This window comes from Aulonocara stuartgranti, assembly GCF_965226115.1.
Source record: "Aulonocara stuartgranti genome assembly, chromosome: 17".
Classification (NCBI taxonomy): domain Eukaryota; kingdom Metazoa; phylum Chordata; class Actinopteri; order Cichliformes; family Cichlidae; genus Aulonocara; species Aulonocara stuartgranti.
The window spans coordinates 21189902-21685101 of record NC_138953.1 but is presented as its reverse complement, the minus strand read 5'-3'; the positions used below and the strand labels follow the sequence as shown (position 1 = coordinate 21685101).

Genomic DNA, 495200 nt, shown 5'->3' with positions numbered 1-495200 from the left:
GCCCGGCAGATGCCTTTATTAGCTGGTCAACTTCCCACCTCCTCGCCAACGGATGATGAAAACTCTGATCGTGAGGGTGACGAACATTATCGTCTTTCTCTTGTTTAAATGCTTCTAGAATGGTTGTTTCTCTGTGGTGTGTTGTATTAGGCTTGTTATTAATTGTTTCCCTCACCCACTTCCTCTTGAAGGATATATCTGGTTGAACTGTGTCTGGTCGGGTTGTGAGGGTTCAGCGATGTTCTCAGGGTCTCCGGACTTAAGCCTGAGCGAATGTGTACTCCCACCACTGGATATAAATTGTTTTATTCCACACCCCTTCCTCACTTTTTAACATATTCACTTTTGAATGTCCTTAGCAGTTACCGTTCTGTGTTTATTTTACGATTGATTTATTCTTTCACATTTTCACGTTTATATCTCTCATTATTATAGTATACTCTGCACTCTCCACATTTTTATCATTACTTATGCTTTTTGGTTGCTAGGTTACAGGAACTGTTAATTTTGTGTCACTACCCTGGTTGCACTGACTCGTTGTATTCTTGGTTGCAGGACAGCTGTTACTGCTTTCGTCGGGAACCGAGACTGCTTGCAGCCGACCCCTGGGCAGGGTGGTGCCTGGACTCTTTTCTCCTCATCTGCAATGACAGATAAAGACAAATGATAAGACCCGAGGAGTTTTTCGAGCCAGGCTTCGACACGTCTCTGTGTTCCTTTGAATGTTACTTATTTTTGTGTGTTGACCCATTTAAAATGGGTCAAAAGGGGGATTTGAAGAAAATATAATCTGATCAAACATTATTCAGCTTTAAATATTGTTCAGCTTTAAAGTTACTGTGCAACTGTGTAATAAAAATGTGCTCACGACTTTGGCCTTGAGAGCGATAAGAAGCGATCGCCTCATCCTGCAGGTGCAAGATATCTGCAAGCGAAGAGACTAGAACACCCAAGGCCGATTTCCTTTTATGGAGTTGTTTTTTCTGCTAATGCAGCACTTTCCTCACAACCCCCTCCTGTAAGTTTTAGAGAATATATACCCATCCTCACAGCAAATATGAGGAATCTCTTGATGTGAGCTGTGTTGAGAGGTTGTCTCTGTCTCAATAAAAGTTCACTGATTCCCCATCTGCAGCAGGTGTCCGGTTGTCTTCATTCTCCGCCAGCCTGGTTAAGTCAATTCCTCCTTAACATCTAAAAGAACCTATTTAATGAAGGAAGACGGGTTCACTTTGTGTTTAATATTATTCTATTGCTGTTGTTTTTTTTTATATCCTTCAGTGCCCAAATTGATGCACCTGCTTGATTTTGTTTAAACAACTATTGCACACTTTCTGTAAATCCAGTAAACTTCTTTTCACTTCTCAAATATCACTGTGTGTGTCTCCTGTATGATATTTAACTGGCATTTTTTATTGTAACAACCAACGATTTATACAGGAAAATAATGTCTATTAACAAGGTTGCCCAAACTTCTGCATCCCACTGTATCAGTATATTTTGTCATTAGTATAATATGAAATAAATTCTACATGTGTCAAGTTGTGTGCCAACATTTGCTGTGTAGTAGAACTGAGACATTAGTCATTATAAACATTTATTTGAAATAATATTAAAAGTCTCAAACAGAAAAACATTAAACATAAATATATAAAATATAAGAATTTACAGAGAGACAGGAATAAAAAGGACCAGCTGCTCTCCAGAGCAGGAACAAGGCTGAGGAGGAAATGCTCCATTGGAGACTGGTGTGGACTCTTCAGGGACTCCAGGATGGCCAGCTCCACCGCCGATGGACCGTCCTGGGACCCGTCCCTCATCTGCCTCGGAGCCGTCCTCCTCTGTGGGCCTGTAAAACAGCACAAAACACAAAGAAATGAGAAGGCTGCTACTAGATTTTAATTTCAACATTGAAAAAAAAAAAAAAAACAATAACAGGATATAATCAGATTGGTTGTAGATATTTAGTAAAGGTGATCACAAGGGAATCCCACCGACTAAAAAGGTATCAGTGCTTGCTGTACATATCTGTGGGTGCAGCAGCAGGAGCTCAGGGACTGGGGATGCTCTGCTGCAGAATCAGTTGGTTCTATCAATACAGTATTAAATGTTAACAGGTTGGATATAATAATCGTAGAGTAGACAGTGGTCCCTCATTTATTGCAGGGGTTCTCAGAATAACTAGCCCCTGGTCACGCACTTTATACACTGTTTTCCCCACACTCATGAACATTGGTCACAGTTCTCACAATTGATTCTCAAAGTGCAAACCTTTGTAGATTGCAAAACGTAAAAGTATTATTATGCCGCGGTTTGTCTTCATCTGCCCGCCACTTTCGTGCGCCTTTTTCCCTCACGGTGCAGGTGTCTATTTCCGAATGAGGCTCATAGTTATGGGTGTTTTTGTGCTGTTTTTTCTATTGGACGCGATGGTTATCAAAACCAAACGTGATAAATTTGGCAAGCGCAGGAGACACGACACGGAGGAGATTTGTCAATCAGGCTGCAGAATGCAATGCTGTACTGTGCAATAAAAAATCAGCGAAAAAGCAAAGCAGTGACGGATGAACAGCGGGACCACTGTGTGCTGTTTATTAATAAACAATAAAATATATTCCTAAATGACAACATGCATAAAAGCAGAACGGTATTTGTACGTCAGTGGGAAAATAGCGGTGGCTTGCTAGCTTTTGTGCGGCTTCCCGGGTCAGTGAAAACTTTCAAAAGAGAAATGAATGAACTTACCAGGTTGCCCGATCTCTTCACATATCTTCCTCCAAGCTCGGTCCTTTTTATTCCTGTCTCGGTACTGAAAGCAGCTGGTGTTGTACAGCTCCGAGTTGTTTGCTACAGCATTGATTAGCCTTCCCCTCCATTGAAGTATGAAAGGCTTTGGCTGGATCTGCCCCTTTGACCTAGGTAACAGCCACGTCACCAGGCTCCTGATTGGTTGTCGCGGCGCGATTTGACGCTGGAGTTCAGATTTTTCCAACTCGAGCGGTAGACGCGAAACGCGCGTATGCACAAAATGCAACACAAAAACTCACGCGCGTGGTTTTATTCGCGAGTCAAACGCGCCAGACGCGCTGCACTGACGCGCGTTTCACGCGTTTTGGCGTTTTCGCGACGCAAATCTGCTTCCGAATTTTCGCGGGACCCGCAATCGCGCGTCATCGCGCCTTTCCATTGACTTTACATGTAAACCTGACGCTCTATTCGCGTCCATCGCATTCGGTGTGAACACACTGTTACGGTGAAAGAATGATATTGATACTCCAAATAGATTTAGAGTTAGAAAGCGTTGTTTGAGGGCAAGTCAAGGCAGTTTTTGCTTCGCCTCTACTCAGTTATGGTGCATTACAAGTCAAATATCTTTAATAATTCATATTTTAATGATAAATTGTCAACACTGGAAAATTCCCCCATTTCTTCTGAACAAAACGGTCTAAGAATGACCGTTCTAGCCCCTACGGTTAGGAAATTATGGCCATTTGTTTGAGGGGAGTCCTCACTATGAGAAATAGATTGCAAAAATCCTGTGTCTCTCTGTGCTGCGTGCACCTGTTTTGGCGGGAAAAAGTACACAGCCTCTCTGATTGGTGGATTCAAATTCAGCAGCTCCCAGTCTGCTTGACTGAGGTAGAAACTTACTTCTCTCTCCCTGTGTGTGTGTGTGTGTGTGTGTGTGTGACAGAGAGAGAGAAAGCCTTTTAATGGTATGATGTCATTGTAAGATTTAAATTCAATATATTTAGACTGGTTGACTGAATTGGATCTTGTTTGTGATCTTATTTGTGATTGTGTGGCTGTTATATATTTTTTTTGGCTGATTTTTTTCATTTAACAAGTATATTTGAGGTACCCTCAGCATGTTCAGCATTTTTTCAGCTGTCCATTTTGCTTTTCCAATTTTTCTGTTTAAGTTATTACTATTGTGCTAAATCATACGATGTGTGCTAAATATAGTATTTCTGCCAAATATAGTATTTCTGATTAATTATAGTTTTTCTACCAAATCATAGTACAGTATTTTTGCTTTTTATAGGATTTGTGCTTAATATAGTATTTCTGCTTTTTATAGCATTTGTGCTTAATATTGTATTTCTGCTTTTTATAGGATTTGTGCTTAATATTGTATTTCTTCTAAATTATAATATTTCTGCTTTTTATAGGATTTGTGCTTAATATAGTATTTCTGCTATAATATAATATTTCTGCTTTTTATAGGATTTGTGCTTTTAATATAGTATTTCTGCTTTTTATAGTATTTGTGCTTAATATTGTATTTCTGCTTTTTATAGGATTTGTGCTTAATATAGTATTTCTGCTATAATATAATATTTCTGCTCTTTATAGGATTTGTGCTTTTAATATTGTATTTCTGCTTTTTATAGTATTTGTGCTTAATATTGTATTTCTGCTTTTTATAGTATTTGTGCTTAATATTGTATTTCTGCTTTTTATAGGATTTTTGCTTAATATAGTATTTCTGCTTTTTATAGGACTTGTGCTTAATATTGTATTTCTGCCTTTTATAGTATTTGTGCTTAAATTTCTACTTTTTATAGTATTTGTGCTTAATATAGTATTTCTGCTTTTTATAGTATTTGTGCTTAATATTGTATTTCTGCTTTTTATAGGATTTGTGCTTAATATATTATTTCTGCTTTTTATAGGACTTGTGCTTAATATATTATTTCTTCTTTTTATAGGATTTGTGCTTAGTATAGTATTTCTGCTTTTTATAGTATTTGTGCTTTTAATATAGTATTTCTGCTTTTTATAGTATTTCTGCTTAATATTGTATTTCTGCTTTTTATAGTATTTGTGCTTAATATAGTATTTCTGCTTTTTATAGTATTTACGCTTAATATAGTATTTCTGCTTTTTATAGTATTTGTGCTTAAATTTCTGCTTTTTATAGTATTTGTGCTTAATATAGTATTTCTGCTTTTTATAGTATTTGTGCTTAATATAGTATTTCTGCTTTTTATAGTATTTGTGCTTAATATTGTATTTCTGCTTTTTATAGTATTTGTGCTTAATATAGTATTTCTGCTTTTTATAGTATTTATGCTTAATATAGTATTTCTGCTTTTTATAGGATTTGTGCTTAAATTTCTGCTTTTTATAGTATTTGTGCTTAATATTGTATTTCTGCTTTTTATAGGATTTGTGCTTAATATTGTATTTCTTCTAAATTAAAATATTTCTGCTTTTTATAGGATTTGTGCTTAATATAGTATTTCTGCTAAATTATAATATTTCTGCTTTTTATAGTATTTGTGCTAAAACATAGTATTTCTACCAAATCATAGTACAGTATTTCTGCTTTTTATAATATTTGTACTAAAACATAGTATTTCTACTAAATCATACTATTTCTATATATCTATATATTTCTATTTCTAAATTGCCATACCACTTTTTAATATACAGGTACAATACACAACCTGCACTTTTCAAAATATTCTAAATATGTAAACATCTTTCAGTATCTTGCTCTGTTTGCACACTACAACCTGGGTTTGTATGTAAAATATGTAAACATTGTCTTTCTGTTCTGTGTGTATTTTTGTTTCTTTTTGCCGCTTATACATCAAATTTCCCCTTGTGGGACATTTAAAGCATTATTCTATTCTATTTGTACGTATTGGATGTTCAAAGGACAGAAAAATATTCAAGTTTTTTGTCAGATTCAGTCGCTTATGTCACACACATGGAAGAGAGCTGGCCACCTCATTTTGAAGTTTCAGACTAACTCCTACCTCCTGAGAGCAAAGCTGGGTTCTGAAAGAGATCAGATCCTACAAATTTAAATCAATCTTGTATGTGTGGTAGGAGGGAGGGGTGGTTAAGTCAGCCTCTTCCTACTTCCTAGTAGCTCAGAACTCCATAGTGTCTATACAAACATGCTGTAGTAAGCAACTACCTCGCACCCCGAATTCAGCTCGAATACATTAAAAATGAAAAAACCAAAAATGCTAATGACCAGAATGCACACACTCAACTTGTTACATATTTGACAACATAGAAAAACAAGACAACAGTCTGAATGTTTTTATTTGATATTATTGTTTTATTTGATATATACGATATTTTGTATATGATATATATCTTAAATAAAGCGCCAAATCACAAGTTTCTTCCCTGTTTGTACTGTAAGGTAAAAACAATACAGTACTACAGAGAAGCCCAACAATCAAATGATCCCCCTTTGAGCAAGCACAAGGCGACAGTGGGGAAGAAAAACTCCCTTCTGACAGGAAGAAACTTCCAACGGAACCAGGCTCAGAAAGGGGCAGCCATCCGCTGCGACTGGTTGGGGGCGATGGAAATGGATTTGGTGCTAAAATTCTGCTTCAAGATTTTAAAAGAAGCAAGGCAGCAGGAAAAAGGCAAAAATGTCATGTAATCATTGCTGCCCTTTAAAGCAGCACGTAAAGGGTTTTAAAAAAGCTTTTAACACTGCTGAAAAAAACCTGGAAATTTTGGACTTTTCTGGAGGACTGGGGAGCCCGAATTTCAAATGACTTATCACAGCCTTGTCAAAAGATGAATCATTTGACATCGCAGCATTTAAGACATTGTCTGAGGAGCCAAACTCCTTGATGAGGGATTTGGCCATTTTCTTAATGAACTGATTCTTGTCATTTATCAGATTTATGGCGGACTCTGTGCTGCTGAGTTCAGGCTGTATCAACTCTGTCAGATGGTTGATGAGAGTGTGTATTTCTCTTGAAGTACTTGTGGCCTTAGCCACAGATTGCATGGTCTTAGACTTACATTTTACAAGAAGTGTCTTTAAGAGCAAAAAGGAGAGGTCAGTGGACATTTCCTTAAAATCAGAAGATGACCTTGACACAACACCCATCTCTAATACTTCAAAGGACTCTTTAAGAGAGCCTGAAATGCTCGCAGAGCATTTTTCTGGAGAAACGCTCTTAGGTTTTGCCATTGGAGGTGAGTCGATGGATGCCAGAGAGTATTTTTCTTTGTTCTCCACCCACAGTAAAGGTTTTTGCAAAAACTTTTCTGCCGCGTCTTCTATGAGGACATAGAGGACTTCAGGAGAAAAGGGACGCTTTGAGCCATCTACTGTTTGTGGAGTCCTGGAGATGACGGTGTCTGAGAGGGATCTCCCGCTTAGAGCTACGGGAATTTGATGCACTCGACTCGTCATAGACAGATTGAACATTTTAGCTGTTACCTCCTTAGAAAAAGTTCTGATTTCCCCACTACTTTTAATGTTTTCCAATGTTTTTTCGAATATAGGGACTTCTTCTTTCTTTGTGAGTGTATCATATAATTGATTAACGTCTGATCTAATGGTGTCAAAGTCCACTGAAGAAGAACTTGGGTAACAAAGAAGCGTATTTCGGGAAGGGGCTCGATCAGAGTTTGCACTCTGGGAACGAGGAGTTTCAGGTACTGACCCTGGCAGGATGAAAACTATGCTTTCATCAGAGGCCACTGTTTCATACTGTGGCGAGCTCAGACAAGGAGGAGACAGAATTCTGTTCAGTCTTGCTCCGCTACAATACTTTGGGTATTTGCAAAGGTTATTTAGACAAACAAAATATTTCCTGTTTGTCTTTTTTGTGTGTTTTAGCTCTTTTTTCATTGTTTCAAACTGTCTTTTTGCAAACATGGAAAAGTGGTGTTTGCGTGCTTTTAGCCCAGTGCTTGAGGTGGATGGCACACATCTGGAGAAGAGGTCTCCTGAATTAAATAATTCTGAGTTAGAGGCAGGTTTGTTTGAGCGATATTTCTCACAGGGCTCTACGCTACTCGAATCCATTTCACCAAATATCTCATGGATGACGTCAACTGCAGCCTGTTCTACAGGGTTTAGAGCTCGGATACTTTCTGTTTCAGCAGTTATTTCACCTTCTTTTGCTACAGCTGATCCTTCTGGAAGCTCAATTTCTTCCCCCTCCTGATCTGAATTTTCATCCTCTATCATCTCTTCATTGAAGCTCCATGAGCGAGAGGGATTAAGAGAAATCTCAGTGATTGGTGTTTGCACTGAGATGTCTGCATCCGTACTTTCGGGATCAGAATCAAATGGATCAGACCCACTTGTCGGGTGCTGGCAGCGCAGCTTACCTACAAGCTTTTTAAGGCATGAGGCAGCGTGACGAACCATGCAGTGTAGTTTTTTAATATTACTAAATGTACCGCTAACATAAATGGTGGGGTCTTCCGGGAAATCAGGGCTTTGTGCGAGCAGTGCAACTATTGAACTGATCTTTTCGGAGATCTCTTCCTCAACCATGCGTGTCAGCTTTACAGCCCTCTTACATCGCTTTTTCGGGACATTATGAGCGCTGGCGAAGACCGCTGAGATCGAGTCTCCGAGGGACGGCCTTATTTTCCCCTCATCTAAAAGCACCGGACATTCTTTCACCTTACGATCCTGAACATCAGGAAGGGCTATTTTTAGGATGCTGGCAGAGGCAGTCTGAATGATTTCAGAAAGCATGTCAGCAAGAATGCCTTGTATGTTGGCGTTGCATGTGCCACTTTGTATAAAGTACCACTCAATTTCCGAGAGCTTTTTGAAGTACTTATTGATTGGTGGCAAAATCTGGTCTGGCGTGACCACGATCGAATATTCATTTTCCTTTAGCATTGCCATTGCAGTCACAAATGTTATTTTCTTGGTTTGTGTTATCGGGCTTTGGAGTCGACGTCATGCTGCAATGCATTGTGGGGTCTACGAATCAAAACAAACACACTGTGTTGGAAGACGATTACAAGATGCTTAAAAGCAGCTCAAAAGAGAATGGACTGTATAGAGACCGATTTCGTGCAGAGGTACTTGCAGAAAATAGCGTGCATTGGAAATGTGGAGCCGTGTGAAATACGGCTGTGGAGTAGAAACCCTGAAGACCAACTGCTATTGACGTATCCTGACATATTTTCGTACCTTATCTGTGGAATCAGCGCGTACAAGTCGTCATTCAAACAAAGGTAAGTCAGCTCGAGTACTGCGAGTGAAATGCGTTTGATTTCCCTGCAAACATTCACATTAGTGCAGCATAAATTCATTCATGAGGGGAAATTACAGTGAGAACATGTGGAGGCTGTTAGGTGGATAACATAGTTCAGTGCATTGATGTGACATTGTCCTGAAGGATTTAGTTATTCTTTATGGTTAAAGAAATTGCAATGATTTATTCATATTTATTATAAATAATTCTAATTATACATCTTGCTTACATATTTGTATCTTGTGTCATTAAAAATACATTTTATTTTAATTTTATACATTGATTAATGACCTGCAGAATCTCCTTATCATATTAAGGGATTCATAATTGTCACTTTATGCTTTCTCCATCTCTAAAGTGATTACATTACACATTACATACTTTAAGTTCATTTTCTGCAGGCAGGTTTCTGACAGAGAACAGGCAGATTTAGAATATAACATGCAGCGATGGACACATAAAGAAATGAAAAATTACATGTATGTGCTAACTTTCTAAACACTTTGTTACATTTATGATGAAGTAGATAAAACACATTTATGTTGGCCTTGGCTCATAGTTCTTGTCTTTAAATGAACTTTGTCTGTGTGTGTTTCAGGTAGGGCTGCTCAATTAATCGAATTTTAATCACGATTACGATCTGGGCTTTCAACGATCATTAAAAATGAGTGAGCCGATTATTAGCCCCCCCCCCCTCGTTTATCCGCGACACCTTAAAGGCCGGTCCGTAAAAATATTGTCGGGCATAAACCGGTCCGTGGCGTAAAAAAGGGTGGAGACCGCTGATTAAGAGGACCCGAGGGAAGCTCGGAAAGCTAAGCAGAAGTTATTTGGAGAGGAGAGTGACTGCCATTGGTTGAAAAGAGAGGTAAAAAAAAAAACTTCAGTGGTGTTGCACACTATTTTATATTATTTTTTAAAGTCATTGTTAACCCTTTAAAGCCGGTCAGAGCAGCACGCTCCTTTTGGTGTAACTATTTTTAAATCCCTGTAGAACCTGGACCGTGTAAGCTAGCGCAATAATTTGTTTTGCATATGAAACCGGAGGAGTTGTACTTACATCTTATGCCATCAGCTTGTCCTCGGTCACGGTTTCCTTCCACATAAAGCTTTGCAAAAATTGCATAAAAAGCGCTTGCAGGAACAAAAACATAATATTCCAGAAACAGGCTTCACCGATCCGATCAGCTGTTCGTAACACTTCCCACAGTGAAACAGACGTCAGCCCGAACTATCACATGTCCGCCATTTCCTGGCCGAAACCGGAAGTGACATCATTTTCGCGGAAATGTAGTTTTTTTACTTGTAGGCCTTAAAAGCCTATACTGGTCATGTTTGACTTTTCTGAATAGTTTCTGGGATGCTTAGAACTCAATTGCACTGCTGGAAATAGTTAATTTTGATGCACATGCTGTTTTCTTTGCAAATTTGCATCATAGGATTGTTTTTTCGTTTTTCCTGCAGTATATAAAAATTGGTGTATCTCCAAAATAAAACTATGAAGACACTCAAAATAAATTTCCTGTTGTAAACTATTTTTTGCAACTTTTTTGTATTTAAACTTTTGAGGGATAAACCTCTTAAATTTCTCCAAGTAATATATGTAAAAAAAACAAACAAAAACGATTTTCAATTTTTTTTGTAGTTTATTGCACTTTTTTGCAATTAATGTAGTTACTATGGACTTAATGCATACATATTATTAAAATATGGGCTATAACAGTTGTATAGCAACTTGAAATGCTCCCATAAATGGCACTACAACATGTAAAAAAATAATATAAGCTCTGGCGGACTTGGTTCTATGGTAGGTCTTAAAGGGTTAAATAAATATCATCAAATAATCGAGATCTCAATTTCAGTGAAAATAATCGTGATTATCATTTTTGCCATAATCGAGCAGCCCTAGTTTCAGGTCCTGCACTCAAAGACTGAATGAACCAGCATTGCAGCCACGGGTCACTGTGAGCATCACAGGGAATGTTGAAGCCGCCCACTGCACCTGTAAGGCCGGAGTCGCGGAGACCTGCACCCATGCCACTGCTCTTCTGTTTAATGTAGAAGCAACAGTGTTGATCTGTGGCACAAGGACTGTTACAGATGAACCTGCATACTGGGTTTTGCTGGGTAATGTGACCAAGATACAGTCAGTGGTTGGCCATAACATAGACTTCTCCTCTTCAGCTGCCCAAAAAAGGCTCTTGATCAAAACATAAACAGACCATCCGTATTGAAAGGTAAAAGGAGCTGTCCTCAAAAAAGAAAAATCCCAGCTGCTTTTATAGTTTACAAATGACAAAATGTTTCCATAAAATCATGAGTGTTTACATGATATCACCCACTACTAACATTACTTTATTTACTGTATCTTTTGAAAAAATACCGCTATTTATACAGCAAAAGACTTAAGAATATTTAACAGGAGCAGGTTTCATTTTTCCCTGGTTTTACTACCACACTGTTCACCAAACCTTCACCATCTTATCCAGAAGGGTCACCTCTTCACCCTCACATGGAAGAAGTAATCTGATTGGCATGGTGGTGTGTTTGAAGCAGGTCCCTTGTGTAGCGCTGCAACCCAGTCACGATGTTTCATCCATTTCATTGGCTGGTTTGCTGCAATAATGCCAAATAATTAGCAACTCTATAGATAGAAGGTAGTTCTGCAAAATCACTCAGTAGGATGTTTGTTCTAATTTGCTATGAGCTCAGAGCGCATCGAAAATAAAACTAATAGGCTATAAAGAGTGATATGAACATATTTAGAACTTACCGGAATGAAAATGTCTGGAGCACCAACAGATATTTGGAGATGGAAGAGAACTGGATATCAGCTCGTCTCACAGCTGCTATCCAGGCTAGACGCCTTCGTTTGGTAACATCGATACACGAGCTGCCTCATGTTGCTTCCAGGTTGGGAAAGAATGAAAAGACAAACCCTTTTCAAGCTTATTCTCTTGCCGGTCGTGCGATCGAACATTGCAGCCGACCACACAGCAAGAAGGAACCATGGCTGTTGTGTGTGCCTTCGCTCCTTTTTCGCTTGTGCTTTGTTTAGACCCCCAAAATCCTTTCCACGCCCACCCCCGTGACATCACGCTCCAAAGCCCTATAAAAGCCCATAACAGGCACTCACAGGCTGTATCCAAATTCAGGGTGTAATTCTTAAACACTTAAAGCTGAAATTCTGCATTGCACATCTTAATTAATCAAACCAAATTACTTATGGACCTGTGTACATGTGCACACATAGTCTGATGGGTGAGTGAAGTTGAACTCATACCAAAGTGACACTATACCTCGTGCTGAGCATGATCCAGGATAAGTGATTTATTTGTCTCCATAAATTTGTGTTTGTTGTGGAAAAACTGAATCTAGACGTTTAGAATTCATGGCGCTGCAGTGCAGTTCTCAGTTATGAACACAGAGGGGCAGTGATGTCATTTCTTTCATCAGTGGCTGATCTGTTCAGAGCAAGAACACATCAGCTGGGAGCTCTGTGGGAAGCGCAAGTTTGTGCTTTCCTTTTTTTTTCTTCTTCAAGAATCCCACCAGGTTATCATGTGTTGAGTGTAGGAAAGCATGGTTTTCTTAAATTCCTGATTGCTCTAAATCTAAAAACAGATTATTCACTAATAATTTCTACATCTGTGCAGGTTGTATGAACGTGGCAGAGCCCAGTGTCTATCAGGAGTTTGATGGCAGATGTGCTTCCAGTTAGGGCTGGGCCATATTATACCGTTCACGGTAATACCGGTATAATGTTAGGCAACGATAGGAAAATGAAATATCGCGATAGAATGGGAGTAAAACGCGCATGCGCAGTGCCTTTGTTTTCATACGCACATGGCCGATTGTTGAGTGAAACAGATGAACCAGAATTGGTTTGTAAAAATGGTGCAACTTCAGTGATGTGGAACTGGTTTGGTGTTTGTCCGTCAGATACACGACAAAGCACATTTTTTTGCAGAACATGCAAGCGGCCGTTGTTATTGTCATATTTGTCGGACTAAGATGCTCTTAAATCTGGGAGTAATCTGGGTCCTAAACTCCGTATGCTTCAGGTCAAACAACACTGCAGCATCACTTAGAGTTAAAAACTGTCTAAATTCTTTCATCTTTAATAAAACGATCAGCATTGCTGCTTTACCAGGTGTAACTATAAAATTTAACTTCCAGGCATCCATGAAAACAAAAGTTATTACATTTAACAGAGTTAGAAGTTAGCAGGAAGCTAGCGGAAGTTAGCTCGCTAGTTTCGCTAGTTACCTAAGCATGATATAGCATGTTCTGACTGAGAGATTTCTGAAAAAAATCAAACGTACAGCTCTGCTATCACTTCCAACATAAATGAAGACAGGAAACTAAACAGCAGTGACGTTTGTAGGGTTACTGAAGTTGGGCTAGCTGGTATATAATGATGTGCTACGTGATCGCTAGCGACACAGCTATGTTAGCATAACATAAACAGTGAAGCTGGAGGACGAACACTAACACTTTTCCACTTATAAAAGTTAACGTGAAGGTTCTTCATGGTTAGAGACAAATGCAATCGCATGGCAGGATACTGTAAACGGACCAAACTTCAGTCAGGAGAACAACTGAGATAATCCATCCACAATACGAGGTTAGTCATTAATATACTGCAACAACATGGGAATAGAGCAGCTGCCAGAGAATTCAACATTAATGAATCAATGGTACAGAAGTGGAGGAAGCAAGAAGAATGAGTTTAATAAAGTTTGATTTATCTGACTGCTTTGTTTCGCTTAATGTGCCTTATAATCCCGTGCACCTTATGGTCGGAAAAATACGTACTGCACACTGCAGTTTAATGTTGCAAAGCACCTCTTTTTAACTTCAGTGGATATTATACATGGTTATGCTCAGGATATGTCAGCCCATTTCTACTGGAAATGCCTTTTGGTTAAACTTTCAGCAAGGAATTTGCATTTGCACTGTTACATTTTTATAAAGCTTTAATGTACATAAAAACCAGCTTCTTGTTTAAGTGAAAATAAATGGAAGGTTGTCTTTTTGCGCTAGTAATGTTGTGGAGTTGTATTTTGTCTCGCATCAATTATATCGTCAGTTATATCGTTATCGCAAATTTTCAAATATATATCGTGATAAATATTTTTGGCCATATCGCCCTGCTCTACTTCCAATTCCTGTGAATTGCAAACAGGAGGCTCCTCTGAGTAAAGCTCGCCGTGTCCTCGCTTCAGGCTGTTGGAGGTGTGTGTTTGTCAATTAAACACAGATTTCTGCTGAGAAACACGCAGACAGGCCTTCCTGTGATGCCTGAATAAATGAGGACGAAAGCTGATTAATCCTCTGAAGCTCTTTTGTCTCTCAATATGAATGAACATCATTGCAGCTGTCTCTCACAAATGCTGGTTTATATTCAGAAAACAGAAAAAATATATATATATAGTTGTTCACAAAGCTGCAGATTTCAAAACTTAAGTAGGACTCGTGTGTTTGCAGAGAATGGAAAGAAAATATCCAGCGAGCTTTAGATCTGAGAGTTTGACCTTGTTGAGGTCAGAGCGGCACGACTGCTTCAAGCTAGTCACATCTCTGAATGCACAACGCGTTGAACCTCGAAGCTGACAGACTACAGCAGCACAAGAGCACACCAGGTGTCACTGTTAGCTAACAGGAAACTGAGGCTACAACTCACACAGACTCATATTTGTGATTAAGTAGGACTCAGGATGCTAGAGGGAGTTTTAAGAGCCTTTTTGAGTTTTCAGGTGGAGTTGTGGGCTCTGCAGTTCTGCCTGTGGGTGGAGCCCTCCTGCTTAGGTTGCCCTCATGAATTCTTTCACCACAATGGTTTTGTGTCCCATCCCTCACTAACCTCCTCTGTGCAGTTTCGGCTGACGTAATGTGTTCAAAACCAGCCAATGACTTTTGGACTTGTGTACCTGTAGGGAGAAGGACTTTACCTGTCTGCTCACTCACTTTTCCTGAAACTCGCCACCTAAGCCTTAGTCGCTTACACCTCCAAGTAAGCTTGTTAGATCTGATGATCTGTTGATCTGAAGCTTTTACTGCAAAACTCATGTCCACCTTGGTCTCAAAGTCTGAATGTTAAGAATTGAATGCTTTTCAATACATTTTTAACCCTGTAAAGCCTGAATTATGAAAGACTTCATAGGAAAGTCAACTTTCAAAAATTGTTTATTTAACCTTCTGACAACATCCAAAAAAGAAATGAAATATCAATTTGTATACCAGTTTTAATTTTTTAAATCACTTTTTCTACATGTGGCATTTTTGGTGCAATTGATTGCTGACAGTAGGATCTAGGAATGGCGGACGCCCACGTTATAAACGTCGGTGATGAAGAACACACCACAGTGCACAAAATTCAGCTCACAGCAGCTGCAGGTACATGTGCTTAATACAACAAATCAGACTACAAAACAACAAACTAAAATAAAGGCATCTCTGAGTCAAGTGTAAAAAATGAATGTTAATCGATGGATCGCTGTGGCCGGTCTGTTTTTTGTCTGTCCTACCACACTTGAGAGTGGAAAAGGAAGGCTGAAGTCTCGCAGGTATCTGTCCCACCATGAAATGGGAACGAAGCTCTGGCTTCAAAGATGCCTGGACGATCGTAATAACGACGATCTTTGGTTGGCTCGCCATCCAGTTAACTGGAACTGTGGAATCTCTGTTCTTCAATGGAGGCCTGCTTCGTTTCGTCTGTCGAACTGTTTACCAGATGGAAAAAAACCCTGACCTACAGACAGGTCACATGATCCATATGGTCACAGTTTCTCCATACACTGAGCATGTCATACACAGTCAGTGTAACCTTTATCTCAGTTCAACCAGCTCAGTGAACTTTAACACCATCAACTTGAAGTGCTCACTTACAGTTCAAGATTTCAATCAATGTTTTATTTCTATAGGACATTTAAAAAGGACCGTGTCCATCAAAGTGCTTCACACAAGGTAGCAAAGCAGATTACAACAAAGGCAACAGTTATAGTTACAGTTACATAGCACAACTGCAGACCAGGTGGAAGTCCAAACTAATTTGCTTCAAAAGCTAGATGGAACAGGTGAGTTTTTAAGCGTGATTTAAACGATTGAATGGAATCTGACATGCGGACATGGATAGGAAGATTATTCCAGAGTTTGAGTGCGGCAATTGCAAAAGCTCAGTCCCCTCTAGTCTTTCGTCAGGGCCTTTGTTGCACTAAGAGCAGTTGGTTAGAGGATCTGAGTGCTCTCTTGGGGCTATACACGTCGAGAAGTTCTGTTAGGTAACTGGGCGCCAGGTCATTTAAAATTTTAAAAGTATACAAAAGGATTTTAAAAACGATACAGTATTTAACAGGAAAGTAACAAACAGGTTGGTCTAGTTGCCATAATTAGTGTAACACAGTGGAATGAGTGTTGAACAAAATGTGTATTAGTGATGTCCTCAGCTTGGAAGATCTGAAAGGCACTCCAAGAGGCATTTAACCAATTTTTCATGAAGGATCTGAGGGTGTTAACAGAAGGTCCAAACAACATCTTCTAGGTATGTGAAACACTAAAACACTTTTAAAGTCAAAGATTGTATGCTGATTGTTCGTGTGATGGCACACTATGACAAAATGAAACACAACAACAACTTTCCTTATGTATAAATCTTTTATTGGATATTTGGACTTCCTAGATCTGGATTTTTCTGCCCACTTCTCCACTTCCTAAGAAGAGTCACCGATTTGGGCTTCAGTCCAGTCCAGACCAGTTGTGGTTACTGGTAGTGCTGTTACTGTCCATTTTAATGCTTTTAAACTTGGTCCAGTTCTTCCAAACCAACTGTTTCCAACAACAATGGTACAAGGACAAACAATGGCAGCGCTGATGTACAAAGAAAAGGCTGTTGGTAAAAGCATCAGTACCAGTGGGCGGTTTTTTTTAACAACTAGAAACTCTCAAAACTGTTCACGTGTTCTTCGTAAAACGTAAATTTTTCAAATACACTTTAGTTGTACATCATTTAAAACACAAAACACTAAACCTCAAATAACAGACGAATAAACTGACTTCACATCCCTGTGCATTCCAACATTTTCTGCACCTTTACCCTGAAAGCCACTTCATTAAACCACAAACATCACACATTCACATCAAACTTCTGCACAGACCAGAAGAACTGCAGTTTACTGTGGGTGACAATTAACTCAGGTTGAATGAATATATGTTAACATATGTAGTCTTCATACATGAAACGAAATGTTGGGTGAACCAACCTTTGCCCCTGCACATTTGTGGCAGAGGAAAGTTTAAAAATGTGTTGATAAAGAAAAATTCAACAGTATATTTTTTTCTTCTGCTTTTCCTTTTAAAAATTGCCAGACCTTTGGGAGATGAAGAGCAATATGGTTGCCATAGTTTGATGATTTGTGGCTCAGTCACACTGGAGGACAGAAAATTGAACAGCAACCTTGCAACTAGGAAAAAAAGTGGTGGTTGGCCGATGATTGAATATATTTTTTATTTATTATTTTGCTGTCAGAGACACTCCTCCAAGCAGCCATTTCAAATGCAACGAGATTGCAAGTTCATTGCACACAGTTTAAATAATTTTGGTGGCACTGCGGTCTCTGACCACTCTAGAGTGACCGTAGCATTAAATTTGTGTTGTGTGCAAACTTTAAAAACTCTTATTTATTAGAGCTTTTGTTCCCCCCACTGTGATCTTGCGGTTATTAAACCCGCTATAAACATGAACATCCTTCTAGACACCTTTTCTTTTTGGCTTTTACTTTCTCTTCCAGTCTTTAAGGCACTCGCTGGTGGCAAAAAGAAGGCAGAAACAAGCAAGAGTTGGTGAAAGATAGGAGACAGTGAATCCCGATTATAATGAGGTCTTATCATATAAATGTAAATTGAGCACAGGGTTAGTTCAGAAAAGCCACAAAGCCAAGCCAGCTCTGCTGCGCATCCAGTTGGCTTGTCTTTCATATGGTAGTTTTTTAAGCTGCTGTAAGGTCCCAGAATGGGCAGGAGGCAGAAATTACCTTCTTTCACTGTAGTGACTGAAATGTATTTGTAAAATCAGACTGAGCTCTGACCTCAGTAACACAATGGGAAACAGAGCTCAAACATTTCTAGCTAAAGTGGCTTTTAAAAGCCGGTCAAATTTTGCTTCGTGCGTTCCATTTCTTAACATCTGAACTGAAAAAAACCTTTAAAAGATTAGAAGTTCCCCATTTTACACAAAACTGCAATAACAGTCCGAGAAAATTCCACACACAGCACTTTGAGTGTTTTTGGTACCAAAGTGGTTCAAAGAAATCAAAGTGAAAACAAGCTAAGATGCATTTATATCTGGTGGTCATCTGGTGCCAGATTCTTATCAGAGCTTTGCAGTGTTTCCATCAAGTACCAGAGACACTGCACTGGTTGTATTGCTCCACAGATTAAAGTTGCAGTTTGCGAGGCTTGAAACACAAGAAATAAACATCTCCTGAAAAACGACCACACAACTTACAAACTGCACATTAAATCTTTGATAATAAGTCGAGCTCTCATCTCAAGATCATCGTCTGGGTTCAGGAAGAAAAGAATATTGCTGATGTATCATGATTTTGTGTTGGCAATGAATAATGTGCAGCAAAAGAAAAAATAAGAGTTCATTTAAACTTCTGTGGTGTAACAGCACTTTTTTGATTTACGCAAACATATGAACAAACAGTGAATGGGAATATGCCGTTTTTGTTCCTCTTATTTCACAGCTGACACGTTTCCTCACTGCCCTGCAAACTATTTTTGAAAATACTGAATCTTTTAGGGAGTTGTTAGCATGTATATTCCTGCAATACTGGGATTGTACAACTTTGCAGACTCAAAGTAGAACATGAATGTCAGAGAATATGGAAGATTTAAAATGCTTAAACAAAAAACACTCCTAAGTGTTTAGTTTTTGACTGAAGGTGCTTCGGGCTGCTCCATCATTGCCCAAGCGGTCACCATAGTGGATGGATCCAAGTTTGAGCTGGCACAGATTTTAATATCTGATCACATGTTTATTTTAGCATTAAATTAAATGTTTTTGTTATTGCTAATTATTTTTGAAGACTTTAGATGCAAAAGCCTCTAAGCACCAGAATGCTAGGAAGCTACTATTGTGTAGTTGTCCTTTCAAACCCACACTGAACACATTGTGTTGGTAAAAATCGACACCCCACTTTGGCAGGAAAAGCCCACATGTCCACAGCACCACCAATGAGAAGATGCAAATCAGGTCATGTGATTTTCCAACAGGACATTTCTTAGTTTGTTCAGGCCAACTTCACGCACTTTTACATGCATGTCTCAAATTACTTGACATGCAGGATGTAAGAGTTTGCCCAACAGGTCTATGTGTTTGTAGACTTTGAAAAAGTTTTCGACAGCACTCGTGGGAGTGTCCTGTAGGGTCATGAAGGTTATCAGGTCCATGTAAAACTGAAAAAGTTGTTAATTTTGATTAATTTTTTATACATCATTATTTGACAGGAATTTCATATTTATCTTTATTCTGAACAAAGTGTAGTGTATCTGTGTAGGTTCTCAGTCCTCTTTTATATATTAGTCCAACTCCCATGGTAGTATTCTTTCAGAATACCATGACCTCGACTTCAAGAAGTCCAGTCGCCTTTTTTCCAAACTCTTAAGTGCAAGGTGTAGTTATTGTTTGCTGTGACGGTTTTGACATTTTTATAGACTGTTGACATTTTTTGTTTTACCAGCCTTAGTTGTTCTTTTAGTTGTTTTTACTGTCTTACTGTGTGTGGTGGGGCGTGGTCTGCAGCGCAGCCGCGGGGGGAGGCAGATGCACATGAGCGGCATCCACAATCACGCCTCACCGGTTTAAAACAGATGAACGGCCTGTCGTTGTTGGTGTGTGTTCGACTGGCGGCTGAAAAGATACAGCAACCAGTAATAAAGTATGCTGAAAGGTGTTGAGATGTGTGTCAACACCTTTCATGTGTCGTGCATCGTTTGCATTGTGTTATTCTCTTTTATATGTTATTCCATCATTGTTGTGCGTTTTACTTATTTTAGTTGCATTTTAGTTTGTAAAGCACTTCATGGAGCATGAACTGTTGGAATTGTGCTATATAAATAAACTTGACCTTGATTTAGATTGTTGCATATCACTTTTCTGATCTTAAATTACATATTATGGATTTTTTCCAGCTTCATCTTTAATGATTATTTTAAACGTTTCCTATTTTTTGTCCCAAAACGTGGAAAAAAACGGTACAGTTGATCCAACTTTCATATTTACGAATAAGCCATTGCACTGCACTGATAAAACATTTAAAGCAAAACATATCAGGCAGAGGTTTGTGAACCTGAAGTTTTCAAGTTTAGTTTATATGTTTAAGAGATAACTGATAGTGCTTACATTTATTAAACGTTTTTTTTTTAAAGTGTTTCTTGGGTTTGTATGCTTTTTAAATCTTCCATACGATAAGGATGAAGGTGAAAGACTGTTCAGAGGCACAATCCATGTGCTGCCAGGTCTCATTTAACTGACTCCATGCATTATCCTTTACTTATCCTTTAACTCTGATAACAATATTAATGCATAATCCAAAAAATAGAGGCCATAACAAGCAGATTTATTTCATTTTAACACTTTACCACCTTAAATTTGAAGCTTTTTTCAAAGATCCTGTGATACCCTGTCTTCAGAAAACATGAAAGTAAGCAGACCTTCTCTTGCATGTGGACTTGAACAGAAAAATGGAAAACAAAAGCAGTTATTTTTGCAAGGGGTACGGCAAAAGAAGCGAAACTGTACAGATTATAAAAGCAAAAATCACGCACAAACATAACAATTTTGGCTGTTCACATGATTAGGCTGTTGTGATTCTTTTTGATTTTTTTTTTGTTGTTGCAGTAAATAAAAAAGCCGCTTAGCTAAAAACAAATAAACAAAAACAAATAAAAAAAACCCACTTTTACACACACCCTCACAGACAGTTTGCAAAAGAATAAAACTAAATGGTACCATGTCAGTCCATTAAAAAGAAACATTTCATGTTGGATATGCAAAGCCTCTGCCTAAAGCCTGCACACAAACAAACAAACCTAAACAAACTAAATGAAATTATTCAGCTGTGAGTCACAAGCACAGTATCATCAGCATAGAAACACATACTGCTGCTAACTGTAGAGAAAAAACTACATTTGGCCACGATACAAGGGAAAAAAACCTGCTGCTTTCTGGGTTTATATAACTCCTCGTACCCCGAATTCACTGTCCTTTGTTCCTCCATTGAGACCCCTGATTGGTCAGTGGTGTGTACCGTAGAGTAGAGTTGGACGATATAAGATTTTTTCATATCACGATATGTTTTTTTCATTTCAGGCTATAACGATATCTATCACGATATAAGCCAAATAACTATATTTGTAAGATTTAAATGTGCCGTTGCTCACAAGAAAAATGTGAAATAATCAGCAGCTTGTTTTTATTTAAATATTGGCACTTGTGCTGTACGTAACAAGTCACGTGACGTGACGCTGCGGCTGTGATTGGTTCGGCTCTGCGCTACTTAATTTGGATTGGCTGGGTTTATTTTGGGTTTTTTTTGGTTTTTTTTGTTTTTTTTTTAGAGGACAAGAGCAGCGAGGTCTATCGCGATAGTTTAATTTTTCTATCGAGAAAAAGTTATATCGCGATACATATCGTTATCGTTCTATCGCCCAGCTCTACCGTAGAGGTTTTCCCATTTTATTCAAACTTAATCTTGTATACTTTAGGATGAAATTCACCCCACATCCACAGTTTCCAGACTTCAGAAAGTGGTCAGAAAAGGTGCCCAAAGCAGCTGCACTTCCAAAAAAGAGCAGAGTACCAAAAAGGACATATTTGGGAATGCCTCATTTTCATGCTCATTCTTCAAAAAAATCCCAAAATCTGAAGCCTTCATTTCTTGTGCGGCACGTTTTTCCTTCAGTCCTTACATGATGAAATTAAAATTTGTGGCACACTGAAGCCAAATACAGAAACAACAAGGTCCGAGGAGTACACCAACGTACATCCCAGGTACAATTAAAAAAATAACTCTGATTTCACACAACTTTCATCTGTAATCACATCGCGCCATTTCACATCTCTCCTCGCAATCTTTTTTGAGATGCCAAGCAGAAGTACGCCATGTAGGTGTAGTAGATATCAACACTTTAGTTTCCACCACTCCGGGTGTACGTTAACACTTTCCTCACCCCTCCAGACGTCCCATAACTCCTCCCCCTTTAGTCCTTCCTTTGGATCCACCGACCAATCCCCTCACCCCTGCCAAATACTTCAGTCATTACATGATTAAACATTCAGTGGAGTCCGTGAGCTCGCCATCCTTTGAGTCCTTGTGTTGAAAACAAAATCCTGTATTTTAGCATCCATAAGCTCCTCCCCCCGAACCCTCCTCGAGGTCTGGCGTCAAAGGTCGGTGACCTTATTCTCTAGGGCGGCAGCGACCTGTTGAAGGCGAAGGGTGAGCTGTTTGTTCTGGGCTGCTGGGTCCTCGTCCAGCGACTGGATTATCTGAAAGAAAAAAAAATTAAAACTGAAGCATATTTACGTCAATATGTGTAAAAGGTTTTATAGTTAATACAAAAAAATCCTCTGAGTAACTATAACCAGACGGAAAATCTTTCTTGTGCCGCCATCTAGTGGCTGTTTTATCCCAGCATTAAAAAAAAAAAATGCAACGCTATATTAGAGGCAGATATATTAGATTTACTGGTTTATGCCTAAACTTAAAATTGAAAGCACTCTGTGGTACTCTCTTCGAACAGAAATCGAACAGAAAAAACAATATTTGGCAAATATGAGAGAAAAATCTGTTGCTTTTTAGGCTTATTAAACTTAATGCATCTTGATCACTCACTGAAGTTTTTACCAACACTGGAAAAGTTTGTTATGAAAATAGTCGATATCAGTCCAGTGAAATAATAATCTGGATTTCTGTACAACTTATTTTAAGCTTAAATAACAATGATAACAGCTCTCGTCCCCCTTGTAGCTCATGGATTCAGCACACACAACAGCACAAAGGTAGATAAATTGAAGACAGCAGCTCTCACCACATCGTAGTACTTGCTGGCAAACTGGTACAGTTGATTTAAGGCCACCTGGGTGTTCAGCTTGTCTGTGTGTTGCTACAAAGGAGAGAGTATGAGCACAGTTCAGACAGGTGCTGCATCTACTTTCAAGTCTTAAGAAACATTTTTGAAGCTTTGCACACTTTTGATACTCAGAGGTTAATTAAAATAAAAATAAATGGATCCAAGTCTTAACTGGATGGAGCTGCTCAGGATTCAACCAATGTTGAATGTGTAGTTTAGCAAATAGTTAAAATTGACTTGCTGCATTTTATATTCCATACTGATGCTCTACACCGAAAGCCACTTCATTAGGTACACCTGTTCAACTGCTCATTAAGGCAAGTCTCTAAATCAGCCAATCACATGGGAGTATCTCAGAGCCTGTAGGCATGTGGATGTGGTCAAGATGAACTGCTGAAGTTCAAGCTGATTATCAGAATGAGGAAGGTGATTGAAGTGACTTTGAACATAGCCAGAAGAGTCTGAATATTTCAGAAATTAATGATCTGATAAGACTTTGTCACACAATCATCTCTAGAGTTCACAGAAAAATAGTCAGAAAAAGAGAAAATGTCCAGGAAGCGGCAGTTCTCTGCCCGTTGAGGTCAGAGGAGAATCACCAGAAGCCTTCCAGCTGATAGGAAGACAACAGTGACTCAAACAACCACTCGTTACAACCACAGTGTGCAGAAAAGCATCTCTTAACATGTTAATCCTTAAAGCAGATGGGCTACAGCAGCAGAAGACTACACCGGGTGGTGCCGCTCCTCTTGGTAAAGAACAGGAAGCTGAAGCAGCCGACAAATCTGCAGCGGCTGTGCGATGCCATTGTGTCAATGTAGACGAGTATCTCTGAGGACAGTTTGCAGCACCTTGTCGAATCTGTGCCACAACGAATTAATGCAGATTGAAGGCAAATAGAAGATTCAACCCAGGACTGTCAAGGTATACTGTATAATCTTGTATAATCTTCACCTGTTAGTTACTATAAGTAGTAACTACTTGCACATGCACTGCAGAGGGATGAAACATGCAACAAAGCACAAACAGAGGTGGGTTCATACCCTGGACACCTCAGCGAGGTGCGTGTTCATGTCCTGGTCACTGACTGGAACCATCTGCCTGATGCCCCTGTAGTAACTGTGGAAAGAGAAACAGTCAAAACAAACTATCAGGTGGTTTCTGTGAGTTCAATCACGCAGTGGATCATCAGACGGCTGTCCTGATTAACCATTGAGGGTAATTGAACCCCGTAAAACATCACCTTCAGGATGTTTTACGGGGTTTTTCAAACAGCCTCCAAGCTCAGCAGCCGTGATTTCACCAAATATTAGAAAATCCAAAAGGACTGAAGCAAACATCTGTCAAACCACACCGACAAGAGCCATCAGTACAAAAGAAATGGTTAGTGATGCATGAAAAGACATTTGAGAGCTCACATTTTTACATTCAAACACACTGCCATTTTTTTAAATTTCACTCTGCTGTTCAGCCAAAACACCATTTCATATACACACACGTTTCCTCTCTGAGGATATTTAGAAGTTTAAACTCACTCGTCGACCATCTTCTTGTACGTGGAAATCTCTTTTGCATAGAGTAGCTTGTTGCTGGGAGACTCCTGCAGCCAGAGAGAGAAAATAGATGAGCATGTTTGTATGAACACGACAAAAAAAAAAAAAAGGTGGTAAATCTGCCTCCTCGTCATCAAAAAGTGTGAAAATGTAGCTTTCAGTTCAAGAAAAATACTCAAATAACAGAAGATTTCCCTCTACCTCTCAAAACGTTCCTGTCACAATGTCAGTGTGCACAGAAAGCAGGTTTTTGTAAATACCAACCAAAAACTACACTGCACTTAAAATGCCACCTCTGGCTGTAAACACAGAAGTCCCGCCCACCCGCAGTTCAAATCTTATGTTAACGAGGGGCAGCCAATCAGAAGAAAGCTAGTTAAAAAGGAAAGTGGCTTTAAAAGTCTAAACAGTCTTTACTGTGATTACAAGACAGAGAGCTGACTTTCACTTCAGCGTCCTCTCTGTTGTTGATTTGACAACCATAAATTGCCTGAAAGAATCTCTGGTTGCTTCAGCAATCACAGAAATCCACCGAGCATAACCAAATATCTACTTTAATACATTTTAAATGACGGCAAAAAGTGGACATCATCTGACTCTCTGGGGCTCTGAGGTTCTTCTCTTGTGTCCAAAACAGAAATTTACTGAGCTGATAAATAAATGGATCGCATATTTGGTTTAAAATAGCAGGAAATTGCTGAAATCAGAGAAATTGCAGCGGGTAGTTGTGGTTGTAATTGAAAAATGGCCCAGATCGCTTCTCTCTCAGAGACATTCACAGGGTTACAAACATGGCGCTCTTTGAACGGACTGATTCTCACTCTGCTCAGCTTGTGCTCCGTCTTGGTGCAGGCGTCCATGAAGGTCTGTGCGATGACGTGCAGCGAAGCATCCACCACCTCCGTCACGTGGACGTCGAAGATGAAGTGAGGGTTCCTCAGGATGTTCACCCAGAACCGCATAGGCAGGCTGAGGACACACAAAGACATCTGCTGCTTAAAGTCACGACTCTGGAATATTTTTCTTATTTGTTGTTGACCTGTTCGTGGCAATCATATTTCATTTCGGTTGTTTTGGATGTCAGTACTGTAATTTTGTTCGTCTTTAGTTTTGGATGTCTATTGCCATTTTGTGTCTCTTTTTAAGAATTTTGTGGTCAGTTTATTTGTCTTTAAGTTGGTTTTGACCTGTTCGTAGATGATACAAGTCTTATTTGGGTATTTTTGTGTCTCTTTGTGGTCCTTTGGTCCTCTGTTTTCTTGAGTCCTTCTGGATGTGTTTGTGGTTAGTATGTGTTTTACTTTGGTTATTTTGGATTTCATGAAGGTAATTTTACTTTACATTGTTTTGGATCTCTGGAACCAATTCATGTTTCATTTAATACGTTAGTTTCTCTCTGTGTTTATCTTCAAACTTTTGTGTTTAATTTTAGTCATTTTGCATCTTTTTGTGGCCGTTCTTTATCTTTAAAGTGAGCATTTGGTTCCATTTTTGTGGTTTTTGCCACATTAGTATTTTTCTTCTTTTCGAGACCAACTTGCATCTCATTTTTGTTGGGTCATGGTTCTTTGCAGCTCTTTCCGGATCACTTTGTAAGTCCATTCAGCAATAGTTGGCCAAAAAACAAGAATTCTGTTTTTGTGATAAACCAAAAAATAAAATTTGCCAGAGTACGAGCTGAAAATGTGAAGCGATGGATCCGAAAGCTCGGCAGGTGGAGCAATGCTTACTAGGGATGGGTATCGTTTAGGTTTTATCTGATACCAGTACCAAACCGGTACTTTTGAAATGGTGCCGGTGCTTAAACGGTGCTCGAACCGGTGCTCGAACCAGTGCTTAAAGAATGGAGAACACACACTTTGTCCAAAAACTTCTCATGTTTAGCTGTTTTCCACTTTTTCTTTGGTCATTTCAGCCTTTTTGGCCAGGGTGAAGGGAGTATCTGCCATCAAACAAGAAGACAGCCGCATGTAGCTATGGTGATGTTTGCTAGTTCACCTTACATGCATTAATGTAATAACGTGGTCAGCTTACTCAATGTAAACTACACATGAACAGCAATAAGCTACTCACGCAGAGAAGAACGGCTGCTGCTGCCATCATCATCTGTCATCATTTCTGCTACACTGGCAGGGCTAGGGGCCAAGACTGTACTCTTTGGGTTCTTGGGGGATGTTGCTAACTCCGGGTCCGATAACAGGCACCACACCCGCAGTAGATGTGCCCGGTGTGAGGTCTCGCAGCAAGCTATCAAATACGGCACATTTCTCGGCTTTTAAAAAAACGCTATGCGTCGCCAGGTGTTGCACAGTATCAGCTTAAAGCACTTGTTGCAGGCTGCTGAGTTTGCATCTTTTGCTGTGAAGTACAGCCAGACTTTGACTTCACTTTGGGAAATTTTAATCTGTAGCTCTGCTCTAAAAGAACGTACGTGCCTGGGCCCGCCTACTACGCTTGCAAAGGTAAAATGATTGGCTAGAATTCAAAGTGTATGACATCTCAGGGGGAAAAAAAGCACCGAAATGTGCGCTGCTTTTCTCCTTTCATCCCCCCACCCTCACTGCCTCCCCAGACCATAACCCCCATCAATAATTCACCAGAACTGATAAATATTTCATTTACCAACTTGTTCAGATGTGTGTGTATGTGTGCCTCTGATGATTGACAGGCTTAGCTCAAGGCCAGTTTGAAAAAAAGGGAAAAAAAGGGAAAAAAAAAAAAAAGCAATCTCCCCATCTCTCTCAGTTTCTCTATCCTTCTCCGTTGTCTCTGCTCCGTCATCGTTTATCTGCCCTGATAATAGCCTGTCAATTAAATCAGGCTTTTATGTGGTCCACGGCCCGGTTTAGAAGTGACGAGGACATAATTACTCCCTCCTTTGACTGATGAAGTATCTCACACACAGACACACACACACACAGAGCAGTGAAGCAACATAATTATTTCTCTTAGCTGGTTTTCTTTGCAGGTTGTATCTCACGCCGGGATTCTCAGCAGCTTTGAAGATGAGCTGAATCAGCTCATCTTCTGAGGCCTTTACTGACAGCATGATCCACATGAAGCCGTTAGAACAGTTTCAGGCCCACAGATCACTCATTCAGACGTTTCTTGTCGCCAGCATTTAAATCTCACAGTACATGATATCATCCTAGACCCAAAACAGCGGTGTCAGACTCAAAATCTGATCAAGTGGGCCAAGTTGACAAACAAACAAACACCTCTCTAAATGTTAACCTTTCTTATGTTACCGTCAAATGAGGGAAAACAGAGGTCGGAGACTGCAGCAAGACCTAATGATGGTCCCTCTGTGCATTGAAGTCGGGAACCAGGTCTGCGACCTCTAAGTTATCGTCTTCAAAGCATCAAAATGGCAATAAACGCAAATACCGATGCAATAACACTGCTCGGCAACCTTATATAGAAATAACACCAGAATACAATCAGCTGGCAACCAGTTGAGTCGAGTTCCCTTTTGCACAGAGCTGTTTCACAGATGAATTTTAGGTTACCTGGATAGCATACTTGGTGTTTTTGGTGAGTCTTTGTACCTGTTGGTCTTCCAGATGTGCAGCGTCTCCTCGTCTACATTGTCGTGTCTCTGCGCCTGCTCGTCCAAGAAATCGAAGAAGTATTTGACGGCCGGAGGGACGACGGAACTCGAGCACAGCACGCTGCGGAAGAAATTATCCACAAACTGCTGCAAAGTGCCCTGTAACACAAAGACACACAATGTTTTAAATGTATCTATTTAATATAGAAAAAAGGACCCTTCAGATTAAAAACATCTAAAAATTTAAATAAGAGTGTCCTGACAGTGCAATCAACAGAATTGCATCTGCTAATAACAAATACAAGCAGAAAAAACCCACAAATTAAGAAATATGAGAACTTCGTCATGTCTGCGAGTTTCAGCAGCAGAAACTCGCAGACATGACGGAAACATCTGCAGTGAAACTGCACAGCTGTACCTTAACAGACAGAAGCCTCGTCAGGTAGATCTCTGTGATTGCTTTGGTCATCGCTTTGTCCTTCATGCTGCCTCGCTTCGACTTCACCTCGTCAATTTCATCTGGCTGTCTCACCAGGTGGAAAGTGTTATCGTCCTCCAGCAGGGCATTTTCTGCAGGTGAGACAGGACTGCATGAAGTTGATGTGTTTTTTTCACTCATGTGCATTTAAAAGTTGCAGAAAAAGTGTGTGTGTGTGTGTGTGTGTGTGTGTGTGTGTGTGTGTGTGTGTGTGTGTGTGTGTGTGCGTGTGCGTGTGTGTGTGGACGTACTCTCTTCATGGCTGTCTTGGTGCTGGTGGAAAGACTGTGTGTGCAAAACTCTGGACAGCACCAACGTGGCGTTGTCTCGAACCTGTAAGACAGGAAATCGGTTAGAAATTGAGGGAAGTGATGATTTTCTGTCTCACTGCAGCGTTCTCAATAAACAAATTTTCCTTAAATGTCAGAAGGGAGAGTGGACTGGACTGGCGTTTTAATTCCTGCTGGTCTTCGTGCAGCACGAGTCTCGAGAGGCTCGCCATTTCTCTACGCTTCCACTTGTTGGTGATTTTGGTGCAGAAGTAAAGAGCTCAGCTCAACACAGAGAAACAGACATGATTAAAAACACCCAGAGAGCGCAGAGGGAACACCGACTTGCTCAGGACCCCAACATTCCTATGGAAGAGGTGAGGGTGTACTTAGTTTTTCACATGACTTTAGTTTACATGTGAAAAAGAAAATCAATAACTGCACTGGTGCTGAACGGCACTAATCTACATTAAAATTGCTGTGCAAAAACATTTTGACCAAAATAAAAACAGACAAGTCCAAGAAGGAAACAACAAAGGTAAATAAAATAGATACATTTAGGATAGATGAGGAAAAGTTAATTGATTGCATGTTCTCTCCTTCCACAGTCCACATGTGCATTAAAGTAACTGGTGATTCTACACTGTGCTGAACGTGAGTGTGAATGGTTGTGTTTCTCTGAGTTAGCCCTGGCGACCTATCCACGATGTAACCTGACTCTCACCCAGTGAAAGCTGAGTTGGGCTCCAGCCCCACCGGATAAGCGCTTAAGAAACAGATGGATAAAACACGATAAAAGGTTAACGTCTGAACTGATTTAGGAGAAGATCCTTTTTCTGTGAGTCTCGTCTGCAGGCGTCCTGCATTGGATGGGCAGTAACACACTAATAATATTATTCATCTAATAATATAAAAAAATGTTTTTTTAAATGATGCCACATTAACACTTTTACCCAGGATTACCAAAGCATTCATGACCTCTGAGGAATGTTAATTGATTGGCTGAGGATCTAAATCTCTTTTATGCCCGTTTTGATAGGGAGAACACCGACCCTGTCCTGTCCCCTCTCCCCTCAACCGATCCTGCTCCAGTCCTGAGCACTCATGAGCTGAGGCGTGTGTTCCGGAGCATTAACACCAGGAAAGCGGCCGGGCCAGATGGAGTGCTGGGCCGGGTGCTAAAAGACTGTGCTGCGGACCTGGCGGACGTCTTCACCTCTATATATAACACCTCGTTGTCCTGTTCACTGGTACCATCCTGTTTCAAAGCAGCAACCATCGTTCCCATCCCAAAACAGTCAAATGTCACATGTCTGAACGATTTCAGACCTGTGGCACTCACCCCCATTCCCGCCAAATGCCTGGAGAGACTGGTCATTAAACACATCAGAGCTGCTTTTCCACCATCCCTGGACTCGCACCAGTTTGCATACAGGGAGAACCGGTCAACCGAGGATGCGATCGCCACAGTGCTGCACACATTACTGAAGCACTTGGAACACAGGAACACCTATGCACGGCTCCTCTTTGTAGACTACAGCTCGGCTTTTAATACCATCCGGCCATACAAACTCCGTCCCAAACTCCACCAACTGGGACTTAACTCCTCTCTGTGCAACTGGATTGTGGACTTCCTCACTAACCGTAGACAGAGTGTCAGAGTGGGTAAGAACACCTCTTCCACCCTTGTGGTCAACACCGGTGCCCCTCAGGGGTGTGTTCTGAGCCCTCTGCTATACACTCTCTTCACCCATGACTGTATTTCCTCCTGCGCGTCCAATCTCATTGTTAAGTTTGCAGATGACACTACAGTGCTCGGACTTATATCCAACAATGATGAGACAAACTATAGGACAGAGGTGCAACAACTAGAGTCATGGTGCCACGACAATAACTTGGTCTTAAACACCAAAAAGACCAAGGAGATCATTGTAGATTTCCGGAAGAGGGGTCATAACAACCATCTGCCTCTCTTCATTGGCAGTGAGGCGGTGGAGAGGGTGAGTAGTTTTAAATTCTTGGGGGTAACTGTGACCGAGGACCTGTCCTGGGGCAACCATATCACCTCAGTTGCACGGAAGGCCCAACAGCGCCTCTACTACCTGAGGAGACTGCGGAGCGCACACATTCCCAGATCTCTGATGTTGAACTTCTACAACTGTGCCATCAGCAGCGTTCTGACGTATGGATTTCTAGTGTGGTTCCCCAGCTGCACCAAGGCCGATCAGCAAGCACTCCAGCGGGTGGTGAAAGAAGCTGGCAGAATTATTGGAACAAGTCTGCCAGAGATCAGTAATATCTTCCCCACTCGCTGTCTGAGGAGGGTGCACAGTATCCTGCGGGACCAACATCACCCTGCGCGCCACCTTTTCCATCTGCTGCCCTCAGGGAGAAGGTACAGGTCTATACAGGCCAGAACATCCAGACTGGCCAACAGCCTGTATCCACAGGCTGTGAGGCTCCTGAACTCTCTGCCCCCCTCTCACGGACAATAACCATATCCAACTTCTTAATAGCAATGAACTGGTCTGCATTGGTGCATCATATCTTTATTCTCTTCCCCCTCCTGCCCCCCCCCCTCTTTCTTAAATAGATAACTATCATATCTGATATCATATCTCACAGTACAATAATATTGAATGGGTTGCATTGTTGTATTTTGTCATGTTTCTCAGGTCTTTGTCTGAATTTCTACGAACATTATTGCTAAGGATTGTCTTATTGCATTGGAGTCACACTGGGTTAAATATGTACACTTGGGTTTTAAGGGGTATTTATTATTTTCTTCTTTTTTGGGGTTGTATGGAAGCCCCAAACGCAATTTCATTGTTCTTGACAATGACAATAAATAAATACTATACTATACTATACTATACTCAGTGCATGTGATGAGTGTAAATCTTCATCTTGATGAGTAAAGACTTCAGTTCAGGGATTTCTGGGACAGTTTTCTCTTATTTGACGGCCTCATGAGACAAACAGGTAATTCTTGAGTGATGTTGGACTTTTTAAACCGCTCCACTGCATGTAGGACAGTTTCAGTCCACGGAGATGCATTTAACCTTGTTTGTACAGGATCACAGCAGCAGCGGTGGGAGGTGTGGCATCGCTGTGCTTGCTTGCAATTGACCTCATCTTTAACAAACAGCAGTTTAACCATCAGGAAATGACAGGAAGTGTTTGGTAATAAGACACTCAGCAGGATGAAGGAAAAGGGGAAACGACACAGGGCAGAAATAGGCATGTGCAGCAGGTGGAACTCACGTTGTAATGAGCCAGTGTGTTGAGTCTCTTCCAGCGTCCTTCCTTCTGGGATGTGAGGTCGAGGTCAGAAAGGATCTGACCCGTGGAGCCGGGACGCCACTCTGCAGGGACAAGCAGAAGGAAATTAACATGTAATTTAGCACAAAAGTGATGGTGTGCCAACCTGATCCATGTGTGTGAATCATTGTAGGTACAGTGGGATATGTTCCTACCATCACTCCTCTCAACACTTATTGTGTTCAATAGGTTGCCCAGTATTGGATATTTCTGATACGGGATGGGATAGGTCCAAAGTACCTGGGCTTAAATCTACACCTTGCGGATGATTCAGATGGTTTCTTACACACAGCTAAGAAAAAGGAAGTTATGCCCATAAAAATCTTGATTGGATGATCCATCAGTCAGACTGATCGACAAACCAAAGTGACCACAGGGCAGCCTGGCCGTGATAGATTCCCATGTTAGCAACATAAGACTAAATACTCCACAGAGAAAGAGGCAGACTGATGCCAGTTTATCTTGTTACCTTGGAAATGGTCACTTTGAAAATGGCTTTGGTCTCACAATCAGTTGTCGTCTTCAAAGCAACGTTGGCGCACCAAGATGGCGATAAAGTGGTATCAAGACTGAGGCAGCCTGCTAACAGTCTGCTATGGGTTTGTGAATGAATGCACTCAAATCGGCAATTACATGCAGTTCATTTGTGATAATAGAGTTATTTATTGTGATAAACAATCGTGGCTCAAGAGTTGGGAGTTCGCCTTGTAATCGGAAGGTTGCCGGTTCGAGCCCCGGCTTGGACAGTCTCGGTCGTTGTGTCCTTGGGCAAGACACTTCACCCGTTGCCTACTGGTGGTGGTCAGAGGGCCCGGTGGCGCCAGTGTCCGGCAGCCTCGCCTCTGTCAGTGCGCCCCAGGGTGGCTGTGGCTACAATGTAGCTGCCATCACCAGTGTGTGAATGTGTGCGTGAATGGGTGGATGACTGGATATGTAAAGCGCTTTGGGGTCCTTAAGGACTAGTAAAGCGCTATATAAATACAGGCCATTTATTTTTACCATAAACTGGCACTTTTAACTAAAACGTTCAGAGTCAAATTATTCTACAAATAGTCACGGTGACGAAGAATGGCCATCCAACTACAAAATGACACAGGCAACCAGTCCAGTTCCCTTTTGCAAAGAGACGTGTCCCAGACGAGTTGTGCTCATAGACCGATTCAGATAGTTTGCAACATGTCGGCAACCTGGATGGGTGAGGGTGAGGCACACTTAACCGCCAATCACCAGAATTACTTGTAATCGCTCGCTAACAGCAAAAAATTAAAAAAACAGCAACAAAAACACCCAAAACTTTAATCAACAGAAAGTAGAAGGCCCAAACACTAATGTACTAAGAACTAATGAAATCAAAGACCCGCTGAGTCGGTACAATCTTAATTCAGACATTTTTGTAAACATATTCAGGTTGCCTGTCAGCAGCAAACAAGCAATAAACAACAGAGTCCACAACCGACCCAGTTGGCTCCCAAATGACCTTTTGAAAAGCCCACAGCGTCATCAATTACCTGACAGCAAAACAATCAATAAAAGCAGAATGCAGCGCCCATCAGGCCGACCCAATCTAGCACCAGCTTAGGAACAAGTCAGCGATAGTTAACATGTGGTTAGGCGACTTTTGCCATCTTTGAAAAGTTTGTGGATGAAAAACTCTGGCAGGTACTCACATTCAGAAAAGCACTTAGCAGGAGATCAAATGATTATCATCAGTCTGTCATCACACCTCTATAGCAGCAGCAACCTACTAAAGTCCGGGGAGAAGAAAATGGATTCTGTTTTGAATCTTGTGAGATTCCAGCTGTTTGCCGGATAAAAACTCTGCTGCAGTGGATGGAAATGCAGCCGTAGAAAGGACACATGCTGCTGAATATTACATCTTAAAACTTCCTGTTTGAAGTGGTGAATTATTCCTGTACTTTCATACCCAGCAATAACTGTTTGAAAGTTTACACGGCACACACTAGAATGGCTGTTATATGTGATTCAGCTGCAGTGGGAATTCTCTGTGGGATTAATTAAATTCTCTGTCTCAGGATGCTACGGGGTATTTAAGGTCAACCCTGAAATCCAGCTAACCCTTATTCACAGCACGTCTCACTTCCCTTATAGAAGCCTTGTAGTCTTTTAGTGGCCTGACAGACCTGTTTAAACATCACTGCAGCTTCATGCTTAATCTTTACAATCAAGTTAAAACATCTGGGTGTGTGGTATCTGGAGGGAGGGACTATTAAAGGGAAAGAAACACTTTTTTCCAAAACCTACATCTGTGTGAGGCTAATCTGATGTAGAGGATGACCTGTTTTCTCCTTGCAGTACTTAAACTGTCAGTGAAATGCAAACGTGAATCATTAACTGGCGATGAGTCGTTCACATTCTTTACAGAATTCTTTTATTTCTGCCACATTAGAGGGTTTTCCAGCATGAACGGCCTGCTGGACTAACATAGATTAGACCCTTTAAATTTTATTTATTTTTTAACCATTCAGAGATGCTCTTGCTGGTATGTTTCAGATCATAGCTCAGCAGGCCACAAACTGATGGCCAGAGATTCTCCTTCAGGATTTTCTGGTAGAGAGCAGGATTCATGTTTCCATCAACTACGGCAAGTCGTCCTGAAGCAGTGAAGAAGCCCCAGACCATCACACTACCACCACCATGTTTAGCTGCTGGTATGATGTTCTTTTTATGAAATGCTGTATTAGGTTTAATCCAACTCAAATTTCATAAAGAAAGTTCAGCTTTTGTCTCGCCAATCCACAAAGTTTTTCCCCCCAAACTTTTGGGGATCATCCAGATGTTTTTTGGTAAATATGAGACGAGCCTTTCTGTTCTTTTTGGTCAGCAGTGCTTTTCTCCTTGAACTCTCCCATTGTTGCCATTTTGCACAGTTTCTTTCTTATTGTTGAATCCTGAACTCTGACCTTAACTGAGAGGCCTGCAGTTCTTTAGATGTTGTTCTGGGTTCATTTGTGACTTCTTGGATGAGTCATGGATGAGCTCTTGGAGTAATTTTGGTCAGCCAGTCACTCCCGGGACTTTTCTTCATTTGTGGATAATGGTGCCGTGGATAGACTTTCCCATCAGTTTCTTAACATTGTGGCATGATCATGTCACTTTTTGTTATGTTTTAGTCTACTTCACCTTGTAAAACAGGTTCTAAGTTTAGTGATTACTGGATTCACTCATAGTAATCTGATCTGTAGACTGACAGCTGTTCGAGGTGTGCAGCTCAGGAAAGGACACACGTGAGGAAAACAGGACTTATTTAGGTGACATTATAGTTTTAAGGTCTATCTAAAGGTCAAAAAAGCTAAATATTCTTTATATACTCCACCACCACAAATATTGTTGTAACCCGGGAGTTTAAGATGCTGAACGCTGGGTGTAATAATCAATAATTTGTATTTTTCCTAGCTGCTTAATGATTGTTTTTGTTTCTTACCCAGTGCAACGCTCTCCACCTTTGGTCTCTGAGAATACGGCAGATTTCTGTACACCTGATCGATGATCTTCTCTTTCACCTGCAGAGCACAAAATTACAAATTCACCTGCCATAATGTCAACTCAAAACACAGACAATGATATCTCATTCACATTTATTAGCTGCAGAATATCGACAGACAGAAGTTTTGCAACTACCTCAAACTATTCTAGACATTCGATCAGTTTTAAGGACAAAGTGCAGGGTGGCAGGGAAAGATACGGCAAAGCTTCTCTTCGTTTTTAAACTCAGCCAGAGATCAAACAGTCCTGACGACAACGACCAAAAAAAAATTTAACTCTGAAAATAGAAGAAGATTCTCACCTGGGAGATTGTGTCACAGTTCAACACCTTCACCGGAGTCACATCTGGTCCCTCCCCATGCACCAACACCTGCAAAGTCTGACAGCACAAACACACCGGGAAGATGCAAGAAGGTAAAAGTGGAGCCACAGTGAAGGCTTGTTTTCATTATGCAACCAACGACCCAAAGCATGACTCATTCTGGAGCTGGGGGTCCGCTCTGATGGACAACTGACACACCTCCCTCTCCCTGGCTGCTGCTGCTATCAAACCGGTGAGATACATAATCTCTCCAACTTAACGTGTGTGTGAAGGAAGACTGCACACTGCGGTGCTTTTGTTCATACTGACCAGCACAGAGTACTCGACGTCATCTCCCAGCAGTCCCGTGTCGTTCAGCGTGTATTTGGCCTTCTTCATCTTGGCATCCACGGGACCCTTCTCAATCTGGTGCTTCAAGGCCTTGAACAGTTTGTACAGAGGCTCTCCTGCCGTGTCCTGAAACAGAGACATCAACGTCTTAAAAAAAAGAGTTAAGGTCTCATAAAAATCTAGTATCGTTCTTTTATAAATAAGCCATAACTCTCATCTGCGCTATTTACTATGGATTACCAAAGATTTCTAGTAGTAAAAACCCAGCAGTCCACTGACCCTAACATGACCATTGAATTTGTGTTTAAAATGTTTTTTGATTGATGTATACTAAGAACAATGGAAAAGTCCAATGAATCCAGTGAACATGAGAGAAAGACAATTGGCAGATTTACACAAAGTTTCTTGGAGCCAAGTCTTAATAACTGCAGATTCCAAGATGATCAGTTAAAAACAACTTTCCGGAAGTACAAGTTACACAGATGTGTCACTACTTTGCCAAGGTCTCAAAGAAGATCCAAACTGCCACTCTCAGATGATACGAAACTGGTTAGGATGCTGAGAAATAGCCCTGCTGGACAACAGCGTCACTGCCCACAGGAAAAGAGTTTTACATTACCGTGTGCTGAGAGAAAAATCTGAGCTGCCCTGAAATCGACACCTTCAAGGTCGACTGAAATTTTGTAGCTGCACACACGGATGATCTAAATGTCTTTGAGAAAAGTTTTATGTTTCGCCACAATGATGAGATGTGTGTTTGAACACTGTTCCAACTGTCAAGGATGGTGGTGTAGCACCACGCTCTGGGTTGGTACACTGCACAAAGTCCAAAATCACCACTCATGCCCATGAGGAGTAGCTGTAAACTTCTGATCACAACTGTACGGGCCTTTAATTACTGATTCAATATTGACTGTTTGTGTTTGTGTGCTAGCCCTATGACAGACTGGGGAATTGACCACCCACTGACAGCTGGTAAAAGCTCCAGCATTCCCAACAACCCTGAGTTGGATAACTGGTTAAGAAAATATATCTATGTATATTTATTAATAACAAGTGTAACTGTTTACTAAAGTTAAATATCAATTTATACTATATTTTTATTAACTGTGTTCATCATAATAGTAGAATTTAAGGTTTATTAAATATAAAAAGGAGACAAAGAAGGTTGTTTTCTCACTATTGAAATTATTAAAGTACTTATATTTTATAATTTGTCAGTTTTCTCTGACAAATTATGCCAAACTGCCCCCCCTCCAAAAAAAAGAAAAAGAAAAAGAAAACAAAAAAACCCATTACATACAGAATGAAAGACAAACAAAAGAGTTTTGAAAAAGGACTGCAGACCCTTTTGTATTATGTGGAAGCTTTGGATCTGTCAGGGTGTCAGTCACAACAGTCGTTTCTTTATTTTAGTTGTTAGTTGCAGGTTTTTCTCTGCTTTTTGAACTGCTGAACAGATCTTTTTTCTTTATGTGAATTTTCACATTTTGTTTTCTTTGTGAAAAGTGAGAGGCAGTTTGTTATTCTTTTTTTGTCTTGTGGGTTTCCTGTTGTTCAGATTTAGTATCCTGCTGTTTGAATTTGAACTCTCTGGATATGTTCAACTTTTTAGTTTGGGTCATAAATACATTCACAGCACAACTGCTGGTCTCTATGAAAACATAAAGCATGTCCGTGGTGTAAACTTTCTCTGGAGCTGAAGCATGAACTGTGTTTATTATGAGTGGGTTAAATTATAGAAACTAATGCACAGCGTATCTGCAGCTGCTGTCAGAGTAAACAGCAAAAAATCCCAAATTGGTCAAAACAAAACACACACCAAGCACAAAATACAGGTTTAAGATCTGCTTTCAGTAGGAAGGAAAGTTTATTAGAGTCAATTATAACTGAGGAACAAAGAGGAGAGGCAGAAAAAAGCAGGAAAGAGAAACAGATCGAAGAGACAAGGACATAAAAACAAATCGAAGGAAAGGAATGTGTGACACGGAGTAAGTGAAAAAGAAAATCAGTGTTACCCTGAGGAACTGATAGAGGCAGATGGACATCCAATTACAAAGCATCCTTTCCACCACTGTCTCTGACCTAGATACACAAACAGAGGGAGACATTAGATCACTTTTCCATCACTACGACATTCACAGAATAAACCACCGAGTCTCTGTCCTGTCTTCACCTCCTGAGCATGAGTTTGGGGTTTTTGTTCTGCACATGCTCGTCCATCAGCTCCAGCAGCAGCGTCCTCATGATGTCCGTGTAATACTCCAGTTTGCCGTGCAGCGCCACCGTCAACAGAGAGGCGAAATAACCCCGAGACCGGGCGTTAAAGTCTGGACGTCTCTCCAGCGTGTGGATAAACTACACATATGACAGTAAATTTAATGATAATAACTACATGAATAGAAATAGATACAAAGACAGAAAAATAAGCAGGAAAATTAAAAAAAAAACTGAGCTGGAAGAATAATAATAATGGATTGGATTTATATAGTGCTTTTCAAGGCACCCAAAGCGCTTTACAATACCACTATTCATTCACTCTCACATTCACACACTGGTGGAGGCAAGCTACAATTGTAGCCACAGCTGCCCTGGGGCAGACTGACAGAAGCGAGGCTGCTATATCGCGCCATCGGCCCCTCTGGCCAACACCAGTAGGCGGTAGGGTAAAGTGTCTTGCCCAAGGACACAACGACCAGGACAGAGAGCCCGGGGATCGAACCGGCGACCTTCCGGTTACAGATACGCTTCCCAACCCCCTGAGCCACGGTCGCCCATAAGAGAAAGAGGAAAATCCACTTCAAATCTTCAAACTCACATTTATGAGAAACGTTTTGCTGTTCAGCAGGTTGGAGAACTGGTTGAGCGCCTGAGCCACAGTGGCCCTGCGGGCTTCTGGGATTTGTAGTTTTCCCGTGATCATGGGGTCATTGGCGCCGTCCTTGGAGGGCAGGAAGAAATTTCGGTTGGTATAGGTTTTGTAGTCCAGGAAGGGGATGCGACCTTCGCTCAGGTCACTGGTGTGGTCTTCCATTTCAATCATGAGATCTGATAGAGACAAAAAGGAAAACCCATCAGAAAATGTGTGAAAACATGTTAAAACAAGTAGTAGTGCAGGAAATTAAAGCAGAAGGAATATTCTTTTCTTAATTTCTTCTTCTGCTGTATGTATATATTCATATATACTGCGACAATAATGTTTAGATCACACATTTCCAATAATCTGTTTATGTACTGCTCTAGTTACAGAGTTCCAGGCAGCTTTTCCACTCTTGGCTCTGTATGATGTCAATAAGAGTTGATATTGCTGACATCGCAGGTCAGAAGAAAACTGGCTTAAATAGAAAGGAGCCACCACAAACTGAAGGCTTCACTGAGGGTCAGGACAAGATAAAGAAGCATTATTTTGAACTGAGGATCATGCTAAGCTACTCTAGTGAAGTCCACACACTTGACTGTTTAAGAAGGGACCAGTGCATCTTGAATTTTTTCTCTTTATTTAAAATTTATTTGATTTACATTTTCAAAAGCTTTTCATGAGGCGTTCAGAGAACTTTGGTAATGTAGGCCCATGTCTCCATGCTTTCATATCTTGTAAATATGCAGAGCATTCACTTCATTAGAATGAAATCCTAATTTCATTTTATTTGAACCTCAAGATGCAATGGCACTCATGTAGAGAGACTTTGATTTCCAGCGTTGGTGCATCAAATGCAAATGGTTTGGTCTTATTGGACACTCAAAGCATGTGACACAAATTCCAATGCATTTTTCCAGCAGTCCCAATTATAACTTCAAGGAAGCGACATCCTCAGACTACACAAATCGAGGTGGCTGCTATTTAAAATGTGTATAAAGTGGTCTTCAATTTGCTGTGGAGGACATGGCCGTGAAAATCTTTGGCTCAGAGACACGACAGGGCTTTTAAAACTATCAAAAGAACAGGGGCTTACATTTATGGGGAAACTACTGTTAAGTTTTATGACTGCTTGTTATTTGGAATTTAGAATGAGCGGATTTAATTGGATGGAGCAGAAACATACTTGGGTCCATGACTTAATTGGCTCTGCTTACCGCTGGATTCTTAGATCATTAGAAAATCCCTGCCTGATAAATAAGGCCAGAGCTTAAGGACAAAAACAATCCTGATTATTCTCAGCTGCAGACAACTTTAGTCAGACTGTACTCACTTTTCCAGCTAAAGGAAAGGCTTTGAAAGACTGGAAGAGATCAATAAGTTAGAGGTTATAGTCATAGGAGAGAACTTGTAAGTGGTATTGTGTGTAGGAAAATTCAGGAAAATTATAGGAACATTTCATGGTAGGTAACAGTCACCCTGAGTGCTTTATGTTTGTTTTTTCGCTTTGTTATTGCACCTTTTGTCACCATGAAAATCATTAGTGCGTCTCTCCCATCTCTGATGGTAAACCAATGTGAAGACTCCCATTAATCAGCATGAGCTAATTAAGCAGCTCTCACATATAAACAAGAAAAAACAAGCTGTAACTGTAATTAAGAAGCGTAACATAAACAAATGGAACAGCCAAACTTCTTTATAGTTTCCACGATGTTCAAAATGCAGATATTTAGAAGTTAACAAACTCAAATGGCAGCAGATACGGTATGCACCAACACCACAGTGGTGTACCAAGAATGGGAAAAGATTATAGGCGTATTCACACTGGAGAAACGCCTCGCCTCTGTACGTACTGGAAGAAGACTGAGCCTCCCATGGGCTTCAAAGCTTCATCAGAGCACTCATATTTTTATGATTTTCTTGAACCAGTCCATTAATTAAAGTGTGTTTATTTGTCTCCATCTTTATAAATATGGACACCTGACTGACACCTGCTTTCAGGGCCTGCTGACCTAAACAGAGTTCCTTGTCAGGCGTCAGATGAAGCCAAAAAAGCTCCACCGAAGGCCTGAAGGGAAATATTCTGATGTTTGAGCCAAAGCGCTGCACGATCTGCTGACCTACGCTGGCAGAGGTTCACAGAGTGCCAAAGTGGTGATGTGCTCCAATCTGTGAACCCAACGGGTGACGAGATGCAGACAAAATTCAGCTTTGTACATGGAAGTACACAGAGTTTACAGCCGGGTTCAGTCTTTAAGAGAGTCAGTGTCAATACTGTAAGTTAATTGATGAATGTCTTCTTTTAATGTTAATGCTTTTAGAATGTCCATTGCTTCTTTTAAACCTTTTAAAGCTCCACCGCCATCACTTCTTCCAGAGATAAGAACAGACTTGTACAGTTCTGAAAATGCTGAGACACTTCCATCAAAACCAAACAATAATTCATAACAGACATGTACACGGCTTCAGTGATCACTCTCGCCACAAACACCAGACCTGTGACTTCACAGCTTTCAGGTGAGGCTCAGTACCTGTGAACTCTTTCTTGCAGCGATCTCGGACACTCTCCTCCAGATTCTCCAGCTGGTGCTTCACCTTCTCGTATTCCCGTTCTGCCTGCTGACTCTTCCTCCTGTTTGTTTACAGACCCAAAAAGCAAAAGGGAGCGTGTTTATTGGCACACGCAACAATTAATTTGTCTATTTGACCTCATATTCTTCTAACCTGTAGCAGTAGACTGACACGGCGATGAACAGCAGCATCGGTATGATCACCGCCGGGATGATTATAGCCAGAGGAATGTCGTCTTTTCTTGAGTAGTAGACCGAACCCACAACCCACTCGCCGTGGCCAAATTTCACCTGGAGACAGACAACATGCTGCTGAACCTGAAAGCTCTCCTCTCTCTGTTTTATATCTTCATTGTTGTAAACATTTTCTTCCATATGAGACTCAGTGGATCTGCTTCTTAAACTCTGATGTAGTCTTGTCCTACTGAAGGCTTAACACAAACCATATTCTTTCACTGCTGAGCGTTAACATGGAAAGTAAGTGAAAAGCTTGAGATAAAAAACTCTTTTGCAAGCACGTCCTGTGCCAAGATCAGCAGGGTTAACCCAGCATGTTATTTGATATGAAGAGAACCCGCGTGGTAACATCAGACCAAAGAGCCCGGTGTGGGTTTGCTGTGAAGCAACAGTGCTGTTCTTTTACAGGATCTGAAAGACTAGCGTAAGAAGCTCTGTACTTTCCCTATGTCCTTCAGTAGCATCATTCCTGGCTGCCAAAGTGCTTAAAACGTCACATGCTCACCACCAGCTCCAGCAGGTCGTTGACTGTGTCTCTGCGCTGACGTTTAGATCTGGCTCTGGGCTGGGATGAAGGCGCCTCCAGTATCAGCTTATCATCCTGTACCGGGCCCACAGGAATGAAGAGTCACACAGGTGAACTAAACACATGCTTAGTGGAGCATCACTAAATATAATACACAGATTCTGATAAATGTTCACAGTTTTTTGGAGTCAGAATAACAAAACAGTTTGTTTGGAACATATTTGATCAGCTGGTCTCTGAATGCTATTGACACCCTTTTCTCAACGAGAAGTCTGGGCTCGGGAGAGCCCGAGTGCCCTGGAGGGACTTTCCCTGCCGGATACACGATGGACGGGTGGCAGACATGGAGGATCGTGTGCCTGGCGGGACTGTCGATCGAGGACGCTGAAGATATCTACCTATTCGGAACCATGATAACAGGGTTCTTGCTGATCGGAGCTGGCTTGGCCCTGGCTTATCAGAGAATTAAGAAAGCAGAACTGGCTGTTCAAACACCCCCAAGGCTGCCCGCTGGGATTGAAACGATGGGATGAGGTGCGACTTCTCAGAATGGGCTCACTGAATGCAGCATGGTTAAGAGCTTGGAGGCGCTAACGGCTGCAGTGAAGGCTCAGAATAACACCTCTGAGCGTATATTGGATTACACCAGGGAAGAATCCACTCGGAACAATACCTCTGGGCGGAAGCTGGATTACATCGCGGATCAGTTGGCTGCAGTTGTGCGGTCTCAGAATCTGCTCTGTGAGCAAAAGAGTGAAAAGACCACGGAATTGAAGGTAAATAACATCACGGAGAAACTTGCAGGTATCCAACGGGAGATTGAGAGACCAGTGTCGGTGTCGGAGTGTTAAAAACAGCATGAAATTCTCATGAGTTGTTTGTAAAAGAAAAATCACCATTATAATGCGGATACCCCTTCGGCGCCAGCTGTGGGCTCAAGGCCGGAGCTGAACAAAACACCCTGATAACGACTGTGTTGAGTCTGTTCCTTCCCATTCCCTACAAGGCCACCTGGGTTGGCTGGAAGACTGTTTACTTAGCCTGGCAGGGCGAAGGACACCGTCTCAGCTGAACTCTGGACACGCACACACATACATATACTGATACTGATAAGCACTCACTGACGCATCACCCTCCCTACCCCGGATCCAGCGCCACCTCCAACGCTTACCTCCCCTCTGATGTGGACATCGGGTCAGTTGGAGGCACAGTGGAAAGATTGCAGATCAGATGTACACACTGGAACTCTTTCCCATGTTGCTGTCTGTGTTTATTGTGCTATGGTGTGTTGATATCTGTGCATTCCTGTATTATCCTTCTGTGTTACACATTTCGATGTTTTTTTTCCTCGCTACATGGCCTGACCTGTCTCCCCAATGTGATGTTTGTGTATTGTATGTACGATTGGCAAGGTCTGTCATCTCGGTTGTGGGCAAAAGACCTGCAACTGACAAATAAAGGCTATCTCATCTCTCATCTCATTTCCCCTCTTTTTTCCTTACCTGATAATTTTGCAGCCCCTCAGATTGATCTTGGTATTCAAAAAACAAAATCTATAAACCAGCACGTTTCATTCACTTTATCAATTTAAAGTGCAAGAGAAGGGAACAGAAAGGGAGGTAGCAACAGCTGCGATTAGCACAATAATTTCTGTTGGTTTAATCGTTTTACACCCACTGCAGTCAATTAACTGCCTGTATGCTGCTTCTGTTCTCAAGTACAAGAAGAAACACTTTCATAAAAATTAAAGGGGACCTATTAGTTTCACTTATCTTCTGTACTAATGCAAAAGTCTTGAGTCATCCTTCATTTCTTAGCAAACAAATACAAATACAAGGCCAAAATTCAACTGTAGTGAGCCTGAAATTCTTTATTCTTCAACACGGCTTGAGTTTTCTAAAACCGACTGAAGTAAATGAAGTAGTCTTTAGGAATAGTTCTCCAGGCTTCTTGAAGGACATTCAAAGCTCTTCTTTGATGGTTCTGCCGTTTGTTCTGTTCCCTCTCAAGATGATTCCACACTGCTTCAACAACGCTGTGGTCTGTGGTCTGGTATGCTTTTACTGCATTAAGAGTGTGTTTGAGATCATTCTCATACTGAAGAATGGTACGTTTCCTTAAGAACGGCTTCTTGACAGCTGCCCTTCCACTGAGAACATTTCTGATGAGGCTTCAGTAAACAGCAGATGGATCATCTGAAGGTCAAGATGTTTCTCTCAGGTCCTACATCACGTGTTTGCTCTTTTTTTTTTTCCTGTTTCTTAAGGACACAACTTTCAGATGTGGATCACATGCTGTAGATGGGGTTTTTTTTAAGGCTCACTATCTCTTCTTTTGTCAAATATATCAAGATACACTTGACACCATCTTGAAATATGGCAGGTTTCAAGCCAATAGTTCTTTGGGAATCACTTAGTTAGTGGAAGAATATTTTATGTCTGTCGAATGGTGTCAAATTGAGAATTTTTTTAGTGATTTAACTGAAGAAATGGGAACAAATTACGTATTTTGCAACAGCCTGCTAGTAACGATTTGATTCTTTGCTAACAACATTGGTTCATCCCACGAGTTAGGTGCCTTTTTATGCTTGAGTGATTCACAGGTCAGAGTTAAGGTGCTGTGACCAACAAGCATTCGTCTGAAAATGGGCAGGTACAAGACCTGGATTGAAAGTGAGTAAAAAAAGCAGCCGATGCTCCGCCCAAAAAACAAAAAAGGTGAAAGATCTTCATAAAGTCTGGAGAACAAGAAAACCAGGACCATTTTAAAATAACAAGAAGTTCTGGCTCCTTGGAAGCAACATAAAGAGGTTTTTGCTCAGTATCCAAATAGATATTTATAACAGAGTGGCCAAAATGTCAACCAATCAGATCAAAACATTCTTAGAAATATTGATTTCTGTTTTTGGAAGCCAGCAGAGGGGCAAGAGGGAGCCCACGCAGGTCTTAAAGAAAAACAGGCTAAAACGGCTTGTTTTAGATGAGTGAGGATTTTTTCTCTTTAATCTGTATGATGCAAAAACTAAAATCCAAGTAGAGTCCAAAAATATAAGGAGCTGGAATGTGACACAACACGCTGCATTAACTAAAAGGAAATTGTGGTGTTTGTTTTGCTCATACAACAAAAGCAGATAAACCGGGAGGAAATATGTTTTAGCTGTATTTTCACATGGTGCATCAGAACTAAAGATTTGGAAGATGTTTTGTTTTTGTCATCGTAACATCTTTGCAGTCTACTCATCAAGAGACGGCGCCTTCACTGAATTGTTTCCAAAGGAGAGATCAAGCGTTGAGTGTGTCCTAATGCTGCATTTTTAGAAGCCTGTATGTCTGTGGGAAGACAGACGTGGCAGACTCATACTCATACTCTCAGTTTAACCAACAGCCACGCAGTGTTAGACATGGATAACACGACCGTCTCATATCTCCACATTTCATAAAATGTGAACATCAGCTCCATGTTTACAGTGTAAACTTATTATAAAGCCATTATAAACTTTCCTCAAACAGACAGTGTTTACCTGCAGTATGTTTACGTGACACGAGGCATCTCCAACAAACGCCTGGGCCTCTTTGGCTGTCATCGCCTTGGAGAAACCCCAACCCTGGCAAAAGTGAGAAAATGAGAGTGAGCTCCATTTACAGAAAAATAGTCAAAGAGGGGATTTTAAGAGCATCTCTAGCAATCAGTGCTCACAGTCACGATGATAATGCCGGTCTCTGTGATGACGTTCCTGGCGAGCTCGTTGAAGGTGGGGTTGGGGTGATAGTTGAAGCTCTTCAGCTCCTCGATCACATTGTCCAGCTGGAGGTAAATCCTGAGAGACTGAGAGAGGGTTTCGTAGCTGGAGTTCACTATCGGGGAGTAAAACTGGAGGACTGTGTCGTTCTTGCTCAGAGCCTCCTGCACAAACTAGACAAATAAAAGAAAAAGAGTGAAATTATTCAGAGTGAGAACAGCTGAAGCATGAGCCAGGCGTGTGTAAAGCTCAAAGAATCGGCTTTCTGTAAAAATCTTCTACACCAGACCTAAAACTTTCCCCGGCTTTGGTTGCTTCAAAAACAAAAACACATCTGTCAGCTGATTTAAAAAAAAAAGACTTTATAATGATGTTTTTACTGTGGAGCATTTAGCTTCTATAAAGCCAAAAGTTCCCTGAGAAGGCGGTGGAGACCAAAATAGGAGCTACAAGGATACAAGGAGATACCTAGTAGATAACAGGGCTGTCAGATAATTCCTGGCTGTACAATCAAACAATCAGAGTCAGGTATATAGGTTGTTTCAACCTCCAAGTGTCCCAGCGAGTAATGGCAGGTGTTCAATATATAACGTATTTAATTATTTTGTTTGTTTTCAGTAGCTGGTGAACACTGAGTGTGTGGAGACCAAAAACAGAGCTTAAAAAAGTGAAAAGGAGGCTGGCCTCTCTGAGCTCTGTGCTTTTGTTGGATTGTTGGATTTCTATTCATTACAAGTCTTTAGCTTAGAGTTTAAAGTGTCAAGAGATGACTAAACAAGGAACCCAAAAAGAGTTTTTATTCTTCATTAAATATGAAGTCTAGCTTGCCAAAATTCATTATTGAAATGGTGTCAGATTGACAGCAGAATGTCCAATAAAATCTACATATTCAAATACAGAAAACAGCCTCTTTTCTGCTGCCCTCGAGTGGACAAAAAATCGATTATTGTCAGATTAAATTCAGCTTTTTCTATTTTAACCTGCAGACAGTTTGATGGCAGTGAATCACAGCGCAGGTTTAACTTTTTCTTCATATTTCCTCCTCCTCTGTCTCTTTCCCATACTCCTTTTTCTCCCCCATCTCTGCCTCCCCACTGAGTCTCCCTCTCTTTCTTCCCGGTTCAGACAGCAGCTTTTGATGAAGTGACAATAAAACGACTTCACCTCCTCTCCCCTGCAGTGAATCTTTCCTAAGAGTCTCTGTCACTCAAAGCTATTCAGCAGTGAAATAGCAGCGTTGCTCTGTTCCCTCAGTCTCAGGCTTTTGGCTCGGCGAGAACAAGCGGCAGATGAGGCTGCAGACTGACGTACATCAAGCTGACACTCTGCATTTATTAAAAACATCCTCACAGTCACACTGACTGCACATTTCGCCCCAAGTAATTCTAAAGAAACGTGGTCTTACCATCTCTCGCGATGGATGTTTTCTCACAAAGATCAAAATATAAGACGAAAACGGTGAATACTTGGCTATTTTTAGCAATTATTTGTTCATTTAAATTGTACAACACTGCGCTGTCAGTAAAACTGGCCACATATTGTAATGCCTTACTAGTTATAATAAAGACACACTCTACGTATGCCCCTTTTGAGTCACAATTTACCCAGACACTACGGATCTAAATGAGCAGTTTTGCTGATGTCCACTAACATACAATGTTCCAGATTCACACAAATACAATGACACATGTATTTTAACCCATTCAATATGACATTTTTAAATGAAAGCAAATACAATTTTCTAAAGAACACACAACAGCAGCGTTAATTTTTACGGAAATTTAAAGAAAAGATTAATTAAGGGTAATTGGTCATTTATCTTTTCTTGTGGAAAATGAAGTTGAATCGGTTTTGCAAATTCTTATTCTTCGATTTGACACTCCTTTATTTCACTATTAAGTGCTTAAGCTACTGTATTGTTATGCCTGTGTTGGTACACTGATACACTTCATCATGTTGACAAAAAAACAAAACAAACACAAGAAGCAGAATAATCAGATACCATTTAGCACTTTGCTAGGTGCTTATTAGGTATATTACTACTTATGAGAGCTTAATAATACATCACACATAATTCCACTGTAGTAGATATAAATCAGTTACACATTCAGGCAACTCGTCTCCAAACATCTGCAGGAATCACAGACATTTTTGCAAAGGTTTCTTAATAACTGCAATGTCATTTATAAACCAACTGCAAACATGTTGCAATTAAATGAGTCTGTTTGTGCCAATGAGCACAGCTCGTCTGCAACAAGTCTCTTTGCAGAAAAGGGCTCTTAACTCAACTATAATACTGATTGTATGAAGCTATATTCCTGTATGAAAGCAGGGTTTGCTGAGTGCTTTCGTCATTTGTCATCAATGTAACTATTTGTGGAAGATTTCTGAATTTCCGTTTCAAATTTTTTGAGGTATTGGCTGTCTGGATGTAAGTAGTTAATGAGAAATTATCTGCATGCTGCTGATCTGTCAGTTAATGTCCATATTACCACAAATACACTGCCAAATTTTACCCCATTTAATTGCAAACTGACTGCTTTCTAGCGATTTTATTGCCACTTTGATGCCTCAGTGACAGTAACTGACAGTGAGTGGCCACAGACCTGATCCCCGTCTTCAAAGCAACCATTTCAAAGGCAACAAGGCTGCAAGTTCATTTAGGTTGCAAGGCTGTCTCCAACCACTGCTTTTTCGTAGTGTGATGACACCAGCTCTTACCTCTTCAGGCGGTGAATTGTGTGAAAACTCGTCAGGGGAGGGCTGGACTTTCATCATGGCTCTCTGGATGAGATCAAACCCGCTTCCAGACACCACAATCTTTCGACCACCGCTACACAAAAATAATAAAGAATAAGCTTATAAACAATTTTAAGGACTTGGATTTACATCTGGGCGAGGTTTTAGCTTCACTCCATCTCTTTATTTTCTCAATAATAACAGCAAATTTAAATGTAAGTGAGACAACTTTATTACATCCTTTAACCTCAACACAAAAATGCCTCACATGGAGTACTTTATGTTTCTGGCTTTGTTGTTTTCTTTTTACCATTACAGAGTTTTTATTCGAATAAGGCTGTAGACTGATGGTGTACCAGTCAAAGGCTTAGAGAGCAGTTGGCAACCAGCTGGAAAACTCCCTGCAGTTAATGTTGCTAGGTGAAAATGGTCACAGAGGTATTGTTAAACCAAAAACCTCTGTGGCAGAATCCTGCAGCCACCCACAGTTTGCAAGATGCCGACTTGTATCCAAACACTCACTAGCTATTCACTAAAGGTTTGAGGCTAACTGGAAATAAAGACGATTCACCTTCAAAGTAAAAATGGTGCCTTTCAAATGTGTTGATTACAGTGGTAAGGCATAACTTTCTACTTTGAAGGTGAACAGTTTCCATCCTCCTCCTGTTTGTATTGCTCTTTTTCAAGTTGCACTACCGATTGGTTATTAGTTAGCAAGTATTTGCAACATGGCGTGCTCCATGAAAACTATAGGTGACTGCGCCAATCTGCTGCTCTGGGTCACTTCCAGTGCTGCTTGTAGTTTTAGATCCATCTCTGGAATCCCAGATATAACCACTTACATGTGTCTGTAATTTGAATAAACGCCTCATCCAACTTCCATTCCAAACTCAAAAACCCAAATTTTATTTTGAGAGACTGATTTCAAAGCAGCAGTGGTCAAGCAACGCACAAGGTGATGACCTTTAAAGATACACAGATCAAATTTACAATTTACAAGTTTACAATTTTCTTGAATTCATCATCTACATCTGTGTCAGGCGTCCTTTTGAGGGCTGTTACTCACTCAAACAAGCAAAACTGTGCGTGTGATGTGTTCACACTCACCATATGAAGCTGGCTTTGGGGTTATATTCCGTGATCTTGGGGTTTTCCGAGTACTGATAGGCTCCGTGGATGTCTTTGGTGGTGTTCGTCCCGTATTTCACAGTCACTGTTAAGCGGTCCGATGGGACCTTCTGCCCACGATACCTGCCAGTCTTACAGGTAATCTCTGTGCCGAATGAAAGGCTGAAGAGGAGGAAGGAAGAGTAAGAACATAGGCTGACTCGAGAAACAAGAAAAGCAATATGATCCCTAAATGGATGGAAAAAGTTCATGAACTGACTGACTCATTTTCTATGTTGTATTTACTGATCTTGAAGAACCAAAAGAAAATATTTATGAATATAAATGGGTTTCAGGTCCATCTATTCTCTTTATTTTTTTGTTTCTGGTTCCATTTGCATTTTCCTTTACCAGGTGCCACTTACACTTCACAGGGAACTCCTCCCACTGTCACAGCAACGTCCTCTTTAGTCGCCGTGTCCAGGTCTTTGCCTCCGATCGTGATCACCGTCCCTCCAGCTGCTGGACCCCTCTCTGGCATGACTGTTCTCGGTTCGGGGTCCTGCACAGAGAACAGGGAGAAAATGACCAAACTCAGTAACTTTAATGGGAATATGCTGCAATTTTCATACAATATGTGGACACTTTCTATTACAGAGGCTACTATGCATGTACATACATTTCATATATTCATTTAATCATATTTGTGTCTTTTTACGTTTCTACATTTTGTACATTTACTTTAGCAGTTTGAAAAAAAAAAGTTCAGATCACGTTTGACTGAATAGGTAAGGAAATTATTTGCCTTCTTTTCTACTTGATATAATGACGAAAATACTGACTTTAGGACGGATCACATAAGAGCAGCGGTCCCCAACCCCCGGGCCGAGTCGTTTGGTACCGGGCCGCGAGAGTTGAGGCTTGGGTGTGAAATGTATGGTTTTCAGGATTTTTATCGGTTTTTAGCGTTATTTTATGATTTTTATCGTTAACTCTGTTTTCCTGGGTCTTTTCATGTGTGTTATGAATAAATCTTATTTTTTCGGTACTGATACTATTTTTTTTGTTGTATTTATCCGCGACACCTTAAAGGCCAGTCTGTGAAAATATTGTTGGGCATAAACCGGCCCGTGGCGCAAAATAGGTTGGAGACCGCTGCATAAGAGTGTATATGTAATAAATGTTAATAAACTCTACAGCTGGAACACAAGCACGGACGTCCGCTGTGTTTGTGTTTTATTTCATCATTTTTTCCTTTGATTAAAAACGTTAAGCACATTAGAGTAATCATGTTTTAATTTAACTGTAATAAAAGCAAACAAGTGAATCTATTCTACTAATGAACAACAAAATCAGCCCATTTGTTTACCAACTGAAGGTTTTACTGAAGGATCAAACAGTTAGAGGACAATTTACATCTGTTGATAAGAACGCTGCGTTTATAAAAACCTCTCAACAGGCTAAGTCTATAGGAGGCTACTCCAGATGGCTGCTACTTAAATGCCGGCACCATAAACATATGCTGCACCACCTGGCTGTAAGAGCAAAGCAGCAGGTTCAGGTACACCATGTACAAAACCACACTTTAGCTTGTTAACATTATGAAACCAACAGAGTGATCGGCTGCAGTCAGAACTGCTTCATTATAGCGAAACCATGTACCTGTGTTACTGTAATTACTGAATTTATGTGATAAAAACCTTAAAAACTGGACAATTTGCCAAATCTTTATACGTATTCTTCAAGTTAAGAATGATTCAAGTAATTTGTATTTTGTGGGGGATTTTTAAATCAATTTGAAATTTTAATTTTACACTTTTTGTGGAAATATGTTGCAAAAAAATACATTTTATTTTTCAAAATACATTTTACAAAATGACTCTTCAAACTTATGTTTGATTTAGAACTCGCTGCCTGGGGGCCACTTGTAGCCCACATCACCCCTACTTGCAGTCCGTATATGGACATGAAGAAATGTAATACAATTTGGCCCTTGAAGTAACTTTTTTGTTAGGGAGGATTTATTTGTTGTTGAATGCAATGTTAAAATAAGCTCTTTAAAAAGCAAAAAGTTATTTAATATGAAGACAATATAAGCAGGGAGTACAAACATGTTGAGGGTTTGGTAGTTCAGTGAGAGAGTTATTTGTAAAGAAAACAATTTTCACTAGCAGTCAAAAACTAACGCATACACTTATGTTTGCATTTTTATTTTGTTAAATACGAACAAAACAGAAGTGTTGCCACGTGTCTGACCAGACAGAGAGTACCAATTTGTTTATTTGGTAGTTCAATGAAAAGCTTTAGTTAGTTAAGAGTGAGAAAAAAATTGCCCACACGTTTTCAGTTTGGTCTTGTTATGCAATATTTGAAAGTTTAAAAAAACAAACAAAACACTAAAATGGTAAATGGCCTGTATTTATATAGCGCTTTACTAGTCCCTAAGGACCCCAAAACGCTTTACACATCCAGTCATCCACCCATTCACACACACATTCACACACTGGTGATGGCAAGCTACATTGTAGCCACAGCCACCCTGGGGCGCACTGACAGAGGCGAGGCTGCCGGACACTGGCGCCACCGGGCCCTCTGACCACCACCAGTAGGCAACGGGTGAAGTGTCTTGCCCAAGGACACAACGACCGAGACTGTCCAAGCCGGGGCTCGAACCGGCAACCTTCCGATCACTAAAGCGGCACTCCATTAAGATGATGATGCCAGCAGTGGCCCACAGCTCATTTCAGTTTGAGACCTCTGGATTAGAGCATCATATTCGTCTAATTTCAATTTTAGTCTAATGATGGCGCTACATGACAGCAGAACTGCTGTAGAAGTTAAAATCAGCAGGTGTAACAAACTTCCTGGAAATGGACACATAACACACATATTCATAAGGAAGCAAGTAAGTCAAGAAATGTGAGCAGGAATAAGGCGAGGCTGGCCTTCTACAAAATCATCTTATATGATAACTGGAGTAGAAACTTTTACTATTTTAGGTTCATATGCAGCCCTGTGCCTGAATAAAGATGCATCATGTGACACGGGATCAATTTGTATCAAATAAGTGAAACAGTGAAAAAATATCCTTCATTAAAAGTTATGAACCTACTTAAGTTACAGTGCAAAAGCTTGAGCAACAATACAGGGAGTGCAGAATTATTAGGCAAGTTGTATTGAGGAATAATTTTATTATTGAACAACAACCATGTTCTCAATGAACCCAAAAAACTCATTAATATCAAAGCTGAATGTTTCTGGAAGTAGTTTTTAGTTTGTTTGTAGTTTGAGCTATTTTAGGGGGATATCTGTGTGTGCAGGTGACTATTACTGTGCATAATTATTAGGCAACTTAACAAAAAACAAATATATACCCATTTCAATTATTTATTTTTACCAGTGAAACCAATATAACATCTCCACATTCACAAATATACATTTCTGACATTCAAAAACAAAACAACAACAAATCAGCGACCAATATAGCCACCTTTCTTTGCAAGGACACTCAAAAGCCTGCCATCCATGGATTCTGTCGGTGTTTTGATCTGTTCACCATCAACATTGCGTGCAGCAGCAACCACAGCCTCCCAGACACTGTTCAGAGAGGTGTACTGTTTTCCCTCCTTGTAAATCTCACATTTGATGATGGACCACAGGTTCTCAATGGGGTTCAGATCAGGTGAACAAGGTGGCCATGTCATTAGTTTTACTTCTTTTATACCCTTTCTTGCCAGCCACGCTGTGGAGTACTTGGACGCGTGTGATGGAGCATTGTCCTGCATGGAAATCATGTTTTTCTTGAAGGATGCAGACTTCTTCCTGTACCACTGCTTGAAGAAGGTGTCTTCCAGAAACTGGCAGTAGGACTGGGAGTTGAGCTTGACTCCATCCTCAACCCGAAAAGGCCCCACAAGCTCATCTTTGATGATACCAGCCCAAACCAGTACTCCACCTCCACCTTGCTGGCGTCTGAGTCGGACTGGAGCTCTCTGCCCTTTACCAATCCAGCCACGGGCCCATCCATCTGGCCCATCAAGACTCACTCTCATTTCATCAGTCCATAAAACCTTAGAAAAACCAGTCTTGAGATATTTCTTGACCCAGTCTTGACGTTTCAGCTTGTGTGTCTTGTTCAGTGGTGGTCGTCTTTCAGCCTTTCTTACCTTGGCCATGTCTCTGAGTATTGCACACCTTGTGCTTTTGGGCACTCCAGTGATGTTGCAGCTCTGAAATATGGCCAAACTGGTGGCAAGTGGCATCTTGGCAGCTGCACGCTTGACTTTTCTCAGTTCATGGGCAGTTATTTTGCGCCTTGGTTTTTCCACACGCTTCTTGCGACCCTGTTGACTATTTTGAATGAAACGCTTGATTGTTCGATGATCACGCTTCAGAAGCTTTGCAATTTTGAGACTGCTGCATCCCTCTGCAAGATATCTCACTATTTTTGGCTTTTCTGAGCCTGTCAAGTCCTTCTTTTGACCCATTTTGCAAAAAAGGAAAGGAAGTTGTCTAATAATTATGCACACCTGATATAGGGTGTTGATGTCATTAGACCACACCCCTTCTCATTACAGAGATGCACATCACCTAATATGCTTAATTGGTAGTAGGCTTTCGAGCCTATACAGCTTGGAGTAAGACAACATGCATGAAGAGGATGATGTGGACAAAATACTCATTTGCCTAATAATTCTGCACTCCCTGTATACTTAAAGTACTTAAAACTAATGATTCATTAAGTATTATCACTTTAATGCTGCAACTATACCGTCACTTCCGTCTCACCAAAACAATATTTTCCAGTGACAGAAATCATAAAATCCAAACTAAAGAGTTATGAGGCTGTGGCTATTTTATATAAATAATCTATAATGGTACTAACATAAAGGAAGAGAGAGTCTCCTTTACAGGTTGACTCCTTTGAGTATGTCTCCATGCCTCTGGGAGAATTTCAGAAGGACCGATGTTTGTATTTAACTCTTAAATCAAGTTTTCAAACTGCAAACACTTTTTTAAAGCTTCTGGAGAGTAAAATAACAATAATAATATTTATGATGATAAAAACAAAAGCTCCCAGATCTGTCAAACCGAGCAGCAGAGAGAGAGAAGAATAAAAATGAGAAGTGAAGAGAAAACTTTAACCGTGTAGACTTCATTATGTTCCAGCTGCTGTCCTGCAGGTACAAACGCTTTGATCTCGAACTCACACAGATCGTAAATTTTATGCAGCTCAATAACTCAATAACTCGACCCTGTGGTATTTAGGCAGCAGAACAACTAAGAACAACAACTATCCATCCATCCATCCATCTTCATCCGCTTATCCGAGGTCGGGTCGCGGGGGTAGCAGCCTAAGCAAAGAGGTCCAGACCTCCCTCTCCCCAGCCACCTCCTCCAGCTTGTCCGGGGGAATACCAAGGCGTTCCCAGGCCAGCCGAGAGATATAATCTCTCCAGCGTGTCCTGGGTCTGCCCCGGGGCCTCCTCCCGGTGGGACATGCCTGGAACACCTCGCCCAGGAGGCGCCCAGGGGGCATCCTTGCCAGATGCCCGAACCACCTCAGCTGGCTCCTTTCGATGTGGAGCAGCAGCTGCTCTACTCTAAGCCCCTCCCGGATGGCCGAACTTCTCACCCTATCTCTAAGGGAGAGGCCAGCCACCCTTCGGAGGAAGCTCATTTCCGCCGCTTGTATCCGCGATCTCGTTCTTTCGGTCACTACCCACAGCTCGTGGCCATAGGTGAGGGTAGGGACGTAGATCGACCGGTAAATTGAGAGCTTCGCTTTTACACTCAGCTCCCTCTTCACCACGACTGACCGGTGCAGCGTCCGCATTACTGCAGCCGCAGCCCCAATCCGTCTGTCGATCTCCAGCTCCCTTCTCCCATCACTCGCGAACAAGACCCCGAGATACTTGAACTCCTCCACTTGGGGCAGGAACTCATCCCCGACCCGGAGTGGGCACTCCACCCTTTTCCGGCTGAGAACCATGGCCTCAGATTTGGAGGTGCTGATCCTCATTCCCGCTGCGTTACACTCGGCTGCGAACCGCTCCAGTGCGAGCTGGAGGCCCTCACCCGATGAAGCCAACAGAACCACATCATCCGCAAAAATCAGAGATGAGATTCTGAGGCCACCAAAGCGAAAGCCCTCCGCCACTTGGCTGCGCCTAGAAATCCTGTCCATAAAAATTATGAACAGAACCGGAGACAAAGGGCAGCCCTGGCGGAGCCCATCACCCACCGGGAACGAGTCCGACTTATTGCCGGCAATGCGAACCAAGCTCTTGCAACGGTTGTATAGGGATTGAATGGCCCGTAGCAATGGGCCAGACACCCCATACTCGCGCAACACCTCCCACAGGACGCCCCGAGGGACACGGTCGAATGCCTTCTCCAGGTCCACAAAACACATGTAGACTGGTTGGGCAAACTCCCATGCACCCTCAAGTATCCTCGAGAGGACAAAGAGCTGGTCCAGTGTTCCGCGACCAGGACGAAAACCGCATTGTTCCTCCTGTATCCGAGGTTCGACTAGCGGACGAACCCTCCTCTCCAGCACCCTGGCATAGACTTTCCCGGGGAGGCTGAGGAGTGTGATCCCCCTGTAGTTGGAACACACCCTCCGGTCCCCCTTCTTGAAGATGGGGACCACCACCCCGGTCTGCCAGTCCACAGGTACTGCCCCTGATCTCCACGCAACATTGCAGAGACGTGTCAACCAAGACAGCCCTACAACGTCCAGAGCCTTCAGGAACTCGGGGCGGACCTTATCGACACCAGGGGCTCTGCCACCAAGGAGTTGTTTAACTGCCTCAGTGACCTCGCCCCCGGAAATTGGTGGGTCACACCCCTCATCCCCAGACTCTGCTTCCTCCCCGGAAGACGTGTCAGTGGGATTAAGGAGGTCCTCGAAGTATTCCTTCCACCGCCCGACAATTTTCTCAGTCGACGTCAACAGCGCTCCGCCAGCACTATACACAGTGCAGGTAGAGCACCGCTTTCCCCTCCTGAGACGCCTGACGGTTTGCCAGAATCTCTTCGAGGCAGTCCGAAAGTCTTTTTCCATGGCCTCTCCGAACTCCTCCCACACCCGAGTTTTTGCTTCAGCCACTGCCCGAGCCGCATTCCGCTTGGCCTGTCGATACCTGTCGGCTGCCTCCGGAGTCCCACAGGCTAACCAAGCCCGATAGGCCTCCTTCTTCAGCCTGGTGGCTCCCTTCACCTCTGGTGTCCACCATTTGGTTCGGGGATTACCACCACGGCAGGCACCAACCACCTTGCGGCCGCAGCTCAATGCAGCAGCTTCGGCAATGGAGACGCTGAACATGGTCCATTCGGACTCAATGTCCCCAGTCTCCCTCGGAATGCTGTTGAAGCTCTGCCGGAGGTGTGCGTTGAAGATCTCGCGGACTGGGGCCTCTGCTAGACGTTCCCAGCACACCCTCACTACGCGTTTAGGTGCACCAGGTCTGTCCAGCGTCCTCCCCCGCCACCTGATCCAACTCACCACCAGGTGGTGATCAGTTGACAGCTCAGCCCCTCTCTTTACCCGAGTGTCCAGAACATATGGTCGCAGGTCTGGTGATACGATTACAAAATCGATCATCGACCTACGGCCTAGAGCATCCTGGTGCCACGTGCACTTATGGACACTCTTATGTTCGAACAGGGTGTTCGTTATGGCCAAACTGTGATTAGCACAGAAGTCCAATAACAAAGCACCGCTCGGGTTCAGATCAGGGAGGCCGTTCCTCCCAATCACGCCCCTCCAGGTCTCGCTGTCGTTACCCACGTGAGCATTGAAGTCTCCCAGCAGGACAACAGAGTCTCCAGGTGGAGCACCTTCCAGCACCCCCCCCAGGGACTCTAAGAAGGCTGGGTACTCCGAACTGCCACTCGGCGCATAAGCGCAGATGACAGTCAGGACCCGTTCCCCGACCCTAAGGCGCAGGGAACAAACCCTCTCGTCCACCGGGAAAAACCCCAACGTACCGGCAGCAAGCCGAGGGGATATAAGAATACCCACCCCAGCCCGCCGCCTCTCACCAGGGGCAACTCCAGACTGAGACAGAGTCCAGCCCCTCTCCAGGAGACTGGTTCCAGAGCCCAGACAATGCGTAGAGGTGAGCCCAACTATATCTAGCCGGTACCTCTCAACCTCACGCACCAACTCAGGCTCCTTCCCCACCAGAGAGGTAACATTCCATGTCCCTATTGCCAGTCTTGGCAGCCGGGGGTCGGTCCGCCAGGGCCTCCGCTCCTGGCCGCCACCCGGCTCACAATGCACCCGACCCCTATGGCGCCTCCTGCGGGTGGTGGGCCTGCGGGAGGATGGGCCCATGTCTCCTCTTCGGGCTGTGCCCGGCCGGGCCCCATGGACTAAGGCCCGGCCACCAGACGCTCGCCCTCGGGCACCCTCCCCGGGCCTGGCTCCAGGGCGGGGCCCCGGTAACCCTATCCCGGGCAGGGTAAACTGTTCCCTCGATATTCTTTTCATGGGGGTCTTCTGAATCGCTCTTTGTCTGGTCCCTCACCCAGGACCAGTTTGCCATGGGAGACCCTACCAGGGGGCAAAAGCCCCCAGACAACATAGCCCCTGGGATCCCTGGGACACACAAACCCCTCCACCACGATAAGGTAGCGATTCAAGGACAACAACTAAAAGAAAGAAAATAAAAATCCGTGTCATGGCCGAGCTTCACTGTCAGGCACGTTTTCTACTTCTGTGCTGTGCGGGTCAGCTGGAGGGGTTTCTGTTATACTGGAAGGTTCTGTACAGTCCTGACAGGACAACCAAACCAAGAGCAAATATTATGCCTGGTTTACACCCCAGCACAAAGAGCCTTCAAAATGATCAAGTTAAGTCGTCTTTCTTTAGATGCAAGAAGAATCTTATATAAATAAAAAAGTATAAAAATGAATCCAAAGCAAAGAAGAACTATGATATCATTTAAATGAGCGTAGCACATGTGCAGCTGCTGAGACGCACTTAAGCATTCGGCTCGTTGCTGTTGCAGATTTGTTCTCGTTGTTCTGGCAGACAGCGCTGCAAGCACAAAAATAAATATCCCCAACGGCAGGCAAACTCATAACAACTCTGCCTGGTTGGAAGTTGAACACACAGAGAAAACAGCAGTGCAGGAGGCAGCAGCAACTGAAGTGTATTCGGTGGGAGAGACAAAGGGAATGCAGACAGTTCTTCACGTTAAAAGGAAACAAACTCCAACCCAGAGACACTCACTAGGGGAGTTGCAGCAGATGGAAATCTGAACAAATCGATGTGGAATTAAAATGAGGCAGCATCAGGCTCATTCACATCAAAGGTCAGCATTTGTCAGCTGCAGTAATTAGTCATTTGTACATCAATTATAACCCAGACGAGCTTATTAGTCTGTCCTCGTGACACACAGAAACTTTAAAGCTTAGGCTGAACAGCTCCAACCATTCAGGAACATTTAACTGTCTTTATAGTCATCTGAAGGCGTTTACTCTAATGTAACTGAGGAGTAAAGGAAGAAAGCCTGTTTGTAATTTTTTTTAAAAAGCACAGGTTTCTGAATCCTCCGTGATGGTTCTGTCACTTTACACCACAATGAAAGCTGAACATGAAAACTCCAAATGGACACTGGAAAGCACCTGGTGCCAAAAAAACAAAAAACAAAATAAAAACAAAACTCAGACTCGGACACAAAGACTGAATTGTCTTGCTTAAAAAGCACCGGGGACAGAAGTATTTGCCCCCCAATGAAAATGACTGCTTTTTTTTTTTTTTTAAAGCGCTTCACGAGTGCCTCCAGATTTAAAGGCCTTCCAGTATGAACCTTGGTCTTCTGTTTACCACACAGATCTTTAACGGGATTCAAGTCGCGGCTTTATGCAGGCCGGCGAGTAATGTTACTCCTTCACCAGGAGTGATGCATGTTTTGGGTCCCAGTTTAGCTGCTGACAGCTTGAGGTTTTCTTTAACCTCCTAGGACCTGGCGTCCACATATGTGGACGTCACATTTTGGGTTATTTAGACCAAAATACTGAATTTTGCTCTACAAGGGCCTGATATCCACTTACATTATACTGCTACTGTTCTATCAAAACTTTAAACGAATATCCTCATATGTGGCTCTCATTTTTCACAGCACAATACTCCCACCACCGTGTTTCACTGTAGAAACGCTGATCTTTAGGTTGTAGCCTTCTTTGTTGTAGCACCATCGCTGTGATCAAAGAGCTCCAGTTTAGTCTAGTTTAGCTTCCAGTGTGAATAATTGTCACTTTCAGTCTGGATTAAGAACATCTTCTTCTGCAGTATTATTCTTGGTCTGCGACCTCACAGTCCATTTCTGTAGAGAGTTTGAGTTTTTACTTTTTTATACTACAATTCCTGACTTGGCTAAGTCGTTAATGGGTGTCAGTCAGGTGGCAGTTGTGTTGGGGTCTTTGGACACATCTCTTACTAGAGTCTTTGTAATCTTTAATTTCCTTCCTCTGCCAGGCTGGTTTTGTACTGTGTGGCTTTTTGACATTCTTGATCATACTTTTCACTCCAATTCCTGACACTTGTGAACTTCAACAATTCATTTCCTTTTGTTTTTGGTATGGTATATTCTCAAGTGACAGTTCAAACCTTTAGTTAAGTTTTTATAGTATTATTTATTTATTTATTTTTTATTTTCTAAAGAACATTTTATTGTCATCTCTATATTTTTAAAAGGTGAGTAGATAGTGGCTCAGGGGGTTGGGAATCGCATCTGTAACCGGAAGGTCGCCGGTTCGATCCCTGGGCTCTCTGTCCTGGTCGTTGTGTCGTTGTGTCCCTGGGCAAGACACTTTACCCTACTTGCCTACTGGTGTTGGCCAGAGGGGCCGATGGCGCGATATGTGTGTATGAATGTGAGAGTGAATGAATAGTGGCATTGTAAAGCGCTTTGGGTGCCTTGAAAAGCGCTATATAAATCCAATCCATTATTATTATTAAGTACTGTATAAAGTATGTTTTCTTTCTCTTCATCTTGGTGAATCATTGGCCAGTGGATATCTTGTGGGCATTATGAAAGCTCTGCCTGTAGTTTGGACTTTCTGTTCATGAGCAGCAAAGAAAGTTAAAACAGCTTGACCCATGCAGGATTGACTGAGAGGCAGCACCAGTGCCGACTAAACTATAAATCCGGATTATTCTGAACTGTGAATCATGCAAAGCTACCCTAGAGTGCAGGTATATAAATACAGCGACAGTTTAAAGCTGTGGAAGTATTCTTTGTTTTCATGATTCAGCAACACGTATTGCTGCAGTTTTTGTGTTTTTTTCTGAGGGCAACTGCACATGTGTGTTTTTTGTGATTTGTGACTTTTCATTAATCGACCTACCTGTTCCAAAAATGTCTGTAAAATACTCAAAATGCTCCTTGTAATCATAATGTTATCCAATTTCACCTCTAACACGCCGAAATTCATCACATTTGAGAAGCTAAAAGGAGTGAAAACATTTGGATTTTGAATATTTTTGAAACACGATGTGTTCTTGTTCATGAAAAGCCCAACATCGTGGTCAGCATGTTTATTAGTTTCATATTTCTGCGTAGACACTAAGACAAATCAGCAATGTAGTAATCTGAAGTTTCAACCCTGAGCTGAGTCGCAGCATTTAAAGGCAGTGACGCACTGCTGATGAACTAAATTAGTCATTTTGGTCTCAGCAGTTTGCTTTAATTAGCTTTTTGTCAGTTCAATAGAAACAAACAAGAAATATGAATGTGAACAGCGATATTCAAATTAAGCAACTGAGCCGAGTTCAAGAAACAAAACAGAACAGCAGGTGAAGCACATTTATTTTGATCATGTTTGTTTCTCCTCTTGTGCTATGCGAGGGTGGGGGGGATGAATGGAAACTGAATGGACTTTGGTGCGGCGGTGGTGAATTTGTATGCGAGGAGTATTTTCACGCACTGTCGCTTCTTTAGGGAGACCGTTTCCTTGCATCGCACCAGAGAAGAGCCGCATGCTTTTACTTTGTTAGAAACCTTTTAATGTTTCTGGGATTTGATCTCCGGGGTTTGAAGCACTTGTGTCAAACAATGTTCGGTGTTGCCTCAGAGACTTTGAGAAGGTTTGCATGCAGTGTCTGCAGGTTTAACTACACCAGACTGAACAGTTTTTTAAAGCTTCCTGAAGTTGAACTAAGATGCTTTAAGACAGAAGATCAGGAGACATTTCTACAGCATTTCTAATAGCAAACTAGTGTACAGATAAGACACATGTTAGCTGTTAACATATGTGGGGTCTGATGCTCATTATGCTATGAAGCCTGAGCTGTATGTAAAGGAGCCTCTGGTGTTTTCAGGGGGATTTATCAGTTTATTACTGATCTTCGTTAATCGTCACTGTCTTAAATTATAAGTTGAATCAAAAAGCCTGAAACAAGCTACAGAAACATCTTTCGCTTTAGTCTGCTGGCGTGTGAATAACACAAGCAAGGTCAGGCGTCTATCTACTGACTTATTTCTTTTTATCCATACCCACGATTACCCATAATTACCTTACTAGTAGACAAACCCCACACTCTTATTTTGAAAGTGCTGATGAGCACCTGCTACTTTCATGCGTTTCCTGACCGTGTGTTAGAGGAAGGTCTTGACGTACCCTGTAGGTAAAATAGACCTGAGATGTCCCCGATCGTTCTCCTTCAACTGTTATCTCCACTGGTCCGCTGTTGGTCCTTTCAAACGGGAGGTCCTGCGGTGGGTTTCGCTTCGCCGGGCCAATCTCACACACCACGCTGCCGACAGAAAACAACAGAGGCCGCGGTTCAGAAAACAGATGGAGGCCCAGAATTCAAATAACTCAGTGCCCCCTCTTGAATCAACCCCTTAATTGTACATTACATATGGAGATTACTTGCAAGTATGTAAGCAATCAAGTTTTGGGTCAGGCTAATAGATCAAAGCCTTCACCTGCGGGGCAGTGCCTGGTACAATCAACCAAAAAAAACAAAATGACGTGCAGAAACACTAAGCTTTTATAGATTTTTATCTTTAGCTAATAATTCATGTCAGCACACTGCTACAGGTGCATGTGAAAGAGCTTCAGCTTAATGTGTAAAAGCAACAGGTGCGCTTCTATCTGCATGTTAACGAGGCCGTCGCTCCTGTTAGAGTACCTGGTTGAGACAGAGTATCTGTCCTCCTGGTGAATGCAGTCCACTCCAGCCACTGTGATCTTTTTGATGTCATCCTTCTTTATTCCCATGTTGGAGCCTTTGATGGTCACTGAGATCCGGCCATTCAGAGGGCCGTACCGAGGGCTGATCTGGAGAAGGAAAGAAAAGACTGTTTGATATCACAGATCATAGCAGGAGAGCTGAAATTCCAAAACCTGCAATAATACCAAAGTTACTTTTTCTGTCAATCAGTCACACAAGCTGTGGGTAGAAACAGGTTTGAAAGGTCCTTACAGAATACTGCACAACAATCAAATATTAACAATTTTGGCTTCCTACAATTAAGCAAACGCTACCGAGTGATAATGAAGATGTAAAGCATTCCCCAAATCACAGAATGATGGGACGCCTGCATGCGCCACTCACAGCTCACCAGTTTCTGCTTGGCCAAAGTGTCCAACAAATGAAGGCTTCAGGGATGCTTCAGGTGAAGCTGAATGCTAATTAGAGTGTAGCACAGTGTAAAGGTGAAAACAGCGCCGTGCTGCTTTTATTTTAATGATAAGTGACCTACCGACCAATGAATACGTCCATTTTCTAAAACAAATATTCCATTAATTGCACTTTGTAATATTTAAAAACAATATTTTTTTCAAATATTTCAGATTTTATAAAGAAAATATTTTTATAATTCTGTGCTTTTTGGGGGTTTTCTCTCTGTACTACGACTTTATGAATTAAAGGGAAAAATCTGAAAATGGGAAAAAATCTAAAGAAAGATAAAAAAACAAATTGTAAATATTTCTGCTTCCAATGTTATGACATTAATGTATAAATATTCATAAAGATGTTGAAGTACAGCCTGTGAAAACACATCTTCTGAAGCAAAGGCTCGGCATATCTGCTTCAATTTGGGCCATCTCATCTTCAATTTGACGTGACTGCACGACGTATAAGATCAAATTCATCTTGTATATATTCACCTCCCTGTCATCCTCAGCAAAGTCTGCTGTGGAAATAACTAACTTCTTCTGGCATAATCAGCCGCAGCCCAGAGGAAATCAAGACGGGGCCTGAAACAAATGACTGATGTTCCAGAGAAAATAGGAAACATACTGAAGCAGTTCAGCCAAGGAGGAGAGAAACAGCGAATACAATATGGGAAGGAAAAAAAATTAGCTCAGTGACAAAAAGAGAAGAGATGAATTTGTGGAAAGATGTGGATTTCTAAGACCGTCCACACAGATGTAGGTGAGGGTTCGTGGATTCTTTGGTTTGTTTAATTTGATGTACAACTAAAAGAAAAAAATCCTGAAGAACAAAATTGATACTGAACAAAATGAACAAAAAAACCATACAAAATTCAGTTTAATAAATTAGGACGGGGGTGTCCAACTCCAGGCCTAAAGGGTCCTTGATCCAACACTGCTCATTTAAATGACTAAATTACCTCTTCAACGTGTCTTGAAGTTCTCCAGAGGCCTGGCAATGAACTAATCATTTGATTCAGGGGTGTTGACCCAGGTTGATATCTAAAACCTGCAGGACACCGGCCCTTGAGGCTTCAGGTTAGACACCTGTGGTTTAGGAAGATGATCGACTGCCATCTCAGACAGATTGGTGAAAGGTTGCAAAGAATTGCTGTCTAATTTCTAAACCACGCAGATTGGTTGCAATGTGCTGGCAATCAACCCTTTGCAAAAAGGGAGTCGACTCAGCTGGATGCCAACTAGGTATTGGTTATTCCTCCTAAGTAAAAGCAATCCTACCAAACGCCTATTTTCCAGTTAAACTGGTACTTAATGTAAGTAGTAGCAGAATTTCTATGTATGTAGCTGCAAACAGATTTGAAGTTTTGGCCAATTTATCACAGTTAATGGATGTATTAACCCAAAGAGACTGCATGTGATTGCCAGATTGGCCCCATTCAACGGCAAACTGAGAGCAGACCGACTGTCTGATTGCTGTTTTATCGCCATCTTGATGTGGCAAAGCTGCTTTGAGCTGAATCTGAGTGGCCGCAGATTCGATCCCCATCTTTGAAGTAACTATTTCAAAGGCAACGAGGTGGCAACTTCATAATTCTGGTTGTGCTGCTTTAGTGTGACTGTAATGCATCTCACCCATTTAAACTGCAGTAAAGATAAAAATGTGTATTATTAATAGTGTGGCTAACTTGAATGACCTCAATTAATTCAAGTGATTGGAGTCGACATAATGATCGTGGAGTGAAGTTAAATGCTGCCAATTAATTAATCTTTACTTCCAGCTTTAGTGTCTTATTTAATACTAATTAGCAGGTGTTTGCTTCTTTGTGTTGCACAAATATAGTCTGTGGATCCAGCTTGCTAACTAGGCAAGCCAGGGTTAGCTGATAACGTAACACTCCGTTTCTTTAAAGATGATGGCCATCAGGTTAAAAGTGAGAAACTTTTAGGCTTTGCACCAAAAACTTGGATGCTAACCAAGTAAGAGCACTTACAAAAATATGTTGGTGAGCAAATCAGGTTGTGCAAAGTGACAAAAATCAAACAGATCCATGTAAAATCATTCTTGTCCTCTGTCATCCATAAGATTGCTTTCTATGTATGTTTTTTTTTCTGCAGCCGCAGCACATTTCAGAGCTGGTTGCAGTTTTCCCACTGCACTCTTTTCTACAAAGGACAACTTCACATGAACAACAGTGTGATTTATGTCAGTAGGTTTTCTCGTCTTCTGTTACGATGAGAAGGGAAAATGCAATACTGGCTCTATTAAAGGTGCTACTCACAGATCTTCTCCTGGATTTCTGCTTCTGTTAAATGACACAGCCACATCACAGCTCTGCGGTTTAATCTCTGAAATGCTGTGAGGTCACTCTCTGGTTCAGTGCAGATTATAAATGGAACATGCTGCAGTTTTTGTTCAAGTCTTTGTGGTTGTTATATTTGTGTGAAACTGAAGAATAAGACATTCTTGGTGCAGATCTTTTACTTAGTCCCAGGAATTCTCACCCAAAACTGGGATATCTGAACATGATAAAGCTCTCTTATTAGAACTTTTTACCTGTGATTTTGCTGAATGATGATGAGTTGGGTTTTCCTTTTTTTACATATGAACAGGACGTCAATGTGAGGAAGATCTGTTTGAGAATCGTGTTTCAGATTTTTGTGTGGACGACACGATTGCTGAGTTGGGGGAGAGCTGGTGCCCAAAGCAAAGGAGTTTAGCGAGAAGTGGACCAGAAGAGGGAAATTGCAGATACCAATGGCAGAAACTAGCTTCATCTGTTGGGTGTCTGGACTTTTAGAGCGCTCAGATATCTGGAGGAGCCTCAGAGTATGGTTGCAGGCTTTTCACATAAAAAGAAGCTGGGTGAGGTGAAAACATCTGAAGTAAATGATCCTGTTTATCCTGCTGCAACCTGCTTCCAAATAGGATAAACAAAAGTAAATGGATGGAAGGATAGATGAATCTCACTGCCATAGTCTTACAGAGGGTAAAAGTTACCGCACCCGTCAGGCTCCCAAACATAGAACCAATCCTGTCCATAAAGAAGTTCCAACAGTGTTTCCTACCGACATGTCAGAGGTCATGGCTTTGTGTTTTTATGACTCACATCAGTGATTTCTGGGTTGGGGCACTGCGCTGGCTGCGGTGAACGGCAGAGTTCCCGGTAAACGCAGCTGTGTGAGGCGGCGCACCAAACACACTGGTACTTGGAGTCGGCATGTTTACACAGGCTGCAGTCCTCTCTTCCCACTGAGCAGCTATACAGTACGACTGTTGGGGAGACAGCGGCAAGAAGAGGAGAGGAAGATGAAGAAGAAGATTGAGAAGAGAGGGTGAGGCTAATTATCATAATGCAGCTGGAAGTGAATTTGAAATGAGCGAAGGTGACACTAAAAACAGCGTGATAACTGCACTTTCACACTTTATCCTGATTTATGTGCGATTGTGAAGTGTCTGTGTTGGTGAAATACCAACCTGTCAGGGTGCTGTCAATCTTCCTCTCAGTGTCTCTGTCCTTGATGTGGAAGGATACGTTCACCTCCTGCTGCTCGTCGTATTCAAACTGCACACACAGACACACGGCCATGTTTCCATCACTTCAGAGGACATTTCATTAACTAAAAAATATGTTTCTGGAGACCAAAACCACTGCCCATCTTATCCAAACCGTAATCATAGTTTTAACTAAAAAAAAATTAATGACTTATATTAAGAGAATCTAAAGTCCCAGTGGTGTTGTGGTGGTTGTGTCTTGGAAGGACATACACTGCAGCTTTAACCTAATACAACTACCTCATGGACTGAGTATATAAAGGATGGACTTGGATACCACGGCGACGTTCTACATTTGGTTTGTGGAGAGTTTCGAAGCCAATTTGGTTGTTACCCTCTTTGATTTTGAACCTGGCTCATACATTCGCAGCTTGTCAATTACAAGCTAGCCAAACCCTAAAATATACAGTACAGTGCTGTGCAGAAGTCCTGAGCCTCCCTTCATTTCTTTACATGTTGCTAGAAAAATGGGACACGGGTGGAGCGATTTATTGAAACATGCAAATAAAACAGAGTTTACACAATTCTAACAAGTTTAATAGTCAATATTTGGTGTGACCACTTTTATTCTGCAGCACAGTCTGAACTCTGTCAGGCGGCTTTCTGCAATTTGTTTTTAAATAGTCTTCAGGAATAGTTCAACAGGCTTCCTGAAGGACATTCAAAGCTCTTCTTTGGTTGTTTCTGCACGCACACACACACACACACACACACACACACACACACACACACACACACACACACACACACACACCTTCAATAATATTGAGGCCAAGCCATGACTCAGTGTTCCACTGTGTGTTAGCTGCCCAGGTAAGCTTTCTCTGCATCAGCAGTGTGTTTGGGATCATCGGTATGTTGCAAAACGAAGCTGTTACCACTCAGATGTTTTCCAGATGGTGGATTAAAATCTGATGGTGCTTTTCTGTGTTCATAACACCATCAATTTTGACAAGATCCCCAACACCACTGGCTAAAATAAAGCCCCAAACCACAACAGAACCTCCACTGTGTTTTACTGAAGAAGCTCACTGTTGTACCTCTCTCCTGACCCTCTAACAAAAAATATAAAATTTCTGTTGATTATTTTTTGTGTGATCTGGCATACCTCAGCCTTTTCTCCTTGTTTCACATCTACAACCGCTCTTCCACTGAGACCATTCTGATGAGGCTTCAATGAACAACATATGGATCATCTGAAGGTCCAGATGTTTCTCTCAGGCCCTGTCAGGACTGCGTGATTTTTTCTCACCAGTTTCTAAAGAACATGTCTTTCAGATACGATTCATCTGATGTAGAAAGCTTCTGCTTCACCAGTTCTTTGGGAAGTTGGTGCAGAAATATAAATATGTATCTAATAAACTGTTATCTTTGGCATTTTTCATAAATTCAACCAAAGAAATAGGAAGAAATGATTGTTACTAGCAGCAGGTACAATTACTGGACTAAAAATGAGTGAAAAAGCAGCCAGCACCCTTCAAAAGGCCTGGAAAACTAATGCTCGAGACAACTTCAAGAATCAAGAAAAACTGGCTCCTTGAAATAACAATATAAAGAAATGACGGGTGCCTAAGACTTCTGCACAGCACTGTGCCCTGTTTCCTGTTTTATTCAAAATATATGGATAATAATTTATGAAATAAACACAATGACACATGATGTTTATTGGGGTCCAAGATATTCAGTTCTTTTCTCTCACACTGCCGTACAACCAAAGAGCAGAGCAGTCGCCTCCTGCTGGCTGTTAGAAAGAATGCAGGCTCAAGATACTGGTCCTGTTGTTTCATTTTTCAGGCCTGGCAGCTACATCCATCTCTGATATAGTCTGATTCCACATCTGCTTTAATAACATAGGAAACACAGCACAGCACTAACAGACAAGCGTCTGATTTAAGAGACATTTTAAAGACATTTTGCTGACATTTAAAATGAAAAACTCACGTACAAAGGAACACTTTTGTATTGCACAGTAAGTGCTTTCTTCACCACTTATCAAAATTCCCCACTGACATTATGCAAAAAGCAGTGTGACACTGTTATCCAATGTTATGTCCATTACATCATCTCCTGGAGCTTCCACTTCCTCTACCATGCAGAACACTTTAGTACTGCTTTACAGAAGGCGGCGAAGTTTTATATTTACGTGACGCCTACAAGTCCTTAAATGACAAACTATCAGGCAATTGTTCCCAGAGTTTGTCCTCAATGCGGTTTGATCAGGTTACTTATAACACCAGGAAGACGGTGCTGCCTACATGTTAAACTCAGGGAACAGAGATTACATGAAAGACTACAGCATGAGTGACTGGAGCCCGACACACACACACACACACACACACACACACACACACACACTTCCCCTCAGGTCTGCATTAACACAGAACAACAAAACCTTCCTCCCTATTTTGGAACTCCACACTAAATTACCTCGTCTCTATCCAACTGTGAAGGTCAGCACACACAATGAAAAAAGCAAAAGCAAACGCAAACACACACACACACACACACACACACACACACACACACACACCACTGTAGCCATAAATCAAGACAAGTTTTCTTCAGGATATATGAAAAAAAAAAAGTATCATGTAGAGACAAATACCAGAGATAATGAGAGGAAAACCTGCAGTGACACACACAAACATGAAAGCACACCCCCACACAGACACACACACTCATATTGGCAGACTTGGACTCAGCGTGAGGCAAGGATCAATGGAGGCAGAAAAGAGGAAAAACTGGGGGGTGTACGAGAGGGATGCGAGCAAAACGTCACTGAAACAAACACACACGCACACACCTGCGGTTCAGTGAATCAGGGAAAATAATTATCCATCTCTATAGTCCATAAGGGGGCGCCATTGCACACATCCGTTTGACAGCACAATCAGTGTGTGCTCAACAAAACTGAAAACAGCTGACGAAACACATAAAACTAAACACAAGCACAAGATTTCAGAAGCAATGAACTAAACTTAGAGCTGCGCTCGAAACACTTTCTGACTCCCAATCATGTTCATTTACTCACAAATTAACTGCTAACGATGCACTAATTGTCTAATTATCATTAATGATGCACTCCCTGATTTTTCTATAGCTTTCGGCAGCAACGGCGAGCTTGAAAACATAAACAGAAAGCCGAGAAGCGGAGAGAGATTTCATTCTTTCTGGAGGCTGCTAATGGACGCAGCACAAGAATCAGAGTGGGGTTTTTTTTAAAGTGGGTTTTAATTTGTGTACGTTAGTAAAGACACAGAAAAAGCAGCATTACTGTTCACATTCAGAGACTGCGTTCTGTTTTTATCTTGTCAGCTGATTCTTTCCTGTTCAACACTCCTTTTTAGCTTTTATTCCTGTGCCCTTTTTAAAGGCTTTCAGTGGTTTCATAGTAGAGACTTTACTAAGTATTTGGATTATTTACACCACTGTGCAAAAGTCTTAACCTACGCCCTTCGATTTGTAAGAAGTCAGACCTTTCTTGGAATGTTCTGAAGTGGTCCAATAGTTCCCCATGCTTTCTAAGGGTCATTTAGACATTGGCTGCTTTTTTACTCATTATTAATCCGGTCCTTGTACTTGACCATTTTCAGAGGAATATTTTGGTTTGTTAAGCCTCTTTGCAGTGACCTGTCAATCACTCAAGCATTAAAAATTTACCCAACTCATGCAGCCTGTCTAAACTATTAGGCGAAAATTTCTGAGGAGAGTGGACAAGTGGAGGACAGTGGCAGGCCTAAAAAACTAGCAGATCTGAAGAATCCAGCACAGCCTGACAGAGGTCCTGTCAAATGTCTGCACCCAGGATTATTTCCAGTTCTACATTTTTATTCAGGGACTCTACCTGTGTGAATTTATGTGATTCATATTTCTAAAAAATGCACCTTGTTGCCGACCTTCTGTCTTTTTCTAGTCACATTTCTTCAGGAAATGATGCTGAGTGTTGCTGCCGTAATGTTTTGTGCTGTAAATGTTATAAATACAGACAAGCGGGTGGAAAATATCACTATGTCAACTAAGGTTAAAAACAGAACAGAGCTTTGCAGTCACGAGGGTGAAATGACATGGCTGCATTAAGAAATGCTGTTCACCCTGCTCTCCGCTCAACATGTTCTCTTGATCCACTTTAACTCTTCCTTTATTAAAGCTTTCCGCATCTCTGAAGTCAAATTTAATTAAAGATAATCCTGAAAGATGGAAATACAGCACGCCAAAACGAGGACAGCGTCAGTGCAACCCGAGTTACACTGCAACATTCACTCCACTCCAAAAGTAGCACTGCTGTATGATTAACTAATCTTAGCATATCTGCATGTTAGCAGTGATGATCTCTGTTCAGTCATGCTGACCTCCTGATGGAGCGTTCCTTTGAATCGTGGGATGCCATCTTCTCCTTTTCTTTCAGGGAGGATCCTTCAGTGTATCCTGTGCTAAAGGAGGTAAATAAAGGAAGCCCTGAGGCACCTGTCCTTAGTGTTCAGAGAATCAAACCAGCTCGTATTACGGCTTAAGCACAGATCAGTGTCTGTGCATGTTCATCCAAGTCTTCTTTCAGATGTTTCACTTTCCACCCAAGAGCAGTCTTCATGAGTAAAAGAGGCCATCTACGTCGACGTGGACCGACCATCAGAGAACCGTAATGGCCTATTACACCAACTATCAGCCACCTTGACACCCCTAAGAGGTGACATGTCACAAACCTTCAATTTGCCTCCAACTGGTAGTTTCAGTGATTAAGAAACCCTGATGAAAACTCTGACAAACTATAACGTCACATTTACTCTAATTAGATGACTTTGTGTGCTTACATTCACAGCTGTGTGTCTGAGATGACCACATTGGATGGAGCGGTCTGAAGTCTGTGATTGGATCACAGAGATTACTTGCACATACACTGACCTCATTATGACCCCCAACCTGTCACGATGACTGCCATTCCCTGAGCCTGGTTCTACTGGAGGCATCCTCCTGTTAAAAGGGAGTTTCTCCTTCCCACTATCACCAAGTGCTTGCGCTCAGGGGGTCGTCCGGTTGTTGGGGATTTCTCATTATTATTATTATATGTGCTAAGATATGCTAAGGGTCTTCATCTTACAATACAAAGCACTCAGAGGAGATGAGTGCTGTAATATGGCACTATTTAAATAAAACTGAATTGAACTGAACTGAAAACCTTGGTCTTGTTTAACATGAACATGAGTTAACAGGTCTGCTTTAAGTATGAAAATCTGCACTGAAACCAGAATATTTGTCTTTTTTGAGCTCAAAGTATTTAATCTTTATCACAAATTTTAACAAGGTTGTCCCCTCTTCCTCCTCGTTATACTGACCTTATATCCTCTGAATCTGAACTTTGATGTCTCCTCCTCCTTTGCCACCTCCTGCTCGCTGTGCTTCATCAGTTCAGTCCCGATCAAAAATGTCCGGTCCTGGAGAGACACACACACACACACACACAACTGAGAGAAATGATCACACAGATGATGTTGACGACAATATTTGGATGTTTATGAAGCAGTAAGTCAGCAGCTCTGACTGATCTCACCATGTAGCTGTCCAGGTTTCTTCCCTGGAAGCTGATGGGGATCTGGTAGCCCACAGGGATCAACGCCGGCTCCGGAGACTCAAACTGAGGACAATTGTCGGACTACATCACAGAAAGAGAAGCAGGAGCAGAAATATTAAGCTCAACAGCTAACAGCACAGTTCACACCTTCAAATACAATGTAAGTACTCATGGGGAAACAAAACACTTCAGGCAATGCTGTGAATTATCCATCCTCGAATCAAATCATCATAGCTCACTGTGAAACACTTCAGACACTTAACAACTCATCAATATAAACAGAGAAAACATTCAATTTCCTTGTTAATATTTGATGTTAATGATGAGCTTCGGCCACTCCATACTCTTTCGTCCCCATTACTAGGTAGACTTCATATGCAAGTTAGAGCAAATATCCTATCAGCTAATTATAGTGGTAAAACTGAGTACACCTGCTGGGATTTTCCCACACAACCACCTCTGGAGTTTACAGAGAATGATCCAAAAAAGAGAAATTATCCAGTGAGCGGCTTTTCCTCTTTAAGAGGAAAAGTCCATGTTGAGGAGAATGGCCAGACTGCCTCGTGCTGATAGGAAAGGCAAAAGTGCTCAACTGACCACTTGTTACAACCAAGGTATGCAGAAGAGCATCTCTGAATGCACAACACATTGAACCATGAAGATGATGGCCTGCAGCTGCAGAAGACCACACTGCTTTCCAATCTGTTAGCTAAGAACAAGAAACTGAGGCTACAGTTTGCACATGCTCACCAAAATTGTACAACAGAAGTCTGGGAAAACGTTGCCTGGTCTTATCGATCTCAATTCAGACAGCAGGGTAACACGAGCTGCTCCATCCTGGCTTCTATTAACTGTTCAGGCTGCAGGTGGTGTGATAGTATTTGCTTGGTACACTTTGGGCCCCTTTATTACCAACTAAGCATCATCTAAACACCACAACCTACCCTGTCTGTCCCTTCAGATGGACGGACATGTGCACGCCATCTACTAAAGGCTGCTTCTATGTACCATGTCACAAAACTCAGATCACCTCAAACTCTCTCTGAGGAGTGTTTCTAGCTCCTTGATGAATCTGTGCTTGAAGAATTAAAGCAGTTCTAAAAGGCAAAAGCTGCAGATTATTATTTTATTACCTGTTGGGGTTTGATTATGTAATCTCCATTCACATTATGGTCGTCGTCACTGCAGCTGTGAGTCTGAGCGTCCCACTGACAGCCCCACTTACTGGTCACACACGCTATACACCTGAAAACAACGAGAAGTGCGTGCCATCACACGTCTGCTTTAAGTATGTAAAGCGGACGTGTGATACACACATATATACATGCGTGTACACTTTTTCGGTATACACGCACGTATATATGGGGGAGGGGAGGTTACATTATCCATCTTACGGTGTATTTTGGTTCTTCCTGACGGTGGCAGCACAGTTGTAGAAGTCATACTTTCCTGACGTCACCTCGATTGAATTCACCACAATCCTCATGGGAACTGACACAAAGTCTACACACACACACACACACACACACACACACACACACACACATTAAAATCAAGGTTTTGTTGGTGTTGTTTTTCCTATTAACTGTTAAAGGAGCAATTTACCGAAAGTCAAACAAAGTAAGTTTCCATGATGCAACCACTAACAGCCGGCTAACTTAGCTTAGCATCAAGACTGCAAAGCTAAAGGTGGGAGGAGGCAGGATATGACTAACTTTGGTCAACAGTAATAAAATTCCAGCGCCTATCAACTCTGAAACAAGGTGTTTATCAGTTTATATATCAGACGTTATTTTATTATACACATGTGAGAGTAGCATATGCTAATATTTATATCTTTATATTCTTCACATTTCAAGAGTGTGCAATAAAAAAATTACACTAGCACTGTATTCACCAATTTGTTGTATTTTGATACAAAATGTAAAAACATTGGCTTTACTGTTAATATACTTTTTTCCTGTTAATTATTTCTCCATTTATTTCTGTTATACTACATTAATAAATGGCCTAATAACCTTAACCAGGTTACCACTAATACGTGGCACAAAATAAGGGTCAATGTGAGGAGGCAATGTCTTTTAAAAGGGCAAACTGCAACACCTACATTTAATATTTAAAGGTTTTTTTAAAACACAGCTCACTTTCTTGCTCCTGGAGCACACAGCTGATAACAGTTACACAGTTACCCTCTTTTTAATATAAAAACAGACAGAACTTATTGTACACCTGAGTAAAAACACAATAGGATTTTAAAATAGTTAGGTTGAGGTAGCTCCAGTCTCGCTGAGAGGAAGCCAAATACATTTACACTGCACCTTTCATCAACAAGGCAGTTCAAAGTCATTAAAATGCATGAGTATGAGATGTAAACAAACAGTAGGTAATAGAAAAGGAGATACACAGTGTGCTATTAGGATTTAAGACGAGCCAAATAAAAAAAAGAAGAAAAACAATAAGAAAAATACATCAAACCGGAGAATAAAGATAACAGTCCAGCTCAAAATATGAATGAATATTCCCAAATCTAATTAAATAACAGGAGGAGTTGGAGAGCATGTTCCATGTTTGTGGACCTGGATCATGATCCAGCTTTGGATAGATTGAGTAAATGATGCAATGACTCAAACTTAGCACTAATTAGCAGATATCAGTGTGTCTGTTCACTTTACACATGCCGCTTTCTAACCAAGGTAATACCATAGCTTTTCCACATTCTCAACGGGTTCTTTTAGGATATTAACATGATTGTGGATTCTAGTTTATGCTTATATGTGTTTTTATGATGTGTAATTGAGTGACAGTCCACTCCAATCCAATCCAATCCAAAGTCCATATACTGAAAACAAACTATCTGTGCATCCTTCATCTGTTCACATACCCTGCTGGTCAGGAGTGGCTGGGATTTCCACAGGGTCGGGCAGCGAACAAGTAACCTGCCCGCCATGTTTCACGGCTCCAGTAAAGAAAGAGCCAAAAACGCACTGCAAGTCATCAGACGGCCTCAGTGCGGGGAGAGCAGGTATGCTGATGTCCACCTGGAGACAGAGTGCACAAATTAAAGGAGTTATGAGGCACAATAAGGGAGAAAGAGAGAGGAGAGTTAGAGATGAACCCGAGAAGGAAAATGAAAGCAGAGAAGTAATTATATTTCACCTCACACCTCAACTGGCTACGGGGAGATAAAGAAACACGAGAGGTGTGAGCCACTGGTAGACAGAGAAAAGGGAGTGTGCTTTCTGTGTACGAGTATGAATTACAGAATAAGACGGGGTGTGACAGAGTAATTAAGATAGGAGCCACAGTATGCATGCACTGTGCAAAGGTTTGAGGCAGTTTCAGGCATCATCACGCAGAGGACTGACCTGATGAATTCACTGTATTATTAACAGCAGCGCTTGCAGAAGTAACACTAAGTCTTATATCTTTTTAAGTTTCTCCTCTAGGAAATGGTGGCAATGCATTTTTATAAAGTTATACATGACATTGTAATATTGTTGTCATATTTTTATTACACCTGGACATTCACCTGTTTTATTAAAAAAAAACAACAACAACAAACAAACAAACCCAGTCATAATATTTATTTTTGTTAGTTTGGCTAATCGACATTGAACACATTGAGCAGACAGATTAATATGATGGTATAGATAATCCGGTTCAGAGATGCACTACTGCTCAACAACTAAGAAAAACATGCACAACACAGCAACAGTTTGGTAACCCGGAGACCACCCGGGGCTGCCCCTCTGATCGGCAAAGCACCAGAGCCCTACAGCTCCTGCTGCGCGTGGTGAGCCCACAGGAGGGCAGCGTCTGCAGTCGCTGATTACTTCTGGATCTGCGTTCCTAATCCCACCTAAGGCTATGAGCTACGGGTAGCTACTGAAAGAGTAAGATGGTGGATGCAAGAGGCTGAAATGAGCTTCATCCAAAGGAAAGGAAGTCCAACCAGGGCAGAGCCAGGAAGGAGACTCTGGAGGGATGAAGTCTCTTTGCTTGCTTTAAAATTTCAGTATAGCCTCCACAAATGAAGTGGTGGAGGAGACCGCTGCTGCCCTTGCGACCAGGACCTGGTCAGGGCCATTAATTACACTTGGCTGGATACTCAACTCCATGGAAGAGTTCAACTCAGGATTCTTTAAGTGCCACACCTCTCTCTTATAGTGTCTCAAAGACTTAAAGACCTTGAACTGTAATTTCATACTTTGAAATCCAGGTTTTTCTATATTTGGTCATGAAATCCTCAGAAACTTATAACAGGGACTCATTCTGGATGACCTCCAGCATTAATATGGTCTGAGAGAGACTGACATTGATGAAGTCTCTTGGATTAGTGACTAAATGTTTTTCCCACTGAAATCGCTACGTCCAGATGAACAGAATCAACTTTTTGGGGATTTCCTTACCTGGATGATTGAGAATGCATCAAGACACATTCTAAGCTTGTGATTCCTTATTATCAGGTTGTTCTTAAAGCCTTCAGTGTATCCAAAACACTGCAGCAGGACTGCAAACAGGAAAAGAGAGAGCCTATTTCTCCCATATTAGCTTCTCTTCATTGTCTTCCTGTTAAGCCCAGAGTTGTATTTCAAATCGTTTTCCCTGCCAAACTGTAAAGAGCTGATCTTATCATATTATCCCAGCTAGACGGAGCACGTCACTCTCACTCTCATGTCAGTCTTCATAAACATCCATCTACTGCCAGTTTGTGTTCAGGTGACAAACTCGTGGCTTCAAACAGTGCTTTTCCACCTCTTTGGGATGCTGCTATAGCCTCAGGGCATCATGGACTTCACCCTTTCATTTATCCATGCTTTTATATACCACTAAAGGCACTTTCAGCTCTTCCTTCATTTACCAAAGTGTTGCCACACAGGATTTGATTTGGCACAGATTTTACACCAGATGCAGCCCTCCCATTTATCCAGGTTTGGTACCTGTTCTGAGAGAACACCAGCTTGTGACCCTTAAAAGTCCGGGTTTCAAAGAGGGAAACTTTCACCTGTAAGTCATGTGTGTGTTAACCATGTTACCATTTATATTCCATAATTACCCATTTACTACTCTCTGCTGTAGATTGGGCTCTGTATGCTTTTGTAGGCACCCTTGGCAGGTCTCTGGAGCTGCTTACTGGTCCCATACAGCTGTGAGGTGTTTGTTACATCCCAGTAACACCAGCAGAAACTTTGCCATTCAGCTGAATTTGTGTTTGTGCCCATCTGATTAGCCTAAGTCCATCTCAACAGACACCTAACCTCGAGATTCTGGTTGTGCTGGAAGTTTCTTCCTGTTAAAAGGGGGTTCTTCCTCCCCACTGTTGTCAAGTGCTTGCTCAAACGGATCGTTGGGTTTCTCTAATACTGTGCAGTCTTGTCCTTACTATGCACTCCCATCCTCTTAATTAAATATTTTTTCTAATTAATATTTCAATAATAATTTCATTCAGTACAGCGCAATTAGCTCAGCGGGTATGTGACTGCAACAATGTTTGTGTATATTTTTTGTCTTATTCTCTTCCACACTGAGAAAGAGAATAAGAGACCGTGACGTGTCTGACTCTCTGTGCATACACATGTGAGTTTTTGTGTGGGAGAGTTGCGGTGATAATTGCTATTCATTGGCACTGTTCAAACATCAGCTCCTCATTACTCTGTGCTGACCTCAACCGATTTAAATTTTGCTGCTGAAGTTTTAATTTCAAAGTTTTTGATCTTAGCGAAACTATCGGACCAGAGAAGCCCCTGGACGAAGTCACCTGGGGCGCTTTCTTCTTTTTAAGTATGTAAAACCTCGAGAAGAAAGTTTTTCCTTCTTTTAAAGCTAAAATCCAATTGTCTTATCAGGTTCAAATCACAAACTAGGGGCTGCAACGGAGGTGATGGCACCAAATTTCCCAATTAAGATGCAACAGATTTATCTGTCTGGTCTCAGAAGATTGTATGTTAAACCCCAGCAAACAGAGTCTTCTGATCAGAGGAATATGAGCTCAGCTCCTTTCCACCAGAAACTCACGTCACCTCAAAAGGATTCTGACATTCAAATTAAAATACTGAAGCAAAGAGCAACGTTTGACACCTTTTCAATTTGCAGATCAGAGTTTCTGATTGTATGTGCGACTTTACGAGATTACAGCAGCGCTATCTGAAGCACATAATTAATTAAAATCAGATACAGGCAGGGCTGCAGACGTGACCTGAACTTGACTGCAGACCTAACTCTCCAAAGACTTAATACTTAATGAAAAAAATTACAGACCTGAAAAACAGAAAAAGATAACAGCTTAGAGTAAAAACACATGTTTAGGAAGTTCAAACTGTTATTGCGCCATCATCTTCTTGCTCCATAATCACCTTTGCTGGTTTGATAATCCCAAAATTGACTATTTCTAAAAAGGCCTTAACTGTAATACTTAAAACCCCAACCTTCTTATAGCATCTAAGTCAGAAGGGGCATTTAAGTAAGCCTTAAGACACTTAGTCTAACCTCCTTCCTGTGATTTGTTTGCAGTATAAAGATGTCGCACATCCTTGATTGGAGCAAATGTTGCCAATGAACACAATCAGGGCAGCAATTACTTCCCCCCCAAAACATATTCAACAAAGGAAATCAGATGAATATAAACATAGTTTGAAGTGTGGCGCTCGTATTAATTAGGCGCTGACAAGACTGGGTTTAACTTTTGTTTAACTCTTTTTGGGAGGGGTTACTTTTTAGCTACACAACTTCCTCAGTTAAATTGCTTGTGTCCTGTCTTTCTTGAGTTAGTTACTACAGGTTGAAGATTTGTTCTGTTTGTACCCCTGTTATAAAGAAAGTTTCAAGGACTTGTGAGAAAAGTACACCCTTACTGCTTTCACAGAAATTATGAGGATGAGCACCATCGGGTGCTGCGAATCTTTTGTAGGTTTTGTCGTTTCCTGAGCTCCCTCTCAGACTCTACAGGCTTCAGATGTTAAACATTACAGATCATTAGTTAAAATTATAAAAAGACTCAACAAGTATGGCTTGTTTGGAAGGCAAAAGTTTGGCCATAATGGACAGCACAATGCTGGGAGAAAACTAAACACAACATATTAGCACAAATGCCTCATACCAGCTGTCAGCACGATGATGCTGATGTTAAGAAAGCTGCGAATAACAAATGCCCACAAATCTTAATGAACTAAAGCAATGCTGAAAGGGGGAGCGGGCCAAAATTCCTCCGCTATGATGTGATAAACTCATAAAGTCACACAGAAAACCACTGCTTCAAGTTATTGCTGTTAAAGGTAGCTCTATTACGCTACCGCTACTCATGGATGGTCCTTAGCTTTTCACAGGACTGCAGAGCTCCATGATAAATAATACAAAAAAGATCAAACAGCTTAAAAAGAAAAAAACTTGGTACATTTAATGTTTGACTTTAAGACTTTTAACTCTCCCGCTGCCCTGAAGGACAACATCTGCTTTTATACTTTGGACTTATCTTGATTAACTTGTAACTTTGCCTCAAACAAACAAATAGACAAATCTAAAAAAGTTTCTGTATTTACGACTGCCACCTACTCGTATTTGCATAGCGTTTATCATAGCCTCACCTGATTGCATTATCACGCAGCCATAATGTTGTTTTGTCGTCTCATCACATCTGATGAGAACAGTGAGGACTATGGTGCCAAAATAAACAATCACCAATGTTATAATCTACATACAAAACATTTTTACCCTCACAGCAACTTCAGTCGTTTCATGTCATTCAAACTTGCGACTGCTGAAACTCTTGGAGCTGAATTTTAGTCCCTAAGAATGCATAATGAACTAGATTTTATGCAAGCCGTCTGCGTCTGCTGGATAACACCTGAGGTTTGGAGTAGAAATATCACGATGTGGGGACGACGTCGGTGGACAGCGTGGTGCTGCACGCGTTGAAGGACGACGCGTCTTTCTGGCAGATCAGCTCTTTGATCAATCCCTCATTAATTCAGAGAGTGAAGCCGTCATGTTAAGATGTATTGACGCAGCGCAGCATTCTCTGCTGGTGTTTGGTGTACTCCATAAAATTGCTGCTACAGCATTTCGATTTTGAATTTTATAGCGTTACATAAATTAGCTGCTCAGTGTTACTTTAATGCTGTTGGCCAGGATCATTTTTGCCTCCTTGAAAGTACAAGATAAAGTTTTAAGGCGTCTGGTACATAATGACAACACCTACTCAAAGACAGAAACTTTTAAGTTTTAGGCGTTTTAAAAATGCCACGTAGGAGCTACGAGTTCGTACCATGTTATTAAAGGGTTTAGATGTTGGCATCTCCTGTTTGAAACTAATTTTTATCTTTAAAATCTAAAACACGAGCAAAAGTATCAGTCTGAGAGTAAAAACCCTCCTATTTGTTTTTATACTGCTACTACTTCCATTTGAAGTTTGCTTTGAGGACACTTTCTGTGCCTGCAGTAAATCCATGTCTACCACTATGCTGTAGCGGGTACACACAGTAAAGTGTTTGTAAATGCACGTATATAGACATCCTTGCATACACCCTCTAATACATGCTTGCAGTGGCTAAAGACCAGACTGGAACTGTGTGTTTGTCTCTTCTAATGAAAGCTGCTAATAGCAGCTGATCCCCTGCAATTACAGCTGAGCATTACTTACAAAAGCCATTATTACCTAACTTTATGCATTAACAGGTTAAACAGCCACAACATTTTTACCACTGTGTGGAAGCCTGGTCAGTTCAGACTAACATTAACCGCTCAATGAGTTAAGAATTTATTCAACATAACACCATTAATGTTATAAGTTTTCTGTATTAGAGTATTCAGATAAATGTGACTTTCAAAGTCAATATTTTTTGTTGACCTGCTGTTTACTGATAAAAAAAACAAAAAACAAAACAAAATGTGATACTGGTGCTATATTCCTATTATGTGGGAGGAAAACTAAAGATGGTATACTTTATGATTGCTGTTGAACACTTTAACCATACTGACAAAAGACTGTGAAATTGGGATCTGATGATAGAATCCATAAGACGACGATATGTATCCTCACTGATGGTAAGGACAATGCCAGCTAAGGCCTCAGTCCCCTTGGCTGCTAGGGGAAAATGTATATTCCCAATGGGTTGCCAAGTGGTTTTTGGAAGTCGCTGGCTGTTGCTAGGTGAAGTTGGTTGCAAAGAGGGTGCTGCACCAAAAACCCCCTTGTGCTTGACTGCTAGTAGACTACCACAGTCACCTGTAGTTTGCATGGATGACACAGACTTGTCTGCAAACACTTGCTAATTGAGCACAGTCTTTCAGAGTGTCTGTCAGTATCAAATTATCAAATAAGAGTACAGAATGAAATCTGAAAAAGTGCAACGAAAACCAGAAATGGAGACCTTAGGAACTAGCTGGCAAGTGTTTGCAGACAAGTAGGCATCTACCATGGAAACTACGGGCAACTGTGACAGTCTGCTAGTGGCTAAAGCAATCACCTAGCCTCAGCAAGCAAAACCCAGCAATCTCTCGCCAACTGGTCGGGGGAGTATACGTTGTTCTGGAACCATCGATGTATTTACTTTATTAGTAAAACTAGTTCCAGACGTTTAATGTCAAATAAACTGCGACTGACTCACTATATCACATTTGTTTTTATGTGCTCAAAATCGGAATTTTAAAATTGAGGGTACAAATCAGCCATTCCTGCTATGTGAACCTTTTTGTAACCATAAACTTGAATATTTGCCATGAGCGAACATGAGGCTGGAAGATTAGCGGACAGAATTAATTGACAGCAAGTTACAACAAGAAAAAAACAATCCACAGCTTATTACGGTAACATGGAAATGTTTTTAGGATGGTTAACCGCAACAAACCGTGTTGGCTGATCTTATCATAGATCAATCTGTGTCGCTGTTGGTGCTGCACCAACATGATTTTCCGAAACTAGACACCATCAGCAGTTTCTGGGTGTGATGCAACATTTCCAAGAAGCACATTTTTCACTTTCTGAGTTTCATCAGCCTGAAAACTACAGAGCTGTTTTCAAAGGAGCTGTCAGCACAAACAACGATGCAATATACATCTGGCTCGCATAGAGGAATTGTAAATTATAATGTTGCTGTGGATCAAAAAATGTCTTTATCTCTCTGTAGCTCCCCTGAGGGGCCCTGAAGATCCATGTACCAGAGGTTAGAAAGAAGTTTGAAATGCTGCTGACAGAACAGACAAAGAGCCCTCCACCTCTGCCAGAGTTTCAGCTTTGAGTGGTTTAAATTAAGCAGAGCTCAGCAAGAACTGATCTTAGCTCAGGGGGGTTCCAGCACACAGAGGAAAAGATTCACAGCAATATGCATGCTCTTGTATAGCTCCCTCATACCTGGTCTGTCTTCTTGCAGCTGAGGTTCGGCGGGTTGAAACCCTGGATCTGCACACACTTTCCATCTGGTGACCACAGCCAGGTGTTCAGCTCTGATGACCTACCGCAGTCCTGCTTCCTGGTGCACCTGTGAACCGAGCAGATGTTAAAGAAAGAACAAGTGAAAAAATGAATATGAGCTTGGCTTTATAAGGTGGTAATATTAAGCTGGTGTTTCCTGAGTCATACAGAGTTAGCTTTACATAAATGTGCACAAACAAACCGATGGAGGTGGCTAGCACTGACACAGCCTTTGTTCTTCAAACCTTAAGGCACCATAACTAGTATGCTTGTTTGTTTGTTTTCTACACTCGTTTTGGGGGGGGGGGGGTAGCTGGTCTACAAGCTGCTCATGTGCGACTCACTTTCCCTCCAGGACACACCAGCCACAGTACGGGTCCTTCAAACCGATGCAGGAGTGGCAGCTCGTCTCCTGCTGGCAGGCTTGGACTGGAACCTTGGTGATCTGCACACATGTGACAGGCTTTTATTGTGAAAGTTCCGTTCTATTAAACAACATACAGGAGATGAGGGAAGAGGAGAAATCTGATAAAAACTAAACAAAACAAAAACACAACTATCAACCAGGGAAAAATATTTTCAAATGATGGTAAAAATAAATCTGATATTAGCTCAGCTTGGAGTGTACACACTATGATTATCACTTAGCAGTTAATGAGCATCATTTCATAAACCCCATTTCAGTTACTTCTACAGCACTGATTGCCTCGTGTTTTTGTGAGCTAACTTGTGCTCTTATTTAAAACCTGTGAGATGGGGCATCTTTATAAAAGTTTAAAACATACGCGCCAATTTAACACTGGCAACGGGGGGGAGCAAGAGCCCGAGAAATGCTCCGTGCTCTTCTGGTGAGAAATACGTTTGGGTCCCCTTTTAGCAGTTATGTGTTTACATTTTGGGAAACTTAGATCTATTAATGAGGTCAGCATATATGCAAGCACTCCATGTGAGCCAAATTTTCAAGCTTCAGACTGTAAACAGTCTGATTCAGATACTTTCTGTCTATTCTCGGCTCTTGTTGTTATTATTGAGAGTGGATATTCCTAATATGGTCTTATAATGCACTTAAATCTGACTTTGAGCACTCACCTATAGCTCATAACTTCTGCTCACAAGAGGCAGCCAATCAGAAAGACTATGGCTTTGAGGTCGAGGAGCTAAAATGGCCCATTTGAGAAAAAAGCATGAACTATGGGGGCACAGCTAGGTTCAGCATAAGATTATTTATTCCAGATAAAGCTTTGTTAAAGTGAATAAAGAATTTGAAATGAGAACAATCACTCCACTTTATGATATCTGATACTGAATAAATCTTCAAATTAAGACCAGTCCAGTTAATGGATCTGGTGAGATTGAGGCAAATGAAAAAGGATGATGAGGAGGAAGAGCAATAGTAATAAAAGAGTCCACAAAGAAAGACCAGCACGAGGATTTGAACCCAGAAACGTCTTGCCATGAGGTGACGGTGCTAACCAGTCCACAAATGTTCCACCCATTTTTAGAGGCAGGACTCGGGATTTAATAACATATCATAAAACATTACAAAACTGAATTATGAAATTAATACATTTACATATTATTAGAACAGATTAATACTGTAACAATGTAACAGCTTAAAGTTAAATTCAATACCACCAGCAGCAAAATTAAAGTACCGTGAAGTATCCTTTTACAGTGATTTACAAGCAGGTTTATGGCATTTATTTGTGACATTTGAGAAAATGATATCCTCCCGAAGTCTATATCACTCCAGATACCTTCAATATTTGTTTAACGTCTGTAATTTCATGTCTGGCTCACTCATGACTCTCAGCAGGAGTGTAAAGTTCTTCTCTGGCTTTGTCCCACTGGATGTCCATGAGTATTACACACGTCCTTTCATTTTCTGATGGCTAAATGTCATCAGGCTCGATCAATTAAATTACTGAAGAGCACAGTCAATATTTAATTCCCCACCGATCGCTGTAATGCTAATGGAGTCACAATGGGACGTGAGCTTGAAAAGCAGGCACAGGTCCTACACCAGAGTCCAGAGGACACCTGATGATCAGCCTTTATGATTGTTTCTGTTTAGTAAATTAGGATGTAGGTCTTCTGACTGATTGAATTTTTACTCTTACAGCTTCACTTTCAGGGATTGGTTTAATGGCTTACACTCAAGTGATTCATGTGACTGATGTTTTACGGTTCTAACAGATCTGGATCATTTGACATGGAGCATAAATAATCTTTTACGCAGACAGCCTATTAGTATTTTCGATTTTCCTTTACTGAGCAGTATTTTCTTGTAATTGAAAAGCTTGCATTGACGGTATTTCAGTGGAGAACTTTTTCCAACCAGCAGTGGAAATAATTTTCCTCTCTGACATGAAGAGGGCGGCCTAATAAATTTAAATGAGCAGATGGAACAAGCTCGGGTATCGTCACTTGACTTGATCAAAGTAAATTGCCCTCCTGAAGTGCTTTCTAATTAATTCATTTCTAAATCAATAACATCTTTTTCACTTCGCGGAGAGTGATGGCGACCGAAAGATGAAAGGACAACGGAAAGAAAGACAGATGAAGAGAAAAAGCCGAGTGGAAAACAAAGGGAGCCGTGGAGAAAGGGAATGAGTGAATAAATCAATGGCTGACTTCTGTGTGGTAATGTAGACGGATGTATTGGTGTTATTCGAACGGATGAATAAATGATCAAATGAGACAGACAGAATAAATGAAAGACTCATTAAGTCTCCGGCCTGATGGATGAAATGGAAAAAAGCAGGAGTAAGCACACGACAGAGTCCCTGACCTTCGGTTTGAGGTGACACAGAGGCGTTGGATGAATGGAAGGAGAGAGAAATGGATTTAGTAAAAATGAATAATCAATCAGCCCCACGTCGGAGTGAGCGAGTCTGACCTTTTTCTCGGTGGTGATGTACAGGTGTTCGAGGCTCGAATCGAACAGCAGGTTCTTGTTGACCTTGTCTCCAGAGACTTTGCCAGCAGCTCGCCCGTACACCTCAGGATGGGCTGACAAATGCACCTTCAGCACCTGCAGAAACACAGAAAGTGCATTAACACATCCAAAACCCACACCCAATCCACTTTTTCAAAATAATATCACAGAGTGTCGTCTCAAGCCTCAAGCGAGGGAAGATGGATTGCCCTGTGAGTCTACAGTGATGAAGAGGGACCTGAGCATGAAGGTAAAACTGTTGACTGAAAGGTCGAGCTATGGCTGCCAACTCTGGGCTGCGACTGGATGAACAGGATCGAGGATACAAGCAGTCGAAGCAGCTTCCTCTGGAGGGCATCTGGGCTCACCCTTACAGATATAATGAGGGACTCATTATGTCTGTGAGAGGTTCAGGTGGTGTTTAGAGCAGAGCTGCTCAACCTCTGCATTGAAAGGAGTCAGTTAAGATGGTTCTGGCATCTGATAAGGATGCCTCCTTCATCCCTTCCAGATGAAGTGTTTCAGGAATATCCAATTGGGAGGAAACCTTGGGGCAGATCCAGGACCCTCCAGAGAAATTAGATCTCTCGGCCAGCTTGGGAACACCTCTGTGTCATCCCTGAAGAACTGGCCTCTCTGCTTAGACCGCTGCCCCCTGACCCGGATCAGGATAAGCAGCAGAGAAAAAGATGTTGGATCCATTTAACTTGCTACTCTCTATCCAGCTATCCACCAGCATGAAGGTAAAACTGTTGATTTAATGGCCTACCTATATTCCTACCCTTACCTATTGCCATGAGCTATGGGTGGTGATCAAAAGCGTAACCAAGCAGTCAAAATGAGCTTAGCCCAAATGGTGTCTGGCCTAAGTCTTAGAGGCAGGGGGAAGCACTCTTGGGATTTGGTATGAGACTCAAAGCACAGAAAGTACATCTGCTGCTCCCCAACACTGTAAGGTGCCAGATGAGAATGCCTTAAGGGTGGGGTGCTTTGTGCACGTCTAACTGAGAGCCTGGGGAGGACCAAGGGCATTCTGGGGAGAAGCAGTCTCTTAACTGTGCAAAAGTTCTGGGCATCGCTGCTAGGACTGTTTTCCTAATAACCCAGAAAAGTGGCAAAAATGGATGAGTTGATGGCAACTTTAACATAATAATGTCAGAGTTACAGTCAGACATAATTTTCCAGCATTCAGGGAATAAAAACAGAAAATGGCGTTCCTGTCTTTAAAAACCTCACTGAAAATATAGCACTCACTGGTTTTATGTACCTGAACCAAAGAAAGAAAAGACAACCTAAAAAAGAATAAATAAAGGCGAGGAGGGAACGAATAATCTAGAAGTGACAGGATAGTGAAAAACATTTGTTACCTCTCCAGTGGCGGTGCCCACAAACGCCACAGCGTGTCCCATTTCCTCTGCCACAGCGACGGCGGTCAAGTGAGCCTTATGGGTCAACGAGGGCTCGGCTGTTAGGGCGAACTCAGCCTTACTAGCCAGTGGGGAGGGCAGGAACTCTGCTCCACACTTGTACCTGTGAGCCATGTCATTCTAATGGAGTGGAAATATATTACTTTATAACCTTTCATCTACTGCTGTAGCCATGCTTTATTTTTGACACAGACCGATGTTCTCACCTGATTGTTGCTGAGGCACAGCTCGTCAGATTTGGAGGAATAAGGTGAATAAACAGCAGGTTTATGGTCAATGATGCCGCTGTTGCTGTAACAGGCTCCTATTATCTGTACCAGCTTATCATTAATTGCCTTCAGAGGGTACATGCCTACAAACAGGAGCAAACACATCATGTCGACAATAACCTCATTATTAATATTCACAAGTTGTGATAGACGAGGACACTTACGGTTTCTTTTCTCAGACCAAAATAATTGATTTTTAATCCCACTTCAAAAAGCAGTCATTTATCCCAGTGCCCAGTATCAAACTGGATTCTGGGATAGGCTAATGCTAGCAAAGGAGATTCTTCCATTTATCTGAACTGCTGCTTTAACAGTCATTAAATACACTTTGGCAAAATGCTGCTGTATTTAACATTTTTACGCACACCGGAAGATTAATATCAGATGTGATTAATGGCTACACAAGTCTTGGTCATGGAATTCTTTTGCTAGCTAAACTTTAATCTTAACCTGTTGGCTGCACAAATACTGGAAACCACATCACACGTCTGTGATGTCAAAGAAAACCCACAGTTTTCATGCTTGACAAAGAAAAGAAATTCACAATAACAATAGCATTTGCTGGTTTTTCCCTTAAACAGGCATCGATTTTTTACAGTGTTTAACCAAAAACAGTATGTAGCTGTACAAAACTTCCTGTTTTTAACACAGGAGTTTGTTAAACTATACTTGCATAGTATAGGTTGTTTTAGTGGTAACACATTTGTCCTTTGCTGTCCTACATTACTGTCCAAAAGTCCTGAGCCACCCCCCATTTCTTTCTAAAATAAAAAAAATGGAAACAGGTGCAGTGATTTATTGAAACATGCAAACCTACAAGTAAAGCATATATGGCAAAACATTTATACAATACTAAGGAGTTGAAAGTCACTGTTTGTTTAATTTTTATATATTTATTCATCAGCACAGCCTGAACTTTTAGGAAAACTTTCTTGAAATTTAAAAATGAAGCTCATGCCAGTGAGATGCCTTCAAGATGGAAGACATGCAGCTCCAATCCATACCAGGGCCTCTTTGTCTCCATGTGAACCAGCTTGTTGGTGGGAAACTACTACTTTATGTCTGTCAAACTGTTACATCTTTAGGATTTTTTCCAACTTAAAACCTTTTCTTTGCAGAGTTGTCTGTTGTGCGTAGACACAACACTAGTTTATCCTTTGAATTTGGTATCTCTTTTATGCATGAATGACTCATAGGTCGGCGTTTAGTGGCTTAAACACGAAACATTCCTCTGGTTCAATCGAGTAAAAGCCATCGGTTATATTCCAGAATCAAATTTGCCCAGCTGTTATTGTCAGAGTACTTTAAAAGCTTACAGTTGAGGTTTCATGCCAAGAATGTAGTTTGATCTTTAAACATTTTAGCTGATAAAGATCATCTGATATAGTAAATAAAAATCCAGAGCTATGCTTGTATTGTTCAGGTGCTGTCTCACTTTGCAAAGATCTGCTGGAAAGAATCTTTATAAAGTTTAGTTCCAAGCTGACACTCACACATGGCTGAAGTGGACGGGTCTTCATCAGAAGTAAAGGTGACAAAGAGCACCTTGTCAGAGGCTGAAACTGTTCCGTACTGGCTAGAGCTGGTCATACTCTGAGCCAAAGCTTTCCCCGGAGTTGCTACATAAGCAGCCTGGAAGAAGAGGAAAAGATAAAAATGCTGAATGTTTGGTGCTTTGTCTAAAAATATGTGTTTATCTGCGATACAGAGAAAGTGAACGCTGCATAAATGGAATCTACTTCCAGTGCAAGAGCATGTTAAATGTTTTTTTTTTAATTTTTAGAGGTCAGGACCGAGACACTCCTGAGAAGGATTCAATTCAAAGCAAACTCATCCAAACATAAAATGCGTTTTTCTGAGTCACTGCTGAGAGTTATACTTAATTGCTGGCAGCTTATTTCTGTGTCTGCAAAGTGCACAATCATTACCTGAACTTTGTTGTACTTGTTGGTAGCGCTACAGTTCAGCTGTAGCTCAGTGTAGGAGTAATAAAAGTGATCGTTCTCGCACATCCTGGAGATGAAGGTGAAGTTCTTGGTGTCCTGCACCCCGAGCGTACGGGAGAACAGGAAGTACACAAAGCCGCGGTCTTTGAAGGCAAAGCGGAAGTCGTGCAGGTACAACAGGACGAAGGGATTCGCCTGGACCGCAGAGGCCTCAATGATGCTGTCAAAAACCACCCAATCGCGATGGTCCTGGAGGATTCGCGTGGAGATCAGCTTGGTGCTGTCGTGGCTGCCGTACCCTTTGGCAACCTGAGATAAAAGAGGTGACAGATTCATTTAGGGTTTCGTTGCATAGGTCTTGAGACCAGTTGGCAACTGCCTGGCAACCACTGGTAGCTAAGTAAAAATGAGTTATCCCAACCAGTTGCTTGAGGTGACACTGATACAGTATCTAAAGCCCCATTCATGCAGGCTTAGAGACCAGTCTCCACCAAAAACCAACAGTCTTGACCTTTCAGTCGAGAGGTTGCTGAAGGTTGCTAGCAAGAAAATTGGTCATAAACAGGGTCCTGTTCGAAAACTGTTGTTATTACTTTGGTTCCATACACCTGGAAGTTGGCATGGAAGACTGGACTGCAAACCTCACCAGCTACTCGCCAAGCAGTAGTAAAACAGTGAAACATTCAATGCACACCAGAATCCCCTGTGAAGTAAAAGTTAACCGTTATGAACTGTGTTAGTGTTGCTGTAAGACAACTTTTACCTTGACACGCTGTCCCTTTCTGGTTTGCATTTTAAGCTTCACTACAGCTCAGAGAGTAAATGGCGAGTGTTTGCATACATGGTGGCATCTTCCATGCAAATCACACGCAACCACAGCAATCTGCTAACCACCAAAGCAATCCTAAGTATAACTCTTTATGACCAATTTTACCCAGTGGCAGGCAGCAACCTTTGGAAAACACATTTTTCCCTAGCAGCTGGAGGTTGTCAACCGGTCTCTAGGCCAGTATGAAAACATCTCACTTCACTACTTTGCTGAATTTAAGAAATTCCAACATGGCAGCCCCCACCACTCATTTTTAAAATTAGTTTTTCTTAATGTATCCAGATTTATGCCTGGAACATATAATGAACCATCCATTTACAGAACAGATGGTGAAGAGCCTGAAATATCTTAAGAAAAATAAGCCCAGTTTCAAAAAACATGTATTTTCTTCACATTCCACAAAAAAATGCTACATTCATAAATCAAAGAAAGGCATCGGCGTGGCTCCTCGCTTTAACCATCTTCATGCTGGTGTGACATGGCCCATAAATTCATGCAGTGAAGGAAATAAAAGGCGCAGGAAACATTAAGCGGTTGATTTATTTGCATTTTTACTTACAGTTTGCTCTTTGTGACTCTGAGAACCCGCACTTAACAGTAGATTTACCTTAACAATGGATCAAGCAGCTGGCTCGTGAGGAGGATGGAGCAACAAGAAGCCAAAGAAAGTGAATACCAGACCTATATTCATCAAGTGGAGAGTATTTGAATGCACTTCTTTGTTTGTGTCCACTGGATGTGCACATCAACCACACATTCATCTTTATAGGATGAAAATATATTGCTAAATGCATTTAAAGTGCATCCTTCTGCTGAGAAATACAACCCATTCTCCTCTCACTCCAGCAAACAGAGCCATCGAGAGGGGAAAAATATATTTGATTTGATTAGAAGAACCATTAAAAGCGTCTATATGCATGTTTGGAATAGAGGGGAAAACTCAGTGGAAGACATAACATCATAAACCATCTTTTAAAGGCCAATTCTCCGACGCTGTATAAATAAAATGAAAAACACTTAAAGATAACTGACAAGAGAGCTCATTTCCCATATGGCTGCCAATTAAATTTCTCTACAAATTGCAGTTTTATTGTGTTTGCTCACACAGTATCACAGATGGTGAAGATCATCTGAATTATTATTTTTTATTTACTGCAGGAAATAATTTGAACTTTCCATTTGTGTGCGCGAATGTGTGTTTTTCCGTCCTCACCAGAAACACTGTCAAGTTGTCTTTCTCCTCTGTGAAATACGACATCACTCCCACCACAGAGACGCCCTCCTCGGCGCTCGCCACGTATGACTTCTCCCCTTTGTTGTCGCTGAAGTACAGCTGGTGGTCCACCTTGCTCAGGTTGCGCAGCGAGCAGATGCCTCTGAAAAGGCTGCCGCACACCACCAGCACGTCTTTGGTCCCGTGCACCAGCAGCAGCTTGTTGTGGTTGTTGGTTTCCACGGCCTCCTCGCAGGCGTCGTTGACAGGCGGCGTGCACTGCCGGTTGTCCTTCTTCGGGCCCGTTTTGGCTTGGAACTCGAGGTTAAGGTCAGAGTTCAGCTGGTATATTGCGTTAACGGCGCCGACGTACAGACGGCCCGTGTGGGGATCAGCCACCACGTTGTTTATCAAAGTTTCGGATGAGAATACTGCGTTCTCACCGTGGGAGGGCCTGTAGCAAAGAGCTGCCACGAAGACTAGGGCAAAACACCACCCCCACCACCGCTCCATCGTGTCTGGGACAAAAACAGGAGACAAAACATTTATTTCAAATGGTCATTTTTCCTGATTTTTTTTAGCTTAAATTCATAAAGGAAATATTGGCAGCCAAGTTTTAAAGGGTCCAACAACAATTTATATATTTTTATACTTAAATCACAACACTCTGATCAACAAACACCTCATAGATGATTCTTTTGACCTGGCTTTTAACGCTCTCACTAAAATGTCACAGGTAAGCCAAAAGCGCTGGACAAAGAGGCAGGGTTAAAAGTCCAAAATAAAATCTTTAATCAATGCTGGGGTCAAACACAGAAAGGTGAAGGCAAGAAGCAGGCAAATGGTAAAATCCAAAAAACACTCGAAAATGTGTGGAGGACACAATGAAATGCCTGGAAGGACTGATGAGTGATAACAAGACAGCCTGGCAGCAAACAAAGAGAAACCTTTTCACACTTCTGCCCTCAGGTAAGCACTACACAAGTCTGAAATCAAGCACAAAAAACCCTCACAAATAGCTTCTACCCACAAGCCGTCAGACTCCTGAATAGGGCAATTAGCACTGCCCCCCACTCACTCCATCACTCCTCCTGACTGCTGCTTCTCCATCTCCATTATTATCAACTGCATGCAATATTTACACCAGGCAAAAGCAGCTTTTTTTTTAACCCAGATTTTACCTGCACACTGATTTTTCATTATAGTTTCATGTTTTTACATGGAGAGCCAAGTTATAATCACGGCTTAAACTAGCGTGCATGTCTTTGGACTGTGGTGATGGTCGCGGTGCCCAGGGAGCTCATGCGTGCACAGGGGTGGGGGAAACATGCAGGCTCTACATGGCCGATGGATTCAAACACAGGACCTTGACCTCAGTGTTAGGACTGGAACTGAATTGAGCCGATAGTCAGCCGACTGATAACCAGTGAATTGGCAATTTTCCATTTATTTATGGAATATCTTTGGACATGGATGTTTATCTGAACAAAAATATATCAAGATTTTTCATTATTGTGATATCGTGGCTCAAGAGTTGGGAGTTTGCCTTGTAATCGGAAGGTTGCTGGTTCGAGCCCCGGCTTGGACAGTCTCGGTCGTTGTGTCCTTGGGCGAGACACTTCACCCGTTGCCTACTGGTGGTGGTCAGAGGGCACGGTGGCGCCAGTGTCCAGCAGCCTCGCCTCTGTCAGTGCGCCCCAGGGTGGCTGTGGCTACAATGTAGCTTGCCATCACCAGTGTGTGAATGGGTGGATGACTGGATGTGTAAAGTGCTTTGGGGTCCTTAGGGACTAGTAAAGCGCTATATAAATACAGGCCATTTACCATTTATATTAAATATTATTTAAGACCGCTTCATAAAAGCCCTGTTCAACTGTCTTTCTCCAACAAACATTGCTGACAACGAACCCAGTGAACTTGAAACCGTGGAAACACTGGGAATAGTGCTTGTCCTCTAAACAAAGCAGAGTCTTTAACGGCACTCTGACATTGCAGAGCAGCACCAACAGCAGCACAAACTCAAGGAGAAAAGAATGAACGCTGAGAGCAAAGAGAGACGCAAAGAAATAATGAGGAGCTTCTCATTAAACCCAGAACATCCTTTACTGGAGGAAGAGGAGAGGGGTGGGGGAGCTGGGGGAGGAGGAGGAGGAGATGGTGGAGGTAACGAACTCAAAGTGAGAGTTGCTGAGCCAGATTAGATTAGCAAAGACAAAAGAAGTGTGTGTGTGTGTGTGTGTGTGTGTGTGTGTGTGTGTGTGTGAGAAAGAGAGACTGAGTGTAGCAATTAGTTGTCTGACACACTGAGATTCTCCTTCCATTAGTCTAGATGGGTGTGTTTAATTATAGCTGTGGCCTGTGGCTGTAAAACAAGGCTCTAGTTTTCAGCAACACCACACTCACTGTAATGTCTTTCTGCTCTAACCCTGTGCAGATGTCCAGAGGTGCAACTTCAGGTTCTCCACAACTGCTTCACATCAGCTGAAATCATTTTCATCACTTTCTTCCTTCTGAATGTTAGCGGGCACCTCACGAAAATCTTTCTAATTAACGAGGCCTCGTCTCTGCCTCCCCGCTCACATAAATCAAAACGCTTAGTGTCGCATCATGGTTATTTATTTTTTGCTTTCATTATCTGGTATTTTACTGGCCAACTGCTGCTTTTACAGCAGGAATCAGATAGTTCTGATTGGTGTTCAATTGACTGGTGCATCCCCTGTGTTTCTGCTCCCTGCTAATTGAATTCACTTCAGGTCGGTTCACTGCAAAGGGATTTATTAGCGTGAAAAGACTTATCTCGCTACCCACCTGCTCTCCCAAATTACCCGTCCTCAGATATCAAGAGTCAGGTAGTCTAATGGCTGCAGTGCAGAGTTTAGAGAAGTGCTAGAGAGGAGAAAACGCTGGGAACACACACACACACACACACACACACACACACACAGAGCTACTCAAGAACAGTGCTTACCAAAGGTTTGAAACCCTGTTTTTTGGAAAATGTGAATATTTCAACAAGTCCTCAAACTAAATCATCATATCTGGGTTTGGAGAGGGAGGCGAGGGTGGCACAGGCATTTACTCTCACTTGCTCTGGTTCAGGTGCTAAAAATAAAGGGATAGTGTTAAGAAAAGTAAAGATTTGGCTTAAAATACTCAGTTTTTCTGTGTTTCCAGGGTAACGCAAGTTCCTCCACCACAAGATGTTGACACCCTCAGACCACATGCACTTCTTCAGATGGCCACTAAGGGCCATTAAACGTTAAAATGACATATAGTAACTATAGTAGCCATAGTAGTCGGAAGGTCCTCCCGTTTCCTTTTGCATCCGGGCTTTTCACAGTCCTGGTAATCAACCAGAGCTAACCCACAGTAAGAAGTTGGCAAGCGTCTGCAGACAAGTCGCTATCGTCTATGCAGATTCTGAATACGCACAGTAACCTTAGTAATTTACTGCCTCTTAATAATCAAATAACTGATACTGAAAATACCTGTCATTGGCCAAAGTCAGGGAAATGTAAGAAAACAGGCACATGGAAGTATTCAAAACCAGAGTCCTGTACCCTGGATGCATGAAGTCTCCCGTTGTTCTTTTACCAAAACAAACATAAGGAGTAGAAGAAAAAAGGCTCAGAAAAAGAAGCCCAAAGTTTGGTTGAGCTTTATAAAGGTTGTTTGTTAAAATGAAAAGATTGCACTGCCGCCTGACTGGCAGATTTAATTTGGCTGGACATCATTACTCTCAGTTTTCACACATTTAAAGAGATGCAAACTTAAGGGCTGATTATTATGCAGCACTTTCAGCTCTACAATAGTCAAAAGGTTAAATTCTACAGTGAACTATAAACAAGCTTCTTATCCCTCCTACTTCTGCTTTGAGCCTTTAAAATGTGCTTGTTAGCGAATGTGGTTAAACTGCCAAATGAGGGTGCGGGTCAACACCTACTCCTCTGTGTTTTTACCACCTTTTGCTCCCACGTTAACGCTGCCTCTGTGTCGCTGTCATGTGGCCGCCTCTCTCATTAAATTTCACATCTCCAAGGTGCCCAGCTCTGTAAGAAGGGATAAAGACGACAGGTATATTCACCTTCTCCTCTCGCTCAGAAGGCCTGTTATGGATGTGTGCATCCGCCACATCAAAGGAGAAAAAAAAAATCATCTCTGGCTCCACTCAGGAGCTGACTCTGTGCTCTGCCAGCCATCTTGCCCCTTTCTTTTCTCTCTGCAGTATTTCCTCTCTTTCATCCTCCTGCTCTGGTTCTTTAACCCTGACTGGTGTCAGCTCAGGAATAAACTGGGTGTGTGTGTTTCTGTGCGTCTGCTCTTGTTCTTGTGAGAACCAGCTTGACTTTTAGATGTGTAGTTGTCTTGGGTGAAAAGCTTCTCTTTGCATTTAAAGCGGACCACAATAAAAACACATATTCATAAAGATCAGCGTTGACAGCTTATTTTTAAAGATGTTTTAAAGCATGGTTACTGTTGAACGGAGGGAACTGACAAAGCTGAAAACTGAAAAGGATGCTCACTGCTTCCTCATTCCTACTGAATGATTCAGTAAAAATTGTGTAAACGAGACAAAAGCTGGTAGGCAAATGAGCAGTTTTTACTTTTGCTACCACTCGGCGACGTTCATACAAACTATGAGTGACCACAGCAGTCTGCTAGCAGCCACAGCAATTGGCAAGAAGGAGGTTAATGGGGTCGCACCCTTGTTAAAACTGATTTCACTCAGCGACAGCCAGCAACCACTCGCCAACCAGTCTGAGGGTGAGGAAGTATCTCTGTACCTAGTGACCACAGGAGATTTGAGACAAAGAGGGCTTAGAGTGCGGAAACAGACAACTCACTTAACTCACAGTGAAAATATTACCTGAAGAAATAACTCAATGGCATCATATAAATTAGCTTACATGTTGCAAATTATCTGATATCATGCACAGCATGTGTCACAGATGAAACGCACCCCTGACAGACTCGACTTTATCTCATTCCTGGCCCTGTGGGACGGACAGAGGCGGATGGGTTCAAGGCCTCAGGCCACATTTTGCCCAACACAGCTCAACGCACTCATTCAATTAAATTCAGTTGTATTTTATATACATACACCTGTGTCTGTGGTTAGTCATCTTTAGGAACTAATGACTTATTTGTTTAAGGTTATGAATTTTTAACATTGAAAAATTGAGCTTAAAAGAACCCAGTGAGTTTAAATATGACACAAATGGGTTTACATCATATTTAAACACATAGGAGATAAAATAGGAGCGAGACGTGGCGTTTGACACATCACGTGTGTACTTCACTGAATAAACAGCAATACCTGGGAATGATAATAGTCAGATTACTCTCATGTGGCTGACAGTTTCATCCAGTATACCATGAAGAAGTCATCATATCTGCCCTGAATACACTGAATTTTGGACTCTGTGATCATCTTTGTTGTCTTTGACATTCAGCTTATTACTTTAAATGTTTCTGCATATGACATCCAGTGAACCTGGTCTCCAAGGCAACAGACATGCTAAAAAAGACAAATATTACAACATGGGCCGTCTTAAAACTCAATTTTTGGTCTTGACCAACTGCTGAGGAAAATATCTGGCTCTTTAGATGCCAAATATTCCACTGTATGCACATGGTAGCCAAAAATGATCCTGATTAGAGCGATGACACATTTAGGTTGCAGGCAAAGAAACTGCAAAATGAGCTAAAAGACACTATAATTACACATTTGGCAATAAACTTGTGTGGGCTAATCACAATCAGGGGACATACAGTGATTAGGTCCATTGTTTAGATAAGTAATACTGACCCCAGCAGTAATTTTTCATATCAAATCTGGTTTCACCAACTTCCCCCTTCTGTCTAATCACCACTGTAAAAGAACCTGAACACAGCACCTTGGGTCTCGGTAACTTCAAGCATTTAAAGCCATTCTTTTAATGTGTTATAGACAATGATTAACTGAGATAATAATCACCCAGTTAATTGAGGATGAAAACCATTGTTAGATGCAGCCCTTGTGAGAAGGATGCTAACTGGCTGATTGTTTTATACCTGTGCAAAAGCATCAGCCCTCCTCACGTTCCTCCACTCATTTATTTCCATCTGTAGCACGCCTGTATCCATCTGTTGGGAGTCAGATTATAGGTTTGACATATCTGGGTTAACAGAATTCAGGAATTAATGTATTCAGTAAAAGGTCTGCTTAAATTTAGTATTACAACTGCCTCCGTTGTAGTACCAGCACTGCATTAGAGTGAAAACTGGAATTACCAACAATGGGATTAAATGCAAATGCAGTGATAAAAATCGAAGACCAGGACACACACATACACACTAATAGGCAAGTGAACAGCAGTATGTGACTCATTAAAATCCTGGGTGCATACTTTGTAAAAGTCTTGAGCACTGACCCCTCTGCTAAAAAGTTTGGAGTGAAACTAAATCCAGGAATGTCTGCCGAAGCTCCAGCCAGGGGAATAAAGCCTGACTGATTTTCTCCTTCTGTCTAACCTCTCTAAGCTTTTCTCTTTCTAGCTGCTCTTTATAATTCACATTGTTTCGCTCTCCCGCTCTCTGTCTTTACATCTTTACCCGCGGGAACAAGTTCAAACAAAACCGGTGTTCTGACACACGAGATCCCGAGGGATTAACCTGGTCTGAAACGCCATCTATGGCTCTGTCTGTCAGTTTGTCTTTCTCACTGAGTGTTTGTACTTTAACCTGCCTGTCTGTCCACATGTGGTTTGTGCCTGGCTAACATTTCACCTCAAAAAACATTTAATATGTGACAGTCTGGTTTCCATTAAGTTTGTGATCCAAGAACATTGTATAACATTCTTGGAGAGACACCCGATCGTCCAGTCTTAGGTTTTATTTTAGGTTTTTCTCTGAAATGTTGCAATGCTGCAAAAGTTCTATTAAACAGTGTAAAGGCAATTTAAGCAGAGCTAATTGTACTCAGTGCAAGATGACAAAGCAGCTGAAAGAAGGCTCATTTTTTTGTAAATCTGGCAAAATAATCTGAAGCACCCAAGTCACCAGCACTGCTAAAATAAAAGTGAAGAAAAAGGGCTGCAAACCTGTGGCTGATGAGCCAAAACATGGCCCCTTTTTCCTGTCTCTGGTGGCGCTCTGTGGCTTTGACAAGAATCCTAGATGACTCGAGTTATTTTCAGTAAAAGACCAGTCGTGCTTAGGTATGTAATAACTTCCTGAAAGACCGTTTATGAGTTAGGACACTTAATTGTCCCCTTTTTATTTATTTTATTATTTATTTTTTTACAAATCATCCACAAGAATTTAGAAATTAAATTGTCAAAGTCACCAAAAAATCATAAATAGCTTATTGCCGGTTGCGCCACCTTCTTTATAAGGCTTAAATGTGTTTTGTGGCTCCTTAAAAACTTTAGTTCAGAAATTGTTAAAGAATTTGATCTTCATCACAGGGTTGCTTTTAAACTATACCATCTGTGTATATTACAGGGTTCTGCATTATTTTGGAGACATCCCAAGTCTTAAGTTATGTTCAGACAAGCCAGTTCTAGAGTTGCCCTGACTGCCCACAAACCAAGCTGGTATAATTGAGAGGGCTGCCAAGCTGAAAATGTTTAAATCTGCTGCTTGGCCTAATGAATCTGACTTGCCCGGGAGCTAAGGTGAAGATAAGAAACAAGTGTTAAGTTTAGCTACAGGTTGAGAAAAACCCACAGAGAAACAGTCCATGAAGTCATCGCTAGCTAGCTTGGAGCTAAAGACTGTAAAGTAAGTACAATGATTGCTTGGGGCAATAAACCATAGACATTTTGACAAGGTCAAAAATCGGCTTCACTGTCTGAAAATGATCAAACTCTCTCCAGAAGAATTATATAACTGTTTTCATAAGCTAAGAGGTTCAACTGATCCTGATGGGTTGTGTTGATGGAATATCACTGAAAATGCCAGGAATTTCCAGAGAATGTAAAAATAACTCATTTTAGATGAAGTTATCCACCTTTAAGTCCCGTATAAATGTGCAGAAATCCAAACCAACATTGGCTGAGCTCTTGTAATATTTTACAGATGTTGGATCTCTGAGTCAGAGCCCAGTTTGGATGGAAACCTTTTCAAATATGCTGCACCTTTCTCCAGGAATAGAAGAATCTCAGATTCCCAGAACTGTTTATCAAGTCAGCTGTAAAAGAGCTGAAAAATAGCACTGTTATTCAGTGTATGTATTTTGCACATATCATGATACCCAGTCACTATTTCCTCTTGTTAATATACATTAGGTAATTCCAGAAAAGCAGCAATTTATCACCTTTTCTACCTGCATTAGTGGATCCCTGCTACTGTACCGAGATCCATCCTTCAGTCTATTTGCTCCTCAGGTGTGGGGCTGACATTTAGACATTGCTCTTAACTTGGCTGGATATCTGCAGTATCAAATGACACCTTATCTTTTTCCATCTTACTTTCACATTAGTGTGCTGGAAAGTTATGGTACCAGCAGAATCGTTTTCTTGTTTATGAGAGGAATCTTCTCCGATTTCAAAACACCCCAATGTGGTCTCATTTACATTCATGCCCACTGCTGGGCGACATTAGCCATTCATGACATCGGGCCGCAGGAACATTGGAGCTGATTGGCCGGGCCTAGAGGGGATATGAGTGCTATGATTGGCGGAGCCCGGGGGAAATGGAGTTCTTATTGGTGGTAATGAAGAAGCCTGAAGGAGAGCATGGCTGAGACAAAGTAAGCATAAAACTAAAAGACCGAAGAGGATAGAACACACACAGTCGCTATACCTCATCTATCACACACACACACAATCTCCTTTACCATTCCCAGAGTCCACAGCTACATCATACAATTTATACTGCAGAGATACAAACAGAGACCGAGAGGATGCAGAGGTATCAGAGTTGCTTTTGAAGAGGCTCTTGAGGAGGCGCCAGGTGTACTGAAAGCAATGGAGACTATTGCTGTATTAGCACCACATATGCTGCCTAGACGTCCGAGTCATCCCAGAAAGATGGGTTTGAAAAAGAAAATATGCCACTATACCAGAGGGAAACTTATAGACACGACATAAAATGTGCAGTAAATATAAACAAACACTGAAGGGAGAGCTCACTTCCAGCTAACCTTCAAAACACTGGTAGGCTTTAACTAAATGACTGTTTCGCTTCATAGTCACTATATTTTACCCCAACTTATACCTGTATATAAAAGATCAATGTAGCCACCCACTGGTTTTGGACACCACATTTTGCAGCCGTTTGCTTGACGCCATGTGAGTTTTTTGGATTCCTATTTGGAGGAGAGGATTGAGTGCTGAGTCATCACCTAATGCTAGCAAGCTCCATTCATAAACTGTACAGGAGATACAAAGATACAAATATCTGCTAACTAGTGCCCAGTAAGAAACTTGGGTAGAAAAGCTTCAACCATGATAGAAAGGTCGAAATAAGCTCCAGATCCCCGTGTCTGCACACCATCAAATATTCAGCCATTGTACAGTTCTTATAAAGTGGAAACTATCCCTACAGACCAAAAGCGTTTTTTTGTAGCAGGCTGCACAGAGTCTATGAGGATGGATTGTCTTTTGGAGCCACCCTCAAGTGGCCATAAGAGGAAGTGCAATTTGTAGCACTTTCATTTTCGCATCATTTTTCAGCCTTGAAGGTTTCCACTTGATGCAGACCAAAATCAAAAGTTAAAAGAGAGTGAAGTACATTTTTTTAAACCAAAACTTTGAAAATCTAAAAGGCATTACTTTGTTCCAGACTCTTGTGTCTGCAGACATTCTTTGCCCTTTTTTATTGCAAGAAAACCCCCAAAACAGAACACTTTTGAGGGAAGGAGGTTAAAAACTTTTTGCATGTGTCTTATAAACGTTCAAATTGCAGCTTTGCTGTTAAACATGAGATACAAGTGGAATTGCTAGGTTCTTGTCCATAAACACTCAATAAAACCCCTTGACAACAGCAACCTCCATATGTCCACAAAATTGCAAGGAAAGGTTACTAAAGCTTATCTAAAAATAATAACAGTCTCTGGAAAAATCTAGTTTTAGCATTTTCATGTCTAACATTTTAATCTATGACAGTTTGATGAAATGTATCAGCAAAACTAAATAAGCATACAATGTTGCACACGTTTCCTGCAAACTGAACAATATGTTAACTCTGGTGCTAAGGTAAGTGCTGCTTATCTATGGGATGCACAAAGACACGTTCGAAATGTTTTTAAAAGCATTTGAAGAGGCAAAACTGTTAAATATTCATTCCAAAAGAGAAACCTCCAACACATTGTCAGTGATGAACTGACCAAAGGATACAATTGGTGGGGAATAAAAAAAAAAAAAAAGGACACTGGGAAAATAATCTGCTCAGCAACAAAATGAGTTAATTAAAGCTTCGAGGATGCATATTAAACTACTGCCCGTGTTCTATATTAATCTTAATGTGGACATTATAGCATGACAGGATAACACCCTCTAATGACGTGACCTTTGAGAGGAGGATTAGTCTTATGATGGAAGGTCGGAGGGGTCAGCAGTTATTAAGCAGGCTGAGTGTGTTACAGCTACACACACTCTTGTCTGTGTAGTACCACTTGGTAACATCTCAGCAGGGCAGTGACACAGACAGCAGAAACAAACAGTGTCGGGGCAGAGACAAAAGACAGACTGTCAGAGGAGTGATAAAAGACACAGACGACCGACTGTGAGGCCACAAAAATGATAGGCAGTCAGATACAGGAAAGCGAGCCTCACGAATGAGCACGCCTCTATTAACTGGTTCACTGCAAAGAAAAACACTCAGTACTGACACATACTGAAATATCTTATTGCTTAAATGACAAAGATGACAACAGGAAGAAGTGTAGTCAATGCACTGTAACGATTATTCGTCTATCATATTATTGTTTAGAATCTCTTGTAGTTCAGCTCTGTTTCTAGTTTGTAGTCTAAGCTTTTCTCTTCTCTCTCCCTCATCTTCCAGCTCGTTACAGAAAATGGCCGACCCTTCCCAAGTTTGGTTCTGTTAAAAGGGAGCTTTTCCTTCCAGCCAATACCTTGTTCATATTGGACAATTGTTGGGTCTGTGTTTCCACATGTCCCACTTAGAGACTTATTATCAGAATGACAGCCTACACTCACTACAGATAAATGGCAGCCAGAGCTGTTTGTCTTACAGCGGCCAGCCTAGCAAGGTTTATTCATTTAAATTGTGAAGGATAAGAAAACAGGACTCAACTAAATGCAGTCTGCAATCCACTGACATTTAACACCGACATACACAGTGTAACTTTAAATAATAATTGAACAGATTTAGGGAACCATTCAAAGCTGACATATTCTTACTTAAGCTAAACTAAGCTAGCTATGCTAGCTGGCCACTTCAAAAACTCCAACTTTTGGTTCAGAGTGTCCAATTTATTTTGCATTGCATCAACAGATATACAAGTTAGATCTTTTCAAACATATCTGACGTTACTGTCTTTACTAATATGGTAAAGAAGTTGCAGTACAACCACCGCACAAACTTGTGAACGTCTAAACCCCCCCAAAAAGCATGCTGTTGATCATGCTCCCAATCTGAAGGACCATCTTCAACCTTGGGACCTTTGGACTCCTGGAGCTGCTGTCGGGTTTCTGGGTTGAAGCTGGTGACACGTTAATCAACAGTAATGATGATCAAAAGCTGGGTCAGTTAGACGTGGTTAAATTGCACCAGTTTGAGGAGGCAGAGCCAGCTTTTCACAGATTTCCTTAAAAGGAAAATAAGGGGGAGCAGGAAGTTGCTTGTTATCCAAATCTACTTTTGCCGTTTTAATTTCAGCCTTTCTTGGTAACTCTTGAACAAATCACGTGCATTTGAATGCACCTCAGTGACATCTCTAATTCACCAGGAAAACACAAGTTTAATGAAAAATAAAAGCAAAGAAACATCCTCCCAGATGCGTTACCAATGTAAAGAAAGTTTCAAGTCAAATCTATTTTCACAGCACTCTCAAAAAATGAAGAGAACTCCTTGGACTGCATGGAAGGAAGGAAATCAATCTCCTTAAATAAATATGACTTCACATCAATGCATTGAAAGCTGTTTGCTATAGACAGAAGTGAGAGAAAAAAGCATGTGATCCCATTTCATGGCAGTAAACGCACGTACAGATTTAATTCTGTGTTATGCAAATGTAATTTAGTGGCTGTGTCTTCTGCATTGGAGTGAGCGATTAACAACCACTTTCTATCCCAGTACACTCCCATTAACCTGACAATGACACACACTGATGAGACCACGTGTGTCCTTGTGTGCGTTTTCTCTGCATACCAACGGGCACATCTCCTGCTTTAATTATCCCTAAGCGGCGCTTCCAGCGACTTTAAAAATCAACACACTGCTTTGTCCTGTCAGAGTTTCTGTCAAAGCAATTAAAGGATGTTCGTGTCGTACAGCGCAGAGGACTTATTCAGTGCACCTCATCCTGTTTGGTGTAAAGTTGCATTGGGCTCACATGGGAATAACTGTCAGAGCACCCAGACAGCTCTCAGCAACTCATTTCTAAGTCCTTAAGATGTAATGATTGAAGTTCTCTGTAGACTCCAGAGCGTGATGATGTTGCTTTAAAGGCACAGTTAACATGAAGAAAAGAAATCGGCCTTGGATCAAAAACCTGCCAGGTGCTCTGTCACTGTGGTTTTAGCTGAAATGACATGAATCCCCACTGACATAACTCCTAGCTTTTGTTTAAATACAAATAATGTCATCCGCTGAAGGATGAGCCAGCACCATTCTTTATTAAGGTTCTCTCTTTGTCAACAAATCCTCTACAAAGACCAAACAACTATGCGTTTTATTTTCTGATTTCCCTGCTGAAGATCTTAAATATCTGATATATGCAGGTGTTTTTTTCTTTTTCCAAAAGAAGACCAGTGACTAAATCAAACAACTTGCAATAGAAGATTACTCCACATTTGGTGACAGACGTGCTAGAAAACCTATAATTGAAAACAAAACTAAAATCCATTTGTGTCTCTAAAAGTAGTTTAGCCTGACAAAGCAACTACAAAGGATATGATTTTGTTTAAATAGCTCATCATCTGGATTTTGTTCAGGTTAAAATGAGGGCCACGGCGCTTTGACTGAGAGGCCGGTTGTCGATACTGTCTCACTGACTCAGAGAATTATGAAATAAATTTCTACTGCCGATTGATTACATTAGAGTGGACTAGAGTAAAACCCTATGATACACAGTTTGAAAAACAAAATCCTTTACTTTATTCTGTGCCTCAGTCAAATTTTATTTATATAGCACCAAATCACAACAGTTCCCTCGAGGCACCTGATATTGTTAGGTAAAGACCCTCCAATAATGGAGAAAAGCACAACAGTCAGACAATCCCCTATATGAGCAAGCAGATGTCAACAGTAGGAAAGAAAAACTCCCTTTTAAAAGGAAGAAGAAGAAGGTAAAGGTCAAAAACCTTCTGACTGGCTGCCATGTTTAAAACGGGGCATCCAAAATTGGAACAGTATATAAAAAAGCCATCCATCCACCCCAACCTCCTCCTCAGTGGAGATCTGCACCAATCTTGATAGCCCACATTATATAATAAAAAGGTGACTTTTATGTGGTCATATTTCTTGAAAGGTAATCAGACATTAAGTGTTTTTACTGCACTAAATGAAGGGAGAATAATTCCAAAATTGGTACTACCAGTAATGAAGATTTGGCTAATTGTCATTCATTGTTCTCTTCGCCTGCACTCATGCTGCAAATGCAGCTACCTGAATTCACAAACACGACTTAATGACGGGTGTAGGTTTAAAGAGTTCTGGATGGGTAAAGGAGAAAAAGAAATAAATGCAGCATTGCTCAGGTCTGTGCTCATTACTCAGAGTGACCACATTATGAGCTAATTCAAACAACAAGCTGATAATTGCCATGTGATGAAAAGATTTATTTAATAGTCCAACTTCCTGAATGGAAATTAAAACCCATTGATATAATCTCTTCAAGAAAACCAGGAGGTATTTGGAGAATTGGATTATAAATCACCTTGTAATCAGACTAATCAGCAGCATGGCTCAACAGCAGCTTATTTATGGAGGATGGAGACATTAATAAAACAGGTAGAAAAAAAAGGTGCAAGGGGCAAGTTTCATTTGGAAGAGCTTTTTTATCAGATATAATATTAATAAACCCACAGGTTTAACTTGAGAGGAAAAATGGAAAAGGATAGGTTGTTGATTTTAATGTATGGTCACACAGTATATGTGTACAGCTGAACACAGAGGTGGGCAGCCTCCGTGACTGCAGCTCCTGCTGTCGAGTCATTATGTCTGGACCAAATCCCACAGATTTACTGCTTCTCCCCACATGCTGAAAATTAAACGTCTTTCTCGTCCGTGGAGAGCGAAAGAGGGAGAAATCGAGCGAAAACTGGGCGCAAAAGCACTTTATTAAAAATGTCTTGTCTCTCCAAAGTCGTATAAAAAAATAATAATTAGTACGGACTGCACACACGGAGCTATGCCAAAGCCTCAGATGAGGTTCGAATGCGTTTCTGCTCATGCGTGTGAACCCTGTCCAAGCACCATCTCGACTTCTTAAAATAACTTTTAGAGGCTTTCTTAAATACTCTTTTGTACTCCTGCTCCTCAGCTCCTGCTAACCTTTGCTCACCTACATGTACATAAACAAAAAGAAAGGGTGAGAGTGAGGAGAGGCAGCTCTGCCGGCTCTCCATTAACAAGGCAGGCTCTGTTTCAGCAGTGGTTTGGTGAAAATGTGTGCGAGTGAAAGGCAGACAGAGAGAGAGAAGGAGAGATTGTTCTGAGCAGCCAGAAGACAGAGATATAGCCCTCATTCCTACTCAGATTAAAGGATTTAGAGCAAGGAGCCTTATTACAGACCCAGAGAAAGAGGAAGAGCTTTCCCTCCTTCTCCCTCTGTTCTGTGCTGATTAAAACACAGATAACTCTCCCTCCCAGGTTGAGAGCTGCTGGAAGCCAGCCACACACACACACACACACTCATTAAAATCCAGACGTAACAATGGTTGCTCTGAATTTCTAAGGATTTCAACCTGTTGGACAACCAGCCGCCTTATGCACGGCGCCCAAGCTCGCTCCTGGAGTCAGTGTGTCTCTGTGTGTGTTTCTGGACATGTCTCGTAAATGTCACGCCATCTGCAGATGTGAGTAACACAAGACTTCTTAAGACCATTTAATGCTACATGGAACTCAGTTCCAGACCTCCTTAAATATTGAGAATGGAGAAACGGAGCAGTCAAAAATGTCCTCATTTTTTCTTTTGGACTTGAATATGTGGGTGAGTGTGGAATAAAAAGATAAAAAAAAAGGCAAAAATTATAAGAATAAAGGACATGTTCATTCCCATCAGTCAAGGCTTTCACCAAGTCCTCTTCTACCTTCATTACTCTTTTTAACAGACTCCACAATGAGCACAATTTAAACAGTAGGAGGAAATGTCTACTGTTTCTCCCACGCAGTTCTTTTAACACAGCTTTAACCTGTATTGTAGTTAATTTGCATGAAGTTTCAACAGGTTTTTTTGTTTTTTTTTTTAAACAAAAAAGTTGTTTTTAATAGAGAATGGGATGAGAGAAAAAACAGTGCATTTTCATTATACTTCTGTGTAACATTAAGTTTACCAAACATCTGTCATTTTGTAGTTAAGTTGCTGTCCTGCTGCAACCACGCTCAATGCAGGTAGTTCATGTGAATTCCTGCGTATGTAGACAATAACTGATTAACCAGTGAAAAATGTAAATCTGTTGATCACTGGATTATTACAACACATTGTATGTAATTACTAGGGGTGCAACTTCGGTTCGGTACGCATATGTATCGAACAATACAATTTTTTAAAATTTATTTTATCAACTTTTCTTCTGATGATGCTGTCTGTGTTGAGCGCTCAGTGGATCTGTGTTCGACTACTCCGCCTAGGCTGCACTGTCGAGCGCAGATCCACTGAGCGCAGCACAAGCTAGCGAGACGTGGCAAATTGAACCTCCCCCATCCTCATTCAGATCTGGCGTTTGGAACTATTTTGGTTTTCATGTGAAGTATGACCCTGATGGTAAGCGCGTCACGGACAAAAGCAAAACAATGTCATTTTAACGAGATTAACACTGACAGCACTACTGGGAACACAACGAATATGACTGCACATTTACGCCGACATCATCCTAGTGCAAAGACAAGTGGAAGCAGACAAAAACAACAAGCACACATGCTACAAACTACCTGACTCATTTAGACAGCCGTTAGCACAGGATTCTCCTTATGGGGACCTGATATGTTTAATATGCTGCTGAGAATATAGCCCAGAAGAAGCATATAGTATAGCTTTTATTTTGGAAAGAGACATTTCTCTGTAATAAACTCTCTTTTCCAAAGATGAGTGATTTCTCGATCAGATTGATTTTTTATTATTATTATTTTGTTGTTTCTGTAATATTACATTTAAAAACTGTACTTTTGAGTTAAAATATATATTTATAATTTTAATAAATGACAAATTAAAAAAGCATGAACATTTTTTGTATCGAAAAAATATCGAACCGTGACACCAAAGTATCGAACCGAACTGAAAATTTTGTGTATCGTTGCACGCCTAGTAATTACTTAACTTACCCCCAATCACAGACTTCAAAGCAGTCATCAACAAGATGCCGAGTTCATCGCACACAGTTGCAATAATAATTCTGGCCGTGCTGTGACCTCCAACCACCAATGTCACTGTAGCATGTAAGCGGACACAGGATTGTCTCTACCCAATCAACTCAAGGCCAACATTCGCTCTCTTGTATCTCTGCTTTATGTCCACCAGCTCCTGAGAAGAATATGATCATGTTTAACTGCCAAACTGCAACTTTCACCAAGTTTCCTATTCCAGGTTTTGGGTCTGATAATTGATGTGGGATGGGCCTGGTGTCATGATATGGTTCATCATGATACCATGCCATTTTGCCTTCACAATTTTATTTATTATCACAATGCCTTTTTTGCATTTTGCTTTTTGCATGCCACTTTAAAAAAGCACATCCAAGCCTTGAAATGAAACACTATTTAAACTGCTATTATTAGTGTGCAAAACGTGACCAGGTGGAGGACATGTATTACAGAAGAAACTGTAATACATGTTCAAATGTGTAACAGAGGTTGAATTCCAGATTGTTTATCATAAAAAAGTGGATTTGCAGCCTAATATAATTAAGGCATCTAATTTTAAATGACCATATGAAACTTTATGAAGAAATGGAGCACGATGAAAAGAGGAAAACATTAACATTCATGCAACGGAACAAAATGTTGGAAAAATATACACATTTTTTAATGGGTTTGGCTGATACAGCACATAACTTCTAGTGTCCTTCCAGTGTTCTTTAATTTCCCCACAGGAAGCCCCTTTTAAGCACACCAGTCTTAAAGTGCTGGTATGCTGTCAGATCTTTCAACTACATTTGATGATTTAATAAGTATTTGTTTGGTGGGCTGTAGGCTGTATGTGGTCACGGTGTTGGAGCAGAATTGGCTGTTCTTTTCATAAGAGGGCATAGTTTTATTATACTAGAAAAAAATACATTTGTAATAAATACTTTCATTTCTCACTAAATGAAATAGCACAGCTGGGTCATGCCTGTATTTTTATAATTCTTTGTTTCAGTAACAAAGCTGCATCAGCTCCACTCAATGGGACCTATTCTATGTGGACTGTAGCTTGTAACTGTGAGTCTTTCAAAGGCTCTTTCCGAGCACACTGCAGCCTTTATGCTCAATTGCAAACTGCTGATCACATGTTTTTTTTCCTGGGTGACTGTTCATATCTATTTTAGGCTGTAAACCATATCCAACACCTACACGAACTGACTGAGACGTCAGGCAGAGAAACAAGAAAAGACATCACATGCAGATTTGTTTTCAGCTCAGTCTGGCTTACAGGGTGCTCTCAGTGAGTTGTGGCTGTACAGCAGAGTCTGTCTGTTTTTTTGGGATAGGGGGAAGGATGAAAATGACAGCGGGGGTGAAGGAATATACTGCACGATACATACAATCCCCCTACCACCCCCCTTCAGAAAAAAAAACAAACCCTCAGGGATATGTTAAAGAAATGTTCTTATCATGAAAGCCTGATTCAATTTAAACCTGACCACAGCTGCTATTTGCTGTTGCTTAACAAGCCCTAAACCATAAATAGACGTCTTTAAAGGTTATACTAAATCCAAAAGATGGGTGGAGTATCACTTCAGCTTCTCCCATTCAATGCACTTTTTAATTATGAAGAGCAAATGGCGAAGGAAGCGCTATATAGACAGCATACACAACAAAAACAGCCAAGACATGAATTATGGAGCAGGAAATTTAACTCAGTGTGACGCAGATGTGCCTGATGTTCAGTCCACTCAGTGCACAGCTGGTCGTGTCTGAGCGTGTCCGACTGAAAGGCTGCGGAGCTTCGCGGCAGCGAGGACGGGAATGAGTGAGCCAGAAGAGCGTTCTACGTTTATACTGCGCGGCTTTCCATCCATACAAACTGCCTTATCGACACATAAAACACAGGGCACGGTGTGAAACGGCACTGCGACTGGCCTGCCACACTATATTCTGTCAAAACAAAGGGTATAGAATATGAAGCAGCACAGGAGATTTCTAGTTTAAAGTAAGAGAGACCAAAAGCTGACATTAGTGTCTTTTCAAACCCGAGGCAAAAAATTAGCAACTACCAGATTATAATAATGCTGCTGCTGCTTGTGGCTACCAGACATGGACTCATAATTATTTTAGTGACCTCGCTGTCCTTTCCTCCACCAGAAATTTAAATTCAGTTTTCAATTTGATTTATACAGCAACTAATAACAACAGCGGTCTCCTGAAAACACTTTATAATCTAAGATAAAGACCCTACCATTATACAGAGGAAATTCCAAAACTCCAAACCAACCCCTTATGACCAAGCACCCTGTGACAGTACAAAGGAAAAACTCTCTTTTAATCGGAAGAAACCTCAGGCAGCAGAATCAGGCTCAGGGAGGAGCAGACATCTGCTAACTGGTTGGGTGTGAATTTGAATTGTAAGACTGGAGTAACACCAACCTCTGCTATGTAAAAATGTGTATTCTGCAACTGGTTGGGTGGGTGGTTGCTGTCGTTAGCCAAAAATGGGTATAAAAGATTTATGCAAAAACCATGCAACTGCTTTGGCTGCTAGCAAGTTGCCGTGGTTGCTTGTAGTATGGATAGAAGATATCAACTTGTCTGCAAACACTAGCCAAGTACTCTTGAAGAAGCACTGAAACTGTGAAAAGTGCCATGTAACCTGGGAATGGAGGCTGACCTCTTGTGGCCAATGTCACGCTAGCGACAGCCAGCAAGCACATTTTTCTATAGCGACTGGTGGTTGCTATTTTTTTGCTAACCAGACTTGTATGACTGAAGCCTAACTGGGAGTGTGGTTAACTTTACTAACAGAAATCTGCGCTTCAGGTTTGAGTCTAAAGATTATGGATTCACCTCACTAACCAAATAACCAAACTTACCAGCTCTACCTGACAACTTCACTGCACTGGCTAATCTAAACATGTATTTTAGTCTAATACTGGTAAATTAGAATGGTGAAAAGATAAAGGTGAAGTGGGATCAATCACAAACTAGTAGATGACATCATGCTGGCTACGCCCACCTTTTATATACAAACCATCATCTCTTCGCATTGACTCTTTCACTCCTAAGTTCTTTGCAGTATTCAACAGTTAGTTGCTGATTCTGTTTGTTACTTGGTCATAAATGGGAGATACTAATGGACAACCAAAGCACTATATTGTTATAAAACCACAACATCAATTGGAAATGCTCAAACACACCATTGAGCTGAGCATAGAGAGGTCTCTGTGGGTTTGTCACAAACCAGAGGCGGAGCCAGACATTTGAAACACCTGGGGCTTAGCCCAAAGAGTAGTATGCATGTGGGATTTTTTTTTTTTTTTTTTTTTGGGGGGGGGGGGGGGGTGTAGAAATGACTAAAAGATTAATAGGCTCTGTTCAAAAAAGAATGACTTCATATAGGGAAAAATATATATCACATGTGCAGGACACCTTAAACTAGTTTTTTAATTAAGCAGTAAGGCAGAACAAGGTCAGGGCTGCATCAAGACACAGGGACTAAACCCCAATTCAACCAGACCCAGAACTGATCCAGAATTAAAACAGGACTACAACAGTTCAAAATCAGGACTACTGAGGACTTAACCAAGACAGAACCAGAATCAGAACTAGATGATAGTAGCACTAAAAATCATCATAGACCTGCACTACACTTATTTTTTAATTCTACCAAAGTCCACTATTTAGATTGAGAAAAGTTTATATAATTATTCAGCCTTGTTGTGCAAACAAGCCTGCAGAACTTAATAAATGTAGAATTTGAAAAATAACAAACCTAAAAAGAAACACTAGGTACGAGATACATGAGGACCTGTGATACGGTGATACTTTTGGTAAACAACCATTTGACTAACATGTGTGTCTCACCTGCTCTTGTTCATCTCTGTTCTGTCCTCGTTCTCCTCTCTCTCCCTCTTTGTGCTGACAATCATCAAATATACAGTGGAAACCAGATATTTACAAACTCTTCAGATAAAAACACTTTTTTAATTGTAACATCAAATCAGACTAAATGTTTATTTTTTTAGATTGATAAATATAAAAACATATTTGTTAACTTTAAGAGTAAAGAGAGAAACTATCTGTATTTCTTAATTGCAAATGGCACCAAATTGTATTCAAATTTGAGCCACACTTATGGAGCTCCACAGTTCTTTTCCTGGTGTTTTGGTTGACATCTCTTGATTTTCCCATGTCACAGAAACAGGCTCTGTGTTTTGCCTTATATGCATCCACAGCTGTGCCACCAGTTTACTCACATGGACTCTACTAACCTATCAGAAGCTTCTTCAGCTCAGAATGGAATCGTCTGGAGTTTTCTTATTAATTAACAATAAATTTAGTGTACATGTACTCCTAAATTTGATGAAAGTGATAAAAATAGCTCTGTCTCTCTTTATTCTGAAATTTAACTAATTCAAAATATATTTCAATATTTATCTAAAACAAAAGTTTACTCTAAATTGATGTTGTACAGTAAAAATGTTTTATGTTTTCTCCCTAAAGTGTATGTAAATATCTGGTTACAAATGTGAATATCCTGCTGTGTACTGAAATCCCTCTTGTTTTGCATAGAAATATACTGAACAACATACAAAGCATAATATATAAAATAACATTTACCTGAGTTTTTTCTTTGAAAGAAGCCTCTAATGTCCATTCTTATATTTCAGTACATAACTGAAACTGATTTAGTCGGGGAGGGTAAGAACTGAAAATATGAAATAAACACACGTAAGCTAAGACTCTCTAAAAAAAAGATAGCATTTGTTCGGCTTTTCATTTCGCCATTTGTTGATTCACTGGAAGAGCGAGTAACGTAATATTGGTCAAGTGATCAGTTTCATATCAATCTTTCGTGATGCACCGTCATATTTACATTATTTGTACGGTACGAATGATTTGCTTTGGTACCTGGTCAAACTTAAGCTCTCCTTAGTATGGCTGGCTCCGTCTCTCCAACAGCGCACTCACGGGCAGCAGCTGCCCCGCCCCCTCGCTCAGTCGCTTAGTGCCTGAGCTTGGATCATACCAATATCAGGGGGGGATTCACGCACAGTCGTAAATTCCCACAGTGTGCACTATGTGCTTCGAATATTGTGTGTACTTTTTGTTTTATACAGTTGTCAGCCAGGCATCTAACTATGAAAAAATTACACTCCAAAATACCCCGGGCTTCTGACAAAACAACCCGGGCTTAAGCCCCGTAAGCCACCCCCACGCTCCGCCCCTGTCACAAACATCTGCTCGTCTTTGAATATCTGAAGGATATTTTACATGGAAACAAAAAAAATGCAACTTATTTAGAATCCACGGCTCCTTCTACAGAGTGGCCTCCTTTACACCATTAACAGGATAAATGTTAGGACATTTTAAATCACATTACAGGTATGGCCAAGTAGGCGATGCAGTCTTTTAAGTGTTATTATCAGCTTAGCCTCTAGATGGGCTTACTAGGCTTTACACTTTCTCTTCCCCCCCGTAAATAAAATATGGTCATTTACCTCATGCTGAGTTATTCAAGTGAGCCAACAAATGATTAATTTAACTGGAGACAACAGCATCCATGTGCCTGATCTCAAGCTGCGATGAAGAGAATCAGGGCTAGAGATGATAAACAGATAATCTATGGAAGCTCATGAACCCTCCAGTGTTTCATCTTACAAACTGTACATAATAAACTGAAGCGTCTACCTCGAGGCCAACACACACACACACACACACACACACACACACACACACACACACACACACACACACACACAGAGTAAGCCGTGTGTGTGTGTTTGTGCAAGAAGACAGAGTGGATATTCGGGGACGATAACAAAGAGGTGAAGCGCAGCTTGCTTGCTCAAGGTGCGCTTATGAGCTGCTGGGAGATTAAAGGGGAAGAAATGAAGAGTCAGTGAAAGAGGAAGATCACGCTGCCGCTAAGTTGCCGTGTTAAAGTAGTGAAGGGTGCATTCTGGGACATGTCAGAAAATAAGCCCTAATGATACCTAGCCTAGAAAGTTGGCCTTTATACCTCCTAACAAGAGCTTGAGAGAGTTTGACTGAAGGAGACCCAGCTCTCATTAGACACCTCTGAGTCCTCTCTCCCTGAAGACCCACTGAGGAACTTTTTTGATTTTAATGTGGAATCAAATGACTCTTGATATCACTGCAGATTCCACTGGGAGTCTCGAATTGTAGCTATGAGCAACATTCAGGTTTATTTGTTTTAATATCAGCAGCTCTAAGCTCACAATACAACACAGTGACTTCCGTTCGCACACCTTAATATAATCTTAAACTTCAGATTAGTTATTTTCATTTGAGTACTGCAGTTTGAGTTTTTGTAGGTTTTTAATCAGTTTGAACTGCCTGAACCCACGTAAAGAAACCATGGAAACGCTGATTAATCAATAGAAAGCAGTAGGAGGACAATACTGGCAAAAAAGCCCAGACATCTCAAATGGAAATCAGGTAAATCAGTGGAAGAAACTGAGATATTTTAAATGTAGTTTGTCTTGTGGATGTTAAGACTACGTGCAGTATTAAATATGGGGGGGGGGGGGGGGGGGGGGGGGGGAGCATCAACAAAGAAAAATTATCAGCTTCAAAATGCTTTGCGACAAGTCAGATCAAAATCAAAGCAAACTGGTGTGTGTGCGAATGTACAGCATATGCCATTGTGGAGGTCTGAAATCCCTAAAGCTGTGAGGATGTGTGTTTCTGGTTGCTAGTGTTTGTGTGTAATTATATTCAGACTGGAAAACAAATGTTTAAAATCAAGCTGCAGCAAGCTCAGGGCTTTCAACAGTATTCCAGAATCTCTTTAACAAAGATGGAAAGTACCCGCAGAGATACAATAGCTACATTAATGAGATATATACTAGGTCTGTGGACACTGCACGCTCATACAGTATAATGACTTGCCAGTCACAATGTAGTCTACATTGCTTTATTATCTAGTTTAATCTAAATGGGGCCATAAATTACTGAAAGTACACTATGCTGTTCCAATGCTTGAAGCTAGTGAATGAAGCAGGAGGACCATTTTCTTACACTTCTGTACAAGCAGCCGCCCTCTTTGAGATTTAAAGGATGGAGGTAGCCACAGTGAACTTAAGTTATCAGCTAAGGCTCGCATGCTTCGATAGGAATGCTGCAAATCATCCATTCGCTTCCGCTTATCCTTTTCAGGGTGGCGGGGGGGCGCTGGAGCCTATCCCAGCTGTCATAGGGGGAGAGGCGGGGTACACCCTGGACAGGTCGTCAGTCTGTCGCAGGGCTAAATACCGCATCCATAAACTGTAAAAGGTGCAACACAGATATTTCATTTCATCAAACTAACTCGAACAATTTCAGGAACCAAAACTTGAGCACAGACGTCCGGGACAAACCGTTAGGAGAATTAACGGCAGAGTGAGCAGTCATAAAAAAATACACCAAAAGGCACCAAAAGCACAAACAAACGTCTGTTTGAGTAACTGGAATAGGCATCTAGCTTTAAGAGATAAGATAGAACTTTATTAATCCCTCGGGTGGGTTCCTCTGGGAAATTCGACTTCCAAAAAGCACAGCAACGACCGAAGTTACAGTTACAGAATTGTTATATATATATATATATATATATATATATATATATATACACACACACACATACACACACACACACACACACACACATATATAAATACAGAGACAAATATAAATAAAATATACAAAGGGGATAAATAGAATAAATAGGAATAAAAAATAAAAATACAAGTGAATTGCACATTTCAAGTATTGAGTCTATTGCACTGTTGACTATTTACAAAAAGTATTGCACAAGGTATTGTACAGTGAGGTGAAGAGGCACTACAGCTTAGTTGTTCCCCCCTCCTTTGTCCTCCTGTTTTAACGACACTTTCAGCTTTTGTTAAAGAAATTGGAAATTTGGTTATTTTAACATTGGAGTCTATGGGGATTGACTTAACTTTGGAGCCAGCCTCTGGTGGCCATCAGAGGAACAGCAGTATTTAGCACTCCCACAAGCAGATCTTCCCCCTGCTGGCCACTAGAAGGATTACAGGTTTAAGAGATTTCGTTATGTCTCACTGGCTTTACTTCTCAGAGGTGCGTCAACATTCATCTTTTATACATAGTCTAGAGCAGGGGTGTCAAACTCAAATACACAGTGGGCCAAAATTCAAAACTAGAACAAGGTCGCGGGCTAACGTTAATATTTATTGAAAAATATCTTCCTCCAGATTTAAGAATGAATCTCTTCTTATGGACTCAAACAAGTTTTGCTGAAAAACTGAATGTGGAACAAGCAAAGCTTAATACTAAACAATACATATATTAGCTGTATAATACCAGTAGGCCAGCTCTAATAGTAATTTGGTATGGCTTCGCGGGCCAAATGTAATTAGGCTGCGGGCCAAATTTGGCCCGCGGGCCAGAGTTTGACACCTATGGTCTAGAGCATGACTTAGCTCCTTAGTACAGACAACAAAAACTCAACCTTTTTTTTCTCGTCTTATCAATTTCCACAGCAGAGCTTCACTCGGCTCACTGGTGCAGTCACAGTGGAAATGATAGCAGTTTCAACAGTTACAGCAGCAAAAATAATCCGAGGTACGATAACACAAACCCACAAAAGCAGAAATGCACAAGCATGCCTTTGTACTGAGGAAAACCGGTTAGGCTTTGATTTCAACATAATAGGACGAGTCAAAACTATTGGGGTCAATGGGGAGATAGCTGAGCAATAGGAGGCGCAGGTGCAGGCAAACACACACACACACACACACACACAGGCACTAGAGAAAACGTGTGACCCAGGTTTAGAGCTGGGAAAATTGAGAGGATTAGAGGGTATTAAAAGTTACACACTCTCTCTTTCTCTCTCTCTCACACACGCACGCACGCACACCTGTACAGTGAGTTCAAGCAAGCATGAGCCCATGGACAGGTGTATCCACACACACACACGCGAGAAGTGTGTGTGACCCATAAGAGGGTGTTAGCAGGGAAATCCACAATAATAGTATGCAGTTTGAATTTAGAGGCTATTAGCAGTTAAATGCTCCTCAGCCAGACTATGAGCACATAGATGTGAGAGCGTAAAGGGATTTTTCTTCTTCTTCTTAAACAAATGTGCCCCATGTTTGTAGATGGAACAGCAGAGAAAGAGTGTGTGTGTTTTAAATGAAAAAGAACAAGCTACCATAAGCTTCTGTTAATGCAGCCTGCGTTGTGTAACAGAGCGTACGTATTACTGTGTGTTTTTGTGCGTAAAGCAGCAGCAGCACTTGTTACAGTATCAGTGACAGGCAGCTGCTCGACAGTGACAGAGAGACCTTCAGTTTATCTCTCTCTCTCTCATCTCTCTCTCTCTCTCAGCCCTGAGGATGTGTGCGTTAATACTCAGTGTGTGCCCTATATAAACAGCTACGAGGAAACAATTACAGCACTGCAGAACACCCAGAACATTCCTCGTCTGCAAATACCATACCATACCATACCAACTTTATTTCTAAAGCACTTTAACATAAAACCAGAGTTTCACAAAGTGCTGTACATGTTAATAGCATACGTAAAGAAAATTAAAATGAGATACAATAAAATAAATAGATACAATAAATTGAAACATGTTAAAACAAATTGAGTCAACCCCTCTAATCAATGCCAAAGGCTTCAGCGAATAAATATGTTTTAAGAAGACTTTTAAATTCAGAGAGAGAAGAGGCCTGCCTAACATGCAAGGGCAGATCATTCCACAACTTTGGAGCAGCTACAGCAAAAGCACGATCACCTTTAAGTTTATACTTAGTTTTCGGTACCTTAAGGAGTTGCTGATTGGCGGACCTAAGGGAACGGGCAGGTGTATATGGTTGTAGTAGCTCCGAGAGGTAGGGGGGGGCCAGGCCATTAAGAGATTTAAAAGCAAATAAGAGAATTTTAAAAACAATCCTAAAATGTACAGGTAGCCAGTGGAGTGAAATTAAAATAGGGGTAATGTGCTCAAACTTTTTTGTTCCAGTTAAAAGACGTGCTGCAGCATTTTGCACAACCTGCAGGCGCCTAATGGACGCATCACTAATCCCAAAATAAAGTGCGTTACAATAATCCAGCCTAGAAGTAACAAAGGCATGGATTACTGTCTGAAAATGCTGTTTCGATAAGATAGGCTTTATTTTGGCTAATTCCCTCAAATGAAAAAAGCTAGATCTTACAACAGCTCTGACCTGGCTTTCAAGTTTAAGATTTGCCTCTATTTTAACTCCCAGATTAGTGATGACTGGTTTAACATACTGTGCCAGTGAACCAAGATCTATAATAGTGGCCTCAGAAGCGCCACCAAAAACCATCACTTCTGTTTTCTGTTCATTAAAATGTAAAAAGTTCAAAGCCATCCAAGTCCTTATTTCATCAAGGCATCTGAGCAGCGGGTCTACTGAGAAGCCATTTATCTTTTTAAGTGGGAAATAAATCTGGGAGTCATCGGCGTAGCAGTGGAAAGAAATCCCATGTTTCCTGAAAATAGACCCAAGGGGTAGGAGATATAGAGAGAAAAGAAGCGGGCCTAAAACTGAACCCTGTGGAACCCCACATTGAAGAGAAGCAGTAGAGGATACAAACTCCCCGAGTTTCACAGAGAAAGTTCGCTCTGCCAAATAGGATCTGAGCCACTGCAGTGCGGTACTCCGCATACCCACCAACTGCTCTAAACGGGAAATTAAAATATTATGATCCACTGTATCAAAAGCAGCAGTTAAATCTAACAGCACAATAATAACACAGTCACCTGAGTCATTTGCCAAAAACACATCATTAAAAACTCTTAAAAGGGCAGATTCAGTACTATGTAAAGCTTTAAAACCAGATTGGAAAACTTCTAAAATACCGTGTTCTTCTAGGAAGGACATTAATTGCTTGTAAACTACCTTTTCAAGAATCTTTGAGATAAAAGGCAGTTTGGAAATAGGTCTGTAATTCGCAATAATATCAGGATCAAGAGCAGGTTTTTTGAGTAGAGGCTGAATCACTGCATGTTTGAGATTGACAGGTACAACACCAGAGGACAGACTACTATTTACAATGGATTGTACAGCTGATGCTATAGTGAGAAAAACCTCTTTGAAAAATCGAGGAGGGAGAGCATCATAAGGGGAACCTGAGGGCTTCATGTGAGCAACCAACTCCTGCAGGCAGAGCATGGAAACTGGCTCGAACCTGTCAAAGACAGCAGAACTAGGGGCAGGGGTAGAAGGGTCGGGAACGGACTGGGAAGTCTGTGCTTTGACAGATAGCACTTTATCAATAAAAAAGTGTAGGAAGTTTTCACAAATTTCCTGAGAAGACTCGACAGAAGACTGTGGAGCATGAAGGACCATGTCAATAGTCTTAAATAAGACATGAGGCTTACGACAATTTGCCTGAATAATAGTAGCGAAATGTTTCCTCTTAGCATCTTTTACAGTTTTCTGGTAAGAATTCCAGTAATCTTGTAACATTTGGTATGACACCTGAAGTTGATCCTTCTTCCATTTACGTTCAGCTCTCCTGCACTTTCTTCTGGCAGCCCGGGTGTCTTCATTCAGCCAGGGTTCAGATTTGGCTTTAACTTGCTTAAGCTTAAAGGGGGCCACTGAATCTAAAGCAGTTTGGCAGACAGAATAAAACCACGTACTCAGTTCTTCTGTATCATTGCATATGAAATCAGGAAGGCCGCCGTTCTGATTAAAAACAATAGAGAACTGTCCAGCAGAGGAAGGGTTAAAAATACGACAGCTCCTAGCAGCAACAGGAGGAAGATTAACTTTAGTACAAGGAAGGAAAACCTCAAACAGGACAGGCCTATGGTCTGACCATACAACATCACAAACCTCTAAGTTAGAGACAGGTAAATTGTGAGTTAAAACAAGATCCAACGTATGCCCATATTTTTGTGTAGGCACAGACACAGGTTGCACAAGATCAAAAGAGTCAATAAGATGCACGCAAACACTGACAAACGCAAAAGCATCCAGGGAAAACTGCGCGCCCTCTTAACTTTGCGTTTTGGGGAAAAATTAGTGACTTACTTCTAATGTTTACGGGAAGAAGTCGAATGACTTGTGCTGCATGAAGCTGTTTTTAAACTTCATGTGACTGAGTGGGATCGTCTAGAAGTCCACTCTGTCTTTATACGTGCTGCTGTGATATTTCTAATCACATAAATGCCTTGTAGTTTAGGTCCTTAAAAGTATTCATGTTAAGTACAAAAAAGCACGTTGGTTTATTAGGTTTTTTAATATTTACTTTATTGATCTTGAGGCAGAGATCAGGTTTCGGGTGAAAACCTCGTCACAGCTGCTCTTCGACAAATCGAAGCAGCAGGTCCTGCTCACTAATGCCATCACCAGGTGCACAGAAGCAGGAGGACACCTTGTATGTAAATGAGCCACGCCAGTGGCTTCAACAAAAACGGCACTAATTGACACCCGAGGGATGAGAGCGGGCTGGGAAATCAGCTTCATTTAATCCTCAACCCTCAGCAGATAACCAACTGCACCTCAGCTGCTACATTTAAACAATATAAAATCATGAAGCTATTTTTTTTTCTTTTTAAGTAGAAGAAGGAACCGTCGAATAAGACCAACTCTGAAAGATAAGCAGTAAGAGCTGAAGAACAGAATGATTTCATCATGCACTGAGCCTGGCTGAGGGGGGACCGAGGTCAGCGCAGGGAGGTTAGCGCAGGGTATCATTACGAGCTGCTGAGGACTCTGATAATATGAGAGAAGACAACAATTATGGAGAGGCTCATCACAGGGGCTGCAGGTAGCACTTTTCTGTATTATAGTGTGTGTGTGTGTGTGTGTGTGTGTGTGTGTGTGTGTGTGTGTGTGTGTTTCACCCAGGCTGTGCTATCTGACGGGGCAGATTGTGATTTTTAGCTGAGCAGCTCTAATCTCTTGTTACAATATGAGGTGCTGATTACACCTCTGCACAGTGTGGGAACGAGAGAGGCTGTGTGAGTGTGTGTGTGTGAGAGAGAGAGAGAGAGAGAGAGAGAAAAAAAAAGAGAAAGAGAGTGAGCATATAAAAGGGCAGATAAGACGACAAGGTGAGGATGGGAGTCAGAATTATAGTTCAGAAAAGGAAGAGAGGTGTCTAAGTGTGCTAGAGGTGAGATGAGGTTATGGTGCATTATCTGCACACACACACAGCTGACAGAACAGCATGTACAGTAGGGATGTTATGACTAGGACCTGGCTCTGCACTGTCCTGTTATGCTTGGCCAGAGCTATTATACCCACTCTCTGGCTGTGTGTGTGTGTGTGTGTGTGTGTGTGTGTGTGTGTAATGTAGCGATAACACTAAAAATCTAAGCTGGAGGAAGCACAGGGGCCTAGACAGGAAAACTCTCCATGAATGGTTGACACACAAAATAAACAGTGCTAACTCACACTGCTGTTGATGAATTAACGTCCAGCTTAAAATCTCATTTGTGACCAAAGAAGCAGTTCCTGCAACACACTGAGAATCAGGGGATGAAAAATACATAAATAAAATAAAACCTCAAAGGATTTGTCACTGAGTAAATGACTGAAAGGTTAGTGTTTCCGAGGGGTCTTTGGTCCTGTTGCTAGGTAAAAAAAAATTCAGAGACTTTCCAGACAGGAAGAACTCCTACTCAGGAGACTGCAAAAATCTTTGCATTTCTTCTGCACCAGTTAATTTAAACTGTACTTTACACTGAGCAGCAACACCCGGAGCTACAAAATTAAGCCGAAAACTGCAGTTTCATTCATGGCCACTTGAGGGTGGCTCCAAAACTGAATCAGTGCCCACCCATAGACGATTGTTACACTGTTCAACTTTACAGCTTGGTACAAAGAAGGTTTTGGTCTCTATGGAGACTGGGATTATCTTGCAATTAATATTGTTTGCCGTGTGGTTCAGCCCACCCAAAATGCAAAGACAAACTGACATTGGATGATTTCAGCTTTGCTCTCCACTGACCCAACTCAGATTCTCCCACAGATTTTTTCCTGTTTGTTTTTTTGACACCACTGAATGGAAGAAGCTTCCTGTTCGGTTCCTGAACAGCAAGTTGAACAGCAAGCCTGAACATCCGAGTGAGTCTGACTTTTAAATGACGATCTTCAACCTCGAGAAGAACAAGGAGTCCTGAAACAGATGGACGACCCCCACAGAGCCCCGATCAACATTATGGAGTCAGTCTGGAATTACACGAGGCAACAGACGGCAGAGAGCGCCTCAACCCTCACAAGCACTCACACTGATGAAGACAAACTGTCTTTTTACATACAACAGAAGTTGTTTTACTGGTAAACAGATGAGGAATTCTTGGTTATGTGCTGCAAAATATCTCAATTCGTGACTGAATAAAAACTTAAATTATTCAGACACAAACAAATCCTTTAATCCGCTAATCCATCTAATTTTATTCTCACCAAACAAAATTCCCTTCTGTTCATATCAAAGTAGCAGTTGTGGGTTTTGGCGATGGTCACGGCTCCATCTTTCCACCACATGTTTATCACCGTGACGTCTGTTTTCTTATTCAAATGTCACTGTGGATGTTAGTGTCCATTTTTATTGCTTTATCCCAGCAGAGAAGGGAAGCCTCTTTGACCACCAAGGAGTTCATTTCTGCTATTCTGCTATTCAGTTTTCATTTTCACACACCTGAGCTTTTCATTTTGAGTTCAGAATCTATTATGTTTCAAACTGTGATGTTTTTGACTGATAACAACTCAGATCCATTGATCCATTCTTCTCTTTTTGAAGAAGACCTGGAAGAAAAACTCCTGAATAGCTATTAAATGTCCTGCATGCGCATGATGCTAGCGGTGCCATGATGACAAACACACACACACACACACACACACACACACACCCCACCATGTGTGCACGTTTATCTCTGGCAGGGATCACAAAAGAACTCGTAATTCATAAGTATATTTTCTGGAAGCAAAAAAAAAAAAACTGTCATTGTCTGTTGTTGCCTCACTTAGAAAAGTCTTCCTCAGGCCTCAGTTACACAGGTCTACGGACTGCACAGCAACCTCCAACAACTACACCCACCAACATCAGCTGCTATGTGAGTGGTTGCTGGAGGCTGACAGGTGAAACGGGGTCACAAAAGAAGGGCCCTGCTCTAAAAACCTCCCAGAAGTGACTGTTCTTTCTGTGGAAGACACCAACTTATCAGCAAACATTCAGATTACTCAACAAGCAGTAATGAAAACTTTCAATTTTCATTACCGAATGGAGATGTCCCATGTTGCCTTCAGAGGTCTCTGTTTCCACCTAGAGACTGCCTTACCTAAAGTAATCAGTCCAAGAATGTACATTTTTCCCTAGCAACCAGTGATGGTCAGGGAGTCGCCAACCAGTCTTTACAGGTCAGTGTGACTGGGATCTAATAAATACCCATGCTTCTTTCAAATTAGTTCCTAGCATTTGAAGAAGCTTCAGTACTCCCTTAAATCTACACCTATGGTGACATGTTTCAGAACAAGCTGAGCCATGAAGGATCCTCTGAATCATGTCCCATTACTGACATCCTGACTCTGGGACATTGTGACTGTAGAAGATAAGATAAGATAAGATAAGATAGAACTTTATTAATCCCTCGGGTGGGTTCCTCTGGGAAATAAGGCTGCTAGTTAGACTCCCAGGTCCTCCTGTGCGGTTGTTAAACTATTTTTGGGCAGATACTAAACCCCAAATCCCCACCGATGCATCCACTGGAGTACGAGTGTGTGGGTGGGATGGCTGGAAAGAGCTTAGAGGCATGGAATAAAAAAAATAAATGTTAAAATTTTACTTACAACTCCAAAGAAAAAGCAGCTTTTGTGTTGCTGCAACAAATCAGGCTTCAAGAGTGTAATGTTAAAAGCTCTGCAGCAAACAACCACACGCATGTGTTTTTCTGCTTTTCCAGGAAGCCATTCATTTAGATCCATTCACACCGAGTCTTGGTTTTCAAGCTAAACAAGAACTTTTTCATAAGCTCACTAAGAGAAACATTACTGAAAGGCTAGAACTACCAGATGGATTACCAGGAAATTTAGTGCAGGCTTTCATGTTTGCCTCAGAATTACAATTAGCCGAGTCATTTTTATTCACACTTGTGGATGCCACCTTCTTAGATACAAATATTTTCTGTCTCTCTCTGTTTTACACAATTTTACATTAAATATATTCCAGTTTTGGACTCCAAATAAAATAAATTAAGCATTCCGAGCATGTCGCTGTTCCCACAAAACAAAGAAAAATCCTCTATTTGAGTCAATTAATATGATATACAAGTGGTTGTTAATTGCATCCCGGTGGAGCCTTCTTTATCCTTGTGCTTGCTTAGTTAAAGCCCCCCAGTACAACACTGTCTCTGGATGTTTTTCTGTTTGTGAAATGCAATCAGTTATTTTTCTCTCAAACTATTTTACTTAAAAAAAAAAAAAAAAAAAGAGTCTCTCAATTGATTCATCTATTCCTTTGTGTACATACACAACCACAGACACACACACACGATGTCCCAGGGAGATGTCAGATAGTTTTCACATTTCTCAGAAGCCTAGAGAAGGGAGAGAAGGAAGAGAGCGAGGTCAATGAAGACCTTTCATTTATTGGTGAAAGAAGAGGGGAGAGGAAGACCAGCTGGGAGCAAACGGAGAGCATAGGAGGAGAGGGTCAGTGCAGAGTTTTCTTTGAAGACCTCTGCTCCAGAGACGGAGGGTGGGGGGGTCCCCATCATGAAAAGTGCAAGAAAAGATAGGGGAGATGACAAGTAAGTGGGAAGAGTGTGAAAACAGCACAGTGACCGCTGTGTAGGAGGCAGACAGAAAAACACTATCGATGAAGAATGAATAAAATATGAAACCATGTGGGACTTTCTTTGGTACTGCAGAGCCTCAGAGGTTACACAAGAAGAGCTGCAAAAAATATATATATATTTTTTTTTAAAAAGTCAGTGTGGCCATCCTGTGGGTGGAAAAAAACAAGCAAAGATGGTCTCGATGCTTTCTAAATTTAAATCGGGCTTGTGTCCCTCTTGTCCTCCTCTGCGTATTTATTACCTTTCATTTTATGTGCAACTTAGCAGAAACAAGAAATGGATAAAAACGAATCGTCCCGATTGTGTTCCTATCATCTGATCCATGTAAGTGTTTCACAGAAAAAAGCAAAACAAAAAAAACAAGGTTTGCTACTTTGTAGGAGGAAAGCGCTGAAGTGTTAAGACCGAACAGTTTGGCGGGATATAGCTGATTTATCAGAGCAGCTGGGATAGATCAAATTTAATTGTCCTTCAGCACTGATGTTGTTGTTGCACACTATGTCATTTGGACACTTTAAAATTGCCCCCAGCACATGTTGCTCTCCGACTGGACAGACTTCCAGAGTTGGGTAGTGCTTTCACTGCGCTGTAGTGTTGATGCGATTATTCATTGCTCATTGTTTAATCAGCAAGTTAATGCTGCAATTACTTCACCTGATTTGTCATCTATAATTTATCTACAGTAGGTCATTCTATTCGAACCACAATAAATGGCTCCAACCTAATACCAGAATATCAATTAAATGCAGTCAAAATAATTGAATTTGCATAATTTAGCAATATATGTTATGCTTAATCAATTATTTACTGTGTTTCTCCATTTCTAGTTCTAATCTACGAGGCTCTGGCTGGACTAAATGTCCAAAGCAAATTTCTGGATTTGGAGACAGCAACAGATTTGCGATTTTCACCAATTTATCACAGTTAATTGTTTTATTATTGCAAACAGATTGAATGGGGTCAAGCTGGCAATTACCTGCAATCTTAAACTGGTAGCAGACTGACTCCGTCTCACTGACACTTTATCACTGTGTTGGCAGTCCAAAGTCACTTCAAAGACCTGGTTCCAGTCTTCAAAGCTGCCATTTCGAGGGCAACACCATCGCAGACCCATTGCACATGGTCACCCCTGTGACTGTGGAATGTTCACCAACATTATCCTTCTGCCATTTGGTGTTTGGGAGTTATAATCTAAATTATTGTTGGAGCTTTTTCACTGTAATCTTCTGCTCTGTGTTACTGGAATCACGAAGCAAACTTTAAAAAGTGAGAGGTGGAAGAGCCGCAGGTGGGTGATTATCATTGGTTTTGTTTGAACATCAGCTGCAGTGATGCGTGTGTGAGATTAACACACAGCAATGACTAAACTGCTTGATTACTTCGATTTGTTTAAGTTTTGAGTTTATTTTATAATTTTGAAGTTTTACATTTTGTGAGTTCCCACGACAAAAAAAGAAAGAAGGAAACATCTCTTTAATAAGCAGAAGTCAAAGTTGCCTTATTGAGACAATTTCAGTTGGAATATGAAGTGGGAGAGACACAAAGCGCCACAGGGTCTTTTAATATAAAGTTTCTCCTTCATTTCTCCTCCACAACTTGGCAGGCGATAACAGCTGGATATTAGTTTCCTGCTGAGGATTTCATATACTATATCATTACTGCACTTTGTTATCCAAGTATTATCTTCAATATGGACTATTACATTATATCTAATGCAGGAACACACTCTAGTAAGAACGGCTTTCTCATTTCTCTCTTTATCCTGATCTCTGCAGCAGTTCAGCACAGTCTGAAAACCAAGCTCGTTGAAAGTCAAAGTCTTCTTTTGCACCTGAGATGGTTTTGGACTGAAATCCCAGATGTTTAAATCTTTTTTTTTTTTCTTAAGAAAAAGAACATCAGAGTTATTTCACAGAGTTCTCTGCAGCCTAGTTGTTATGGAAAACTGACTCCACAGTGAAATGTAGGCACTGGAAATTACAATCTTCGGAGGCAGAGGAAACCAGATGCTACTTTCAACTGAATAGATTTTCATTCAGAGTGTAAATACTACATATATCCTCAGTTCCTACCAGATGGTCTCTCACAATTTCAATGTGGGTTTGTTAGTTGAGTAATCCACCACTTTGCTTTGCATGATCTGTAGTAATGTTGGTGATACAAAGACTATTTAGCACCACAAACAAATGGACACTTGAACTTATTTGTGTGCACCAAGCTATCTGGACTGCAACAACATTGGAAACATTAAGGTTTCGGCACAAAAACATGCTCATGTTGTACCAGTGAGACAGGAATATATCCCAATATACACATTAATGGGTTTTCTGTCACCTGATGACCAATGGCTGTACTAATATTGGCGCAGACCTCTTTCCAAAATGACTGAATAATAGCACATTCTCACAAGCAGTGGAATCTAGTGCCCACTCTGACCTTACACTTGAGACAGTTTGGAGATATTCCCATATTATACTTACTATAAATATACGGAGAAATATACACATTGTGCAAAATCTTGTACTGCAGTTCTTTAAATCGGTTACAAACAGAGATTTTGGATGGAAGGAGCAAAATTTTGTCCCATGCCTGTATATCTATTTCACATTTAAGCAGCGTCCCCCAAGATTTTCTCAACCATGCCAGTTTATCCACAATTAGGGCATAAATCTCGGAATAAAACTTTGATACAAAATGTTTATGCTCCCTATTATCCAGAAAAAATTTCTCCAACCGAAAAGAGGCAGTTGAGATTTGTAATGATTTAGCATTTTTTAACACATAATTTCTCAATTGCAAATACTTATAAAACTCAGTCTTTGACATAGAATACTGGGACTTCAAGGATTCAAATGATTTAAACTGACCATGTTTAAAGAGGTCATAAAACCTCTTTACACCTACTTTATGCCATCCCACAAAGCTTGACCCTATGTTTTGCGGCAGAAGGTCTGGATTATTTATAAACGTTGACAAGATATTAAACGGAAGACTACTGTTAAAAAATTTTTCTCAGTTTTCCCCACGTCCACATAACATTATATATCAGTGGGTTATGCTTTATTACGTGAGGTAAGTCATTTAGACGTTTCCCTAAGAAGTTAACAGGTGAGGATGGTTTACATAATACTTCCTCAATATTTAGCCATGGCAGATCAGAATGTTCATGTATCCAGGAAGAAAGAATCCTCGCTTGTATTGAGAGGACATAATTTTCTATGTTTGGCACTCCCCACCCGCCCAGATCTTTCGGTAACTGTAGTGTCTCCAATTTAATTTTGGGTTTTCTTCCTGCCCAAATGAAATCCACCATAGCTTTGTTAATTACTTTAATATCTTCTGATTTCAAAATTGCAAACAACATGCCTGTGGGATATAATATTTTCGGTAGGATTACCATTTTAATGAGATTTATTCTTCCCAAAAATGATATCGGAAGTGACCTCCATCTTGTCAGCATCTCCCGAAGATCTTGAACCATTCCATTAATATTTTCTCTATATAAGTGACCAACATTTGGTGTAACTTTAACTCCCAAATATACAAAACCTGATGGTGCCCAATGAAAAGGTTTAACATATAAAGGTTCATTATCCCCTCCACTAAACAAAGTCATTATAACAGATTTATCAAAATTTACTTTGTATCCAGATATAAGACCAAAGTCCTTGATACACCTAATAAGAACGGGTAAAGAGTTAACCGGGTCAGTCAGTGTCAGAAGAATATCGTCTGCATAAAGCAGAATTTTATGTTGTCTATCCCCAATTTTAACTCCAAGAACACTTGGATTTTGTCTAATGGCCATGGCCAAAGGCTCGATGGCCAAAGCAAATAATAGTGGTGACAATGGGCTACCTTGTGCTGTACCTCTGCTCAGTGAAAATGGGGAAGATAACAAGCCGTTAGTTAACACAGATGCTATTGGTGATTTGTATATAATTTTGATCCACCCCAGAAAGTTTTTTCCAAACCCAAATCTTCTCATTATTTCAAACATATATTCCCATTCAATTCTATCGAATGCCTTTTCGGCATCCATAGAAACAACAACCCCAGGGATCTGATGAAAATTTAAAAAATGAATAATATTAAATAGGCATCGAGTATTATTATAAGAATTCCTCCCCTTAATAAAGCCTGCCTGATCAGCATGCACAATAGAGCACATTACTTTTTCTAGCCTAAGAGCCAGTATCTTTGAAAGTATCTTATTATCAGCACCAAGAAGGCTAATAGGCCTGTAAGATGAGCATGACCATGGATTTTTATCTTTTTTAGCTATCAATGTTATATTAGCCTGGTACATAGATTCTGGGAGTTTCGATTCTTCAAATGCTTTATTAAAAACCCTTAATAATAAACTATTTAACTTCATTTTCATTACCTTAAAAAATTCTACTGGGAAACCATCTGCCCCAGGACATTTCCCTGACTGGAGTGCAGATATAGCTTTATCCACCTCTATCATTGTTATGGGTGACTCCAGCAGGCTTACCTGATCTTCAGAAAGCTGAGGGAATACTAAGTCGTTTAGGAAGAAGCCTGAGTTAAGCCTTGTTATGTCCATCTCAGATTGATATAAGTTTGTATAGAATTCTCTGAAGGACTCATTAATCTGATGGTTTCCTACTTGTCTTTCACCATTCACATCCACAATAGCTGTGATAAAGGAACTTGATGGAGTATTCCTTGCAAGACGAGCCAGAAAGCGGTTAGGCTTACTAGCTGATTCAAAAAGTCTTTTTGTCTGGCAAGAAGGACATCTCTTTCAGCCTTTCGCATTATCAAATTACACAAAGATGTCCTGGTAATATTAAGCTCACTTAATGTTTCAGCTGATTTTGTTACATAGTATTGTTTCTCCAGCTTTTTTATATTATTCTCGATCTCTAACTGCCTTATTAATCGTTGCTTCCTGTTATGACTTGTGTATGAAATAATCATCCCTCTCATGTAAGCCTTATAGCTATCCCATAAAGTTCTCGTGTCTATCTCCTCTTTATCATTTATTTCTAAAAATACTGTTGTTTGCTCTGTTATGAAATGTATAAATTTCTCATCCAAAAGAGACAGTGTGCTCATCTTCCAAGACCTAGAGCACTCAATATGTTTCATGGGTTGAATGGTTAAGACAACAGGAGCATGGTCAGAGAGACCTATATGACCAATATTTACCTGCTGAACTAACTGACTGATACACTTGGACATAAAAATATAATCTATACGAGATGCTGACAAGTGAGGGTTAGAATGGAAAGTGTACTCCTTAGATAGTGGATTATAGTGTCGCCAGACATCTATAAGGTCAAGCTCATTTATAATTTGCCAAAGGGCTTTGGAATTTTTGGTCAAAATAGATTGTGGGGGAAGTTTATCCATTTTAGGGCATAAAACACAGTTAAAGTCACCCGCTAATATTATATTAGCACAGTCCATGTCCACTAATTGACTAAATAATACCGTATAAAATTCGCCATCCTGTGCATTCGGCGCATATATATTACCTAGGAGAACAGTTTCCCCATGCAACATCCCTTTAACCAATATATATCTTCCTTCATTGTCCTTGTGAGTGGCTGTAACATTGAAGGGAAGATTTTTGTGTATAAGGGTAATAACCCCCCTTTTATTTGTGTAGGATGAGAAAAAAATTTGACCAACCCATTCTCTACAGTATTTTCTGTGTTCATCATCTGTCAAATGGGTTTCTTGCAAAAAAGCAATGTGAGTGAAATCTTCCCATACGGAAAAGAAATAGTAAAAACTTATATGTGATTACTCGTGAAAGTGGCCACTTTCATGAGTAAATCATACAAGGCTTACATGATTTACTCATGAAAGTGGCCACTTTCGCATTACTTTCATACATTGTTTTAGTAAGTATCCAAAACATACAAGTTTCATTATATAATTTTTCAAGAGATCTTATATCTGTTTTATCTCTTATATGCTTTTCATACAAGTTTCACACAAGACAGATACAAACTTTATAAGATTTATATATATCTTTTCCATATGGGTTTCTTCAGAGAATTTAAAATGGACTTTTTTTCCCACCACATTGTTGGACCCTTTAACATTCCAAGTACTTATCTTAACTGACATATAGGAAAAGTAATATATATATATATATATATATATTGTGCTGTTTACATATTTAACCAAATCTACATTTGACCAGTCTGAGCCTATTAACCAAAATAATTGAGCATAAAACAAGAACACTGGTTCCCAGCAAAACCTGAACATAAAGCCTGGAAACCTCAACCCTCCCCAACACAAATAACACAAAATAACAAAAAATAAATTACACATCTAGATGTACCCTACTCTAAAGTACAGCTGTGGGGGGCCACAAACGCGTAACATCCCTGCACTGGAGCGTATGTCAAAAATCAAAGTATACTCTATAGCTTAGCGCGTTATCAATACTATAATGCTGTAAGCCTCGAGTTTGTAACTTACGTTACAATGACACTGTCGTGCACCAACAGTTTATTTAGGTCTTGGCAATTTGCTCACATAGTCCTTGACGTCCTGGGTGGTCGCGAGGGAGATGCTGGTGCCATCGGGGTTAAATATTTTAATGATGGCTGGATAAAGGAAGGAATATTTGATCCCCGCCTCTCGGAGAGCTTTACGCGCATTCGCCGACTCCTTTCTCTTTCGAGCCACCTCGGCGGAGAAATCCTGATAGAAGGATACTTTTCCTGCCTCTGTGTTTACGGTACCTTTAGCCCTGGCAGCCTGGAGAATCCTCTGTGTATCGGTGTAGTAATGAAGCCGGACCAGTACTGCACGCGGTCCCTCCGTGCCGGTAAGCCTCATAGGTGGTCCAGTGCGATGGGCTCTGTTGACTGTAATGGCACCCTGTTGAAGGCCCAGGACTTCTGGTATCCATTTTTTTAAAAAGTCCACTGGTGCTCTGCCCTCCGCGCCTTCCTTTAACCCGACAATCCTCACGTTCTGCCGCCGGCTCTGATTCTCAAAGCTTTCCAGACGCTCCATGGCCTTCTTAAGCTGGGTCTCGAGAGCGGCAATACGTGGCTCATTTGTAGCCGTGACATCTTCCAAGTCCGAGACCCGCTGCTCCACTGTTTCCATTCTTTCTATCAGATTGTCGAATTTCTCGGTGAGCTCGTTTATTGGCTTTATGACTTCGGATATCTTGATATCCATATACTTGGATATGTTAGAAGTCACCTTGTCCACAATCACGTCATCCCGCAGTGTACTTAGTGCATCCTCAGCGTCGCACATGGTCTCCTTTTCGGGGGAATTGCTAGCTACCAGGTCACTGCTAGCTTTCGCTTTGACTCCTCGTTTGCCCATTTCTCTCTTTTGCTTGATCCAGGGTGTGCGAAAAACTCGTCTAGAGACATTATATAGATATTCCAGGCAACTTGTTGGCAAAAATGAGCTAAAATACCAATATTTTACAGCTGTCCAGTGCAGAGCTCATAAACTCCCGTCTGCTCAGCTCGACGCATCACGTGACCCCTCAGTCATTTTTAATGATCGTTGAAAGCCCAGATCGTAATCATGATTAAAATTCGATTAATTGAGCAGCCCTAGGCACCGGTATCAGATAAAACCTAAACGATACCCATCCCTAGTCATCAGTGGTCTCTGGTTTCAACCCTCTGAACCTGTGTTGCAAAGACTAGCAGATTGCCTCAGTCACCCATAGTTTGTGTGAAAAATGCCCTCTCCAAGCACTCACCTACTAGTCACTAAGTGATTGTTAAAGTGTGATGAGTATAACGAAAGGTAAGTGAATATACATATTTTCTTAGTAACCGCTGCTTGCAGGATGATTGGTTACCAGTCACTGAGCCAGTACGACCAAAGCTTTAAATCATCTGTCCATTAGCATTTAGCTAAAAGCACTTCTATGCCTCACAGAGCAGCTGCTGTGGCTCAGTCAGACTTGTGACTCAGTTTCCTTCTCATTTTTTCCCCCCAGCTGTTCAAAAGCTCTAAGAATGTTGAGTTATTGAGCCAAAAGCCTAGAACACTTACATCTACCACGCCTTTGTCAATTTTCTGTCAGTGATCTTTTTAACTCATTAAATAAACCATGTGAACAAAAACTTCCAACCTAGTCAAAGTAAGGATTCACTAAATAAGATGACTCAAATGTATTCATTAGATTAGAAAAAAAGCTTTTTAGAGTTGCAAAGGTGAACATCTTTCTGGCCTCCTTGTGCAACAATGACTAATTACTGGAATTTTCTGGTTTATTTCAGCTTCAGTGAAGCACATACAGTAATTAAAACACCAGCTCAATGAATTGAGTAGATGAAGAAGACTCGACAAAGATAACAGGATACACATTTAACCTCACAAACTCTTTTGTTGCTAATGCTGTTTTTGCAGCAGTGAGCAGATTACAACAGCTTTCCAAAAACGAAACAGCTAAAGATTAAAAAGGCCCCTGAGTGCACGTCTTCACCGAGACTGCAATATTACTAAGAAGTTTGTGTTTTTATCATCTAAAACGTGTGTGTGTGTTACTAACGCTGAAGTAAGAGGAGTGGTTCATAAAAGAATAGTCAAACGTGCTCAAAATGTCCTACTTTCAAAACAATCTGGGACCTGCACCAGAAATGAATCACTACTTTCTTTGGCCCAGAGCCACCAGACTTCATTAAAGTTTTGAGATACTCTGCTAATTAGCATCAGACAATGAAAGACACAATATGGAGAGGGGTGGAAGTGATTTTGTGCACAAATTAGTTTCCTGGAGTCTTAATAAAGGCTAATATCAGCAAACAAATGTATTCTTATCCCTACTTGTTTACCTTTCTGTCCACTGTCCCCTCGCCTTTTTCTTCTTCTCTACCATCTGCCATTTTCACTCCTATCGCACCATTTCCATTCTGAACTTTCCTGATAACAAACCAGGATTTTTTTCCCCCTTTTCCACTTCAGTGGACCAGGGCTGCAGTCCTTCCAAATTCAGCGTTATCTGTTGGTTAACTTATATTTTTTTTTCTTGTCTCTGCTCGCTTCAGTCAGTGCCTTTATCTCTGATAGAGTAAGCCCAGGTTTCCCTCCAACAGTCTCACAGATTCAGACAATCCTTAGACATTTCTCTAAAACTAAATGTCAGATTGGCTCTTTGATGTTGCAGAGACTGATCTAGAGTGCTACCTGTTCTTACTTGTGAAGACAAAACTGAAACACTGATAGTGTAATAAGTGCTGAGCTTTTTAAAAATTTGAGAAAGGCAATTCTTGCCACTGATTTATTTGAAATCAAGTGATCACAGGGTCATCTGTGCATACATTATCTGAAGGCAGACATAAAAAGAAGCCCTACTCATAACTTTCTTATTGGAAATAAGAGGAAGAGATTTGTGAGTAAGACAAAAGTAGAAACAGGAAGCAAATATCTTCAAGATGTTCTAGCATCTTGTTCAGTATAATCTGGAAATCTCTGAGTTTCTGCACTGATATCAATTTCTGTGATATCACAGCAACTGACTTATGTCTTCATCGTTATTTTATACAAAATCGGTGGGAATTTGTGTCAGTGGATGTAATGTCAGTTTTGTTTTTTGACAACAATGTTGGGTGTAACACAAGCTTTGACACCGTGACAGAGCAGAACAGGGTTATGGTCACCCCCAGGACAACAGACTCAATGGAAAGGCAGAAGAATGACATCGAGGACAGCCACAGCAGCGATCTGATTGCCTTCACATAGGAAAGCCAAAAGGTAACAGCTTTAGAGGGACTGAGCTTTAGACTTCAACAAGACTATATTAAGCTGCTTTATCCATCTAACCTCATTTAAACATTTGAGCTTTAGAGGACTGAAGTACAACAGTGGGGCCTACATCTTCTTATCTTCAAGCCCATGAAACAATGAAGTCCAAAGAACGAAGCAAAGGAAAACATCCAAACATGAGAGGATAAAGTCCAAGTGGGGGGAGGTCGGAGTAAATGGATGGATTACTCAAACACTGCATTTGTTTCATGGTCAGTTTCTCCCACATGTCCCACAGTTTTTAAATAATAAACGTTATCATTTCACATTCTTAACTGAGTGTTTATTCTATGGACTATTCAAATGCAGGTGATCTGATCTTATTAAAGCAGACATTTAAAACAAAACCAAAATCCTTCTCTAAACATATTTTCTCTTCATCTGTAAACCTTCAAGGAAAACGTTCATATATTTATCTTGTTTCTAAACTCTGCTTCAAACTAAAAGTCTTGCATTGGTTTATTTAAAAATAGTCAAGTGTGAACCACTTAACTGAATATACATCATTCTGTGAAGTAAAGCTCAACAAATCCCAAAAAGCAACACAGGAAAACAATTAAGAGGAGCGGGCCATCAGTCATTTTTGTCATCATCATTCGTGCTTCAAGCCTCTCAGATATGCCTTCTTTCTCATTTATCTTTGTAAACCAAATACATTTATGAAGCAGCCTGGCAATCAGACAACAAGCACATTTAAAGATGGAACTTTTAAGAGAAATTTTCACCATTTTCTGACAAACTTGAATGATTAACTGAAGCCGTAGTCAAGAGTACAAAAGAAAAAAGTGGGTACTGTGGTTATTTTTTAAACTTCTCCATTAGTATAAATCTCTCATTTGATCCCATCTTTCAGTGAAAGACATTAGGCACTTTTAATGACTTAGAAACTTTAAAGAAAGTGTATCCACGAAACAGCACCGAACACTGAAAATGCAAAGCACAAAAAAAAACCACTCCCAGAAAACAAAATCAAATGGCAGAGAGTTTATTGAACAAAGCTGATTCATTTTCCTTCACAGACCAAACAGAATAGTAAATTTATAAAATCCATATCACGTAGCCGCTTTGTAATTATAAAAACACTAAGGCTATAAATAACACAGTGCCTATCGACTATATATGTGAGAGAGAGATTGCTATGAACTTTTCAACTGTGTAACAGTGTGAGTGTTGACTAGCCCATTGGGAGAACGAGAGAAGAATTGGTCATTTTCTCCGGCCTCTATCTGATCCATCGTCTTGAGAGGTGAAACTGGAGTTGCCTCACACACACACGCATGCACATGGAGCACAAAGTCAAAATCCAATTATTGAAGTAGCTGGAGGAAAAGGTTACTCCACTCTTTCTCCGTCTTTCTCTCATTTGCCACAATTCTGACTTTCCTTTAACTCCTTTCACACGTGTAGCTGTCTCATAACTCCTGTTAAAGACTTGCTAAGTCAGATCTATTTACCTTTTCTCAGTACCTTTAACATTACAAAGTAGTTATGTAGGATGTTGAAGGTGAGGGTCCCAGGCAATCACAACATCCCAGGAAGTGACGGGTGTCCAATTCAGAGTCAGCAAACGTAACAGTTCATCATTATTAAAACCTTTTTAGAACTTGCTGTCTTCATAAATATTACCAGATACATCAGATAGAATAACCAGGATGTAACATAAGACGGCATCTTAGGAGCCCTTACTCACCTGTACACACCCATGTTTGACCAGCTATGTTTGACACACCTTTAAATTGTTGTGACTAAAATGAACAGTCTCAGCTTCATGGCTTTGACAAAATCTGTCTACACTCAGACGTAAACACATGCAGGTTCATGAGCACCCAAAGCGACCTTTGAGGTTCATCCAGGAAAATAATTTGTCATCCATCCATCTTCTTCCGCTTTATCCGGGGCCGGGTCGCAGGGGCAGATGCCTAAGCAGAGAAGCCCAGACCTCCCTCTCCCCAGCCACCTCCTCTAGCTTATCCGGGGGAACACCAAGGCGTTCCTAGGCCAGCCGAGAGATATAATCTCTCCAGCATGTCCTAGGTCTGCCCCGGGGCCTCCCCCCGGTGGGACATGCCCGGAACACCTCACCCAGGAGGCGCCCAGGAGGCATCCTTGTCAGATGCCCGAACCACCTCAGCTGGCTCCTTTCGATGTGGAGGAGCAGCGGCTCTACTCTGAGCCCCTCCCGGATGGCCGAACTTCTCACCCTATCTCTAAGGGAGAGGCCATGTGAGCCATATACAGACATAAAGACCAAATGACTAGGTGAAAACAAAACTGTAACAGTAATAGCCGTTGTGGCTAATTCTGAAGTAATATGAAATAAACTTAGATCCACCGATGCATTGATCCCACATCAGATCCATCTAGCCTTAGATTAGGGCTGTTCGATATAACGATATATATATCGGATGACGATTTAAAAACGTCTATCGTTTCATTTTACGCTATCGTTTGTTTCGTGGTGTTGAAAAAATAAACTGTTTACGGCAATATTTTTTCATCGTTTTGATGGTCACTATAGTGGCTATATTAATTTCTTTAAGTTCTCACTTTCTCTTATATTTTATATAACCACACTACGGACAGACAAGCGTTTGTTTTTATGCGTTGTCGTTAGCAACAACGACAGTAAAACCACCGCGTGTCCGCTTGTTCCACATAAACCTTTCACAATAAAGCTCAAGATCCTGTTGAGACTTTTCAAAATAAACTGAATCACGTGAAAGAGTATGCAGAGTGTTTACGGATGAGAAGCAAAAAAGAGCCGTCAGGTGCTAAAAAAATAAACCTTAGACTTAAACGTTAGAACAGGCTTTTCCCCGCAGCACGCCGTGTAATAAATACTTACAAAGAAAACGGCTGCTGCCCAGCTGGAAACACTTCACGCAAGTCGAGCTGCCCGAGATTCACAGAATTTACAGAAAATGTTACATTTTTGTGATTTATATCGTTATCGGACGATAGATGTCTTAATATTGGGATATGCGATTTTGGTCATATCGCACAGCCCTACCTTAGATCCATCCATTGAGCCACCTGTCTCTCCACCCATCCGAAGAGCTGTCCATCCATCTTTTTAACCATCCTCAGCTTATATCTAGAATAACCCCGCATCCATATAATACAATTTGTTTGGTGCTACAAAAATAAAAGACGCACCTAAACAGAGCTCTAGAGCCTATAAAGCATTGGGATTTATGACCGTCTTTACAAAGCCAGTGAAGACCTTTCACTTTTTTTAAACCATATCTGACACATTTTATGCACCAATTAGATTTCTCTACATTCATCTTACAGCCCAGATCCCCTCTGTTTTCTAACATCCCATTTCAGAAGCTATTTAGATCAAATCTGACCACCTACTATCTAATAATGCTTTTTATTACAAACATGCACCTTGCCTATGATTACTGGCGTCACCTGAACTGTCAAATTACATAGTGGTCTGAAAACTGGATCGGGACCCTAGTTCAGAGACTTTAGAGTGCATTTTCCAAACGTAGGCCACCCACCCCAAACAAAGTCAAAACATTTTATCAAACCAGAGGCTGCAATCTTATCTTTAACAAGGCTCACCAATAGAAAAAGAAGGACTGCCTCCAGAACCAAATTCCAGCCATTACTCCTCTGGAGGTCTGTGAAAAGACTTTAAATGGCACCAACATGCCTACAGCTTTCTGCTTTGCACATCATCTTCATCACCTGCAGGTCAATACAGAAGGTGGCGTGCTTATGATAGAGATCCCCAGGAAACTTGACTTGACTTTCAGATGTGATCTACAAGAGCAAAAGCTTGAATTTTCAAATTGTAGATAATTTGGCAGCTCCTCAGTGCAGCACAGAAGAAACCAACCATCAGCCTAATCCAAAGAGCTGATGTTGGTCCACGTGAAATTCATGAGGCCTACTTTTATTTTAAGAGCTATATTTTTCTCACTACAAAAATGGCCAGAAATCCATTTGCGACTGACCGAGAGAAAAGAAATAATGGGATTCGGCCATTTGTAGTGAAGTGCCATCTCATATGAAAGCGCCGAGGTGGACCTGGACCATACTGACGAAATCAAATAAGCGCAGACAAGCAGTGCACCACAGAACAATTCTACAATAACTTTCCAATCAATCAAACTGGATCATTCGTCGTATCAGAGGTGGGCAGCACGTGAGATTTTTAATAAAAGTATAAAACCAGCTCTGTGCATCGGTTTCATCTCACATCCCAAAGGTGTTCTGATTTAATTTACTTTCCATCACCTTTCTCTTCTTCACCCTCTACTTACCCTTTCTCGGCCTGCAACCTTATCTTTCCGTCTAATATACTCCCATTCTCTTCGCCGTTTTCTCTCCTTTCCACCCGGTCGAACTATCATACGTATTCACTCTGGGTTTAATTTCGGCTCGTCTCGTACCTGTCCTTGCCCTTTCTTTCCATCTCACCCCTTTTCACTATCGCTCACCATCTTTCCCACTCGCTTTCTGAATCTCATTCCAACCACTCCTTCCCCTCCCTCATCCTTTCCCTGCTCAGTATGAAACATAAGATAAGATAAGATAACCTTTATTAGTCCCACACGTGGGAAATTTGAGGCATGGTGATAGGGATGGGTGATAAGAAGGTGATAGACAAGTCAGATGGAAAGATAAGGAGGAGGAGAAGAAGAAGGTGGAGGAGATTGTTTTTCTGTGTTAGTATCAGGAAAGGATCAGGACAAGAGACAACCACTCCTTATGTTACGCCACATAAACTGTTCTGGACTCATATACACTATTTTTCAACTCTTCAGCCATTATATACCGTGTCCAGAGGCTTTAATATGCAAATTATACATTCATATTTGTCTGCTTTGGTAATGCTCATTGTTTTTAAAGCAGGCCTGCAAATATTATCAGCAGTGTACAACTTCAAGAAGAGCATTTTTCTGTTTTTATAAACTTCCATGAAAGCATTTCCAGTAAGAACCGGGACACCACCAAATTACTCCATTCTAATCTCAGTCTACGACACTTTCTTCTAACATCCAAACCAACATTGAGCATGCTCAGTGATGTTTTCCCCCTCCTCCCACAAATGCTGGAGCACAGTTCACAAATCCTCTTACAGTAAGAGGAAAACAAATTACCACACTGGCCGTGTTAACGTGTCTGAAAAGCCATTTCACATCATCAAGGACCACTTTAAAAAGCTAATTCTTTATTGATCAGTGCGAGACTGAGGTTTGGCAAAGATTTGTACCTTTCGCTACAAATTAGTTAGATTATCTCTTGTGCTTCAGAGTTGCCCCTCATTTGCTGGAGGCTGTTTTTGTATATAATATTTCATCTACACCCACCAGCCACTTTGTTAGGTATGCCTGTTCAACTGCTGATTAACACAAATATGGCAGCAGGAACTTATTCAGGGATGTAGACACTGTCAAGATGACCTGCCAAAGTTCACACCAAGAACCAGAATGGAGAAGAATGGCGATTTAAGTGTCCTTGAACACAGCATGGTTGTTGGCGTAGTGACAGCTGGTCTGAATATTTCAAAAATTGCTGATCTGCTGGGATTTTCCCACAAACCATCTCTATGGTTTACAGAGAATGCTCAGAAAAAGAGAAAATATACATTGTGTCGTAATTTTAATAATGACCAGCAATTCAATTAACCACTGATTATGGCTAAGGTATGTAGAAGAGCATCTCGCCAGGTCCCCCCCCTGTCAGCTTACAGCAGGAAACTGCTACAGTTCCCACAAGCTCACCAAAATATGACAGCAGAAGACTGGAAAGACGTTGCCTCGTCTGATGAGTCTCAATTTCTTTTGCGACATTCTGACGTTACGATCAAAAATGTCGTGAAAGCATGGAAGCGTCCTGCCTTGTATCAACAGTGGTGGTGTAATTATGAAGAGGATTGTTTTCTTGCCAAAATTTGGATGCTTTAGCATCAACTCGCTATTGTTTAAATGCCACAGCCTACCTGAGAACTGTTGCTGATCATGTCCATACCTTTATGAGGACAGTGTATCTTCTGAAGGCAGGTTCCAGCAGGATAACGCTACACATCACAAAACTTAAATCATTTCAAACTGGTTTCTTGAACGTGACAATGAGTTCACTGTGCCCAGACAGTGCCATCTGCCAAAAACTTCCTACTTTGTTCTGGGGTTTTGACCTCCTCGAAGATTTCCTAACCTCAGGAAGACAGAATGTGACTCACACTGCCCATAACAACACTACTTTTATAGGCCTGGCGCGACAATAAAGTGTTTTTAATGTGCATACCACAGCCTCAATACATGAATCCCACTTCTCCTGAAGTGGTTGAGTCCTGCAGACCTAACCAGAAGATCTGCTATTATGACATCTAAAAGACTTAATTACATCTGTAAACGCAATCCAAAACACCAGATCCTATTTTTCCACACCATTCATAAATACATGTTCCTGCGTGCTGCAGAAGGAGTGAATTAACATATTTTTGTACCATCTGCAGCTGCAATTGTATGAAATCAACAGCTAATCAGATTAAAGGCTGTGCAAGAATAAATAAATGCCTTTCTGAAAGACATTCAACAGATGAATATTTATCATGTAAAGCTCTTGTTTGAATTATTTTACTTTTTTTTTTTTTACTCTTTTTGGATGAGCACACATGTTGTGTAATAGCAGTATTCCCATGGGGTTTCCAGGAGATTACAGATCATTACAGGAGATACAGGTGACACATATTGTTCTGTGTAACAAACAGTCATTTTTTCTGATTAACAGTAAACCGGTTACAGAGCCAGAGGCAGGAATAGCTAATGTGGAAACCCTGTTTTTATCACTTTAATTCAAAAACCGGCTTATGTAACTGCTGCCTCTGTCGATTTTATGGGTATGTTTTGATGCCAACATTTCAATAAAGGAATCGTGTTGACCTTGATGAGATTGGATGGTAAATAAAAATCGAGCAAATTAAATTCAAGTTAATGTCACCTTGTTCTTCCTCAGAAGCCCCTTTTAACACATATTTTGTCCTGTTGCGTTGGTTCCATTTGACCTTTTATTATTACATGAAGAGAAGCACTTCGAACCTCTTTGATCCAAACACTTGTTTGGAGGATTTTATTTTTCTGCGTCTCTCTGGCACATCACAAGCCTAAAATCAGATACAAGCGGAGATGTAAAACGCAATGAATAATCACAAAGAGCATTTTGATCTCACCTAAAGTTTATCCTCACATTGTTAAGCTACTCTAGAGACAAATTTAACAAAAATTACTTCAGAATATAGGACATTCAAAGCAGAGCTGCAGTTCCTCAAATGGCCACTTGAGGCTGGCTCCCTTTTTAAAATTGACCAACTTTATAGCAGAATAAATAAATATTATTGCAACCTGTTACAAAAAAAACCCCAAGACGCTATGGCCAACACGCTCCTTAATAACAACGAGTTGTGATTTAAGCTGTTCAAAACTCCCCAGCTCACATTGCTTTAATGCTTTGATCAGCACGTGTAAACACAGGCTGGTGCAGTGACCTTTTTATGATTGCTTTGCTTGCTAACAGATTGCTACTGGTTGCATGGGGGACAGAGACTTGTCTGCAAACACTGGGGCGCTACTCAGCGATCCAGTCAGTTAAAATTTTGCCTCATTGATGCAAGAAAGCGTTTTAAAAAGGCACAATTTTCATTTTGTAGGTGAACGGTCTGCAGTTGGCGTTGCACTTTTCACAGTTTCACTTCTGCTCAGCAAAATAGCAAGTGTTTGCGGACACTTTACTTGTTGCCCATACTTCCATGCAAACTATGGGCAACCGCTGCAATCTGCTAGCGATCAGTTTCACCTAATCACTGTAAGAAACCACTTGCCAACCAGTTGGGGAAGATGCATTTTAGGCCTAGCTGACGACTAAGCACTTCTCAAAACAAGATTTAGAGAAGCAGCGGTTGATTGATGCCGCCCTCAGCACCAAACATTGGACACAAATGTTCACCAAACAGGCAGCGCCCCCGCCCCCATGGTGACAGTGACCAACTATGGCTAAGAGTGGAATTAAATGCATCAGGTGGCCAGAAAAACAGCTCGAAAGCTCTTCATGTCTGACGGATGTGCAGAGAGTTAACTGCCATTCGATGCAAACACAAAAGCCAGAGAAAAGGTCCGTGCTGTTCGCGGTAGCTTTTATTCGTTGGGTTAATGACTGAAGGATGTTTCTTTTCAGTTCAGATGGAAGTTAGAAGTGCAACGAGGAGACTGGGTCAGGGGGAAAAAATTCGAGCTCAATATGTCAATGTGAAAAAAATAAAGCCGCAACAGATGGTGTCAACAAGCAGAGCGCTGCCACATTGACTCAACTAAAAGATGATTTGTGGAAATTCAAAGCACGATGTGCTTCAAATGAGATAATCAGAAAAAACAAAAACAAATATGCACTCAGAGCCAAGCTATTTATTATTTTTCCTTGATGACAAGAATATCTGGTTTCATTGATAATAGCGTAGAAATATTCTTGTTATGCTGCAATGCAGATTAGATCTTTCCTTTCTCTGACTTCCATTAAACTTGCTCTGTGGGGATTCATCTCACTCAATTGATTTGAGTTGATGGGTGAGCTTTTTGAATGTAAAAACAAAAGAAAAGAAAGATAATCTCCCCCCACCTCCCCCCTTCGCATCAAAATATGCAACTTGGGTCTCTGCACCGCTGAACTGCAACGTAACTAAAAAAAGAAGTTGGTATTAATTTTGCTTTTGGATGGCAGAGAGATTGAGGTTATGAACTCAATTGAGGTTATGGGCAGAGGGGAGCCGGCTGTTCCTGTGATGTAGTTAAGTTTGTTTAGTTGAGTTTGTTTCCACTCATGAAAAGCTCTCAATGTGAGAGTTCAGAGGTTACAGCTCGCTTTACAGAGCCTGTCTAGGACCCAGCGGGGACCTTGGCTCTTCACTAAACTGCTGTTTGAAATATCTGACATCAAGAATGTCTCTGTTGTGACTGTTTTGTCTCTCCGTCTTCATTTCTTCCTCGCTGTCCGTCAGTTCAGAGTGTGCACGCATGTGACGGAGCGCTACGGGGATGAAAATGACGATGACACAATGACAGCCGGAGCCGACAGCCCTGCCAACCGCACACTCGAATGTGCAGACTTGAAGCCACGCGTGCACACACAGGCACGGTCTTTTCTTCTGATACGGCTGCCATTTCTTATCATTTAAGTCATCTGACAGCCGAAGAGAAGGAGACAGATTGAAGGAAAAATGGGAAGGAATAAATACTGACATGTAGGAAGAGACCATGATGGACAGGAAAAAAATAAAAGACTGATTGGTGAACAAATGTCAAGAGAAGGTAGACAGTAAACCCTCCAAAGATTGGTTTGTCACAGTGCTTTATCTGTCAGATATTAGAGAACTAAAGATGGGAGTTCAAACAGGCCATTACAAGGCATGGAAGGGAAAAAAAAAAATCATCCATAAGGGGGCGCGGGACAGACTGAAAGCTGCTGAGCAAGGTGATTCACTTGGGATAAATATAATAAGACAGAGTGATTTACAGCCCCTTTAAGCCTCCCTGAGTTGGCTTTGAGAGAGAAAAATTCACCTGAGAATAATCACGAGTTTTCATCTCCTCCCTGTAGAGACATAAACCTGCTCTGAATCTCACTGAGCTGATGCTGCATGGAGCCAAACACCTTTCAGGCTTCCACAGACAAGAATAAACTTCTAATGTCCCAATTATATTTGCAATTAATGCCCCATTAGATGCCAGAAAAGATTTAGAAAAGCCCATCAAAATATCCTTAAGCACAATTTGGTGTGATCAGAGAGCTTGTTTGGTCTGACAAAGCCAGACAAATGGCGCTCATAAGAAAGCTTCAGTTTTATATCCGGGCATCATGCTGGCAAGGTGACTGCAGACAGAGCGGGAGTGCAGCGTGATCACAGACAGATGCATTCATCAACACAAGGTTTTAGCACTGGAATCAGCAGGGGGCTAATTACTTCACAGCTCCTCCTTATTGAAGTAATGTGTCCAAAAAAACCCAAAAAAAAAAAAACAACCAAGGAAGCTTTTCTTAAAGTCCTCTTAGAACAACTATTGGCTCTCTGTTGTTGGGCTGATCTGAAGAGGAGCTTTTATTCTTTCTCCCAATCAGGGTCACTGTGCTGGCAAGTTTGGGTTCAGGTTCCTGCCCCAGCGCTTCAAAGTGTCAGCGGTAACCACCCACAGCGAGCATGACCTCAGCTAAAAGCTCGCCAGTCCCATTTCCCCTAAAGAAACTCCATATTTACCTACAGAGCTGTAAACAGCTGCTCAGTAAGTGCAGTAAACTTTATCTGACAATGTCAAAGACTGAGTTTATATAAAAGATACTTTCAAGTGTCAGCATGGGGCAACTCTGCTGGTTTTTTTTCTCCATTTATATTTGCGCTGTAATTTCTTTTTTTCTCTTTTCCTACTTCTTATTTTTTGTGTGCAAAAGATTTAAATGTTTAAATTCAGTTGTGTTTGTCCATAAATGTTTTTTCTTCTCCTTGGATTCTTTTCCAGTTTCGTGGAGGTTATTGTGATAAAAGTTCAGATAGTTTTAAGCATTTTCATGTCTGTTTCTGATCAGCTTTCTTGTCTTTGTGCATACTTCTGTTTTTTTCGTGTCTGTGTTTGATTTTTACTTTATTTTGGTTGTTTTGTAAATTATTTCAGTTTTTTCCCTGCCCTCTGTGTGTTTGCTTACCTTCTCATTTTGGCTACTCTGAATTTTTGTGTGTAGAGTTTATTTTGTGTTTGAGATTGTTTTCTCTCCCTGCCACCGTTTTGCACGTTGTTAGGGTTCATTTTGAGCACCGTGTGACATTTTTACTGCTTTCTTTCTCTTTTTGGTCAGTTTTCATCTCTTTGCAGATGTTTCTGGTTTCTTTTTGGTAACTTTGTCTCTCTTTGTGTTTGCTTTGAATCTTGTTTTGGTTGTTTTGGATTTCTGTGTCTACGAGTTTGTTTGTTTTCTGTCTTTGTCATCTTTTGGGGGTTTACGTGGAATTTTGTTTATGTTCAGTGACATTTTTACGTTTTGGTTCTCTTTTTTGTCATTTTGTTTCTGGTTGTTTTTGTTATTTTTCAGATATTTCTGTTTGTTAAATCTGTTTATATTGTTGCTTTAATATTGCTTGGCTGATATTTTAGGTTTTTCATTTGGTAATTTTATGTCTGCATGTGTTTGTTTTTGGGTGCTTCAGATTTTGACCGTGCGTGTCATATTTCCACAATTTTTTACTCTTAGTTTTGGTCAGTTTGCAGTCGTTTGTCAATGCTGGTTAATTTGCTCTTTGTATTTCTTTTTTTTTTTTTTGCAACTTGAAATTTTCCTTTCATAGCATTTTAGTCTTTGTATGCATTTAAGGTTGTTTAAGGGGTAATTTCGAAAGAGAATTTCACTGTTTTTGTTCATATTTTGAAAGCCTTCTGTACTTTTGCTTTTTGGATAAGTCTTCAATGCTGTTTCAAGAAATCTCTACAATAACAATTATTTTATATTAATTTATCTTATTAAAAGTGCAAAAACACAGCACAATTTAAAGTCATTGAATATATATTTTAATATCTACTATAAGAGACCAGCCCTGTGTGCAATGACTGAAACAACTGAGGAAGCATAGGTCCACACACACTCACACTCTTCTGTTAAAAATAGCCAAATGTAACGTCTGTTCTTCAGCAATGTCAAGTATCATCCTGGCACCACAGACGCTCCAGCGTTCCCTCTCCACCTCGGAGCGCTCACTTCCAAATATGGAGAAGGGCCATTTATTACTGGCAACGTGTGGTGTGAATATGCTCTACGTTTCATCAAACAGCCGAGACAGCGTGGTGAAAATGGCACCCGGCGATTCTCTCCTTTGCACAAAAGCCCGATTTTTTACACCAAAATACTGTTTCTACTGATATCGATTCAAGTGAGGAGACAGCACGTGGAATTCCCCCCCCCCCCTCTTACATTTGCCAGATTTTCAGGCCTCCACAGGAATACTTCTACTCTGTCACTTTTCTGATAAAGTTCAAGGGAAAGTTTTCCTTTTTCCGATGCCCTTATTTCCCTCCAGTTTCCCCACTTAACAGCCGATGAGCGCGTGTGTGTGCGCGCGCACATGTGTGTGTGTGTTTGGGCAGTTTCCTGGCCCCCATAAGGGCTCCTAATGACCAATTTACATAATTAACACACTGAGGCATGGCAGGCTGCCTCTGCCTCAGTGACACACAAACACAGTCGGGTTCAGTGTTAGTGAAGTTGAATGAAAGCCAAAAACTCTTTCCTCCATTCTTGGCTTTCATTCCTCCATTCACTCAGAGCTTTCTCTCTCTCTCTCTCTCTCTCTCGCTGCAAATATTTAATAGCACGCTGCGCTCGTGTTGGTCCCGAGGTGCACGTTTAGTGTTTAAAAGCAGGAAAATAAAGTCTTTTTAACTCTGTCACCGACTGTGAAAGAAACATGGCAAAAAACAAGCCGTTTTAAGCCAGTGAAAGGAAATAAAGCAGACGTTATAATTAGCAGGATGAGGTCTGAATAAAAAATTTTAAAAAAGGAAAACATTTTAATTAACAAAACACTATGTTTTAAAAATTGACTCTTACACATTAATATACAGTATATTTATCTTTTATTGAAACACCAAAAATCTCAGTGGCTTAGATTCCTCAGAAAACCAAACTGACTCTGGCACACTTATTGAAATAAAAAGAGGCGACAGCATTTAGCGAAAGCAGAAAAAACAGCTTTAGCTGAAGAACTTTGACTTCACTGTATTAAAACACACTTTAAATTTATTTGTGGTTATTAGTTAAGCTGTGGGTTTCCAGTAAACCCTCTGTGGCCTTGTCACCACATGATGATTCATAGAAATGGGGGCGTGTCTCCTTTTAATCTAGCACTCATATCATCGTATCTTCAAACATTTCATACCAACAGCCAATCAGAAAGTTTGCACCTGACCTTCTTACAGTGATGTCACAACACTAATCAGTGCAGTGTTTTGATCAAGTTTTCATGTCAGCCTTTTAACAAATAAAATTAAGTTTTTGTCCGGTGCATGCAATCACGTTCAAAGACCCATCCATCCACCTCAATCTCCTCCCTCCTTTGTAGCGCCGCAGTGATGTTACCTTCAATCCTGCTTCGAGCATCATTACTGCATCTGAAAATGGGTGGACATTTTTATGGAGGACCGTTTCGTGCACAGGTGAAACTGTCACATATCACAAAAACAAAAAACCTCTTACAAGGATCAAAAATGCTGCTGCAAGACAAAAACTATAGTTTAGCTAAAATCCATTGAGGTTTCAATGTTTGTTTATTGCTTTTTAAAATATGTCTTTGTTCTTGGACATGAATTTTCTCAGAAATTAAACACCCAGCAGCCACTTTGTTAGGTACACTTGGTTAACTGGGGGTAAAGAGTGGAAATATATTGAGCTAAAGAATCCTGCGCACATCCACCCTCTCCTCATCAGCTCTGTGCATATTTAAATGCCACCATGCCAGGCAGACTAAATCAAACAGGATTAGATGGACAAGACTTATTAATCCACCCCAGACAGTGAAAGGCTAAATCCATAATAAAGATTAGTTATAAAAACCTCATCTACACAACCCGATCAGTCCGAGAAGCAAATAAATGCGGTTTCCAGACTAAAAGTGAATATTTAGAAAACTGTTCCCGCTGTCTGTGATTAAGCACTGTTAGTTTTGGAGGCAAGTTTTCCACTGCTTGCAGGAATGAAGTGTTTCATATTTATTTGGCAACATCATTGAGTCATTATGGTTCCTTGCCGTCGAGCTTTGTGTCAAATCTAAGGATAGAATCACAAGATCCAGGCAGCATCACCACCACAGCTGGTAGACTGAAATCTGACAATGAAGTTTTCTGGCACAAAGTCTTTCTGGTCCTGAGGGCAAACTGTTTCCACTCGAGTATAAATAGCAGAGTAGTGGCTAACTGTGAACCCAGACAGTGCCTCTTAGACATAGCTCCTAGCTGTGTTGACGTTAGCAGGCCTGATAAGTGGGAGAAAAACAAAAAAAAATTGTGCATATCCAAGATTTATTTCTCTGCAGTGGCAGTAAATACTAAGCAGGCCCGCTGATAACTATGCTCCATTCAGAGCTTAACAAGATATTTAGGGCTGAAGAACAGCAGCATTTGCCATGATGAACAGCAGGGCAGCTTTTGACTCTTGCACGGACACACAGACCCTCGCACAGAGGAGCTGGGGCTCAAGTACCCACACAGGGCCGCTCTCAAAGGGCCAAAAATGCTCTTTCATGATGGAAAAAGCTTCACAACATGCTCGACCTTTCCAGGACAGACACACAGAGTGAAAGAAAAGTCTCGTGATTTTTAGCTCCGACTCCAGTTTCATTCAGAATCAACCTCTTATAAGCTCATTAAGCACTCATCAAACAATGACACTCAGAAAACTGACATTTTAGGCACGCACTGATCATTACTGCATCATCACAGAGCCGTTCAGTCATGCAAAGGTGATTTTTGCAACAGTACAACGTATGCCATTGCATTTCAGGGGATAAATCCAAATGCATGCATTAGGTACGGAAGACAGTTTATGTCAGCGTTTAAACGTTACATGGATCATCCAAACATGTGTCAGGTCTTTGCTGGATTTTGTTTTTCTATTTCTTAAGGGCATGACTTCCAAATACCACTTTAAACATACCACTTCTTTTTTTGTCCTCCACTTGTCCAGTTTCCTCAAACTCTTTAAGGACACACTGCACGCTGATCCTGAAGATTTTCGCTAATAGCTCTTTGGGAATTAAGCTTTCAGCTTTGCCAATTTTCACAGATTCAACGAAAGATACTATTTAAACATTTTCTTTGCAATGTTGTTTGTTGTGTGCAGACAACCCTAGTTCATCCCTTGACGTTCTCATGCATGGATTGATTCATAGGCTAGTATTTATAGCATAAACAAAAAAAGAGAACTGGACTGAAAATAAGTGAAAAAGCAGCCAATGTCCAGGGAAGAGGTTTGAAAGACCTTTACAAAGCCTGGAGAACTACTGCTCAAGACCAAACATTTAAATAAAATCTGGCTGTTTGAATGCAAAATATAAAAGGTATCTGGGGGTGGCTGCAGACTTTTGCACAGTACTGTAAATCTGGAATGGTAATATTCCAGACATGTGCAACATGACTAAGTCACAGAGCACACTGCACATTCATCAACAACATATCAATCACAGAGACGCCCTACAGTAAAACCTGCTTCACTGTCCTTTTTTGACCCTCATTGGGGCCGTAATTCAAAAAATGATCATGTTGGATTCAACAACATGCAACTGAGACCATGTCTACTGAGGCAGCAGGTTGAGCAGGTTGAGCTCTACTGAGCTCAGAGATCCTTTTCCATAGACTTCTAGAATAGTTGCCCCCTACTGGTCATTAAAAAGAATTCATCTAAAAGGCCTTCACTTAAACGTTCATACTTAGAAGTTAAATCCATGTTTTGCAAAAGTTTGGTCAAAAGAAAAAGAGAGAACTCACAATATGTTTGCCCTCTAGTAGCCAAAATACATCCATGAGAGGTCACAAAGCAGCACCAGTGCCTAAAAATATTCGGTGAGGCTGCGTTTAGACAATAACATCTTTCAAAATAGCGACACATGCACACGCTGACAGCTGTTGTTATACGGGCACAATGCTGAATGTCTACCCGCAACAGTTATTTTAATTATTATCCCCCCAATACCTCAATTACAGACCTGCATTTCATCTCCCTCGTCATTTTTCAAAACCTAATCACGACTTTCATCTACTGCTTCAACTCCATTTTGTTTTTGTTCTTCCTTTGCATTCAGATCAGGCCTCCATAATTTCCTCAGACTGATAGTTTATGAAAAGAGAAACTGCACCGAGGCTCCGCCAATGCAAATACAATTTAATGTGAAGAAAAGAGGGAATGCTAATTCACCTGGGAGGATTGAGAGGTTGTGTCTTTCTGTGTGCCTGTGCGTGCTTGTGTGTGTGTTTGTCTGTCTGTGAGAGACTCTCACAGTGAGGGGTGTGTCTGGTGTTGTATTTCCTATCTGTATTCTGAATAGCAAGTCCAAGAACACACTTGACTCCAGTAATGAGGTACTTTCAGTACTGTGTGTGTGTGTGTGTGTGTGTGTGTGTGTGTGTGTGTGTGTGTGTGTGTGTGTGTGTGTGTGTGTGTGTAAACAGACTGAACCCAGAGTGGAGTGAAAGAATGAATAAAGAAAAAAAAGATAAAAGTAAGAAAAAAAACTCCAGAGTGTTGAAAGAGGAACAAGAATCCCTGGAGTTCCTCCCTCCCTTTTCTCCCTTTTATTCCTCCTCTCTCGCCTGTACAAACATGCTCCCGCCCTCCTTCCTCTCCTCGTCTTCCCCTCCACCCCCTTTTTCAACTGCCCTCTTTATCTCCTTTCTTCCTCCTCATCTTTCTCTCCGCTGAAACACAAAACCCTTGTAATCCCCATGATCCAGGTCTGTCCGGAGGGCAAGGGAAGAGGCACGAGCGCGAGAGTTTGAAGGGAGAAGGGAGAGGATGAGGGGGAAATGAATGAGAGTGAAGTGAAAAAGGATGAGGAAAGAAAGCGTGAGTAATCTGTAAAATATCATCGCTAGTTTAGCTTCCATTTATTTAGAAGGAAAACCTGAAATTATTTTAATAAACAGGAAATAGTTCTGTAGAGGTAAGTGCTGTCTATTTACCATTTCCTACTGAAGCTGTTTGGTCCTGACTGGTTGACATTTTTGATTTCAGCAGATACAACTCTTGGTAATTTGGCCACAGACTGTATATAAAAGATGGGTGTAGGTACTATTACTTTACCTGTTGGTTCATGGACTACTGTTTTGGAGCCTTGAGTTTGTAGTCTTCACTTTATTATAAGCAATCTCCTCTTCCCCACTTGAGAAGCCAGAAAAAAAAAAAACCCCTCCTTGCCTACTGCCCCAGTTTCCATGTTCAGTTTTACCAAAATAACCATAAGCACGACAGCATCAACAAACTCATTTTTGTCCATTTTCTTTTCATAAATCCTATTTACTCCATCTGAAATAGACATATAGTTTATAAACCACTGGATGACGGTGTGTTATCAGCTACGATAGCTATCTGCAATTCACTATCGCAAAAACCACGGTGTTAATTTTAGCTGCTAAAAATTCTCCAAGGAAATTACAAAATTCTTATTGTGCCTTTTAATACACCCAAATGTGAAGAAAGATATTCTTAGATGACACAACAAAACACAACTTCAGTACCAGTGGAGTTACTTAATAATAACAATAATAGGATGAGTCGCCCCCTGTTGGCCATTAGGAATAATGCAGGCTAAAGATATTTCAGCTTTGACTTGAGTTTTTGGTTCATGACTGTAGCTGTATTTTCATGAGCATTCTAAGAGTTTCATCACTTCCTGTATGTTCCCTGAATGACATTAGCAACTGTATACAGCTTTTAGGGTAGACGGATCAAAAGAATAGAAAATTGATTAAAACAGTTGCATTTCCATTGTGAATGCAAAAGCATTTTAAAACTACTCAAACCTTCCTGACATGGAGCTTCAAGTTACAAATCCACAAATCTAAACTTGAGGAAGAAGAAGGGCATGTGTTTGAAATTATGATAATGTTGAAAACAAAAACAAGTGTATGGTCATAACAGCAGGAAGTGTAACAGATCAATTGCTTGGTGACATTTAGTTTGAGGAAAAGTGTGTTTAAACTATGGAAGGTTCTGTCTTTTATCCATACCGAATTCCCATCCTTCTTTTGACCTGGTGACATCAGTGTTGGCCAAACTATGAGCGCTCCAGCAGAGGGCTCATAGGATAAAAGATTTATAAATGCTCTATTGAACCATTTTGAAATTTTTGGACAAACGAGTGCTAGTTTTAAACGTAAGGGAATGCGGTGTAGAAGATCGAAAACGTAACTTTCAGGACCTGATGTGAAGTAGAACTCTTTTATTCACATTTAGACTCCTAAATAACATATTTCATGTGCACGGAGTGAAATTTAGGGAAGTTTGCTGAAAGTAGAGGGATTTTCACTATATTACAGCAGCAGAGCAGTCAGATGCATCATTTATCAGAGGATCAGTGGTTTTTTGATAGTGAACTACTGACAGGTACCAAAACATTTCAGGGTTCAGGGCCACCTGTGGCCCCGGGAGAAATAATAAAAGACTCAAGTTTCCGTGTTGAGCTGCAAACTTGTCAACTGTCAAAGCAAACTCAGTTTTGAAACAGGTTCAGGCCTCTTATGCAACCAGTGACACACTGTTCATCTTTAATGGAGGTCCTGCTGATGAGCTGTGATACAGAGAAGCGCTGCATGAGAACAAAGGCTTCTCTTCTCTACGAGGTTTGGTTTACATCAGAGGAGCCCGAGAGACTTTGAACAGCAAGACGTCGAGGAGACGGCGAATGAAGTCCACCTCCTTTACTCTGCAATTTATTTCAAGGGGAAAGTGTACGGGTATTTGGCGACAGACAAAAACCCATCAGAGCTTAGCTATCAGGTGGCTTCAGGACACACACACACACACACACACACACGGCCATCTACTCGGGTTGCTGATAATAAGAGTCTGTTAGCGCTCCCTTTCCAAAATCCAATCACGGCAAGATTTAAAGGCAGCAAAGCGTCTCTGGCGACTAAAACTATTTACATCACATTTTCCCCCGATTTCGCCGCCTGCTGCCTGCGTTCAGAGCGCTGCTGGTGTGTTTTCTACACGGCCGAGCAGTCACCTCCAGGCATCACAGCTCTGGTAGCAAACTGATTTTAAGACCAACATCTCACACTGAGCAAAATATTTTCTCCTGCTGAAGGAGAACAAATCCCACTTCTGGCAGCTTACTTGTTTTTAAGAGAGAGAGAGAGAGAGAGAGAGAGAGAGAGAGAGAGAGAGAGAGAGAGAGAGAGAGAGAGAGAGAGAGAGAGAGAGAATAAATGTTTTTTTTTTCCTTTTTTCTTTTTAAAAAAGGGCAGCAAATGGAAAAAAAAATGCTCGAATGTAGTAAAACAACGTTGTGCTCAGAGAGACAGGGCTGTAGAAAAATAAAATATGAAGCAAACATTACAATGAATTATTAGCAACTTCAAATTTCATCTTATATACGTGTACAGTAGCTTTTACACCCTGAACTTTTTCCATTCTTGACTATTTCACAGCAGCAGTGGGAAATAAATAATATTCCTTCGTGAATATGGGGCCTGGTCGGCACAGCCCGAAAAAACGAGTCCCCAGGAGAGACTTAAGCGTCAACGTGAGTGTGGCTGGTTATTGTAGTCCTGGGTGTACCCAGCCTCTCACCTCTTGGCAGCTTCAGTTCAATAAGCCGATGGAGATTGGTTGATGGATAGCACCAAATAAGAACAGTTTATATTGTAAGGTACAGACTGTATACAGAGAAAACACTAACAACCAGACAACCCACTATAATTAAGCGCTTGGCGACAGTGGGAAGGAAAACCTCCCTTTTCAACAGGAAGAAACCTCTATCAAACCATTCTCTGAGTGACCAAAGGCTGACAAATTGGATTTGGTGACTACTTTTGGCATTTTTACCTTTTCAATGAATTGATTGATTAAACAGAAGACAATCCCCTGGCTTTTATTTTGAAAGCTCAGTTGCGTCGTCCCAGTCTTTGCCCACCTCATGTCGTCTTTTCAGGAGGCTGCTGTTGTGGCAGTCTTTGATATCATTCAGCTGCCTTTCCAGAGAGTCTCTTGTAGTTCAGTCTCCCCCTCTGCAGTTTTAAACAGAAGTATTTGTTCTGCTGCACTTGGCTTACTGAGGCTGCACAGCAGAATGAAGATCATCCCTGCCGACAGCTCACCAGCACAATAAAGTTGAAATAAGACAGGATGAGAGACTCATCGGCAGATGATTATTGCTCTGTTGATTATTTGTCACAAGGTAGACCTACTTATATTTGCAGAGTGTTGTTATATAGTGTAACTGACTGTATTCAAAGGCCACACTGTATCTCAATGTGAATTGCTGAAGGAGACATTCCAACATCTGAAACTGGACTACAAATTTTATTAACTGCTTGTTAATGTGGTCTAAACTAGAAAAAGAAATCAGGGACTACTTCACAAAAGCACAAAAATAAGCCAGATCCACTGTTATACGCACTTTATTATTGGAAAACAGACTTTAGGACCAAAAACACTCTACTTTAACCTTGTTAAAGCTCTTTAACAGTCTCGAGCCAGTTGTTAAAGCCATTTTAAGACTTTTCCAGGGTCTACAAACAGCCCGATGAACTAAACACAAAGGAAAGCACTTTCAGTGGGAAAATAATTGTTTTCAGTTGCACAATGCTGGCAAATGGAGTGGAGGGGAAAGAAAAAACCCTGAAGAGGAACGCAGACACAGCAGATGAGCAGCAAAATGGTTTAATTCGAAATGATGACAGTGAGTGATTCAGGAGATCAAAATGATCCAGGAGATTAAAAATGCAGCCTGTAGCAATACGGGGGTGAAGAGAAGGAGATAGTAGGATAGGAGCGAGGGGGAATATCTAGGAAAGTAGCTCCATTATCTTACTCAATCCCTGCTGAAGCTTTTGGAAATGTCTGAATATTTGAATGGGAGAAGAACACTCTTGTTCACATGTGCACATGCACACACACACGGATGTATAGCTCTAAGCGAAGATAATCTTGAGAGAATAATTTTATTCTTTCATTAAATCCTCGCAGATGCTTCCGAAGAATATCTGAATGAGAAGAAAACACACACACGTATAATCATGAACACACACATGTGCAAAAACCCTGCAGGAGTTGGGTAGGAATCTGGGAGAAGTGCTTACAGACAGACGTGTGTGTTTGTAATCATCTTTTTCATGTCATTTTGCTTGATTTGTCTATGCGCTTTCATTACACGGGTCTGTGTGCACGTGCAAGAGTGTGCGAGCTGTACGTGTGCACCCCTGCTCTCTGTGTTTGCTGTGACATCGTAATTCATTAATTTTGACGGTGTGTGTGTGCGCGCAAAGTATCACTGTACTAAACAGTTAACATAAAAGGCACACTTTACCAAGAGTCACCGTGCAGTGTTTTCACATGAACATGTCTGCTGTTTAATGTCTGCATGTCATGTCATGTGATCACGTCTGCTGAAGCTGACTTCAGTATGTTTTGTCATGCAGCGTTTATGCCAGCAAAAACAAAGCCAAACCCAGCCAGATGGCGGGCGTCTCCTGTAAGTCTCCTTACGCCGTCCAATATACAAAGGTCATCCAATCTCTGAAGTCTAATGAGCTAATTAATGACCCGTCAGTCAAACATCAAAGGCGCCACGAAGGAGAGATGAGCGGTCCATATTTGGAAACCTTCCAAACTACATGACCATGGATAAACAGGCTGCGGATGATGTGCAAAAAATAGACTCGATGGACTCTGAATGGACCAAATATTGGATATTGTTGTATAAAACACAGCTCTGTCCTTTCATTCATCATTTACCAGCTCAGATTTTAACCTTGGAAACAGGCCACATTGAAAAAAAACCCTCTATTCTCCGAGGACAGATATATTTGCTTACGATGGACAAGAATGCAAGTAATGTTTAACAGCGTGTGCCCAGAACATTCTTAAACTCACTGCCCTTATCAGACATGTAGCTACTGAAATTGCTTTCATTATAATGCTCAGTTATAAGCTCACCTTGTAGCCTACAAAGAATATTTAATAAAAATCTAATTTTTAGATCCAGTAAGGTTATAAATATGAACAAACACTGAAATCTCACAAACAATCAGAAAAAATGTCACCCCAACGTTATCAGGACAGAAAAATGAGGATTATAAGTCATTATCATCGCCATAAATGTGGCCAACTTTAAGCATCTTTTTTCAAAGTGTTGGAGCTTTGCGAGACTGGAACCGTATCAAGTAGATATCAGTAGCACGTACAAACAAAGTGAAATGACAGTCTTGTGATTTATGCCACTGCCACTCATTTATTTAAGTGGATTTTGCTGCTCCTTCAAAGAGGACCATTGCCTCTTACCAATATTGCCTCTTGCACTCTGTGTGCTAAGGTGCAAATACAGAAAGACACCTTGTCCTTGAGCAAATTTGCACCTTGACAAAATGTATTTGATGCCCTGAGATGAGAAGTGAAAGAGGTCCTTCTGGAGCTTTCTAGTGATCAGTGCTGGGGTTAATAAAACGTCTTCTGGCTTACTTTCAGATAAAGAGCCCGTCTATTAGCCTTGATGATAGTATAAGAGTGATTAAAACTCACAATGGACATTCGGTAGGTAACTAAATTGAGTTTGCAAGGTTTTTCTGCCTTCCACGCTGACAGCGAAATCAGTGAAACTTAAGTGAAACAATGTGTCCGTGTGTTTATTGTGAGAGAAAAAAAACGCTACTGTATATTTGGAGATAAAAGTGACATACCGCCTGATTAGTGTTTTGTATGCAGAGAGCCACGAGTATTACCGGGATTTAACATTTAGATTACTTTTCAGGAGGTGGAGATGATGGATGGAACAATGCTGTGCCTCATTTCGGTTGAATCAAATCTGGCAGAGTTGTGGATTGGAAATGTTTGAAAAGGTTCAACAGCATCATTGTTATAAATTTAGATTTATGTTTAGGGGATGGCAAAAACACTTTTTCATAGAATTTTTCTAATTTAACTTATGGCAAGTGATGGTGTTATGCAGACTTACTGCATTTTAAAAAAATGAACATGTCCCTTATCCACAGAGCCCAAGGCTGTTTATTCTGCCCTTAAGGTTGTGCAGCTTCTACAGATTGAATCTGGGTATGTTTTTTCAGGCGGAAATTCAAAATAATAGCCGAGGGCTCAAGGGGTTAAGGTTGTTTAAAAGTTCCTGCTGCACTATGGATGGCAGTGCAATAGTGCAATATACATCATGATTCAATCCCATGAAGACTAAAGGCACAAATATTAGTTTGTTATTTTTTTATTCAAAAAATAAATAAAAGAGTATTTCGCTGTGAGCAGGAGAGGATTTTTCTTGTTTACAGTGATGACTCAGTGAAGCTCCGCAGAACTCCCTATGTGAAAGACATTAAACCTGAACCTGTTGCGACGGAGCCAGATTTCACTTTGGCAGTTGAAAATGAAGAGAATAATAGAGAAAGAGGCTGTGGAGAAGAGTGAGGTAAGCTGTTAAAGCCATCAGAGGCAGGGAGGGTCCCTGCTGTTGTCCATAAAAGCTTAAATGTAGCCGGCAGCTTAGAAAGTCTGCTTCAGTACTTCCTTGCACTCTCCTCCTCTTCGTCTCTTTACTTCTCACTTCTTCCTTCTCTGTCCCCAGCATTTCAAAGACCACGTATAATAAAAATGAGCTGCAGGTATCCCTGATTCAGCTACCTTTTGTATTCAAACGGGAATCAAAAGAACGGCAAGTCGATACTTGGTGGGTAACAACAAAGCTCTGCTGTGGACGGCGCACAAGTCGGCAATAAATATATTCATTGACATCCAAAAACTGACACCTCTGGGTGCACAGGCATGGGCGAGGGGCAGCGCTCAACATAAAAGAAAAGAAAATAAGCAACTGCTAAAATACATTTATATGCTAACAGCAGTGCACAAGCTCCACTTCTGCACAACACTGGCCTATACTAGTACCTATATTAGTGTCAAACGACACATGAGGAATGATAATAACTAATAATGGGTTCTTAACCATCCTCTTTAGTTTCTCATTATAAAAAGTGTGACACTAATTGATCTCTATGGGTCAAATATGAGCCAGATAACAGTGGCTGGCTCAACCCGCCACAAACAGCAAACAACAGATAGTTCAGATGTTTCGTTTTATGGGAAGAAATAGAAACATCCTATGGCAAACTGGAAGGGGTAACATTTGTATTTCAACGTTCTCTGAAATCATTTGTGATAAATATGCACAGAGATGAGGAAGCATCTCTGTTCTTTCTGCTTCATTAACTTGATGGAAAAGTACTCAAAGATGCTTAAACGCTCAAAGAAAACTGCATTCGGGGACAGTAGAGAGAATATTTAATACACATTTACAGGCTCTCTATTTTGGCATATCTTTCCATGAATAACATTTGAAAAAATTAAAGTTACTATCCCTTTAACAACGACTCTGTTAACAGTGTGCCTGTTCCTGAAGCTGGCCATTTAGGCTCCTTAGAGCTGCTCTTGTAATTAGCTCACTCTGTTCTGTTGACTGACCTCAGGAGTGTTTTGGTTTACAGTAATGTTCCCTGTACTGTAATTTATTACAAACTCTGTATAAAAAGCATTGCTTTATGGTAATTCAACACAAAAAAAATCTACTATATAAATGTACATCCATGCACATTTATATCATATATACGTTAGTGTACAATAAAGTTTGTAATATTGTACGTGTGTAGAACCATCATCAATCAAAACCTCAGAATAAAACCAAATTCTCAGGTCAGTAGTTCCAGTAAATACATTAAATGCATTGAACTGAACTTTACTGTAATTTAACATGGAAATTTGTTACATTGTAAATATGTAGTTTTACTGCAAGGTAACTAGGATATTTGTCAAACTGTAACACGTTAAACTAATACTTTTCTGTAATTTAACATGGATTTCCTTTACACTGTAAATGCATAGGACAGCACTTTGTTGTAATTTAATAGAAAATCTGTTACATGATAAATATGTCGGCCAGCAATTTGCTACAACTTAAGAATATTTGTTACACCGTAAAAATACAGCACAGTACAGCACTATAAAACATGAAACTGGTTTTTCTCCCCATCTGTCAGGGAAATGTAACAGATCTCTTTGCTGGACACAATGTCACAGACCAGAAACTTTCCATAATGTATAACATGACATTAACACCATGAACACAAATCAAGTGTAGGACACTTTACAGCAGAGCAAAGTATCTCATGGATGACACAAAGCTACAACCAGATGTTCAACTAACAAAGGAGGAGCAGGAAAGGAACTTGAGGGGGTAAAGTCAAACGTGGAAAAGAATCAGTACAACAAACACTATTTTTCAGTTAATGTGTTGACGAAACAAATGGCTGAGCAACTTTTCTTCTTCTCTGGACTAATCCCAGAGAAACTTGGAGTGACTAAAAGAAAGAGTATAAAGCTTTCCACCATGCTGAGGAGACTAAAGCCACACTCTGCTGGCTTACACAGAAAAGAAAACACAAAAACCACACATGGGGATCCATTCATCCACACCCTCCAAACACACACACACACACACACACACACTGAACACGCTAAAACACTGGCAGCAAACCTGAAACTATTCAATCACACCACACACACATAAACACACCACAGCACCAGTTGGCAGCTGATAAAAGTCTGCTCCAAGTCATCAACTTTGCCTTCTGAGTCTCTTTAGCGTTCACTCTCCCCGAGTCAACTTTTTTCTCCTGTTTTTCCATTCCTGTTCTTTTCTGCCCTTTCTTTTGCAGCTTTCATCTATCTTGGCGTTCTTCCATCAGTCTCAAGTTTTCCTTTCTCTCTCTGTCCGTTCTTGTAGTGTTCCTCCACATCAGTCTTTTCTCCCTCCCTTGTTTCCTTAGTTCCTTCCTCACATCCTCCCCAGTCTCTCTATATCATTAAGGCTTTGAATTAATGAGCTGATTAAGGGGAAATAATGAAAAAGACGGACACACACTGAGCGCTGGCAGAGGTGGAGTGATTCGTGTGTGTGTGTGTGTGTGTGTGTGTGTGTGTGTGTGTGTGTGTGTGTGTGTGTGTGTGTGTGTGTGTGTGTGTGTGTGTGTGTAAAAACAAAAAAAACAAAAAAAAAACCCCGAGCCCGGTCCAACTCGCACACCTCAAATTTCACGCAGAGCAACAATTCTGGGACTAAACCCAAATACAACAGTCGGTCAGACACACAAACACACAAACTGCCTGAATCACATCTAAAACTCCAGCAGAAGACGTGATGAAGTAAGTGATGAAGCGATGAAGATGATTAATAGCAGCGAGAAAAAGAGAAGAGTCGCTGAAAGCTTTTTCTGATTTCCACAAGTCACAGTTTTGTTGCACACACACACAAAATTGTGTTTCCAGCGACGCTCGGGGGACATTAATCATTGAGGTGTTTGATGTGGCATCAGGTAGGTCAGTATTGGAAGATTTTTTTGCCTTAATCTACTAACTCATCGTGTGTCTATTAAAGATGCCACTGATATGAACAGTGTTGCTCAATGGGTGAATAATTGGTCAGTTTTACTCAATAAAAACATAAAGAGATGCTTTTTTTCTCGCATGGATCCAGTAATGAGAAGTAGAATGTTTTTATATAATGATTTCCTTGATTGTGTATGGTCATTAGCGGCATCACTGGACTCATTCAGACACGAAGCAGACAAGTCTACGTGCTGTCAGTTCAATAGACAGGAGTGCCCGTCTAAAAGGGGCTTGAGTCACTGCTGTAATGCTAGCCAAATAATTCCTGCTGCTGCTTCACACTGAAAGCATTCGACTGGCAAAACAAAGGCTGGCCTTTATATTCGGCTAATCGCAGGAAAGGCATTCATCTAAAATAAGCAAAACAAGACAATTAACCCCTTGAGGTCGAAACCACATTTTCAATTATCAGTTTGCCTGTGCTCGTTTGTTTGCATAAATCAACAAGAAGTTGATTTAACACAAGAAAATGTGTAAATACAATTGCAGATACTGAAGACCTTTAGTATGGGTTATATGATGATGGATTTATTGTCTTTGACTCATGGCTGGACAACAGAGCTTCTGAAGCTATTATAATTGTGTCTGAATGGTGCATTACATTTATCTAAGCCTTTATTATATTTTGCTGTTGATGTCATGGTAAATTCAATTCAATATCTTTTATAAAGCGCTAAATCACAAAAACAGCTGCCTCAGGACGCTTTATATGGTAAGGCAACAATAGAACACAATAATAAAGAGCAAAGACCATCAATGAGCAAGAACTTGGTGACAACAGGAAGGAAAAACTCCTGTTTGCCAGGAAGAAACCTCCAGCAGACCTGAGCTCAGGGAGGGGCTGTGACCGGGTATGTCAGCTTTGATTTCAGAGCAGGTTAACTTTAAATGTCATAATGTGGCAAAAAAGCAAACAAAATGATGCACAACTCTTTCCACTGTGGAAAACCATCCACACCATGTGCACCCTCAAATCAGATCCCAGGTCAGTTATTAAAACCGAGCTCTGAATTCTGTTATCTAAACTGAAGCCAGTCTGGATGATAACTTTAGGATTAAAGTGCCACTCAGTACTTACAACACCGCCCCGTCTCCCTTCCCTCACCCCCAACTGGACACGGCAGACAGCGTCCCCTCCCTGAGCCTGGTTCTGCAGGAGGTTTCTTCTGTTTAAAAGGGAGTTTTTCCTCCCCACTGCCGCCCACGTGCTTGCTCATAGGGGCTCATCTGCTTGTTGGGGCTTTCTCTGTTTTCTTTATATTAGTGTAGCATCTTTACCTTACAGTATTAAGCACCTTGAGTCAACTGTTGTTGTGAAAAAAATAAACTGAACTGATCATATGAGAAAGAAATACTTCTTATTGACCACATTTAAGATGCAAAAGTAAAACCAACAAGTGTATATTTTGGTTCTCTTCTTCCTTGACAATATTGATATTTTCTAATGTCTCGAGGTTTGGCACCAGTATCCTAGACAGCAGACACATCCGAGTCTAATCTGGACTACTTTTGGCACTGAGGTCTCACTTGCAGCGCTGCCAAATTTTTCATGGGCCAAATGTCACAACACAGCTGACATCTGGCCCATACAAGGTGTGACTGAGACCCAGTGTGGCACATGAGGTCCAAATGTTCAGCGCTATCAGGGATGCTCTGAGATTTAAAAAAAAAAAAAACCATTCACTGAAGCTCATGAAAATCCTTGTCAGAAACAATCAACTGTATTATTAGCAACTGTGTTCTTGTCAAAGAAAAAACAAAACAAAACCACACAAATATTTGAAGATCATTAGTTATTTAAGACTCAAGTCTCATGTTGCAGAGCTAGCTGACAGCTGACTGGCAAAATCATGTAATTATAACTTGATTCAAAGCTGAAATGAAAATGGCAACAACAAGATAAATATTTGATCCATTTAGGTTTTGTTTAAAGTTTTTGAAATGTTGACACATTTAGTTGGTTAAAATTCCTTCTTACTTACACACTTTTGTTAAATTGCCACTGCAGACTCATTTCAATTTAACTGCCTTACTTTTCCATTCATATGCACTTAGTATAAGAACCCGTCTTACGTGTGTGTAATCTCTGTTTCCAACAAACTTCCAGCCGAGGTGGATTTCATTTCATGATGCTTTATGGTTGCGACACGGGGCCTCTGTGACGCACCCCAAGGCCCTAGTGACCTCAGCTAAAACGGGGTCCTCGCCTCGACTTGCACCCCACTGTTCGAACCATCTGCTGGGTCTTTTCTGTGGCAGCCGGCCTCAGGAAACACACTGCAGCAGGGGGTTGATGGGAAAAGATGCTGTGAGTTTTACTGTTGCTCAAGAGTGTGTCTGTTTGGGTGCATTTGAAAAAAAAAAAAAGTTTTAAAAGTTGAGACAGAGTCACTGAGCCAACACCTCGCAAAGTTTTAATGGCCTAAAATAAATGAAAGTTTAACCTTAACTCTCTGTAAACTCTTACTAACAAGACTTCCAAGTCTATGCTTATTGGTCAAACTTTTGTTTTTCCCTCAGGAAACTGAAGTTAGAACAGATTCAGCCAAATAGAAGAATTAGAAATTCAGTAGAAATGTTGAGAATCTTGTTGGGTGTAATAATCTGACATCATATGGCTATTTTATGAAAAAAAGGACATTAAGTTTTATTTTATTTTTTTTAAACCACACGCACCCATTCTTCTGATAGACAAAACTGAACTAAATATGCTTTAAACAGGTCTGAGCAGCTCCACTCGGCTAACCACATCAAGCAAAATGAGTAAATGCTCTGCAGCATTCAGGTAAACTATGAACGATAGCTGTAACTCGATCCTGCTGATATGTCACTGTCACATAACCCTCCTGGTTTGCCTCTGTTTACATTCATTCCCTGACTGGATGGTTTACAGTGCCCTGAATGCCTGCTGCACTCGGCAATGTCACTGTTTGCATTTCTACTTGTGCACTCATGTGTCTGCTGTGCTGTGCCATCATTTGCGATATTGAGCCGTTCACGCTGAGCCTAACAAATCCTGATAGCAGTTTCAGTGAAACGCAGGAAGGAGTTTCAGTCTGTACTCTTACTGCCCGAGCTATGAAATACAAGTGTTACTGCAACACTAGAAGACAGAACAACAATTTGAAACCATGAACGTTTGCAGTGTCTGATCTCAGGTAAAGCACAGTTACATACCTGATCAGGAGAGATTATTTTAAGTGAAAAAAGCCTTTTTCATGTAGCATCAGCATTTGTACCCCTTTACTAGATGAGTGTCTGCACTGTTATAACAGCTGGCCGCAGGACTGGGAATGATTTTCTAAACTCTATGAACATGTTCATTTTTAACACTTTTAGAATGAGGACAGACTCACAAGAGCGACAACAAACTGCAAAGGCTAAAACTGCCGGCTTATTTTTATTGTTTTCATCGCTCCAGTGCTTACTAGATTACAAGAAGTGTAAGGGAACAGGTTACCAATCCAAAAACCTGAATAAACACGTCTTTAAACGCTATAAAAGTTTTTGTTTTTTTCCCCTGGTGGATTGTGACTCGTACGGAAACGTATTAATAGTGCACCAAGTTTTGTACTCATATCTGAGGTTGCAAATAACTGCAGTTTGAACAAAAGCAAAGGGTAAAATAAATAAACCTAAACAGTGCACGGCTGATCGGCTCACTGGGGTCACATCAGATAATAACTTGACCATGAGAAGCTGATATTTTTAAAAGTCAGCCAAACATGGTTCCTTGTATTTGCTTTTCTTCAAGATCTCAGAGAGTGACAAGGAACAAGCCGCTGTGGACGGCTGGGAAAATGGAGCTGTTTATGGGAACAAGAACTACTTTAAAAAACACAGTGGATAACACCGAGGGAATGAGAGACTGAGAACATGGAGGCAAGAGGAAAACGGTGATGGATGGAAGACAGAAGGGGAAGCGGAGGAGAGGCAGACACACACACACACACTCAGGCACGCTATAATATGAGTTGGCAGACTGCGAGCGAACAGAAGCAGATCATAGAAAGCAGTCATTCAGATCAGACGACCATTTAAATCAACCGGTCACACCGAGAGGTTTCATTTCAGTCCAGCATGGGTTTCTGAAGCCCAGCCCAGCAACGTATCTGGACCGAGAGAGCTGATAAATGATTTCACTAATTGATATATTTAAACTCTTACATCAAACTATTTTAAAAACATTCAGTATTTTATCAGCATACGGTCCACTCATTCTCCGCAGGGTGCAAAAAGCCTCTGAAACAATCAGTTGAATCAGGTCCAGATGAGCCGCCATCAAGAGGACATAATTATATAAACAGAGAAAGGCTGTTAGTGTGCTGATGTAAAAATATGCTAAACACCTCACTCTTAAAACAGAGCGGCCTGTAGCTGCTGCACATGCAGCCGAACCCCATCGACACGACCAACACGGCTGACTCTCGGACAAAAAGCAGCGCTGTTAAACGCGACCGCCTTGCTACCGAATCTGACGGCAGAAATTTTAAATCTCCACAAAGCCATCCTTTAAAGTTTCCAAAGATGTCAAACATAATAAGCTTTCAGAATATTTAAAGCCCCGTGTTAAATGATCTCCCCCTCAGTGGAGACATCTCAAAGTAAACAGCTTCTCTGGGAAGCCATCGAAGCTGTGCTGGCTTATCCTCTGGGGACAATAGTCAGCTTTTTGGCGCGCTAGCAAGATGCTATGCAAAGGAGTTGCATGTTAGTAATTGTTTCTCTCAAATATGATTACTCGTGTAAACGGAAACTGAAAAGTCCCATCTCTTACCTACAGATTCTGCACTTTTATTTGCAGATATCTCGCTTAGCACTTTAGGCATAGTCTGATAAATTTTAGGTGATGCCAGGTTCTCTTATACCGTGTGAGATATTGGCTGTACTCACAGCTTCAAAAGGCTTTTACCTTTCAGGGCCAATGAAGCCACATTTTCCTCTTTTCAAAAATCTAGTCAGGACTTTCCATTTAATAGGAAACAAAAACAGCAAAAATGCACGAATACACTACAAAAGATCCGACAAAAGCAATCTCTGTTCCAGAATGAGCCGTTTATTCACATTTAACTCTGGGCAGCTCTACAAGTAAATCTAAAAACAAAAAACAAAAAAACAAAACGGGTAAGACAGCCATCATCGAGCCAAAATGCAAAACCCTAAGTACACAAACTTGTTGTCGCCATCATCTTGTTAGCACCTTCTGTTTGGAACTGGCCACAGTGTAAATAACACTGAACTGAACTGGGGGAAAACTAATGTTCTTGGGGCCTCTGGGGTCCAATTTGAAACTGGAGAGGAGCGGTCGAGAACTATGCTGGATGCCACCCAGAATGAAAAGTAGAGCTGAGATTGGTTCATGTCGGGACATGTGGCTGAGGTCCGCTCCGATCAACCCAAAAAACCTCTAACAAGCTTGTCCGGTTGACATCTAAACAAATCCTCATCCTTCATGCCCGAGACCCAGAGAGGAGGAATCAGAGTTTTAGAGCTGGAAATGAGGAGACTTTCAGAAAGTGGAAAACTTTTGTTGAGTCAGATTGTTCAAAAGGTTAAAGATTAAAGATTGAGCTCATGAGGGCGCTCATAAGGAAAGTCTTTCACCTAAAACTCACCAAGTTCTTGAGGCCCTAACCTCTCAGAATTTAGTGGAGAATTAGAATACTAATGTTCTGATGTTTTTCACTTTTCAGATCCTGGACGGCTGGGAAACTCAGAAAATAGATGGAGAAAGCAGATTATAGAAAGCAGTCCCATAACCAGAGCCAGAGAAAGGTGTGTGTAGAGTGTCAGTAATTGGCTGATATATGAGAAGAGTGCTTGTTTGAGGGTCAGCGGGGTCTCAGCAGGAATTCATTTCTTAAAAACATCCCGAAGCCTTCAATTAACCCCGTTAGCCCCCTCCCACCAACGCCACAAACACATGAGCAGCTGAATCTGCCAAAATAAACAGCCAATGGCATTCCTGAAAACCCCCAGCAGAGGAAGAGGGGTGAAGGGGAGCTTGAGAAATGAGCAGAAATAGGAATGGATGGGAATGAATAAAAGAGCAGGAGTAGTTTCTAAAAACTGGCAACACAATAAATGGAAAGGGCTTTCAAAATAAAAGGCAGCAGCAGTTGTAGCTCTTACTTATTCAGTGTTCAGGCCTGTTGATCCCTGGTGACATCAATCACCTCAGTCTCCTGAAAGAAGCACAAAAAACATGACTCGAGTTATATATAAAAAACCTGTTTGGGTAAAGAGCAGAGGCCATTAGTCATCTGATATCTCACAGCACAGCTTGGATTTGCTGAAAACTGAAGGAATGAATGGCTGGCCTGAGGGTTGCACTAGGATTACAGGTCAAATCCAGGTGACATATTTGTTCCTGATTAAACCTGAGGACTGCAGGGACTGCATCGTGTTTCTTTTGTCGATTCTATCTGAGGAGCTTAAGGGCAACGATCCAGACTTTTCCTTACAAATCCTCCCCATTATTTTTTTTCTTTTAGTACTTTGTCTATATTTACCCTGATCATCTCCCTCGTGTGGAGTTATTAATGACTCTATGCTGGCATCATAGTTTGTAGCTATCTGACTAACCATGCAACATGGGCTGGTGTGAATATTTCAGAAACTCCTGATCTGCTCAGATTCTCCCACACGGCCATCTCTTGTTTTTGCAGAGAATGGCCCAAAAAAGAGAAAATATCCAGTGAGCGGCAGTTCACGGGGTTAAAATGTCTTCTCGATGTCAGAGTTTAGAGGAGAACGCCCTTTGGCTGCTTTAAGCAGATACAAAGGCGACAATGACTCAAATAGCCACTCATTACAACCAAAAGAGAACGCAGAAGAGCATCTCTGATTGCACAACACATCGTACCTTGAAGCAGAAGACCACACCGGGTGTCACTCAAGTCATCCAAGGACAGGAAAACCAACCCATCGTTCACACCGGCTCACCAAAATAAGACAGAAGACTGGAAAACATTGCCTGGTCTGATAAGTTTCAATAGCCGAGGCACAATTTGGTATGAATACCATGAAAACATTGCTCCATCCTGCCTTGTATCAACGGTTCAGGCTAAGCTCAAATCTCAAATCATCTCAAACTGGTTTCTTGAGCATGATAACTAGTCCATGTGTTCTGGACTCTGTCCCTAGTCTTAACGTTATCAATTAAAAGTGTTATAAACACTTAAATCTCTGATTATGAGTTATTATGTACTAAAGGCATGTGCCATCAGAACACAGCAACACCACAAATCATCAAATACTTCATGATTTTTGTAGACCGAGCCTCATGTCCAGCTATGAATTAGCTGGACTTCATTTGTTGGTTATTGTCACATTTTCCATACAAAGTCTGGGTACCTCAGCCTGCTCCGTGCACAAAAACAGAAATGAAGTGTGTCCTGAGAGCTGCAGAGCCTGCTACACAACGAGCGTGGAGATCACAGCGAAGCCAGTGATGGCATTTTTAATTAAACCTAGTTCATTCACAGCAAGAGCCAGAAATATTATACTATCTATTAGAGAAAAGACATATTACTGCCTGGACTAATAACAAAAAGCTGGAGCTGTGCCCGAGCTTAAACAGAGCCTTTCACTGGGGCATACATTAAACTAAAGGCATTTTAATTTGTGATAATACAGAGAGAGGGTCTCAGTTTCCCCTCTCATACTGATAGCATTAAGGCTTATAGGCACACCAGGTAAAACAAAAGGACTTTTTAAACTAAAAAGATAAAAAGAAAAGAAAAATCAATTTGGGGACTAATCTTCATAATGAGACAATCAAGCAGACAAAAAGCTACAGACGCTGAGAACATTTAATGAACAAAGCCCAGCTGAGGTGTAAATGTTGCTGAATAAGCCTGCAGTAATACGGTTCACAGGTATCTTCAATTTCATTTCACACTGCGATGAGGACGCTGCTCGCCTCTGCTCCAGAAACAAGAATTAAGGTCGTCCGTGCCTCCGTTCGCATCACACTGAAACCAGCAGAAAAAGAAGCTAGTGAGGCGAGACTGTGTGTGTGTGTTTGTGTGGTGAAGTTTGTTTGGCAGCACTTCTAACAATGTCGAGGCCCTCGGTGCTATCCAACAGAATAGCCCAGTCTGTCTCGACTATCTCAAAGAACCATATGCTTCTGGATCCCAGCGCCCAGTCGCGTGTGTGTCTGTGTGCATCTGTGTGTGTGTCCATATGTTCTAGCATCTAAACATCCAGCATCTAAAAGATCCAGATGGCGAAGCATCAGTCGACACAATGTCTCCTTCCATCAGCAGGAAGTAACTTGAAAACCGTAAAGACAACAAACATTCATCATCCGGGCTTTAGGAGCCGACCACACCGCTCACTTGACAATTATAGAGTAGTTATCATATTACGATAAGTATAACACACACACACACACACACAAAAAAAGTGCTTTTTATTTCTAAAGCGCACAGAGCCGCGAGATGACGTGGAGAATAAGGAAACCTGGCGTCTGAATAACCCAAAGCGACGGATTAAATCTTGAAGGAACGACAGCAACTGAGGTTTAGCTACAAATCAGACAAATTCTGTTTTTTAAAATGTTTTTATTTGGAGGCTTTTGTTCGACACGTGTGTGTGGATGATGATAAATCCTGCAGCAGTCCAACAGAAGATACAGCCTCTTCCCCAAGAAACAGACACACAACAGAGTGACTCACATTTCCAAGTTCATGTTATTCCCAAACGGCAATCTACACTTCCTATGACCAAAAACCATTCAAGGGGCTGAAACTGAGATGCTCTATGAATCCTCATATTTTTAAAACTCACGTGGACAGGCTTATACGATAAACAGTGATTAAATAGTTACTGTGATGCATTCAAGGTAAAAACAAACCCCAAAACGTTTGTTTTTACCTTTTACTTTTTGTTTACTCCTGTGAATTTTGGCTCTTTAATAAAATTTTGGCTCATTTATAAATGCAGGTAAATGTAGATTTGTTTCAGGAATGAACATTAAAGTGTGACTTTGATTATTTAGTGTATTCTAAACATTGTGTTAGTTCAGGGAGACCATGAAGTCAACCTCAGTCACAATCCCGGTACATTTAGGTCCACACTAATGTGTTTTCGTTTGAAAACGCAACGTTTTCTCTTCGTTTTGGCCTTCCGTCCACACTGAGACGGCGTTTTCGGTCGCGTTGTAGTGTGGACAGCGAAACCGGAGCCTTTTCAAAAACAATGACATATTTTAGTTATGTGATGCAGTCATGTGACCAATTAAACCAAGATAGCGGAGGGCATTACACAGCAGTTGTTTTGTATCAGTCTGCTTGCTCAGATAGCTTTTCTTCAAATTTTTTAATTCTCTTTTGCAACTTTGTATTTTTGTGTTACTCGCAGCAACAGCTCCACCTCATTGTTAGTCCATTTAAAAAACTCGGTGCTTTTCCTCAACATTTTGCCGCGACGTTTCAAAGAGCCGAAAATTTAAAAAGTGGCAGACAGATATGAGGCAGGTCGAATTTTTTCAGCCGTTTCAATGTGGATGAAGAACTCTGTGAAAACGTCTGAAAACGATAGTGTGGATGCGAAGCGTTTTCAGACGTACACGTTTTCAAATTTATCCGGGCTAGTGTGGACGTAGCATTAATCCCAATGCCAGCTCAGCAATATTTAGGTTGCTTTACACCTATTGTGCATCTGCAAACCACTTTGCTATAGCTCAGGTGGCAGAGCAGGTCAGCCACTAATCAGAAGGTCGGTGGTTCGATCCTGACTGCATGCCAAATATCCTTGGGCAAGATACTAACCCCATGTTTGCCTACTGGTGGTGGTCAGAGGGCCCGGTGGCGCCTGTGTCCGGCAGCCTCGCCTCTGTCAGTGCGCCCCAGGGCAGCTGTGGCTACAATGTAGCTTGCTATCGCCAGTGTGTGAATGTGTGTGTGAATGTGTGTGTGAATGGGTGAATGACTGAATGTAGTGTAAAGCGCTTTGGGGTCCTATGGACTAGAAAAGCGCTATACAAATGCAGGCCATTTGCTACCCATCTCCACCATTGCACCACATCATATCTGCATGAACACCTCATACCAGCTGCCAGCATGGTGGAAGGGTGATGATTTGGGCATTTTGGAGTCACCAAGTCAACCAAAAGCTCCTTCCTCTGTATACAAAAGTAACCTCGAGGCTTGGCCCTAACCTGGGTGATGTGACAGGACAATGATCCCAGTCACAGCAGTACATCTACGACAGAATAAATGAACAAGAGAAGAATCGAGCTGCTGCAGTGGCCCAGTAAAAGTGGGACTTTAAGAGAGCTGTGCAGGGAGGAATAAGTGCAAAACTCAGTGAACTGAAGCAACATCGCAAAGAAGAGTGAGCAAACATTCCTCCACTTATTTACTGATGGAGTCTCACTGCCAAATATATATATGACTACAGACAGAAATCTCTTTTTTTGGACTACAGCAATCCTAAAATGGAATCCACTTTGTCAGTCGGGCTACTGCAGAACACTTAAATGACTTAAAACACACTATAAATAATATGAAAGTTTAAAGTTCAACCGCTGTTAGAGACTGTGGTAGTCAATCCAAAAAGCATGCATTATAATTAAAATACTTTTAAATATTGTAATACAATTTTCTTATGACTAGCAAAAGGTCAGTTAATCACAAGCCCATTGTCTCATAATGACAAGATAGTAAATCAAAATTAGTAGCTCTGAAAATGATAATTGGAAGAAAACGGCATGTATTCTTCTCTGCTGAGATCATTTTAAGTAAAATAAAGGAATACCTCGACCTGCGGTGCGTGCACTATGTGCAGAGATAAAATGGTAAACTTTCTTTTTCCTTAATTGGAGCCCTGACAGGTACAGAAACACAAGAATCTGAAAATATCTGAAACATTTCCGTGAGTTTTATTAAATTTTCAGAAGGCTATTGTGCATTCTTCTCTTCAGCTCACCCTGCACTGACCTCCTCTCCGCCTCTTTCATTTGCACTATGCTTCTTCTATTGAACGGGATTCAAAAACGGGCTCTGCTGTCAGTCAGCAAATGGTAGGAAAAAGCTAAACGGACCTGGGCTGCATTTTATTTTGATTTAAAACTTTCTTCAGCACTTTTTTTTTTTTTTTACATATATAGTGTGATGGTGATGTGAACTGAATGCATTACCACATTGCAATGATTTATATTAGGGGGCAGAAATATAAATCCTGATTTGCTTTCCATTTTTGGCTCTGCTGGAATACAAATGAGGCAGACGGAGGATGGAGTGTCACCCAGCAGGTCCAGATTGGAGGCAGGGATGCCACTCTGCTCATGCTCTGACCTCTGTGCCAGAAAAACACACACATACACAGCGCGAGCCAAGAGAGACAGTCAAAACAGAGGCTGCCCCAAACACACTTTGCACTTTCCCCTAAATAAAAACTGCAGCAGCTGCTTCCAACGACCGAGCTCGTGCAAAATTCGAGTGCGCTACCTGCCCGTCACCAGGCAGCAGCAGATGGACAAAGTCTAAGACAAACCGAGGACGAAAGGGGAGTGTGCAGCAGCTACATGGCTTCGTATTCTGCTCATGAATTGGTGTGAATAATCTTCAGGTGGACACAAACATGCCCGCTAATCAATGCTAATGTCTGCAGGTGCTAATACATTAGCCGCAGCGTCTTAAGGAGGATGCACAGAAATCAGGGAGGCAAAACAGAAAGGGGGGGAATGTGTGTGCAAGCACTGTGAAAAAAATAAATTAGCTATTTTGTCAAAAAGGATAATGAATGTTAAAACTATGCAAATGCTAAGAGCATCTGTATAAGTCCTTTTTAAACATGGGATTTCCAAATGTGTATGTGTGCGTGTGCGTGCAGGCTTATTTGTGTGGGACTTTAAGCAATTAGGACAGGAAGCAGAGGCGCGCTGTTGCTTTGGCTTCCCGGTGGAATTAAGTTATGCACCATCAACAAACACACACACACACACACACACACACACACACACACACACACACACACACACAAAAGACCAAATTCCCATACTGACCAACAACCCGGTCTCAGCTGTAAAGCATCACATGTACACACACTTTAAGAAAAAAAAAACACACCCTCAACTTCCTCTTGACCCACTTCCCAAACAACACGCCACCTCTCTCGTTCCATCCATCTCTCCATCCCTTCATCCCGCAGGAAAGCAAAGCAGGACACTTCTGCTCTGTGTCACCAGATCACTCACACTCACACACACACACACACACACACACACACACACACACACACATTGTTTATGAGGCCAAAGGCATGCAGGGAGAAATCTTCATCCAAACTGTGCTGTACTGAGTCTTTATGCAACTGTGCTGCTCTTTTTCATAGTTCAAAAATGTAATGAGGCCTCTGAACAGGACTGATACACAGACCTCTGCATTATTACTATAATGAACACTGGAGCCAAAACAAGCAAATCCTCTCTGCATCAATAACACAGCGGGACCACGGTGGTCTTTATCGATGTAATGGCCAGAGCCAGAGCAGGATCGCAAAGTTCTTCATCTTGGGTCATGATCAACGTTAATGTTACAGTCTGGTGTTACGTCGTCTTCTCATGGACGTGGCGCTCACGGTTTGTGCACATGTTTCTTAGCACGTTAGCTTGTAGAACCTGAGGAGGAGCAGAGATGTGACATGAATATTGGATAGAAACGACCCTTAATTTAGAATAGTTCCCATGTCTTTCCAAGGGGAGCAGCATAGACGGAGATCCTCCTCACTAACATCTGATGCAAACCCAGTCATTTGGTTCTATAAGCAGACATGAAGCAGTGCCAGTGGAGTCAGTAGGTTTACACATTTGCCGATGCTGCAGATTAAACAAAAGACTTGGGTATGGAGAAAAGAATCTTATATGCAAAATTTTTTATTGTTTGGTTACCCACTTGGGGTGTTGGTGGCGTGTCAGCAGCAATCCACACACTGTTTCGGCCTGCTGTGGTGAAGAGAGGTGAGCGTGAAAGCGAAGCTGCTGACTTACCAGTCGATCTACATTCCTACTCTCACCTTTGGGTAGTGACCAAAACATTAAGATTGCTAACAGAAGCAGCTCAGAGTAGAGCCGTTACTCCTCCACATCGAAAGGAGTCAGCTGAGGCAGTTCAGGCATCCGACTAGGATGACTCCTGGACACCGACTAGGTGAGGTGTTTCGGCACTGTCTTCCCAGCACAAACCCAGGACCCGTTGGAAAGATTAAATCTGTAGGCTGGCTTGGGAATGTCTTGATGCCTCCCACAGAAGAGCTGAATGAGGTCTCCCAGGAGAGGTACTCCTGCTCCCGTAACCCAGATAAGCATCAAAACACGTCTGGATGGTTTGGTTCTAATTTAGTCATCAAAACTTGTGTTGGTGACAGCATGTCTGAATAGGCCAAACATGTTTACACGTCGCAACACAAAAGCTCACCTACGTTACTACGACTGTTTCAACCCCCTTTAAACACCAACCATTATCCTTTGTGGTGAGACTGGGCTGTAGGATGAAGGCCAATTTGACACATTCCAATACGTAATCACAAAGTGGTTTACATTAAGCAACAGCTTTGTGTAAAGCAGGAAATTTGTCACAAAAATAGGAGAAACTACACCCCCCACAAATGTTTAAGCTCAAGGAGAAGAAAAAGAGGAGGCAGAAAGTCTGAACCGAGGGAGGGAAGAGATAAAGGTTGGCAAGCTGAACAGAGCCGCAGCAGTTTGTTTAACAGTCCGACAGGAGCTGTTGAATCTGGCTCTATCAGTACGCTGTGATCAGGGCCGCTGAGACAGCCCGGCTCCGAAATGAAGTGGAAAGCTAAACGGATCCATGTTGGTGGAGGAATTTCTTTGTATACAGAGATATGTTTGGAGAGTGGTAAAGAGCAGGAAATGAGAAAAAGACAGAGGTCAGACAAATCTTAGATGCACCAACCAAAAACCAATATGTGCAAACAGTAAAGAAAAAAAAAAAAAAAAGGATCTTTCTGCCTCTCTTCAACTCTTTTTTTCCATCTGAATATCTCACCTCCTCCCACCTCAATTTATCTCTCAATGAAAACTTATTTCCAAAGATTTATAAGGGAACATTATCCTGCAACAAACGTTGGCAATATTCCTTTATTTCCCCCGAGAAGGCCGACTGCACACCCTCCTCCTCCACATTCATTTACTTCCATACATTTATAAACCTGAGCTTCTTAACATAACCACAGTGACTCGGTCACTTAAAGTCTAACTTCGAAACATTTAAAAGATACAAGTTAAGAGTCTGTAAAATGACATGCACATGTCTCCATAGAACAAGATGACATCTTTTTTTCTCAGAGTGAAAAACCTGTGAGCAGACCTGTTAGAATCCTGTTGTGTTTGAAGCACAACAAAGTGCCTGCTAGGCTATAATCACACACTGCAGGAAACTTTGAACAGTCACCACTGTCTCTGGACTATTCCTGGAATATAAGAGAAAGTTATGAAATGAGCCGCCATGTTGGGTTGGATGCTAAAATCCGTGCGCAGACAGCCCCCAGAGGGCGCCGGTCCAGGCAGCTGAAGGTCAGTCTATGCAGGATTGTAGGAGGCTGTAGTTGACGGCGCGTCCTTATGAATTACTGTGTAACGGATCTTGTCTCATGGATCAATGATGGGAGGCAAAAATATAAGGATGCCTCAAAAATGACCTTGTTTAAAGTATCAGAAGATCATCGATCAGCTTGATTTGAATGCCTCAAAATTAAAATAACTTTTTACACTAAACGTATTTAAAATTAACCTTTTTTGTAACTGCATGATCACATGACTGATCAATGTCCCATCATCACCTATATAAGAGGCATCTGCCTATGAAAGTAGAAAGTGCACCTGATATCTTCACTTAGTGCAGTTCGAGCAAATGAAAAGAAACTACTGGGTTTATTTTCGTTACCACTTTGTGCATTTCTCTCTCATATCATCTCATTCTCTCTGAAACAGCAATAAGCCATACCAAGTGTTGATATATTTCAATTTGACTACTTAAGACGTCATCTTACTTCCTGTGACTGGTCCATAAATATAGAAAGCCAGAATCTAAACAATGTTTTCACACCTCAAAGGTTTCACATCTGTAATTTTAGTTTAAAATAGTGGCAGAGGATGCTTAAATAACCAGTATGAGCAAGAGTGGCGTTTACAACATTAAACCCATCATTTCAAGGTTGCATTCAAATTTAAAATTGCTACATTTTGAGGCCAAATCAATTTATTTTAACTGACTGGCAACAATTTAGAGAAATCTCTTTTCAAAACTGATGTAATTATTGTGATCATTAGCAACCGCTGTACAAACAGCACACTGGCATTGTGCCCTGGAGTGTGAAAAGCAGGAAAGTTACTCACTTATAAGTGTAAGACATGTCTTTAAAATAAACTGCACCAGCTGTTGGTGTTATGAATAATGGATAAGCAAATTAGTTAGCACATGTATGAAGTTGTTCATCAGATATCCCACACTTGACCATCTCACATTTACCTTCTCAAAAACATTAATTTCATGTAAAAACTAGGTGAGCGAGCTCCTTATAGGTTAAATATCTGATTCTACAGGTCTATGAAATGTAGTTCAAGCTAACACAGAATGATGGATGCTTCAAGCCCATAAAGTATTTGAGCACCTGTAGAAACTGCTGTTATGTGATTAGGTGGACTGATATTTAATTTACACCTTCGCATGTACAAGGCACACAATGTACTTAAAAGCAGGTGAATGGTTTCACACATTAAAGCGTGAATGTGATAAAAACGCAACACATTCTCAGCTTCAGTGTGACATTCCTTAGGTATGACACCACATAACATATCCAAATGAACATTTAATAAAGAGCAGTTTTCTATTATTAATATTATTTATAATTTATGATGGTGTTCTTGCATACTTCCCAATCAATAAATGGATAAATCCAATGCTTTTTTGATATTTGGTCTAAATTTTACCCAGTGCCTGTCATTTTACTGCATGAGATAACAGTAGTTGACTTTTTCAGCTTTCTGCTATGACTAATGACAGCATTAAAAATAAATAAATAAATAAACACCTTTGTTTAAAAAAAACAAACAAAAAAACAAAAAAAAAAAAACCCCACACAATCTAAACTTCCTCCTACTTTTTAAAAAAAGTCTCAAGTTTAAAACTACACTAGGACATCAGTGTGATTGGGAAACTGATGGGCTCCTGAACATTCGTATCGTTCTTTTAGTGGTGAAATAAAGTAGCTGAAAGAAATTACAAAAAAAAAAAAGTGAGAAATTCACAGAATTCTCACATTAATCTTTAAAAATCTTCAAAGTGGATAAAAACGGAAGAGATGGATGGCTGGAAAGGTGGGGGTGAACACATCTGGTTCTACTCAACGTGACTGACATTCCTCAGGGATAAAGGGAGACACAGAGAGCAGGCTTGATGGCAGCGGAATGGACTTTTACACAATATCAGTCTCTCCCGACGGGTATCTGCACAGATCAGAAGCATGTGGTGTTTGCCGAGTAAACAAAAATCCCACGACTTCTAATCTGAAGCAACCAGAAGGGTGTGGAAACCGAGCAGATGCTGTGGACTTTAAATTTATGACTTTTCCCACTGCTGTCCATTACTTTCAGCTTTAGTGACTTCAGTGGATAAAAATGTTCTTTCCTAGTTTATTATGGTCATGTTTCAATGTGCTGAACACATTTGAAATTTCCAAGTATGACTTCAAACTATTAAACTATTTTAACTATAAACTATTTTCCAAATTTCCTTGTGTCTATATTTCAACGTCATCTTTTTATGACATTCCAAGAATACCATGACAAATTCTGGGGGCGAGAGGAAGACGGACCATTTTGAAAACCTTAATTTCAGTGCTAGAAAAAAATAAAACAAAAACAAATAAACAATTTGTCCTTTAGGATGAAAGAATTTGACTCCTATTATATGATGTCATAAGTTTAATTTGCTTCATGAATGAGACGGATTTCTCTATTTCAGGCCTAAGGCTGTGTTTGAGCTCAGCATTAGCACTGCATGCCTCTCCTTTTATTTCAGGGAGACTGACAGCAATAATTCAGCAAAAGAAAAAAGTGAGTTGAAACACCCTTTATATAAAAGCCTTTATATAAAAGATGGATGTAGCTTCGATTTGAGGTCCAAGTTAATGCAGAAATGCCTTAAATCTGCAGTCTTTCTAATGGCCAGCAGGGGGAGACTCCTCTAGTCAAAAAAAAAAAAAAAAAAAAGGTTACAAGTAAGTCTACTGGAAAACAGCTCTAGGCTTCCTTGTCCTTTGACCTCAAGGAACACAATCAATAGCAGGTTCCAAGGCTTCGGGTCTTTATAAATCATAGTCACCATTTGTGTCCAGAAATGTCGAGGTGACAGACGGGGTAAAACCCTACTGACATCCACGTCCATCGACACCATCCTCACAGATTTGTTCTTCACTGACATCGACATTCAAACCACGTCCATGCGACAGCTTAAGATTTTTGGACACACTAGAGCAGCGGTCCTCAACCTTTTTTTGCGCCACGGACCGGTTTATGCCCGACTGGCCTTTAAGGTGTCGCGGATAAATACAACAAAATCAAACTAGTACCTGTACCGGAAAAAAATGAGATTTATTCATAACACACGTGAAAAGACCCAGGAAAACAGAGTTAACGATAAAAACGATAAAAAAAAAAAAACAACAAAACACTGAAAACCGATAAAAACCCTGAAAACCATACATTTCACACCTGAGCCTCAACTCTCGCGGCCCGGTACCAAACGACTCACGGACCGGTACCGGTCCGAGGCCCGGGGGTTGGGGACAGAGCGCCCCTGTGAAAATAAAACTTTACACCGCTCGTTTACAGAAACAGCAGCTCCGGAAAGAAAGTGAAAAGAAACTCTTTTTTCTAAGATAGTCAGTTGGGGACCGGGCAGTCTGTGTTACTGAAGCCTTAAACATAATTTTTAATGTTTTGTTGGCTCTGTTAAGGCTTTTTTGTTTTCTCCCTGTGCAGCATGATCAGTCTTAACTTCCATCTTTGGTTTGTGGGGTTAAAAAAATAAATAAACGGAATTCCTCGTCCTACATAAAGCACATCATATCACCTTGCAGCTGATCTCCTGTCATTACGAACATCACTGATTCGATTTACCACCCTCTCATATCAGTCTCTGCTCTCACTGGTAGTCGCTTCAATTGCTTCGCTGAAAGTTGGGAAAACTCAGGACCCAGCACAGATTATTTTACTCCATACTTTGTTGCTGAATGTCACCAAGTTTCTGTGGTGTGGTTGATACTTCCTGCCAATTGTTTCCTGTGCTGATGCCCGTAAATACAGAAAATAAATCACCGACAAATTCTAAAATGCAGGAGCGAGACTTGGCCGGCAGGTCCACGGCACTTCACTGCGTATGGATAAGACAAATGTTAGACAATCAACTACAGTAGCTTGCTGGTGGAAATACAAACGGTATCAGGCTACAGTCAACTATTTACTTTTCTGATTTTTAATTAAGCTTTCCAGCTGTTGGTGCACTGATAACCACCTATCTGGGAAATATATCTGAACATCATGACTGATCACAGCAGCATAAATTACATGAAATCTACCAAGCTCCATGAGCTACAGGCTGGCATTTAGTCTCAAACATCTGCCGCTTCAGTTTGATTTCCATTAATCGTAGACGTCTATTTTTAGGCGTAAATACAACCTCTCGTGCCCCACATCCCTGTCTGCGCGGCGTTTAATCGAGCAGAAATGCAATATAAAAACTAATATTCCAAACACACGATCGAACCCCGGCCCAGAGACGCGGCACACACCCAAAGCAGCGGTGGTGAAAATCTGAACTTGTCTCTCTGTCTGCAATAGAAAATGAAATGCCAAGCCTGGCTAAGGACATAATGAAAAAGCTATTATCAGCATAAGCTTTCATCAGCACTGCATTCAGCCATGTTCAATACAAACTGATTCTCTCATCTCACGCTGTACCCATCTGAATGCTGGGATATAATAAAGGACGCAAGATAAGAGAGTGAGAGAGATCACTTCTTTCTTTTTTTTAAAAGTAGTTTTTAAATCGTGCATCAGCACATTTACAGCGAGACGAAGTTTTCATCAGCACACACACGGATAAGTTGGCCCTTGCGGACGCCGCGATAATCAGCCCGTGATTGTCAGAGTCCGATCAAGTCGGTTCATTAGTGACGAACGTACACGTCTTTGTCCACTCCTGCTTATATCTGCATCCATTCATGAGCCTTTTCATTTTCCCGCTTTGTTGTGACTAATTATTGGGGAACTTATTCTTTCCGTGATACTCCGTCTGTCACCTCCAGCATCACCATCCCTGAATTCAAATACAGCCTCCTCATACAAAATTCAGCACAACTTTAAATTATACATATTACGATACAATATTAAAGCTATATCCAGCATATATTAAGCAATAATGAGGAGGGGCTCGAGTCAGGCCTGTCAAGTACAGAGTCAAATTGCAAAGAAAAATGTGACTGTGAATCAGCCTTCTTTTCCCCCTCTCTTGTATAAAAGCTGTGCAGAAATGTCAGGTCATTTACCGAAATCCAAGCAACCTTTACACAGAGAGCCAAATTGAGTCCATCAGGGCAGAGGTAGGTGGCACCAGCAGGTATATGAGGTAATTTATGCCATCAACTATTGGCGTTTTCTGAGCTAAAATACAATATTACCCGTCTCTAGCAGTGGGTGTGAAAATACTGTCCCTTGGATTTCACTCTGGTTGGATCTTTCGTAACAAAATACCATCTGCAGGCCAAATTGCCCCTCGGGGACATTAAAGCTCTGTTCCAATCTAGTCTACTCTACAATGTTATTACCAATAACAGTAATGGCAAATGCAGAGGGGGGGCATGAGGGAGTGGAAAGGGTAGCACAGTGAGAGAGAAAGAGAGAGTCAGATGAAGAAGATAAAGTGTAAAAGAACAACTGAAAGTTGGTTTAGCTGGTGATTTGCGGATTTTTATTTTGCTCTGTCCAGTATAGCTTATTTTCTCCATGAACAGTTGTATGTTCTTTATCTATTATCAATAAATGCAGAGAAATCTTCTTAGAGAGATAAAGAAACCAATGCTGATGTGCCAAAAATTGCAGTTCCTCAGACGTCCACATGAGGCTGACTCCAAAAGCGAGTCAGCCTCCACAAACTCCCACGTTAAGATTCCCAACTTTACAGCAGGAATAAAGATGCCACAAAAAACCTTCCAGAACCAGTTTTTAGTTAATCTTACAGGACATCTAATAACTATTTTTATGTTATTCTCCTGAATAAAAGATAGTGATGGTAAATGCACAAATTAATGCATTACTGTACCGTTTAACTTTTATATAGTCATGTGAAAAACCATGTACAGCCTCACCCCTTTCATAAGAGTTAATAAAGACAGCAGCAGCCAGGTGGTGCTAATCAAATGCTCAACAATCAGTTGAGCATTTGATTAGCCACCTCAATAAAAGCAGACGTTTTGACAGTTTGCTGGTCTGTAGTGTTCAGCAATGTGTTAACACAATATCACAGTCTTCCCTGGACTGGAACTCACAGCAAATTCACTGCAAAGTGATACAGGGCAACTCAGAGGAACCGCAAAAACCCACAAGTTACATCTCTGACTCTACAGGCCTCAGTTAGCATGTTAATTAAAAAAAAACAATTAAAAAAAAATTAAAACATGGCAGTATGGCTTAGCTTTCCAAAGTTGCTTCTGAACCAACCAAGCAAGACTTCAACCAAGACTTCTGGAACAACGTCCTTTTTATTTGGGCTTGTTTTACAGCCACAGGGCTGGGAACCATGAACTCTTCTGTACACCAAACTATTCTAGAGTCAAATGACGTGGTCCACCTTGTAGCTAAAGCTGGACTAAAAGTCGTTTATGGGGTAGGACAATGATCCCAAGAATGGCAGCAGATCTCTGACAGAATGACTGAAAAACAAACGACACAGAATTCCAGTCAATGTTCAGACCCGACTAAAATGCTGCGGAGGCGAATGTGCATAAATAAATGCCCACAAACCTCAATGAACCTGTATCCACATTGCTATTGAAATTGGTTCTGCAAGCTACCAAATCATGGAGTTTACTTCAGCATCAAATCAACCAGGTGTTGACTGTCTGTGATAGGAACACTTAAAGGACCTGCTAATATATTTGGCACATTTAACTGTGTCCATTTATAAAAATGTGAACTAACAAACAAGAAAGTCTCTGGAGCTGTAGCCCGCCACTAAGTGCAGCTGTCTACCATAGCAAACCTTATTTTTTTCTCTCCATTAAATGTTAAAGTCAAACACTGCACTTTGAATTCCAAGCCACACCTAATGTTGTGTGTCTAACCAGGAAATAAATCTCTTTCATCCATCCACTGCTTGTTGCGTCCTTTTCACCGCGCTCACACGTAGGCGTTCAGTCCCTGTATGCACAATTGCTTCCTCCTGACAGTCATTCTCACTGCCAGAGAACCTTTTCTGCAGGGCAAATTTGAAGAAGGAACTCGGAAATCTTTTTGTTAATAGAGGCCTGTGCAATCACGGAAGCTCTGTGATATAATAAAGGAGAAGCGGTGCAATACAAAAAGGTATACGTGAGCATGTTGGTACTGTATCCGAGTGGCTGCTTTTTGTGTCGGACATAAATCCTGTTTGATCAAATTCATTGCAGAGTGAATGCATCTGGAAAGAAACTGCAGCTGATGCTCTTCTATGCATGCACTATATGTGCAATAATTCAGCGCAGATATTGCTGGAGCTAGTAAGGGAGCTGCTGGACTTGTTAACAGTAACGATGACAGTCTCTGTCCTCTCCAGCGCGAGTGGAGTTTACAGTATGGAGCCAGGCCTCGCAGCTGTGGCTCCCCTCCGAGACGCACAAACACCCACACTGAAATGAAGACGCAGACACACTGAACTTCCTCCTGCAAAACAAACCAGCGCTTTCCTGTGCAGCTCCCAGAGGAGCGTGGGTGTGCGTGTGCAGGAAAAAGCATTTGAACTAATATAAATACATAAACACAGATATTTACACACATAAATAAAAAAAAAAGAAAAATAAGCTGTTTACAATTACATTTATAAGCTTTATGACCTGACATATGTTTTGGAGTTTTACAGAAAATTATGATGCAATTTTTATCTTTTAATGGCTTCTTTTTAAACAGCCTTACTGCACTGCTGACTTTTCCAGACATTACTCAATAATGCACAGTCAGAACTTTAACTTGTATCATATCTGTATGACGGGCCAGCTGAGCGCTCTACATCCAGGCAGCACCCTTGCCTAAAGCAAAGGAGTAAACTAAGATTATTCCCGATAGTAGGAACATGTTTGTGCAAGATGGAAGCATGAATGACCTGAGAACAATCCAATTCTCCTGAAATCTTCTTGAGTTCTTGGTGAAAACACGACTACTCAGCCATAGCCCTTCAGAGAGAAGGATTTGGGATCAGTAGGTTTAAAGCCTCTGGGGTAAATGAAGAGTTAAAGTTAAGGTTTTGTTTTGGAGAGTTTGTTGGGTCATCTTTGTTTAGAAGGCTTCGCTGCTGAACATTTGGTACTTGTCGCAGTCACTAGCATTACAGCCAGCCCATTGCAACCCTTGAACAATTCCTTGAACTAGCTGTGTATACAACCCAAAAACCGCAATTTACAAAAACCAGCAAGAAAATTACAACACTTCACTCAACAGGATCTAAAGTGTATTTAAAAACACCACAAACTGCACGTGTGCATTTCAACAAACAGTGTTCGTCTCAACCGTTGTCTATGAACAGAAGTTCTTGGAGTTCCCGTCTCAGTGGTCTGAAATTTGAGCCTCCACATTTGGTCAAGAGGCTCCTGGGAATATACGGCCGGGATGATGAGAGGGTGGGTGAATACTGGATGTGGAGAAGCGTGTCTTCCTAACACAGGCTGGATCAGAGAAAGAGAATATGGATAATGCACTACCTGGGGTCAACAGAGGTCTTCCCTGTGTGTATAAATTTTAAGTATGAACAGCACTGCTTTTGAATTTTAACTATAGGGCTGGACATCTGTCGATCGCTACCATCGCTACAGTCTGATGATAGCTGAATGCACACTTTGAAATGTGTAAGTATTGGTGACAGTTTTATGTATTTACACTCAGAAGTGATCACTTGATGTCACGAGTCTGATGTTTAGTTCTAATTAATGGAAAAATCTGGAAATCTATGTTAGATGCAGCTAATTGATGCATTTTTATTTGGTCATCTGTGAAAGCCAGTTTCAAATTGCTCACATTACCCCAATGCACACTTTTATGTTACCCATCTGCCCATGTTCATTTCATTTCCAGTCCACTGCAAAACCACACGTTACCTGATGTGTTTAGTTCTCCGTTGACCTCTTTTATAAGGCCAATCATTCACTTTTGGTTTTCTATATTTTCTGCATTTTGTGGTGGACCTAAGCTCCTGTTCCCCCTTTTCATCACTATTTGGTCTCAATTATTGTCCGTCACTCACTCACGACCCTGTGTTTATTACCTTATTTGTTAGTCTGATCAACAAATATAAAAACATGTAAGCACTGTTTGACAAACTTAACTTAAAGTCCATTTAATGGGTGTTTTCCAGAGCTTTCAACCACAGAAATCGACCCATGTGCACACCGGTTACAGTTTAAAGTCCCACACCAGCCTACAAACCTTCAATCTGAGACTGACTGCTGTCAGTCCCGAGTGGGATCACAATTGTTCAGAGATGGATCGCCTCCAAACAGCACTAACCATGGCTCGGTTACAATTGTGAGCCTCACATTAAGGTCCTGCATTTGAATCCAGGCTGGGGCCTCTTAATACAAATCTTCTAGCAAACAGCAATTCCCTCCCCCCCCAGTTGCAAAGAATTTGGATCCTGTGAGTGAGCCCTAATAATCTCACACTATTCCACTGATGTTCAGGTGGCAGAATTGCAAAAATAGCAAAAGACAGGAAAGAAGATTATAACATGGATGCACCAAGCTTTGATTTTCAGTTCAAACTGGGCATCAGCGGGAGCTCTTCTGATTTAAGGTGAAACAGCCGAGTGGAAATGTTCCACTTCAAAGGATTTACCACCTGATATGATCTCGACTCTGTTCAATACACACTGTTAAATACTAACAGACAGTCTTTTGTTGTACTTAAGACTGTTTATGATAATCATCAGCACAGCTCCACAACTGTTTCATTACTGCAGAACTACTTCCTGTGTTGGACGCGTTATCAGACGCCCCTTCCTGTGCTCTCTCCATCACCCTGACAGCCTCCCGTGTGTGTTGCAGAAATACTGCATGTGTCTGTGTCCATTGTGAGGCTAAATAATAAGAAGGCACTTAAGCAAAAGGTATGTGTTGACACAGCAACTTCACTTTAATGAAGCGACTTTGAGAATTTTATATGATATAGCCCACAGAAAGAAAAGCAGTAGGTCTTTGTCTGAGTGGAGGAATTTATCAATAAAATACCACAGCGCTCTTACACTGTACCCCGTGAGGGTGTAATACTCATTATACAACAGAAAGCTACGAGTAAAAACTTGTTGGACTGATGAAAAGCAGAACCAGCATTTTTACATTCTTACCACTAACTGCAGAAAATCTCTGTGGCCATTTTTGAAACAGTGTTTTCCAATCCCATGCAAAGCAGACCTACTCCAGGCCACAGGTGGGACCCCAATTGGCCACCCCTACCAACATCATTGTACTAGAGTACGGTCTTGCAGTGGCCAACAACACTGGATGAGAGCACGGACAGGACCAGCAGCAACATAACTTCATGCATTTACTGACGTGTAATGCAACTTTCTGCTTCTACTCCACTAAATATTATATTTTATACTCTACACCGTTACTTTAAATTACTTTAAAGCTTTAAAAAGTCAGCTTTTACAGTCATTCATTTACAGATATGTTGCATTATTACATAAAAAGCAAAGTAGAAACATAATTTTCTATAATTGCTATTTGATTTTCAAAGTGCATGTATTCTCATTATACATCTTCTGGATTTATAAGCTACTGAAGTAAGTAAACATTCAAATGTACCTAAGTAAAAAATCTGAATAATCTTTATTTACCACTTTGCAAACTGGTGAATGTATCACAGCATTGTGTTTAAACAGTTTTTCAAGCAATGAACAAACAACAGGATGCACAACAAGATCTGTTCACCTTTAAGTTTTCATGGTTTGTGTCTTCATCAGTGTCAGTGAAGCCCACTACAGCCGAATCAATGACTGTGCTCTGACCTGTCAGTCATGTTTTTATCATCGGTGTAAAAAGCTAACAGCCAAAATCAATGTTCAGCTGACAGGAAACTTAATTCAGAGTTAACTTCAGTGTTTGACCTGCTGTTTGCACGACATAAAAGGTCAGGTGGAGATAAGAGTCCCAGGGATTCATCTTCTGTCTCACAATTCCTCAATCACTGATCCGTTTACCAGTTCTGAGTCATAGTTTGCTCCGATATATTAAAAAGCTACAAAAGCCAAAATTTGATTTCTTTAAATAAAAGTTTTAAACTTAGGTTTAAAATGAATTTGTATATTAAAATGGTGACCCCTTTCTGCAGCTGATTTTACCACTGCTTTCCAAAACAGGCCATAAGAAGTACTGATAAGTAGGGCTGGGCCATATTATAAAGTTCACGGTAATACCGGTATAATGTTAGGCAACGATAGGAAAATGAAATATCGCAATAGAATGTGAGTAAAACGCGCGTGCGCAGTGCCTTTGTTTTCATACGCACATGGCCGATTCTTGAGTGAAACAGATGAACCAGAATTGGTTTGTAAAAACGGTGCAACTTCAGTGATGTGTAACTGGTTTGGTGTTTGTCCGTCAGATACACGACAAAGCACATTTTTTTGCAGAACATGCAAGCGGCCGTCGCTATTGTCGTATTTGTCGGACTAAGATGCTCTTAAATCTGGGAGTAATCTGGGTCCTAAACTCCGTATACTTCAGGTCAAACAACACTGCAGCATCACTGAGAGTTAAAAACTGTCTAAATTCTTTCATCTTCAATAAAACGATCAGCATTGCTGCTTTACCAGGTGTAACTATGAAGTTTAACTTCCAGGCATCCATGAAAACAAAATTTATTACATTTAACGGAGTTAGAAGTTAGCAGGAAGCTAGCGGAAGTTAGCTCGCTAGTTACCTAAGCATGATATAGCATGTTCTGACGGAGAGATTTCTGAAAAAAATCAAACGTACAGCTCTGCTATCACTTCCAACATAAATGAAGACAGGAAACTAAACAGCAGTGACGTTTGTAGGGTTACTGAAGTTGGGCTAGCTGGTATATAATGATGTGCTACGTGATCGCTAGCGACACAGCTATGTTAGCATAACATAAACAGTGAAGCTGGACGACGAACACTAACACTTTTCCACTTATAAAAGTTAACGTGAAGGTTCCTCATGGTTAGAGACAAATGCAATCGCATGGCAGGATGCTGTAAACGGACCGAACTTCAGTGAGGAGAACAACTGAGATAATCCATCCACAATACAAGGTTAGTCATTAATATACTGCAACAACATGGGAATAGAGCCGCTGCCAGAGAATTCAACATTAATGAATCAATGGTACAAAAGTGGAGGAAGCAAGAAGAATGAGTTTAATAAAGTTTGATTTATCTGACTGCTTTGTTTCGCTTAATGTGCCTTATAATCCCGTGCACCTTATGGTCTGAAAAATGCGTACTGCACAATGCAGTTTAATGTTGCAAAGCACCTCTTTTTAACTTCAGTGGATATTATACATGGTTATGCTCAGGATATGTCAGCCCATTTCTACTGGAAATGCCTTTTGGTTAAACTTTCAGCAAGGAATTTGCATTTGCACTGTTACATTTTTATAAAGCTTTAATGTACATAAAAACCAGCTTCTTGTTTAAGTGAAAATAAATGGAAGGTTGTCTTTTTGCGCTAGTAATGTTGTGGAGTTGTATTTTGTCTCGCATCAATTATATCGTCAGTTATATCGTTATAGCAAATTTTCAAATATATATCGTGATAAATATTTTTGGCCATATCGCCCTGCTCTACTGATAAGTATAACAGAAGTGAAGGGAGGTTCTTGGAAGGGAAGTTTACAGTTTAATGCTGCTTTAGGCTTAGATTGCTGTCGGACTTCCCACAATGCACTGAGGACTTCTCCTTGTGCCATTTACATGACACTGTGCATGTTTTCTCTTTCATGTAGTTTGTTTTTTGTCCTTTTTCTGTTCTCCAAGATGTTTGCCCCTCCTTGAGCCTATTTCTGTAGGAGCTCCCTTCCTGCTTGAAGGGAGTTTTTCCTCTCCACTGTCATTAAGTGCATGTCCAAAGGGGAACGCCTAATTGTTGGGGTTCCCCATCTAATATTGCAGGGTCTTTATCTAAGCACCTTAGAACAACTGTTGCTGTGAACTCGAGTTGTTTAAATAAGATTTGAATTAAACTGACGCTCGCATCCAAACACTTCTGAATAGAGTAAAATATGTTAAAATTAGAGATGGACCGATCCGATATTACGTATCGGTATCGGTCCGATACTGACCTAAATGACTGGATCGGATATCGGAGAAAAATAAAAAATGTAATCCGATCCATTAAATATCACGAAAGCACCTCACAAAACTTGCAACACGCCGTAACTCACCTCAGAACGTTAGCACGTCGGAGCAGTATGCATCATGTGATAGAGCGGCTGTGGCATGCGGGACCTGTGGTGGTCTGGATAGCATTTGGAGCTTCGCTAGCAACCTGGCATTTCATCTCCGACAAAGTTATCCCCGAGAGAAGTAAAGCAAGTGTGTAAGTCCATCTCTGAATGTTTGTAAAGCATTCCTGCGTTAAGCTTAACGAGCGACTGCCTCTCGCTCTCCGGCTGCTACTTCAATCGTGAAACTGCTTAAATGATCAGCTGATCGGCTTTTCTGTCGCGAGTCCGTCTTTGTTTTTGGCCCACTTTGCACCAGAAAGAGGAAACCAGCGGCTGAACAACAGCAGCACGTTTAAGCTTGATCAGCTGTTGTTAGAATGTATTTAATATTACTTTCTACTCCAGGATCTTTTTCTACGTAGCTGACGCTGGTAACTGTGCAGGGGCGGATCTAGCAAAGTTTAGCCAGGGGGGCCGATAGGGCATTAACAGGGAAAAGGGGGCACAAAGACATACTTTTCTTTCTTATTCTCATTTAAAATGTCTAGCTTTTAATAAATAATTATCTGACACCCAAAGTTTTAATTTGATGTAAAATGAATAGAAGTCAATTACTGTATATAGTGACTATTAAGTCTAATATATATACCCTAGTAAACTATAGTACTTTTTCCTTTGGGAAGGTACCATCTGTGCAGTCTGCAATTTTGTTGAAGAAAGATGTTGAATCTATTTAATATTTCTTGAAAAATAATTGATTTCTGTGCATTTTTTTTCACACTGCATCAAATTAAGGTTGATTACGTCGATTAAGCATCATGAGGTGGAGCGTGAGGGGTGGTTCCTTATTTTTTATTTATTTATTTTTGTTGTTGCTGGGAGTTGGAACCCTATTAGTTAGGTTGCTTAATATTTACGCTAAGTACTCTTTAAAATACCAGAATAGGGAGGATGGTGTAGGTCTAAGTTTATTAGATTGATCAGTATTGCTGAACTATGAAATATTTTTTTTGTATACAGGTATAACAGAATAGCTTTAGTGTAGTTGTTGTTTTAAACTTGAGTATGAACTTGCAGACTTGCAAAATGCAGCAAGATATTTTAAAAAACAGTTTTGTTGATTAAAAAACACTATATCGGATTCATATCGGTATCGGCAGATATCCAAATTTATGATATCGGTATCGGACATAAAAAAGTGGTATCGTGCCATCTCTAGTTAAAATGTATCTCCCAGTGCTCCCAGAGGTATACAGATGTTTTAAATCTTAGAAAATATGAGGACCTACATGAAGCAATCAGATGAAAGACTGCTAGCACCCTCAGGATGAACAAAAAGGTGGGGTTCAGTTGAGTTCTCAAGCAGGCAGTCCACCAAATCATCAAAAAAAAAAAAAAAAATCAATATTTTCCTTCAATCACAAGTCTACCACTGAGGTCGTCATTGAAATAACATCGTCAGGTGGCTGAAAGCAGGTCCTGAGTGAAGCTCTGATTAGAGATCTTAGAAGGCAAAGAGGGAAGATTAGGGTGGAGGTGATCAAATCTTACCTGTTCAGTGATGAAGCCTGTTGAACCCTGATGACATGAAGAACCTCTCTCTCCTCACCTACAAAAGACACAAGAGTTGAGTTTGTTATTTCCTTTAGTTATACTTGGTAAACTTATTGATCAAAGCTTCGAACATAAATGCATATTTTTGGGTTCGATGGTTTAAACATTCAAAAACATTGCTGCTGTGTGAACGCGGCCCGGCGAATCACTCGTAGCTTTAAATCTGAACTCGCTAATTAACTCTCCCACGGAGTTCGACTTGAAACACACAAATTAACAAAATTGAAGCGATGAGGTTTACGCCACCATTTGATAGAAGGTTAATTATGCTCAGAAACAGCTGAAAAACAGGAGAAAGAAGCAGCCAGGAAGTAAACTTCAGAGGAGACGACACCCCCACACACCAACGCTGCTCATATACACACACATGCTAATTACGCCTAATGCAGGAATCACTCAGCCTCCAACTTTTTTGTGACTCAGCTCAATCAGACTTTAGTAGTCCATGTGATCTGGACCAAACTAATCAACCACCTACACTACCAATCAGCCACGAGTCAGAACACTTAACTCCACAGCCTGGCAGGGTGACCAAGCTCAGATTAACGCAGTCTTCAGTACTTCACAGTTACCCCTGATTAAAGTGATTTCATGCCATTCATGACACGGCGCCCCGATCCCGGCTCTTAACATGCAGGAATTTCCATCGCACTTCACACAAAGGGAACTTTTAAAAAACGCTTAACATGAATCTCATAGAAAATGCATTAAATGCACCATTAGCTCAATTTAAAAGCTCAAAGGCAACAGAGTTGTTCATATAAGCCAAATGTCTGAAAAATATGGACGAACCAACTGAAACTCTACACACTAAAGTCCACGGAAAGACTCCATCTGATAATCTGTCCTTCAGAAAGAAAAGATTTGACTGATCAGAGTTATGAGTTATAAAGATGAACCTGTTTTTCCTTCTATGGACAAACAGTTCAGTTTTCTCAAGTTCTCTTCTGCACAAGCTTTTTTGGTGTCAGTGCCAGTAAACAGAGTTTCTGACAATGTGTGCAGCATAAACGTTATAAAAACGGCACATTTTAACCGAAACCGCAATCTTTCACTGAATCTAACCAAAGGGTTTTATGCAGGACATGAAGCTCCCAAAGCAGCTCCCGATGAATCGGTGATTCCTCAAACGCTACCCCTCCTCCAGCCTCCCAGTGTGGACACCTGTGGCTTATCTGTGAGGCATCAGAGAGGATTTTTAAACCTCTACTTAGCCATGAAATGAAAATCTTTAGATTTGGAATATGCTCTGTGAGGTGTGCCGTGGGCAGAAATAAGCAGCGCCCCTGGAGCAAACAGCACACAGAAGAGGTTCACCTGGGTTCAGAAAGGAAACCTGTTGCCAGACCTGAGCTGTGGAGCGCTCCGCCTGCTCCTCTGAGGTCTGCTGAGTCTGTGGACTTACTCCACTTTTAGTTCTGTAGTATTTTACCTCCAATGAGTGTAAATGTCATTTTTGTATTTTGTACATTTTGTTCTTTTATATTCTTTCATCCGCTGTCCCCTTTTTGAAAAGATTTTGCACCATCTTAGATCAGTTTTGTAAAGTGCTTTGTCTTGGAAAAGCACCGCATAAATAAATAAATATGGTTTGCTCCCTCTCGCTGTGAGGCAGCAGCGCCAACAACCGCGCCACGCTGCAGCCCGTTTGATTCCTGAAGATGAGAATGATTTGTAAATGCTGTAAAACGTTTTGTGTGCACATGCTGACATCAATAATCGGCTCTTCCCTTGAAGTGGATTACGTGACGCTTCTCTGTGTCGCTGAAGTTTAGGTGCCTGTCAGGTGTCCATCTGCGAGCAGCGTGCTTATGATCAGCATTTTTAACAATCTGCCAAATCAAACATGCGGAGCTACCCAGTGTGGCGACTCCTTGTGATTAAGGCAGCGTCTGAAAGATTTTGGATGCGTGTGAAGACTTCAATGAATCAAAGCAACAAGTCAAAGACATGGTAACATCTATTAATATCTACAGGTCTTAAAAAGTAGTGGTTAACGGCTACGATTTCAGTTAAGTCTGTTTTCAGTTCTTTTAAAAATAAAAAAAGATAATTCGTATTAGCTTTGATATTCCTCAGAGTGTACCCCTGGGAAGTTGTTGCTGGTGATTAGTGCCGATCCTATAAATACACACGATACAAACTCTGCTGGGTAAACATGCATCCAGCTGCCGAGTGTCAAACGATTAGCCTCTGTTTGACCTGCAGCCCAGCGATAAGTTATTTCCTCTAACATTCACACGCCCGACTTGGCTGTTTGTTCTGGAGGAAAAAACCCAGAGGGCCTGCTCAAATTTGCTGCATTGTTTAGCTGAAAGATGGCAGTTTAACGACTGAATTCCTCGTTAAATACGTTGCTTATTAATCCTTCATCTTGTGAGGCGTCATTGAAAATTTTGAGGCCTTCTGAAATCGGCTTGCCTGCGTCTCAGTTCAGGCGTTGCAGCTGGAAATTCTCCATCTAAACTTATAACTTTATAATAACTTTGGTTATCTTTCTACAAACATTTCCTTCTCTTCTCTCTGTGGAGCACTGAGTGCTGAAATATAAATGAATGATTCTGTTAACTCTAACTGGAGGTCAAACCAGTGATTATTTTCATTATGGATTCATCTTCTAATTACTACCTTATAAAATCCACCAGGCCTTTAGTCTCAGGCTAAAGATATTTAAATTTAAGGTTTCATAAAAGACAAATAAGCAAAATCCTGACACCGTATGAGCTGGAAAAGAGAAAATAGTTACGGATTAATTTTCTTTCCTTTTGCTTTTTCGTTTTGCTCCTCTGCATTAGAGCACGGTGACTAAAAAGGCCAGATTCTTTAGGAGTATATCTGCTGGTGATCCCATTTGTTTAACGGAAAGAACTGAAGCTAAATTAAACTTTATTTGAAAGGAAATGCAAGATTTAGTTGAAATGACAAAGAAAAAAGCGACTTAAAAAGATAAGAAAGCTGTCAGTTAATATTTTCTATTGCTTGATCCTCAGTCCATTCATAATGCATGACAGGAGATAATTTTAACGCTCTCAGGACTCTGATGTTGGAGGTGATCTGGACCTTTTCCCCATTTCATGCATGAAATAAAAAGCTGCTTTGATCAAATTTGAAAAAAAACACGCGCTTTAATGAAAGCTGAATCAAAGCGTTCCTGAATCCAATTCTGTCTTATCGTCAGTTTACCTGTATCGCTTTTATTTGAACTGCAGTGTGAGCAAGAAGTCAGAGTAGTTCCAGGTGGATACTGGAATCCATTGGGGGCTCCTTTTGTTACAGATTCATAACTTATTATGGAACGAATTTCAAGTCAAAGCCGACGTGCGTCTGACTCTGTAGTCTCAAGGTTGCATTTAGCATTTTGCAGGTGATGTGGTGCCTCTGGTTTCATGACTCTTTGCAGACTAGAGAAAAGCATATTGGGGTTTTGTTCATGAGAGGGGAAAGGAGAAGTCAAAAGTCACAGCTCCTATTTCCCTGCCCTGATCTATGGCCACGAACTGAGAAAAAGAAGAAAGAACAAGATAGCAGATTCCCTCAAAAGCCAAAAGCGACACCACAGCCGACGCGAGTCTCAATGAGAGCTGAAGCTACTGTTGACCAACTTATGAGTAGATAGTAAACACATCAGATCTTACTAGGAATACAATAATGCTGGATATCTGCACTGATATGGACTTGGTTACATGTTAGGAATGAAAGAATGCCACATCGTTTGACCGAAATGAAAATCATCAACCTACAGAGGGCTGAATTCAAAACCATCCTGAAAACCAAAGAGCAGAGCATTTTGCCAAAACGTCACTGCAGCAACTCAAAACAGTAATAGTAGTTTGTACGCTCCCACATGCTTGCATACAAGCTCCTAATGAAATAACGAATGGTGTCCTGGGGGATCTCCTCTTGGATCAGGACCATCACTGAACTCCTGGACAGTGTGAGGTGCAACCTAGCAGCGTTGGATGGATCAAAACATAATGTCGATGAGGTGTTCTATTGGATTTTGTTCAGGTGAGCATTAGGGCCAGTCAGTGGTATGGACTGCCTTCATCCTCCAGGAACTACTTGCATAATCTCACCACATGAGTCAGGGCATTGTCGTCTACTAGGAGGAACCCAGGGCCCACTGCACCAGTCTGACAGTGGGTCCAAGGATTTCACCCAGATACCTGATGGCTGTCAGAGCATTGTTGTAAACTGTGTAGAAGTCTGTGCCCTCAAATGTTATGCTTCTCCAGACCATCACTGACCCACCATGGAACCTGTCATGCTCAACAATGTTAGAGGCAGCATAACTGGTGTAAAACCAACGGTCAGTTATGTTTCTCTATAAATGTGGAGAGAGCTTTCAGGTAAGGCGAGGAGCTCGGTTATTTGACAGCAGAAAAAGAATCTTAACACTTTCACTTTTTAATCAACTGGATATTTTGCATTCCTTCAACATTCTGTCAATCGATCATGCATGTACCACGGGGTAAATACAACCTTCTGTACTGCAGCACAGCATCCTTGAGACTTAAGCAGTCTATTATTCAAAGGGAGTGGGTGTTCATGTTTCTGTGTCTCGCTTGTTCTCCATAGTGGGACGGTCTTATATACACCGCTATGTATTTTCTGAAAAGACACAGACACATATGTGGAAGTTGAGTTTTTCCACTTAGAATTGAATCAAAGAAAAAATCTGTCACAATGAGACAGTAACACTGACAGTTTCTTTTATTAAACACTCTGTAACAGAGGACAGGTTGACAGCATGATTACCTCTTTACTGTTTTTATTGTATTTAAGGCAACACTTGTGTCATCCACTTTCTTAGTGCACCTTATAAAAATCATACCCAGGCTTTCCAACCCCACAGAACAGCTTGAGGTGTCTGCACACTATTTTCAGCACAGATTTCAAGGTGTTGTGTTGCTTTATATGCCTTTAACCCTTGGAGGGTCCTTAAAAAGACATCCACCTTTAGGCCTAAGGACAATAAATGTCCTTAAGACCCTCCAAGGGTTAATATCAAGTTAGATAGACAACGGAGAACATCAAGAAAACTGGATAGAGTTCCCTCCTCAAACCCCATCTGAACTCAATTATGCAAGGCGTGATGAAAAAAGTTCCCGAAATCAGCCCATTAAAATAAATAAAAACATATTTTACCACATATCCTCTCAAAACTCCTCTTCACATGCACCTTTTTCAGTACAGCCGTTACTTTTCAACATCCTCTCATTAAGTTCTGCTCACTGCAATCCTCAGCATCAAGTCTGTGTCATACTGACCTGGCTTTTATCGACTATCGACAGGCTCGTGTGATGACAGCTAGGTCGTTTTGTGGTCGTTAGCAACTTTCAGTGGGAGAATTTTTTATTTTTTAAGACCAAAGCTCTAAGGTCCAGTCATGAATAGAATCAGGAGCATGCAAATGCTTTTTCCAATGCTCACAGAGACCACAGACACATAAGTTTACTACGACAACTAAAGGAGTTTTTTTGGCCATTCCTTTCCTAATAGCAAGATTTAGCTCCCCGGGAAATCTGTCCACTTTCTTTCTGCCATCCATCCATCACTCATTATTCACACAGCACTCTAAGAAGAGAATCACAGACTTTCCTCTTCCAGGCCACCTCCTGTGGCTCTACTGAGGGGCACTGAGGCGTTCCCAAGCCAGCAGGGAGGTAATCTCCTTAGCATGGCCTTGATCTTCTCCGGGACCTCCTCCTGGAAGGACTCCCCCAAAACTCATCCTTTAGGAGACATCCAGGAGGCACCCACGAGGCATCCAAGTTGCCCAAACCTCTAAAACTTTCTCCTTTTAATGGCGAGAGGTAGCCGTTCTACTCCAAGTGCCTGACTCAGAAAAACCCAACTCCTCCTCATATCTAGAAGGCTTAATCAAGACATCATTTAATTTTCCACTCTTGTATCTGCAGTCTTATTCTTCCAGTTACTACCCAAAGCTTGTGACCATAAATGAAGGTTGGAGGGTAGATTGACCAGTAAATCCACACCTTTCCTTTTAAGCTGAGCTCTCTTCATCACAACAGACTGGCACAGCATCCATATCACTGTAGATGTTGCACCAATCCCACTCCATTCTCCCCTGACTCATAAATAACACCAAAAGATACTTAAACTCCTCCACATGGGCAAAAGTTCACCAGCGACCTGGAGTGGGCACTCCAGCCGATTCCAACTGAGAACAAAGGCCTCAGACTTGGAGCTCATTCACAGCATAACCACTTCACATTTGGCTGCAGACAGTCACAGTGCAAGCAAGGCTCAATGAAGCCAATAGAACCACATGATCTGCAAAAAGCAGATGATGAAAAACTGAACACCACACCCTCCACCCTTTGATTGCACCAACTACTGTCCAACTACACAGGACTAAGAACAGGACTGTCACCAAGTGATCTCCAACTAACAGTTCTGTTCGAATCTGTTCAAACATGCACAAGAAAGGGACCCTGAAGAGGAGACTGGCCACATTTAATTATAGTAGCTATGGTTTTTAATTTTTGTCAGCCGACACCTAGAACTATTTCTAACTGATAGTTTCAGGAGGAACTTTGCTCCCGAAGGTAGACACAGAGGCTGGTTTTAGCACTTAATGATGAAGCCATTTCCCTCTAAAGCTTGTGGAGACAAAAACAAAGATAAAACAGAACAAATTTTGTGTTTGAAAATGTGTTTCAACAAAAGAAAAAAGTCAAGTTGAATGTCCTGTAGTGGTTGAAAGCACAGTTAACCTCTGCCATGTACACTCAGATCACTGCTGGTTCTGAGTTTAAAGTCAGTGCCAATGTAAAGAACACTTTCCAGCTTGGTGTTAAGTTACTCATAGCATAGATATTAAGGAAGGCCCTGGTGGCTGGAAATCCAATAAAGGGAGTTAACGCTTGCTTTCTTGGAATTTCCCTCCCCTATAACACTGAAACCATATCAAATGACTGGTGCTGACAGCAAAAGCGAGAAGATAAGTATGAGTGTGTCAAGACACAGGAGTGAGGTAAACATATACACACAACGAGACGCAGAAAGTGCAGAGAAAACATAAAAAAAACAAGCTGAACAAAAAAGCCACAAGAGGACGAGGAAGACAGAGATTTAGGTTCAACATGTGCAAAATGAAACCTGCATGAGTGTACTGTAAACACACACTGCTGCTGCAGCTGCATGACAGATGGAGAACAAGTGCTGAATGCTGTGATGTGATTTACAGGTTGATGTGCTTTTCCTCGCAGAGATTGTCACGATAGTTTATTATACTTTAAGTCTTCTAAATCAACACACACGCACACACACACACACACACCGAGTGGAGAGGAGTCTTGTAAATCAGTTTTGCTAGCTGGTTTTTATCCGAGAAATGCGAGCTATGAGAGCAGGGCGGTACAGCGAGCTCAAAGCTGTGCAGCCGAGCCGTCTTCCCCCTTCAATGACTCACACGCAGGCGCTGCCTCGCTGAACAGCAGGAAGGAGGCGAGCGGCTGCCAGGTTGAGGTAAGAACAGCATCATGCTGCGCAATTAATGATGAAACATGATGAAAATACACTGTATGCCTTACTAATGTCTGAACACCATCATATCCACACATAACCGACTCAGCTGCTGCTAAACTAGTTAGATGGGGTAATTTCAGACCAGTCCAGACAGCTTTTGCAATCACCCAAAAATCTAGATGGTGCTGAAATGATCTTTTTTTTTTTCCTTTTTTTTTTTAAGCTCTCAAGTGCATCCCGTCTCAAGTTGCCTTTATACAAGCGACACAGGTGTTCTTTAGGCCACAGTCAGTGACAACCACCCTCCGGAACCCCAGTTTACAAAGGGAAACATAAAATCACACTGAAAATGCTCAAAAGAGCAAATAACAACCTAAACATGGTTAAAAGGTTGAATTCAGTGGTGTTGTGGAAATCTATCCTACCTCACAAACCATCCAACCTGTTGTTTCTGCGCATATGCACAACACAAAACCCTAATTTACTTCATTGTTTTGAACCCATTGTAAATATTTGTTATGGTTATGGTGAGGATTAGGGTTAGGTTTAGTCAGAAGTCACCATCAAATTATAATACGGGTAGGACGATTTGCCAAAGTAGGACAGTTTCTCAGAACAGTGGCTCAAGTCAGTAGCCAGCAGCCACATCCCCAATTAAAGACAGCTTAAGGCCTCACTTAAACGAGTGATTTATAACAATACCAACTGCTTGTAGAGTCATCGTGAAAGGTGAAATGAACCATATTTCATATCAGGATGTAAATTGGACGTAAAGTTGGACATTTTAACATAACCTATTGGGACTGACAAGCATTTAGAGCCTCAAGTGGACATGAGAGAAACTGCAGTTGCGCTTGACTGCCTGCAAGCAATGCATTAACCAGCCACTACTTATATCTAAAGTACTTTTCAGTGCTTTAATTACTGATCGTAGGGCGACCGTGGTTCAGGGGGTTGGAAATCGCATCTGTAACCGGAAGGTCGCCGGTTCGATCCCTGGGCTCTCTGTCCTGGTCGTTGTGTCCTTGGGCAAGACACTTTACCCTACTTGCCTACTGGTGTTGGCCAGAGGGGCCGATGGCGCGATATGGCAGCCTCGCTTCTGTCAGTCTGCCCCAGGGCAGCTGTGGCTACAACTGTAGCTGCCTCCACCAGTGTGTGAATGTGAGAGTGAATGAATAGTGGTATTGTAAAGCGCTTTGGGTGCCTTGAAAAGCGCTATATAAATCCAATCCATTATTATGATCGCCCATAGAGAGCGTGTCTCAGCTCATTTAGTTTTAAACTCCACCTACAGTCCAATTTGATTTTGAGTGGGCTGAACCAATAAAACCATCGTGTGTCAAGAAGTACAACCTTTTTCTTCTTCTCAACCTCTTTAATGTACAGCTGAGAGAGGTTATAAAAAAAAAAAAAAAAAAAACACCTGTAATTTTAAGAGCAGATCCAAGTTCTTCCACATTTTCTCATTCTGACATTACACCCACAATATAATGCAACAGTGGCTCTTTAAAGGCACAAGCCTTCACATGCTGGACACTCAAACTAAACACGGAAAGTCTTTTACTTTTTTATAAAATAGTAGTGCACTTTATTGAAAAACTTTAATTATTAATGACTTTACTGCAATTTTCTCACTTTGTAAAGCCGTCCGGCGGCCCAGACTGGAGCCTCTGATGGGCTGTAAGTTTGACACCTCGGCCCTTCAAAGGTGAGCTTGCACTTTAAGTCTTTGTGAAATGTGACAGCCACAGCCAGCAATATAGAGCCGAAACCATTTTCGATTAATGGCTTAGTCCACTACAGAAACTTAATTGCCACTATTCTTATAATCATTTTAAATCCCTTTTCAAGCATAAAACATCCCCAAGAGTTTCGGCTTTTGTCTCTTGATGTTTCAGACCACTGTGCATGGAAATGGTAAATGGCCTGTATTTACTAGCCTAAGTACCCCAAAGCACTTTACACATCCAGTCATTCACCCATTCACACACTGGTAATGGCAAGCAACATTGTAGCCACAGCCACCCTGGGGCGCACTGACAGAGGCGAGGCTGCTGGACACTGGCGCCACCTGGCCCTCTGACCACCACCAGTAGGCAACGGGTGAAGTGTCTTGCCCAAGGTCACAACGACCAAGCCGGGGCTCAAACCGACAACCTTCCGATTACAAGGCGAACTCCCAACTCTTGAGCCACGATCGTCCACACGATCAAGTTATGCAAAGATGTTAACTGTGCTCTATTTTTATATATTCTGACAGTGACAGACTGTTGTTTTTACAATCTGTCAAAGCAGAGCATTGATAGAATTCCCTGCAGCACGATCCGCCTCTTCACTGTTAGTCTGAATGTCAGGTTTGGTCCACAATGGGCGAGACCCTCTTCATACCAGCATAGCTTATTGGCCAATTTTATATTTAGTCCTTCATTGCGGGTGTTTTGTAACTTGTGCCTTTAAGATTTACTGTGGCATGTTCCTCTAACAACAAATTACCAACTGCTCTCAGAGAGGGAACAAAAAGTGGTTATTATTAGTCCTAAAAAGCCTCTGTTTGTGTTTCTGAAAGGAACACCTCATCTTTAACACGTATTGCAGCTCACAACTTGTGTGTGTGTTCTCTTCTTGTGTTTTTAAATAAGAGATTAGTGTAAAAAGTGGCGGTGTTTTTGAAAAAACACCATTTATCCATCAGCCTTAACCTCCCTTTCACTTCCTTTTTGCCTCTCATTGGCTCACACTCTGTTTTCTCTCCGAATCCTTCACAGCCTCACTTTTACTGCTCAAACTGTGTGGTTAATCCACTGTGGCATGGTAAAGGCTTCACACTCACACACACACACAGTTCTGTGCCTGTAGTGGAAGCCTTGCAGACATGGGATTTCCTTTCACATCCAATTGAGACCAAAGAAACTTGGTGAGAAGAGCATGGAAAAGATAAGCTGCTGGTGCACACTCACACACAAACATCTGTGCAAATATTACACCAGCATCGCACACAAACATCAGCAGCCTCAAACACAATGTTAATGTGATATAACATGCAGCTTATAAGGCCCCCTCCCCACTCGTCAAAGACTGTACACATCAACTGTACACCAAAAAAAAAAACAACCCCAAACAAACCAACACACATCTTTCCTTTGTAGGAGTGTGCAGACAGGAATTTGTTGAGACATAATTACAATGTGAAGTCTGAACAGCATCCGATTACGATCCGGAGGTTTTATGGCAGGCCTTTGAAGAGCTCCGAGTGCAGCAGCTCAGCTCGGTTCACAAAACCAGCCTGCCACAGACTAAAGCCAAGTATGGGGCTGAAAATCAAACAGATTTCCAGCGCACATAAATGTGATTTCATCAGGAAAATCTGAGCTGACACACAGCATATGAAGACAAATAAAGTCAGTAGAGGCTCCTTTAAAGTCTCCAGAATAACACGGAGGGCCAGTCACACACTGCAGCAACACTTTCTGTGCTGTGAGGGTTCGAATAGCTCAGAGCAGAGGAGGACACGGAGAAAAATGGAGGGAGCATACAGATGATATTCGACGTAGATACCAGATCGTATCAGGAGAAAGGATATTGTGACGGCGTGGACTCAGCCAGAGGCCGTCGGTTTTACATCCCAGTGTTACAATCAGCAGAATCTCTGCTGCAATGCTCCGAGGGACACGAAACTCCTAAATTAAACTAACCAATTAGTTTCCCATAAACAACAGCTCAAATGGCAGCGAGGGATGCGGTGATTGTGAAAGTCTGGGCTGACTCTGAAATGTTTCAAACTGTAATCATTTACTAAACCAGATCTCATGCACCTAAAGAGATATGAAAACATGATGTAATTCAACTGCATTTACACTTACAATCCTTGAGCACTGCAGACGTTATTTGATTATGTTATGGTATATATAAAAAAAAAAACCTTGGATTCACTCGACTTTTATGTTAAAACTGTGCAATCCAAGTAAATCTGAAACTGCTTAAGGAATTAAAAACACGCAATATTTAATCATACTTTTTTTTGCCTGCAATAGGTTTATTAGAGGTGGGGAAGTATGTTAAAAGTGTCCTTTTTTCCTTATCATTGTAGGGTCTTCACCTTACAATACAAGTTAAAAGTTCATGGCTGGGCCACAAATGTTTCCAAAAGACGCTGCAGAACAAGCCAAAACCGAAAGTTTCCCAACAAGCTCAGTAAGTTTCCCAGTGGGAGAAGTAAGGGGGATCAGTTTTACCTTAGTTGGATTTAAATATGTTGAACTCATCTGACTTCCTACATAAAGGAGAAAGTTTTTAACTTTTCAAAGCCTGAAGAACATCAGGTTCTCATAGAGAACTGTTAGCGTCCTCGAGCACCCCGCTGCTCAGCAGGTTGGCCATAATTGCAGGCCTGTTTGCGCCATCCCCGGCCCCTCCGTGAACTCTGTGCGACATAGCACAAATACAAAGCATCAGGAGGGAAGCTGGCCCCATCAGATTGTAATTCACAGACTCACACACACACAGTTTGTCCAGTCACACGATCGTGGCTCAAGAGTTGGAAGTTCTTCTTGTAATTGGAAGGTTGCCGGTGCGAGCCCCGGCTCAGACAGTCTCGGCCGTTGTGTCCTTGGGCAAGACACTTCACCCTACTGGTGGTGGTCAGAGGGCCCGGTGGCGCCAGTGTCCGGCAGCCTCGCCTCTGCCAGTGCGCCCCAGGGCAGCTGTGGCTACAATGTAGCTTGCCATCACCCGTGTGTGAATGTGTGTGTGAATGGGTGAATGACTGAATGTAGTGTAAAGCGCTTTGGGGTCCATAGGGACTAAGTAAAGCGCTATACAAATACAGGCCATATACCATTTTCTTGCACTACCCTAATGTCAATCACCACCAACACTTGAGCTTACCTCGGCTGTACAAGGGGAGTTTTAGCCTCCCTCAGCTCAGTGTTTTGGTTTTACTTGTTCACTCTTAGCTTGTGTCTGATAACGACACTGAAACAGTCGTCACGCATCACACTTGATTTGAACCACAGTTTAGAGGAAACATGGCACACAGGGTGAATTCATAAGATTGCAGCCCTGGTTTGTCTCAGCTGACTGTAGCTTTATGGCTAAATGCATTTCCTGTTCCACTGTTTTATGGCTCTTAGCATTTTTTGGCAGGTGGTAAAAGGCTCCTGATACCTATGACTGCAACTGTGTCTAATGCTGGTTTCTGTCAGCCTCAGCAGGGTGTAGCAGTGTTCAGGCTTTACACAATCATCACTCAACCCAAAGTCCTTTCTCACCATCACTACAATGTCTCCAGTCATAAAATTATAAACGAGTACTTGTGCCTTCTTCCTGCATTCTCACCACCTGCATCCAAACAACACGAGGCCCTCAGTAAAGCTTGTGCTACGGCCACGTCGGGTAACAGCATGCAACAACGCTGAGCTTTATTGGTTTATCACACATAACGTCTCATGTTCACATGAAGATGGAGGGGAGTGCACGGGCAGTAAACAAATGTAATTATCCGAGTCGAGAACTTTCCAGCAGGCGCTATTGATTTTGTGTGGCGCTCAAAAGTTTATGCTCAGAGAGGCAGGAGGAAAAGATGAATGTAGGAATAAATCCAGCATCACTTCCAAACACTCTGTAGTCATTCAGGGCTGTTATGACTCCGTTTGATGGATTACATTCATTTGGGTTTGAGATTATTAATGCTAACCTAGTTTCTCCACGGGAACTGATTCACAGAGTCACTTTAACAAGATGTAATGGATGCGTTTTCTAAGTTGTTTTAATAACCAGAACAGAAACACATGAAATATCTCTGATTTGTTTTCCATTAGCGGCATCTTTGACTGCAGCTGTTAGTTTAACACTCAAAGGCTCAAATCGAAAGTAGTTTCTGGCAAAGCGAAGCAATTTTATTTAAACTCTGCTTCACACACAGACGGAGATTCAAGGTGTTGCAGAGGGAAAAAAAAAAGAAAGGAATGAAAACGAGACAGAATACATGCCTGCGAATGAGAGGGAGGTGGGTGTAACAGCCAAGCTGCAGGAGGCTGAAGCAGTGAAGGTGGATGAGTTTAAATACCCGGGGTCAACCATCAAAAGCAACAGACAAGAGAGGTGAAGAGGAGAGCGCAAGCAGGCTGGAGAGGGTGGAGTCCAGAAGGTTTACGAGATGGTAGTGAGAAGTGTTTTCATGTAAGACACTGACACTCACGCCGCTGTGGTGAAGAAGCCAAAAGAGGAAATCCGTTAAAACCGGGTTAAGAGTTCAAACAGCACAGACCAGATTAGGAAACACGAATCAAATGGTTCAGATTTCAGAGCTGCTCTAACACTAGATCAGAACAACTGCTTTTAAAGTTAATGGGTGAGGAAGACGCTGGGAGAGCGTTCCTCTCTGAATCAAATGCTCGTGGTCCATCGACCCTTTTAAGATAGATCTCAACCCTGTACAGCCTGAACTATGAAATCATGGCCACATTATATTATTTTTGGAAAATGAAGTGAACCTTCTGACATTGTTAAAGGAAATTAATTATAAATTTGCTTAATGTGTTCATTTCTATCGTTTTTCCTCCACCCAACATTTTTGTGCAATTTCATTTTTTTTTAGGAAAAAAGAAAATCAAAAACACCCTGATGATGTAGACTTCCCAAAAACGAATGGAATAAATATGATACACACAGCATCACAGGCTTAAGATGTATCAGTGTTCTGTGGGTTTTGATTTCTTCTTACTGTCATACTATTTTTGAGTCAAGATTCATTTTATTTTTCACTTTAATAATCAATCAAATAAACCTGATATACTGTTTCTGTTTCATTTTGTTTTGTTGCACAATTCTGATACTGACACACTTGGTTCATTGTGCTATAAGGACACATTTGATTTCATAAAACCAAATAAAGCAGAAAAAGATCAATCAGCCTTTGACCTGCCCGTCACCCTCAGTATATTCAGATTCTGCAGCCTCACACTGATGCAGAAACAAAACATCTAAACCACAACAACCCTGATTGTTCTGTTTGTTAGCAGCTTTCCAGCACACACAGTTAAAATAGTAGTTTATATAATAATGCAGCAGTGTATCCACTCTATCCATTCCCTGTTATCTTGGAGTGTTTTTATTTGGAAAGTCTTCTTACCTATATACAAGGTCAACATTGTGTGATGAAGAGAAATTGAAATTTGTGTTACACACAAGTCAAATGAGTTTAATAAGTAAGTGGTTAAATAAGCTCAGCAGCAAAGCAAATTACAATCATCAAGCCAGACTTGGGATATTTCAGGAGCATCATGCAGATGACTAATAACTAAAAGAAGCGTCCCATTGTTGTGTTTCTGTCCAGGGCACCTCCCAGTGATGAAGAGGTTTTGCAGGGTCATGCTTGCTTGGCCATATTGGTAATGTGTTTATCAGCAGCCAGTGGCAACAGGTCCAGAGACTGGCTCTGGTTTACTCAGGATTCCCACAGATCAACTGTGGATCATATTTGAACTCTTTTGTATAAAGTATTAATTCTTGATATTAAAAAAAATAATCTTGTTTTGTCCTCTGAATTTGCCATTACAGTGATAAAATGTTTGCTTTTGTTGGTATTTTTTCAGCTAATTCGGAAATCATTTGGAAACTGATGATTTCTGGAGCTGTGATCGTGTTATTGGATGTAAGGGATCTGTGTATTCTGTTCTATTTTAGTGTAAAGCTTTGTTTTAAATCTGCTACAGAAATACAATTTAATAACTTAACTACAAGCTTTTACATCACGTTAGCATATTGTGAAAAACACACAGATACTTTGTCATTACAGGATTGCATGTCAGCGTCTTTCACTGCAAATTACAGTGACCCACACACACACACACACACACACACACACACACACACACACACACACACACACGACTTAGTAAAATAGTGATGAAGAATATCTGACATATTGTAATGTAGCAGCCACAGTTTGGAAAACCACTGCTCTAAATTCCACAGCATGGATCAACAGTCTTCTGAATTACCATTCAGAAGACATTCACTCAGGGGTCAAGCTACAAAACAAGGATAGAAAAATAATCGTTCAACCTTGAAATCAAACTCTGAAAGGGGAAAAAAAAAATCAAAAAACATCCAGCATCATGAATGCACATTGTGCTCTTCTGAGGACTCCAATTGGACGGATGGAATCAGGTCATCAATAAAACTTGGCAACTCAGATAATGGAATTTTACTTCCTGAGTATTAGATTTGCTCCTTGACACCCACTCAGAGTTTACAGACTCCTATCAACACATTAATACGCGCTTTGTTCCGACCTTGAAGTTTTACGGTGGATTTACAAGTTTTCCTAAGTCAGTCTGATAGAATTACAAGACAATTCAGGGACTCGCAGGAGCCTTTTCCAGCCCCGTAAACACTGGCTACATCGTCTTCCACTGTAATGGCCCGAATACAAGAATCTAACTCTAAAAATGCATCACTGCAGGTATACCATGATACAGGAGCAATTCTGATGTTTGGTAGATCATTAAAGTACTGCATTGAATGTTACGATGGCAAACTTTGATCTCACCAGAAAGACGATAACAGTGGTTGATTTTTAAAAATAACACTTACATTAGTGAAGTAAATAGTTCAGTTTGGAGAACTTTGCTTTCTAACATGAGGTTACCCTTGCTGCCATTTTAATCTAAATCATCGTGATTTCCTAAAACTAACCAGGTAGGTTTGGCGTGTGACAACCATCCTGCTTTGGCCAGCCGTGGTGTATGGTTAGCCCTCTGTCTTGCCTCGCAGGTTCCTAATGATTGCAACTGAGATCACCCTGGCCACTCTCCCCAATCCACTCAGCGTCATGCTTTCTGTTTGGTTTGGACCTTATTTTAGCCTTATTACTTTTACCTGTTCACTTACTCCACCCAGTATACAAATAGGTGACATCATTCTCTGCAGTGTGTGAATGATGCAGAACCATAATTTGGTGCATTGTTGCTGTTATAGGCTGTGAAATGGAAAGTAAACACCCATCCTCACCCAATGTGTGAGCACATAGGCCAACACAACTGTGCTGTTCTCTCTGGGGCTTATATTTAACATCTATTAAAAGTGACAGCACTTAATCCCTTCAGTGCAACATTAAATTCCACCCTCTGGTTAAAGGTGCTGGAGTTAGAAACTTTACTGGCAAAACAAATAAAAACAAGGGCTGTCCATAAAAGTAATAATCCGAAAGAAAACCCAGAATAACACCTGAAATAAGTCTAAAAACAGTGCTTAATACTCCCACACGGAGTAGCTAACCCAGGGCTTCTGGTTGAAGCTCGTACCACCACCGTGCCCTCTACTTCGACCTTTGAACTTCATCAGCCTTTTTCTACCTCAACGAGAGCACTACAGGCACTAGAGGCAAATGGAGAAACATTCAGATGTTGTTTTAGGAGTTAGACAATCGACAGGGGATAGATAGAGCTCTTTGCTTTCTGAACAGGTCAAGGGTGAATTCTTCACAGGCGTAGTCTTTAAAGAAAGAACTCAAAAGGCTTCAATATCAATACAGAAGCTCTGTGTGGTTGCTTTCCATAGAGGAGATCACCAACAATCCACATCAGATCAATGGTAAACTCATGGAAGGACTGCTCGTCTTTGATGCTAAAGAACGCATGAAAACATGCCCCTGAACTGTCCTCCTCTGTGGTAGCCACTGGTAAACAGCTGCATGCCAATTGGAAAACAAAGGCTTTTTTGTCTTTCATGCAACACAAAAAAAAAAGGGCACCATTAAAATTGACTCAGTCACATCGCCTGGGGAAAAAAAAGAAAAGGATTTCTAAAAGCAAACACGATTCTCTTTCATACATGACATGAAAGCAGAAATGTTGATCCCGGAACGAGCAGGAGAGTGATGTCCGAGTACGCCGATGCATTTCAGCGTATGGTGCAAATTTAAAGCTTCTGACCGAGTTATGTAACATCAAGTCCACTGAGAAATGAGCAAATCCCATAATCCTCGGACAGAAAAGGCAGTGAACAAAGACACAGAGCGAGCAGAGGGCAGAAATGAGTCAGCAGAGGTTAGGCGCTGTAACGTGGCAAAGACAGAAATGCAAACACCAGCTCTGTGTTGGTTTCTTTACATCCTTATGGCATTTTAAATACTCTCAATGGAAAATAAAAAAATCATACCGGAGGTAGATCTGGACCAGACTCTGTAATGATCTTTTTAAACTTTGGGCATACTTTCGCATCCAAAAACCAAGAAGCTTAACAAATTATCTTCCAATATAGCTTAGAAATTCATTAAGAACACAGTGGCATACAAACCTGAGGGTAATTTACATGGTTTCAAGCTATAACTAAAATATGCAAAGCCAGAAACGCATGGGGAGCTAGTATTAACGACAGCCTGAAAACATTTGCGGTATCGTTACTGTTTTTATTGGCTGGCTTTCGAGTATTACACCCATAAAGTTAATTCACAGAGGGCTGTTTCCAGAATTTGCAGAGGGCCTGTCAAACACTGAGACCTAATGAGGAGTGAAGCTCTGGCTCATGCAGATATTTGACAGGACTGGGGAAACAATGCAGAAAAAATGCAACAAAAAAAAAATCTAACCATCAGGGGGCAGCATTTTACCAGTGCATGCTGCTAGAAAAATTGCGTATTCTGCGATAATTGGCGAGAGCTTGCTGAAGCTTGCTCTGAAATCTCACAGGCCTATATGCACATGCTTCAACCAGTTGCCAATTGGTTGCTGGTTGTTGCTGGGTGAGACTTTTTGCACAGGGTTATAAAATGCTCCTGAAAAACTCCTTGTTAGCTTTAGTCACTAGCAGATCACAGCAGTCGCTCATAGTTTGCATGCGAGACAAAAACTCAACAAGGTGCTTTGAAACTATGAGGACATTGCTGCAAAATTGATCTATGCCAGACCCTAGCATAGATATTTTTGGACACAAAGTAAAAGAAGCCATTTCCTTACATTTTGTTGAAAGCTTTAGCTAAATCAGCTGGTATTAAATGATTTTAAACACTTAGATTTTCAACTACACTATTCTGTCTTTTATTCCCCTTAAAAATTAGTTTCACACTTAGTATCAACCTGTAGCAGATCAACAATATCTAGACTGATATTCAAAACCTTTGGCTGCACCATCGGTTCATATAAATATTAAATAATTATGGCTCATTATGATTGATTGCTCTAGGGTCTCGTCGTCATCTTATTGGCCGTTATAACGTTGGACTCATCAACGCAATGGGTGCAATTGGAGAACAATAAAGTCTAATTTTTATATAATACACACTTGAATTCGTGATTAGAGGGACATAATATGTTGGCAGCAATTTTATCCTTGGCCTTATTTTCAATTTCCACTAAACATTTCATTAAACCAAGTATTTGTTTACAAATTGCTGGACAATGTGAAGAGAAGAAGGCCTAGAAAAATACGGTCAAGACAGAATCACACACTGAATTTCCATTAGTACTGATAAGATAAAGTACCGTACAGCCATGAGCAGCTTCCTGTTTAAAAAAAATTGAAGGCTTGCATGGGAAAGTGCACAGAATCACTGAATCACTTGCAGAGGTCATTTGTCCTCGTGCTGCAGTACGTCTGTTCTTAATTACCTCCTGCTATGTCACACCACAGCACGCCAGTATTCCTCAGAGAGCTCCAAAGGGGCTTTCCCCTTTTCCCATGTACAGGGGCAGGACTCTGCTTTGGGAGTGGACATGCAGAGAACACCAAAACCCAACATGAAGAAATTAGGTTGGGAAAGAACCGAGCAAACCTCAGCTTCCAAACAACTCCACCACAACAATAGACTAAAGATAGAAACTTTAAATAAGCCTGAAATAGATGACATCCTTAACTGCTGGACCTCCTAGCAGACGAGTAGATTTTGGGACAGTTTTGATCCAGCAGTTTAACCTCACAAAACAGCGTCTTATTTCAGGTTGTTTAAATACACAGAGTCCAGTCAACAGTGTAAACATTGTTCTTGTGTTCAGTCTTTCTAGGATTCAACTAACAATTCAAAAATACTGATTCTGATGTAAGATACCGATGTGGCGTATGCCTCAAAAACACCAAACTGACTATTTTTGTCTCTTTGATAGGCAGGTCTGCTTGTTCCTATTGAAAGCACAAATCCCTAAACCTTGGTGCACAAGTTTGCTGCCACACGAACCTCTGTTCACTTTACTCAAAATAACTTCCACTAAGAAAAGAAAAACAAACAAAAAACAAAACTGGTATTCACACAGCACCACAAAGTTACTGGGAAGGGTGGATATGGAAGGAGTTGCCCCAAGAAATTCACCAATGATTGGAAGATGCAGCCCACAGATCAGACAACAACCCAACCTCTGCTGGTCAGACTAAGGATTGCTCCTCAAACCCATTTAAATGTGGTTGCGTCTAAAACAGCAGCGAGGAGGAGCCAACTGTGCACCAACACCGGCACCTTTTATATATGGAACACTCCGAACCCCTTACTTTACTCATTTAACAACTAAACAAGCATTAGCAACGGCTTTATAACAACCAGACACACTCAGACAACGTCAGTATGATAACAGCTCTTTTTCAAAGCAATAAAAAAAAAGAGCAACAAAGCATTAATTAACTCTATGCTTTGTTCTGGTGGACAGAGAGCACCATGGAGAGATCTGTCAGCACGTCCAACTTCAGAATTCATGACTTGGCACAGCGACTCGTCTATACAAGGGTATACGTCTGAGCGTTATCTAGAAGACAAAGCTGTGGCAGGGAAAAGCTTTCAGGGATCTGTCAGGGTCGCACGAGGGTCATGACCTCAAGATCAAACAATGAAGTGTCCAACTACTGAGGCAGAGGTCAAAGGTTGCATGAGTGCCTGCGATAAAGCAGGAGCCTCTGCCTGAAGACTCGTTGTTATCATTCTGTCAGTGCTTTACAAGTAAGAAATATTATTACCAACAAACTTTCACTTTACCCATATAGCTATTTCACAAGGTCAAGTTAAATGTTAAAATGATGAGGAAGAATGCCAAATATCTGAATTGATGTTTCTCTCTTTATTTTATTTTATTTAGAAAAAGTGTTTGATTTTAATATTAGTTCAACTAAACGACACATTCAAAGAGTCGGCTTTAGCTCTGGGAACCTGCAAACGCACATTTGCTGTCACGACTTTTCCCCCCACATAAAAAAACCCCAACTGATTAAAGAATAATATAATGGAGATTAATGCATAATTATATTATTTTCACTGATTAAAAATCACAATATCAAAAATATTCAAACTTGATTATTTGGCTTCCTCACAAGTTTCTGTGCATGAATATTCATAAACTTCTATTTGTTCCCATTTGTTGTCTGTCTGGGCTTAGATGAGACAAAGTATTACCATGCTATGGAGGTATAAAACAAAAACTAGTGGTTCACATTAGCACTATAATACGTTTAAAGTTACTGTGTCAACAGGTACATAATTCCCTAGTTCAAAAAGCCTCAGTATGCTCACATTCACTAACTAACACGAAATGCAAATTCAGAGCATATCAAATGCATTTAATATTGGCTGCAGAGGTGAATGTCTGCTTGCTTTATGGGGTTTGAATTCAGTCTTTCTATGTGGAGTGCATTTTCTGCCAGGTACTCGTGTGTCTTTCCACTGGCTAAAAACATGCATGGGGTTAGGTTAACTGGTGATCCCACATTGACCATAGGTGTGATGGTGAATGTCTGTATGACAGACTGGCGACCTGTCCAGGATGTACCCAGCTGGGATGGGCTCCAGACTTCATGACACAGACAAACCCCTCAATTGGGTAAGTGGAAGAAAATGGAGAGATGGTTAAATATTTGAACAGTAAACAATAGTTCTGCACTCTTTGATTCATTGCTTGTTACTAAGATGGATGCACCTCCTTGTGTTAGCCGGCTTGTAACCAGTCTTGAGTCTTCAGGCCACCTCCGCAGTTACGACTGTTGCTTTTACAGAGGTGGCCAGGCTCTGACTTGCACTGGGATGGTCACAGAAACTAATATCATGCTAATTATTCTTCTTTTTGGCAAATCTCCCCAGGCTAGAGTACATCTTTTCAGCCATTATTTGCTCATCCACGCATGACTATCATGTAGAAGTGACAGCGAAAGCTCTCGTTTAAATAACCCACAACTGAAGATTAGAACGGCTGTGGAAGCTAATCTTTTTAAAACATTAACAAGATAATTTACAAATGAAATGCTGTTAAATGATACACCCCTGACAAATAGTTCTGCAAGAACCTCCTGCAAATAAAATAATAGTTACTGGTTTATCTCCAGTTCGAGAAGTATGTGCGTGCAACACCAACACTGGTGGTGAAGGGTTCCCAGCAACTTTATGGTGGTTAGGTCCACACCTTAGCTCAGCTACTGATCATAACATTGCATGAACTCTCTTTATGGTTAAAGGTTACAGGAGTGACTTAAACAAGACAAATTTTCTTAAGAGCAATCCCAGTTTAACTCTGAACCATAATAAGCTGCGAGACAAGAGACCTACAGCTTCAGCCAAAAAAAAACGAAACGACTTCCACAAATAACTGGGAAAAAAAATGTAAACAAGGATGTCCTCTGCACCTTCTCTCTGTGGAAGACTTATTTGTTTTCATCAAGCTATAAAATCCTGACATTCAACATATGTTACAGAAGCTCTACTCCACAGTACCCGGCCCTGCACTGTTCACGACTTAATCTCTTTCCAGCCTCAGTCATCAGCTGGAGACACACACAGGGACAAACACAAATGCAGCCAAGCAATCAGAAATGTAGCATATTTCCATAATGAGGTTCAGAAGGTGAAACAAAGTTCTGCCCGCCTGCTCTTCATCTCTTCCCATTTCTCTGTGGGTGGTCTTATTAAATCCTCTCCATCGCCACGACCTCCTCTTTCCTCTGGCCGTTCAGAAACTCATTAGACTGCTGGAAGATGCTCATATCCAGGCTATTTAATCCATCTCTCAGGGCTGTCAATCTGTCTCTTGAGGTTATTTTTTACCTTAATCTCAAATAATCAAACTTGATCTATTGGGAGTACTGAGGAAGCTGTTGAGGTCTGGAGCATATTATGAAATCTGGCTCAAGCGAGGGAAATGCAGGATAAATATTAATATGTGTAAATCTCTTTGAGTGCTACCTGTCCACTTATGTAACTGTGAGCTCTTAAATCAAGCTTCTTTACTATCATCTTGAGGACCGTTTCATCTTTTCATCTGGTAAATCCTAATTTGTCTAGACAAAATTTAAGTAGTTGAAATGGGTGGCATAATGACAAAGGGTTTATTATCACTCTTGCGGTTTTGTAGGCCTGTGTTTGGACCGAATCAGGAATACTGAAGGGTCTGGCTCAAAAAAGTTGCTCAATTTCTCTTACTCAAGCTGTGCTTTGTTCAAAATGTTAATTTTACGACTGAGCAGTTTACAGACATGGAGACAGGGACCCATCATATTTCATTAATGCCTGTCATCTATACTTTAGGAGGTCAATAACAAAGATTTCTACTGGGGCCCAAAGCAGAAAAATGACCACAATATATCTGCTGAAGTTGATAGGGTTGTTGATCAATACCAGTGACTCGACCATTACTCTGTCTCTGTGATAAGATTTTTGGCTTTCAACGCTTCCATTTCAAGCCCTTCTGTTGCTGAGCTAAGAACGGGGAAAAAAAGATCCACTGGACTTTAGAGAAACTCCCGAAAGTCATAAATTATTTGGCACCTTTAGTCGCAGAAGAGCTGCACTTTGCACATTCATTTTGGTTTTAGGGCAGGAAATGGATAAGAGTTCAGTGTACAGCAGGAGCCAGTGGACAAATATATCCGGGATATTAGTCAGACCACTGCAGCAGTGCTTGCTTCTCAGAATTCAAAAGCATTCTTAGTATTCTATTAGTTCAGCTGATTGGATCTAAATCCAGACAAGTGAAAAGCCTAAAGTGGAAGCAGCCTACAAATGTACATAAAAAGCATCTTAACATCACAAAGCAACAGATCTGAAAAGAAAAGCTCCTTTTATTTTACTTCTAGAGCAGCAACAGCTGTTAACACAAACTCTGCATATTAAAAGGTTTTTAGCATTAATTTGGAGTCATGTCTCGGACCGGCAAATGCGTTAAAAGCATTTTTCCTCACATGTAATACAGTTTTTGATTTTGACAGGACAGTGAGGATAAGAAAGGAAAGAAAACGCATGGGTAGATTCAAACCGTGGCTTCTGCCATAGCTTGAAGAAACATGGATTGCTTGTGATACCCAGTGAGATATACCAGCACCTAAGGTTCATTCATCTTTTAGCTCCATCTTTGGTCTCAACCACTTCCTGCAACAAAATCATCCAACTCTGTAGCCTCTAAATGGTTGCCTTTCTTCAGAACTACCTGCTGCTGTTGGAGACGAGATGGGCTTACAGTTGTCGTCCTTGAGCTGCACACAGACAGCTGGAGACACACCGGCTGATAAGCTATCCCTGTTATAATTCATTGAAGTCCACTTGAAGTCCAATCCAGCAGCAGTGATGGTTTCCATTGAGTGTTGAGTTGACATCTTCCATGCAAATACACGCAAATGCAATAACCAAGCAATGACCAACGTGCTACACCAAAATTGCAACTCCAGTGAAACGAATGAGAGAAGTTGGCATAAATATAAAACTAATAAACATGAGTTTAGCTGCAAAGTAGCTTTATTAACCTATAAAGAGTGAGAGTTTATTGCTAATCCTGGAATAGCTTTAATATTGGCTACTTGCACACAACACGAACACTAAACAAACTGGCATGATAAACTTGCTTACAGTGACTTCACTTTATGGGGGCAGTCTGAGAAAGCTACAAGGGTTTTTTTCCCACCCCGACCACAAGTGAAATTGCAAAATTCAAATAAAAGTACTCATAATGTAATTTGAATTAAGAATTAGTCCTGGATGTTAACTTTTAAGTGAGATCTGAACTCCTGCAAAGGTTCATTAGATGTACGAGCCACCCAAGACGTAATATTATCCTCAATCACATCATTAGAACTAGAACCAGCAGACATCTGGGCCTTTTAGGAATGCGATCAAAGACCACTCCAACCATCCAGGGATGGTTTAATTGCTACATTCAAATCTTATTATTTCTCTTCTTTTATGTCCAGGGAGTTGTATTTTAGACCTGTGGTCCACCTCATGAACTGCAGATGCCATCTGAGCTGATTTTCAAAACTGTACAGGGACAAACCCGCCTCTTAGTGTCCTTATAGTTCAACAAAAGGCCCGTATTTGTGACTCACCCCCTCCCATCAACTTATGACTTCTGTTGAGGAAAAGACTGCGATGCAGAGCCCGTACTGCCAATAAAGCCTCAGTAAAAAGGACAGAAATTGAAGTTCCTCTGTTGGTAATTTAGCTGCTCGGTGTATATTTCGATCATATTGCTGCTCTTTTGAGACCTCTAACTCGGCAGTTTCAAAACAATTAGACCAGAAAAAGAGCACAGAGACAGATGCAGCGTAGCAAAACAACCATAATAGCAATTATGCTAACTGTTCTTCCATCTCTGCAGTTTACTGCCGAATGCTCCCGAGGTTTGTGGAACTAATTCGATGAATCACGTGTGACTGGAGGTGTCCAGTTTTTAGTTTTAATCTCACGCCTGCAGCTCATTTCTTAAACATCAAAGGATCTGGATCCAACACAAACAGCAGATTATTTCACAAAGCTGTTTAGTGTTGTCGTGAAAGAGTTTTAAGGTTGTTGACAGAACTTCTTTGCCGACTCCCCACTAGCAGTCAGACCACGTCTCCTTTCCCTCTGCAAACAGCTGACATCTTGCTTTGGATGTGCCGGATGTGTCACTGATAAGGACCAGCAGTGTGGTCTGTATTCAGAGCTTCCTGCTGGTATCAATCACTGTCAGGATGCTTCAAACCCACTAAGCTCCTGTTCTCATGGGTTCTAGAGATCACAAGCTGCAAGTCATCTAAGAACAGGATGTGACTGTTAAAGGGCTTTACTGCCTGCTTCCATTCACACACACATTCCTGGGTTGTGCGTTGCGAGTTATGATGTGGCTTTTATGAAAGCTGACACATTTACATAGTGATAATATCCTGTGACGGTTATTTAAAGTTTCCTGCAGGTCTTAATTCATGGCAGGACATTAACTTGTTCAGTGGCTTTGCTCCTCTAAGGAGCAAGGATGGGCCCGAGCAACCATCCAGATGTTTAAAATTTCCCTGGCCTCACTCGTCAATCACGGAAATACCAATCAGCTAAACTAACTAGTCATATCTGATTTGTGCACATAGTTGGTTCAAATGTGTCCATCCCAAAATAGTTAACACTGCACCTTTGTGGTGAGAATGTTTAAACAAGCAAGAGGAAAACACGTGCACCACGAAGTTCTGCAGTTCTTTGTTTTTCCACTTCAAACATCTGTATGTCAGCTGTGTGACTACTGAGTACCAAATCAATCAGTGGCAAATTTCAGTCCCAGAGCCTCAGAGAAAGACCATGTGACATCACTTCTGCAATGTGTTGAAGAACAAGCAACACACAAACAGGGTGTGGTTACAGGTGTGGTTACACTTTTCAAAACTCAATGGAGACAATGTCCAAAATACAAAGGTGTCCATGGCAACAACTAATCTGAGGAACCACCTGGTCAAACACAAAATACAACAAAAAGATGAAGAGAGTCCCACATTTGATATTCTAGTTCAAAGTCACCAAAGGACCTGCAGCTGACTTCAGCACGTCTGTTAACAACGTGTAAGAAGCAAATGATGATGAGCTTCTGAGACATTAACAGCTTCATCGGGATCGTCTTCAGGAATTCAGATAGCTGGTTAAGCTATTCTTAGAAAAAAGGGACTTTTCACAATGACATTAATCCACTCGACCCCACTGCTCAGGTGTGCAGGCTTTACCTGCAAGGAAAGAAGGCTGCTGCTAACATTAATCAGTCTAATATAACTATGGGTGCGTTCAATGTCACTCACAGCACAAACATATTTCACTGATCTTTAAAATCAATGCATACACTAGTCCATTTGTTCATGTTTTTGTGGAAAGGAATTCAATTCTGCTTTTTCTGTGCAGGTTTAAGGAAATCTAAGCCATGAGTGAAGACCGACCAATCACAGACCTTTCCAGACCAGATCACTTGAATTATATTAAGTGGAATAAAGAGGGGGGAAAGTAACTGCAATTGGCTAAGAAGAGGACTTTGGAGAGTGGGGTTTGAAACCAGCAATTAGTTATTTTTCTTAATTTGTGAAGCAACTTCACCGTGGTTCATTTTAGGCCTTTTCTGGAATATTAACTACTGCAGATTTAACCAAACTCATTGGAGCTACAGCTACCAGATTTTTAATGTGTGGAAGCATCATTGTATTACTGTTTAAGAAATCATTTTATGGTTGCACTTTTAGTTTGAGTCTTTACTGTAACCTCACAAATTAAGAAACCAACACTCTACTCCCCTCCATCCACTTTAGATAAAAAATAAATAAAAATGTATCAACCTTCTGCAAACATTTTCAAGTCCACTCCACTGAAAAACAGAAGCACAGCAGTTTAATACCCCTGCACCAAAGCCATCGCTTTCTCAATCACATCACTTTAAAAAAAAGCCATCAGTATTTGAAAACAGTACCAGTCAAAAGAGTGTCCAAACATGTGAAAATTAACTATGTATGAGTACACAAGTATAATCAGACTTGCTTCGGGCTGATTAGAGGCATGAGGAAGCATGCTAGTCTGAGTCCAAATGTGTGCACCCTGCTGCTGGGAGCCGCTGTTTTTATCTTCCGTGCCATCGTGCTGTGTCCTCTCCTGAATGCCGAATGGATTCGGGGCAATCACTGTGGAAATCGCACTAACCGAGATGACACAGAACATTAAGAAACTGCCAGGCTGCAGGCTGCATCTCAACCCATCACTCCTCCTTCACTCATATTTACTCAGTTTCACAACCGTAGGCTGACTACGGGGAACCCATGGGTTCAGACCGTCTTACACTTCTTGACATTTTCTCCTCACATTTTCATCTCCTCTTCTATTTGCCTTCCTTCTCCCAATAATCATTTTTCTCCCTTAATACACTTCTGGTTTGGCATCGCTCCGACTGCTGAACATCATATTTGCTCCTCCTTAATGCCAGCCGTCTATTTTCCATCTTCCCTCTACAAATCCTTCTCTCGGATGTGGTTCTTGCATATTCCTCGATCAGTGTATCCAAAGTGTGTGGCCTCTATTTGAAACTTCAAATAATGAGTATAGCACTTCTGATATCCTTGAAAATGTATTGTTCATTTAGATTTAATCAAAGCCTTGCAAAAAACTAAGTGTGGTAGATTTATCTGAGTACTTAACTCTTTTTTTCACATAAAAAAGACAGTTTATAAAGTTCACCCTGTGATTCAGGAGCTTGTAGAACTTTTCTAAAAGACTGTATCAGTCTAACCCACACTTATTTACAGCTTTGCTTCAGTTCAATATTTCAATGCATATTCTTGCAATCATGATACATAACAAAGGAAAATATAACACTGACTACTCTGTTGGGAACGAGCATTCACTTTGTACCTTATGTGATATGCGGTCCACATTATAGAAGAATTCATGGACATGCTTAGATTAGTCCTCCAAAACGCGAGAGGATGGATACACACCACTGAGCAGGAGACACGGGAGGGAAAGCACACACACCGAGTGCAACCTAATCTCCTCTTACTGGCTGAAGCTTCTGCTTTATTCAATAAGCTATGAGCTGCTGTATGATGGCACTCAGCTGGACTGAGGCCAACATGAAGAAAGTACATGTGATGCAAGAGAAAGAGTGAGAGGAGTAGTTACTGAGATATTGCTAAATGTATCCAGTCGAATGCCACTTATTACTTATTGGGGCAAAAGTGAAACAACGAGTGACCGATCACTGCACTTCCATCTATCATCGACACTCTCCTATCATACAGGCTCTCGGCGGGATTAGAAACTATTAGGGCTGTCAATTACATGCTAAAATCAGATTTACAGCCCATATGGTGTCCTAGAAACTATACTAGCTCACATGGAGCAAAAGAGAGGGGTGTGTGCACCGATCTGCTCTGCAGTCTATCACAGGGTGAACACAGACAATTATTCAAATTCAAATTCAAATTTTACTCATAATATACTGAAATATGAATATGGCGGATGTTAATTACTAATTTGGAAACGCTGAGGCAGACGTGCCACGAACTGCAGTTCCTCTAATGGCCACTCGAGGCAACCTCCCCACAGACTCCCACGTTAAAATTTCTAGCTTTACAACAGAAACATACATATTTACAACATGCTGCAAAAACTTGTTCTTCTGTTAAAACTTTTATGACAACTTGCCTGATGATGCTTTGATGAACGTGCTTATTGAGACTGACATATGTCCGCCATGCAATAATAGTTAAAAATTAGAAGCTAAGACATGGCGGTCGTTTCCATCTTTTATCTACAGCAGGGGTCTCGAGGGCCGGTGTCCTGCAGTTTTTAGATGTGTCCGTGATCCAACACAAATGATTCAAATGGCTAAATGACCTCCTCAACATGTCTTGAAGTTCTCCAGAGGCCTGGTGATGAACTAATCACTTGATTCAGGTGTGCTGACCCAGGGTGAGATCTAAAAGCTCAGACTCACCTCTTCCGTTTTCCTTGCCCTTTCAGCTCAGATTGCACTACATATAAACAGAGCAATTTATACCAAAACAACCATGTTTGTTTTGGTATAAAACATGGAAAAATTAGCATTCCTCTGGGATTCACGGAGTCCTCTACCACCAGGACGTGCGTTCTTTACTGACCAGTTTTTTTACTGGGTTTATAAAGACTAGAAGCGTAAATGAAAACTTCTGACTGTGGGCAGAAGCTGGAACTGATTTGAGCCCAGGCCGTCTTTTCTGGATTACACCATTTTTATTTCATCTGTTCAGCCCTTAAAGAACGCAAACCTGCCTGTTACATGTGTTGTTCTCCGCTGATCACTCTGTGGGGGAGCGAGAGAGCGAGAAAAAAAAGACACATGTCCAAATGAGCCAGAAATGAGTTTCCAACGCTCCCACGAACACTTCTTTGTTGTCTGATAAACGACTAATACTGGAGGTTAATAGGAATTCACCAAACAACTCGTTCTGGAGGTTAATGGGAATTTGCCAAAATGACTAAGCCTCAAGGTTAATGGGGATTCCAGTTCAGGGCTGCAAACAGCTGAGAGGATAAATTGGCAAATTTGCTACGGAGGAAATTACAGTTCCAAAGGCGCTGAACCGAAGCGTTTTTTAATATCACCTGGGAATGAATTTTAAGAGCAACATAACAACGTAAATAATGAAAACAAAGCTGCTCCATCAGCCGGCTGTTTATAAGTAACGACAGATTTTAAACTGCAGCTACAACCGTTAGGATATTGGCTGTTTATAAAAGCAGAGGGGATGCACATTTGTTCTGCCATCTTTGCTTTTTATTAGAGCATTTAAAGCACTTTAAACTTAATTTCATTTAAATCATTTTCTGAAAGCTACTTAGTGAAGATGGGAAATTGCACCAATAAACACACAAAGCAGCTTTACTGGATGGCTGACGCACACTCATCTGCACTTGGAAGTGCCAAATGCTTCCTCCTGCTCTCAGTTTAACTCATCAGATGTGAAGAATTCCAGACGAGAAACACAGATAAAATGCCACGGCACACACAAACATATTTGCACACATGCACGCATGAAGCACAGACCACCTCAGGAGGGCTTCTCATCACCGCTCAATCTGTCAGCCTGACAGAGAGACGCATAGTTTGTCTCTGTAATGCCAGTACAGAGACAAACTGGTGTCTAGAGGGAGTCCTACAACAGGTAGACAGATGAGTGATGCATAAAGCACAAACAATCTTACCCGGTGGCGCCAGTGTCCGGCAGCCTCGCCTCTGTCAGTGCGCCCCAGGGCGGCTGTGGCTACAATGTAGCTTGCCATCACCAGTGTGGGAATGTGTGTGTGAATGGGTGGATGACTGGATATGTAAAGCGCTTTGGGGTCCTTAGGGACTAGTAAAGCGCTATATAAATACAGGCCATTTACCATTTACCATTTATCTAAAACTTTAAACTGATCATTGTTCAAGCTGGAAAATATGAGAGATGGGATAATTCAATCATCTAATGCAAGTTTCAGTCCAACAAAAGGCACTTCTCAATACTCTATTTTGCTAACAAACAGCTGTTTTGCTGTGTTTTTCCTTCGTGTTGTTTGTGTCATAAGCAGTGAGTCAGTGATTTGCAGCTTAAGATTTCAGGTTTAGTGGAACCGAAGGCTAAACAGCACTTCAGTGGACCTGCAGTCTGGACTATATTTAGGACGTCTAGACATCTTTTTACCTGCAAATCACCAAATGAATGCTTTCAACTGAATTATTTCATGTGTTCACACCAAGTGGGAAAAACAGCTCCACATCCTCAATTTAACTTAAAATACAAACTTCGGGTTAAAAACACCTGGACTCGAGTTTCATCAAGCTGCGAGAACAGGGACAAAAATGAGATGCCTCCAAACTGCTTTTTCACTTTTCAGAGGATTGAATGAAACTGATAAGAGTTCAGTTCAGGCCTTGAAAAAGAAAAAAAGAAAAAAGAACACAACCTTTACCTGGTTTACTTCATTCATTTTAGATCTTCTCTTTTTACCTTTTCATCCATTAACAACCTCCTCGCTCTTATTGTGAAAGTTCAGTTGCTGCTAACAGCCATCCCCGACGAACACCATGTCATGGCCAGGTCACTGCTGTGCTTTGACCTGGTCATGGAAAGCATTTAGCTGCTTTCCAAAAATACCGTCCCATTCTGTTGTGGACTACAGCTGGAAACAGTAGCTCTTGTTCTCTTCTGTAAAGGAGCAGGCTCACACCACAGGCTGTTGTGTGGAGAGAAAGGAAATTACTGTTCTCTCAATGAAAATGCTTTGCTGATGCCAGGGGTCAGAGAAGAAGTGTCAGGCTTCTTGAAGCTGATCAGAAAGCAACAGTAACTCGAACAACCAGTCATCCCAAGTATGCAGAAGAGCATCTCTGAATGCACAACAGGTTGAACTTTGAAGCAGATGGGTGACAGCAGCAGAAGACCACACCAAGTGCCACTTGTGTCAGCTAAAAACAGGAAACTGAGGCTACAATTCACACAACACAACTACCCAAACAACACAACTACCCAAAATTGGAAAATGGAAAAGTGGATGATAACACACCAAGCTCACATCATCTCAAACAGTTGCCTTTAACATGCAGATGACTTTGCTATACTCCAATGGCCTCCACAGACAAAAATCTCAGTCCAACAGAGCACCTTTGGATTTTGGTGGAACGGGAGATTCACATCACAGAGGCGCAGTCGAAAAATCTGCAGCAGCTGTGTGATGCCGTCATGTCAACATGGATCAAATCTCTGAGGACTGTTTCCAGCACCTTGGTGAAGACTTAGGGCAGCTCTGAACACAGTATTGTGAACGGCCAAATAGATAATGATCATTACCATCTATGATGCACCAACTGGCACATCTTTACCAAATAATCAGTATCAACTCCTTGCTCTGGCTTTTTTGCTTCAGACTGATCACTTGCATACATCACAGAACCTAATCTAGTTTCTGAGAATCATCAGCACTTTTACTGATGCTGGAAATCCAGTAACAAATCTTTCCACGGTCTTCTTTTCTGTGCCCGACTCTCGACGTCTTTCCAACAGGCTACGCGTCAAGTAATTAACATCAATGACTTATCTGTCAGAGGCACACGTGGGCATGAGACACTGACTGTCAGGAAGACAACAGAGAGAGACAGAAAGACAGAGAGAAATAAAGAGAAAACAAGGCTCCATCAGCTCCATCCTTAAACTACTGATAGTGGTTCTGTAGATAAGACTATAGTTAAAACCAGCAAGCTGCGACAAACTATGTCTTTAAAACTCTGTGTGTGTGTGTGTGTGTGTGTGTGTGTGTGTGTGTGTGTGTGTGTGTGTGTGTGTGTGTGTGTGTGGGGGTAGGTCTCTGAAAGGAATTTCATTTCCAATACACAGTCTGTTGAGGGTCCAATTTCCTGAGCAGTGTAGCGGAGCGCTGTATCTGGAGTGTGTGTGTCTGTGTGTGTCTGTGTGTGTCGCAGCAAGCCAGAGTCCGAACCTCAGCAGCAGCAACCAAGCAAGTGATGAGCATTGCTGGGAAGAGGAGACAGAGAAGCAGAAAAAGTGAGATGCCGAGGGAGGCAGGAGAAGGAAGAGGCAAGAGACAGCGGAGAGTACAGAGATGGGGAGCAGGCTGAGGTGACTAAAGAGCAAAAAATGAGGACAGTGTGTTTAATGGGAGTGACAGACCAGAGCCTCTACACCTACCAATCACTGCGCGCACACACACAGCAGGTGAATCGTGTTTTAGTGAGCTGAATAGCAGCCAGACAGCTTTTCTCCAGCATCAGAAGCTTCTCTTATCTGCACGACAGACGCTCTTTTCTGCCGTCCTCTTAACTACAGCTGCACTCGTGCACACAGCTCGTACTGTCCTTCTGTTGCACAAGAACTAATTATCAAATCAGGCAGCGGCTGCGTCATTTACTGCTGATATGATTAATATAAAAGCTGCGCATGTGGATTAGTCAATACTACGCTTCTCTGCATTAGTTTTATTAAACTCGGGGCTATTTGTTAGTGCTGTGTTGCTTATTATGTGCTTTTAAATGCTGCTCTAATGCATTTCTCTGCATTATTAAAAGCACTTTGATTCGCCCATGTGTTTGAAAGCTTGTACACACTTAAACTTGCCCTGAATTACACCAGCAGTTCAAGTGAAGACCCAGAACAAGCTTTCGTCTCCGCTTTTTCCTCGTTTGGTAAATTTGCTCCTTTTTTTAGGTGACAGATGAGAACAAATTAATGCTGACTCATGAAAAGCATCTCTAAAGACTAATCTAAAGATAATGGGCGAGCAGCCACAGGCTTGTTTTTGTAATCCAAAAATCATCATTGAAAAAGAAGAAAAATGAACTCGCTGTGCATTTTCAACACATTCTTCCCAGTGCTCTACTCTGAAATAAAGTTATTCTGACCTGAAGTTAAAGTTAAGCAACCCTGCTGTCTCAGAGGCACGCACCAGAATGATACACAACATAACAAGCTATAGTACAGTCTAAGGTGCACCTCTGAAAATATTTTAACTGGAAAGTACTCAGAGGTAAATAATAGAGCAGTCTCTTCTCAGCAGAGCACTACATGCTGCATAATTTCATTAGAGTGGTCCTCCAGATCTCTAACACCAAGACCTGCAGTCCAAAACGGTAAAGTTTGAGTTTATACCACCAAAGAATGAGTCTCACTGGAGAGGACAGAAGGGGTGGGACTAAACGTAGGATAAAAAGTCTGAAAGTTTGTGTTTCTTTGAATTCTTTGTGGTAACAATGTTTCTTGGCTATAAATCTCATACTGTTGGAAAGTTTATCTCCTCTTAAATGGCACCAAAAATGCCTTTTTGTAGTTGAGCATGTAGGTTGCACTAATATAAAACTTGCCAAATCTTCTCTGCCAATGCCAAACAGCTTCTTCTGTTATTTATTGGACTGGATGATTGAAGTCTGTAGAAACTATTTATTCATTGAACAGACAGGGACTTCGGTAGGATGTGGAAGAACCTGCAGCCTGGCACCTCCTCATGCTGGTCAACACCTTGGTCATACACTGCTGAGGGATGGTCTCATTCTTCGACCAGCATTTGTCACAAGCCAGTCAGTCTGGTTATGTTGTTTACAGAATAAGCCGTTTGCCATAAGCAGCGAAGATTTGGCAAGTTGTTCATGGACGCAACCCACAACTGCATTTCCCCACAACAAAGAAATAATCGACCAAACACAGATTTCTTTACTTTCTGTGCTAAGTTTAGATGTTTAGCAGTGACTGAACATTTTTAGCAGACAATCAACTGCAGATTGCGTAAAACCTGCTAAAATAAGTTGCCAACCACTTGAATTATGGCACTTTAGATGTTAGTTTGTGGCTGGGAATACGCCCCCTTGTAGAAATGCACATGAACAAGCAGATAGGCATTTGCTCCTGTTATACTGTTTAACCTTCACTTGGAGTCTGCCTAGTTGGTGCACTGTAGTTTAGTGCCCTGTCTGCTCCTAACAAAAATAATAAAACAAAGAAACAGGCAAACTGGCAGGCGCTCAGATGTCGGCATAGAGTCTTGTGTTCACATTCTGATGAAAAAAATGTACATCACTCAGATCAAAGCAGACTTTCTCATACTGGCAGAAGTTTAATCTCCAACACTGATGTAACTCTGACCAAAATGGGAGAAAAAGAAATTAAACAGTGAAATTGAAAATCCAGTCTGCTGGTAGACGGGGCACGCTGACAAATGCCATGTACATGGGTTACAGAACTGAAGTAAAACACACCAATCATATCACCATTTGGCTCTGAGACTTGTTGGTATTCGCACAGTGCTTTAGCTCTAATAGTCGTGCTGATACTTGTTTACATCGCTTACATCCAACTGCCGCCTTCTGCACCGCCAACCACTGGACGGACTGAACTCCATGAGGTCTCAGATGATGACCCCCAACCCTGTTTGTCAGAGAAAAGCAAAAACGCACAGTTTTTGATGTGTGGCAGTCAAAATATATTTACCTTTTTCCCCTCTTACTGCCAAGACTTTGGGGAATACATTTGGAAAAAAAAGCAAAAATTTGCATGTTCTGAGAGCAGATGGTTGGGGGCGGAGGTATCACCACCAACCGCTGTGACTCGGGGTTCAAACATGCATACAGCTGCAAGCAGGAGCAATTTTGCCCAAACAGCAACAAGACAAAGGTGAAAAATAGGAAGAAACTAAAACCTATTAGTATTTCTAAATGGGAAAATGACCAATCCACTGTGTCGACCAAATACACAGATACTGATGGATTTACCTTGTAAATGGCTGCAAATATTCCACAGGTGCTACAAACACTCCAAGAAACATCAAAAATCACTCTTAAAAACAGTCCGGTTCCACCCCTCACTCAGCACATCCTGTTTCAAAACAGCAAGATGGCGACAGTGAAAACACTCAGCTCCAGGCTTCAAAAAAGGGACCACCAACATGTGACGTCATTGTGGCCATTTCCATCTTTTACACCATCTATGTAAAAGGCTGAGAAAAAGATGAATGGAGATTATTTGAAACTGTGGATCATACAAAGCTATTAGTTGAAAATAATAGGTCCCTTCCGAGGATTAAAAGCGGGGCAAAGCCTTCATACGTCCCACTGTGGTCCAAATCCTGATGAAGAATCATTTGCGGTCTGCAGACACATGGTAGAAATGTAAAGACATGAAAATGACGGGAGAACTGCCAGCGTCGGCCTCAAAAGCCTTTTATCAATCAAGAATCCCACTTTTAAACTCCTCGCTCTAACCTCCTCTGATTCCGCACTCCTGTCTGTTTCACTTTCGTCATGCCTTCGCCCTAGCCTGAACATTTCTTTCTCCTGACACAACTCTTTCCTCCATGACTGCTCTGATCTGTTTGCTGCAAAGTTTGGCATTAACAACAGCTGAGTGCATATCAAATATTCGATGGAAATCCATGAAACGCCTGGAGATCTATCAGTGTCTGTGTCTGGAAAGATAAATCAGAGTAGAATCGAGCACATATGGGCTTCTGGAGGCAGATAACAATAGTTTTATCTCTGCAGTTGAAGCACACAGAAAATACATTGTTAGAGAAGTTTAACCACTTTAATCCATTACCAAAAAACATTTTCCAACAAAAAAGTACAAAACACAGAATTTAAAACTGAAACATGCTCAGAAGTAGAGCACAGAAGATTAACACAATTGTGTCATTTCCAGAAAACTCTTAGTATCATCATAAGAATTGTTTTTATTAACACCATTCAAATGCTAACAACTATGCAGCTATGTGCACTTTTAATTGTAATGCTAAAATCAGAATGCTAACTAGCTTGTAATACGAAAAGCTTCTGATATTCCAGATTCAAACTCATCCATCAGAGGAAATGATGCCATTTTGCGATGTCAATGATATAGCGACGTCTTGTGTTGACATTCTCTGGGTTGTGCAACAACACAAGACCAGAAAGAGAGCAGCGTGTCTGCCTCTGATGACGATTTAGTACTTTAAAAAGCTACTTTGAGGAAGTTCACCAAAGAACAAAACTTCTGTCTTGCAAAATATGCAAAGAAAAGTTTTCCCAGCTCAGCTGACCACTTAAAGCAAAAATATAACTCCATCAACTGCACTCGAGTATAGAAACCAGCTCAACTTTGACAAATCAACCACAAATCTAACCAGCCCTGTCAGCACCATTTAGTGCAACATCCCAGATTTTACTGTATGATGGGAATTTGTGCAGCTCCTGAAGAGTTACAGGGTTAAGTTAAGTTTAATAATAATGATTAAAGTAAGCAGTTAATCTCTACTTCTATTGAAAAGTTCCATGAAAATGCCACCTAGACTACTTTTTTTCCTTGGCTAAATGCAAATTTCTTTAAATGTCATGATGCAATGTTGAGGCTATCCCACTCACCCCAGCAAACAACCCTCCCTGGAGGGCGTAGAAAGAAAGCCAAGCACACATCACGATAACGCAATAAAGTTGAAGGGGGAGATCAAACTTTCACACATTTATTCATTTAAGTCTTGGCAAGAAGGCTACTTAAACATATCAAAATGACAATTTCAAACATGAATACCATCGCAAATATGTTTTCAGCTGCATCTAAAGCAGTTCTGCTCAAACCCTCACTCATCCTGCTACGTTGCTCCTAATTCTTCAACCGTGATCTAATTTAAACCCAGAGGCGTTTGTTTGGGAGATTTCTGTAGCTGAAATGGATAGAAAACAGACATTTGCCTAAGAGGTGGAGCTTGTTTTGGTAATATGCAGGAAACCTCACACTGATATGAGACAGACTCACCCACGAGCACACCCAGACAGCGGTGTGTACGTCTGTGTCCTTGAGAAATAACCCTGAAGCAAATCTGTGTGTTTATCAGTTGCTGGCATTGATGTCCTCCTGTTTGGCAGCTCCCTATCCCTCACACTCACTCACACACACACACTAATGAAATGCAGCTTTAGTATGCCATGTCTGCCTCCCGTGGAGTCACACACATGCTATTTACCCATCTACATCACTCACACATTTCCATTTCAAACCCCGTAACATTGACACGACCTTGAACTCGAGCCATTCACACCACCCTGAATTGCTTCCCTCTGATTATTTTTATGCCAATCAGCTTTCAAATTCAGCTAAATATTGTTGCCGCATTAATGCGAGATTCCAGCTGCTCCACACTTTGGTTTAACAGGAGGAGCAGATGATGGAGGGGAAAGGACCATATGCATCAATATGCTGTTAGAGTAACTTATCACTCAACCCATTTTTTATGCTATATGTCCTCGGATACAAATTCATTTTCTGAATATGTAATGGAGATATTTTTAAGCTAAAACTCGCCGCTTCCCAGGTTCCACCTCCTCTGAAGTCAGTTTGAGAACACGTATCAGGACAGGACAGCTTTTCCTCAGTGTTAGTAATGTAATAGACCAGATCAGCTATAAAATTGCTTGGAAACACCGAGTCCTGGCATTCATGTAGACCTTACTCCACACACTGCCCACTAAACTTGGTAGCAGCACTCCCCAATGGCAGCGGCCTCCCAAGTCGGACCACAAACCTGTCAAACTCTCTCAGCAGCATCTCGAGGAGCAACAGAGAGCTCAAGGTGTTGACCGTGCCTTCAAAACTCCTACTTCTCTCTTCAAACAGCGATTCTCAGGATGGACCCGCTCCAAACATCCTGATGCCAGAAACCACAGGACGCCATTAAGAGGTCCTTTTGTCCTTGAGCCCACAGGTCACAGCTGTTTTGATGGCATGATCTACAAAATTTTAAGCAATTGGTTTTATTGTTGTGGCTAATCAGATCTGCTAAATACAACTATTAGACAGGCATCGTGTGTGTTTTTAGGGGTGTAACTGTTCTCCAGATACACAGATTTGATGGTTCTCTTGGCGAAGGGAACGAGTATGTAATCGTCTGTTTGTTAGCAAACAGACGATTACAGTTTTCAAGATGGCACTGTAAAATGTTGTGTGATGGTAGATGTCAATAACAGTTCGAGTGGATTTAATTTTAGTGAAAAATAAAAAAAATCAGTTCAAGGTTGAGGTCACACCAAACATGAAAAATCTGTAAAAACCTTCTAGACAATTCATAAAAAATTTGTAGCTAATAAACAGCAGAATAATAGACTAGGCCTTGGGGGACCTTGACCTTCATAGTTAACACTCAAGGTCACAGTTCACCTTGAAAATAAAAATTTCAAGAAACCACATTGAGTATTATGTCATATGAAAGGGGGTGGAGAGAGCGGTACAACGCGCTTTATTTTTTTCCTGAGGGTGCTTGTTTGGATTTTGTTACCTTTTCCAAACTTTCACACAGAACCAGCAGCTCAGGGTTTGAGCAATTCACAAGAATTGTGAATTGCTCAAACCCTGCTCACTGAAGTATCTTTTTCCACATTTTTAATCAGTCTTCAGAACATCTTCCAGCACAAGACTGCAACATGAAACCAGTGAAAGTCATTTAAGCGTAAGGTTTAACAAGAAACTGAGAAAATTATGATTTCTCGTGGGAGTAACAGTTAAAACAAACAAACAAAATAAAAAAAAGCCCCAAAAAAACTGGAGAATGAAAAATGAACAGCCGCAGGGACTCAAGGTGGGATTGGACAATTAATCAAAAGGACTTCAGTTTTGAAAACCAGACATTACAAAATAAATAAATAAAAATAAAATACACTAATACACAATGGAGCCTTTTGCAACTTCGCCGTCGTTCAGAACCAGAAACGACGCCAAATTAGAAACCTTGGCATCAAGAAAACCTCCAAGAAATGCACAAGGCAGGAAGGGCATGACCAGCCGGTTATCAGCAACTGAACTTTCAGAATAAAAGTACGCGATTGCCCAGCAGTTCATCCACGACAGCTGGTGTTTATCTCTCAGATAGATTTAAGAAATAATTATTGAATGTACTCGTGTGGCCATAAAAACTTTGTGTGGGAAATGCTAAATTTCACATCTCATCTCTATTCTGACAGCAAACAACACGCGTGTGTTCAGCTCATAAGCGCCCAGCGGTTTTTCCACAGTAGTTCAGTCGCTCATTTACATCCCGCACAGTCTAAAAATATTCATCTTCCTTTCCAGTTCCACTTATGCAGCTAAAATGTTCATTTAAATACAAAAGAGCTGCATACATTGTTCATCATTTATCATATTTACTTGAAGGAAGCGGCTTAGTTTTCATCGTATTGGATGTAATTCTGTTGAGCTTGTCTTGTGTTTTTAAAGAGGCTCTCTAAGCTCTTGTACACTTTGGATTTACATATGTGATTTATGCTAATAAAGAATATTGAGAACATCTGTGAAAAAAACTAAACAAAACAAACCATTTACCTGCCACCCATGGAGGCAGGTGAAGATTTTTGTTTTAGCTGGTTTACTCTGAGCAGGCTGGGATGGCGCCGGTGTTTTAGTAAGTCTGGCTGTTTCTGCTGTGAATGACCCGTAAACCCGTCATCCAGTGCTGACATGACCGAGACGTCCTCGCATTCCTCCACAATCAGACCTGCAGCCACGAAATGTCAACACTCAGCCGCCCGCTGCCTCTCTCCCTCTGTGTTTATCGCTCTTCCCAACCAAACGCCTCTCTAATTGACACAACATTAGGCTTGCTCAAGAGCAAGATGCATGTAGAATATTTATCAGAGCGGACACAGTCAGCCAACCTGGAACAAAAGTCAACAACCACTCGGATTTTTTTCTGGTAAACTATCACTCAAAATGTCACTCATGGGAGTCTTAATTAAATGCAGTATATATGGTGCCAGATTTTGGGGTTTTGAAATCTTTTGGTGAAATGCTCCTTTCCTTTCTGGTTCTAAGCATGCTTTCTTTATTAGCTGGGTGGAGTAGACCTAGTTCGTCATCCACTATGAAGAGAGGAGGGTGGGCTGCATTAGAGAGGCTGGAGAGATGAGGAAATAGAAGATGACGGGGGGGGGGGGGGGGGAGGAAAAAGTGCTGAGGAGAACGGGTGGGAGGTTAAACGAGGAATGAGAAGAATTTAAAGGGATGATGAAAGGGAATAAAATGAGAGCAAATGGATGAAATAAAAAGAACGACGGAGAATAAACGCAGAGAAAAGTGAGGAGGAGAACCAAGGTGGGGAGCTGACAGAGGGGCGTTTCTGGCAGTGAGCACTTTCCATTACAGGCAAAATAAAGTGATACCATATGACTAATCACCTCATAACTGGAGCAGGATTTTACTACAGTACACACACACACACACACACACACACACACACACACACACACACACACACACACACACACACACACACACAGAGAAACAGAGGGGGGTGAAGTACAAGAGGAGGAGGAGAAAAAGAACAGAAAGTTGAGATTGAGCAAGAGTGAAAGAGGGGAAAGGGTGGAGGAGTGGGCTCATTCGCGGCAGACAAACAGACCTGCAGGAAATACCAACTGATGTGAGGAATCACAATAACACACAACGGGAAATAACAACCGAAACAGAGCAATAAAAACAGCTTTTCTGGAGACTGCACGGATAACAAACCAGAGGAGCACGCAGAAATCTGTAATTAGCTTTGGCAAAAATATACTCTGTGCTAATTGTGTTTACTACAGCTGTAAAAGGTCAGCACGTGTGTGTGTGCGCACATTTCTGGTTCATCTGCAATCAGCTGAAGACCTGAAACAGTCCACTAATTATAACTAATACGCCAATCAGCAGAGGATTAATCATGAGCTGTTTTCACAACTGAATAATTGAAATAAGGAACTAGTTGCTCCCTCCAGTCCATCACATGTGGTGGAGCCGCTACAAAATTTCTGAACCAAAGCAGCTCTCGAATCAGAAACTGCAAAGTGCCTCAAAGTTATCCAAACCCATCAGCTGGCTGAGAAATCTTTAAAATTATATTGAATTTTAAAAAACAAAAACAAACGAACAAACCAGACAACAAGAGTTTTCTGATACTTAATGGTTATCTATAAGAAAACAAGAGTAATTAAGTGATTTTTCTGTTACCTCAGAGTCCGTGTCAGTAAGAATGTTGATAACTGAATCATTGAGACCTCATACAGGCCTACAGATACAGACGTGTTGAAACCCAACTGGAGACTAATGATCGAAAGGTTATTTAAAAAAATAAAAATAAATAAAACAACAACAACAACTCTGTGGGTTGTGAGTGGCTGCTACAGGTCAGTGACCCCCCTGTAACACTACTTGTTGAATGCTGTCATTAGCTACAATTGGTTGCGAGGGCATATCGGTGGTGCACTGAAAATCCTCCTCACGATCGCGTCCATCTCCTGCAGACTGCTGCGGACGTCCATGGTTATCATGTATGATCCCAGCTTGTCAGCAAACACTCACCAGCTACTCGCTAAGCCGTTGTGAAACTTGAAAAGGTGCCTTCACAGCACAAGTGGGAGCGTTTGAAGCACTTTTACTTTAAAGGTGAACATTTGTATTACACCTTATCAGGTTTTACTGAACATTCTGGTTATTTTAAGAACCACATTTTATCTCAATGCCACAGTAATGAACGGAGATGCTCTTAGAAAAATGGGAGGGAGCAGAGTAATATCCAGCCATATATGTGGTTGAAGTTTCCCGTCACGTGTTGCCTCAGATCTTTGGATTCCTGCCACTTCCATGTTCCTTGTGTGTTTGTTGGAATTTCAGATACAGATCTGGAGCAGATGTTTGTCCAGGCAGACATGCTCCGTTTCAGATCTTACCTGGTGATACACTACCAAATGAAATGCACGACCAACTATTCAACCCACACATGACATGCGGCTATTTACTGCTTACGACATTCAAATGGAGGTTAATACAAAGGGGCAGCAACACTGTAACAAACAAGAAGCAATTACAGGAAAACAGACACACAAACGCACACAGAGATGGATGAGAGACAAATGTCCTGACCTTCCCACAACCTTCCTGCCTCCTTCCCCACCAACACTAATTACCACTGAGATGCTAAAATGACCTAATGTCCAAAAACACTCCAAAAAAACAGAAATAAAACAAACTGTCCAACTCAATCTGCAGAGCTCTACACATGAAAGCAGATTTATTGGAGAGCTTCACATGCAGACCGAGCCAGTCGTGTTCAGTGTGGTGCATGTGTTCAGTGAAGTAAAATCTAACATGTGGTTTCATTTAGTCGTAACAATGTGACTGACTGCAAATGGGTAGAGCTCCTTTATTTCCACTGCTGTGTGCGAGACAGAGATGTAAACGGACAAAAGAGACAAAATGAAAAATGGAGAAACAACAACAAAAAAGACACACGCACAACAAATGGGGCTTTGTCCTGAGAGCCAGTTCTATTTTAGTCGCACTTTTCAGCTGCTAAAATACTCGGATTTGACCCGTTCTGCTTCTCCTTATTTCCTCTTGTATTTATTCTGTTACGACAATGTATGCTCATATTAAAAAGCTTTAAATAATGAGCTCAGAGTATATGCAAGTAGTCCCTGTGAGTCAAAAGCTAATCCCCCACATATGAAGATTTCCTCTCTACAGCTTTGATCGTCACCAAATTGCCCAGAGTTTGTTGCACGGAGGACCCCAACTTGTCTGCAAACACTTGCTAAACTTAAAACTCAAAGTCAAACTTAAAAAGTGGGACTTGACAAATCGAAATCAGAGACCGTCTGCCCTCAAAGCAAAGGTTATGCGCCTAACTGCTACAACCCACCAGCTCTTCAAGCTTACAGTTTGTCAGGGCCAACCAATCACAAAAATTCCTCTTACAAGGGAACAAACTAAAAGCTCTTTTTTCACACAACGATGAGGGACTTTAAGTTTCTTGTTAATAGAATAACAAACACCTAAACAACAAATAAATGACCTTTAGTTGTTATTAATCGTGCACAGCTTTAGTTGCTTTGCTGCTCGTAATAAATGACAGTTGACGTGAAGTTAGATAGTAACATCCAAATTCAGCAGGACATCTATCTACGTAACTACAACTACGTACTAACGCCACATATCTACGGTTGGACGTCTGAGTCTCCCCCTGCTGGCCATTAGAAAGAACGCATGCTTCACTTCTTAAGCTACATCCATGTTGTTCACGGTTTAACAAACATATTGACAAATTGAACATATATTTTAGAATTTTGTTTTGCATTTTTTAAGTATTTTAATATACTTATTTCTGACTTAAACACTTTTAAGAGGCTCTTTTTAAAAAAACCAAAAAAAAACCCCAAAAACACTTTGTGAGATTTAATGCAAATGTTTCCAGGAAGAAGCAAATAAATCCAAGGAGAGAAGGAAAGGAAAGTAAGACTGATGCCAAGAACCGAAAAGAAAAAGAGCAAGGCACGGAGCCAACTCATGCAGGGTCAAAAGCACAGGAAATGAAACACACGCACACGCGCACACGCACACACGCACACGCACTTTATGTGACCCTGATGCCTTCAGCATGACTCAGAAACCGAGAACAAGGTTTCTGCAAGTAATCAGGCTCTGAGCTCACCCCCTCCAGAAGCTTGGAAGAAGCTCCAGAAGAACTTCATAATGAGAGTATTAGATGACAGACAAGCCCACATAACAATGTAGGGAAACAGTTGAAGTTAAAGATGATGCTTTACCTTAACACCGATTCCTAACTGAAAACATATTCACATTTCTCTGATCAGATGAAGGCAAAACACAAATTTGTGTAATAAAGTGGTATTAACAGATCTCCTGGCCAACAGGGGGCAGATGTCAGACATTCACTGTAACTTAGCTCTGCTTTGGTCTTCACTGAAATATTTTTAGGACTCAAAAACATAACAACAGTTTTCTTTTGCCTTTTTCATAGCAATGCAACCTCAAACTCCCCCAGCAGGCACCAACATAACGCAGACTATATATATAAAAGATGGATGTAGCTACAGTGAAGTCACCAAATTGTTTTGTAGCCAGAAGTTACCACATTTGGAAATACAACAGGTCCCATTATCTGTCAGTAACCCCATTAAAATGCTTCAAAAGGCACCAAGAGACAGAGGGCCAAAGCATTTTTATAACAGGCTGTAAACACATTTATCCCACCTGTAGTTAGACTTTTAAACAATGGAGCCTACGGGACTGACTCACTTTTGGAGCCAGCCTGAAGCGGATTCAGGCTGAGTCTTGAAGTGGCTTCATTTCTCGGCCCTGGTGGTCGTCAGAGGATGATGGGGATGAAGGTGAGAGGGTAGTCTTACTAAGCCATGAGTTGTTGTTTTTTATCCAATAATGTTGGAGAGCTGAATGAACCACCAACGAACTACTAATGGAGTTAACTTGGCATCCAGTGATAGGATGTGAGAAAAATATGACATCAAAGGAAATTGTAGGATTACCTAGTTAGCAGTAATTGTGTTTTCATAAGAAAATACAGGAGAAACTGGATAATTCATAATCATCCTGAACTTGATTCATTCTTATAAAAAAAAAAAAAAAAAGCCCACATAATGTCACAGAGCTCTGTCCACACTGGGAAGAGCTCTCCTTAAATAACCAACACACACAGGCACCGGGATATTGGAAATGGGAGCCTCGGCAGCAGAGAGCATGTCTTAAAATTATACAGCAGTCCCGGTTTTCAGGCCTTTTGACCTCCGTTTCGGAAATGAATCCGGTGCCTTTGATCAGAAGCTGGTAGTGGGGAGCATGGCTAATCAGATTTTCAGGTATCCACCACTGCGACAGATGTAAACAGGCTCCTTTCGCTTAAACCAGAGAGAAGTCTCGCAGCTGCATAATCGTTTTGTATTCACAACACAGGTCATGAACTCGGCAGCAGACTACCTGGCAGAGAAAAGGACAGACAAACAAAATGTGGAAGGTGGGTGTTGGAAGTGTTTGGTCTGAACAAAGTGGGTGATCCACAGTGAAAAGGAGAAAGGTTAAGAAGAGGCCAGAAAGCTAGGAAAACTCAAGAGAGCTGAACAGATGCTCACCCAGCAGGTTAAACGTAGGACCACACAGACACACACAATCACAAAGCCACATCTTACAGCTGCAGCAACTCCGCTAAACTGCGTTAAACCTTTATTCAAGGGTAACGCTGCGTCAGAGCCACTGGAAAGTACTGACAGCCTCTGATTAGTGTGTATGTTTTCTCCCCACTTCCTGCCCTCCTGCAGCTAAATGGGAATCATTCGACAAACATTACTGTAGTCTTCTAGGGGGAAGGAGCTGTTGACCTTTATTTGGCTCAGAAAGTGCCTGTCCTGTTACCCTGTTAACATCGATTTAACCTGGTTAGACTTGAAGAATCAGGCTGTACTTCAGGGCTAGATTTAAAGAAAAAAAAATCAAGTTATAAAGAAATGCAGGAGAAACGCAGCTCAAGGAAAAAGCAGCCAAAAGCCACGCTAGTGAATCTGCGAATGTCAGTATTGCTATGCTAACATGCCGGTTATAATTCACAATCTTAATACGTTCCCCATGTAACACTTCAGAAAAAGACAGAGGGGGCACCTAAGTCAGCAGGGACTCGTCTTCTGCTAACCATAAATGTTGTGTGCAATGTTGTTTATTTCTGCTGAAAACTAAAGCCCTTTAACATGGGAGTGTATGGGGACTGACTTGCTTTTAGAGTCAGCCTCAAGTGGGCACTAGAGGAACTGCGGTTTTTGGTCACCAATCTTACAGTCAGTTTACTAACTTGGTTTTCACTCCATGTAGTTTATGTGACCCCATGGACCTGAGAAGGATGGAAACACGAGAAAACAACCCACAAGTTAACAGCAATAAAAACAAAAAAGCCTATAATTTTTATTTTCCACACTACCGGGCATAATTTTACCTGACAAAGTCCTAACAAAGTCAAGGAAAGGTCTGCCAAATCCAAAGGACAGAAGAAAAATGAACAGTGAAAGTAAAATGAAAAAAAAAAACAAAAAAAAAACAACAACAATAAAGAACTTGCTGATTCAATTTAAAATGTGCATGCTTCATCTGTAATCAGCAGTGTGTGTGTTCATCATGATTACCATCACTGCATGAACAGTGGCATGGTGATTGCATGATAAGGACAACAAATAGTGCTTCCACTTACTAAGCAGGAGACTCGCAGCTTTTCATACTAATTCATGCAAAAAACACACACAGAAGGCTGGAAGCTAAACACGAAGATAAGATTTACACAGAGAAATGAAGTCAAAGCAAAGCAATCCAGGCGTGTGGGACAGTGCTGGAGTTAGACACTCAGATGTTGAAAAAGACAAAATAGTGGAGGAAAGGACAGCGGTTTGAGGTTTCCTTTGGTGGAGACTAGAGGTCAAACTGCAGCCATGAGAACACACATCCACACATCCTTCAGCTCCAGCCACACTGCATTCAGGAGACAACTGTGTGTGCAACCTCCACCACCTGGCTTTTCACATGTGTTAGAAGAGGTGAAAAAACATAACACTTCAGACCGCATGAGAGCGGGCCGCCTCCCACCTAACCCACAGTCTCATGGCACCATGCAGGCCTGAAGCAGGAGTAAGTGCTTGTGTCTTTCACACCGTGTTTTATGTCTGATTGTCACACACACGCACACACACACCTCAGCTAACAGCCAGCAGTATCAATGAGATGCCAAAGGAGCCTGCAGACAGGGGGTTTGGGGTGCGATCGCACTGATAGATCAACATGGACGCTGCCACACATTCAGCTGAAAATGCAGCTCCGTCCTCACTTTGACTGTTTCCAAGAGTTTGTGGAATAAAAGCTACAATTGTTAAGTTGTTAATACAACTTATTAGTCTACTCTTCGTGTGCAGCCATTATTACACATAATAAAGTGCTAACAAACTATGAGGACGTTGTGAAGGCGATTAAAGACAGCTGACATCTGTCCATCTATGGGCACTAGGTAAAGGTAAAGTGAGGGTGAATCATTCATCCACACAGGAGATAACAGAGCTGACTACATGCAGTAATAGTACATAAATGCAAATTGAGGTCTGTAGAAGAGCGCCAAGTAGTAAGTAGAATACAGTTTAGGGAAATGTGTCCACTGTGTTTAGCAAAATAGGCAAATGTCCATTATTTTGTAAACAGTAAACGCTCCGTCTTTTATACAACCCCTTTTCTGCTCTTATCGACCACTTGGAGCGCTTTTCTTCAACCACAATCCCACAGCACTTTATTCTACAGTGACTTAAAGTGGATCCATTTGACTTGATTTCAGAGTGTAACAGTGCAGTTAGTTTCCCCACTTTGAAATAATCCTTTTTTATCTCTCACCGGGAATTTTTGCAGCTTCTCACTTCACACTGTGTGAAACACTGTTTTGGCTCCTCGACCCATCCCCTTCAAGCCGGTGGTTGTCAGACTTTCCCTGCCACACGACAGTCATTACCAACAAAAAAACATTCAAAACCAGTTTGCAGTATTTGCATAGACTTGTCTCCATGCAAACTACAGCCGAATGCAGGAATCTGCCGGAGCAACCGGCAATCACAGGGACGTTTTTAGTGCAGCACGTTCTTTGTGTGACCTAACAGCCAGCAACCTCCAGCAAACCCCTCACCAACCAATGAGGTACGGCTGGGTATCAATTTTGGGATTTTTAGAGTACCAACCAAACTACATCTGCACTTAAAAGCAGCGATTCACACTAAAATCAGTCAGCGCCACATTTCAGTATCTGAGCTTTGCCAGTGTTGCTCTTGCTAACAGCTGCAGGCACATACTGACCATTCAAGCTAAACACACTGAAAACTTCAGACTAGGTAGAGCTCTTTTACACTTTGGTATGAAAGTTAATGTAACTCATCCTCAAAGATACCTTTAGGTAACGTCAACTTATCAAATTTTACAACCGCTTACCTATCACACGCACACACTCACTCACTTACTTTCAGGGCCATCTTCCATACTGCTTGACACTCAACTCGACACTCCCTGTGTGGGAGCAACTTTCAGAAGAGGACGCGTGGTTTTAATTACAGCCCACACAGGAAGACCCTCTCACCTCTAAAATACTCAGAGCACCAGAAGTCTGTTGACCTGAATTGCTTCACTTGCATTTATAAGAACAGTTCTCAGACATGTTTGCACATTTGACACAAAATAGGACTGCGCTGTATTCTCAGGCATCAGATGTTTGTGGGTTTCTCGTTACGAGTCACAGATTTAAACACCGATACAAGGTTTCAGTTAGATAGTGAGATAGACTAAAGTAAAACATGGTAAAGTCCCACAGCCAGAGAGCACATATCTTACACCATCACCCTCAACTAAAAAACAAATCCCCCGTCTCATACAGAGACCAGAGTTCAGAGTGTTGAGACAAGAAAAGGAATTTAAACATTTTGTTTTGCATCACAGAAAATGTTTAAAAGTAGTAACTTATTCTATCAGCAAGCAAAAATCTAAATTTAAAAAATCCTCATAGAAAAGAAACTTCATGTATAGATAAATTACAGCATTTTTACTTTTAGAGAACTCACAAAAACATCAGTGGCGTGGACTGAACTAAAAAACTGGATCCTACATTTTCCAGAGTGCAATGCAACAGCCACGTAATGCTCACTTTATGGTAACCTCATACATCTAGTTTGTACTGCAGGAGTACAGTTACAGCCAGAGACACAGCTTCTCTGAAACAAGTTGAGGGATGCCCACATAAATCGCTGGTAAAGAATAACTCAGACCTAACTTGGTAATAACTCAGCGTACCTGTAACGAACCTGATGTAAACCGGTATAAAGAGAGAGTAAAGAGGACTGTAAAAAGTTTCACAGCTCTGCTTTTATCATCTTAACCCATCTGAACAAACAGAAAGCAGTCAAGGACAACACACACATACCTGCTACTCTTTGTACAACAAACACAACCTTCAGCCTTCAAGCTTCAACCTGGAAGCATGTTACACAAAGGCACTGTAACCCAAAGGCAACACAAATACACGCGCACGTAATCAGCCTCTAAATGCTGTCCCATGTGACCTGACCTGACAGCAGTAACAACCATAAACTACTGACATAAACTACTGCCAGACATTCTTGCAACTAACTCTCATTTATTATTTTTCTAAAAAATAAAAGAAAATATTTAAACATCTTCATTATTTTTCATCTAAATCTAAAATCTAGAAAATGGGGCTTTGGCTCACAGACATTATTCTTACTTTGCTGTTTGGAACATTGGTCAACTTTAATGTCTTTTTTCTTCTGCTGCTCCCTTCAGGGGTCGGCACAGCGGATCATCTGCCTTCATCTCACCCTCCCCTGGCGTCCTCCTCTGTCACACCAACCCTCGCTTCATCTCTCGTACACGGTCCGTTGCTTTGGATGTTGGTCAAGTTTAATTTAAGTGCCCATTATTATAACAACATATGACAGAAAATAAGAAAAAGCAGAGCAGAATCCAATTAATTCATCAAAGACTTGTTTTGGCACCAAATTATCTTTGCTTACCATTTCATCAGGTTCTGGTTATCTGAATCTCAACTGAGGATGAACATGTGGCTCAGTCATCGATAAATTAACTCCTATCATATTTCCTGTATGCCGGATGCTCCTTTTATCTACATTTCTTTTGGAGACAAAACAAAGCAGACGCACTGCAGTGATGCAACATCAACGTAAGCAGCGGTAATTCCCAGCTCATAATGATTTTATACAAAGTATTCCCGTCCTCTGGCTGATGCCCGCGGCATGTAGGTTTTTGTTAAATTTGGTAGCTGATTGCATTAGATGCAGGGACTTTGCTGTGGCTTAGAGATCTGATTCTCTTTTAAATGGGAAGCATGGTCTAAAGATTTTTTCTAAATAGACACCGGTCTTGTTTTGATACGGATAACCTTGGAGATTAGTTTTTAGCACGTTTCAGGCCTTATAAGACCTTCTCAGTGGATTTGTACAATAAACCCAGTAACTCCACGTAGTTCAGACATCAATACGCTATCAAAATCAGTTGCTCAACATGGGTGCTGCATTAAAACGGAACATGCCCATGCTGGTTTCCATTAAAGCGCCTTAATTTGAGTTTTAATGGTGTTAATGTCTCCAAATGATTTGTGAATGAGGAGGAAATGGGGCAGAGGTGAGCAGCGAGTGAGAGACAAGGAAAGGGCAAGAAGAGGAGGAGACAGCGCTGCTGCTTCATAATCGGATCAAGCAGAGGCCGTGAATGGAAACAGCGTTGGATGACCGTCACAGTCTCAATGCAGAAGCAAAAGCAGGAGCAACACACCAGCAACATTACGGCTCCGTCGGTGTTTACACAGGATGCGTTCAGCCTGGTGCTGAGCTGCGAGGAGGCGGCGCTCACAGAGGAGAAACAGGATGAAGCGACAACTTTTTAGCCTACTGTAAAGAAGACCTTCTCAATAGGTGTAAATAAAGTGGTCGGCAATCATCACAACATCTGAAGGCAGCAAAGGCAGTCTTGGCAGCAGCTGAACCTCCTCCAGGCGATTCATAATGTCAGGTAAAGGCCCAGAAACCCAATATAAACTAAATGACAAAGCAACCCTATAGGAACAGACTAAACTGAATAATAGTTATAGATTTATAACAGATGTGTAAATGCAGACACACAACGGTCAGAAGGAAGCTTTTAGCTCCATGGAGGAAAAATTCAAGAACTACAGCAAACGAAGCAATCGGACGTCAGATGCTGTGCAAGCTCTAAAGATTTACTGGTACATTTGACTCCAAAGTCCAGTTTGCCTAATCTAAGTGATCACTGTGCAGCGTGCACAGTTCAACAGCTGTCTCTCTGTAAGTCACTATGCAAAGCCAAAAAAAAAAACCCAGAAAAGGAAAAAAGTCACCATTTTCAGTATCACCCAAGTACCTTACAGGCTGCCTGGCAATCAGGGCCCAGCCAACTACTGGATGACCCCGTCTCCCTCCAAAATAATAAAAATAATTGTGTTAAATAAACAAGATTCAAATTTTTTACCAAGACCAAAATAAATGTGATTTCTGCCTCAGTCAAGCGGCCCAAGAATAAGCTTTATGAAAGCAGATTTTATGGTGGAGCTGCTGTAATGGACTGCATTAGACTGCGCAGGTGCTCCCAATAAAGTGGTTGCCGAGCACATGTGTCCTCCATGAATATTAGCCTGAGGATAGAGGCTTGTTTTACAAGCAAAACTATAATTACTAAGAGTTACAAACACAGGTGTGTTTTGGTGGGAGAACTGAATTTTAATGTTCCACTGTTTAAAAATTTAAACCTTTTGCCAAACAGAAGAGCCACAAGACTGCCACAAGACACAAGACTGAACGCAGAAGATCAAAAATCTCGCTCAACTTCTCATGAAAGAAGGAAAAAAAGCAAAACTACTCAACACCAAAAAGAAAGATTTTGAAGTGCATCAATCTTTCTAGTATAATGAACCTCCTGCTCCTCCTGTAATAGGCCCGTACAATAGACGTTAGCAACTAGAATAGCAAGTAATTAAAGGCATTGTATGAAATTAAATGGAGATAAAGAAATGCTGGCTGGAATCATTAGACTGAGGGGCATTGTAGCTCTCCTCCCTCAGTCCTTTTTTTTGTCTTTTCATGTTTTCTATTCTTTACCAAGCAGGCAGCAACCCTTTATTCATTTAATCATTACTCTGCTCTGAGTGTGACGCCTCACATCTCCGAGCACGCTGACTGACGTGACCCTGAATTAACAGAGAGAGACATAGACAGCCGGCAATACCCAGGTCGTTAAATGGCCCTCTACGCTTCCCACTCTTCATTCCGCAGGCAAATATCTATCATCATAAACTGCCGTGTGTGAGACAGAGATACAGAGTATGTGTGTACGTGTAAGCAGTCATGATGATGAAGTTAAAGGGCAGCTGGGGTGAAATAAATGGCGCCCGATGGTGCAGCGGTCTTCGTGCACGGCACTCCTGGGAGTTCTGCAAAAGCGTGATGCTGACAAAACAGACTTACAAATTGTTCAATCAACGAGACAATGCGATCTGACTTGATGGGATCCATTTTCCCCCTCCATCTCCCTCCCTCGCTCTCTCTCTCGGGGCTCCCCCTTCCTGGGTTTTTGTGATGTGGAGGACAGAATGGAGAAACAACGGGAACAATTTGCCAAATGTGTGTGTCGCACACAAAGCTCCCCTTGTGCCATTTGGGTTTCTTCTCCACGAGAAATTGCCTGGAATGTGTACGTGCTTTGCAGTATTGAAATTTCCTTGAGAAACACTCAGACAAATCAAGTCTCATCATCACTAAGTGTCCACAAACACAGACTTTTGAAATACTTTTACCGGCAACTGTCAGTCCAACTAAAGCATAGCTATAGAGCAGTAACATGGTCAGACAGTGGATAGTTCAGATAACACTGGGCAAAAGAAAGCTTTGATAAGACTTCCTGTGAATAGGTGAGCAGAAACTCAGCTAATAAAAGCAATCGATAATCTTTCGGCTTCTAAGTGAACAAAACGAGGAGAATGTATGCTATCATAACCAGAACATAGAAATAAAACACACGTTTCTAGCTTTCTACAAAGATATACTCACTACTCATAAGAGTTCCTTCATTATTATAAGGTCACCCTCTCTACTTTTAAGTTTAGACTTAAAACTTTACTTTTTCATAAAGCCTTTAGTTATGGCTGGATCAGGTGACGCTGAATCCTCCTTCGGTTACACAGCAATACGTCTAGGCTGCTGGGGCATTCCCTTGGTGCACTGAGTGTTTCTTCTACCCTGTGTTTGTACACCACTCTGCATCTAATCATAAATTATTATTATTATTATTATTATTATTCTTTGCCTGTCTTCCACAATGTGTCTTTGTCCCGTCTTCCTTCCCTCACCTCCCTTTCTTCCTGTTAAAAGGGAGTTTTTCTGTCTCGCCGTTGCCAAGTGCTTATTCACAGGGGATCAACAAATTGTTGGAGTTTGTCTCTGTTATTGTAGGATCTCTTTTTTACTTTATAAAACACCTTGAAGCGACTGTTGTTGGGATTTGGTGCTCAAGTCAACTCAATGCAACAGAGACTGTCATTGTTTCTGTATACAGCTCTTCACCCACTCAACACAGATTATTACAGGGCCATTTGTAGAGTTCAAATTTTAATGACCATAAAATTGTCAGACATCTAAACCAGCAAAAACAAAAAGATAAAGATGACTCCAAACCTCATATGCAACACTAATTTAAACTTGTCAAGCCAAGCATCAATAAAATCTATTTTCCTCACCTGGCAGGACGAGCATAGAAACAGACTTTTGTCTTCCGCTGAGGATCAACAATGCTTCAGATGAAACTTAGTTTGACACGTTTCCTCTTGAGCTCACAAATGAATTTATCACTGGAGGAACTGTCAAAATGATTGAGCGACACAGTAATTGTTTGCTGCAGTTCCACTTTGCAGTTCACACCCGTTCGTAGCACGAGCTGGCACGGGGGGCAGCAAGGGTTCATGTACAGTTCAAGACATTCAATTAACACACGCTCAGTTCTCTTGTATTCTTTTGAGAGGCTGTCATGTTTCGCTTCTAAAAGGCAGACGCCATTCAATGTGAACTGAACCTTGAGAAACTCGATGTCAGCACTTACTGTGGTTCTGAAGTCAGCACCCGCTAACCCATTAGTACCAGCACAATATGATAGTGTACATAAGATAGTTAATGCAAATGACCTAAAGGCAATCATACCCGTCCAGTCTGATTAGCTGCAGAAATGTAGACCAGTATTATTTTTTGACGCCAAAGACGTGGAAGAATAATTTCAAATCAAACAGCTGACCAGCTCATCAGTGGTCTCCAGCTTCTAACCCATAATGCCATCAATAAAATGTTGAATTTTCAACGATGGAAAACCAAAACTTTAAAAGAAGATATGGAAGAGCAAGTTAAGGAAAACCAAATGCCAATAAGCAAACTGGCTCGCAAAAAGCATCAAGATTAAGCAGGTTAAATACTAGTGCTGTGCAATACTGCGATCGATCCAGTACAAAGTAAATACAGGGACAGTACTGCAGATACTAATACTGATCGTTTTGACAGTGCATGTTTGAGCACAGTTCAGCGAGCTGCAAACTGAACTCAGACTGCACTAGCATCGAACCAATAACAATGACCCTTGCTGAACAGCCATTGCACGCACTGGAATCAAAGGACGGTAGCTAGTGGCGGTTATCGCTGCTTTATTTATTTGAGTCTTATACTGATAATGGCTTTAAACTGCAGCACAAGCTGACCTGTACAAGTCGTGCACGTGTAAACGCTTTAAACATTTACACATGCACGGCCACAGAGAACAAGAGGACTAGAGCACAGGTTGGTAATCAGTCAGGCTGGCTTCTTAAATCACCGCTCTCCACTCGGAGGCTCCCTGACAACAGCAGCATAATGAGAACGGCACATTAACAGCTGGACAAACAAAACACAGAAAAGCTCGTCCGCGTACACGCCAGCCTCAATCAGTGGCTCCAGACACACAATCCAAGAGGCAGGCTTGTTTTAGCCTCCATGAGAGCATTTCAGGGCTTAAAATGCACTCAGAACAACCGCTCCGCAGTTAGAAAGTTGATCACTTAGCATCGTTTTCTGCGACCGAATCAATTTAGGCCTGCTTTCCCCCACACCTGCCTGGTAGAGGCGTTTACAGAAATCAAAAATGATTCTGCTTAAAAGTGCTTCTAAAACCATAAGAGGACATGAAAGGAACTGAAGACCGGGAAGTTATCATTTATGGACTCATTATTTTATCAGAGATGCACATGCTCCAAGCACAGTATAAATTCACATTCACATAAATAAATAAAATAAATGTCTGTTTCACAACTGCTGAATTATGATGAGAGGCTCTACCTTTTTTCTATTGTGAACACCTAGCGACAGACGGCTGAATCCCTCATAGAAAACCCTCCTCAGAGCAAAAAAAAAGTCAACTTTTTGATGTTTCTGGAAGCAGGATTTCTTAAATACACTGACAAGACTAAAAAATATTCAGAGATGAAAAGAGGGAAAGACAAACAGAGAGCACGCAGCTCTTTATCTTTAAGCCTGCTACAGTTTGCTGTTGTTTATTACCAACAGGCTGCATGACTGAGCGCGCTCATTATAATGTAAAGGAAGTGTGAGACAAACGGAGCAGCAATGAGCATATATCAAAGGTGTCGGCATAGTGCTGGTGGTGCGGGTGGTGCAGGCGGTTGGAAATAAGATGAGGAATCTCATGGATGATCGCTTTAAGAGGCTCCACATGAAAACAGCTATACGTTATAAATAAAGTGTAGTCTCTGAGTGGAGGCTCAGAAACACGGGAAAAACTGAGTCTAGACAGACTTTACACCAGTAAGCACAGACTGAAAACAAAAGATGGTCACTGTGACATCACCCGCCAGTTTGAGACCTCCTGTTCCCAAGCATCAAATTTAGCAACATGAACATCATTATCTTGGTTTTGTGCAAACAGGCCATATTTGGATGGAGTTCTATTCATCAGCTGACACAAGCAAGCCTCATTAACAAGATGCATTTATCTGATACGCCGCATGTATCAAAAATGCTTCAAAAGGCACCGAACCCCACAAACACAGGACAGGCCCAGCTCAACTCCCAGCATACAGGCAATAATGTATAGTCAACATTCACAACTCCAAACGTTAGAGTTTAAATGTGTGAGCTGTAAAAGATTTATTGCATCTCTCGCTCACTTCTTAAATTAGCTAAAGAGATTGAAACTTTTTTGTAGCAGGTTGCAAACGTGTTTATTTCTGCTGGACATTTAAAGATGGCAGGCTATGGGGACAGACTCACTTTTGGAGCCCACCCCAAGTAGCCATTAGAGGCAATACAATGTGTGGCATTTGGCTCATTGATTATCTAATCATTTGATTCATAATAACTATTAAATGACAGAAGAAATACATGGAGAAAAAAAAGCATTTTCCAGAAGACAAAGTGACTAACTGAATATTATTAGTATATTTTTATGCCTACTGAAAATTATTCAGCTCAAGTAAATTAATTCCACCTTTTTCCAAGTCTAAACCCTTTGTCATGTTAATATTATTGGAATAAACATCCTTGCTAGAACTGCAACTAATTAAACGCTGAGCAACCCACTGGCTGACGGCCTGGACACTCATTCCTCCTCCTTTTTTTATGTTATTATTTTTAAATCCCTAACACTTCCTGTTCATCTCTGCTCTAATAAAGCATGCGGTTTGAATGCATTACCTTCCACTGTCTGAAACCTCACAAGCGTTTCTAAGTGTTTAGTAACATTGCAGAAACCTTGGAGACATAAGGCTACATTACTGCACAGAAACAGGACTGGTTACAGATCTGCAGCTACATTTCATTTCACTGTTTTAAAATAAGGAACTTTTTAAAATATTTCATGGAATGGCAAGAGTCAAGTTCAACCCATGACATACCAGGAAGGACGATGTTGTGAGGTGATCAAAGGCCAAAAGCAACTAGACAAGTGAACAAAGAAAAGTCTAGCTGAAACTATTACCTATTACCGTGAGTCATCCAACAGGTTTACTTCCTGTGAAGTTATGCACACACACATACACTTGCTTAGCCTCGACTAGCCAATCAGAGGAGGGCTGAATGTCAACTTGACCTGCTGTTAGCGCAAGTGGGAGGGGGAGGTGTGTTAGTTTGTCCATGTTTTGGGTTATATTTTTTATCAGATTTTTCATCTTTTTTGTCTTTATTCCCATTTGTAATGCTGTTATTGTAAAACCTTTACATTCCCCACAAATCTTTATGGCAAATATTCAAACTCAGCAACAATCTGCTAGGCTCTGGGGCACATGAGCACCTGGGTTGGCTACAAATTTGACCTTGACCTCCATTGTTAGCACCCAAGGTCAAAGTTAAAAAAGGTTAAAAATGATTTTTTAAAGAAACGATATCAAGTAACATATCATGCGAAAGGGCGTGAGGAGAGCTTTGCAAAAAAACATTTATTGTTGTAATATGACACCCTATGACATCACAATGACATCGTAACAGGCAGATGTCAACATGATGGAATAAAAACAGCGTGAAATATTGGTACAGCCTTTGCGCCCATACTGCCCTGTCTTATTTCTCCAAATATATTTTGAAAGCATCTCCGTGCCCAGCACTCATCTCGCCGTCTGAAAGCGGTTATATAAACTATGTTTCTTTATCTAGGAGCCATTAACTGCTAAACAACAACAACTGATCAAGAAGTGCAAAACAATATCTTCTGCCAAGGGTTTACACACACACACACACACACACACACACCTACACACACACACACACACACACACCCACACACACACACACACACACACACACACACACACACACACACACCTAAAAAGTTGCTGTCTGACCTCTGACCTTTGCCACTCTCTCCCTGTGATAAATGACTGCAGCACAGAGAAAGCATGTCTCAGTCTTCCGTTGCTCTCTCTGCCAAGTTGTGAAACATAATTTTGGTCCATGCTTCGAATTTAAGAGAGCGGAGACATTTTTTTTGCGTTTCAACAGCAGCTACTGCTGCTCAGCACTGAAAACCACGGACAGGCTGACAGGCTAGAAAATGCATTAAAAAATAAAAAAATAAATAAAAATGAAGATGAAGATGTCTAGAAAGCTTTCAGAAGGTTTTACGCAAATATGAAAAAGATGTTGAAAAAGAAGCCAACAAATACTACAAGGAGCTCTCCTATGAAGCTGCTCAGATTTTTAAAAAGTGAAGTTTCTAGTTGCAGAATCACTCAACACATGCTGCAGAACGTCTGCGCAGCACCCAGCAGACAATCAGCACAGGAAGCATTGCATCCATCTGTTAGAGACAGTTTGATCTCCAACATTTTGTTCAATTTCACAGCTTATAAATACAGATTAAAACCAGCCTCTGCCATTTTCTGCAACTACAGAAACAGTCTGTTCCACATACGGCTGTAAGAACCCAAAGCAAACCTGAAACAGGATTTAAAAAGTAATTTCAACCAACAGTCGCTCTTTGCAAAGCTAAACTTTAACATACTTAAACACCAAAAACAGAGAGTGAAACTTTTCACTGCATATTAGTTACATTTAAATTATCACATCAGCATGTACTTGGACAGTATAGTTATAATAATCAGGAGATTTATTGATTCATTTATTAATAAATAAATAAAAATCTATACAAACATCCCGGGTTCAATATAAGGATTGATTAACCAGCTTGTCTCCATCAATCAATTCAGCTCTGAAGCAAACTGTGTGAAATTATTAATTAGTCATTGTTTCTTCAGTCAGTGTTTTCACAATAAAATACCAATAAATCACCTTTTTTGAAGATTTAAAAAAATGAAAAAAACTTTCTTTTAAGCTGCCGCATCCACCAACCTCATTAAGAAGAATGAAAGCTGCTTGCATGCAGATTAAACTGCTGGTTGTTCACATTTGGCAGATTTCTTGTAAACCTTGCTGCAGGCCCACAACAACCTCTCTCTTTCAAGCAGTGATACCTGCAGTGGTGAGTCTACAGAGGTGCACAGGATTTACTATTAATTTTAAAGCTTTACTTACCAATTATCTTTTCTGATACATATTTACAACAAGAATATGTTCTTGAAGATTAATTACATCATGTACTGCTAGCTTAAATTGACCTTTCTGGTGGCCACTAAAAGTAGACAAGAGGCCAAGCTACACACTGTTGAACACTAATGGGTGATACATAAATCAATGCACAGTTTCAATAATTACTTAGAATTGCTCATATACAGTACTTGCGTTCAATTTGGAGGCATTTCATAGAGCTTAATTAACAAACTGGCAGACCAATATTCATCACAAACAATGATTATTCCCTATACTCCCAGGACTGTGTGCAGCACATGCAGCAGAGTAGCATCACAGCTTAGCAGACAGTGGCACGGTCACAGCCTATGGAGTACGATGCACTACTGCTAATTAAATTATACAGGCTTGTGCAAAATGCTACACAGCCTGGGATTCATGCAAAGTCCCTGAGCTAATAACATGATGAGGCTGCAACACCACCAACAAAACCATCTTTTTTTTTCCTTTTTAATACCACACACATAAACCGTAAGAAATTGGGGACTTAACAATTTAGTGCTTCAAAAAGCATTATTTTACATAATAATTACTTTTACAGAGTAGTTGTGTATTTCATTGTAGCACTGTATTGTTGTAAATTCTTCCTCTGGGTTAAATAATTATTTTTTATGTTTTTAGAACAAATTCTTCTAATTTTTTTTTTAAACCACAGCTTGCTAATAACCATCAGTTTTGGTTTGAAAGCAGAAGTAGAAATTAAACACACCAACACTATCTGCTTGTGCTTCTATCTAGCACAGAAATCCAATTACAGCCTACTATCATTGTGTACTGTATATAAGCAGTAGCATAACTTCCTGTTTAAGCAGAGTATTGAATGTGGTGCTGTTACTCAACCACCAAATTGCATTCCACTTAAACAGGTTTCTTACAGTCAAGCGGTGGAAGTGCAAAGGTGACACTAATGTATAGTTAAGCCCTCAGACTGACTGGGCTTCTGATGGATGAGAGCTTTACCAACATAAAAACACAATACTTGTTCAGTTGGTTACACAGTGCAGGGTGGGGCCAGAGCTGCTCTTTTTAATACACAAACACATGAGAGACAAAAAAAATCAAGCTCTTAGCAGAGGTGAGAGCAACAGCAGGTTCAGGATATAAAAAAAAAAAGTAAAGAAGAAGCCGAGCTGGAAGGACGCTGCATGCAGGCTCGGTAACATCTCAAAGTGGATAGCCAATCTGCTTGTTAAGTGGAGACCTACCGATCCTGTTTCTGGGCCCAAACATCTGCTGCTGCTTTGGATGAGCCTCTTGTCTTTTTAAAAAAACACGCTGCAATACTCTGTCTCTCTTTTTACTGAAAAGAAGCCCCTTAAAACTACTCAGTCACCATTCGCAGCATCGCCAGCTTTTTATCAGCACCATTCATACGCGGCATGTCCTTAGGTTTTTAAAAACTCAGAGCATGTACTACAGTTCATGGTTTCCGTGACTGCTGTGGATGGGTTCATCACAGATATTGCTTTGGTGGAGCTTTGGTTTTCAGAGTCTCTTTGAACATCACGGACCACAACATGGGCTTTTCAGGAGAACAGTTTAACTCCCATCCTTTATCTTTATTAGCCGAACCATAGCCATAGCCTGTACTTAGTAACCAGGTAACACATCCTCTTGTCAACTTCTTCAAAGTTTTCCAACCTAGTTTAAATCCAAACTTAAAGCAGTGCTCATATTTTTTCTTAAATTACTTTGAGATGTCTAGCAGCAAGCTATATTTACTGCCAACTCCTCTAAACCTTAGAAATCCCCTTTTTCTTGAGTATTGACTTAAATATCTTGTAGGACATTCATATTAATCATTTCTGTCACTGAAAGAATTTGGAGTCTTTAATTTTCTGCACTGACGTGGTGCAGAAAATTAAAGACTCCAAATTCTTTCAGCCTTTAAGTGAAAACGTGTTTGGGCCTGGAAATGGCTAACGACATCAAACTTACATAATAGATATCGCCACGCTGGAAAAATACCAGCCGTTATTAATGATAATTCCTCTTTTTCCTTTGTTCCATGTCGTAGCTTGTTTAGGCAGCGCTGGCATTTTCCATTAGATGTTAAATCAGCCAATAATTGAATGAGGAGTTGGGAAACTGCCCGAGCAAGCTAGCTTGCTACCGTACTTTATTGCGTAGAAACCTTACTCTTTTGTTTGAATCCATACAACAAGGTTAAATGAATCTGGATGGTATAAAGCAGTTAATTAGCTATACTTGATTCCTCACCTTTAGACTAGCTGTCTCTGAGAGACTTTGACAATATCCCCTTTTTTTTGTTACAGATCATTCACTATGTAATGTAATTATTTATTACATTTACAATGTAATAAATACTTTGAAATGAACAGTTTATGAATTAGTGAGCGTTCAAGGTACATTTTGTTTCATTTTAGACACAGTCTAGAGACAGTCCTGTGAAAAACTAAACACACCACATGATTAATTTGACAATAACACGATAGCTTTATTTTGCGGGGAATTGTAGCTCATCCCATCTTACAAAATTGCTTTAATTCATTGAGATTTGCAGGCATTCAGTTACACACAGCTCTGAAGTATTATCCACAGCATTTCAATCAGATGGACCGTTTTAGATTTGTTGCTGTGCTTGGGGATCATTTTCCTGTTGCATGACCCAGTTTGGGCCAAGCTTTAGCTCTGGACAGATGACCTCTCATTTGACTCCAGAATACTTAGTACACACTATACTTTTGTATACTGAGGGATACATGGTTGACTCTGTGACTACAGGGAACCCAAATCATTACCCCTCCACCTCCATGCTTGACAGTTGGCATGTGGTGTTGTGCATTGTCCAAATATTGCCACTGTGGTCTCATCTGTCCAAAGAACCTTGTTTCAGAAATTTTGTAGTTGGTTCAGATGTAATTTTGCAAACCTAAGGTGTGCTGCCATGTTCCTTATCCTTTCCAAACAAGCCATACTTGTTCAGTCTTTTTCTAACTGTCATGAACTTCAACCTTTAAAATGCTAACTGAGGGCTGTGCAGTCTGAGTCGGACCTCTTGGGTATTTTGCAATTTATCTCAGCATTACAATCTGACCTTGACACACCTGAATGCTCCAGACCAGGAAGTTACCAAAGCTTCCACTTTTATAGAGTTGGCCAAACTAATTGATGTTAAGTTAATCATGATTAGCAGCAACTGGTTGCCATTTACCTCATTAATTTCTATACAAGGGCTGAGGGTGTACTTTGTTTTTTACCAAGAGTGTAGCCATCTCCCACACATTTCCACTCTGAGCTAACCGCGCAGTAATATCACAGTTACAAACTAAGCATGTGGCTAAAAGGTGCATAAGTGCACTTCCCAAACACATTAAACTACTCCTTTAAATTGTGTTGTTCTTTAAAACCAGCAAAAGGCAAAGGGTGCCAAATTTAACAACTTAAATTATCAGCTCAGCCCACATCATTTCCTGTTTCATCTGGGTTTTGTCTTGTTTTTTTAAACTGTACAAGTAGCGAATATTACTTACTGTCAGTTCTGATTTGGCCGAGCCTTCAGACCAGGGTAAAGCCTATTTAAGCAAATAGAAAAGAGAAAGGTAACCTCAAGGATCCAAAAGCTCTGTTGCCAAATGCAAAATGTCTCTAGAAGTTACCCAAAAAACACACAGTTAACCTGCTGACCTTCCAAAATGTTAAATGTCATAGTAATAAGTGAAAAAGGAGGCATTGCCCTTTTATGTTCCTTTCTCTTAGTTCTCCATTTCTACGTAACCGAGCTGAAAGTCAGCCGTCCTGCTGAATCAACCCAGTGAGCAGCCAGTGAAATTCCCTTTACCTGCACTGTCTGCATCTAAGGCTTTTTCAATGTAAAGCTCAGCTGACGAGTCACTTCACTAAACAGAAGACAGGGTTTGTGTTGTGCTGTCCGTAGCATTGTGTGCAGATGAGTTAAAACTGCCTATTAAATAGCATGGCTTCTAGGAAAACATTTAAAAAAGGGGATTTACTGAAGAGCTTATTCAGACTAACACGGTGCTTTTGAACCATCGATTGCTTTAAGAACACATTAGAGATGCGATTTCATTGAGAACATTGCTTGAACAAGCACCAGCAATGACTTTTAGGAGACATTTCCATCACTCATACTGACACAGTAAGCACAACCCGGTAATTGGCTGCAAATTTCATGTTAAAAAAAAGAAGGAAAAAAAGGTAGGAGTTATAAAGTTTCTGGACACATCTGATCGACTCCCGCTCATCCAAACTTCCCCCCCAGTGGCTGCAGTAGCTCAAACATGACAATGAACTGCTCAAGAAGCCTTGAAACTGCACGCTCGGCTGATTGGAGTGTCCTGTTAGCCCTAATAACATCAAACAACCTGAATCTAAACAGAGCTACGTCGCTGCAGCTATAATAGTTTTATGGCTCCAGAGCCCAAGGTGCAGTGTGGAGGCTATTCTAATCCATTAACTCACACCATGGGCAATTACCTCCCCATCATGTACAGCAGTTCTCTGAAGCAGATGGCCAGCAGCACACTTTCCAAGATTCATAGTTCCTCGCATGAGATGGGGACCAATGTGTTTTAATGACCTTTGGAGCCAAAGATTTGACTAAGTACAACCATTATCTGGCTGCTGTTGTAATGGTTTAGGCACTTATGATCAATAATGCCTTCAAAAAACATCTGCTTCAACCACATTACATTAACTACAATGTTAGGGATATCTAACTGATGTTGAGTTACAGCTCAGAGTCTTTTAAAAAAGCCCCTCTCATTGAGATCGGTATGGAATTAATGGGCAGAATCAATAAAAGATAATGGGTTCCTACAGCTGTTGTAAATTCCAATATGTGGAGTTGACACTGGAGGAAGTCGGTCTGGAATATATTATTGTCACCGACTCAACAGGATCAGCCCACTGGCTGAGGCTCCAGATGTTCTGAGTATTGATGGGTCCCAGCACATTCCGCTGTCTCCCATATGCCAGACTTCGTTTAGGAACCTTTAAATTAAATGTATTCTAACCCATTAGCAATATGCAAGACTCTAACATTCTGCAGCCAATCATTACAGCCGAGACTCCATATCAGCTGGACACTTTTAAAACTTTGGCAACTTAAAGTTTTAGTGTTCCTCAGTGGCAGCTGATTACACGGATGAAATCATGTCCACAAGTTGTTGTTTTTTCTAAAGAAAACGCAGTGATTGGAATATGGCTTTAATGCCGAATATCAACTACCTTCCATGCTAAGTATAAAACACCACTTAATCACAATGGTGACCGTTCAAATCGCTAATAACCGATGTTTGTTTTTAAACCTGAACTTTTGTAAGCGGAGTTTGGTGTAGCGTTCTCCAAACAAGGCATCGAGGGGAATTCACGCGTTGATAAGGAATCACGAGTGCTCTGGAGATCTTTAAAATCCTCCTTAAAGGCTTTTCTGCTGTGAAGGGCTTTGGGAGACTGCGCTTGAGGACGAACAATAGTTTTGTTTCTGCGTTAAGTATTCATAAAAGGTGCGGTTAAAAAGTAACAAGCAGGCAGCCAAAACGCCGCTCAACGTACCTCTGGATCCGCCGCTGGCGTCCCTCTGCGACAGACTGCCGACAGTATTCCCCAATTAAATCAAATGTTAGCTGATAAAACTCGTCCTGCGTGTCCTCGGTCCTTCAAAAAGTTGCCCAAATTACATCCTGATGTTGGGAAGAGGGAGGAAAAGAGTGCCGACCGGACCGGAGCGCAGCGCACGTCTGCCCGAGCCGCTGCGGGGAAGTTTAGTTTAACAACATTCCCACGGCAAACAAGTGGACACGCTGCCTTCTATGTGCTTTACACGCCCAGGAATTGCACACCCGGCTCAGGTGTGATTCATATGGCAAGCCAACACGCACTCAGACACGCGCGCCCGCTCACACGCGTATACTTCCAGCTTTTAAAGGAAGGAGCGCGTGCTTTCCGTATCCAGAGCCGACGCGAGCTGCACACATCCAGCAGGATCTACTGCCACGAGCTCCACTGGAAACGGCGCGAGATGCAACAAAACTGAGGAATATCAGGGTGAAGGCTTTTCCTCCTCCTCCTAACACTAACCCCCAATGCCTGTTGGCATATATGCTCCGTCAGGTTTGCAGCGTCAAACACAAAAAGCATGCACAAGCTTCCTTTCAAAATAAAAGCTTATAGAAGGTTTAACCTTAAAAATCTTATGTGCAAGAATTTCCTTGTTCAGGATAGATAGGAGATGAGTCAAATGCACAAAAATAAGAGTGAAAAGCAAGCTTCAAAGCTAAGGAAACTTACATCAAAGTAAGTCATTGTAAAACAAGGGCAGTAACGATGAGGGGAAATATCTGGTCACTTAAAATGACCATAAAATCTTGAGAGACACCAGCTCTCTGAAATGTATTTGATTTTGCAGCTGATTCAGACAAATTCGAACCTCCTTTATTCTACATTCAGTACAGACTTTAGGGACCAATAGAAAGAATAAGTCCTATAAGTAAACCAAAGAAAATGGGATAAGACCAAAAATACATAGTAAATAAAGGCTGCTGGGTTTACGAAACAACATAGCAGACCATCCAACCTGAGCAGGCAATGACATGCGATGGTTGGTAAGAGGATTAGGACCTACGGTTACTTTCAGTGCTGCATTACAGCGTCTAGAGTGTCTAAGCACTGCAAAGTCATGTGCATATAAATAACATTACCATTAGAGTGACATGTAAGTGGAGACAACAAATTTCTTCTTTTGCCTCAAAGGAAAGGCAGGGTTTTATTCTAAAACACTGAAAACAAGAAAACCAAGGGAGACATTAGAAAAGTTTTAAGATCAATAAGGTAACATTTCTGGAAAGCTTGAGGAAATATCTGGGCACATTTGACAGCAGGAAGCTGAAGCTCCATGTAAGACGCTGTAAATTTTAGTTATGAAGCAGCTTTACATTGCAACCCCATCATATAAGGCTTATATGATTTACTCATGAAAGTGGCCACTTTCTCATTACTTTCATATATTGTTTTAGGAAGTATCCAAAACATACACGTTTCATTTAAATAATTTTTCAAGGGATCTTATATCTGTTTTCACTCTTGTATGCTTTTCATACAAGTTTCACACCAGACAGATACAAACTTCATAAGATTTATATATATCTTTTCCATATGGGAACAGTCAGGTGCTTTGGCACTTGGCAACAGTAAGAAAGAAGAACTCCCTAAAGAAACAAGAATGAGTCTTATGAGTCTTTTCTATATCTCTGCATGCATTTGAGGCTTTTCAAATTCTAATTCTGAGCTCTAAACACTTAAAACATCAACTGTTTCCTTTCCATGTCTAACTGAACTTTCTTCAGACAAAGCAGCAGAGAAGGAGCAGAGAGCCTTTGTATGTGATTAAAACAGCATGCATCATTTCCTGCAGCAGCTGCTCCGTGCATGTGTTAATGTGCAGAAGGTATACAAAGTGTACAAATTAGCACATTAATGGCACCTTGGTGCATTGTAATTATTGTCCTCGCAATTACTTAATGTTTAGCAACGATTTGTGTTTCAACAGAGATCATTTTCTGTTAATTAAAAGTAAATACAAGCTTAAAATAAACGATAAGAACCTACTTATTCTTTTAACCCATAAAACAAGTTCCCTAAAGGGGATTTTATTTTGAAAATCTCATCCGGAAAAGGTGTGCTTCATTGTCACCAAATTGCCGCCTTCGCAGTAAACTCAGTCCCAAATAAATAAATAGATTGATAAATAGAAAACAAATAGAAGGCAATTAAAGATAGCAAAAACCCCTCCTTTAAATTTGGCGCGATTTAAGAGAAATGATGAACAGCACAGAAAACTCATTGAAATCAAGAAACAAGCCAACAGGCAGCAAGCAGAAGCTCCCAAAGGTGATGTTAGCCATGCTTTAGATTAAAGTTTAGTTATAAACATATTATGAACATGTTAATTTTTATTTATCATCATCTATTTAAACTCCTCAGAGACACTGATTTCATTTCTTTTTCCTGTTTTCTACAGATGCTTCAAAGCGAGAGTGGTGGTGCTGCCTGTCAAGCCCTGTTAAGTGTGCGGTTGCTCCCGCTGTTAATTTGAGAGCTTGGTGGGCCACAATGGAGGCTTTGTTGTTGGAGAATTTGTCTAAGAAGTAATCCTTGACATTGGGCCATTCAGAGGCCTAACCTTTTGTTTCATAAGTCTCCTGAATGTTACAGTAGGCATCAGTGCTTTAGGATAACTTGGAGTGGTGGGAATTATTTTGTGTTGAGTTGAATAAGCTGCCAGTGAGAATGTATGTATGTGGGAAAGGTCAAGGGTCATGGGTGTAGAGTTCTCGTATATTTTAGGGCTATAACTTATAGTTTAAAGTTTGTGTCTGTTTGCTAGATACCATATCTTGTTTTTCTAAGAGTGAACACATATCAGGTACTATCGTGGTTTAAAAAAAATGAAAATGACAAAAATGCCACTTATTAGTTTGTGAAGTTCCAAAGCTTTGTGTTGAACTTTTTACTGTCACCATCTTGGCTTTGTGCAGATGTCACGTGTGGGCTGATGATGTGACCCTGACTTGTTGATCACTAGGTAGCCAACCTCTATGGCATAACATGCTTTGTTGTTTTTTAATGTAAATTGGACCATAAGTTCTTTTTTTTTTTCTTTTTTTTTTTTTAGTTTTGATAAGATTTACTTCATTTTGTTAGATTATTATCAGAATACAAATGGAAATCTGGCTCCTTTATTGTTGTTGTTGTATAATTGAGTTCTTGACTGCCTTGTACTCTGTGGTTGAGGTCTTTTTTTCACCACAATACAGGCAGACTGGGCTACATTTCAAAATACTGACCACAAACTTTTTTTTTTTTTTTTTGCCTGTCCCGTTTGGCTCTTTTGCCATCAGAATTGTTGTCTAAAGGCAAAGAAAGATGCCCAACGGATTTACTTTACCAAATTGACCATCCCAGCCTTGCCGTAATGGTCCATTTGATTCACCTTTTATTGTTTATTTTATTTTCACTTACTGAATACGGGACAGACTTGACTGGGGGAAAGAAGGGGAGAAAGAAAGAGGGAAAGAGAAACAGCTGAGAAGAGGGACGGGGGAGAAGGGCAAAAGACAAAAACCAACAGAATGAGCAGAAAAAGAAAAAAAAAAAGAAATAAAAAATGCATATATCAATCACCTGGATCACCTGCTGAGAAAGAAAAAAGAAAACAAGCAGAAGAGAACAAGAGTAATAGAATAAACAACATCACAATGATATATGGGAATATGACAGTAAATACTAAATGTTAAACATTATTGTGCAGCACATAAGATCAACAGAACACAGTGTGCTTTGAGGTAGGAGCCAAAAAGGGTGTAGTTTGTGGGTGTGATCACCCGTGTGTACACCTGTGAGCATGGACGCGCTTGTTTTTTTAAAAGGTTCCTTCATGTAATGATCTGCTAGAGGGTGTGGGGGGGCCACAGCCCCGTCCTCCAGGGTATGAAGCAGGTATGGAGGAGATCAAAACTCCAGACATCCAGAGGCCCCCAGAACACAAGAGACCAAGGAAGACCAACAGAGGGGCAGCCGCGCCACTGTCCCAGAAAGAGCTGAGGAGAGTCCCAGATGAGGGCTCACTCAGCAGCCGCGGAGCAGAAGCCAGGGGGAGTTGCAGTGACGCGCCCGTGAGCTCCGCCGGCAGCCAGCCGTGCCTGAGTGACCGAGCCCCAGGCCGAGAGGTCGGGGGCACCCCACCTCCGAAGTGGCCCGAGCGAGCCCCAGGCTCCAGGCCCCGACAAGCGGCCGCCAAGGAGTGAGCCGGTGTGTACCTGGACGCCCACCCCCGGACACAAAGAACCACCAACGCACCGACACCTGAGGGAGTCCGCCACTGGCAGGGGAAGTGGTGGTAGGGGGAGATAGGCCTCCAAACCTTGGAGGACCATAAGTTCTTAAATGAACAGCGTGATGTAAATGGAAAGACATCAAGCTAAATATTTATAAACAGTGTAACAGTGTAGCAGCAGTGTAACAAAACTGCATACTGCATCTGAAAACATACATGGAAATTCAGGACATAAGGCAGAAACAGAGTTTAAGCATTTCTAACAAGCTTGAAATATTTGGAATGAGCACTTTAACCAAAGTTTAACATATCCTGAATTGTCTGAGCCAGCTGTCTGTAATTTCTTTAAGTATCTTCAGGAATAGTTCTTCAGCATTCTCAAAGATAGAGTCAGAGCTCTTCTGTTAGTTTTTCTGTCACCCACCACCATCACCACCAACACCACCACCCCACACCCCCCACTGCTTCAAGGACAGGGCTCTGAGGAGGCCAGTCCATGACTGACAGTGTTTGATGGTGTTTCATGATGTGTTTGTCTATCCAGGGATGATTTAATTGCACTGGCAGTGTGTTTGGGGTCACTGATGTACTGAAAAATGGAGCATTATCAAACAAATCTTTTCCAGATGGTATTGCATGGGGAATAAAAAAATCTAGTATTTTTCACCATGTTTTACATATGGCTGCAGATACTCACTACAGGAGAGAGTTGTAGCTCCAAGCACTTGACACTGAAGGGCCAGATCCATCTCTGACGTCCTATATGAGGTATTTGTTGTATTTTCTCCTATGTATTCGGGCATATGTCACAGACTTTGAGTTGGCCGATAAAGGTTTGTTTTTTTGTTGCTTAAACATGTCTACTAGTCCTGCGTTTGGGTCCTCACTTCTGAACAGTCACTTCTGGCTCCAAAAATGAACAAGGCGGTAGCCAAAATTGAGGCTTCAAAACCAACGTGCAACTTCACAGTGGGTATGTCCATCCTAACAGACTGTCTGCCCCCTTGGGGATAAATAAAGTTATCAGAATCAGAATGCATCTATGGAAGCTATCATTCTTTCTTATAATCTGTGGTATTACTCAAGAATTATAACTTTAGTGAGCTCTTGCAGCGCTCCTATAGAATCATTGGAGATGTAATTATGATTGATGCCTCAGCAGGAATCACTGACATTGACATAAATAACAGCCTAAATCACTAGCTGTCTGACAAACTTTTGAGATGACTGGTCAATTATCAGTTTGGCATTTGAAGTGTCTGATCATACGCATCGCTAACAGTGTTTTTGGGCTGCAAGGCTGACTGGTTGACTAACTGAGCTGTTAAATGTAGTGTTGGAATGACAACCAAGCTCTGTGTGTGTGTTTACACTGTCTCCTCAAACAAAGCCCATGTAAATACGGACACACAGTCTTGCGTACACATGCTTTCATGTGTTTCACAGACACCCTAAAGCTTGTCAATACACTTTACTTAGACTTGGGTCAGCACATAGAGACAAACACAATCATACGCACCGCCTGCCACATTATTCCTTGTGGCTTGTTTGCTGTCTCTGGTCATGCTCTGACTCATCCACTCAGTCACCAGACAAGAGCATTTCATATTAGAAAACTCTGCAAAACCCCGTATTTCAGCCAGTGATAGCACTAAGTATATCTCTGCACTGCAAATAAATCATGAGTAAAATAATGGTAGGAAATATAGTCTGGCCTTTGGCCTTTAATGTAGACAGCATTAAAGATTGCACAGGACATATTTATTCAATTTGACAATATACAGGGTGGGCCATTTATATGGATACACCGTAATAACATGGGAATGGTTGGTGATATTAAAGTCCTGTTTGTGGCACATTAGTATATGTGAGGGGGCAAACTCCTCAAGATGGGTGGTGACCATGGTGGCCATTTAGAAGTCGGCCATCTTGGATAGAACTTTTGTTTTTTCAATAGGAAGAGGGCCATGTGACACATCACACTTATTGGTAATGTCACAAGAAAAACAATGGTGTGCTTGGTTTCAACGTAACTTTATTCTTTCATGAGTTATTTACAAGTTTCTCTTTGTTCACAGCCATTGGCATGTCGAAGAGGTTAACACGTGAGGAGCAGATCGAAATCGTGTTGATATCTGGTGAACGCAGTAACCGGGTCATTGCAGCAGATTTCAATGCAAGACACCCTACGAGACCACCCATCTCCCATGCTACAGTTAGCAAACTGCTTGCTAAGTTTCGTGAAACTGGTTCAGTGTTGGATTTGCAAGAAAACTGTCACTAATGAAGAAACATCAGTGGCTGTCCTAGCTTCATTCAGCAAGAGCCCACAGCGTAGCACTCTCCGCATGTCACTGGAGAGTGGCATTAGTCGAACATCCCTTCGGTGGATATTAGCTACTCACAAATGGCACCCTTACAAACTCCAGCTACTGCAGCATCTCAACGAGGATGACCCAGATCGGCGCACAGAATTTGTAGGATGGGCAAAACAAAAATTGGAACAGGACCCTCAGAAGATTTTGTTCAGTGATGAGGCAAACTTTTATGTGAATGGTGAAGTTGACAAACAAAACCACTGCTATTGGTCTGACACTAACCCACATTGGATGGATCCCTCCAAGACTGTTGGAACAACAAAAGTGATGGTTTGGTGTGATACAGTATATGGGGTACAACGATCGTGGGTCCATTCTTCATCAATGGAAACCTCAAGGCCACTGGATATTTGAAATTACTACATAATGATGTGTTTCCCACTTTATGCACTGAAGCTGGCACGTTCCCTGAGTTTTTCCAGCAAGATAGTGCACCACCACATCATGGGTGCCAGGTCTGAGCATTCCTAGATGTACAGTTTCCTGGAAAGTGGATTGGTCGTTGTGGGCCAGTTGAATGGCCCCCAAGGTCTCCCGATCTGACCCCTTAGACTTTTATCTTTGGGGTCATCTGAAGGCAATTGTCTATGGTGTGAAGATGCGAGATGTGCAGCACCTGAAACTACGGATACTGGATGCCTGTGCTGGCATTTCTCCTGCGGTGTTGCTATCAGTGTGTGAAGAGTGGGAGAAGAGGGTTGCATTGACAATCCAACACAATGGCCAGCACATTGAACACATTTTATAAGTGGTCAGAAACTTGTAAATAACTCATGAAAGAATAAAGTTACGTTGAAACCAAGCACACCATTGTTTTCTTTGTGACATTACCAATAAGTGTGATGTGTCACATGGCCCTCTTCCTATTGAAAAAACAAAAGTTCTATCCAAGATGGCCGACTTCTAAATGGCCACCATGGTCACCACCCATCTTGAGGAGTTTGCCCCCTCAAATATACTAATGTGCCACAAACAGGACTTTAATATCACCAACCATTCCCATGTTATTACGGTGTATCCATATAAATGGCCCACCCTGTGTATTAAATTCAAAGAGGACAGAGAATGAATCAGAAAAAAGGAGACAGATCTATATAGAATTTAATGGACATTTTATAGAAACTATGGATTTTCCTTGTTTAATAATTTTTCTCTTATAGCAGTGCCAATCATGCAACCTTGAAAGGCTTCAATATTTCAACAGCTATTAAAAATGTTGTACAGACACTCATGGTCCCGAGCTGATGTATGCTCCTGTATTTGGAGAATTTCAGAGTATTTTCCATAGCACCACCAGCAGCCTGGCCAAGTTTTTATGCCTCTGTGCCAAAGACAAAGAATGGGATAGATGTCTAATCTTGTGAAGGTGACATCTCCTTCAAGGCCACATTTCAACACTAAAGTCGGGAACAACTTGGAGATTGTAAATGTATTTTACATCTGATCACTTGACTATTTGCTTGTTAATTTCTGGTTCCAAACGCTTCTGCAAAATCAAGCAAACTCTAAGGCACAAATTCTACCAGGGTTATGCGATTCAGCATGCACGTTAAGCAAACTTGTAGGACCACATTTAGTCATTCTCTTGCACACTTTACAACCTTTCACCTCACATTCAATATTTTAAATAATCAGGCCTTTGTTATATCTTAAAGACCTCATAGTGCCTTATCATCTCTCAGACTCAATCAGCACAGTATGCGCTTAGATCGGAAACAGAGTTGATATGTTATCACTTAACTAAGGTAGATCAGGAGCCCAGCTGTTTAATTCATGTAGTTTTCACTATATATTTTCCACAAGTATGGACTGACGGTAATGTAAAGTGCAACTAAACATACTGCCTGTTCGAGGTAATGCTAGTGCCTGATACAATGTTTCTTTAAAGCAGGTAATTAGTTCTGTTAAAAGTTAATTCTCAGGCTTTCCAGGATTAAAATCACTTCCTTTAAAAAGCTGCTTTTTCGAGAGTGGGATTTGAACACACACCTCCATATGGAGACCATAAGACCCTTATGCTTGGGAAACAATCAATGCTTGAGTTTGGTGCCTTAAACCACTCGGCCATCCTGACAGTTGAGAGCAGTGCTCACTTTTGAACACCTTGTGGGTAATTTTATTCAGATTTGCCACAAATGTTTTCTTTGACCTAATAAAGTCCTTTCAAGTTCTGTATATACACCAGAATTTGAGCTTTAGGTTGAAGGATACTGACACAGAGTGGTAAGTCTAGTTCTTCATCTAGCCCTTAGTCCAGTATTTCAGGCTATGTTGCATTAAAGGAACTTTTTGTAATTATCCTCTGTAGACTTTAACAGAAACTCTCAAAAACAGAAGGCAGCATTTTACAGGTGAGGATGTTAAAACGTCTTTTCAAAACATAGGCCTCAAATGTAGGTCAGCTGACAACGCTCAGATGATTTGAACATAGAGTCATAGCAGCAGTTACTTCATATTCTGTGAAGTAGGGAGGTTTTAAACATAAAGCAGGTATTTCAAACGTGTGGTTTCATATGATTTCAGACTATAGGCCCACTTCCTTTGGCTGATCATATTAGTTCTTGACATTTCACAGATGTTTAACAGCCTCACACTGTCACATTTTTTTAAACCCTGCCTGAAATTGCCACCAAATGTTCACAAATGCAGTATCTCGTGAATGCCTTAGGGAGTTGATGTTTTATATCCAGAACCCTTAGAATTGAATAATTTAATTCCTTCACAGTTTTCCCATCATGTTCTTCATAGTTAATGAAGAACTGCTGGTTAAAGAAGGTGTCTGGAAATCTGTTAATTTTTAACCTGACGGCTGTTGGAAGAAGGCAAGTTTAAGTGTGAGTCTCTTAACTGATTCTGAGAGACCATAAACTGACCTTCAGTTAAAAAAAAAAAAGCTTCAGTGATGTTTGACAGAGAAACTTTTAATTTAGCCACTATTTCATTTACAGAAATGATTTCTAGTCATGTTAAATGAAAGTCAAAACTTGTCAGGACTGGACTTTGAACCCAGGCCTCTATAACTGCAGAGGCTTAATAAATCACTTCCAACTCTGTAATCAGATGTCATCTAAAGAGACCAACTGTCCAGTTGAAAGTAGATTTCAGATCTATTCACTGCCAAGAAGAGAGCAATGTGTGGGAAAAGGTGTGTCAGGAGTGGGATTTGAACCCACGCCTCCATTTATAGACCAGATGTCCCCTTGCTGAGGAAGTGCCTAACACTTGAGTCTACAACAAAATAAAACTAGTACCTGTACCGAAAAAAAGAAGATTTGTTCATAACACACGTGAAAAGACCCAGGAAAACCGAGTTAACGATAACAAAATAACGCTGAAAACCCTGAATTTCACACCTGAGCCTCAACTCTCGCGGTCCCCAACCCCAAACGACTCACGGACCGGTACCGGTCCGAGGCCCGGGGGTTGGGGACCGCTGCATTAGACCACTCGGACATCCTGACATCCGCACAGCACAACTCACTGACTCAAACAAGAGCCCTAATAAATTCCCTCCAAGCATTCACTGCATATATGAGTGTTCATTGTGCAAACTGTACCTTGACTGGTTGGCAGGGGCATGCACCCACAAGTTGGTAATTCAATTTCTAATGAAGTGTGTCATGAATAGTGGCAACTACTCATTTGGTTAAGACAGCAAAGACTTTACTCTCCCCTACAAACCCAGCGTTAGACACCTGACAGTGAACTATGACCTCTGATACCCACACGTCTGGTCAGCTGTCCTTGGATAGTGTATTCCTACACTGTAAAAACTGTGATTGGGGTTAATTAGAATCTAATAGGAGAGTAATAGTAATTATTACTCAGTAAAAACGTGTATGAGTAGTTTTAATCAAATCTAAGCAAAATTCAACAATTTTGAGATGTTCAGTTATTTAAATTTACACAGTTTTGTTTGGGGTAAATTCAGCAATGGTTTGTTGAGTAGATTTAAAAAAAATGTTTGAGTAGTAAAAAAATTTAAGAAATCTAATAGATTTAACTGATGAAAGCATTTTCATTTTAATCATTGTACACTTCCGCCCATAATCCTTTGTGCCACGTGCAGGACACACGCGCTTCATGAGTGGACGTCTCCATTTTGTCAGAGGTAAGACTTCTTAATTTGTTCAAATATAAGACACGGTTTAAACAATAACGTATATCGGTTTTGAGTAAAGGTTTTAAACAGTATGATACGTCGAAATTTTATTAATAATCATCACTGTAATGATAGTATCGTATTTTTACACAAATGGCAGTTAGTGGACTGCTAGCACAAGGTCACTTTCCAAGCCTTCACGACTGTGTTACTGAACAGCTTTAACTAACCACATGTTTTATCGTATTAAAAAATATCAACGGTATATTCCGATGAGTTTTAACGTCTTTCATCCACGTTTAAAAGTTCATGAAAAGGTTTTGCGGTCAGTTGTGAGTGATTTTGTCAGCCACAGTCAGTTTTTCGAACTCCAGTTTCCAATAATGGCGGCCGCTACTAAGTTTTAAAATTACTCTTAGTAATCTTTCTGGGTCACAAAATAAACTTTTAACATATTTTCAGGCGCGAAAGTAGCTGTGTAAACATCAAATATCTGCTCGGTTTATCAAGATATCGCATGTTTGCAAAAGTGCTTCGACGTTTTCGGAGCATCTGCTACCCACCAGCTCGATAGCAAGCCGGGAGCTCGAGGGTCACTGAAGCCGCTGAGAACGGCACAACTCCCGGCACATCATTTTCAGATCACCGCGGGGTTTCGCTACTCAGTTTAAACGTAATGTATAAGTCACTTAGACAACCTAAAAATGTTATTGTTTGGTTTTTTTCAGTGTTTTATTTGTTCGTGAGTAAATCGGTTTGGCTGAGATTAAAGTTATTAGATTAGATAAAATAAAACTTTATTAATCCCCCGGGTGGGTTCCTCCTTGGTTTTTACACAGCTGACTAAACGTCAAAAATGATAATGTTGCTTTCCTTTCAGGTAATGGAAGATCCCTCAACTTAAATTCACCTGATCAGCATGGGATTGAAGTTGCAGGCTATCATAGCCAAGGTATTTTCCACAGACATTTCAGCTTGGAATTTTATTTAAAGAATTTTTTTGTCAAATTTCATTTGCATGGTGCACAGCTCCACTAATTTGTTTGCATGTTTTTGTCAGTGCAAGAGGACGCCAGGACGTCACTGATATAATTAACAACACAATTATGGGTTTCATGTTTTAATTGTATTTTAAATACATGTCTATTCTTAGTAAAAAAAACAAACAAAAAACAAACAAAAAAACACAAGTACAGGTATTGCTGGGTTTTTGTTTTGTCCCAAGAAGGAAAAACCCTTTCTGACGAACATAAACTAAATTAGATAAAAAAACTAAATGACTAAATTAATGTAATTTACTAAAACGACACATTTAAAGATTGAACCTGTCAAGCATGTTGACAATACCTTTGTGTTGACTGTCAGCACCCAGGCATGTGCATTAACATCAGCTAATTATCGCACATAATGCTCCATGTGATGATAATTTGATATTTAACAGTTTTTTTTAATACTGCCAATTCTCACAGTTTTGTCTTAATAAATGGTCACTTATCTGATGGTAATTTTTGGAATTCTTGCTCATTTTCAGTCACCAAGCAATCCTAGCAATAACATAACCAGAAATCTGGTTATTCAGTGCTTGATGGTGTACCTTGGGGAGTCCATTGATCAACTGATCAAAGAGTACAGTGTAAGTGTTGAAGTAGAAACATTATTCTGTTTTTGTTATTCATATGTGTTTGTCAAGTTTCAAATAATTTGAGGCATTATCATGTTTTATTTGTCATTCAGCTACAGGATGTGTCCAGGAAATATTTCATGTGTGCAACTACAGTCAGAAAACCCATGTGTTTGTTGTTTCAGGATGCTGATGAGGATGGTGTGTCACAAGATCTTTCTGAACAGAGGATGAAAATCTACAAAATCAAGGCTGTTGGATCTGAGGAGGATGACATTGGCATTGTGCTGGAGGGTGTGAGAGTTATGCCTGCTCTGGGCAATTTTTCAAGAGCATGCGCAATGCTGGTTGGATTGACATATGCAGTCGATCTTGCCTATCCCAAAGAGCTAAAATACACCTTGGAAGTATTCCAGAAACTTTTCCTTGAACTGGATTGTGCTAAGCTCTCACCAAAAGTGAACAGCCTCAAGAACAAGTTATTGGCTTAAACGAGGACTCTGAAAGAATGAAAGGGAAATAAGCTCACTGAAAACCTTTGGTTTGTCTTTGTTAGATGCAGCTATCTTTTCAGTTTTTAAGTTAATTTCATCTTATTCATATCTTACCCAAATGACCTGCAATGTGTCAGGCTGTATTTGTGCTCTTCATTTTAATTTTGTTTTTTATTACCTACAAGTTTCTTAGGAATATTCTGTTTGAAAGGCAGCAAATTGGAGGAATCACTAGTGAAGCTTTTCTTTGTTTATAGTGTATGTTACTATAAAACATTGGTTTAAAACAACTTTAAAATTTAACAGAAGTGCAGTCCTGTAGCTGTAGAAATGTTACTTCCTCTTACATGTGTCTTAGATTTTCTCAGGTTAAACATCCAAATTGGGATAAAAGGTTGATTTACATTATTGATATTCCATGTACATGAGTGAAAAACCTTTGTTCTACAGTTATATTGAGTGATTCAATTTAACAAAAGATTGACAAACTAAAGTTTTTGTTTGTCAATCATAAATAAGTAACAGAGATAAAGGAAACGGTAAAAGATATTCAAATTTCAGGTTCATGTTGATATTACAGTCTAAAGATTAATTTCTTTTTTACAAAACTGGTTTACATTCATGCAGTTTATGTTGCTGTTGCTCTGTACACAAAGCTGTGTGATAAACTGTTTATGACACTAAAACAAATTTACAGCAGAGGAATGTATTTAGGAGATCAGGAGATTGTTGATGAGAATTCAGTGTATACGAGCAGAAAAATGTTATATTATAAATTACTGTGTTTTATTTTCCACAATAAAACAAATTACTGTTTTGATGTTTTCTTTGTGAAATTGATTCATTTTACTCAGAAAATAAGTAAAATCCATTTCATTTTCTCTTATTATTCAGTCATTATTTTTAAGGTTTATTTGGAAAATTATTGAATCCAATTTGAGTTTTACTGAAAAAACAAGAAGATTTCATTTCTTTGTAATGGATATTTTAGGAAGTTTTTACTAAACCTTTGCCAGATAGTTAGTAAATTCAAAGTAATTTTTCTCAGAGACTTATTTCATATCAATTATTTTTTTTGGTAAAGTTGGGCAATTTCAACCTTCAGTTTGAGATTTTGACCCTAAATCCAACACATATTTACAGTTTAATTCTATTAATATCTACTTTTGTTTTCTATTTGAATTTAATTAACATTTTCTCTACATTTTACATAAATCTTTTGAAATTAAAATCTACTTAATTATTTCAAGTGTCACTTTGTTGCCATAACTTTTTTAAGTAACCTCTAGTCACAGTTTTTACAGTGTACCAGCTGCCTGTTTGTCTGCTTGTCACTGTCATGTTTGAATGGAAGCGGGCTGAAACAACACAAACAAACAACACAACAGAGAACAAATTTCAAGTGCTGAAATCAGAACTGCGAAGGCAGCTGGAGACTGCTGAGTGGAAACACTTCATGCACTTTATTTTGATTTCAAATCAGTCCTGAAGCATCTAATCACACTCCAGTGATTGGTCACAAAAAATGTTAACCCCTCAAGACTTTTAAAAATCCTCTCGAGAAAAGAAGATCACAAGATCTGTGCAATCTAAACAACAAGTTTTATATTTATTTTAGATGAGAGCACTCAGTTGAAGTGAGGCACAGTCCATATCCCCAAAAACATCATTATATGTTTAATTGCCGCAGTTGAGAGTTGCAGAAGAATACGGTTAAATTAGAGTATTTCGGCTACATGAACCTCTCAGCTGCTGCTTCGTGACAAATTTATTTTAGGCAGCTGGCTATTATTCAAATTTATGGACATTTATTTTAAAACGAAGCAACAAAACTCCCAAAGTATCCAACAACACATTCAAGTTGAATTTTGCTGTAATACAGTGCAATCCAGAGTTACTGTGAGCTGACTTGAGTGCTAAGTTCAGGAAGCTGTGGCGTACAGAGTAAGATATCCTTCCCTTTATGACCAAAGCAGGATAACGGTCCATGTTACAAAGTTCCAATCAAACCGGCTTGGTGAGAATGACAATGAGTTTACTGTACACAAATTTCCTCCACAGTCTCCAGATATCAATCCAGTAGAGCAAGTTTGGGATCATGCTGTCATGTCAACACTGACCATAATCTCTGAGGAATACTTCCAGCGAGCCAAGAGGAACGACAGCAGCTTTGAAGGCAAACCTGGTTTGGAGAAACATTAGGATACTCGTTAAAATGACTCCCTCATTAAAGTTAGCGCAAGTTTGCTGTCACAGTCAAACTGCCAGAAACTTTAATAAAGTTCAGCTAACAAGCGAGGTGAGAGTTATGGAAAACTGATGCCGGCTACTGGGAGTAAACAGGAAACAAACAGGGCTGTGTGACGTCACAGTGCGACATTTTATTGACCCATTAATTCAGCCCATCCATGGACATGTGGGCTATTTTTGTTTGAGCTGAAAGAGGTATTCAAACACCTCATTATTACAACGCCCACAGGTGTATGTGTGTGTGCGAGAGAGATGTTGGATGGGAATGATTTATGAGTATGCAAATTAGATTGTTGAACTGCTGAAGGACAGTGAAGAGAGAGACAGCGCACACACACACACACACACACACACACACACACACACACACACACACACACACACACACACACACACACAATATTGTGCTCTGTCAAAGCTGCCAATCTAAACCTCTGTTTATTCTCTGTTTTAAATTTGCAATAAACATTAGCTCTGTTTTGCAGCCAATAAAAGTTCTCATAATCTAAATGAAATGTTTACATTACAGAGGCAAACCAGACCAAAGCTGCATGTAAATGGAGTCATTTCTGGAAAACAATGACTTTGCAGCAGCACCATCAGTATTATGGCTACATTCAACACACATTACTGCAAAAACAGAGATGAAAACTACAACGGGAATTTCAAAGACTGATGTAAAGATATTCAGCGTGTGTGAAAACGATCACTCATGTCCAAACTAATGCAGATTTTCTTAACATGCTGGGAAGTAGTTTTTTTGCAGGGGAAATGAAAGGCTCAATGCTCCTGCTTTTAAATGCAAAAGTTATTCATCAAATGCTTTGGATCCAGGCTGGAGTAGAAGTTGTTTTACTTGCTATGCCAGAAGAATATCCCCAATTACACCAAGGGGTCGTCTGTAAGTCTTATGTCTCTCAGGTCCTGCGTGTTAGCACATTGGTAGACTGTGTGCTACTCAGCGCCTTGCATACTATCAGTTTAAAAATACATCAAAAAAATCAACAATGTGGGATAATCCTGTTCATATTTGTCCTGTTCTTGGTTCCTGTTGTGGAGCGGACAGAAGTCATAATAGACAAAGGACTGCTTTGTGGCGAGTGAAACAAAAACAGTTTAATCTCTCCACTGAAGCCTCAGTGTGTAAGAGTGCATCTCTTATACACTTTTTTTTTCTTTTTTTAAATCTTTGATTTTTTTTAAAGCTTCTTCCTCTTTGTGGTGAACTCAGCTGTGGCTTATTTTCCTTCCGAAGCCAGCTTTTCAGCCAATCACCATTCGACCTATGCATAAGCACAGAGGGATGCGACCAAGCCTCTCTCTTGGTTTTATTCCTACAGTTTTCTTATTCTTATGTGTGTTTTGTAGATGCTTAACTGAATTAAAATCAGGGGAGTTTGGAAACCAGGACATTTCTTTTTATGTAGCTGAGCAGTTTTTACCTTAAACCTTTAACATATATTTTCTATAAGCTCTACAAGTACTACAGGCTCGATGAGCTATGAGAACTCATAAAAATCATGTTTAATGCAGAACATTGCAGTGAAAAGGGAAGGGTGACCAAATTGTTTCTTTTGACTCATAGAGCGGATATAAAAAAAAAGATGTCACCTCACTGTGAGGTACAAACTGAGATTTTACAGTTGGCCTCTCTCTTCTTTTTTGAGTTTTGAAACCAGACTTGGTGAGAGCAGGGTGGGTCAGACTGAAAACAAGAAAAGAACTTGCCATTAACAAGTCGTCATCAGTGAGAGGCGTTGTCATTACTATGCTGTGAAACCAGCAAACTTATAAAGCCACTGGCAAAGTGTTCATGAGATTACAGAGCAAGAGTTGTTTCACCATAGACTTCTATGGTTTAGTAACCAGAGAGCGCCCCCTGTTGGCCATGTGCCAGGTGCTGATTTGGAAGGACAGCCTTCATGGTTGATGATGGAACACCTGTCTTGTAGACAAACTTGTCTTCCAGCCCTGCTTAATAGCCTGATAAAAGTGAAGAATACACTATATGGCAGAAATCCTGTAATTCAAAATTCAATTAAGGTCTGGAACCAACTATTGGGCACAGTAAAGGCTCCTAAAATGTATCTGGATGCTCCAATATGTAACAATCATGCCTTCAGACCTGGGCTGGAGGACATCACGTTTGTGACATGGCAAGGAAGAGGGATTTGTTCTCTCAAAGATATTTACATTGATGGACATTTTCCATCTTTTCAGCAATTGAGGGTGAAATCTGTGAATCTTCCTAATTCACATTTTTTCAGATTTTTACAGTTGAGACATTTCATCAATGCATCTATTTCACAATATGATTTGATTCCTCAAAACTCAGTGCTTGACAACTTCGTGTCAGTTGAGCCCTACACTAGAGGTGCTGTGTCTCGCTTTTACAGGGCCTTACTAGATATATACAGTCCTTCATCTGATACTTGTAGGGAGCAGTGGCAGGAAGAACTGGGGGTGGATGTTACTGATGATGTTTGGCAAGAGTGCATTAAGAATATATATTGTAGTTCTATAAATGCTTGATATAGTCTGATCCAATTTAAGGTTGTGTATAGGTTGCATGTTTCTCCCACTAAAGTGGAAAAAATACAGAAGAACGTTTCAGCCTTCTGTGTTAAGTGTTCAAGTGATCGAGGAACTTTATCTCACCTTTTCTTTCTATGCCAAAAACTACAGCTTTTTTGGAATCATCTGTTTGATTTTCTGACCAAAGCCATTGGCAGGGAGGTCCCATGTACCCCCTTTGCAGCATTGTTCGGGGTGTCTGAACCGGGATGGGCAAGGGACAAGACAGAGACGCAGGTTGTGTCAATGACTACACTTGTGGCTAGAAAGCTGATACTTCTGTTGGAAGTCTGATAAACCTCCTACCTTCAAAATGTGGTTGAGAGAATTTGGAAATGTACTCCACCTGGAGAAAATCAGGTTTACCTTGTCTAACCGAGAGAGAGTGTTTTATAAGATTTGGCAACCAGTCATTAGCCTGATGGATAAACTTAAGTGAAATGTACTCTGTTTTAACATTTATGTAAATGGCCTGCATTTGTATAGCGCTTTTCTAGTCCATAGGACCCCAAAGCGCTTTACACTACATTCAGTCATTCACACACTGGCGATAGCAAGCTACATTGTAGCCACAGCTGCCCTGGGGCGCACTGACAGAGGCGAGGCTGCCGGACACTGGCGCCACCGGGCCCTCTGACCACCACCAGTAGGCAAACATGGGGTTAGTATCTTGCCCAAGGATATTTGGCATGCAGCGAGGATGCAGCCTGGGATCGAACCACCGACCTTCTGATTAGTGGCTGACCTGCTCTGCCACCTGAGCTACAACCACCTCATGTATGTTGTATTACCACCTTGTTGACTTGCCGTCCACCTTCTATTGTGTTCTTTTGAAGGTGATTGTTGTATGCTGCTCAATCATAAAATCAATAAAAATATATTGAAAAAAAAAGGCTAAACATGGTTAAATTAACCAGTTTAATGACACCTCTTAGCAGAGGTGAGGCTCTTGTCCTTCGAGATGAGTTAACCCCCCCCCACACACACACACAAAAACCCCAAAAACCCCCAAAACATTAAGGTGAAAACTAACCATCTGTTGCACCAGGTTCTAAATATGCTTTTTGAGTCTTTAAAGTATTTTAATGGAAGAATCTGTTGGCAAATGGCAGTTTTTGGCACTTCTACATTGACTTGCCCCTTATTGGAGACTCGGGTACTCCACAAATACATCGTGAACATATGTGAATGTGTATGTGTAGCAGAAGCAGTCCACTCAAAACACATTTTCCACAGTCATGCTAGCAGACTTTTGAGTCTGTGCTGGTTGAAGAGAAAAGCTAATATCATTTTGCGCATGCTGCTTTCAGATCACAGGCATTCTTATCAGCATGTTTCCCAGTGAAAGAAATACACAAGCATAAAATAATGGTTTGATTGAGGTCCGTAAATGCCTTGTTTCCAGCATGGACTGACTGCGACCCCTTGATTAAATCAGATTTTCATACTTGTTTCTCAAAAGAAACACACTGTGCTCCTTAAAACACTTCCAACACTGGGAGCAAAAGATAATCATCCTTTTGTAATTTGAAGACATTGTTTTTTATGAAAATAAAACAAAAGAACAAAAAATACAAGAAAAAAACACCCGGCCATTATAACACAGGCTGACTAAATTTTAAGGCCAAATATTGTCCCCATAGATCAGCCCATCGATCTAACTGTAGCATGTGTCACACAGAGACATGAAATAAAAAAGGACAGGCATAACATCAGGCAGTGGGATGTAAATTGAATAGCATGAGAGAGCGGGACAGCACAATGAACCAAGGTGCATTTAGGATGTTATTTAAAAACCTCATTCACTCCCTCCCCGTGTAATGAAACCATTTTTTTTCAGCAGCACACCCACTCCCCACACTTCATTTCTCTCCGTGTAAAAACCTTTTCTCTCGTAGTCTCTGTAATGAAGCCTTTGAAGAGACAGAATAACAGTGTTTTGTATTTCATAGAAAGAATGAGGGAGGCAATGATCCAGCACACCAGCTACTGAAGGAAGAAAGCCTTCATCTACTCCCAAAATATGGAAAATCAGTCTTATTTTTCAACCGTAACTGCTCTAATAGATTTAAAAATAACTGTATTCAAAGTAGATTTGCCTTGAAATTGAAATTAGAATAAATAAGCAGAGTGAGATGTATGGAACAAAGGGTTAGTTAAAGCCTCTGCAAACTAAATCCGCTGACGCACCAATTATGTTCCTCTCTGACAGGATACAGGAGTAGAAAGTGAATATTGATCGGAGGGAATCATACAGAACTGGTTTCATCTTCTCTTCAATTATGGAAGAAACAAATTGAGCAATTCCTCAAGTCCATTAAGGTACAAATGGCATATCTCACTAACATCAATACAGGACTTGTTAACAACCTGGACAATGCGCTGGGTAAGATTAATTGCCCCCTACTTTAAATGCCTCGTACCACATAATTTATTCCTCCAAAGCTGCCAACTGTTTCAGAGGAGCAGTCCCACTAATCATACATTTCAGCTGAGAATTTAACATCATACAACAAACTTAAGTGGCTATACAGGTGTATAGTGGTAGTAGTAGAAGAATTAACATCCTAGGACCTGGCGTCCACATATGTGGACATCACATTTTGGCTTGTCTAGACCACAGTATTAAATTTTGCTCTACAAGGGCCTGATATCCTCTACAACAGGTGAAAAGATATTTCTTTGTTTTTACATTCATCAGGTCCCAATCAGCCCAAATAGCAAAGAGAAATTAAAAATGCATGCCATGAAAGAGTTCGGGTCTTAGGAGGTTAATTGCAGTGATTGCAGTAACCTGGCTTGAGTGGATGGTTTAAGGATTCGGTGAAATTCTGGGGGCGATTAACACCTGTAAAGCTTTTCTGAAGCGCAGACGTCTTGTTCAGTGTCGGTACAATTAATCACATTCAAGACTTTCTTATTAAATTATCCAAAATGCGTCAACAGCACAAACACTGATAAAAGGTCCAGCTGTGTGATTGGCTTAGTCGGAACTCATTGGCACACTCCCGTTAATGCCCAACCTCAAAGCCAATTACATTTTAAAAGCTTCAGCTATATTAAGAATTCAACCCTACTGCAGTTTTTATGAAGGGGGGAAGTTAACTATAGAAACCAAAACAGGTTTTTGGATCAGGCTGCAAACATGTTTATTTATGCTGTAATTTTGAGATTTTAACATAGGAGTCTATAGAGATTCACTCACTTTTGGAGTAAGCCTCAAGTGGACATTAATGGTACTGCAGGTTTTTACACTCAAAAGTAGACTTTTCATGTTTCAAACAGTGTAAAATTTATTGAACATGAGCTCTTTGGTGACTTTTTGGGGGTCAACCTTGATGTTTCCTGGATCTTGGTCTGGAGCTAGATCTATCTTCCAACAAGCCGATGACCCAAAGCTGACAGCCAAGAAACAAAGGAGCCTGCGCTTGAACCTGACTCACAAACACACGACAGTAGCAGTACAGAACAAAACTCTTACAGTTTTAATTCTGTTTATATTCAGTGACACCATCTTGGTAACTCGGGGTTGTCGGGCCTTCCAAGTGGGAAATCTGAGTTTAAGGTTACATAACAGATTCAAATTCCACCCTGGACCTCATAAATTCTGACTTCTGACTTATCCAGGAGCGCACCATTATGTACACATTATATTTGTGTTTTTTCATAAATTTACTAGAATTCCAAGCAAGAATTTCAAAGGTGAAAAATGAATTAAATCCAGTTCGGAATAATTTTGTAACATGACAAAATGTGGAACAAGTGATGTTTTCCACATGCACTGTATGTTCTTTATCATCATCATCTGATAGCCTCCCTGGATGGAGTCTGCGGCACTCATGAGGATCATTTTGTGCCCGTTTTACTTGAGTGCACACAGAGCCTGAAGCAGAGAGCCTGGCTTACCAGAGAAATTTGATAACCATCGTTGTGATACCAGTTATCTCATACTGGGGTGTTAGCTATTGTCAAGTCCAGCTAATGCAAAGAAAGCATTAGCTGGATGATCCAGTGGGACCCCATGAAACACTCCAAAACATCATGCATCATATTTTTGCAAAGCTAACTGAACCTTGTGCTATATTAATAAGACAATAAAATTATATTAGCATTAGAAAACAAGTCTTATTTGAATGTAAATTTGAGTTCTGATGAATGCACTCAGCTTGACTCTATTAGAGAACAAAACCCCCCAAACTATTTTCTGTTGCATACACTTCCAGACCTCTTGAGGTGTAGAGGGTGACTTTGCCTCCACATCTAAACAGGAAAATGAGTTAAGTCTGGGGTTAAAGTGGGATTCAGTAGATGTAGTAGCACTAAGATCTGTTGGAGTGACTCACCATGGAGAAAAGAATCTCACAATGTTTTCTAAAGTGAACCGAAGGAAATTTTCTTTGAGTTCAGGCTGTGATCAGTTGACCTGCTGCTCTTTGTGGATTTTAAAAAACGCAGTTAAACAAAACCACAGCCACTGAGCACCTGTCCAACACAGAGCTTTACAGTGCAAATCACCACAGTACTGCAACAGTACGCAACATTTGAATAACACAAAGTTAGTACAGCTTAGTTTGTTGTGCAGGACATTTCACAATAGGAAAATTCATAATTTATCAAAACACATCCTATAAAGGTCCAATATGTGATAAAAAATGGTGACATAACATGTCATTAAATCTGAAGTTTATCAAATGCCACTGAGCAGGCCTTATCGTTAAATATAACCTCTCCTCCTCCTCCCTTGTTTTCTTACATCTTTCTCCATCTGAGTGAAGTTAGCATGCTTTCTTTTCTCTCCCTCTGAAATACAGCTGCTGGAACTTCAGCTAGCAACACACTGTGTGACAAACTGCACACAAACAGGTGGTGTTTGTGTTTTTGCTGATGTTTGTTGAGCTGGCAGAAATGTTGCATTTGAAATTACCTGCCTGTCTTTGACCCCACTGCAAATTATATAAATGAACATAAATTAACCAGCTTGCTTTGAAAATGTAAGGAATAGAAAGCAAAGATATTCATGTAAAAATTAGGGAGTAATAGTAAAAAGTTAGAAAAATAAGTATTTAATTAAAGTACAGAAAATTCTACTTAAGTACAGAAACGAAGTATCTGTAATTTGTTGCTTCCCAAGTAAAAACAAACAGTTTTACATTTTTAGTCACAGTAAGCGACAAGTTCACAACATCATCTTAAAATTTCTTTGTATTATTGTACAGTCTTTACCTTAGAAAATGAACGCGCTTTGAGGCGACTGTTGTTGGCGCCATATAAATAAAACTGAATTGAATTCAGTTGAAAAATTACAACATAATACTAAATTTCTAGGTGGTCAGCCATACGGGTCCTTTGAACAGCAGAGACCTTCACTCAGTCTGTCCTTTTCTACATTAAGTGCTGTGTAGAAAGTATGATGATAACCAAAACCATCTGGGTTTTTCCTAACCGAAAACCTTGGCTGACTAGTGAAATCCAGGCTCTGTCTTTGCTTGGTTTGATACCACCCCTCCCCTGCACCCCCTACAGAGTAAATTGGTCCATCACCATCACCCATCACAGAGCGCTCAGCCAGCTGGAGAACAGGAGCTATGTGAGGATACTCTTTGTGGACTTCAGCTCAGCTTTCAGCACCGTAATCCCAGACATCCTCAACACCAAACTGGACAACCTTCAGTTCAGCACTGTCACCTGCTCCTGGAACAAAGATTTCTTCACAAACCGGCCTCAATCAGTACGACCCGACCTCCACCTTTCCCACCCCGCTGTCCTTCACCATCGGATCTCTGCAGGGCTGCATTCTCAGTCCCTTACTTTACACCCTGTACACCTATGACTGCACACGAACCCACCCAACCAGCATCATCGTCAAGTATGCTGATGACACCACGGTGTTCGGCTCATCTCTGATGGAGATGAAACAGCATACAGGGTGGAGGTAGAGAACTTGTCCTGCTGGTGCTCAGAAAACAACCAGAAGCTGAACGTCCTTAAAACAAAATAACTCATAATGGACTTTAGGAGGAGCAGACAGGTCCACTCCCCTGTGACTATGAATGGAGAACAGGTGGATTCTATCTCCACCTTCAGGTTTCTGGGCACACACGTCTTTGCCTATGTCACCTGGACCCACAACACCATTGCCCTGGTAAAGAAGGCCCAGCAGCTGCTGCACTTCTTCTATGTCCTAAGGAAGAATGACCTGGACCAGAAGATGCTGTGGCCTTCTACCGCCCCCTAGTGGAGAGCGAGCTCTCCTACTGCCTGGAGGGGCCACGCCTGAGAACAGGAAGGCTGCACAGAGGTTAATTAACACCACCCAAAAAATCATTGGCTGCCATCTGCCACCCCGTGAGGCCTCCTGTCTCAGGAAAACCAGGGCCATCACAGATGACCCCTTGCACCTCACCCACCACCTGCTTGATCACTGCCCTCTGGGCCATTTGGACTGTTAACAAACACTATGCCCCCACACCCCACCCCTGCCCACCTACTTCACCAATCTGATCCACGGCCTGAGTAACCCTCACCACTCAGGCCACTCACTCACACACACACACAGACTCTATATAGACCAAGTCTTTTCTTTGCTCTCCAAGCACTTTGAACTTGTTCTTAAATGTGTGTCTTTCTCTTATTTTTGCATACATTTCCCATATTTCTTATTTATTCCTGCTGTCTACAATTTGTATTTGATTCTGGCACAGCTGCTGTATAGCACCCACAATTTTATTGTACATGTACAAAGACAATAAAGTTCTATTCTTTTCCATTATATTCTATTCTACTAAAAACTCTTGGCAAAACACCTCAACCGTATGGAAACATTTCTAGTAAGCACCTTTAAGCAGAAATTCCTGTGGTGTGACTATTGAATCTTGCATTGTAGACTCACTTCCTGTGAGTTCCCCTGCAGCCCCACTCTGTCTGTTTACAGGTTAATCAGACAAATTGTATTTTTATGCTAACATAAGCTAAGAAGAACATCATGAGGCTAATCCTTTAAAGATATTAAATATGAGCTCATAAAATCCGACTAATGTAACGCCCATCTGTCTTCCTCAATAAACACGATGGGCGCTTAATTACTTTCTCTCTCAAGTCGGCTTAATGAGGGAATTAAACTCCTAACCCTGGTCGTGTTAGTGCCTTGCTCTACACAGTGATCTGGACAAGGAGCTGCAGAAGGCAACCATACAAAGGGAGACTGTGTGTATAAATGTGTGTGTGTGTCGTGAAATATGGCAGTGGTGGCTGCAGACAAAGAGCAGGTAGATTGATGATTGATTAGCTGTGGCTGTCTGGCTGACTGAGACTCATTGGCAGCCGTCACTTTGATGAATTACACCGCTGTGAAAAACACACTGCACTCTGATTACTGCCAGCGAGACTGGTGTGTGCGTGTGTGTGTGTGTAGTGGGGTTGATGGCCTGTATGTGCAGTGCATGTGTGTTTGTGCATGTTGCTACTGATACGCTTCCCTTCATGACTCTGAATTGCTCTGCAGGGATTGTTTTTAGTGGATGTTGCCAGTGTTGTTTCCATGCTAATCCACTGTGCCCATGTTCACACACCCAAAATCCTTGCTTAGTATTCTGCCGAGGGAAGCGTTACATCCCCACAAGTCTGACTCAAGGTCCTATACGCTGTTCATAAACAGAGGGCGATTTGTTCATATTTAACAAGACGGATGACAGGTATGTACCTTTTTTTTGTTGTGCCACAGCTCCACCTGTCACAGGATGCACTGAATAATTTATGCCGATGAAATCCACGCTCTGCCTTTTGATCTGGCAAAGGCCGGAAGCATTGAAATTATGGGCGATTTATTTAATGAAAGATTTCAGGAGCTGACACGGGGTTGGACCCACACCGGTGTTTGATGGTTGACACTGATGTGGGTGGACTTAAGCTGCTGACTGCTGGTATTTTGAGATGAAAGTGCTTTCAAAGAAATGCACATTTTTAATTCAGGAAATCGGCACTCTGTTAGAAGGTGTGTGTCTATAACCCCAGCATTTCCCCTCATTGTCTCCAAACATCGTCATTTCTTTTATTCTTACTTTATCATGAAATAAATGTATCAGCCTTTATTTTTTGTACGTCTACAGCTCTGCAGTGCAAATGTCCGAATGTTGCACCACAAATGGATCCACAGGTAAATTAGCTGAGAATATGAGCACAGCAACAAACCATTAAAAGCTCAGCAGACCACGATTTACCAAACAGGCAGTTAAAGCAGACGGTAAAGCAATCACAGGCAGGCAGTAAGCAGTTTTTGAGATTTTTCTTGAGGATAGAAACAGGTTTAAGGATTGCAAAAGCAGAGAGGACTGTTCATTTCTCCAGCACAACAACAAGTGGAGAGGGGGGCTTTGATTCGACTTGATCCTCCAGTGATGTGTAGTGAAAGTATACGGATCGGTGGCCTGTGGGGAACACCAGGACATGTCCTGGTGGCCAGAGGGCTGTTTTGGCCTGTGATGAACTGTCAGCTTGAGCACTGATATTATAGGTAAACAGGAGTGAGTCTGCAATTATCTGCATGCTTGTCTACACCGTGGACAAGTCACCTGCTGAAAAAGGAAGGTGGAGGAGAGGGAGGCTGTTGCTGCATCTGAAAATAAGTGCCAGGTAAGGACCAGGCCAGGCAAATATATGCACAGTTATAGCCCAGGCACAATTTAGTGAATACATATCCATGTGTTCATAAAATATTTTATCATCTGTCCTTCATATTAACGAAATAATCTGAAATTTTAAGTAGAAGAAGAATGTGAAGAAAATAACTTGAGTATGTTGCAGACACACTAGCTGGACACTTCACTGAGTTGACACTTCATTGAACTGCTGTAATTCTTCATAGAATAGATTAAGCATGAAGACATTTGGTTCATGCTCATATGATGGGGAATCTCGAAGTTCATACAGTACTGTTATCAATGCACAGGCACTTTGTCGGCCACTAACAGTCACACTCCGGTGAAACCGTCAGGGCGACTTGGGGTTCAAAGTCCTGGTTAAAGATACTTCAGCATGTGGACTGCAAGAGCCAGGGAACAATCCACCCACCTTCACCCAAGGAGTTAGCCTCACTTCCTGTTCTTAGATGATAGGAGTGGTGTGGTCTTCTGCTGCTGCAGTCCATCTGCTTCAAGGTTTGAATAAAATAATAATAAAAAGCAAATCAGCAGTTTCTGAAATGCTCAGACCATCCTGTCTGGAACCAACAATAATGATGCATTCAAAGTCTCTTAAATCACCTCCTTCATTCTGATGCCGTTTGATCAGGAGGTCATGCACTGAGGTGCTGTCATGTGATTGGCTGATCTGAAATCTATTTCAACAAGTGGCTGAACATGTGTACCTAATAAAGTGGCCGGTGAGTGTATATTTAATGCAACCAATTGATTTTGTTCAAGTCAGCTCCTCAATCACGTACATTTCATGTACTGCTTCCATTCAGAATTCACCTGTACGCACCTCTGTCCTCAGGTTTTTTTTTTATTGGCTTTTTAGTTTTTTGCTTGAAATCAGCATTATTATCCCAGACATGAGTCTAGTGTTTATTTCCCCTAAATATCTCCAATGTATTGTGAACATTTCCTTAATGCTTGAATAAAAAGAGATTCAGTTGAATATCACCTCAATACCTTGTGTGCAAGCGTAATTAATAAGCAAAAGTGTCAAGTTGAAGTTGACTTTTAAATAGTTTTTACTAGCTGTCCCAATAATCATTGTCTTGCCACGACCATGAAGTCAGAAGGAGCTTTAAAAATGGATAAGAGGGATGGGACAATGAAAATCTGACACAGCAGCAGTTGCTGCAGGTGGCTTGGCTGTACAGAGTGGCTTCAGACAGCAGTCACATCTGTCTCTGCTGAGAATGTCCATCACGTGTACTGTAAAAGGTTGTGTTTAATCAATAGTGGCAGGTGAACCTCTCCATAGCAAGCTAGCTAGTTAACGCCAGCTATTAATGAAAACCAGAAACAATTAAGTTAAGATCATAAAATAGTCAAACACTACTTCATATAACAATTACAAATTTACCAAGCACGCCGTGTCCTATTAATTACTGTATGTAATCTGATGTCAGTCACAGGTAGGTGTCCAATAATCATTTGATCCAGTAATTTGGGAAGTGATGTTTGAATAATTGAAAACGAAAAAGATATTTGTATTGAAAAGAATTTTTATTGTCCTTTACACTCTTTGAGACTACATTTTTTTGTTTACAAAAAAAAAAGAAAGAAGAAAAACAAAAACTGGCAGGGTCGATTTTTCAGATTTCAACTGATTCAGATGAACCACAAGAGCCAGCCGGCCTCTCATTTCATCACTCCTTCCCATCTTATATTATTTATTAAAAACAAGCCTGTAGTCCTCTAATATACATGAGAGACTAACACATAATCCCGCATACATATATCACGATTAGAGATGAAATACTTCAGAAGTGCTGGTGAATTCTCAGATTTTAAGGATTTCATCATAAAAAGATGCCCCCACAAACTGCATCTAAAAGATGGATGTATCCACCATGACATCATGTCACGAAGCCTCAAGCTGGTTTTCACCATCTTGGTGTTGAAACAAGTGGGGGAGCTTCTGCCCAGGATTTCAGACAGTACATATACTCTATTAATCCTCATCTGCCTTTATTACAGAGCATAATTTACAACATTTTATGAAATATGACCTAAAACCAGCGTTTGAGTCCAGACTCGCCTCCTGCTGGTCATTAAAAAGACTGCAGACTTCTATTTTCTTACCTTGAAGCCATTTTTTTTTGTTGTCCTCTGCTGTGCAGTGCAACTCGAGCACTTGGAGCATTACCGCTGACGCACCACATTAACACAACATTAGACTTGAATCTAAAGGCAGGCTCATCATGTACAGTATAACACACAGTAAAGTTACACAACCCTCTTTAAACCAAAACCTAATCAACTCATTTTCGCTCATATTTTCTCCTCACAGGTGTTTCAGGACTTTTTTTTCACCTGCGTGCCTTCTCATGTGGGTGGTTAGGCTCCCCGCCTGACTGAAACTTTCCCCACATTTCTCACAAACGTACGGCTTCTCGCCTGTGTGGACTCTCATGTGGACCTTCAAGGAAGTGGTGTAAGCGAAGTCCTTCTGGCATATTTGGCATGAGTACGGCTTCTCGCCCGTGTGAATCCTCGTGTGACTCGTCAACCTGGAAAGGCGAATGAACCTCTTCCCGCAGGTGTTGCAGACGTGAGGCTTCTCGTCCGTGTGTGTCCTCGTGTGCCTTTTAAGCTTTGAGGCGTTGACAAATCTATTCCCGCAGGTGGTGCAGAGGTAAGGCCTCTCACCTGTGTGGGTTCTCATGTGGCAGAGAAAGCTGTTGCTGTGGGCAAAACGTTTGCCGCAGGTTTTGCAAGAATGCCGCTTCTCGCCGGTGTGTATGGCCGTGTGCCTCCTGAACGCCGACGGGTCGTTAAACCTTTTTCCGCAGGTGATGCAGAGGTACGGCTTTTCCCCCGTGTGCGTTCTCATGTGCAGCCGCAGCTTATCGTTTCTTCTGAACGTTTTGCCGCACTTCTCACAGAAGCACGGCCTCTCATCCGTGTGGACTTTCATGTGGAGCTTGAAGGAAGCGCTGTAGTTGAAAACCTTCCCACATGTCATGCAGGAATACGGCTCATCGTCTGCGTGGATTCGTAGGTGATTTTTAAGCGTTGATTCATGTTCAAATGTCTCCGCGCAGGAGCTGCAGGAGTAAAGCGTCCCATCTATATTATTATTCGTAGTACCACAAAGTTCTTTTATTTGTAAACTATTCCTGCAGACTTGTGTGTTTTCATCTGTGTTGTTACAGACTTTCTTTGGTTTCGGCTCCGTTTTTAAGGGCATTCCTGAGTTTTCACATTTGACTCCTTCCTGTTCTCGACTCTCAGGTACAAAACAGGACAGAAGCTCGGCACTGCCCTCACAAACAGGAGTCACCATGAAGGCATCACTTTCCTGCTTTAGCACAAGCTGCTCTCCTTCCTCACTAATGCACAGCTCCTCCTGCTCCTCTTTAATCAGTGAAGGTTTCTGATCCTCTGGATCCAGACTGGCGTTCTTCTCCTGGATAGAGATTTCCTCTTCCTTCTTTGTACAGATGCAGCGTTGGTCTACAGGGACAAAGGGACACGAGGCAAAACGTGAGCAGATCGTTAGTTGGGATGTGACGGTGTGGAGAGACATTTGCCCTCCCCTCCCCGAACAAACACAAAAAAAATGCAGGTATAGAGAAGAACCCAGGTGTCCCAGTTTTCCACTGGGACTTGAACTCAGCTTGCACCAGTGGATCCTTGCGCATCCACTGGTGCACCTGTACTTAAGGTTTTGCAAGTGAGCGAGGGGGATGTTACATGTAGTTTTACACTCTCTGTAGGAAGGTTTGGAAAGACAAAATGATCCGATTTGTCACGATGAACTTAAAAGGTTAGTGCATCAGTTACTGTTATTTATATAATATTGTTATTCATTGTAAAATAGTTTTAGGCGTTGTCAAAATGCTTCATGTGTGTGGATTAGAGTGTGCATTTGCAAATCTTACTGTGTGCTTGTGGATCACACTATACCCATCTACAAACCCTTGTGAGGCAGTGGAAGAGATCCTAGTTCCTTCCAACAAACATGCCAACACGGGAGGTAGTGAGGAGAGGATAAAAGAAAAGAAACAACGGGCAATATAATAAGATATAAAATAATTTTATATTTAGGGCCACCATAAATAAATGGTGCAGTGTGAGGGGTATAGACACAGTGAGGGTGTTCAAAGAGTCCTCCTCCTCCTGTGCATCCTTGCTTGCTGCTCCTCCAGCAGTCTCTTTTCTCCTCTGTCCTCCTGATACATTTCAGGATTTGAGGCATCCTTCAACATTACTTCTTGCCATTAACTTCCGGGTCACAGCCAGCGGGACGGAGGAGATGAGGAAGCACATATTAGAGAAAAGCCTCAGGTGAAGTAAAGATAATGCGTTACTCAAGGCTAACAACAAGGGAGCTGTCAAATAGTTCGTTTTGCTTAGCTTGCTTGGCTAATAATGAGAGCTGTTTGCATTCTCTAAATATTAAGGAAAGGCGCTTCACTGCTTCTTTTATTGCCTCCTTTAGCAGAGGAGACACTGGACACCACTGAAAGAATAACACCCGCTTCTTCTCGAGGTTTCGCCTTCACATAAATTTATATAACCTCTAAATCCACATAATGAGCTGTATTAAAATAATCAAAGTGTATGGAAGCTATAGTTTTATAGGTTTGCATTAGCAATATCTGCTGCTGCACTGCAGCATTTAGAGTTATGCTGGCAATACAATATAGAAGCTGTATTGCCAGCATATATGGAACGCCAGGACTGCCATAATGAATTAATTAAATACACCATTAAATAATTAATTAAATGTGGCAATAATTAATTAAAATTGGAATTAATTAATTAAATAAATAGTTATGACACATGTAATTAATTAATTATTGACACATGTAATTAATTAATTATTGACACATGTAATTAATTAATTATTGACACATTTAATTAATTATTTATGTATTTCACATTTTAATTAATTATTGACACATTTAATAAATTATTTAATGATATATTTATTTATTTCATTTTGGCAGTCCTGACGCCTGGCTCTCATCATGAAATAATTTTATCTGTCAGCCTCACCCATCAAACTCAGGAGGCGGGGTTAACGCTGCCCATGCAGCTTCTCTAACATTTGATTGGTTGCCGTGCAAAGTAAGTCAAAACAGGTCGATCCTAGATAATCGATTGCTTGTGTAGACTTGGGGCAGCCAGTTATCCCAGAATGCAGATCAAATCACAGGCAGCAATGGTGGTGGTGTAGTTTTAAAATACCCCGTTTTTCTGTCACCAGCTACACTTTTAACAGTGTTTTAGCCGCGAATGTCGCGACGTATGTCTGGTCAGGTTGTCAACATAGAACATGTTTGCAAAAGTGCTCAGATGTTTTCAGAGATTTCACTAGCTCTGCTAACAGTTAGCATGCAGAGTGCACCGAGGGGGTACGTTAACCGGTTTGTTTACATATTCCACTCTCCGTGTTCCACATGTTGCATTCGCAGATTCTCATTTTCACCGAACGATCGTCTCTTTCCGCCTGGTCTTGTGTCTCTGTGCTTCTGTAACATAAAGAACGAGCTGACATTTTTCTCACGAAACCAGCGATTAGCTCAACAGACCCTCAGTTTACCTGCATGCATCCTCCTCCTCATCTGTCAGCTGTTTAACACCTGCTGCTAATTCAAGAAACACGCCTACGTTACCTGGTGATAGTCACAGTTTAACTGGGCAGCCGGTGCTCGATATAACGCAATGTCAGCGCATTTTTCTGCACAAGATAAGTAAATATAGTGTTTTTCCCGAGCGCAGAGCTGCTGGAGCTTGTTTCCTTACAGAGCACTTTATAGGCGAACAGCTTTATCAGCGGCTGATGTCCAATCACCGGCACACAGCTTTCAAACCTCAGCTGAGTTTTAGCTCTCAGTGGTTAAACGCTGGACTTCATTCACTCAGGTTCTGTCTGTCGGGTCACGTTTACTTCGCTGTTTTATTTACAACTGAGCAAATCGGTTTGGCTGAGGTTAAAGTTACGTTTCATAACTGCATAGTTTCACAGACGTTTAATGGTTCACTGGCACATGTGTTAGACTGAACTATCATCTAAATATCATCTGTTTTTTAATAGTTATTCAACTGTATTCTAAGCACCAGCTGTCTGTTAGAATGTGATTTTTTTCTCTCTCTGTTGGCAGAGGTATAAAAATGCGCAGGAAAATCTGACGTGCATGGCGAACTTCACCGACGATATTTAGGGAGGAATAAACACACATCAAACATAAATGAACCATTTGTCTGTCTCCATAATTGAGAGAATTTTCTCTTCTTATGTCAACACTCTCTCTCTTTTTTTTTTCTTTTTTTTGCTTTTTCGGTCATGTTATGTTTACCTGTCAAAGGCTTGTTACAAACTATGAAACACATTGTGCAGACTTCTGGATGTTAGAAGAAAACTAATACTGCTCATGAATGAGACTAAAGGCAGGAAGGTGTCCTTTAAGACTAAACATGTTAATAGGACCTCCCTATTTATATCATAGTTTATGATATAGCACGTGTATTTCAGTAATAGCTGAGGCCACTATACGTGCTGGCCTCATATCAAATGTGAAGGCAGACTGAGTCTATGTTTGACGTTTGTTTATATCTAATCTTCCTTTTCAAACATTTAAACAGCAGCGAGTCTGCAGCTGAGGGAATACAAATTCAAATTGTCGGAACAGGTTTGCTCGTTTCTTGGATTCATTTGGTGATTTATTAAATGTATAACTTTTATTCTAATCTGCTGCTGAGTCTCTTACACTTTTCTTTATGCTGTATATTTTCACGTCTCTGGAATAGTTGGCAGTTAGATAGTCAGCTGGGAAACTTTGTGTTAACTCATGGAGCTGAGGATATCGTGGATATGCTGACCTCGCTGCGTGGTGTACAGAGCGAGGTCAGCATGATTAATATTCACAATAAAAATATTAGCCGAACATCATGAAGTCTGTATGTGTTTCATAGTGTCGAACAACCTTTGTACAGTTAAAGCCAGCAGTTACTACATGACGGAAACACCAACGTTATCTCTTTTATGTGTTTATACACAGGTCACGCTGATTACTGAACAAAAACCCAAAGATCAGATGTTAAACAGATTTATTTGCTCTCTCTCCTCCTTAAACATGTTTTTAATGTTAGTTATAATTCAGAATTGGCGACTGAAACACGTAGGACACATAAGAACATCAGGAAATAAAACACAGATAAATATAACCTCAGTAAAAGAAGTCAGCGGGGGTTACTACAGCTGTGTACCGGGGCCTGCGCTTTGTCGGTGGGATTGCTTGCGAGGCGAGCGGGTCTATCCCACGCTTTGCCGTGAGACTGGGCAGACATCTCCGAAATCATCGAAACACTTTTGCAAAGAGGCTGTATCTTGACAAACCGACCAGACACATGAAGATTAAACCACTACATTCTCGGCTAAAAAAATATTAAAACGGTATTTGGTGACACACAAACAGGGTTTTTCAAAGCTCAGTTCTGTTAGCTTCCACATGCCGGTTGTTGTGTGCTAGAAACAATGGCCACCAGGCCAAAGCAATGGTTTTGACTCGATCAGCGTTAACCCCGCCCCCTGAGTTTGATGGGTGAGGCTGACAGATAAAATTATTTCATGATGAGAGCCAGGCGCCAGGACTGCCAAAATGAAATAAATAAATATATCATGAAATAATTAATTAAATGTGTCAATAATTAATTAAATGTGTCAATAATTAATTAAAATGTGAAATACATAAATAATTAATTAAATGTGTCAATAATTAATTAATTAAATGTGTAAATAATTAATTAAAATGTGAAATATATAAATAATTAATTAAATGTGTCAATAATTAATTAATTACATGTGTCATAACTATTTATTTAATTAATTAATTCCAATTTTAATTAATTATTGCCACATTTAATTAATTATTTAATGGTGTATTTAATTAATTCATTATGGCAGTCCTGGCGTTCCATAAGCATATGCCACCACAGACACCCTGAATTGGCTAAGTGATGGATGAAGGGAATATTTCAGTCACAGAACAACTTTGAAAATGTGGAAAGGAAAGAAAAATATATTTACTGCCTTTTATGAGCCACATGTGCCATGTTCTTTAACATTCACGTGTTTATATGTTTTTGTCATATTGTGTTTCTGTTTGAAAATGTGCTCATTTTGTCCATGTTGCGGACATTGTAGTTTCAACACTGAAGAACACTGTTGACGAGTCTAGTGTAAGTGCGATCTGATCCTCTGAGCGCTGCACTTCTCCTTTCTTAAGACTTTTTCTATTCTTCCTAACACATTTCCATTAAGCAAGTGACTGTCCAGGAATTAGCCAAAAAAATTGTAGACTTCTCAACCACACATGGTGTTCTTCCTGGTTAAAAAAACAGGGTTAGGGTCCACGCCCCTTCATGCGTAAGTAGATAACATAACATGCATCAGTTACAGTTAGTGACAGCTGTCACTGTGCAAGCACGTATGCTATTACAAGCAAAACACTTCTTAGTAATACACTAAGCATAACTATGATATGACCGTTGTAGAGAATGCAATGCGAGTAAGCCTATATTATTCATAACGGGCTTGACAAGATTAGTTCTCACAGTTTCTGTTTGACGGAAGGCCAAAGCCTCACGCTAGGCAACGTAATCATCGAATAAAGCTAAAAACAGTTAGACAAGTTCCCTTTTTCATCAACATTTTACCATATACAGTGGGGCAAAAAAGTATTTAGTCAAGTTCCCCCACTTAAAATGATGACAGAGCTCAGTAATTTGCACCAGAGGTACACTTCAACTGTGAGAGACAGAATGTGAAAAAAAAAAAAATATCCATGAATCCACATGGTAGGATTTGTAAAGAATTTATTCGTAAATCAGGGTGGAAAATAAGTATTTGGTCAATAACAAAAATACAACTCAATACTTTGTAACATAACCTTTGTTGGCAATAACAGAGGTCAAACGTTTACTATAGGTCTTTACCAGGTTTGCACACACAGTAGCTGGTATTTTGGCCCATTCCTCCATGCAGATCTTCTCGAGAGCAGTGATGTTTTGGGGCTGTCGCCGAGCAACACGGACTTTCAACTCCCGCCACAGATTTTCTATGGGGTTGAGGTCTGGAGACTGGCTAGGCCACTCCAGGACTTTCAAATGCTTCTTACGGAGCCACTCCTTTGTTGCCCGGGCGGTGTGTTTTGGATCATTGTCATGTTGGAAGACCCAGCCTCGTTTCATCTTCAAAGTTCTCACTGATGGAAGGAGGTTTTGGCTCAAAATCTCACGATACATGGCCCCATTCATTCTGTCCTTAACACGGATCAGTCGTCCTGTCCCCTTGGCAGAAAAACAGCCCCATAGCATGATGTTTCCACCCCCATGCTTCACAGTAGGTATGGTGTTCTTGGGATGCAACTCAGTATTCTTCTTCCTCCAAACACGACGAGTTGAGTTTATACCAAAAAGTTCTACTTTGGTTTCATCTGACCACATGACATTCTCCCAATCCTCTGCTGTATCATCCATGTGCTCTCTGGCAAACTTCAGACGGGCCTGGACATGCACTGGCTTCAGCAGCGGAACACGTCTGGCACTGCGGGATTTGATTCCCTGCCGTTGTAGTGTGTTACTGATGGTGACCTTTGTTACTTTGGTCCCAGCTCTCTGCAGGTCATTCACCAGGTCCCGCCGTGTGGTTCTGGGATCTTTGCTCACCGTTCTCATGATCATTTTGACCCCACGGGATGAGATCTTGCGTGGAGCCCCAGATCGAGGGAGATTATCAGTGGTCTTGTATGTCTGCCATTTTCTGATGATTGCTCCCACAGTTGATTTTTTCACACCAAGCTGCTTGCCTATTGTAGATTCACTCTTCCCAGTCTGGTGCAGGTCTACAATACTTTTCCTGGTGTCCTTCGAAAGCTCTTTGGTCTTGGCCATGGCGGAGTTTGGAGTCTGACTGTTTGAGGCTGTGGACAGGTGTCTTTTATACAGATGATGAGTTCAAACAGGTGCCATTCATACAGGTAACGAGTGGGGGACAGAAAAGCTTCTTACAGAAGACGTTACAGGTCTGTGAGAGCCAGAGATTTTCCTTGTTTGGGGTGACCAAATACTTATTTTCCACCCTGATTTATGAATAAATTCTTTACAAATCCTACCATGTGGATTCATGGATTTTTTTTTCACATTCTGTCTGTCACAGTTGAAGTGTACCTCTGGTGCAAATTACTGACCTCTGTCATCATTTTAAGTGGGGGAACTTGCACAATCGGTGGCTGACTAAATACTTTTTTGCCCCACTGTATGGTAGTTTGTTTCCACCCTCACATCTTCCAGGTGTTTCCTGTTGACTTACAATTTTCTTAACTCCTCTTTCGTCACTTGTTGCAGGGCAGGGCACAAATGCAATTTCAAGCTAAACGGAAGTCTGGAAGCATAAGGGCCATTCAATTTTGCCCATCTCCAATTTTTAAAATCTGATGGTCCACAATTTCCCCCTCACACACTGAAATCTGAGAAAATGTTTGAACATGTATATGTATAATAATAATATGTAAATAATTTCCCCCAGGGATCAATAAAGTATTTTGATTCTGATGTCAACAACTTTTCAAAATAAAAGCCTGAAGTTCTCTCTCACCATAAAACTGTCCCAATTTTAAACCATAAAAATTTCAGGTAAATGAGAGGGGGTTGAACAGAACATTATACTATAATATATTAATATTATGCTTTAAAGTTGCACTAATTCTAATGGGTCAGATGTTGAACTGTCTGACAATAGGATAACATAAAGTGCCATTAAGGACAGACTCTATAGCAATGTGTCTAATATTTAATTTATTATTTTCTAACAGAGCCTAAGAGTGGGTTAATGTTTTGGCTGTGTGTCTCCAAAAGTTGATTCTGTTCATCTGGACGTAGCTACGTCCAGATGAACAGAATCAACTTTTGGAGATTTACTTACCTGGATGATTGAGAATGCACCAAGACGTTTTGGCTGTGTGGTTTTATTTCATAAAAGTTATATTTCTCTTTAAAAAATATTTTATTGACTCCTAGTAGAATAATGAGCCCCTGTAAAAGCTCACTTTTTCCTAACTCCAGCACTCACACCAAACTCCATTCAAAAACCACGTGTTTTTAATGTTCTGCAGTCAGCCCTCTCTGTGTCCACATGCCGACATAAACGAAACGTTTCTTGTCTTAAACCAGGTGACATGTTGCTGAAACACACCTGCTGCCGTGCTGTATGTTACACACCTATTCTGTGCAGCTTTATTTCGGGGTTCCGGATGGTTTCCAGCAGTCTGCGCTGATGCTCCACTTCTGTCTCGCACTGCTCCATTTTACTTTCAAACTCTGTGAAGATTCCCTCAAATGCTCCATCCAGCCTCACACCAATGACGCTCCTCCACCCACCAACTGAAGACATTGCTGCTGCAACAATTTGCCACACTCATCGGCTACACAGCCATCCGCAACAAGGTTAATAACAGGCTAACGCTACTGTCACTACCCGATCCGTACCGGAAACCCTATCAGTACCCCGCATGCGCAAATTTTACGTCACTTCCTCTCTTTGCCAACATTGCGACATATTTGAATGATACGGTTAGCGCCCAGTTAGCTCCTAGCATTTCTCAGCAGCTCTGCCTCCTTTTCGACTACCGGGACATTTAAACAATGGATAATCCGTATACAAAGAAATTCATGCTTTTCTCCTCAACAGAGAGCGTTCCCCGATTGAACAACAGCGCCGTAAAATAAGAAGAATGGCGCCTAATTACAGAGTTAATAATACAGACTTTGTAATATCTCACGTGTAGATTAATCAGCCAGATGAAGTGTTTACTGACAATTGACAGTGATAGTGGAAATCATCATCACTATTCCAATCAATCCTCTCCACACAGAAGCATAAACACACTCGACTATCACTAAAGCAATTTAACACACGTTTGTAATGGGGCTGATTCAGTTTACAGTAGGGTTCATTCGCTCGGTCAGGGTTAGGGTTAGGGATTTTCTATCAGATCTAGTTGAATAATCATATGATTCAGATCCAGAGCTTGTTTTTTATCCATAAATGTAACAGATGAGAGGAAGAGGCAGAGTTCTTTGTGAAAAGTAAAAAAGGACGGCTTTGTTTTCAGAAAACGACATTTGTGAATGAAGAATTTGCCCATAATAATTATTACATTTAGAACATTTTCAAGCTTATTTTCTTTTCTTAGAGAACCAAAGTTAATATCATTTTTAGAAAATTCAAGTAAGTTTGGAATCTTTGGAAAGAGCCAGTAGTGCACATCGTTCAACAGGGCTTTACAGAATATACAATTATAAAATAAATGTTCTGTTGATTCAATATCCCCATCACAAAAAGAGCAAGAATTATTATCAATAACAAAGCTATTATCAATCCCTTAGCTTTGGGAGGAATGGGAAGTTTAAGGTAATTTTTTCTGATCTCTTTCTTTTGATCACAAGAGAACAGATGTGAAATGGGATTTGGATTGGATCTATAAGGGAAAAAACATTAATAAATAATTCCCTAATTTGGGAGTTTTTTAGACTGTTAGCTGTAATGTTATGCCCATTTACCAAGAGTTCAGGGAGGTCAGGGGATCTATAGTCAGGGTCTTGAAAAAGATTATATGCTGTACATAGAATGTTTTGAGGGATAGCCTTAGTAATTTTTTGAAATTCTTTGTTATTTATTTGCAGATTATAATTCGTGGTGAAATCTTCTAATAAAAATTTACCTCTATCATTTAACAAATGCATCACTGACCAGATGCCCTTATCGTACCATTTCTTTGATAAAGATTGATTTGTTTCCAACGTTTATGTAACGACAGTTCCATAGGGGAGTGTTGTGTGGGCTATACTTATGTTTGTATATTAATTTCCAGTATAATAAAACTTGCTGGTGAAAGGAAGAAAGCTTTATGGGGAGTTTTGTTTTATGTCAAAATCACATCTAAGTAAAAGATTAATTCCGCCTAGATCTGAGAATATTTTGCTTGGAATGTGAAACCAAAGGCTATTTTGACTTCTTAGCCAATTTATTTTTAGGGTGCCATTTAAGCTGTCAAATTCAATAGCTTGCAAACGTCCATCTTCAAAATGTTTGACTAAATTACCTTGCCTAATATAGTGGGTTTTGCGTTTCCATATAAAATCAAAGTTTAGCTGGTTATTAGATTTGATTGCTGGTTTAGGCACTCCTACCGCATATGCAGGATATACTAGCCTTTCCATTTTGGTGAGAAAAATTCTACCCAAAATCAATAAGTCTCTGAGCCCAGTTATTTAAATAAGTTCTACAAATTTGGATTTTCTCCCAAATATTAAGGTAATCTAAATCAGTCTTATTCTTGGTTATATACACACCCAAATATTTGACAGTGGATTTAACAGGAATATTAAAAGTGTTAGAAATAGTACAATCATTTAAGGGTAAGATCTCACATTCGTTTAAATTTAGATTTAACCCTGAAGCTTTTGAGAAAGTTTCAATAATCTGCAGAATTTTGGGGATTTCATTCAGGTTTTTTAGGAAAATAGTTGTATCATCGGCTAACTGGCTGAAGGGACACAGCTAGTGACACGCCCAGCGGTTTCAATTTATTTCCGCCGGATGTCGGTGGATGTCCGGAAGTATGTAGGTGGAGTTTAATTTTTTCTGTTATTATTTCCATTTATTTAGCATAAAAAATACAGGCAATTGAATGCAATTAATAACATAACAGTTAAAAAAATAGAATTTCAAACACATTAAATTAATTTAATAAGAAGGTTTAAGGCTTTGTAAATAAAGTTCAATTTGATTTTTGGTATAAGCGCTGGTGTATGAGTGAGATACTATAGGTACAAAAACGTTAATGTGTATAGTATAAAGTGCATTATAAGAGTTTCAAACTTTCTCCAGGTAGTAAATAATATTCATTTTCTGTATTTCAATCTTCTTCTTCTTTTGTCACTTATCCAGGTCAAGATTATGGAGGCAGCTGTCTAACTAGAGCAGACTTCCTGGTCAGCTCCTCTGATGGGGATACCAAGGATTTACCAAGCCAGCTGAGAGGCATAAACAGTCCAGTGTGTGACTGGGTCAGTTGGGCCTACCCAAAACACCTTACTTAGCAGACATCCATAAGGTCCTAGTCAGTACCCAAGCCACCTCAGCTGGCTCTTTTCAGTGAGTCACCTTTCTCCTCTGAGCCTCTCCTGAATGACATGATCTCGAATGATCCCAGGGGCTGTTTTCCCTGGTCTCCAGAGGCAAATTAGTCCCAGGTGTGTGGTCAGGCTAGAAGTGATTCAAAGCAAGGAATGAAGTCACCTCACTTGGTGCAGGATTATCTGGTCCTTAGCCATGGAGCTTGGTTTGGCCTGGCCCCTCCTATGATACCACATAAGCTGGCTATAGAGACACTGAAGGTTACACATGTGACGCTTTCTATAGAAATCCAAAACAGCCAAAAAATATCTTAGAAGCAAGTCTTGAAAATCTTATGGGAAATTATTTAGAAGCTTTATCTAATTTGAATTTGATTTTTAATAAAATCATCAGCCAAGTTTGATGGAAATGACTGCTGTCAGTTTGAATTTTGTATTTTTATCGTGTCCTCTTCTCTGTTTTCATTACACATAACTTTGTTTCACCATCACTAAAACTTTTATAAGGCAGGTATGATAGTAGTGTGTGAATCAGTGCTGCTACCATTAAATTTCTCCTGCTGATATACAAACATAAAATTGTCAGGAAACCTCTGTACCTCCTGCAGGATCTGTTCGCCATCACAGCCGGACATAAAACCCAGTGTAAAGCCTCCATCCAGCCCTGCCATGTTTTCTCTCTTTGAATTGCTCCCCATTGGAGGCGTTTTATGCCTCCGGCGAAGAAAGAATATTTACAACAAGCTGGAATTTTAAACATGAAGCTGGGTTTGTTTTCTCTGTTTTTTCTCACTTTCCAGAGAAGGTCGTAGTGGCTGCTTTATGGCCAACATATTAGAGCTGGGTGACAGCCGGCCTGCAGTATCACCACTCAAGGACTAGATGTGATTCTTGGCCATTGCAGTTCTCTGACTCTGAGAGAGAACGAGGCTTTGTTATGAGTACCCAGCTCCCTAATCTCTTCTCCCAGCGCCCTTCTGTCCTTGGTGAAGCCTGACCTGAACACTGCGTGCCGGTGTGAATGCAGAACGTTTTGTCTGGCTTTTGCCCAAGGCTGCCGCAGGTTTTGGTGAGTAACGAGTCACGCTCTCTACAGCGTTTCCTGTGGAAATAAATAGCCGCACGTATGATATTAGAGTATATGTGGATAGTGCTTTCATCTGTGACCTGTCCTTTGAGCTACGCAGGATAAACACAGCGAAGCCATAAATCAAAAGGAAGGTGTTCCAAGGCACTCGTCGAGCAGAAAATAAAGAGCAAAACAGAGGGGTGTTGCTTTTGCTGCTTCTTTATTTATTTATTTTCAAATAGAAAATATGAAAATGAACTCTCTGGCCCCTGGGCCTAAATCAGCATGACACAACAACAGTGTAGAAAGAAGAAAAAATGGAAATTAAAATGAAAACGCACAGCAAGCTTTCTCGTAAGTTTATACTATTGGTTCTTACAACACAAGAACAAGCTGTAGAGGAATCCAGTGGCTTTCATGTCGGCCACATACAAACACAAAGTCGGGATGCTGTGTGACATGTAAATAAAACACACAATGCAGTGATGTGCAAATCTCATATGTTTAATTCACAATAGAAAACAGAAAACACATCAAAAGTTTCAACTGAGTAAAAGAAATATTATTTTAAGAATATTTTAAGAAAAATATCAGCTCGATCTGAATTCCATTTAAGGTCTCAGAAAATTTGGAACCCGGGCAACAGAAGGCTGGAAAAGTAGTTTAACGTGGCAAATGGTCAGTAATGTGACTGGGAGGATTTTAGAGAGACAGAGTTTCTCAGATGATGGACAGAGGTTGAATATCTCATCATCTGCCCCACAAAATATGATCAAAAGACTGAAAATCTGGAGAAATCTCTGTGCGCAAGGGACAAAGCCATCAGTCAGTTCTGGATGCCTGTGATCTTTGGGCCCTCAGGCAGCACCACATTAAAAACAGACCTGGCTCTGTGATGGAAAGCACTGCATGGGCTCAGGAACACCTCCAGAAATCCCTGTTTGTGAGCACAAAAGCTCTATCATACAAAGAGGAAGCCATATATGAACATGATCCAGTCATGCTGCTGTCTTCTTTGGGCTAAAGCTCATTTAAAATGGACTGAAAGTGGAAAGCTCTTCTGAGGTCAGAGAATTTTCAGTTTGAAACATTTGTGCTCTATTCCCAAAGAGAAGGACCACCCGGCTTGTTTTTTAAGTCCTGCCTCTCTGATGGTATTGGGGCTGCAGTGCCCATGGAATTGGTAGCTTGCACATCTGGAAAGACTCCACTAAAGCTTTACAAAGATTTTAAAACTTATGAATATCAATTTTTATCAACACAATTTTTTTAACATGAGAGAATATGAAAAAAATTAAAAAAAATTTCCCTAAAAATATGTTTTATAGTTCTTGTATTGTTGAATTGTCTTTGTTTATTACAGCTGAAATAAAAACTCTTAATATGATATTTACAATTTTTTTCATTGTGCCATAATGTCCTAAAATTTCAAACTAACACAGTTGCACTAGAGGAGGTACAAGCCTATTTACTCTTAAACTGGTTTAAACTGGTTGATGACAATGATTTGCGTGCAGTTATGAAAAAATTCTGACAAGTTCAGCTATTTATGGTGAAAAATATTGTCAGTATTAATTTTACGTGAAATAAATAATGCGATATGTAACCAGATATGACACGTCACTTAAGTAACAATGAAAAAGGTTTCTTAAGCCGTTTGTATGTTATTTATATTTTTCTTAATTCTTGAAAATGACAGGACACATTTACAGTGGACAACATTCATTAGTGAGAGCTTATGCTTTTTCAAATGTCAGTTGTCATGCTACTTAAATGAATGTATTTTCTCTTCTAATAAACAATAACAATCACCTTGCTCATAAAACTTAAAAATAAATCCTCCTCCCTCGTGTCCCTGCTACGATGACCCATAGTGATGAACCACATAGAAAAAGAAGTAAAAGTTGAAGCTGTACTGTGTACAAGTGGTAGAGCTTGTAAGAAACACTTATAAAGTTCCACCTGTCCTCACTAAGGTGTTTACTGTCTGTTTATAGCCACAGACAAGAAAGTAATACCTCAGGACCTGCAGTTATACCTCCTATAGACTCACTGATGTAGTAAATCACTCTGCAAAGCACCACGTGTATGGCAGGAGACCATATTCAACCCTGTAATTAATGTTCCAAATGGATAGTTTTTATTAAAGCATGAGAATCACTCAAATTTTTAGCCTCTGTAAACCAGCTGTGAGATCAATAATAATAATGAATCCTGCGTCTCATCCTACTTGCATATTTCCTGCTCTAAATGCCCAGCATCTGTTGCCATTTCCAGGAGGAAATAGCTTTTTTATATCTGAACTAAATGAACAGCCTTATAATGGGCAATGGAGAGCACGGACATGATGAAACATACAGCTGGGGTCTTTCTGCTGATGTTCAGTTTATTAAACTAAGGCAAGGACGCCTCCTGTTGGTCATGTAGGATCTGTAAAACAGGCAACAGGAGAGAAAAAACATGAGTCACCTGCCATTAACAATAAAGTGACAGTAAAGGTTTACAGAGAACATTTAACAGAACATAAAATTTCATTTTACCCTCATTTTTTTCATGCATAACCCAAATTGCATCTCATACAACTGCAAGACTGACCTGTGTAATGATTTGCTGCCAGAACTTCACAGTCTGTTGAATAGTGATGTGACCACAGTGTCTACAGACAGGTGCTTGTGGTTGCCTATGGATACCACCCGTGGGATTTGCACCTCATGGCTCAGTAGTTGTTAATCATTTGTAAGTAAACACTTTATACTCAAAGCCTGCTTCATATTATTCTTTTGTAAAGTAACTGCATTTCTCACACATTCTGCTGAAACTATTTGTTAATCAGTCAAACTTAAAATGCTCTAAAATAAATAAAATTGTCTAAACTATTTTGAATTCTTTGTTACTTATGTTTCTCGCCTCATTTACTGCTGTAATGATTGAAGAATCATTCATTTTACTTTCTTTGAACTTATTGGGAAAAAATGCTTAATGCACTGAAAGTAAAACTCTCAATTTACTCATCTACTTACTTTATGCTTCAGTCAATGCACCGGATTTGTTTAACCTTGCCTTTCCTGCTTGTTAATGCCTGCATCTGATTCCTAGACTTACTCTATTTTACCTTTTATACATATCTTTTATGGCTTTGTGCTTTTAACATGTTTTTCTTGATATGCAGTTTATGCTATTCCTGTGTATTAGTGACACTGACCTGTTAGCATACTTGGGGCTTTGTTATGGTCCTATCCTCCTGACTACCAGCAATGCAAATTTGTCCTCTGTAGAACACCTTTCTAAACCTGAATATCTCCCATGCACTGCATACTACAGAATTGCCTCCTTTGGGTATCTACAGAGGACATTTAGGACTTTCCAATGATACCAAATGTGAAGGGGTGGAGCTTTGGGAACTTTAGTTTTTTCATTAAGGAACATGGCGGCCATCGCTGCAAGCACATTTTATGGGAAGAAGAAAAGTAAGTGCATAAAACTTCTTATTGAGCAATTTTTAGCTATAAATGTTGTTAACATATTTTAAAGTCTCTTAATAACACATTAAAACATAGTATGCTTAATTCTAACTTCATTTTAGTATAGTATTGAAGTGTTTAAAAATGTCCTCCGTAGTGGACATTTGTAGTCATTTCCTCCATTTTGTTCTCTTTTTTTAAATGACCAGAAAAGGAGTCCTTTTTAGAAGAAAAAAGAAATTTATTGCAGTTTGATGAGGGAAACTCAGATCTTGAGTTGTCTGATGAAGAAGATATAGGGAATAAGCCCTTGAAGAAGAAAGAAGGAGGAGCATCAGAGATGGTACTCAGACCTGAACTTGCTGTCATTAAGTGGTTGGACAACAAGCCAGTTGTCATGGCATCCTCTGCCAATGGCAATCAACCTCAGGACAGACGCACAAGATGGTCTAAGAAAAACAAAAGGTTTGTCCATGTGCCAAGTCCACTGAGTACACTACCAATATAGGTGACGTGGACCTTGCTGCCGAATGTTGAGTTTCTACAGGATGGTCTCTCCCACTCAGAAATTGACAGTATGTGCAGTTCTCTACTTTTTGATCTGGCAATCACCAACTCATGGCTTCAGTATAGCAATGACTTGCAGTTTTGGGGGAAGAAACCACTACAGTTCCTTGAGTTCAAACTTCTCCTTGGTGAAGAGTTGAAGCAAATATTTGCCATCAAAGTTTATTTTTACATGTTTGGCCTTCCAATGTCCTCTGCAGTGGACATGTGATATCTAAAAAATGTAAACTTTTTTTTTCCCAAAAAATTATTTCAGTCTTCTAATTACCTTACAAACATTGGGGGATTAAATTTTTTTTTGATTGGACAACATTTTTTTTCCTGGTAGTCAGGAGGCTATAGTATTTCATATTTATGTTTTAGTTTCTGTCTTTTATGTGAAGCACTTTGGTATACCGTTGGTTTTTAAATGTGCTCTATAAATAAAGTGTATTGTATTGAATTGTATTGTATTGAATTGTATTAAAAAATAAATGTAATTTAATTCAAATAAATAATGATGAAAAAATAACTTCCTGATGTTCTTTCTCAGTTCTGAGTGAAAAGCTTCAAAGGTTGAAGGCATTTTTAATGTCAGTAAATATTAAACAAAGTAAATATTAAACTGGTTACATAAATGAAGCGGCCCTGACAGGGCTGACACAGTAGGTAAGGGAAGGTAAGGTGAAGGTCTCCAGTCATATAGACACACCTGTACCCGCATTAGAAAAGGAGAAACGTAAAGATTTTGATGCAAATCAGTTGTGACAACCCAAATTAGTTTTGACTGAAGCATAAAGTAAGTAGATGAGTAAATTGAGAGTTTTACTTTCAGTGCATTTCTGATGTTTCTGGCAGTTTGGATCATCAGGATTTTTCAGCAGCAAAGAAGCTGTCAAACACTTCTCTCTCTTTTTGTCCTGTCTCATCAAGCCTCTGTCTCTGTCTCATCTGTTTGTCGTAATGATTAAAAAATAAAAGAACTAATTTCCTTTAATCTGCAGGAATAACGTTGTGCTCAGATTGGCGTCCTTTCATTAGAGACTTTTAACGGCTGGCTGCTGTCGAATAACAGGCTTCACCAAGCAGAACGATCCAATGCAAAAGTTTTGAATGTGCAATCAGCGTTTCCTGGTGACTGCTATCTCTGCTGTCTTTCAGATAACCTTCAAGTGTCAGAGAAAATAATGCGCTGTCATCTTCTGGCTGGTGGCTTCAGTTTGAAGTTTGATTAATTGCTTTGTTGCTGCAGCAGCCATCAGCAACAGTCAGCAAGTTCCCAAAAGGTGGCAGCACAGACTAATACCCCATCTCTGTGTATATATGTGTGTATTAATGGCATGCTGAGGACTTGACTACTCGATCACGGGAACAAAAAAGAAGATTTAGGTGTAGGTTACGAAGAATAATACTTGTGTAATAATAAAGTGATCACATATTTGGAAAAGAGAAAATTTTTCAAGAACAAAGATATGTATTTGGACGCTTAGACTGTTTTGCAGAGTAAGATTACATTTGTTTTTAAGAAACTGGACGTTTTCAGTGGATTTCGTCTGCTAAATGTGTTGTTTTTATAAAAGTGTCCTCACACTGCACCGAGTGTATATTAAAATTAATAATTTGTCAGTTAAGTCTTTCTGTAAAGGCTCAAACTGAGTATTAGGTCCTTTAAAACAGGATGTGACATGAGAGGACTGGATGTGATTGAAAAACACTTTGGACTGGACTATACTTGGTAGGTTTGTAGCTTGAACCTATCCGCTGGAACGTTGAGGACAATATAATTACACTGCAAAGCAAGACACAAGTAGGCAAAGTTCTTCATGTTTCTCGTGCACGGGAGAGAACCGGACAGGCGCCGTTCCTTCGCTTGACCCCAGTTGCTCTCGTCCGTTCTCCCGTACCACTGTTCTTTTATTGAGGTTACATGAATATGCATAGGTTCATTAACATATGACGTCTACATTCACACAAAGAGTACCTTGCCTGTGTGTGTGTGTGTGTGTGTGTGTGTGTGTGTGTGTGTGTGTGTGTGTGTGTGTGTGTGGTCCAGATGTGACCCTGTGAAGACTCCCCAAAGCTGGTGCCAGGAGTCTAACGGTCCATCTGAACAAAAGGCTCTTATACTTAAACAGATATACGTGTGCTTGCTATACCATAAATCAATAAGAAAAGATACGACCTCTCCTAGGAGGTGTGATCTACGCCGGAACACTCTGTAGAGGGAGTGAACGCACTCCCCCTTCATGCTACACAGAGCTGTTACAGACCTCCTAGGATGAGACATTCTTTCAATCTACAAATGATTATACACCTCTAAGCATATATGGTTAAATATTTCTAAGCATAAATGACAATTAACAATACAAATCTAACAATACTCAAAGATCAGCGTGGATGTGTAAGCTAGGTTTCATTTAGTCTGACTAGTGAGGATAGGGCAAGTGAAGTCAGATAAGGAAAAGATAATCTGGATAATGTTGAGCTCGCTTCATATTACAGATACAAAGACCCATATCTTACATGTTGGGGTGGCTGTGGCTCTGGAGGTAAAGTAGATCATCTACCAATCAGAAGATCAGCAGATTGATCCCTGCCTATTCCAGTCTGCATGTGAAGCAGTTTGTGATCTTTATGTGTAAAAAGTGCTATATAAATACATTTTACTTACTGATTTAATTGAGTTCAATTGAACTGAATTGAACAATGTGCAAAAGAACTGAAATCAAATTATAACCTGTAAGATGAATTGACAAACAGAATGAGGATCCAAATACACACCTGTGGGAAGCAGGTGGAATTTCAGAGAAGATTTAAGAGAACTGAGTCAAACATGTGAGGAGACAATCAGAAGCCGGTGAAAATTATTAGGAGAGAGCAGGTGATCGTGCAGGAGTGAGGAAAAAATAATGCATAGAAGATGTGAGAAGCATGCAGAACATCAGCAGCTGGAATCTCACATAACCATAAAAAGCTCAAAACTGAACAGCTAAACAGCTGTCAGCTAACAAAGACTGATGTTCCTGATGTTAGAGTCAGGGTCACAAGGCTTAATGTCAGGGGTTAAATACTTAATTATGACAAAAAGCGTCCTTATAAAGGATGCTGGTATAAATCTGTGTGTGTGTCCCGCAGAGGGGATCAGTCCCCGTTTCCTGCTCTGGAGCATCTTGTTGGTCAAACACTTCCCTCAAGAAAGAGTTTTCTCACGCTGTAAACCACACACACACACACACACACACACACACACACACACACACACACACACACACACACACACACACACACACACACACACACACAGTTAAAATAAATACACACATTTGAATCTCAGTTGTGCTTTAATCCCCATCCTCTCTCCATCATCTGCCTTTCTGGGGTGTCACTGTGGGTCACAAGTGCTACTTCCTCTTTTGGTGACACAAGGGTCAGAGGTCAAAGTTGAACATCTGTTTGGGTTTTTTTCTTCTAATGGTTTGTGAGTATGTGAGAACAGAGGAAGAGGGGGTGAGTGGGAGTGAAACCATGGGGGAGTTTAAAAAATAAGTCATGGAGTTATGGCATTTTGTGTGTGTGTGTTTGTGTGTTAACCGTTGTGTGCGTACATGCACACACAAAGCAGAGCCCTTACATCTGTTCTGGGGACTCAAACTCAAATGAAAAAGGAAAATCATAAAAATTTCACTGTGATGACTTTGATTTAGGATTACGAATATTAAAGTACTTGATATGGGAATGCTTGGTACTGAAGTGATGTAAATGTGAGTGTGTGTGTGTTTACAGGGCACAGGTCAAATCAATCCCCTGGTCACTTTCTTGGGAAACACTGGTGGATGAGAATCTCCTCACACGTCGCCTAGCCATGCAGTAAGGACACTCTCAGACCCACTGATAGCTCACGGTGTCCCTGTTGACAAATCCTCCCACACACACGTCTGGTTTGGCTGCTGCCCCCAGGCTGTGGCCTCTCAGCTGGGACAGAAAAGCAAATGGAGTCCCAGGCTCCGTGTTGAGGATCTGTAACCTTTGTAAGAACATATCCCAGCACTACAGGGGTCTCCAGACCACTCTCCCCAGCCCTGGAGGTTGGGTCCTCTCATGGGTGGAAAAGTCTGAGTAATTACTTTGCTTGTGCTTCAATATGTTATTCTTCCTAAGGGAATAGAAAGAGAAGATCCCTTCTTCCTATCTTCTTTGATAAAAACACTAAATGCATTTTTCTGTTTTTATCTCGAGGCGTAGACTGAATGAAGGCAATAGATACAAAACATTATATGTTTTTGATTTATAGACTGACTGTGTTTTGAGCGGGAAGTCTATAAGTAACGCTCCCCAGTGCTTCTTTCTACTTCTTCCTGTGGTTATCCTGAGGCTTTCCCAGGCCAGATGAAACATTATTAAATGTCCTCAGTATGTTTCAAATCTAATTAATGCTCTAGAAATCCTCTAATAATGGAACGTCTCCATAATGTATCAATTTTAGCTGCTGCTTTGCAGAGCTTCTTATGCATATTAAAGTTCCTCATGTTTTATTCTTTTGTAATCTTATTCCTTTAGTCACTATCCAAAGCTGTGACTCTATTATAGATCCTTGTTATGCTAAACTGGAACATATGTTCCAGAATCAACATCATACTGAATTAAATAAGACTTGACAGTATTGATTGAAGCACGGTGGCACGGTGGTTAGCACTGTTGCCGCACAGCAAGAAGATCCTGAGTTCAATTCCACCATCAGGCCGGGGTCTTTCTGTGTGGAGTTTGCATGTTCTCCCCGTGTTTGCGTGGGTTCCCTCCGGGTACTTCGGCTTCCTCCCACCGTCCAAAAACATGCAGTTAGTGGGGATAGGTTAATTGGAAAATCCAAATTGCCATTAGGTGTGAATATGTGAGTGCGAATGGTTGTCTGTCCCTGTGTGTTGGCCCTGCGACAGACTGGCGACCTGTCCAGGGTGTACCCCGCCTCTCGCCCTATGACAGCTGGGATAGGCTCCAGCGCCCCCCGCGACCCTGAAAAGGATAAGCGGAAGCGAATGGATGGATGGATGGAGTATTGATTGATTAAAACAAAAAATCATCAGAAAGGGAGAAGCAGGGGTTTTTCCCCCACTACTTCTATTCAACTGTGCTTATTTGTACAGCCAGAGCATGTGGAATGCGGTTTTGAACTTGCGGATGGGCACATCATGCAGAGGACAGATACATGAGAAGACCTTCTTCGTTTCCTTGTTGACTGCTTTCTTGAGGTCATTGACTGACCATTGACTGATCATCTTGTAGATTTAGTGGACCTGCACTAGGCGCAGGTTGTTTTTCTGAGCTCGTTGGTGTGCTTCTGTGAGAAACCCACCCAGAAAAGGCACAGAAGGTAGCCATTGGTTGGCTTCATATTCAGCAGTAATGACCTGCTACTTCTTGACCATGGAACAGCATCCTTGCACGGGTCAGGCCCATGCTGTGGAGGTTGGTAAGGCTGTTCATGTCTTGAACATCCCCAGCAACAAGCTGGAACACCTGATCGATCAGTGAGCCTCAACTTGAACACCTCCCCCTTCACACCATCTGAGACGATTCTGGATCTCTGAGTCCTGCTGACTGGGGTCTTGCAGAGATTCTGGATGCTGAAAATGAGTGGTGCCTTGACACCAGTCCGTCTTGGAGAAGGCGTCCACAGTCTTGGATGGATACTGTCCACTAACTAAACTTGCTGACTTGAACCATAAAACCGAGGACTCAAAATACAGAGTCCAGTCAATTATCATCAGTTGTTATTAATCTCTGACTCTCTTAGGCTGTATCCTTCTGAGGACCCGGCCTTCGTGGTCTACGTGGCCCTGGTCTTCAGAAGGCTGGGTAGGCCGGAAATGAGCGGGGGTGAAATTGGACGTCTAGCCTTCAGTTTTACATCACCAGCTGTCTTAGTGGAGTTTAATAAACTCGGCCTTTCTATCTAAAATATAACAGGACACTGGCGTAAATTCTCAATCATCTCACACTTCTGTTTAATTAGTTTGACATTTATTGAGCTATGTGAAACTATATACTATACTATTACTTTAATCTCAGCCAAACCGATTTACTCACAAATAAAACACTGAAAAAAGCCAAACAATAACATTTTTAAGTTATCTAAGTGACTTATATATCATGTTTAACCTGAGTAGAGAAAGACTACGGGGGTTGAAAACGATGTGCTGGGAGTTCGCTGTTATCGCCCCGGCTAGCTATCGAGTTGTTGGGTAACAGACATCTCCAAAAATGTCGGAGCACTTTTGCAAATGTGTGATATCTTGAAAAACTGAGCAGATATTTGAAGTTTACACACCTGAAAATATCACAAAAGTTTATTTTGTGACCCAGAAAGAGTAATAAGAGTAATATTAAAACTAAGTAGTGGCCGCCATTGTTGGAAACTGGAATTGGCTGGGCCTTACTGTGAATTCTGGGATATGGTGGGCCACCAAGGATACACCCGACGCATCCTTCAAATTTGGGGAAAAGGAGGACACATTTGTTGGCTGCATTCGGAGGAGTCTACATCACACATCGATTACATCATGTAATCTGCCTACACATGCGGCCTCGGGAGGATGCAGCCTATGAATTTCGACACCCCCGTTTTGTCCTCCCTCTGGTTATGCAGGAGATTTCTTCCTGTTATAGGGGAGTTTTTCCTTCCCACTGTCACCAAATGCTTGCTCTTGGGCCGGGAGTTATCTGATTGTTGGGGGTTTCTTTGTTTTATTGTAGGGTCATTACTTTATAATATAAAACACCTTAAGGTGACTGTTGATGTGGTTTGGCACTTTAAAAATTAATGTGAATTGAATTAAGTTAAGTCAGCGATCCTTGATCTGTACAGCTGAATTATCAGTTTTTACATAGTTAAATTGATACTTTTGGAGCAGTAATCTAGACTGTCAGGACTTGTCAAGAAAAAAGAAATTTGGAAGGCCTCCAAATTTGGAGGTGTTCCTTTTCTACAAATTACCTTCATAACTGTTTTTTTTTTCAACTTTATAAAAATATAAAGCACTGAGCACGAGTCTTCCGTTAGGTGAGAGGTACAATCAGATTGGAAAGCTCCCTCTCGCTGCACTGTGCCGAAAATAGCGCTTACACTTTTCAAAATAAAATTAATGGGGAAAAAAATAATATTTGAAAACTCTACCAACATTGAGACACTGTTATGGCTCTTATATTACCAACCACACATAAGTTAAAATAGTCTTCTCTCATATTAACCTGGGGGAAAAATTCCTTTATTTCATTTGAAACATACTCCTAATTTGCCAGTTTACAAACAGCATCTCTGAAAAAGGCCGATATATTCCTGATTTGGCTTTAGTTTGACCTAAATTTATCCTTCTATCATGTACATGAACTATTCAGAAAAAAAAAGAAAAAAAAGACAACCATCATATCTGAGAGTGCGTGCGTATCATTTGTGCCGCACGAGCGCCATAACGGCTTCTGAGCGGACACGATAGTGGTCGTAATATATAGGCATTTCCTGTCACCGTGCCTTCAGTATAAACCGCAACCATAAGACACCTCGAACAGGGATAAAGACTGCGGAAGAGACGCCGTGACCCGTAAACCTGCGTCAAAGGTCGGGTAAGTGCTGGGGTGAGCTCTCCTTCTTTATCCTTCTGTCATTCGCAACCAGGCGACAGCATCCTCAGTGTGCCGTAACACGACGTCTTAACTGAGGACGTTAAGAGATGGTGCTCTGTTGATGTGAGAGAGCCAGACTTCATTGAGCATTCCTCCAGTTTGAGTCGATTTGGCTCTTACTGCTGGCGCGTAGCTTCAAAATAAACAGTGTAAAATATCGGAGTCTTTGAGATGTGAGTCTTCATTTCGGCACCGTGTAATGCACCGTGCACACACAATTCAGAAGAAAAAAAGCGTTTTGCTGCTGGTCGTGGAAGGAGGCTGTGTCGATCACAAGCGGTACAGTTTAAAAAGTTTAAGGATTTATAAATTTACATCTTCTTATTATTTCAGTTATTCTTGCCGAATATTAGATTGGATCACATTGGTTTAGAAAAATCACACATCTTTATAATATGTCTGTTTTTACTGGTCCGCGTGTTGAAAGTCTTCCAACTGTTTGATTTCTGAATGGAGGTTTGTTGATATTAATGCGTGGCAGGACTGAATCACAATGAAGGACGCTGAATAACACGTGAAAATAAACCCGATTGGTCTTCCCTCCATCCATCCATCATATTTTTTTTATGCATGCAAGAATCGAACCTCGTCCTTCTGAGTGCAGCAGCTTGCATGAATGAAAGACAATACAGTCGATAATGTGCTCTCTTCAGTGCGCCCGCTGACCGCATCAAAGGTCCCGGTTTCTGTTTTAATGCTAGCAGTTTCACGTGTGTACCCTGCAGGCTCTAGGATTCACTCAGGTTTTAGGGATGATCTCCCATATCAAGCTGCTGTGTGTGCAACCACACGAAATCAGATTAAAGAGTTTAAAGTGTCCATCATTATAAATGTGCACATGCCAAAACATCAGAGCAGGTTGAGGTCCCTTAAGGATAGTGTCATATTTCACCTTGTTAATTAAAATAGCATTATATTTACTCTATTTATATATATAATATCAAATAATTCTAGTTATTTTAAATAAAATATTAATATAATGACTTTACGCATATGTGTGATTTACCTAAAAATGTTTGATTTTCCAACAGAGGTTAATATATTCATACAATCATACAGACAGATTGTTTGTGCTGTAGAGGTTTAAATAAAAGTACTACACATGATAAAAGTAGATATGCCAGATTAAGCGATATTTCTTTAGCTGCATGTTTGTAAATCCACTTTGCTCTTGACATGTCAGCAGGCTGTTGAGGAAGCCTATAATAAACCTCCTTCTCACCCTTAAACTGGTACAAGTTTGGAAATCTGATAGGAGGTGACTTTGTATCAAGCTGTCTGAATATACAGAGTTTTACTGATTTTTATGAGATTTGAACCTTCAAAATAAAACTCCTTTTTTTCTTTTAAACTATAGGGATTTTCAGTTTATAGAAACTGCTGAGCATACGACACAGGCTGAAGGGCAAAAAAGGAGACAAATGTAATGTGGGATCAAGAATATGTGTAGTGAAAATGAACACAAACAATTTAAAATAATGAGTGAAAATGACACAAGGACATTTTGGTGTAACAGATTAGGTGAATGCATTTAGCATGCGTACACATGATGACATTATACATGTGCAGAGAACGAACGAGATGTCTGTATTCAAAGCATATATAGTATTTAAATATTTAACTGCCTCAATATGCTGGTTTTAGTATTACTTCATGTTATTCCTGCATTGTACAAGGTGTTTTAAAAAATGGGGTGTAAAGTGTTGAATCTACATTGTTGACTTTAAGATTTTGTGTCACATGTGCTGTGCTTAAAAAACAAACAAACTAAACAGTAAATATCGTAAATTCTGCAGTTGTTCTTTTTGTGTACTAGTACAGTTCTAGTCAACATGAACTCGTATTTTAAATTGAACTAAGTTGCCAAAAAGATGAACTATAAACTAAGGTATAGATAAATGTAATTATAGATATTATAAATGTTGATCTTCGTATTATATTTTTCAAAACCACTAAATTATTATATGGACTGGTTCTTACATAGTTCTTGTTTATTCTATCTAAAGAAACTGCTTTCTTACTCCAATTAGTAGAAACCTGTTCTGCATCAGGAGCCACATTATGGAAATTTGCAATGAGAGACAATTAGCATTTTTCTATATTTAACTGTGGATTGTGAGTAATTCAGTGTAAGCACATCAACAGTACTCACTTTATTTGCAAATACAAAGGTTTTATTTTGAAAGACTTGGATGGAAGCGCTTCTTCATACATGATGTAAGCTGACACCATCCACACAGACAGGCAGCAGTGAGTGGAGCAGCTGAATCTCTTGCGGAGCTAAAAATAATCAACTTTTTCCCTCTCCAACTCTCACCGTATTTTGTTTCTGTTCCTCTCCCTCCTTTCTTCCTTTCTTTTTTCTTTCCTTTGTCTGTTTTCCTTGTTTTTGTTTTTATTTGCTTTTTTTTTTTAATTCAAGCATTCTGAATGAGACGGTGTTGATAAGGCTTATTACTTTACTCTGAGGTAAGACACTTGGTTTTATTACTACCATTGTAGTTTTCTTATTAAGCTGCTTCAATTTAAACAACTCTAAATTAGGTTCCTGAATTATCCACATGTAGTTTAAGTACTGGGCTGTATAGTGTAATGCAGGTGTTCAAGGTTAACTTACTTGTACTTCCAGGTGAAATGATGCACGTACATTAATTACATCCTTCTGTGATGGTAGTAAAAGGGAAAGTAATACGGTAATAAATAAATAAGTAAAGAAGTTAACAGTAGGCAGAAATTTGAGGTGAAACTGCTTGAAACGATACACTTCTTCTCCTGTAAGTCACACAGTGATAATTTCTCAGCAATAAGGCAACAGAATGCTGTGTAGTGGCTGCATATAAAAGTTGAACGTAACCGCCATGTAGTGATTCAGTAACTAGCCTTTGCATATTTAGTAGGGGTGCAACGATACACAAAATTCACGGTTCGGTTTGGTTCGATATTTTTTCGATACAAAAAGTTTTTTCGTGCCTTTTTAATTTATCATTTATTAAAATTATAAATATATATTTTAACTCAAAAGTACAGTTTTTAAATTTAATGTTGCTGAAACAACAAAATAAAAAAAATAAATCTATCTAATCAAGAAATCACTCATCTTTGGAAAAGAGAGTTTATTACAGAGAAATGGCTCTTTCCAAAATAAAAGCTATACTATACGCTTCTTCTGGGCTATATTCTCAGCAGCATATTAAACATATCAGGTCCCCATAAGAAGAATCATGTGCTAACGGCTGTCTAAATGACTCGGGTAAAGTTTGTAGCATGCATGCTTGTTGTTTTTGTCTGCTTCCACTTGTCTTTGCACTAGGATGATGTCGGCGTAAATATGCAGTCATATTCGTTGCGTTCCCACTAGTGCTGTCAGCGTTAATCTCGTTAAAATGACATTAACGCCATAACGCGGCAAATCTCCGTTAACAAGTTACCGTGGATTGCCCCGTGCTTGGGGCTGGACGGCGTCAACACGTTAACAAGCTAACTGCGCTAAAGTACTAGTTCCCACAAATTGAGCATTGCGTGGCATATCCGACATACTGTTTTACTTTTGTCCATGACACACTTACCATCAGGGTCATACTTCACATGAAAACCAAGATAGTTCCAAACGCCAGATCTGAATAAGGGTGGGGGAGGTTCAATTTTGGGTAGCGTTGAGGCAGTTGCCATGTTGCAACGAGCTTCAAGAGCAGGGCTTAGCTTCTGTCTTGCTAGCTTGTACTGCGCTCAGTGGATCTGCACTCGACAGTGCAGCCTAGGCAGAGCAGTCGAACGCAGATCCACTGAGCGCTCAACACAGACAGCATCGTCAGAAGAAAAGTTGATAAAATAAATAAAAAATGTTGTATTGTTCGATACATATGCGAACCGAACCGAAAGCACTGTATCGAACGGCTCAATATCGATAGGTGCATCCAACTCTACAGGTGCAAAACCCAGAGCACGTAACTGCTAATTCATGCTAAGTAAAAGATTTGAATAAAATATTTGTTTTTCACTCACAAAAACTTAAGCACAGAATTCTTGGATGAGTTGTACCTGACAGCAAGCCATAATTACTGTTCAGTTAGTCCCATTAAAAACTGCTTCAGCAGCACAATCACAATATCCAAGTTACTGAGTAGAATTAGCGGACAAGGTCTAGCAGAGAGCTAGAAAGGGGTCACACCCCTAACCGTAATATTTAGCAGTACAATGCCAGAGTAGGTCATAAAAATGTCACTCCAGTACAGCTGTTATAAGGGGGTAACTATCCAAAGAGGCAAAATCTGTTTTTTGTTTTTTATTTTATTTTTGGTACCAGACTGTAAAGACTGTTTTCTGTTGTAGTTTGATCATTCAACATGGGAGCATTTGGGCGTTGACTCACTTTTAGAGGCAGCCTCAAGTGGTCACTAGAGGAACTGCAGTTTTTGGCACTGGCTTCATTATCAGCCCTGGGCACTGCTGCCATTTCTACATAAGATAGAGATATGCTCTTTAATAAAAAAAACAAAAAACTGTTTACTTTAATATCTGGTGAGTATTTGGATTTATTACCAAGTATAAATATTAGCTATTAGCTTAGCATACTGCATACTGTCATCTGTTGGGAGGTGTTTAATAATCTACTGATATTTTTCACATTTTTTCCCCCTTGTGTTTGAGGCATATCATATCTGATTTTGTTACAGAACTAATTTTAAAAAAGGGAAAAAAGACATGTTTAGTTAGAGTCAACGCTAAAACAACACACTTCACATAAAGCCAAACCTTTGTAAATAAAGTTGAAATTTGGGGAGTTGTTGTTTCAAGTTAAACAGCTGCCCCTGCTGTTACACCCTCTACAAGAAGCCTTGTGTAGATGAATTAGTGAAATTGTGCTTCAAAATCAGTTTTAGTAATAAAGAATTATTTATGTTGTTGTGATAAGTATAAGGACGTTAAAGAGATGGGGCAGAAATCGGCATCTGGTCTGAAGGAAAAACCCTAAAACCTGGAAGACTTGGCTGGATTCCCACAAAATGAAATAGCTGGCAAAGGACAGATGCAATGATACCATAAAATATAATAAAACAGCTGGTTAAATAGTTTCAGTAAAATGAACAGTAATACATTTTTTCCTAATGTGGCCCTAATACTCTGTCGTAGGCTGCAGACTTTTCTTTTTCTCTTTTGTTCTATTCTTGGATCTTTATGATGTCACGAGTAAAGTCGAGTGCATTTAAAAACATTCTGACGATGTTGAAGATGTGCTAGTGAGGTCACAATTTTAACCCTAACCCAATGTAAAGAAGGAGGGCATTCATGTCACAGATTTGAATCGCAGAGCCTGGGGTTATTGGCTCTGCGTATTAATCAATTACAGAAGTAACAACGGCATCATGAGATCTAGGGTGAGGCTTTTCCAACTCTTAATATTCACTTAACATTAAGCCACCATAAGCCGGCCGGCACATAACTGGACGGTGTCCCTGAAATAGCTCTCATGCCTCTCAGAAGCCTGAGTGTAGCACCGAGAGTGTGTGTGCACTTTGTGTGTCAGGCCACAGAAATGTCTGAACTTCAAAGCTGCTGCTGCTGCAAGATTACATAAAATGATTATTTTTTATAAAGATTATCTCAATTGTCTTTAGTTTAGTGTGGTTTGCGATGTGTTGGCTGATTTGGGGCCTTATTTTTCCAGACTGACTCAGGACTCATATGGAGCAGTTGGATGGCGGCAGGGCCTTGTCATTTTGTGGCAACAACAGCACTGCCTACAGTGTGAAAAATGGCGTGCTGAACAATCCGTGCTTCGTGGATGCTCTCAACCTGGTTCCTCATGTCTTCCTGCTCTTCATTACCTTCCCCATCCTCTTCATTGGTATGTAACACACTGCTGTATTTGTGACTCTTAGAAAAAAAAGTTTTTCTTCTTGGAAACTACTTTTAATTTTTCATGTAATTAATTTATGATAAATGTCAAGTGGGAGCTTTTTTCAGATTTGTTATGGAATGATTCAGGTGTATTTTGAAGGACTAAATAAAGAAAAGAAACATTTTCACAGGTAAATACTTATCTGCATTATGAACACAAAAGAGTTTTGGTATATCTGCAGCATAAAGTCACAGCTGTGGACCCTGTGTTATGTTTTAGTGTTCCCTGCTTATATCTCTTAAAGCGTCGCCTTCATTACTGGAGTTCACTACAGTTGTCAAGACTGAACTAATCCAGTGAGGATTACTGGATCTGAGTCAAATAGACTGTTTTGATCTTTCTTCTTATTGTGTCACATGTACTTCATTGTGTTTAATGGATATTGGTCTATACATATTCTAGGTGTCAGCTATTGTTTTTGGATATGCATTTTGAAGCCTCTGTATTAGTGTTTTGGCTCCTGCTGGATTTTGGACCCAGAGTTTTGGGTGAGAGTGCTATCATCTGAGGCTAGTAAGCTGTATTAGCAAGCTGCATTTATGTAAACTATGGGTGTGATGTGGAGCTATGTTGTCAGGAGCACTTTGCTCCTGGTAGAGTCTCCTAAGACAAATTGAATCAGGGTGAGATGTCAGACAAAAAGCTGACAAGCCCTTTGATGAAAAACAAAATTAAGACTCCAGTTTACCCTGCATAGGACAGGGTCAATGGGGCACCACGCTGGTGCCAGAACAGAGGTAGGCTTTTTGCCTCTTGTATAACAGTTTTTTTTCCCAGTCATTGAGAGCGTTGCTTCCATGCACCTTTAGTCCAGACTTACCCAGCTTTCATGTTTTTTGTCACCCCTACAGGGGTGTTACTGGGAGGAACGGCCTACCCGATCTGACTGTTATTGAACCTCTGTACTAATGACATTTGGTTAGTTGATTTTTGTTAGCAAGTGATTAATTGCGTAATAGTCATCCTCATAATGGTGAATCAGGGACACTGATGTTATGTTTCAAACATTTTGAACTGCAAATGTACCAAATTTGATCCAACAGAAATGAAGGCCCTGTGGGGTAAAATAAAAGACTAATATTTACTATGTCATAGTATTAGATATTTTAAGAAACCATTACCTTTGGGATTTAACTAAAATTAATCAATTGTTACTTGTGAGATTGGAGCTGATTGGAGTTTAGTTCCACACTCAATAACATCTCTATCGCTCAGTGAACTCATCATTTCCCTGCAGTTATGGCGTTTAGCTGAGAAAGGTCGCGGGGTTTATCGGAGCTGACATTTTTTAAAGGCCAAAAGAGCATCTTTATTTAAAGTATGAAGCAATATGACAGCGTCTCAACTTGTTTCTCAACAGCATAGGAGAAAAAGATTTGCTTCAGGGCTGGATTTAAAGTTAGTGTTTTGGTAACATTTGTATTGACGCTTTCTTAGTTCAGAAATTCTGGCTATACTTTAGCTTTTTTTTAGGTCTTATAACATTTTGAAGAAGGGCCAAATATAACCAATGAACTGATAGACTGGGACCAAAAAAACCCCATATTGGCCTAGCCATTTCGAGTCAAGATTTCAGCTATGAAGCAAACTGACCGAACCCAGCAGTCGTTAACAAGCATTTTTTTTTCTTGTAGTCATTATTTTCCCATCAAAGAAAGCATATGAGGCTACTGAAAGAAGGAGGAGAACTTAATTGCATGGGAAACATGGCAGGAAGGCAATGATCATAAGGCCAGTTTGATTCATTCGTGTTTACGACTAAAAATAGATGCTTGTGAAGTGTAAAATATGTTTAGGAGCATGTGAATGAATAAAGAAAATATAGGTTTCAGCCAAGCAGCCCCTATAGTTTTTAATACAACACCAGTAAAGACGTTCTGCACATTTAGATTACTTTTAAAATGAACAGTATAAATGTACCAATAAATTATATCCATCCATACATCCATCCAGCTACTTTCTGCCACTTATCACTTTAAAGAAATGAAACCTTTTTTTCATGGGATAGTAAAATATATAAGGTGACATTAAAATAGTGATTTGCTGACTTCAATTGCCTGACAGGGATGTGGTCAGAAAGTGTCTGGAAAGAAAGGAACAAAAACCCTTTTCTAGGGCTTTGAAGTGAATGATGAAATCCCTTGTCTGACTTGTCTGAGCTGTGTTACTGTAATCTTCTATTCTAGCATGACTCTGTGTAATCTGACTGACTGAGCAGATGTGTGGGTGATTTTAACTTTCCCTGTTGTGCTCGCTCGCTTGGGAATACACACACGTGCACTGTTTTTGCTATCTTTGTGCGGTCGCTCATTGACATGATGCGTTTTCTTGCCCTTCTTTAACCCCAGCCATTAAGCAAAATCTTAACATGAAAAATGCAAATGTTTTGAAGATCTGTCACATGTACTCCTATCAGATATGTCCTTGTGATAATAGTTTTGAGACAAACATTGGTCCTCAGAAAGATAGCAAAACACAGACACGCGCGCACACACACACACACACACACACACACACACACACACACACACACACACACACACACTATAATTTCAGAGGACAAGCATTACATTAAAAATATGTTTTTATTTGTAAATGCGATGATTTCTGATATGATTCATGTTTAAGAAAACACATCTCCATCTGTAAAAAGAAAAAAGCGTTAGGTCCCCACAACATGACAAAAACTTGGAGCACACACACATATCCTTAAAGGCAGTATCTTGACACGAATGTCATCATTAAGCTGTTTTGAGGAGTGGTTAAGATGGGATTAGATTGATGGTTCAGTGATCCACTGGGATCTTGGCTGTTGTTGCTGGAACAAGTAAAACACACAGGAACAAAAGAGCAGTCAAAATCAGTACTGGCAAATTATTAATTGAGAATATTGTGTGGGTTAGGTTTGAAAATATTAATATTCAAGTTCCTACACACCCATTTACTCTTCGTTTGATTTTTCCCTTGTTAGACAATGAAAAGAAAACTAAATATGAGTAATGAAAAAAAGAAAAATGCCAGAAAAATTAAAGAAAACAGAAAAGAAGTAAGAAGAAAGAGGTTGAAGAATGACGAGGTATCGATCAAACTAACAAACAAGAATGAAATATGTATTTATTAAAGGTTTCGAGTCATTGCAGGGAATAACTTACTGAATGCTTGGCTGGTTATCTGTGTTGTTTGCGTTTGTGTGTCTCGGTGTAGTCAGTATTTTATGGGAATGGTTCTGACCATAAGCCCTCAGCTCTCTCCCCGAGGACTCACTAATTGATGCTTCCTGGTTGTAGTTTTTCATGGTCTCTGTGCCCTAAGGCTCCAAAATGGCTTCAGTCCATTGAGTTAAGAGCAGAATCAAATCTAATAATAGAGACTGGTGGAATAAATTAAACTCTATTACTAAAGCAGCAAGACTTTAATTACATGTAGAAGTAAATGCTGTAGAAAAAAGGCAGACTTGGAAAAAGTCCATATGCAAGTAATTTGATAATTACATACTTACTCAAATTTATTTTCAAGCACAGATAATAAATATTTGATGGGTACAAGATTGCCTAACATGAATTTATTAAGAATATAATTAGCAGTTTGGACTTTAACATAATTAGTAGTTGCTGCCTTATTGAACGACTGTATCATTGATTGAATATGTCTTAATACATAAGGTACCTGAATATACATTCATCTGACACTCTATTAGGTACATCTTACTTGTACTGGACTGAATTATTTTTTGCCTTCAGAACTGCTTTAATTCTTCATGTTCAACAAGGTGCTGGAAACTTTACTCAGAAATACTGGCCCACGTTGATATGAAGGTATAACCATTGCTGAAGATATTTTTGGGCTGCACATTCATCATGTAAATCTCCCAATTCACCACATCCCAAAGGTACTGGATAGTATTGAAATTATGGAGACCATTTAAGTAAAGTCATCTCACCATAATGTTTATGGAACCAATTGGAAATGATCAGAGTTTTGTGACATGGCATGTTGTCCAGGTGGAACCACATTCAGAAGATGTTTGTGCCAAATTCTGACCCTCTAATCTTAATGTTGGAGCAGAACTTTGGACTCATCAAGGTGAAAAGACGGATTCTTATATAATGCATTTCTACTTTACAAAAGCACTTTCTACCTAGTGTTTGGCCACATTCATACTCACATGAACACATCGGGAAGGAGCTTGGGGTGTAGTACCTTCCCTTAGGCACACATGCGATTTTGAGTAGCCAGGGGTCAAATTAGTAGATGGCCTGCTCTAACTCCTAAGCTACAGTCATCTCAGTTTCTCGAACCTCATCAGACCAGACAATGTTGTTCCTACTACTGTCAAGTTTTTGGGAGCCTGTGTGAATTGGCACCTACATTTTCTGTTCTTAGCTGACAGGACCTGGTGTGGTCTTCTGCTGCTTGAAGGTTTGATGTGGTCTTCTACCTTGGTAGCTACGAGTGGTTATTTGACTTACTGTTGCCTTCCTATCAGTTTGCAGAAGACTTATCATTTTCCTCTCACTTTTGGCATCAACAAGGCATTTTCGATAAGTTATCTTCTATGGGCCATTCTCTGTAAACCCTAGAGATGGTTATGTGGGAAAATACAAGCAAACCAGGAGTTTCTGAAACACACAGGCCAGCTCATCTGACAACAACCATGCCACATGGAAAGTCAGTTAAATGACCTTTCTTCCCCATTCTGATACTCAGTTTGAACTTCAGCAGATTGTCCTGACCATGTTTACGTGCCTTAATTTGTTTTAATTTGCGGTCAAGTATTGTTCCAATTTGCTTAAAAAAGCAGCCGAACAGGTGTACCCAGTAAAGTATATTATAGCTTTTTCTGATGGCTTAAGCACATTTTTTGTAACTATTGGCTATTTTTGCAAAACTCTACACACAAATAAGAAAACTCTTCACCCATTGTAGTTTTCTTGTAAAAGCGAACAACTCTTGCTTAGCTCTCCACACCTTTGTAAAAATGGTATTTTGGTATCCAACAGTTAACACAAGCCATCATATTAATAAGCACACAATGCACCAACTAAACACTGATGGTATGAATAAAAAACACATCTGGCTTTTCCTTTCTCTGTGCACAAGGTAGGCTATGTCAGTTTGAGCTCATACTTTTGTCATAGGTCTGTAAACATAGAGGGATCCAAACTTCAGGTACTGGTGTTTACTTACACGCATCAAAACAAACACAAGTGTTTATTCCCAAGTCCAAACAAAACAGTAATTTCACTGAGGAAAAAAAAAGTCTACATCGTGTCGTCTCTCTGGGTCCGGCCACAAAATTTCATCAACATCACATGCAATGTCCTCGAGTCCAAGGCAACGGGGAAAATATCTCCTGGAATGGCGTATCCAGGCCTGACATGATGCCTGGTCAATATCCCCACATGCCTCCTCCATTGCCTGTAAAAGGGTTATGCGTTGATGCGGATGACGGTCATAGACCAAAAAGCTCTCCAGAGAGTGATCCGTACAGCAGAACGCTGCTGCAGGATTGCTCTCCCCCCGCTTCAGGACACCTACACCAGGAGATGCCGGACTAGAGCAGCGCAGATACTGAAGGACCCGTCCCATCCTGGCAACAAACTGTTCCAACTTCTGCAATCTGGTAGAAGGTTCCGCATCTTCCGGGCAAGGACAGAGAGACTCAAGAGGAGCTTCTATCCCCAAGCCATCCGTGCCCTAAACACACACACCCGCCCTCTCACATCATCTATAATTGACTGAGTCAGGACTCTTCCAGACACTAAACCAAGGCACAATGTACATTTCAATTCTTTTAATTTTAAATATGTTTATATTGTGTATCCTGTAAAATAGTCAGTCTATTCATATTACAGTTTTTTCTGATTGCTTAAGCACATTTTTTGTAACTATTGGCTAATTTTGCAAAACTCTTCACACAAATAAGAAAACCTGTCACCCAATCATCAAAACATTGTAGTTCTCTTGCAAAAGCAAACACAGCTAGATTAACTCTTCACACCTTCGTAAAAATGGTGTTTCCGTATCAAACAGTACACACAAGCCATCATCTACTAAGCACACAATGCGCCAACTGCACACTGATGGTATGAATATAAAACACATCTGGCTTTTGCTTTCTCTGTGCACAAGGTAGGCTATGTCAGTTTGAGCTCATACTTCTGTCATAGATCCATAAGCATAGAGGGATCCAAACTTCAAGTACTGGTGTTTATTCAAACACATCAAAACAAACACAAGTGTTTATTTCCAAGTATAGGATTATTTGCAATCGCCATAATGACTATATGGGTTACTTGGCCTGCAGTGAACATGCTTCCTCTGCCCCCAGCATCTGGTTGTCTAGCAATTCTGTAAAGTAACAATTTCAGTATTTTTACATCAATGGTATTGGTGTGTTTGTCATCAGCATATGGCAGTGCTACAAATCTTAGTGCAAAGTGACTGTACTAACCGATTCTCATTTCGAAATGTCCTTATGATGCCTGCTACAGTGTAGCGGCTCAAGTTAGGCTGAACCCGTTGGCCAGCTTCCCTCAGGGTCATTCCATGGTTGAATACATGGTCCACTATTGTAGCTCTGATGTCATCAGTAATTCTATTTCTTACTCTTCTTACCCTTCCTCCTCCCCCTCCTCTTGCTCCTCCTTGTCCTCTTCCTCTAACTTCACCTCCTTGTCCTTGTTGTCCTCTTTGTCCTACTGCTTCACCTCCACGTCCTCTTCCTCGGCCTCCTCTAATTCTCACTCGTCTCACTCTTCCTGCTCCCTCCATTGTACTCCACACGGACAGCTTACCTGTAGCTTATTTATAGTGCTTAGGCTGATTGGAAAGTGAACTAATTATCTAAAACAGTTTTCACATGTGGCAGTGTGCCAGACAGTTGGCAAAATACTGTAAATAATAGCCATAAATGTGTATAGTTTTGTTAGGAGTGTGTTGATCATTTGGAAATTGAGTGTAAAGCAGTGAGTTGTGTTTACAGTTCTGCAGAAAGAGTGCTGTGCAGTGGATTGTAGCTACAGGTTTGCAAAGTGTGTGTTACAAAATGGCAAACTGAGTGCAAAGCAGTGTTTGTGCTTTTACTTTTGCAAACTCGGTGAGTGATTTTGGTATAAGTATTAATAGTTTTTGAAATTGTGCTATAAGAATCACAGTTAGGGTTTAAGCATTCAGAAAAAACTGTAACTGTACTAGTGATAGTTTCTCTTTGTCTTTTCTAACTGCCAGAATATATTAATATGTTAAGATTTGAAGGTTAAATCTGGTCCTAATTTATCAAAGTATTCACTATTTTGTATGGTTGGAACTAATATTATGCATTACTTCTGTGACTTTTCACAGTTGGGCTCTTTCTAGATTGCACATGCTTTCAGGACCTCTCTTTTACAGTTTTTTTGTAACATAACATGAAATAAATATGACGTGAATTTTGTTGTCCTCTTAAGTTAACATATCTTCCCAAAAGATTCCTGATGCATTTAAAAGCATGGTTTGGAGTTGTTTTGATCATACACACAAATGCAGAGATTTTCAAAGGTCAAAGTTGTAAGTGTTGTCATGTGTGATTCATGTTTATGTTTAAAGTTATTTTCTTCATCCGTGAACAATGATTTTCACTCGGTTATGACATGAATATAAACCAGCAGAATTACTTGGAGAGTGAAAGTAAATTGATGCAAATCGGTTGTGCTTTGAAGTCACATTTATAAACACATTTTTTGGATCCACCATCTATTTTTTTTTTTGCTTCTGTTACGCTTTTCTGCACACACTCTCACCTCTGACAACATCACAAGCTCGGATGCACTGTCTTGTGTTTTTGTCCAACAGGTTGGGGCAGTCAGAGCTCTAAAGTCCAGATCCATCATAACACATGGCTTCATTTCCCTGGGCACAACATGAGGTGGATCCTCACCTTCTTGCTGCTATTAGTCCATGTCTGTGAGTTTTCAGAAGGCATCGTCTGCAACATGTGAGACCTCAGAATGTTTTTTTTAATCAAACATAAGCAAATAAACAGAAGCTTTTTTTGTTTTTTAGTTGATTTAAGTTAAATAAATGGTTTGCATGTTAATTATTATATATTTTGTGTTTGCCTCTTACTGTAGGGTGATGGGTACCAACCACCTCCATCTCTTCATGCCAGCATTCATGGGTTTTGTAGCAGCCACAACATCAGTCGTTTACTACCACAACATAGAAACATCCAACTTTCCCAAACTGCTGCTTGGTAAGACAGTGAGGGGCGCTTAATATGACCCATTTTGTTTATTTGACCAAATAAACAGCCAAGCAATTCTGTTTAGTCAATATAAAAGAGGATAATTAAGATTAGCACCCCTTCCTTAATTAAAACAGAAAAAACAAAAATATAAACCAATTAACTTGGTTTCAAATTATCAACCTTCCCTTTGGAATTTTAACAAATAATTATAATCATAAAACAAAATGCAGGAGGTTGAGTGAGGAGTATCTATCAAAAAACGGACGCTCATTAGATGCAAGGATGTTTCAACAACAATGGCAGGTTAGCATGTGGATGTTTTGCAGACATTTCATGTGAAATTTGCTAATCCTAAGAATATAGACGTGCCTCGCTAGAGTTCATCCACTTTCTCAGCATTTCCTGAGATTATTTCCTCTGTTTGCTAGGTGGTATATACTGAATCTATAAGCAGGTACTTCTCTTGAAGGCTTGTGAAAGCAATATCAACACTAGCTCCATCCATTATCTCCATCCAGATGAGTGTTTTAGCTTAGGTTCATGTATAATCTACAAACATCTGCCACACTGGCATTAAAGTGGACTATTAAGCAGTACCTATTGCTGACAAGTTAAAGATCAAAAGGTTTATTGGGTAATGACAAGCCAATAGGGAAGGAGATATCAGTCACAGTGATTCTTGGGGACAGTTCAGGTTACGCCAAAGAGAGGTGGTCCACAGAACTGTTTAAGAGGGTTTTGCTCAGAGTGTGTGTGGTAGGTTTGGGCAAGATACTTGGAAAGGGGCCATTTGTCTGTTTTGCACCATCGAATAGAGTTGTTGCATGGTGTGACGGCCAAAGGGTGGGAATCCGAGACTTCACCTGGACTCAGAGAGAGTTGAAAAACAAAGCAGTAAACAGACCAGTGCGAGTGTGACATACAAATTATATTGCACGTTTGAAAAGGCATGTGAATTGACCATAAAAACTGTGAATGTGCATCCTGGTGTAAACAGAAAGCAAAGGCATGCCCAACTAGGAATGAATGGTTGATGTTTTCATGGTTTCCAAGAATCTTATTTTCTGCATAGTCAACACTCAAAATAGACTTTTAATATGTGCTCCCTGGGAGGAGTTCCAGAAGGTCCGTTTCAATGACCTAAAGTTGTTTTTGTGTGGACAAGAGGCCAAAATACAAAGAAAAATTCAGCTTTTTAGGGTACTGTATGATCTTCCAAAGCACAAATATGATAGCAGTGATGCGGCATCTGTGACTGTCATGCTGCTTTTTGTCTCTTTTCTCAAAGTCCTTTTCATCTACTGGGTGCTGGCATTCATCACAAAGTCCATAAAGTTGTGGAAATTTGCTGAGGACAAAGGTGCAGCACAGTATCTCAGGTTGTACATCACTGCACTGTTAGTGATCCTGTATGGACTTCTGATGGCCGTGGAGATCAACGTCATCAGAGTGAGGGTGAGGAAATACATTTCACGCTACGTCGGTTTAGTTCAAGGAGCTTTGTTTCTTGTAGATTGCAATCATCCTGGCATCCCAAAATAGTTTTGTTTTTCTTGTTTTTTCCTGTGTAGTTAATTTTGTTAATTTTGTCTTTGTGTCTTCTAGAAATATGTATTCTTTGCGAACCCTCAGAAAGTTAAACCACCAGAAGATTTACAGGATTTGGGGGTTCGTTTTCTGCAGCCTTTTGTCAACCTGCTGTCAAAGGTAGATTTTCAGAACCATTATTAACACAAAAAGGTTAAAATGCAAATTCTAAAGTATATAATTAAAATAATCTGTCAGTGCGCCACACGGCAGCTGTGGCTACAATGTAGCTTGCCATCACTAGTGTGTGAATGGGTGGATGACTGAACGTGTAAAGCGCTTTGGAGTCTTTATGGACTATGTAAAGCGCTATACAAATACAGGCCATTTACCATTTACCATTTTAATATTTAGACCACAAGTACTAAAAACCAAGAGAAGGAACTTATTTTGTGTTTTAATGCCTCGTAACCCGTGTGGTGTCCTCGGGTCAAAAATGGTCCCTAGGTGAATGGCAAACAAGTATATGGGAATCCCGAGGACACCACACGGTCAATATTGAGTGTGGCAAATTTTTACTGGAACGCAACTTGGCAGCACAGCACAGAAAATTCTTGGCTCGTTTTTTAGGCGACATATTGGTGGATGAATCCTCTCATCATCGGAGCCCATAAGAGGCCTATAGAGCTGAAAAAGATCGGCAAGCTGCCCATCGCCATGAGAGCCCTCACCAACTACCTGCGGCTTAAAGACGCCTATGAGGATCAGAGGGTGAGCAGATGGAAGTCGTAAAATAATTTAATTTCACTGCAGTGATTTCCAGTGGTTGTTCTAAATTAAAATATACAGATCTAATTAATTTCTCTGCTTTTTCCTTCTATCCTCCGCCCTCACAGACACCTGAGGACCCAGATAGGTCTCCATCGATCTGGCGCTCCATGTATCGAGCATTTGGCCGTCCCATCCTGCTCAGCAGCACCTTCCGCTACTTGGCAGATCTGCTGGGCTTTGCTGGGCCCCTCTGCATCTCTAGGATCGTTCAGCAGCTAAATTCTGAAAAAGATGTTCCAGAAGGCAACACAACGGTGAGTGTTTAAGATGTATGACCTTTAAGAAAAGACGCCTTAGTACTGTTTACACAAGGCCAGCAGATTTTTTCTACACAAACACATTTGTTTATGGACTTCTGTATAACGGAGGGTTCAACCTTTCTTTCTTTCAAGCTTTTTTCCATCATCACTGGTTGCATAATTACAGTTCATTATGGAATATTACGGCGTGTTACGAAGTCTGTTTTTTTATTGTATAGTGTGTTTTATATGACTGGTTCGGACTCTAGAGTCATTTAAATTTTGGGTTTCTTCGTGTTTTATTTTTTAATTTCAGTTAGATTTCCTGCCTTTGCTCTTTTTCCCACCGTGTCATTTCCACATAGTGTTCAGTTAGCAAATCAGCCTCCTGTGTGGACTTACAGTTTTTTCTGATTGCTTAAGCACATTTTTTGTAACTATTGGCTAATTTTGCAAAACTCTTCACACAAATAAGAAAACCTGTCACCCAATCATCAAAACATTGTAGTTCTCTTGCAAAAGCAAACACAGCTAGATTAACTCTTCACACCTTCGTAAAAATGGTGTTTCCGTATCAAACAGTACACACAAGCCATCATCTACTAAGCACACAATGCGCCAACTGCACACCGATGGTATGAATACAAAACACATCTGGCGTTTGCCTTCCCTGTGCACAAGGTAGGCTATGTCAGTTTGAGCTCATACTTCTGTCATAGATCCATAAGCATGGAGGGATCCAAACTTCAAGTACTGGTGTTTAGTCAAACACATCAAAACAAACACAAGTGTTTATTTCCAAGTATAGGATTATTTGCAATCGCCATAATGACTATATGGGTTACGTGGTCTGCAGTGAACATGCTTCCTCTGCCCCCTCCTCGTCTTCCTCTTGCTCCTCCTTGTCCTTGTCGTCCTCTTCATCCTACTTCTTCACCTCCACGTCCTCTTCCTCGGCCTCCTCTACTTCTCACTCTTTCTGCTCCCACCATTGTACTCCGCACACACAGCTTACCTGTATTATAGTGCTTAGGCTGATTGCAAAGTGAACGAATTATCTAAGAAAGTTTTCACATGTGAAAGTGTGCCAGACAGTTGGCAAATTAGTGTTAATGATAGCCATACATGTGTATACTTTTGCTAGGAGTGTGTTGGAAATTTGGAAATTGAGTGTTGTGCAGTGAATTGTGCCTACAGTCTTGCAAAGTGTGTGTTACAAAATTGCAAACTGAGTGCAAAGCAGTTTTTGTGCTTTTAGTTTTGCACACTCAGTGAGTGGTTTTGCTATAAGTCTGACTAGTTTTAGAAATTGTGCTACAGGATTCACAGTTAGTGTTTAGGCATTCGGTAAAAACTGTAATACTTGTAACTAGAGATGGCACGATACCACTTTTTTATGTCCGATACCGATACCGATATCATAAATTTGGATATCTGCCGATACCGATATGAATCCGATATAGTGTTTTTTAATCAACAAAACTGTTTTTTTTTTAAATATCTTGCTGCATTTTGTATAAGTTCATACTCAAGTTTAAAACAACAACTACACTAAAGCTATTCTGTTATACCTGTATGCAAAAAAAATATATTTCATAGTTCAGCAATATTGATCAATCTAATAAACTCAAACCTACACCATCCTCCCTATTCTGGTATTTTAAAGAGTACTTAGCATAAATATTAAGCAACCTAACTAATAGGGTTCCAACTCCCAGCAACAACAAAAATAAATAAATAAAAAATAGGGAACCACCCCTCACGCTCCACCTCATGATGCTTAATCGACGTAATCAACCTTAATTTGATGCAGTGTGGAAAAAAATGCACAGAAATCAATTATTTTTCAAGAAATATTAAATAGATTCAACATCTTTCTTCAACAGAATTGCAGACTGCACAGATGGTACCTTCCCAAAGGAAAAAGTACTATAGCTTACTAGGGTATATATATTAGACTTAATAGTCACTATATACAGTAATGGACTTCTATTCATTTTACATCAAATTAAAACTTTGGGTGTCAGATAATTATTTATTAAAAGCTAGACATTTTAAATGAGAATAAGAAAGAAAAGTATGTCTTTGTGCCCCCTTTTCCCAGTTAATGCCCTATCGGCCCCCCTGGCTAAACTTTGCTAGATCCGCCCCTGCACAGTTACCAGCGTCAGCTACGTAGAAAACGATCCTGGTGTAGAAAGTAATAATAAATAAATTCTAACAACAGCTGATCAAGCTTAAACGTGCTGCTGTTGTTCAGCCGCTGGTTTCCTCTTTCTGGTGCAAAGTGGGCCAAAAGCAAACTAGAGACACGACTGGCGACAGAAAAGCCGATCAGCTGATCGTTAAGCAGTTTCATGATTGAAGTAGCAGCCGGAGAGCGAGAGGCAGTCGCTCCATATATCGCTTGTTAAGCTTAACGCAGGAATGCTTTACAAACATTTAGAGATGGACTTACACACTTGCTTTACTTCTCTCGGGAAAACTTTGTCGGAGATGAAATGCGGGGTTGCTAGCGAAGCTCCAAATGCTATCCAGACCACCACAGGTCCCGCATGCCACAGCCGCTCTATCACGTGATGCATACTGCTCCGACCTAACGTTCTGAGGTGAGTTACGGCGTGTTGCAAGTTTTGTGAGGTGCTTTCGTGATATTTAATGGATCGGATTACATTTTTTATTTTTCTCCGATATCCGATCCAGTAATTTAGGTCAGTATCGGACCGATACGTAATATCGGATCGGTCCATCTCTACTTGTAACCAAGCTTTCTTGTGTTCTTGGTGTTTTTTTTGTTTTCCTTTATGGTCCTAGTTGATTTCCTCATACATAATGCTTTGGATGTTTGGTTGTTCACTTTTTTGTGAATTTTTTCTTAGCTGTGAATTTTTTGCCGACTGCTTCTTGCATTTGGGTCCTCTTTCCTTTCAGAGGTGTATTTGTTTAAAAACGACCCATTCTGCTCATTTCCAGCTCTGCATTCTTGTTCTTGGACGTTTCATGATTCACAGCTCAGCATAAACATCATTTTTCTTATACTAGGTTTTGGTGCTAACATGTCAGAGAGCTGAGTGATTAAGATTACCTCATTAGGAATATACACTCTCTCTGACATCATACATTTCTAAGAGTAGAAAAAACAGACTATTAAGCTTAGAGAGTCACGCCTGAGCTTTAGGCTCTCAGGGATTGTTTATAACATAGTTCATGTAACATAATACTAACCCTAATATTTGTTATTTAAAAAAATATAAGAATTAAGAATTTAACAATATAAAAACACCATAAAGTAAGAAAAAGCAGACCTCCAGTATATATAGTATGTTTTAAGAGATGAAGACGTAAAGAGTTTAATGCCATTCGTTTTCCCTTCTGAGAAATCATCCTGGAAACCTGAACCTTTACTCAGGCATAGCTGATGTCTCCAACACCATCAACAAGACCAAAGCCTTGTTAAGTATTTATATAAGATCATTATATTAGTGGTTAAGGGCAGATCAGTGAAACATCATGGGTCATTAACACACTATAACTGTTGGGTGGTCCAGTCAGCCAAAGAGTGACTCACTCTAAGCACGACGTCAACAAGGCGTTGGTCACAGTCGCCACATCGTCAACAGTTCGTGTGCAACGCCGTGTCTGACGTGATGATGATTAAGACAAAGTTAAAATGACATCACACACACTTTACGTGGAACAGACCTTGTGGATGTAACTTTAACCAGAGCAGCTTCATGCCTGACTCCTAGCATGAAACCAAACCTGCGTTTCACCTTAACTTTTAATATTTTTCCAAATGTTTTCTCATTTTTTATCTTGAAATCCAAAGTATTTTTCCTCACAAATAAATGAGCACAAAAAACGCTTCCAGGACGTTGTCAGCAATAAAGGGTCTTCTGATGTCTGGAAGTTATATTCCACTGAATTCCATATTTGCGTTTTTAGATATTAATTTAAATTCAAGCAGATGATGCTGATTAGATTCAGTCACCAAGTTGCACCTTTTTATAGTAACTTCATACAGTTTCGGGGTTTGGAAATCAGCCATGAAGGACACATGACATCAGGTCATTTGCATAAATCCACAGAGAGCAGAAAATCTCCTCACGTACCAATTCTTATTTTAACCTCTAGAGGCAGGGCCCAGAGGGGCTTACAATGAAGTGACATGAATGCTTAAGTTATGTGAAGTTTTTGTGTTACAAAAGTGGATTTTTTAATGTGGCTAAATCAGCATAGTAACTGATGCTGAACACATAACCAGGTCAGGAGCAGGTTATGTTCAGAATTTGGTTTAAAATTAACAGGAAGCACCACATTTTCATGAATTCTTTTATTTACGATACATTTTATCTGCATTTATTTGCAACTTGCAACAAGCTGTACTTCAGTAAACCCACCAAATGAAGCCTTTCTGTTAACACAGTGCACACTGTGTGTTAACACAGTTAAAAACGGGTGTATTGATGTAGAATCGAGTGTTCCACTTAAGGCTTTTATTTTGAAATGATACTTTATGCGGCATGGCCTTCACACAGTTAAAGTGACAGTGAGTGGGAGGCTGTGGAAAGGCCAGACTAGAATTGGGCTTTAGTTCAGTTGTCTCCCCTCAGTCTTTGTTAACTTGTTGTTTTATTCTTGAGTCTGAATTGCTCATTAACTTTTTCGATTTTTGTTATTTTCCTACAACCTCATCGCAGCAAATTCTATTACTAATTTTCAGAATTGCTTCTCATTATAAGATAAGATAAGATAAGATAAGATAGAACTTTATTAATCCCTCGGGTGGGTTCCTCTGGGAAATTCGACTTCCAAAAAAAGCACAGCAACGACCGAAGTTACAGTTACAGAACTGTTATATATATATATATGTATATATGTATATATATATATATATATATATATATATATATATATATATATACACACACACACACACACATATATATATAAATACAGAGACAAATATAAATAAAATATACAAAGGGGATAAATAGAATAAATAGGAATAAAAAATAAAAATACAAGTGAATTGCACATTTCAAGTATTGAGTCTATTGCACTGTTGACTATTTACAAAAAGTATTGCACAAGGTATTGTACAGTGAGGTGAAGAGGCACTACAGCTTAGTTGTTCCCCCTCCTTTGTCCTCCTGTTTCCTGTTTCCCCTCCCTCTCCCCTCCAGAGAGGAGTTAAACAGTCTGATGGCGTGTGGAACAAAGGAGTTTTTAAGTCTGTTAGTTCTTGTCTTGGGGAGAAGCAACCTGTCACTGAACAGACTCTTCTGATTGTTTATGGCCGTGTGCAGAGGATGCCCAGCATTGTCCATAATGTCCATCAGTTTCTTTAGTGTCCTTTTCTTTTCCTTTTCTTTTCTTATGGACTTTGTTATACTTGTATTAAGGTACTGAATGAAAATGTTCCTAGAATGCAGTTTTGATAATTCAAGTAAACCAAAAATTGTTCTTAAAATGGCTTTAAAAAAATTAAGCTAATCCATTTGGATGCATAGTAACAGTATATCTGGCTTCCTGTCTGATATCTTAGCATAGACCAGCATGACTCATAATTAGCTCGACCAAACCTGCAGCTCATACACAACATTACAAAACAATATAAATATCTCCCTACAATAAAAAGGGCAGAGCAGACAGAGATCAAGCAGACTGGTCACAGACAGCATTTCTGGCAACCAAATATACACCAGCAGAAGTGATCATAGGCATCAACTCCTCTTAAATCCATGCCAACCTCTCCAAAGGTCATAAAGCAGTCAGGGCTTGTAGGAGAGGCAGAACGGATGCTTTTGTAATGGCAGCGTATTTTCACACAGTCCACTTGGCTGGATGCTGGTATAGTAGATGTTAAGCTGTTGTCAGGTCTGTGCCTGCTGGTTAAAGTGGGTATAATGGGCAATCGAGATAGAGAGCAGAGCATGGCTGCATTTCTGAGTGACATGGAAAATTCCCCACTCACCTCACACTCTCTGCCTCAGTTTAACGTACACAGAGGGACTGCTGAGCGTCACTCTGGGATTTTTGAAGCAACAATTCATGTGTAATTTTTTCAATCCAGATTGATTTATCAGTGTATAAACATATTTTTTTTTTACTGCGCTAGAAATGGGATACATGGATAAAATTCTAATGTGTCTTTGTTTAAACTAATTCAGAAATGTAGAAACTAAATAATAAAATATTAGAATAAAATATTCTGTCTCTTTTTTGCCACAAATATAAATATTGTATAAAATTGCTGTATTTGAAAATGCCAACCATGCTTTCTGGTTTAAAACCCTGGCTACATGGGGCTCATGGACAAAGCACTGAGAATCACCATGAATGGCACAGCCATCATTTGCTTGGATACCAGCTGAGGGATAACAATCAGTCTGGATCATAATTTACTTTCATCTTATTATCCCCTTAGAGTTGGAGGTCACTGCAAATCAATAGAAAGTAATTCTGAGTGATCGCCTTTATCCTATGATTACATAAATGGGAGTAGTTCCTCTCCAGGTGACAGAGGCTCTATCCATGAGTGGTTTCATGAAAATGAATCATGGTTTAGTCTCGACACTCACCAGAGCTCAACTTAAATGAACACTGATGGACTTTGCATCGATGTTTCAGACTTTGCTAAAATAGCAAGCGTTCCTTACTTTCTAAGAGCTCCAGAGACTTGGACAATCATCTCTTTTTCCACAAAGCCCATAGACTATATGTAAATGGATTTAGCCACTATGGTGTAATTTGGGGGGGGATTTCCCCACTTCTGGTCTGCATGCCCCTCCCTCAGCTAGAGCTAAGAGCCAATCCATAGCACAAGAGACAATAAATCTGTTTCTGGCTTTCACTTTTGGGACTTGCGATCCCAGGACAGTAAAGATGACACTGCTTATGAGAGAAAGACCCCAATCCTGTTCCAATTCAACGTCTTATTTTTACCACTGCTGCTGCAGAGTGAAAACCGATTAAATGAAAGAAAAATGAAGTAGAATCTTAACATCAGATTTTACAGAAGATTCTCAATAAGTCCTAGAAATACTATTTCTTTAGCTGATCATCTAGATAATTTCCTAATAATTATATCAATAATAATAATTTTATTATTATTAAACTGAAAATGTTCTGCAGTTGCATTTTTTATTTACACTGAATGATAAAGAACCTATTTTTGAAACACACTTATTTACATTGTTACTGATGAACGTCCAGAATATCCGTCCAAGGTTGAATTGAAAAACATCTGTATCTGAGAGAATGTTTTCACATATTTTCTAGCAAATTTTGGTTTGTGATTGAAATAGGATATGCTCTTGTTAATGCACCAGCTACTATGGTTTGTGGAACAGACAACAGACTGTCATCGAATGAGAAATCAGTTTGACCTCTGATCAGGTTACAAAGAAGAATCTTATTTTTGTACCTGTTGTCTGCTTGTGTTTGTAGGTCACCCATTTCGAGAACTACCATATGTTTTCCCATGAGCTGCTGCAGAACAGCTCCATCCTGGCTGTTCTTCTCTTCTTGGCTTTAATCCTGCAGAGAACCTTCCTTCAGGCCTCGTACTATGTCACCATTGAAACAGGCATTAACATGCGGGGAGCTCTGCTGGTGAGTGAAGCATCGTGGAAAATGAAAATTCGGACAGGTGTTTCAACACTCGGGTGTCACTTTGGAAAGCTCATTGTGAATGATTTCTATGATGCTTCAGAGTTTTATCAGCTCACACAGCCATTATCTGTCACCTCATGTGACACCAGGCTCTTTTAATTGCTGATGTAAGCCCCAGCTTAATAGCCACATAGAGGTTTCATTGGACACCTGTTCTGAAGTGTAACAACAGTCCGGTAGATTTCAGCTGGCAGTCAGTGTTGAACAGAAACATGGAGGAGGGTTAAAAATTTCCAGGGCTGATGTAAATCGATGATGTGAAGGCATTTAGTTAACATTTCTATTTAATTCAGTTATGTAAGTGATGGGTTTATTTATAGGAGTCCCTCAGTGGGAAAAGTCTTTGGCATTCTGCATAGTGCTGACACTGTCCATTAACCTATTAAAACTTAAAGCTAAAACATTGCTTTTTTTACAAATGTATTTAAAATGCTAACTTCTAAAAGAACGTGCTATGTTATAGGTATCTCTTTTCACATGTATTTTTGGCATTTAGTCTTTATCAAGACAGGCTTGTGCACAGCGGAAGAAGCAGCAAAGTTGCTTTAAATAAGCTAAAATTACTGATAAGTGGTAGTGGTAAAAACTCCCATGGTTAATGTAATTAGATGTTATCCAAATATTTAGTAGGCATTTCTGCATAATTCAGTTATGGCAGTTATAAATATATAGATTCCATTAATGGGATATAGAGTGTCTGGCTCTCCATTAAAACCCAGAATAATACTGCTAGTAATGAATATATTCATGAAAACCACTGTGCCATGAGCTGGAGTCAGCTCAGCAGCAGACGGCAGACAATATTTTATTTCACTTAAACTCTAAGATAGGTACTAAACATCTAACCATTGTTTATTGAAGAACCAGATGGAATGTCCCAGTTCAAAGTGCTGGCCCTGACTCAACTATTTCAGTCAAAAAAAGGTTGGTATTACCATCTGGATTAATTTCTTTTGTGATTTGGTTCTGGGACCAGTGTGGGACCCCACACTCAATAAACACAGGCATCAGGTGGGTCAGGTGGGTTCCACAGCAGCTTGCAAATGTTCAGCGACCTTTTAAAACAAGGTGACTGCCTTTAAAAGGTTGGCATTATAGATGAACTAATATGTCTATCTATCCATCATCTTAAACTTTCCTTCATCTGTCTTATTATCTGTCTTGTCTAGGCAATGATCTACAACAAAATCCTGCGCCTATCCACCTCCAACATGTCAATGGGGGAGATGACGTTGGGGCAGATCAACAACCTGGTTGCTATAGAAACCAACCAGCTCATGTGGTTCCTCTTCCTCTGCCCCAACCTGTGGGCCATGCCCGTGCAGGTAAGATAAGCCATATTCTTAAACATATTTGGATATGTTTTACTCCTATCAATAGTTTTTCAAGTCAGGTCTTTTTGTTTCTTTGCAGATTGTGATGGGAATAATTCTGCTCCGTCATTTTATGGGCTCGAGTGCCTTGGTAGGAGCGGCTGTCATAGTTCTGCTGGCTCCGGTCCAGTACCTTATAGCTACAAAGCTGGCAGACACGCAGAAAATCACACTGGTAAAGAAGATATTTATAAATATAAAATAAATGTTTTCTCAGTGTAGAAAACAAAATTTCCTGCGTAATTCTGAACAAAAATCTTCTTTGAATGTCTTATTTGCTATTTCAGGAACACAGTACAGATCGTGTTAAAAAGACCACTGAGATCCTAAAGGGCATAAAGTTGCTGAAGCTGTACGCCTGGGAGAACATCTTCTGTGACAGTGTGGAGGAGACCAGAGGCAAAGAGCTCACCAGCCTCAGGACCTTCGCCTTCTACACATCCATGTCCAGTAAGATGAAAATCAGTAGCAGGAGTTTTAAGTATGTGAGCAGAATGTCTGCAGACCAGCAGAAATGGAATTTGTTTGGCATGTACAGAATGAATCTTGTTTGAAACGCCACACATATATTCAGCGATGGTTAGCATAAATCATTTTTCTAGGAAATTATTTCCACAGTACAACTTAACAAACAGTTAAATTACAGCATTAATTACTGCACTTGGTTTTCAGGTGATTATATTTAATTTATACATTCTTCCCTTAGGCAGTATCCTTCAAAGCAATAGCATAAATTTTCACTGCTATGCAGATGGTATCCAGCTTTATCTATCCATGAAGCCAGATAACACGCACCAATTAGTTAAACTGCAGTAGTGGCTTAAAGATATTAAAACCTGGATGACCTCTTTTTATGAATTCAGATAAAACTGAGGTTATTGTACTCGGCCCTAAACATCTCACAAACATGGTGTCTAACCAGATGCTTACTCTGGATGGCATTACCTTGGCCTCCAGTAACACTGAGGAATCTTGGAGTCATCTTTGACCAGGATATGTCCTACAGTGTGCATATTAAACATATGTAACACTTAATATGAAACACTGATTTCTTAAATTTACACAATATCCTAAAATTGGAAATATCCTGTCTCAGAGTGATGCTGAAAAACTAGTTCATCCATTTATTAATTCTGCACTGAGTGTTTCTTCTTCATTCCCCTTTTTTCTCACAGTGTGTTTACACAAAACTTTGCATTTAATTATTAGCTATTATTAAACTCTAGATCTCTTCCACAGTGTCCTGTCTCCCACCCTCACCCCCAAAGATTTTCTCTGTATTATTGTAGGGTCTTTACACAATATAAAGGGCCTCAGGAACCTCTTTTTGTGATATAAATGAAACTGAATAATTGTTACTGTTATACAGTATTTGATTATAGAGAAGGCTCTTGTCTAGCCCACATTCATAAGTGCTGTTTTTGAATAATGGTTAAAACAATGCAACATTTGTTTTTCAAAGAATAATTTTTTTAAAAGGGACTTAAAGTATGTTATAAAGCTTGTATTGTTACCTAAATCAGCTAAGTTACTATCCTACCAATAAAACCTGTTCCTTTTTTTTGTGCAGTTTTCATGAATGCTGCTATTCCCATTGCTGCGGTTCTAGCCGTAAGTCAGTTTTATTACAATCTGTAAAAGAATTTGACTCTGCTTTAAATGTTCTACTTGCTTATTTCTTAAGCTATAATTCAACAGCATAAGGAAGAGATGTTAAACTTGTCTTTTGTTGTTTTTTTGCAGACATTTGTGACGTATCACATCCTCAATAAAGAAGGCCCCAGTCCTTCTCAGGCCTTTGCAGCTCTGTCACTGTTTCACATCCTGGTCACCCCGCTCTTCCTGCTTTCCACTGTTGTCAGATTTGCTGTGAAGGCTCTGGTTAGGTGAGTGTTTAGATTTATTTGTATTGTAAAAGGTTGTGGACAGCTGGTTGGCATGCTTTGACTGAAGGAGAGGGGATGTGGACATGACTAAACATGGAGTACAAACTGGACATGGCTTCAGCGGCAAATCTAATTAAAGGAACGTCAAGGAAACCCAACAACAGTGACGAGAAACTCTAAACTCCTGAGAGATTACCGGTATTGGAATCATCACAGTGTCACTGTTAATAGGCTGTGTGTGTGTGTGTGTGTGTGTGCGTGTGTGTGTGTGTGTTCTTACAGTGTTCAGAAGCTTGGTGAGTTTCTACAGAGTGATGAAATTGGAGACGACAGCTGGAGAAATGGTGACATATCTGTTTCCTTCGAAGCTGGAAAGAAACCCATGGGGATGGTGAGTTACGATACCAGATCAATAAAAAAGACCAAGGAAAAGTGCAAAAGTAACAGTTTGTATTTTTGACTGCTACACCTCTGAGCCTGTTTGGGGTATTTGAACATTTCACCACTCAGTGAAATACAGGCCTAATCGTGTGGCTGTCTGAGTCTTTAGTCGCTTAGTGTCTGCTCTGCAGTGGGATTATCACTGTTTGTGTTCAAATGGACAGTCAGACCACAAAGCTGAGTGACTCACATGATTCATTAGAGCTGTAATGGTTTTCAGATAAGATTGTAAAAGGAAATTTAAAAAACAGCATACCCATTTATGACATATTTTTTCGACTCATTTTATTCTCACTCAAAATCAGCTAAAATTAGACAACATAGAAAAATAAAACCCCGTAACAGTAATACCGGATTTTGTTTTCATCTCCATTATCATTTTATCGCCTCTACTTAATGTTAAAAACACATTTTTTAGACATTCTTTAGCAACTAAACTTCTTATGTGTGGAAACTAAGCAGCAGTCATGGGGTGTTTACTAAATGTAAGACCAAAGTGGAGATATTTGGCCATAAACGTAGCATGTCAGCACAAACGCCTCATACCAACTGTCTGCACGATGGTGGAGAGATTATGATTTGGTATTGTTTTCTAACCACAGCACCTGGGCACCTTGCAGTCACTGAGTACATCATGATCTCCTCTGCACACCAAAATATTCTAGAGTGTGATGTGAGGGCATTTGCCTGACAACTAAAGCTTGACCCACAGAAATTGACTGTTACCTGCTTCCTAGTATCTCCAATGACATCAATCACATGCCCTTTTCTAGCTGGTCCATAATCCTGGGTTATGTAGCCAATATGGAGATCTTTGAGAGTGAAAACTGTGACTTTTATGGATACAGCATCCTGGTACTTGGAGTACACTCACATACTGTAGCCTGACTACATCTTCTTGATGAACGTGTGAATACTTTTACTTTTGTGTGGAGATTTTAGTTGTGGAACTTCACGTGCAATTTAGAAACATTGATGAACTTTGTTTTTGTATCTGGATCATATAATAATAATGAGGACTGAGTCCATTGGGGCAACGTTTTCTGCTTCCAGAGGAAGTACAGCAGATGCAGAAAAGTCTTATGTTTATTATCAAATGCTCACTCCTTTCTCTCCCTTTTTCTTTCGGTTGTCCCTCTCAAGACCAAAGCCATCAACAGGAAGCAGCCAATGCGCTACCAAATGGACAACTATGAGCAGCCAACCAGGCGACAGATGAGACCCTCAGAGACAGAGGATGTGGCTGTAAAGGTCAGGCTCAAAGTTTATGTGTTAGGGGAAAGTTTACAGGGGTGTAAGTTAGATACAGGCTATGATCACATGTAAAGTGCAACACATGGACCCACGTCTACCCATTTATCAATGAACTTTTTGGTTTTTTGGCAGCTTTAGAGGAACTGGCTGTGGTTTAATTTGTAGTAATGGACACCTCTGACTTTCCAGAGCTGTAGATGTGGGATAAAGAAAGTAGATGATGGGACTGGAAAGACATCATTAGTATCGGAGCAGAAACCTTTGTCTTGATATCTAACCCACTGGTGTCTTGAAGGGTTTTCAGCATGTGACACTAAGAGTGGGGGTTATGAGCAACACATTTAGATGCAATGAACTCAGTTGTCCAGACTGACAGTTCCCTCTTAAAGGTAAATAGTCTTTTGAGGATGGTTATGCTTAGATGCAGAGGAAAGGTTCCTGTTTTGATGGGAATAAAGAGAGCGGAAACTCGTTCAGCCATGTTATCGGCTGCCTGTTCAAGGCAGGTGCAGGATTTCCCTGACAAACACACCTGGAGAGTGGACAGCAGACACGATAAAAGCACCTTTTCGAGAAGAAGCATCAGATGGATAAGCACAGAAGGGCTGCGTGCTGTTGCTGCCACTTATCTCACTTTTATGAGCAGCTGTTTCATATCTTTATTGTTTATGCGTCCATGGGTTTTTGCCTGCAATCATACATGCGACATGCGTGTGTGCACATACTCTCACTCCTCTCAGGAAGTGCAGGATTCACATGAGAATTTGTTGTCCCTTAAAGGGCCTTGTGGATGTGTCCAAGGTTTTCTCAGCCCCTCTGTGAAGACTCCTCTTCCTGTCCCATCCCTGTGGAATGATGCTATTCCCCAGATGGCAGACCCCCAATTAGAGTGGTAGCTTTTCCATGCTTGACACAGACCTTGTTGACTTATCAGTGAAAACTTGTTTGTTATGCATTACACACACCCACATATACAAGGTTATGGCCATTTAAAGGAGGCCTTTGCTTTTCCTTTTTCTATCAGATATGTATTTTGGTGGATGCTCATGTTAAACATGGCCAACCAACAGGCCATCCAAACTCCACACAGAAGGGTTTCTGTGTGGAGATCCAGATCCAGGAAAATCTGGACACAATGCAGATATAGCATTAATGTTAATGTAGTTCCCCTAAAATTCTGAGAATAGAGGAAATTGAAGCTTTTGTCTTCATCATACAGGCTTTAAATCAGGTTCATAAAATGTTTAACTCGGCTTCACAGGCTTGAGAAAGCTGCAGAGAAATACACCAGGGTTCATCTTGTTTTTTATATTTCTTATCTGTCAGTCTTTTGTTTTGTTCATTGTCATATTTACATATCACCAGGCCCATTTCCTGCAGCTGCACATTTTCTATTAAATATTTTGACTACATTTATCTGCTCTCAGCAAAATCTCATCTTTTTATTTTCACTCCCCTTTTTGCACATCTTCTCTCCCTGTCCTTTCTCCTTCCTCCCTTGTCAAATTGTTGATAGTATCTTAACTTGCTTTCCATTTTTATATACCTCATCCTGCTTTTTGTAATCTTGGTTGTTTACTTTTGCTCAGGAGCATGGAAATACATCTGAGATTTCCCATGTGTGTTTTGGTGGTCATGCATGAACAGCCTGCTCAATTGAGGTGTATTTGTTTCTTAGTCACTCAGTGTAAAACAATGTCTAAATATTATAATCTTTATTTTTGGTGCTATAATCTTTTAAAAGAGATCTTTCATCATCTTATGATGCTCTTATATTCTTGATTCCTTTGGGATCGGGTCATTGGGAAAAGGAAGCTTTGAAGAAAGTTTGCGTTTCAGGGGGTGTCCCTGCATAAAATAATAAAAATAAATAAATGCAACAGATGGGAGGAATGTAAACAAACTCCATGCATGAAGGGATATAGACGAGGGATTAGATACACAAGTCTGCTACGTGCTGATCGGCGGGTTTCTGGACACAAATAATGAAGCTTTCAAAAAGAAATTTCATTGATAGTGGAGCTTAAATTTAAGACTTCTTCCATTTGATCTTGCTTTAATGCCACGTCGTGAAGAAGCAATGAGCGGAGGGTCATGATCCTTTATTCCATCCCTCTTCAGTCTAAATTTCCAGTGAACATGTGTGTTTCAATCAGCTGACTGATTTTCATTGTTTCCATTTCATCAAAGGTGATTTCTAACCAAGCCGAGGAAGCTGAATCCTTCTGTTCTTTCTTGTGTTGACCTTTTTTGAGTCAGTAATGGAAAATAAAGTAAATTCCTTTTCATAAGACTCATCCAGCTATGCTTACTGGGGGTAACTGATTATACAAATGGAAATGGAAGTAATTATCATTCATTCATTTTTGGTTAATGTCTAAAAGCTTGTCTTTAAAGGGAAGTCTTTAATAGATTTTCCACTAGGCCATAACATTACCATTAAAGTCATTAGTTGCACTTCGATTGTATTTGTGTCGGACGGTGTCAAAATCCCATGGTTAGAAATTTACATTTGGTCCAATAAAAATGTAAATTGACCACATTTTGTTATATTTAGCTTCAGTCTTTCAGATTTAATACACAGGCTGTAAAACACATGTCGTAGAACCAAAGAACAACTTGTTTGGATGGTGAACTTATCGGAAACCATGAATACATACTGTATATTATATAGCCTGTCAGGCCTTTTAATGCAAACCTGTGATTTTTTGGCTGCATCGATGACACTGACCGTAATCTCCTACTGAAGTGTGAGTGGATCAGGCCTTCACACATCTTGCACTGACAAAACAGAGCTGTAGCACCTGTCCCTCTTGTGTAACAGATTTTTATTTGTCAGCATTCACCAAAGTGAACTTGATGTGAAATGCGTCACAGGATGACATTTGGTTTGGTGTCCCTCATGCCACGAGCCCAGTGTGTGTGTTATCTCAGCAGTGTTCGCTGCAATGCACTTACTGTTAGCATTTCTTAAACTCTGGGTCGGGGCGTAAAGTGGGTCATGTCCTTTGCTCCAGTGGGTTCACACGTAACAAGAAAACAGCACGTATTCATGTTGCATAATGGGAATTTACTGAGAGTCATGTGCTGGGAAAAAAAGCACTTTAGCGCACTTTAGTAGTATAACCCTTTTGTTACCTTCTGATCTTTTTATTTTTTATTTCTCTGTGTAGGTCACGGGTGGATCCTTCACCTGGGGAAATAACCTGTTGACACTGTCGGACATCAACATCCGGATCCCAACAGGTAAGACTAGACGACAGGTAGAATACTTTAAAGTTCAGGTTTGTATAAGGAGAAACTCTAGTATGTGGCAATGGAAATTTTGTTTATGTTGCATATATTTCATTATATGTAAACGCAATGTGCTCAAAACATAAGAGGTTTACAATGCCTTAAGAGTGTATACCTATACAGCTATTAAGTGAAACTTTGTTGAAATAAAAAGGGTTTGACATATGTTATATATGATGCATCAAACCTAATCATTTCTGTCCTGAACCTAACCTTGCTGATTCTTCTCCTCATACTCTTCCTTTCTTTTAATTCTCTTAGATGTCGTGACATTTGAGGTTTGTTCTTCAACAGTTAGATTTGGTGTACCTCAAAGTTCTGTTTTTGGGACCTGTTTTATTTTATATATATCACTTTATAGGCTACAAGCATAATTTAGCCTTAATTAGAGTCCCAGAGAGCAGCCATTTGGCTTTTCTACCTTTAAAACCCACCTTCCAGCCAAATGGCTGGTAGGTGTTTAATATTTTAGCATTTGATTTTTACCTTCTTTTATTTTACTAATATTTTGGTTACATATTCATATTTGATGTGTATCATATTTTCTCTTTAATGTTTTGTAATGTGGATATTTGTCAGACCCAGTTCTTTTAGAATTTGCTATATAAAAACACTTGTTTTTATATGATATACGGTGCTTAACAAATGTATTAGACCACCTGTCATGTAAACAGGAAAACACAAATATTTCAGAAATCTATAGGTAAACATTATGTTGTTATGTGTTAGACAAATAATACTGAATTTATGTTTTTATACCCACATTTAAGCTGGCATACCATTTCACCGATGAAATTAATTTTTCTGTTCAGGTTAATTTAAGAAGGAAAAAAAATATTATTGTTACATTTATTCATTTTTTTAAAAATGTGACAAACTTTTTTGCTTTAAAAAAATTAAAACTGTAAATATGAAAAAAATGATCAACATGACCTATTTTTACCATTAAAAATATCATTTTGATTAAAGAGTTTGTGCACACTGGTGGATTAACCATTAGAGAAACTGTAAATTTAGGTTGGTTTTGTCACAAACCTTATATTCGGTGGCGGTCTAAAATTTGTTAAGAACTTTATAACATTAAATGCTGCTTTGTGTATTAAAGCAGTATCAGTGTTTAAATAAATACATGCAATCACAGCCAGATACTGACTCTGCCAAGTGTTTTAAATTTAGAAGCATACATCCACAGGGAAGGATCTCACTCATATCATTGCGTATTTTAATACATCTGCTGCCTTTCACTTTCTTATGGTGGCTCTGTTCGCTGTAACGTTTCTCTTCTTGTTTTAAAATCTAGTTTTTGAGATTTAAGATCACAGGAAGTTTTGAGCTTATCTTTTTTCTTTACTGTTTCAGTGTGACAAACACTGTTTTAGTATACATGACGCTGCTGTTACACCGAGAGCTGCGGTAATTCTGCACTCCTGTAACTGAAACACTGAGTGTCAGGAGACCATGTTGATGAAGCTGTTAACAAATGGACTGTATAGTATGTCTTACACGCACACAGACGGACACACACGCAGTTTCCCTCGGGAAGTGACTTGCTTGCCATCCCAGTCATGCTACTACTAAGACAACCAGGATTTGTTGTCCTGCCAAGTGCTGGTGTAATGTTGTTCGGAGTAACTGGAGTGTTATGTTTGTGCGTTTTTCAGTTTGTTTTAGAGTCATTACAGACTTTCAGCTCACAGTGGCTGCTTGCATTTAGGGGATAAGGAATAATAAACAAATAGTAGATCTGAGCTCCTTTTAAGCTTAGTTTGACTGGTTTTGTCTGAAAGTTTCTTGTAATCATATTTATAGATTACCTTGATTGTTATCTGAGAGATTATGAGCGGGGTGTATTGTTGATGTCAGTAAGTAGCGGGGTTTCTAAATGGTTAACCTGCCCTCCACATTTAATGCCTCAGATTCTCATTAACATACAATTTTCAAGTTATTGAAACATCTTATGACATATAGTCTTCTTACAGAATCATGAATATTTAAATATTAAAAGGTTACAGTGTGCCTTACTCTGTAATAAAGTAGCATCCACCAGATAAATTTAGCTAGAGTTAAAGGCAAGGTTAGGTTTGGGTTCAGGTCACGCCCACCCCCCTTTTATACAACTACCCCCAAATTAAAAATCTTTCATCTGAAAAATGTAATCGTCAAACGTATGAATCTTAATCTGAGAATCAGTTCCAGACCTGTTGCTGCCATCGATCGTACATTTTCTCAGTCTAAACTCAATTTGTTTTCTATGCGCAGTTGTGAATAACATCTGTGAGATTTGAAAATCATTGTTGTCATTTAGATTTTCCACAGCCTCCCAACTTGTTTTTAAAACAGGTGTTACACTTCATCGTCTGCAATCGTGGAAAAATGAAGCTTTCACATAACTCTATGCAGTCATCTGAAAAACGAAGTACTAAGTACACTGCATGATTCAAAAGCTTGTAGGGTGGGATTTCAGTCAGGGTGACTTTCATTGGTGCAAACTTTAGCTGTCGGACACATGGCCTCACATTTGACTCTACAATACTTTTGCATACAGAAGATTTCATGGTTGACTCAGTAAGTGCAAGGTGCTGGTATGAAGTGTATGCGCTGACATGCTGTGGTGCTGTGCATTATGTCCAAACATCTCCACATTGTTTGTTCAGATGTAACATTGCAACCATTCCAGACCACCATGCCTCTTCAGTATTTGGCTGATTGTTTTGTCATGAATTTTAACTAAGGCCTGCAGAGTTTGAGATGTAGGTCTTTGATTTTTTGGAATTTCTCTGAGTATTGCATAGTTTGAATTTTCTGAGATGTCCCCTCCTGGGAAGATTTTGGCATTGTGTTAACACGCACCAGCAAACTATCACAACATCTACTTTTCATTAGCTAAACCTGGCTCATACTTACCCTCTTAACTGCCATGGAAGCAGTAAAGGTTTTTTTTAGTTCGTTACGTGACTGCAAAGAGTCTGTTTAGCATGTGGCTAAAAGAACACCTAATCCTTTCTCCATGTGGGCCACCAGTGAAATGGTGGCTTTAGGAGATTAACTGAGTTTCTAGCTAGTTTACCATCACCACCTTTTTCATTTCATTCTATCTCAGGTCAGCTGACAATGATCGTGGGCCAGGTGGGTTGTGGGAAATCCTCCCTGCTGCTGGCCATGCTTGGAGAAATGCAAGCCATCGAGGGGGGAGTCTACTGGAGCAAGTAAGAAAATATTTTATAGGTACTTAGTATCTAATATGCAAGAATCTGTTAAATGTAACAGAGGATCCAAAGCTGGTGGATTAATAATAAATAAATACAGTAGCTGTTTTGGTGTGCTGCAAATAATTAAATAGAGGAAGTGGAACCCATGTTCTAAAAGCTTTGTATTTTGTATATGATGATATTTGAAATTTCTTCTGTTCTTTCTATGTGTTTCTATGTGTATAAACCTTTTAATTTTTTTTTTTATGTATCAGAATGATAATCTCATATTTCTCATTTTATTTTGTTTAGTCAAACAGTTAAGTACTTTCAGTTGTTTTTGTTTCACGCCATTTTTATTTTACACATCTGGCCGCATATAGTACGTCTTCATGACCATGATTGGGAACAAATGTAAACTAATAATCTCTTGTCTGTGCACAGAGTAATGCTGACAGTAACGAGAAGAATCAATTACTGGCTCGTTAGTGTCAAACGTCCAGCAGCGACATTCACTGTCATTTAATTTGCCGCTCTCGTGGTCATCTGGGATCTGTCAGCTTCTCCTCTGGAAAGCTTTCCATTTATAAAATCAATTATGGACGACTCAGTTACAGTCAAACTATGATGTTTAAAAGCATTATGTTGTCCCCGAGTTTAATGTAATTGCCATTCATTCGCTAAAATATGGGGGATATTGAGTTACACCAAAGATGCTTTCATTCATTTTATTATTTAATTAAACTGCAAAAGACAAACTGGTTCTTCAGCCTCACAAACACCAAATGACACTGGCTGAATCAATTACGAGGAGGATATTTGGTAATAAGCAGATCTCATAGCCTCAAAGCCTGAAGGTGATTCTGCTTTCACTTTCAGGAATGAGCCATTTCTACGACACATAGAGGTCAGCTGTGTTTGTCGTCTCTGGACATTTTATTATTAGAGGAAAGGACTTCCTGGTTTCTACTGTGTCTTATGCTAATTGAAGAGAAGTTCTGAGATAACACTGGTCATTTGTAACATCTCAGTTGCTTCCATAATTGTGATCAGTTTTTCTCAATGTCCTGACAGTTTCACACTTTTAGTGGTTCACTCAGGAGTTTCACCCACAGTGTTAAAATTGGGAGGTTACTTGAATAAACATAAGTGTTTATGTAGAGCTGTGGTCAGAAGTTTAGGCCTGTTAACTTCTCATTGACCATGATTGACCACAACTAAAGTCATTAAAGAAATTAAAGAAGTCATTTAAAAATCCCCAAATACCATGACATTCATACACAGATTTTAAAGTGCAATGTGAAGCTGGAAATGGAAACAAAAGGTTGCTGTAGGTGTCTGCAGTGTGCGCCGTCATATTAGACAACTGTCCTGTGACTACGACTCATTTTCTTTCTGTAATTCAAGTTTCAGTTGCTTTTTTTTTTTAGAGGATTTTTGAATTTCTATCGCCTATATATCTGTCTTTATGTTCTTATATTGTCTTTGCACACTAACCAGTGTGTGTGTGTGGTTGTGTGTGTGTGTGGTTGTGTGTGGTTGTGTGTGTGTGTGTGTGTGTGGTTTCTTTCCCTTTACCTTCTGCTTTCTTGCCATATCAGGCAGCCTGATTGTGAGGTGATCCACGAGGGGAACATAAGGTACCTTCTCTCTGGTCTACAGTCATTTAAACACAGACTGTAAATACTCAGGCTTGAAAATAGGTACTATTTTCTCACTTGCATACCCTCATGTTATTTTAAAGGGGTATATTGGCAAAAGCATGAGTATCTTCTTGGTGTTAAATTAGTTTATTAGTCATAATTTTTTATTACACCCAAAAAGGTAACTGCCATCTTTCACTGCTCACTGAGCACAGCATTTCCCCATCAGTTTAATATAAAGAGGTTACAAATCATTCCATATCATTTTTTATGCCTTTCAACGTTTACATTTAGCAGTTTGGATGATTTTTTTTTATTGCTCACCGTGTGTTATGAAGGTTAAGTAAGTAAATCGCATTAGGAAGTAATCTGAAGGTGTGATCGGCTGTGGTTCACGAGCCCTACAGAAACCAGTGCTGATATCAGGTAAAGCAGTTTCTGAGTTTACCAAGGACACTTTCTATCTGGTGTTTGCTGAGTTAGTGCAAAATTGCACTGAAATTCGGAAAAGAACAACGTGGACATGCACAGCTGTCATTGAGAGTTTTTACTCTAAAATCTGCTGCACGTTTGTACTGAGTGGCAGCACTGAGGTTTAGCCTGAAGTTGGAGAGTGAGGTTAATATTGGAGATCTGTGGAAGCCACATAATTATCAGTACATTCATATTTCTCTCAAATGTTGAAGGAACACAATTTTTATCCTTACATTAGGATGTCTGATGCTCTTGGCTGATGATGGCCTCAGAGGAATGGGACATTCACTGTTTGGTTCTGCTTTGATGCAGAGACATTAATCAGTCTGAATGTTGTAGCAGGATAGCTACAACATTCAGACTGTATCGTCGTAACACATGCCTGATGGATCGATTACTTTATGTTATTCAGTGGTTAAACTGATTTCCATGAGCCAAGAGAACCAGTACAGAAGTTTAACACACTGAAAGCTCTTAGAGTGACCAAACCATCTGAGAAGGGTCTGAAACTTGCGTAACTCTTGCCGCTGTTGTAATGTTTTTGTAATGTCATAAGACTAATCTAAAAATATTAAATTGTTACATTACAGTGTTACATATTGAGAAACTAATTGCAAGAGAAGATAATTTATGTGTTATTTAGTTTCTTACAGCTGTTTAAAATAAAACAAACATAATAAATAACACACACCACGTACGAAACTCAGAAGTATAAATGCTGTCCTCTCTGCAGCCTCTCTACACATGATGCTTTTAAACTTTTCTCTTTTTTTCAAAGCTAATTTGGTTTTACTCATTTTTCATGTCTTGTTAAACTGTAGATGTAACAGTAAAATCGAATATTCATTGACATGCAAGAAACAGAAAAGACTATTTGCTCATCTATGCATATTTATTACATCAATCATTGATTTTGATTAAACTGAACACGTCATTATTCTATAGGTTTATACAGTGTTGCACTGTTTTTCTTTGTTCTAGCACTCCTCTTGCCAGATTCTCACTCACTATTTTTAAATATATTAGCTGACTTTTGTGTATGACTTTTGACAACCATGTAATTTTTGAAATGTAAACCTTTCAACTCTACTCTACTAACTCTATTACTAGTCCTCCAATAGTACTGGAGAACAAGAAACAGTACATCCTTAAAGTAACACTGAAAATGTCTCTGAGCTTAAATTAGCATGAGCGGAGAGTGAGGGCTGGATACTTTTTAAAGTGCAGTCAGGGCGTATTTGATGCTGCACGTCCTTCTGTAAATAGGCTTGATTTAGCAGTTGGATTGAAGATTCTCTGTTTGTTGAAGGCTCTTCTGTTTATGCCTGTGCTCGTTTAAGCTGGGATATGATTCTTACACAAGCACACTCTCAGTCGCAGAAAATACACGACCTCATTGTCGAGGAAGCCACAAAACCTAATTATCACAGACAGACAATGACTGCATCACTTACACAGCCCTTCTTTTCTGGGTGGGAAGGTTAATTCAGTTAACAGCTGGCAGGCTGGGGTTTGACATGACTCTTCCATTTGTTTTCATGTTTTTTTCTTCTTCGTGCTTTTGGTTTTCCTCCTTAAAAAGCGAAGCAGCAGCTCATCTTTTGTGTTTTGTTATCGCTTTGCTTTTGTTGCGGTGGTCTTGTCCTTGTGTTCACACGTAAGCGCAAATATACATGCAGTGGACGGCAGCAGGCTAATTCTAACACACTGACTTTGACAGTTGGTCAGAGGCAGAGGAGTCTGACGAAGACATCAGGAGGTACTCGCTCTTCTTCTGGTCTCGACCTCAGAATGATGTGACCCTTTGACCCCTCAGTCTCACCTCCTCTTCTTTCTCCTCTGCTTCTCCTCCTCTTTCAGTTTTAACCCCATTTGTCAGTGTTACTGTGCCTCAGAAGAAGTTGCCATTTTGCAAATAGCCAGGTTGTTGTTCTTGAACACATATATATAAGCTGTCTTTTCTATACGTTAGTCATAGACAAAAACCATAATTCTTTAGTGAATACACAGCTTATAATACTGAAATTAAAAAGCAATGCAAGGTTGCCAGTTTATTAATGCAACATTATTTTACTTTTATTGATTTTTTCTTTTGTTTTGTAAAGAGGTAAAACGTCCAGTAAGCGTTTCATTATTTTAACTTTTTAAATACAGAGATTTGCTTTATCTAATGCTTATGAGGACTTGAAATGTGATTGAAGTTAAACCTGAACCAAGTTCAGTAAGACAGCAGCTTAATGAGGAACCACAGATGGATCACTTATTGGTTTATTCTTTCTTTCTTAAATGATTTTGCTACATCAGGTCATATTGTGTGTGTTCAGGACCGTCAGCCTTCAGAGAGTGTTCTGCTCATTGTGTTGCTTTTTGTTCACGTGCCGTCTGTTGTTTTTGTTTTTATTGCTGGGAGTCATTGGACCCCCCCATTCAAAAAAACAAACAAAAACCAAACAAACAAATAAACAGACTATAAACAGACTTTCTGATGCAATTGCGATATTTCTGCTAGAAGATAGCACCAAATAAGAAAACGGGAGCTGGCCACTTTATTACTTTTTTTCTCCAAAAAAGTTTATTTATAATAGCGGTTTGTTGACAGTGGCAGTTGGATGACAGACCTCTCAATCTAATGGCTTCAGATCGAAAAATATACATGTGGTGACTTTGAGGAAGACTTTGTTGGTAAGAAGATTAATTTTCTTATGATTTGAGGGTAATATGATGGTTATAGAATAAAAATTGTAGGCATGCCAACAGGTTCAAAAGAAAATTTTAATTAGAACTTTTCCCCCTTTTTTTGTCTGTTAATTAGTCCACTGGAGCCTTCTCATTCCCTCAAATGGGCGAAGCATTTTGTGAATTTTGTAAAATCTAGATCATAAAAATAAATAAAAGTATTAGACTTATAACCTTGCTAGTTGATTTAAAGTTTTAACAACAAACCTGTGTCAGAGGAACAAGGCCAGAGAAAGAAAAACCACAGCTGAAGGATACCCCAACCATAAATATGAAAAAATTAGATGAGAAATGGGATTTTTTTGACAAATTGTTAGATAATTAAAAAATGGTATGCAAAAACTAGAAATGTTTGCACACTGGTGACTTTCATTTTCAGGCTTTGAATGGTGTTTCCAGTTTTGGACGTACAACAGCATATACTGGGATTATTTGCTTTACATAATCCCATCAATTACTAAGTTTAAGATGAAATCAGCAACTGGGAGCAAAGATGTATTGTTCCCTCTTAGACAACCTCAGGCACCCCTTAACCAACAACACCTCATCACATGTAGACAATCAGTAATTAAGCCTAAGCAGCACCCAAAGACTCCTTACACTGCCACCTCAAGGAGCCAGCTGTATAATAGACTTTCTAACAGGGTCTATACAGGGAGTGCAGAATTATTAGGCAAGTTGTATTTTTGAGGAATAATTTTTATTATTGAACAACAACCATGTTCTCAATGAACCCAAAAAAGTCATTAATATCAAAGCTGAATGTTTTTGGAAGTAGTTCTTAGTTTGTTTTTAGTTTTAGCTATTTTAGGGGGATATCTGTGTGTCCAGGTGACTATTACTGTGCATAATTATTAGGCAACGTAACAAAAAACAAATATATACCCATTTCAATTATTTATTTTTACCAGTGAAACCAATATAACATCTCCACATTCACAAATATACATTTCTGACATTCAAAAACAAAACAACAACAAATCAGTGACCAATATAGCCACCTTTCTTTGCAAGGACACTCAAAAGCCTGCCATCCATGGATTCTGTCAGTGTTTTGATCTGTTCACCATCAACATTGCGTGCAGCAGCAACCACAGCCTCCCAGACACTGTTCAGAGAGGTGTACTGTTTTCCCTCCTTGTAAATCTCACATTTGATGATGGACCACAGGTTCTCAATGGGGTTCAGATCAGGTGAACAAGGTGGCCATGTCATTAGTTTTTCTTCTTTTATACCCTTTCTTGCCAGCCACGCTGTGGAGTACTTGGACGCGTGTGATGGAGCATTGTCCTGCATGAAAATCATGTTTTTCTTGAAGGATGCAGACTTCTTCCTGTACCACTGCTTGAAGAAGGTGTCTTCCAGAAACTGGCAGTAGGACTGGGAGTTGAGCTTGACTCCATCCTCAACCCGAAAAGGCCCCACAAGCTCATCTTTGATGATACCAGCCCAAACCAGTACTCCACCTCCACCTTGCTGGCGTCTGAGTCGGACTGGAGCTCTCTGCCCTTTACCAATCCAGCCACGGGCCCATCCATCTGGCCCATCAAGACTCACTCTCATTTCATCAGTCCATAAAACCTTAGAAAAACCAGTCTTGAGATATTTCTTGGCCCAGTCTTGACGTTTCAGCTTGTGTGTCTTGTTCAGTGGTGGTCGTCTTTCAGCCTTTCTTACCTTGGCCATGTCTCTGAGTATTGCACACCTTGTGCTTTTGGGCACTCCAGTGATGTTGCAGCTCTGAAATATGGCCAAACTGGTGGCAAGTGGCATCTTGGCAGCTGCACGCTTGACTTTTCTCAGTTCATGGGCAGTTATTTTGCGCCTTGGTTTTTCCACACGCTTCTTGCGACCCTGTTGACTATTTTGAATGAAACGCTTGATTGTTCGATGATCACGCTTCAGAAGCTTTGCAATTTTGAGACTGCTGCATCCCTCTGCAAGATATCTCACTATTTTTGACTTTTCTGAGCCTGTCAAGTCCTTCTTTTGACCCATTTTGCCAAAGGAAAGGAAGTTGCCTAATAATTATGCACACCTGATATAGGGTGTTGATGTCATTAGACCACACCCCTTCTCATTACAGCGATGCACATCACCTAATATGCTTAATTGGTAGTAGGCTTTCGAGCCTATACAGCTTGGAGTAAGACAACATGCATGAAGAGGATGATGTGGACAAAATACTCATCCATCCATTCGCTTCCGCTTATCCTTTTCAGGGTCGCGGGGGGCGCTGGAGCCTATCCCAGCTGTCATAGGGCGAGAGGCGGGGTACACCCTGGGGAGAACATGCAAACTCCACACAGAAAGACCCCGGCCTGATGGTGGAATTGAACTCAGGACCTTCTTGCTGTGCGATAACAGTGCTAACCACTGTGCCACCGTGCTGCTTACAATAAGCGGAAATAATTATTTTAATAGTGGTTTAGGTTTAGCAAATACTCATTTGCCTAATAATTCTGCACTCCCTGTATTTCATCTATACCTCTGAATATGCACAATTTAAGACAGTACAGTTCTGAGAAATGGCTGAATTCGGGTATCCTAAACGTTTATATATATTACTTACTATACAGCCAGATATGGACGAGAAAAAAACAACTTTTAGAGACAAAATATTAGAAAACTGTCATCATCACAGCTCTCTGACCTCATTAACGACTTCACACCAGAGCGGGTCTCAGCTCAGACTCCCAGCAGTGGTTTTTGACGTGTTGATGTTTGTATTCATGATTGTGTTGCTGTAGATGATGTCATGTTGTTTTTTATCATTATTAACTGTTGATAATTTGCAGCTCATCATTAACCTCATCCATGACCTTCATATTTATCCCTCATATCTCACAAGTTGTTTTTACATTGCAGTGGAGTTTGACAGATTTACAAACATAATCCTCCCTCTCTTCCTCCTCGTTTTGTTTTTGTTTTTATGTTTGGGTCCCACTTTCATAAAGCTGATCAGAACAGGAGTACTGATCTTATGTTAGCTTTAGCCTTTAGATACAGCAAAAAGCTACATACTGATAACTGTAAATAAAGCTGCAATGTTGTATTATGGTGCTGAATTCAATGGAGAGGTTTTAGAGAACAAAAAGAAATTCCCAGATTAAACTTAAAAATTTATATTTAAAACGTAATGTTGGAATTAAACACTAGTATTTTTATTTGTTCAAGAAACAATATTGCTTTACTTTTTTTAGGTTAGCTTTTCCTTAGTGAATGACTTATTATATTAATAACTAAATACTTTAACAATCATAAGGATGCTGAACTGTAAGCAACATTGCCGTGAAGGTGGATCAGTATTTCTGCTCTTTAAAGCTTTATGGATGCATGACCTGCATTTTTTTACCTAGTATCTGTTTGCCTCTATTTCCTGTGGTGCACACAGCAAGAACAGAAACTCTGTTGCCTACGCTGCCCAGAAGTCCTGGCTGCTCAACGCTACTGTGGAGGAAAACATCACCTTCGGTAGTCCATTCAACAAACAGCGGTGAGAACCCCACAGCTCACAGTTACAGCTCACCTCAGCGGTGCTTTGTGTTCACATTGAGAGCTTTCCTGACATGTTCATGGGTGTTTTTCAGGTACAAAGCAGTGATTGACGCCTGCTCTCTGCAGCCAGACATTGACCTGCTGCCATTCGGAGACCAGACTGAGATTGGAGAGAGAGTATGCAAGTTTTTAATTTGCCTTAAAAAAAAACAACATAATCACATGAAGGGATTTAATTTATCTGTTTCTGTGTCAGGGCATCAACCTGAGTGGAGGGCAGAGGCAGAGAATCTGTGTGGCCAGAGCTTTGTACCAAAACACCAACATCGTCTTCTTGGTAAGCTTAAAATTCCCTTAAACTTTCTTTTTAATGTTCAAAACATTGGAAACTCTTCTGAGTTCTGTCTTTTTTTCTTTTTTACAATGTGCAATTAGAATTTTTTTTAATGTAAAATAAAGACTTTTACTCCTAATTTGTAGCCAAATTAGATAATGCCATTTCTTTACAAGATTAAGTTCTGTAGTATTCTAATCTTCCCTTTTTTATATAATTAAATGTATCATGCAGTGATGTATTATGTGACACACAGTACATTGTGGCCGTTGGGATAATGACAGTGAATGCTGTCATTTGTTTATCTGGCTGAGTAGTTGTGTAATTTCCTGCTGCCACCTCGATTTTTAGTCCATTAGCAAGCATACATTCCTCATTAAAATCCATCAGTGGAATTCTTTTATACACTCATGACCCTTTGTAATGTCTACGATGGTTAAGAAAAAAATGAAATGTATAATGAGGAGGGAATGTTTTTCTTTTGTGCTGTTCATATCTGATATCAGGGCTGGAATATATGCGTCATACACTCCCACATCCCACAGCCATAACACAGGCTTCATTAACACAGTATAAAACACATTATAGCATCCGCCGTCCTGTTAGCACAAAGATTAATGGACATCTGGCTGTTATCCCGAGGAGTTTAAGTTGTGATGAAGAGCTGGATATAATCAAAATTATCTCAGAAATCAGGTAGAACAGGTAGTACAGAGACACAGGGAGAATTTACTAACTTTTACATGGTGCAACTAATCATTTCTGCTTGGAAATTTCACATTACAGTTTTTTCCATTGTTTCATAAAGTATAAATATCTATTTACGGATTTACCTTCATATAACCAGGAAGTCTAAGGGAGATTAAACGTATTTTCCACAAGAGGAGCCATGCAAACCGAATTTATATAAAAAATACAACAAAAGTACAACATCTACATCATGATGTACAATATACTAATACCTACCTGCCTCCACATGCCTCCTTTACAGCATTCCTTATGATGGAAACTGAAAGCTTGCTTAGGTTTAATCTTTGGGCAGGGATAGCTCAGTAGGTAGAGTGGTGGCCCCATGATCGGAAGGTCGGGGGTTCGACTCCACTGAACGGCTACCCTGATGTACCCCTGAGCAAGGTACCGTCCCTACACACTGCTCCCCGGGCGCTGCACTGGTGGCTGCCCACTGCTTCACTGGGTGAATGGGTTAAATGCAGAGGAACTATTTCCCTATGGGGACTAACATGCACACTTTACACTTCTGCAGATTATTCCATGTCCAGTGTTGCAAGGAAATGCTGTACATAAATAGACTGAAAATAGACTGTACATAAAAAATGTACAGACGTGAGATCTCCCACTGGTCCAGGACCTTCTGTTTTGAAGCCTCGAATTGAACAAACTGACAGTCAACATTTTGGTTTCCAAAAGCTTGAAGTGATGACCTTTTGACATCACAGATTCATCCAGCCAACATAGATACATGCTAATAAAAGCTAACAAGTGGACAAGGCGGCAGCCAAAGCTACTTGGCAGTCAAAGTAGTCTCTCCCCTCGTAATGGAAATTTAAAGACTGAATTTCAATTGGAGAGTTTTTGTCCAGCTATCATAAAGAGAGAAACTCTCCACAGAAACCAAAATCGTCTTTTGTGACTCCACAGCTACTTTTAGGTGCTCCCTTGTCACAAGGGGTTACCAAAGCAGGTAGCCCCCAAAAATGCCTTTGCAGATATAACCCCAAAGGGGATTTGTGCCTTCAGCCAGAAGCAAACCAGTGACTTTTTACAGTACTTGCCAAAAAATATGACACCTCTCAACTAGCTTTAAAGTTAGCATAGTGTATGGAGCAAGCCATTTGAGGAACTGCATATTCTTGCACTTCCTGTTGGATTCATTTTCAGGTTAGAATCTTTCTGTTTGATTTTTAAAAAACTTTTCTCATGGCAATTTTTTTTAAAAAAAGAAAAAACAATCAATGGTAATTTGTACAGATAGTACAAAATAGACTTTTCTAAGTAAGGGTTTGAGCATTAAGATATAGACTATTGTTTATACTCAAGAGACTTTTATCCACCACATCTCTAATTAAGGCTTTGTCTGTCATAAATCTGATATACATCAGATTTGCTTTTCATTTGAAAATAAACTCAATTTGAAAGTCTTTTATGATCATAAATACTTCTCACAAAATGTGATCCTCCAGGTATTCACTTATGAGAGTGAAACATGACAGAGCAGAAGACATATGTGTCAGTGTTACAAATGTTAGTTTAAACCAGTTGATTACATACGTATTCAGGACTAAACATTTTTAAAAGTGAATACGTATAAAAGCATTTCAGATTGAGAAAGTCATTCGTTTGTCAGATTAACTGATATCCATGCTTCTCTCTTAAATCTTGCAGGATGATCCATTCTCAGCACTCGACATCCACCTCAGTGATCATTTGATGCAAGAAGGAATCCTTAAATTTCTGCAGGATGATAAACGAACCGTGGTCCTCGTGACCCACAAACTGCAATATCTTATACATGCAGACTGGGTAGGGCCTTCTGTTTGCAGGAAAATACATGTCATAAATTCAGTTTTCATTGAGCCTTAACATTATATTGTGTGTTTTGTCCAGATTATAGCAATGAAGGATGGTACAGTCCTGCGAGAGGGAACTCTGAAGGACATTCAGACTCATGACATTGAACTTTATGACCACTGGAAAACCCTGATGAACAGGCAGGATCAAGGGCTGGAGAAGGTACAGTATAAATCTGCAGCTGTCTAAGTGTTTAGTAAAGCTTTCTGTCTACTCTAATGTTTCTCCTATTATATCCACTCTTCCGGTGTGTAGGACATTCAGCAGGACAGTCAAACAACACTTGAGCGGAAGACGCTGAGGAGAGCTTTCTACTCCAGAGAGGCCAAGAACCAAATAGATGATGAAGATGAAGGTGACAGATTCCTTTTCAGTGTAACTGGTTGAGTCATGTTGTCAGAGTTTCCTCCTGAAAAGACATGATGACACATAGACATAGTGCCATCTTAGGGTTCATTGTCAAAGTTTGGTGGAGTGCTTGTTTCTCCAAAATATTCTAGATTTACTGTAGGAAACATGTTAGTACTCAAAAGTCCTTCTAGTATTTTAATTGAATGTAACTTATCACTAATTAGCACCATGGCATCTTCAATACCATCTGTGATGATTAAAATGGTTAATTTATAATCACCTTAAAATAAAAATGATATCTTCTAAATGGGATTTTATTCTAACAGAAGAAGAAGCCGAGGAGGAAGACGATGACAACTTTTCCACGACCACCAACAGAAGGTCAAAGATCCCGTGGAAGGTAATCCACTCATCTGCACAATGACATTTTCTCGTGATTTAAAGTGTTGTTAGCAACAACATTAACTGCCACAAAAGAAAAATAACCTCAGCTAGTTTACTGGGCAGTTGTTTGGTGTAGTGTTAGTTACCTGCTACTATTTTTTTAGAGGAATAACAAGTTTGACCGACCAAATAACCAGTGACTACTGCTTTTCTTACTATGATCCATGCTGCTCTCTCAGGTGTGCTGGTGCTACCTGTCTTCTGGGGGGTTCTTCATGGTCTTCCTCATGATTTTCTCTAAACTCCTCAAACACTCCGTCATTGTGGCAATCGATTACTGGTTGGCTAACTGGACGTCGAAAATCAATAACAGTGCAGAAACAGGAACAGACATGTATATTAATGGAACCAGACCCACCAACACCGCAGTGCAGGTACAATATGTCTGTCATGGGTTTTAATGGGTTTTACTGGGATTGTAATTGGTTTTATTAGGATTTTAATGGGTTTTATTGGGATAATGTATTAAAATCACTTATGAACTGAATCTCCTGTTGACTCTCTGAATGTTGCAGAGAGCATAATAAGGGAAAATATATACAAATTAAATGTACATTTTAACTGAATGATTAAAAAAATCACAAATGCAGAGATCAGAAACCAGTTGGTGACATCACAGTGGCTCTATTTGTATTTTAGAAACATTTAATGATAATATTAGTTTCTGACATGTTGCTCTTGTTTCTCCATGGTGTGATTTCTGTCTTGTTGTGTGTCACCGGGGGCAGGACTCCTACTATCTGCTAGTGTTCATCATCTTGTGCGCGGCTGGAATCACTTTATGCCTCATCACCTCCCTCACTGTGGAATTTCTTGGTCTTTCTGCAGCCACCAACCTGCACCACAACCTCCTCAACAAGATCATTCACGCTCCCATCAGGTACATAAAACAGAACTGCAACAAGACCAGAGTAGACATCTGTAAAAAAGCTCGAAGCTCACATTTAATCTTTTAAGCAAACCTACGTCTGCTTTTATAACCTGTTGGAAGTTGTTTTTGTCTTTTACATGCTGAATTCTTAGTCTTTTAATCTATATGTGTTTACTTGGTAGTAAATGTGTGTGTAAAAGTTGTATTTTTTATTTTACTTATAACCTGTGCTGGTTTTTTGCGCTGAAGCGAGAATGGACCCTGGAGGTGAAGCTGTGCATTTGCTGGTTAATTAGCGTTCTGAGTTTGAAGACTAACAAATATCCTAAAGAGTGAAGCCTTTACATGGGAGCTTCTTGAAATGTGGATTAACCTTTTTAATAAATCTGCTGGCGGTTTTGATCCAGCACCTATGTCATTGTGCCATATGGCTCAACTATGGCTGTAGGAAGTGCCCCAAATAATAATAATAATAAGACTGGCACTAGAAGACGCAGAACTGAGCTTTTCCTGAATGGTGTCTTGGGTCACCCCTAACGATGGGGTGAAGGGTGCAGTCATTTAGACTACTGTGCATCAAAAGGTAGTTTGAACTTCTGTGCAGGCGTTTTGGGTATGTTAGACTTGGAGGAGCAAGGACATGGATGAATTATCTCTGGGCTGGGTTGGAAAATGCCGCAGTGTGCTGTTGGAAGAGTAATATGTGGTGATGAATGGAAGAGAGTCAGGGGAGCGTTGATTGTATTTCCTCACATCACTTTTGTAAGTGGTAGAAAATCATCAGAATCAGAATACTTTATTGATCCCTAGGGGAAATTATGTAAAATGGATGGATGGATCCGCTGAACAGTGTGTTTTTGAGTGTGACTGGGGACTTTGGCGAACCATCCTCACACTTGAGCCGCATCTCTAAGGAAACAGTTGAGTTTTGTGTGTGTGGCTGCACTTGTCCCGCTGTTCTTCGCTCATCATCGGTCTTCGTAATTGATGGAAAGTTTTCTGTTGCTCTTTCTGCAGACTCCCTCTCTTTTCTTCAGGATTACATAACCCTTATTTAAACACCTCTCTCCACAGGTTCTTTGACATCACTCCTTTGGGGCAGATCCTCAACAGATTCTCAGCTGATACCAACATCATCGACCAGGTAAACTGATGAATTTGCATAAGAGATAATGGACTCGAGGCCCATGAGGAAGCGTGTACACAACTGCTGCACTGAACAGATGTTTTAATTATTATTCCTGGTTAGCCGTCAAAGTGAAGTTGTGATTTGTTTGTGTTTTGCTAAACTAAAAGAAGGAAGCAAACATGACTGAACTCCCACTTCCTCATTTCCTTTCATTGTAGCATATTCCTTCAACGCTGGAATCTTTGACGAGATCCACGCTGCTCTGTTTGTCAGGCATCGGGGTCATAGCCTCAATCACTCCTATTTTCCTGGTTGCCTTGGTTCCTCTGGCTGTGGCCTTCTACTTCATTCAGAAGTATTTCAGAGTCGCCTCCAAGTATGTCCACAGTGTATTTGTTGTAGCTGCAGCGCATAATTTTTCTATCTAAACAAATCAGGGAGTTTATTTAGATGCAGTGAGCTGAATCTCCTCACTGCAGGAAACAGGAAACATCAACTTGATGATTTATGGGAACATGAATTCTGAATGAGTACACCAGAGGACATCATGCAAATAGGATTCAGTGTGTAATATGCATGTGTACACTTGTGCATGGGAGATTTCATATGAAGTGATATGCATACTGTAAAAACACCTCCTCTCAGGGACCTCCAAGACCTCGATGACTCAACACAGCTTCCTCTGCTCTGCCACTTCTCTGAGACTGCAGAAGGTCTCACCACCATACGAGCTTTCAGGTACACGTTTGTCTTTTATGCACTGAAATTTGCAACCCTTGTTTTTTTTCTAAAAATTGGTCAAAAAATGTGAACGACGATTTTACGGCTGCTTGTTGTGCTCTGCAGAAGATCATTCGTAAACAGAAGAAATCAAAACAGTGGTGAATTTTTTATATTCTTCAGTTCAAACTACTAAAGTTCAAACTGGAAATCGAGACAAATACAGAAGATAGAGTGTATTGGCATAGCTTTTGTAAAAGATGTACTTCAGTCATGTTTTACAGGCATGAACATTTTTTCATGTTTATTTTAATGTTTTGTGTCTTTTTTTCTTCTGCCTGTGGTAACTTGAGTTGAAAACAAGTGAACTTCTTTTAAGTTCCTGAAGATGTTTCAAATCTCACATTTTTCCACTTCTGATGCCACATTTAGATAAGAGGTAGAACATCGTCAAGAGCCTAAAAGAAGTCCACTTACTTTCATGTCAAGCCCATTAAATGACCTTGACCTGGATGACTGAGAAGCTAGACTGGCACTGTAAGTCAGCGGTTCTCAAAGTGAGGTCTGGGACCCGCAGAGGCCCAAAAAAGCTCACTGCATAATTTGCTATGAATCGTAAGTTTGTGCTGTATTATTACAAATATAAAGATGGAGACATTTTATACCAATGTTTGGGCCCAATAGACACTGATATGAAAATAGCAAAGTACAAGTACTTTGTATATACCTATAGTTTTCAGGCATCTGTACTTTACATGACTCCTTATTTTTCGGACATCTTTTTGATTCCTATCGCTAAATTTTAACACAAATATCTCTACTTTCCATTCCTTACATTCTCAATACAGACGCATTACTCTAGATTTATCACATTTAAGGGTAGGTACTGATTCTTTCTCATCACTGCACACCTTCCAGACTTCCAGCCAATTTTAACCTAAATAAAGGGAACAATAACACATAAAAGACAACTTTACTGGTGTATCCATCATTGCACATGAAGATCTAAAACATATAAAAATGAAAGAGGCAAAGCAAAGACATAAAATCTTTCTGCAATGAGAGAGGAAATGTGCTGTTAGTGACATTATGAGAGCAAATGAAGACACTGGGCAGCTAGCTTTGCTCAAAAACAACTCGTAGAAAGAACGATTTTTTTACTTTTGAAGAAAAGTTAAATCAGTACTATTGCTTCAGAGGAAACTATAGTATTGAATAGACCAATCACAACACCTGTGGGTTGCGTCAGTGTGACGTGCAGTTCCATTTCTAGGCAAGAATACATCATGTTATGGTGTAGGCTACAGCTCCTTATCCAGCTAGCTATCTGGCACGCGTAGCCAGGGCTTTATCTGCTGCAGACCGGCTTTGACTGGCTTTTGCATTCAGTCCTTCACAGGCATCACCTTTGCATGCCTAATTCCAAACTTTGAAGTTGAGTCCACACAGTGTGACTACAGAAGAGATCTCCATAGAAAACACATGACAGTAAATGTGTACATAAACATTTGGTTCTTTTGCATAACTTTTGAAGCTCTTTTCTGAACTGAGTGGTTTCGTATTTCGGGCTGACTGATAGAGCGAAATGACTGAGTTTGTGAAGTTATTGAAGATGATCTTTGCCTGTGCAGCAAGGCTTGGAAAAATCTGGAGACCGTTCTAATGGTCATCAAACACGTCTTTATTGAGGTGTCAAAACACTTCATTAAGGGTACAGGGAAGGTTGTCTTCATTATGGAATGAGTTAAAGTGTCCGTTAGCACTTTTTATCCTGTCACCTTCCACAGTAGAGCTGTTCAGAGCCCTTTAGATTGATAGGATTGCCGTCTTTGCAGCTCTCTGGTAAGCTGTCACAGTTTAGGTTTTACTTTCAAACATTTTGTGTTGTGCTTTGCTGCCGTTCCTGTGGCGGTAGCGAGAGAAGTATCTTCTTGTATTTCTGTATTCAGCCTCGTTCCCATCGTCCGGATAATCCAACATTAAGCAGCTCTCACACTTTTTTCTCCTCGTTTCCCCTGAGGACTTCCTCTTCCTAACACACACAAATATACAAACACTGAAGGACTCACACACACACAAAAACAGTGAATCTGGTGTTGAGACAGATTCTTGGCAATCGTGGGATAGTTCCCATTATCGTAACCACTGGTCTCCTTCCAAACCACGTCTGGTTTAGATGGCAGTGATTTACTACTGAATACAAACAAAGATAAAACTTTGCTGCCGTTCCTGTGGCGGTAGCGAGAGAAGTATCTTCTTGTATTTCTGTATTCAGCCTCGTTCCCATCGTCCGGATAATCCAACATTAAGCAGCTCTTACACTTTTTTCTCCTCGTTTCCCCTGAGGACTTCCTCTTCCTAACACACACAAATATACAAACACTGAAGGACTCACACACACACAAAAACAGTGAATCTGGTGTTGAGACAGATTCTTGGCAATCGTGGGATAGTTCTCATTATCGTAACCACTGGTCTCCTTCCAAACCACGTCTGGTTTAGATGGCAGTGATTTACTACTGAATACAAACAAAGATAAAACTTTGAGATTCACCAGGCTGAAGTACAGTCGAGCTGCTCCCCTTCTTTCATTGAAAAACAGTGTACTTCTCTTACTTCCTGTTTGCGTTTTGTTTGTTATTTGTACTCCCTGTGTGAGTTTATTGTTTGTGTTCATTATTGAGGATTTAGGGGAAGATGATGTCAGCAAGTGATCAAAAGCCAAAGGCAGGAGGGCACCAGCAGTTCAGTGCATTGGTGAAGCCGTTAAACAACTGATGTGTCTTCTGTTCAATTACATGTTTGCTGCAGACACGAGGCTCGGTTCAAACAGCGCATGCTGGAGCTGACCGACACCAACAACACAGCGTACCTGTTTCTGTCTGCTGCCAACCGCTGGCTCGAGGTCAGAACGGTGAGAAACTCTTTTCATCGGACTCAGAAGAGGAGAAAGTGTTTGGTTATATAAATATGAGAGAGAGAAGATCTGAAGCTTTTGCTGCGGGTTGGGATTTGTTATGAATATGTTGTATTAGTGATATTTTGTTTCCTGATGTCTCTGCAGGACTACCTTGGAGCAGTGATTGTACTGGCAGCGGCGGCAGCTTCAATATGGAGTTTCCATTACGGGCTTCATCCCGGAGGTCTGGTGGGCCTGGGCCTTACCTACGCCCTCACTGTGCGTTTTCTCTTTTATGTACAGTTATTATCTTTTTTTTACTCTTTATTCAGTCAGTGAGTTGCCCTCCATTCGTAGTTAGACACTAATTTAAATTACTGTGTTTTAAAAGCAAGTTTTTCAAACCTAAATTGACGCGGGGTTACGCGGCAGAACAAACAAGCTGAGTTTAAATTATATTAATTACTATTTAATGGATCATTTGTGCTGTGTAATAAGTCTGTGTAAAGATTCATTCAAAGTGATGCTGACGTATAAATTTGATCTCCATGCTACAAAAATGCCTCTGTGCAGGTCACCAACTACCTGAACTGGGTTGTGAGAAACCTGGCAGACCTCGAGGTTCAGATGGCAGCTGTGAAGAAGGTCAACAGCTTCCTCAGCACAGAGTCTGAGAACTACGAGGGCTCTATGGGTAACTCAGTGTTAGGCTGATGGAGCAGATATAGCAACATTTTGTAAATGTTTATTGTGATTTACATCCCTGTATTCATCATAAGCTCTTCTTAATCAGAGTCTTTCTAAGAACTTACTCCTCTTTTCATCCTTTCTGGAGGTATAGACCTAAAATATATAAACTTACTTTGTGGGGGAATTATACAATCAAAAATGCCTTGCAGTGCCCTCCACATCCGTCTCCAGCAGCCTTTAATAACCAGACAATCCCAGTAAACATGCGAGTGGTTTGCACTGTGGTTTCCACAGTTCCTCCAGCAAACCTTTGGGCCTTTGGTGTCTATTTACTGCTCAGCTTTGACGTCTTTGATGGAAAAATGTGGCCTAAACATGGCGGAGTATGTCTTTAGATCTCCACCAGCAGCATCAGTATATAAAAGTGTGATAAAATTGCATCTGCAGTGCAATGGCACAAACTGTGGACTTTGTAAACACATTTAGACATCTGATGTTACACATGATACACACACACACACACACACACACACACACACACACACACACACACACACACACACACACACACAAACACAGATCTATGTATGGTTATTTGCCAAAGGAATGGAGTGGACTGTGACTGTACAGTATGCATGTGATGTGAGTAGGTTCACTGTGTTCAGTGAGTGTATGTGTGTAAAACCTTTTTCATAGTTTTATCTTTTTTGCTTATGACTCCAGAAATTGTGTGTTTGGGTTTATGGACTGTTTCTATGGCGAAATGCAAAAGCTGCTGGCATCTTTTTTTCCCCAGTTGAAGAGATGGCAAAACATGAACACTTCATTATTTAATCAATCAATAGCATAGTACACTGAGAGTACTAATGCCTAGCCAGGCCAAAATTAAACCTAACCAAACCCAACCAAACTATTTTACATGTTGTACAAAACGGGAAAATGTTTCGCTGGTCAGCCAAAGAACATTTCTCCGAGGCAGAGCAGCTACAGTATTTTGGGAAACATAACAAAAACAATTCCTGAGCTTGATGAATGGATAGAAAGTGAAGGGATAAAAAAGGAGGCACGATGGAACGAGAAAATACTTTATCTCAAATTTAAACAAAAAAAAAACTGAAACAAAGGAAAGTCCAGTTAAGAACTGGCTCTCTGTCTGTATCTCATATGAGCATCATCCATCTGATTGAGTTTTCCACTGAAGTCTTTTTCTTACAGTAAATGACCCACAAAACCAAAGTCCTCACTGACATCATGGAAGCTTCCAGCAAACTGATAAAGGAGGATAAAGGAGGAGTAAGCTAAAAGCAGGACTATGAAATCCTTACCTTTCAGTGCAGTAATATGATCAATGCAGGACGCAGACTCAGCTTTTTGTAGCATGTCATAGGACTGCTAACACGCAAATATTTTCTTTATTCTCTTTAGTTGACTGTTGGAGGCCAAAATCATAACTGATATTAAAATATGAATAATTGCCCAGCAGCGGTTTTATTGTTTACTGTAACTCAGGATGGAGAGCGTTTTTTTTCTTCATCTTTTTGTTTCAGTTAAAACAGTCCCCTTGGTTTATGACCAAAACAAACAGCACGCTAACACAGCAAAGTAAACTTGATCAGAACTACATCTTCTAAACTGTAACATGCTACCATATTAATTGTGAGCATGTTGGAATACAGAGGTTAGCTGTTAGCCCCCCAGAGCCTCTTGACCTTTTCCTCAGTGCATTAGTAGCACTACTGGAACACACAGCCATGGCCCAAAAAGTCAGCTTGCCCCTGTTTTAGTGCATATGTAGCACCAACAACAAAATGAGATGTGAAAGAGACAGAGGCTAAATAACGGAGCATAAAAACACCAGGGAGGAAAGAATTGTAACAAACATGTGCAAAAGTGATCAAAATGAATTAATAATCAGTTGTAAATAAGCAAATGAAATTTGGCTACAATATTATAGCAAAGACGTGTAAAAGAACAAAAAACAAAACCTGAGGCGCAGTCACTCTGGCTGTGATTGCCCTCTGCGGGTGATTATACACATCTCTGCCCAGGGATCGTGTTCCTGTCATGAACCACTGTGTGTTCAGGGTTGTGGACTCAAATGCAGGACTTAGGTGACAAAAACTGAACATAAGATGAGCATCTGAGGCTGATTAAATAACAAAGTTCTATAATGTAAGAATTAGCAGAGAGCAAAGCATCCAGGAAACAGTAGGAATACTTCTTTAGAAAACACAGAGAAACCCAAGCTGAAGGTACGGTAAATGGACTGGTCCTTCTGTAACACTTTCTTCTATACCTAAGGGCAATTTCATACCTGCGGTTCATTCAGTCTTGTCTGAATCAGTCGATGAGTTTATAAATTTATAGCTTATTTTGTTTGTTTTTCATGCAGAGAAAAAATTCAAGTGAACTTTGAGAATGTTCAGTCCGCTTATTGGCCAGATGTGCAGATGTGGGCAACAAAAGTAAATATGGGAATAAGGTGCTATGATCAGGATTATTGGAGAACATCGAGAATTCACATTCATTTCACCTAGTTGCTAGTCCATACTGACTTTTGCACATTTATAGTACCTTTCCACATTCCAGAATTCAAAGCATACGAGGCAAAGGGAAGTTTGTTTGTTTTTTTAGCTTAGACCTGCAGTGTGCACCTCTTAGTTGGTTCAGATCGAGGTCGGATCACGTTTACATCATAGATGATTGGTTTTTCACCAACCCCACTAAGATCCTTCCTACAAAGGATCTTAGTGGGGTTGTTTTACACCTGAGTGCGATTACTGTGTTCACATCTGCACAAATGAACTGCACCATCGAGGAAAAATAAGTAGAATTCAATTTAAATGGACTAAACACAGCAGGTGTAAAAGCATCATAAGTGCTTTCTGAAAGAGGAAACAGGCGGGAACCAAAACACAGTTGAAGACAATCAATGAATCTGTGAGTGTAGAGAAAGGACGAAACACTCTTCACAAGGGAAAACTGAACTTTCAAAGTAAAGACAGGAAGTAACTAAAGAAACTAAAGAAACTAGACAGATATAAGGAAGAAAAATAGATGAGACAGAAAAAGGAACAGAATGGAAACACAAAGGGGAACTACACACAATCCTAAAGTCAACAGTAACTGAAGCTAAGAACTGAAATCTGGAAAATAAACCATAGACAATGGATAAAATAGGAAATTGTCAACAACTGTGTGAAAAGAAAACTACATACTAACAATAACAGAAACCTTATCCAAAGAAACAAACACAAATCGAGTTTTAAAGGAATTGTTATAGTTTACCAATGCTTACAGAGACTGATGCCAACTGAGTTCTGAAGCCTCAAAAAGCTACAACTTGAGGCAAAAATTAGTGTCATTATCAGATAGAGTACTGGATAGAGTCTGAATCGTTCAAAAACTGCAGGATACTTAGCAGTAAAATCCTGTGGCATATAATCAGAATTTCAGTAAAAGGTCCACTGGCTTTCACCCATACCATCCTGAGCACACCCAGTCCCATCTATGGGCAAAGTCTCCTATCTGTGGTGTTATGACATGGTCTATAGCTCCTGTTTACACCATCCAGGACTGTAACATAGACAGTAGCAGCTGTAAGAGGTCTACTTTTTGTTGTGGTGTTCTTAAACTTCAAGAGCTGTTTTCTGGTCTGAAGGGTCTGAGAGTGAGTAAGAATTAAAGTTTTAAAAAAAGAGAGGAATAAACCACCTTCTGTGTCTCTCCCTACAGATGCCTCTCAGGTCCCTGAGAACTGGCCCCAGGACGGTGAGATAAAGATCCAGGGCCTGTGTGTGCGCTACGACCCAATGCTCAAACCGGTGCTCAAACACGTAAACGCATACATCAAACCAGGCCAGAAGGTAAATACTGATTCTGTGAGAAGAATGGAATCATTCAATCATTCAGGAGTTTTCATCTGGTAGGATGGTGGAACTAGATTTCCTAAAGTTAATAAAGTCAGTTAATGCTGGATGTGCGGAGGCAAAGCTCCCATTAAGTCTACCATCAATACAATTTTATTTTCATCAATTTTTAAGTGCCTATCCCTTAATATAAGACAGCCCACAGGGACTTTACAGAGTTCTTCTTCACTCAGAGGTCTGACACTGGCGTACATGTCCATGTTATGCAGCATACCTTTTCTTAAGTTATGTCTGCAGGAGCAGTGAGTCACAGAGGTTTGCAAGGAACCGTGGGCCTCACTTAACACTGCAATGAAAAAGCAGTGTCATACAGACAGGAGAAAATTTTCCCAAGAGGCCCAATGGGAAGTTCAGGGGGTAGAGAATATTTACTCACAGTAATGACTGGAAGGACCGGAGCAGTTTAAAACCCCTGAATGATTCTTGGTTGGAAAGCAACTCCTTTTCATTTTCCTCAAAGTCTGTTGTTAGACTCTGAGCACCTCCTCCAAAACTCCAAAAGTGGAGAGAGTCCGTGTTACACCTATTTGAGTTGTGATTTTTTTTAGAGTCAGAAAAAGACAAAATGGGGCAATCGTGGCTCAGGGGGTTGCAAAGCTCATCTGTAACCGGAGGTTTGCCGGTTCGATCCCCCTGCTCTCTCTGTCCTGGTCGTTGTGTCCTTGGGCAAGACACTTCACCCTGCCGCCTACTGGTGTTGGCCAGAGGGGCCAGTGGTGCAATATGGCAGCCTCGCTTCTGTCAGTCTGCCCCAGGGCAGCTGTAGCTTGCCTCCACCAGTGTGTGAATGTGAGAGTGAATGAATAGTGGAATTGTAAAGCGCTTTGGGTGCCTAGAAAAGCGCTATATAAATGCAATCTATTATTATTATTATTATTATTATTATTAAAACATTAGTAAGCTTGGTTAGTGAACTGCATCTAGTTCATGTTGCAAACTAAGTAAATTACCACATACTTTCCTGTGCAAAGTAAAATTCTCCTGTTACTGTTTCTCAGGAATAACAGGCAAACATGCGTTGCTGTACATTGTACCCTGAGAGTTTATGTATGGAACTGGCTAACTAGCTTAGCACTCTTCCCTCTGAACTACGGCTACACGTGCCTATGAAATAAAAATCGAACTAGCCCCAAACACAGAGGTTTTAAAAACCAGAGTGCAAAAATCCGTGGGTAATATTTTGCAGTTGCTACATCCATCTTCTATACACAGTCTATGCTTGGCATGTATTTTATTCAGAGTAGACGTGCTTACGTATCCAAATGGTTGTGTTACATAAAAACGCACCTCCAGTACAGTAGGATACCTATAAGGACATAATTAAATGTGCTTTGGAGTGCTTAGTAATTCAGACCTGTGTAGCCTCGCTGATCCTTTCCTAAGGTGAACTTTGTTTTAAAGTGTGGAGTGTGATGTTGCTGGAGCTTTCTTTGAACTCACAGCCACATGCCTCTAATAAACTGTAAAATGACACTTGGTCACCAAGCTCCATCCACGCACAGCATGTAGCTGCTACCCTGTTATCACACAGGTGTCTGATGTCTCACAGCAGCATCAAGCGTAGTGAAGCTTATTGGTTTTTCTCTCCTCAGGTGGGGATCTGTGGCCGCACAGGCAGCGGGAAGTCTTCTCTGTCGTTGGCTTTTTTCAACATGGTGGATATTTTTGAGGGTGAGTCTCCTGTCATGCTGTTAGCTCTCCTCACAAGGAGAGAGCACGTTGTTTTTTTCCACTTCTTTCATCTTCAAGCTTTTCTTCCTGTCCCTGGAGCCTCCCTGTTTTTCTCTGGTTCGGTATGTTTATGTCTCATTAAGATAATCGTGTTCTGTTTGGAAACTTTGCGGAAAGATTTCCCTCGGGGTTGTTTCTGTGAGGAGCTCTTGACCCAAGGTTCTACTTGACCCAAAAGGCAAAAACAATCACGCTGTTATGGTCCCCGTTTTTGGTTTCCAGTTTCCTCTGAGTCACTTACAAAATAAAAAAACTTGCCCTTCAAAAGATGTTCCTGACAGGAGGATTTACAGATTTTCAAGAGTAAAATTAAACTATTATGTGAGATTTAATTACTTTTTCGTGAGGTTTTGAGTGGATTCATGATTTCCACATCCCCTTCTGCCCTTCTTTCTTTATTTCTTTTTCTTCTTTGGTTGATGGAAAGCTGTTGTGAGACTGTTTATAAAAGATGGATTTAGTCTCAGAAAAGAAGCTGTTGCCTCTGAATCTTGCAGTCTTCCTAATGGCCAGCAGGGGCAGCTTCGGTGATTGCATAAAAGAGATTTTGCTCTCAGCTGCTCAGTTTTTTATGTTTATTTTGTACACTGTGGTCCCACTTAGAATAAATAATGCAACACTTTCTTTAGGATGCAGAAGTGTGGAGTATCTTTTATTTCTCGCTAGAATTGATCTAGATCTTGTTGTCTTTGAAGATGAAGATCAGGTCTGTAACCACTCGTCAGACTGAGTCAGACTGATTTCAAATTGGCACTTTCATGGAGTTTCTTTGTCAGAATAAATCGACTTTTAGAAATGAGGGAAAATCTGTTGCTGTCTATGTAAACAGAAAGTCACATTCACTACTTAGATTGGGGGCAGGGATAGCTCAGTAGGTAAAGTGGTCACCCCATGATCGGAAGGTCGGCGGTTCGAATCCACTTAACGGTTACCCTGAGGTACCCCTGAGCAAGGTACCGTCCCTATACACTGCTCCCCGGGCACCTGCTTAGTGGGCTGCCCACTGCTTCACTGGGTGAATGGGTCAAATGCAGAGAAAAACAAGTAATTTCGCCATGGGGATCAATAAAGTATCCATTATTATTATTATTAGATTCAGGCTCCAGTCAGAACCTCATAGATCTGAAACAGAACTTCTTCCACAGATAGTGATGTCACTGCTGCCTCTCCAGCTTTGCTTCTTATATGGGAAAATATCCAGAATACAGCCAGCTGGTAAGCAGATGAGTGGAGAACCCTGCTGCAAAGAGATGTATTGCTCCGTGTCTGAGATTGATTCTAACATGTTGGTAATCAGTCTTTGAAGCTACACTTTACACAATTTGTGCAAAAACTGGACAACACAAGATTGGAACAAAGTTGTCTGCTGTGACATTCAGATGATAGGATCAAAATTGGTGTAAATGGCATGAAAGTGTGGCTCTGTCTTGTCCTGTATTGATGGTTTAGGCTGCTGGTGGTGTAATGGTGTGGGGGTTTTTTTAGTACCAAGTGAATGGCATTTAAACACCACAGCCCACCTGAGTATTGTTGCTGCTTCAGTAGGATAATGCCCCAGGTCACAAAGCTGAAATCAGTTGTACTCTAATGGCCTTCACAGTGACCAGATCTCAGTCCAGTAGCCACCTCTGGGATGTGGAGAAACAGGAGATTCACATTATGGATGAGCAGCTGATAAATCTGTAGCAGCTCTGAGGAATGCAGCACCTGGTTGAATTTGTGCCACGAGAAATTAAGGCAGTTCTGAGAACACAATGGGCTCCAAGCTGATACTAACAATGTCCTGAATATCACAGGTAGGATCGGGGACCAAGGGAAACCCTGGTGAATACCAGCACCAATACCAGATACCAAAAAGCATTCTTGACTTTGTGTGGGAGAGAGGAAGGAGACATGATTTTGGTTATATGACCTGATGGCTCGTAACAACACTGTGGTACACAGTACTGCAGGAGTATACCAGACACATGTAGACTAGACTGTCAAACTTCATGACTGCTCCAGAAGTTTCCTGACAGTAAAGAGCTGTTCCACTGTTCCACAACTAGAACCGAAGCTGGATTGCTCCTCCTGAATCTGAGATGCTTGTTATGTGGATTCAAGCTGTCCATGATATTTATAGACCCAAATACGACTTGAACAAGCTTACAGTTTTTCTCGATTGCTAAAACACATTTCTTGAAACTACGCCTCATATCCTCACAACAGTAAACACAAATCCATAACATCTCACTCAATTTCCCAAACATCCTATTTCCAGGTCAAAATGAAGCTCTACACCCAAAACTATTCACTCCTGCTGAAAAACCAAACTTTGCCCTCAGACATCAAACACAAGCCCTCAAAAACACACACACTACAACAGAGTTTTGCACACTGGTACAATTAATTCAAAACAATAGTTCCAAAACAAATAGGTTGCTTATGGTTCTCCCCTTCAAAACCCTTGTCACATGATAAACACAAAAGACGCAACCAATGTATGTACAGTGGCACATTGTCATTCATGTACTATACAGTACAACACACACCAGAAACATTATCCCACCTCAGCATCTTGTCTTTGGTCTGGGTCAGGCCAGAGAATCTCATCCACATCACAGGCTATATTGGCCCCAGCCAGGCAGTGGGGGTAAAATCCTCTTGCATGCCTGATCCACCCCTGGCATGCATCTACTGATATGTCTAGGCAGGCCTCTTCCATGGCCTGAAGGAGGTGAACACGGACATAAGGTTCTCGGTCATACACTTTCCACCGCCATGCCGAAAATAACTCCTCTATCGAGTTTAGAAAGGGAGAGTATGCAGGCAGAAAGATATTAGAAAACCTTGGGTTATTGGTAAACCAGTCACGAACCAGAGCAGCGCGATGGAAGCTGACGTTATCCCACACAACAACGTAGTGAGGCTGCTCTGGCTGTGCTGGTTCCCTGTAGTCCAGCTGGAACATATGTTGTCTTAAACCTTCAAGAAAAGCAAGGAGAAGCATAGTGTTATAGGGTCCTAGTACGGCATGGCGGTGGAGTACCCCTTGTTGGCTGATGGCTGCGCACATAGTGACATTCCCCCCACGCTGACCAGGGACATTTACAATAGCCCGATGGCCAATTATGTTCCACCCCCTTTTCCTTCTTTTGGTCAGGTTAAAACCTGCCTCATCCACAAAGATTATTTCATGGGGAACAGGCCGTCCTTCAATCTCAAAGATTCTCTGCAGAACACATAACACAGTAGAGTCAATCGGTACCCTGAACCACAGTTCAAGAGTGCTGAAATGGCAGCATAAACTGCCATGCTGTGATGGTACACAATACTTTATACAGTATCAAAACTCATACCTGAACATATTCCACACGTTGGTTTTTCACTCTGTCAGAGTTTCGTTCGAAAGGGACTCGGTATGCCTGTTTCATCCGGAATTGATTCTTTCGGAGGATGCGGCCAATTGTGGAGAGGCTGATGGCATTTATACCTCGAAAAAGATGATCATCCTCAATCACTCTCCTTTGAATCTCTTGCAGGCGGATTACATTATTTGCAATTACCATGTTTACAAGTTCCCTCTCTTGCTCCTCCGACAAAAGCCTTAACCTGCCTCCACCAGGTGGTCGTCTCTGTGTCCTACAAAAATAGAAGCACTCATTACTGTAACTGTCACACATTCATTTTACAGGCAAATAATGGAAACATACTGAAACTCAAGACACATAAGTTCAGTAACTTAAACGTTACTGTACAAAGCAGTCTTACTGCAAGTACACCTACCTGTTTTCCTCCCTGAAGGTTCTGATGATGGAGGCAACAGTGAAGCGACTCAAATTTGGTTGTACTCGTTGCCCAGCCTCCCTCATAGTCATCCCATGGACAAGGACATGGTCAACTAAAGTGGCTCGAATTTCATCCGAGACTGACTGTCTTCTTGCCCTTGCTCTTCCCCTTCCTTGTCGCCGTCGTTCTCCACCTCCACCTCCTTCACCGCGTCCTCCTCCTCTTCCACCACGTCCTCCTCCTTCACCACGTCCTCCTCCTTCACCACGTCCTCTTCCTTTGCATCTCTTTGGATCCATTGTTTCAAACCTGAATGAGCTGACTTTGGCCCTTTTATCTATCCATCGCAGGTTCTGATTGGTGTGTGCTAAATTTTGACTCCTAGTGTTTCCACCTGGTTAATTGTGTGCTAATTGAGCTCAATCTATGCTGACTTAAGTTAACATTATTGCATGCTAGTGCTTTCTAAATGACTACATGGTGTAAGCACTGTAAAATGTAGGGATTTGTGTGTAGAGTTTTGCAGTAACAGTTCACCAAATTTGAGTCATATGTCAAAGCAGGGAATAGTGTTTATAGTTCAGGGAAATGGGTGAGCTTTTTGAACAGTAGCGTTACGGTTTTGAAATTTTAATTTAGAGGCCTGGTTATAGTGTTTAAGCAATCGAGAAAAACTGTAATAGAGTTACTTTTATAAATTCAATATGCTATAAATGATCTGTCAGAGTGAGCAGTAATAAAAGTATTTAAGGTGACTGAGTCCCAGAGACAAAATGACGATAGATATTGCAGTGTGTTTTGTTAGAACTAAAGCACTTCTTATTGTAAATTATTCCTTTAAAAGGTGTTCAGTCATCAGCCACTACTGCAGTACTATGTATATGTTGGAGGAAATATTTATTCAGCTCTTTTTAAACACTCGTGCGAGTCCTGCTAAGTGCAAATCTGAAGGCCTTTTTGTTCTTCGCATGCCTTGTTTTAAGAGAACCTGAAGTAGACTCTTGTATCAAAGAACTAGCATAAGGACATAACAAAAAGGCTCGACCCATTCTCCTGCACTCGTTTCCAGGCTCTAGACATGTTCCTTCAAGAGGGCAGAAATAAAGTCCTAAAGCTGTCTGTTTTAGTTATTGCATTTTGAAAGCAAGTCGTAATCGTACCACTCTGTTTTCACTCTGGCTGATGACGGCTGCTCCTAGACAGATTATTCAGACAGGGGTGAGATTACACAGTCACTTTTTCCATGCACTCACACACACAGCTGGGAAGACAGTTCATTTAACTGTAAATTTAAGACCATTGTGTCAGCAACATTTCCTTATAAAGCAGTGAAATAAAAGCAGAGCACCTTCCTGGTGATTGCTCTTCTGAGTGAGCTGTACAGAACATTCTTGATTTCATCACCCTGAAAATAAAACATTGTGTTCAGCTGAACAAAAACATTTGTTCAGGGTCGTTCATCGTGTCCACATGAAAGAGCTTTAGGAGAAAAGGTGGTTTAATTAAAGCAAACCTATACAAGTTTGTGCTGATGAGTGCAAATCCTCCGTGACACGTTTCTCTGCAATCGGGGACTCAGCTGGTTTCCATTCTGGTTATGTTCCTTTATAAAAACAAGGTTTCTGAGCATCTGTGTCATTTTGCAATTAAAATCTCCAGCTTACCACAACTACGTCACCATATGCAAAGAAATTTCCAATCTATGAGGTTCTGACCCAACTCTGGTTGTTTGTAGTTCAGTTGAATTTCTGTTTACGTCGACAGCAACAGGTTTGCAATTTTTGATGATTTATCACAGATTGCTAACTTGACTTGATTTGCTTGCACGCTGATGGGGAACTGATGGCATACTGACTGATTTATTACTGCTTTATCACCACCTTGATGCAGCAAAGTCAGTTTAAAGATGGTAACTGACTGATGGCTGCAGACCTCAACAGCCATTTCAAAGCAACAACGTTGCACATTCACTGTAAACATCCCAATCATTTTTCCGTGCTGCGGTTGTGCAGCAACGTTTTTCCATAGTGCATCTTTAACATAAAATATTGAGTAAGAGACATCACCTGGTCTACTGATTTTTAATTATGTCATTTTTGTAAGACAGAAACTACAATGTTTGAGCCGATGGGTAAACATGAGTTATTAACTATTAGTTGATTAGCAAAATGCATCTATGTTTCACTGTGGCATAAAACGAGGTGCCAACTCTGGCTGCCAAAAATATAAATAAAGATTAAAATAAATTGTACTTGATTAAGTGAACTGATGCTTAACAGTTAGTTTATACTGGCTGATGTCATCCTCCTGGTGAGAGGCCCATGGGAAAAGTGACATCACACCTGCTGGTGTGATGTCACCAAGCTTTGGTGATTTGTCTTATAATGCAGCCGTGAGATTTCCAGATTAAACAGAAGGAAAAGCAGCTTGAACTCTATTCCTGCAGCTGATGCAGAATGGGTGTTTTTTGGTAGTATTCAGGAGAAGGTCGCAGTGAGAACAGGACGCCTCAAGTGCCACTATAAATGAACTTCATGAGCTGTAGATATAGAAAGTTCAGAAGAAAGCTGTACTGGATAATTTAACTGTTATTTTTCTGTTACGAGAGGAGTGTTGGTGGCTGTAAAACTACCTGGAATGTGAACACAGTGTTTTGCTTATTTGCAGGAAAGATCATCATAGATGGGATTGACATCTGTAAGCTTCCTCTACAGACTCTCAGGTCTCGACTTTCGATCATCCTCCAGGACCCTGTCTTATTTAGTGGATCAATAAGGTAAACACTCGTGATTAACATGCCTACAGAGAACTTGACTATATTCTTTTTTAAAAAGTCTTTTTGAAGACTTATTATGTAAAGCCTTAGGATCTGGTTCCTCGCCATGTTTTCCTTCCCAGAGATTGCTGTTTATAATTTTATTCTTGTGTTACCAATCAGAACTATAATTTGTGCTCTCTGTGGTCCGTACTTCCAAATCGGTTACCTAAAAGGTAAAGAGAGGTAACAGCAAAGGTTAACATCAACAAAATCTGAATAAGATTTGTTTACAGAGCTTTAATTCAAATCTCCAAGATTTGAACCAGTAGTTATCTGCTAAAGGAGAACAGAAACTTTGACTGTTGTTTGGTTCTCTAAAAAGTTTCTTATATACACAAAAAATGTTGCGATGCACATCAGAAATGGTTTATCACAAGGACTAATCACCCAAACAGAAACTCGACAAACCAAATGCAGAAACCAAACCAACACTCCACAAATGCACGGCACAATTTAGGAGAGCCAACCCCACTGGGACGAGACTAAGCTGTGCACCTGCATGTAAAAGATAAATTGTCACTCTTTTGAGGCTGCCAGCACTCACATATTGGACAGACTAGACAGATGGTGTCAGAGACAAGTAAAGGAGGCCATCTATGTCCACTGCGAACATCTGTTGTTGAACAGCAGCAGCAACACTAGTCTTGAGATCTCTTCCCAGGTAATCCAACCCCACCTGCTCCTTGACATCAATAGCACACATGTGATGAACCACATGATTAATAGTGAGTGTATGACCTTCAGGACCACCTCCAATGTGGCATCTGGGGATAAATATCTGGGAATCTGTCAGCCGATTTAGAGCTGTGCAAACCTCTTGGCAGCCACAAAAGTCGCCCCCTTGTGGCCATAAAAAATAATCCAGATTTAAGAAGAAGAAGAAGAAAGTGTGTACATTATTGTACTTTATTGAGCCCCGTGGGGAAATTGCTCTCTGCATTTAACCCATTCACTCAGTGAAGCAGTGGGCAGCCATTGGGCGCCCGGGGAGCAGTGTGTAGGGACGGTACCTTGCTCAGGGGTACCTCAGGGTAGCTGTTAAGGGGAATCGAACCCCCGACCTTCCGATCATGGGGCAACCACTCTACCTACTGAGCTATCCCTGCCCCATTTTTTTTTTTTTTTAGACATTTTCATGTTGGCTTCGCTTTTTAGTCTTGGATGTTAAGGTTCACACTCAGGACTCAAGCACATGACACAGTCAAAGGGTTAAAAACTAAACAGTCTTCAGCTAAATCCAGCTGTGATTAATTCCATCTGGAATATAAGGAACTTCAGGTAAGTAATCCTGTTTTTTTAGGGCAGGGATTCGAACTGTTTGTCTCTCGAAACACCTCTCCTCTTCAGTTTTCAAAGAACAAAACATGAATACACTTAATTGGGTGGGCTTGGTGGGGGTCTGACTTGCCTTTCAGGTGTCTGGCTTCTAGCTCAGAGAGAAGATCAAACAGTGAGTATGAGCAAAGTAGTCACGATCAGCTTGGTATTTCAAACAGCCTCAGCAATTCTAACTGTACTGGGGGAGAACAGTCAGGCATCACCCAAGGCTCGAGACCCAGCTTAAATATGACGTTGATTGGTGATGAGTAGCAGGTGTGCCAGGCCAGGACTTCTAGAAGCCACACCCACCACTTCATTTCATACACTAGCAGAGAGGCAGGTCCACACCTAGACTACACGGGGACCATGATGGTCCATTGTTTGTACTCGCTGTAGTCTTTTGTGTTTTTTTTGTGGGTTTGTGGTTAATACTTGCTTGTTCCTATAAACCTGTTAATGTGGGGGCATTTAGATGAATAATTTTGGGAAACGTTAGATATGATCTAAAAGTTTCCTCAATCAGCCCATAAAAGAAAAATACCAGATTCAAATCTTTAAATTTCTTGTCTACGTCCAAATGGCTTCCTGCAAATTTGTTCCTAGGAGTCCAGTTATGACCAGGTGAGCCGTGTGCTCTGCTGTTTACCGCAGATCGGACCGTGTGACTGCTGGCTATCGCCCTGCAGTTTAAAAAACCAGAACGCTTGACATCACAGTAAAGTCAACTGGAACATCCAGAGTTTGAGGGAGAACTTTTACTGGAAACAACCGAACCGTGGTGCACTCCATTGTGCTGTCATGAATTTGTGTTTTTTCCACACAACCTTGGCTCAGCACCTGCTCCACTCACCAGATATACCTCTGTGCACATGCCTCCACTTGCCCAGGATGAAATTAAGTGAGGCTGTTTTGACACACTAGATTTGATCCAGCATGCACGGCAGATGCACAAGAGCAAGTGCATATCGCGTCTGTTATGTTTGTCCAACTCTTAGAAACTGTGATGATGAAAATTGATACCAGAAACAGTGGAAGGAGTTTGTCTGGCTTGAAATTACAGTTGAAAAACTAAAAAAAAATCTACACAGACGGTTTAGGAGGTGTCCTGTTCTCGTCTGATGCAGAAACACTGATGTTTGCCACAAACGTTAGTGGACCAGAATCTAAACATGCCATCAGAGCACTGGCTCTTTTAAGCCTCCATAGCTGAGTGTCACGCTGCTTGATTAACCACGCTCAGATTTGGAAAACCCGGACTCGCCTCATTGTGAGCTCTTAACCAGAAAGAGAGAAAAAAAACCCTCTTTGCCAAATCGTAGTCTGAGTTCTGTCCCGAAAGATGTTTGTCACATGACGACACAAAGTCCCAGCTGTGGGGTTAGCGGTTGAGAACGCAGTGGGAACTCTGGCCGGGACCTAATCTGACTTTTGTCACAGACGTCACGTACCGAGGAGGTCGCTGGAGAGATGAAGGACTCAGCGCCGTTTTGTGCGTACACACTCGCAGCCTCTGTGTGTTTGTGTTACCAGATGATAAAGTTACTCTGTTTGTTATAAAAGACAAAGTGCATGTGCTGTTTGTTTGGACAGATATGCTGCTCCAGATAATTGTATGTGAAAGTGGAAGACGGTGAGTGTGTGTCTGTGTTTTGGCATTTTCAGCAGCTCTTGTTTATGTGAACGTAAGCCTGAGGTGAATGGTCGGCAGTGACTGCTTCACACTGTTATCATAGATGCTCTCACACAGTTCGGCTCTCACACACACACACACACACACACACACACACACACACACACACACACAGAAGTAGTAATGAATGCATTATTTATAATTATTTGAAATGCCACAGTTTTAAAACAAACATGGAATTAATTGTTATATTAACCCTTTAACCTTCTTAAATGCAAACAGGACCTATTCTGTTTATCTACACGCCCCTTATTTTTGATCTTGGACTCTACTAGATTCACATTTTCAAATAATAATCTTCTATTGGCTGTTCACAGCCTCTCAGTTCATTTTCGGTCTGAAATGAGTGATTTTAGTTCCTATGTTCCTCAGTTTACCCCAGTAACTTTTTTTATTGGCTGCCCCTCTTAAGCAGAAGGTTTAACCAGGAGGTGGGCGTGGCTTCCATGTCCAAGATGACCATGTTAGGGATGTCAGCTCTCTAAAACAGCATACAGAGACAAGAGTAAAAACAGATGCCTGAAATTGAGCTTTTGGCCCACAGGGATTGCTTGTACATGTGCCGATGTCATTATTTATAAACATCTCACAAAACAAGGATAAACAGAACAGCTTTCTTTTTAATTATTTCTTTTTTACCATTTTCTCCTTCTCTCCTCGTCTCTCCTTATTTAACATTAGAACTCAGTGCCTTTTACTTCTATTTATCTTAACAATGATCATTTAAAACCGCTTTGTTTGCTTTCTTTTTCCTGTTTGGCCCGAACTTCCAAACTTGCAGCCCACTCTGCAAAAACCTGTTGAAGACATGCGCCTGACAATTCAACTTGTGTTAACAGTGTCAACTTGACTTATGATTTATGTGGCTGTCAATCGAATGTATAAAAATATGAAGATGTTTTTGAATTTTTTTAAACAAGCAGTATGAAGAGTAGACGAGTACTAACCTTCACTTTAGAGCCAAATTTAACTCAGTTTTCAGCTTGATTGCTGTACCAGTTTATCATTTTTTGGTGTTATAATCAACAGAAAACTGCTCATTATGCTATTGCTGAATGGCTGACATTAGATTTACTCCAAGTAATGAGCAGCCTGAAAAAAAATCCTTTTTTACTTTTCACTTTTCAGCCAGATTTAGACATAAAAGGATGACTTCTTTTGTGGTCTTTTGACAACACTGATGTCATCCAAGGACGTCTTTTGCTTGTTTGGCATATTTAACTAAGTGGGTCTTAAGTTAAATTTCCATTTTCCATCTATCTAGAAAAGGTCAGTAATATTTTTGCTTCGTCCTGTTTAGATAATTGGAATATTTTGTGCTCAGAGTGCAGCCAAGAAATGATCCATCAGCTGTAGCGTCCACCAAATGCACATTTTGTTCATCACATTTTAAAATGCACACACATGTGATCTGTCTACTGCAAGACTAAAAGATCATTTGAGAGTTATATGGAACATTATGGCAGCTTGTGCATCCGTATATTCATGCAAGATGTTAAAATGCGGAAGGTGAAGCTGAATGTACATAACAAATTGTGTTTCTGAAGGTCTTCCAAAGCTTTTCTTTAGCCATTGGCTGCTTTTTTACTCATTTTGAATCCAGTCCTTGTACCTGATCATTTTCAGAGAAACATTTTGGGGTTTTTTGGACTGAACAATTAGTCATTGAAACATAAAAGACACCTAACTGAAGGGATGAACCAGTGTTGTGTCTACACATACCAGACAACTTAGCAAAGAACCAATTTACATTTATGTTTAGGCACTTTGTTACTAACAGCCTGTCACTAAAACACATTGCGTGCGCCATTTCTTTAGTTGAATCTATAAAATATTTTTATAGATATTTTTCTCATCTTGGCATGGTGTGCTATGTGTCTTTCAAACATTTGGGGACAGAAGAAGAACTAGAAGGTCAAGCAGCAGATGAGCAGTTTCTGAAAGGATTATCTGTAAGAAACACGACTACAGGTCAGTGGTGTTGGGAGCATCTGATTGGCAAAAGCTTTATTTTTTCAGTGTGACAGCGATCCCAAACACACTCTTAATGCAGTAAAATAATACCTGGATAGAAAAACACAGTGGAACACTATCAGTCATGGATCGGCCTTCCCAGATCCCCAAGCAGTGTGGGATCATCCTGACAGAGAACAGAACAGAAGGCAGAAACATCCAAAGAAGAGGATGATGTTGGATGTAATTTGGGCAAAAGACTGACTGGACCGAGGCTGAATTCTTTGGATCAGTTTCTGCCAGTTGTCCTCACTATGAAATAAGATTAAATATAATTCATTTAAACAAAACAGGGATTAGGCAAAGCTTAGCCCAGCAAGCAAGCCATTCATGCTCCCGAATGTTTCTTCTTCTTTTTCTTCTTTTCATGACATTAGACTCTCTATAGAAATGGCAGCAAAAGTGCATAACGTGCAAGTGTTGTGCTGATCAGTCATTCGATGTGTTTTTGGCATTTTTATTCATTTAAAGGACTCACTTTCCTTCCTGGCTGCCCAAGACTAAAAAGACAGTAAAAGTTGCTGAAACAGTTCACATTCGTGATTTGTGATGTCTTTGTTGGTCTTGGGTCCATCACTGTCTTTATCAGCCTCTGCAGGTGGTGTATTAAATCTATGGTCAGTCCATGAGAGGTAGAAATATGCTTTTTTTGTGTTAATGATGTTTACTTGTTGCAGGTTTAATCTTGATCCGGAGAAGATGTGCACTGACGATCGACTGTGGGAGGCCCTAGAGATCGCTCAGCTTAAGAACATGGTGAAAGCTTTGCCTGGAGGACTAGGTGCGCAAACTTAACTCGAGAAAGAATGCAGCTTATTGCACCAAAAGTCAGTTTTGAAGTAGAGTACTTGATCGATGTGTTTGTGTTTAGACGCTGTCGTGACAGAAGGAGGAGAGAACTTCAGCGTTGGGCAGCGGCAGCTCTTCTGTTTGGCTAGAGCTTTCGTCAGAAAGAGCAGCATCTTCATCATGGATGAAGCCACAGCATCTATAGACATGGCTACGGTGTGTGCTTATTCATGGCATCTCGTGCAATCATGTACAGAAGCTTTTTCCTTAATAGAGATATATTTGTGGGATAGTAATTAAATGTTATCATCAGCCAGTTTCATTTTACTTATGTAACCCCAGTTGTCCCAAAAATACTAGAGAAGGAAGCAAAAAATGAACAAAGCAAGCAAAGAAAATGAATGAATGAATGAATTTTAGTTAAAACAGGTTATTTCTAAGGCATCAGTAAAGAGAGACATGACATCATAAACAGCTTGAAATACATATAACTGGACTGGAGGTGGGTTGTGAAGGAAACTGTTTCCAGGGCCTACTCCGTGGATCGGCTTCCTCCGAGGCGTGGACGTCTATCAGCAGAGAATGTACCTTCACCTATCAGCAGAGAATGTCCCTTAGTCTGTAACACAGTCAAATATATTCTCAAGTAATATTCAAGCATGCCATTCAGCGTGTTAGTACGAGCTCGGGAGCAGCTTGGGAGAACAAGAAAACAGAGACTGCTTCAGGTTGTCTTCCCAAAGTGACTCAACTTTATTCACAAGTACAACAGTTTATATAGAGGGTAAAATTCATGAGACAGCAGATTATCAGTTTAAACCAGTACAGACCAAGATAAGGCAGCGTCTTCCTGCCCTTGGGTGAAGAAGCATCCTTTGTGTAGTTTATTAGTTCAGCTACAATTGTGATTATCTCAGCGACATATTTTCAAGGCACAAAACGAAGAGTTCTTACATTAGTGAAATCTGAAACAAACCATTTGGCCTTCAACAGGCGTCTCCTAAAAGATTAAGAAACTAATGTAACTGAGGGAGTGATCTCTGTGGTATTTCAACCTTGTACCAGCCTGTGATTCTCACACATCAATTCTTGGGTCAAAGAGAAAAATAACTAAAACAAAGGGGCCTTATTGAATGACAGAGTTTTCCTGCATAATGTCACTATAAAACAATATCCAGTAAATGCTACCATGGTACTAAAATACCTAACAGGTTGCAAAGCAGTTTGCATCGCGACAGCCCCATTTTAGCCTCGCTCTACTTTGGATCACGTTTACAGCAGCTCACCACTTCCTCACCTGACGATATGGTTTCTATTCTCTGTTTCGTCTTTCTGTCTTGCAGGAGAACATCTTACAGAAAGTCGTGATGACGGCGTTTGCAGACAGAACAGTCGTAACAATCGCAGTAAGTCCTTCAGTCTTTTATCCTGTTGTTGTTACTAATGAGGCAAAAAAAAAAAAAACTGCTGAGGTCAGCTGAGGTTTGTACAGATAGATGCAGATATGTGGCTCTCTTTGCACTGAGCTCTATGTTCATCTATCATTAAATTATTTACCCCACAGATGTTTCTTTTATCTGTGCCTTTTATTAATGGCCTTTCCCACACATAAACAGTTTGTAACACATAGTTCCTTATGGATTTAGTGACTTAAATTCAGTCCTCTTGCCCGGTTCTTTTATCTATATGCTTCCCTTTTTTCTGACTTTTGTCTCTTTGTGTTGCTGTCTTATCCTGCTCTGTTTTTCTTTCCTTTCTTTTTCCATCTGCTGTCTCCTTCTACTTTTTCCCAAATCCCCCCCCCCCCCCCCCCCCCCCCCACCTCCTTCCTTTTCTTTTTTGTTTTCTCACTTTTTCTTTTTTACTACATCTACTACATTTTCTGTTGTCCTCCTTCATCTCCCTTTGTCCTGCCACCAGCATCGTGTGTCCTCTATCTTGGATGCCGAGCAGGTGTTGGTCTTCTCCTCAGGGATCTTGGTGGAAAGTGACTCTGGTCCCAACCTGCTAGCACAGGAGGAGAGCCTCTTCAGTGTGCTAGTGAGGACTCACAAGTAGACCCGGATCAACACAGACCACTTTGGCTCAGCTGACTCTCGGTCTCTCCTGTTTTCTTCCATTTTCCTGCCTGTTTCTGTTTCTTTTCCTGGCTGAGCCACAGCTGACGTCTGACTCTGGGTCTGCTGAAGCTTTACTGCCACTGACAGCCTGGTTGGTACAAGAAAATACTGCATGCTCTTTTAAAGATATTCCTTGTGGATGCAGTGCAAATTTGACGACAGTCTTCAGTGTTGTGACATTGTTTGTCCTCCAAAATAAAAATTGAGAAGGGATTCAGTTAGAATTAAACCTGAATTTGTATTTTTAGTAGCTGACTGGTTCAGATGCTTTACATTCATCTCATTCAGCAGGTTCCTGGAAAATTGGACTGTATCAATAAAATGGGTCTTTGGACATTTCTTCCAAAAAGAATAACATCATCTCCAAAACTGTGAAGAGTCCGCATATTTTAATTTTTAAAGCAGCTGATCAGTCTATAAAATTCTTACCAAATCCTTCATTTGATCCAACAAAACTAGCTTAAAACATATTATAATTTTTTTAAAACAAAACATTTCACTTAGACTTATTATGTTTGTGTTTTGTGTCGTCCCTGTGTGTCTCCAGCACCGTGTCCACACCATCCTAACAGCTGATCTGGTCATTGTGATGAAGCGAGGCAACATCATGGAGTACGACAAACCTGAGACGCTTTTGGAGCAGGAGGACGGGATGTTTGCTTCGTTTGTCAAAGCTGACATGTAGGAACACGCGGGACCCAACGGCTGACAACCTGCTCAGTTTCTTGGGTTTTTTTGTTTTTGTATTTTTTTTTTACCTGAATTACTTTCTTGTTGAGGTGAACAGCCCTCTGAGAGAATACCCCACTGCAGGGAAGCCAGTAACATACTGTTTCTACGAGGAGAAGCTTCCCTGTGCACTCACCAAATGGAGACAGGGTCAGCTGTCAGTCAGTGGGTTTAAGAAGTCGTACTAAAGAAGTCAGGAAGTAAAAGAAGGTGCTTTGGGTAGGCTTGCTAATCAATGAGTCCATCGGTTGGTTCATCCCGTTTTTATTTTGTTTGAATTTAAGAAAACCCAATTACACAAACCACAACATTACTAGTATTTGGACTGGAAAGTGAAATAATAAAGATATATCTTATATGTGATGAATGGCTAATGCAAACTACAAATGAATATATTTTCTCACTTGTCTCATAGAAAATCTAAAGTTATTTTTCCGACTTTCAAATTTTTCTCAAGATCTAAACAAGAAAATAAGCAATAAATATAATGCTTGTGAAGCTCACAGTATCAAAATGGGCAGCCAGGCATATCTTTCCTGTGCTCTAAGACTAAGAATAGTGAGAACACTTAATAGTTAATAAAGAACTGATAAAAAGCAAAGTTATTTCATTTCTTATTGCCAGTAAATCCCACGAATGACCAAACCTACTATAAAATATGTAATATGTATACTAAATAATGCAACCACAAATACAAAAAAGTAAGTCTTAAAAACTGCAGTTGTGGCCACTTGATGCTGGCTTTGAAAAATCTCCACAGATCCTGTGTCAAAATGTCTAAATTCACAAAAGAAATGAACATGTTGATGAAAAACGTGTATCTCAGATCGGTTGCCTGCAGTTGCTAGGTAAAATCGGCCAGAAAGAGGTGTACGGAGCTGCACTGAAAACCTCTGTGGTTGCTTTGGTCTGTATCAGATTGCTGCGGTTGCAGGTTGTGCAGCAGTGAAACTGTGAGGAATGTGATGAAGACGGTAAATGACGACTGTTCACCTTCAAAGTAAAAGTTGTTCCTTTTGAATCGTGTTGGTTTTGGCAGTAAGACACAACTTGCCAAGACAAGTCAACATTTCCAATGCAAATCTTCAATTCTATTGACAAAACAAATGAATCAGGGGCAACTTGGAGTTCAGCATCTCGCTCACTTTTGACATGCAGACTAAATGAGCCAAGAATCAAACTATCAAAGTTGGCCATATGATAGGTGTCTAGGACTATACGACCCATTTAAATTGCATATATGTTTAAAGTTAGGCAATACTAGAACTAGAACTAGAACTAGACATCTCACCCATGTTTATGGCTTTGGCACCTTTTGGATCTGATGAGCAGATTTTTCTATGTTTGATTAAACTTGTGGATGCACTTTTCTAACCAAGCTAATAAGCACTAGCTGATAGCTTTTGGCTCCATAAAATGTCAAGATAATGCTAAAGCCATGACATCATTATTGTTATAACTACCATATTTATATAAAATCTCTCTGAGAGCACCGAATATGGATTACCTGCCTTAACAAATGCACTGTTACCTCTTTTTAACACATTTTTTTACACCGTTTTAAATGGATTTGAAAGGTTTTTAGGTTAGAGTATTAAGACAGAGGCTTGTGTTTGTTGGTCTTTTCATGGGATTTGTAGACAGTAGGAAATACATACAGTTTATTAAATATAAATTATGGCTTTGAGATTTTATTTCAGGTGTTGAGGCTGTGAAAAGTGTAAAATGTAAAGATTTAATAGTTGGAGAGTGAACAGAAGTGTTGTTTCATATTAATAGAATTTTTACAGTCTTTAATTATCTTGTGTAAAATATTTGTTACTTTTTAGATCATGCACCACCTCTGTTTATACTGACTGGCACCTGTATTATGCAATAATAATGATGGAAGAATTTTTAAATGTATTTAAAATCCTTTTTAAAAATGACTGTTGGCTCTTTGGCCATTATTTTTCTGAATAACGCAGTGGAAGGATTTTAAATCAACCCTTTTGTATTCTACTCTACTTTTTGACCTTAAGTTCTGCCATAGAGGTAACACTGATAGAAATGACAAAGCTGATGGAATCATATGGTTTTATTAACCAGTTTAAGAATGCATTTATAATGATAAATAACACAGCTGATTGTTGTGGCCGTTCTTTGACTGAACATGTGTTGACATTTTTCACGAGATGCCAAAAATGAGACGTCACAAAATACCAACAGCAGTTTCCCAAGTGAAGGCTGGATACTCTATTTCTGGCCTACTTCTCCTTCCTCCCTGTTCTATCAGTTGTACGTCTATGCCTCCATTAGTACAAACACTGTAAGGTGTCACGGCTCGGCCTGCAGCCAGTGAACCTGCTGTCTGTCTGCGGTCATGCTTTGCTGAACTTTTTATCCTCGGGGACAATAGATACCCAGCATGCCTCCCGTTAACTCCAGAGATGCTTCATGGATGTTTGAGAGGGCAGTGATGTCTTTTCTTTTTTTTACTGAGGAAGAGCAGTAACTTGCAGTAACTTAATAATCAGTTCTAGGGGCTGAAATTTAGAGCTACATCAATCTCTATTTTGCACATTAATAATGCAACATTGGTAATAAATCGGATGAAACCAAATTAGAGCCCATAGGAGAGAGTGAATTTTAGAGAGTGAAATTTAGCATTCACAAGGTGAACATAAAGAGGAGTCCATATAGTAAAAAAAAAAGAGCTTTTGCATATGGGAACTGCTCCATCTCTTTGATGGGCTGATATCAACATGTTTTTATATATTTTTATTTTTAAATAATGAAACTTTAACACACTCACTGTTTTTATCAGACGGATTGGATTCTCCTTGGAAGTCCTAGCTAACACTTTTTGTTTTCTGTCCAATGCATTGTGTAGTAGATTTAGATTTAATGTTTTCATGGAGCTTTGTTTAAAGTGTCCATTAAACTAGGAGAGTTCATTTTCTGCTGGAAATCCTGTTAGAGGTAGACACTTTGTCTCTGCATGGAGAGTTATGAAGGCATTTTACATGCATCTTCATAACCATAAGCCACCTTTAAAAATGAAAAATGAACATTTGATATATCATTTCTTTCATCTATACAAAAAAGTTGTAATGTTGGCTAACTGAAATCCTAAAAAAGCTTATTGATGGTTTCTCGCTCGGCATGTATAATTCAACTTGTGTGGATCAGGTCTCCTGAAATTTAAACTGTAGGATGATGTTGTGAGCTGTTGTACATGTGTAAATGTTATTTTAGTCCATTGCTAGGTGGTTGCTAGGCAATGTAATGGCATCACAATATCTGACATAGATAAGAACCTTTGGGGGCCGGAGATGTACCTGTGAGCCAAGTTTGTCTGCCCGACTTCTGATGCTCTTGGAGGGTTTTGTGGACAAAGAATCAAACACACAGCAGAGATGCCACGAGTCCTTTCTTTTGCATTGAAAGAAAAATATTTGGGAGACAGTATCTCATAATTATGACTGTTATCTCCCAGATAAAAGAAAACTTCTCATCATCACAAGATAATGTACAATAATAGAAAAATGCCACAGAAACGTGCCTGACAGTGTTCACTGTGCAGTGGGACAGGAAATGGAACCGCTTCATAATGTGCTTGGGAACTGTTGTGTTTTTAATCATTTTGAGATTTAATAAGCAATTTAGTGATGGTTCTTGCTTCTGTTGGTTTCAAATAATAGAGATAGTCAAGATTCCTTATCACTGTCACTACAATGCAAGTTTTCATATATAAACAGCAGAAGTCGTCCCTTTCTGTAGTTAAAAACACACGCAACATGCATATCAATGAATGGCTATTTAATTAATAGGCAGGCTTTTTGAATAAAAATAAAAATAAAATGTCTTAAATATAAATGTTACCCAAAGGAAACCAGCTCATTGCCATCACAGTGAATCCATTTGCGCTGCCACTCCTGTGCTCTCAAACATAAAAATGACTGACCAACACTTACGGGTCTCAAATTAAGTGATAATAAATCATACTCGTGAGCCAAGGTCTCAGCTTTTGGGTGATATTTTCAGTGCACAACAATATGTAGTTACAGCTCAGCATTCAGTGCATTTCTTTGGAATATCTTTTCTAACCTTTCTGGGAGCGGTGCTATTGTCCCTTTATATTATTGTATATTCATTAGACTTAATTTGCTTTTGGACTAAAATTTGAAACTTTGTACTGTACAGTGTTGAATGCCAAACATGATTTTTCCGCCTTTTCTTGTTTAAATATCTTACATGTTTCATCTCAAGAAGTTGTCACTTAAGCTTTTGAACTTTGTGATTTCTCTCATTTTACAAGTTGTTTTAATATAACACAACGAGATGACACGTGAGGTTTACCGTCACACTTGGTGATCACAAGCTTCGCCTGCACTTTTCTTTCCCCTGACAGCTTTAACTGTAACACTGAATGTCTTTGTTGTTGTCCCTGCAGTTCTTCCAAGTCCTCGTCCGTCTCCTCTGTTAGCGATCGAGTGCTCTTCCTGTTCTTTGATCCTCGTTCAGTAGCACTTTTTATGCTCTTGGCCACCGTCACACTCATAAATCCTTTGTTTTCCTAGCTGTGCTTCCATGCTGCTCCTGTTCTGAACCTGCACACGGCTGCCTTGTAAACTCATCCTCTCACACCCCAAACCACTTTTTGTCTTCGAAGCTGACATTTTACACCAAGAGCAAAAAAGCAGTGGTGCCATTTTTCCACGTTACACTTTGCACAGGTTTTTTCACTCAAAGAATGTCTCTTTTCGAACAGGTTTCACGTGTGTTTTAGTTTCTGGGAACAAACAAGTACATAAAAACAGCGAACGGGTGGAAATGTAAGGGAACTGCATGTAACTCATTGTCGGAGCTATGCAGAGAGCTTTCCTTACTTTCATGAAGTTGACTGTTAACAGAGAGCATCGTAAATGCTGACATCGTTCTCACAGATCAGTTTGGAGATGGTCATTTTTTTCTGTATGTACATTCTGTATGTAGTAGCCTGTATAGCCAAGGGTTTAAACATATATATATATATATATATATATATATATATATATATATATATTAAACTGCTATTATTATGTGTGCCTGATTTCTTTCTTTTTTTACACTTGTAATAACAATAAAATGCTCTTGAGTGACGTGAGGCTGTTTGTTTTTGTTGGGCTGCTTTCACGGCTGTAAACTCTTGACCTTTCCTACCTCAGGACACAGGCCAGGAGTCACGGTACCCTCAATACTAGATGTGATAAATTGCTAAATGGCGCCCCCTGATGACTGTTTCTAAAATAAATCCAAATACATGCACTAGGAAATTGCACACATTTCAGAAAATATATGAAAATGAGAGCCGTCAGGTGGTTTTTTTTTCATTTTTGTTGTTCTTAATAAACTTTTCCTTGTTGAGCTTTTGTGTTCATTTTAAAAGACGTGTTTACAGATTGAAACACAAAACCAGTCAAACTGGACACTGGTTTTTATCAACAGCTGATGTTTGTTTTTGTTTTACCTGAACTCAAAGAGTCATTCCTGCATGAATTATAGCGGCACAATCGAAATCTTGCCCTTACTTTACCCGACACCCACCTCTCAACCATCCTATAGCTGTATGGGGTTGTCCCATAGGAACATTTAGCTTGCCTGGAGAACACCTGTGGCTTGACAAATTTAAACTGGATAGAAAAGACGGGTAAATATAAAGGTTTTTATAGACAACTGAGTCTAGAGTGATTGGTTTCATGGATGTAGATTAGCAGGGAAAGTGCTGACTTTGTGCCCAGCTCTAACTAAAGTTCCCTGCAGGTCCGATTGTTCGGCTTCCATTAAATGAAGGTAGGGTTAGGATTACCGCCTCCAACCTGAGTAAGAGCTACAATTACAGACAAGAGTAGCTCCTCCCCTCTGTAAAATGCCAAATAATGGTCCAAATTTCACGACTTTCCTTTTCACTGTTTTCCATGTTTCTTTGATATTTATATGCATTAAATTAGCCCTTTATGCACATTCTTGATGAAGTGGGTTAAACAATGACCGAACTTAAGAGACATCTGTTTTAGTGCTTAAAAAACTGCCAAAAAAGTAAAAAAAACAAAAACAAACCCTATAAGATAAAAAGATTCTAGGGCCTTCCAAAGCAGGCTGTTTCGGTGGTTTTGCCCTTTCCCATTGCCTTTGAGGGGGGCCTGAAGGCAGCAGCGCTCTGATCCGAGCGGGTCTTGACTCTGGAAGTGCGTCAACAGCAGAGTGGAGACCGTCCCAGCCCTCAGAGGCTCAGAGCAGAGGCGGCGCGCTGCCTTCAGTCCGAAACATCTCCGAAAGGCGACGGAGTTATAACTGCTCGTTCGTCTTTGAGCGTTTCCCTGAGGGTGGGCATGCTGCGTCCGTGCGTAAAGACGCACTGAGGACTGTTTTCTTTGCCATCGGGAGCGGAAAGCGGACGAGAAGATGCTGGCGAGGAAAAGCATCATCCCGGAGGAGTTCGGTCTCCCGGGGCTCGTCTCCCGGATGCCCCGCAAGCCGGTGTTCAGGGACCGCGTGAACAAAGCGCGCTTTATCGCCAAAAACGGCTCGTGCAACTTGGCGCACAAGAACATCCGCGAACAGGGGAGATTCCTGCAGGACGTCTTCACCACGCTGGTGGACCTTAAATGGCGCTTCACGCTGGTCATCTTCACCACGACATTCGTCAGCAGCTGGCTGCTGTTCGCCATGAGCTGGTGGCTGGTGGCATTTGCGCACGGAGACCTGGACCCTACGCGTGAAAACATGACCGACTGCGTAAAAAATCTGAAGTAAGGAAAAGCCTGAGTGCTTTCATGTAACCTGTTCCAAGAAAACGAGGTTGTTAAAGTGTGTTTGGTGTAAATTCGTCAAGTTTTGCTCTGTCGAAATTCTTTCTGTCTCCGTCTGCACTTGATCCAAACCTCCCAGCTCCCACCCGCCTCCTCTTCTCTTCGCCAACATTCTCCATTTTTAAACTGTGGAAGAGAAAAAAGAGGGAATGAGAGAACTTCTGCTGCGTTTATTTCAGGCAAATAAAAGAGCAGAAGCAGAAAGATCGCATGTGGTGAAACGTTTTTTGGCACTTCCATGTTAGCGCATCCACCCTCACCCCCATGAATCCTTACCACAGGGAAGGAGAAGACAGAAAGGCAAATAGGAAATTTGCTTTTGCTTCTTTCTTGGAAATGATCAGAATCCATTGTCGGGAACCACTTGAGGTGGCGGTTCCATCTTCCATTGAAATACTGCTTTATTTTCACACTCCCTAAATCTCATAATCATAATCATCATAACCTTTTCACATAAATTTTTTTCTCTTCTGAATTTGCTGATGAAGCGTCTGCACTTTTATCTTATCTGAATTTCAACTGCAGGACATCGACTTGTTCACGTGCTTTTTAATATTGACGCACCAGTGATTAAAAGACCTTCATGAATATTACATCAAAAGTATTTTTGGAGGTCAGCTCTGTTTTTTTCTATGTTTGTCATCATTTCTTGCTTTACAAATTAGTCTTGTGGAAAAGTAGTTGGGGAGCAAATGTCGTGAGTAACAGGGTTTGACCAGACCTGATCTGAAGACCGCAACTCTACTTCCTGTTAACTTTTCAACATCCAACATGTATGTGAATAAATGACATCCAAGGTTAGGGTGCATTTTAGTAATATGTTTAATCAAACTGAATAAAAATTTGAATTTGAAACATGACCTTACACATCAAGTATCTCACATGCATTTTGACCGCTTGGTGGTTGTGACCCCATCCCTAACCCCGATCAGCCATGAAGACCTGGATGTTAGAGGTTAAGCCCATTGTGCATGAAATTGGTTGCGATTCAGGATGCGGAAGGCAGGGGGCGCTGTCGCAGTGCTCCTCAATGAAAAAGAGTGAACTGAGCTGAACTAAAATAATTATTTTACCTTTTTTCTGGTTTTACATTGTTTCTTTCACAGTGAAGCTCATTTCAACCATGAAGCGATAGGTCCAGCAGCACCAGAGGAATATTTCACAATAGTTTATCCCCCAGGATATCTGATTTAACTTGTCTCCCCCTCTGCAGGTCGTTCACATCAGCCTTCCTGTTCTCCATCGAGGTTCAGGTGACCATCGGCTTTGGAGAACGTGTGATAACGGAGCAGTGTCCCACTGCCATCACCGTCCTCATCCTGCAGAACATTGTGGGACTCATCATCAATGCTGTGATGTTGGGTAAGGTGCACGAAATGTTTACCTCAAACCTAAAAGGATCAGCAGAAAATCGATGGTTAAAATAATACAGAAATATCAACCTCGCTCAGTTTTTGTCACCTTGGATGCTGTTTATACTTCAGGGCTGCTTTAATTCTTCATGCACAGAGTCACAAGCTGCTGGAAACATTTCTCTGAGACTTTTGCTTCATGTTTACATGACAGCATCACACAGTGTCATGTCAAAGAAACCAGTTTAAGATTTGAACTTTGTGGCATGAAACATTTTCCTGCTGTAAGCATGGATGCGGTGTGGCTATAAAAAGATGATCATGGTCAGCAACAGTGCTCAGGTAGGCTGTGGTGGTCTGGGCTCAAAGTATACCAGAAAACTATATCTGATAAAGTGTTTTCTTTTGTTTGAGAAGCAAAGCACTTTGGATGTCTTTAAATTTAGCACCTTTGAGTTATTTTGAAGTGAAATTTCTCCTGAAAGAGACGAAAAGAAACATAAAACATTTCTGACCTGCGGGTTTAAAGCAGCCTGGCTCTACAGTGCACAATTCCGGCTTGACCCTTTGCCCTCTTTTTAATTATGTATGATTCTGACTCTCGGGTCAGATAGGTTACAGGACTCATTTTTAACTTGAAGAAAAAGGGTTCAGATGACATCTTCATTTCCGCTCAAACACTGGCAGTGAAGCCATTTTGACTCTTGGCATGTTAAAAGAACTGCGGTGCTTTGTTCCATTCTGACCTATAAGTACTGATGCGTGCATAGACGCACCTGCTCAGGTTAACCTTGCCGAGTTTTACCTCCTCAGGCTGTATCTTCATGAAGACGGCTCAGTCGAACCGTCGGGCAGAGACGCTCATCTTCAGCCGCCACGCCGTGATCGCAGTCCGGAACAACCGGCTGTGCTTCATGATTCGTATCGGGGATCTGAGGAAGAGCATGATCATTGGAGCGACCGTCAGGTTACAGGTGAGCCTCTCGTTTTAACCACCAGTAAAATCAAACTCGCTCAACATATGTTTTTGTGTTTTTCTACATGAATCGGAGACATTTTCCAGCTAATTGCTGCTCTAAAATGTCAGCTGCCACTTTTTTTTAATAGAAAATGTAAACTTTGTAAATACGCCTATATAGCTTTGCACATACTCATTTTATATACTCATAAAATGTACATAGAAATAAAGATGAAAAATCAGAAGAAACACACAAAGTAAAATAAATACAAATCATAGCTAAACAATAAAAACAAAAGAGAAAACAGCACTGCACCACAATCCAAAGATTTAAGACATATAAATGAGACCGCTCCCAAATCTTTCCCTTACCAATCACAGTGTGGGCCACGGCCCCCTAGTGGGCCTAGAACGTATTGCAAGAGATCTTTTTACAATAAATACTTTGTGTTTTTGTTCAGTTAACTGAAATAGAAATTTCAGAGTCACAGATTAAAACTTTGATGTGACTCAATCCGGTAAAATTACAGGCAAAAAAATGAAAGCGGGGTCAGAAAGGTGGGTCTTTAGTTTGGGTCTTTAGCCAAAAGATAATGCTTTTATAAAATGATCTTTGGGATCAGTTCTAATAATTCTGTTTAAAGTTTCAGTGAAATATTCACATTTTTAAAAGATACGGAGCAACTCAAACGTGGGTTTAAAAATGTCTATTATTAAATGTTATTCCTCCTTTCCTGATCTACTTTTGGTCCGTAAGTTCTTTCCAGGTAACAACAAGACAAAAGTTCAACAAATAAACCATCAGAACATCAAAATGAATTATTGAAAACACAAGAAAAACTTTTATTACATGAGTGTTTTTTTCTTATGTGATGATCAGAGTTGTTGCATCTATTACAAACTGAAGTGCGACTTTTTTTTTTATTCTTTCAATGAATAAAGAACCAACATGTGAAAGACGTTTTAACCAGATTAAGTTTTCATCTGTTGGTCGAGCTGTTGTGGCAGTTTTATCTCCGTGAGCACCTCCAGTCTAAGAAAGTTACCCACATTTATTCATGTAACACAACTTTAGTAATTACTCACTACAAAAATGCAGAAATGATCAGCCGGGTACTTTTCTTCACTTCAGATGATATACCCCACCTCTCTAATCACTGAAGTATCTACCAAAATAAAGCAACAAGTAGCTTAGTAAGAAGGAAAGCTTAAATAAGGGGCTGGAGTAAAAATATAATGACACAGGGGCAAGAGGAGAAATCTTCAGCTTGACTCTATTTACCTCGATGTCGCTATCTCACCCAAATATCTACAGACCCACTTTCAAATATATTGGGATGCTATGTGAAGTGCACAAATCTGATAAATCCATATTTTATTCACAGTGGACACGGAAAGTGTTTAAACTTACCAAATGTGGCATTTTAAAATATAAGAGAAATATGAGCTCATTTTTAATTTGATAGGATGTCTCAAAAAAGTTGGAAAAGACTGTCTTCTTTTAACTACAGTCTGTAAACATCTGGGATCATCTGGGGAGAAACTGCTAGACCTTCGGGACAGGAATGATGTCTGATTCTAGTCTGATGGAGGATTTTAGTTGCTCAGCAGACCAGAGCCCATGCATTAATGCAATGTGCCGGGCATCCAGCACTGATTCTCAGCCTCATTCCTCACGCAGAGATTTCTCCAAATTCTCTGAATCTTTTGATTTTATTTACTGTACATAGAAAAATAAATATTCTAATTATTCACCTTTTTCTTCTGAAATTGTTCCACAATTTGTATATGCAACATTTTGCAGATTGGTGAGTACAGCTGAGTAGAGTTATGAATTGAGGTTGTACCAAGATTTATTTGAAGGACTTGGCTTGAACAGGATCAGGCCCTGGGTGATATCAGTTACATATGAAGTCTAATATGTCTAACAATGTGGTTGGTTTTTAATTTGTGGACTGGTGCCAGCTGAACTACCTCCAGATCAACGCCAGTAAAACCAAGGAACTGGTGGTAGACTTCCGCAGGCACAAGCATTCTCCACTGCAACCACTGAACATCCAGGGTATGGACATTGAGGCTGTGGACAGCTACAGGTACCTTGGTGTTCATCTGAACAACAGACTGGACTGGACTCATAACTCAGACGCCCTCTACAGGAAAGGGCAGAGCAGGCTGTACCTGCTGCGGAGACTCAGGTCGTTTGGGGTGGAGGGCCCACTCCTGAAGACCTTCTATGACTCTGTGGTGGCTTCTGCTATCTTTTATGGTGTGGTCTGCTGGGGCGGCAGCATCTCTGCTGGGGACAGGAAGAGACTGAACAGGGTGATCCGAAGGGCCAGCTCTGTTCTAGGATGCCCTCTGGACCCAGTGGAGGTGGTGAGTGACAGGAGAACGGCGGCTAAGCTGTCATCCCTGATGGACAACATCTCCCACCCCATGCAGCAGACTGTGACAGCACTGAGCAGCTCCTTCAGTGGGAGACTGCGGCACCCACGGTGTGGGACGGAGAGATTTCGCAGGTCTTTCCTCCCCACTGCTGTCAGACTCCATAATAAAGACTTTAACTGATCAAGCACACACATCCACACATGTGCAATAATACTAAGTGCAATAATCCTTTCTGTCATCGTTGTATTTTTACTCAGTTTTATATAGTATTTGTATTTGTATTCTATTTTTATCTTATTGTATATTTATTTTATTGTATTCTACTGTATATAGTATTTTATTCTATTCTGTACAGCTGTGTACTGTATTTATTCTTATTGTATTCTAATTTTTGCCTCATAACTTTTGCACTGTCCACTTCCTGCTGTGACAAAACAAATTTCCCACGTGTGGGACTAATAAAGGTTATCTTATCTCTTATCTTATCTTAATTACTTCAGAATTCACTCAAAAGCAATTTTTTTCTCAGGTTTAATCGAGCTGTTAGTTAATTAGGACTACACTTCGTCTGCTTGCAGGTTGTGAGGAAGACAACCACACCAGAGGGGGAGGTGATCCCCATCCATCAGATCGACGTGCAGACAGAGAGTGCTGTGGGCAGCAACAGCCTGTTCCTCCTCGCCCCGCTCATCATTTGCCACATCATCGACAAAAACAGGTCCAGAAACACATCATGGAGGCTGTGGCTTTATTACACCTGACTGAACCCCACTTTGCGCTCTCCACAGTCCACACAAACAGATAATATGTGATGTGTTATCAACCAGAAAGCCCCTCGGCTGATTTATGATTAACAGAAAATGGCAGAGAGGAGAGAATATTGGCATTTGGCTGCTTTTGCTTTAAAAATAATCCAAAGTAATTGTTTTACCTTTAGTTCTTTTTAAAAGTTAATCACTGGAAAAAGAAAACTCATAAAAGTAACAGTGTAAGAGTGTGAGATAACAAGATGAGACTCGTTTATGCCCTACCGCCACCTGCTGGACAAACACAGACTTAAAGTTTAAATAAACAACTAAAACAGAAACCATGTATCACCTGCACATACTCTGACATACTCCGATATTTAAACCTGGACTCCCCCCACTCTGCCCTCAGCCCGCTGTACGACCTGTCAGCCATGGAGCTGCAGTGCAGCGACCTGGAGGTGATTGTCATCCTGGAGGGAGTAGTGGAGACGACGGGCATAACCACGCAGGCACGGACTTCCTACGTCTCCGAGGAGATCCAGTGGGGCCACCGCTTCGTTTCCATAGTAACAGAGGAGGAGGGCGTGTATTCTGTCGACTACTCCAAATTTGGCAACACGGTCAAGGTAAACGCTAAAACAAAAAAGATCCTGGTGGACTTTTGTTCATTATCATCATCAATCACAGCAAAACATTGATTTGGGTCAGTGTCTCTTCCCACTGGTGAACTTGGTTTAAGCGCTGTTCGCAAAATGTTCTCTTGTTCCTCCTGCAGGTTGCGACGCCATGCTGCAGTGCCAGAGAACTGGACGAGAAGCCGTCCATCTTAATCCAAACCCTCCAGAAGAGTGAGCTTTCGCACCAGAACTCACTGAGGAAGCGCAACTCCATGAGACGCAACAACTCCATGCGCAAAGGTGCAGGAAGCAGCGGGAGTCTCCGCAGGAACAACTCAGGCCTCGCCGTGCCTAAAGTCCAGTTCTTCACCCCAACCGATGGAGGCCAGAACCTGAACGCCGTCACCTGACATGAGGCCTACCGTCTGCTGGCTCCACTGCTCTTCCTGGTGGGGAGGAAGATCCTGGGTGTTGGTGCATCTGTCTCTCTGATTGGACTCATTCTTCTTCTTTTCACTGGCATAGCTAGACTTGTGTCTCGACACGTTCACTGTTAATGTTCCCTGTGTTTACGTTCATGGTTTAAAATGGGTCCTGTTCAGATTACATTTGTGATCTCTAAGCAGTTAAAGTAACATTCCTCTGCGCTGACAGAAACCCAGAAAGCAGATACTAAAACAGATAAGAGACGGATGGAAACTGCAGAATTGGTTGTGTGAGCTTAAACTGATTTCTAAATGACATACAGCGCTTTTCATTCTGAAACACTACGGTATAAAACGTGCAAAAGTGGCTTTAGCCTGCATTCTTTCTCATGGCCATCAGGGGGCTACTCCTCTGGCTCCCAGATCTTGGCTAAAGCCTTAAAACTGACGTCAGTAAACACTTTTCTTTTGGGTTTTTGGACTCAATCACTTGTATAAGTTTTATGTTCCTTCTGTACATTATGGTCCTCATTAGAGTCCATAAGGATGATAAAACATGGATCAGGCAGTTTGCAGACGACTGTATTGGTTTGACCATCACTTCTGTGATGCATCAGTACACAAGCTCAGAGAGTCACAGATTACACATAGGAAGATAATCTTCCTGCTTGTTCTGGTTTTAAGTTACACCAGCACCACTGATGCAGAGGTTTCGTCTTCCCCTATCATTTAGAAAAATACATTGAATGCCTGTGCACTGTAAAACAGAGCTGTGGATGAGACATGACCAATGCGGTGACCATAATCGGTCCTTAACTTCTATAATGACTGTCATGTTGTATTGTATAAGCTCTGAAAGTTATTAATTAACAGGAAAGTGTTCACTAAGCTCACTAATGAAGTCAGGATCACTTCTATAGACTTCAGTTCAGCTGGACTTTTCTCTGAAACCAAAGGATTTGCCCCCTGCTGGCCATTAGAAAGAATGCAGATTGTCTAAATCCGTCTTTCTTGTCGTTGCCCCCCGTTTTCTTTGTTAACCTAAACTAGCAATTCTATGCCTTTATCTCAATGATGCTGCACATCAGATACTCAGAATAGCAGCAATAGTATATTCTTAAACACACACAATACCCTTTGTGTTTGTCTGTGTGACCTGCCTGGTCTCAACTTCAGTCACCAGTTCTCTCCACTCAGAAGACGAGACGCTCCCTGACCCAGCTGATGTGTTCCACTTATTGTAATGATCCGCAGACAGAGAAAGCAATATGAAGATTTCACTCTGGACAAACGAGAGGTTGCATTGAACCTTTTGTACCTTAATGGTTTATTTTAAAAATCAGCATGTTAATGTCTCGTGAAAATAAAAGATTATTCCAGCTTTGAAGTAGATTTACTGTAGCCATGGTGTGCACTGTGCAGAGGGGGAAAAGACTGGGATGTGTTCACTTTTACTGTTTACTGCAAAGGTGTTGTGATTCATTCAGAGTCCTTCTTTATCCTTCACCATCAGCTCAATCCTCTGTTGGCAGTTTTGAGACCACAAATAGTTTCATGTGAAATCAACCAGCTGTCGCATCAGCATTACTGACATGTTTGCCTTCACTGTATCTCTGCTTGTTCTGCTTGGTTCCAGTTTCCAGTTCATTTCCATAATCTGTCCAAACCGTGCATGCTATATTATCACAACAGCAGTATGCAAAAACACCTGGCTGTTGTAAGGGCAGACGCACTGCTTAAGTAATATTTTCTAATTAAGTTCACAATCACTACTAATGAGAAGTCATGGCAGTCATTCACCGTATGGTACTGATTTGTGTATTTTTCATGTATGGTTGTCTTTGTGTTGTTTGAGAATAAATACTTATGTATGCAAACGATGCAAATGCAAAACATGAATGTGGTTTCACTGTCTGTCTGTCACTGAGCAGCAAATGCAGAAACCCATTAAAAAAGATTACATAATTATACTGTTAGACAGTCTTTCACAAATATATAACAAACTCACTAATGCAGTTTATACACTGATTAAGATCTGCTTTTCTTCTAGGATCTTGGCCGACATACCAAATTTCCTCAGCTTCCTCAGGAAATACAGCCGCTGCTGAGCCTTCTTGACCAGCTGTGTGGTGTCAATGTCCAGGTTAGGTCCTCAGTGATGTAGACGCCTTGGTATCTAAAGCTGCTCACCTTCTCTACTTCACTCTCCCGGATAAACAGCAGCTGGTGAGGCCTCCTCTCCTTCCTCGTGTCTACTATCATCTCTTTTGTCTTATCGGTGTTGAGGGTGAGGTTGTTGTCCCCACACCATGACACCAGACCGGCCACCTCTCTCCTATAAGCCGCTTCGTCCCCTCCAGTGATGCGACCAATCACTGTCATCTGCGAACTTCAGTATGGTTTTATCCCTATTGGTGTACAGGGTGTAGAGGATGGGACTGAGGAAAGAACGATGAGTAGAAGCCATCCAGCTTCTCTCTGTACTGCCTCTTAGCCGCTGTAATGGCTTTCCTCAGTCCATACTTCGCAGCTTTGTACTCTATCTCATTGCCTGATCTAAATGCAAGAGACCGAGCACGCAGCATGTGTCGTAACTGACTGAGATAGAGAAGCAGAAGAAAACCCAGAGCACACAAGACAGGAGACTATCAAAATAAATAACTAATACTGAGGCCAGACAGAGGCAGTAGATGGACAACAAACTTATAATTAACATAAAGCAGTGAAGAAACCAAAGTCCCAGATTCAATAAAACCATAAACAGAAGTTAAACATAAACACAAGGCTGTGGAGCTATGGGAACATAAATCCCCAAAACACAGAACGAACCTGAAGAAAGCATGAAAACAAGAAGATATACGAAATATAGAACCATAATAAAAATAAATACAAGAGTAGAGAAAACCTAAAGATCCCCAAAACTCAAACCACTGAGCCAAAGATCTTAATTTACAAATATTTTGGAAGAAAAACAAATCAACTGATAGTATTTTTACATGTATGTCAAAAATCTCTATTTATGTGTCACATAAACATTAAATACTACATACAGACTTCAGCTTCTCAGCTTCCTTCTTTGACTGCCACTCAACCATTTCTTATCTGGCCAGTAACAGGAATTGTCAGGAAGCCCTGCCCTCTTTTGAAATGAGGAAGCAACTTGTTTTTCTCTCTGCTGAGGATGCACGGATGAAAGACGACACTTTATCGCAAAATTCAAGACTTCCCAGTGAGGAAAGACTGCAATAGTACCACAGGGAATACTGTGAATACTGTCATTGGCAATGTACTGTACCTGCTGCTAGGAGGCTCGTAAGGAAAGTGAAAGTAACTTGACAGTATAGAGAGGAACTAACTGCAACATGGCGTCTAAATTACAGGAAGATCTGTCGTGTCCCGTCTGCAAAGATATATTTAAAGATCCAGTCATCCTGTCATGTAAGCACAGCTTCTGTAATGACTGTTTACAGAAATACTGGGCAAACAAAAATGATTTGGGGTGTCCGGTCTGCAAGAGGAAGTCTTCAAAGGAGTGTCCACCTGTTTATTTTGAGCTGAAGAAGCGTTGTGAGGCTTTCTTACAGGAGCGAGCCTCTGAGCCCGTCTGCAGTCTGCACTCTGAGAAACTCAGCATCTTCTGTGTGGATGAGCAGCTGCTACTGTGCAGATACTGCACAGATCAAGAAGCTCACAGAAACCACCGTTTCCAGTCTGTTGATGAAGCATCTCAGGACCACAAGAAAAAACTTGAGGATTCATTAAAACCCCTGAAAAAGAAAATGAGGGCCATCCGTGAGGTTAAAGGGAAATGTGATCAAACCGCAGAGCATATTAGAGCTCAGGCTGAAAGCACAGCGAGGAGCATTAAGGAGCACTTCCAGAAGCTTCACCAGTTTCTAGAAGAGGAGGAGGCAGCCAGGTTGGTTGCACTGAGGGAGGAAGAGGAGCAGAAGAGTCAAGTGATGAAGGAGAAGATTGGGGCTCTGAGCAGAGAGATAACAGCACTTTACCGCACCATTAAAGATACAGAAAATGAGCTGAGAGCTGGTAATGTCTCATTTCTGCAGAACTACAGAGCTGCAGTGGAACGAGTTCAGCAGCAACCTCTTCCTGATGATGCAGAGCTTGCCTCGGGAGCACAGGTAGATGTGGCCCAGCATGTGGGCAACCTAAGCTTCAATGTGTGGGTCAAGATGAAGGAGATGGTTTCCTACTGTCCTGTGATCCTGGATCCAAACACTGCTCATCCAGGCCTAATCCTGTCTGAAGATCTGACCAGTGTGAGGCACGGAGAGCAAACCCAGGAGCTTCCTGACAATCCAGAGAGGATTGATCACTTCTTCTCCGTTGTCAGCTCCGAGGGCTTTGACTCGGGCTCTCACAGCTGGGAGGTGGAGGTTGGGGACAATACGGCCTTCGTGCTGGGAGTGTTAACAGACTCATTTCAGAGGAAAGGAGTCATTTGGCCTGCACTGTGGAGGCTGATGTTCTGTGGTGGTGAATACAAAATACTGTCGCCATTAGACCCGGGGTCAGACGTGCAAGTGACGAGGAACCCGAAGAGAATCAGACTTCAGCTGGACTTTGACAGAGGAGAGCTGTCATTTTATGACTCTGACACAGACACACACATACACACCTTCACACACAGCTTCACTGACAGGCTGTTTCCATACATTAGCACCTGGTGTGACGTCCCAATAAAGATAGTGGCACTGAAGATCTCTGTAACAGTGGACGGTTCGTTGTAAAATGCCATGTGCGCTGATGAACAAGGCTAAAAAATTTTGGCTGCCAAAGCTAGAACCTGTTAAAACTACAAGTTTTTACTTTTTCACCTCTTCTGTCATCTGCGTTTCATTTTGCAATGCACAAAAATGCAGTCAATATTTAATAAACCGATAATTAGGTAAAGAGGTGCATGGTAACCTAATATTAACCCTGACAATTGTCTTAAATGGCTTGCTGGTGACCTAGATGGTGAAAGAAGTGTAACTTTAAAGTATTTATTTGTCATTTTGTAGTTTCTGTAACGTTATTAAAAACACACCTGCACACTTTGTTTTTTGTTGAGTCCCTTACACTGATGTAAATCCAGGTAACACAGAAGATTGGAGTTTGTACGTGCTTTGTTTCTAGGGGCCACCGTAAATATACTTTTATTTATTCACTCCACATGAAATGTAATAAATAAACTATAAAATACAAAAACCATCTACACACGTCGCCTTCACACACTTCTCCGCAACTTCAGGACGGAGCTCCATGTAACGCCGATACAACCTCCACTGTGAGGAGAGGTTACCGAAGGCACACTCCACTACCAGCTGGGCCCTGGAGAGGCGATAGTTGAAGATCCTCTTCTCTAATGGGAGGAGGCGTCCAGGGAAAGGCCTCATGATCTCCCGCCGCAGCGGGAACGCTTCATCAGCCACAAAGACATGGGGATGGGCTCCACGGTCTTCTCCACCAGGTAGAGGCTGGTCAGGAGACAGATGGAGAGTCCCAGCCCAAAGAGCCTGACCAAAGGTGGAGTTGGCCAGAATACCTTCCATATCCCCCAACATCAATGACGCGGAAGCGATACCCTGCATCCACAAATGCAAGGAGAACAATTGAAAAAGTTCCCTTGTGGAACATGGATCCTGAGTTGGGGGGGTGCCTTCATCTGGACGTGCTTCCCATCCAGAGCTCCACAGCAGAGAGGGAAGTTCCAGTGCTCCTGGAATCCCTCTGCGATGGACCGCCAGTCTTCAGTTGAAAGTACAGCCGTGAAGTCGCCCACTAGACAGTCCCAGATGGTCGTTGCTACCTGGGGGGTGATCTGGCACACCGTGGACACACCGACTCTGAAACTGAATGCGATGGTCCTAAAGGAGTCCCTGGTGGCACATATATATATTACATAATATATATTAGATATAATATAAAACAGTCAGTTGTGTTTTGTTTTAACTTTACGATGTCCTAATTTGATTGGTAGCAACTTTTACCACTACAGTGTGCCAATCACTCATAATTCCTAAACATGTCAATCAGGTAGGAACGAAGTAAGACATTAATAGAAATAAAGAGTTGGATGTTGACATGTAGCCCTTTCCTTTCTTAAATCATTAATATTTTTGAAAAATTAACCTGTGATAAGACAGCTTATCAAGATAGAATTGTTATTATCAGATAACTAAAGATGAATCAGCTTTCTTGATGCATTCTCAATTATCCAGGAAAGTAAACCCTCTGGGTTTTGGTCAGTGGTTGCTGATCAATGGTCATGAGAATTTGCATAATTATGATTAAGGAACTGACCTCCCAGCCCATTGTTCCCTGAGTGGGCTGGTTTCAGTCATTATGCAAATGCACTGTTTATAAGATTGGGGAAACCTGCAGTCAGCTGAAACTGAAGAAGTCACTTGGATGAGTGACGAAACGTTTCTCCCACAAAACGCTACGTCCAGATGAACAGAATCAACTTTTGGAGATGAACCAAGCTGTTTACAATTTTATCTAGCTCTCAGTTTTAAAAAGGCTGGTGACCCCTGCTATGGTCTGACAGCTGCAGTTGGATATACAAATATTCGACTGGTTCTATACCAGAATTAAACCAGGTCTAAGTAAAAAAAAATAAATAAAAAAAATAAGGACTTATCCGTTAAACTAGCTATGTAATTCCTAAATGCGTGTAGTTTAGGGTAGATTATTTTACCTCGATATGACTGGCTCTGATGAGCCTAAGGTACCAAACATACCAGCGACGTTTATACCGGTTTTGTAGCTCCTCGGAAATTAAAACAGTACACAACACACTGAGCATCATTTATTGGTCCATTTTTCAGTTTTCGTGCTGTGGTGTGAACGACCAGAAATGTGTGGAATAAAGGGCAGACTTGAACGAAGGCCAGCTTCTCAAGCCCATCCTACTCGGCTGTTCAAAGAATCCTACCTACGTCACGTAGGTAGGATTCTTCGGAGCACCCTTCCCTGAATTTGGACACAGCATATAAATTAACTCTAAATCATGAAATCCTTTTATTCATTGAACTCTTACAACTGTAAATGAAGTACCTTGGTAACCAAGCATATGATTTTTAAACCTTTTATCAACTTTATATATTTTAACCACTTTTATAACCATGAACTTTTCCCCCCGTTTTCCTTTATACTCTAAACCTGAATAATTTCGGACAATGCTACACTCCGGACATTCTTTCACCATGTTAAATTTACTCTTTCACAAGAGTTGAAATTCCAGAGTTAAATTGACTCTAAATTGAGTCAGGATTTAACACTGACCAACACTGGGTAGTGTTATATGAGATTAACACTACAGGCTAAATTACGCCATAAAGAGCATTATTTATACATTTAAGTATGCATATTTTACTCTAGTTAATTGATAAATAAACTCAGAATTAGAATGCATATGAAATATATAATTCCCTTTTTTTGGATTGTAACTTGTTGTTTGTGAAGGTTCTCAGTCATCCAGGTCAGCGTAGTCTAAGGAGCTTGGGGAAAAAAAGCGTCTGGACTTCTTTAAGATGCTTGAAGACGTTTCACCTCTCATCCGAGAAGCTTCTTCAGTTCTAGGGTCCCCCCAAGACGGACAATGGACCCCCTAATTATCCTCTACCTAATCACACGAGCCAAGGTGTGAAAGACTGCTGATTTTGCTGTGTGCGTAGCAGCAAAGAAAACAAGAATGATGAGCGAATCTGGACTCTGATAACGTCTTGCTCTGCTCTCTGTGTCAATGACGCCTCACATTGAATTTGTGAACAAGGTTTTCATTTTAGCCACTTTGATTTAAATTTTGCGTAAATAAATCCATATGAGAGTTTTAATTTTAATGCACACTTTTAACCAAAACAACAGAAACTAACACAAACACCACTTAACAAAAAGCTGGCACAATAAAAGGTGATGGACTAACGTCAGTCATTGTGAGGATTATGTGTAACAGGACAAAGAAAATCCCTAAAAATACTTCATTTTTTAGATTTATGTAGTAGTTATGTTATTATTAATTTTTTACTGAAATACTGGCAACATTTCATACCTCTATAAGCTACTGAAGTAGAGTGTTGTATTTCAACAAGCTTATTGAATTATAATATTATAGTTTTGTGTCAAGACTATTAATTTTTATAATCTTCTACTTAATTACAAATCCAGAACTAATTAAACCAGGATCTGAAAAAAAAAGTAATTTTGCTCAAAGATCCAAACTTTAGCTTCTGTTTAGGATTTACAGTCTAGCAAACAGAGCTTAGATGTAGCTCATCTCAACATTAAGATTCTCTTTCCATTCTTAACCTCATTTAATCCATCTAAAATTGGACAGAAAGCAGCATTTATCTATTACGTCAATTTTTTTATCCACCATCTTAGTCAACAGTGTATTTCCTTCTCATTGCTCTCACAGCAGCATTTAAGGCACACAATGGATCATCATCATCTTTAGCTATGGTGAACAGGAGGAAATCCTCAGAGAACATGAAACAGCACAGCCGACACATTCACTGAAGGCTGGTGGTAATTACTCAACTCACCAGTGAGTGCTAATCATGTGTTCCTGTCAATATTAATCACATGATCATTGTATAAAACTCATTCATTGCTAAAACTCAGTCAGTCGTGGGCTTTTTCTGCTTTATGGCTCCACACTGGTTTGCGTTTCTCTATGAAGGCGCGGATCCCCTCCTGCCCGTCTCTGAGAGCCAGGTTGTCGACCATCACCTTTGATGCGGTGGCATACGCAGCATTGCGACCTTGAGCCATTTGTCTTAGGAAGGAAACATACAGAAACAAACACCACATATTTTAATTTATATTTAATTGTGTTGTGGTTTGCAGTGTTTTGTGTTGTTTCACTTTAAATTTGTTTAAAAGGAAAAAGCTGAAAATTTAAATAGTTAAAAGTTAAAATGTAGATAGTTGGTTTTTGTATTATGATTTATTTATTACATTTTATGTGGAGTGAATAAATAAAAGTATATTTACGGTGGCCCCTAAAGACAAAACACGTACGACCGGATTTGGTGTGTGGTAGTAACAGGTAAATGAACATTTTTTTAATTATTTGAATATATATGAGTGCTTGTGTATAAATACACAAACAATATACATATGCTTTCAATTGTGTAATGTGATCTAGGTAGCTCTGTTTTGAAAGGTCAGCAATGTGTTTTGGAGTTTGTACGTGCTTTGTCTGTAGGGGCCACAGTATATATTTATATAGAAACATATATAAATAAAACTTCTTTTTTTACATTAGTAATTCCTTTTGTGCATAATTTCATATTATTGTTAATAATAAATTAATTAAAGCAACAAAACAACCTGAAGAGCCGGTTGGGAGCCGAAAGAGCCGGCTCTCTAAAAAGAGCCGGAAATCCCATCACTAATTCCTATGAAATTATTGCCATGGAAACCGTCTGTGAGTTTACACACTGTAAATTCTCACCTTTGGAAAGTGGCCTTTCCGAGGGCTACAACAGGTCGGCTAGCTTTACAGATACGCTGGGCGATGGCTAATGTTTCCTCTTCCAACTGCTCCTCCGGCACCACTTTACTGACCAGACCGTGGAGCAAAGCATCATGGGCTGAGATGGGAGTTCCTGTGAACAACATCTCCATAGCAACCTGTTTAAAAGAAGGAAAGGAAGGTGTGTATTGATTAGAGCTAAATACTAGAATACTAAGGATGTTTGTTCACAATTGAGTAGATCCAAAGAGAGACAACATGTTCTGAACACGTGTCCTCTTAGAAGAATCAAAATCCAAAAGTGATATTGACTTCAAGTGATTCAGAGCTGAATGACAGACAGATTGATAAACTCCAGAGAACAGCGTCCTGTTTTTCATGAGTGCCTCATAGAAAACAGGGTTTAACTGAGAACTTTTCTGTTGAATAATTTTCATGATGTTCATTTATAGACCAAGCTAAGACAGGGTGTAAATAAAGATTTAAAAAAGGACCTCGTGTACCTTTAATTTACTCGTAGTGACTGTAATTACTCAAACCTTCAAAACACAAAACAAAAATGTTAAAATTGATTATTAATGAGAATAAACAAAAAACAGCCTTTAAAAAGCAGACGTTTTTTAAATGACTTCGGTTTATGATCATTTCTGATTTTATCTTGATCTTTCGCATAATGTCATGTGAATAACGAACTTTTCTAAGTCCTAACAAGAAGAAAATCTAAAAGTTTCCATCGAATGAAACTATAAAACCAAAAATAATTGGAGGAGCGCCTCACCTTCCTCGGCACCGCTCTGCCAATGGCCACCGCCGGCGTCGAGCAGAACAGACCCACGCTGACACCCGGAGTAGCAAAGGTGGACTTCTCCGTCACCACAGCGATGTCACAACTGGCAACAAGCTGGCATCCGGCTGCTGTGGCAACACCGTTCACCATGGCGATCACTGGAACAGGTATGTCTTGTATCAGCGTCATCACCTGCAGCACAGGGCGCAAATCATAATATTTAAAACGTTTTTCCTTCATATTTATATTTATGTGGAGATCTGATGTTTCCATCATTTGGGACTTTTAGTGATTTCTTTGAATTGTTCTAAGGAGAATAATGGATTTACACAAGTTGCGAAATTCAGCTCAAAGCTCAAAATAACCATGACATTCATGCCCACGATGAATGGACGGAAACTTGTGACCAGAACTGTACCTGAGTGTCTGTAACAAAGCAAACAGTACAGTGATTTGTCAGCATGTAAGCTGCAGTCACAGTAAAAACACAAAACAAACAAACCAAAGAAGCTGAGGTGGATAGATCGATCTTTGACAGGGCAATCAGTGGTTTTGATAACAAAGTCCACCTTATATATAAAGTTTGTCTCTTTTTCATGTTATTTTAAATTAAGCAAATTTGGCTTTTTGGTCACATAAACTGTCTGAAAACATCTGTTTTTATTTTGCAGTCGTTTCAATATGCATGGCATGATTCATTACATTTTAATTCACAAAATTATCAATAAACGTCTCAGTGAATGACAAGACAAGAAGACAGAGAAACACTAACTGACCTCTGAGCAGGTATGAAACACCTTTGTGTGATATTCTCGACCCTGAGCAGATGTCAGCTCCTTCAGGTCGTGTCCAGAGGAAAACACCGGACCTTTGGCTGAAATACACATAACAAGGTCAGACTGGCATTTGGCTTTCTCTCTGTCACACGCGTAATAGACAAACACCAACCTGATAGGATGACAACTCTGAGATCCTCGCTGTCAACATCAGCTAAGATGTTCTCTCGGAGAGACTCGAGCATGGACAGAGACAAAGCATTCCTCTTCTTGGGGTTGTTTAGTATTATTCTCCTGAAGACAAGAAGAAATTTTTTTTAAAAATATATTTCTTTAACATATTTCAGAACAATTTTCACCAAGGTTACAGAAATCATCTTTAAAATGATTCTGTAATATAGGCGTCTGCCACCTTTTTTCCTTTCTTTGATTTCCCATCTTTGATTTCGCTGAAGGTGATGAGGTAGAGTGTCGTAAATAGATATTTGCCCTTTTCCTGATTTCTTAATTTTTGAACATTTGTCACACTTAAATGTTTCAGATAATCAAATAAATTATAATTTTAGAGAAAGGTCTGAATAGCAGCAGACCTGCTGAATGGAGAAATCACTTAAATAGAGCCTGATGACCATGATCTAAAGAAACAGCTGAGAAACAAAGTCACTGCACCAATGGTGGCACAACCAGTTATTAGGTTTAGGACACAAATACATTTTCACACAGGACCAGGTACGTTTGGAGAACTTCTTTTCCTTAATACATGAAAACATAATGTAAAAACTTCATTTTGTGTTGACATCATAGTGGGTGAAGACAGGAGAAAAACAGAAAAAAATGGTCTGGACAGACAGACAGTATAATGTTCACGTTGTTGCTCATGAAATTCAGATTTCGAGCTTTTGTGCATTTAAATTAAACCAGTAACCTGAAAACATGTTCCCCATTGTTTCCAATTCAGAATAGCAGACATTTTAACCGCTTTTCACTGACGTAATATTCATCCCGAGTGTACTTTGTGTGTACGTGTTGGTCTGACACACAAACTGAGGCACTGTACGGATCACTACAACAAACTGCTGTTGTGAAAGTCTTGCTCCATAATTGTTGTGCATCTGTATAAGGGACCAGATACGGTAACTAGCTGCACCTTATTCCGTCGCTTTGCTGCTTCAGTGTCAGCGGCTCCGCTTCGCTCTGCGAGTAGAAACGAGCACCGGACAGCAGCGCGGTTTTCCTGCCTAGCTGAAGCACACCGAGGCATGTACACAGTACGCTCCGTGCCATCTTGCCCGTGGCCGCTTCGTCTTCACGCTCACTTCCGGTGTTCTGAGAATCCATCCCACCTGACAAACCATCCTACCCGTTGTTTCTACGCATGCGCACAACACGAAATTCACAGTGTTGCCAACTTAGCAACTTTGTCACTATATTTAGCGAGTTTTCAGACCCCCTTAGCGACTTTTTTTCTAAAGAGCGACTAGCGACAAATGTTCCACGATGTGGAAGAGACATAAAGTAACCCTAAAGTAACCCTAACCCTCTCCAACAGCGTAGGTTACAATTACATCAGCATGACCAATTATGCAAATTAGGCGATGATGTCATTTTTATTATTATTAGTCCTTTATTTATCCAGGTAAAAATCTCATTGAGATTAAAAATCTCATTTTCAAGTGAGACCTGGCATCATGGCAACAAAAGTCAAAATACACATACCACATAAGTATATAACATTTAAAACAAATACAATATCCCATACCAACATGTGTAAAATATACAATAACAGATCAAATTACATTAAAAACAATCACACTGAGTGAAAGAGTTATTCTCTCGTTCCTTTAAGACAGACTTAAACTCTCCCAAGGTAACCAATTCTGATCATTTCAGTTCCTTCTGCAGATTATTCCAGGAAGCAGGGGCAGCGTATTAAAAAGACTTTTTCCCCAATTCTGTTCTGATTTTTGCGACAATCAATTGTATGATATTGTGAGAACAAAGGCTGTATTGGTTGTGGTTTTTATACATATAAACAGATAAATAAGATGTAACCAGCCCAAGGAGAGATTTATAGATAAAGATCAACCAATGGGAGAGTCTGTGAATATGTAAAGATGGACATTTAGCAGCAGCATACAAAGAACAATGATGTACACGATTTCCATAGCCAGTAATAAAACGTAAAGCACAATGGTACACAGTATCCAACCTCTTTAGGTAGTGGGTAGGTGCATTCATAAAAAGCAGGTCACCATAATCCAATAAAGGTAAAAAAGTTGCATGAATCAAGTGTTTTCTCACTTGGAGGGAGAAACAGGATTGATTTCTAAAAAAGTAACCTAGTTTTAGTTTTAACTTCGACACAAGCCTTTGAATGTGAGTTTTAAATGACAAATTCTGATCTATAATGATCCCCTAGATACTTGTAAGATGTGACCATTTCAATTTCAGTTCCTTGAATTCTTTTAATCTTAGGAGACGTAGCTTACAATTCTTTGCCATTTGAGAATAACATGAACTTGGATTTCTCTGGATTTAACACCAACTTAAGTTGAGTTAAATGGGACTGAACTACATCAAAGGCAGACTGCAGAAATTGCAGGGTTTGTTCTACTGAAGGGGATAAACAATAAATAATTGTATCATCTGCATAAAGATGAAATGCTGCATTTGACAAATTATCACAAAGGTTGTTTATGTAAAGAGAAAATAGCAATGGCCCTAATATGGAGCCCTGTGGAACTCCTTTGGATACTGGGAGAAAAGAGGAAGAAGACCCAGCAGCATGGACACACTGTTTTCTTGCTGACAAGTAATTTGAAAACCAACTTACAGCATTTACAGATAGACCAATATTGTGTAGTCTATTTAATAAAATAGCATGGTCAACTGTATCAAAAGCCTTTGACAAGTCAAGAAAAAGAGCAGCACAGTATTTTTTGCAGTCCATTGAATCAACGATGTCATTAACCACTTTAACAGCAGCAGTTATTGTGCTGTGTTGTTTTCTGAATCCTGACTGATGTTGGGAAAGAACTGAATTTTTGTCCAAAAAGTCTTTCAGTTGTTCACTAATGAACTTTTCTAGAACGTTTGCTAGAACACACAATTTAGATATGAGCCTGTAGTTATTAACTGAAGGATCACCTCCTTTCAGCAAAGGGAGAACATAGGCAGATTTCCATATTACAGGGATCTCACTGTTCAAGAGGCTAAGATTAAAAATGTAAGTTATTGGTTCTGCTATAAAATCTGCAGCCAACTTAAGAAAATAGGGATCAAGTTGATCTGGTCCTGCAGATTTATTTAGATCCAACAGATTTAAAGCCCTGTGGACCTCAAAAACATTTAGCGGAGAAAAACTGAAGGGTTGGACCACAGATTCAGTTTGAGCGGTTGCAGAGAGAGCCTCTTGTTGATTAAGCTGTTTTAAATCTGGATATAAATAAATATCAAATAGAGATCCTGAAGAAACAAAAAGTTCATTAAAGCAGTTTAGAATGTCACATTTCTCTGTTAAAGTGCAGCAGTGTTTTACAACAAAAGTTGGCATTTCATTTGTAGTTATGTCCCAATAAGAAGATTTTATTATTTTCCAGAATCTTTTAGGATCGTTCAAATGTTTAGTAGTTTTTGAAAGATAGAATTCTGATTTGGCCTTTTTAATTAAGGAAGTTGAACGGTTTCTGAGCTGTCTAAAGATCAGCCAATCCGCTTCGGATGTAGTTTTTCTGGCCTGCCCAGGCAGCATCCCTTTTTTTGAGTAGACTGGAGAGCTGAGGAGAAAACCAAGGGTTGTTTCTACATTTTACTCTACATTTGCGCATGGGGGCATGTTTATTTATAACTTTGATAAAAGTGTCATAAAAATAATTCCATGCCAGCTCAAGATCAGTTATCAGGTAGATTCTATTCCAGTTATAGTCCCATAAATCATGAAAGAAAGCTTGCTCACAGAAATGCTTAAAATCTCGTTTAAAAACTATTTGTGGCCTTGATTTTGGGAGCACTGCTGACGTCGACTGAGAAAATTGTCAGGTGGTGGAAGGAATACTTCGAGGACCTCCTTAATCCCACTGACACGTCTTCCGAGAAGGAAGCAGAGTCTGGGGATGAGGGGAATGACCCGCCAATTTCCGGGGGCGAGGTCACTGAGGCAGTTAAACAACTCCTTGGTGGCAGAGCCCCTGGTGTTGATGAGGTCCGCCCCGAGTTCCTGAAGGCTCTGGACGTTGTAGGGCTGTCCTGGTTGACACGCCTCTGCAATGTTGCGTGGAGATCAGGGGCAGTACCTGTGGACTGGCAGACCGGGGTGGTGGTCCCCATCTTTAAGAAGGGGGACCGGAGGGTGTGTTCCAACTACAGGGGGATCACACTCCTCAGCCTCCCTGGGAAAGTCTATGCCAGGGTGCTGGAAAGGAGAGTTCGTCCGTTAGTTGAACCTCGGATACAGGAGGAACAATGCGGTTTGCGTCCTGGTCGCGGAACACTGGACCAGCTCTTTATCCTCTCCAGGATACTTGAGGGTGCATGGGAGTTTGCCCAACCAGTCTACATGTGTTTTGTGGACTTGGAGAAGGCATTCGACCGTGTCCCTCGGGGTGTCCTGTGGGAGGTGTTGCGGGAATATGGGGTCTGGCCCATTGCTACGGGCCATTCGATCCCTATACAACCGTTGCAAGAGCTTGGTTCGCATTGCCGGCAGTAAGTCGGACTCGTTCCCGGTGGGTGATGGGCTCCGCCAGGGCTGCCCTTTGTCTCCGGTTCTGTTCATAATTTTTATGGACAGAATTTCTAGGCGCAGCCAAGTGGCGGAGGGCTTTCGCTTTGGTGGCGTCAGAATTTCATCTCTGATTTTTGCAGATGATGTGGTTCTGTTGGCTTCATCGGGTGAGGGCCTCCAGCTCGCACTGGAACGGTTCGCAGCCGAGTGCGAAGCAGCGGGAATGAGGATCAGCACCTCCAAATCTGAGGCCATGGTTCTCAGCCGGAAAAGGGTGGAGTGCCCACTCCGGGTCGGGGATGAGTTCCTGCCCCAAGTGGAGGAGTTCAAGTATCTCAGGGTCTTGTTCGCGAGTGATGGGAGAAGGGAGCCGGAGATCGACAGACGGATTGGGGCTGCAGCTGCAGTAATGCGGACGCTGCACCGGTCCGTCGTGGTGAAGAGGGAGCTGAGTGTAAAAGCGAAGCTCTCAATTTACCGGTCGATCTACGTCCCTACCCTCACCTATGGCCACGAGCTGTGGGTAGTGACCGAAAGAACGAGATCGCGGATACAAGCGGCAGAAATGAGCTTCCTCCGAAGGGTGGCTGGCCTCTCCCTTAGAGATAGGGTGAGAAGTTCGGCCATCCGGGAGGGGCTCAGAGTAGAGCAGCTGCTGCTCCACATCGAAAGGAGCCAGCTGAGGTGGTTCGGGCATCTGACAAGGATGCCCCCTGGGCACCTCCTGGGTGAGGTGTTCCAGGCATGTCCCACCGGGAGGAGGCCCCGGGGCAGACCCAGGACACGCTGGAGAGATTATATCTCTCGGCTGGCCTGGGAACGCCTTGGTATTCCCCCGGATAAGCTGGAGGAGGTGGCTGGGGAGAGGGAGGTCTGGGCCTCTTTGCTTAGGCTGCTGCCCCCGCGACCCGGCCCCGGATAAAGCGGATGAAGATGGATGGATGGATGGATTTTGGGAGCTTTGATTGGCTGAATACAGCTACCACACAGTGGTCACTGATATCATTTGCGAAAACCCCAGTGTGAGAATATTTATACGGCATATTAGTTAAAAATAAATCAATAAGTGATGACTTTTCTGGGCATTTAAGATTTGGACGAGTTGTGCTGTAAATTAGTTGTGTGAGATTATATGAATCACAGATGGATTTAAAACTGTGTGAGGCAGAGGACAACCAGTCCCAGGTGAAATCTCCGGCCAGCACAATTTCATTAAAATCTAAAGTAGATAGTTTTTCACTAAGTGAAAAGTTGGAGCTTGAGCGCAAGAAGTTCAGACTGTTTACAAACAGATACGATGAATCGACAGTAACATGGAATTTGCTTTTTACATAAATTGCAACACCGCCACCCTTTCTGGGGCGGTCGCAACGGAAAAGATTATAGCCTGTTATTGCAATGTCTTTGTCAGTAATCGATTTTGTAAGACAGGTTTCTGATAATATAAGAATATCGGTATCTAACTCTTTCATCCAAATTTTCACAAAATCAAGTTTGGGAAGAAGACTTCTGACATTTAAATGAGTGACACCAAGACCTGTTCGAGTTTTAAAATCACAAGGAGTACTTAAGCATTTGCAATCTGGACCGGGATTAGGTTGCACATTTCCAGATAAAAGACTTCTAGCGACTTTTAGGACAGCCAATAGCGATTTTCCTTACTGAGGAGTTGGCAACACTGGAAATTCAGTGGCGAACCGTCCTACCTTTGTGAATATAAGCTACAAACATACTCTGACGGGTAAAATTAATTGCCTTTGTAAATGTGACGTACAAGCATACTTTAACAGCTATATTTAGGTATCAAATCGTCCTACCTTTGTTAATATGAGCTAGAGCAGGGGTGTCAAACTCCAGGCCTCGAGGGCCGGTGTCCTGCAGGTTTTAGATGTGTCCTAATCCAACACAGCTGATTTAAATGGCTAAAAGACCTCCTCAACATGTTTTAAGTTCTCCAGAGGCCTGGTAATGAACTAATCATGTGATTCAGGTGTGTTGACCCAGGGTGAGATCTAAAGCCTGCAGGACACCGGCCCTTGAGGCCTGGAGTTTGACACCCCTGAGCTAGAAGCATAATTTTACAGCTAGAATTCAGTGGCAAATCATCTTACCTTTGTTAATAAGAGCTAGAAAAATACTCTGATGGGTAAAATTACGTGCCAAACCATGCTACCTTTGACAATGTGACCTACAAGCATACTTATATAAATGAAGTGGCAAACCGTCCTGGATTTATGAATGTGAGCTACAAGCCTACTCTGATGGGCAAAGTTAAGTGGCAAACCGTCATACCTACTTACATTTGTGCTGGAATTACTCTGTGACAGCAGAAATGTGCATAAACTACTTACGGTAGGCCGTTTTGCCAAAGTAGGACGTTTTGTCAGAACAGGTTTGATGACTTCTAGGACACGTGACAGGGAAAATGTTTCAACAGTCACTGGATTAGTGCTTCTCAATCATTTTCTGTTACTTTTAGATAACTGGCGCCCCCTAATTCTAGCATAGAGGCTCAAAATGGTCCTGAATTCCCTCATAGATGAAACACAATCAGGTTTTATGCCTAAAAGATAACAAACAATAAAAGACTATTACTAGACATTCTAGATTATTCTGAACTATAAAGTCTATACAGTCTATAAAGAAATGGTAATAGCTCAGTGAAACTAAGCGGTGGAACTTGTCCTAGATTAGATTTGATCTGTCAAGAGGCATTCGACAAGGATGCCTTGCCTCTTTCTAACTCTTTTTACGAGTTGCCCAATTCTTAGCAGACCATATTAGATCCAGTAAAATTCAAAGTATTTCTCTGCTGGACAGAAATCTGATCATCACTCAACTGGCTGATGATACTTCTCTTTTTCTGAAGAAACCAAACCAAATTTCTGCAGCTCTGGAATCTGTAAAAGTCTTCTCTAGAGCTTCTGGCTTAGATCTGAATATTAACAAGTGTGAAATTAGGAATGTTCCAGTACATCTATTTGTAATATACAAATTAAAAATGAAGTGCTATACTTAGGAATAATAATTACCAAGGATCAACAAAAAAGAGCATCCATAAATCTGGAACCCATCATCCAGAAAACTCAAAGTAGACTAAACCAGTGGATCCCTCCTTAAAAGGAAGAGTTCTGATTACCAAAGTGGAGGGAACATTACGATTAACATATGCAGCTCTGCCTCTCCATGTGGAGAAAAAACTTTTAAATGACACTGACAAGATGCTCTTTACCTTTGTGTGGAGAAATAGGACTCATTATTTAAGAAAACCTGTTTTCATGAATGGATATGATAAAGGTGGTCTACATTTTATAGATATTAGCTATTTAAATAATACATTTAAGATTAATTCGCTACAATATTTACAAAAATAGCCCAACTCCAATTAGAATGTTATTCCCCTCCCCTCCATTGTTGATATCTAAACAATATGCAATTATGACATTGATAAAATCACAATTAAGATATTTGCTTTTCCTCACCAGGCCTTTTTGTCATGGAATCTCATCTATAAACATAATTTGTGTAACAATAAGGACATTTTATACAGACACAAATCCCTCTTTTTGGAATACTGGTTTCTTGATAATATTACACATGTGGCTCAGTTATTTAATGAAATGGTAAACTCCTCTCATAGGATAACAAAACAAGTTTCATTTAAATTAATTCATAACATTTATCTGGCTAAAGTCTATATCCAGAAACGCTTCAGAAAACCCCAAAACAATTAAAACTGTAGAAGCCTGCATTAGGGTCAACCTCTTTCTGTAGTTTCTTATTGCCCCTTAGCAGTGGCGTGTCTAGAAAATTTTTGTTGGGGGGGCCAGGTAGGGGCACAGATTTGGAGAAGGGTGGCAGATGTAATTGTCAGATAATGTTAAAAACAATTCTACCAACCGTTAACCATAATTCAATAACCCTGTAAACCTAATAACCGTAACCTTATTAGAATGAGATTTTAACCACTACGGTGCAAAGTGTTTAGATACTGTGTTGATTAAGTACAAGAGATACAATCAGTCAGTGTTTATTCAGCATTCAAGGACATCAATATTTGCATAGTATTTTTACTGACATGTAGTGCACATATGTTTTGGGCAAAAACATTTTTGAATATTAAAATACGAACATTTTTAACATACAATTGGCAAATTAGCCAATTCCAATGCAAAACCAATGCCTGTTAAAAAAAAAAAGAAGAAGATAATCTTCTCACAAACTGGTGTTTGATTTTGAAACAGGAAAAAAGTGGAGAAACAACTGAAAAGACTAACATTTGAATAAAACCTGAAAGCAAGTAAATACTTTATATGCTGCCTTACTTTGGTAATATTGAGAACAACACTGGCTGATGATGAAATGCAGTCAGCTGGCATGGTGACACTGCCAGTATTAACCTGCAGGGCTGGACTGGGACAAAAAATTGGGCATTTTCACTACAGATTGGCCCACCAGGTATTAAAGCCATAAAGCCTTTGAATGAAAACAAATGCTGTTGTGACAGTGATGTACAGTCTTTTTGGTATATGTATGATTTCTATACATTTTACGTCAGATAAAAACTTTCTTCGCAAGATTCAGATAATTATTTAATAAAAGCTAGATATTTTAAATGAGAATAAAAAAGAAAAGTATTTCTTTATGCCCTCCTCTCCCTGTTAATGCCCTACCTGGCCCCCTGGCAACACTTTGCTAGACCCGCCCCTGCACAGTTACCAGCTGTCAGCTACATAAAAAAAGGATCCTGGTGTTATTTATCTCTCAGAAACAGTTCATAACTTCAACTCATTCATGTCACCTAAAAGGTAAACCTGTTTCTCCATCACCTGTTCAGCTCTGATGATTCAGTAAGGACATCTCCTGGTTTCATCTTCATGTTTCCCTCTCACCACATATACAAACCGACATCATGACCAGCAGCTTTACAGCTTTACAGCTGTGGCTCCAGCAAACATTCTAACTAAATAAATTCTAACAACAGCTGATCAAGCTTAAACGTGCTGCTGCTGTTTAGCGCGACATCTGCTGGTTTCCTCTTTCTGGCTCAAAGTGGGTGATAAACAAACAAGAGAGACGATCAGCTGATCATTGATCAGTTTCATGATTGAAGTAGCAACAGGAGAGAGAGGAGAGAGAATGAGAGGAGAAGAGGCAGCTGTGCAGCATAAAGACACAGAATAACTCCAGTTTTGTGTCTTTTTCCATCCTAGCTGAAGTCCGGGACAAACTGCGTCTCTTCTCAGCTCAATACCAAACGCGTAATATTTTCTATGAATGAGGGACCATTCCATTTTTTAAGGAGCTGTTGGCAACTCTACTAACTAACCTAACTAACCTTATGAATAAAATAAAGTTCACTATCAGTAACATCATAGCAACCGAACAGCTGTATAAACTCGTCATGCTAGCTCACGCAGTATGAGGTATTGTAACTGACTGTAAAAAGTCAGCACAACGAAAATAAACTCCACCTAAACTTGGTTTATATCTGACCCAGATAGACTGCAGGTCATAACTTCTTACCTGAAGTTCAGTTCACCTGACACTCGGACTGGTGGCCGCCTCGGGTCTCTCCTCCTGCCTCCCCTTCCCTCATCCACCTGCTGGCCTCTGTGGAAGCCCCGCCATAGCCACCACCAAACCACTGAGTTATTTTTACACATCGACCTGCATCTTATAACTCATAACTCTTATGTTAGCTGCCCTCAGTAGCATACTGTCTGAAATATTCGATGGTTGCAAAAATTCTTTAAGTGTTATTTTTTTCCTTGGTATTCTAATTTCACCGAAGTTTACTAAACTCAACAAACTTAATATTACTTACCGGGACATTTATTCTGTCCTCATTTTCTTTCACCGAAAAATTGTTTCCTGCAGTGTTGTCCTTCGTGCTTGGCTCTCCTACCTTTGCTAACGTGATGCGCATAGCGCAGAAGCCGATGCTGCATTCACTTACACTCGGATATCTGAGCTTCACCGTGAAAACATAATCGTACATTTGATATTTGATTGAATTTTATTGTTTTACCTTTGGGGTGGCACCTGGGGTGGCCAGTCTGGTTGGGGGGGTGGCCTGTGCCCCCCCAGGCCACCCCGCTGGACACGCCATTGCCCCTTAGTGCTTAAACAATCCTGTTCTAAACTGCTATCTGTATATAATGAATTTTAAAGTACTTAAAAAAAAAGAAGTTATTTTCTGTTACGCTCCGCTTAGGAAGAAGAAAACTATAAACAGATTTGACTACAAAATTATTATTATAAGTACATCTCTGCATAACATTGTATCTTTATTAACATTAAAGAAAACAAAAACAAAAACTTAAAAGAAAGAAAAACTTTATTAATGCTGGTTTACTGAAGTAGCTTTCACAAAGAGGGATGATTGTGGGCAATATTCGGCATGTTTTTGCTGAAAAAACTCAAGTGGCTTATCAGCGTCACTGGGGTGTAGTGTCTGTAAGTGACACCTTTATTTATTTGGCTTTATGCTGTCTGCTGCAAACATTTTGAGACACAATAGAAACGGGAGGTTAATACGTGCAGATCCTGAAGGCTGCTCCAGAAATGATCATGTTTTAAATATTTGTTCACTTCTTTCCCAAGTCTATTGTAGGTTTGAGTGTTTACTAAAATAAAAATAAAAGCATCCTAACCTGTTTGTTTTTATTCAAGAAGCAGTATAGCTCTATACCATTTTTATTAAGAGAGATTAAACTTGTTATTCTGTCATGTAGTGATTGTGCTGACCTGTATGAAGCTTAGGGGCGATCGTCGCTCAAGAGTTGGGAGTTCGCCTTGTAATCGGAAGGTTGCCGGTTTGAGCCCCGGCTTGGACAGTCTCGGTCGTTGTGTCCTTGGGCAAGACACTTCACCCATTGCCTACTGGTGGTGGTCAGAGGGCTCGGTGGCGCCAGTGTTCGGCAGCCTCGCCTCTGTCAGTGCGCCCCAGGGTGGCTGTGGCTACAATGTAGCTTGCCATCACCAGTGTGTGGATGGGTGGATGACTGGATGTGTAAAGCGCTTTAGGTTCCTTAGGGACTAGTAAAGCGCTATACAAATACAGGCCATTTACCATTTATTAGACATTATAAACAGATAACATGTAAAAGCAAATTCTGCCAACTGAAAATATTAATCACAGTTAAATTAAGGGGGGATGGCAGTAAAAACTCTGGAGTTGTGATGTCATCAAGTACACTGCCTTCCAATTGTAGAATGATTGGGCTGCTTTCTCGGGAAGTCTGGACTCCCGTTTGAAGTTCAGAAGTACAGACTAGTGAAAACACGGGTACAGACTTGCATACTTGAGTACCGAGAAACGTCCCGGGGCTGTGAGCTTGGTACACTCTGTCAGCTGACTGTTAGCAAAGCTAGCGACTGAAAACATCAGAGCACTACAAACATGTTCTATGTTGACAACCTGCCCTAATAAAACTTACATTTTAGACACCACCACTAGTGCTGCTTGTGTTTTGAAATGCATTCTGGGATACCTGGCTGCCCCAAGTCCACACTACCACGAGGTCATAGCAATTGATTATCTAGACTTTGACGAGTGAGGCTGACAGATAAAATAAATTCAAGAACATAGCGGCAGGGTCAGAAGTGCAAAATGATAAATAAATACATCATTAAACAATTAAATGTTTCAATAATTAATAAAAATGTAAAATAAAGAATCAATGTGTTATTTATTAAATACGTAATGAATTGTGTCATTAATTACATTAAATTTGAATAAATAATTTATTAAATGTTTTAAATAAAATGAATGGGCATTTAATTATTGAAATATTCATTTAAATATAATTTTAATTAATTAATGAAACAATTATTTAATGGCGTATTTAATTAATTCATTTTGACACTCCGGGCCCTCCATATTTAAACTGTAATCACATTTTATAAAATAAATGTAATTTCACTGGTGTTGAATTAACATTTCTCAGTATTCTGAGAGGCTGATGAGTTACTTGGCATTTGTATATCAAGGAACATGACATTAGTGAAAGCTTTCACTGGAAGTCAGTTCCTGGTGTCAAGATCGAGGGCCAAGCCAGCCCCCAGGTTGTTGTTTTTTTTGGTGTTATTTGAGTATATAAGTATACACAAAGAGACATTGAGGCCTGTATTAAAAATAAAAAATACCTCTGAGACCTCTGAGTGAATGAAGCTTCAAGATCAACAAACACTGTTTAATGCATAATAACAACTAAAACATTTAACAGCATCTAAATGTTGCTGTTAATTGCGACTAAGCGCCTTGAGGCGACTTTTGTTGTGATTTGGCGCTATATAAATAAAATTGAATTGAATTGAATCTACTGAGGGAGACAGTACATAATATGTCAATAAGCACATCCACCATCTGGATTACTGTCAACAGGGAGTTTTTCCTCCTCACTGTCGCCCAGTGCTTGCTCACACAGGATAGTTTGATAGCTGGGGTTTTCTCTCTAATACTGTATGATGGGTTTGTAGCATAAACCTATTCGCTGGAACGTTGAGGACAATTCAACTACACAGCAAAAAGCATTAAACACCAAGTAGGCAAAGTTCTTCGTGTTACTCATGCATGAGGGAGACAACCACGACAAGCGCCGTTCCTTCGCTTGACCCCAGTCGCTCTTGTCCGCTCCCCCATAACACTGCTTTTATTGGGGTTACATGAATATACATAGGTTCATTAACATATTACGTCTACATACAAACAAAGAGTACCTTGCCTGTGTGTGTGTGTGTGTGTGTGTGTGTGTGTGTGTGTGTGTGTGTGTGTGTGTGTGTGTGTGTGTGTGTGTGTGTGTGTGGGGTCAGAGTGTGACCCCATAAATGACTTCTCTAAACCTGCTGGTCTGGAAGTCCAGCAGTTCATCTAAACAAAAGGCACTTAGCCTAAAACAGATATAGCTACGTTTATCCTACCATAAAACAATAAGACAAGGTACGACCTCTCCCATGCTCCCAGAGTGCTCTCTAATGCACACAAAGTTTGCAGACTATTAAGGATCAAAGCTCTACCAATCTAAAACTAATTATAAAACTCTAAGCATAAATGACAATCAGCAATACAAAACCTAACACTGTAGGTTGTTGATCTTACAGAACAAAACACAGATGAGACTCGTTATTTGCCACTTGAATTATAAAATGTCTAATCCATGGAATTCGAAAAAATCCAAATTAAAAATATATTCTAACTTTTGTCGTGTTTTCCTATGTTGTCAAATATGTCAAATCTGGGCATCAGTGATGCTATTGTAACATATTAGAGCATGATTTGAATTGCATTGCCGGGGGAAACCAAAACTCAACCATAACAATTTAACCCAAAAACATCATAATTTTTTATAAATCTAACCAAACAGGTTTTCTATTGGGAAGCAAGTGAGCTATTTTTAGTTAACAGGGAAAATTATAGATATCTGTAAAAATCTGTAACATACATTGTCTAACAAATTTATGGGTGCTACCCCTCAGCTGGCTTCCAGAAGTTAGCCAATCAGAGGAAAGTGGGCCTTTAACAAAGGGGCCTCAAATGGGCTAAATTAGTTTTTAGATACAAATCAAGAAAAACAGTTTGGTTGATGTCCCACCATAAAAATTTGAATTCATGGATGGTTGAAAAAGGCACATGATGTATTTATTTTTTGAGCAGCATCATGCACCTTTTCATATCTTTGCTTTGAGACATGGGCCACAGTACAGGTGAAACTGCAGAAAGCTCAAAATCTTCCTCCAGGAGTCCTCCTGAGCATCAGAGTGAGGTTTGGTCTTTCCTCCCCACAGTAGTAGCACTGCAACACACACACACACACACACACACACACACGTCAAACTACAAATAAAGAACGGTCCATTGTCAGCCTGACGTTTTCTGCAGCAAACTGGACTTATCGAAGGAAGGACCAGCAGTACCGTTGCACTTTTTTCTTAAGTCAAATGTGTGTTTGTAAGCGAATCAGTAATGATGTCATTAGCTAGCTAGCTAAGATGAGTAGTCAGTGCTCAGGCTTTTACCTTAACCGATTAGATTTGTTTACGTATTCTACTCTCCGTGTTCAGAATGATGCCTCACGTGTTGATTCGTTATTTTCACTGAATGGTCATCTGTCCGACAGTGTGTCATATGGTTTGATTTATTAAAGATGCTGGAATAAAAAGGTCTCCATCTTGTGCAAATGCATATATCTATCAAAATTACATTCATACAACAATGAAATTATTGTTTTGGTTTGTTTTTTTAAAAAAAGGGAAAAAAAAGATCTGTGTTTTTGTAACATAAAATCAGGAATCCGCCCACATTAACTGGTGATAATCAGTTTCACAATATTCAGCACAAAATAAGCAAGTATGCCTCATTTCCTCAGCACAAATCTGTTGGAGTTTGTGTTTACCCTGACTGATGCGATTTAACATATTTAAAAGGAGGGATCAATGGACAGAGTACTTTATTGGCACACGTTTTGTTTTAATGAGCACTTGGGCTTTTTGCATTCAATACAGAGTTAATGACGCACATGGACTGGTACCCGTGTACCTCAGTAATATAGTCCTGCAACCGATCTGCTCAAATGACCAAATATCCTCCCCTCACGATGTGACGAGTGGTGTGACTGTAGTGACAGTCAAAGGCAGTCAGTGAAGATTGTGACAAACACAGAGGAGATCATTAAATAATCAATCGGGTGTTATGGAGTATAGGCTCGAGTAAATTTATTTGTAATGTTTTGTTCTACGTTGATATAATAAATTATTTCAGGATGCCCCGAATGTCATTAGGAGACAAAGACTTGTTTTTAGCAGTTTAGAAATTGGTGATTCCACTACAGCCACCTCAGCAAATAAAAATACATTTTTCTTTATCTCCATTTTAAGACAATGCCCAGCACAAAGTCCTCTAAACAACCTAAGCCACACGTCTTACTTTGAAAAATAGAGCATTAGAAACAGATTATTACAGCCTGGCTCTTTCAGCTTACAGCCTGTTTCTATGCTGCTTGGTGTCCATTACTCCCTCGTTTTAAATCTCGTTTATCAATTTTAAATGACATCAGTCGCTCTGAGGATAAACACAAGCTCCACAAGATTTGCGCTGAGGAAACGAGGTCGATTTGTCTGTGAAGGTTCTCATTCATCCAGGTCATTGTACTCTAAGAAGTTTGGAAAGAAAAGCAGATTTCTTTAAGTTTCTTGAAGACGCTTCACCTCTCACCCGAGAAGCTTCTTCAGTTCTAAGATCAGAGAGTCCCAGGTATCTTTGCAGACCTCTGTTTAAAAAGCACCATCCACTCAAAGGTTAATATTATACTAGATAACATATAAATTATTGCCTATGTTGAACAGTTCCCATGTCAGCTGTCAGAGGTAAGTAAAAAAAAACCTAAGAGCAGAACTTCCGATCAGTGTGTGAGGACTGGCAAGATTTATTTATTATTTTAGATTTGAGGGATAAACTTTGATAGTTTGAGATGATGCTTTTCTCTTTGTGATTACAGGAGCTGCCCTCAGATTCAGACCTCAACACCACCCAGTGATACCCTATATGTTCCCTCTTAATGCTGAATACACTTATTTAATCTTGGAGGTTTTTGTACCAACTCCAAAGTTAACTGATGACAAAGTACAAAGGCTATAAAGCTGCAGCTGTTTTACTGAAAAAAAAGTTAAAAAGACAAAAGGTCAGAGTGATTAAACATCCCTGTAACTGGTGTCACTAAGTAGGAGCATAAAATACCTGTGGTCTCCACCTGTAAAGCCATTCCTGTTTGTCTCATTGTTGCTTGTCTAGTACACCGTTCTTCATTTAGTCTTTAATTACCACTTAACTGATCAGGTCAATATCCCAAAAGTTTGACTTGATGCTATACTCTCTTTTTTGAGCAGTGTATTATAGTACTTGATGAAGTTTTGTTATTATGACCAGAATCTGTAAGAAGGTAAGAAACAGGATGTGAGGCCAAAGCCTTTGTACAGGTGTGGGAATCTGACCTTTTTCTTTACTGCTGTGTATGACAAAGGTCGTAGCCCTAAAATGAGGTGAGAACGGTGGCTCAATCAGGTGTCCGGTGTCCGGATATGCTAATCTGCTCAACAGGTGTTCCTTTCCAGCTTCACGCATCAACCTGGCTACCTGAGGGTCAGAGGTCAACCTTAAATTAACTGTATGTTAATGTTCACATTCATATTTGTTCAATGTTCACAATACTCAAACAAGAACTGCCAACTTTCCAGTATTCTTGACATCCATCACTCTCATAAACAGCATTTGTGTGAGTGTGTGTGACCTCACATCCTCCGCCATCTCCACTGTGGGCCAGTTCTGATCATCACAGCCGTTAACCAGCAATGTCGGGCAGTTAATTCTGCCTACCTGTCAACAAAAAACACCTTTACAACAATGTTACAAATAATAAAACAGGTCCAGCACTGACTTGTATTGGTATTTAACATGCAGGTGTTTGCAGTATATTCCAGCACTCACTTCGGCAATGTTTGAGGGGTCAGTGATGAACTCCAGACCAACATCTTTCCAGATCACTTGGTTGTCTTCATTCACACGCGCCTTGTAAAGCTGCCTGTCATAACATATTAGTAATTACGAAACAGCAATAATAATTTAATGGACCGACAAACACGGACCCACCTGGTTACTCCTTCAAACCTGGATGCGACTGTGCTCCCCTGTGCTGGATAATAGTGGTTGGAGCTGATACAAACAATACAACAAGGCTGGAATGAAATGACAAATTACGAAATTTGATTTATACCTCAGTTGGAGTAAGAAAGAGGTCAGTGGGTTAAGGTCTACTTTAAAGGTAAAAGAAGAGGAAATTTAAGTCATTTCCCTCGCACTCTGACCTTGATAATGGTGCTGTAGGCTGCCAAGGTGACAGCAACAAGTGAACCGAGAGAAAGACCAAAAATTCCAACTCTGTCTGACATCACTTGAGGATGGTCCTTAATAATATTAAACGCCGTCTGAAGAGATCAGAATATTAGAATATTAAATAATAAGTACAGATGTAATGAGGAATTTACAAACACTCATCATGGACATGAATGTCAGAGTAATTTTGGGCTTTTAATGAATTCTTTGAACTGTTCTTTTGCCAGAGTTGAATCATTGTACAACATGCGTGACTTTAAACAATAATAAATGGGTGCACAAGTTTGAATTTATTTTGGGTTTTCTATACATACATACACTTACTTCAATCTTTTTAAGTGGACCTGAAAGTTCTCGAGTGTCCTTTAACTTGACAAAGTCAAGACCTTTTAACTTCTCGTAAGTTATCATGATTAACTACAACTAATAGTTTATCTTTGCAGCCTAAAACGGATTTGTTTGACAGCACTCACTGAATTGACCAATACTGGAAAGAATGGGTCCAAGTCCAACAAATGAAATTTGCAGCTGCCCACATGAACAAGACAAATGCCTTCTGGAGAAAAGTCTAATGGTCAGAGGGGACAATGGGAATTTTCTGACCACTCTTTCAGAAGCACATTTGTGAGGTCAAACACTGATGTTGGACAAGAAGGCTTGGCTCACAGTTTTCGCTCCGATTCATTCCAGGGGTGTTCTTTCAGGTTGAGGCCAGGACTCTGTGCAGGCCAGTCCAGTTCTTCTATGTCTTTATGGACCTTACTTTGTGCACTGGTGCACAGTCACGTAGGATCAAGAAGGGGCCATCCCCTCTCTGCAGAAAGTTGGCAACCTTGGTGCCACAGCATCTGCTGACCCCACTCTGTGATTTCATGAGGCCTGCCACTTTATGGCTAAGTTGCGGTTGTTGAGTGTGAAATATTTAAGTAGCAAGGAAATTTCACAACTGGACTTGTGATATCCTATAATGGTACCATGCTGGAATTCACTGAGATCCTAAGAGCAACCCATTTTCTTTTATTAATTAAGCAGTGTGCATGCCTAGCTGGTTGATTTTATACACCTGTGGCCATGAAAGTGATTGGAACGCCTTAATTCATAATTTTGGATGGTGACCTGTCACACAAACCTCAAAGTATTTCAATTCCAAATTTTCAGACTCCTGGTCAAATCCGAGGTAATCCAGCGCCAAAGAAACATAACCGTGAGACGCGAGCAAGGCAGCACGATACTCCAGCAGCCCTCCACCACCTCCCCACATATCCAGCAGCCCAGGAAACGGTCCAGGACCTGAAGTCAGACAAACAGGACAAAATTACTTTGGTTCAAGTCATCCTTGTGAGCTAAAAACTCGGACATCAGGTGGATTTTTTTCCTACTCTTGGATCTGTATATTGTCAGAAAGAGAGGAATTCACTAATATGGTCACACCAGGCACACAAGCCCTGCCCGCATGTTTCAATGCCACAGCATTTAGATCAGCTTGAAGTTTGAAGCCTGAGCTTTTGCTTTTTTTTTTTTACATGTTACTTGTACACAGGCTGATTTTTATTTATTTATTTATTTATTTTTTTACCTTTAGCCATGTTTAATATGAGAATATATTTTAAGGAAAAGCAGAACGGATTTTTTAAATTTACATTTCACCATTATGAAAGAAAAACCCCAGCCACTCTGAAAAAATAAAATCAACAAAATACGTATTTAAGAGAATAAAAGTGTCATTACAGGTGCTGTAGGTGTACCTGGAGGTATAAACAGAGTCCCTTGCACTCCTTGCTCATTAATAGTGATCCTCTGGATGCCAGGGGCCATGTACCATCTCTCTGTGAGGACTGAGGCTAGAGGGGCCTGGTCCCTGAAGCCCTCGTGTCCACTGTGGACCGAGATGGTGACCAGCATGGGTGTGCACACATTTATCTTCCTTAACCTGGCCAATAATGACATGAGTTACCTGACAGATTAAACAAAAAGTAGCCTACACAAGCAAAAGTTAGTTATGGAGTTCAACAGGGTTCTGTAGTAGGACCAATACTATTTACTTTAGAGGTCTGTGTATGTTCTCTGTCATCCAGATCATGGTAATCTAAGGAGTTTGGGAAGAAAAGCAGCTGAACTTCTTTAGGTGTGCTGAAGATGTTTCACCTCTCATCCATGAAGCTTCTTCAGTTCTAAGATCAAATGGTGGTGAGTATTAAAGCCCTAGGGAAGATACAACGGATAATAATTTGCCATCTCTGGACTGTGCTCTTTTCATTTCAAGCTCCTTAGATTATTTACATAATACTTGCTTCCCTTAGGCAATACTATCACAAAGCATGGCATTATTGTGATTGCTATGGAGAGAGCCACCTGCTGTGGAACTCTGTGTGTGAGGAAGACTCGTCATTTATAAGAACTACCAAGGATCCCTGAAGATTTAACTGTATTAGCTTCTTGTTCCTGTGACATTTAGAGTTGTTTAAAATCCTTCTCTTCATATATTAAGTCCTGAATGATCAGGCCCCATCATATCTTAGACCTTACTACATGGACATCTTCAGATGTCCCTTCCCATTGATTTTTTTGTTTGTAGTAATAATCCATCCACAACTCGAGGTTAGTCATTAATATACTGCTGCATAGGCTGGGCTGTGGTTACATCGTAAGGCTTTAAAAACTGAGCATTAAAATGAACAGTGGTAACAAAAACTGAGAGGCTGAAAGTGATCACTGACTTTTTTTAGGGGCTTGTTCAGATTAAATAGAAGAAGATACAAAACATTAAAACATGTTAAAAACACTACAGCCTTAATAAACGCAGAGTAATTTGGACCTGGAAGCAGGGTTCATACGTCATCACTTAAGAACAAGATAACAAAACAAACAAAGTAGCTGACTTGCTGTCGAATGGATTGAGTGAGGCCACAATGCTAAATCAATGGACTGTCAAGAGGTATTGCATCAGCAATTAGTCATTTTCTGACAGAGCACGGCAGCCACAGAGACAGGGGAGGTGCAGCAGATCGCCATGGAACTTTTGATAAGTTCACTCACGCCACAATAACTGGATTGCCAGAAGTGGGGACTGTTTTCACATTGATTAGATTTACACTCTAAATGCTTCCTTTAGGCAGTATCATTAGAAGGCGTAGCATGCATTTTTCCTGCTATGCAGATGACCCACAACTTTATCCATCGATGAAGCCAGATAACACACTACGACTGCAACGATTAGTTGCGATAATAGATTATGTTGACTATAAAAATTTGTTGATGCGTTATATTTTCAAATCGGGTAAATGTGTTTTTGTAACTGCAATACACTCCAGGAAGCTATGGGGGAAGTATTCCCTATATCATATGCCAAGACTGCACTCAATACTAACAAAGAGCGAAGTGCAAGCAGCAAAACAGTTCAGTTTTGTTAGCTAATGAGTGAAATGTGATAGTAAACCATTAAACAGGAGTAACTACACTGTCTTACAGCTCATAGGCTCTTGCATGTCTCAAATAGCTGAAGTCATTACCGAGAGCATCTTCAGCATGGTTATCAGCAGCTGGGAACATCATCTCAAAAGCAAGCGTCACTCCAGAGCATATACTGCAATCGTGAATTCATGAACTGAATTATCTGGAAACTTTTTATTTTGGACCGGAAAATAAAATCTTTTTTATTTAATTTGAAGCTTTAACTGAACTTATGTGCAGAACCCATTTAGGTTCCATTTAGCATTTTTATTTTTTAAATACTTCTAGCACTTTAATCTTTATTACCTAACATTTGTATTTATTTCGTTTTTAATCTGAGAGTCCTGTTGAATAATGTTAAAAATACGTTTGATTATTTTCAAATTCATATGAGTGATTGTTTTAATTTGCTGTGGGATGAGACAACAGGGTGATATTCACAAATGGGCAGTCTTAAGCAGGTGAGGTACTGGAGCCTAGAACAGGAGGTTTGCCCACAAGAAAAGGTGATAAGAGTTATTGAAATAATTGTTGACTAATTGATTAATCAGAGAAAAATTGGCAGATTAGTCGTCAAATTTCTATCTAGATATGTAACACATCTGGACAGAAGTATGTCCAGACTACCTTTGCTGTTTGGGATTTAATGCAGACCGATGATGTCACTGGGGAAAAAGCCTGGAGTACAAATTTTGAGTAATTAGTAATTAAAAGTCATTTATAGAGCCATGCTACGAGATTTACTAGAAGATTGAATGTGTTACCTGAGGCCTGGGCGGCTGCCCGGGACGGGCCGCATGCTCCACAGCAAACCCATGGGCTCTTTTCCTGTGTATGTGCCTCCGTAACTTAAGTCTTCTGATACTGCAAAGGGGGGGGGAGCAATTTATTTTTCGCTTTATTTGCTTTATTAAAAGTGAGATAACATTTTATTATGTCATTTACAGTTCAATAGAACATGTGCAACAAAAACATCAAAAGTAAAACACCTTTTTCAACAACACTCGCTGATTTTAGTTAAAAATTTAAAAAAAAATGTAATAAAAGTAATAGTAATACCAAAAGTAAGACCAAAAAGTATTTGGTTGAATTTAAAGATTATGTAGAGGAAAAAAAACCAAACAAAAATCCCACTGGAGTACATCTGTTGCATTATGTCAGACTCTGGGACACAGGAAGCCTTCAGCTGGACTACCTGTGCAACCTAAATGAGCTGCAGGTATCCATCTCCAGATTACCTGTCATCACTTTGATTTACACCAAAGGAGCTGGAATGGATTCAATGCTTCCTGCTTCATAAACGGCAAACTAAATATGACTTTGATTATAGCAATTATGTGTGAATGTACAAATATAATTTTTAACGTCAGCTTCTTATGCATCTGTTCAATGGTTTACTTTATTATTCTTTTCAGGTACTTGGGTTTTTTTTTTTTTTGTATTGGTAAGTTTAAAAAAAAAAGGAAAACAAATAAGCCCACCTGACACGACGCCACTGTGGTCACTGACGTAGTGCCCGTAAGCCTCCCAGTCGTGCTTGTCCTCGGAGTTATGGAGGGAGCGGACGGTTACCGGATATCCCGGAGGAAGATTCTCCACCAACACTTTAAACTTCTCATCAACCAGAGCCCAACTCGGGGTGACGGAGAGGATCGGAGGAACGACCTGGGTCATGGCTGAGAACAGTCTGTGGAGAGAAACTGTGACAACTGAGTAACACAGACAGGGTAGAGTTCATGTTCATGGTTCATGTTCAAAGTTCATGTTCTGGACTGATGGCCAAAGTTCATTAACACCATGGGAATTTCGCTTTTTACACAGGTGGTTGGATGTTACACTCTGGAAATGGAAGGAAGGTGACTGTTATTAACCCTCTGTGGACACTGCACCTCCAAATCACATGACTGATGTAAGCTGACATAGCAACAAGCTGCAGCCACGCTGACTCTCTATTTCAGCCCACATTGAAAGTTCAGACTTTAAAGTTTTTAAATTTTAATTACAGGCCAGTAAATCCAGAGTTATGATAATGTATATAAGCCACGCTTTTTTCTAAATACTGTCGTCATGTTTTTGTGTGTGTGTGTTTTAAGCGTTTTCTAAGGACAGCGCGAAAACATTAAAGAAAGAAAAAAAGCCACCTCTTTCTTATTGGTGGAAAAATGCACCATGTCGACCAATTAAAAAAAATAAGTCAACACGTGGGATTTGATTGTTTAGGAAGAGGGAAAAGTTTTAGGAGTGACGGTAACGGCAGCGAGACAGAGCAAGGGAGAGAGAGAGAGTTTTTAGATGTGGGAGAGTTGTGACGTTTAGTGTGGAGTGTTTACTTAGTGTGTTGTGTTGTGTAGTTGTTCTGTTGTGTAGTCGTTGTTTTGTTTTGTGTGTCAGTGAGGGCACTAATGAATGTCACAAAGGCACATTTGCAACGTAAACACTGAGTAGAAAACCAGCGGAGTGATACACCTCCTGTTGTCAGGCCTGCAGGTTTATCCCTGTGCTGTTCTGTCTTTTGGTGGACAAACTTTTTTTTACTGGCACACATCATTTGTGGTGCATATAGTGCGACACCTGATTGTTCTCTCATTTTAGTTTTAGTAATATTTTTAAATTCTTACACAAAATGAAAAAAACAGCAGGTGTATTGGCTGCATTTTTAGATAAATAGTTGCATGTTTACAAAATGTACAATTATATTATATTTGCATTTCAAGTTATAAAAATTTACCCAACATGTCTGTGGGGGTTTTTTTTACAGTAAAAAAATACAACTAGGATTTTAAGTTATTTGTGTGATTTCAGATCAGTAATAGTACTATTAATAGTAATAGTAGTACTAATGCAGTATGTCAGTGAAAAAAACAACTAAATTCAGTTGAGCTGAAAAGATACCAAACAAGACAAGGGGAAAAAAATAAAATGAAACAATCTGATGGTGAAATACAAACGTAAACTCAAAAGGAGTCAAAAATGGCCGGTTGTATTTCAGACCTCAGTGGGTTAATCCAACCAATCATGAAAAATTAGGTTTAAATTTTTGTTCATGACAGTGCAGATTTCTGGCATTTTGTGTAATTTAACATGTAACAATGTGATTGTTTTCTAACAAAAAACAGTGAAACTTAGACGTGTGTTTGTAAATGAACCACTCAATGTTGTGTAGCTTTCTGGATTTTATACTTATTGGGCTACATATTTATTTATTATACAGGCTATACAGTACATAGCATCAAAACTCACATGTTTTATGTAACTAAAGTGTTTAATTATGTGGGCTACAGACAGTAATTAAGTTGTAGACTATATTTATATGAAAAATGCGTATACTTACTGCATTTGAATCATTTTAACCATATGTAACAACCTGCACATGTGTTTGGGGGGGAAAAAAGGGCTTCGATTTTGCCACCCCATTTGATTTCTTTGCCACCCTCATGCCACCCTAAGAAAATTTCTCTAGATCCGCCCCTGGTCCCTTGAGCACTACCCATTGCTTTGGCTGGATGACTCCAGGTGTTTAACTCATCCAACTACACTTCGTACAGGAAATACACAGTCATGTTGTCTCAATTACAGATGGAAGCCTGAGCTGTTTCCTTCTTGCACTGGAAACAGAAAGCAGTCAGGCAGAAATCCACCTGCGGCTGGTAGGAGTACGCTGCTGAGGGTGAGGCCTACTAACAGACCACAGAGCCCCTCTGCTAAGGCTAAAACACCTCAGCTCATTTCTGTGTCTGACAAGTAGAAACACGATAAACTTTTCACCCTAACTGAAGGTAGCGTTTTATCTGTTAAAGTTCGGCTGCAGGTCCGTGCTAGCTTAGCCGAATGTAGCCAGGACCCCAAGACCCAGCGTGCAACTACACCCTAAAAGTCAGCGGTTGGGCCACCACCCAAGTAAACTCCCCTAATTATATTAAAAACCAATCTCAGTTTAATACAGACCTTCCCAAAGTGTGGGGCCCGCACCCGGGGGGGGGGGCGGCGCGGCATGAACAGGGAAAAACAAAACAACGCTTGGACACTGCTAGCATGGGGCGCCTACACAAACGCAAAGCAGGAGATGAAGCATAGCTGAATATGTTCCCAAGCCAATTTCATTCTAAGCCAAAGACTAGAAAATATGGTGAAGCATATCTTCCGTTTGGTTTCACCTGCACAAGTGCCAATTAGGTCTCCCCTGCAGAATTGGTTTTCCCTGCGTCGGGAGCAGCGCTGGGCTCTTCAAATCACGGACAAACAGTATCCCACATTCTTGATTTTTAGTACACAAAGACTTGCTGTAATAAATAACCACTCCTGACATTTTGGAGATATTAGCTCTTTATACAGTAAAGTTACAGTGGGATACAAATAATATCAGGCTGATCCTGCCACGATTTGTTCCCTCGGTTCAAATCAGAGACAGACAGTATCCCACAGCTGTTTATGTTTTTAAACCCATTTTGCACAGAGAGGCATTTTTTGAAAAATGTATTGATAGCAATGTTGAATATTATTACACAGGGAAAAAAACCAACTACATGTAAAATAATTACACCGTGACGCCTCTGCCTTTCTAAATAGAGGGTCAGTAACTGCATGTGTAAAACCTGAAGATAGAGACAAAATACTGTTAATCTGACTATCTATCATTCTGCAATTCATCTCCTGTAAACAATAACGTGGCGCACAGCGTGACGTAGAAAAAGGCACACACCTTTAATGTTGCGTGACGAACTTTGTATTCCTCGTCCACACATAAACCCAAAAAAGGAGTTTTAAAAATCTCAGTTTTCGGTGATTCCAAACGCCGTTTACGTGTGGACGAAACAGCTGCGTTTTCAAAATCACCGGTGTACGTGCGGACGCAGCGTAAAAGAGTTAGTAGTTTATTTTCTTACTACCTGCAGATTACTTGTATTTGCTTAATTGTTTACTAAATGTTTGAGGTGTGAAATAAACCGCAATGGAGAAAAATACGGGTGCGTGTGGTTGGAGGATGTGTTTGTGCGTGCGTGTGTGCGTGAGCGGGGGGAGGGGGGGGGGGATATTTTTCTTGTAAAACAAAGGGGGGTCCAGCAAAAAAAAATTGGGAACTACTGGTTTAATAGAAGCGTGCTGCGTTCAAGTACCACATGTAAAAATAACCGCTGTCCTCTGTTACCTTCGAAACGTACATCACGAAGAGACGATTTTCTCCTGAATTAGTTCCAACAGGGTGTGACAAAGTTCCACCTGTTCGCTTTGTGGAGACAAGTTTCTCTCTCTTATTCTTGACGATTATTTCCACCGCTTCTCCTTGTTGTTCGTGAATTTTAGTAAAGGCCTAAATTAATGGACATCGACTGGATCCGTTGACTGCAGCCAGGAAGAGGAGGCGGGGTTTAAGGCGGGGTGTCACACGTGGGCGTAGACTATAAGTTTGTGCATTAAATTGTAAATGCACATGCAGGAGGAAAGAACACTTACTCCTGATAGGGTAATAGATAATCTACAAACATATACTCTGATTTCAGCACACTGAAGGGCTGCCAGGGGAGTAAGGCCTTTCATCCTCCTTTATGTTCTTCCATATTTTCTTAAATGCCGTAGAACGGTGGATATTTATATTAAACATAGCCAAAGGTTCAAAATATTTATGAGTATGTGAGCCAAAGATCAGGCGCTAGAAAGTCTCTGTGAAGTCAAAGGCAGCAGATATCCCTAATGTAATAGCTTAGGAGTAACATTCACAGGAGCAAAGGCAAAAATGCAGAACAACAGAGCAGAAATGTCTTGAAGAACATTGCACTTCTCCTGTAGTTTAGATAACCTACAGTGTATAAAATAGCAACTCTCAGTGTAATGCATTCTTCCCAAATGGGCGTCTGCTGAGATAAATGAGTAACCAATAATAAATATGTTTTTTAGCTACTCTAGTGGAGTCAGAAATAAAAAGGAGGAGGATTAATGTGGAAATGAGTGGAAGAGATCCACTTCATCATAATATTCTTGCAGACATGGAAAACTCAGAAGTAAGGGCACATGTGAAAACACAAAAAGGCCTTTAATCCAGCAGATTTTCATTGCTTTCAGAAAAAAAGTGGTCAGAAAGCACAGAGTTTGAGTCTGCAGGTGCACCTGGCCCCTCTGGTGGACTTTAAACTCTACCCGCATACTTTCCTCTGTAAATTCCGCCCACATGTTGTGTAAATCTCCAGGGATTAAAGCAACACCAACTACAAGGTATTCTTCTGTTGTGTGTGAGCAAACGTTGCTGTTTTGGAGGTTTTTTGTATGCCACTTTCTATGTACCAGTGATCTGTTTTAATACACATTTTGTTCCCTGATCAGAAGTCTTCCAACTAACGAGACAGGAGCAGTCACCCTTACATGAATATGAGCACCCATGTGACTTTTACCTTTTAATCACTCAAATGGCAGCTAGCAGTTTTAAAACATTTTTTGTTTCCAAACAGGTAACACAGTTTTTACTATTTAAATTACCAAATAATAGCTAAGTATTTAAAGTTTTCATTAATAGTGGTGTCCCCCCATCCCCCCTATTTACTTACAGCTACTGAATATTCATAATTTATGTGCTACAAGTAAACTAAACAATAGCAATAAGTAAAACCTATACATAAATAAAGATGATGGACAAAACTAGAAGCTGGTACAGTCATGAGTCACACATTCCTCTACTTTCAGCCAACAGTTTATGAGTTAATGTAATAAGCAAATAAAGAGACAGAAAATGATGCAAACTAACACTATATTAGCAAAAAGGATCAAAAGAACCACAAAGTGTGGTAGTCTTCCATTAGTAATGTAAAATGGTGCAAAAATGGAAAAAGATTTTTAAAAGATTACAAAGTAGCACAAATTGATGGAAAAACAAAAGTAAACACACAATACAGATATAAAATGACACTAAACTATGAAAAGACAAATGTATACGTACATGAAATAATAAATACACGGAATATTTAAACTCACCACTTGACCAAATACCAGATATAAATTGTAGTTCTGCCTTATAACCTCCAGAGGGTGCTGTTCCCCGCATAATTCTTTTTGCTATGTGGCTTTTCCAAAGATTTGGGTGAAGTATCAGCGCACTGTTGCTCCTTTTCTACCCCGACAGAAAATATTTCAGAAAAATAAAACTACATTTTTATGATGACCTGTCAGTTTAAGACCCACTTTTAATCATTGAGTTTTTCTTCTATGTGGACCAGTATTACTTCTGCATATTGAAACTATGCAGTCCATCACTGTGCCGCTTCTAGATCTAATATATATATTATATCATACTTACGTACTATTAAACAGTACTGTGCAAAGCTTTTGAACTCTTGAAAAGAGGAAATATGTGCAATGATTTATTGAAATGTGCAAACATACATAGTAATGCAGTATATCAGGGAAAACAGAGTTTAAATAATTCTGGGCTTGAAAGTTGATATTTAGTGTGACAACCTTTCAGCACAGTCTGAACTCTCTGAGGCAGCTTTCTTATAATTTCCTTAAACAGTCCTCAGGAACAATTCTCCAGGCTTCTTAAAGGACATTCAAAGGTCTTCTTTGGATGTTTCTGCATTTTGTTCAATTTTCTATTAAGATGATCCTCTACTGCCAGTGTGCCACAGGGTGGCTGTGGCTACAATGTAGCTTGCCATCACCAGTGTGTGAATGTCTGTGTGAATGGGTGGATGACTGGATATGTAAAGCGCTTTGGGGTCCTTAGGGACTAGTAAAGCGCTATATAAATACAGGCCATTTACCATTTACCATTTACTGCTTCAATAATGTTGAGGTCAGAGCTCTGGGGAGGCCAATCCACGACTAACAGTCTTCCACAATGTATTTTTCTATCCAGATATGCTTTTACTGTGTTGGTAGTGTGTTTGGGATCATTGTCCACCTGAGAAATTGATGCCTTTGACAATCAGGTGTTTTCCATATGGTATTGTAAGATGGGCTAAAATCTGATGGTACGTTTCTCCGATCATAATTTCATCAACACTGGTTTAAATAGAGCCCCAAACTATGACAGAGCCTCCACCATGTTTTAGCTCTCTCCTGACCTCCTCCATGTACACTGATGATGATTGAACCACAAGTATCAAATTTGGATTCATCACTTCATTACACCAGTTTTTACTGAAATTCAGTAAAAACTGGTGTAATGCATACACCAGCCTTTAATGTCTATTTCCCTTACTTACTTCTTGACAGCAACCCTTCCACTGACACAATTTCTGATGAGGCTTCAGTGAACAGTAGATGGATCAACTGAAAGGCCAGATGCATCTCTCAGGTCCTGTGTCACATCCTTGCTGGATTATTTCCCATTTCTCAAATGTTCAACTGCTGTAGGTAGTTTTTTTAGGCCTGCTACTTCTTTTTTGTCCTCAAATTGTCCACCATCCTCAAAAATATTTAATGGCGCACTGCACACCATGCATAGATATGCAAAATTGTCAGCTAATAGCTCTTTAGGAATCTTCTTGTTGGTGAAAAAATGCTATTTCATATCTGTCAAACTGTGTTAGCTTTTGCATTTTTTCTAGCTTCAACTAAATAAATTGGAAGAAATTGTGTTTGCTTGTAACAAAGAGCCTAAAGATACAATTTAAAACTGCTCATTTGTTAGTTGTCTGTTATATTATGTAGACACAGCACTGGCTAAGTTTTTACTACTGTTATTATTGCTTTTAGAATATCAATAACAAAAAGTTGAGTTAGAAAAAATCTTATTTTTCCAGTTAGAGGCACCAGCATTCTCAGGCATCTATGACAATCAACCTGCGGAGTAATCCTGGAAGTGCTGTTTTCTGGAGGAACTTATTTTCACTATTGAATTTCTACATTATTATGGTTAATTATTTACATTTTTTCTTTTGTAAATGTGACCTGTTGAACCCTTAAAAAATGATCATTTCTACATTTCTTAAACCCAGAGAGTTCTCATGCTGTGGGGTTCTGGAAAAATTCCCTAAGCAGCAGGTTGGAAAGATCTCATCTGCATCTTCAGATTTAAGCTTGATTGAACTGCCCAAAGTGATGATGGAGATCCTAAATGAAGCTGCGGAATGACCCTTTTAGCACCCACACAGGATGCAGCAGACTCAGATTGCTTTGGGCTGATCAGATTATGTGGGCGTCTTTCCACAGGACTCGTTACGGTTCCTGTCAGAAAGGTTGTTATAAATCAAAATGTGGATCTTCCACTGCCTATGCATAATCAGACGGGCTGACATTTGGCCTTTTATATGGCAGATCATCACAGCAGTAAAATGCAAGTGTTTTCAGTTAAAAATGTTATTACCTCCTGATATGGCAGTTTGCAGCGATGCTTAGAATGCCCAGTTAAAATGTGAGAGGTGATAGATCTTTATACCAATACCTCTACAGTCAATGTTTTCAATAAGTATACGTGATCAAATCAAAGACAACTTATTGCAGAAAACAAGAGCTCATGTGTTGGACTTGGAGGAAATATTAAATGCTTTGCAGCCTGAGTCCATTTGTAAGAAACCAACAGTGATCAGATCCTGACCTCACAGCAACTCTTCGATGGTCTAACTCTCATTTCTGTGTTTCAGCCAATGATGCTTATTCCAACGAAGTAAGATTGATAGAACTGATGCAACAGTCCAAGGAACCTGCAGACGTCAGAGCCTTGCTCCAGTTGACTGAACTATGTGAAGAAAATAAAGGTACAGCCGTGGTTAGAGGTTTACATAAACTGAACATGGGCATTGGATGGTAATTTTAAGCTTCTAATTGTTATTTTGAACTGTTCTTGTTTCAGGGTGGAATGACTGTATGGCATACATCTTTAATGACTTTTGAAAAAACAAGAGGTTCACTAATCCACACAGGGTCAAAATTACATGTACAGGCTAAATTATATATGCACTCACTTAAATCTTTTTATAAGGGTTTCTAGAATGTATCTTAACTTGAGAAGGCCAAGGCCTGTTAACTTCTCATTTGTAAGCATGATTGACTACTACTGGTAGTTTATCTTTGCATCATAAAAAAGCATTTTCTTGACAGCGCTAGTTGGAGTGATCAGAACAATGGGAAAGTCCAAGGAATTCACAGAAGATCTAAGAAGGAGAACTGTAGATTTACACATTTCTAAACAACTGCAGATTCAAAGATCATCAGTTCAAACAACTGTATGTAAGTACACGTTATTTAGATGTGTCACAACTTAACCAAGGTCTGGACAAAAAATCCAAACTGTCACCCTTTTCTTGTTCAGGAACAATCCAAGAACTACCAGTTCTCAAGCCTGCCACGACCTGGAAACCGCTGGAACTCCACATCACTGTGGACAGTCACACCACATCACTATCCAAAGTTACAGAGCTGATCAGTAAAGATGCCTGTCCTTAAAAAAAATCCACACCTTCACTCTTGAATGATACTTGCTGCTACCCACATATACAAGCAAAGTGTCTTCTGGAGAAAAGTTCTATGGTCAGACAAGACGAAGTTTGAGCTATTTGGCCACAATGACAACAGGTATGCTTAAAGGAGTAAAGATGAGGCTTCCAAACCTAAGAGCAGTAACCACCTGTCAGGCATGGTGGTAGTAGCATCATGCACTGGGGCTGTTTTGCACAAAATGCTTAGAATAATGAAGAAGGAGGACTACTTCCAAATTCTTCAACTTTACCTCAAATCAACAGCTAGAAGTTTAAACTTGGACACAACAGGACAATGACCTCAAATAACCAAAACTGGTTATGGAATCGATAAAGCGGGCTAACATTAAGCTTGTGGAAGGGCCTTCCCAAAGCCTCAAACCTATTGAAAATTTGTGGATTGCACATAGAGCTGGGTCCATGCCAGGGGAACGATCAATTTAAGTGAACTTTACCAATTCTACCAAGAAGAGTGGTCAAATATCCAGCCAGAATTATGCCAGAAGCTTGTTAATGAACTACAAATGTACAAATACATACCTCTGACCCAAAAAACTAAACTTTTAAAGTAATTAAAGTTGTATCCTGTACAATCATTCCACTGTGGAAAAAGAAAAGCTCAAAGAACTCATTAAAAGTCCCAAATTAAATGGCATTCATGCTCAGGATGAGTGGATGTAAACTTCTGACTACATCTGTGTTTCCAGATTGGCATTATTAACATGACAACACCAGCTGTTATTCAAGCTAATATTGTTCAGTATGTGGCCACCATCTATGTCAATGTTTGTTACTTTGGTATAAGTCTAGATGATTATAATAAGACTACATGAAGCTGAGAGGTCCGGCACGAGCATTTCATTTTCAGAGATAAGTGTTGGATACAAAGATGACTCACTGATTTTCTTCTTAAACTGAAATAACAGACTTTTAACAGTTTCTCTATCACTGACTCTTTGTTGTGTGTTTTGGTGTTTTCACAGAGACTTCACACTTTGGTGGGCCAGCTCTGACCCTGGGATCATCTGGGACTGTAACAATATAATTTCTACACACTGATGGGATTTTCTGAGTTTTCTTCAGGAACAGAAATTCTGTCAGAAGAAGAAAAATCTGTAAAAAAAAAAAAAAAGATCTCTGGGGAAGAGTGTGTAGGAAATGGACACACGTACTAAACATAGTTCAAGGAAATGGAGTCAGGGTGATCTGTGCAAAGATACCACCACAGGATGTAGCCTCGCCCAATGTCTTTAATGCTGAAAGCAGCTTCCTTTTTTCTTTCTTCTTTTTTTTTTTAAACCGGCCTTGCTTTGCCATATTCACCTTTGCTTCCTTCCTAATAATACACTTCCTTTCTCTGATTTCCCGCATTCAACTCTTTCATAAATGGCGTCCTCCACAGACAAAGTGATTGATTCTCAGTAGAAATGCCTTCAGAGTGAACAGGAAATTACAGTAACCATGTGAACAAACCCTTTACCCTGTCACAGTGGTTACGATTTAAAGTGCAGCAAGCAGTTTGAGTGTTTTATATACAATTACTGCCCGCTTTGCAAATACTGCTCTGCAAGCATTCAGTGTAAAACGCTTCATGAATTTATAACAAATGCATTTATGTGACTATATGAGGCTGTTAATACATCAGTATTAATTCTGTTAATGTTCAATATTAGTTTATACACAATGCTTCACAACATAGGGGTCAGGTCCCTCAATAGGGTCACCAAATACAGCTAAGAGGTCGAGAAATAAACAACTAAAGTCAGAAACTTCTCCTTCTCAGAAAATTGCACGAATGCAGCTTTATATGGCTCCTTAATTTCTTTTCAATAAAGAGAGATTATTAGAAGGAATTGAACATCATTTGTTGATGCGCAGAATGCAGTTTGATGTCAACTGCTATAAGCTGCTGTCTTTGATATCGAGTGGTCTCTGGAAACTTGTTTCCAGCTCTAGATTTTATTCTTGGACTGTACTAGAGCAGCTTTGTGTGATCCACAGTTACAAATAATACTTTTTTACCTTATACTTGATGTCAGTGCCCAGGTTAAGCTCCTCCCCATTTAAGAAAACGTTCGTCTCATTGGCTGCTCCACAAAGAGAGAAAGTTTAAAGAGCTGGTAGGTGGGGAGTCTGTGGCTGTATCCCAATCCAGGGTCTGCAACCTTAAAGTACCCATTTCAAGGCCGATTACGTCACAGCGGCGTGCCGAAGGCTGTCCCAATTCAAAGGCTACTCGAAATGCGACCCTGAAATGCGTCCTTCATTTCCCTGAATTTTAAGGCTGTGGCAGTGTAGACTTCGTGGCCCAACATATCCCAGAATGCATAGCGCGGCGGTGGGTGTGGATAATTTTGCCGAAAAAAACGGCGGACGAGGGTAAACTTTAAGTAAGTACTGAATATTATGTCACTTATTTATGTGCAAATGTTTAATAACGAAGAACATTAAAACATCACTGTTGGCCACATGTCGGCAAAGTTATGTGACATTAGTGACGTTTGTACTAACTTGAGCCTTTACTTTAAAATATACACCGTTCAATAGCTGAGCTTAATCTTACAGAGAATGATCAAAGCTCATGTAGAAACAAACAAACAAATGAACAAAAGATTTTCTCCTTCATTTCTGTCAAACAAAGCTGTATCCAGCTGTTAGTATCATGGTTGCTAGGCAACCTGGGCAGCGCAACGGAGGCTAGACCGTCTCATTTCACAAGCCTCGCACTTCCGGCCTCAGCGGTCTTTGAGTACGCGGCCCTTGAGGATCGTTGAGGCTGCGTACTTTAAGGCTGCAGACCCTGAATTGGGATACAGCCTATGAATGAGATGACTGTATTAGGGACGTGCCCTCTCTATGACATCAGACAGACAAGGAGTAGAAAAAAACTATGTAAAAACGCATTTGTCTCAAAGATATTACTCTCACACACAATCACCTCAATATTAGAAACTTTGGCCATGGGTAATATGAACATCCACTGTTAGAACAGCTTATAGAAAATAAGTAAAAACTTAGTCTTCACTTGAATAAATTACCAGAGTTTCTTGGAGAACATTTTTAAAATGAAATCAAATGTCTTTTGTGGTTAGATTGCAGGTGACAACTGACCAAATTAGGAAAACAAGTGCTGCTGATATAGGTCTGTCTGCCCTCTGTGTTTCTTTTTTATGATTTGTTTTCATAGATATGATTCCTATGAAGCCTCTGAGCTGCCTTACATTTGCAGGCTCAAGCCTGGGTTTAAATATGAGGCCCTGGTGCGTAAAGATAAGCATTTTTTGCATTCCTGTTTCCCCTCAGCTGTCCTGAGTTATGAGAGTCAGTCTGAATTTTCATCTGAGATCCACCTTTATGCACTGGCTCTGTGTGTCTGTTTACACGGCAGAAATCAGACAAAAACACATCTCTAAGAGGTCAGTGGGGGTGATGTGATCCTGGAACAAGAGTGTTAAGCATGTACACAAAGAACCTTTTGAAGTTCTGGTTTGTAGGTGCTTTCAAACTAATCAAGTTGGCTCAGGCAGGAAATTATAGTTCCTTTCATTGCCACCTCTCAGGGGTTCACTTCAGCCTGGAGGCTCTCACTTTTCCTGCAAGGAATGAATCAAAAATCACAGGATGAACTCTTTGTGAACTTTGCTCCTCCCCTTTGTGAGTGTGGACGCTTCATCTCTTTGCTCTTGAATGCTTTGCTTCTTATATTGATTTTTATTGATTTTTATGCTGATTTTTTCCCTTTTTTCCTTTTTTCCCTTTTTCCCGTGTGAGCTTACCTGCGATAACTTCTGGACACTTGTAGATCATTAGGACTAGAGTGTTCTTAACAGAAACAGCAACATTTTATGGTTACCTTGTCCTCAGCGCTCCGTGTGTCTGTGGCCTAGACACAGCTGAAGCCTGATTACAGCGTCTGGGCACCGAGCAGCCTCAATAGCCTGGAAAGGTGCTAACCGCTAGGCTAACTAGCAACAAGATGCCTTCCCTCTCCACAGATGACTACCACAGCCTCCTGCAGAAGATTGCAGTACTGGAGACAAAAATTCATCGCTTAGAAGTAAACGTGGAGGTAAATGGACTGTGTGGAAATGAAACAACCTTGCCTTTGATTCAAAACAATGGCGATGAGCAAGCTAGTACACAGCTAAGGAGCACAGATAACATGACCAAGAAAGTAGACTCTGTGCATTATTATAAATCCTCAAGTGATAATCCCCCCTTAGACTGTCTTGGTGCAAAACCAAGACATAAATCATGTCTCCTGGAAGGGGGAGGACGTATCACAGGCAGGGCACAGCGAGCTGAAATCTCTGAAACCGACTGGCCTTCACTTCCTACGAGACAGAGAAGCTCTTCTACCCCTGTATACGGGAGGTAGGGTTGCCAACCGTCCCTTAAAAAACGGAATCATCCCGTATTTAGAAACAAAAGTACACGTCCCGTATTGAGCTAATAAGGGACGCACTTTGTCCCGTAATACAGTGAGAATCAAAAGTAGTCTATAAATGTTAATGGAATTAACGCTTTGTTTGAAAACATAATTCCCAGCCCCTCTCCTGCTTTGTGACCAATGAGCTGACAGCACACTTATGACAATTCGAGTATGACAATTCAGATTATCTCATTGGTCGAGGAAAGGTCGCTTGCGGAGAAAATACCGGAAGACAACAGATGACCACAACAACAAGCATGGCCAACAGGGAAACAAACGCCGACACTGCGGTGCACGTCTCGGACGACAGTACACCTAAAGCTGGGCAGACACTGCGATTTTTTTCAGTCACGTTATTCAGCTCCTGCTCAAACTGCACGATTGACTCGCAGGGGTTAGAAGTTCGTATGCCACGATGTACTCTCACACTATACGGCCCGATGCTCTGATGCGACCTGAGTGCTCACACTGTGCCTCCATAACATGAAGGTTATAACAGAAAATCTGTCGCTCGCTCTCTCTGTCTTTCACTCACACAGACACACCACTACCATCAACTTTGCTAAATTGCTAATGAAAAACATTGATCAGGCAGCTGTGATTGAGCAGCAGTGTAAATCCAACTATTTTCACGGTTGTTGTGGTCGTGATAATTTTGTGATGCCACATCGAAAAGGCTCGGATGAGCTTTCCAAAGTTGTGCCTCCATCGCTTGTGTCCAGATCACACGCTGCACAGCCGTGCTGCAACGTCTTTTTCACCAACGTTTACGTTTGCGCGTGAGCAGTGTGAGCGCCTGTGGTGACACCCTCACGAGCGATTGATGATCGGGAGCTGGTCGTGAGGTGTTAATCGCTTCTCGTTACCCCACGTATACTACACGATGCATGATGAAGGCCAAAATCGGGCCGATCACCAAATCGGTCGCACGACTCAAAAATCGGCTCAAAATGGGCCAAAAATCGCACAGTGTAAGCCCAGCGTTAGAGCAGCAATGTTTGTTCCCCTCAGAGAAAGAAAAGAAAAAAGGCTGCAAAAGTACAGGGAGGACTGGGAAAAGAAAAACACCTGGCTGGAAAAGTGCACGATAACACCTATAAAACGCACTGCACTGTGTGCCGGCGCACTTTTTCCATAGGCATGCTTCTAGTGGTGGGCACAAGAAGAGCATGAGGGGCGTGAAAGCTCGGGGAACCCTTAACCAATTTTTTGTCCACCAGGCCACGGCAGAAGCAGATATGGTATGTAAACACTGGTTTGTTGTTTAAACCCTCTGGTTAAGGTTAATATGGGCATGTGCGGTGAATATCAGCGCTATGTGGCCAGAAGTGTGATAATATCATTTATTTTGTGTAATAAACAACTGCAAGGATAGATGATTACAACAAATAGATGAATAATACATAAAAGTAATACATAGATGAATAATGATGATGAGTTAAGGTGCGTAATCATGGGAACAAGCGGGTTTACAAACAGGAGCAGCTGATTAGCATTAGAAAAGCTGAAATAATACCTCAACTGAAGCCAATTGTACTAAATGCACTATATGTGCACTGTTACAAGAATATTTTTCGTTCTATTGCTTTCTATTAATTTATATAATTTTAAGTTAAGCAGGACAGAGTTCTTTTAAAGAAAGATTTACTTATATTCTCAAAAGTTAAGCATGACAGGCTTCTGTTTAAGAAAGAGACCTGTTTTACTGTGTTAATGTTGTCATTTTGAGCTAAAAATAAATGGCTAAATGATCATTTGTTTCCCATATGGTCATATCACAAAGAATATGCATCTGCTTAAATCAAATTCAAGTCAAATGGTTAAAAAATAATTTCACACACACAAAAAAAGAGCTACCACACTGGGAAGGGTGAAGACAACTGGGTTGCCCGGCCCTGGCCACGAGGTGTCCCTTATTTATTTTTCAGGGAGTTGGCAACCCTAACGGGAGGAAACAGGACTGGACAACCGTGAATAGGAAGGTTAACAACAAACCTCCAAAACAACTGAATGTGAAACTGCAGAACAGATTTGCTCCACTATCAAAGGACCCTGGATCTATATCGGACAACCATCCATCTAAAAGCAGTGAAATAAGGTCTGAAAATCTGTTGAAAAGTGAAAGGCCACAGGGAAAGCTAAAGGCTAGGCCTGAAACTCTGATTGTGGGTGACTCTGCCGTAAAGGATGTACAAAGGATGTGCGGTAAGAACACTAAAGTCCTCTGCTTTCCTAACGATATGGTCAACAACTTGAAGGAGAGAATTCTTCAAATTGCAGATGAATATCCAACTGTGACAAACATTGTTCTGCATACAGGGTCAAACGATGTGTCCAAACAACAGTCGGAGGTTCTGAAACGGGACTTTACTGGATTATTAAATACTGTAAACTCTCTGAATGCAGCTGTATTCATCAGTGGACCTGTACCGCCGGTCAGAGGAGGAGACGAGAGATTCAGCAGGTTGTTTACACTGAATAAATGGCTTATATCAGCATGTGCTGACCACTCAGTGCATTTTATCGACAAGTTTAATATTTTTTGGGAACGCAGGCATCTGTTCAAAGCAAATGGATTTAATTTTAACAAGTCAGGGGTGAAACTGTTCACCTCCAACTTGTTTTATTCCATACGTCATCCATCTGTGCTTGGTGCCAAGGCTGAGATAAATGAGGAGTTATCTCATAAAGAGGAACAAACAGTACTCCAAGAACAGACAAAGCCCAGCAGAAACCTTGAGGAGGAGCTCCATTTGCCCCCACCCGGGAAGAGCCTCAGAAAGGAGAGACATCCATGGCATCTGAGGAAGAGCCTCAGAAAGGAGAGACATCTAAGGCAAGAAGAGGGGTCCCTATTTGCCTCCAACTCTCTCAACAACACCAACGACCAGGACAAGGGACCACGACCTTCCCCAGTCCCCCAAACCCCTGACAGGCCATCACCCTCATCCCCCTCCCTTTCTCCCTCCTCCCCACACCTGAAATTCACTGAGGAGATGATGGAGCGGGTCAATGCTGGGCTCAGATCTACCCCCCGTCCCAATCACTTTTTGTCCCCCATAAACCCCCCACCAGAGCGGCCAAAGGTTCGCCATCGAGCCCCACCCTCAACAGAGCAATCGAAGTCACATTGCCCAGCCTCGCCCCCCTTAGTTCCTCTTCATGCCCTGTCTCCGCAGTCTGATGTGTGATGTGTGGAGGGTCCGGGCTGTGAGGATTATGGCAGTGATGACTTTTCCCAGGAGAAGCTGGGACCCTGTTTACTAGAAGGTTTTAAAATTTCTGTACTTTTAGGTGACAGGAGACATGTGGCCTGGTCAAAACACAGAGAGCTGCACTCTAAAAGATCTTTAAACATAGTAAACATACCTTGTGTGCCACAGACTGCTCCCAAACACGAGGGGACAAGTAATACCTCTAAAACACTTAAGTTGGCTTTATTAAACATTAGATCTCTAGCTGGGAAAACATTTTTAATTAATGATTTAATCACTGAGCACAGCCTTGATTTTATGTTTTTAACTGAAACTTGGTTGGACCAAAGTAACAGTGGAGCTGTTCTCATCGAGACGACCCCTCCTAACTACAGTTTTATCAGTGAGGTCAGGGCGAGCAGGAGAGGAGGAGGGGTTGCTGTCTTATTTAATGAATCATTTCAATGTAAGCAGCTATCTCCTGAAAGTTTTCAGTCTTTTGAATATGTGGCTTTACAGCTGAAGGCCCCATCCAAAGTTGTGTTTCTTAATGTTTACAGGCCTCCCAAATACTGCACAGACTTTTTTAATGACCTCAGTGAACTGCTGTCTGTGATCTGTGTTGATTTTGACTGTGTAATTATTGCTGGGGATTTTAACATTCATGTGGACAACCCTCAGGACAAAGGGACTAAAGACCTGAGTAACACTCTGGGCAACTTTGGGCTGACTCAGCATGTAACAGAGGCCACACATAATAGAGGACACACTCTTGACCTACTGATCTCCAAAGGCCTGAGCATTTCAAAGGTTACTGTGTCTGATGTGGGCCTGTCTGATCATTACTGTGTTTTCTTTGAAAGTAAAATCTCAGCCCACACAAATATATCAACAACAGTGATCACAAAACGGTGTATAACTGAACACAGTAGTGCAATTTTTAACCAGGTCTTCCCATTAACACCTGACCTGTCCAGAGGGTCAGTCAATGAGCTCGTCAATAGCTTCAATGCTAACATGTTAAATGTAATGGACACTATTGCTCCCATTAAGGTGAAGGTTATCTCTGGAAGGAAAAAGTCTCCATGGAGAAACTCCACACTGGTGAAAAATGAAAAAAGAGAGTGTAGGAAAGCTGAGCGCAGATGGAGAAAAACAAACCTCCAGGTTCATTATGACATTTATAAAGAGAAACTTCACAATTATAATTTACAACTGAGGAATGCAAGGAGGTCCTACTTCTCTGACATCATCACTAAAAACAGCCATAATGCTCGGGTCTTATTTTCTACAGTTGACAGGCTAACAAACCCCCCTGTGTCAGTGGCAGCTGAACTTCATTCGACCATGGCCTGCAATGACTTTGCCAAATTCTTCACTGAAAAAATCCAAAAAATTAGACAAGCAATTGGTACATCAACAGCAGATCCAGGATATGTACTGTGTCCACCAAAAAACTGTTTAAACACCATGAAACAGTTTCAACCTATTAACAGCAAAGACCTGGAGGACATCTTAGGTCAACTGAACTCCTCCTCCTGCTGTTTAGATGTCCTGCCAACAAGTTTTTTCAAAAAGGTCTCAAAGACTTTAGAGTCAGACCTGTTACAGATCGTCAACTTTTCTTTATTATCAGGTGTGTTTCCAGAATCACTAAAAACTGCTGTAATCAAACCTATACTGAAAAAGGACAATCTTGACAAGACACAAATGAACAACTACAGGCCGATCTCAAATCTCCCGTTTTTAAGTAAGATCATTGAAAAAGCAGTTTCTCAACAGCTCAGTTACTTCTTAAAACAGAATAATTGCTACGATGCCTTCCAGTCAGGTTTTAGACAGAACCACAGCACTGAAACCGCTCTGACCAAAGTGTTTAATGACATATGTCTGAATACAGACAGTGGAAAAATGTCAGTCCTAGTTTTACTGGAGCTCAGTGCAGCATTTGATACAGTTGACCACAACATATTACTCAAACGACTGGAGAACTGGACAGGTCTTTCAGGAACTGTACTAAACTGGTTCAAAACATACGTAGAAAACAGGAAATACTTTGTATCAATAGGTAACTTCACATCTGAGCAGACAAGTATCACATGTGGAGTTCCCCAAGGTTCCATCTTGGGACCCCTTCTGTTTAACATCTACATGCTCCCACTGGCACAGATTATAAAGAACAACAAAATAAACTATCACAGCTATGCAGATGACACACAAATATATATCACAATGTCACCAGGAGACCGAGGCCCTGTACAGGCTCTTGGTAAATGCATTGAGGAAATCAATGACTGGTTGTGCCACAATTTTCTCCAGCTAAACAAAAACAAAACTGAGGTAATAGTCTTTGGCGCCAAAGAAAAACGATTACAGGTCACCAGAGAACTTCAATCTATACATCTAAAAACCACAAACCAGGCGAGAAATTTGGGTGTAGTGATGGATGCAGACCTAAACTTAGAAAAACACATTAAGACAATAACAAAGTCAGCTTACTATCACCTCAAGAATATATCAAGGATAAAAGATCTGATGTCTCAACAGGACCTGGAAAAACTAGTCCATGCATTCATCTTTAGTAGGCTTGATTACTGTAACAGCATCTTTACAGGTCTACCTAAAAAATCAGTCAGACAACTACAGCTCATTCAGAACTCTGCTGCTCGAGTCCTCACTAAGACCAAAAAAGTGGACCACATCAGTCCAGCTCTGAGGTCCTTACACTGGCTGCCTGTCCGTCAGAGGATAGACTTTAAAGTTCTGATGCTGGCCTATAAAGCTCTGAATGGTTTAGGACCAAAATACATCAATGACCTCCTGACCCAGTATGAACCATCCAGATCCCTCAGGTCATCTGGATCCGGTCTTTTATCAGTTCCCAGAATCAGAACCAGACACGGAGAAGCTGCATTCAGTTTTTATGCTCCTTATATCTGGAACAAACTCCCAGAAAGCCTCAGATCAGCTGAAACACTCAGTTTATTTAAATCCAGGTTGAAGACTCACCTGTTCTCAGCTGCATTTGAATAAAGCACCAAATCCACACTTTAAGCTTAAATTTCAAAACTTACATTTAACTACTGATTTTATCTACTGTTCTGATTTTATCTGTTTTGATTTTATATACTGTTGTTTGTTTGTTAATTAGTTAGTTAGTTTATTTGCTTGTTTTAATCAATTTTAAATCATGCTTTTTATTTGTTCTTGTTTCTAATGTCTCTGTAAAGCACTTTGAATCACCTTGTTGTTGAATTGTGCTATACAAATAAACTTGCCTTGCCTTGCCTTGCCTTTGATTGAAGCGCTGAAACCTTTTTATTTGTTTTCAATTTCAGACATCTGTTGCATGTCATGCACCCAACCTGCTTCCAATTACTCCTGTTTCCCTGCGTGAGGTAAAAAAAACAAGGAAAAATCCTGTTGAAGTGTTTTTATGAGAGGCATACTTATGCCGAGATATTGCACAGAGAAAAAAAAGGTCTGAAGTTTAATATTCCCATGTAATTTTCTGAAGTGTCCTTGGGCAGCTGTCGGGCATGAGCTGATAAATTTAGTCATTTAAATCTGGTGAGTGGCCGCTGCACCTGCTGCATCTCGGCCTTATGCAAGAGTAACGATATCCATCTCCTGTTAAACCCATTCATGCACCAATCTGTTGTTTAGCTACCAAAAACACGCCATCACAATTGCTATTGTTACTGCAGAGCAATGTCAGAAATGGAGAACCTCAGAAATGTTTGAACCTCAGAAAAGCAGCATCATTAGAACACCTGCAGCTGTTAAGAGAAAAGCAGCTCACGTTTACGTGCCACGTGTGAGACAAAAACTGTCTTGTGCTAACAGTAACAGTAAACACTGCAGGAGACATCTTGAACCTGAAAATCAGGTAATCACTCCTGGACTTAAAATCCCTGCTGAACTCCCTGCTGATCCCAACTGTAATTTTCACCTAAAGGCCAAATTCCTGTTTGGCCAGATGGGCAAAGTGTTAGCCAATCACTTTACAGTTTCACAGACGGCTCTCTTAAATTAAAACCACATCTACAAATACAGAGGTTTTGCAAACAATTCAATTCAATTCAATTTTACTTATATAGCGCCAAATCACAACATAAGTCGCCTCAAGGCGCTTCATAGATACAGAGAAAAACCCAACAATCATATGACCCCCTATGAGCAAGCACTTTGGCAACAGTGGGAAGGAAAAACTCCCTTTTAACAGGAAGAAACCTCCGGCAGAACCAGGCTCAGGGAGGGGCGGCCATCTGCTGCGACCGGTTGGGGTGAGAGAAGGAAGACAGGATAAAAGACATGCTGTGGAAGAGAGACAGAGGTTAATAACAGATATGATTCAATGCAGAGAGGTCTGTTAATACATAGTGAGCGAGAAAGGTGACTGGAAAGGAAAAACTCAATGCATCATGGGAATCCCCCGGCAGCCTATGTCTATTGCAGCATAGCTAAGGGAGGATTCAGGGTCACCTGGTCCAGCCCTAACTATATGCTTTAGCAAAAAGGAAAGTTTTAAGCCTAATCTTGAAAGAAGAGATAGTGTCTGTCTCCTGAATCCAAACTGGAAGCTGGTTCCACAGAAGAGGGGCCTGAAAACTGAAGGCTCTGCCTCCCATTCTACTTTTAAATACTCTAGGAACAACAAGTAGGCCTGCAGAGCGAGAGCGAAGCGCTCTAATAGGGTGATATGGTACTACAAGGTCATTAAGATAAGATGGGGCCTGATTATTTAAGACCTTGTATGTGAGGAGCAGGATTTTGAATTCAATTCTGGATTTAACAGGAAGCCAATGAAGGGAAGCCAAAACAGGAGAAATATGCTCTCTCTTTCTAGTCCCTGTCAGTACTCTTGCTGCAGCATTTTGGATTAGCTGAAGGCTTTTCAGTGAGTTTTTTGGACATCCTGATAATAATGAATTACAGTAGTCCAGCCTGGAAGTAATAAATGCATGAACTAGTTTTTCAGCGTCACTCTGAGACAGGATATTTCTAATTTTAGAGATGTTGCGCAAATGGAAGAACAGGTGACCAACCCGTCTGTGACACTCATTGTCTGTGTGTGTTCCCCAGCTGGTTGTCAAAAACCTCCTTGCAGTCACTTTGGCTGCCACAGTCGCCTCTAGTTTGCATGGAAGATGGTGACATGTCTGCAGAGACTCACCAACTACCAGCTGAGTGACAGTAAAACTTTAAAAAGGACAGTGCAAACTGGAAATAGTAAATGTTTGTTCAAAGTAATAGTCACGCCATTTGAATGCCAATGTTGTTGGTAAGCTGCTAGTTAGCCAGTGTTTGCAGACCAGTTGCCATTTTCTATAACCTCCAGCAACCAGTTAAGGAGTGCTCATTTTTCCCTTTCGTCTGCTGGTTAAACCACGTCAACTCTCGAGCAGTGAGTTCATGATGTCACTCGGGTCACTCAGGTCCACTCTTTAGCAAAAACACTCAAAATGCAGTCTCACAAACCAGCTGATGATGTCACCACGGTTACACTTTAGGAAAGTCTTTATCTGATCCTGATACGTTTATCAGACGGAGACAAAAACAGCTGGAAATGGATGATAATGCTGTGCTGTAATATGTGGAGATAAGCATTTGTTTGTTAAACATATAAACGTCTGAGCTACACTGAGCTCACACTGTTGGCTTTTTGGTGCTCCAAGAGGCCAGAAAATATAAATATTTCACTATTAAGCTCAACCCTGACACGTTCACACTGGAGAACATGTTGACTCTGAACACAAAGAGAACCAGATCTAAAGAGGTTAGATCAGAAACAGTTACCATCAAGAAACATTTTTGAGCAAAGACAAAAATCTTCATGGAGCCTCAAAACATGCTTGAGCTTTATCAATTAAAATGATATCATGTTTCTCACGCAAGCCACTGAATTTGTGATCCCTGTTCTAGAGGAAAAAGGTTGATCCTATCAGGAAGAACCTCAATTTATTGTTTGGATATTTCACTTAAAACCCCTGAAATTCCAGTTTTATGGTGGCACTGCAGGAAACCCATAACTCTGATGATCATAATAGTCTTTATGAAAGATTACTGACTTATGCAGGCCGGATCAATCCACAGATCTATAACTAATATTTTTTCATTACTTTAGCTCTTCACTGCTTTTGTACTTAGTGAAAGTTACTAAAAGCAGGTAAGTGATCACCTATAAAACCCTCCTGTTACAGACAGAAAGCAGTCGAACATCACGTGACGACACAAACAACAGCTTTTATCTGCCTTTACAACACGTGCAATACATATTAGAGCAATACAGAGATGACAGAAAACATCACACTCATGAAATATCTTCAATATCTACAAACACATCTGAGAATGAGTCTCTAAAGAGGCTCAAAGCTGCTACAGAAGCCAGCAAAGCATGAGCGAGCATCAGAGCATCATAATAAAAATTAATAATTAAACAGATGTTCACAGAGGCAGTGTTAATTATACTGAACAAATAGCACTTTTAATTAGGATTTACAATTTTAAGCAGGGTAGTGTGGATACACGTCCCAGAGTCATTCCAGCTCCTTAAAGGTAAATATGAGTTGATTTTCTAACCTAATTTCTTTTTGTGAAAGTATTTTTGTTTGGTTGGTTTTTTAATTTTGAAAAAAAAAAAGTTCAACCCAAACTTTCCACATTTTATAACTAAAAGAATTAAATAATTATTAATAAAGTACCTTTCCACTCCAGCGTTCTTAAAACAATGATTTCACAGTATGAAGGTTAAACTTCATAGCTTCATTAAGTACACTGTGATAGAGGCACTGACTGATTAAATACGGAATGACATCAGGTGAGGTCATGGATATCCCAATGTAGACAAATTCATCCGCCACTGAAAATAGTCCCCCCAAAATGCACTATTTTCCTGTTTGATTGTTAAATTTAGAAAACAGCACAACAAAGAGGATTTTATTGAGGCTTTAAGAGCTGGAAATATTTTTTTTAAGTTTTGTATGTTCAGAGGGAGAAAGCAAAAGCGAGAAAGTATGAAGCAGAAACGGACAAACACATTTTTTTTTGAGAGGGAAGGGATTTGTACATGAATTAATTCAAGGACTGCAGAGTAACACCAGACTTAACCTCAAGTCTTAAAAAATGATCTCGTAAACATGCTTTAAATACTTCAATGAGAGCAGCTCTCCAAGGAAACACACCCAATAGTGCATTCAAAGTGAAATACATCCACACTGCCTGTACTGTACAGCACTTATTTACTATCCCCACAGTCTCCAACCCCGCAGACTGGAAATGAGTTATTAAACTTCAGCTGTGTGAACCCAAACAAGCCAAACACCAAAAATGTCCTTTGGAGTAAACTTTCCCACTGGATTGGAACAAAAAAACAGAGGGTAGGTGTGAACGCACCCTCAGATGATGTCATACCTTCCCTCACTGCTTCAAACCTGCTGCAGTTTTACTAACCACGCACACACATACACACATAAACACACAAAGGTAGTGTTTCTGGGGGTCAGGATGCAGATGGGATTGGCGGGCAGCTTTTGGGGGTGTGGTTGAGGTCTCTGACAGGCTCTGAAGGGCGTTGACCCTGCAGGCGGGTCAGCAGCGTGGTCCGGCGGATGCTGCTGTCCGAATCCTGGTGGTGGAACCGGTTTCGCAGGTGGCAACAGCACGGCAGGCTGCGGGCGAAGTCCGACAGCAGGTTACCGCTGAAGATCATGTAGATCCAGGGGTTGCAGCAGCTGTTGAGGCTGGCCAGCAGGGCGGAGAGCGTCACAGCGGCATTCTCAGAGTCTGCAGGGGAAACGGGAAGAGAGATTTATGAAGCACACTCGGAGACGTCAGCAACTAAACCAAAGTGTTTTTCCTTTTAAAGTACATGTACTAGTCTGAAACACACTGGAGTACTGCCAGCCTGCCGGGCAGCTCTTAATAAGGTTTGGCTGCCTTCATGTAGCTGTGGCCTGCAAAGCAACCCCGAGCGAACGCCAGTATTAACAGACCAGCTCAGCTCTCCTGCACCACCGATAACAAGGACAGCTGATGCTGAAGGCCGCGTGAGACTCAGCAATTCTCTCCTGATTAAAGACGGATCGTTTGCGGTGAGACAGCAGCAGAGGTTTGGAGGGATAGAAATGGTAATAATTACTGACAAGTTTCATTACAGCAGAGCAAATGGTTAAGTCCAGTGAGGCATTCAAACAAGAGTGCATCAAATAGAAATACATACATTAACTACTCTAAAAATACATTATTTGGCCTTGCTATCATATTCAGGCCTCCTGTTTTTATGTCCTCCAAGGTCATGTGTTTGGAAGAGTCAGCGTATCATTCTGTTTGTAAGCACGATAACTTACATTCACCAAGGTCTTCAAGGTCAACTTAGTGATTTATAACGTATATAACCTCTTATAAGTGTGCTGTGAATTATCAACACATAGAAAGTACCACATAAAGATTTTAAATATCATGTCACATTTGACCTCTGACCTCTCCTTCAAGGTGAATAGATTAATCTGAAGGTCAAAGTAAAGATAATGCTATGTCGAGCTATTTAAAACTTTTCGTTGAACTGCCATTGTTTGTATTGACAACATATAGCCATACGTATGTGGATACTAAATATCACATTACTTTGAACCTCTGAACTCTTCCTTAAGGTCAAATAAGGTAAAACTTTAATAAAAAGACTTTTATATTTAAAACTCTATAAAAATTCTGCTGCCTTCAATTCAGTTCAATTTAATTGTATTTATATAGCATCAAATCACAACAACAGTTCCTTCAAGGTTCTTTATATTCTAAGGTAAAGACCCTACAATAATACAAAGAAATCCCAACAATCAGCAGGCACTTGGCGACGGTGGGAAGGAAAACTCAGTTTTAACAGGAAGAGACATCAAGCAGACCCAGGCTCCAGGAGGGGCGGCCATCTGCTTTGACCGGATGATGCTGGTATACAGGGGCTGTATCCCAATTCAGGGTCTGCAGCCTTAAAGGCCGCATTTTAAGGCCGATTACGTCACAGACTGAGGGACCCACTGCTGCACATCATCTGTGAGGCTTTGCACCCCTGATGATCCACCAGGACAAACTCAGCAGTGTGTGAGGAAGAGGAGGAGGAAGAGCCAGCAGCAGCTGACAGATGGAGAGAATAGACAGACTGTTCCCTGTTTGTGAAGGACTGCTAGGAAAGTTTAAAATAACTAATTGTCTGTCCTGAATCAGTCTTATTAAATAATTTAATCATTCCAGTGTTTTCAGTGTGGGAGAAAGTACTCAGGGCCTTCAAGTTAAACACTATGAAAGGCAGAAACAAGTTTAATATTCAGAAACCTAAAGTCTGTATCAGCAGCAGAATGGACCTAAAAATGTTTGTTTCAGTTCTATGAAGCTTTGAGTATTTTGGATTAGTAGCACTGCTGTGTTTGTTGCATCATATTGCTGTAATTGTTTATATGTTTTATATATTCTGAGGTAAGTTGATCTATAGTGTTACATCATATTCTATAAGGATGTTATGTGTTTGTAGACTTTCTGCCCAGTTTGACCCATTTAGCAGACGTCAGCCTGTTTAAGGCTCTGATATCTATTCTGTATGACTTAAAGCAGTTATGACATGGTCTGATTTTCTCACCCAATAAAGGAATATTTCATATATCAGTCTACTCTTCATTTTATCAGACACAGTTTTCACAGCTCGTACATTTGCTTTTTACACATATATGTAAGCATTGAGCCAAATTTAGTAATGCCAACATATTAAAAGAACAATATTTGTCTCTTATATATAATACATCTATAGATACACTGTCAAAGATACTTGTCTTTGAGTGAAGATTTAAGGTGATGGGAAATATAAATAAATGCAACTCTACTCTTTACTGAAGCTCAGTATTTGACACGGAGTTCAAACTCACTGCTGTAATAACTAATAATGATTAATATAATAACCATAATATTGGCCATATTATATTTACATTACCAAAGTGAGATGACTTTAGTCTCATGAACAACATTAGCTAATTGTTATTTAATAGCTAATCTTAAATGACTGTTCAGTAAAGAAATGAAGCCCAACAATCATGTTTTACAGTCCTGGGGTCTCAGCCTCAGATACCTATCAAATCACACAAAGCTCATGTAGAAACAAATGTATAAAATGTGTTCTCCTTTATTTCTGTCAAACAAAGCTGTATGAAACGTTTCCAGCTGTTAGTATCATGGTTGCTAGGCAACCTGGGCAGCACAAGGGAGGCTAGACCGTCCCATTTCACAACCTTACAAGCCTCGCACTTCCGGCCTCAGCAGTCTTTGACTTTGAGCACCTAAGGCTGCGTACTTTAAGGCTGCAGACCCTGAATTGGGATACAGCGAGGGATTCTAAATGTTATATTGACCTCTGTCCTGTGAACTATGACCTCACGTTTGCATTTCAGAGCTGCCTTTCTTTCAAGATGAGCCAAAACGTCTTCTATTTGAGAGAAATGATTGAGAGAATGAGCTGCATAGTTTGTTAGAAGTATACTTCTATACAAATCACCACAAATGTCCTAAGGTACATTTAAAAGAACAGCTAAAACTATGTAAATTTGTAGAAAATACAAAAGTGTTCAACTTTCTGGCCTATCAGAAGTTTCTCTTGCCGTGCTTCTTGTCATAAAACTGTTATTCTGCAATCTGTTGAACTTTTGTTGACTTTTTGGGGCCTTTATGTGGACAAAAATGTCATTAAACAACGTACATAACATCCAGTTGCTGATATGATCGCTGGTTCCCAGTGTGGCCCCGCCTGTGTGTGTTGACAGAAACACAAATATGTAACCAGCCAATCACGGAGCAGCAATTCAGTGCATTTAGGCACGTAAAAACACGATGAAGATGACCTGCTGAAGTTTAAACTGAACAGCAGGATTGAGATAAAAGTGATTTAAGTGACTCTACAATACACACAGGGTCTTCTTGATTGCAGAAAATTGGAAAAATGTTGCCTGCTCAGCTTTGGGATGTGGTGGAATGGGAGATTCGCATTGTGGATGTTCAGCAGACAAATCTGCAGCAGCTGTTTGATGCTGTCGTGTCAGAATGATCCAAAAATGATGTTTCCAGCACCTTGCTGAATCTTTTCCACAAAGAATTAATGAAGCTCTGGAAGAAATAGAGGTCCAGCCTGGTCATGCCCATGTTCCTGATGACCAAATACCAGAATTTAGACTTAAAAGCATTTGCCAACTGACCAACACCACTACATTGATCATTGTTTGAATTTTTGGCATTTTAAAACATTTGAAAATGAATCTCAAATCTGATATGTTCTAGTTTTTCAACTGTACAGAAACTCCAGCAGAACCCAACAAGCCCAACAGGGTCCCTATATGATGATACTAGAAAGCTTCATCTCTGCTTCAGCCATTAAATGCATGCTTTAATAACAGATATGGTTTGGAAGGAAAGAGTTGGCATTTGTGTAAGTTTGGAAGATTTCCCTGCAATATTGTAATTATTTAAGTTTTAATTAAAGGCCAATTAAAGGCTTTCTTTGTTTAGCTTTGAGCCAGTTTAACCATGTGTGAAGTTTCCAGCTTTTTCAAATACCAATTAAAAAGTAGAAAATATAGAGAAGTGTGGCAGGTCACAGAGAAATTGGAAAGCAGAAACTTGTGGCCAACCTTAACCACAGAATAAATTAAAAGAGGAGATATGTGAAATTTTTTTATTTTTATCTTTTGACGTTTTTTATTAAACCTCAAGCCTGTGCATGTCAGTGCTGAGTAATTTTCCAATGATAGAAGTCAGGATATGAATTTTATTTTGCAGCTTCGGAGTCTGTTAAAGGAGAAAAGGCTGCCCTGGTCTGCTCACCCACTTGAAGAATTTCATTATCACTGTCATACAGAGCCTTACTGACTGGTGAGGGCATGAGTGCTGCTTCCAGCAGCTTGATAGGAATTCATTTTCAGGGAACATCAGGGTTATATCATTTTCTGGCGTAAAACCAGTCAGAGCTCTGAACTTTTTAAATATAATCCCTTTCTGAGTGCAAGGAACAATTTAACCACTTTGTCTCATTTTGAACCCAAACTGCTGCAGAGTGGAGCAAATTAAAATGAAAGATTTTAACCAAACTGAGCCTCACGTGTGAGAGAAATGTTATAATATGCGAGACAGTAAACTGGCTTAGAATCTGTCGATTTATAAACTGACCAAATGTTTACCAAACTGCCAAAAGATTATCAGCATATTCTATTTTGTAAGCTATGATCAAGATCTTAATTAAAGAGTTTAGAAATGCTTCATGACTTCACTGATTCAATCACTGTCTGTGTTTGCAAAATATTTTTCCAGTGGTGGAATGTAACAAAGTATATTTACTCAGGTGTTTTACTGATATGCAGTTCTGATGTTATGTTCTGCTCCTTTTCTATTTTGAGTGAGAATGTTGTGTTTTGTACTCCGTGTTATAGTTTTAAAATTTAAGTTACTCATTTTTATGCTGATGTTAAAAATTTATAAATAGATAGATAGAAGGTAAAACTAACCAGCAGTAAATCAGGTCATTAAAGTCATCTCCAGCTGCATCTTTAGAGTGATGGCAACATATTAACCTTTATGTTTATCGCCTTAACATTTTTATGCTAAAACTTTTGCTGTGTTTGGCAACACTTTGTATAATTATGATTATTATTTGAGGAAAAGTCTAAACATCACTTGGACCAAACGTTTTTTTCACCGGAGGCTGCAGAGATTTGGAATTTTTTTTTTTTTTTCATACCAGAAAATCTCACAGAAAAAAGAAAAATTTCGATTTTAGTTTGAAAATGTGGCTGAAATATCTTCAGGTCTGCAGTTACTGCCTGTGCGAAGCTTTGGCTCACATGCCTTAAATTTCTTTGCACTGAAGAAATGTATCTGTGGGTTTGTTGATGGTTTGCTCTTCAACTGTAATTTCTTCTTCTTCTTTAAGTACTTTCATTATGAGTACACTTTGTTTTATGAAGGTGCTTCATTTCGCACATTTTTCAATATGTCACATTTTTTAATCTGCACCATTCATTTTCATTCATTTATTTATTCATTTTCAGGCACAACAAATACCTATATTGAACATAAAATACACAAAACAAAAAACAAAACTTGCCTGAAAAAGGAGTGGGACGAAGAAAACTTATTAAATCCCACCCCTATACTCACTCATCAACAAAAAAAAACAATAAACTTCCCGCAGCTACGCCCATCATTGCATACAGACCCATCAACAGCCCCGGGCAGATACAAGCATCTAAGCGGCAGCTCGCAACCAACAATTAGAGCCTTCATAACTGAATACAGAATATATAAATTATAAATTGCATTACCACAGGTAACAGGCAGTAATAACTACAAGTAACAGACACACATACATATACATACATATATATCTACACACACAAGTACATATATGTACATACATACGCACACTTTATTTTTTATTTTTTATTTTGGAATCCATACCAGCAATGGTAAGAGAACAGACATTACAGAGCACACTAAAAGCATCATTGAGTATACTGTGACCAGACCAACTGTTTGTAGAGAAATTTAAATCTATGAATATTTTTGCATTGTTTCAATTGTAAACTCAGACTGTTCCAGATTTTCACACCACATACAGACACACAAAAGCCTTTACGGGTTGTTCGAGTTCTGGGTAATTTGAATTCTCCAAAGCCTCTCACATTATAAACCTTTTCTCGAATTTCAAATCTAGTTTGTAAATTTGCCGGTAAAAGTTTAGTAAAAGCTTTATACAAAATTATGGATGTATTGTAATTAACCAGATCCTGGAATTTAAGTAACTTTGCCTGAAGAAAGAATTTGTGAGTATGATCTAGATAACCAGCCTTGTGAATAATACGCAGTGCTCGTTTCTGTACTGTGACTAATGGATTAGTTGTATTTTTATATGTATTTCCCCACACTTCCACACAATATGTAAGATATGGAAGAACCAGGGTACAGTACAGAGTACGAAGTGCATCTTTATCAAGGAATTGTTTCACTTTGTTCAAAACTGCGAGGCTTCTGGAAATTTTGGTTTTTATGTGTTTTTACCATCGGATGATCTAAGGAAAATGAGCCCTTAGCATCTGTTGTAATATATGTAGTGCACATTGTTCTTGTTAAATAAACCCAAATCAACTACATTAATTGATTAATTAAAAAAAATTGTTTCACTACCTTGTAAAAAAAAGTTATTGAGCACTGAAGCACGTTTAAATTATTGCGCAAAATAACATCTGCATGCGGGCACGAGGCTAAACACGTGCCTACCAATAGCAATATTACATTTGGATTTATAGGCTTTGCATTGTGATTTTTATTTAACTGGAGCCGCCAATAATTGAACCAAAGACATCTTAATTAAAGAAAATTTGCTCTTTAGCATTCTTTTAATTCCCTTAAAATCCCTCCCAGGGAAGGTGGAACGTCTAAAGTTGCTACAAAGCAGAAAATTTGACTGCAGACCGGGGTGGACAAGTGCGCTAATTTGTAGATGAGCGCAAAGCATTTTTGCCTCATATGTTGAGGGGATGTGCCTCTTTGTGGCTCAAAGGTGAACACATGTCTCACCAGAAAAGATGTGGCTCAAACGGAGACACGTGGACGTGTGTACAGGCTGAAATAACAGTGTTACAGGGGACTACGTGAGCTGTTAGCTTCTGTTTATTCTCACAAGAAGTTGTGATTCAGTTTAAATTAAATTAAAAATCTGCATTCTGCCTTTAGCTTTGTAATTTCAAACCTGTGAAGTTCGCTAAATTTACTTAAACCTCAGTCTGCCCATTCGCTTTACTCACACTTTGCCACAAGTGTGATTTATATTTTTAGTAAGGTTCTGGTCCTGTCAGCAGGTCACTCACCGTCCCAGGAGAATGTCTCATCCCACACCGACCACATTTGCACCGTGAAGAAAGGCGCCCAGCACACCACGTACGCCACCACGATCACAAAGGTCATCTTGACCGTGCGTAATTTGGCACGGGAGATGGTGCTGACGCTGCTCACCGAGCTCCGGCTCAGCATCCCGCTTTTGCTGGCCTCCGCGCTCTTTCTTCTCTGGGTTTTGTATCTGAGGTTCCTCCAAATCGTACGGCAGATAAATCCGTAGCAGAACACGAGCACGGCCACGGGCACCACGAAGATCCCGACCGTGATCCAGGTGATGTACGCGCGAACCCCCCACGGCTCCACGAAGTGCCCCCAGCAGTCGTAGACGGCTGAGCCGGGGCGCACCTCGCTCAGGGAGAAGATGCAGTACTGTGGGGTGCTGAGGACCAGACTGCACGCCCAGGTGGAGCCGATCATGATATAGGCGCGCTGCGTGGGCTGCTGAAGCGTCTGCAGCGGGTGGCAGATGGCGATATAGCGGTCCACGGTCATCATCACCATCATGTAGGTGGAGGCGAACATGCCCAGCACCTGCAGGTGCTTCACGATGCGGCACAAGAAGTCCGGCCCATAGAAGCGGAACGTGACCTCCCAGCAGAGCTGCGGCAGCACCTGGAAGAAGGCCACCACCAGGTCAGCCAGGCACAGGTGCTTCATAAACAGGTGCATGCGCGACGGTTTCCGCCGGGCTCGGTACATGGCGAGCAGCACGCTCAGGTTGCCCACCACCGCCGCCACGAACGCCAGGCTCAGCACGGTGATCTCGAGCTTGGCCACCTCCTCGTTACGTCCGAACGGGTCGGTGTCGTTTCTCTTCAGCTGCTGCGTAAAGTTAGAGCTATCGGTGCAGTTTTGGTGCGTGGCATTGCAGGAGCTCACCGAGGGGAGCGGCATGGTCACCGTTTCTCCTCCGGGCGCATGGAGGTGTCTGCGCGCTTGTGCGTAACCGTAACCCTCTTCCAGCGTGTACGGGACTATTGAGAAGAATTCACGGGTTAAAAATCCAGAAGGGATCCATCTGTTTCCCTGCGAGGTGCACAAAAACTCCAACCTGAATCCGAGCAGCAGATCTAGCCCCTTTTAAAGTACACTGCCCCCGAGAACCAGCCCTCTGCATGCCTCACTGTATCCAAAGCCCCACACACGCGCGCTTCATCACCTTACTCCCTCCCACCAGCTCCATGCTTAGGATAAAGTGAAAGGGGGGGGGGAGTAAAAGACGAACATAGAGGACAAAATAAAAACTGAAAATACCAGATTAAAAAAAAAGAAAGAACGATTATTTATTTAGTCTTTAAAAAATTACTTTCAAGATCGACTCTTTTTTTTTTTTTTTGTAAATGTCACTATAATAATTTGTCAGTTTCAGTTTTTGAACTTCATCTCTGACATTTTTGGAAAAGTAACAAAAGCCACAAAATTCCAGTTCTGGAAGTCAGAAACTTTTCCTAAGCTACAAATATGTGAAATCAGAAGCTCATAACTGCTGCTGCTGTCTTGTGACCCAGAATATTTTATTGTTACTCTCAAAATTTTTCCCATTTGCCCTGCTGTGAACCCCTTTTCCAGTAAATTAAAATTACATAATGGAAATTCAAAATGTCACATCTCAGGGTGCACACTGGACACCACGGGCCATATTATTGGAGAGAGAATCACAATGATCATGAGCAAGATTCTGGCAACAGTGGGGAGGAAAAACACTATTTAACAGGAAGAGACCGGTGACCTGTCCAATTTTATTACCAAAATCAAAGGTATATTTATATTTTCTCATCATAACATAATGATATGTTTGGTCAAACACAGCAGTATTTTGTGTTTTAAATATCAGTGGAGCAACATGGGGACTACAGCTCTGCCTTTGAGACCATCCCACCCAGTAGACTGCGCCAAGATGTCTGACCAGGATCAACACTGCGCATGTCACATCCCATAACACAACAAAAAAGGCAAGAGAAATGATTATTCACTTTGGGAGGAAGCAGAATCTCCGTGTGTAACTGGTGTGTCCCTGCACACGGCAAACACGTTCCACATATTCACAGCATCTAGTAAAAACAGGCGTAATGATGACAATAATGAACTAAAACACACAATCAGAAACATCAGGGTGGAGAAAGATATAATTAGTGTTAGAAAAGAAATGACACTGACCTCTGCTACAGAGGAATTGCAGAAAAGGAGAGAGGCCAAACGGGTACCACAAAATTAGGGTTGCACCAAAGAAGAAGAAAAGGATGAGGAGGGGCTGATAATGAGCTGATAATGAAGATAACTACAGGCTTGGAGGTGTTAGAAGTCTGGCATACCACAAACAGTTTGGGGTTTAGGACACATTTTGTATAATTATAAGAATATGTCATTTATGACCCGGTTACACACACATCCTGATACATCAACGGGGAGAAGGTGGAGAAGGTGTCCACACTTCCTGAGAGTGCTCAGGAAGGTGAACCTCACACAGCATCTCTTGGTGTCTTTCTACTGGTGCTCCACTGAAATTGTCCTCACTCAGCTCTGCAAAAAATGATAAAAACATCAGAAAACACCAGCTGGCTGCCCTGGAGACATGTTCAGCATCCTGGAAGACTCAGCTTAATCTGTCTGACCTGTTACCCTCAAGAAAACGCACACTTTTCCATCTTAAAGCCATTATCATCCGAAACAATGACTGTACCCCCCCCCCCCCCCCCCCCCCCCCCCCCCAACCAACACACACCACACACCAATTACAACACATGCAACAACAGTTACAGGAGTAAACCCTTTGATGGATTTTTAATGTGCAATAATGGACTTTTTAATGCACACAGTGACAACAAATGTATGGCACTGTAGAAATATGTTTTGTGTGCCTGAGTGGAAAGAACTGTTTTATTATTTATATTTACGGTATAACTTATTTATATCATAAAATTAATTGAGTCAGACTTTGAGAGCGACTACATTTACTTGTATATGTTTTTTTCTGCGAGTCTTTAATAAGTGTTTTATAATGCGGTCAAACAAGCATTCAGTAATCCAACTTAAAAAGTTAAAAATTAAAAATTAAAACCACCAAACTTGGGTGAAATAATGAATACCATTAGATACAACACCACGGCTTAGCTGTCAGTTTACATTTTGTGGCATCACATGTAACGCCTGCAGGTGGATGAAACGATACTGAGCATGTGCAGTAGGCAGAAGCAAACCATGATGCTTGAAAACAGCAGATCCAAAAGGTAAATAAAATCCCTCCATGAGCATCAGAAGCCCACTTGCCAACAGGCTGATTTTCTTATGAGGAATAAAGTGTGAATCCACATTTGTTTTCAGTTTATGTGCATAATAGAAATAAAAAGATGACACCGCAACCATTAGAAATGATAAACAGCAGTGCTTAAAGGCTTCCCGCACATTTTCCAAACCAAATTTGCCTCACGGGACCTTTAATTCTCCTCCTCTGTGGCAGAACTTCGTTGTCCCGCCGTCCTCTGCCAATGAAGTAAATAACGCCGTCACTTCTTGCACTTGCTGCCTTACAAGGCCACAACTTAGTATCTTAATGTTCAATCTATATGCAAAGAACGCAAGCTGAGCGAGGGGTGGAGAAAGCGGACTGTTTTTCATGTCAGAGGCAGAGCCAGCTGCTGATGCAGACGATTACATAATGTGTTGTGTTTAAACAATGGTGGGTAATGGTCAGGGCTGTCAGGAGTTATAGATTAATTACGCTGTGATTAGGAAAGCTGTCAGGCTGGTATGGAAAATGATGCATGGCCCAGGCCGGCGTGCACACTGATAAGGCCTCAGAGGAAGGCACACATGGGAAAAGGCGCATGTTACATGTGTATGATATACAGGTGCACACGGCAAACACACTTCCATTCTCTGTTTTGAAAGGGTTATGTGACCAAAGCCACAAAAATCAGTATTTTCTCCAAGCACGCATATATTAGACATATTGATTTCACTGGAGACCTGGAGACCTCAGCAAAGCAGGGGAAACCACCTCAAAGCCAGAGTTCAGGAGCTCGGCAGAAGTGTTTTTGTCTGTCTGTCAAAATGTGCAAAATTCAAACATGAAACTTAGCAGGTGTACAGCTCAGTTCAAAATACAGGATCTACTTCAGCTGGTGCGATCCTAATCACAACATGGTGTCTAGCTTCAGTTATTTATATTATGTAAACAAAAACATTCAGCTAATACCAAACAGGAAAGCAAAATCTATAACAATCGCTTGCTTTAAACCACAGACTGTATATAAAAGATGGACATAGCCAGCATGACATCAGAGAAAGATATTTTAGACACATGTGGTCTGATTGCAGTGGTGGTCCCTGAGAGGTCAAAAACACCAGGAAATACAAAAACTCAGCAAATTTTAAAAATAGAAAATGGAAGTGTTTCTGGGGAAGAAAAATATTTGTCACTTCTTTGAACAGCTCAAAGAAGTGACAAAGTAAACAGTAAACAGTTAATAGCAAACGTGTGTCTACAGTATTATATGAGTCGCGTGATTAAAGTGTGTCTCACGTTTTTGTTTCTGTCACTGTTCCGTCACGTTATTATGTCCCCAGAAACACTTTCCTTCTGTTTCGCGGTTGTTTTGTTTTTTGTGCTTTCGAGGTATTTTTCTGTTAGCTGTTGTTTTCTAAGTTGCAATGCGCTTGAACTCTCAGGGCCACTGTCGTTTTCTGCCCCCAGACTGGTTCACTTAAAGCTAACTCAAGCCTGACACTGGTCTGACTCCTGAAGCAGAATAAAATCCAAAATCCAAATCTGTAACAAAAAAAAGGCAGCTTGCCGTTAAAGGCAGGCAAGTAGGTAAACAAGTGGACACAAAGTTTGAGTCAAAAAATAGATTTTAGGCAGAACAAGTGAAGCTGATGTGAAGTGGTTTAACGCTTGGATCATGAAACAAAAGCCAGAAAATCCCCCAAAATTTAAAAGTTTTTGAGAATGGAAAGTTTATTGAACCATTTGACAAATTTCTTTCAAAACTTGTGAAGATGAAAATTGCCTAAAATGTATTGTGGGTTTTATTTGTTTTTCAGGGGGAAAAAACAGAAGGATGATGGAAAAGTCTCATAACTTTCTCATAAAAAATGGGATGATACACTGAGCGCTACAGACTAAAGGTTTAAGTAAAATAAGTAAATTATTAGAAAATACTAGAAGGCTTGGTTATAAAGGTGTAAGGCACAGATGCAGATATTTGCTAAACAGTCCAAAGTGAGTACAAACTTCTTATGTTTGAAACAAGTCGAAACAAAAAATGCTCCAAAAGGTAGCGAAACTGCAAACACAACGAAGAGGTCAGTGGAGCCACTGAACTCAAAGTGGCACTACTTTAACTTTAAGCTGTAATAGAAACTAAATGGGTGACTTATAAAAGCAAATCTACTGTCTTCATTATCATTATGAAGGAGGAAATTCTTCATGGAGACAAGTGCGTTTTGTGTCAGGCTGCAAACATGTTTATTTCTGCTGCAAAGTTTATGCAAAGAGGCTATGAGGACAGACTCACCTTTGAAGCCAGCCTCAAGTGACCACTAGAGAAACTGCAGGTTACCATTTGCATAGCCACAGTGGTCTTTTTTCAGTGCTTTGTGTGTCTTTAGGGATGTTTGAGTCTCTCTGTAGCTATTTTGGTAGTTTAATAAAGAAAAAAAAACATGAGGGTAATTTTAGCTTTTGGTGCGTTCTGACCTGTCCAGGGTGCACCCTGCCTCTCACCTTATGGCAGCTGGGAAAGACTTCAGCCCACCCAGATGGAAGGATGGATGGATTGACTGATATGTTGATAAACACTTTTCCTAATTTTGACTCTTTCTCTGGAGGTGATGTGGACAAATAAGCACTGTGTCAGAATATTTTTTTCACAAAATTCACATTTTTCTGTCTCCTACCACATTTTTAGCCTATACATTTACGTGTTTGTCAGTCCCTGAAGGCTATGAGTCTCTTAACATCATCAGTTCAGGAATTTTTGTTCCAAAATAGATTATGTAGGTTTTCTGGAGCCAGAAGTATCAGCATCTGTTCCAGGCAGATCATTAGTATCGATCTACAACGCTATCAGGACTCACAGATGTGGATTTTCTGCTCCGAGGCTCTAACTAAATCTCACTCATTGCCCCTTTGAGTTTAGCTCTCGGTACACTTTAATTAACTATACATTATCCCAGTCAGTGTGCTGGGCTTCTCTATTATCTCCCAGGTTGGGCACTTCAATACACAATAATTCAATCCTAAATCAACAGCACGCCTCGGGTCCAAACTGTGAGAAGCCAGAAAGAAAGCACACCAGAACTGATATGAACTGAGATGCCAGAACTTCTTCCACCATTCAAACCCTTTAGTGCTGGCCACAAATGAATCAAAGCCTCTTTTCTACTGGAAGTTTGTACCAAAACACATGACTCATGAGCTTCTGGATGAAGCAAGAGCTTCTTCTTTGAAAAGCTTTACAGCTTATTGTAATAACTCCAAATTTAGAGAAGGACCACAAAGAGTTTCAAACCAGCTTAAGAAAGACACAAAACATGCAAATGTGACTCAGAACAGTCCTAAATGTTTTACAAAGAGGCTCAAAATGAACCTAAAATGAATTAAATTGGACCCCAAAGTAGCAGCTGGAAAGCAAAAGCTTTAGTGTAATCATGCACTTTGTCAGGGGTGGTTTGTGCTGGTGAGACTTAAAGCTGGCTGGAGCAGGTGAGCAAATGGAGAGTGATTAAAAGAGTGATTGAAACTGACAGTTATATAGAGAAAACCCTGCAATCAAGCAACTACCTATGAGAAAGCACTTGGCAACAGTGGGAAGGAAACACTCTTTTAACAGGAAGAAACCTCAAGAAGAACCAGGCAAGAGGTGGCGTTGAGTAAGACAGGATAAAACATAAAGACATAAAAAGAAGACTTAAATAAAAACTAATGATTAATCAGAAAACAGTTTAAAGCCCATCTACGATATGAATGTTTCTTTTATGTCCCTCTATGCCAAAGACACTAAACTGGTGAAGACACGAGGCAGGATAGATCCATGCTTTCACGTCAAGTAGGCCTCTGTCATTGTACTAGTTTTGTTTTATTTTGAATTTTGGATATTTTGGTGATCATTAGTTTACCTTGCTTCTTGCTTCACAGCTATCTTTTCTGTAGTTCCTGGTTATAGTTTTGTTTATAATACATTTTTTTGTTTTATTGTTTTACTTTGCGTTTCTGCCAGGGACCACCAGCTCCCAGTTGTTTAGAATTTAGTTCTATGGTCTTGTGTCAATTTTTTGTCCATTTGTGTCTGTGTTTTTCCCCAGTTAGTTATCACGTTTCACTTCCTGTTTATTTAGTTATTCGTCCCTTGTGCCTGGGGTTCAGTTTTGGAAAGCTGTTGAATTTTGGCCTCAGTTATCTGTTCTTACCTGACAGGTTGTGGTCTTCTGCTGTTGCAGCATTCAGAGATGCTCTTCTGCATATCTTGTTTGTAACGAGTGGTTATTTGAGTTACTGTTGCTTTCCCATCAGCTCAGAGCAGTCTCGTCATTCTTCTCTGACTTCTGACATCAACAAGGCATTTTCACCTGTGGAACTGATGCTCACTGGTTATAGTCTCTCTCTGTTTTCTTTTTCTTTTTTATACTGTTTTCAGTAAAACCTAGAGATGATTGTGTGGGAAATTTCCAGCAGATGAGCAGTGTTTTTTAAATGCTCAGACCAGCCCGTCATGTTCAAAGTCTCTTAAATCACCTTTCTTTTGTCCTTCTGATGCTCACCTTGAACTTCAGCGGGTCGTCTACACGCCTAAATATTTTGTGTTGCTGTCATGTAATCGACTAATTAGATATTTGCATATTCAGCAAGCAACTGAATGGGTGTGCCTAATGAAGTGGTGTATGTAAGAAAGAAGCACCACAAGGATAATTTTGTAGAAAGACTGATAACAACGCAAAGAAACACACTTGACAACCTCACAGTTTAAAGAAAACACAAAGAAAAAAGCGCACATAGAGACTCAAAACTATAACATGTGTAAAATTACCACCAAAGAAAACTTGTAAGGTGTACATATTAAAATATAGTGCTACATTCAAAGCCTCAATGAATGATTTGAGACATGTGGATCACACATCTCCACAAAGTCTGGCTGATGACCTGGCACGTACTAACTAACTCCCGTATATCAGACATATAACTTTGTAACTTTACTTACATTGCTGTCACAGACCTGAAACAAAGCTGGTTTTTCAAGTTTTAAATACATTTCAGACCAAATGCAATTTTTACCTGATAGCAGGAGCTTTTCTTTAATTTACTGGAACTCCATCAGTCAGAGAAATGATGCAGAAACCTAAATCTCCCTCTAAGAGGAATAAAAATAACATAAAGTTGTTTTTTGTTTGTTTTGTTTTTTTAAAGGAAGCGAAGTAACTCAAAATTGCTTAATGTTGCATGGAAAAGATTCACAGGTTTTATCGCCACAGTCTGACATCCCTCAGTGGGAAACAACCTCAAACAAACAGCATCTGAGTGGGTTCGTCCTCTAAAACCTCACGGTGAGAAACGGACCATCGTTTCTGTCTGCTGCTGCAGCTCTTACTGAGTGTGTTTTTGGGAGATATGACATTAGAAAGAGCTGTTTACCAACGTGAGCTTCCACCACAGCTCTCATCTGAAATCCCTGACATTAAACATTTTCAAACTGCTTTTTAGGAAACACAATGAAAAACAGAAAAGGTGATTTTAACCTCTGGGTGCTTCTTTTTTCCAGTTTTTTCATATATTTTAATATTTGTGAACTTCTCGTAATCATCGGTTTGATAAAATGTTTATCTTTGATCATTTTGATGAGTCATTTTGAACTGAAGATGTTACATAAATGAATGTTTTTGTGGTTCTAATTAAATTTTATTGTGAAAATGCTGTAATTTAAAATGCACGTAGTCTAATTTTACAGGCCAATCAAAGAACAACAAAGCTGCGTTTTCCTGTCTCAAAACTCAAAACTTCAATTTCAAATCTTTTCCTCGGATTTATGATTGCTTGTTTTGTTGGAGGAAGTTTCTTTTATCCTCTCTGTGCTCTTTTGTTGAATCATGGTGAATTCACCCTGTGCACCAAACTCTCCTCTCTTTAAAGTTATTTTGATGATTCAGTTTGAACTGAAGGCTAGATATGTCAAATTCACATGTTAGTGTTGCTTTGTAAGATAAACCAAGAACAACAAAGCCTCTCAATTATATCTTAAACCTCATAAGTCATGCTTTTTTATTACAATTCATTTTTTGTATTTGTTTTGTTATTTATTTATTTTTATAGAATTTATTTATTCTTTCATTGCTTTTTAAAAATGTATTTACAATTTTAGCAGGAGGCTAAACCACTTCAGATAAACCATTTTATTTTCACGGGTCTTTATCAACACACATAGAAAAAACAGAATGCGAGGTGCAATCAGAGGCGGAGCCAGACATTTGAAACACCCGGGGCTTAGCCTTAAAGGGTAGTATGCATGTGGGATTTTTTTATTTTTTATTTTTGGGGGGGGGGTTAGAAATGACTGAAAGATTAATTGGCTCTGTTTTGAGTTTTGTTCAAAAAAGAATGACTTCATAGAGGGAAAAATATATATCAAATATGCAGGACACCTTGAACTAGTTTTTTAATTAAGCAGCAAGGCAGAACAAAGTCGGGGCTGTATCAAGACACAGGGACTAAACCCCAATTCAACCAGACCCAGAACTGATCCAGAATTAAAACAGGACTACAACAGTTCAAAATCAGGACTACTTGGGATTTAACCAAGACAGAACCAGAATCAGAACTAGATGATAGTAGCACTAAAAATCATCATAGACCTGCACTACACTGATTTTTTAAATTCTACCAAAGTACAATATTTAGATTGAGAAAAGTTTATATAATTATTTAGCCTTGTTGTGCAAACAAGCCTGCAGAACTTAATAAATACAGAATTTGAAAAATAACAAACCTAAAAAGAAACACTAGGTACGAGATAGATGAGAACCTATGATACAGTGATACTTTTGGTAAACGACCATTTGACTAACATGTGTGTCTCACCTGCTCTTGTTCATCTCTGTTCTGTCCTCATTCTCCATCTCCCTCTCTCTCCCTCTCTGCTCCTCTCTCTCCCTCTTTGTGCTGACAATCATCAAATATACAGTTGAAACCACATATTTACTCTTCAGATCAAAACACAAACACTTTTTTAATTGTAACATCAAATCACACTAAATGTTTATTTTTTTAGATAAATATAAAAAACATATTTGTTAACTTTAAGAGTAAAGAGAGAAACTATCTGTATTTCTTAATTGTAAATGGCACCAAATTGTATTCAAACTGAGCCACATTTATGGAGCTCCACAGTTCTTTTCCTGGTGTTTTGGTTGACATCTCTTGATGTTCCCATGTCACAGAAACAGGCTCTGTGTTTTGCCTTATATGCATCCACAGCTGTGCCACCAGTTTACTCACATGGACTCTACTAACCTATCAGAAGCTTCTTCAGCTCAGAATGGAATCGTCTGGAGTTTCTTATTAATTAACAATAAACTTAGTGTACATGTACTCCTAAATTTGATGAAAGTGATAAAAAATAGACAGCTCTGTCTCTCTTTATTCTGACATTTAACTAATTCAAAAGATATTTCAATATTTATCTAAAACAAAAGTTTACTCTAAATTGATGTTGTACAGTAAAAATGTTTTATGTTTTCTCCCTAAAGTGTATGTAAATATCTGGTTACAAATGTGAATATCCTGCTGTGTACTGAAATCCCTCTTGTTTTGCATAGAAATATACTGAACAACATACAAAGCATAATATATAAAATAACATTTACCTGAGTTTTTTCTTTGAAAGAAGCCTCTAATGTCCATTCTTATATTTCAGTACATAACTGAAACTGATTTAGTCGGGGAGGGTAAGAACTGAAAATATGAAATAAACACACGTAAGCTAAGACTCTAAAAAAATAGCATTTGTTCGGCTTTTCATTTCGCCGTTTGTTGATTCACTCGAAGAGCGAGTAACGTAATATTGGTCAAGTGATCAGTTTGATATCAATCTTTGGTGATGCACCGTCATATTTACATTATTTGTACAGTAGGAATGATTTGCTTTGGTACCTGCTCAAACTTAAGCTCTCCTTAGTATGGCTGGCTCCGTCTCTCCAACAGCGCACTCACAGGCAGCAGCTGCTCTGCTCGCTCAGTCCCTTAGTGCCTGAGCTCGGATCATACCAATATGAGGGGGGATTCACGCACAGTCATAAATTCCCACAGTGTGCACTATGTGCTTCGAATATTGTGTGTACTTTTTGTTTTATACAGTTGTCAGCCAGGCATCTAACTATGAAAAAATTACACTCCAAAAGACCCCAGGCTTCTGACAAAACAACCCGGGCTTAAGCCCAGTAAGCCACCCCCACGCTCCGCCCCTGGGTGCAATTAAAAATTAATTTGGTAAATGGCCTGCATCTGTATAGCACTTTTCTAGTCCCTAAGGACCCCAAAGCACTTCACACTACATTCAGTCATTCACCCATTCACACACTGGTGATGGCAAGCTACATTGTAGCCAAAGCTGCCCTGGGGCGCACTGACAGAGGCGAGGCTGCCGGACACTGGCGCCACCGGGCCCTCTGACCACCACCAGTAGGCAAACATGGGGTTAGTATCTTGCCCAAGGATATTTGGCATGCAGCCAGGATGCAGCCTGGGATCGAACCACCGACCTTCTGATTAGTGGCTGACCTGCTCTGCCACCTGAGCTACAGCCACCCCAATTTAGCAGAAATATCGTAACTCTGATTTAAACTTGATGAGTCTCCCCTTCAAGGTCGTCTCCTTGTGGACCTTCAGCGTTCCTGATATTTAGGCATTTTTCCCCATCTGAGCATCCTCCAAGTCAAATGTCACGGGTAGTTCAGGTCTGCACAACCTGCAGAAAATGAAGAACATGTTCCTGCTGATTGCACTACTGACGTGTGGCCTGGGCTATAAAACAATTGAAATATACTCATTTGTAACCCCACGGGAAGCGCTTTTCACCTACTGCACAAAAATGGATGCGAATGCCCGGACAATCGGCCAAATGCTGCCTGGCTGAAAAGTGGGACGGGATAGGGAAGGAAGTGACAGCAGAGTTGCTCTGCTGTCACAGTGGCCAAAGCAATCGCAAGAAGGGCTTTAATGTAGCAACCTTAGCAACCACTCACCAACTGGTCTTGAGGCTTTAGTGCCTATGGCAGGAGTGGGCAACTCCAGGCCTCGAGGGCTGGTGTCCTGCATGTTTTAGATGTGTCCTTGATCCAACACAGCTGATTCAAATGGCCAAATGACCTCCTCACTGTATCTTGAAGTTCTCAAGAAGCCTGGTAATGAACTAATCATTAGATCCAGGTGTGTTGACCCAGGGTGAAATCTAAAACCTGCGGGACACCGGTGACCATGGAAGTTGGAATCCTCTAAGGCGTACATAACAACTGACCTGTTGAATCAACTAAAACCTGAAAATGGATGGCATCAGAGCGTCTGGCCCATAACTGGGCATTGTTAGCAATAAGAGCTGCAAGAGCTACGCCTCGAGAGCATGAGCCCAGGTGGAGGTGCCACAAGTGTGGATCTAGCTGTTTGTTAAAAATGCTCAAATGAGAACTTGGACGGATGAAGTGGAGAAAGGATCTATGTTGACTGAGAAGGACTGACAAGTGACACTGGGGTGGTTGTACTAAGCAGGAGGTTGGTGGTTCGGTCCTTCGCTGCTCCAATTTGCATGCACGTATCCTGAGTTGCACTGGAGTGTTAATGTTAAGTAAAAAGCAATTAGAAGAAAGGCACATGGGTAAATGAGACCTGGTGTTTAAATCGATTTGAGTGATGGTACAGCAGAAAAGCACCTTATAAGATCCAATTCGTTTACCATTTATTGTTGTAAAGTCTAAGGAAGCTTTTGAAAAAATGGCAGCTGCTTACAAAGTCAGTCATCTTTGTCGTCTAAACTTTTCTCATTTATTTCCTAAGAGGCAGGAAGTCATTAACAGCCTCTGAACAAAACAAACAAAAAAAAAAAAACAGCCGCCATTCATTATTGCAGCTCAACATCAGCATGAGGATCCCTGATGATGAATTATTGCAGATTCAATGACCTGAGGTGTAACCATTAGTTTATAAACACAATCCCAGCACAGGAGCCATTTAATATTCTTATTCAGCATTTTGTCACGTTTTCCCCCTTTAGGACAGTGAAAATCCTTCATAACGCAAAGAGACAAAATGTCCTCACTCACTCCTGTGTGGATAAAATTCAGTTAGGTCAAATCATGTTTATTCATAATGTACACTTAAAAACAACCCCAAGCGTGTTCCAGTAGAGGAGAACAGATTTAAAGTCCAAGTTAAAGAAAGAAAAAAACACACTATTAAAAATGAATTAAAACATGATTTTAGATAAGTAGCCTCTCTCATCATGAATGGTTCAGGCAGCTAAGAAAAACACAAAGTGTGATTAATTTTAATAGATATAATAAAACTTTCATGGTCTGTGGGCTTATTTTCTATTTCTAATTAATATTCTGGTTAATGGCTCCTCTGGGTTTGAGTGCTTTCTTATTCACACGTTTTTATTGTTTCTTAGTATCCTGATTCTGTGTTTCTCTGTGAAGCCTTTGTTCCCTTTGGCTTTCCCATCTCATTACCTTGATTATGTTCAGGTGGTTTTTTTGCTATCCTGGCATTTCCCTTTTCTTGGATCAGGCTCTGTCCAGAGTGTCTGTTTGGATTTTGCTTCCTTACTTCTTGGACTTGCAATCCAAATAAATTATTCTTCCTATACGCTTTCCTGAAAAGTCTAAAAAAGCAACAATAAAAGCATCATGACCCCAGAGTTTGGTGATGCTTCGATCAGTGTTTATGTCGAAGTTTTGAATTCTGTTTGGTTTTACTGTCATAGTCAGTATCATTTCTATTCTCAACTTTTGATTTGTTTCTTTGCATTTCAGTCATTTCTCCTATCGCTTCTCCATCTCTGTGCCTCTCCGCCTTTGCACATCCTCGACTCATCTCGTCACGCCTCACGCCCTCCTGCCTGCGTGGAGCCTGCGTGGTGCAGCCAAGGGGCGATGGCTTGAGGCAACAGGTTTTTAACTGAAAGAGACACCCTCATTTCACAGCTGCATCACCTGTCCATATTTTTATGAATGCTTACAGATGTTTGGGTTTTTTTTTATCATTGCAGTTGGAACAATGCTCAATGAATTTCTTTTAGAAGAGTTCTCCTCCTACGATCTGTGTCATTCCCCTTTTATATATTGAAGGTAGAAAAAAAAAACAATGCACATTTATTTGTATGTCACAATTCATTACACTCAAAAACATCTTCTTCTGAAGTGTCTTGATAAACGGTGTTGGGGGTCATGGTCCTCCAAGATGCCCTGTCTCTCACACCGTGAAGTAACTCATTTGTTGTTGTTTTTCATCCTCCAGATGAGCCACATATGCTGCAGTGATGTATTCACAGTTTTCCTGTTTATTGTCCTTGTTTTGCTTCCATATGTGGACATAGCTGTAATGGAAGCAAAGGCTTTTTCTTGTCTCAAAAATCTTTCATAATGTCTTTTCCAAGTCAGAGAAAGCTTTCTTTGCTACTGCAACTGGATTCTTCATGTAACCATGAAATGGATATCACTGTTCACGGTAGAATCCAACTATTCATAAAAGATCAAAACATTAAAAAAACCACCCTATGTTAAAGTCGAGGTAGACGTGTGGCCTTCTTCTGATCTGATTTTCTTTCCTTCTGTCATGCCCTCAGGTGGAGTTGTAAGCAGAGCCTTCTCTCTGGGTAATTGAGGACTAGGAGGTGCAGCTGTTCTCTGCCAGATAGTTTTCACCAGCTTGATGCTAAATTGACTGTCCATGATGTTTTTGAAACTTTGTGCGTTCCAGTTTGATGCGGTTTTCTCATCCTTTTCCTGGTTCCCTTCTGTGCAGCTTGTGTTGGAAATCATCCCTTTCCCTGTGGTGAACCTCTAGCCACGCCAGCTCATTAAACCTAGCACACAGAACCAAAGCCTTACCTACACTTTACTTCTCAACCCACTCTCCACCGAGCCGACCTTAGCCTCTCATTCAGCCTCAGCCTTGCTATTATTTCCATTCCATTGCTTTTGAATCAGGCTGGTCTAGAAGAGCAGCAAAAAAGCACCGACAGTGGACACACAGACTTTTTTAAGTGAGAGGTGTGGACCTCAGTGACCTGGAGGCAAATAATGGATCTGTAATATATTTGTGAGCTGTTTCTAGATCGTTGATACACTTCTGTACTTTAGCAGCCGCACTATTTTCAAGCTTTGTATATATACAGGAAGTTAAGCAGTCCAGCCAAGAGGTAATCAAAGCGTGGATAAGTGTGGATAAGTCCCTTTGGAGACAGAAATAGCTTTAGTTTAGTGATACTTCTCAGCTGGGAGCGAAGCTGCCCTTCACAGAATGATTGGCATGTTTGGAAGTTAGAATCACAAGAACACAAACACACACCCTAGTTAGCGAGTAGAAAAACATGTCCCTGACACACGCACTGAAACATGATTACATGTGTAATGACCTTTCTGAGAATTGTTAATGGCTGGTGCAGCTAAGGAAGAAATGAGCTTTGATTAGCAGCACTTTTATCTGACTCCAACACGACCCTTTAATTAAAGTTACGAAACAGCCACTGAGCTCAAGGATCCGACTGAGCGCACACACCAGCAGCTGTGGAGTCTCACTCGGGAGTCACAGCATGAAAATTTCTTCATTTTTGAATAAACACTCAGCACAGCAAAGGGCTGCTTTGAGATTTTTTTTATCTAGATGTACAACATAAACACAAATTGAAAAAATAAATAAATAAATCACAGCTTAAAAGACACTGCTTTAGGGCGTGGCTTCTTTACAACCCCACCCAACTTCTCCTTCATCCCACTGTGGACCTAACTTGGGTTGCAGCAAGGGAGCTCATGAGATAACATGACTGGTTTTCAATAAACAAAACCTCACGTTCTAGTTTAGTTTTCACAGACAGCACTGATAACGTGTCCACACTGGAACAAAAGAATGCTTTTGCTCTGTTAGCATTCAGCTAATGAATGCTAATTGGCATATCTTTTGATAATAACAAATAGTATAAAATGATAAGCGATAAAATACAGCAGGCACACACATGTGTGGTGGATGAAGTGCAGTGCTATACTGCAAATTTTGGTATCGACCAAATACCAAGTAAATACAGGGCCACTATGATACCAATACCTTTAACCTGTAAACAGACGTGACAATCAACACAAAAAAGTTCAGACATGTTTCATACTGCATGTTTGAGGCATATTTTTTAATCCCCCCCCAAATAATTTAGAACACTTCAGTGGGCTGCATCCTAAACTTGGAGGATAGAAACAAAATATCAACCCAATGGCACTTGTATCGAGCCAATACCAATACCAACTGATATTTAGATTAATCTAAATGTGGCTAACATGTACTATCTTGTCCGTTATAATCTCCCAATGTTATTTTTACTACACTCAATACCTGTCAAAGCAGGTTTAGCCAAAGAGTTTAGCCTTCATACCTTTCATTTTGGACCTCAGCTCCACATTGCAGCACTCTTTAGATGCAGTCTGTGGGTGTACTTGAATGCACCTTTTAACATTTTCTAGGTAAAAGTTTCATTTTCTTTCAAACTGCACATTAATGTGACCTCAAACTATCTGAACTTAAACTGCATTCATACCTCTACCAGCTGAACATTTCAGCCACCCACTCTCTTTATTTTTTTCCCAAATCCTGCAGAGGCAAATGCTCTTTAATCACTGAAATCCAAGATTTCTGAGTTGGTTTGTAGTTATTAGCTTTACCGACTGAAGCTGAGCATTTCAGTTTATTCTTTTACCCTGTTTAGTACCATGCCAGATGGCCACACAGTTTGCCAGTCAGCTGTGGTCATGTTGAGTGCACATAAAAAATAAAAATCCTTTTTTGTTTCCTTCAAATTTCACATAAATGTGAAGCCAGGACCTTGAACTGTCAGAAGTTAATCTGTTATTGGACGAGTCTGCATTTACTGCTACCACCTGAACATTTCAGCCTCTTTTTTTGCTATATGAGCTATGATGTGGTTTGCAGATTGAAGCTGAGCACTGATTTTTAAAACTACCCCAGTTAAAAAAAAAACAACAACAACAAAAACCCCACTGCTTTCTGTTTAATCTTTGTTTAGCTTTAGCAAATGTTTCCACCACCAAATGTGTGCAGTTTACTCTCATTGTGACATGAATATATAAATCTGTGCATCACTTTCTCACTTATGGAAACACATTTTGTTGCTCTCCATCATCTGAGCCAGTGGGAGCAGTAGATAAACAGAAAAGGCCCAAGAATGGATTCCTGAGGTACTTATACTTTCCTACAGACACAAAGCACCCCTGTCCTTAAAAATTATTCAAAACAATTTAGTTCAAAACAGTTCAGCTGTGTTCTGTGTTTTTCTTTTTTGGGCAAAGATGGAAGTTTCTTTCAAATTTCGCATAAATGTGAATCCAAGACATTGAACTGTCAGCACTTAATGTGTTTTTGGATGAGTCTGCATAACATGAACATTTCATCCACTTAGCAACTTACTTTTTGCTATTTGAGCAATTATGTGACAATCTTTCAAGAGCAATTTGACTATTTCTTTAGTAATCGGTGTGTAATTACCTGCAAACACAAAAAAGTTCCCATTCTTTAAATGAGGCTCCAAGACGTTTAGTACTGTGCCAGAGAGTCCCAGTCAGTTGTGGTTATGCTGAGTAAACACTGGGAAAAAAAAATCCATTTGAAGTAACCTTCAGATTTCACATAATTATAAAGACAGAGCCTAGAACTGTCAGACCACAATCTGTTTTTGGTCAAATCTCCTACCAGTTGAATATTTTGAACTCTTGCTGACTTCTTTTGGATACTTTAGGTATTATGAGATAGTCTTTGGTGAATAGTGTGAACTCAGTCTGTGCATTAGGGGTTTATCAAAATCCTGCTGCTTTTAACCCTTGAAATCCAAGATTTCTGGCTTGGCTTAAATGACACTGGTGTAACACTATTCTTTTCCAGTCAATAATATTTTTATGAGCTCATGTTGATGAAGTTGGTCCAAGTGATGAAGTTCACTCAGGTTTTAGCTGTAATCAGTGTATAAAAATTATTGATATACAGTATCTCACAAAAGTGAGTACACCCCTCACATTTTTGTAAATATTTTGTTACATCTTTTCATAGGAGAATGTTGAATACATACATACTTTGATACAATGTAAAGTAGTCAGTGTGCAGCTTGTACAGCAGTGTAAATTTGCTGTTCCCTCTAAATAACTCAAATAACTGCAAACTGGGAGAAGGTGTGTTGAATTTGGTGCTGCAGGTGTCTCTTCAAATCCTAAAGGACTGCTGGCGCCTCTATCAGGATGCAATCAAAGAGGCTAAAAGAAAATACTTCTCAAAGATCATTTCCTCCAACAGTCACAATCCACGTGTGTTATTTAAATCTATTGACTTAGTCTTAAATGCTCCACAAAGTGACTGTTTGGAGGCCTCTCATAAACTGTCTAATGATTTTATGTGTTTTTTCATTGAGAAGGTTGCAACCACGCGGGCTCTCATTTCTTCTCCTGAGTCTGACCCCTCTGTCTTGATCCCTTGCTCTGCTGTTTTTAACCAGTTTGAGCCTGTGTCTCTTTCTTATTTAGAGGATGTGGTTGGCCACCTGAGGCCCTCTGGTTCCCCAAATGATCCTGTCCCACCACAGTTTTTTAAGGAGATTTTTCCTAGCATAGGCCAGGCTGTTCTTAGTGTTATAAACAGCAGTTTAATATCTGGTGTAGTCCCTGCTAATTTTAAGCATGCGGTAGTACAACCCTTGCTTAAGAAACCTGCCCTGGACCACACTGTATTGGCTAACTACAGACCTATCTCCAAGTTGTCTTTTATGTCTAAAATCTTAGAGAAAATTGTACATTGCCAATTGATGGATTTTTTAAATGAGAATGGTATCCTGGAGGTCTTTCAATCAGGTTTTAAAAACTTGCATAGCACGGAGTCAGCACTCTTAAAGGTTTTTAATGATATCCTCCTTTCCTGTGACTCTGGCAATCATGTTGTTCTTGTCCTCCTTGACCTAACAGCTGCCTTTGACACTGTAGATCACAACATTTTACTGTCTCGCTTGCACCATCTTGCAGGCATTCGTGGTACTGCTTTGAAATGGTTTAGGTCTTATCTTTGCGACAGAACTTTTAGTGTTAACTTTTTAGGGTATGAGTCTTCCTCTGCCACTTTTCAGTCTGGGGTCCCGCAGGGCTCAATTTTAGGGCCTCTGCTTTTTTCATTATATTTACAGCCCCTGGGAACCATCCTCAGAAGGCATGGAATATCCTTCCACTGCTATGCTGACGACTGTCAGATCTATCTGCCTCTGAAGCAGAACGATGCCTTCTCTATTAAGCCACTTTTAGCATGTCTAGAAGACATTAAATCTTGGATGTCCCTAAACTTTCTAAGATGCAATTCCAGCAAAACTGAGGTCATTCTGTTTGGTCCTAGTGGACCTTGTGAACCCTCCGCTATTGATTTGGGACCCCTGGCAGAGTATTTTAAATCTGTTGTTACAAACCTGGGTTTTAAGATGGACAGTGATTTTAAATTAGATAGTCAAATTAGGGGTACTGTCAAGTCCAGTTTTTATCATCTAAGGCGCTTGGCAAAGATAAGACCTATTTTATCTCAGCCGCATCTTGAAACGGTAATCCATGCTTTTATTTCATGTCGTTTAGATTACTGTAATGCACTATATTGTGGAGTTAGTCAGCATCTTCTCTCTCGTCTGCAGCTGGTCCAAAATTCTGCTGCACGACTTTTAACCAGAACTCGTAAAAGAGAGCACATGTCATGGTCCTGCGACCATGACTCAGTGACTTTATGTTTATGTTCTTTATTGTTATTACTTTCATTATTATTCATGGCTGTTTTGGGATGGTTTGTGTTTGGGATTTTAGACACTGGGTTCTGGGTTTGTGCTCCCTCTGTTGGTCCCTGGTGTTAGTGTTCCCCTGTCTCGTCAGGTTAATCAGGTCCAGCTGTTTCCCCCACCTGTGTGTGATTTCCCAGTGTCTCTTCGTGTACTTATAGTGTGTGATTTCCTCTGCTCCTCGTCGCGTCGTCTGTGTTCATACCTGGTGTAATCCCCTGCGTGCTCTCCCTGCTGTTCTCCCTTCATGCTCAGGTTTGCTATTTCTTTGTGTAGTTTCTCCCAGTTAGTTCATCCTTAGTTCTGTTTTACCATCCCCACTTTATATTGGATATTATCAATAAATCACCCTCACACCTGAATAAGTGCTGCGTTTTGAGTCCTCCTTCCGCTCTCCACACGGCCGCTGCCCCGGACCGTGACAGCACATAACTCCCGTCCTGGCTTCACTCCATTGGCTGCCTGTATATCTTAGAGTTCACTTTAAAATGCTCATGTTTGTGTTTAAATGTTTAAATGGTCTTGCCCCAACTTACCTCTCTGGGCTTCTGCATCCTTACTCACCCCCCAGGTCTCTCAGGTCAGCTGACAAGCTGCTCCTGGAGGTACCCAGGTCCAAGAGGAAGCTCAGAGGGGACAGGGCCTTCTCTATTGCTGCTCCTAATCTGTGGAACAATCTTTCCCAGCACATTAGAGAGGCCCCTTCACTGTCCACTTTTAAAACACATCTTAAAACTCATTTTTACTCTTTGGCTTATGACACAGTCTGACCCTGATTTTATTGTTTTAATCTAATGTGCTGATTTTATTGTTTTAAATGTGTTTATATATATATTACTTATCTTATATTATTATTACTATTTTTCTCATTTTTTTTAACATGCTCAATGTATCATGTTTGGCATGTCAAGTGTACAGCACTTTGTGTTCAGCTCGTGGCTGATCTGAAAGCGCTATATAAATAAATTGCTTGCTTGCTTGCTTGCTATTGCTCTCACACTCTCTCATACTGGTCAACTGAAGTCTAACATGGTACACCGTGGCAAAGAATTCTCTGAGGATCTAAAAAAGGAAAAAAAATCTCTATGTAAGGATGGCCCAGGCTATAAGAATATTGAGTGAACAGTTTTCAGCAAACAGTTTGCTGAAAACAAGCAGACTAAGGACATTGATTACCTGTGGTCTGATGAGACCAAGACAAAGTTATTTGGCTCAGATGGTGTCAAGAATGTGTGTTGGCAACCAGGTGAGGAGTACAAAGACAGTGTGTCTTGCCTACAGTCAAGCATGGTAGTGGAACGTCATTGTTTGGGGCTGCATGAGTGCTGCTACAGGGTGACAGAAAACACAAGAAACTCAAAACATGCGAAGACACAGACCAAGAAACATGGACTTTACACAGAACAGAGGGGGCACAGAGAAACATGAAGGGCAAGGGATCAAAACTAGAAACCATAGAATAAATCACACGAGTACAAAATACAAAAATCACAAGGCAGTTGACAATATTTTTCTCATTGTCAATTTGTTATGTGAAAAATATTTGACTTTGAAAAATTCTGTAGTATAACAGGGCCTAATTTGAGTGATACAAAAGCAAATATAAACATTACTTTAACATATACTTATTTATAATCCCTCTTTATTCCATGCATATGATCTTACATATGACATTACAGGACAAAAAGACAATTAAATACAGGACAAAGGAGAAATTATGTTACAGGCTAGTGGCTTTGTGTTGCATTTTGCAGGCTGCAGTGTCCTCAGTGGTAAATTGCATACACCATATATACAACACATTAATCTGTGTTAAAATAAAAATTTTGATAGTTTTAACGATATAATTGACTTTGATAGTCAATCATAGTCAATCATATATGTTAGGATTTTAAAAATACAAATTAATTGACAGTCAGTAAACTTAGCATGCACTTGTTTTCAATGAAATTACTTTTTTGTCATTATCCTAAGATAATATCAATATTTTTGCTTTGTTAACATTTATCTGTTTATGAGAATAAGGAAGCTAGTCAAAAGAAAACAGGCAAAAACCATAACAAAATAACAAAATTTTACACACACAGTTTAAACTCTGCTAAAGTTGCTGAAACAATAACAAACCATTCATTATCTGGGTCAGTGGGAGTGGGAGTTGTAGATATTGAACAGAAGAGGCCCCATGATGGAGCCTTGTGGTACTCCGCATCTTTTTTATTTGCTCTGCTGTTTGATTACCTACAGACACAAAGCAGTCCTTGCCCTATAAGCAGGAATCAGACCATTACACATAACTACTGAAGATACCATTTATTATGACAGATATCAGTTTTGGGAGTTTTGCAATCATACTGTCTGTCGCTTCCTTGTTTTGCCTTTTACGTGACTTGACTGCTTTGAGTTCAGTTCATGTCTCTTGACTGTGGACACATCTGTGCCGTGTAGGACATGAAAGGACGGACTGTGTGTGCAGTTGGGCGTGTTTAGAGGATGATAAGAGTTAAGTCTGATCAGCTGTGTCACCCTGAAAATCTGTCCAAACTGAGCTGCTCTGCTATCTGCCAGGCATTAATCCACTTCATGGGTTCCCTCTGCAGAGACACAGACAAATAGCCGAACCGTCCAGCAGCCACAGGAAATTATTTAGACAATTAAATACAGGCAACCTGACATGCCCGGAAAGTTGTCTGCTGGGTCATGTTGACACTCGAGTTCTGATCAGGTGAAGCTCCAACACAGCTGTGGGAACTGGGCAGAGTGAAACAATCAGGGCTTGCAGACAGTTTTATTTATATAGAGCAGCAGTTCACAACAACAGTCATCTTAAGGCCTTTTAAGTTGTAAAGAAAAGACCCTAAGAATCTGATTACACCGATCAGAAAGCAACTGGCAATTGAGGGAAGAAATGGGCAAGTAAAGGAAACACAAGATATAACCAAAAAAAACAACAACCCATAAAGAACCTGTTTATAGTTCTAACTTTTAAAAGATGATATTATGCATGCATGTCAGGTGTGCAAATGTACACATTCCTCCACATTTTGCATATAGAGGCAACAAAATTACTGCTAAGTAGCCTCACTGCTATGTTTTACAGACGTATATGAATTCAGTAACACATAGGTATCAGTTAGAGATATACAAAAAATAGACTCCTGAATCAAAAGGAAGGTTCAATTTCAGAGCTTTTATAACTTCTTTAACTTAAAAACTCCTCCTGGAGATTTATTCACATCGTATTTGGTCAGTCCAACTTACTTTACATTGTCCAACATTCACCAAATTTAACGTATTTCATGAAAATCCAGGCCGGGAGATGTCTACACGCTCCCATAGACTCATTGAGTCATAGCATCACCTAATGTCAAAATCAGCATTATTTAATTAAATACAATTTTATTTATATAGCTCTAAGTTACAATAAAGGTCACCTTAACGTGCTTTATATTGCAAGGTAAAGGCACTGAAACAATACAGAGACAACCCCAAGAATCAAACAACCGTCTATGAGCAAGTGTTTGGCGACAGTAGGAAGGAAAAACTCCCTTTAACAGGAAGAACCAGCTTCATGGAAGCTATCTGCGACTGGTTGGAGGTGAGTGGAGGGAGTCAGGACATTATGTGACATATACATGAGCAATGAGTGCTCTTCAATGCCACATCTGACTTTTATGCAAACGCTAACAAGAGTACAGAACTTCCATGTGGCTACAGGAAACAGCTCAGGCTTAGTGTGCTTGAATTTGTTCTTTCTGTCCTCTTTGTTTTCATATTAAGTCTCAAATTTGCCATTTTGTGACTCTGTATCGCTTTGTCTCGCTCATTTGTGTATATTTGTGATTCTATATATTTTAGCCCATTGTTTGTGTCTTCTTACGTCTTATTCTGGTCACTTTAGGTCACTCTCTGCTGTTATTGTGCCTCTTGGAAGCAATTTTGCATCAGATTTGAAGAATTTGTCTTTCTTTCTTGGATATTTTATGAGTGAAGGTGAACACTGGGGGCATCATGACCCTTTGGGACCCTTCGGCTTTGCCGATTAAGTATTATCATATTAATCATATTAATATATTATTGTGTGTTATGTAATATTGTGTTTTTGCCATTGTGAAGCGTACTAGTTTGTCCACCCCTGCTTGCTTTATTTTGGCCGAGGAAATAAAATTAAAATGAAATGAATCCCTTTGTGGAGGGCGGATAATGAGCCAGGGGTTAATTAACACACTGAAAATTTGATTGAGAGAAGCACAGAGGAGATGAGGGAGATGAGAGCAGACACTGATAGGTGGAAAAATGTTGGACTTGGCATACATTTAAAATTGCTGTCCACTTAGTTTCTCTGCAGCTCTGCAGAGTTGGTGGCCACATGCTGCACAAGGAAAGTCATCCAACCATCGGCAAGAAGTTGAAGCACTGGAGACTATGTCAAACTTGCTGCTGCAGTCAGACGCTGTCATATCCGCAAGCTGATGTGAACATTTCTCAGTGACTGTGTTGGTTGCCATGGTGAATACAGCCTGTTCTCCTCTGATAAAATATAAGAGCATTACTTTACTGCATGTATTAAAAACTAAATAACTTTATGCCCTCACGAGGTTCAAAAGCTATACTGATAAGATTTGAGCAAACATTTGTGGCCTGGTTTGATCCAAGATTAGATCACTTTATTCAGGACAGTTTAACCAGCAATGCAGCATGAGATGATGTCCAAACATGATTAGGATCGCATAAAATGTGTCTTTGAAATCTTGACTATAAGGCCATTTGGACTGGATTTATGTCTGTAAGGATCACAAGTCATTTTTAATTCACCACTAGGACACTTCTGAGATGAGGTGTTTCAGGCATGCTCTACCAGAAGGACTTGGTTTGTAAACCTCGGGGCTCTGGTGGGAGTGTAACAATGTATGAGTTTGGTCTAGCAGGGCGGTGCCAAACCATCGAGACACTTAAAAACATCATGAGATGGACTAAGCAGCCGAAACAGCTGTGACACGGTCACAGCGTTTCTTTCCTGTCAAAAGGCTGCACTTTGTACAGTTTGCAGGTGATGAGAGATTGAGGCCAGTGTATAAAGAATTACAGCAGTCTAATCAAGAGGTAATAAGAGTGTGATCTGCTCTCTCAGAGTCATGAGAGGAAGGTAGACCTTCACTTTCCTAAACAGCCTTAATTGAAAAAGCTTGCCTTAGCAACAGAGCTAATCTATTTATATCAAGTTTAAAAGCACAGGTAAACATCACACCAAGGTTCAATACAACCCGGTGGCAGTAAGAGAATGGATGGACCTGAGAAATAATCACACCCCCAGTGGCAGTGGGAGTTTTTGTTTCGTGTTTTTTTTCCTAGTTGCTTATCCTTCAATTTCTTTTCTCCTTTTATCTCAATATAAGTGCATATGCTGTTAAATAAATATCCTATTTTTGAACCAACTCATAAATCAATAATTCTGAAATCTTTATATTCAGCACCTGTTAACAAAAAAACAATCTCAATGTATTTTTTATTGTAAGGCAAAGACCCTAAAACACTATAATAGAAACCCAACCATCAGCTGATCAGCTGAAGAAGAACTCCCTGTTGAGAGAGAGAAAATTCAAACATAACCAACCACAGATTGGAAAAGAGAAGCGAGAAAGAGAGAAGAGAGAAAAGGCTAGCAGCTGAGTGGCTGAACAGATTTATCTGCTAATTAAGTGATTTTACTCAATAAAATTATTCTTTTTTAAATGTATATTATCACTATTCTGCTCTCTCATTGCATTTCACCAAATATGGTCCCAGCTAGATCCAAAAAAATAAAATTTAGAGAAATACCTTGTATTTTTCTCTGTGTGTCGTTCCAGCTGTTTGCATACTAACCAGCAGTAATATAAAGTAATATAGCAGCGCTGCTACATTTGCAGGTTTAGTGTTATAAACTGAAGTTGTGGTCATGACATTTTCCCCCAGCGATGGCGCCAGATTAAAAAAGGGGAAATAATCACCAGAGTTAATAAAATTCACCCAGCTGAGGTCACAGATATTAGAATTTCACCGGATTCTATCCAACAGCGTTTTCCTGAAACCCTGAACTTGTATCTATCCAACAGAAACACATTGAGTTCAGTGTAAAATAAGGGCGTGTTTATTTTGTTCATAGCTGAGCTGGAAACTTCTTCTCGCTGTCAGATTAGAGTTGTGTGTTTCTTGGTTTAGCTGATTTCACACTGACACGCTCCCACTAACCCCAGTAATGCCTGTTCTGGATAAAATGCTGGAATGTGGGAGAAGAACTCGTTGTTTTCAATAAGTGTTAGCACAGTAAGAGAGAGGATGATGAGGAGGGAGGCTGGGGGGGGGGGGGGGCTGTTAGCCATTCGTCCTGAAATAATTCTGCTTTAATGTACTGATAGAGCAATATTTATTCTAAATACCAGGCTTAAGAAACCAAACACAAAGTGAACAAAGACAATGGACAGAAAATAATCACAATAGTTACTGTTTGCCACTCATGTTATCTCCTTATTATATCAGGTTTCCTCAACAAATACAATTGGAAGCCTTTCAAAAGTCCCCAGAGACCCTTTAGACTCTTCATTTGGATGAAAAATAATCAGTGATAATGAGAAGGATTTTATTATTTTATTTGTTTTAGTTACCATCTTCGTTTTCATAGGAGGAGGTATGTGAGAATAACCAGTATATCCACATGTAAAAACAAAAGGAAAGAGTGAAAGAGTCAAGATATTAGTGGTGGACCAAAAACTGAGCAAATGTGACTTTTTACGTTTATTGTGCTGCTGTGTACTGGATATGTGCTGGATGTGTAGATAAATAACTGTTATTAACACTGCTTTGACGTGACCAGAGTAAAGTTTGGGTTTTGTTTTAGCCACATGCTAAATAGGAAAAACTTTCATAAACTACAGGGTGGGCCATTTATATGGATACACCGTAATAAAATGGCAATGGTTGGTGATATTAAAGTCCTGTTTGTGGCACATTAGTATATGTGAGGGGGCAAACTCCTCAAGATGGGTGGTGACCATGGTGGCCATTTAGAAGTCGGCCATCTTGGATAGAACTTTTGTTTTTTCAATAGGAAGAGGGCCATGTGACACATCAAACTTATTGGTAATGTCACAAGAAAAACAATGGTGTGCTTGGTTTCAACGTAACTTAAAGCACAGGTTGTTACGTAGTCTCGATTGATGTGCCTCTGCAAAACTGCATGAACAAGGTCTACGTAACCACTTGGGTTTTAGTCTTCCTAATAAGGTCTAATACAGGGTACTGGAGAGAGGAGTCCACCAGTCAGTTGAAGTATTGATTCAGGATGAACTGTTAGTTTTTGCCCTGATAGTGGAACACTAATGGCAGGGCATTACCACCTTCTAGTCTGAACCCATGGAAAAGGTGCATTCAAGGGTCATGTTCATTGACAGAAAGGTTGATGTAGACTTCGCTGGTTTGTTGTGGGTAAGAAAAACTTTACTGGTTAATTTATATTCCTGCCCTCAGCTAGGAAGTTGAACTGGAATAAAGAGACTGAGGATACAAGTGGCAGAAATGAGCTCCTCCACATCAGAAGGAGCCAGTTGTTCGGGCATTTGACCAAGATGCCTCTGCTAGGTGAGGTATTCTAACTAAGGGGATATTCTGGAGCAGACCCCGGATAGCAGGAGGATTTATGTGTCTCGACTGGTTTGGAAGCTTCTTGTTATCTACATGTAAGAGCTGGATAAAGGAGGCTGCTGCTGTTCCAGGTTTAAACCGCGGCTCTTATTACACTATTATTCACAGTAATTAACGTATTTTTCAGCTGTTATGAAATGGCTTGTTTTGTAGCCGATTTTTTCCTTTCTAATATTTCTTCCTAAATTTATAGTTATTGCACAATGGCTGTTGATGAGGGGTGTCAGGCATCTTTGATTTTTTTTAGGGAGCTTTTACTACTGTGATTAATCACTCACATGCCTGTTTCAAGTGCATACCAGCTGGGTTGGTATAAATCATTATTTTGTTTTGTTCTTTTCCTACAACTCTTTGCTTGTGATGTCTTGTGTATTTATGACATAAAAACCAAAGCATTAGAGCAGGAATGTGGCACGGGGTGTTTACATCTGGAACATTAGAGGGTTAAACGCAGTCATGTGGACACATACTGATCTTCATACAACCAAAGTGCTCTCCCAGCCTCTCTCTGTCATGCTCTGAAAACTTTCAACACACTTTAAAAAAATAAAAATAAATCCAAGCTTAATGGGGAACATGTCTGAGACAAAAGACATGTGGTTACCCTGGATTCTGTCCCTGTCCCCATATTGTGCAGACTTGTAGAGAAGGGTAAAGTGTGAGCGTTTCTCTTCTTTGTCACTAATAATGAAGGTTGACAGTCACTGAGTCTTCTTACAGAGCCAGGTTCCTGTTTTAATTGACATATTTCTCGTTACGTCAAGTTCACCCTAGAAAAAGCCTGAGTAATGCTCAGAAATCACGACAGAAGGACTGTGCAGAACCTGCCCTGAGAAATGACGTGTTTTATGTTTTTCTGCAGTATCCCAGTAATCCAGTGGCAGTTGTCTGTACACTCAAGAGTTCAGTTCAAACAGGAGCTGCTGGCAGCTTGATTGACCTTCTTTTAATGGTGCCAAATTCAGGCTGAAAACTGGAATCAAAAGCGAAACCAGTCTCCAAGTCCAAACAGCACAAAGAGCATACCATGCCTTAGAGCAGGGGTGTCAAACTCAATTGCACTGGGGGCCAAAACTCAAGGCACACTTTAGGTCGCAGGCCAAACAAGATAAACATTTATTGAACACACTAAAACAATGTTTTTTTAAACATAAATATGAATAAAAACAGACAGGAATATTATTCCAGAATAAATCAACTTAAAAAATAAACTTTAACTTTAAATATTTTGCTTTTCATAAATAGAATAGAATAGAATTCAACTTTATTGTCATTGCACATGCACAGGTACAGGGCAACGAAATGCAGTTTGCATCCATCCAGAAGTGCTTTAGTGATATAGATATATTACAATATATATTAGCAATAATATAGATATGTAAGTATATTACAGAAATGGGTCTATTATGGTATGTTAAAAAATATATAAAAATATATCCTGTCAAAATTATGCAAGCTATAAATATGAACATGCTGCCAAAAACCCCAGAAAAAATTAATTAAAGCATACACAAGGTTGGAGCCGGGAACACTGTTGCGCTGACTTGGTTCAACATTACTTGGCAACAGGGAAAGTGAGGCAAGTTGCACTGGTGCCTTTGTGACAGCTTCACTTGAAATGCCTTCACAGCATCATACATGCCATGTCCATGAACTGACAGTTTTGCTGTGCTCAAAAACTCGATTGAGAACTTTTCCACAACTCAGCCAACGGACCTCTGTATGATAAGGAATGTCGGCAAACTCTGAATCTATTTCCCACATATAAGACTGAAATTGATGGTGATTTAAACCTTTAGCTCAGATAAAATTCATGGTCTGCGTTACGCTGATCATTACATGCTCCATTTTTAGGACTTTACCACACAGCCTGGTGTATGATGCAGTGATATGCTGTTAACTCACCGGTACAGTTCTCCTGTATCTTTACTTTCATCCTGCCGACTAGTCCACTTTTTTCACCGCACAACACCGGCGCTCCATCTGTTGTAAGTCCAACAAGTTTGTCCCAGGGCAGTTTCATGTCGGTTACACTTTGACATACGTTTTCAAAAATGTCTTTGCCTGTCGTTGTCCCGTGCATCGATTTAATGTTCAATATTTCCACTCCACGGATGAAGATGGCCAGCTGTGCAATGTCCATCATGTCTGTACTTTCATCCACAGCAAGAGAGTATGCAATAAAGTTTTTGCTTCTTTCACACAACTGTGTTCTTAAATCAGTGGCCATCTCACAAACCCGATCAGCAATCGCATTTCTGCTCAGGCTCACATTTGCCAAAATCTGCGTTTTGTCTGGACACAAGATTTCGCACACCTTGCCTAGCGTTCAACAAGGAGACTGCAGCGCTGCATTATGGGATCTTTTGTTTTTGTGTTGTTAGCACCTCATGTCGCCGGGCCATGCATAACAATAATAATAAATCTATATAAAATGATCTCGTGGGCAAGATATAAATGTCCGCCGGGCCAGATGTGGCCCGCAGGCCTTGAGTTTGACACATGTGCCTTAGAGTAAGAGGAAATAAAAGTAGTAATCTTCTTTGCATGTTCACCATTTGACAACTCAGAAAATTTGACTTTTGATGTGCAACTTAGTCTCTAAACAAAAACGAGCATTACTGCATTTTTCTGTTTCATTAAGTAAGTTTTGTTTTGTTGTTACGTGGTGAACTTAACATGTTTGATGTCATCATTATTCAGGTTTTTGGACATGTGACACTGTATGGTCACATGATCATAGAGAGCATCTGAGAAATACTGGTCGCTAAGGTAAAATGTCTATTGCCCAACTAGTTGCCAAATGGTTACTTGCGGTCGCTATGTGCCACTGGTCACAAGAAGGTATATGCTGCTGCACCGGAAACCTCCATGCGATTGCGCTGGTCACTAGAAGACTGCCTCAGTCATCTCTACCTTGCATAAAAGATGCTGACATGTCTGCAAACACTCACCGGCTTCTCTCTTAGGCTACATCCACACAAGCCCGGATAGATTTGAAAACTGTGTTTTCGTCTGAAAACGCTCCACGTCCACACTAGCGTTTTCAGTCGTTTTCACAGAGTTGTGCATCCACATTGAAATGCGCAAAAGCCAGTGAGAGTTAAGAATTTGAAGAAAAGCTATCTGGAGCATGTACAAACTGATATGAATGTTTTTAAGGCTGTCAAAATTGAGAGCAATCAAAACAACTGCTGTATAATGCCTCCGCTATCTTTGTTTAATTGGTCACATGACTGCATCACATGACTACAATGCGTCATCGTTTTGGAAAGTCTGCGTTTTCGAGTGTCCACACTGGACGGGACAGCTCCGTTTTGAAATGTATTCGTTTTCGAGAGCGTTTTCAAAACGCTGCGATTTTCCTTGGGGAAAACGCCGTCTCAGTGTGGACAGGAGGCCAAAACGGAGAGAAAACGATGCGTTTTCAAACGAAAACGCATTAGTGTGGACGTCCACACGTACCAGGGTATTTTTGAAGTCTGAGATTTTTCTATGCGTTTGCACCTTTCGTTCACACGTAAACGGCGTTTTCGGTCACTGAAAAAGGAGATTTTTAAAAACGCCGGCCAGGGTGGATATTTTTGAAAACTCCGTTTTTGCATTTACGTGTGGACGAGGAAAACGGAGAAAATGCAGCGTCAAAGGTGTGCGCCTGTGTTTGACGTCACACTGTGCGCCACGTTATTGTTTCGGTGAAATGAATTTCTAAAATGGGGGACTTAGACAAAATACTGTTACTGTTAATTGTACTCTCTGCAGTGTTTAAATGCTTACACATACACACACAGTTACTGTCCCTCCACACATAGGACTTGGTTCTGCTTCCATGCGCCATCTTTGTTTACTATCTCCCACCGAGGCTTCTAGACTTCTGATTGGCCAACATTTCTACACGATTAGGAATATATCGCCACCTGTTGCTTTGGCATGTTCATAGCAGTGTTTTCCTTCATTTTTTCGCGTTTACGTGTGGACGGGATTCTTTTTTTAAAATGAAAACAGAAAATCTCAGTTTTCAAAAATACCCGGGTACGTGTGGACGTAGCCTCAGAGTGAAAGTGTGAAAACCTAAAACAGCTTTCAAAGTAAAAGTTTTGAAACATGTCGACCAAAGCACTAAAGTGCATATTTTACTTTGAAGGTGAACCTTTCAAGTTAAGTTTCACAACCATTCAGCTCGTAGTTTGCAGACAAGCTGCCGTCTCCTATGCAAACTCTGGACAGTCGTAGTCATCTGCTTGTGACCAGCACAATCATAAGGAGGTTGTTACAAAGTACCCTAATTAATCACCTATGCAGTCTATGGCTGGAATAATTTGTCGTCTACGTAATCTGCAAAATGCGTAGCATCAATAAAATATTTTCACTGCATAATCATGTGATCAGTTTGTTGAATTCAATAAAAAAGTTATTACTATAGTCGACTCTGTGTGCTCCTTCTGTTTTCTCCCTGACTTATTGTTCAGGTTTCCCCTTTATGCTTTATGTTACATGTTTTTTCTTTCCTTTTTCCTTTTTAATTGTGATGGTTAAGTTTCTGTTCCATCTAATACCACTTTTACTTCCTGTCTTTTCCCTCCCTTTATGATAATCTGCTCCTTCCTGGCTGTTTCCTGCTGTGCCTTTCCCTCCTATGTTTCACTCTGGTCATGTCTTGAATCCTCTCTGCCTTTTTGTTTTGTTTTTTTACATTTTTGTTGTTGGATTTTATTATTTAAATTTTTACTTTAGCCATTAAAGGCTTCTCTTGTTTCATTTTCAGTAAGAATAAGTGTCGTGAAGTGTGTCCTAAAATCAGAAGTGTCCTGATTTTTTTCCTAAACCTACCCAAGCCAGTCCTTTTTTTAAAATAATTATTATTCTTAATTTTAAAATTAAGAATAAAAACTTCGCTTCTGAATGTGGACTTATTTATCCTTTAAAACTGGATGGTAGTCCTTTTATTATACACTGATAGAAATGGTGAAAAACCGGTCAGAGGCTGTGAGTGTTTCACAAACTGCAGACTGTTTTGATTTTATTGAATGAATCCTTTTTAATTAACTGGTTTGGGGGGGCGGTGGGGGGGGGGGGGGGGGTGTAATCTGGTGTGAACAGGGAATAAAAACTGTTAACT

The 495200-nt window shown here is 40.5% G+C and overlaps 10 protein-coding genes and 1 long non-coding RNA gene across 24 annotated transcripts; 5 read left to right on the top strand and 6 right to left on the bottom strand.

The window, feature by feature from the left end:
* Nucleotides 1-16633: 16633 nt before the first annotated feature.
* On the bottom strand, nt 16634-256095 carry plxnb2a.1 (plexin b2a, tandem duplicate 1). 2 transcript variants are annotated; one of them, XM_082509940.1, is made up of 43 exons: nt 255565-256095; nt 190757-190814; nt 167647-167699; nt 92028-92545; nt 89968-90294; nt 89533-89671; nt 87977-88122; nt 87711-87890; nt 86305-86439; nt 83750-83850; nt 83346-83472; nt 75882-76038; nt 74395-74503; nt 74134-74245; nt 72980-73081; nt 72765-72863; nt 67357-67444; nt 66989-67152; nt 63391-63539; nt 62874-63009; nt 50663-50799; nt 50238-50420; nt 49113-49224; nt 46349-46564; nt 46173-46256; nt 42632-42727; nt 42044-42180; nt 41851-41951; nt 39281-39510; nt 38639-38820; nt 38481-38547; nt 36442-36588; nt 36112-36189; nt 35749-35827; nt 32250-32350; nt 28968-29049; nt 28657-28808; nt 28237-28397; nt 25510-25657; nt 24671-24735; nt 24179-24254; nt 23094-23168; nt 16634-22551 (listed from the first exon to the last, which is right to left on the bottom strand). In XM_082509940.1, the coding sequence occupies exons 4-43, from the start codon at nt 92538-92540 to the stop codon at nt 22447-22449; spliced, it is 5598 nt and encodes a 1865-aa protein (XP_082366066.1). In that variant the 5' UTR covers nt 92541-92545; nt 167647-167699; nt 190757-190814; nt 255565-256095; the 3' UTR covers nt 16634-22446. The 2 variants fall into 2 exon arrangements, with proteins under 2 accessions (XP_082366066.1, XP_082366067.1); XM_082509941.1 differs by lacking the exon at nt 255565-256095 and adding an exon at nt 229059-229144.
* Nucleotides 256096-266201: 10106 nt separating this feature from the next.
* On the top strand, nt 266202-269254 carry LOC309691974 (uncharacterized protein). Of its 3 annotated transcripts, none has more exons than XM_082510053.1 (4): nt 266202-266332; nt 267204-267275; nt 267855-267956; nt 268130-269254. In XM_082510053.1, the coding sequence occupies exons 2-4, from the start codon at nt 267243-267245 to the stop codon at nt 268433-268435; spliced, it is 441 nt and encodes a 146-aa protein (XP_082366179.1). In that variant the 5' UTR covers nt 266202-266332; nt 267204-267242; the 3' UTR covers nt 268436-269254. The 3 variants fall into 3 exon arrangements, with proteins under 3 accessions (XP_082366179.1, XP_082366181.1, XP_082366180.1); XM_082510055.1 differs by lacking the exon at nt 266202-266332 and adding an exon at nt 266575-266996; XM_082510054.1 differs by lacking the exon at nt 266202-266332 and having other exon boundaries at nt 266575-267275.
* A 14194-nt stretch (nt 269255-283448) lies between these two features.
* LOC309692339 (uncharacterized protein) lies at nt 283449-293667 on the bottom strand. The gene is made up of 2 exons (XM_082510705.1): nt 293179-293667; nt 283449-285405 (listed from the first exon to the last, which is right to left on the bottom strand). Exons 1-2 carry the CDS (start codon nt 293348-293350, stop codon nt 284234-284236), a joined length of 1344 nt encoding a protein of 447 aa, XP_082366831.1. The 5' UTR covers nt 293351-293667; the 3' UTR covers nt 283449-284233.
* A 14953-nt stretch (nt 293668-308620) lies between these two features.
* Nucleotides 308621-389094, top strand: abcc9 (ATP-binding cassette, sub-family C (CFTR/MRP), member 9). 4 transcript variants are annotated; one of them, XM_082509942.1, is made up of 42 exons: nt 311101-311319; nt 314516-314695; nt 322583-322724; nt 322861-322982; nt 324265-324431; nt 324582-324683; nt 325134-325274; nt 325400-325588; nt 333026-333190; nt 334420-334575; nt 334664-334798; nt 334911-335073; nt 336194-336234; nt 336367-336509; nt 336792-336900; nt 338094-338201; nt 341378-341450; nt 344599-344704; nt 346288-346326; nt 348524-348562; nt 352934-353035; nt 353130-353214; nt 353294-353374; nt 355775-355912; nt 355997-356122; nt 356216-356315; nt 356638-356711; nt 356935-357129; nt 357484-357635; nt 358701-358770; nt 358974-359131; nt 359401-359493; nt 362287-362389; nt 362540-362653; nt 362948-363068; nt 366800-366930; nt 368586-368664; nt 375160-375268; nt 381011-381114; nt 381205-381338; nt 382466-382528; nt 383790-389094. In XM_082509942.1, the coding sequence occupies exons 2-42, from the start codon at nt 314533-314535 to the stop codon at nt 383925-383927; spliced, it is 4773 nt and encodes a 1590-aa protein (XP_082366068.1). In that variant the 5' UTR covers nt 311101-311319; nt 314516-314532; the 3' UTR covers nt 383928-389094. The 4 variants fall into 4 exon arrangements, 3 of the variants coding, with proteins under 3 accessions (XP_082366069.1, XP_082366070.1, XP_082366068.1); XR_014272154.1 differs by lacking the exons at nt 311101-311319; nt 346288-346326; nt 348524-348562 and adding exons at nt 308621-308790; nt 383043-383333 and having other exon boundaries at nt 383790-383887; XM_082509943.1 differs by lacking the exons at nt 311101-311319; nt 348524-348562 and adding an exon at nt 308621-308790.
* Nucleotides 371264-372791, bottom strand: LOC309693050 (uncharacterized protein; the record flags this gene model as incomplete). Its single annotated transcript, XM_082512029.1, has 3 exons — nt 371264-371935; nt 372063-372345; nt 372490-372791. 3 exons carry the CDS (start codon nt 372789-372791, stop codon nt 371264-371266), a joined length of 1257 nt encoding a protein of 418 aa, XP_082368155.1.
* Nucleotides 389095-390059: 965 nt separating the features above from the next.
* On the top strand, nt 390060-399186 carry kcnj8 (potassium inwardly rectifying channel subfamily J member 8). The gene is made up of 6 exons (XM_082510451.1): nt 390060-390744; nt 392018-392166; nt 392970-393130; nt 396081-396220; nt 396661-396877; nt 397027-399186. Exons 1-6 carry the CDS (start codon nt 390398-390400, stop codon nt 397276-397278), a joined length of 1266 nt encoding a protein of 421 aa, XP_082366577.1. The 5' UTR covers nt 390060-390397; the 3' UTR covers nt 397279-399186.
* Nucleotides 399187-399907: 721 nt separating this feature from the next.
* LOC309692970 (zinc-binding protein A33-like) lies at nt 399908-403723 on the top strand. The gene has a single exon (XM_082511886.1). It carries the CDS (start codon nt 400656-400658, stop codon nt 402042-402044), a length of 1389 nt encoding a protein of 462 aa, XP_082368012.1. The 5' UTR covers nt 399908-400655; the 3' UTR covers nt 402045-403723.
* Nucleotides 403724-404094: 371 nt separating this feature from the next.
* On the bottom strand, nt 404095-409694 carry echdc3 (enoyl CoA hydratase domain containing 3). Its single transcript, XM_082510185.1, has 6 exons — nt 409488-409694; nt 408513-408634; nt 408341-408438; nt 407556-407756; nt 406757-406935; nt 404095-406075 (listed from the first exon to the last, which is right to left on the bottom strand). Exons 1-6 carry the CDS (start codon nt 409676-409678, stop codon nt 405922-405924), a joined length of 945 nt encoding a protein of 314 aa, XP_082366311.1. The 5' UTR covers nt 409679-409694; the 3' UTR covers nt 404095-405921.
* Nucleotides 409695-421228: 11534 nt separating this feature from the next.
* LOC309691693 (acyl-coenzyme A thioesterase 1-like) lies at nt 421229-434761 on the bottom strand. Of its 7 annotated transcripts, none has more exons than XM_082509562.1 (11): nt 434562-434761; nt 430884-431089; nt 430167-430266; nt 427698-427882; nt 427082-427242; nt 425925-426044; nt 425710-425795; nt 425548-425641; nt 425356-425436; nt 425055-425196; nt 421229-422860 (listed from the first exon to the last, which is right to left on the bottom strand). In XM_082509562.1, exons 2-11 carry the CDS (start codon nt 431074-431076, stop codon nt 422736-422738), a joined length of 1287 nt encoding a protein of 428 aa, XP_082365688.1. In that variant the 5' UTR covers nt 431077-431089; nt 434562-434761; the 3' UTR covers nt 421229-422735. The 7 variants fall into 7 exon arrangements, with proteins under 7 accessions (XP_082365688.1, XP_082365690.1, XP_082365689.1 ...); XM_082509564.1 differs by lacking the exon at nt 434562-434761 and adding an exon at nt 434102-434401; XM_082509563.1 differs by lacking the exon at nt 434562-434761 and adding an exon at nt 433557-433660.
* Nucleotides 432937-441565, top strand: LOC309691694. 2 transcript variants are annotated; one of them, XR_014272088.1, is made up of 3 exons: nt 432937-433069; nt 438975-439088; nt 440792-441565. It is a non-coding gene; the product is annotated as an uncharacterized lncRNA (long non-coding RNA). The 2 variants fall into 2 exon arrangements; XR_014272089.1 differs by lacking the exon at nt 440792-441565 and adding an exon at nt 439184-439266.
* A 12095-nt stretch (nt 441566-453660) lies between these two features.
* Nucleotides 453661-463481, bottom strand: LOC309692011 (arg8-vasotocin receptor-like). The gene is made up of 2 exons (XM_082510119.1): nt 462326-463481; nt 453661-455219 (listed from the first exon to the last, which is right to left on the bottom strand). Exons 1-2 carry the CDS (start codon nt 463245-463247, stop codon nt 454936-454938), a joined length of 1206 nt encoding a protein of 401 aa, XP_082366245.1. The 5' UTR covers nt 463248-463481; the 3' UTR covers nt 453661-454935.
* Nucleotides 463482-495200: the final 31719 nt, after the last annotated feature.

What these genes read in the sequence shown, in the direction of transcription:
- LOC309691974 (XM_082510053.1), top strand. Translation starts at nt 267,243, where the DNA reads ATGGGATTGAAGTTGCAGGCTATCATAGCCAAG. An exon ending in TGCAGGCTATCATAGCCAAG is followed by an intron (nt 267,276 to 267,854) that starts GTATTTTCCACA and finishes GCTCATTTTCAG; the next exon opens with TCACCAAGCAATCCTAGCAA. An exon ending in AACTGATCAAAGAGTACAGT is followed by an intron (nt 267,957 to 268,129) that starts GTAAGTGTTGAA and finishes TTGTTGTTTCAG; the next exon opens with GATGCTGATGAGGATGGTGT.
- plxnb2a.1 (XM_082509940.1), bottom strand. Translation starts at nt 92,540, where the DNA reads ATGGAGCGGTGGTGGGGGTGGTGTTTTGCCCTAGTCTTCGTGGCAGCT. An exon ending in ACAAGTACAACAAAGTTCAG is followed by an intron (nt 89,672 to 89,967) that starts GTAATGATTGTG and finishes CTCTTCTTCCAG; the next exon opens with GCTGCTTATGTAGCAACTCC. An exon ending in TGGTGTGTCCTGGAGGGAAA is followed by an intron (nt 83,473 to 83,749) that starts GTGAGTCGCACA and finishes CTCGGTTCACAG; the next exon opens with GTGCACCAGGAAGCAGGACT.
- LOC309692970 (XM_082511886.1), top strand. Translation starts at nt 400,656, where the DNA reads ATGGCGTCTAAATTACAGGAAGATCTGTCGTGTCCCGTCTGCAAAGAT.
- LOC309692011 (XM_082510119.1), bottom strand. Translation starts at nt 463,247, where the DNA reads ATGCCGCTCCCCTCGGTGAGCTCCTGCAATGCCACGCACCAAAACTGC. An exon ending in TGAGACATTCTCCTGGGACG is followed by an intron (nt 455,220 to 462,325) that starts GTGAGTGACCTG and finishes TTTCCCCTGCAG; the next exon opens with ACTCTGAGAATGCCGCTGTG.
- echdc3 (XM_082510185.1), bottom strand. Translation starts at nt 409,678, where the DNA reads ATGGATTCTCAGAACACCGGAAGTGAGCGTGAAGACGAAGCGGCCACG. An exon ending in TGTTTCATACCTGCTCAGAG is followed by an intron (nt 407,757 to 408,340) that starts GTCAGTTAGTGT and finishes CCTGTGCTGCAG; the next exon opens with GTGATGACGCTGATACAAGA. An exon ending in GCAGAGCGGTGCCGAGGAAG is followed by an intron (nt 406,936 to 407,555) that starts GTGAGGCGCTCC and finishes TCTTTTAAACAG; the next exon opens with GTTGCTATGGAGATGTTGTT.
- kcnj8 (XM_082510451.1), top strand. Translation starts at nt 390,398, where the DNA reads ATGCTGGCGAGGAAAAGCATCATCCCGGAGGAGTTCGGTCTCCCGGGG. An exon ending in GAGCGACCGTCAGGTTACAG is followed by an intron (nt 393,131 to 396,080) that starts GTGAGCCTCTCG and finishes GTCTGCTTGCAG; the next exon opens with GTTGTGAGGAAGACAACCAC. An exon ending in AATTTGGCAACACGGTCAAG is followed by an intron (nt 396,878 to 397,026) that starts GTAAACGCTAAA and finishes TTCCTCCTGCAG; the next exon opens with GTTGCGACGCCATGCTGCAG.
- LOC309691693 (XM_082509560.1), bottom strand. Translation starts at nt 433,436, where the DNA reads ATGCTAGCAGTGTCCAAGCGTTGTTTTGTTTTTCCCTGTTCATGCCGC. An exon ending in GGGCCCCACACTTTGGGAAG is followed by an intron (nt 431,090 to 433,347) that starts GTCTGTATTAAA and finishes TTCTCTCCACAG; the next exon opens with ACTGTTCTCAGCCATGACCC. An exon ending in AGGTTTGAAGGAGTAACCAG is followed by an intron (nt 425,642 to 425,709) that starts GTGGGTCCGTGT and finishes ATGTTATGACAG; the next exon opens with GCAGCTTTACAAGGCGCGTG.
- abcc9 (XM_082509942.1), top strand. Translation starts at nt 314,533, where the DNA reads ATGGAGCAGTTGGATGGCGGCAGGGCCTTGTCATTTTGTGGCAACAAC. An exon ending in GCTGTGAAGGCTCTGGTTAG is followed by an intron (nt 336,510 to 336,791) that starts GTGAGTGTTTAG and finishes GTGTTCTTACAG; the next exon opens with TGTTCAGAAGCTTGGTGAGT. An exon ending in TCTGACGAAGACATCAGGAG is followed by an intron (nt 348,563 to 352,933) that starts GTACTCGCTCTT and finishes TGGTGCACACAG; the next exon opens with CAAGAACAGAAACTCTGTTG.
- LOC309692339 (XM_082510705.1), bottom strand. Translation starts at nt 293,350, where the DNA reads ATGTCTTCAGTTGGTGGGTGGAGGAGCGTCATTGGTGTGAGGCTGGAT. An exon ending in AATAAAGCTGCACAGAATAG is followed by an intron (nt 285,406 to 293,178) that starts GTGTGTAACATA and finishes TTGTCCCTGTAG; the next exon opens with ACCAACGCTGCATCTGTACA.